We start from the raw sequence: 534,954 nt of genomic DNA, 5'->3' as shown, positions 1-534,954 counted from the left end.
TGAGAGGTCTTTCAGGTTATGTTTCAGCTAATGCTATGTTTCAGCACATAAGATGGGCCTGTCATTTGTATAGCTAAGACACGCATTGGGTTAGTAGCACCCCTTGATGGCAAAAGTCTATCTCAGAAAGAGTAGAATACCGGTACTATGCAATTCCTGTGTCCGTCTGGAGGCAAGTGAAATATGTATGCATGAAACCTGATTTAAGTCTACAATGCATCCTCTTGAAAGGGGCAGGTGTGAGCCTTGAAAGTCCTGTTGCTTCGAGTGGGATTGCAGCGCACCTGACTTCCTCTGGATTGCCCTCATTTGGCATTGACCCAGCTAAATTCAAGCACTTTTAACATTTCACTGATTTTCAAGAGGTAATTCCCATTAAACCCAGTGGGGCAAAGGACTTTGGCTAGACATAATCTATACACAGCACGTCCCTATATAGCAACCCATGTACAACACACAATGTAAGAAATGAATCCACATGCCTATATATCACTATATAAGACTGTATATTTAGATATGTATCTGTTTTCAATAGATATAAATATGAAATTTAGGGAGAAAATAGGTTGTCCTATTGCAAATGAAGGCCCTGCATTTTGGGGAGAGGCATAAAGTACTTAAGGCTAAAATTTTGCTGGTAAGCATGGCAGCATGCCAAATGAAGCCTATGATAGCAATAGTGGGACCATCTTGCAATGGATGCGGGTGAACATTTCATCTGTTTCGTGTGTTGACACGGACAGTAAATGCCTTTAGCTAAGACGTATCTGACCCAGTTGCGCACTTTCCCCCCTCTGCTTGTTTTGACTTTCTGAGTGCAGGCTGAAATGCAGCTTGCGCTCTCCCCCACTGTTCCAGTTTGTATTGTTCAATGGCCAGCAAAGCAGAATTGTCTGATGAATTTGGAGTGCAGTCCCTGGAGGCGGAAGGCCGAGTCCCATTGCCGTCAGTGAGCGGTACTTGATGCTCTGTTTAGGGTAGGGATGCAGCATTCATTTGAACAAGGAACAGAGTGCAGTCGAAGAAGAGGAGATGTGGGTGGCATCCCAGCGGTTGTTGGACTCCATCTCCCATGGTCCTCAGTGATCATGAGAGCTGTAGTCCTGCAATAGGTGGAGAGCCACAGATTCTCCAGCCTCGGTACATGGCGAGGAGGTTTAGCACAGGAAGAAAAGCTCGGAGTGCAGTGATTAAAATAGGTAAATTGATTTAGCTGGGGAGTTGGTGCAGCTGCATTGTTGCTCCTCGGCTACTACCATCTTGTCTGGCTGCTTTTCAAAGAGCTGCTGCTTTTTTCATTGTTAAATGAGCAAATCAGATAGCTTTCAGGGTGGGCAGTGGTGTTGTGTCATTAGAGAATACTGCAGCCTGAATGCTCATTTTTATTTTTATTTTATTGGTGTTGGCAATGAGGCGTTATGACTAGACCACTCCAGCAAAACAATGTTAATGTGATGATATCCTTTTTAATATGAATGGCAGATCCAAGCCACCGTTTCCAGTGACCGTCCTTTGTGAAATACGTGTTGAGAGGTCTTCCAGCTGGACGGCCTCTTCCTCTGCTCTGGTCAAAGCCATTAGGAAGAAGTTAGCACAACTACTTCATACCAGGAAGAGGTGGGAGGATAAAATGGTTTTGGACTTCCGTACAGACACTATGTAACGACTTGCGCAAGTTTTTTTTGAGAAAGACAAATATTACTGCTATTGGGGGCTCGGGGTGGGGGGTGAATGTGGGAACAGTTTTTCCTCAGCCGACTACTTGCACTGACTGGTGTTGCACAGCTACACATTTAGAGAGCTTGTGCCACACACACACACACACACACACACACACACTCTTATGGTGATGATGCAGGCAATGTGCGTCAGGCCTCTGTCGCCACCACACAACTCTGGAAACCCACCTCAGTTACAAACCTGGCCTACCTGAACCTCTGCTCCCTGCCCCCCAACCAAGCTTCAGGACTGTAGAGTGTAATCCCATAGAATAACAGCTACCTAGAAAACATGATCCTCAGGACTGAACCTCATGGATAAGTTACCTTCTCATGGCTACTGGACTCTTTACCAGCCTGCAAGCTGCCAGCAAGGCGCCCTCGCTCTGTAAAATATTTTTTTTAAAAAAAAAACCTGTCAGGCACTTCACCTCATGTATAGAAAAAGCCTTCCCAGCCACTGCTGGGGAGACACATCACTCAAACTGTAATTTTAGAAATGCAACAGGAGGGCTGTCGGACTTCTCCTTTTCAGGCGTCCCCACAAACTCACTTTACGAAGAATCAAGGAGGTGTGTGAAGATAACCTCCTCGCATTTTGCCTTTCCTCCCTTTCCCTTCACAACCCCGTCCCCAACTGTTAGCTTGAACCATGCACACATGTAAATGAGGGGAGGGGGAGAAACAATCTAGAAATCTTATTATTACATATGTATTAAAATGTTAATATCACACTTTTTCTGACAATGTTTTAAAGAGAAGAAAAAAAAAGTTATTACTTTGCGGACTGTGCTTTATAGTACCTGTGTGAAAGAGGCTAGGACACTGGATACGAATAGAGCTATGTTGATATATCCCTAGTATGTACACGAGAACTTTCTTTTTGTCATACATTATACTTGTAATGTAAGATGATTATTAATAAAAAAAGAAACACTTCAGTTTAGCAAGGCGGGTGGTGCGTGTCTTTATTAATGACTCAAATGAAAACACCTGAGCCTGCAGCAGCAGCAGCAGCAGCAGCAGCAGCAGAAGAAGAAGAAGAAGAAGAAGAAGAAGAAGAAGAAGAAGAAGAAGAAAGACTAAGTAACCAAGTCACTTATGGGAAGATCATTCATAATTTGCCCTCAAGGGCCCCCCAGGCAGAGGCCAAGAAAACCAAAGAGGCAAAGGGAGAGAAAGCCAAGGTTGACCAGGGGTCCAAGCCCCCCAGAGCCAAAGGGGGGAGGAAAGGGAGAATCCAGCCAGCCGGGGCCCCAAGGAGGCCTGAGGGGCCAGATTCCGCAGGGAGGGCAGGATGGGGGCACATGGCTGTCCAACGCGGCACCCTCCATCCGCCTTGTCTAAGGGAGAGGAGACCCCTTTTATGGCGGGGGCTGCCCCTCCACCTCTGGCACAACGTTCCCATTTATGAATGGGCTATTTATGAAGCAAAGACCCTGTTTTTAAACACCGTGTCATTTTCCAATGAAGTTCAGAATGCCAAAAAAAAAAAAAAATGCCCTCAAGAGTAGTTTGGCACACCTTGTTCATGGCCCCCTCTCATGCAGTCCTACATAACAGGGTGGATGCTCTTCAAAGTCCTGTCCCTGATCCTCCATGTGTTCTGGTTGCTAGCGCCACCAAGGGCCAAACTGTGTGCCAGGCTTAATGTGTGACATACAGCTACATTTCCAGTTTTTCTATAATTGCAGGTGTGCTGGAGGGAAAGTAGAGGTTTATCCCTTCGCTCCCTAGCCACAATCAAGAGGAAAATCTCCCCCATCATGCATACAGCTGCGAGACTTAGTAAAAAAACCCCTGTGGTTATCAAAGGAGAGAGAAGATATATTTTGGGGCGGGGGAATAAACCTTCCTTACATGCTGCGATTCTGATAACGATCATAAAGCTCCATGCACCAGTACTGTGCCTAAAGGAAAACTTGAGCTGTACACAATGTGTTGAGCATAGTTCATTTGGCCCTCAAAACAGGCATTTCCCCCTGAACCTCTGTTCAAGGTACTGTGAGTGAACACCTCTTCCCCCTGGCTTTTGACCCTTGAGATATATCTATTTTAGAACCTGCTCTATTATTGTGGATGTGAATTTGTTCTAAGCTTTAAAAAAAAAAAAGACTGAATGGCAGTAAGAAGTTGAAATGATAAAAATAACTAAATAATGCTGACATATAAAGTCCTCTTTGCTACCTTGACCGTGTTGGCTATTTGCAGATTAGTTGCGCTTCAGAAGGCGTGCTGGGGAGACCACACATTACAAGGAACGCAAAAATAACTTTTGCTAGGTTTTAGTAACAAAAACTCCTCTTACAATATATCCATAAGCACCACCCACCCACCAGGGTACTGTGAGAGCTAGGTGCTGTTCTTTATATACTATACCCAACAGCTTAATTAACATAACTTAACAGCACCTGCTATACTGCTTCACAGCTGTAAAACTAAGTCATGTTATTTGCTCTGGACCTTAAAGAGATACACATCTTGTGGAGCAATAATGAACCTTCAGATTTAAAGAGACCATTCAACAGACCGGTCTGCAGCAGTGCCCTCCAGGAATTGCTTCTTCTCACCCTGCTTAGTACTTAGGACTGTGGCTCGGTGGTAGAGCACAGGCTTTGCATACACGTTCAGTCCCTGGCATCTCCAGGTACGGGCAGAGCAAAGACTTCTGCCTGAAATTTTGGAGAGGTGCTGTCAGGCAGTGACAACATCAGGCTGATGGACCAATGAGTAATAATAGTAATAGTAATAATTTATTATTTATTCACCACCCACCTGGCTGGGTTTCCCCAGCCACCCTGGGTGGCTCCCAACAGAATATTGAAAGCACCTTCCTATGTTCTTACGGTGGATATTTTTTTAGTCTCTGCTGATGGATGTTGTCATGTAGGCTGGCTTCCAGCTGCAGTGACTCCTTGTTCCAGATCTATAGAGATGGGCTCTCCAAAATTCACCTCCAAAGATATCCCTTCAGTGCCACAAGTGGCTCCAGGGATGCTTGCAGCAGAGCCTGTCCAATTAAGGGGTGTATAAGTCTTCTTATATGGGTTTGCCCCCTGAAATCTTTTCTAAAGCTCCCCAAACTAAGACAGCATCAAAGACTTAAGCACCTTCTGATATCAACTACCCCAACACGATGTGTACAGCAAGAGGATTCTGGGGATGGCTAAGCTCTTGGTCAAGCAGGTGTTAACATACCCTGCTGGAGATACCAAGCCCATTTGGTGATGGACACAAGTTTATTCCTCTGGGCCCAATTCTAGTAGCACAGAATCTCCTGGAAACTTGTGAAATACATGTGGACAAAATCCATATCATACATCATTGCTAGAAAGCTGGAAAAAATGTCCTGGTTACAGTGGTAGACTTGCACTGTTGTCTTGTACTTACCTGCAACTACTACTCTTCAAGTGGCTGTCAGTGCAGTGACACAGACTACCCATCTTCCCCATGTAAAGGCTTGGGGGGGGCTATAAATAGTAGCAAGGGTGGGGAGCATTGTTCACCCCCAAGGGCTGCGTTTCTGGGCAACGCTTGGAGGACCACATGCCACTGGTGGGTGAAGTTAAAGACCAAAGTGAACATGATCAGAAATGTGGTTTTAGCCATAGGCTAGTTTCTGGATGGACACACACACATTCCTCCATTCAGGCAAGCAAGGAAGCATTATCCAGCCTCAAGGACACATTCCAGCAACGCAGAGCCAGTCAGGGGGGTTTCTTGGGGGAAAGTTCTCAGGGCAGGATAGCCTGGGGGGTGGGGGTGGGCTATAAATGCAATAAATATTTTTTTCCCAGTTTTGGATTGGTGAATGTAGTTGTAGACAGGAAGCACACACCTATGTGTGCATCTGTTTCTTACTAGCAAATGCTTTTTTGTCGTAGTGGGAGTTTTGAACCAGCACTCGACCATATAGAAAGGGGAAGGGGTACACAACATGGTGCCCTCCAGACGTTGCTGTACTACAACTCCCACAATCCCTGAACATTGGCCTTGCCTCAGCAGCTTCTCACCACTAGGGGGCTTGCTTTCTCGTAATAGTCTTCACCCTCTTGACTGGATCCTCCTGGAGATGGAACACAATGAAACCTCATTTACTAGCTCTCTTCCTGTCACAACCCTTTCCATCAATGCATTGTCCCCCGCCCCCAGCCTTGAAAGTGTGAGGCTGTCTGTTATACAGAAACAGCTTTTTGATATCTTCCAGCACCCTCTAATCATGAACAAACTGATTGGTGTTAAAACTGCCTTGGCCAAGGATTTGAAAACGGTATAAGTGCAATATATTCAGAGCAAAAGGCTAAATTAATTGTAAATAATGTGGTGACGGAAGAATTTAAGATAGAAAAAGGGACAAGACAAGGTTGCCCAATTTCCCCATTGCTTTTTATATCGGTTCTGGAGGTTTTGCTGAACATGATCAGAAGGGACCAGTTGGTTAAAGGCATACAGGTCGGAGCTAGACAGTACAAATTAAGAGCATTTGCAGATGACTTAGTTTTGACGTTACAGGAGCCAGAATCTAGTACTAAAAGGGTGTTAGAACTAATTCAAGAATTTGGTCAGGTCGCTGGGTTTAAACTAAACAAATTTAAAACCAAGGTTTTAGAGAAAAATTTAACACAAACTGAGAGAGAGAGGTTTCAGAATATGACAGGTTTAACGGAGGTTAAGAAAGTTAAATACTTGGGGATCAATTTGACAGCAAAAAATGGGAATTTATTTAAAGATAACTACGAAAAATGCTGGGGTGAAGTGAAAAAGGATCTAGAAATATGGTCAAATTTGAAACTTTCTTTGTTGGGACGTATTGCTGCTATAAAAATGAATGTATTGCCTAGAATGCTGTTTTTATTTCAGACATTGCAAATTGTGGACAAGATGGATTGTTTCAAGAAGTGGCAGAGAGATATTTCAAGATTTGTCTGGCAGGGCAAGAAGCCTAGAATAAAATTTAAAATATTAACAGATGCAAAGGAAAAAGGTGGGTTTGCCTTGCCAGACTTTAAACTTTATTATGAATCAGCAGCTTTCTGCTGGCTTAAGGACTGGCTACTTCTTGAAAACACAGACATTTTGGATTTGGAAGGTTTTAACAATGTATTTGGATGGCATGCATACTTGTGGTATGATAAGATTAAAGCGCATAAAGCATTTAAAAACCATATTGTTAGGAAAGCATTGTTTAATGTTTGGATAAGATACAAGGATTTATTGGAAAATAAAACCCCAAGGTGGCTGTCACCGATGGAAGCGAAAGCTCAGAAAAAGCTCAATATGGAGGCTAAATGGCCGAAATATTGGGAAATTTTAGAACAAGATGGAGATAGACTTAAATTGTAGAGTTTTGAGAAATTAAAGAATAAAGTGTGAGATTGGCTCCATTACTATCAGATAATGGAGGCATACAATTTGGATAAGAAAATTGGCTTCCAGGTGGAAAAATCAAAATTAGAAACAGAATTGTTAGAACCTAAAACAAAGAATTTGTCAAGAATGTATAACTTGCTGTTGAAATGGAATACTCAGGATGAAACGGTTAAATCTGCTATGATAAAATGGGAACAAGATGTTGGACATAGTATCATGTTTGCAGACTGGGAAAAGTTGTGGAACACCGGTATGAAATTCATGGCATGTAATGCCCTAAGAGAGAATATTATGAAAATGATTTACAGGTGGTACATGACCCCAGTCAAGCTTGCAAAAATCTATCACTTGCCCGATAGTAAATGTTGGAAATGTAAGGAAAATGAAGGCACATTTTTTCACCTTTGGTGGACGTGCCCAAGGATTAAGGCTTTCTGGGAGATGATATATAATGAATTGAAAAAGGTATTTAAATATACCCTACTGAAGAAACCAGAGGCCTTTCTCCTGGGCATAGTTGACCAATCGGTGTTAAAGAAGGATAGAACTTTTTTTATGTACGCCACAACAGCAGCAAGAATACTTATTGCAAAATATTGGAAGACACAAGATTTACCCACTTTGGAAGAATGGCAGATGAAGGTGATGGACTATATGGAATTGGCGGAAATGACCGGCAGAATTCGAGACCAGGGAGAAGAGTCAGTGGAGGAAGATTGGAAGAAATTTAAAGATTATTTACAGAGATATTGTAAAATTAAGGAATTTTAGAATAATGTTGGATTGGAACTAAGTGGTTTCTAGCTGTGATGGGCTAAAAGAATATGAAGAAATTGTGTTAATATAAGTAAAAATCTAAGAGCGTAATAATTTAAGAATGAGATCTGGGTAGCAAAAAGAGGGGAAGAAATTGTTGAATTAATAACTTGAACTTGGAATAAAAAAAAAGGGTGGTATGAGGAGGTCCTAGAAACAAGTAAATGAAATATAAGGAGATGGAAAGATTGATTGTTTTTAACAATTTTTGTTGGATATTTTTTCTTTTTTGTTGTTTTTTCTTTTTGTTTTTTGTAATGTAAAATCCTTAATAAAAATTATTATAAAAAAATAAAATAAAATAAAACTGCCTTGAAAGGCCATATTCTATTGAAGACAGGAAGAAGCCATCCCTTTCGTTCAACCCTGCATTGTCTCTTATCTGAGGTGGAAAAGCACAGCAGAAAATAATCTTGTACAGCATTAAGCCAGGCTCCAGCTGTGAAGAGAATACACATGTAAAAATGAAGGTATGGCTCCTCATTAACTGATGGAGTTTTTTCATCTACTCTTTTTAATAATGTCTCTGTTTACATGGCTTTGCTTCTATATTTATAGATATTGATCCAAGAAACAATACAAAGAAATAACAAGACAACTGCTTGGGTAAGGAGTTTTCAATTGACATTTCCAAGGGAGATGGAGTGCTGTGAATTTTCTGTTAAGGAAGCTAACTTGTTTCTATGGAGATAGTCACTGCCCTCTCCATCTCCATTTCTCCATCTCCCCTTCTCTTCCACGTTTCCTTGAATCCCAAGAGGTTCCGTGAGGCAACAGCTAAAGTGCAGTGGATACATTGAGCAAACTACACATTCCTGCATATATACAAAGCCATGGGTGGAGAACCTTTCTGGTTCCATGGGCCAGTTCCTTATCAGGATCTGCCTTGCAGGAGAAATTTGGCAGGTGGGTGGGATTGCCCTCCTGTCACAATCCCTTTTGCTCTGCTCTTAAAAGGGAAGTGGGATGGGGCTTGCAAAAGCCTTTGTGAGTCTCCAGTCCCTCCTTTTAAGATCTGAGCGAGGAAGGACTCAAAAGGGAAGGGGAGCAACTCACAAAGGCTTTTGCAAATCTTCTCTCTCTTGCCTTTTAAGTCCTTGAAACTTGGAAAGGTACCTTCCCACTCCCTTTGCTTTTCAAGTCCCCGGTGTGGCCAGTCTTAAGGGGTAGGGAGACTCGGAAAGGATAAAGACAAACACATGCTGTCTGAATTCAAATGAGGAAAATATAAAGTCAGGAGTAAGCAAAGAACAAAATTGAATTAAATACCACTAGGTTCAAGATCCAGGCAAGCAGGCAAAGCAGGTCCAAAAAAGGGAAACCAGTAAAGCAGATAGTAGCCTGGATAATTCCATGAGGAGTCTGAGGCTACCTGGGCCTCCAGTGATAGAGCTGAATCCAAAAATGCATTACGGCAGGCAGTTGACCAATTTCTCAGATATGGGAACCACTTACTGGTACTTCTGTCTTGCTAGAATTCAGACTCAGCTTATTTCCCCTCATCCATCCCACTGCTGCATCCAGGCACAGTCTTGCTTCATTCAGATGTTATGGAGAAATAGGGCTGAGTGCCACCAGCATTCTGATGGCACCTTGCCCCCAAACTCCTAATGACCACTCCCAGTGGCTTCATGTAGATATGAATAGCATTGGGGATAGACTAGTGTCCTACTGTTATGTGGTTACATAACAGCACCCCATAGTTCAACCATGAGGGAAATGAGAAACATTCTCCTACTGTTACACCCTGAACTAGGTCCCATTGGTAGAACCAGAACCACTGAAATACAGTGCCCCCAGTTCCACAGGGTAGGTTCAGGAGGATGTTGTGGTCCATAGTATCACAAGCTGCAGAGAGATTGGGAAGTGGGAGCAAGGTTGCACTCCCCTTGTCCCACTCTCTGTAAAGGTGACCCATCAGGGTGAACTAGGGCAACTCACTGAACCCAGGCTGGAACAGATATACAATGCCTAAATTGTCTGTCATGCCTACCTTGAAAAAATGAAATTACTGTCTAGAATTACCAGGCTCTACAATTATTTCTCTGAAGTCCAAGTTACCAATGGAGTATTTAACTATGTAAAGAATATAAAGCACTAGGTAAAAAGTTAAAGGTTTTACCCCTGGAAGGTTAAGTCCAGTCAAAGGCGACCATGGGGTGTGGAGCTCATCTCACTTTCAGGCCAAGGGAGCCAGCGTTTGTCCACAGACAGCTTTCTGGGTCATGTGGCCAGCATAACTAAACCGCTTCTGGTGCAATGGAACACCGTGACGGAAGCCAGAGCACACAGAAGCACCATTTACCTTCCCGCCACAGCTGTACTTATTTATCTACTTGCACTGGTGTGCTTCTGAACTGCTAGGTTGACAGGAGCTGGGACAGAGCAACTGGAGCTCACCCCATTGCATGGATTTAAACCGCTGACCTTCCAATTGGCAAGCCCAAGAGTCTCAGTGGTTTAGACCACAGCACCACCTGTGTCCCTACTGCATCTGATAGATACATTGGTAAGGCCGTCTCCCCAAGAGAGTGTTGTCTGTCAGTGATAGTATCTGGACTCAGTGCTGATTTAAAATTGTTGAGGAAGGCCTGTATGCTATGTCTACATTGTTGTTTAGCTACTTATAGTGTCTACAGGCATAGGCAATGTGGTGCTCTCCAAATATTGTTGGGCCAACAATTGGCCTTCCTGGCTGGGGCTGATGGGGTCCAATAATGGGGTCTGAAGGGCACCATGTTGGTTAACCCTGGTCTACAGAGTGCCTATATCCCCAGAGCCAGGTACAGTTCTGAAGCATGCATCTATGATCGTTTATCTTTAGATCTGCTTCTCACTCTTTAGCAGGTTCATCAGGAGACATCAGTATATAACATGACAAATAGCTTACAATGAGGCAGCTCCATCTGGTCCAAAAATACAGAAGAGAACTAATTGCCAGATTCCAGCATCAACTTCTCTGCTGTTTATAGATGTGAAGGGGGTGGGGGGAAGCCTGCCAGGAATATTGTTCTATGTGGTTTGGCAACCTTCTTACGTGGGTGTCACCAGTTATGTGCCTGTGGGTACATGTTTGGTCCAATTTCTTCCCCCTTCCCCACCACTGAAATTAAGTTTGAAAGAAGCATTCTGTTATAGCCAATAAAATAAGTTGTGTGTTGTGTGTTTGTGTGATGGTCATGGCAGTCTTGTTGGTTTTCAAATGCTCCCATGGGCCTAAACAGGTTGGCAACCTACGCTCTTAGATGCCTTGTCACCTACAATGTTTTATTGCTCAGAATGCCTTGATCAGGATTAATTCCAATCTTCAAATGTGGGTGAATGCGAGGGGCTTCATTTTTTCAATGTGTTGCATTATCATTGCAGTGATCTTGGATCATATAACTGGCTGATGCAGATAACTGTTCAGCCACTCATGAAAACAGTCTTTCTGAAGTATGACTGATGCACTGTGGGCAGAGCTGGGAGGGCATCCAAATAAAAAGAACAACTCATTGATCCAACTTTTGTATTATTTATTCGTGGTTGAATGTTGTTGTTTGTGCAGTAAAATTAGACACCAAGTCTCATGCTTTTATTTTGTACTTTGAACAGTGAATACGACAACAACAAATATTTGTTTTTGTACAATAAAGAGATAATTAATCCATAGGGTTGGTCCACATGATCTTTCCTCTGAGCCTGGCTATTGCATTTTAATTTATTTGTTGTTCCTTTGAGATTTTATTACACAAGTGCTAAGGATTATGTGCTATTTACATCTAATTCTTCACACTGTGATGGAACAAGCTTTTGAATCTGACAGCGTGTGCCCCCAGAATTTCGAAAGTAGATGTATCTTGACACATCCCAGACAGATCTTCAAAAATGCAGATCCAACAAGGCAAAGACATAGCACCTTGTTGCCCTTATAAAGGTGAGTTGGCTGGACTTGGCAAATCTGACTAAAGTGGCCTTTTTGGCATTGAATCTGCACAATGCACTTTTACAGATGGTAAATGAACTTCATGTACAGGACACTGAACAGCAAGGCATTACATTACAAAGCAGAAATAAATACAAGTGAAACCAGCATTTTGAGGTGACCTGGCTGGATAAGATCTAACAAAGTCACACCACAATGTTAATTACAATTCTCATCGCCATCAATAATGGACAAGGCAGCTGGTTAATGTGGAAAGAAGTGCTCAGTCTGGCCAGTACCAGGGTACTGCAGATGCTGTGCTTGTCCAACAGGGTGAAATGTAGCAGACTCAAGTGCTCTGGCAATCTTCAAACCAACTTGCAGTTAATCTTGTTAAAGACACCATACCTGTTCTCCTATGTGCTCACATCATTTGGCATAAGGGCCACAACTGGGTAAGCCTTGTGCCTTTGTGCTTGAATTTGCACCCAATCTCAGCACTGTGGTCTCTCTGGCTATTGGCTTCATCCTCTCTGTGGCCCAGCTCTGTGGTTGTTGGACCCTTGCAAATAATACACGTGTGCTTTGGCTGCACCACCAGAAATCTCCAGTTGGGTCGCAGTGTTTCAAGTTGATCCACTAGACCGGCAGTAAAGCTCTCCGTGTACTTTTCAAATACTGGATGTGCTTACCCCTCAGCTGATATAAATCTATGCCGTTGGGTTCTAAAAAGTATTACAAAACTCACAAGTAAAGATACTGGATTGGGTTCCTTGTCCTTGAATTGTGAGCCCTACAAACAAGCAATAGCTCTCCACTGTTTTTCATTATCTTCATCTGACAATGTTCCACTTGTTGCCCCATACAGTGAATATGCACACCAAAATAAAGTTAAGTGGTGAAGCCAAGGTAGTTCAGGAATATTTGCTGATGTCCTTACTGGATCAGGCCTCCCTGCATGTCTCCTAAAAGGTAGTCTTTCTGTGAAGCTATGTCAACTCCCTGATTGAGGGAGGTGCATGGGTTGACTTCAGGCCCCATCATTTCCTTCCTTGACCTCCTTCCCTCAAGAAATGATTTGCACCTTCAGAAGCAAACATGCCAATAATCCGTCTGTCACATTTTCTCGCTGTCTCATAAAACTAGAACACGGGGTCATGTAAGGAAGGTGAAGGGAGGGAGGACCAGGAGAGACGAAAGGAACTAGCACCTGGTTCCTCTCACAGCACATGGTTTAGTTATGGGATTGGCTACCACAAGATGTAGCTATTTACACCCACTTGGATGAATTTAAAAGAGAATTAATCACATTCATGGAGAGCAAGGCTATCAACAGTCATGATAGCTGTATCTTACCTCCAGTATCAGAGGCAGTATGCTGCTGGGGACCAAGCATCAGGAGAGGGCTATTGTACTCATGTTCTGCTTTGCATTTCTCATAGGTATCTGGGGCTCCTATAGGAACAGGATGCTGAGCTTCCTACATTTGTAAGCACACGTATTGGGATTTGAGCCCCCGTCTCTTAACCAAAGGCTTATGCAAATATATTCTATGTGCCATGACTCACCTAACTGATGCATCTGTTGACAAGTTCTTCAAGGCAATTAAAAATGCAAAACAAAAACAAAAAAGCCCCAACTTAATTATGCACCTATCTTTTCCAGGGACAGACGGCAGCGACTGGAGTTCTATAGCAGCTTTGGAAATTTCATTTTGAAGCTAGCATAATGACGCCGATCAGTCTCTCGTTTTAATGTTCCCAGTTAGAGCAAAAGAGAGAACGGGGGTTGGAGCCTTGGTATGCAAATGTTGAGAATTAATGCAGTACCCAAGGTCTCACAGGAGCAGCTCACACAGACAAGATAGTATGTAAAACAGCAGCTCATATCCAATAGCCAAATTAAGCTGCTTTTTTAAAAAAGTCTTATCAAAATATATAGCTTCGCAGTCCAATCGTTTTAATTAAAAGCTCAGTGATGTCTTCATTTGTCTCTTCCCACTCCTAGAATCCCATAGCCCTACAATGGCACATGGAGTTGGTTATTGCATTTGCAGAAAGCATACATTTAATGTTCGTCTTCTTAAAAACCTCAAGAGTTGAGATCCCACAACCGCAACACAAAGAGACTCCACTCTTTAATACTGCCTTAAGAATCAGGAGGAGGTCAAATGGGGTGGTGTGGGTGTGGGTGTGCAGGTGCACATTGGGGTTTGGAAGGTTTTTGTTCGGGGGGGGAAAATGCATATTTCTATAATACACTGCAGGGAAATTCTAGCTACTGTGCAGAATATCACGTTCCAGATCCTTTCCCCAGAGGCCACCTAATGGTTACATCAATAATAAATAAAGATGAAATAATAGTTCATGCAAGTGGCATGAACATAGTACTGGTGATATGAGCTGTCCCACATGTGTATTTTCAAGGGCTTTAATGAATACTTAGGAATCCTACTGCTTCTTCAGTTCATGCACATGGCTACAATTCATAAGTTGTACTTTTCCGTGGGTTGGACTTAGAATAGGGCAGCTCTGTCTGCCCATAAAGTATCACAGCTGCAGCCCTGACTGCCAGACTCAAACACAATCCCATCGCGATGTGGTTTCTCCCCACCCCACCCCCTAAAGCACGATGGATAGTGCTATGGCTTCACTACAGTCTGAACTGGATCTTTCTACTGTTCAGCTACCTGCTGGCTGGTAGTGTGTTTGTTAAATCATTCAAATGTTAGCCACTGGGTTATGGAGAGACCACATATAAATACACAAAACAAACAAAACTGTTCAGGGATGATCACCAATAGGGGATCTCCTACCCACTCTTCTGCCACTGTCAGTTACGATTCTGCACCATTGTCAAAGTTAAGAAGGGGTGGACTGCTAGAAACCCTGCACTGTTTATCCAAGCACTCTGGAAGCCAAACTGGAGATAAGGGCAATAAAGGAAAAAACAGACTGCTTAAGAGAGGACTGTGCCACAGAGGCTGCCTTTGTGTCCCTCCTAGCCCCCAAGCTAGACAGGATACTCTGCAAGTACATCTTGCATAGCACTATCCCCCAATAAAGAGGGCAGTGGAAGGAGGCCATAGAATGGGCTTTCTTGATATTCTTTCCAGCCTGGAGCAGCCAATATCTAAACATTGGGAGACAATGCCTCTGTTTTCTGTTATATTCCTCTTCAGCTGTAGTGAGTGGCATCAAGAGCCCTCTTCAGGCATTTGTACATCTGTGTACCGTATTCCTGTGAGGGGAGGCCAAAGGGACAAGTGTCTTTCTCACCCTCCATAAGTTGTGTGAAGTGGAAAGACTTCTGGATTCATGGAGGCTCTTCCCACATAGAGGTTCTCCACAAGGATGATTATCATGGTGTACAAATTATGAATGCCTGAAGAAGATTAAAGAGGACTCTGGTTTTGACCCTGAATGCACAATGTAAAATGTTCATGTATCTGAAAACTGACAGGGCAACTAAAAACTAAAACTAATAGAATGGCTTTTCCACCTTTATTATTTGTTTTATAAGCAAAATATTTCTGCTTGAATGATTATATTAGACAAGTCTGCAGAGCGAAGCCAGCTCTTTGTTTTGAGGAGATCCACTGAGGAAAACTACAAGCAGAGACCTTTGTCTAACCTGAAATGTTTGATGACATTCATGCTTGAGCAAAAATACTTTCCTTCCAACTGTTTTTCCAGGTGTTCCAGTCTGAAATGTGTTCATAAGCACTTAAACAATGACTAAGGCCCTCATCAACATCTTCCCTCGGGCTTATTATTTATAGTTCCTCTAGTCAGCCCTAGAATCTTCCAGGGGAAGCTGACAGCTGAGAATATAAAGAACTGCAGGAAAGATTTAAGCTTCTAAATTAATAATAGCAACAATAATAAAAATAATAAAATACTACAGTGGTTACTTGACCACCCTGGATCCTACACAAGCTTCTCTTCCTTACCTCCAAAACTTTCCCATAACTTTGCACCTCAGAGCCAGTCCTTCCATTAGGCAGTGCGAGGCAGCTATCTTTGGAGGGTGAAAGGAAGCAATGGCAGCTCCCTCTAGACATTTTTTGGAGTCTCCTCACTCCCCTGTAGCAGCTTCACCTGCTGGAAAATGGAGTTGTCAATGTAACGTAACTTGTCCCATAATCCCTAAAGCTAGCTAATCTTCTGTCCCCAGGTATGCTGAACGACTCTGTCCCATCACCAGATTAAACTGGTGCTCTGTATATGGAGGGGAGGGTACCAGGCCAGCCCTAATTATTTCTTATATGTTGCAACATTCCTACCTGTGGCCTTTGTACATCTGGCTCCACTATCCTCAGTTGTCCAAAGGTCTTCTGCTTCCTGACATGATTTTGCCTTTTCATTCTTTCTTGTTTCCCCTTATGCCTGGAACTGAATCCTACAGCACCTCTGTGGGTACACCTCACTTACTTACTTTAAATCTTTCCTCAAAACCCACCCTTTCCATGGAATGTCCCCTGAGACCCGATGCCCTACATAAGGCATTCAAACAAGATAAGGTTCAAACAAGACATGCTGTGGGTTTCACACTGTCTGCCACATGTATGATTAATATCTGCCTGCTGGACAGAAGTTATGGGTATGTCATCAGTGCAATGAGTTCCTGGCATTCTGGGAACAAGTTTGTTCCCTTGAGCCCAAGGTAGCTGAACTGGAAAAGCTGAGAGAGGTAGCAAAGTTAGTGGGTGAGGGCTGAGGTCTGCAGGGACATTATAGCTACACCCCATTCTCATGATAATAGCTGCCTTGCAGTTATGGAGAGGGTGGGTCTTGGAGAAGGAGGGTATCACTATGAGGACTGGAAAACAGCCAAGTTAATACCATTTTTAAAAGGGATCTGGTGGTGGTGGGGAGCCAGGAAATTACAGGCTGGTTAGCTTAAAGTCTGTCCAAGGAAAACTGGTGGAAAGTATAGTTAAAGATAAAATATGCAAGCATATAGAAGAACAAGCCTTGCTTAAAGAGAACCAGCATGGCTTCTGCAAGGATAAGTCCCATCTCACTAATCCATTACAGTTGTTTGGGAGTGTCCAGAACTGATATATAGAACTGATCCAGCTGACATAGTATACTTGGACTTTTCAAAAGCTTTTGACAAAGTACTGCACCAAAGACTACTGAGTAAGGTTAGAAGTCATGGAATAAGAGGAGAGGTTCTCATGTGCACCAGGAACTGGTTGTGTAACAGGAAGCAGAGAATAGGAATAAAGGGACAATTCTCCCAATGGAGGGATGTAGAAAATGGACTCTCCCAAGGATCAGTAGACGGACATGTGCTTTTTAACTAGTTCATCAATGATCTAGAGTTGGGGGTGAGCAGTGGGGTGGCCAGATTTGCTGATGATCCTAAATTGTTCAGGGTCGTGTGTTTTTTCTTTAGCATTTTGAAGTGATCTGACATGACATCTTCAAACTAAGTGAATGGGCAATAAATACCAAATGCCATTCAATGTAAACAAATGTAAAGTGATGCATGTCAGGGAAAAACAAATGCCAGTCACATATACACTGGCAGAGTGTGATCAGAAACGAGACCTTCAGATGGTGGTGGATGGCTCAATGAAGACATTGACCCAACTATGAAAAGGGCAAATTTTGTGCTAGGGATCATTAGAAAAGGAATTGAAAATAAAATGCCATTAAACAAATCTATGGTGCAAATACACTTGGAATACTGTGTGCCGTTCTGGTTGCCTCACTACAGACAGGATATTGTAGAATTGGAAAAAAATCAGAAAAGGGAAACCAAAATGATCAAAGGGACAGAGTGACTCCTCTACGAGGAAAGGCTACTGCATTAGTGTATTTTAAGTTTACAAGAAAGGCGAGCAATTATTCATTCCATTGAGATAAACGTTTTTCTCCCTCAAAACACTGGAACTTGTGGGCATTGAACGAAGCTGAATTTTGGAAGATTCAGGACAGGCAAAAGTCCTTCTTCCCACAGCACATAGTTAAACTGTGGAATTTGCTTCCACAAGAGGCTGTGATGGTCACCAAATTGGATGGCTGTAAAAGAGGATTAGACAAATTCACGGAGGTAAAGGCTATCAGTTGCTACTCTCTGCCCCCATGGTCGGAAGCAAAATGCTTCTGAACACCTGTTGCTGGAAACCACAGGAGGGGAGAGTGCTGTTGTGCTCTGGTCCTGCTAGTGGGCTTTCCATAGGTCAGGGCAAAACAAATGTCAGTCACTGTTGGCCACTGTGACAACAGAATGCTGGGCTAGATGGACCATTGGACTGATCTAGCAGGCTCTTCTTAGGTTTTTAAGGGCACTTCCAGAACATTCTATTTTCAATTTGGATCCAATCTCACAGCAGCAAATTCATGTTGAGTAATTATAGTTGATTGGGAACTCTTGCACAACAAACCCGCTTCCCCAAAAGATAAGATTTTTTTGCAATAACAAAAGTGACAGGAAAATGCACTCAGAAGTGTGGCATAACCCTTGCTTTGATGCAATGTTATCTAAGCTCCTGCAATCAAATCAGAAGGAATGCTCATTAAGTAGCCAATGTCAGCTACACTTTTTGTAAACCACTTTCTTGTTTTTTCTTTTACAGTCAAGTGGTATATAAATTTTATGAAATGAATCAGTAAATAAATACTCCTCCTGTAAACAGATCAATGAATGATGGATGCTCCATAAATAGACCATCCATTAGCGCTCTAAATGTCTTGAATCAGATCACTTTTCATCTCACTTTCCGCAAGTAAATATTACTTGCTACTCGGTGCAGAAGACCCATATGTAGAAAGCAAGAAGATGGTCCTGCAAAGAGAAATGAACCGCTGGCTACTTTTCTCAGCCCATTTCCAGAATGTTCTTACAGCAGAAACAACGAAAGACAACACCAATAAAACAAGACTTGTGCTTGTGAATGTGTCCATTTCATGGTTTTCTGGATGTTGAAATAGATCTCATTCCCCGCCCCACCCCACCCAGCCCTGAGACCAGGTCTACTGGACTTGGGCTGGTTGACCTGTCTACCTCCATAGCTACATGTGTAGCTGGTGCCACATAGCAATCTGCCTTCTGGGGTTCCTCAGCATCTCTTCCCAGTGGTTCCTTTCTGTGCCGGTGGCATGCAGGCCAAGGCTGCACTTCCCCAGTAAGCGGTTCTGCCCATCATCTCCATCCTGGCTTAGCATCTCCAGCTCCACACTGGAGGCACACAGCAGGTCGTGGGGCACCTCAAACATGATCATTTCGTTCCAGACGGGGTTGATCTTGTGCTTTGCACGCTTCGTCTGCTTCTTTTTCAGTTTCAGGGACTGGTGCTTCAGGGTCACCTTAACAGATATATCTGCAGGGACAGGGATATAGATAAAAATAATAAAAAGTGGTCATTTGATACCATTTCCTCCTGGCCTTCGAAAATCTTATTGGTAAACTGCAGCAGTCATTGAGGGCCAAACTAGATGTGGCTGTGGTGGATGCTGGTTCTTTTCATGTGTCAACCCAATACTTGTATAAGGCAGGGAATAGGGGTCTTGCTTTAACAGTAAAAGGAGACCAAGGAAATGTAGTGCTGATGTCCATCTCCATCCCATTCCCTTGATTCCTAGTAGGAGAGCTGGGAGCAGAGAAACCCTACTGAAACAAGCAACTGTGGAAAGTTAACGGGTAGGAGAAGTTTCAGTGAGTGATTTTTGTGTGTTCCTTTTTGTGTTAAGGTGTGTGTGTGTGTGTGTGTGTGTGTGTGTGTGTGTGAGAGAGAGAGAGAGAGAGAGAGAGAGAGAGAGAGAGAGAGAGAGAGAGAGAACACTGTATAGGAACAGGGTGGAAATGGGAATGACAGTCCCATCACAACTAGTTTGGCTCTAAGTTTCTGACATCTACCATAACATAATATACAATCCATGCAGCAGGCCCTGTGGCCTTCCAGGTACTCTTGGAGTCCAGCCCCTATCAGCCTTAGCCAGCGATGATGGAAGTTGGGGTTCAGCAACACCTGGAGGACCAAAGGTTCCCTCATCTCTGCTATATGCAAATTCATTCATGAAGCTTGTTGTAACACTGCCTGCCACATGTCATAGCATGCGTAAGATTTCTGCTTGTCAACTTTGTTATCCCTTCTTTCAGTGCTACAAGGTTGCACTACTGGGCTCGATTGATTCACTTACGCTAATAAAAGGCCATGTTGCCCAAAGCTGAATGGACAAGCAAGCAGACATTAGGCATTGCTGGCTGGAAAGCTTAATGAAAGGCATTAGAATGAACAATACAGAACATTTAGTCAGGACTTTAGAGTGTTCCAAGTACTCCATATCTCAGCAAATGTTACAGCGACACTGTGAGGTAGGTCTATATTGTTATCTTCAAATTACAGTGGGCAGTGGGGAGCGGAAACTCAGAGGCACTAGCTTGCCTAAGGCCCATCTAATGAGACAACAGCAGCAGCAGCAACAACAGCAGCAGCAGCAGCAACAACAACAACAATATGCCACTCATCTGACTGGGTTGCCCCAGCCACTCTGGGTGACTTCCAGCAAAATATAAAAACACAATAAAACATCTAACCTTAAAAACTTTCCTCTACAAGGAATACTTGGTGTCTTTTTTTCTTTCCTCTCCCTCCCCCCCCCCTTTGTTTTTATTTTGTAGTATCAAAAAAGTTTAAATTAAAAAAATATGCCCAAAGGGAAATTGTGACTCACTCAAAGCCTGCACACTTCATTATGCCAGCTAATTAAATATATTTTCTCTACCTGGCTTAATAGAAAGGCAAAGTCTGTGGTTGCATCCCATCAACATGTTCCTCTTTCACACTCACCCTTCCCAAGAAGCTCTTTCAGCTGTTTGGAGTGGAGATTCTTGGCTTTTATGAGCACCACAAGCAGACGGTTTGCTGCAGGCAGATAGCTGATGGAAAGGAGAACTTCTCCATAGCCTGCATCTGGCTCCTGCAGTTCAGTGAGATAAATGGGGAAAGAATGTATCCTACACCTTCTACATGCAAAGGACTGAGCAACTGCACAATGAAGGGTGGTAGCAGCATAGAAGACTCAGAAGAATATGTGGTTCAGTAGGCCACTATGAGTTCCTCACGCTCCTGTTTTGAGGCAGAAGCTTAATTCACCTGTCTCACATCACACTACATTGTTTGTCTGTCTTATATTGGCATGCTGCAGTCCATGGGGGATGGTTGCAAAGCCAAAACAAAATAATGCAGAAATCCACACTTTAGCAAAGTTCAGAATTAATAATTTTAGATCTGGGAGATGAGAGCAAGCAGACTGAATTTTGAGCAACAATTTTAAAAAAGAATAATTAAATATTTAAATCCTGCTTAAGAGTTTTAAAGCAATACAGTTTGATATCAGCTTGCCGAATTCGATAGCCAACTATTCAGTGGCCCTGGGTGGACATCCCTGTTCACATCAGTAGTTTCATTTTGCTACTTCTTTAGGGCTTGAATGACCATTTCAGTACATTGTAGATTAAGGTCTCGTCCACACTTCTGCTTCTCCTGACTCTTTCCCCTGGGAAAACCTGCTGCTTACCACTGAATTGGAACAAATGTTTTTTGGAATATCACTTTTTCCACGGATTGTCATTTGTTCCAATTCAGCAGTAAATAGTGGGTTTTCCCAGGGAAAGTGGCAGGACAAACAAACAAAAAAACCAGTCAGACCCATGCCTATAAAGCACAAGGCAAGTGGAAAACCTCTTGGATTCATGCTTTCTAGGCACAGGACAAGCCGAAGTGTGAACGAGCCCCAAGATAGATGCACATCAAGATGGAAACACAGAACCACAGAATTGTAGAGTTGGGAGGGATCCTGAGGATCATCTAGTCCAACCTCCTACAATGCAGGAATATGCAGCTGTCCTATATGGGGATCGAACCTGCAACATTGGCTATTGGTGAAGGCTGCTTACATATGTAGGTCTCCCTTTCTACACCGGAGTAGAGCAGATATTTCACATCTTATTTATCTCCAGTTCATCAGCATCTGGGATTGTTGGGCAGGGGGTTCAGACTAAGAGGCAAACATCTGAAAGTTTGCATGCAAGTTTGAGCTTGCTCGCAAGCTCCCCACAATGGTGTGCTTAGACATTTTTAGAGAGTTTCAAAAAATGCAAAAGGGGGTGAAATAAATATACTGTTCTGGAAGGCATCAAGAAGATTTCAAACGCTCCCATTATCTTTCTGTGAAACATTGCCCTCTGCTCTCCTGCTAGCTGTTGATTGTGTTATGTGAGCTGCTGCAGTGACAGTTCTAGCACACAGCACTAAAGCATAACTCATATCCTTGCTGTGATGACAGCAATTAAAGGCAGCATTTGCACAGGAGCTTTAATGTGTTGATGAGCACTGACAACAAGAGAGGGGAGGAAGAGGCTTCTTGGCAAGTAAACCAAACATTGGGGTGTGTTTGTGTTGCAGAAGCTTAAGATTGATTCATAGGATTGGGCAGTTAGTAGCTTCTAGGGATGTGACACATTTCACTATGAATGGGGGGAGGGGAAACATCTGAACTGAATGGGGCCAACTTGGTTCAAATTTCATTTGTTATTATGCAAAGGATGCAAGTAATTAATGGATACAAAAGGATACAGCAGAAAGGAAAGAGAGAGACAGAAACCAATGTAATTTTTCTTAGTGAATAAGGAAATCAAGGTAACTTTAATAAATTAAAAATAAATGAATTTAGCAAATTAGTAATGGAGTCGGTTTAAATAACAAAATTCTTGCAGGAACCTCCCTTCTTACGTGCACCTTTTATTAGGAAATTCAATCTAAATTGAATCATTTGCATATGTTTGTAGAAGAGACACTGGATATTATCTGGCGAGTTGGCTTGGCACTACACTGAAATGCATACCTAGGCTGCAATCCTATAGTCCCCGGGAGAATGTGTCAGTCCCCACAAGATGAATAGGATCTATCCCCTGATGCTGGAATAGAGCTCCAACATTAGAGAGCAAAAGCTGCCTTTGCTACTAGCTCTTCTGAAGCCCTGGATGTTGGAGTTTTGATGTCCAAAGAGCCCAACAGAGCGTGTGCCAGAGGCATGCTGAGACGTGGTTGGGACATGAAGGATTCTAAGCCCTCCTGGCTCCCTGTCATACCCCCAGACTTGGGGAAAATTTAAAGATGCTTTTTAAGTGTGTCTAAATCTTTCCGCGAGCCCTCTCATTGTTTCCAATAGGAGGGAATCTGGTTTTTAAAAAATGTAATTTAAAACAAACAGGCCATGGAACACATGAAAGAATGCAAGATTGTTCCGCTGTCTTCACTCTGCCTGTCCTGCTCCTGCAAGGCCCGCAGAAGGTGGTTAAACCACCTTTATGTCCTTTCCCACCTCCCTTAGGATTATAGCCTTTATGAACTATAAGCTTAGCTGCAGCATCTTTTTAAATGAACTGTCAGCTGTGCTCATCACTTCCTCCTTGGCAATTGGTGAGAGAGCAATTTCGCTAGCTTCTCTGAGCAAAGGCAGACCTTCTTAAGGATCACATAGTGTTACTGGGTGTGTTTTTTTAAACTCTCCTTTGTCCCTTAGTTATTGACCTTGTAGACTTCTGACCTCTCTTTCTCTCAATCTCATTTGTCCAACTCTCTACATATATCCCCAAACACAGAACAATTGCAGTGGCAATTTATCTCTCCCCCAACCCTTTTAAGTGAAAGCCATATGGTACTCCAATAGGGAATCAGCTGATAGAAAAAGAAGGGGAATGGAAGCAGGAAGAATGAACATGTGTGCTTTTAAAAGATTCAACAATGAATAGAAAAGGCAAAGGAATAAGGGGACGACATTTTCTTCAATAATCCTATATACTAAAAGCAACTCATTTTTAATGTGTCAATATTTATGAAGTCAACATGACACCATTCAAGTACAAGAAGAAGGTATTAGAGACTTTGGGAGAAATGCAAAGTTTGCAGGAGTACAAAAAATGGGAAACAATTTATTTATTTATTTTTTAAAAAAAACTATGGGGGAGGGAACTCAAAACAGTGCAATGAAAGCTGGGCATATTCAGAGGTCATAACATGCAAAGTATATATTGGGGCTAAATAGAAAACTGGGGAAATGTGGGGGGTGGGGTGGAATGGAGTATCCTGGGGAAGGTGGCTGGCTAGAATCATGAACAGGAGAATATACGGCAACATTTTATTGCACATCCCACTTGTTTAATTTCTTTGAAGAAATTATTTTGCATGTTTAATAAATTCATCTACTGTCCTCATCAGAACTGGTTCTATGGCGGTTGTGATCCTAACTGAAAAAGAATAATCTCTGATAGCTAATGTTCAACAGAGGGAGGATTATTTGAAAAGACCTGTTACTCAGAGGACAAGGGAACAGAACCCCTCCACACAATCTCGCCGGTTTAGAATAAGACGGATTCCCATTAAAAAAAACTTAAGGACAGAACTAAATATTATGAAAGACACAAAGCTGATGTTTTGTGCCTTTCATAATATCTAGTTGTGTCCTTAAGCTATTTTTTAAAAAAATGGGAATCCCTCACCAATGGTTTGGTGTCTTTTGAGTGACAAAAATAGCTTCATAACACACAGTGTTGCCACCTATGCACTGGTTGCCCCCCCCCCAAAAAAAAACCTCAGGAAAAAGGACTTTAGATAAAATCTCTATAAATGGTTGTGGTGATTTGGAGGTTTAATCTGAAACCAAGCTGGATTTGAGTTTGTTGTTATCTATGTTATCTCTCCCTCTTTCATTATAGATGTTGACTTATTTTCTGGATATAAGTTCTGTATTATTTTATTAATACATACATTGGTACCTTAGGTCACAGACGCTTCAGGTTACAGACGCTTCAGGTTACTGACTCCGCTAACCCAGAAATAGTACCTCGGATTAAGAACTTTGCTTCAGGATGAGAACAGAAATTACGCAGTGGCGGGGCGGCAGCAGTGGGAGGCCCCATTAGCTAAAGTGGTACCTCAGGTTAAAAACAGTTTCAGCTTAAGAACGGACCTCCGGAATGAATTAAGTTCTTAACCCGAGGTACCAATTTTTTGTTCACTTGGCTAGATGGTACAGATGGGGACAGTCATGTTCTGTCTTCTGGGAGTAGATACATTTTCTATGAAAAGCTAGCTGCCAACTTTATCTGCCTGGAATAACTCATGCCTCACACTTAGTTTAGAAAGCCTAGCCTCTCCTGGGAAACTCAGAATGGAAGATCAGCATTGGTGCTGGATATCTGAATGCCATTGACACATTCAATCCTCTCATCTGAGCCTCTGTTTAGAGCATCGCTTTCTAGACTACTTTTGTAACAGGAGATAGAAGAGGCTTCTCTTAAATGACTGATCATAGGGATGGATGAACTTATTTTATATTCAGTGCTGGTTTATTTTTATTTTTTATTTTTTAAGAGAACTGGATTCATTTATCCTATTTGTTGACGAAGGTTATTGGAAAAATCATACAAAATTCACCTATTTTTAAAAAACAAACCAAGGCTTCCTCTTTCTTCTTTTAACATGCTTAGAACACCTCTGTGGTCAAACAGCTAAACAAACAAACAATTTTACAATGATTCCAGGAAGCAACTCCATACCATAACAGGCATAATACTTCTTGGAGAATTATATGGAGAAAAAGATGGGTGCCCCATGCACCTACAGGAGCAGCCATCTTTTCCCCCCATACAGTGTCCTTTGAAGGTTACTGTGAAGATCAGCTGGATCTGCTCATCAAATTGCATGACTGGCCATTAGCATCTCTATGGAACGGTATAAAATATTTTGATCAAAATAAACAAACTGAAAGTTAATTTTCTGGATAATATTTCCGATTAACTTAAAACAAGCAAAGGGTTAGACACTGGGACTTCAAAATGATAGCAACTAAGTAGGTCTTACTGCTCAGGCCCTCACTGAATTCCATCCCTCTGCTAGCTTACATAAATACTGAAATAGGATGAACTTAGCCCATCAGGTTTTAAGAACCGAATAAAAATCTTTGGGGGGTGCAAGGTGAAAAATCCAGCACCTTTTCTTCCCACTAATAAAGGTGGAACAGGCCCCCATCAGTACAGCCTTCCTGCATGCATCTTACTGAAGGATGGTGCTCTCTTGCAGTTCTCATTCATTCAAGTGGGGCAGAATTTTTCTCTAATGGATGTTGTGCTACACTTTGGATCTGCTTCCCACTCAGCTGCCTTGAAGACACTCCGAATCTGTCTGCCATGGCAGCTGCTTGTCTCATGGTGGAGTTGCCTCAGTGTTGTTTCAGTGAAACTAATGAGCCAAGAACCTTATATAAACCCAGTGAGCCATCCTTACGATGAGGGATAGATGAGGTGATGGCACAATACAATCATTTTATTTTATGTAAGCCAGCAGGAAGGAATGCAAGAGGAGCCTTACAACTTAGTCTGTGGTTTTTATGATCTGGCGAGTGTTGTCCTGATACTGAGCCAGTCCTAGCAGGAATCAGTGTGGCCTTTCTGAGCTAGTTAGGAGCTCACCTCTGGGCTTTCATTGGAGAATAGCAAAGAGGACAGAGCCAGCATTATTATTTTTCAGCCATGCTGTTGCGAGGGCATGCGAAGCTTTAAAACAAATCCTAACGAGCTCTTTCCCGGAAGCGCGCTGACAAAAATAGTGCCTGCCTCTCTCTGATCATCTTGCTTGCTCCTAGCCTAGCTCTCAATTAATGATTCAGGACTTATGTTTAAAGCTCGCTGTGTAATGGCTGCCGCTCTGAAGTCCCCGATGACGCAAACCTGGCTTTCTCTGCATATCTTCCGCATCGGAAACTGGGGCACGCAACTCGAAGACAGTTAACCTGCTCCTTACAGGTTTGAAGCAGAATCTCTGCCTTGTCGCAGTTGTGTGGGTGGCTGTGAGGAAGGCCGAGTGCAGGAGAAACAATATTGCTGTCAGCCTTGAGATATAATTGGATACAATCGCCTGCGCTAACTACGCACGGGCAGTTTCTTGGCATTCTTGGTATTATTATCCGATCCTGGAGGCCATCTGCTAAGTTGACAGAGACCATCTGTTTCAGGGGTGCAATTAACCACCTGCTAGCTCTTGCCTAGGAGGAGGAGTAATTGGCCTAGGCAAGGGGCAGCACCTTATCTTGACAACCACAGGTTTCCAGGCTGAAAAGATCTCCCTGGTACCCACGGAGTCCATGAGGCAGAAGCGGCTAGCCAAGTAGGGGGGTTGGCAGGTTGGACCAGACACTTTCTCTCAATCTGACCTAGTTCACAGGGGTATAAAAGGAGGAGGGGAACTATTTATGGATGTACGTATTTTATTCTAAGTTTTATTATTGCCTTTATATCCCGCTTTGAGTAATGCCCCTAAAATGAAAGGTTGGATGCATTTTAATTTGGAGGTTAGGGGAGGCAAGTAAGAGATGAACAACATGATAAAAGTTTATAATGTGACCACCAGGATCATATAACACCAGTCCTAACATATCTACATTAGCTCCCAGCATAATTCAAAGTGTTGGTGCTGACCTTTAAAGGCCTAAATGGCCTTGACCCTGTATACATGAAGGAGCGTCTCCATCCCCAGACACTGAGGACCAGCTCCGAGGGCCTTCTGGAGGTTCCCTCACTGAGAGAAGTGAGGTTACCAGGAACCAGGCAGAGGGCCTTCTCGGTAGTGGCACCCGCCCTGTGGAACTCCCTCCCATCAAATGTCAAGGAAATAAACAACTATCTGACTTTTAGAAGACATCTGAAGGCAGCCCTGCATTGGGAAGTTTTTAATGTTTGATATTTTACCATGCTGTTTTTAATTTGTTGGGCGGCATATAAATTGTATTACTACTACTACTGCTACTATTATTACTACTACTACTATTAAAGTTATGCATGGCATGGAGAAAGCATATTTCCTCCTCCTCCTCAGACCGCTAGAACCCAATGAAATGGAATGGTGGCAGAACCAGGACAGACAAAAGGAAGCATTTTTTTCCACACAGCACATAGCCAAACTATGGAATTTGCTCCCACAGGATGTGGTGATGGCCACCAACCAGGGCAGCTCTACAGCATATTAGACTCATGAAATATAAGGCTATCAATGCCTACAAGTCATGGTGGCTATATATTACCTCCAGCATCAGAGGCAGTATATCAATGAATACCAGTTCCTGAGAGTTGCTTAAGTTCATTCACTGTCTCATGTGATTCTATCTGGCCATTGTCTATCCTTTATAATTAATTTCTTAGTAAATGTGTGTAAGCCAAACCAGCCTGTCACATTATTGTGATTATTACCAAACTCTCCTTAGTGCATTTGTTTCCGTTTATTTCCATTTCACACACAGCTTGTTACTGGGTTACAGTGCTCTCACATGCACAAGAACTCACATTTTGTCATTTATCATCATCATCACCACCACACAATCATGCCCTGTTGTTAAGAAGCCATTATTGTGTCTGGCATGTGATGCTTGCAGCAAACCACATAGTGTCCCCAGAGGCAAAGTTGGGGGCAATTGTAGAGGTGGAGCAGCACTGTCCATTTGAGTTCTCTCATCCGCCCAAGCTAAAATGCACCCTCACTGTTGCACGCAGGAGCTGTGATGGTACAACTGCAGGTTCTTCGGGCTTGCACAGCTAGTTGAGAGAGCAACTGGCCCAGGTTAGTCTGGGGTAACTTTGAGTTGGAGCAACAACCACCCCTGTCATGCACCTGCACAGATAGCCCTAACCTCTCTTGCTCAGGGAAAAGACAGAGAAGTCAGGCAGGAAGGGCAGAGTGAGGGTGAGAAGTTTCCTCTCTCAAGCTTACTCCGTCCTCACTGCCCCCCAAGCAGAAGCAGCTTAGGCAAGTGGAGTGGGTGAAAATTGGCTTTGGATTGGGTGAAAATTGACCCACAATATGGAAGTTTCCCATGCCCAAGCCAGCCTACTCTGCAAAACAAAACACTTTGTTTGCTGCTCTGTAGGCAGTATAACCTAGAGGCACTGAATCTGTGCCCACAAATGAACCACAGAGTAAATCCCTTTTAGTATTTAGCAAAAACAAAACAAAAACACACTCTGGATCTCTTTGTCTGAAATTTGACAGGCATCTTACTCAGGAAACCTCTCTCTGCTACAGTGGTACCTCCAGTTACGAACTTAATTCATTCCAGAGGTCCATTCTTAAGCCGAAACCATTCTTAACCTGAGGCGTACTTTTGCTAATGGGGCCTCCCACTGCTGCTGCACCGCCGGCGAGCGACTTCCGCTCGCATCCCAGGGCAAAGTTCACAACTAGGGGCATCTAATTCCGGGTTAGCGGAGCTCGTTATCCGAAGCATTTGTAAGGAGGACGGTACGTAACCTGAGGTTCCACTGTATTTGCAGACCAATTGCCCACAAAACTCTAGGGATGATAAAGTGGTTCCTTCATCACCCACCCTAAAGCTCTACATGCTGTCCTTGCAGGAAAACCATTGCAGATAACCTTCTGAACTTTTGCAGGATCCATATACTCAGAAGGGCCTCCCATGTCTGCAAATTTATCCAACGTTATGTCAAAAAAATAAAGACATAGTAAATGTTTCCATTTAAGGAACACACAAATCAAAATTAAAAGTGTCCAGCAACACACACACACAAAACCCCTAGATGTATTTGCCTATCATTTGCAGCATTTATCCTCTTTGGAGAAACAATAGTGCCTACAAAATTTATCCACTTCTGTCAAAAGGGAAGCTTTTATAGTGGTTGGGGTAAATTAAATCTTGTTTTTCCTAACAAAAACTCAGACCCAAAGTCTAATTGGGCAGGTCCTGAATCACTTCAGAATGAGGCAGTTACTTTTCCAAAGCATGGCATCAACTTCAGACTGAATCTTGTGGCCAAAGGATTCAAGAACAACCTTGCAATTATTACTATGTAGTAAAATGCATTCAGGACTCTAAAGTCCTTGAAGAGTGTCCACATTTGGGTTCAGCATCATCGGCACACAGCATATTCACTCCCTCCCAGAGAATACAATTTGTTTGAATAATAGCTTATATAATTCATAGGATACCTTGTCAAATGTTTTCATCTTCTCACACTGAACTGTTCCATATGGCTCCCCCACATTTGCCAGACTCGGTTTAATTTCCCCCACGATGCTGTGCCTAGAGAATTTATCACAGTTTCTCAAGGTGAGAGTCAGCATTGCCTCAGGTAGCTCCTCCTCCTTTACTGGAAACAGTAGAGCTTCCTCCCAGACAATCTGGGGCTTCTTCTTCTTCAACACGGTTTGAGCTTCTGAGGTGCTGGACTTGGTCACCAAAGTGCCTAGGATATAGCAATCACAGCCATTGCTCTGGTCTCCTGCTGCAGTTCCATATGTAGCTGCAGAACCAGGGAAAGAAAGATAAACTGTACTTAAAATGAATACCAAAGTACTTTCAGGAGAAAAACTGCCGTTTTTCTATTTCAGCATTTTGATTTAATAAAAACGATTCAAACCCATCCTTGTGCAAGGATAAAGGGTCTCTCCGCCCGCCCACCCTTATTGCCTGTAATTGGTGGTATTTGCATCTCTGAGATCTTATGATGGTTTGGAAACTTCAATGGCAGTGAAAAAAGGAGTAAGAGAGTCCAGCAAACTGTTCGATTTGAAATCTGAATTTAAATCCCAGGTTTGCTTTCAGCTCACTGGCCCATTCAGATGTAATAATCCTGCTAGAATGAACCATGGTTTAGTGAGCTGTAGATTACCTATGTGTCTGCCTGTGCACTCCCTCCAGTTTCCCAGGACACCTGAACCAGGAAATTGTGGCTGAAGGGCTTTAAGATCCTGGTTTGTAGGGAGCCCTTAATCTCAGTTCAAATACCAGAGAGAAAACTGTGATTTAAGAAACCTTTTGCTCAAGCAGCATGTGTAAGGGGAAGAAGGGAGAGGCAAGGAGAGAGCGCAGGGGCACATACACTTATTATTGGTCCACCAAACCACAGTTTCTTTGCACAAGGCTCATAACGTCTTGGCTTCTGTTTGCCATCTGTAAAACAAGATCTTCAGTTTCGTGCCTCATGGGGCTTTTATATATGAAATGAGATGGTAACAAAATGTGGGATCCTAAATTTGTTATGCATCTGCTTACTATTCATATCTGTGAGGAGAGCTTGTTGTATGATTTTGCTTTCAAATGAAAAGTGGCCACAACTGATAAAATGCAAAGATATAGGCTCCTTACCTTCAAGAAAAGCAACACACAGTGCATCTTTCTGTTGGTTGTAGCCAAGAGAATAGCGAAGTTCTGGGACTTGGTTGCAGCCACCAGCTTTCTCGGGGTTCAGACACTCAGTGACACATACATCTTTCACTCCACCTGGAACACACACGGGCCTTTTAATAAGAGGATGCCTCTTGTTGCAGTCAAATTTGGCTACAATTGTTTTTCCTCTTTGATTGCATCCTATCAAATTGACTTGGCATTCCACCGTTGTTTTGTGTTTCTAGCCATACCATTGGAACTATCTTTTATTGATAGCAAGTTCTTTATCTTGGCTCTATTCAAGATTTTTAGGCTGTATGGAAATTTAAAATATGTGATTCAGGTAAAAATATGCTATTTCAAGAATAGCAAAGCCAAGCACACAGAAGAAGCCTACTATAAGAGGGAGGGAGGGTGGGAGACCCAGTGACAAACTGGGTGAGGAGGCCCAGGTAGGCCTTGATTTATCCTTCAGGAGTGGATCCACAGGTGCAGTTGGCCCCACCCCTAGGGAGGGCCTGTATCCCAGCCTGCCTGTGATTGGTCAGCACACAAAGCAACAGGCCACACACTAGCCAGGCCTCCCACCCCAGCATGCTGCCAGATTGAGATGGGGGCCGGGGCCAGTCTGCAATGTTGCCTGACCGTCAAAGGTAAGCTGACTTGGCATGAATCGATGGCCCTTTTATAGCAAGTGACATTTCAACAGATTTTTAATATATTTTTGCAAGGTTAGATTTATCATTTTCAATAGACATTGGGTAAAATGTCTAGATCTTGGTTCTCCTTCCTTCTAGATATATTTTATACCACTCACTTTGGAACCTTGGCCACAGATTTTAGACGGAAAACCCCCCCTCAAAGGACTTGCAATAACTTGATTCAAGGTTTTAACCTTCTTTCCCCCTTTGGACACCTGACCTGCATGCCATTTTACAAACTGCTCTTTCAAGAAATGGACAAAAGCCTTTCTTGAGTACTGTATTACTAAACTTAGGGTTTGCACTTTGTTTGCTGCCTGGGGATGATAGGAGCTGCTGTTAAAAACATCTGGGTGGTACAAGGTTTGGGGAAGACTCTTTTGGACTTTTGTGACTAGAGCCCACTTCATCAGATGCCTCATGTGAGATCAAACTATGTACAGCCTCGAAGGAACAGACAAAACTGGTGAAATCCATACGAACGTTGGTTGAAAGCTCTGAAACCCAAGAAGAAACTGCTCAGGAATGTAGGAAGATAAGAAGCTGCCCAATGTTGAGTCAGACTTTTTGGCCCATTGAGCTCAGTAGCTCTCCAAAGTTTCAGATGGCAGATGTTTCCATCTGTAATTGGAGATGCTGTAGACAGGACCTGGGAGCTTCTCCATGCAAAAGAGGTGCTCAGTGAAAGAGCCAGGGCTCTTCCGCTCCTCAAGATGTGGTGGATTTAATCCTCCTGTTTTAGCATAAAATGGAATATTGGATTGTATGGACTACAGCTCCATAGCTTGATGGTTTGATCCATCAAAGCAATGCTTATGCTCTAAATTGTTTGAAATGCTTTTAACCAGGCCCTCCTGGGATCCAGGATGCAGGACTTCAATATCCTCCCCTCTTCCATAGTCTATTCTCAAAGCAACTGTTCCTGTTGAGCATCAGACCATGATGCTCTGGAGAGCGTTTGTTTCTCCTCTTTCCCTCTCTGCTATCACAGTCCTTGCACACACACATTAAAAAATTTATATTCATTAAAAACCCGAATCCTTGTAGTGGAATAAATTGTTAAAGGAAATCACATTAAATACATGTATTTATTTTACATATGCAAATCATTGGGCTCAGTGGAGAACCATTTGGAATCTGATTTCTTGTTTTTAACATTAATTGGGCGAGGAATATTCAGAGATTCACTACAGTTCTTACTACATACTGAGCTGTCAACAACTGTTACACATTTAAAGCTCTGGTCCTAGAGTTCTCCCAAGGCAGATATGTTCAATTCATCCTATCCTATCCTTTCCCTAAAACACTTCTCGTTATTATTTCATCACTGGGTCAGTAGTAGCTGAAGCAGTGGCACTATGCCCCGAAGAAGCTGGGGAAACCAAGTGCCAAATGATTTCTGAGGTTAAAAATAAATTTCTCTATAAACCATGTACATGCCTGCTGGAAAATCCCCAGGAAAACAGAATGATTGGAGCTGTCACAAGAAAAAGATGTGCTCTTAAAAGGATGGTTGTGGACAGGGAAAAATCAATAGGGCTGCTGAACACTGCTAGAGTTGAATACAGAGAATTTGCTCCAAGTTACAATAATCTAAATTATAGGATTGATTCGTACACTTTTTGCACTGGAGCTCTAAACTTATATTGAACTTGCACTTAAAAAACCCCTCCAACCCTCCCGCTTAATCTTAAAGACTTCACTAACTTGCCAATTAGTCATTTGTACTGGGAACTGAAATCAGAAAGAGGAAATAGTGTGGTCACTAATCTGTTTTGTTTTTTGTTTTTTTTTTTTTATTAAAGATTTTCTTGTTTTACAGAAGTAAGTGTAATGCCTCGTATTTTTTCCATGTAACATTTTTACAAATCCGTTTCATTTGTTGAGACATTAGGGTCACTAATCTGAATTGGAAGCAACCACATGTAGTTTGGCAAGGTGCTCACCATTTTGAGGGAGAATGAATAACTCTTCATTGACACGAATGTTCATTCTTTTCTCATCCAGAGCTGTAGGCTTCCCCTTGCTTGGCTCTTTCATCCTCTTTAAGGTATAATCTGCACAGTTAACAATTTCCGATGTGGTCACTACTGGCTTCGGATCATAGATATGTGGAAACTTGAGGATTGTCCTGGGCTGTACAGCTTCAGCCGTCTTCTCAACATTGAACTGAAATGAAAGAACCCCATCAATTATACTGATTGCATTAATTCAGAATTTCTAACATGGTGTTTCTTCAACAGAGGGCAGGCTTATGAAGGCTGACACTGTACTGACAGAATTCACAATGGTTCATAAATCAAAGGGTTGTTTTTAAATAAATTCACCCATGACTATTGCTTCCATAATCCTATTTTTTCCTGGTTTTCTTATTCTTTTTAGATGCTTTCCTCCCACTCTTCATCCTTCTCTCTGTTATGGATTGAATGGTCCTTTTTCTGTTATGGATTGTTCTGTTATGGATTGTTATGGTCCTTTTGTTAACATTTTTTATGTGAATCTACCTAATTCACACTCCCTGAAACAAAACAGAAACACAGCTATCCTTTGAAATTCACACTTTTACAAATTTCACAATCGTTTTCCAACCAGAAATATTTATGTTAAGTGCATACAAAAATGCACACCTTAGCAAAAATAATATATAAAAATGCATTATGCTTATTCAACTTGCCTAAGCAAATGTGTATATTAGGAAAAATGAGCATGCATACTTTTTTATGCCCTGTGTCCTGGAGAAAATAATCCCTGGAGCTGGGGTGTTTGATTGCCAAGCTGAATGCCGAATGGGGTTACTCTAGCTCCCTATGGCACTGCACTGGGTCATGCCAGAATAACAGCATAGTATTACCATTTGTTGCCATGCAGTGGTGTAGCGTGGGTTGCCGGTGCCCAGGGCGAACAAGCCACCATGCTGCTGTAGTGTCTCCCCCCCCCCAATAATCCAGGGCCACATTGTGCTGCCTGTCTGCCCACGCAGAGGGGAGCCCTGTCAGCTGTCACAACCCTTGGCAGGCGAATCTTCCTGATGCCCATAGGGAGGAGAGCTGGGCCAGGCTGCACTGGGGTTGCCCCTTGCCTGACTCACTTTGTCCATGCCTGCGCACCGTGGGCCTGTGCTACTTTGCGGCCAGAACAGGGATCTCCGCGGGAGCCTGTGCCTGCATAGGTAGTGGTGCCCTCTCATAATTTTGTGCCATGGCCCCCATCCCACACTACACCACTGTTGCCATGCAGCCTCTCTTGCATGGCTCACAGCTTGAGAGCACCTCAGAGTTAGTAATAATAGGACAATGACTCCATTTCCCCTGGACACCTAACCCTGGATTGCATAAGGACATTTTCTGTATGCTGTACAGAAGAAGTGAGGGATCTGTGGCTCTCCAAATGTGGGATTCTATTTTTTTTTTAAATAATCTTTATTACTTTTAAGACTTACAAGAAAAGAAGAAAAAAGGCGAGAGAAAAAGACAAAATAGAACAAGAAAAAAAAGAAAAAAAGAAGAAACAATACAATATATAAACAATACAAAACACAACCTTAACACACTAAACTAAACTAAACAAAACAACAATTTAAAAACATATACCATACCATTTCATTACTCTATCTTTCATTCCCTTGTTTCATCGACCTCCTCACACCTCCCTTTTTGTATTGCACTTCTATTGCTTGTTTCAGCAATTCCTTTCCATCTTTCTCTATTTTTATCATTATGAATATCTTAACATATTTTTAACCTTAATTTCCATTAATACTAAAGTATTTATTTATACTTAACTCCTTATAACATTTCTGCTAAAGCCATAAAGTTTCATTCCAACAATTTTCTAACACTCATTATTTTTACAATATTTCTATATATAAACTTTAAACTTTCCCAATCTTCTTCCACCATCTCTTCTCCCTGGTCTCGGATTCTGCCAGTCATTTCCGTCCATTCCATATAGTTCATCAACCTGGAGATCTTCTGTCCGAGGCTCTTAAATCTTTTCCAAGTCCCTTCTGCAGTTTTTCTTCATATTCTTTGATGCTGAAGATGCTGAAGATTCTTTGATGCTGAAGATGCTGAAGAGCAGGTCCCAACCATGTCCCCATTCCCTCTCGACAGACTAGCCAACTCTCCACAGCTAGAACCAAGGTCCATACAATATCTCAAATCATGTTTCAAAGCTCCTCCAGATCCAAAGGCCCCCACAACTCCAATCACCTCCTGACCCAGATTCAGAACCCAAAGGTCAGTAAATCCCTGCATGAAAGAGTCAATCCAACCTTCCTTCTCCAGTCCAAGCAGGGCTCCAATCTTCAAATTCTGACTTTTTCTATATTCATTCATAAAAGGCCTCCACTTATAGTCCTCGATTTGCCTCTGTAAGGCTGGGGCTCCCACTTGTATTACTTTAGGTTCGACAACAACAACTTTCTCCTTCGTTTTCTCCCCAGTCAGATGTGGGATTCTATCTCCCATCAGCCCATGACAGCAGAGCCAATGGACAGGAATGATGGGAGTTTTAATCCAGCCGCATCTGGCAGGCTGCAGGTTCTCCATCCCTGTTGTACGCTTTTGTGTTTTCTATTATCCCATTGCTCAATCCCATGAACCGTAACTTGTGAAGTGGGCCACCTAGTCTAAGGCAGATTGCTCCATTCCTGCAATCCCTTCCCCCTTTTGATTAGCTTCAAAGCGGACCAATGTCTGGTTGCTATAATTAAAAACATCTAACATTTAAGGAAATGTGGTTTTGGATTTTTTCTTTTTTGAGTGCCTTCCTCCTTGTTTTAAGCTATGGGAAGTAGGGGGCTGATAGATGTACAAGCTTTATCCCTTGTATATGCATGGTTGTGTCCACACAAATAACATTTCCAATGTTCAGACGGATGCTTTTGGCTACAGCACAAGTCAGGGTGTGTGATTGTGTTGTAGTATATTTTATATCAGGCATGTAGCAGTGGGCTCGCCTTGCAGTGGAGAGCACGAGACATGAGCTATTGTTGCTGCCATCATTTCGTGCCAAAAGCCAGACACTCCACCAGGCAATCCATCATTGCATAACAACCGACAGCCCCCAGGGGAGCCATACACAAGTGCTGTGGGGACCAATCCGCCTCTTCTCCAGCTGCATCTGCTTTTGTTTATTGTGAATACTACAAGTTCTGCTTCTCAAATTGTGACAGCTGATGATTTAAAAGAGTCTTCCATCCTCTTTGCAAATGGACATGCAACCACCACATCTTAAATAAGATGATATGTACAGGTTTGAAATATGAGAAGCCCTGAAAGCACAACCTTTCTGCTTTCTTTTCTGAACGAGAGAGAGAGAGAGAGAGAGAGAGAGAGAGAGAGAGGATTGGTTGCTAGGGTTGAACAAACACCAACTGACTCAGAATAGTAGATTCCCATTGTAAGCCAGCCCATCTCAAAACACCAAACCATATGCAAAATATATTTTTGTTAGGTAGATTTCTTAGAACTGGAGAAGCTGAATTTATTATTTTTGCAATGCATGACATTTCTTGCAGTGTAGAAAGGCAACAATACAATTATGTGTGAAAAACATACTCTAGCTTCCCCTCCATGACAGTGTCATAATCCCCGATATTGACAAGATTCAGCATCTGTGTTCCAAACATTGTTCTCTTCCCACTGATGGAAAACTATAACCGTGTATATGTGCTAAGGAACTGATAAAAATGGATACAGATAGAATACACTTCCCACACAAACAAATCCATCCAAGGCTTAGGTTTGAAACACATATGCACTTGTTCTGAAGCAGACGCTTAGAAAAGGAAGGCTTGTTCCTGGCAAGAGAAGCCTGGTTATTTTTGAAAACAGAGGGGGGGGGGAATCAGAATTACGCAGGCAAGTTATCTAAGGATATCTTCCACCTTCAAAGACAGACTGCCTCATGTAATCATGTAATTTCAGTGCCAATTCACACATTCATGTCTATGGCAGCATTCAGCATTGACTGCAGCAGCTAGACTAGTGACTGGGAGTGGCCGCTGGGACCATATAACACCAGTCCTAAAGGATCTTCACTGGCTCCTGGTATGTTTCCGAGCACAATTCAAAGTGTTGGTGCTGACCTTTAAAGCCCTAAACAGCCTCAGCCCAGTATACCTGAAGGAGCATCTCCACCCCCATTGTTCACTGAAGTCCTCCTCCGAGGGTCTTCTGCTGGTTCCCTGACTGTGAGAAGTGAAGTTACAGGGAACCAGGCAGAAGGCCTTCTCGGTAGTGGCACCCTCCCTGTGGAACACCCTCCCTTCAGATGTCAAGGAAATAAACAAGACATCTGAAAGCAGCCCTGTTTAGGGAAGTTTTTAAGGATTGATGCTTTTATTATGTTTTTAGATGATGATGATGATGATGATGATGATGATGATGAAGAACTTGAATGGGTGAAACAGCCACTGTAGACCTACCACCACAGAGAGACATTTCACAAGACAAAGGAGGAAAAGTGAGAGTCAATATGAGATTTGTGAGTGTATCATTTAGGACTAGATGTATGTGTGCCAGACTGTGTGAAGTAACGACCTCTGATTTGATCTGGCTGGGAGTAAGCTTTAATGAAGTTGGTGCACAGGCTTCTGAGTAAACACTTAAAAGATTTCCAGAGAGATGTTAGTCTGCTGCAGCAAAAACAACAAAGACTATTTAGTTTTATTATGGCATAAGCTTTTGCAGACTAGACCATAGTTAATCAGATACATGATCCTCAGTAATCAGGTATTTTCAATGCATGGGTGCAGAGAGGAAAAGAAAGGTTTGTGACAACACAACTAGAGCTTAAATCCTTTGGACATCTATCATTTTTGCTCATGCTGGCAAGGGCTTTGGATACTGTAATTTAATAATATCTGGCTTCCCTAATTTAAAACCCAGTTTTATTGTCACTGGCTGTACTTCTTTGATTCTATTGCCATTTAACTGCAGACTTTATCTTCTTTTTCTTTACACCTATGTGCAGAATGTGCATGGCAACTGTGGCTCCCACTTCATGCATCTCATGAAGTGGGCTCTAGTTTATGAGATGCAACAATAAGATTTGCTCATCTCTGAAATGCAAAGGATCATTAACTTCAAGCACAACAGAAGGATTAGGAGTCCTTATGATTAGGGTTGCCATATTTCAAACAGTGAAAATCTGGACAGAAAGGTTTGTTTCATTTTTAGTTTTGCCCAAAGTTGTTTTTTGACCATTTTGAGCTATTTTTATAGAAAATTGGCACTCCCAGACACTTTTGACAATTTCCACCCAAACACTGCTGCCGAATGCAGTGTTCCATATATGTCTGGGCAATCTGCATGTATGGCAATCCTAAAATAAGTGCTGGCTTTGGTATCTGTCTGGTTCCATTTAAACGTGGTATTCGCTCATGGGCTTTTAAAAATGAAAATTGCATCAAAATTTGCCGTGAGGATGAGTGATACAGTGGTACCTCAGTTTAACAATAGCCCTGTTTATGAACTATGTGTTTTACGAACTCCAGAAAACCGGAAGTAGTGTCCCGGTTTGCGAACTTTACCTCCGTCTAAAAATGGAAGCTGAACAGTGGAAGGGCACCGGCGGCGGGAGGCCTCATTAGGGAAAGCACACCTCAGTTTAAGAACGGTTTCCGTTTAAGAACGGACTTCCGAAACGGATTAAGTTTGTAAACCAAGGTACCACTGTAGTAGGGTTATACAGTCATATCTTGGTTGCTGAACTTAATCCATTCTGGGAGTCCTTTCGACTCCCAAAATGGTTCGAAAAACTGGAACAGTCACTTCTGAGTTTGTGGTGTTCGGGAGCTAAAACGTCCAAGTACCAAGGCGTTTGATAACCAAGGCATGACTGTAAAGCGCTGTATATATAACAGCTACAATCTGGTAGAAATTCAAGCAGGGAGGAATATATGAAGTTAACAGACTGAGGCCATTGGCCCATTGTACTAGTACTGTCCACTCTGATGGACAGCAACTCTCCAGGGGACCGGGCCATGCGACATTCACATTCTGTGTGTGCACACTGCAGGTAGTGGTGGAGGAAATCGCTTGGGTGCCTGGGGCGGTGCACCCAGGGGCGGGGCGAGCTGCCCATAGGGGCAGGGTGCACCGTGGGGCCTCCGGAGTCTACCTGCCTCCTCCCACTCAGCCGCCCTACAGCTGGGGGGGAGGTAGTGGGTGGACCATTTGGGCAGCACAGAGACTGTGTGCGCCCAAGCCACCATGTTTCTCCCAGGAGAGACGCATGGCTCAGGCACACTGCAGGCCCCGCGGTGAGTGCCACCCGGCATTTTGTCACCCCTCTCAGTGGTGACACCCAGTGCGGTCCACACCCCCACACCCCCTTCCTCCGCCCCTGACCGCAGGGCATGCTGACGTCACTTGCGCATGTCGGGAGGCATGCTGATGCACCGGGTGCACACAGCTGCTGCAGGATTTTGTGGGGGCCTGAACCCCTCCTTGAAAATTTGGCTCCCCCTAGATGGTACCCCTGCTCCAAGAGTTCTGGCTTAAGTCTTTTCCAGCCAAACCACTGCAAACTTTTTTTTAAAAAAACTGAGGGTACTAAGGACTGAACCATGGACTTCTAACATGTGCTCCATCACTGAGTTATATTCCTCCCCTTAAAAAAAGAATCTGACTTTTCCATGTACTTCTCTCAACTCCTTCACCCACACCCTGCAATCCAATCACAGAAGGCTTGTATAAGCAAAAGGAAAGAGCAGGGACACGGTATACAGGACTGCAATTAGTAAGATCAGATGACACAGTGTGGTGCAGCCATAACAAAGCCCTATTGACATACCCTCTCCACTATGGATATCACTGGGTAGTCCTGGGCTTATAACAAGGAGAGAATCATAGGTGTGCTTGAACAAAGGCTGTGAGTGCTCTGCCTCTCTCCTGAAATGTAAGGGATGAGCCTAGTATGAACAGATATTTCACTAAGGCTAAGCTTATACCAATGTAATTCTGTCGCTCTAACTGCACTTATTTGTGGCCAGTTTGCATCACCATAATCTTGATCAATCTGATGTGGGGGAAAGTCAGCAGAAAGACTGAAAAGTGCTGACGATTTTGCCAACAAAGGCAATATATCATTTTAAGCAAAGAACAAACAAACAAAACATTTACATCTCAGAACAGGAATCAATAGCCACTTTGAGGGCAAGTTCCATCATTTATAAGAAACAAAGAGTTCTCAACTCAGGTTTCAGCCAGATTAGCCAAATATATATTGCTATTGTCATTAAGACTGTTGTCAACTTATCCAGCAATAATATAATCGCCTGTGCAATAGGCCATGGATACCCATTTTCCAGATCAGCAACTGAGGCCAAAAGAGAATGATTTACCCATACCTACCCATTCAACAAGTCCATAACTCGGATGGAATCTGAACCCTTTCCTTCAAGGCCAGTTACCAAAATTATGTCAGATGGGCCACCCTCATTTCTGGTTACAACTGATATACTGCAATCACTTTGCTTCCACTCCTCATTTAGGCAAACACTGAGATAACGCAATAAGCTAAACATGCATTATAAGTTAAGTTCACTACAGTGTAACAGGACTCTCCATAGCTGTCATGACATATGTCATAATTAGATTTCGACTGCCAGCTGGATAGGGATGCCTTATTTTAAAATTTCACAAACATATTTCAGTATGAATATGTATATACACTAGTTAGTTACACAGAAGGCTTTTTTTGTGCAGCAGAAGCGTATGTGCATACATGCATGGAAATGGAAAGATCAGTGGGCATTAGGAAACCTTCAAGCCTGATTACTGTTATTTCGGTTATTTTTTCGCTTGGCATCCAGGCTCTTTATGCAAATCAACCTGGTCTAGCCACTCAGACATTGTGGGATCCCTGTAGGTTTGCCACCCCTGCTTTCTCTCTCTCTTTCATAAAACAAAAGCGGGCTGTTGCTTTGGTAATCCCACACGCCACCTGAGACCCCTCCCTCCCTCCCTGCCGCCTTCTGTCTTCCTCCCTGCACAAAAGTAGAGCTGCCCCCTGAAACCCTGCAAACACAGAAGCTTGCTATCAATCACAGTACATCACAAACTGGGCACCCCAGCTCAGAGCGCGCTGTTCTGAAGCCGCTGCATCAATGGGAGAAGAGTAGGGCAAAATCAATATGGTGCTTTACCTGCTGGACTGTCTGTAGTACGCTGGGCTTGGCATTTTCTGGGTCCTGATCTTGCTCCTTGTCTGAGGCTCCCTTCCCAGGTTGCTTACATTTGCACAGGCAGGTGAGACCGCATAAGGCAAGGAGGCCAGTAGCAGTCCCCAAGGTAGCTCCCAGAGCAATCACTGGGACAGACAAAACCATCGTCTCAGGCTAGGAAGCCACAACTTTACTCAGCCAGCACAAGCATCATCCACCTCCTTGCAGAATTTCTCCCAGTCTCAGCCTCTTTGGAAGAGCGCAATAGATCCCCTCCAGCAGCAGTGGACAGAGAAAAGTGATTCACAAGGAACTAGGGGGTTGCTCCTGCAGGGCTAGATGATCAGATAACCTCTCCATCCCTCCCGTGGGTATTTCTGGCTCAGTGCTCCAGGGGAAGCAAAAAGGAGCGGAGGAAGTTGCAGTTCCATCGCCTGCAGTCCCTTTCAGACTGCGAGCAGGCAGCTTTCATTGAAGCTCGTTCTCCAGCACCACTGGGGAAAGTCTGATGTACGATAGAGTCAGACGTCAGCAAGAAGGGGGTGGGCCGTGCTGGCCAACTCGCAGAAAGTGCATCCAAGCCAGTGACGGGAGACCCTTTAAAAGGGGCTTGCTGCAAAGTAGCTTGATGGGGTGGGGGGAGAGAAAACACATTGCAATTATTGTCCACACCACACACACACCTTGTTCAAAATTGCATGACTGCTAAAAATAAGAAGCATAAAGTGCATCTGACTGACACTTGAGACAGATAGCCTTGGAAAAAAGAGACAACAGGTGCTTTCGCATGCATTTCTAGCAGAACTCAGTTTCAGCTAATCCAGGTCAAAACCGGCATGATTACAATGTGGGGGGTGGCAGTGAATGTGATGTATAAGTCAGAATCTATAGAGTTTAATTGGCTGATCCAGTGGGGAAGCACTCTTCCGCAATGCCAATCCCCACCCCTCCACCCCAAAAAGATTACATTAGGTAACTGGAGAAGTGTACGAACATCCTCAGGCCAACCGCCCTGAGTGTTTGTTTAATGTCCTGGCAGCATCCAGCATCCAGTATCTCTTTGGTGTTGAGGTCGGAGGTCAATAATCCCTCCGTGTTTTTTCCAGGATTTTTTCTTTCCAAGGAGGGAACGCAACACACAATCAAAATGTGTTTTTGCTGTAACATTGCTAATTTGGGAGTGTGTGGGGTGAATCCTGCCCCCTCAGTGCTGCTGCATATGCTGGGCTCATTTCTCAGCCAACACCCGATGGGCTTTAGTCTGAAGGAGGCTGCTTCAGTTGTGCATAAGGTTTCCAACACATGACAGGACGTATGTGATTGAGTTTTGTCAGGCTTATTTTAGCTTCATTCTCACAAACAACAGGTGTGGTAGTAAGCTTTGTGTTTGGACTGTACCACTTCAGAGAGAAAGCAGGACTCATATGACACAGTACTCCCCCTCCTGCCCTATGCACATAAAAGAGCCATTCCCATAGAAAATAAACATGTCAGAAATGTTTCAACTGGCATTTAGTTTTAAGACATGCAGGGATTTATTGATCAATTTATTGGCTGTAAGCAGAAGCATTCAGCGACGCGAACCTCCACTCGTAGTCTGAACCATCTGGGATGAGAGTCCTGGAAGACCTGCTCCCTGATTTGCGGGCCCTTTTCCACCTGGCCTGAGAGAGCAGGGCCCTAACTGACTCCAGCTACTCTTGGGCCAGAGTATTGTTTAGGGGGTTTTCTTGGGGTGGTGAGTTGTTGCTATTACTGATATAATTTTTTGTATCTTTATTTTAGATCTTACTACGATTTCTGTGGAAATTGTTCATTCTGGTTGGGTACTTTTGGATGTTTTATTTATTGTTTATGACTACTATGGTTATGTTTGTAATGATGTAATTTTTTATATGCTGTAAGCTGCCTTAAGCATGATTTTAATTTTGGAAAGGCAGCATACAAATAAAATGATTGATTGATTGATTGATTGATTTAAAGGATATAACCCTCAGACCCTGTTACATCAGCTGTTTCTGAGAGTAAAGGTAAAGGGACCCCTGATTGTTAGGTCCAGCCGTGGACAACTCTGTGGTTGTGGCGCTCATCTGGCTTTACTGGCCAAGGGAGCCAGCATACAGCTTCCGGGTCATGTGGCCAGCATGACTAATCCACTTCTGGCAAACCAGAGCAGCACATGGAAACGCTGTTTACCTTCCTACCGGAGCGGTACCTATTTATCTATTTGCACTTCGTGTTATGTACTGAAGTTCTCACCCTGGGCCAGCAGGGAGATACTGTAGATAGTTTTCACTCAGATCCACATATGCGAATAAGGAATTGAAAGTGATGTTGAGTGATTGGATAGTTACAGAAAGTTGTTACTGTTGCGTTGTAGTGGAGCTCTATATAAGCAGGCTGGCTGAACCCTTCAGTTCAGTTCTGTTCTGGCCTTTGAATAAACAAGAGCTGTTTGAAGAATCACTGTGTTGTATAATATGTTCACCCACAACCTAACACTTTGTGCTTTCAAACTGCTAGGTTGGCAGGAGCAGGGACCGAGCAACGGGAGCTCATCCCGTCACGGGGATTCGAACCGCCAACTTTCTGATCGGCAAGCCCTAGACTCTGTGGTTTAACCCACCCACCACCCGCATTACATCAGCTGTTTCTGAGAAGTAGGCCCTTATTTACCCAGGCATGACAAGATGCAACTGGCAAAATTCCCCCTTCTACTCAAGCTTTCATAGTGTACAAAGAGCCTTATACTTCTTTGCTCACAGACCCCCAAATATCCTCTGGTTGTCTTTCAGAATAAGCCCAGCCTATAAACTGCCTTTTAATGTTACTGTTTTCATAATAATTTTGGATTGACCTTTAAAATCAATGCTTCATTATCTTTTTATATAAGCTGCCTTCTGAGGGCTACTTCCAAAATGGCAACTTTGCAATACAGTACATATATGTCAGGCAATGAAACAATCTACTATATATTATGGAAAGTGGTTTGTCAGCCTGTCTGTCCATCTGTTCTCTGTGGGTTCAGCCACCTCTGGAGATATCACTGCCAAACTTGGCACAAGGGTTTCCAAGCTGGGGGCAGCAGTCGCTGTTGATGTTTGGCCACTGACCACCGTTTTGAATCAAATGGCAAACTCAAATGTGGCTTGGCATGACTTTGCCTGTTTTCTTGGCATGGGTTCAGCCACTTCTTGAAATAACATCACAAAACCTGGCACAAGACTTCCCAAGGTGAGGGAAGGGCACCATTTTGAATCAAGATGCTGGAATGAAACACAAATTTGGTGCGACTTCTTTGGCATGACTTGCCATGACTTTGCCTGTTTTTTGTGGGGATGATTAGGGAGGCTGGAGAGGATATATTATTTAATGATATCCTTCCTGACTTGTGCTAGCAAGTTCCATATTCTAGCAGAGTTCCAAACATCCCCCTTTTTAAATTACGCAGTGATCAGCTTGTTGCTGACTCATCTGAGTCTTACTATTAAAGATTCCTTCCTGGTAAAATTCCTTCTAATCCTTCTTAAAAAGAATAAACACAAGAATCTGATTAACGGTTAATATAAAAGTAGTTTACTCACAGATTCATTCATGTTCACAGATATATCCCTGAAGGCAGGCTTAGGTTACATAACAATTAGAACTATTCCATAAAGAAGTTAGTCCCCAGTGACTGTGACTAAGCAGTCACTTCTTCAAACACACAGCAACATACAAAACACACACTGATCAGAACATGGAGGCTGTGTGCACCTCCATGCTAGTACAGCAGACCACACCTTCTTCAAGTCACACGTAGTAGAAGTCTGTCTCAGCTCAAGAGGAAACAGGAAGTCTTCTCCTGAGTGGTACAAAAAAAACATCCCGTAACATGTCCACTGCAGGAATGTTGTACATGACTGCAGTTTTACATCCCACATTTTTCAGCATAGATCCTGCCAACGCTTGAGATATTGTTGCCAAACCTGGCATGAGTTGGGGGTGGCAGTCTTCATTGACCTTTTGATGCTGGGCACCATTTTGATTCAAGGTGGTGGATCAAAATGTGCCTTTGGCATAACTGCCTGATTTTTGGCGTGATGGGTTGAAAAACCACAAATTGCACTACAGTGGTACCTCGGGTTAAGTACTTAATTCGTTCTGGAGATCCGTTCTTAACCTGAAACTGTTCTTAACCTGAAGCACTACTTTAGCTAATGGGGCCTCCTGTTGCCACCACGCCACCAGAGCACGATTTCTGTTCTCATCCTGAAGCAAAGTTCTTAACCTGAGGTACTATTTCTGGGTTAGCGCAGTCTGTAACCTGAAGTGTATGTAACCTGAAGTGTATGTAACCTGAGGTACCACTGTACTTAAAAATCACAGTATCTTTGGGTTTCTACAAAGTCCCAGGCAGCACCAGGCAGTCCCTACTAGTCAATCACTAATACAGAGAGCCAGCCATCCTATTTGCTTCCACTTGGTGGGCTTCCTCTGGAGGCCACCAGTTTGAGGAAGGCTACAGTAGACAGCCTGAGGAAGCTGCCTGTTGTAGGGATGTGGCATGGGCTACAATATAAGGAATCAGGAGAGTAATCTCTCTCAAGTGTCATAGCAAAAAAAGACAATGAAGTGAATGCAATAAAGTGAATAGACCCAGTGAATTGACTCCGTAAATAGATAGAAATCAGGTGTGGGGCTCTATGTACAGAAGCGGAGTGTATCTACGGACAGAGAGCTAAAACAAAGGTCAAGGCAGTGAGTGAGGAGATGGGATTGGAAGCAGAGCAAATAAATGAGATCACAGATAATAGCTAAGGAGGAAATGGTAAAGTAAAATGGATGAAGCAGCCTGCTGTGCAGGGAGGGGGGGTGTTACTGATTTCTTTAGCAGAAAAAAGAATCAGGGCAAGGCTGGGGGAGCTGTGCACCCTAATGTCAGGGACCGTGCTGAGGAGGGATGCACTGAGGAGGAATGGTGGGAGCCTCCCCTCCTCCTGCTCCTGCTCCTGAATCTTCCTAGGAGCAGGAGGGCAGTATAGATTTGGAACAGTGGTTTGCAGAGGGACATAGTTCAGAAGGCAGAAGCTGGGAAATACTGGATGGGGAACAGCTAGGAGAAGAAACACTGAAAAAGAGAGGGTTAACAAATTCACAGTCTCTAGACCAGGGGCCAGCAAACTTTTTCAGCAGGGGTCTGGTCCACTGTCCCTCAGACCTTGTGGGGGGCCAGACTACATTTTGGGAAAAAAATGATGCAAGAGCACCACGAGCCCTAGGTGGCTGCTTACCTGTGTTTTGCAAGTGGCAGGGGCTGGCAGCAGTGGCAGGACAATGAGCGGCATGCAAAACGGCTCTGGAGAGGGGCTGCTTAAAATGGCGGCTACTCAAGCGCTGCTGCTGCTGGCACCAACAAAGCCCAGCCCCCTTCCTCCTCTAGGCAGGGCAGGGAGAAGCAGGAGGAGGGAGGGAGGAGGTGCCGCCGCTGTGTGAGAGAGAGGAAGGGAGAGGAAAATAATGTGTGCACTGGTGATCCACGCGGCAATTCATGGACTGTCCGTGCGCTGGATCCAGAAGGCAGTCGGGCCTGATCTGGCCTGTGGGCCTTAGTTTGCCTACCCATGCTCTTGACAGCATTCCTCCACTCAGCCCAAGGTCAAGAAGATCTCAGAAAGTGTCAGAACAGAAAGCACAGAGGGTACAAGCTCAATTTTCAAGATGTAGGAGTCACATAGATTAATAGGGATGGAAGGGGGTGTGATCCTTTATTGGGAGCACTGCCATTTCTAGGAGATGTGTTCTTTGTTCTCTCCCTGTGATTATTAAAGTAACTCGTAAGGTGTTCCTTTCTTTGATCTTCTTAACTACTGCCATGGGGGGAGGGGAGGAAGTTGATTCCCCGAAGCCTGACACCTGATTTCTATAATAGGAGATGCAGTCCAACAACATTTGGAGAGCCATAGGGACCACAACCCTGATGTAGGTGTTACTACTGATTGGGGCTGGCCCACCCATGAGGCAGGGGGAGGCAGCTACCTCAGACATTCCAGTTTCACCTCAGCTGCCAAACGGGGAGCAACGTCCCTGCTACAGACCACTCAGCATTGCTGCCTCATTTGGATCCCAAACGGTGCCCCTCCCTTTCCAGAGCTAATATTTTTTTAAAGAATCTTTCTGCACCATCCTGCCTTTGTCACTTCACCCTGCCAATCGGCATAGGGCGTGTGTTCCCCCTTTGTCGCTGGGAAGCATGTCAAGCTACTTCAAAGTAGCTGCATCCTGCATAGATCATTTTCAGATCACTGAAGCACCCAGTCCAGCAGGAAGATTCTCTAACCTGGAACTTATTCCTACAAAATCAGCAATAAAATCGGTGATGGGGAGACAAAAGATTGCATATGACTGATACGAAAGTCATATGAACACCTCGGCTCTTTCTGGAAACCATTCATTGGCCTTATTTCCTATCCATGTACAACACTAGAAAACATGAATATATTAATACCCTTTTATGCAGAGCCTGGCTAAAAAAAAGAGCTGATTGCTTTCCTTCTCAAACCTGCCCTTCAGCTTCTATTTCTAGAATGACTAGAATTTTATATGAAAATTTCACCCTGAAAACAAAATTCTGCTGCGGCGGAAAGAATTGCACTGGCTGTCAGTTGACTACCAGGCTAAGTTCAAAGTGCTGGCGCTTGTATGCAAAGCCTTTTACATCTTAGGACCAGGTTATGTAAAATACCATTTCACCCTTATATGAGCTCTACATGAGACGGCATCCTGCTCGTGCATGTACTGTTATGTATTCAGTGGTCTGTGTTTGCCTGAGCAGGAGTCCAGACTAAGGATTCTGAGCCTCTGTGTTCTGATTCGATACATGATGTCCAATCACAGAACATTTTAGGATTTGGGCCTCTGCCATTGGCCCTTAAACTCTGAGTCATGATTCGCAGCTTGGAAATTTACACAGCCATTTACGTTGGAAGTGGGAGTGGCCCAAGCCTTCAGAAATGTATATAAACAGTTGCTTTGCCCCTGTTGTCCAGTTCTGTTAGTTCAGTACACTTCATGTACTTCCCTCCTCTGCTCTCCTCATGTGTGCCCCCCCAACCATTCCCAAATCTGCTCCAGCGGTTTGGGGAAACCTCCAGAACAGATCTGGGGTGGGGGCACAGGAGGAGGAGATGGCAGGAAAATCCCATTGCTCACAAAGTAGCTGTTCCACTCACACAATCAATTAATTGAATACCAGCTCATCACGTCAAGAGATTCGTCCTACACAGCGTAGGAATCTGTTATTTAATGTGGCAGCATCTACTCTTTGGAGTATGTATCAGGCAGGCAACACCTCTATGGCCTTCTCAACACATTACTTTTCAAACAAACCTTTCAAGTGAAGGTTTTAATCCTCATCTCTATCTGTATGTGACCTGAAATTGTTTTTACATATGTTTATATTGTTGGCGGGATGCGGGTGGCGCCGTGGGTAAAACCTCAGCGCCTAGGACTTGCCGATCGCATGGTCGGTGGTTCGAATCCCTGCGGCGGGGTGAGCTCCCGTCGTTCGGTCCCAGCTCCTGCCCACCTAGCAGTTCGAAAGCACCCTAAAGTGCAAGTAGATAAATAGGTACCGCTTTATAGTGGGAAGGTAAACGGCGTTTCCGTGTGCTGCGCTGGTGCAGGCTCGCCAGAGCAGCTTCGTCACGCTGGCCACATGACCCGGAAGTGTCTCCGGACAGCGCTGGCCCCCGGCCTCTTAAGTGAGATGGGCGCACAACCCCAGAGTCGGTCACGACTGGCCCATACGGGCAGGGGTACCTTAACCTTTACCTTTATATTGTTGGCAATTTTACTGTAAAATCGGGATCTTTTAGGGGAAACGACTCATAAACGAAATAATAAATAAATAAGCAAGACACTTCAAATTTGTAGCTGTCGTGAAGTAGTGATTCTGCGAGTAAGTATTGTTGGGTGGGGCCCCTCAGCCAGGTGGCAACAATTAGTCCCCAAAGTGGGAGCAGGTGATGGGGCTGGCTGGCTGCCAGCATCCCCCAGCCCCTATAAATCTTTGAGTTAACCTGCCAAGGGGGAGAGAGAATATGCCATAGATTAGACAGATTGAGGGAGGGGGCATTTCCCCATAGTTTCCTTATTTGTTCCAGTTTCAAAGAATGTGGGGGTTTGGGGTGATATTTTTCCTCCAAGGAAGAAATGAATGGATGGACAACTTGGCAGGACAAAATGAAGGAGCTGGTGAAGCACTCTGTGGGCATGAGTCACCACCAAGCATCTTGGTGCCCCTTGAGAGTCATTCCCTTCCTAACTCTTTAAGGATACTAAATCTTGTTTAGAGGTCTGCTGCAGGACTCTGAGTCATGGAAAACTTGCTTTACGGTGCGGAATCTTAATGCAAACCATTTCCTACTAAAAATAAAAATTAAGGGGCCCGCGTGTTGCTTCCCAAGGTCAGTGGTGAAATGTCTTCATTCTTCACAGTTCGTTGTCGTCTCCCAAGATTGCCATTGCTGCCACTTGGCTGTTATTGATATACTTAAATCTCTTGAAATGTCATTCTGTTGAATCCTTCCTTTCACTTTGTCTTCCCTAAAGATCTGATTTACAACACAAGAAGAAATATTTCAGAAGGGAAGCAAGGGTGCTGGAAGCTGTTTTGCCTAGTGTGGGGGAGGGAGGGGGGATTTTTGATCAATACTTTCCCAACTATTTCAGGGGCAGGAGGTGATGTGAAAAATAGCGCCCACAACATTACAGTTTTATGGCAGATAAAAATGAATCTCCCCATGTGTCCTGTGGGCAGTTGGTCTGCCAATGGCAGGCATGAGAGAAGTGCCCCTTGGAAAGAACTATGCAAAACTGCATGCAAGTAGGCCCAGGAGCATTTCTGCTAGGCACTTTTAAAGTTGATTTTGGGGCAGGGAGAACTAAAAGGGATTGTTCCCTCTGACTACAAGCTTCACCTGCCAATCACCTCTCCTTTTCCCTTCCTCCTGCTCTTGTGTTTGTTCTCCCATCACCCTACTCTGAGATCATGGCATTACAGTAAGCTTAAAGACATTGTTTTTGCTTTCAAACTACACTGATGTCTGGATTACTGAGGCACCACAAAGCATTTCAGGGGTCCCCAATTCAACTTGTCCCACCTTGCACAGCTCCTGTGTCACTCTGCCAAGCCCCAAATCCTTCTGAGGAGCCTGCTCAGCCGTGCAATTCGAGATTTGTCCTAATTCAATGCATGCCCTAATACACATGTGCACGTATTATATTTTCCCTCCCCCACATTCAGAATCCTCAATTCCCCCCACCTCAAATATGGATCAGCATTTTTATAAATCTATGAGGATAGCTTGTCTGGAGATTATGCTCATGATTGTATGCAATAGTGCTTATCCGTTATATAGCTGAAAGGGAGGGAAGATCTCCCAAGCTAGTCATCTTGATTGATGGCTCAATGTCTTCTGTTCTTCTAGAACATTAACTACTGATTGCCATGGCTCTAAAAACAATGTGAGGGGGCTTCCTTGAAAACACAGTATTTCCGTTCCAGCCACACATCAGTGCTCAATGGCTCATTCATATATAACCCCAGTTTATACCAGCATTAAAAATCGGCTTGGGAAATAAGACAATTGATTGTCTCTTGGAATGACAACACTAAATCAAAAGTGCCATCAAAGTTCCTCTACAAGACTCCATCAGAATCAAAATGAAGTTCTCAGTAGGATTAACGTGAGTGAAAATAGCACCTGTAAAAGCATCATAAGCCTTTGTCTACAGAAATGCCATCTGCTGAGTTCCAAGATGGAAAATATGGAGGCCATGTTCACAGCATATATTTAAAGCATTATGATATCATGGCTTAGGGGAGCTGTATTCCCCTCACAACTCCCAGAGTTCCAGGTGAAGAGGGATTAATTGCTAAACTACTCTTTGTGAGGGGAGTAACAACTCTCAAGCATCCTTAACAAACGACAGCTCCCAGAATTCTATGGAGGAAGCCATGATTATTTAAAGTGACATCACAGTGCTTTAAAAGTATGGCATGAATGTGACCTAATTCTGAAAAGCTCTGAAGAAGTGATTCCCAGGCCAGGGAGTTCATGCCGTAAGTGTCTGAAAAGAGCATCAACTGGCCAGAGAGAACTGTTGGAGCATCTTCTTCCTCAGCTTCCCTGGGGCTCCTTAAGACCTGTGTGCCCTGAGGGAAGGCAGAATTGGAGATGGTCTGGGTAAGGAGCACATGCCATCAGCTCGTGCAGCAACCACCTGTGGCCTCACAGAATTCTGCTGTTCCATGTGTTGTAACCATTTGCTTGCTTCAGTATTTTTACAATTTATAATTCAGAGTTGGATGAAATGAGAGGAAATACATTTGTATAATGGGTTCTTCCATTTTATCACTTGTTCCTTCTAGTTTTGCCACAATTTCATCTCTCAGTCTTGCCAGTTCTTTGTCATCTTATCATTTCTGATCCCATTTTCCATTTCATTCATCTCTGGTTTAATTTCATTCCTCATTTCATCCATCTCTGATCTGAAAGATTTTATTTGTTCAGCAAATATCTGCTGAAGAATGCCAACAGTAAGCGGTGAGTCCAAAACTGCCTTTCTTTCCTTTACAGTGTTTTTTCCCCTGGTACTTGCCATACTGAAATGAAAAGAACAGACTTTCTCCTCTTTTTTGCCCCATTTTGTCTTTTGACATTGCTAAAAGTTTTCTTTCTTACATCTCCCATTACCACCTTAAGACAGTCACAGCTATATATCTTGTTATGAAAAGAGCACAAATAGATTTAGTTCATTTATAGCAAACAACTTTTCCCATGGAGGAAATTTCAGTTGGCAATGATACTTTCAGTTTCTAGAGAGCACTTTCATCAAAAAGTGATTAAAAAGTAATCCACTAATTCTTAATACAGAGAACTCTCTTGTCCTTTTAAATCTTTCTTATGTCAAAGCATAGATCAAGCTTTTTGTTCTGAATCCAACACTTTAAATATTGACTTTTCTTCTTTTCTTCTTACACCCAAAAAGTAGCTGATTCACCAAATGTGGATTTTCACTGACAGATGCAGGACTGATGGGATTTGTAGTGCACCAACATTGGCTACCCCTGCTCCAGGGACTGGCAGTTGAGCCTCAGCAACAATGCTGACCTCCCCGCAACCCCACAGATAATGGTGAGCAAGTTATATGTATTTGCTATCATGTCCTGGATTCAGTTGTCAGGGAAATTCCATTCTATGTGTGATGGCAGGTGCAAGTTATGAGCTATAGACCCACATGCACAGGCTTTTTTGCGTAGTCATTACACACTCCAATAATCAGACAAATAGGCCTTCTGCAGTTCCCCAAAGAGCCAGACAGGGATGGAGGGAATTGCACCGTGGAAAGATGAGGGCAGGCAAATTTACTTTTGCACCACCGGTATTTAATTGTAGTCATTGAATCTGAATGACTAATTCTGACATTTTAAGAATCCTGTCATTCAGACCTTGGATCTAGCTGAGACAGAAGCACAGGCTTATAAATATTGACCACCCAACAGAAAGCTATCATACTATAGATATTACAAATATAATTAAAGTGTCAGTAGACGAGGTACTGGGTGAAATTGAATGCTATACTGTTGCAAGCATTTCTGCTTACCTGACAGAACACTATCCCCTCTCCTCCCTCCATGTGCTGTTCTGGGGACCCACCCCAAACCAATTGGTTTCACAAGAGATTCACAAACACAGTTTTCCTTTTCCAGAGAGTTTCATAGTTCTGACCAAGTCTTAAAATGTAACTACAGTACATTCTTTTATTAAAAGAGCCTCTTGTAGAAGCACCGTTGCCCTGACAAAGTGTACTGCAGCTTCCCATCTTCCTAATTTGTTCACTCACTTTCATTAATCTCATAGGACACAAAACAGTTTATATTTCTGTTACAGAAAGGCTGTTCCCTGCAATCTTCCATATTCCCAGGGTTCTCTGGTTTATTTCTGCTCTTTCCCCTACCTTACTATTTGACCCATCTGGTTGGCCGTTCTGAGAACAAGATGCTGGACTAGAAAGGCCTTTGCTCTGAATCAGTATGGCTCTTGTACAATTTGTACAACAATTGCTATTCATGTAGACAATTTTGCAATTAAAAAAATCTCATATCTACTGCCTGAGATCCTTTTGAGATTGAAGTTGGGAGCTCCTTCAGACAAAAGATGGGCTTTACTCCTGAGTTACACCCTCTCAAGCTCTCTTCTACAAGACTACACATTTGAAGGGCTTTCTGGTCCATACCTGGCTTAAAGCTAAAGAGCTGTAAGAAGGGTTGACCACCAACTGTTTGTATATGGGTAGCAGATAACCTCCATGTTACGCACTATGGTCAGGTTATTGCATTTCTATTTATAGCAATTATTTTGAAACTTGTATCTATACATTAGCATATGCAGGTCTATTGCAAATCTGTGTCTTCTGCTGCATTTTTTTATTCCTTTGTTTGGTGATGGGTTTCCTTTTTCCAGCCAAATTCCCAGCAGTGGTATCAGCAGCAGTCCAACCTGTCAGCACCATGCTTGCCCCAACTGGCCGATTGATATCAGAATTAGGAAAGCAGGAGCGCCAACTATAAATAGAGCCTACCAGCTGTGTACCTTTGACCATAGACTCTGTCTGTCTCTCTCTGTGTGTGTCTGTTCTGGCATCAGGACTTGGCATCCGTAGGAACTGCTAAGCCTGAAACCTCAGCAGGGAGCCCACTGTCACTGCCTCTGGAGCCTAAATTCCTTGCTTCTCCTCCTCCTCCTTGCTCTTCTTCTAGTCCATCTGTCACCTGGGGGCAGAGAAAGAAACAGCAGCCTCTCGCCCTCACCCTCTAGGTGACTATGCAGATTGGGCCCAAAGACAGAGGGCAAGTGAGTGAACAGTGGCAACAGCAGTACATGACCCACCAGACAGTCCGTTCCTAATGAAGCACTTGCCACTGCTAAGAACTGATGCTTGTGGACTGCATATTCTTTGTGTTATACTGCCACCAACAGGTGATAAACACTTAGCAGGGGTTTTTTTTACCATGCCTAAAAAGAAACACATAGGATGTACGGTAACTATTTCATGCAGCTGATGAAGATGAACTTTCACATTGCCACGAGACTCTTTGTTCTTTTTCCTGCAATAGGTCAGCGTGGTTTGATGCCAGGATTTCCACACTATTCTCTTATCTGCCATCAGTGACCATTCTCATGTTTTTCATTCTCATGGTTATTGCGTTGTTATTCATTGAATCACTTACTGCATTTATACCCAATCCTTCCACCTGAAGGAGACGAGGGCAGCAGTAGAAAGAGCTAACCTCCTGTCCAATGGGATGATGTCATCAGGAAAGGCCGGCTGGTGAGTTAGCATAAAGCACTTGGAAAAGCCAGACCTGCCTCACTTTTGTTACCAATGCTACTGTACTTACATGATTCCATTATGGCCTTTCACTTTACTTCTGTTACAACTTTTTATTTTTGTAGCATCCTATACAAACTAGTAGCAAATTCATTCTTTAAGTGCTGATTTTTATGTAATCCCAATGGCACTATCCACGGACAAGAGAGGTATCAGCAAGCTTGAAAGAACCTCAAGGTTTGCAGAAGTGTGAACATGTATCTAGAAAAGGAGTGGGTAAATCCATTTTTGTTTTTGAACTCAGCTCAAAATGCTTAAATCCCTGTGCAGTTTGGAATTGGAATACCCAATGACACACCTTCACCCTGCCCATGCACTGAAGTGATCTTCAGAAGCCCACCTCCAGGTGCCAACAATGTCTTGAGATGTGGGTGTACCATTCACTCTCTATGTGGGCAAGTTCCATTCCTCTCTGGTAATTTCATGTTCCTTGGCAGAGGTCAATTTCAGAGTTACTCAGGTAAGGTTCAGCCTATCCACCACATTTCTAGGGTAGGCCTGGTCCTACCAATCCCAATTGTTAGCACTGTCCCCCTCCAACTAAGAAGTGAAAAGCTATTCACTGGTATCCATTAGGGATGGGAAAGAAGTTCAATTCAGTTTGCATTTGAAGGTGAACCTACCCAATTCACACTTCCCTGAGCAACATGTGAACCAAAACATAGCCATCCTTTGAAATTTACCCTTCTCTGAATTTTTGCACTGCAGACAAGTATTGTGTACAAAAATGTATATACTAGGGACTTCCGGTCAGCGCCAGCGCTTAATGGCGGATCTCTCCCGGAGCTCCCGAGAGAGATCTGCTTCGTGGGTTCGGGTCCGGCAGCTACGGCGGAGCGGGGACCCTCAAAAATCACAGGCGCGTAGCCTGTGAACTGGAGACTCGGCGGGCACCTTTGCGCCCCCCCGACGCTGTGAAGGAGCCTTTTTAAAGGCTACGGAACAGCGGAGGGTGTGTGGAGCGGTGCTGAGAGTCGCTTTCACCCAGCCTGCGAAGTGAAGCCGCGTCGCCATTAGCGGAGAGCGCTGATTTCTTCCGGTGAATTGGATTAATAAGAAACAACTTTCCGTGAGTAGGATTGAACTTTAAAGATTAATTGGACGCTAAAATTAAGGAAATTGGGCACCGAGACGGACAAGCACTAAAAAGGAAGTCTGCTTTCCGTTCTGTAGCAAAATCAAAGCAAAAGGCATTCAAGCTGTAACTTTTGAAAGGAGATTCGTGGGAATTAAGGAATCCACCACCAAAGTAAAGAGAGCTCCCTCCCCGAAGGCAGGGGGGGGGGAGAAAATTTTACAGTATCTTCCTGCCTGTTTAAAAAAGAATTTGGACTGTTTACCGCTGCTCTTAAACCTGGGATCGGACTGCCGGAGAAAAGGAAACCGGCTAAGGACTGTTGTTACATGAAGGTAAAAAAGTAACTGAGATATTGACTTTGGTTACTCTCAACTTAGAAACATTTTACTTTGTTGCACTGCAAAGTTATACGCAGGACACTACTGATTTGGATCTTTTAAAAATATTTGAAAGGGACTCGGAGGGCTTTTGTTTGCCTTTGGAAAGTGTGGGACTGATTTGAAGGTAAAGAATTTGTTTTGCGCCCTCTAGAGGACTTGTGAATAGTGTCAGCAACAAGTGGATTTTAAAACTTGAGAACTTTTGCTTGACAGCTTAAGAGTGTGGGAATGACCTTGAGTGAAAGATTTTGTTATGGCAGATGGTAAAGAGAAAGAGGACTCACAAGAAACAACTCTGAGATCTGGCAGACAATACAAAGTTGATCTTTCTATGCAAAGAAGGGCTTCTGTATCAGGAGCCTCTGGAACTGCAGCTGTCCCAAAGACAAAAGTGAAAACTATGTTTTCAGAAGAAGCACTTGCTAAAGTATTGGGGAAAATAAATGACTCTTTGGAGGAACTAAAAAAGCAAGGAGCAGAAACTAAAGTACAAGTTGCTGAAACAAATAAGAAAATTGAAGAAATCTCTGGGAAAATTGATTTAAACACAAAAAGTATAACTGACCTTGGAAATAAAGTGAACTCTAATGCAGAAGCAATTGGGAAACTATTGGAGGAATCATCTACAACACGAAAGATAGCTGAGGAAGCTAAAGAAATTGCAACGGCTGCTGAGGAAAAGTTTCCACCGGTGTTTAAGAAACTAGATGAGCATGATTTGGCACTTTCTATGCAGGATATGCAACGGAAGGAGAGGAACTTAAGGATTAGACTTGTGCCGGAAAAGGAAGGAGATAACTTGGTGGACTTTTTGACAAAAGAATTCTCTGACTTTTGGAAGCAGGAGCTGGACAAGGAAGAATTTAAGATAGAGAGCGCATTTAGACTGGGAACAAGGCAGAGGAAGAACAGACCCAGAGACTGTTTAATAACTTTGAGATCAAAGGAGGAGAGAGATAAAATATTGAACCTGCACTACCAAACAACCCTTCAAATTGAAGACTTTCACATTGAGATTTTTAAAGATATTCCCAAAAACATTCTAGATGCAAGAGGCTTTTACAAGGACTTGGTGATACTGCTGAAAAGGAACTACATACCATTCAGGTGGGAGTTTCCTCAAGGCTTGTCTTTTAAATACAAGGGGAAGAAAAGAAGAATAAAGACAGTGAGTGATAAAGACAAGTTTTTAGGAGAACACGAAGAAGACCTACAGAAGGAGGCGTTTCCGGGACAAGGGCATCCTTCAAGCAAGGGACCACTAGATACGGATACGGAATCACCGACAAAAGAGGAACAACAATTGGGAGCTGTAGGAGGAAAGAGTAAATAGCCCCATCATGGCTCTGCAACTTCTAACCTGGAATTGTAATGGACTAAATATCCCCAGAAAAAGGAAAAATATATTTCATGCCTTAAGGAAAGACCAATTGGACTTGATTTGTTTACAAGAGACTCACGTGACAAGAGCACATAGAAAATTATTGATAAATAAAAGATTGGGACAAGAATTTATATCTTCAGATAGAGTAAAAAAGAGAGGAGTGGTGATCTATGCAAAGGAAAGATTGCAACCGAAACAAATCTTTAAAGATGATCAAGGAAGATATTTGGCAATTGAAATTCAATCTCAAGGAGAAAAGTTTTTGATAGTGGGAATCTATGCACCAAATGAGGGGAAAGCTGAATTTTTTAAGAAGTTGCATGAGACTTTGATGGACTACATGGATTACAACTTAATTGTGATGGGAGACATGAATGGAGTAGTTTCAACAAATATGGACAAAGCACAAAGACAGGTAGTTACAAAAGACGGAAGACTGCCAAAAACTTTCTTTGAAATGACTGACAATATGGACTTGATTGACATTTGGAGAACAAAACACCCATTAGAAAGAGAGGGAACCTTCTTTTCTGAAGCCAAAATGACATGGACAAGGATTGACCAAATTTGGGTGACTAGCAGTATGGCGTCGAGTATAAAGAAGGTGGAAATCTGCCCAAAAACCTTCTCCGACCATAACGCAGTAAAGATGGTGATGAAACAAACAACAACTGGTTCCTTCAGATGGAGAATGAATGACACCTTACTTGGAGATGAGGAGATCTGCAAGAGGGCCCAAAAAACTTTGAAAGATTATTTTGAAATCAACTTGAGGACTAAAGTAGAAAAAAGAATAGTATGGGACGCAAGTAAAGCCGTGATGAGAGGATTTTTGATACAACAAAATACACTAAAGAAAAGAAGTCAAAATGAGAGGAAAGAGAAAATCTTGGAAAAGATAAAAGAAGGGGAAAGGAAACTAAGATCGAAACCAAAATCGCAAGAGATTTTAAGAGAAATTAAATTATATCAAACACAATTTATGGAATTGATGAATCAAGAAATAGAATGGAAAATTAAACAAATGAGACAAAAGACTTTTGAATCTGCAGATAAATGTGGCAAGTTATTGGCTTGGCAAATAAAGAAGAGACAAAAACTCAACACGGTAACAAACTTAGAAGTGGATGGAAAGAACATATTTAACCCAGCGGAGATTAGGAACTGTTTTCAGAGCTACTTTAGACAATTGTATACACAAGGGCCGCAGAAAGAAAGGGATATACAACAATTCCTCGAGAAAAATGGGCTGAAAAAGATCTCTCAGGAAAGTAAGACAATTTTGAATCAGGAGATATCAGCACAAGAAATAGAAGGTGCCATCCAAAGTATGACGCTGGGCAAATCTCCCGGACCGGATGGACTGACTTCCAAATATTACAAAGTTTTGAAGGAAGGGTTAATACAACCCCTGAAGGAAGTCTGTAATGAGATTATGGAGGGGAGAAGGGCACCCGACACGTGGAGGGAGGCCTACATTACACTTATACCAAAGACAGAGACTGAAAAGACCCAACTTAAGAACTACCGACCCATCTCGTTACTAAATGTGGATTACAAAATCTTTGCTGATATTTTAGCAAAGAGATTGAAAAGAGTTTTGATGGAGGAGATTCACGGGGACCAAGCGGGCTTTCTCCCGAAAAGACATTTGTCGGACAACGTAAGGAATATAATTGACATTTTGGAAAAGTTGGAAGTGAATATAAACACTAAGGCAGTTTTGATATTTGTGGATGCCGAGAAAGCCTTTGACAATATATCTTGGAGTTTTATGCTGAAGAACCTCCGGGGGATGGGGGTAGGCCAAGGGTTTGAAAATGGTATAGGTGCAATATACTCTGAACAGAAAGCAAAATTAATTGTAAATAATGTGGTTACAGAAGAGCTCAAGATTGAAAAAGGGACACGTCAGGGGTGCCCTATCTCCCCACTACTTTTTATATCGGTCCTGGAGGTTTTGCTTAATATGATTAGGAAGGACCAGTTGGTTAAAGGGGTTCAGGTCGGAGCTAAACAATATAAATTGAGAGCATTTGCAGATGACCTGGTACTTACATTACAAGAGCCAGAAGCTAGCACGAAAAGAGTGTTGGAAATAATTCAAGAGTTTGGTCAAGTGGCAGGATTTAAACTGAATAAGTTAAAGACTAAGGTATTGGAGAAAAATCTAACACAGTTTGAAAAAGAAAGGTTTCAGAATGAGACAGGGTTGACTGTGGTTAAAAAAGTGAAATATTTGGGAATAAATATGACAGCTAAGAATGTGAATTTATTTAAAGATAATTATGAAAAAACTTGGACAGAAGTGAAAAAAGATTTGGAGATTTGGTCAAACTTGAAGCTTTCCTTGTTAGGTCGAATTGCAGTTATAAAAATGAATGTATTGCCAAGAATGTTGTTTTTGTTCCAAGCATTACAAATAATGGATAAGACGGATTGTTTCAAGAAGTGGCAAAAAGATATATCTAAATTTGTCTGGCAGGGCAAGAAGCCCAGAATTAAATTTAAGATACTAACGGATTCAAAGGAAAGAGGGGGATTTGCCCTGCCAGACCTTATACTGTACTATGAAGCGGCAGCTTTCTGCTGGCTAAGAGATTGGCTACTTCTTGAAAATACAGATATTTTGGACTTGGAAGGTTTTAATAATATTTTTGGGTGGCATGCATATTTGTGGTATGACAAGGTTAAAGCACATAAAGGTTTTAAAAACCATATTGTCAGAAAAGCACTATTAAATGTCTGGATTAGATATAAAGATTTGTTGGAAAATAAAACCCCAAGGTGGCTGTCGCCAATGGAAGCTAAGGCAGTTAAAAAGTTAAATATGGAGTCTAAATGGCCAAGATACTGGGAAATTTTGGAAAAGGAAGGGGACAGACTGAGATTGCAGAGTTTTGAGAAACTAAAAGGGAAGGTGAGAGATTGGTTGCACTATCATCAAATAAATGAAGTGTTTAAAATGGACAGTAAAATTGGCTTCCAGGTGGAAAAATCAAAATTGGAGACTGAATTGTTAGAATCCAGCACTAGAAATTTGTCAAAAATGTATAATTTGCTGCTGAAATGGAATACACAAGATGAAACGGTTAAATCAAGTATGATTAAATGGGCTCAGGACATTGGTCATAACATCTTGTTTGCTGATTGGGAGAAGTTGTGGACCACCGGGATGAAATTTACGGCATGTAATGCTTTAAGAGAAAATATTATGAAAATGATCTATAGTGGTACATAACCCCAGTCAAGCTTGCAAAGATTTACCATTTGCCTGACAATAAATGTTGGAAATGTAAGGAAAAGGAAGGCACATTCTTTCACCTCTGGTGGACGTGCCCGAAGATTAAGGCATTCTGGGAAATGATCTATAATGAACTGAAAAAGGTATTTAAATATACCTTCCCTAAGAAACCAGAGGCCTTTCTCTTGGGTATTGTCGGCCAAGGGGTGTTAAAGACGGATATAATTTTTTTTATGTATGCTACAACAGCAGCAAGAATACTTATTGCGAAGTACTGGAAGACACAAGAGCTACCCACTCTGGAAGAATGGCAGATGAAGGTGATTGACTATATGGGCCTGGCAGAAATGACGAGCAGAATCCGAAACCAGGGAAGAGAAGCAGCGGAAGAAGAATGGAAAAAATTTAAGGACTATTTAAAGAAATATTACAAAATTAATGAAAGTTAGAATGATGTTGGACTAGAAAATAAACGGTTACTATTAGTAACGGTTAAGACAAGGAGAATAAGGAAGATTAAATTAAATTAAAATAAGGGAAGATTTGCTGAATAATTGATTAGAAATTGGAATACAGAAAAGGGAGGCATGAGGAAGTCGGAGAAGAAAGGTATAAGAAATTAAGATATGAAATTGTACTTGTTTTTTTGTTTTTGTTTGTTTGTGTATTTGTTGTGTTTATTGTACTGTAATGTTATGTTTTTGTGGTTATAAAAAATTCTCTAATAAAAATATTATTAAAAAAAACAAAAATGTATATACTAGAAGAAAGTGTGCATAAAATGCATATACAAGTAAAAAAATAAATAGCGCACCTATGTGTATATCACAGAAAATTGCTTTGCAAAAATGAGTGTATTAGGTAAAATTGCACACAAACTTGCTTATATTAGAGATTCTCACTAAAATGCTGGTGAATTTTCATGAGAACTTAGAAAAAAGAATATGCAGACTGCTGTGGAAATGTAGAGAACTGAACTTAAGACTGGGGGAAAAGAAACGGAAAATGACAGATTTACCCACCCCTAGTATCTATATAAGAAACCAACATTTCCCTCCCCCTTCTCCCTCTGAGTTTTCAGTTTTCCTTCCTCGCTCTCTTTTTTCTTGTGGCTTCAGGCAGCTTCAACCCCCAACCATGACCATTCTGAAGCTTGCTCTAGCAGCAGGTTTGGGACGTCAAGACAAAGCCTGGAAATTTGGCACCCGCTCTGTTCAGCTGTTTGTTTGTTTTTGCAATGTTTATTACACCACACCCCTGCCCACACATTTTAGTAAGGAAAAACAGGCCTTTAAAATGTCAATGTCATGTTGCAAACTGTCACTCTTCCTGTGCTGTCGGCTACAGAATCAGATCCATGTTTCCCAGTCCTTTACCCCCACCCTGCACCCCAAGAAACCAAGCCCTGCAATTCATATGTCAAGGGTCTACCCAAAAAATCAAAGCACGTTTAATCTATGCTCCCTGGGAAGATTACAGAAGCAGGAAAATGGGGAGCATTTTCATCATGGTGCAATCTACCACCAAATGTTGATGTTAACCAGGCAGAGAAAAAGCATGTGCTATTTACTCCCTAAATGAGGTGAGCATATACTCTCAAAGCCAAGGGCAAGCAGTTTGCATGGCTATTTGTTGCATTCTGAGGCATTCATTTTCAGCAAGGAGAATGTTTCTTCAAACCACTTCCATCTTACTTAGAATGTGGGTGTCTCCCTTTACCCTAAGTAGTGAACACTGTGGTATGACTCTAAAGTGAATATTGTGTATGGTTGTGTTCAATTTCATCTAGTTTAATGATTCTAAAATGTGAATATGGCTTTGTTTACGTGACTGTATATGTTCTATAATCATAGAATTGTAGAGCTGGAATGGACCGCGAGGGCCCATCTAGTCCAATGCAGGAATCTTTTGCCCAACGTGGGGGTCAAACCCACGACCCTGAGATTAAGAGCCTCATGCTTTACCGACTGAGCTATTGCAGGAAGCCTGTTTGTACCCTTTCCCTTGTAGCCAGCGGCAGCTGGACTGGTTAAGCAGAGCTGCCCTCCTGATACTGCCCTCAATACAGCTCCCCTAACTGGAGCTGGGGCTGGCGGGGTGGCAATGAGGTTGGAGCTGGACAGACACACCACTGGTGCTCCCACTGGTGCATCTCCATAGCCCTGCCCCTGCTGCTGCTCTGTCCCATCCCAGTGCCACTAAAGTATGTTATTGTGGTGGTGATGTTGAGAGGACAACAGCCACTATCTGCTTGCACATGTGGAGCAAGGGGAGGTAGTCTTGGCACACCTACAGCTTCTCAACTGGTGCCATGAAGGGGCAAAGGAAGGGGGTGCAGTGGGTGCGGGCCAACCCGGGTGTCACCACTGAGGGGGGGGGTGACAAAATGCTTCCTATGCTGCTGGTACCATGGAAGGCTTAAAACAGAAATCATGAGATTCTTCTGGTCTCCAGAATCAAAAGGTTACTGCAAAGTGGGCTTGTGGCCTTCTACAGGGCACACAATTCCCTGGATGTCCATGTGCTGCCAGCACAGAGAAGCAGTCAGTTAAGTCATAATGATGAGCCATGCCCCCAGCACACTCTGTTCATCAGCATACACACAACACACAAGGCAATGCCACTGATTCCTGACTTGAAAGAGCTTGAAAAACAGGGATATAGGCACTTGCCATGAATAAAGCCACTGGACTTACAAGGAGAATGATGGGCATTTTCCACTGGGAAAGGCCTGTGCACCTAAATAAGGAAGACAAGGCAAGTGCACTGGAATGTGAGCAGATCAAAGCAATCTGAATGCGAACGATGGGCTTTTTAAGCTTTACTTAACATCTTTTGTTACATAGTTCAAGGTGCCACCAACAGATGGCTAGTAAAAATGGTAATTGAAGAGATACAGCACAGAATAACTTCTCCTTGCCTGCTTCAATTGCTCCTTGGTGTTTTGGCAAATCCGGCATACAGTTCAGCATTCTGCACTTGAGAGTATTTATGTCATTACTGGGAGAAACTGATCAGCCTTTAAAAAGAAACAAAGCACAACACCAGCAAGAGGCAAAGACAATCTGGCATCAGAATTTCCACCCTCTTTCTTATTGGCAGTTCAGGACGAAGGCAATCCTCCCGCATGCTGTTCTTCATGATGGCGAAACTGCAATGACAGGTAAAGTTTGTTTCATCTGTCCATGCTCATGGAAACTCTGCTGAAGGATTAAAATAGCCTAGGCTTGAGGCAGGGCACATAGCATTAATATTGTTTGCTGCATTTATGAATGTAAGTGCTAATTGTGGGTTAGTTCTAAAGTCATTAGTCTGGAAGCGTGGGCAATATTTTGACAAACCATTGCTGGATTGAGCTCATGACTGGGCTTAGTAGTGAAGTTAAACTGTGGTCTGCTTACAGCCAGTATGGTGCAGTGATTAAGTATTGGATCAGTACCTGGGATACCAGGGTTCAAATCTCTGCTCTTGCCATGAAACTCACTGGGTGACATGAGCCCTTTCAGCCTAACTACTTCACAGGGTTGCTGTCAGGGTAGAGAGCCATGTACACCACTTTGAGCTCCTTGGAAGAAAGATGGGATCTAAATGCAATAAATAAGCACAAAGGCCATTGCCCTGGTGGTCCACTTTTGGCCCACCTGTTTTTATAGCCAAGTGAGCTGTAAGAAGGGCACTGCAGGGGCTGGCATACTAGCTGCTCCCCCTGCAAATGAGACAGGAATGGGAAATTGCAGCTGTCCTTTTGCCCATCTTTCTGCATTAACACACATTTAGATGCAAAGGCCTTTCAAGCACAAGGTCACTGATCCTAGCACATTGCCCTCAGCCTTTATCCCTCTTCAGGCATTCAGGGAATGGGAGAAAGACAAGCACACCAACAGTTGGGAAAACCCTGAAAGAAGCCTCCCTGCTTCTGGAAGTCCCACTCAAACTCATGGAGGGCAATGGGATGGCCTGTATGGAGCTTGCACCCTTGTCCCTGCAGTTTCCTCCCTCACGCATTGCTTTTTCCAGTTCTCCAAGGTTTGAAGAGGGCTTTTATCGGTCTGGAAAGCAATATGGGGTATTTTCTTTGTGTCAGGATATGGGGGTGAGGTTCAGGTTATTCTTCCTCACAACATAATCGTCAAGTTGACTTGGGGCCTATTTTTGTATTGCTATACATAACCCAAACTTCTCATTACAGGCTTTATGCCCAGTGTGGGGAGATACTTGAGCCATATGGGCCCCAGGCTCATTCCCCTGTTGAGGCATTTGCAGCCTCGGTTACCTGACACTCCTGTGTCAGTCACTATAACTAGATTACTGGTGTATTTCCATTTAACCAAACTTCTGAGGAACACAGATGACTCACATATCCCTCAAGGCAACAATTCCACAATAGGAACAAATCATTATTTCTTCCCCACTTTTTTTCAACACGAAATCTTGCCATCTCCCACCCAGATACCCTAGCAACAGTACTTAACTCACTGAGTAGTCCAGCTTAAACCCGGAATATTGAGAAACAGCATCACTGTAAAATTCTATACGTAGAAAGCTCCCAGTGGAATTGAAAGCTGGAACCTCTGTCTTCCCACAAAAAGTGCCAAGAAGTGGAGAGCTGATGTCGCTGCCGTCACGAAAGACAAGTCTGTCATAGTTGCACTCAGCGGCTTCCTCCAGGTCAAAAAAGCCCATCGTTAGGGAGATCTGAAGGAACCACAGTAAGGGCACCAATTTCTATGTGTAGCATTTTATCTAAATTCAACAACATAGTATGCACCAAAGTCAGTGAGCATTTGGATTTGAAATACATATATAACATGCATACCCATAAATTAACAAGGCAGATCTGGAGCAAGCTAGATTTCATCACTGAATGCAGGAGTAAACAACACATTGGCTACCCCTGATCTAACGCAATCTTTTCTGAAGAGAGATTGAGATCAGGTCTTTAGGGGGAAAGTAATGAGCTGTATAAAGTTGTTGCCCTAGCCAGGGAAGCCCACCCCCCTCATCCTGCCCCTTACCCTGCTTCCTGCTGGAGCACTGATAATCCATAGGCATCTTTTGTTTGGAGGATATTTTCTTGGGAAGTTTGGAGAAGTGACCACTCCATGAGTGCTCGTGAAAGTCCCTCCACATATCACTGTGATGAAAAGAATGGGGGGAGGGTTCAATGGAATAAAACGGGGAAAAATCAGTATGTTTAAAAATAATGTTCACTCTAAATAAAGGACACTCATACGGATGCAAGAGTTCACCCAAGCCAGTCTGGTGTAATGGCAAGAGTGTTGAGGTTGGATATGGGAAATCTCATTCATGAAGCTGATGGAGAACCTTGAAGCTCTCTCTTAGCGTAGCCTTTCTTACAGGCTTGTTGTTAGGTGGAGGGTAGGCAGGATACAAAATCAACAAGAACATAAGACACCAAGAGAAGAGGAAGAGAAATCAGCATTAGGAAAGTTGGTGAAAACTCTGCCAGGTCTTGACTGGTCCCACCATGACTGGTAGGTGGCAGCAGTCTCCACCAATGAACATGTTGAGAAGCAGGAAGAGGATAACTGTGGTCTGCCACTGCTATCCCTCCATTGGGCCATGGAGTTGATTTTCTTCATCTTTCCTAATCTGAATCCAGTGGGGAAGGCCTGTAGTTTAGCTGTAGAACATCAGCTTTGCATGCAGAAGGTCCCAGGTTCTCCATCCCTGGCAACTCCAAACAGGCCTCTACTGACCCTGGAGAGCAACTGCCCATCAGCATAGACAATAATGAGCTAGGTGGACCAATAGTCTGACTCTGCAGAAGGCAGCCTTCCTATGTGCATCTCCCTTTGTTTGATTTATCTATTTATTTATCTCACAAGATTTATCTCACATACTTGATTGTAATGTAACCTCAAAGCGGCTTACAAAAAGAATAGAATTACCCACAACAGAATGGTTAGAACCAACTATACTAAATGTTCAAAAATACTTAAAACCAACGATAAGTTATAAACCAGATTAAAGCACATGTCAGCACTCTGCATGTCTGGATAGGCTTGCAAGTGCTATTAAGAGCACAGGGAAGGCACCTGCCTGGTGAAAATAGGCAAGAATTTCCAAAGGGTGGGTGCTTGCAAATGTGGAATGAGGATTACGTGGCACCTGCAACAGGACCAGGTCTGCAAATTGAAGTGGTTGAGTGGGAATTTATATAATAATAATAATAATAATAATAATAATAATAATAATAATAGATTTTAGTGGGCCTTATTTATTTTTATTTATTACCATTATTATTATTATTATTATTAATAATAATAAAGTTTGTATACCCGTATATCTCAGGGCGTATTTGGGGTAAAGTATGTCTGAGCAAACAGGTTTCAGATGGGCTCAGACATGCAAAGATGAGCAATTAGTTTGAGGTCCATAGACTTCTATGTGGGTTGTTGTGAGAGCAAATGGATTTAGAGAATTTGGGTAATTCAAATCCAGGGAAAGACAGCATAAAATTAAAATACCCTTGGAAAACTGTTCCACCAGTGCTTGTTTTTATTTTGCATGTACTGTATGTGTTTCTTTCCTAGCACTGATGCTTTCAGCAAGTAGTGAGAGCTGGAGCCATTCATACCATGTGCATAGGAGGCTGTGAAACCCTTTGATGCAACAGCCTCATCACTCACAAACTCCACAAGCATCATGCTTCCAGAAGACACCACTGCCGGCAACTGTCCCTCTCCACATAACTTGTCAACAAGAAGACGGGCATTTCTGTTGTTTCCATCATAAATTCGGATGTAGTCAGAGGCACAGTTTGGAGAGCGCTGGAGATCCAAAACATGAAACTTCAGGAAGACCTAAAGCAGAAAAAGAAAGCCAAATACATTTTAGCTTGGCTGGGCCCTCATTCCCAGGATTCTTGGGATGAGGAGATGTGCTTCAAACGTATGTTGGGTACATAGCCTGGTGTCACGTACTTAAAACTAACCTGAAGATTAATGTTGTGTCAGTAAATTCAGAGCATAAACAGACTGCAACTCCCAAAAGTATACAAGTATCAAGAAGGAAGAAGAAGAAGAAGAAGAAGAAGAAGGGGAGGAGGAGGAGGAGTAGTTTGGATTTGATATCCCGCTTTATCACTACCTGAAGGAGTCTCAAAGCGGCTAACATTCTCCTTTCCCTTCCTCCCCCACAACAAACACTCTGTGAGGTGAGTGGGGCTGAGAGACTTCAAAGAAGTGTGACTAGCCCAAGGTCACCCAGCAGCTGCATGTGGAGGAGCGGAGACGCAAACCCGGTTCCCCAGATTACGAGTCTATCGCTCTTAACCACTACACCACACTAGAAAGGTCCATTCCCTACCCTCCTCTTATCTGTTGTATAATCCTGATACATTAAACAATGATTTGAGCATCCTTACCTTTCCTTCTGGGATTTGGATCAGCCATAGGCATGTGACATTTTTGGGGTATGAATATGGGTAATTATTAGAGGAGAAGTTGCCCCTTCGATTACGAAGCACAGTGCTACAACAGTCTAAAGAACAGAACAAAATAAGGGGGAAATGAGATGTGCAAAGGGAAAATTCCAACACAACTTTCTGTTTATCTATCCATGCATTCTGTGAGGGAGAACTCAGTGTCCATTAAATATGTCACTGTTCAACCTAGTAAAGGTTACTCCTGCTGAATGAAGAAATTAAAATATGCCTGTTAACAATATCACACACACACCAGACAGCAGATGATTGCGATTCATGACTTCAGCTCATTACATTATGACCAACATACAGTGCAGTATACTGTATTAGCAAAATGTTCCTCATTATGATGAGCGGGGTGGGTGTATAGAAAAAGGAGGGCTTGTGTTTTAGGACTGCTGGGGTGTGCAGGGGAGTGAACTCTGTACACTAAGCATACAGAGGCACATTAAACACCCCCCTTCCCTATAGGTTCCCAATTGGCAAGGCAATCCAGTGATAAAGGGTTGGCCTTGCCTTCAATGCAGCAGCATCCCCATGCAGGTGCCGACTGCAAAGAGAAGATCCAAATGATGGTAGATGACCAAATACTGCACATTCACACACATACTGCACCTGCATGGGATAGCACCTTGGGGAAGGCTCTCCTTCCCAGCACAGGGAGCTTGCAAAGAGGGCCAAGTGTTGACCAATTGGGATGGAATAATATGTTCTTGAAGGGGGGGTGGCTACTAGCCATGATGGCTATGCTCTACCTCCCTAGCTGGAGGCAGAGATGCTTCCGAATGCGTGTTTTTGGAAAGCATGGAAGGGAAGAGTGCTCTTGTGGACTTCCCCACTCCAATTGTTTTTTTTTTTTAGTGTATTGATAGAGGTGCCCTTTCAAGTGCAGAGGAAATGATTCACTGTTTTCAAAGCATGGCATTGGGAAGAGAAAGTATGTTAAGGTGAGGTGATGCCCATCTAGGTCATGAAATCTGGCAGCACTAACTGATCTCAAATGTTATAAAAAATTAACAACATCAGATGGGAAACTACCCATGTAGCATTCTGAACGCTTACTGCATCTGTAGAGCTTGTTGATTTTTTTCACATCTAGGTCGCTGAGTCCTATTCTCTGACCAATTGGTACAGATGCATTTGGGATGGGGACAATGGTTGCTTTCCCGGGAGCACTAGAAAAATCGTATCTGCAGAAGACAGGAATGGATGTGCTCATCAAACTCTGTCGGGTCATTGTTTTATAAGGCAACATCTAAAATAATATTTGCATGGAAACCATCCTAGGAAATGAAGAATAAAAACTTCACAGACATTGGGTTGTCCATACATACATGCAAAAGATTTGGGGTTCAGCAACAATAATGTACCAATGTGGCAATGAAACACTTTTGTTCAGTCCCATGACTTTTCATTTGTATGGTTCCTCAGGGTTCTATACTGTCCTTTTTAACATCTACATGAAGACATTTGAGAGAGGTCATCTGCAGTTTGGGGTACAGCTTCTTCTCTGTCTCTCCCTATCCAGCAATCCCTAAGACGCTGTAAATGTTGTAGATCAATTCTGGCTGTTAGTGGGATGAAGTGGGTGGTATGAAGACTAACAAACTGAAACAAAATCCAGGCAAGGCAGAGGTGATAAGCAGGAAGGGTTTCAGTTTGGATGTTCAACCAGTGTGGGAAGAAGTTGCACTCCCTTGCAGCTTCAGCGTGTTCTTGCACATTGCTCCAAGGAGAAGACAGAGATGAAATTATATAAAAGAGGATCCTTACACTACAGTTAAGAGCAGTTTTGTCTGAAAAGAGAAGGTGCCCTGAAACACAACTTACGGGCCATAATGCATCACTGAACCATAGTCATACGGAAGACCCAGATTATTAGAGTCCACTTTCTCGAAATTCCCCTGTTCTCCTGTAAAATAAGAGAGTAAATGAAGCAGGCACTCAAAAGAGAGTTAGAATACAGGGGGAGAAAGAGAGAGAAGAATGATTTTCACTGGTACTTGTGAAAATAAAGATATTTACTTAGCAACAGTTTCACTGCTGAAGCCCTTGTGAATTTCTGAGTCCCTTTAAGAACAAATGCTTGGATTTGCTTGTTTCCTCACTTCCATTTTTAACATTCTGTTGGAAGCCGCCCAGAGTGACTGGGGGAGAAATAAATTATTATTATTATTATTACAATGTTTTTTTCCTTTCGTAAGCTTGAGTGTAGGGGCTGACTAACTACTGATATTTGTAAGCTGCTCTTGGGAGATCCTGCTTATCTCTCTCTCTCTCTCTCTCTCTCTCTCTATATATATATCCTGATATATATCCTGATAAGCAGGATCAAAATACTTAAAGTTATTTGTTGTTTATTTTTACATGGTTTAAATGCACCCTCTGCTCAGAATAATTGAAGATATATGCACAATATACAATATAGAAATGTTTTTGTTTAAATAATCCTCTACAGCAAGCAAGGATTAAAACTGTTCCTTGAATGCTGGTAGACATACCTGCTGTGACATACTCCAAGTGGATTTTAACATACTTGTCTCGGTCATTCCGGGCCTGTTCATGTATGAAACCCAGGGCATGGTTGATTTCATGCTGAATTAATCCTTTATATATGCAGCCATTTTTCGCCAAGCCCAACTGCTGTTTGCCTCCAATCTTTCCAAAGTAAGACCAGCACCTGAGAACATGGAAAGCAAAAACCTGTGCCATCACATAAAGCCGTGGCATACAGTTTCATTTAGTACATTTATAACTTGTCTTTCAGTGAGCACAAAGTGTCATGCTCTCTCATATTTTACCCTGTGTGTATTAAGTTGAGCCCTGTTCCTGCGCATGTCCACTCAGAAGTAAGTTCTACTGAGTTAAATGGGAAGTAGGTGGGTATGAATGCAGTCTCTTAAGCCTCACCGAATTCAATGGAGTTATCCAATTATATATTAATGTTGATATCTTAAGTTGTGAGCATCACATATGATTAGTTAAGTAAAGGGACCCCTGACCATTAGGTCCAATCGTGACCGACTCTGGGGTTGCGGAGCTCATTTCGCTTTATTGGCTGAGGGAGCCGGCGTACAGCTTCTGGGTCATGTGGCCAGCATGACTAAGCCGCTTCTGGCGAACCAGAGCAGCGCATGGAAACGCCGTTTACCTCTCCACCGGAGTGGTACCTATTTATCTACTTGCACTTGGATGTGCTTTCGAACTGCTAGGTTGGCAGGTTTCACACATCTAATTTCCAGAAAAGATGGGTGTCCAGGAGCACTCTAGAAGACAGCCCATCTTTACTGTCTCCAAAAATATAGACGTCATCTCTCATCTAGTTCTCTACTATATATTTTTGAAAGTGCTTTGTCTGCCTGTCCGTCTGTTCTCCATAGGTTTGGTTGCCTCTCAAGATATCATTACAAAACTCAGCACAAATGTCCTGAGGTGGGGGGTGGGGACTCTGTCACTGTTTGCATGCTGGGCGCCACTTTGAATCACGGTGGTGGACCCAAATGCAACTTTGGTGTGACTTTTTTGGAATAAGACCAGCCGCCTCTTGAGATATCGTCAAGAAACTCGATACAAGGATACCCAATGTAGGGGCAGTGGACTTCATTGATGCTTAGATGCTGGGTGCCATTTTGAATCCAGACGGCAGACTGAAAAATGACTTTGGAGTGACTTCACCTGATTTTTAGCATGACAGGTCCAAGCTCACAAAAAGTATCATCCATTTAAAAATCACAGTATTTTGTGGTTTCTACAGATTCATAGGCATTGCCGGACACTCCCTGCTAGTAATATATGGACCACCTTAAAACATAAAGCAAGGAATTCAGCACTGTGCTATGGCAATAGTTCTGTCAGTGCAAGCATTTAAGGCTGCCAGACGCAATGTTCCCTCATCTCCTTTGCCTGTTTTGGGGCAAGGTCAGGGTTTCAACCACCTATAAAGCATCCTGTTTTGGTGAAGGCTGTCCTACTAACACCAGCTTTTACACGCTGTTCGACTCCAACTCCCATGTACTCCAGGCAGCATGGCTAATGGTCAGAGATTATGGGAGTTGGAGTCTGCCAATATCTAGAATGCAACAAGTTGTGGGAAAAGCTTCAGCAGAAGAGAAGAAACAGAATGACAACATAATTCCAAGCAATAGTAGTATTATTAGATATCATCAGGAGAGATAAAACTTACCTATCTGCAGGGAAAATATTTATGTAGTCATGTTCTGTTGAACGCCTGATAAACTGAATACATGTCAGTGTGACAAATTCTTGCATTGCTTCAGCTATCACAGCCCTCTCCTCCACAGCTAAAAAAAAATGCAAGGGGGAGAAAGGAATGCATTGAAAGTTCCCATATTATGTGTGTGGAGTTCAAACAGAATATGTTTTGCCAACATGGGAAAGTTCCCTGCACTCCTGGGTATACCATTATGAAATAGTTCATGTGGAACAGAGCTCCTGGGAAATTTTGAATGGATTTCTTTCATGTAAACCTTCTTCAAAAATTATCTACCTAACTATGGCTACTCTCTGCATATGGTATAAAAGTGAAATAGTGTCCAACATTCCAGAGAAACATGAATGCTGGAAGCGAGTGGGTGCCAGCACTGTCTCTATTGCTTACAGTACACAGTACACATACCACTTCAGCGCTTGTTATGTCTGTTGTGTAGATGCTTTTTATTATGGGTTTTGGGTTTTTTTTTATCAAAGTATAAAATGGGTATAGCAGACTTGGTTATGTCATATACAACCCAACACATTTGCTGTCTGATTCATGTAATTGATGCTGCAACTCGCTGCCTACCAAAGCCTGTGCCACAAGAAACTTTAGGGTGCAAATCCAGCTCAATTCCGGAAGCTATATGCCAGCTCTCTCTGCCAATAAAGCGAGATGAGCGCCTCAACCCTAGAGTCGGCCACGACTGTACCTAATGGTCAGGGGTCCCTTTACCTTTTATGGTGTTGGAGGAGACTCTTGAGAGTCCCATGGACTGCAAGAAGATCAAACCTATCCATTCTTAAGGAAATCAGCCCTGAGTGCTCACTGGAAGGACAGATTGTGACGCTGAGGCTCCAATACTTTGGCCACCTCATGAGAAGAGAAGACTCCCTGGAAAAGACCCTGATGTTGGGAAAGACTGAGGGCACAAGGAGAAGGGGACGACAGAGGACGAGATGGTTGGACAGTGTTCTCGAAGCCACAAACATGAGTCTGACCAAACTGTGGGAGGCAGTGGAAGACAGGAGTGCCTGGCGTGCTCTGGTCCATGGGGTCATGAAGAGTTGGACACGACTAAATGACTAAACAACATCACCAACAACCATGGCTCACTGATTGCTATGGAAAAGAGCTATCTGGGGTTTTTGGAGGGTATTTTTTATATATATAAAATGGATGTTCATTATATAAAAATTTCATTATTAGCAAGAATGAACGCTGGAGAAGGCCTGTTGTAAAGCTTTAAATAACATACAAAACTCTGTAGAGACATTAATTGGAATGTTGACCAGCCCATCTTCTGATCTAGGCCAAACACATCTCTGATGGCATTTCATGGCACTTCGCTGTGTTCTTCGTCTGTAAACAATATCATCCTGATGCATAAATGTTTCTCCTGCAAGGATATTATTATTAGTAGTAGTAGTAGTAGTAGTAGTAGTAGTATGATTTCATACCCACCCTTCAGCATAAGGTTCCAGAATGGGTGACATAAATGTAACAATGCAATTTTAAAATCAGGTAAACCATCTTACAGTCAGAAGAATAGGTAGATCCTAAGTATCTCCCTCTCAGATGTCAAACACCAGTGTAAAGCAGTGTGTAAAGTAGCCTGGATGCCAGGTCTAACCAGAGATGAACAGCAAGTCTACCCATTTAGAAATAATGGAGGGCTAGACCAGGAATGCAAGTTTCTCAGAGCCCTGCTCATTTGAACAGCGAGCAGGAAGAAATATTGCCTTGTAAAACAAAACAAAAACCCAAACCCCAGAAAACAAACAACCAATCCTGTTTTCCTTCCAGTTTATGAACTGAGAATGTTCATGAAGTACCAAAGACCAAATGACCACCCATCAATAAATATGTTGTTTATTTAGCACGCTAACCAAGTTCATCAATATGTTGCAAGATTTAATAGTGATGAAGACCTCATAGAAAGTAAAGTTAATCTCAAATGTAGAAAAGCAGGAGGTGCTGAACAATGCATTCTTTTATTAAGGTCAGCAACTTTGAGATCAGACTGCTACTATAAAGGCACCCAGGGTCAAAATCCACTGAGCATTTCCCTCCATGAGCTCAAATGAAGTGAATAGGAGGAGCTGAGTGACAACATTACTCCTGTTGTTGAGGAGCTCTCATTGTTTTCAATGGAAGTCATGCTGTGGGGCTTCTCAGAAGACCTTCCTCCCCTAAGAGTGGAATCATAGACACCCAGATCTGACTGCTATTTTCTCAATTACATAAGACAGAAAAACTCTACAACAATCTATAGAACAACAGCATGGCATAAGCACAACATTGAGAGCATGACATCTCATAAAACAGGCATAAATCAAGCTCACCTGTGGCCTTGTCTTCCTGGATTCCCTGAAAAAGAATGGGACATCTTTTTAGGGTGCAGTATACTTAATCATTGAAATGTAAAATCACAACAGAAAATGCAGGAAGCGAGTTCTTTGAGAGAGAGGTCTAGACAGCATCTTCAGCAGCATCAAGGACACACCTGGACAGGTTTACCTGGTGTAAACCTAGGAAAGGACAGTAATAAGGTTGATAGTGCTAGAAGATTCATCTTTGGGTTGCTTCATGTGTTCTTGTAGGTTTTCAGCAGCTTCACTTGTTGAGCCCTAGCTATGTGCAACTTGGATGAGCTTTTTTATATGGAAAAAGGCTGGCTTTAATCTGCGCAGAACAGCTAGATAACACGATGTATTTTCACAGAAACAAACAAGCTGTGGGAATTCCCAGAAGAGCTATCCGAGTATCATTTCATGCTACTTTATCATTGGGAGGAGGGGAAAGGATAAACAAATGTTGCAATATGAGAAAAGCTAATTGTTGGGTGACTAACACAAAATGCACTCGTCTATAAATAGGTGAGGACTTTTTTTTTAAAATAGTTTGAGTATTGGAACTATGAAGCTACCCTTTGAGCTTGCATGCATACAGAGCAACGTCTCTGAACACTTCCCCACTTGGAGGGGAAGGCGATTGCCCCTTGGATCCCCACTTGCTGACAAGAGGGAGCTGTCCACTGCCAACACAGCAGCCTCACAATGATTCAGTTTGCTATACATGGGCAGGCAGATGAAGGCTTCCAGATGAAGGCTTCCAGGTCTACTTCTACTGAAAACAACAAAGAGTCTTGAGGCACTCAGACAAAGAGACTGGAAGATCTATTGAAATGACTTGTTATGAGTTTTCTATTGGATTTCTGTGAATGTGTTTTGTATCAGTGCGGGTTGCCTGAGGCCTTGGACCTAATAACAGACCTGGCAACTTGCCAAGAACCTCTTTCTTCAGGAGACTGGATGATTGTGATCAATTGCCAGTATTTTTATTGGCCAAGAGACCTATGAAGAGCGGGTGGCATCTCTCTCCACCATTCTCAGTTGAGGAATGTTGGGATCCAGATATCTGTTAAGTTGCAGCTTGAGGCACACTCAGGGCCCAAACTACATATGAAGTTTACAATAATTTGTTATTGAATGCAGACATTTTTGTCAGCATGGGAGAGGGGCTTAATCTGGATTGGGGGCCTGGCATGACACGGGGAGGAGTAGGGGACGCTTTCATCTTTTGCCCCCATGCTAGGGTCCTTATCTGGCTCAGGACCCCTATACTAACAATTTAGGAAAGAGAAAGCTTGTACTCTTGGGGAAACTCCATGATTTATATCATGCGTAGTAGCATAGCCCCGAGAGGAGGATGGGGAAAACAGAGTTTTGGGAGCTCTGAAGCATCTTAAGGCCCATTGTAGATCTGATGTGGAAGCACTAGATGTCAAGGCGTCCGTTGGAGCTTTATGCTGGGAGCTTCCATCTATGCTTCACCCGTATAATTGTAAATAAATGCAAATATTACAAAATGCTGTAACCCTCCTGTGACCTCCTTTCCAAGGAAACTAGAACTGTACAAGCACCACTCTTCTGGAAATGCTTGCCACATGGAAAATGTAGGCACACAAAGCAGCCTGTTGTCAGATCCAGAAGTAACATGAGATCATACGAAAGCTATGTCAAGAGATGAATGTTTTCACTTGATACTGCTCATGCAGGGGCTTTGTTCAATTCAACCCATTGCCTGGAACCGCCTCCCCTTCACCATGCAACAGGTTTGCTTCTTTTCTGCTTTCGGTCTTGTTTCAAGTCCTAGTAGTATGACAGCTTTTCTTCAGTGATCCTTGTCTTATTGTAGTTCTTTTCTTTCATTGCCCCCAGTCTCAATGCCACATCTGTGTACATCTACTCAGAACCTAAGATAATTGTCTGAGGCCCTTCCCCATGAATCCCCACCAGGTGCTGACCAGAGAGGGCCTTTTCAGTGTTGCCAAACTAGTTATCAAACATCTCCCTAGAAAGGCTCACCTGGTGCCCTTTTTGTGGCCTTTCTGATTTCCCCAGGCATTTGAGTCTTCAGTATTTTTAGTACTTTTTAAAATAACTGGTGTACTGTTACTCTGCTGCTAGGTTTATACTGCTCCTGGTTTCATTCTGTTTAAGCTTCTATTTCCAAGCTGGTTTTTTTTTGTATTTTATGGGTTTTGCTTGTAAACCAGAACTGTTATAATTGGGCAGTAATCATGTCCCCTTGGTGGGCTTAACAGCACCTACTGTTGCAGGATAACAGTAATGACAGATTCCCCCAACCCATGCATGTTGAGGATCCTGATTACACTTACACATATTTCAGTTTAAGACTGGTAGGAAATGTCTTTAAAACTTACTTGAACTATACTAAGCATTCATTCCACTGTCCTATACTACGGCTGTCTATACAGTACCGTATTAAAATATAAGCCCAAAGGGCCCAGAGTGATGACAAAAGAATCAACACCCTTATTATTATGGTAGCTATAAAGCTGTGCACCTCAGTATAAAACCCTGCAAACAACACTCAAAAGACACAGAGAACCATACTTTCACAGCTGCACATTATAAAACAGCTGGGCAGACAATCTCAAATAGTTAGGCATGAAAAACAAAAACCAGGTCACTGCATCGAACACAGCATGGGTCACTCTTCCCAGCTGAGGGCTGGAATTTTGAAGTTTGGTCTTGGAGTGCAGCCGGATGAGTCTGTGGAATGCAATTCTTAACCTTCTCTTTTGACTCCACTTGACTGGGAGCTAGATTGGATGCTGAAATGAATTGCTGGAGGTCCGTGAGTCACTTATTCAATTTGTGGAAACATTAGAAACTTGTCCAACCCAATGAATGGTTAGTTAACTGCTCTCATAGCACTTTGTAAACAAACATCTCCATAAACGACTTTTCTTGTGCAACCTTCTTCCCATCTACTTTTATATAATGGGCAGTTTTCAGGAATGAGTTTAATTATCTGGCAAAGCAATTCCCGTTCCAAAGCTGTAGTCTACCATCCACATCCACTTTAATTCTCCCCTTCCCCCGCCATCCACCCCTGGCTCTTTTGGCCATATTAAATTTGGACCAAAGTACTTGTAGTATCTACTGCTCTTGCTTAGATCCTTCAACACAGCCTTTTAAGATGTCTTTAAAATCTAAAGTAGAGACGGGATGGATCCTGATGTGGGTTACAGAACAGGCCACTCAGCAGAGTGGGAAATTCTGTACCAGCGAGTTTAATGTTCCTGTTGTCATGAACTGGCAAGACGACGGTGAGTAGGTAGAAGATCCTGCCGAAAGGTGTAGCCAGGACTGAAAGACACCGGAGGCAAGTAGGGGATGAGGAAGGAAGAACTCACAGGGTGATGGAGAATGGCAAAGGGATGGGGATCCATGCACAGGAACCAGAGCAGCAGGACCCATCGCCAGAGGGGCCCCTGTCTTCATGAACATGGTGGGCTCTGAGGTGTAGGGAGCAGCAGGCAGGGTTCTCCAGGAGGCTGAGGCAGGCAAGGGCCCACAGCCCAGCTCCCTAGCTGGCCAGGTGGGGCTCACTAGCTCTGGGGGGAGGTGTGTGGTTCCGGAGTAGGCGAAGAACAGGTGAGGGTCTCGTGTCTCATCAAGCCCAGATGCTGCAATCAGCAGGCAAAGTATAAAAGGGAAGCAGCTGAGCTGCTGTGTTTGCTTAACTGCCCATGTTGAGGGAACTTGCTTTGGATGCTTCTGGGCCTCTCAGGACTGTGCTTTGGGTTTGACTCTGGTCTATATCCTGACTGCTGGACTTCAGATTTGGCTCCTTGGATTGATCCTGAACTGTGTTTCCTGACTTTTGGACTTTGCTTGTGTGGATTGACCTTTGAGCTTTCAGCTCTGGATTTAGCATACTGACTTGCTGCCAGGTAGGCCAGAGGTTCAGGACACCTGTGTACCTACTGTACTGAGGAGCAATAGTAAGGTGAGAAGAGAGGGAGAAGGAGCAGGCAGGTTACCAGTATTTTCCCACCTGTTTGCTAAGTTGCACTTTCCACCGTTTCACAAAGGGGAGCTGCTCCAGCCACTTGATCGTTTTGGTTACCCTTTCCTGCACCTTTCCCAGATCTGCAGTATCATTTTAGAGGTGCTGCAATATGATGTGCTGTACACCATAGATCTGAAAGGGGTTCCAAAGTTCCACAAATCCTTTCTGTCTGAGGTTGAGGAATCTTCTACACTTCAAGCCAGCCAATGTTACATTTTATATGAATTATTTCTTTTGCTATTTTAGCACTCAAATATAAGTAGGTGTCTTACCTATATTCTTTTTGGTGCCTGAAAAAAAATTTTTTGTTTAGGCAAGCCTGCACAGACATGCAGGATGTGGACATATATTCTGGTTTTGGGGTTGTTTTTGATTTTTTAAAAGTTGGATTAACAGATAATTTTATTGTTTTATCCTTTTAGTAAACTGCTTAAAATTTTATAACAATCCAGTATGCAAATCCTGTGAAATAAAGTAAATGGCCTTTAATGTCTTGGCAGAAAGAAGGCTTATGTAGGATGCTCAACGGACTGCAAGAGACCTAGAAGTCTCTTTGTGGTTACCTACACATGCACGTTTCACAAGATCTTGGAACCAATCATGCAGGATTCCAAGGACTCAAGGCCATAAGCACATAGGTGCCCCCCCACCAACATCCTTAGTAATGTGGACACCTTTGGCAAGACTAGGCGAGCTGATGTACACCCACATAGCCCCTTTAATCACACCACACTCACTGCTTCATGCTCATTGTGAACAATACTGGTTCCTATTTTGCCAGTATTGAAATACACCCCATTGACTCCCTGTGGGTTTCTGATCTTGGAGAGCTGGTCTCAACTTTTAAAGTCCTACATAACCTAAGATCCAAACCTAAGATCTGCTGAGCCAGCTTTCCTGCATCAATCTGCCTGCCTACTGAGATTGTCATCTTGTTTAACTAGACAGGCTTTTAGTCTCCTGTTCATGTTGACTCCCTCTGCTTCACAAATGCTCCTCTCTTGATTTCTTCCCCTATGTAACAGCAACTCAAAACAGTCTGTGGTTGCCCTCTAGTGGCACATTGTGTGAGCTGTACTATATGTTCAGTTTTGAAAAGCATAGTTTCCCTATCCAAATACAGTACAGTGGTAACTTGGTTTACGAACTTAATCCGTTATGGGAGTCCGTTCTTAAACCAAAACTGTTCTTAAACCGAGGAGCACTTTTCCTAATGAGGCCTCCCGCCGCTGGTGCCCTTCCACCATTTGGATTCCGTTCTTAGACCGAGGTAAAGTTCTCAAACCAAGACACTATTTCCTGTTTTGCGGAGTTTGTAAACCAAATCGTTCTTAAACCGGACTGTTCTTAAACCAAGGTACCACTGTACTAGGCTCGGAAGAGTTGCTAATCACAGTCCCAAAACACAAAAGAAATACCGGGTTAATGGTCGTCACATGAGGCATACTTCAGAGATCCACACATCACAGAAGTTCACATGAATATGTGCATCTTTCCACATTCTAAAGCTTTCTTACAGAACATGTCCTAAAATGTGAAGTTGGCATCCTTCCCTATGTGCTGAATGCTGGGTGGCAGACCACATGCTCTGCATGCCCAGGCTGACTATTGGGACACCTTCAGATAAGACTGGGAAGAGACTCCTGCCTGAAACCCTGGACAGCCGCTACCAGTCAGTGTGCAGACCACAGGTAGCCAATGCAGTGCCCTGAGAGGCTGTTGCACTCCAGTTCCCATTAGCCTCAGGCAGCATGACCATTGGTCAAGGAGGATGGGAGTTGCAGTCCAGCAAAACCTGGAGGGCATCATGGTGGCTTCCCCTGCAACTGTCTCTGCAAAGGCAGATTCCTGTTTGCAGGGCTTTGGATGACATGACCCCTGGGGTCCCTACAAGTCTACAATTCTATGATTCCTATAGACTTTATAAAGTTCATTAAAGAAAAACTCCAAGTACAACAGCATTCCCAACAAGGACAGCCTGCATCTGAAGTTGCTGCACACAGGGCCCTTCTTCCCTCAAAGTTGGCAACTCCGCGCATCCTCTAGGATGCTCTTGCCCACTAGAAGATGGCGACCACTACCCCAGGCCCCCCTGCCGGACCCACGCGCTCGTTCCTCTTCCGGCGTGGGTTGCCATGGCGCCAGTCCCCTCCTTCGCCCTCCTTCCCTTCTCCAGTGTTTACATCCAGAGCTGGAGTAGGAGGAGGAGCTGGAGGCTCAGTGCCGGGGGAAAGGCTCTGGCAGCCGCGGCGACCTTGCGCCGCTGCCGCTCCTCCTCTCGAGTAAGCCGCGGGGAGAGCCAGGGAGCGCCGCCATGAAGGTGAGCGGGGCGCGCGCCTCGTCCTCCCGAAGGCGCACGGGGCGGGCTCCCTCCTCTCCCTGGAGCCAGGGCGGGTGGCGAAGAGGGCAGTTTGGGGGGCAAAGGGTCGGGGCGGCGGCTGGTTTCCCCAAGCAAAGAGTCCCCCCCCCACTCCCTCCCACCACCACATAGGGAATTCCCATCCCTGTTCCAAAAACAAACCCAAGTTAACCTGTGCGTTATCCTTGGAAAGGAAGGATGCTCAGAGGTGGTACAGTCACTCCCCAGCCCCAAGCTCATGGGACTCCCATCAAGGGTATACCTCGGGGCACTGAGAACGACCATCTCATCCAGTCATGGTGATATTAAAACGTACACACAACGCATTGCCCGAACTTGGAGGTTTTTAATCAGAAGTTGGCTATCTATTTATCTATCTGCCAGGGATTCTTTAGCTGAAATCCCTGCACTGCTGGGGGTTGGACTAGATGACCCTTAGTATCCCTTCCAAATCTACAGTTCTATGATTCTTTGAAATATTCCTGAACTCTGGGCATAGTCCAGGTTTCTTTTTGAATTCTTGTGATAATAAATTTAACTGGGTTTGTTTGTTTTTTCTGTTCTCCGCCCCATTGAGTGAACTGTAAGATGGTGTAAATTGAGTTTGACCCAGTTCAGTTTGACCCAGGTGGCTGCGATTCTGTTGCATTGAGTTAATTGATTACAACATGAGCGACCCAGAATGAAACCGACCTAGGCTGCAAACAGGATCTTTGTGGCGCACTCATAGTAACCTCAATAATAAAACTGAGGACCTTGTTTCAAGGAGTTTGCAAAAGACTGCAGTGTCCATTGCTCATTGCCTTTACACCATGCGTTTGTTTCCCACTGTGTTTTTTGATAGCTGTAATGTGAGTTCATGGGGCTGGAGTGAACTTGGCCAATGCTGCCTGCTACATATCCCGTGGTGATGGTAATTTCATCCTTGGTTGAATTACTTTGTGGCAGCCTATGGAGGGCGGTGCCATACTTTCTAAAACAGACAGGTGTGCTCTTCAAATACTGTTGGACCCCAACTTCCATCAGCTCCCATCAACATGACAACTGGAATTGCACAACATCTGGAGGGACTACAGATTCTCAGTCCCTGTTCTACAATCACATACTTTCTAGCACTTTTCTATATTCTATATTGGAAGGGGAAATCAGCAAGGTACTTTTTACAACTATGTCCTTTTTAAAATCATTCTATCACTTCCCAGTGATCTATATTGCAGGGAAGATCAGTAATAGCGGACTAAGGGCTAACATTTCAGGTAGACCTATCTGTCATCTGTCAAGTAACTGCTGCTCAGCTTCCAAGTAACTCCCAAGTTCCTAGGAACACAATCCAGATTGGAAAAAACCCCACTGCTCTAGTTTTCTAGGTTGGTTCACGACTGATAAGAATTGGGATGGGAGTTGTAAAAGTCAGTGACATTGTAAATCACGGTTTAGCGCAGGGATGGGGGCTCTCTTGAGGTTGTTGGAGTACAACATTTGTAAAACATAACAAAAGCTAAAACTATAGGTGTAATTATATATGCATATATAAGTTGTGATTTGTCTCAGTGGAGAAACTGACACTGGTTTTAATGGGGTGGATTGCATCCAACCAAGGAGAGGACTTTGAATTTGAGGTGATGGGGAGGTTAAGTATCCAAACTAGGACACAGAGAACCTTCTTACCTGACTTCTTAATGTTGTAGCAGGGAAACTGATGTGCATGTAATAAGCTCCCACAAACTAGGAATGTTTCCACAGTGTGAATATGCAGTGTACCAGAATTGTTCCATAAGACACATTACCTGAAAACTACTGCTGCATAAGAGCATCAGGCAAACAAGGGTGATAAGCATGGAGCAGATTGCTTTCTGGTGTGTGATGATGGCTAGCTGAAGTGCAGCTGTTTTCTTCTTCCCTCCACCTCCATTGCTCTTCCTGTCTCTTTACCAGCATGGAGATTTTCTAGGCTGAATATCACTGTATTCTGCAGCAAAGGGAGTAGGCATGCTGTTGCAGGGGTAACATCAGACTAATTAGGGCTATTTTAATTTTAATTGATTAATGTTGGAGTTCCAGTTATATTTTTACCTTGTTTTGAGGGTTATGAAACACCAGTAATTATCACTTGTAAAATGCTTTACATGTGTCACAAAGTTATATTTTAATTAAATGTCAGTTTCATTGTTTTGCGTCACATTCTATTTTCATTTGTCTAGTATGTAAAGAGTTCAAACTCTAGTGTTCAAATTCCCTCTGGGCTAAAACCTAGCAACAAAGTTCTCATTAGAAAACCTGGTTTTGTAAAATTAAGAACAAAACATCCATCAAGAGATTTGTAAACTCATTTGATTACCAAAAACAAAAGAACAAAAAAAACCTCTGTGCGTAACAAATGACTTTCAGTCATCTCTGTGGAATATGAACTTGATTTTAGGCCAAGTTGCAAATGTGTGTTTAGTTAGGACTCATCATTCTCAATTTGAAACTGCAGATCCTGCTTAATTAGGCATCCTTTCTGAGCAAGCTGAAAGCCCTCAATTTTGATAGAGGTATATGTTCACATATGCACACATTTTTCTTTGTTCACACACTTCAAAATACCATGAACATCTGTTATGGGGATGTTTGTAACTTTTTTCCTCACTTAAAAGTGCACACCTATAATGCTCCATCTCAAAGAACAGACTGGGTCTTTTCATACATTTCCATCCATTCTGTGCATTAAGCTTAGGGCTCATCCACATTTACCTTCTGCTCTGTACTTTCTAGGGACAGGTTCATGCTTTAAAGTGCTGTGTCCAAGAGCTTTCTTTTTGCCCCAGTGCTTTCTCCATGAAAACCCACTCTTCAACACTGAATCGGAACAAATGACAATTTGGGTTTCTGTGGATTGCCATTTCCTCTGATTCAGTAGTAAAAAGTAGATTTTTTTGTGGGGAAAGCAGCGGGGGGGGGGAGTGCTTGGACATGGTGCTTTAAAGCACAGACCGGTGCCTAGAAAAGCATCACAAAAGGAAGTCTGAATGAGACCTTAGTTATGCCACATCAATCACACACACCCTTTTTTGTGGCTCTGTGACACTTGCTGCTTAATCAGAATACTTGCCCATAATTGCATATTGTGCACATAAGTTTTGCTTTGTAAACAAAAGTCACAAGAGGAGGAGGAGAGGAGTTTGGATTTGATATCCCGCTTTATCACTACTCGAAGGAGTCTCAAAGCGGCTAACATTCTCCTTTTCCCTTCCTCCCCACAACAAACTCTCTGTGAGGTGAGTGAGGCTGAGAGACTTCAGAGAAGTGTGACTAGCCCAAGGTCACCCAGCAGCTGCATGTGGAGGAGCGGAGACGCGAACCCGGTTCCCCAGACTACCGCTCTTAACCACTACACCACACTGACTCTCACAAGTTTTTACAGCAATACTTTCCCCAATATTAATGTTAGTGAGGAGCCTTGTTCTTACTAAGCAGATCACTTTGTTAATGGCCCTTTGTGACTTAAAGAAAAACCTGGGGAGATAATTTTATCTGTTTCCCCTTCTGCTTAAGGATCCCTTTCTTCTGTGGCGATCACTTGTAGCCGAGTACGATTGTCTTCCATGAACACGGTCTTAACAGTGAGTCTGTAAGTGACTGTAGAAGCCAATTCTGAATCCACATGCCCTTCCACAGTGGGGACATACGGTACATTACCAGGCAGGAGTTGATCATGGTGAGGGTTTGCCAAACATGCCTTCCTCTTAGCATGTTTTTCCCTTTCGTCCTGAGTTTGAGCATCTTCAAAGTCCACAACACCTTTGGTAAAGGTTGTTCTCCAGTTGGAGTGCTCACAGGCCAGTGTTTCCCAATTGTCAGTGTTTATACTACTTTTTTATATATAGATTTGCCTTGAGAGCATCTTTAAACCTCTTTTGTTGACCACCAGCATTGCGCTTTCCATTTTTAACTTTGGAATAGAATAGTTGCTTTGGAAGAAGATAATCAGGCATCTGAACGACATGACCTGTCCAACAAAGTTGATGTTGAAGAATCATTGCTTCAACACTGGTGATCTTTGCTTCTTCCAATACACTGGCATTAGTTCGCCTGTCTTCCCAAGTGATATGTAAACATTTTTATTTTTTTTGGCGACACCGTTGATGGAATCTTCCAAGGAGTTGGAGATGGTGTTTATAAGTGGTCCATGTTTCACAAGCATACAGTAAAGTTGGTAGTACAGTAGCTTTGTAAACAATTATTTGGTTTCCCTGCGAATGTCCCGGTCCTCAAACACTTTGCATTTCAATCGGGAGAAACTGCACTCACAGAACTCAGGTGATGCTGGATTTCGGCATCTATGTTGGCCCTTGTGGAAATGCAACTGCCCAGGTAGGAGAAGGGATTGATCCCAGTGCAAATGCCACCACCACCTCCCATCCTGTTCTGCAGGTTCCCCATGTCTTCTGGAACAGATTTTCAGGGGCTGCAGGGGGTTGCACCAAGAACAAGGAATTAGCAAAATCCTCTCCTCTCCACTTACATTAGTGAAGACATCAAAAGCTGCAACTTCAAGTAAACAATTTGAAGCAAGTTGTGTATATTTGAAGTCCTTGTTGTTCCAACTTTGTGTAAACTGGGAGTGTAAACACCAAAATTCCTGATTCAAGTATGCAATTGAAAATGGATGCAGCTGATGGTTTCACAGAATCATAAAACTGTAGAGTTGGAAAGGACCATGAGGGTTATTTCAGGTATCTCACTTCAGTGTCTTGAGAATCATTAGGAAAATATGATGAACTCCTCTTTGTTTGCTTTGGGATTAGTTTGGAAATTACACACTATCCTTTGGCAGGAGGAGGAACACCTCTGCTTTGGTGAGGCTCATTTGACAACAAGAAGAAACTGAGCCTTTAGTATCATCAGCCCAGTATTGTGAGATGCTCTGCCAATAGAGATTCAGAAGGCACATTCTATGCCAACTTTTAAATGCCTGCTGAAAACTTTTCTATTCTGCCTGGGCAGACAATTAGGAATACATCCTTCCACAATGGTTAATTGATGTCTGATTTTAACTTTTTAATGTAATTTTTTAATTGTGTGGTTTTATGTTCTATTGTTGCAAACCGCTTTGATTTTTTTAAAATGAATTGCATTCAGTTACACTGATCCAGAGCTTTCACAGCCTCTTCTGGTTGAGTAGAACTGTGTGTCATCAGCAATACTGGTGACACCTTGCTTCAAAGCTCCCAATGACCACCCACTCCCAATAATTTCATATAGCTGTTAAATATCATTGGGGGGAAGATAGACCCTACAGAACCCCATAGCACAAGTGTCAGGGACCTGAGGAACACCTACCTAAGTGCTGTTTTCTGGACACAACCCTGAAGATATGAACAGAACCACCATAATACAGTGCCTCTGATTCCCATTCCACTAAGTTGGTCCAGAAAAATGCCATGGTTAATGGTATCAAAAGCAAAATATATAGGCAATAATCACACACTGAAGGGTTGAAACTGAGACTAGCATAATTCACTTTTCAGCCAAAGTTGAAATAGTGGATCCATTTTGACAGAGGATAGTTTAAAAGTCATCTTGTCATCCTGTGCCCCAGATATGAGGAGGAAGACAAGATATTCTCAGGTTTTTATGGAGTGTAATTATTTTTCCTAAAGAGGTGATGAGAACAAGTTTAATCACTCTGGGAGAAAGGAAAGTTACCAGCATTGATATCCTACTATATCCGAATCTGAAATGGTTCACATACCATTTTTTATAGATTAGCTGTAGGTCTCCACAAATCTAGTTGCCAGGGCTGCTCTGTGACCCCTGCTCTGGCCAAGACAACTACAAGGACATCCTTTCACGAAGTTCCGGGATCCTCTGTAGGCTCTTCCAGACATCCTTTTAGTTACATATGTCTCTTTGTGGTTTGCGATGAAGCTTCTTCTATCTTACAGGGGCCTAGTTCAGAAGCACAGATGGTGGAAAGCAACGCAGAGGCAGCTGCTGAAGAACCACCTCCTTATTTGCAGGAAGAACCTCCTCAAGGTAGAGTGCTTAGACTGCCACTGTGAATTTCTTATAACTTTTCAAAGGGAAAGAGGCCATAAGATTCAAGGTCCATTCTTGTGATCCAAGGGAGTGGTATGTGATGTAGAATGCGTCATGCCATGATAGCACTGTTAATAATCCTAACTGAGTCCTTTGACTTCTCAGATACGTATAAAACAGGACTGTAAACCAAACTCCTTTGGCATTCATTAACAATATAGTTCTAGTTTGGCCTAAGCTACTTATTGGGTGATGGCATCTTCCCCCTTTCCACAAAGTTGCATTATCTGTAACATTAAGCAAGTGATTCCTTTTTAATTGGATGGACTTCTGTTGGTGATAGTGCACCAACTGAGAGGTTTGGAGGGTGGCAATACAAGAACAGGCCTTTTGGATGGTGGGTTCCCGTCGGTGGAAAGCTCTCCGCAGAGAGACTTGCCTGATGCCATCATTACATGTCTTTAGGTGCCAGGCAAAAACATTCCTCTTTACCCAGGCCTATGGCCATTAAATAATCTATGCCAGGCATAGGCAAACTCCGGCCCTCCAGATGTTTGGGACTACAATTCCCATCATCCCTGAGCACTGATCCTGTTAGCTAGGGATGATGGGAATCGTAGTCCCAAACATCTGGAGGGCCAGAGTTTGCCTATGCCTGATTTATGCCCTGTTAAAGCTGTTGTGGTGGTGGGGAGGCTGTTATTATGATTATTTTATTATTATGCTATCTATTATTATGCTTTTTATTATGTGTTTATTGTTGTGCTCCATAAAGTGTGTTCTTAACATTGTACACCACCCTGGGATCTTTTGATAAAGGGTGGTATAGAAATCAAATAAGTAGTAAAAATAATAACTGTGGAGGTAGGCCTGTCATCTCACTCCTAAGGGCATGTATGGGACTTTTAGCATGGCTGAGCCAAAGCCCATTCTGATTCCCTAAGAAACCCTGCTCCATCCCCTCTTCCCAGTCTGCTGCATGATCCCAGGAGATCATAGGATCCTGCAATTAATTTTCATCACCCCCACCTTCATAGGTGCTCAAAATCACAATGGTGACAGTGTGGGGTTCCCCCCTCCCCCGTATGTTTAAGTGGTAAGTGAAGATTCCCATTACATTATGGATAGAATTGAATCAAGTGGTTGTAGTTATTCTGGATTAAAATAACTGTAGTGACAGAAAGGGAAGGCGATTTGAATTAAGGACAAGTGCTTATTTAAATGGTCATCCAAGAGTTGGATTTGAGTCACTTCTTTATTTTAAATCTGCCATTTTTATTTTATTTCATTTTATTTTATTTCTGCTGTGGAAAAGACCTCTTAATAGTAACTACATTTCAAATCCAGAGCTTTCAGACTCTATTCTACCAACCCTCTTGGAAAGCTAGTTAAGCAGCCTGGAAATGAGATTGAAAAAGGGTGTCAGCGGGAGGTTCACAAATGCCAATCTTAATTAAAAACCTGGTTTCCAGTTAAATGACCCAGATTACGATGAGTACGAATCTCTCTCTCTGTGCCGCGTGAATGTTTCTTTAAGTAAACTTGACTACTGCTTTCTTTGGAAGAAGGTCCTCATATTCGAAAGACAGAAGATGCTAATTGGACCTTTTATCTCTACATTCACGGGGACATACAAAACTGCTTTCTGGTTCCTCTAGGCCAGGGGCAGCTGAAGTGGTACTATCTGTATGTTTTTGGACTACAGTTCCCAGCAGCCCCAGCCAGAATGACCAATGGTCAGGTATGGTGGGAATTGTAATCCACAGTATCTGGATGTCAGGGACTGGCTGGATGATGAAGAATGGTGGGAGACTCCAGCCAGTGAACCCCCTAGGGAAGCCACAAAAGAGGAAGGCTCAGAGCCAGGGGAGCAGTGGTAGGACATAGTCAGAGGATGAAGGGGGTGCAGCAGAATGGTTGGATGCTGAACAAGCAGCTGGCTTGAGTGAGAGAGAAGAAGAGGCAGAAAACACTGCAGACATAAGACAGGCAGCTGAGGAAGAGGGAGCCTGCTGGTATTTGCCATAGGTTTCTCTGTTGGTATTCTGTTTCCTTGAATAAAGAATCAACCTTACTGCTCGTCTCTGTGTCTCTCTGATGACCTGTGGCTGAACCAGCCCTAACACTGTAGGATGCTTGTTACCCCTGATGTAGCCTATTGCTCCTAACCCATTACAGTCTACTCCATTTGGCAGCATCATGTGCTGTACCACTAATTCCTCTCCAGCTTTTTCTATCTCCTCATCCATTACTTTTTGGGGGGACAGGGGTGGGAATACTATTAAATTTTTAGAGAAAGCTTTTAGAGAAAGCCAGGTTGCTTTATTCATGCTTTACGGGGAAAACTGGTCTCTGTCGTGTTGGATTATGATTGCAATATAACATTTTTACCTTGGGCTTTTAATTGCTTGTCTTAAAGGAAATGAACATATGTAATGCAAACTGTATAGTGATACCATATATATATATATATATATATATATATATATATATATATATATATGGTATAGAGATGGTTATACTTGGTACAATACAATTTTTAACATGCTTTTTAACAGAAGGCCACAGAGCATTTTGCAGATATGAATAATGCAAAGCTTCCATATAAGATAATGTAAATATTGTTAATTAAAAAACGCATGAGAGTCGTCACAATGAACATTATTGATTCAATAGTGTCTTAGGATGTGTATAATTTGGGATTCAATGATAAAAGTGATCATGCTGCTCGGTTAAGTGAGTGGTGGGGGCATCAAAAAGTCCTGATGGTGTTAAATTAGTTTTGCTTTCATTTCTATGACCCGAGCGAAGGCAAGGCATCATTTAAACTACCTTAGGTTCCTTAAAGGTCTGTGAGTGAGAAAGGAGGGTTGAGAAGAGTGTCTTGAAATGTGTTCCTTATTTTGCTTAATTTTCTGCCTGATGAAGAGCTGTAGAATACTCAAAATCTTGTTCATAACTTTGTGATGTCTTAGTTGATCCATTACTGGGACATTTAGGGTATTTTTCATGTTCTTCCTAATTTCAGCCTGATTACCGGTAATACGCAGTTTACTGAGAAAGTGCCACTGAGTCCAGTTGGATTTGTTCCCAAGTAAATGTGCATATAATGCTAGCTCTGGGGCTCTGTCAACCAGTATCATTCATGAGTTCTGCCCACAGACTTGCTTCTACAATGCTTTCCCTACATACCCTACAGAAATGCAAGCTGAGCCTTCTCTTCTTCCATCTTGCACTCACTGATTCATCAAAGTAATTGAAATACTTAACACCAGAAAGCTGTGGTCAGCTTTCCCCCTTATTTTTTTCTCCAGCAGGAAGCTGGTGCTAGAATTAACATTCCTGTAGAAATACATCTTTGGCTCGACTATCTACAACTGACCCACACCCACCATTGTGGAAAAATGCAAGAAATTTAGAGAGATGCAATAAATTAGCTGGATAGCTCAGTTGGTTAGAGCATGGTGCTGATAATGCCAAGGTTGCAGGTTCGATCCCCGTAAGGGACAGCTGCATATTCCTGCATTGTAGAGGGTTGGACTAGATGATCCGCAGGGTCCCTTCCAACTCTGATTCTAATGCACCAAAGCCAGAAGGATGCATACCATAGTCCTAGCTATATATGTTTATATAGCATCTGTGCCAGAATGAAATGGGGCCGGTCAGACTGTGCATATTGGAGCAGAGCGGCGGGGGGCTGCCCTGTTTATTTCCAGCACACAGCAATAAGACTTACGATAGATCTTCTAGGCTGTGACACCAAAGCCATTAAAACAAAGTGGCCCGCAATGAGAATAGATCGCTGAAGTTCTTTTAATAGAAAAATGCCATTATGCACTATCTCTTTTGTGCCTTCCCTTTTTATTGCTGCTTGCTCCTCTTAACAGCCCTTTCCCTTGTAAAAATCAGAAGCTCTTGAAAGAAAGAAAGGGAAAAAAGGACATAAATAATAAAATACAGTAAATTGTATTGTTCTGACTGTGCTGTGCTTTGGTTTCCTGGGCTCTACGAATTCGACTGCGGTGTCTGCTCACCTTCCCCTAATGAGCGCACCAGGGACCTTGGGCTCCCTCTGGAGGCCTCGCTCTTCTGGTTTGTTCCAATATTTCGTGAAATTGCATCATGACGATGGCAGCTTTTCAGGCTGCAAAGCACGTGCCTGCTGCTTCTGGAGGGAGAGGAATTGGACGTGTATGACACATTCTCTGCAGTAAAATGAAAGGTTTTGCCCTACAGGGGTTACCTTTCCGTTTCAAAGCAATAAGACTGCAGTCTGCTCCTCTGCCCACGGAGGCCTTGAACTCCATTTAGATTTTCCTTTGTGTCTTTATGGTGTCATCACTCATCAGAACAGAGCTGCCCGGTCGTACAGCACCTTTCCCTATGCACATGAAGGCCGTTACTTTAATGAGCTCATCATTGGTAGCAAATAGCTTGAAGACCATTCCCAACTAAAGCTAATCTGGGGAAAGTTTATCTGAGGCCAAAAGGGTCTTGGAACTTTGCATTCTGATATGCTCCTGATAGCCTTTCCAGCAGGGCTCCCAGCAGGGCAGGTGAATTGCACAAGGAAGAAATTTTCTTGAGGGACAGCAGCAAGATCCGTGTCTAAATCAGAAACCAGGAATGAATTTTGTTTCCCCGCCCTCCTCCAGCCCACTTATTTTTCCTCCCATCATCATCATCATCATCATCATCATCATCATCGTCCTGCTAAGAGTTAATATTCTAGCACCCTGCATGGCCTTGATTTTAATCCCCCTTGAATCATATTGTGATAGGTGACCCTTATAGGCTGTCTGTTAGCTCATGGTGACAAATGACTCTATTACCTGCTGTCTTAACACACAGCACCCGTTGATTCTGAACACATCATGGAGAATGGAGAAAGAAAACCTCATCAAGGGGAGCAAGGGGGCTGAAATGAGGTCAGCCCCCATGGCAGGACATTTCAACAGATTAGGTCTGCAAAGGCAAGGCACAAGCGCCCTCTTTGTACACCCAGTTTAAAGTAGGCCATTTTAGACATCTCTGCAGAGCCACATGGGGGCGCTACTTGCCTGATAATGTAGCAGTTGCCGACTTGCCAGCCAAGCCCAGTGCTTCCTATACTAATCCCTTTGTTGGAACATTATTACAGACTGAGGCTTATAGGGACGCTGTGTTACTAGAAGCTTTGCTTTATCTCAGCCACATCGACGACAATGAGGAAAATGGTGTTCAGTCCTCCTAGTTTTTGAAGGTGCAGCTGTTTCCCTCAGCGTGTCTTTCCCCTTCCCACTCTCTGCTTTTCCATTGTTGCTGTTTAAAATATTGTACCAAAACTCTGTTTGATTGTTCACGTAGTGTGTTAATTTGACTATGATTGTCCAGGTTCTTGCAAACTAATCTGTCACTATCGGGTTTTGTTTTTTGGAACAAGCGGGGGTTTTATATTACGTTTTGGAGCAATTAACAACACGACAACATGCAGCCATGACAAAAGCTTTGCTTTGTTTTACATTTCTCTTTCAGTATTCTTTATCCTTTACTTTGTACAAGCTATCGTTATTTATTACTGTATTGGACAATGTTTTAGTTATTATGACATTGGATTCCTGTGAAAGTACTATATCTGGGAAAACTGCAGCCGGACAAAAGGTAGAAAATTACACATCATCTGTAGAGTACGCCTTACTCCAAATGAACAATAGGCACATGGTAGCATCAGCACCATCTTGAAAGGGCAGCAGCCCCGTGGGTAATTTCTGCTTTAAAAATCCTGTCTCCGCAGCTTCTTTCTCGCTTTGCTTACTTTCTAACTCCGTGGGTGGAATTCAGTGTCACACCAATGTGATGCAAACATTTCTGCTCGCCAGATGGTGCAGTCACAACTCTCCTCCCCTTGAATGCTGTTCTGTGGGTTCCCCCGACCCTCTGGAGTGGATTTGGGGAGGCCCCATTGCGCTCGAAGGAGCCCTTGTGCTGACTTTTGCTCGTGTACTGAGTTAGTAGAATCCGATCCCATGTTTCTGAAAATAAAGCCATGAAGGTTGAAATGGATGCCAGCCGGACAGTGGAAGGTGTTGTTTGCTTACTCCACCCCAAACAGCCTTCACATCCACTGTGGGAAAGAAACTGTGCCCCTGTATTTTCTTCCCATGTATGGAGAAAAGCACTTGGGGCGGCACTTTTCGGGGAAACAATTTATTAAATATTGCCAAGGAGGTGGTGTCTTCCCAGCAGCCCTTGGATCACAAGGCGCCTCTATTGCAGGCAAACTGAACTTACTGCAACACTTTTCTGGGAGACAGTTCCTTATAATAATAATAATAATAATAATAATAATAATAATAATAATAATAATTTATTATTTATACCCCGCCCATCTGGCTGGGCCTCCCCAGCCACTCTGGGCGGCTTCCATAAAAACCAAAAATACAGTAAAATATCACACGTTAAAAACTTCCCTGAACAGGGCTGCCTTAAGATGTCTTCTGAATGTCAGGTAGTTGTTTATCGCTTTGACATCTGCTGGAAGGGCGTTCCACGGGGCGGGTGCCACTACTGAGAAGGCCCTCTGCCTGGTTCCCTGTAGCTTTGCTTCTCGCAATGAGGGAACCGCCAGAAGGCCCTCAGCCCTGGACCTCAGCGCTGAAAATAGTAGCTGCTCTTATCCAATGTACTGTGCATTGTGTCTCAGGACATGGCGCCTCATGCATTTCACGGCTTGTTTACACAAGCAGAGAGGTAACAGTGGTTAATTCAGAGGACACTGACAGATGATCGCTCTGTACCTTTGCTTGTGCAGGAAAGAAATCCATGGGTATGTTGTTAGCTTTTTTCCTATTCAGGCAAGTGCTCTTCTGCACAGTAGCTACTGATAATAAGGCTTCATAAAAAGTAGGTTAAGTTAAGTGTTAGATACTGGAAAGCAAGAAGGAAAGGTAAGTGTGTGATAACCTAAATTCGTGAGCAACTATTAGTCTCCTCCCCCTCGGCTTTATTCCTTGCCTACACATCTTCTTCCTGTTGAGAGAGCTAATGTTAACCATTATATATGGGTTTGCTGTTGCCAGTTAGCCTGATTGGATCAGGCTAACTGGATTAGGCTAACTGGCATCTTATAAATCAAGTTATTTCATTATCTGTCTTGGGAGATGGCCTGTTCATAAGATCTGAGCTGCTATATCCCATGTTCACAAACGCTTGAAGGGGAATATAGCTAAATAACATTTCCCCCCAGCTTGCTGGAAACTCATCACACTCATTAGAAAAATCCACAGGGAGTCAATATATATATTGACATCATGATATTGTCCTTCAGGAAAGAAAAGAGTTTATGTACCGTAGTCTATAAATCTGGCTTTAAGTGAAATGTCTTACATGCCATGCACTAAGTATTGTGGAGCGTAAGGCAACAGCATGGCGCTAGACTGAAAAGGAAGGACCCAAGGACCCAATCTCTCTTCAGATAACAGTTCCAGACTCTGACTATAGATGATGAATCAATTGTTTGCTCAATGGATGACGGCTTTAGACTTTCTGTGCATGTTTGTAGGTCAGGGGACAATTTCTGTTCTCAGTAGTGCCTTTGAAATTCCAGTGGACTCAAAGGATGGGTTTCTATGAGAGAGTGTGAGAGATGGGCAGAGCCGTACAATTATTTTTTCATTTATTTAATAAATTGTACATACAATATTACTTGGCAGGGCTCTTTTTTCTAGAAAAAGAGGTGCCGGAACTCAACCTTTTTAAGGGGGAAGCACCCACCCAAAGTGTTTGAGCTCCCCTCCCCCGCCCCGTTCACTCACTCGACCCAACGCCACAGGAAAAATATAAAAATTGAGTGCTGTGCAGGGGGATGGCACCACAACTCTAAAGACCTGCCATAACATGCCAGTGAGGTGCCGTAATGCAACAAAGAGGTGCTGGAACTCAGTTCCTATGAGAACCAGCTCAAAAAAAGCCCTGTTGCTTGATGGCAGAAAACTTCATAGCGTTTACAAGAAGACTAAAAGAATAGGATTTATTAGTAGAAACAGTTAAAACATTCAAAAAAATGTTTTGTTTTTTTATATAATTTTTATTAAATTTTCTGTTTTACAATTTATAGTACTCATTTTTACATCCTTAAGATATCAATGACTTTGCTTCTTCTTTCCATGGTTCATTTGGCATATCATAAACCCCTGCATATTTTACAAAATACTATACCATTCATTTTTTAAAAAAAATAAATGTTTATTAAGGTTTTACAAATCAAAAAATTCATCATTTCACGTAGATCATTCCATTAAATAAAGCTCACAGAAAAAACAGAAGAGAAACAGAAATATATAACAAAAAAAGAAAAAGATTAAAAAAGAAAAATCCACTTTTTTAAATTTACCAAATTCCATACCCCTCTGTCCTGACCTCCTCACATCTCCCTTTTTTGTGTTCCTCTTTATTCCAATCAAGTTCAGCAAGTTCAAACCCTTATTTAAACCATGCTTAAATTATGTTCTTCTAATTATTATGTCCCAAATTTTCATTATTTTAACCCATTCCTCATCTTTTATACTATGACATAATATTATTCTGTTCATAACCATTCAGTATTCCATTATTGTATCCATCAAAACTTATTTATACTGTTGAATTTATCTTAATGCTGCCAACGTTTGCAGCCGCACACAGTTATTTCCCATATATTCAATAAACGTTTTCCAGTTTTCTCTAAACGCACGTTCTTCTTGTTCTCTTATTCTAACATATAGAATAACATACTGTATAGAACATATAACATTCAAAAGATTTAAACCAGCAATAAACAAATAACACATCAGCATTCTGAATATCCGGGTAGGCTTGTCTGAACAGAAATGTTTTTAGCAGGTGCCAAAAAGAGTACACTGAAGGTGCCTGCCTGATGACAATAGGTAGGGACATCCAAAGTGCAGGGGCTGCCACACTAAAAGATAGATTTCCTACAAATGGATATTATGTGACACCTGTAGGAGTGCCAGTTGCGTGTGCTCCAGCTTGACATGCTTGTGGGACCATTCCAGACAGCGGTGTAGCTAGTCGCCTGGGTGCCTGGGGTGGCAGGCGCGCCCTTCAGCTGGGGGTGGAGCAAGCCACCTATGGGGGCAGAGCGAGCCAAGGCAGGGCGCGCTGTGTGGAGCCTCTCCGCAGCCTCCCCCTCAGCTGTAGGATGGCTGAGGTGGTGGGCAGATGCAAGCCCCACGCTGCTCGAAAAAGCAGTGCGGAGCTTGCAGGCAGTCCGCCCACCCCCCCTCAGAAGAAACACATGGCTCAGGCTTGCTGCAGGCCCCGTGGTGTGACGCCCAGTGCCCCCCGCCTCACCTAGCTACACCGCTGCCTTCATGCTCACCTAAGTGTGGATCTCCAAACACTTCCCCGTCAATTCCTCGAGCCCTCCCCCCATTGCTCTTGCTCCCTACCATAGGAGAAGAAGAATTTGGATTTGATATCCCGCTTTATCATTACCCTAAGGAGTCTCAAAGTGGCTCACAATCTCCTTCCCCTTCCTCCCCCACAACAAACACTCTGTGAGATGAGTGGGGCTGAGAGGCTTCAGACAAGTGTGACTGGCCCAAGGTCACCCAGCAGCTGCATGTGGAGGAGCGGAGACGCGAACCCGGTTCACCAGATTACGAGACTACCGCTCTAACCACTACACCACGCTGGCTCTCAGCAGCTGGACTGTGGCTGGATGTATGCTGATGGTGGTGAAAGGAAAGCAGCCTGCTTATGGAGAGGGGAAGAAATGGGTCCGGATGGTGGGTTTCTGGCTAATTGCAGAGATTCAAAAGCCGCTTTTTAGGGCAACGAGCCCCCAAAGGTGGCTTCCACCATGCAGTCATAAAACCCAGAGCAACCCGGACCCAGCAAAAAGTATTAACACATGTCCACACTGCCTCCGGCAATACCAGAAAAGCAGCCCTCATGGAAACCTGTCCCAAGCAGCCTCAGCCCATTTCAACCCGATCAAGCCTTGGAAACATTCCAGGCGCCTGAAACCTAGCAGGAAAATCCCCGCCGCCCCCTGGCCTCCAGGGGGAGCCTCGCTCTCTGCCCGGCTGGCCCCGCCGGGACTCTCCCGGTTCCTGCAGAGGGAAGTGGCTTTCCTCCACGGAGACTTACTGTGCCAAAGCGAGCAGGTGCGAAAGACAGAGAGGAGGAGGAGGCAGCTTAGGCAGATTCATGGAGGAGAGGGCTGTCGAAGGCTACTAGCCATAAAGGCTGTGCTCTGCCTGCAGAGTTGGAGGCTACAATGCTTCTGGTTTCTGGAAATCACTCGAGGGGAAAGTGCTCCTGCAGTGGGTGTGGGGGTTATTTTTTGTCACCCCTTCAGTGATTACACCCGGGGCGGCCTGTACCCGCTGCACCCCCCTTCCTACGCCACTAATTCCAGGCACATGCTCCTCCAGGTGGCTATTGCATCCCTCTGCTAGTATGGTATTAAAACAGAAATGGTGCAATACATTCCCCACCCTCATATACTATAGGGAAAGAAGACTGGCTTTGCTACGGTAACTGAAATATGTAGGAGGATTGTTACAGTCTCTTCAAACTGAAAACAGCTGGTTTTAAGTCTCCTTTCCTGTGTCACAAAGAATCATTAGTAAAATACCTGACTTCTGAAGTTCAGCCAGTAAATTGTGTATTCTGGCAGGCTTTCTACTGGTCCCAGAGACTAGCAGTTCTTCACAAATGCTACAATCAGGATGATCTTACATACAATCAGGATCATTCACAGGGCTCATATGGATGCCCCTGAGGCTGCATTGTATCATGTTCTCAAAGTACATGTATGGCTCTACGAACCAAACAGCACGGATATTGATGCTTCATGTAACTGCAAATAACTCCTGCTTATGGAATGTCCTCAGTTTTTATAGCTTAAGCCTTTACATGTTTACTCAGAAGTGAAGTCCCACTTTATTTTGGTGGGACATGCCCAAATGCCTTAGGCTTAGCCTTCCAAGTAAATGATCTTGCTGAGTACCCTTGCATATGCACAGAAATCTCTCATGTCTTACTCTGAGCAGTTATTATTATGCAGTGCATGTGAGCTATATGACCAAAGATTTTAGAAAATGCTCCTCAGTAACTACTCCATTTAGTTCAAAAGCAATGTTTTTTTTATTGTTGTAGCAACTGATCTGAATGCATGCTTGCTTGCTTGCTTATATTATTTATATTCATATCTCACTTTTTAATGTGTGGTAGAAGAAGAAGAAGAGTTTGGATTTGCTATCCCGCTTTATCACTACCCTAAGGAGTCTCAAAGCGGCTAACATTCTCCTTTCCCTTCCTCCCCCACAACAAACACTCTGTGAGGTGAGTGAGGCTGAGAGACTTCAAAGAAGTGTGACTGGCCCAAGGTCACCCAGCAGCTGCATGTGGAGGAGCGGAGACACGAACCCGGTTCACCAGATTACAAATCTACCGCTCTTAACCACTACACCACACTGGTACCCAGGACATGCTTGTCCAGGAACTGTATACGTTTCACAACGGGACATTTTATTTAAATCCCCACTGAGTTTAAATCCCTTTGCCCTCCCCTGCTGCAGATGGTGGCTAAATGGATTCAAGGGATCAGAGTGGCAGGTTTCAAGGTCCACATTTCACACTGACTCTTCACCTTTGCAGGAATCCATGGCCTTTTGCCCTTAAGGCCAGCCTTTGGTCTTCCTCTCCCGAATCTGCATAAGTATTAGGCCTGTGCTCTTGGCGACTAGGCCTGTGACACTAATTCAGCCACTTTCCCCATAGAAAAGCAGCTGTGACAACGTGCTGTGAGTAAGAATCTCCCTTTCCCAGCAGCCCCGGTTAGAAGGCTGAGAAAAATTATTTACCAGAAATAAGACAGCTTTTTTTGTGGGGAGACATTGTCTGGGCAGGTGTGGTGGTGTCTGGACCTTCTGTCCTGGGAGGAGGTGTGTCTGAGAAAGCGCTCTGTGTCTGGCTTTTAAACAAATTATCTTCTCTAGCATAATCCAAGTTTCCCTTCCATATGCAATGAGGTGATGTTTACAAATCCCTGGCACTGGAGGCAAAATGTGTAGTCACATGTAATGTGCAAAGAAAATGAGGTCAGGCACGGGAGAATTCTTCAGAAATACAACTGCAAATGATATTTTGGGCAACAGATTTGATCTGGATTAAGTTTATGTGCAAGTTTTAATTCTCTTAAAATTTAATCTGTTGTCAAAGCATCTCTGTAACATCTGCTTTAAAAATTGACAACATTACTATTGCTCTTATTTATTTCTCTGTTTAAAGTGTGAATGGGGAACTTGTAGCCTTCATACAGCCTTTATTTCATGCAACCTGCAGAGATGTGATAGCACAGTGTGTGTGTGTGTGTGTGTGTGTGAGAGAGAGAGAGAGAGAGAGAGAGAGAGAGAGAGAGAGAGAGAGAGAAGGCCCTATATCATCCTGTAGTGCTGCAAACTCCACCCATCTTTGGCACTGGCTTCTAATTGAGTTTTCCCATAGGTCAAGAGCCCTTCATGGGGCAGAAATTTACCCCAACTTTAATTTAAAGCATGTGGAGATCTGCAGCTGCCACCTGGCCCAGCCTGAATGGGAGCCCACCAAAAATGTCCTACGGCCTTTCTGGGCTAGAGAGGCAAGACTGGAAAGGGAAGAGGAGGTGAGGGAAGTAGGTTTCCCTTGTTTTCACTTACTACCTCCCAGGAGAAAGAGAAGAAAAAGAAATTCTGTCCCCTTCTCCTACCAGGTGCAAGGGAGGACAAAACTCTTGAAGTCAGGAAGCGAGATGGATTGGCAGTATGGGTAGCACTTGATATTGGAACATAAATTAATTTCAGGAGGAAGAAACCATTTAATGTGGGGCTGTCTTTCTGAAGCGGGCCCTCCCTTTTATTACATCACTCCGGGTCTTAACTGTCTCTGGAAGCTGGTTGGTGTGATTCTACAAGAGACTTTTTTTTTGGGGGGGGAGCTATTTTCCTTAAGACTGCAATTAAATAGAAATAGATTGGGATCTACCTCTCTTTTAAATCAGAACCAGTGAGGGCGGTGAAGGTCCTGTGTGAGTGTCTGGAGGCGGTTGGAGGATGGATGGTGGCTAACAGATTGAGGTTGAATCCTGACAAGACAGAAGTACTGTTTTTGGGGGACAGGAGGCGGGCAGGTGTGGAGGATTCCCTGGTCCTGAATGGGGTAACTGTGCCCCTGAAGGACCAGGTGCGCAACCTGGGAGTCATTTTGGACTCACAGCTGTCCATGGAGGCACAGGTCAAATCTGTGTCCAGGGCAGCTGTTTACCAGCTCCATCTGGTACGTAGGCTGAGACCCTATCTGCCTGCGGACTGTCTCGCCAGAGTGGTGCATGCTCTGGTTATCTCCCGCTTGGACTACTGCAATGCGCTCTACGTGGGGCTACCTTTGAAGGTGACTCGGAAACTACAACTAATCCAGAATGCAGCAGCTAGACTGGTGACTGGGGGCGGCCGCCGAGACCATATAACACCGGTCTTGAAAGACCTACATTGGCTCCCAGTACGTTTCCGAGCACAATTCAAAGTGTTGGTGCTGACCTTTAAAGCCCTAAACGGCCTCGGTCCAGTATACCTGAAGGAGCGTCTCCACCCCCATCATTCTGCCCGGACGCTGAGGTCCAGCGCCGAGGGCCTTCTGGCGGTTCCCTCATTGCGAGAAGCAAAGCTACAGGGAACCAGGCAGAGGGCCTTCTCGGTAGTGGCGCCCGCCCTGTGGAACGCCCTTCCAGCAGATGTCAAAGAGATAAACAACTACCTGACATTCAGAAGACATCTTAAGGCAGCCCTGTTCAGGGAAGTTTTTAACGTGTGATATTTTACTGTATTTTTGGTTTTTATGGAAGCCGCCCAGAGTGGCTGGGGAGGCCCAGCCAGATGGGCGGGGTATAAATAATAAATTATTATTATTATTATTATTATTATTATTATTATTATTATTGCTGGAGGTAGGTAGCAAAATTAAACATCTCAAACAAAACAAAACAGAAATCCTCTCACCCAAAATAGCTGTTAGTGTTGAGCACCCAGAAATCCCACCAGGGCATGGAAAGCAGCAAAGATGGCAGATCCTTCTGAAGTGCCAGGTACCTGCTCTTTGGGTGGAGCCTGTGAGTGCAATTGAGATAATTTCTTGGTATCCAAACATGGCTATAGATGCCTTGTGTTAAACATCCAATTATAAGATCAGTAAGTGCTTTCCAAACAGAAATATGCAGGATTTGTTCCAGCCGCCATCTGAAATGCAGTCACGTTGCATGTGAATTAGTGCAGCTGTTTAACAGCTGAATAGCAGTAACACCCCACCGAGTTTTATTCTTCATATTTCCATTTTACATAATGTAATCACTTGACTTAGAATGTTGCCTGGAGTCTAGAAGTAATGGTTCTGCTTGCTGTGGGGGGATGTTAATGACCACAAATGAACAGTACCTTGATTCCGCAGCCTCCTCCCACCCCTCTTTCGCCTTCCTTTGCTGCAGTGGCTGAAATTAGTCACCTTTGCCACAGCATGGTTCTTTCAGAGCAAACTTGGGCATTACAGGGAAATGGTAAACTTTTCCGGATTAGCTCCTCGGAAACTTCCATTTGTGGCATGCTGGCAGAGGTTGCATCTAATATCCACCTGTTGTGACAGCCCATCAGACATAGGGGCAAGCCACATGCATCCAGTGGTGAGATTTATCAGGACAGCTGAAGAAGGGAAGCATCTTTTGCTCCCTCGGAAGACTGTGTACCTTTCAGGGTGCTTTGCTGTGAAGTAACAGCCCAAGAGCTTACTAAACAGGCCATTGGACCAATAAGGCCATGCCTTTGCACGCCACATTGTAAGATGGGTCATTGTTTGTTTGCTGTAAATAGTATTCTCTCTTGAGGCGCATGTCTCCAGAGAGGGGACACCTCAAAGCCCACCCCCAATCTCAACAAGAGGTACTGTTTTTCTGCTCTGTATAACTCCCAGTCTTGCATAGTGCATTTTTAAACATCTGCCTTTTCCTCTCCTTGTCTAGACAGTAAAAGATTCTAGTGGAAGTTATGGCTCACCTGGTCTGCTTGGGGGAGCCAAAGAAAGCTCGTCCCTGATTCTAGTGCAGGGTCAGGTGAGTTCATAATATGGCTTGGAGGTGAGGATAGCACTTATTCTTGTGAGTGTTCCTCAGTTCAGAAGCTTTTTTGAGGGAGTGGAGATCAACATATATTGCTAGCATTGGTGTTTTGTAATCTGACTCTATTTTGGTATAACTTTCCTTCTAACCCAGCCCAGTAAACCACCTTCATCTCTGTAGTCCCAAAGACATTTTAAGGTAATGCTGAGTTGTCTTCAGTCTACCATCATGAAGCACTCTTTCTACCACCAATGCACTTAATTTTGCTGATGTTCTCTGAAGCCCTCCATCTTTCATTAGAGAAGCTGCAGGTGCAGTATTCCTTTGGCTTTGGCTTTCCGCTTTGTTAATATCCTCTTTGTTCTCCAAAGCATCCCAAAGCAAATAAGGAAGAATGGCTTTTGCTTAGTGGATAATGCTGCACATTTCATTTCAAAAGCTTTCTATTGTCCCGTATCAATTCTTTTGAGGTCCTATACCAAGGATCTGTGGCTTTAAGGCTCAGTATAACAAAAGAATATCAGTTGATATCTGAACAAATGATCGCAATCATAAGAGAATTAGCACTGTGTGAGAATTAGGAGGTGTGCTGGAGACTGTAGAGGGAAGCACCTCTGTTCTGTTTCTGGGAGGAAAGTTAGGATCCAGGCCACTGCAAATCTGTTTCTTCCTAAAGATGCCAATTCTCTTATATATTACAGTAGCTATGCAGCTGGATCACAATGAAGTTCTGCCAGGGGGCATTTGTCAGAAAACAGTTCTGGAGATTCCTCCTCCTCCTGTGTCTTGTCTCTCAGCAAGTGGATCATGATTTGGGACATGCTCTCCGCTGCTAGAATTCAGCTACCTTAAGTTTGGTTATTCATATTTTTATTAAATGGTGGCTTCTCCGTTTATCTAGCAGGGTAGGTACATTGGCACGTATACCTAGAAAGAAGCAGGAAAGAATGCACCTCAGAATATTGAACTGGACGGGGTCCATTAAGCCTTTTCTGTATCTAAAATCTGTAATTTCCTGTTTCATCTGTTCCCCCGCCCCCTGCACAAAAGCAATGGATTTCCACTTAGAATTCCCTGTGGTTATACTGAAATTGGATTATGAAAGGGTGGTGCCAAGTGTGTTATCCTCATTCGATTCAGGGCTGTGCCCCCAAACAATTTTCAATGGCAAGCCTCTGTTACATAGCCATCATCATATATTCACCAGTTCCTGGCTTGTATCTCCTTGTCACACTGGGATGTAACTGGAATGGGTGGGTGGTGGCATCAAGGCAGTGTTGTTTTTTGGAGAGAGTACAAGGTACCCTGACCAAGCTCTGAGAGGCAGCAGGGCAAGGAGAAGCCTTTCCACCACCCCACCAGGTCATCGGGACCTCTGGAGACACACGCCTGGAAAACTGGCCCTTTACACTTCCTTGTCCAGTGACATTAGCCACTGTGGGATGGGTGGGTTTGTGCCCAGTCCCTTTTTTCACTGAACCCCAGTGTGGGTGGGTTCAACAAGAGTCTGCACCCAGTCCCTTCCATGGTTGGCAACACATGCTCCTCTTTGTTGCCCCATCATCTCCATTGTGAAAAAGGACTTAACATGGGACCCATGATGTCTCAAAGAACACATGATGCCGTGTGAGCTCTTAAGCCTCTGCATCAGTCAGTTTTGTTTTGAAGTGGCAAGTTGGCTGGAGAGTTTTCAGCCGCAATAATTTTCCCCACTCTAATCCTCCCCTGGCTATCTTGCTTTTCTCTTTGCTGTTACGGCAGAGTAGCCTGTGGGTGGCGGCAGAGGCCAGAGTAGACAATTGCCAGGCAAACTATTAAAGCTGTGCTTAAACCTATCATGACAGTTATGATTAGAATAATAGATTGGCATTTTTTCCCCTTAGATCGTTGAGCTTACATTTCCCACTTGCCTGAGTTTAAAGCATTAAAATGTGTCCTTCCATTTCATAATTAATTCATCTCAAAGAGAAAAATACGAAGGTGGCAAATGAATTTCCCACCCCCTGCTTTCTCTCGCCTTGCGCTGGGTGTGAACCAATTTTCGTATTAATGCTGTGGAGGTCTGAATTCTTATCAGAAAGAGACGGGCTCCTTTCTTTTCTTTGCAGGGTTGGATAGGGGCGTGAAACAGGAAGTGTGTGTCATGTGGTGGTGATGGGGGGGGACCTCTGTAGGATGTGCAGAAACACAGATCTTTCAGGTTTGACACAGCACTGAACGTCATAAGTCGCCCTATTCCCCACCTTTCCTTTATGCTATCTGGCCCACAGGATTCCGCCCAGGCCACACACCCTCTCTCAAGCCACTCCCCCTTTTGCCAGGCCACACCTCTTCCTGACATTGCTTTATATCCTCCTCAAGTGCTTGCCAGGAATGTGCTCTTGAGCAAAGATGAAAAGAAAGAAAGATGTTAAGTGATTAAGTGAATTTTATGAGAAATTTGTTTTGGAAAACCATTACAATGATATAGACTGAAATTCAGTCAGGGGAATTTGAGGAAGTCACTTAACAATGTTATTAAGATTGGATTCAGTACAGTTATGATGTATGTTTGTTTGTTAGTTTAAATTTTTTGGAAAATTAATTAAATAAATTGAAAAGAAAAAGGAACGTGGTCTTGAAATCTGGTGATGACTCTTGCCTGCCTGGATGAAGGATAGTGAGGGGAGTGTGAGTGCATATATAGCTAGCATACTGTGCAGAGGAAAAATAATAACAATAATAATTTATTAATAATAATAATAATAATACCCTGCCCATCTGGCTGGGTTTCCTTGCAGCATCCCCTTTTGCCCACAACAGGCATGTGGCCCCTAGAAATTTGCGCAGAGGGGAATGTGGCCCTTGGGATGCAAAGGGTCCCAACTCATAATTAGAGCCTGTTGGATCAGGCCAACGACCCACCTAGTCCAGCGTCCTGTTCTTATGGTGGCCTGCCAGATGCTTGTGGGAAGCCTGCAAGCACCTCTTTATGCCATCAAATTCACCTTCCCTGTTTGTCACACAGCTTTTCAATTAGGCTCCGGCACAGCCCTGTGTTTCTAAATCATGAAGTGCCTCTTTGACAAGCCTGTTTTCTAGTATCGTGCTGAGGAATTGGGACACTTGTCACTGGCAGGAACCATGGTTATTCAGCAGCAGTTGCTAATGCCTACAGGCCCCTATGAGAACAGGATGCTGGGCTAGATGGGCCTGATCCAGCAGGCTCTTCTTATGTTCTTAATGAGTGCATATTGCCGTGGTGGTTGCGTGGCCGTGTGGTCAAGGCATCTGAGGGCAATGTTTCAACAGCTGTAGTTGGAGGAAGGGAAAATCTCTCCCAGAGCCTTTAGTGGACAGTGGAGGATTTCCCTGTTTAATAACCTTCCGCTCCTTATGCCTCTGTACTAAAGAAATGTGAAAGCAAACAGTTTCTCTGAGGGCATCTGCTCATTCCTGTCCTCAAGGAGAACTAATCCCTTCTGCTTAGCATGGTCCATTTCCAGAGCAACAAGTTGTATAGTAACAAAGGATTGCGTGGCGAGTTCCTGCCCCCCACCAAGATAAATAAACACACGAGACACCATAATTAAGATTAATTGGGCGAATTAGGCCACAACTTTATTGAATTCAGGAATGAGAGGCATTGGCTTAGGCATTGGTCCTATCGACTATCCGGCTCCAGCCCATTTGCTGGAGACACGGGGAAGGGTTAACACTAATCGGGGGAGTCTTCCGCCGAGGCACGTCAACTAGGAGCTCCCCCGGGTCACCGCTCTGGGGCGTGCCTTTGGCCCACACCTCCATAGGCTTCAGACAGGGCCACGCCCCCCGGAGTCCTTTAACAGACCACCCTTCGTTCACTGGGGGGAGGTGATGGCGTCCCCCCCCCACATCCTCTTAACCCCTTCTTACCAATGCCTACCACCAATGCCGAAGAGTTGTGACGAGTTGCTACGAGGTAGGCGAAAAACCAAAAGGCTGTAAATTGCCAATTGGGAAAAATTCCTACCATGCCCCTTGCGGCGACAGACCGAAGTCCATAGCAAAGTCAGACCTACCTAAAGCCCAACTAAAGGGAGGGAGGGTGGGAAAACGTGGGGGCTAGCCGGAGAAGAGAGGGTGAGCCCCCTCCACTCCGGCCCTAAATAGGGCAAGCCACGCCCCCCCAGCCAGCCGATTGGCTGGCTGGGAGGCGTGGACGGTCGGGATTCCCCTGTTCTCACGGGGGCTGAAGCCAGCTCCCGCTCACATGGGGAGGGCGTGATGCCCGCAACCCCACCTCCTGGGGCAGGCCCGGAAGTGGCTTTATGCTACTAAGTAAAGAATGAGAGGGGAGGGACACTGCTGGAATAGATGGAAGTGTTAAGAGGGGCTGCATAACTGAGAAAATTTGAAGTTACCCTAAACCAGGGGTCAGCAAACTTTTCCAGCAGGGGGCCGACCCACTGTCCCTCAGACCTTGTGGGGGGTCGGACTATGTTTTGGAAAAAAAATAATGAATGAATTCCTATGCCCCACAAATAAACCAGAGATGCATTTTAAATAAAAGGGTACATTCTACTCATGTAAAAACACCAGGCAGGCCCCACAAATAACCCAGAGATGCATTTTAAATAAAAGGACACATTCTACTCATGTAAAAACACGCTGATTCCCAGACCGTCCGCAGGCTGGATTTAGAAGGCGATTGGGCCGGATCCAGCCCCCGGGCCTTAGTTTGCCTACCCATGCCCTAAACCTTAGGGGTGAGATACAAATAAGGTTTTTGTGTGTGTGCGGAACAAGGTCTGCTGACAAAATGGACTTCCTGCCCCCGCACCTCCCTCACACCCCCTAAATCTACTCTGGAGGGTTGGGGAAAACAGCAGAAAAGGTTTGGGGAGCTCACAGGAAGAGAATGGTAAAGCCTTGTTGCATGAATACACCTCTCCCCATGTGCACATCCCCCACTTAAGAGAGGGAGGAAAACTTTTCTCTGTCCATCCCATTTTTCCATGCCATGCGTAATCTGGCAAACCTCTTACTGGCTTTTTCTCTAACCTGAAAAGCCCCCAAAGAGGCTCCCTTTCATTGCAGAGGCTTTCTTCCACCCCCTTGATAATTTTGGTTGCCCATTTCCAACTCTGCAATATCTTTTTGGAGGTGAAGCAACCAGAACAATACACAGTATTCCAATGCAGTCACACTATAGATTTGTATAATAGCATTATGATATCAGCAGTTTTATTTTCAATTCCTTTCCTAATGATCCCTAGCATGGATTTTGCTTTTTCACAATCTCTGCACACTGGGTCAACATCTTCATCGAGCTAATATTCCCCTGATTACTAGTTGCTCGGGGAGAGGGAAGTTACGTTTCATTGTGCCCTGACTGTGAGCTTCCTAGGAGATCTGCTTTGAAGCCATGAGAGAAGAGGCTTGGATCCTCAGTTCCCACAAGCAGAACTCTGCTCAAGAAATGCTCCCAAGACACAAAGGGGCCGCACACACATTTCTTCTCTCTCCCTCTCTCTCTCTCTCTCTCTCTCTCTTGCAAGTTTGCTCATCACCTTGTTTCCTGTGTCGCTTGAAAATCTTCTCTGGAGGATTGGGGGAGTTTGGGGAAAAGCACAGGTGCCAGAGCTGGTGAGGGGGCGAGGATAGGGGAACCAGCAGATATCTCCTCCCTCTGCTTTCCACTGGTGGGATTCCCCACTCGATGGAGTCACTTCTGTTAATCATAGAATTGTAGAGTTAGAAGAGAGCCCTCTAGGCCAACCCCCTGCAATGCAGGAATCTCAACTAGATCATATATGGCAGATGGTCATCCAACCTCTGCTTTAAAACTTCCAAGGAAAGAGAGTCCACCACCTCTCGCGGGAGTCTGTTCCACTGCTGAACAGCTTTTACTGTTAGATGTTTAGCAGGTATCTCATTTCTTGTAACTTAAATTGGGAAGGATGCCTTCTGTCTGTGAAAGGGCAACTGAAATGCAGGATAGAGAATTAGACTACAAGGTCCCCTGGTCTGACTTAGTAAGGCCCCTGTTAAGAGTTAATGATGTTTTCACTCTCTCGGAGGTTAGCCTTCCTCTTCAATATGTGTCTTTATTCATATGCTTTAGTCGTCTGCATAGAATCATAGAACTGTACAGCTGGAAGGGATCCTGGTGATCACCTGGTCCAGGGTTTCCCTAACTTGGGTCTCCAGTTGTTTTGGGACTACAGTTCCCACCATCCCTGACCACTGCTTCTGCTACCTGGGCATGATGGTTGTAGTAGTCCAGAAACAGCTGGAGACCCAAGTTTGGGAAACCCTGATCTGACCCAACCTCCTGCAATTCAGGAATAGGCAGCTGTCCCATACGGGATTCGAACCTGCAACCTTGGCGTTATCAGCACCACACTCTAACCAGCTGAGCTATCCAGGCATCTACATGCATCATTTGGATACAGGGACATAGAAAGCTGCTTTCTACTGTGTCAGATCACTAGTCTGTCTAGCTCAAGATTGTCTATACGGACTGGCAACAGCCTGTCCAGGATGGTTTCAGGCAGGAAACTTTTCTATCCCTTTCTGGAGATGCCAGGGATTAAAACTGGGACCTTCTGCATGGAAAGCAGGTGCTCTCCCAATGAGCTATGGCCCTTACTCATTTGACTACTACTTGGGTCTCCAGATGTGGTTGTCTACAATTCTTATCAACCCTGACCATGCTTCCTGGAAGTGTGGTAGAGCTTGTGGTCCAGTAACATCTGGGGATCCAAAGTTAAGGAAGACTGGCCTATATCATATCCAGAGCTGGTGGTGTGAACAGATTCATGTATGATTCGACCTCATGGGGGCATTGGCTGTGGGAAGGACTTTTGTCTGTTCTAACTCGGGAGTCTACCTTTTATGTACATAGATTCAGGTAGGTAGCCGTGTTGGTCTGACGCAGTCAAAATATATATAAAAAAATAAAAAATATGTCCCATGCACACACAAAAGCTTATACCAAGAACAAACTTAGTTGGTCTTTAAGGTGCTACTGGACAATTTATTTATTTTATATATATATTTTGTGTACATAGTTTGAAGAATAAAATTTCCTCCCCAAAACAGAAAGCAGTAAACAGAACTGCTTAGCTGATTGCAGAAGATAAGTGGATATGTAAAGTGACCCATTCAGGTTTTCTCCAGGAATGTAATAACCTCAAGTGAAGCACTGACTCCAGCAGACACTGAAGACGTTCTCACCTTATTTAACTCTGATTTTATTCATCATGGGAATGGGTTTCATATCTCTTTCAATCTGCCACTGACGGGTAGGAATAATTTTTCAGGCAGTGTAGATGAGTATGCCGTGGTAGAGTCCATTTGCCACCTTGACAGGCACTTAGTGCCATCAGCCATGGAGTAAGTTGGAAAAATGTTTTCCTTTACAGTCTGACTTGAACATGAGCATGATGTATGTTCAGATGTGGTGGTGGGGAGGTGGAAATGACAGAGGAAGGTCGCTGAGTTGTGTGAAGCTGCGCAGTGAATCCCTGCCACTGATTTCTGTCCCTCTCATAGCACAAGCAGAAGCCTGAGACAATTAACTTCTTGTTTCTTGTGGATGGAGTGGAAAATGGGGTTCAAGCTAATACAGTGAAATTCAAATGAGACGAATGTAAAATTTTGCATTTAGGGGGATTTAAAAAACAACAAAGCACAAGTGTAAGATGGGGAAAATCTGGCATGTGAAAATGGAACTCAGAATTGCAGCTGAGTGCAAACTGAACTTGAGTCAGCAGCATGATGCAGCTGCAATAAAGGCTAATATGGTTATGTGCTGCCTTAATAGAACCACAGTTTGCAAATCACAAGACGTATTCATGCCATTGTATTATGCCATAATCAGACTTCCTCTAGATAGAACATTGTGCCCAGTCTTGGGCACCACACTTTGAGAAGGATGTAGACAAATTGGTAATGCATTAGAAGGTTGGTTAAGGGTATGGGCAACCATTCCTATGAGGAAAAGGTTTCAATTAAGTGGGCACAGTTAGCCTGGAGAAGAGAAGACAAAGGGGAGATACTGTATGCTAGCACTCTTCAAACACCTGAAGGGTTATATTAATGAAGAGGACATCTCTCAACATCCATGACCATTGTCCCTGCTGACTGGGCTGATGGTAATTGGGGTTCACCTGTCCTGTACTGAATGAGGTGCAGAACTAGTGACAGTGGGAGAGGGCCTTTTCCATGGTGATGCTCCTGCTATGAAATGCCCTCAGAGATATTTGCCTTGTGCCTACTTCAGCACCAGGCAAAGAAAGCCCTTATTCATTTCCCCTGGCCATTCAATCCACTTTAGCTTTAGTCTGTCCTTACTCTCAGATACTGCTTTCGTATTGTATTTATGCTTCCATTGTTTTTTTTATTACTGGACTTTGCATAGGGCAGCTTACAAATTCTGTAATTAGATGCATTTGCCTCATATAGTTTTTAAGGACTGGTCCTGATAGTTGTGTGTGTTTTAATCTGCTGCTGTTGGATTTTGCTGTAGCTTAATTAGTTTTTTAAGTTACAGAAAGGTAGCCGTGTTGGTCTGCCATAGTCAAAACAAAAAAAATTTTTTCCTTCCAGTAGCACCTTAAAGACCAACTAAGTTAGTTCTTGGTATGAGCTTTCGTGTGCATGCACACTTCTTCAGATACACTTGAAACAGAAGTTGCCAGATCCCTCTATATAGTGAGAAGGTGGGGAGGGGTGTTACTCAGAAGGGTGGTGGGAATGGGTGATTGGCAGATAGCTGTGATGAGCCTGTTGACGACTCTTAACGACTGCTGTTGATGTTGGCATTGCCAACAGTGTCCTTCAGCTCTCTATATTGGACAAACAGGCCAAACCTTACGCCAAAGAATAAACGGACATAAATCGGACATCAAGAATCACAAGACAGAGAAACCAGTAGGAGAACACTTCAATCTCCCAGGACATTCTATACAAGATCTCAAAGTAGCTGTTTTACTACAAAGGAATTTCAGAAATAGACTGGAAAGAGAAGCTGCTGAATTGCAACTCATTACCAAACTTAAAACCATGGAGAGACCTGGTCTGAACAAAGACATTGGATTCTTATCTCATTATACATGACAAAGCCATTTTTCACCTTCTCACCCCTTGCTTTTTCCTGTAAGACCTATTGCAGTCGTTAAGAGTCGTCAACAGGCTCATCACAGCTATCTGCCAATCACCCATTCCCACCACCCTTCTGAGTAACACCCCTCCCCACCTTCTCACTATATAGAGGGATCTGGCAACTTCTGTTTCAAGTGTATCTGAAGAAGTGTGCATGCACACGAAAGCTCATACCAAGAACTAACTTAGTTGGTCTTTAAGGTGCTACTGGAAGGAAAAAAATTTTTTTGTTTTAGTTTTTTAAGTTATATATTGTTTTAAAATAATGTGCCCAGTCTGGAGTGCTGGGAGGGTGGTGTATAAATGCTTTTAAATAGATGCACCTTTATTTTCCTTGTATGTGTATGTGTGCTCAGAGTTTCTCCACTTATGGTAAGTTGCTCTTCTTGAATCACATAATTAAAAGTTGATCTCTTTTTCTTTGTACAGTATTGTAATTTCCAGCTTCTGCATTTGGCCATACGCTCCCCCACCTCCCCCAACTCTAGGCTTGCACTGCAAGTACTTCTCTCTGTACTTCTCTCTGATTTTAAATCATTGAGACTAGAGAGGGTCCATCGTACTTGCAGTGCAAGCCTAGAGTTGCCTACTGAGTTCAGTGGGACTTACTGCCTTATCCTTAGGCTTCAACCCTCTACCCATTGGCTTGTGACTAAGACTCTTTGAACACAACAAGGCTTAATTCTGTGTCGGCTTCTATATGACTGCACTGTTTTTGATGATTGCAGTGGAAGGAGGACCAGGATAAATAGGGCCTTTCTTGTGGTAGTGCCCGCTATTTGGAACACTCTTCCACTGGAAATAAAGCATGTGCTGATTTTCTTTTCACCCAGGGTTTTATTTTATTTCATTTTTTTGTTGCCCAAGCATGTGGCTGGTTACTGTTAATGTGTGGCATTATTATATTTTATATCGACTTTATGTATCTCTTTTGTTGTTGTTGTTGTTGTTGTACATACAAGTATTACAATAAACTAGTTCTGGATGATCCAATATAAGTGAAACCACACTGGAAAATTAATTGCCCAGGAACAAAAGGAGGCTCCTGGAATGATAGGGAGCTACTGGGGCATAACCAGGAACATTAAAGAAAAGCCAATCTCAAAATGGCTTCCCTGAGTGTCAGAAATTGCCACACACCCCTTTTATTTGATAATGGGAAATTCCTCCTTTCTTCTCTGTTATGCATTATCAGTAGAAATTGCCTAGTGCATGAAAAGTAGAGAAACTGCTTAAAATAGACTGAATTTCAGCTGGGGGAGAAGAAGAAAAAAAAGATTGCTGGGTTCCCTGTATCATTCATTATTTCATCTTTAATTCAGTGATAACCTCATTTGAATAGCTGGAGGCTTATCACAGAATTTCCATTTGAGCCCTTCCAAAGCCAGGAGCTCTGCACAATTTAGGGTCCATTTTGTGTACTTGGCCACTCTTTGAAGGTTGCTCACAAATGGACTGCAGCTGTCAGTGGAAGCTAGGTTAGGCAGATGCATGGACCTAGTCCAAACAACACATGACTTAAAATGTTTGTGATCACTGCCAGGGGTTGCTGTTAACTGAACTCAGCCATTTAAAAAGAAAAACAATAATAATCTGTGCCTACATCTAAAAACATTTAGCTATCCACTGATGATTAGCATTTATAGCAGCGAGTACTGTAGCTGGTCCTATGTATGGGTTGCTGTAGATGTAGGCATGTCTTGGTGCTGCTAGAGCAAGACCAGGGAAAGGTTGGTAGCTGTGGGGACTGGGACATGTCCAATGCAGAATGCAGGAGGTCCAACAGTAGGCGGAGCCAAAAGCCATCGACAGGCAGAGACAACTAATTCTCATTCCCCCACCACATCCTCACCCCTACTGAGACTAAAGAGGAGGAAGCCGACAACCATTGCCACCCTCTGAACCAGATGGAAGAAAGAAGATAAGCAGGGAGCTGGCTGGCTAATGATGCTCCATATTGTCCTAATAGGCCAGAATCCTCCAGTTGGCCGTCAGTTTCTAGGTGTAAATGTATGTTCATCAACAGAGAGGGAAAGAGGAGGCCCTTGCAGTTTAGGGAGATGCGACTTGAACTTTGGGAATCACTGGTATATCATAACTTTCCTACCATAGCTGCTCTGAATCTCCCCTCTCCCACATTGTCGTTAATTATCCCACATCTCTCCTCACGAGCTTTCGGACCTTGTTACTGAGCCGGAGTGGTTCGTCTGGTCTGCATTGATTTCCCCCACTCCCTGCCCCTCCATCAATCATCCATCAATAAGAAGTGCTGTGTACGGCCGTGCGATACATTGCTAGACATTAAAGAGGTTCTTTCTCTCTTAACGCATTTAATACATTTGGGTATTTAATTTCAAGCTTGATGTTAAATTTAATAAGTTCAATAATTCTTTTGGAAAATGTTCCTGATGAAAAGGTTTTACAACGCTCCTCAAACAGATTTCCACTCTCTTTCTGAAATGTTGTAATGCCTCTGCTTAGCTTGAGCATTAAAGCTGTAATGGCCTATGAGGCGGTGGCTGGCACCCTGTGACATTCCCAGTGCTTAACATTCAGAGTTCTTTTTTGAGGGCGAAATTCTATTTGTAAACAAATGAGTGACTTGTATATTAATGAGACGCTGAGCTCGGTAGTGCTTTTCCTTCTGACATGGGTAATGAATGTATTGTTAATGGGATGCTGATTCCCCACCCGTCCCTCCTGCTTCTCCGAGGCCCTAAACGATCTTTTGAAATCACCTCAGGAATTCCTAAATCTTCAGTAAGCACAACAATTATTCATTGGATTACTGGTTTGTATACAATTCTTCAATATTATTGCATCTGAGATCAGGCCCAGGCATCTGGTATATGCACTGGCTCTTTTGATCCTAATATCCTGAAGCTGTTTTTCATTAAAGGGAGAAGGAAAATCTATTTGGCTTTCAAGAACTAAGCACGGCGGTAAAGCCCAAGTGTTCATTGAGGGTGGGGGGATCCAACTCCCAAAGACAATTTCCATCCCTCCTTTATAGGGGTGTATGCCAGACCTGTCACTTTCTGGGCCTGAATGTTTTTGGACTGGCCAGGACTTGCAGTGTCTCTGATACCTGTGTGGTTGCCATTATCCCCAGCATTTCCAGTGCTGCCATATTTGGGTGTGGTTTGCACTGGCCTCTCATGCATGTCCCGCTGGCCACCTTGACTCCCAGCTTTCTTTCCATTATAATCATTCTTTCCTCTCTTCTCATACACTCTCACCTCCCTAAGGACTCTGGCTGTCAAAGTTGGGAGAGTGGTTCTGTAAGAAAAGAGCCAACCCTCTCAGGTAGCCTAGTAGCCTGGTCTGTCCTGTTCCTTTCTGCCTGTAGCTACCGCCAACTGATGTGTCACTTAGGGCCAAGGCTGAGGGATTTCCACTGGGCTTACGGTGGTCTTCTTGGAAGTAGGGAAACAGCCAGCTGAATTCAAAATCTCTTGCTTGGCAAATTCAGTCTGCTCTCCCCAACATTTAACAACCAGTAGCATATCCCATTATGGGAGGACAACCAGCCATTGAGTGTGATCAGAAACCAGTACAGCCAGAAATCCAATTCAGCCATTTCTTCAAAAAGAGTATGTGTAGGAAGGAAGAGGCAGAGGAATGGCAACCATGCTGATCAAAACTGAAACAGAACACTATACCATAATATTGGTCTAATTGTTCCTATGACGTGGTGTCTGTGTTGAATTTTGGAAGTCCTTTGTTTCTCACCCTTGTTGAGCCCACCTGCATCCTAAACAGGAGATGCCTCCCCTCCTCCTCCTCTCTCATCCTCTCTTCCCCAAGTTTGCATTTCTTAGGGAGACCACACTTGGTTTGTGCAGCAGAGAGGACCTGCCAAGAAGCTGATGTTCCAGGGTTCTGGGTGCTGCCACTGATTTGTCAAAGTATACAGGACAGGAGAGGTTTTCTCAGCAGAGCTTCCTGCAAATAGTATTTGTATTCTTGCTGGGCGGTAGAGGAAAGTAGTAGAAGGCAAAGGCAAAGAATTATTTGGTCTATTTCAGTCATATATTTATTTGAATATCCATAGACCACTTCTAAATAGAAACATATCAAGACAGGTCACATAAAAATTGAACATCACAATAAGATCAACTACTGGTTGGTAAAGGGATTATTGCTGCTGAAGCTTTACGGGCAGGGAGTTCCATTGGACAGGGCCTGCTACCCCAAAGGCTCAATCCCTAGCGATTGTCCTTTTGTCTTTGCATGTTGCTCCAGCCACTTTTGCCTCTGCCCCACTGGCCTGTGGCCCCACAGGAGGTTGTTCAGGATGGAAAGTAGCCCTTGGATTGTAAAAAAGATTCCCCACCCTGGTTTAAGTGAAGTATGTGTGCTGCTGCTGTGGGAATAAGAAAAGTCCCCCACCCCACCGTATCCATGTGTGTGTGTATGTGTTGGGGAAGTGAGTGCAGAGTGGGAGAACAAGTGATCCACCCCTTAAACCACTTTAAATGCAAGTGGTTGGATGCTGATATTTTCAAGGCCCACCTCTCTTGGAGAACAGGAGGAGGAACCTAAAGTGTCTCTCCTGCCCATATCCCTGCTCAGAAAAGAAGACTTTGAAAAATAGAGAGAGGCAATGGTTCATGTTCTCAAATGCGGATGCCAAACTGATAATCTGCCCTCCCAGTGTTGTGCTGGCTGGCTGTTTCGATCTATATTCCTTTTACTACCTCAAATACCAGAGCAGAGGTGGATATCACAATAGTTGCAAAAAGTAGGAACACCTCAATTTTGTTCATTTCCTTGCTTTTTGGCATTTAAATTGCCTTCACATCTCTGCACCTAATGGGGGTTTCTTTTGCCATTGAATGTGATTGTTTGAATATGTGCGGAGCTGACAGTGGAGTCAGTGAAGTGAGGCTTCCCTTCCTGCAGTCAGAAATTGCAATCAGGGGTGATGGACTGGGTCAGAAATGAATCTGTATGTGTCACTGAACTGTCAGCTGTCAGCCCAAATTCCCGTCTTTCCATTAACCTATGCAATGCTGGGAACGTGGATATCTTTTTCTTCATCCCAGAAGCATCATTATAGAGCTGTTCAGTACAAACAAGCCACACACACACACACACACATCTCATTTTTATCATCGACATCAGCCTGCTTACTCTGAAACTGGCCCTACTTTCCTAATTCAGTTCATTAAAGAGAGAGAGAGAAAAATTAGCAGCATCTTATTTTATGCAGCAAATACATTTTTGCTCTTGTTTTAAGGATGCTGAGAATCTGGAACAAAGTATATGGAGGGCTAAAAGAAAATGTAAGGCATTCATTTAAAGATTAAATTACTCCATACCGTTTTATGGCTTTCCTATTAAAACGATTCCGCCCTGGATCACTTTATTAAAACAAAAATAGCACAGCATTTAAGCTTTCGGTTTCAGGCATCTAACATTTCCGCTTGCATCCCCCCTCCCCGCTTGGACTTCTTTGAAAGCAGCAAAGAAGCAGAATGGTACAAGATTCTGTTAGTGCAGGGTGGGCAGCATTTTGTCCCAAGGGCCACAGTGATACATCGTGGTGGGCAGGTGGTTGGGGTCCGCATGCCCAGGAGTAGCGACTGTGCCTCCTCCCCATCTTTTTAGGGATGGGTACATGGGAGCCCATCTGTCTCATTTCCACATGGATCTTTTTAAGGGTAATTTTAGACAATCTTTAAAAATCCACACAGAAAACATGTAAATTAAATACATTTTAAAATGCAAACTAAGCCACAGATCTATGTTCCATTCCAAAGTACTGGTTCAAGGGTTATGACCCAGGGTTCAGTAGCTCCAAAATTTTCAGAGTGAACAAAATCCTCCACCATCCCCACATCCTTCCCCACAACCTCTCCCCTGCTCATTCATCTGCTCACACACATGGATACTACCTCCTGCTCACACATACATACACATGTACACACATGCACACCATTCCCCACTATTTGTCTTTCACAAGCTGTCACAGCACACCATCAATCCTCAGCTGCATCAGAATTTCTCAGGAGTGCAGACTTTAGCATAAAAACATAAGCATACTCACCAACGGCACCAAACGCAGCACTAGCAACCCTGCTGTGTGCTGCGCTCGCAATAACTAGCTGTAATGCACCATGGGTTAGCATGCCATTTTCCTGAAGTATCTTCTTTATTTGTAAGGACTATTAAATACCTTGTCACTACTCTGTACACCAACCCAGGGTGCATATTTTGATCTGGATAAATGTATCTGAGCTCAGTGACATGCACATTAATAGTGCTATATAAATAACAACAATAATGAATTAAAATGTGCTCGGCTGCCCAGCCTGTAAGCTTTGTACCTGAATAAGCATTCTATATTTGATCACATTAATCTTACATATTTGGAAACATTAGGTGTTTAGCGGGATATAGGTGGCTTTGAGTGTGAAATAAATGCAATTCTAAAGATGTTTTCTTCAGTGCAATTCCATTAGCACACATCCTTTGGCTCATGAAGCCCTTTCTTGGATGGAGCCTAGATTATCTTTGCTGTCTGAGTTCCTGGCTAAAATCAATGAGATCAAGCCCCATAAAAGTCTTTTCAACTTACAAGTTGGGTTAGCAAATAATGGAAGGAACCCATAACTGCAGAAGACAAATGTTTGCATTATGAACTCTGAATTGGTAGCTCAGAGAAGGCAGCCAGCTGGCTCCAAGGGTGGTAACTGGTGGTCCTCAAAAGGTTGCAGTGGCAGGCAGTGTTCCCAGCACAGCAGCTACTATAAATTAAGATGCAGTAGTCACATGGTTTTCTAGCCAGCTTCATGCTGAGCTCAGCATGGAAGAGGGAAATGGAGAGAATCCTATGTAGTTGCTGAGCAACTATGCAAATACAGTTGCTTCCATGCCCTTCCTATTATTTCCTCTTTTCCAACTTAAACTGTGATTTTACTGACAGCAAGCATGAACTCGCCTGGGAAGTTATGCTTAATGTTTCATTAAAAATGGCTGTTGGGTTGGCAACCTCATTAGGGGCATTGCTCCTCCCCACACCATCCACTCCAAGAGCACCATTGTTTTGTACTAAGGTGAGGTGGAGTGAGTTGTGAAATGTCAGGAAGCGAAGATGTTCTGTTGATTCAGTATTTGGCTCCGGATTGGCCAGGCTAACTGAAAGCCATGGATCATGCAGAAGTCAGTTTCATTCTGTGCACAGATCATAAAGAGATGAGACACTGATATTTATGTTAGTGAAGGATTACTTGTACATCATTGCAAAATGCAGGTGATGTACTATTTCCTTTCTTTCTCTTTTTAGAAGGTTGCTTCCAGACACCCTGTTTATGGAACATTCATCCTGATTTGTTTGCACAAAGTTTGCAGGGAGGTTATACAATGTCGGCTGTGTATCGAGTGTTCATTCCGATGTGTTTGTGGGGAGGTTGTGTGGTGTTGTGTCAAGCAATTGTTAGCCAACACCTTCCACTGCACTTTTCCATACTGCTACAAGTCTGGGGTAGGCTTTGGAACGGGGGTTGTTACACTAGAGTGCCACATCCACTTCAACTGTGAAAATTAAATTTGCCAGTATGCACATGAATCCCACCTGCAAAAATAGCAACAGACTGGGAGTGCCTAAAAGACATGTTTGCGACAGCAGAGAACAAAGGCTGGTGTGCCATTTTTTAGGCTAACAGGTTTGTTGTGACAAAACAAAACAAAAAATTTCCTTCCAGTAGCACCTTAAAGACCAACTAAGTTAGTTCTTGGTATGAGCTTTCGTGTGCATGCACACTTCTTCAGATACAGTTTGTTGTGGTGTGAGCATTCATAAACACCACCACTCCATCCATCTGGAAAACAGACTGTAACCTATGAAAGCTCCTGATGCAATAAATCAGTCAGTCACCAGGGTGCTACAGCCTTTTAATTTTTTTTGTCTTTTGTTGCTAGATTATATTTCATTAAAAGGCATTTGACTGTCAAGCCTGACCCACAGATTTATCATCCTTCATCAGCCCATGTTTTTGCTATTCCAAGCAGGTTTGTTACTGTTTGCAAAGTTGGGAGTGTACAAACATTGACTGATGCATATAGAAACCAAGTAACTGCAGTGCTGCAATGTTACATTTTAATTGGACTATTGTATAGTTTAGGGGATGAGCCACAAGAGAGTAGCCAATTACTCTGTATATCTGTCTGAAAGCCTTTCCATTATAGAATGCTGATTGAGATTATATAGCTCTATATTGTTCCATGTTATTGATTTCTACACCCTCTCCCTCCCACACACGTGAATGGTCTCGTTAATTGACAATTACCTTTTCCCTGTGCTTGAGAAAATTGACGTGAGCAAGCCGAGGTGTTAAGTTTAATTTGGACCAGGCATCTTCACGTCTGTTTAATCTTTAACAAGATCCATTAGATTTCCTGCTTTTAATTTGACATGGGCCATAAATGCATCATGGCAGGGAAGCTGTGACCCATTCAGTGTGAGAAGTGGAAGATCTATGCAGAAATAATGGGCTATATCTGTGGTTGGGGTTTTTTGGCTCTTTTGTTATGACTGGCGGGCGGAATCAGCAGGCAGAGCATTAGCTGTTAAGTAGGGTTTCGGTCTGTTAGGTGGCCTCCGTTCTTGCCTTACATGAAGAACGCACATCAGTGGCTCCTCATCACAGCGGAGGGAGGTTTTGACCAGGTTCCTGCACTGGATATGGCATTCTTCAACATTGTTATTAATGACTTGGATCGGGGTGGGCAACCTGCAGGCTTTGGCTTCCTCTCATGTGTCCCTTTGTATTAATTTCACGCCAGTGGCAATCAGAGGGAGATGGGGAGAAGAGGTGGCAGGAAGGGAGAGGAAAATGGGGACCATTGTTGAAGGGGTGGTGGGAATCCAGATTTGCAGTTAACAGAAAAGTGGGAGGCATAGCTAATACCTCAGAAAACATGAATAAAATTGGGGAAGGGCCACAGCTCTGCCACAGGCCAGGGCTAAATGTCATGTGTTTAAGCTCCAAGTAAGAGCAGTTCAACAGTGGAAGTGATTATGTTGGGAGAGAGTGGACTTTCTCTTGCTAGAGTTCTTCAGGCAGAGGCCAGACTGCCATCTGTTGGGGTGCCTCATGCTCTGGGTTTCCTGCATTGAGCATGGGATGGACTAAATGGCATACAAGGCTCCCAATCACCCAGCGAATTTATCATTTTCAGCTGCAGCACTCTTGAACATTGGGCACCTCATCCAGTGTTCTGTCATGTTTTTGCACAGCTGTATCCATATTCTCAAGCAGCCCTTTCTTTTGCACAGAAGAACCCAGTCCGCTGTAGCCTGTGAGCCACTGAGTTTGGGAAATTGCTGGTCTTATTCCTAACAGTATTTCCCATATAAGTTCCATATATAAGTTCGGTATGTTGCCAGACCACATTACAGCCCTATTTTCTGTACTCACAGCTGCTGCTGCTGCTTCTCCTCCTCCATCAGGCCAGGCAATCACTGCAGTGATAGCCAACCTTTTAAGACTTGATTTGTGAGATACTTCCCAAAACATGAGATGCTGCTACTTTGAGGATGGCAAAGTACATCTGCAGCTGGACCTCCTCACTGTGTCTCTTTCTTGCTGTATTTCTGGCTGAGGAGGGCATCCAATCTCCCATTCGGCACTGCTTTCTCAGTTAAAGCCTACCTACTCTTCGGTGCTTGAATTATTGAGGGAAGACAGAGGGTGCTTAGCTGACCCCCTGACTTTTTGTGATACTGCCCTTTGCTTCCATTTTGGGAATGCTCTAAGGGGTGCCCTATGATTGGTTAAAATTGAGGAGATAGGGGTGGCTTTTTGGATATCATTAAGGTCTCTTTCCCCTTCTCATGATAGCATGACTGTTTCAGGGAGTCAGTCAACTGGCCTTCCTCTTCCTGTCCAGGAACACTCCTGGTTCTCCCTGTGCCATCAGTCATTTTCCATTTCTTCCTTTCCTGCCAAACGAGTCTTATGACCCTTTGAGGGGGGGAAATACACTTTCTAACCCTACTTCCCATTTTGGAATCAAATCTACATAGTCAATCAAATTGTTCTTCGCATATGAAGCGTAACTGAAACCTTTTTGATTGGCTCTAAATCACATGGTTTTGTAAAGTCTTCCTAAACTAAATCTCAGCAGGACTTTGTGTTTAATGAAATAATGTTTTGCCTCTGCCTACAGCAGAGAAGCTTTGAGTCTTCCCCCATCTGCCTATAGGATTACTGAGCACCACCTGCTGCAAAGACAGACCCCGGCTCATTTTATCTGACTGAAGAAACAGTTCCGTGCTCCTTTAATCAAGCCCTAATATTAGAAAATATATTATGCCCATGGGAACTAGATCCCTGCGGCTCTTTATTGATCTTCCAGGCAGATTGTATTGCCAATCATCTTACACTGTAACGATGGAAGGATCCGAATGCACTAGCCAATGGAGGGGGATGCTGGAAAAAGATGGGCAATTGAAAGAGGAATATAGAAGACTAGAGGGAGGGGAGAATGGGCACTTTAGTAGAGGTTTGGTCACATTCCTCAATGGCTGTGATTGGAGGAGATTTCAGTTAGTTTTGGGTCACTCCTCTCCCCCCACCCATTTTGTCCCTTTAGCTGCACATTTATTTTATTGGTTTTTGTCATATGCCAAATAAAACTGCATATCTTGAGCTCTAAGCAGTCAGCTCTAAATTTGGCATGTCTAGAAGGAAAGTGTTTGAAGGTACGACACCTGGATGCTAGAAAAGTATGACAAAGCAATTAAACAATGTGAGCTCCTGTTGCTCGGTCCCTGTTCCTGCCAACCTAGCAGTTCGAAAGCATGTCAAAGTGCAAGTAGATAAATAGGTACCGCTCCGGCGGGAAGGTAAACAGCATTTCCGTGCACTGCTCTGGTTTGCCAGAAGTGGCTGAGTCATGCTGGCCACATGACCCGGAAGCTGTACGCCGGCTCCCTCGGCCAATAAAGCGAGATGAGCGCCGCAACCCCAGAGTTGGTCACGACTGGACCTAATGGTCAGGGGTCCCCTTACCTTACCTAATGGCACTCCACAGCACCCTCCCAGGTTGTATTGCTTCCTGGGGTGTCAGGGAAGCTGTGGAGCGTCACAAAGTGGCATGAACGTGTGCTTTTAAAGAGTTGTGCTGGCCCTCCAAGTCTCTGTCTGGCCCTTGAGCCTCTCTCTCAAGCCACTCGCCCCCCCCGCCGCCCCCGCAAGCCACACCACTTGCCTTGCTTCGCAACCATCCTGAGTGTTTTTGTCTGGCTGGAATGTTCCTTTGCATTCAGATAATGACTCTGGCTTGCCTGGACAGAGAGCAGAGAGGGTTGTGTAGAAAAAACAGCCTTGCGGTAGAAAGGCAAACTTTACATTTGTTGCTCCTTTCACTTTTGCATCTGACTGCTCCATCACTGGTACGTGGTCCCAGGAAGGTGCCCAGAAGGTAATTTAGGGGAAGGGCCCTAGCTCAGTGGTAGAGCACTTGCCTTGTGTGCAGAAGGTACCAGGGTCAATCCATAGCATCTTCAGGTAGGGCTAAGAAGGACTCCTGCCTGAAACCCTGGAGAGCTGCTGCCTGTCAGTGTAGACATTACTGAGCTATGTGGACCAATGTTCTGACTTGGGATAAGGTAGCTTCCTGTGTGTTCCCATGTTCCCTTGGCCTGGAAAAAGTTTTATCCACCCCCCCCCCCAATTAAAACAAAAACACTTAACCCACAGCTGCCTTGTACGTTTAACGTTAAGGTACATATACACTGGCTCCACGCCTTGAAATTACTTAGGAGAATAACACCTTGCTCACCTCTTGAGGGGGGGTTAATATTTTTCACCCTTAACCCCCACAAATGGCCCCAAATCAACATTTCTAAATGATCAGAACAGCCTTAAATCAGATTATTAAGCAGATTAGGCCCAAAGCCTAGGTGGTTTCCCAGTGATGACCTACTCTTTAAGGAATCTCCAAGAGAAAGGGGTTTCATTTTATTTCTTTGAGAAAATGTCAGATAAGGTTCACCGTTAAGTGCAAAGAAGTGTGCACTGTGAAGGCACACAGTGTGCATAACCAATCAGTTATCGCTGCTCAAGAATAATATATCTCTGATCATTATGGCTTCTTTGTCTGAAAATACCAGTTTATTGTTCCTACAGTCATTTGAAGAGCAAATAGGGTGTTGGAAACATTAGGGGGAAACCTTTCTGTTTTACCAAGCTAAAAAATCATCACTTAAAGAGGTAGAAAGCATAGAAATACCTTAAGAACTTTGTAGAAATTATAACCTGAGCACTGTGTATATACAATCTCCAGAAAGATATCCAGGAACTGCAAAAACCTAGGATCAACATAAGTAGTGTACACTGAAATAAAATAACACATTAAAATATGCTCCCTTTTTAGATGGAAAAAGACATCAAAGGGATAAGTTCATAGTAAATGCAAATGTACTTTGAGGACAAAACAAGCAGCAAACTATTGCACCATGTAATGCTAGAGTATATCCTGTAAAACTTAATTTTATTTATATTTTTAATGTGCTCATCCCACAGTTTTTGATAGGTCACTACATTTATAAAACCAAAGTAATAAAAAAATTGCCTGAGCTATAAAAACACCCAGAGTAAAACTCCGCCGTATCAGAGAGATTAAGATCTTTTGCTAAAATCCTTCCAGCACCAGCTTAATTCCAGTAAAAGCAATCCTGAGGTATAATAATAACCTTTACACACTCGATTCCTGGAGTTGGCATTTAAAATCTGGCAGGTCTGTCATTTTTAGTCATTGTCATAGGCTGAATTGATGTGGGGCCTGAGGCCTTCAACTGCAGGATTTGTCTGGAGCATGAAGAATCTCATTACCGCAGTCTGAACTCGCTCTGTAGGGTGTAGAGAGGGCCTGATGACTCACCGAGGGTTAACTCCTGCACCCTGTAAGTCAGTGTCATTTGGGTGCTTAATGGCGACGCTTCAGCCACTGTTCACATTCAATCATGTACTTGAACACTGGCGAATGAGGATGGTGACTCATGTCTCGATTACTGATGTCCCTCTCCCTTCCCTTCCTCTGCATCCATGGATCTTACATGGCGTCTTAACGAGCAATTACTGAAGAGGTCTGGGTGCAAAAACCTGGTGATGATACCGAGAAGAAAATGAAACGTGCCTGTTCATCCCTTTACGTACGAATTCTTTCTTTCTTTTTTATAAAGCTGTTGTCTATATACACTCCATTTCCAGAAATCCTTGAAAAGGAATTGGAACACCTCTAGCCCTTGGTGAGGGGTGATGGGTTGTAGAAAATATATATATATATATATATATATATATATATATATATATATATATAGGCTCATGCATTCAAGCCACGAATGAAGAACATATAGGTGACAGTAATTAAATGGTGGCAGTAGATGTGTCTCGCTATCAGGCATTTCTCCAGGCCCTTCTGCCCTTCTTATAAGAATGTAGCATTATGTGAATAGCTCATGATTGATTATCATCTGAATCCTGAGAATGCACTCCTGATAGCGTGCTCAGTAGCTTAGCTCCCCTGTTAATGGGATATGGTATTTGAATTCTCCCATTATTTATCCCATATAGAACAGGCTGATTTTAGGATAAGGTTGGTGGTTTGAGAATGAAAAGGCCTACTGTGAAATCATAATTTATGCTTGTGGCATTGTGAGAAAGGAGCACATTGAAAGGACGGCTATAGGAATACATGACTGGCGAAGTCTAAAGTTCAGCCGATTGCAGTAATTTAATTACAAAGCTTTGTGCTCACTTGGTGCCTTTTCAGAATAATGAAGTAGTTTTGCAACTTCTGAAGGGTTTCCTACCAGACAAATTAACTGCTTACCCTGATACACCGAGCGATGAAAAGCTTTCTGCAAGCACATTTGGTGAACTATGGCTAAAATCAAGAGTTAGATCCAAATGTGAAAGGAATGAACAGTCAACATTTACTGAAATTATACCTGCTGAAGTTGGACATAACAGCCCTAAGTTACCCCACACACAACCGCAGGAAAAAATCCACTAAGCTTTGTCTGATTTTGGCTTTTTTGGTCATTTTTTTACAAGTCTATTTCAGGTATCTAGCATTTGCCACAATTAGATTGTAGGTGAAATGGGCCATGAGTCTGAACTCCTGCCTATAATTCCTGTCCACTCCATGTGTACTAATACAATGTCACATATATATATGGAAAGTCGTTCATGTTGTTCTCAAAGTGGTATACTTTCCTAATGTGATGTAATAACCCTGAGTTTCCGCTTAAGCTTTGAAGAAGGAAAATGTTAGTGAAGGAAAACAATGGAATTCAGAATGCAGCACAGGTTCAGTAAGAATATACTGAAGGAGGGTGGGATGGAAGAGGAGACACATTGTGCCAGGTCCCTTGGTTTAAGTTGTTGATATGGTGCTGCTTCTGGTGCCCTTGAGATGTTTTGGACTACAAATTCCATCAGCCCTAGCTGCCCCCCCCCCAAAATGGTCCCTGTTTTTAATAGAAACAGAAGAAGCTGCCTTATTCTGAGTCATACTGTTGACCTACATCTTCTTCTTCTTCTTTCGTGATCACTGGTAGCCAAGTAAGATTGTCTTCCATGAACATGGTCTTAACAGTGAGTTCGTAAGTGACTGTGGAGGCAAATTCTGGATCCACACGTCCTTCCACAATGGGAACATAGGTTTCTGGGCAGGAGTTGATCAGTGAGGGTTTGCCAAACGTGCCTTCCTCTTAGCTCGTTTCTCCTTTTTGGCCTGAGTTTGAGCATCTTCAAAGTCCATGACACCTTTGGTAAACGCAAAGGTAAATTGTCTCAACTTTTTTTAAAAAAATCTATTATATGTTTTTTAGAAACTGCAAGTTTTTACAATAGTCTTGCTAATGTCTTGATCTGTTTGCAATTTGTTTGTAGGTATTGTTATCTTGATTTCTTTTTCTTCTGATAAGCTTTGCCATTTCTGCATATTCCATTAATTTCTGCAACCATTCTTCTCTCGTTGAGACTGATGCTGTCACTTTAACCTGAGACCTTCTGCATGCTATACAGGGTAGGGCCTGAAACAATGGGTTCTAATTACCAGGAAAGGGATTTAGACTAACCTACCACTGAGCCATGCACCTTCCGCACCAGTTATTCCTAGTTGGCAATGTTCATAAAGTAAAGGTAAAGGGACCCCTGAATGTTAAGTCCAGTCGCGGACGACTCTGGGGTTGTGGCGCTCATCTCGCTTTATTGGCTGAGGAAGCTTCTGGGTCATGTGGCCAGAATGACTAAGCCGCTTCTGGCAAACAAGAGCAGCGCACGGAAACGCCGTTTACCTTCCCACTGGAGCCGTACCTATTTATCTACTTGCACTTTGATGTGCTTTCAAACTGCTAGGTTGGCAGGAGCAGGGACCGAGCAATGGGAGCTCACCCCGTCGCGGGGATTCGAACCGCCGACCTTCTGATCGGGAAGCCCTAGGCTCTGGGGTTTAGACCACAGTGCCACCTGGAGATGTTCATAGTATTGTTTATTAGGGTTCACACCTTTTGTTGGGTGCCCCCTGTTCTGTTAGCATGCTATATGAATTTTACTGTGTACTTTTCCTCTTAAGTTGCTTGAGCGGGTCCCCCACCCACCCAATTTTTATCCTCACAACAATCCTGTAAAGTAGATTAGCCTGAGAGGTGGTGACTGGGTGGGGATTTTAGCCTGGGTTTCCCTGTTCCTAGCCTGACACTCAGTGGTTCTCAAAGGGGGAGGTAACAGGTACCAGGGTGGGTGCTAAGAGGCAAGGGGATGGCAGGGGGGCGCTGAAGGTGTAAATGACTGTCAGACTTTGAAAAGCTTGTATCACTGGATCAAGTGTATCAGTTGTATTGAATGAATTAAACTAAATAGTCATTAATTGTTGCCATTTTGAATTTTATTGTGCTATTATCTTCTTTGTGGGTTGTGCAAACCACTATTTTGAATAGTGCTTTTTATAGGGGAGAGGGCACCTGGGGATGAGTTTATGGAACCAAGAGGGCGCTGATCCAAAAAAGTTTGGGAACCACTGCTCTAACTGATATACCACACTGGCTCTCAGAAGCTGGCTTCAGAGGCAGTGGCATTGTGCCTATTTTGGCATTTGTTCCTTTTTCTGTTGTGCTTGGGTTCCCGTCATTCTGTCTGCTGTGCTGCGTAATGGGATTCATACTCATGCAGCTTACAGAGGTGTTTTGTGTCTGTGTGTCTCTGTGTGTGCTTGTTTATCTCCAACTCAAAAAATAAATAAATTGTTAACATGCATGTTGTGCTGAGATGGAGCTGCCAGTGGCAACTTCTCGCAGTGACCTTTAGCACCGCTGAGGCCATTCAGCTTTGGAGCATCCACAGTTTCCCAGCCCCGATAACCTCCAGCAACACAGTTTGAAACATTGCTCTAAAGTTAACAATGTTGCATCATGGTGAACACACATACACACACACACACACACACACACAGAGAGAGAGAGAGAGAGAGAGAGAGAGAGAGAGAGAGAGAGAAAGAAAGAGAGAGAGAGTGACATTAGTTCACCTGTCTTCCCAAGTGATGTGCAAATTTTTTTGGAGATACCATTGATGGAATCTTTCAAGGAGTTGGAGATGGTGTTTATAAGTGGTCCATGTTTCACAAGTTGGTATTACTTCAACACTGTTAATGGGGCAACACCTTCTACTGTTCTTGAAGGCAGCAAACTAACTTAGGTGGCACAGAGCAGGCTGTGTAGGACAAACAACTCCGCCCCGCAGCACCTCAGTGCCATTCCCCCAGCATTTGCTGCCTGAGGCACCTGCCTCACTCTGTCCAATGGTAGGGCCAGCTTGGGGACTACAACCCTCAACAGAACAAGGGTGAAGCAATGCCGAAAGTTTTTGTTTTGACTTAACAAATTTCATTACAGCACAAGCTTTCATGGTATAAAATTTTATTCATTGGGCATATGGTGTGTGATCCTCAATCATCATTGGAGCTAAAGTATGAAAGATCATGGGGATGGTTATCAAGCTGTGCATAAGAAGAGGTGGATATATGCAAATGAGATCAGTCTTGATGCTCAGTGGCTGGAGTCACCAGGGCCAGGGAGAGACTCCAGCCCCCATCTTAGTGGTCTCCCTAAATACACCCCTTTACTTTTCCTCCTTAGATGTGAATTGCAGCCATTTCACACATCACTACCCAGCAATGTAGTTCAAAGCTTTCCATCACAAACACAAACGCCCACCAACTTGGAGGATAAGACTAGCCATGTTGGCTATGTTCTACCTCCGCTGTTGGAGGCAGCAGGCCTCTGAATATCAGTTCCTGGGAACCAATGGAAGCCAGTGCTGTTGCTCTCAGGTCCTAGGCTTGTGGGCTTCCACAGGCATCTGGCTGGGCACTGTGAAAACAGGATGCTGACCTAGATGGGCCGCAGGCTTGATCCAGCAGGGCTCTTCTTATGTTCTTAAATGATTTGGGCCAAAGCAAGAGCATCCCTCAAGTACGGATGGAGAAGTCAAGAAAAAACAGGTCTCTTTGTTTTCTACCACCGTTAACAGTTTGAAAACGGAAACAAACCCCTTATGTATTTTCTTCCAACTCTGCTTGAGTTATTGTTTTATCCTCTGGTGGCATCAATCATTTTATTAATTGATTTGAAACATTATAAGCAATTAGAAAGTTCTAATAAAGATGGAGCACCAGATAAGCCTGTAAAGCATTGAGGAGATTGCCAAGAGAGAGGACTTTCTATAGAGAATTAGTAATGGGGTAGGGGTGGAGGGGAGAGAATCCACAAGCTTCCCACAATTATCTGTATGTTGGCTAATGAAGCAGAAACTTACACAGCCATGAAGCAATTTGCTGTAGTTCCTCATGAGGCCTGCAATCCAGCTGCAGGAAGGTAGTATGATTGCTGCCATGTTCAAATGAAAACATCAACAGTTGTTATCCTAATTTATGCCACAACCCCCCCCCCCTTGCTTATTTTATTTTTTTAAAATTGGAATGGAGTCATCAGACTTGCATGTCATTTTTGGAGGTTGCCTGTTTCGTTGTTTTTTACCATGTTGAGAAAACAATAAAGCATCTAGCTACCTGAAAAAATATGCTCTTCACACATTGTGGGAACTCAGCTAGCAGCTGCATAAGCTGGAAGCCTGCTCTTTGGATCTGTGTAAATGAACAGAGCATGTTTATCAGAAGGATGCTGAGCTGTACTTCCTCCTGCATTCCTTAATTTTTAATGCGTAATGAGTATTCTGAAAGATATTCACATCTTTCTTAAGGCTCTGCAGCTTTCATTAATAAGGCCACAGATTTAAGGTGCAATCCATTGCTGCTGTATTAATATTTTACTACCGTACTGTAAGGTTGTTGGGAAAGGTCTCTTGGGTAGGAGTTTAAAACAAACACTTTTCGTGCCCCGAATCCACTCCACTCTCCTTTAGATTATGCAGAAAATGGAAATCCCTTTGCCGTATCTGCCCTTGCAGGGGATTAAGCAAATGAACTTGACAAACTTTAAAATAAAAATAGATTTATGTCACTGATTTATGTCACTTCAGTCTTTGTGGTTTCCAAACTCGCCATCATGGTTATAGTAAGCGACACAATTCCATGTTTTATGTTCCTAAGGGCTCTTCTGATAAACTCTCCCCTTTGATGGCATGCATCCCCCCCCCCCCCAAGTAACAAAATGTAGTGTACCACTTGCCTCAACCAATTCTAGGCCAGTTCTGATCACTCACTTATATGGTGCACAGGTTAGTTTATATAGGAAATCAGAGGTGTCTCTGAAAGCCTTTAATCCAGGGGCCAGCAACCTTTTTCAGCCGTTGGCCGGTCCACTGTTCCTCAGACCATGTGGTGGGCCGGACTATATTTTGGGGGATAAATGAACAAATTCCTATGCCTCTCAAATAACCCAGAGATGCATTTTAAATAAAAGCACACATTCTACTCATGTAAAAACACCAGGCAGGCCCCACAAATAATCCAGAGATGCATTTTAAATAAAAGGACACATTCTACTCATGTAAAAACACGCTGATTCCCAGATTTAGAAGGCGATTAGGCTGCATCCGGCCCACGGGCCTTAGGTTGCCTACCCCTGCTTTAATCCACTAACTGGCATTGAAGTACAGTTCTTATCTACACAGTCAACAATGACCTGCTATCTCAGGAGAAGAATGTCCCTGTCTACATGAATTAGAGTCCTAGATTTTCAGCCACCTACTGTATGTTATTTACTGGGAAGTTTTGGATGCTTCTCACTTCATATTTGTTAAATATACTGTTGCCATATCTTCTTGTGTGTCTGTATACATGTACCCATTACCTTTTCAGAAGTGACACATTGGGAATCTTTACTAGAGACGATTGCACACTGCATAAATTATTTCAATACTGTATAGGAGTTCCAATATTACCTTGCTTACTTAGAAGAATTAGCAAGAACCAACCAATGCCAATATGAATGAAAAAGCAGGTACTCTTTGACATCATTCACGGAAGCCAGCTTTCCAGGCTACGTTGGTTTCCCTGTCAGTCATATATGGCAGGTAGAGGGACGATGATGAACCGAAGCTTGGCCTTGGCATTTGTAGATTCTTGAGCCTGAATAGGTTGACAAATGTTTATCTTCTTCTCAAAATAAGCTCTGTGGAAATAGACAACTTGCAGTTTTCACACTGAACAGATATCTGCAATAGAGGAGAGTCCCTAGACTATGACTCATTTCTGATGCCAGTGTTTTAGTATGCTTATTTGTATATATATTTTTGAAAGTCAAAATAAGGGTTGAAGATGAAAAAAAAAGTTTCTGTAAAATACGCTGATGCTGCACTTTGAATCTCCCACATCCTGTTTCTTTGCATATCTGTAGCTGTGCTAGTTCCCTTTGATCTTTTTAAAAAATATATGAGAGAAATATGGAGTTGGAGGGAAGAAGCAGTATCCCAAGGAAATGAGAGTGCAGTGACCCTTACACAAACTCGTTTGTGCAAACTAAAAGGAAATTATCTGGTTCAATTTTTTGTGAACACGTGTTGGTATCAAAAGCAATTGTTTTGTGCCACGCACAGTGATTTTTCATTTATTTTCATTTCCCCCCTTCAAAATATTGATTCCACAACATGATTTAACTAGATAGATATTGTGGTGGCTTCACTACCAGTTTTTAAAAAGTGAATCCATATGATTGCACACCAGTTCCCTTTTGTTATGACACCTAAATGAAAATTTTCTCCGCAAAGGCTGTGTTTGAGGATTTCTCCTCTCTATGTAAACAACCAGGAGGAGATCCATCTTCCCGACATGTGTCAGGTGTTAACTTACAAGTCTGATTACAGGATGGCAAAGCAATAAACTGCTAGAGGCCAATTTCGTAGGGAAGATCCACGTGATCACCTGCCCCCACTTGGATGTGTCATTCACACAAAAGACTCCAGCTGTATGGGAGTAAATCGAGGAGAGCGGCTCCCATGCATCTGGGCATGTCTCAAAAATATAATTCACCAGTAGTTTCTTCTGTGGGGTTCAGGAACTCTGAAATTCTAGAGAGCTGCTGCCTTTCAGTGTAAACAATACTGACATAGAATTGGACAGATAGCCTGTGTGGCACAATATTGCCCAACTACTACTTTACCATTGCCCCCACCTACCTATCTATGTGTCTGAAAAGATGCCCGTCCTAAATAGCACTTAATCTTCAGACACTCTCAAGATTCCTCACTGGGTCCAAGATGTTTAAGTTTAAGGAAGGCTGAACAAACTGATTTGAGGCCTGTTCAAGTCCTTTAAGGATGTGGAACTATTGTGTGAAGGGGAGCAGTGAGGGTGAACAAGTGTGCCAGCTCCACCCACTCTCTTGCCAGAAGTCCCTGGAGGGTGACTGTGGATACGTGGGTGGTGCTGTGGTCTAAACCACTGAGCCTCTTCGGCTTGCCGATCAGAAAGTCAGCGGCTCGAGTCCACACGATGGAGTGAGCTCCCATTGCTTTGTCCCAGCTCCTGCCAACCTAGCAGTTTGAAAGCATGCCAGTGCGAGTAGATCAGGGTGCCCAAACTTTTTTCAAAGAGGGCCAGATTTGATGAAGTGAACATGTGTGAGGGCCAACCAAAGTTGTTGAGGTTTTTTTAGGATTGAAGTTGTTGAGCTTTACCCCACGGGGGCTGGATTAAATTGGCCGGCGGGCCAGATTAGGCCTCCAAAACGGATTTTGGACATGCCTGGAGTAGATAAATAGGTACCACTGTGGCGGGAAGGTAAATGGCATTTCCGTATGCTCTGGTTTCTGTCACAGTGTTCCATTGTGCCAGAAACAATTTAGTCATGCTGGCCACATGAGCCAGAAAGCTGTCTGTAGACAAATGCTGGCTCCCTCGGCCTGAAAGCAAGATGAGCACCACAACCCCATAGTCACCTTTGACTGGACTTAACCGTCCAGGGGTCCTTTACCTTTTTTTTACCCCAGGTGTTTTGGAGCCCCAGTTGTCTAGGGTTCTGAAATGCATGGTGAGCCTTCATAGATACAAGAGCTTCCCCTTCTACAAGTTGAGGACAATGGAAGCAATGATGGGGAGGTGAGCTAGTGAGGTCAGCCCCACTGCCTGCACCCATCTCCAACATGTTTTCCACACCTTTTACGGAAACACTTGAAGAAGGCTTTGGGAACCTAGATTTCTCGTGTCTGATTTAACTGTCTTTGTGTCTGCAGCGCACAACAGTTGGGGTGGCAGGGAGAGTTTTAATGTTGTTATAGGCTAAGCCTTTTCATTGCTTAGTTTTCAGATAAGCACTTCCAGTATTTACTTTTTAAAGCCTATTGAAGAAGTTGTTTTATTTCACAGCCACCTCTTTCCTCACAAGTTGTTTATGAAACCCATGTGGTGGTACCTCTGACCTTCTTAGTGCTATTTGTTTGAGTCTACTGAAATGCCTTCCTTTCAGTGATGATTAAGCTTGACAGCTCTCTTGGAGGGCAAAATATAAGACAAAGCTGGTAATGAACCACCTGTGTTTTAATAGGGATTTTCAAAGAGGGATGACTTTCTTCCACAAGCCCAACCAGCTGGAACATGGCTTTGGATGATTAGGGGCCCAAGTGATAGTCTTCTAAGAGCCTTCATAGATGATGAGATTTTGTCTACTGGTGTTTTAGGGATTGAAAACATGTTTCCTGTTAATATTTCTGTGGTTAGAAGGAACCTGAAGCCCCCAGACAGGGGCAAACTTGGTGTCCATCCAGCCCACAGTTCTATCACCGAAACTAACAAAGCATACATTTAAAGCACACAAACTCACAAAAAAGTATCCTGGGAACTGTAGTTTACCCCTTACAGAACTACAATTCTCAGCCCTTAACGAGCTCTAGGAACTAGGATTCTTTGAGGGAAGTCATGTCCTTTCCCTGTTGTTATTGTTATTGGCCTTTATTGGCATAAGTTTAAACAAATCATAAAATCAAACAAAGTCATCCAAATACATTGATCATCCGAACACATACAATATATAAAAGACTACATAGCCATCATTGAATAAATCAGGCAACTGTAGATTTAGCTTTAAAGAACTTGGCTAAATACCCTGAAACAATCTTGATAGTTTCAGGAGTATCATCCCTCAACAAATATTGGATTACAGACTCTATGTACTTTAAATGTATGGTGGCTACACAGTCCAAGTCTTGGTACCTCTGAGGAATGTGCTAGCCCAGAGCAATGGGGATCTCTGGCAGTGTCTTGTCCCTTTAATCAGGAGGGAGTCTTTTAAGACCAAGGGCTGAATTCGCTCATGAGCAGCCTTCCAGGGACTGCCTGCAAGTGATGGTCCTGGAGAAAGTCCTAAGAGCCAGATACAAAGGCCTCTATATCCCTTTCCCTGGGCCTGAGAATTCCCAACCCTTCAATGAACAGCCTTTTACTTTGAAGGCTGCCTTCACATAGACAGTTGTAAATCTAGATATGGCTGTCATCTTCTTTTCCCCTAGAATCTTACCAAAGTCTAAGCATGTGCTACATCCTGTTACAACGGATTCAGATATCTAATTATTATACACAATGTTTGTTTGTTTTTTAAAGTGGGAAAGGTTGCTTTGATTTCTTCCCCCCGACATCTTTTGCTGGTTGTAGAAAATTAGTTTCCAGGTCTGAGTCTTCAATTTCCTGTGGACATACAGTACTAGTGACTCAGGCTGCAATCATAGAATCGTAGAATCTGTGCATGCATCTTGGGGGAATAAGCCCTTTGGGACTTACTTCTGTGTACATATGCATATGAACCCACTACAACAGTGCTTTTTGTTTGGTTTGCAGTCATGTATCGCTTTATGATTAGGGCAATCTGTCTGTGAGCTGAAATATTGCACTTGTCTGAAGTAAATTCAGAACCTGCTTTAGACAGACCCTTTAAGGAATCATTCTTCCTCTATTTCCATGTCTTATAAATTCTCTGTAATTAGGTCAGTGCAATATTTAGAACCCTGGCCACATTCTTTCATCCCTCGGAAAATTATTTCCTGCCTCTTCTAAGTACTGTAAGATCTAATACACGTTTTCAGAAGCTATATGGTCAACAACACAAAACAGGAAATGTAAGGTCGGAGTAGCCAAACATGAAGTTTATCCTGCATATCCTTATTCACTTGCTACATGACGTTGCATGGGTTTTCCTATGTCTGTGATTCCTGCATTTCAAGGAGTTAAACTAGATGACCCTTGGGGCCCCTCAGAACTTTACAGTTCTGTGTTTCTGTGACCTCTGTGCCAATTGTCTTAGTGTGTCACCTCAGCATAGACTTGCTTCTGGGTGATCCTCTGTGCATACTATGTGTGGGAGGGGGGAGTCACAGAAGTTTCCTCTGTGTTACAAAAAAGCCATGGTGTGTAGTGTGGTAAGTTCAGTGTGTATCCACCTTTCCTCTTGCTCATTGCATCTGCCGAGTGACATAAGCTACTTGGACAAATCTACACCTATCCAAACTCCTCTGTCTGGAACCCCAGTACTGTTTGTATACACAGCTGCAGTGGGGAGCAAAGCAGTCATTACAAGACAGATAACCTTCATCCTGTTCTAGGCTAGTAGTGGAGGTTCACCTTTTATGATGCGTGTTGGTTGCAGTTCTAATGAAGTGCTTTGACGTGTATTCCAGGAAGGCAGTGGTGTAACTTATACCATAGCAGCCACAGTGGCTCTCGGACTTCACTGAAAAGAGTTGTCCTCCGATTCTACTGCCTCCTATTTACAGTATAGAGGACCATAGGGAGAGAGCTTCACATTTTTGCATGATTTTTAGACCTAGTTAGGAATAACTGCCACAAATCACTGGTGCAGATTTGGATTAGTAAACATGGATTTTTTGAATGGGGGGGTCCATTCTTTTGCCGGTTGAGTTGTTTGTTTAAAGTAGCATAAAAAGGCTAATAGTAGACATGAAGTCATTTTGAATATATTAAGGCCTAATTTTGACATCTCCTGGAGTCTTTGGGTGCTGGATGAGCAGACATAGTTTCCTGTGATTATTGCTACTCCAAAAATGAAAGAGACTTCATTCCCATTTCTCCACTGCAAATAAGACTTTCACCAGCATAGGGTAAATAAACAAACCTTAGAATATTTTGATTCTGAAAGAACTGTCAAAACTGTTTGGGGCATGAGCAGACCAAATATAATTGCTTCAAAGAAACACTTTAAATTATTATTTTTCATGGATTGTAAGCTGGAACAAAGCAATACATTCCCACCCCCCCACCCCCCGAATAGAAGCATATGTGTAATACCTCTATCGGGCTATCTGTAATTTTTATTGTAATTCAACTGTCAAAGCTGTGCCAGAAAAGTTGCTTTGTCCTTAACCCTTTCAGAATGACTTGAATTAACATTTCCCTGTGTGGCTGAGCCATTCATTCTTCTAGATCAGATACTGCACCAGCAGACTACTTCTGGCATTTGTTGTGTTTTTTGGCAATGCTCTTCTTTCTGCTCCTTCCACTCATTAAAATATATCTAGAGATTTGCTATGGACTGCAAAACAGGGGTGGGGGAATGTGCAGGATAAATGAATCACATCTCAGCTGCACTGAGATAGTTAGTCAAGAAAATTCAAGAGAACAAAATAATCCTCAGTATTTTACAGAGCTTAACTTGCAATTTGAAAGGGGAAGCTGATCAATAAAATGCTGGCTATTGTTATACTGAGCCTTGTTCAGATCAATGTAATGAGAGTCCTCTGCACCCTAATATGATACCAGGAAACATCACTCTTTGTTCCTTAGATCCACAGATTGATAATGCTTTGCTTTTGGGTTTCTTGGACTGCGTATTCCAGGGACATGTCAGCAAGCCAGAGCCTTATTTGCACCCATCCTGTGGGTCAACTTGGACAGGTGGGCAGGGCAACCTACCTTTCAGTCACGTGATGTCCTTTGGTTGTCCTGCCCAATTGCCAAAGTCTGTTGTGCACCGCTTCCAAAGCACCCAACTTCCAGCTGGTTTTGGGGTGCTTGGGGACTACACTGCAAGGGGCTTTGCTGCTCCAGCAAAGGAACAACCAGGAGCTCACTTTAAGCTCTCTTGCTTTGTAGCATTATCTGCCCCACACCTGACATCTCATGTGCCACAAACTATGGGGCAGTTAGGCATGATTTAGGGGAAATGGCCTTGCAGGCCAAATGATCACATGCCCATTGTATGTTTTAGTGTTAGCTGGTAGTTTCAGCTACAGTGAATAAAATGGGCGTTGCTTCAATTAATCAAATGCATTCAGGATGCTTTATAGTAATTGGAGCAAGCAAGAAACCACAGTTGTTTTTTGTTGCGGTTATGAACTGAAAATACTATCCTAGGTCACATTTGTGGAGTACAGAGAAATGTCATAGGAGCAAAGGAACTGATGGGCACACTTCTGCATCAGAAGGCTGATGCAATTGAGCAGGTTTGAATCTTATGCTTCTGTCTGCTTTTCCCCAGGGAAACTGCACCACAGTGATACAGGATCAAGAGTGTATTATGTCACAGCTAAAGTCAAGGCGTTTGCAACTGGTGGCCAAAGCTACAGCTCTATCTGTGTTGGGCAGTCCTTAACAAAGAATGGCGTTTGCTATTTTAGCAAGAAGTGATAATTGTAAAACATATCTGCTCTTAAGAAAATGAATGAATACTTTTTGCCTGTGTGCTTGACTGTAACTGACTGTTTAGGAAAGAAAAAAAGTGGGGGAATGGACTAACAGGATTTCATAGTGGGCTTTTATTTCCTCTTTCTGCTCTGCTGTTTTGCTTATTAGAGTTTAGATCTAGAATAAATTTGCATTTTAGGCAGGCTGCAATGTCCCATCTGTTCTCCTTGTTTCTCCCTCCCTCCCTTACCCTCAATTAGTTGGCTAGTGTACTGTGTGAAAAATCTGATTTGCTTCCTGATTAGTGTCTTCATTACAGAATTTTGATACAAAACCGTATGTTGTTTCATTACCTCCTCTGCGTCTTCATTTATTCCCTTTTCTTAAACTGTGACGCTAATGTTCGCAGATTGACAGAACAGGTGGATCAATAGCACCACAAGCTTATTCAGTAGATGCTGCCAATGTTCTATCAGCTGTGACTTGCAAAGAGGAATGGCAGCCTTCTGAAGACAAGGAGATAGATGGAAAACTAGAAGCACTGTTGCTAAGCCAGATTGTACTTAAAACAACAAGCAAACAACAAAGCGGGTAGTATATGTTAGGAAAAGATGCAAGTATTGTTATTTTTTAGACTTAATATTCCAGACCAGAGAAAACATGATACAAGCAAGGTTAAAAATCAGGCCACCTGCCAATCTTAAGTACAGTGCCCTGGCAAAATTCAGCTGCACTGGCTCCTGGTGGAGTACAGGGTCAGATTTAAGGTGCTGGTTTTGACCTTTAAAGCCCTTCACGGCCTAGGACCCTCGTACCTACAGGACCGCCTCTCCCGGTATGCCCCGCGGAGGACCTTAAGGTCCATAAATAGCAACTCCCTAGAGGTCCCGGGCCCTAAGGAAGTCAGATTAGCCTCAACCAGAGCCAGGGCCTTTTCAACACTGGCTCTGGCCTGGTGGAACGCTCTGTCTCATGAGACCAGGGCCCTGCACGATCTGATTTCTTTCTGCAGAGCCTATAAGACAGAGTTGTTCCACCTGGCCTTTGGCTTGGAATCAACTTGATCCCCTTCCCTTCTTTCCTTTTTCCTTTCTCCTTCTGTGATGGAACTCCTATTTGGGGACTTCCCTGGCTTTTTTCTGGCCCACATAGGACAAGTCTGGATAGTTGGCATTGGTGAAGATTTGATGTTTTCATCCCCCAAAAGTTTTTGATTTGAGTTTCTACCGAAATGAGGCTGCATTTTAATGTTGTCTTTTAATCTTGTTTTTAAGTTGTATTTTAATCAATTGTTTTTATACCTGGTGTTAGCCGCCCTGAGCCCAGTCTTTTTATTATTATTATTATTATTATTATTATTATTATTATTATTATTAGTGTGAATTTTGAAGAGCAGCTATGTTTCAGTCTGCATATTGTTTCAGAAAGTGCAAATCTGATATATTCTTCTTTAAATGTGCACTGAATTGAATTTGTCCGTCCCTAGTCTGCACATAATCTAGATCTACTGCATATTTTTTGCCTCTGAAAAGCGCTTCTTGAAAAACTAGTTTTACTCCAAAAAGAAAAGTTCATTGCAGATTGATCCTGCATTGCCCTGCAGTGTGTTCCTTTGAAAACAGGTGAAAAGAGGTGTAGGTGGTCCTGGAAATGCAGGTTGTATCCACACCCACTGGCGGAGGAAGAGGAGTGGGGGGGGAGCGTACCGCCCCTGGCAGCACGATCCTGGTGGGGTGCCATTGCGGCTCCCCCCCCCCGCCCACACTGGGCGCCACGCCCCCGCAGGCAGCACGCCAGCCACACCCCCGCCTGCTCTCCGCCCCCCAGTGCTGGATCATGAAGCTCCGCCACTGTCCACAACAGTATCTTTGTGGGTGAGTGTAACTCAATCACCGCTTCCTTCTTCCTTCACATGGGGAGGGGGTATGCAAGGAGGAAAAAGCATAGATAACCTAATCAAGGGGAATATAAGTATTTATTTATTGAAAGTAGCATATTGAGGAATCAGCATGAGCAGTTCTGAACTGAGCGAAACTACATTTTTGAGCTACAAATAGGCTTGTGTGTATGTAGTAGCCTTACGTAAAAGAACAAACCAGGGGCAAAAAAGTGACTTTTGATATCAATCATCATAAATGTGAAACATTAGATCATACATATTTGTTACTGTGCTAAACTATGAATATTTAGATTGCCATCCAAATAGCATGAACATTTATCTTTCCATTTCCCAAATAAATGCTTTTCTGACCAGTAACTACAAGCCTTTGCTTCTGAAGAGTTTTGTCACTTGCAGCCCAATCTGTATCCATGTTTCCACAGAAGTAAACCCCACTGAGTTCACTGGGGCTTACTCCCAAGTAAATGTGCACAGAATCGTGGCTTTAAGGTTCTGATCTGTCAAATAAGATTTACTTCTTTGGAAACATGTTTAGGATTGTGCTTTAGGTCTTCAACCAAGTTATCTCACCTAGACTGCAATCTTGTACATGCTTACCTGGAAGTAAATTCCATTGAATTCAATGAGACTTGTCTTCTGAATAGAATGTATAGGCTTAGATGCTTGGTAGCTTTACATGTTTATGAAGAGAACTAAACATAAATCTTTAGCCCCCCTGTTTCTAAGTCCATATAAATATCCTGTAGGGCAAAAGGCATGTGGCATAACCAGAAACTTTGGATTATTCTTCCAAGCAGTATAAAAGTTATTTTTGGTTTCAAGACGGTGCGTTTTAATGGGTATAGAAACCAATTACTATGCGTGCTTGTTCAGGAAATATACAAGTTAGAAAACTAGAAACTTGATTAATGGTTTAAATTAGCCAAGGGGGAGTTCATTGGTGATTTAAATTGTTGTTTAAATTGCTTTGATTAAAATCTGTCCACTCCTGCTTGGTGCCAGTGGCACCCATCTCAAACATGCCGCTCTGTGTCACCAAACCTTGAAAAAAACACTCGCACAAAGACGTAAAATTGGGGCATTGTGAGTAAAAGGAAAAGCTGAGCCATTTTTTGGCCTGCTCAGGCTGCTCCACAGGGTGGAACTTGATGCCAAAGCTTGCTGGTTTTGTACTCTTTATCCTTGCCCTTCCACCTTGCAGCAAAGCGCCTCACCAGTGCTCAGCAATTATAATAATTTTCATTTACGATTCACTTTCCATGAGACATCCCAGAGCGATTTACAATATACTAACATATGTAAAGGGACGCAGGTGGCGCTGTGGGTTAAAGTTCTAGAGCCTAGAACTTGCTGATCAGAAGGTTGGTGGTTCAAATCCCCGCGACGGGGTGAGCTCCCGTTGCTCGGTCCCTGCTCCTGCCAACCTAGCAGTTCAAAAGCACGTCAAAGTGCAAGTAGATAAATAGGTACCACTCCGGTGGGAAGGTAAATGGCATTCCCGTGTGCTGCTCTGGTTCACCAGAAGCGGCTTAGTCATGCTGGCCACATGACCAGGAAGCTGTATGCCGGCTCCCTCGGCCAATAAAGCGAGATGAGCGCCGCAACCCCAGAGTCAGTCACGACTGGACCTAATGGTCAGGGGTCCCTTTACTTTTTAACATATGTAAAAAGAGTTACATATTCCATGATGCTGGAATATGAAAATTATTGACATGGCTAGTGCTAGGCTTGAGGAAAGTGCTACTAATAAGCCTCCCTGTTGCTTCCCTTCCAATAACCACAACACTGATCCCTAGTCTACTTGGGTTGGGGCCTGTGACCATTGCCATTGATGGGACCCCTAGCAGCACTGGTGCTGCCACCACCTGCAGTCTGTTGCTCCTGGGCAGGCTTTCTGGTGGTACTGTCCATCTTAGTAGGGGAGCTGAGCAGCTGATCAGCCCCTGGTGGTCACCATGTTGAATTTCTCTTAGTGTGGAAAATAGAATGCAGCAGCCTCCCAACGCTGATCAAACCTGGATACACAGCACCAAGGCCATTGACTATGCCAGCCCAGGGTGGGGGAGCAGTGGATGATGACAGCAGTGACAATACCACCAAGGCTGGGAGGGGAGGTAAAGCAATGCTAGCAATGCTGGGGTGGGAGCAGATAAACTAGGCCAGTGTCCCCTGCTGCAATGGGTATGTATGTTGGGTGCTGACACGAGGCCTGATTCTTGAAGTTAGAAAACGTCACATGAAGCATTGAGAACCATGCTATATATTACACAAAGACTTGGCATTTTAAACCCCAATGCCTGATACACCTAGGAAATCCTAGCTTTTGGCATGTGGAAGGATTGCTTTAATATTTTCCCCACCTATCACATTTCCACTCCTGCCCCTAAGCCAAGCAAGTATTCCCTCTGCTTCTCCTTTCCAATTTCCTCCCTTTCCCCTAAAAGAAGCGCTTGATTGGAGGTTAATACACGCAGTTGTGTTCAATGTGTAGTCTGGACCTTGCCCTTCATGGTTTGGCTTGTGTTCAATACTTATGTAGCATAAGTGCATTTTTCTTTAATATAAGGACAGCTGTCTTGAAACTGTCTCATCTATTCCCTTGTTGATTTAAAATTTATATTTGACATGCCAGTCACTTCAGTGAAACTAGATTGCAGTTTTTTCTATAATAGAATTATGTTGGATTACTCGGTTGTTAATCCTTCTATATTATCATTAAGTCGTGTTTTCAGAATTAATGTGGTTACAGAAATAAGTAACAAACAGAGGGCAATAGTCATAGGGAGACAAATTGGGCTTCTTGATAAGGCAGGAGGAAAAAAACATCCTCTGTGTAATAAGAAGGTGCATGAACAAGCTCTTTATTGAGGCTTTCCTCCTTGGGAGAATGCCATTATGTAGACAGTAACTTTTCTTAGAGTAACATTACAAGCGGAAATGCATATGGTCTTTCAAACTGCTTTGAATGTATACAGTGCCTGTCTTGGTCCAAAACAGGTTGATCAAATCTTTTCAGCACTGAAGCAGGTGGGAGGTGGGAGGAAATAGGCAAAATATTTCAAGGGTTATCCCGCTTACCTTCAGTTTCCTCCTTTAAAGTAATGTTGTTTGTTTGTCCCTCTTTAAAATAGCACTCTCCTGCATCGGGGGGGGGGGCTTTCTCAGCCCCCCTGCCAAAAAATAGCTAAAACAATCCTCCTCGTTTTGCAGCCTCAAAATAGGTTGTTGAAATAGTTCAGTTCAGCCATGACACAGCAAGTAAACTTCATACATTTCCCATTTTCAGTGTGATTTCAGAAGCAGTGGAGACTGCATATTTGTACACTGCGCCATCAAGATTGCTATGAGGTGCCTTGCAAAACAATTCATGGAGGACTTCCAAAGGGTCTAAAACTTTTATTCCCTGATATGGAGTCCATTTCTGAACTCTATTGAGCCTGCAGAGGGCAGGTACAACCCAGCCCTCTCCTCCATGTATTCTCTGCACATGTCATGTTGCATGTGGCATTTTTGTATTAAAGCCATATTAGCAGCCTTATTTAATCCAGGACCTTTTGTGTGATGGTACTCCCTGGCATGCACCAGCATTTCTTTCTTTCTTTCTTTCTTTCTTTCTTTCTTTCTTTCTTTCTTTCTTCTACCAAACCCACCCCCCCCCCCACTGATTTAATCTGTTTCAAGGTTAATTTTATGCTATGGTGTAAAGTGAGATTGCTGAATTAAGCATCATCTAATGCCGATTATGACTTAGGATCCATAAACAACTTCATTCCTAATTACTGGATTGGTCTCCAGAATCATAAAAGATCAGTTCTACAAATACATAGTTGCCTTGACCCCAGCTCAGTTGTATATGTGTCTCTGTAATTTAGGAGGAGGAGAACTGAAACCTATGGAAGCTACGTTTCCCGGGACTACAAAGTGAGCCAGTGGTTAAGATAGGAATAGAAGTGTGATACCATGTCATAAAGTTTGTGCCACATACCTGCACCTTTACACCCTTTTACAGCCATTTACATCTGCTCTAGAATTCGTTTTTCAAGGCTTGCCTTGCCATTCTATTTGCCTTTAAAACTACTGCTGAATTACAAGTGGGCTCAGTATGTATAGAAGAGAAGGATATGCTGAGCTGCTGATTTACAAACAGGCTTGGAATGTATATAGTGCCAAAAAAGCTGTCCCTAGACATTTTCTTCCTCCTTCCAATTGGCAATCAAAATGCCCTCCTACTCCTTTCTCATGTTAGGCAGGGACATGGCAAAGGGCACAGGGCAGTCAAGAACTAGTTAGGACCATGGATAGCTCCCTGTGGGGCTGGACACAGGAAGAAACCAGATTCAAGGCTCACTTAGGGCTGAGCTACACATTTTATCTTCAAAACAAAAAAAATTTTTTCCTTCCAGTAGCACCTTAAAGACCAACTAAGTTAGTTCTTGGTATGAGCTTTCGTGTGCATGCACACTTCTTCAGATACACACTGTGTATCTGTGTATCTGAAGAAGTGTGCATGCACACGAAAGCTCATACCAAGAACTAACTTAGTTGGTCTTTAAGGTGCTACTGGAAGGAAAAACATTTTTTTGTTTTGACTATGGCAGACCAACACGGCTACCTATCTGTAACTGGAATTTTATCTTCAAGTCCTTTGACTGGGATTTTGTTTCAACTAACATCAGCTGCTGCAGAGCATGTTCTTGTTCGGGGCTGCAACATAGGTGGGAGAGAACCCTGCCCTGTTAACATGATGAAAATCACTACTCTGACTGCTGTTCCGGGGGTAGATGGAAGCTTCATGGGATTCAAAGACAAATTAGCACCAGGGATCGAGCTTGTTGTTGCAGCTTCCTTCTGGAGCCAACTCATTAGTCCTGCAGATAAAGGGTTATATGAACCTCCAGCTTTCTTCAAGGAGCCTGCTTGAAAGTTAAATGTGGAATGCAGGCCTGTGTTTGGGTGGGCTGGCCTCCCTTCCGTAATCCCTGGGATTGGTGAGGTGGTGCAGGGTTGTTCTCAAGGGCTGCCGATGGTTCTGCGTAAACGGAGAATCAGTAGGTGGAGGCCTTTCACCGGGTCAAATATATGTTGGAAATGTAAAGAAAAGGAAGGGACTTTTTATCATATGTGGTGGGAATGTAGAGAAGTTAAAAAGGGGGGGGGGAATGATACACAATGAATTGAAAAAAATGTTTAAAATGACATTTGTAAAAAAACCCAGGAGCATTTTTGTTAGGGACTGTAGGACAAGACCTGCCAAGAAAAACAAAGAATTTATTTATGTATGCTGCAACAGCGGCAAGAGTCTTGATAGCACAAGGATGGAAGAACGAGGAAATCCCAACAAAAGAACAGTGCAAGAAAAATTGATGAGCTATGCAGAATTGCCTAAATTGACATAAAAACTGCGGGACAAGGACAACTGTGACTTTAAGGAAGAATGGGAGCTTTTTACAAATTATCTAAAAAGACAACAAAATGAACTGGACTCCTTGGCAGGCTTTGAATAAACATACACAAATGTATTGGTTGACAACATGATAGATAAATAAGGTAATGATATGTATAACTTTATGACATGCAGAGAATAATATGTGTAGAGAAATCAGAGAGAGGAGCTGAGGGAAGTCCCTGGTGGGAGGGGGGAGGGAGGGATGGAAGGGGGGTAGGAAAAAAGGGGGGAATAATGTATGTGATTATATGGTTTGATAATTTGTTATGTTGAAATTGCTTAATAAAAATATTTTTTTAAAAAGTAGGTGGAGGCCTTGCTATATCCTTCTCCACTGCTTCCTCCCCATGGAAGTCACTAGCAGGCAGGTACTTCACTACAGTGATGTAAGAGACCAATCCTACGCCTTGGAGTCCCCTTGGATGGTTGCAAAGTGGAGTGAGCCAAGGCAGCCAATGTTTTAGTTCATATTTTTTACATATTTTTATGTTTTAGTTCATATCCATGCAGCACTGAAGAATTAAATGAGAAGACTGAATAGTAGCTGATTAAAGCAGCCTATAGATGGTGGAAAAATGAGTTGATCTGATGCCCAGTCTCCTTTTCAGCCATGTGGAATGGTTAGATGCAAGGGAGGATTTTCATTTATCTATTTAGGGCATTTATATACTGCCCAATTAACCATGTCCTTTGGCCCGTTCACAAACTTAAAATCAATAAAATACAAATACGGTAAAAAATAAAAGCTATCACCAGCAAAAATGTTAGCAAAAACCCAGTGTTAAAAACATCACACAGCAGCTAAGATCAATAACATTCTTTTTTAAAGCACTAAAACCAACAAAGTGGGAAACAAAATAGAACCAAGAACTAAAATTCACTAAACCTCAATTATTAGAAGTCCTGGAAGAATAATAATAAATAATAATAAATTTTATTTATATCCCGCCCTCCCCAGCCGAAGCTGGGCTCAGGGCGGCTAACAACAATAAACAATACAAAAGTACAACACAAACAACACTCTAAAATCATTCATTATAAAATTAATTAAATTCAAGCCACTGGCCACTATTGGGCCAGAGCTCCGCGAAGATTGCCGAGGGAGGGAGTCAGGCTGTGCCCTGGCCAAAGGCCTGGCGGAACAGCTCTGTCTTGCAGGCCCTGCGGAAAGATGTCAAGTCCCGCAGGGCCCTAGTCTCTTGTGACAGAGTGTTCCACCAGGTCGGAGCCACAGCCGAAAAAGCCCTGGCTCTAGTTGAGGCCAGCCTAACTTCTCTGTGGCCTGGGACCTTCAAGATATTTTTATTTGAAGACCGTAAGTTTCTCTGTGGGGCATACCAGGAGAGGCGGTCCCGTAGGTACGAGGGTCCAAGGCCGTATAGGGCTTTAAAGGTTAAAACCAGCACCTTAAACCTGATCCTATACTCCACCGGGAGCCAGTGCAGTTGATATAGCACCGGATGAATGTGATCTCGCAGCGAAGACCCCGTAAGGAGTCTCGCTGCAGCATTCTGCACCCGCTGGAGTTTCTGGGTCAGTCTTAAGGGCAGCCCCACGTAGAGCGAGTTACAATAATCCAGTCTGGAGGTGACCGTCGCGTGGATCACAGTGGCTAGGTCAGGGCGAGAGAGGTAAGGAGCCAACTGCTTAGCTTGGCGGAGATGGAAAAATGCCGCCTTTGTTATAGCTGCAATCTGCGCCTCCATGGAAAGGGAGGTGTCGAAGATTACACCCAAACTCTTAACGGACGGTGCTGGCACTAACTGCGCCCCCGCAAGAGATGGGAGTTGCCCCCCCAATCCCATATCGTCCCGTCCCAGCCACAGGACCTCTGTCTTCGAAGGATTTAGCTTCAACCGGCTCCCACGTAACCATCCAGCCACAGCTTCCAGACATCTGGTCAGTGTGTCTGGGGCCGAGTCAGGATGGCCATCCATCAACAGATAGAGTTGGGTGTCATCGGCATACTGATGGCAACCCAGCCCAAAACTCCGGACAAGCTGGGCGAGGGGGCGCATAAAGATGTTGAAAAGCATTGGGGAGAGTATCGCACCCTGAGGTACTCCACACACCAAGGAGTGGCGCGATGACAATTCCCCCCCAAGCGCCACCCTCTGTCCCCGACCAGAGAGAAACGAGCGCAGCCATTGAAGGACTGTGCCCTGGATCCCCACGTCGGCAAGGCGGTGGTCCAGAAGTTCATGATCGACCATGTCGAAAGCTGCTGACAGATCTAGAAGAATCAGCAGCCCCGACCCGCCTCGATCCAGCTGTCTACGAAGATCATCTGTTAGGGCAACCAGAGCTGTCTCGGTCCCATGACCAGCGCGGAAGCCAGACTGGAATGGATCCAGAGCCGATGTTTCATCCAGAAACCCACCAAGCTGTTCAGCAACCGCTCTCTCAATCACCTTACCCAGGAACGGAAGAATAAAAAGCTCTTTGCCTGATGCTGATCCTAATGTAGGCTCTAGGTGACCCTCTCTGGAAATACCATTCTGTAACTGGGGCGCCACCTTTGAGAAGTCTCTATTCCCCCTGCGTCTCCCAAAAGAAGTCTCTCTTCCAAGTAACTGCTCACCTCACCTCACCTCATTAGGTCAGAGAACCTGGAGAATGGCCTCTAATAAAGATCTCAAAGTCTGCTGCTTGAGAGGAGGCAATCCTCCAGATTTGTGGATACATATGTTTGGCCAGCACATGACAGACATAATGGCTGAGAAGAGTTAACATTGGATCCCTCTCTCCATAGTGGCATATGTAAATACCTTGTGAACTATCCTGCAATTCATGCAAATCTGGTCTCATCATAAGAAGAGTCTGCTGGATCAGGCCAGGGGCCTGTGTGGTCCAGCACTGTTACCTCACAGTAGCGAACCATTTGCCTATTGGAAGCCCAAAAACAAAAGCGTTCTGCTTTTCTTCCCCAGTTTTCTTTCTAAACCAGTCTTCTACAGTCGCTCATAAAATTTTTCACTGTGTATATAATCTCTCATTTCTAATGTGTACACATTGCATGATGAAGGGTGGAATGGTGTGTGTGTGCGCGCGCGCATGTGCGCGCCACTTGTCTTGCTTTTAATGTGCTTTGCTGTTTGTTCACATTGCAGAGTCGGTGGGTCTGTGCATGCCTACAGCAACATATTTATTTTTTAAACACAGCAAAAATCTGGAGGCCTATTCCATTCTCTCCACACAGCAGGAGAGCACGCATCGTGTTTTAATTGCTGTAACCTGCCCTGGGACCTGGGCAGATATTAAGAATAAGCAGCAGTGGTTGTTCCAGTTATGCACAGCAGGAACTTGTTCCAACCTCCCTCACCTCACTTTCACAAGCATGCCAGCAATAATGCTTATTAGTGAACAGCTGTTTTCTGTTTGGCTTTAAAAGCTAGACTTTTTTTTTTTGCTTAAGTTGTTTTTTTTTAAAAAAATCACACACCCAAGGCACACATGCGCAGCAGGAAAATTATTTATTGTAAACATTACATATATATTTGGAAGCCAGTGCAAACACCATTATCGGTATTAAGAGAGTGAGAATAGAATGTTTCATAAATAAACAACCAGAAAATACTCAAATCACCAGCCAGAACCCTGCAGCAATGCGTGGAGGGATAGGTAGAGCTAACAACTCCATAGCAACAGAGCAAACCAGTAATTGGAGGTGGAACAATGTCCATGGAATTTTACGAAATATGTATTGCAATGGGGTGGCTGGGAGAAGAGAAGGATGGTGCTGCCACTTTGGGAGAGTAGGATGTTGGGCAGCAGAAGGCAGAGTGGCAGCCCAATGCCTTGTCCACCAGCCCTGGGAGGGACACAAGTTTCTTTTGCCTGATCTAAAGGTTTTTCACCTGTGACAGTTAGGTAGGTACCGGTAAGTTGAAGTTCACAGGAGAGCAGTATCTAGTGTTTGCTACACCACATTCAAGTTTACTGCAAATACAAGTTTCACCTGTTACAGAGCTAAGCCATCATTATACTGGACTCACAACTGAGGAACCTGCACCAAGTAGGGCTGGTGTTACATGCCACTGTCCGCAATGTGTTTATGCTTTTCGTGGCAGCTAGATCCTCCCCATATCATCTTATTTCGCTGTTACATTTATCAATACCGTATTGTTTTTGACCACCCAAAAGGCAGGAATATCAAGCCTGCCAGTGAAAGTCTGCGTGCAGTCCGGAGCTGAATGTGCCTGCCTTTGCATCTGGCTGATGATGTGTGTCACATTAGAAGTGGCAGCTGCCTTCTCTTCTTCATGAAGTTATGAGAAGCCACAAGGAAAGGGCTTAAATTAATATATGGGAGCTGGCAACACGTTGACACTTCCTATTTTTCATATTGTCAATCTGCGGTGCTTTGTCGAGTAGGAAGAAGATTGTGTGTCCATTTCTTCAGCAGCTTTTTGATTGCCCTTAATTTGTGCAGATGGGAAAAACAAAATGTTGTGTTTTTACCACTAGAATAACACAAACGGTGCTGCAGACTATTGTTGCTTTGAGAAGGGCATTGCCTTGTGGATTTTCTTTTTTTATTACTCTATATAACTGTCTATATAACTTCAGAACAATTCACGAGGAGCTGCAGTGTTTCATATATGATAGGTGCAAGACTATTCTTAGTTAAAGTCTCAATCGAAGCTGATGCTTAATTTTTATTCTTACAAATGTAACAATAAAAGAGGAGGCCTTGTTTTGATCAGACCAAGGGTCCATCCAGTCCAGCAGTGGCCAGACAAATGCCTCTGGAAACCCACCCTAAACTGGTCTCAGCATGAATATCCCTTTCTCATTAACATGAACAATAATTTGCATCCAGCCAGTCATGTTAGATGTAAGCTCCCTCAGGGTCTTTGAAAATAAAAGGCGGGTTCCAGCATGATCGCTCTGCTGCCTAATGTCTCACACACTCAGCTTCCTTTCACAGAAAGAGAGATGCACTCATGGAAGAACCCATCTGCCATTCTCTGAATAGAAACTTCATCTATTTGCAGAGCAACAACATTTGATTCTGGTCATAGGATTTTGAGACTCCTGGGTTAGAAATAGGGGTGAAAGGACTAGCTTGATCTCCAGTTTTCTGTCTTTTGGTTTACAGTAGGCCACTATTCTATGGAAAGTGGCATTTCCTTTCCTTTGTACACACAGATATATTCATAAATCCATCAAGCTATTACTTACCTACAGCCATTGTTGAGATTTGACAACAATGGCATGAATAGATTACAAAAGGAGATAGAGTGATGAACTTTGCGTCCATCTTCACTGCAGGAGATGTTGGGCAGATACAGATCCCTGAACCACCTTTCTTTCAGATAAAGTATCTGAAGAATGACATTGAACAGAAGTGTCAGGAAATGGCTAAAAAAACGCAAGTCATTGGTTCTGCATGGTATATACTTAATTTCTCAAGAGTGAAAATTTTTGTTGCTGTTCTACAAAAAATAATAATACATCACTCATCATTAAATTGGCCTCCTTATCAGAATATTGGTATATAACACCAATTATAAGCAATGGATTCCCGGGAGATATTACAGGCCCATCTACCTAAGTTCTAGGTGCATTGGTGGGGGAAAGCATTGTTAATGCAATATTTATTAAACAGATAGAAGAACAAGCCTTACTAAGAAAGAATCAACATGGCTTCTTCATAAGGAAGGCCTTTGGAGGTGTCAACAACCATGTAGGTGTGATGTAGCAGATAGAAAATCTATATAAAATCTCAAGTGGGGAAGCAAAACTGCTGTGTGTGAGTGTGTGTTGTAAAATAGTTAGCTATACATCTCATGTTTTCATTGTCCAAGAGCAGCACACCTTGTGGGCCAGAGCCACAGCAATAGTCTCTCATCTGCAACGTCGCTGCTGTATACCAAGAACACCTGCTGGTGTACCTGCCCAGTGCTGACCTTGCCACTGTCTCGCCTTCCCATTCATCACCCCAGTAAGCACCAGTGATCCTGCTGCTGCTGAAGAAGAAGAGTTTGTATTTGATATCCCACTTTATCACTACCCTAAGGAGTCTCAAAGTGGCTAACATTCTCCTTCCCCTTCCTCCCCCACAACAAACACTCTGTGAGGTGAGTGGGGCTGAGAGACTTCAGAGAAGTGTGACTGGCCCAAGGTCACCCAGCAGCTGCATGTGGAGGAGCGGGGTCGTGAACCCGGTTCACCAGATTACGAGACTACCGCTCTTAACCACTACACTATGCTGCTGGGAGGCTATTGCTGTGTCTGTGTTCCACCGGGTGAGCTCTTCCTCCTCAGCATCACCTTTATGACAAGCTGAGCCTAAATCTGACCAGCCATCTTGTTTGAGAGTGGGTGGTTGCCTCTGACTCCTCACCTGTGCCAGGTCTCAAGATGAACAGCGTCTTTGGGAGCCCAAAATGAAACAAGCCCATATAAAGTAAGCAAAATCAAACATTTTTTGGATTGAGAATTGTGATGGGATGGTGAGCTGCTTGTGCGTAAAATCCTAGTCCCTCAGAGTTTGGCTAAGTCCACAAACCTCTGTCTGTGACGGAGCTGCTTAAGCATGGCTCCATCAGTCACTCGTTGAATCGGACAGTGGGCGTTTGCGGAACTTCTTCCAGCATAAAAGCTCCTTAACGGAAACGCGTCTTCTGGACTCTCGGCGGGACAGTTTCCGGCGAGGAGTGGGTGTCCCTACAGGAGGTCCTGAAACCTCCCCACTATTTTCGCTGGAAGTGTCTCTGAGCCCTCCCTCCGACTCACTTTCCCTTGGAACTCCACTTCTCCCCCTGCTGGTCCCCTCCTCAGCTGACTGGTCTCTCTCACCCTCCGTGAGCCCTTTCACCTCCTGCGTCTCAGATGGCAGTTCCCTGACAAGAATCTCCTACTTTTTCTTTCTTTGGAAGGGAGATTCTTCTGATATTTCTGCACCGTGCATTATCTGCTGACCAATTAGAGGCTTTGTCGCGGAAATGCCATCCTGATAATGAAAGCCAATGCAAAGTGAGAATGTGATTATATTGTCAGTTTACAGGTACAGTATAAATAGAGTTTTTAACAGATCTCCTCCCGCTCGCCGGGCTCCTGCTGCTTGGTGGTGATGCCTCGAAATGTTCATTAAACTGACATGCCGTGTTGTTTAAGCCCAGCGCCTCACGCAGCCAGCCAAGTTTGCCGCTATTTTCCATTCACCGTATCAATCAGGACTTCAAGGTTCTACATTTTAATTTCTTCGGCATCAGAAACGACTTTGCAGACTTGTTTGTGCACCTCGGTTGCATAAATTGCCTTTTCGCCTGTCAAAAGTTGGTAATGGACTGCTTTGTAAGAAGTCCATGTTTGGGAGGGTGTGTGTGTGTGTGTGTGTGTGTGTGTGCAGAAATCCAGCAGCCAAGAACAAAGTACAAACTGGACCTCAGCTATATCCTGAAGCTCAACGCTCGTTCTTTTCTTAGATGAAAATTCTGTATGCGAAGAATTTCCATAAGCAGATAGCATCTTGCTGGAGGCTGACTGCTATTCACTGGGCTGACTTGATTTGGGCAGGTAGTCTCTCCGCAAATATCTTAGCCCTCTGGTTTTTACCTGCAGAAAATTAAATGCTGTTTTAAATGTAAAAGCAGCTCGCCCTACAGGAGTAGAATTTCTAAGGGATCTAACCAAAGCAATTAAAGACATAATAGGCATTTTCTCACTCTCAGGTCTCTCTGCTTTGCTATTGGGATTTCTAAAGAACTTGTAAGGCATCCAAGTGTAAAGTTTGTCTTGAATCTTTCAGCAGCAGCAAAATTATTGATGCCGTTTTTGAAACATCAACATGTTAAAATTGGCATATCTGGGATATGGAGGAAAAAATGAAAATGGTGGCAAATGAGGCTTTTGGCCTGAACCAGCAGGGCTCTACTTGTTGTTGTTGTTTAGTCGTTTAGGCGTGTCCGACTCTTCGTGACCCCATGGCCCAGAGCATGCCAGGCACTCCTGTCTTCCACTGCCTCCCGCAGTTTGGTCAAACTCATGCTGGTAGCTTCGAGAACACTATCCAACCATCTCGTCCTCTGTCGTCCCCTTCTTCTTGTGCCCTCAATCTTCCCCAACATCAGGGTCTTTTCCAGGGAGTCTTCTCTTCTCATGAGGTGGCCAAAGTATTGGAACCTCAGCTTCACGATCTGTCCTTCCAGTGAGCACTCAGGGCTGATTTCCTTAAGAATGGATAGGTTTGATCTTATTGCAGTCCATGGGACTCTCAAGAGTCTCCTCCAGCACCATAATTCAAAAGCATCAATTCTTCGGCGATCAGCCTTCTTTATGGTCCAGCTCTCACTTCCATACATCACTACTGGGAAAACCATAGCTTTTACTATACGGGCTCTACTTAGATACTTACATTTTGACATCCCTGGGAATATTTTGCTACATCATTAATAGTAAACTCCAATTCAGCGTGTGAATAATGAAAGATGCACCCAGTCTGAGTAAGAATTCTTAAAATGAAAGGGGGGTAAGTGATTAAGACAATTCCTGCAAATTTTCCTCTTTTGCATGCCTGATGATGACCCTAAGGTCCCTCCAGTCAGCCATGCCCCTCCTGCCAGCTTTGCATTACTTTGCCAATTCGCCATTGAAGGGTGGAGATTAAAAAAGGGGGGAAAGGGAAAAATCAGTTTATTGATGGAAATGGTATTTGTTTGTTGTTGTTTTTTAAATTTGCATCCTGCCCTTGCTCCCAAAGGAGGCCAGGGTGAGAAATATCAAAATGTTAAAACATTATGCATGAGAGAGGGGCCCTGGCCCAAAGCCCTCCCTGTCTACCTATTCCTGCTTCCATGTAATGTTTTGACTGTGGTATATTAATTGACTATTAAGCTGGCTATGATTCTAGTGCCTGAAGAGAGCCTGGTGCTAGAGCTTTGAAGAATCCCTCATTTTCTGAAGAAACTGGAGGAAGAAGAGAATTAATTGCGTTGAGCTGCCAGCTCAGAACTGGCTACGGGTTCTCAAGAGGGAAAAAAGCATATATGAGTGCTAAAAATTCTGTTTCCAGCATGAACCCTAAGCATCCCCAAATGCCTTTATTGTGTATAGGAATTTAATTTCACTGCTTGAATTGAGCACTCTTGATTTGCTTATGGGAAATGGTGATGCCACCACCAGCTCATCTACTGTGCCTGCGTGTCTCACTGAAATCTTGTTAACTGCAAGGAGTCGATAGAACTGCACAATTGAAATATGAAAGGCCCTTCCCTAGTGTCTCTTTGTGTGCATTTCTATAAACTGCTATATGTTTGTGTTTGAAAGGCATATGAATAATTGCTTTCTAGGTTCCTAGATTAGTTTTTCTTTGAAATTTGCTAGGTCCCAACTTTGCTCCAGGGACCTTTTAGACAACAGCCTTTAATGCATAATATTGTATGGGGCAGCTCTTTGGATACAGCAGGAGGTGGGGAGGATTTTCCAAGTGTTGCTTTGATGTGGTTGCCCTTGGTGCTCAGGAACAGCAGGGGACAAAAGGAGAATGTGAGGCCGGATGCTATACAGAGTTCGCACTAGTCTATTGTTGCAGAAATAATAAAGAGTGTCTTCTGGTACCTTAAAGATTGACAAATTAATGGTGGCATTAGCTTACTTCATCAGAAGTAGGAAAATGCTGGATGCATGCCTCCTCAGAGATACACACGCAAGGCCAAGGTTTTAAAAGAATGAGCGGAACCCAAGATGCTATGAAACCAAACCAGCGATGATAATAGGAGTTTGGTGGGTTCCGGAAAAGGGATGATGTGTGTCTTGCTTAACCATTTATGAGGATGTGAGCTGGGATCTTGGAGAGTTGAATCTGAGTGTGGGTAAGTGTGGCTCAATGCAGCCTGCCAGGGCAGAGAAAGGTTTGGGAGGCCAACTTGGCATCTGTGGCCCTGATAGCGCCCTTGAAGTCTTCCCCTGGTATCCATGAAGCCTCTGAGCCCTGCCCGCTCATCACCATCTCCTTTGAAAAGCTCACAGAGCCGAAGGAGGAAACTGCAAGAGTAAACTCTATTTCCCACTTCCTCTTTTAGGTTCAAGCGATTTTCCAGGCTCAGGTTTATTCTTCAGGATCCAGCTTTTATCTAGATTCCATGGAAAAGCAATGTTTGTGAGCAGTGCTTTCTCGCTTTGTGACTCTTGCAAGGGGGGAGAGGGGAGAGGTGACTAGCAGAGTGGTGCCAAAAACACTCACTCAAAAATCCAGTGGCCACCACAGGCTCGTAAAGGTTGGCAACCTCTGGACCAGAGTCTCAGGATAAATGAAGAGTCATGAGCACGTGAAGATGCCTTACACTGACTCAGACCATTGGCTCATTTGTACCAGCATTGCCTACTCTGGCTGGCAGCAGCTCCCCAGTATCTCTTTGCCAGGCCGTTTCTTGAGATTGTTTAACTGGAGGACTGAACCTGAGACCTTTTTACAGAAAGTACATCTTCTACCACTGAACTATAGCTCAGCATTTAAGCAGGAGCATCTCTGTATACTGAATGCTCTGCATTCAGAGCACTGAAATCTAGCTGGAGAGTACAGTGGTACCTTGGGTTACAAACACCTTGGGTTACAGACTCTGCTAACCCAGAAGTAGTACCTGGGTTAAGAACTTTACCTCAGGATGAGAACAGAAATCGCACTGCGGCAGTGCAGCAGCAGTGGGAGGCCCCAATAGCTGAAGTGGTACCTCAGGTTAAGAACGGTTTCAGGTTAAGAATAGACCTCCGGAACGAATTAAGTTCATAACCAGAGGTACCACTGTATAAAAATGATTAAAGGTAAAGGTAAAGGTACCCCTGCCCGTACGGGCCAGTCTTGACAGACTCTAGGGTTGTGCGCCCATCTCACTCAAGAGGCCGGGGGCCAGCGCTGTCCGCAGACACTTCCGGGTCACGTGGCCAGCGTGACATCGCTGCTCTGGCAAGCCAGAGCCGCACACGGAAACGCCGTTTACCTTCCCTCCAGTAAGCGGTCCCTATTTATCTACTTGCACCCGGGGGTGCTTTCGAACTGCTAGGTTGGCAGGCGCTGGGACCGAGCGACGGGAGCGCACCCCGCCGCAGGGATTCGAACCGCCAACCTTATACGTATTATACTAATTATACGTATGTATAATTAGTTCAGAGTTCCGAGATTTGTTATTCTCCAGCTTGTGACAGGTGTTGTTTGCATTATGCGCAGTTATTCTATCTGCACTAACCATGAGGAGGGAAGATATTCTGGGGCAAGTAGCCGAAGCTCATAGAAACCAGGGGCAGGTGACATACTCCAGTGGAGGCAAAGGACCAGATTCTGGAAGGGAGAAGTGGGTTCAGGAGTCTGTACCTGGGCACTGAGTTGCTCAGGCTGGGAGGCCAAGCTAGGACAGTTTCAGTGTAAGGTCAACAGACTTCTCCAGGCCACCCAATTCAGCTCCCGTCTTTTTTCCTGCCATTCTTTGGATGGTGTGATGAAGCAGCAGAACTTTGGTGTTCTTGCCATCCTTCAAGCTATCTGAAAGGTGCAGACAATAAGCTACCTGGGCTGCAATGCCAGGCTCCATGGTTTGAGCCTCCAGGCACCTTTCTTCACTCTTCAAAGTGGTTGTCACTTGCTCCATCTGCCAATGGGTTGTAGGGCATGAAGTGGGAGCAAAAGGTTCTCTTGCCTGTCTCACAGGCCATCATTTGGGTTGTTGGTGCTGCAGCAAAACAAGCTGAGAGGTCAGGAGAACAGAACCTGTCCCTGCTCTTCCTTCACCCCATGGCAGCAACGATCCTGGTGACAGGTTGTGGGATGGCAGGTTGAGATAGGGACACTGCCATACTGCCCCATCCTCCTGTTTCCTGCTGTAGGGCCTCCGCTGCCCATGCAGTGCTTTAGCAGGGCTGAGATTGATTCTGCACCCTTTGAGAGGCTTCTCTGACAATGCCAAGCTCCCCCAAATATCAGAAGTCACAGTGACTGGGAGCAGGGCTTTCAGTGCAGCTGGCTGGCTCTCTTTTGTAGAGCAGGATCCTTGCTCATATTTGACAGGTGCCCACTATCTGTATTTTCCGTAAACAATGAAAGGCGTTTTTGCTTTGACAAGCTTATCTAGCTGGATGAAAAGGTCTCTGCCTTCGATGTTCATTTTGCATTGTTTTTCGACCTGTCTTGTTATTTTTTTGGTACCATTTTTAAAAAGAGCTACTTCTAGCCATTTTTGCAAATTCCCTTGATGCACATGTCAACGCGACCCACAAATTAATTAATTGATTTTTAAATTAATGATTAATTACGGACAGGCACTGGCTACGCTTACCTGGACCCAAGCAGTAAAATGCTGTGTCTCTTCACCCTCTTGTTCCAAGACATCTATTTATTTTAGAGCATCAACAGCAATGACATTTTCTTGCTTGTGTACAGGTAAGTTTCGTCAGCCTGGCTGGTTTCTGTAAAAGGGAATGTTCAAAAGACAAAGTGCAGAGCAGGTCATGGGTAAGAGCAAGCATTAAAGGGACACATGCTGAATTAATCAATCACTGACGGCCCTCGTTTTGTTCTTAATAATCCATCTCGCCAGAAGAAAAACTTTCAGGGCACAACCTTGAATTATTTTACATCTATCTTGTTTAGCAATCCTGGCACTGCCTCAGATGCTGATTTTTCATCGTCTCCTTCATCTCCCAGGTAAATTAAATACTGTTGAAACAGCTGTCTGTTGCCTCACAAGGTATTGCTTGTGTGGGGGAGATAGCAGCTTCTACTAGGGCAGAAATCAGATAGGTTTCTCCTGGGGAAAATATTTGTTAAGTTGAAAATGTCAGGCAGTTGAGCATAGCACCCTGGTTGTGTGTGTGTGTTTTCTCTGCATCGGTGGTACTCGCCTTGGTACCGCCGAAAAAATATATCCTTAGCTTCATCAGGTACCTGTGAAGAAGCGTCAGTTCTCCCTGTGTCACATTCAAGTTAATTTTTCACAAAAGACTTTGAAAGATTTCATCAAAAGGGAAAGAACTTGAAGCCTGTGTCCTGTTGAGTCTGCAGTTTAACAAGACAAAGAAGATGAAAGGTGCCAAGAGAAAGTATTAGTAACTCGTCTCTCTTTCTTTGCAGAGAGGGAATTTGTGGCACAGATTATCAAGTGATATGTTCAAGGTCACGCAAGGAATCTGCAAGAAAACAGAATCCTGGTCTCAAGAGTCTCTCACCAAAAAGGCCTCAAATGTTCATTAACAGCATCTTCTGAACTTTTAGCAAAAGCTTTTTGAAAATGCGAATGCTTGACAATTCCACTTTTTATGTTCCAGCTGTATTTTTAAGTAATAAGCTGGGGGTGTAAATAAAGCTGTTATATATTCCAGGTTTTGTACTTCTCTTTTTGAGGTCCTTGGGTTGCTTTAAAACCATTAAAATGCTGCTTTTTGCAAAATTAATAAGAAAAAATATATATACTGAGAATATATCATTTTATAACCAGGTCCCTGAGATCACAGAGATCTGATTTTTCTAAAAAAAAATCCTGCCTCAATCTCAATTTTAATTTTTGCCTCCAATGTTGAGGGACGTAAACTTGTTCTTAAAAATTACATTTTTGGCTGCCTATGTTTAGGGCATTAGGGTTTTGTATCTTAAAAACAAATGCAGTCTTTATAACCCCATCCTAAGACCTTGCCTGCTTCATCTGTCCATGAAAAGCTAGTCTAAACTTTCATCCAAAGCTGGACAAGAAAATCACACTAATGGTTTTTTGGGGGGGTGCCCAATTAGATTTCCAAATTTTGGGGGGAGGGGTAAACTATATAGTTTGTGCCCAGCTTACTGACACTTTCTTGACCTTTCACTGACTATTTCCCTGTGGAAAAAAGATGGGGTGTTTGACTACCCCATCTGCTGTCATTAGCTGCGCTAACAAACATGCCCCAATGGCAAAATTCAGTGCATTTCTGGGGCAGTTTTTGTTTCCTGAAGGAAAATGGTAAGGGGTAACTGCCTGAAAATTGGGAATGTTGAACTGGTGACAATTTGTGTCAATGGCCTAAACGACAACCCTGTAGGTCTACATATGTGTGAATTGCAGAGTGAAAAATGTTCCTGGGGTTGAGTTCTAACTCCAGAAAAATGGGAGAAGGTTAAACAGTATTAATACATATGGATCTTGCGTAATGTAAAAGACTATTTACATTGTTCTTTAATTTCCAATTAGGTATCTGATTACCTATCCCTTTATCCTTTTGAACTGGCTACGGTTAAACACTCATAATCATATTATTTGAGTTGCTGCAGTTTGATCACTGCAACCAGCACCCTCTGAAAAGTCACAGCTGAAATTGAGAACCTGGCTCATTTCCTCACATTTTCGTCCTCGACATCTTTCAGATTAGAAGATGCCTACAATGTATACTGTGCCACGTGGCTTTATTAAAAAATAACAAACAAAAAACGGATCCATGTTTCCACTCCTGCAGACATATTTTAAAAGCCTCCCTGTAATCTTATCTTTGCATCAGCATATCAGTGTAGTTTTGCAGACTCCACGCTGTAGATTAGACTGAAATAAAATGTCTATTTTGCACTTCTTCTCGCTCCCATTGCATCCACAGGAATCAAGCCCTGCAGAGCTCGGCTATACATTACATTATCTCTTCAATGACAGCGCTGGTCTGTTAGTTATGGTGCTACCTGCGGCTCTTTGAGTCTTATGCTGACGAATACGATAACAACAAAGACCTTTATCAAGCAAAGGATAAGGCAATCGGGAACATTTCATTTAAACCTGTTGCTCACCATGCGTAACATTGGGCAGGGGGGGCATTTTCAAAGTTTTAGCTGAGTTGGCCCATTGGAGCGGGGAATCAAAATCCACAATATCTTTATTAGGACCTACTAAAATATCCAAAACTAGTAAAGAGAGGTTTTGAGTCCTAGGAACTTTTCTTCAGACTGGAAGTTTAGCCAAATAAATAATGGGGAAGCGGAAAGAAACAGAAAGGCAATTGATTGATTGATTGATTACTCCAAAGTCTGTAGTTTGTAACAGACTTAAGATGGAATGTAGGAAGTGCCATGCAGACGATATTAGATTGGACTGTGCTAGCTGCAAAACAGTTGCAGTGAGAGTAACTAAGATAAACAACTCTCTTTTTTCTTCTTCAAAATATAAAGGAAGGCAGAACTCGTCTTTATATTGAAAAATAAAAGATTTTTTCTTTTCTTTTTTTTGCGGGCCAGGGATCACTGCTATTGTTTATTTGTTCCTTGGTGTAACCAGAAATCTGCCTTGCATGCAGCACATTCAGATTAGATTAGATTTCATCATATTATTTTATGTCTTCATAGTATCTCCTGTGCTCAGGTTTAAGACTATAAGTAAAGGAGGTCTTTCCGAACTCCACCCCCCCTTTTTATTGTTAACATTCAGCCTGAAGTGTTCTAGGGATTTGGTTCACCATTTTGGGACATTATAGAGGGTTCTAAAACAGCTCTACTATGCTGTTTGGATTTCCAAACAATGTGGTTATGTGAATCCATGGGCCTGGATTCAAATGAACTTATTCGCAAGAGGTGTTGTGTTGTTGCCCACCCCTTATCCTTTTTTTATTTACAAATATGGAACAGTCTCCCTTGAGAGGTTGTGGACTCTCCTTCATTGGAGGTTTTTAAGCAGAGATTGGGTGGCCATCTGTCATGGATGCTTTAGCTGAGATTCCTGCATTGCAGGGGCTTGAACTAAATGACCCTTGGGTCCCCTCCAGTTCTATGAGGCTATGATTCTATGAAATATATATGTATAGAAAGTGCACAGAACTCTGTAGGCTTTGCCTAGGCATCCAGTTGACTGTGATGATTCAGCAGGGCTCTTGTTATGTTATTATGTCGGTGGGGACAGCATCTACAAAGAGGTTCAGGCAGAAAAAAATGCAGTTGACTGGTCAATTGTGTGTGAGAGAGAGTAGCTGACAAATGTTTTCTCTAAGTCTCTTTCAGCTCCCAGACAATCCTGGGCCCTGCTTTGCAGTCTGAACACCACTTTTAGGGTTGGGGCATAGCATGGGCAGGGAGAAAGCAGCTCTCTTGCTCATAAGCAGTGATGTAATAACCCCCCTTCGCACATAATTCACAGGCTTCAGGTGCAGATGGGGGATAGCAGGGTCTCACAATGTAAGGAAGCCTACATGCATAGGCTGTCCATCAAGAGTTTGGAGAGTGGAGCGATGGGGCCAGGGAGCCTTGAGAAATTGGTGGCATGGCTGGTGATGCACCCCCACTACCCCTGGAACATGAGGAGCCGCCTTCACATGAATAGCAAAAGGAGTGAAGAGAAGCAGGGCGAGACCAGCTCCTTTGGGTTCCTCCTCTCCCTGAACTGTATCCATCCAGCAGGTCCTGAGAAGAACTTTGTAACTAAAGTACCTGGGGTTGCCTGTTTTCCTCCTTCCTTCCCAACACTTTTTCCTCTTGTGCCATCTCATTTTGATTGCAGGCCTGTGGGCAGGGGCTGTCCTGTTAATAAAGCAATACAGGAAGGGGCCAGTAATCTGTATGCACCCAAGACATGGCTGCACCACATCTTGGAATGCACTCAGGCTTCAGGGAAATACCAAACTTTCCCAAGAACTTGCTTATTTCCATTGGACTCCCTCCCACCATGTGTATTGTACAGCAACATCTCATTAAGTACAAGGGGAGCAAAACAGACCAAAGCACGATATATTCAAGTCTACCCTGGAAAGCAAGCCTGAGGTGATAGTAAGAGCATGTCAGTGAGTCCCCTCCACTGCGCCCTGGGCCCAGTGTGCTCAGCAGTCAATTGTAAAACCACTTTAGACAAAGACCTTGCAATTCCAGTGCTCTGACAGAGTCGCGTTGAGAGCAGAGCCAAATAATTTTGTTGATTAGCTTCCGCCCTGGGATTTTTCAGCCCTGGCATGGCAAGAGAAGGCTTTAAAGGTCAACTAGAAAACCAAGAAAAGATTTTCTGGATAAATTGCTCCAGTTTATACTGCCATTTATAAAGTAATTTCAACAGGCATGCTTTGCTAAGTGATTTTTAAGATCCAGACTACTGCCCTTTTCCTATAAAATATATAAATATAGATATCACAAGGCAGGTCATCATCTCAGTTTGGGTTTTGTGGCTGTCTTCATGGGCTACATAGATTTGGGGTATATTACAGATGAATGCATGAATTGCTCATTCTTTGAGTCAAGCCTCCCAGTTAAAGTCCAGGCCTCTGCTGGCTTCCAGCCCAGGGGAAGGTGGGAATTGGACAGTACCAAGGATGCAAACGGAGCAGTCACCTTCACCAAATTTTATGGAATGCGGAGGGATTTACATGTGAGTCAATATGTTTAGGATTATGCTGCAAGACCCTTTTGGTAGTTGTGAGGCCCAGCTGGGTACATGTTCAACTCTTTTCCATTCTGTTCAATACACTTCACCATTTGGGTGTATAGTGTGTTAGATACAGGGATCAAATACAGCACTTACAGAATGATCTGCAGTTCAACAGTGGAGAACCAGTGTCGAGAAATACTTGACACCAACATATCAGTTGGGAATTGTGAATAAATAGTTCTTACTAAGTTATAACTTTGAGGTCTTTGTGAGACTGGACCGCCTGTTTTCTCAACTGTAGATATTACAGATTTAGTGATTTAAAACACTGAAAAATGTCTACAGTGCAGATCAAGGAGCATAGCTTAGCTCATTTTCATATTAACAATTGTAGATTCATTGCCATTAATGTTTCAGTTCTGCCTTTGGCAGTGTTGTACTCTTAACTCGCTTCCCTGGTATATTTAGATAATATGCTTACCTACTTCTTCTAGAACATCTTGCAGATTGAAAGCTACAAGCCGTCTTTTCTTCCTTAGCAGTGTGTATTATGAAGCTAACTCCATCAGTTGGAAGGGAGCCAAAAGAGTATTCTAACCCAACCCCCTGTGATGCCGGAATCGTAGCTAAAGAACCCCTGATGGATGGCCATCCACCCTCTGTTTTAAACCCTCCAGTGAGGTCGTCTGTTCCACTGCCAAACAACCCTTATCATCAGAAAGGTCTTCCTAAAGTTGAGTCAGAATATTATTTCTCATAGTTTGAATCTATTGGTTCAGGTCCCACCCTCTGGAGGGACATAAAACAAGCTTGCCCCATCTTCCATGTAGATGTTTGAAGATAGCTATCAAATCACCTCTCAGTCTTCTCTTCTGCCTAGCCTCTTTGCATCCTGAGCTGATTGTGTAAAAAATTGCAGGGTCCTCTCCACTGAGTTGAAGGGTATAGAAGATGGCTACATGCTCTGCATGGCGAGCCGGGTTGCCGGTGCCACACTGATGTTTTCTACAGCAAACCCAGAAGGTATGAATGATACATATGCATCTCTAACCACTTCTTATATGCCTTGCGGAGCTTGGGCTCAAACGCTGACAAGACTTATTGCTGTTATGGAGCCAATTTACAGCACATAGTCAAAAACAGGTGAATGAATGCCAAGAGGACTGTGAAGTAGAAAGTAGAATACGTAGTATCGGTATGAGCTCAGTTTTTGTCAGGATTTTGTCAGGATTTCAAGGGTAGTGTCCTTAAACAAAGGACAATCCCACATCCTCAGCCCCCAGGAATAATAATGTGTGGCTATTATGGGAATAGTAATAATGGCAAAATAGGAATAATAACAGGACCCTGTTCATGGGATTATGGTAAAAATTGTGAGGTAATATCTGTGACAGTCTCTGAACACACACTCTCTCTATAGATAGCAACTTGTTATTCTTGTAGTAGTAATAAATTGCTAGTTTAAAAAAGCCTCAGTGTCTTTCAATGTATTTTGCATTTTTCCTTCCTCCTCTGAAGTTTTACTTCTTTTCAAACTTTAATGGAGAATTTTGTTGTAAATATATATACCTCAGGACTGGGGGGCAAATGTGGCCCTATAGGCTCTCCCCAAGCCACGTCCCTTCCATGGCCACACCCCTCACTGCCCCTGCCTTGCACCTTGCTTGGGTGTTTATGCTTGGCTGGACTGTATCCTTGAACTCTGATAATGCTTCTCATGTGCCTGGATGGAGGATAAAGAGGGGTGTGTGAGCATGTGTAGAAAGTAGCCTACTATGAATCCACATTTGTTACTCTGCCCACTTTTGCTTGTGTCTCCACCCATCAGGAGCATGTCCCCATCCCCCTCGAAAGGTTCCCCAGAAGATATTGTGGTCCTCAGGTTGCAAAAGGAACTCCATTCCTCCTGTAGACAGGTGGTACCTTGAAGAGATTGTTTTGGCGCCCACAAAAGGGATTCGGCTACACATTTGGGGGAAACAGGCAACATGAGACTCCTTTGCAGCTGAAGGAGGCTGCTGCAATTATGTGGAATGAGTACAATCAAGAGAGTGAAGTGACCTTTGCTAGGCAGTAATGGTATTTGATGATGTGGAAGAGGACTAGAATATCTCAGAGACGTAGTTATATTGTTGTTTTGAAGGCTCCAAAAGCAGCTTAGTCTTCATGGTCTGTTCCAGGCTGCCTGGCTCTCCTGAGCAGTTCTGCACACAAAAGCAGCTGGCAATGCTAAGTTGGCCAGAGAGCTCATGAGAGAACTGACTGTGAAATAAACATAAGCATTCTGTGTGCTATATGCTTAATTCTCACTTTGTAAACATTCTCGCTGTTGTCACAGTTGTAGGTAGGCAAGACCCTTCTGAGCAGCAAAGGAAATGAATCAGCTGCCAAGCTGAGGCTGAGCTACCAGTTTTCCATGTGACTAGAAGATCATACTGAAATTCCGAACAGTAAATAAGGCCCTTGACATAATGTTTCCTGGAGCCGCAGCTGCTGATGTTGATGTTACAACCAGGAAGACCATGGTAGAGTTGCTGGACTCATTGCACACTGGCTGGCTGATGATTCGTTGTTGTATTACTCTAGCCAGTTAGACTAATAAAAGCAGGCAAACAAAAATGCAAGCATTTGGGATTTGCATATTCCTTCTTGCAGATTATTGCAGAACAGTCAGGGTAAAACCAGACACAAAGTAGTGTTTCACACAGTGCACAATTCACTACCACAAGATGGGGTGATCTGCCACTAGCTCAGGTCATTCTTTAAAAGGGAAGAGGGGAGTTAATGAAGTTTGCAGGGGTTTTTTCTTTATGATAGTTAAGAGAAAGTTGAGTTTCCATGCCTTTGAATGTTGCAGACGCACAATAAGGGAAGTATATTTGGCTGTTGCTTCATGTGCAGTTCATAGAAGGTATACATAGGAGTAGCAGAAGAACAAGAATTTATTTTCTATAGGCCTAACAGCATAAGGAGGTCTTAATTCTTAAAAAAAAAAAACTAGGAAAGAATTTGCAGCCAAGCTGTCACAGGGAAGAGTGTTTTGAAACCACTGAAAATGGTACTTTTGGATGCCATCTTTACCTCAGTTACAGAAGGCACCCAGCGCAAGGTCCTATCAGACAACTGTGATGCCCAAGGCAATTTATCAGATGCTCTCTATAAGGTGTCCATATCCAAACAGTAAACTTGAATTTAACATCTTGAATTTAGCTTGTAGTCTGGTGTGGTCTCCACAATGCTAGCATACTATCCTCCATCCAGCAACAATTAGGAACCATGAAGGCAAATTACTAATATACCCATCGAAGTTTCTGAAGTGAGCTCAAGGGTAGTCTCGTGTACAGCAGTCTACAATAATCTAATCAGAAAGTAACCAGTGCTTGCGTGCTGGTTTCAAGGTCTCTTACACTCGCATAAGAGGCTTCACTAATGAATCAGCTGAGCAGGCGGCCGGGTGGTGGGTGACAGTTGCTATCTGGGTATCTTAGTGCATGCTGGGTCAAGGAGGCCCACCATCCTACCTGGTTCTTAAGACATAATGGGGTCTCAGGCGGAACACCCACCACCGATCAGCAGCTGCATCTTACTTGCGCCAAGCATGTATTCCTTTTCTTCTAGTCCTGCATGATTTCAGGTACCTCTTAAGGGAATCAACTGTCTTATCTGGAGAGGGGAGCCCTGACAGCTCCGTGTAACTCAAATGGATGAATTTGAGTTATATAGCAGGCAGTCCAGGCAACAAGGGTCACTTGTCAATCTGAAAGGAAGGAAACTTAGCAAATCGTCTAAATAGTTATTGAACACACACTCCGCATTTCAACAAAAGTACACCAGGCTGCTTGTACAAATTTAAGACAGTGCTACTTAAAACAACCCAGAAAAAGACCAGTTTCCCCTCTTTCCTCCTCCACGTGGCTAGGCTTGGGTGGTGAGAGCACCCAGAGAGGGCTGGAGCTTTCCAAAGAAGTGTGTGCAACATTAGGATGCAAGCCAGCCCTCTCCAAACTCCCCGTCTCTGATGAATATAATTGGGTCCCGAGAATATCCTAGTTCAAAATAAATAACTCTTCCTATTCTGTCCATGCAGGTGCATTTCTGCCAATGCTCTTGGATCTTTCGCAGACAGTTGTACCTACTGCTCTCTATACAACTGTCAGTTTCCACCTCCCATGGGGATTGAAGGTGTGGAGGGGTGAGGCCAAAGCCGAAAACAGATTTTCATCTTATTCACAACCGATTTGCTTTTGAAACAACAAAGGAGTGTTCTAAAATTAAACGGCATTGACACAGGGCTCCCTCAGCTACAGGAGTGATGGGCTCTGTCAGATTTGTTTAGGGCTCTCCTGCTAACCCTTGGCATTCTGCTAACTTCTATTTTATCTTGCAGATATTTCAAGCCGTGCTTTCCTAATTGAATTCCTTGTCCTGCCTCTTGATTCGCGATGCCTCAGTCCTTTGAAAAATGCCTCAAAAAATATGCCCCGCTAAGCTCTTAAAAAAGCTTATTCCAGACTGAGCATCTTTGATAGTGTTGAAGTGAGGCACACTGTTTGTTTGGCACCTTTAGGTAAGAAGGCCAAGTTATTGTAAGCAGCAAAAGGTATATCTAAATCATTAGGAATATGTGAGCTGTATCCAGAGAAGGTGTCCACCTGTGCAATGAGACTTCCTCTCCCTTTCTTCTCCCCCCACAACCCCACCCCCACAAATATTCTCTGGAGAGTTGAGGGGACCCCAAAAACAGATTTCGAGGAAATCCCATTGCATTAATATGGGACAACTTGATCTTTTTAAACAACAGCAGCAAGGAAAACCAATGTTTATATTAAGGAAGAGGAGAAAAGAAGCGGGTAGATCTAGTGTATCTTTGATTTAAAGTACAGGCTTCCTTCCACTTACGTGCAATCGATGTGCACGCAACCGTGTATACTTGTGGTGCTGGGAAATAAATAAACAATTCAATTCAAACCCGGAAATGGCGGGAAAGAAATGGAGATTCCTTGTGACTCATGAGGAGACCCTCCCCAGAGCCTGAAAAAGATGTTGGTGAGGGCAGATGAAGCCCAGAAGTGACCGGAGGCACAGTGGGGCTGTGTTTACGCTGCTGAGCCTCCCCGCCTAACAGCTGATGTGTGGGGTAGCGCAGCAGCAGCTGCTGCTTTCCTTCGTGTCCTCCACCCTCTTGCCAGCCCCAGAGCTTCAGTTATAGTTGTGGATATTTTTGGATACGGTATTTTTTGTATGGATTGAAAAAAGAGCAGCAGACAGGGTGTTTAGAGGGTGCTCCTCACTTTATGTGATTTCACTTATGTAACCCCTGTGTAAGTGGGGTGGAGGCTGTACCATAAGATGCAATAACACCCACACACTCACATTGATTCAGCAGATGCAACAAGAGTATGCCTATGGTACCCATCCCTATATTGAAATCAGTGGGGAGAAATCAGTGTGGGGTGGGTGGAGCCATAGTGTGTCCTGGAGTTCTGTGTCCACCTCAGGCCTCAGCATGCCTGTCTGTGTGGGGCTGGACTGGGGTGTGTGAATCTTGCTTTCATGTTCCATTGCTCATCCAGATCTCTTCCCTTATCCTCAACCTGCACAGGTGTTACCAAAAGGACAAATTAATATATAGCTGCTAAAATAAACAACACCACTGGCATTTCCCCTCTTCTATGTAATCCGTTATGTCCATGTTCCGTGTCAACACAAGCAGCCTTCTGCATTGGGGTTCATTTGTCACCTTCCGTTTTGAGTATGGGCCAGCTGCCATTTCTTGCCAAATGGATGCGATTATGACAGGGCATTTTTGTTCTCTGAGCCCTAGAAATATTACAGATAGGGGTTTTGAATCTACGCACCAGCAACACACATGAGTAGAACTATGACATTTCATTAATTCATTTTTCTCTGCTCCCTCATCCTGTGAGTGAAAAGTGCGCAGAGAAAGGAGGGTGAGGGGAGGAGAGATTGTTTTTAAATGAGACAAGAGTAAGGAAGAGAGGTGTGTAATCTTGACAATCAGAAAGGAAAGTGGTACACTACGAGACTAGAAGCAGAAGGTGCATGTTGGGAGTTTAATTAAAGTGTGATTAGGGGAGCTATTTAAGGTCTGTGAAGCAATGTGAATGATATGCACGGATATTCGGAGGTGGAACCGAAAAGAAGGCTGCCAGAAACTATGTCAAAATGTGTGGGTGTGGGTGTGGGTTTTAATAAAAGAATTCAGGTTTTCAGATATCATTAAGATACCTTCTTAATAGAAAATCCATACACAACCACCCCATTCTTTTGGGAGAGTTTAGCTATAGTGGCTTATATGGTACCTCATCCAGTGACAAGCCATGTAGTGGTCAAGTAGGGACTTAAGATGCTAGTTAGCTAATTGAAATATTCCTAAACTGTTCAAAAATTGCTTTTCAAACCATCAAACCACTAGAGCAGACCAATTCAAATCAAAAGGTTTCAAAACTGGTACGGAAAGTATCATAGCAACAACATCCATTATACGTCCAACCTGTCCTTGCTGTGCTGACTTTGGTGTGGGCCTCAGACAGAACTTCAACTTGCTTGTACAAAAATGCTGTTGCCCTGAACATACTCTTTTTCTCTCTCACCTCATTGCAAGTCTTGCCTTGTGTGTCTTGCTTCGGATTGTAAGTGTGAGGGAGTACTGTCTTATGCCTCTTTTATGCAAAGCGCCTGGTCTTTGTAGGTGCTCTAGAAAGTATAAATAGTGATGATCTTATTGCAGGAAGCATTCACATATTAACACACACTTTGTTGTTGTTGTTTAGTTGTTTAGTCGTGTTTGACTCTTCATGACCCCATGGACCAGAGCATGCCAGGCACTCCTGTCTTCCACTGCCTCCCGCAGTTTGGTCAAACTCATGCTGGTAGCTTCGAGAACACTATCCAACCATCTCTTCCTCTGTCGTCCCCTTCTCCTTGTGCCCTCCATCTTTCCCAACATCAGGGTCTTTTCCAGGGAGTCTTCTCTTCTCATGAGGTGGCCAAAGTATTGGAGCCTCAGCTTCAGGATCTGTCCTTCCAGTGAGCACTCAGGGCTGATTTCCTTAAGAATGGATAGCTTTGATCTTCTTGCAGTCCATGGGGCTTTCAAGTGTCTCCTCCAGCACCATAATTCAAAAGCATCAATTCTTCAGCCATCAGCCTTCTTTATGGTCCAGCTCTCACTTCCATACCATTTTAAAAATATGAACAAATCCTCCTACTGTCTCATTACATTTGCCTGATTTTTATTAGCCAAAGATGTATTGATAGTGCTGCCTTTGCTTTCGACATTTAACAAAGACTAATGTGTCTGCCAATAAATGAGTAACAATGGTGTCTTAATTGCAATAAGAAAACTGCCTCAATTGAATCTGGGATGCCCTGGGAGTTCTTTGGCCCCTTGAGATCTATGTAAAGTGGGAGATGATGCTGTGGTTAAAGCATTAAACAGTAAGGGGTATCTCTTTTTCTTAGAATCCTAAAGTCCACTTGAAGCTAGTGGCATTCAATTATGCGAGTAAAATGCTTGTGCCTTTTTTCCTTAATTGGGTCTTTGGTTGCTCCTTCTAGCCTCCGGGGTGCACCAACAGCCATCCATTTGTTTCTCCTTTTTTAGCATTTCAACAACTTCAAGAAAAAGAAGCAAAGGAGAGGGAACTGTGCGGCAACTAAGCTCAAAGCAAGTAAAATTTAAAGCATCATATACTGAGCTAATGGGGAAAAGGTACCTCCTTCATCCCTCTTTCTTTACACTTGCGAAAAAGAGCCCGCTTCTCTTCCGCTGGCTGGATTTATAGCTTTAATAATGCTGCATTTCCCAATTGCTCTTTTTTTGTGTGTTTTTCTACCCTTTGTAAAGTTGCCGAACAAATTAAAACATAAATCATTACCTTTAATACATTTTGTAATGTTAAGCTTTTGATCAATTGTTTTTGTAGCAGCTATGGCTTAATCTGGCAACAGAAGATGCAGTCTGAAAACCTCCTTGGTAGCATTTCATGTTACAGGTAGTCCATTCTTTCAATTCCCTGAACGTTCTCTTTGGCATATTTATGAAAACACAGTTTTGGTAGAATTCTTCAGCTGGAAGAATAACTTTTAACACTCTTTTTGTTTTTCACTCTGAAATGTGAAAAGAGGAAGGGAAGCAGATCTTTAGTGAAGGTATGTATCCATTTTCTGAAATCCACTGTCAGGCAATAACTTTAGAATCCTAGAATTGTAGAGTTGGAAAGGACCCAAAGGGTCTAGCCCAATCCCCATGCAGGAATCTCAGCTAAAGCATCTGTGACAGATCGTCATCCAGCCTCTGCTTAAAACCCTCCAATTAAGGAGAGTCCACAGCCTCCTAAGGGAAACCGTTCCAATGTCAAACAGCTCTTACTATCAGAAAGTTCTTCCTGATGTTTAATCAGAATCTTCTTTCTTGTAACTTGAAGCCATTGGGTTGAGTCTCACCATCCATAACAGGAGAAAACAAGCTTCCTCCATCTTCCATATGACAGCCCTTGAGATACTTGAAGATGGCTATCATATTTCTTCTTAGTCGCCTCTTTTCCAGGCTAAACATATCCAGCTCCTTCAACCATCCCTTGTACAGCTTTTTTCCACTTCTTGCTCATTTTGGTTGCCCTCCTGTGCACACATTCCAGCTTTTCAACATTTTTCTTAAATTGTGGTGCCCAGAATTGGACACAGTACTCCAGGTGTGGTCTGACCAAGGCAGAATAGAGTGGTACTCTTACTTCCCTTGATCTGGACACTATACTTCTGTTGATGCAGCCTAGAATAGCATTAGCTTTTTTTTTTTTTTTTGCTTCTGCATCACACTGCGGACTCACGTTAAAGGTTGTGGTTTAATGAGACCCCTACATCCTAGTAGCTAGTAGGCCAGCGTCCCTGGTTTGTGCAGCTGGTTTTCCTGTCTAAGTGAAGAACCTTACATTTGTCCCAATTGAAATCCATTTTGTTAGTTTGGGCCCAGCTCTCCAATCTGTTAAGGTCGTTTTGAATCCTGATTCTGTGTTCTGAGGCATTAGCTCCCCCTCCCAGTTTGGTGTCATCTGCAAATTGGATGAGCTTTCCCTCAATTCCTTCATCCAAGGTGTTTATACAGATGTTGAACAACAATGGGCCCAGATTACTCTTTTGATTTGGTCAGTCAATGAAATATACTCGGGAGTCCTGTAGTGATTTCATTCTCTTTATTGCAGCTTGTAAAACAGTGATTGAATTGCCCCCCCAAACCTCAGGCTTTTATATGCATTATTTACACGATGAGTCCCATCTGATTGGCTGATTCTGCTTCCCTCCTGGAGCTTGATTGGTCTTTTCCTGCAGGCCAATCAGTTGTTGCATTCTACGATCCTACAAGCCTAATAGGCTGATTAACTTCTTCCTGGAGCCTGATTGGTTTTCTCTTGCAAGCCAATCAGTTGTTGCATTCTGGGATCCTACTTGCCTGTTGTTCTAGGATCCAAGGTTAGTAAATAACAGTCAACTAGCTACAAATGCACCTAACAGTTACCTCGTTCAACCCACAAGAATATCATGGGGGACTTTGTCAAAAGCTTTACTGAAATCAAGATAGACCATGTCCACAGCATTCCCCTGATCCACCAAGCTTGTAACTCCATCAAAAAAAGAAATGAGACCTATCTGGTATGACTTATTTTTGAGAAACCCATGATGGGTCTTAGTAATCACAGCATCCTTTTCTAAGTGCTCCCAGACTGACTGTTGAATAACCAACATTTCTTGAAATAAGCCCTCTTGAGTCATTACAAGCCCCATGTTGCTCTGCAGAATTGCTCCCATGCAATGGGATCTGCATGTATAGCATAGGTGTCTGTAGAGCATGCTCCAGGGTTCCATTGGTCAGGAATATGTGTGATCATCAGGAAGTGCAGCTCCAATTTAGAACAACACAGAAGCTATTATGACTGAAGAAAGCCAGTGAGAGCAAACTTTTGAGTTCTCCAGGGTTCTTCAGTAGTCTAGAAGTTCAACGAAACAAGGGGCTAGGAGAAACAAAACTTGTTTGAAATTGAAGCCACAGTCTGCATTTTGTTACAGTTTTAAGATGGTGTGTTGGAGGAGATAAGAGACTTACTTAGATTAAGGTCTACTATGTGCAATGCAGTTTTAAAGTTGCAGCCAGGATTGCTGGGACAAATAAATATTTAGTGGTCGATTCCTCCACTTTTGAAGATATACAATTCAGCTGTTCCCTCAAACTGTCTCCAGCCTTAGGCAAAAACACACTGGTTCCTCAGAAGGTGTAAACCAGAAATAAAAAGAAATTAGGCATGTTTTGTATCTCCAGGTGGTAGGACCTCATCTTCCTCCATTTTTAGGATCCTGCTCCTGAGCAACTATCTGATAGTTTTTAACTTTTTAGATTGTGCTTGGTAATGAAATAGCATGGATAAGGAAAAAGTAACAAGGAGCCCTGTTCCAGCTGCTGGTGCAACCCCACTATTTATCATGTTATGAAAAAGAAGCTGCCTTTATATGGTATACTCTTTACCAATGTGTTCATAGGATCGGGCCATTACAGCGTTTTTACTTACTCAGGCAAGTTGGACATTGATAAACTTACGAAGTCTAATCTGACTCACTCTGGTTGTTCTTGGCTTTCTTATCAATAATCCCCACATTTGGTTGTATTATCTACTCCTGACTATCAAAACAATTTTTGCCCATTAAGACCTAACGCTTATCTCTCCAGGACTCTTCTGCAGCAATTTCCTTCTGCTGTCAGTCTTTGACTTCTGCAAATATCGTGTGATCTGAAATTTAATTAAATTAATAAAAATTAGGACAAGAACCAGAGAGTGGAATTCAACACTGTGCTATTGCGAACATTCCATCTGTGCAAGTACGGTATATCTGCTTGCCAGACAGAACAACACCCTGCCTTGCCTCCTCCTCCATGCTGTTGTGGGGGGTTCTCCTGACACCCCCTAAGCCAATTTTGGGGGTGGAAGGCATAAGGGAAGAAAGCAGGGAAGACTCCTTGCACAGATCGAAGCCCTTCCACAGAGCTTTCACTGGCAGGGATAATTACCGTAGGTATACCCCGCCCTAAGAATAGAAAGGGAAAACAAAGAAGACAATAGTTTTTGACATTTGCCTCTTCAGTCATGCATTTTATCCAAATTGCTTTTTCTAATGAAACATCTGCTCAATAAACATTGTCAAAAGTTGAACTTGTGCACTTTTGCTTAGTATAATAATGTTTAAAAGGTAAATTAAGAGCAGCTGCTTGATTTTAGAGTGAGGACTAAAGCTTGTCTCCAACCGCACACTGTGTGAGATTTTTTTCTTGTTTGATCAATGGTAGAAGCATGCCACGCAGAAATAATTTCTACGTTTTTGATCTTCAGGTTGTACTTTCCTGTATTAAATGTATTTTAACGACAAACTATTTTCTGTTTGCTGAAGACGCTTTTGTGCCTTGAAATTCTAAGCACAATTAAAGTAAGTGAAAAATAGCAGACAGACTACCTTGTCTTCTGTATTGCTTTTTAACACCAATCCCCGTCATTCAAATACACAGCGGTACAAGCCAGCTGGTAGAACGTAATTATGTTCAATTTGTGTAACTCAATTATTAAAGATCAATTTAAAGTGTGCGTTGCAGTGCCCTATCCAGTTGTGCTGCTTGCTCAAAGGATGGGAGTGTGAAACATACCGGTACATTTAAAAAAATGCCTCTGACAAAATTTAATCAATGCATTGTTATTCCCTCCTTTTTTTGCTGTTTTTCTTCCTCCTTCCCCTCCTCTCTCCCAATATATTGTGGAATCCTGTGCACTCATTCCTGGGAGTAAGCCTTATTGAACACAGTGTAACTTACTTCTGAGTAAACATGTACACACTTGCTCTGCTAATACGCAACTGGCCATTTCAATGTTTCTTATATCCTCATTCCTGTTGCCTGTACGGATGTCCACATACAGTTCTGCAAATTGTGAAGTCATTGCAAATTACTTTCCAGATTTTGTAAGATGCAAGCACAGATGGGCAGTGAGAAATTAGAGTGCATCACACAGAGAAGCTGTAAGATTACAAGTCAGAGATCAAATTTAGTCTCGCCACAGAGAGGACTATATTATACTGTTGAGTCGCAAAAGGCACAGCTAGACTACATGAATTATTGGAAACTGCTAGTAAGTGAAGGAGCAAGGGGAACAGTGAACACCAGCGGTCTTTGCTATCACTGAGTCAGTTTTGATATATTTCTGGTAATCCTTGTAAGAAATTCATGAGGGAAATTCAGAGCAATAAGAAATGCCCCAAAATGTATGTGTCTCTCTTGGGCGTGTCGCTTAACTTAATGGAACTTACCTTTGATTGTAGTATCAGGACCACAACAGAAGCCGAAGAGTTAAATTTTCCCCCACACTCCATGCCACAGTAGTTACCATAATGTGCATATCTTGGGATGTGGATGATGTCCACCATTACTACACATGAAGCACTGATACTCTTATTTTGTAGTTCTGAACCAGTCAATATACAGTCTTACTTTGGATCCCAAACACCTTGGTACTCATACATTTTGGCTCCTGAACGCTGTAAGCCCATAAGTGCATGTTCCAGTTTGCAAATGTTCTTTGGAACCCAAACATCTGACAGCGCTTCCGCGGCTTCCGATTGGCTGCAGGAGCTTCCTGCAGCCAATCAGAAGCCACACTATGGTTCCTGAACATTTTGGAAGTCAAACAGACTTCCAGAACGAATTCCGTTCTACTTCCAAGGTACAACTGTACTGGATAGCTCAGTTGGTTAGAGTGTGGTGCTGATAATGCCAAGGTTGCAGGTTCGATCCCCATATGGGACAGCTACATATTCCTGCATTGCAGGGGGTTGGACTAGATGATCCTTAGGGTCCCTTCCAAGAGTTGTACTCTTCTGTGAATGTCAAGCCATTAATTTTTAAAGGCTTTCACCTCAAAGGGAGGCTGGCCTGGTTTATCCAAGAATTAGAAGCCTTGATTAAATTCTAACACTTGCTGGATCCAGGGATTAGAAGACACAATCTGAATACCCCAAATTTATAACAATATTTATGTTCTTCTACAACAGGTACCTGCCCCCACTTTCTTGAACACTGTGGATCCTTTTCTGATTTTGTTGGCATCCATCTGTCTCGAGAGACAATGGAAGTGTGGGCCATCAGGGGTTAAATCAAAGCAGTGGAGAGTTACAGTACCTGCTGCAGCTGTAGAGACCTGCAGTTATTTGTGGGCTGATTCTTATGTAACCAAAAAAATATACAGCCAGCAACACTAGCTGAGATACTGATGTCAGTAACTCATGTTACGCTGTGCTTTGCTGGTGATTTGCTCAGAAAGGCAAAGACTACTACCTATCTTGAATGTGTAAAACTCCCCAGTGATTCAAGAAGTTTATTTGAAAGAGCAGCTGAATGCCTCCTGGGAACCACCACAGAGTTTCTGCTGAGCACCCATTCTGCTTGCTTGCTCTGACATAGATTGCTCTGTAGCTGCATTTCTCTAACCTTGTTTTTGATGACAAAAGGCATTTGCATGAAAACAGGGTCTTTGTTTCCTAAGTGCTCATCTGTTCCTGCTGTTTATTTCCCACCTCAAGTCATAATCCTCGGCTTGTGGCATCACAATTGGCTGCTGTGCAAACCATTATGTCGTCACAAACAGAGGATTATGACTTCAGGTGGGGGGGATAAGCAGCAGGAACAGATGAATTCTTTAAAGCAAAGATGCTGTTTCATGTAAATGTTGATGCCAGTAAAGAGCAGGGGGAGGGAAAATATGATGGAGAGACAGAAAATAGGCAGGGGGAAACTTGGTAGGAGTTCCCGAACTGTGGCTTCCCTTCAGGCAAAAGCAACTCTTGTAATTCTGCATGGATAATTTTTTTATTTCGCCTTCTCTTTTAGGGCTTTAGAACTTGATCACACCACTGCTTTCTTCTCTTGCTGCTATTATAATAAAAGGTAAAGGTACCCCTGCCCGTACGGGCCAGTCTTGACAGACTCTGGGGTTGTGCGCCCATCTCACTTAAGAGGCCGGGGGCCAGCGCTGTCCGGAGACACTTCCGGGTCACGTGGCCAGCGTGACAAAGCTGCATCTGGCGAGCCAGCGCAGCACACGGAAACGCCGTTTACCTTCCCGCCAGTAAGCGGTCCCTATTTATCTACTTGCACCCGGGGGTGCTTTCGAACTGCTAGATTGGCAGGCGCTGGGACCGAGCAGCGGGAGCGCACCCCGCCGCGGGGATTCGAACCGCCGACCTTTCGATCGGCAAGCCCTAGGCACTGAGGCTTTTACCCACAGCGCCACCCGCGTCCCTCTATTATAATAGGAGAGGCCTATATTTCTCATTCTTCATCTTAATGTAAAGAATAATGGCCCTCCATTAATGGACTGCGGCAAAACCGAGGTGAAGCCCCTAGGAAGCTGCCTTATATTGAGTCAGACCATTGGGACTGGCGGGCAGCAGCTCTCCATGGTTTTTCTCAGAAGTCCACTTGGTCCTACCTGGGACCAGGGACTGGACCTTGGATGTTCTGCATGCAGAGCAGGTGCTCTGTTGCTAGGCAACAGCCCTTCTTTTGCACACATTGTAATCTTAACTGTGTTCGGTTATATGCTCAGTAAATGGAGGGAAAGCCAGTCCTGTAAACAACTCATTTATGTCGATACCTTTTGAGATTTGCAAAAGTTTGTGCAAAATCAGATTAAAATGGGTGGTTAGCCTCTGGCAAGAGTTCAAAGGCTTAACTATGGCACAGAATCAATTCTACTCCATATAAGAAGGTGCTTTACACTGAATTGGACCACTGATCTACCTAGGCTACTGTTGTCTGCATTGAATGGCAGTGGCCCTTTCCCTTCTTCAGGAATGCAGAAAATACAGAGAATTGTTCAAGGCAGAGTATGGTTTTATTAAAGCAACATTGGCTTCTACAGGATGGGCTATGGGAATCCTTCATGTCTGGCCCAACCAGCTCTAGCTGGTTTGAATAGAGAAAGAAAGTCTTAAGGAAAACGTGGGCTGGAGGTTCTCCAGGTTCTGGTTTGTTAACAGTACTAGAAAAAATATGGAGTGGACTTTTAAACATCACACCTTGCCTGCCTGCCTTTCCACACCAAGTCTACCCAGGCTTACTTCTTAAAGAGGAGGTAGAGGATTGTAGTTCAAGCCTTCTAGGAAGCCCACACTTTGTAATACCAGATTTGTGTGATGTGGTTTCCAGTGTGGCAATCATTGAAGCAAGCTACCCTGCATATGCTCAAGAGATTTTCTGGCATCAGTTAAATGAGGTGAATGCATCTCTCTCTCTCTCTCTCCCTCTCTCTCTCTCTCTCTCTCTCTCTCTCTCTCCACCCCTCCTTGCTGCTTACAGGCAGCTCCTATTCTAAATTGCAAGTCTCAAGCTGGAGCTCTCCACAGAAGGCTCTCTTTTCTGATATTAAAGCCCGCAGTAGGAAATTCAACATCATATATAGATTCCCCCCCCCCTCAGATTCTCTGCGCCTTTATGCAGTGCCACTTTAGCCCTGGCGACAATAACAGGTTTCGGTAATCAGTGAAGACCAAACAGAGCAGAAATTGAGGCACTGTCTGGAAAAGGGAGCTAGAGAAATCTGAATAACGCAACCTATTGTGTGTTCTTTCCATGAACGTTACAGATCAGTGTGCTTTCATTAAAATTCGCCTTATAAGCTCGGGTGTTATGTTGGGGTGAGGGGGTATTTGATGTCTGAGAAGTAGTGAGAAGTTAGCTGCCTAATGATATACTAATTAGGAAGCCCATCCTAGCAGGATCCATGAAAATTGATTTGCACGGTGCCATTTTTGCTAATGAGAGTCATGAATACATGTTTGCAGTCCTTTACTTACCCTTCTTCCCTACAGCTAATGAAGGTGAAGCAATCATTAAGAATAGGGCTATAATCTATCTAGAGTTTCTGCAGCCTCATAGGAACGGGTGGACTTTAAGAAGTTCTGTTTTAAATAATGCTCTATGTGAAAGAGTGAGCTCCGCAGGTAGCATGGATGTACCATACATGTCATTATTAAAATTCCTTCACTGGTGGTTCTTTTCACTGTATCAGTAGCCGGGGGCAGGCTGTCTGTCATGTGTATCTGATTTCATACAGGATTTTAATTAAAGTGGAAAATCTAAATTGTTTTAGTGTAATAGGTTGACCTTTCCAATGTGGGTACGGGGGGCTTACGAACAAATGTCAGTGTGCTCAGTTATTCCCCACCTTCCCACAATTCCACTTTGTGTAAATAGCTCACCGAAAGGAAGACACAGCATGCTTAACCTTATTAGTCCAGCAAAGATCACTCAAAAATACATGCAAACTTCAGAATAGGTGCAAAAAAGAAAGAGAAAAGAAATGGTTGAGATTTCCCTAAGAAAGACTGTTTACTGACAGTTGAAGGGGAGCAATTGTGGTTCGGTGTAGCTGCGGCAGTGCTGGGCAGTCTTCTGGCTTTGGCATGGCTGAGACAGGATGCTACTTCCCCTTCCACCAGCAGTTGCAGCCAATCACAGGCGAACTAGTGGACACCGTTTGGGGAGTGGACCAGAGCCATGAGCTCAATTGTCTCAAGCCCCATGGGGACATCCTGGCAGGATTGGTCAGAGGGGGTGTGGCATGAGTGTCAGCGGTGAAGACTTGAGCGCATCTTCAGCCCGTTGCTGCTGGACATCCCAGCAGAGGAGGGAAAGCCAACAGAACCAGCCTCCTGAGAATGAGGTTGCTCCGGCAACTAAGGAGGCACATGAGCTTAAGCCAGAAAGTGAGCTGGCTGGGCAGAGTCAGGCCCTGTTTCCAAGGATGCTTCGCTGGATGCACTGGTGCAAGCAGACTCAACCTACCCACAAGAGTGTTTGCTTGCTCAGTACTATCTCTCTTTTATAATATTCTTTATTACATTTTCTGTTTTACAATTTCAAATAAACATTTTAAACTTTAAAATATCCAATGGCTTCCCTTCTTCTCTTTCCATGGTTCATTTTACATATCATACATCCCTTCATACTTTACCATAACCATTCAAATCAATTTTCCACTTTAGCATCTTACTCTGTTCAATTTATCTTAAAGCTGCCAGCGTTTTCAGCTGTATACAGTTATTTTCCATATAGTCAAAAAATGTTTTCCAATCTTCTTTAAACGTATGTTGTTCTTGCTCTCTTATTCTATATGTTAAATCTGCAAGTTGTGCATATTCTGTCAACTTAAGTTGCCAATCCTCTTTAGTTGGGACCTTGCTCACTTTCCATTTTTGAGCTAACAAAAGATGGGCTGCAGTTGTTGCATACATAAATAACCTTCTCTGACACCTGGGAGTTTCAGTCTGGGTTATCCCCAACAAAAAAAGACTCTGTTTTTGGTGGGGGGGAGTGTAATTTTAAACATTTTTTTCAATTCATTACAAATCATTTCCCAATACACTTTTACCTTTTTACATGTCCACCACATGTGGAAGAATGTTCCCTCCACTTCTTTACACATCCAACACTTATCTGATTCTGTCTGCTCAGTCCTATCTCTTGCGATGAAAACCGTGCAAATGACTGTGCCTGCCCCACTCTTCAAAAGGAGATCTAAGGGTGTGTGTCAGATATTAAGACAACATCTTAGCTTGTTCCTAGCCATGTACCTTGGAGGTCTACTTCTGAACTGTGTAAACTGTAACCTGAGCTATATTTAAACCATGTACTGACTTGTAGAATACAGCCTTCAGGAAGACTTGAACCAAAGGTCTGAGTACAGTTCTGAGAGTGGGAGGCAGGACTCCCATAGAGCTACTATGCAAAACTGATCTCGGCTCTCCAGCTAGTTCCTCTGTAGAGTGAGCTTCTAGTTCATAGAGTATAGAACCTGTTCCATTTCTTATTGCAATTTTGGAAACTTTCTTCTGCGTGATATCAAATCAATAGAAAACCTAGTTCATGCTCCGATGAACCCCGACAAAAGAAAGGGAATTCATTCAAACTCCATTTTCTTGATGTATCTTCAATAGTAAAGTGCGTTTACTCCATGACTTCCTGTACAAAAGCAATCTGTTTAATGTCTATGCAGAATGGGAGGTCAGTTGTTAGCTCTCCCCCTCTGGAGTCTTATAGGAATCTAACAAAGAAAATTGTTTTTAAAACCTACTCTCCTCTCCGCTTTCATATGTTCACCAGAACGTCTGCAAGAAATAAGGGAGAGGGGAATCCGCCTTAAGCATTTAAGGTACTTACAACGGTGTAATCCAGCAGTCTCTTTCAGAAGCCAGACTCATGACATTTAAATCCCATGACTGCACCCTGAACATTTAACTAACTGCTTCCCTCTGTTTGAACGACTTCTTGGAACTCTGACAAAGTGCAAAGGTGCCTTTTAAAAAGAAATATTAATTTGCAAATGTCGCTACCAGATTGATAGGAAGTGAGAGCCCAAAAATGGTGTCTGACTATTTCAAGCCTTGTTTTCTGTGATATTATTTGACTTTCTGATTCCCTAGTTCTTCTGTTTGACATCCTTTCTTATCTCTCCCTGGCTACAGCACCTAAGATTTCATCCCCAACTTTGATTCCGTATAGTGAAATTACCAGACTTTGTGATGGACTGCTTTATAATAGGAATTGGGTGCATTAATCTTGTAAATACTGTAAGTAGTTTGCTAATATTCCAAAGTGAGGCAGTAGTTCTTCTCTAACTAAGATTGTGATCTGAGCCAAAGAAGAACTCAATTTACCTGGTTCTGGTTCCAGCAGGGAGGGGCGGTCCCCACCTTCTCTTATGCTTCAAATGCTGTTGTGACAGCTTCCTGGTTATCACATCTGGCAGCTGGAAGCTACCATAGCAATGTTTCAAGTTCCAGAAAAGAGCCACCAAAGCTGCTGCAATAGTGGCCAGGTCCAGACGTTTGGGGACTCACAGGGGGGCAGGGAGAGAGATTCAGAGCCCATTGCACTCCAGATTATGTTATCAGGAGCATGACAGGGTTTGAATCAGACTCTGACTTAACTAAGCTCCCCCTCCCCTTCATTTGCAGGGATCATAGTTTGGTTTGCTGAAGCCAGTTCCATACAAACCCAGGGCAGGAGGTGCCTATCACTAGTTCAGCAGACTTTTGTGGGCAAGCTGCAAAAACTTGACCAGCCAATCGAAAACCATGTGGCCGTGTCATAAAAAGTCAAAGCTCATTTACCTGTGTGCTATCCCTGCTCCAAGGAATACTTTGTGAATTACATGAAGTTCTATTCTAGAATTTTCAGTATCTGTTATGATGCTCCTCCTTGAATGATGAAAACTCTCTTCTACATTAGCCCTCTTCAGGTGTTCAGCCTGGACACACAAGGGCTAAAATGGGTAGGACAACTAGGGTACAGCCAACAATTCCCCCCCCCAGTGCTGACAGGTGGACCACCACCCCATTCCCATCCTTTGCTTATTTAGTGGAAAAGTCTGGGGGTGTTGTATAAACTCATTTGGATGAACATATCCACATGCCTTCTCATGGTCCGGGTTCCTGGTCAGAAGGCTTGAAAACTAAATCTTCTTGTTAAACACCCAACAGTCAAGAGTGGAAGGGGCACACCTGGTGATGCTGAGGTTGGGACTGATGTATGCACCCCTCTTCCCCACTGCCTTCTTTAGCCTTCTTTAGCCTTTCTTTGGACACTTTAGTTGTGTCCAGTCCCTCACATCTGCTAGTTATGTTGCTGTGCATTTTTATTTTCATACACTAGTTATTTATTTGATTCTATTATAAGTAATATCTCATAAAACATCTTGAAGCAATTTCACAGTAAAAATGTCAGCAATAAAACAATTAAAAGCAATGTCTTACATAAAAAGCCAAGTCCATATATAAGCAGCCAAAAGCCATTTCATTTGCAAAAAACAAACCTGTTTCAAATCCAGCACAGATAGACATTGGAATAAAGATCTCCACTTGGAAGGCTTGTTAAAAAAAGAAAAGTCTTAGACTCCAGAATACCCTACTAGTGAAACCAGCATAGCAAATGGGAAACTGTTCCCTAAGCCAGAAACCTGCAGTTTAGCATCCAAAAAGCAGGTAGCAGTACTAGAAATAATAGGCCTAGTGTTTCTGAGGAAAAGCTTCTACCTGTTTATGGTCTGCTCTCTGTGCCATCATCACCTTGTCAAAAGCAACCTAAAATATTTGAGAAAGAGCCAGTAGAGAAACATCTGTTAGCAGAAAGTAATTGATTAATTTAGCTACAACAGTTCCTGACCTCCCTAACAAACACAAATTGCATATGTAATTGTACTAGGTCCAGTCTCCAAAGAGGTTGTGTTGAAAATAAGACATTTTGCTTTGCTTCCAACCTTCGGGCCTAGGACCTGTCCTTCCCAATGTGTTTGTCTTAAAATATTTCTTTAAAAATGAATCAGCATCTTCTTCTAAACTTACACTAACTTCTACCCTCCCACCAGCCAAGCACTTTTAGAAGAGGAACATGGGAGAGTCTCTCTGAGCCCTTGCTAGAACCACACACAAAGACACATCAGAGGAGAATAGTAACTGTTTCTGAACTCCTTAGTTCCCAAGTCACATTGACATGGTGGGGCAATAAGTACCGTATGTAGTCACCCACTCAAATCCAATTTAGATCAGTGAGGATCCATTGCCTGGGAGAATTCATTCCGTTTGGTACTTAGTTGGCTGGGAAGGTGGGCACCATTTCCCTCTATGGAACTTAAAAATAAACCCACCTTCCAGGTGCCCCACACCTACCTAGAAGTCTACCTCACCGTTTCTGAACTTAGAAGAATAAACTTGTTTTTGTAAATTACTTCAGATGCTACATATATACTGATAATGTTGCCTTATTGCTTACCACTTTCTATTTCTATATCTTTTTCCTGACTGTTTTATAGGCCAGACTTTTATAACTGAGCGCATGGCTAATATAGGTAGCCCCTATGTATGTCAGAGCATACATGGGTGCTACCTATATTAACCGCATGCTAGAATACATGCAATGGGTCTGAGAGGTAAGTGGACAGACGCAGCAGAGGACCTTGCTAAGGAGGTTTCTACTTGTCATATTTGGGGCCAGAGAAGAATTTGCCTTCAGAAAAATGGCCTGTCTGAGGGTTTTGACCATAGCAATTGTCCCAACTCGATAGTGAAGGCTGGATAATAATAATAATAATAATAATAATAATAATAATAATAATAATAATAATAATTTATTATTTATACCCCGCCCATCTGGCTGGGCCTCCCCAGCCACTCTGGGCGGCTTCCATAAAAACCAAAAATACAGTAGTCTACGTAGACAGGGGATTGTGGTTCCCCCCTCAGTCCAAGAAAACAGGGTATCCCCTTAAAGGGGTCTAGAGGGAGTTGGTTCTGTCCAGATGCCCAGTCATGGCACCCCAAAAATTGCAATTTTGGAGGGGTCACCCCAATTTGATGTACAACAAAAGGCATTTCCTTAACATTGGTTAACTATGCCAAATAATCAACCTGCAGACAGGTTGGTTGATTCAGGATACGCACCCAATGCCTACACCAAAGTCTGCAGACATCTGTTATCAATAAAGTTGTGGCCTGCTTAAATCCCAATTGGTTGTCCTGTGTTTATAGCAACTATATCATGCCTTGCACCCAGCCCACAGTTCTGCTGCACCTGGGTCTGCAATGCAAAGGGCTTTTTTTGTAACTGAAATCTATTCCATTCATTCTTGCCACTGTCTTCTTGCCATGTTCCATCAGAAGTTCACTGCTGAAAGAACCCAAAACGTCCTGCTTTTATTATATCATTCTTATCAAAAGTTCAGACATGCTTGATAAAAGGTTGTTGGTTTTTTCCTGTGCCTGACCCCCCAGGAGCAGCAGTCTGAGGTGTGAGTGGAGGTCAGGGAAGGAGAGGTTAAGTCTGTATTTTTCCGATCTTCTTTCTTTTACAGTTCCTCTTCTGGCTCTGTCGGGTTTCTCACACCGGTTTTCATGGCACTGTGTAGGTCATTGGTTCAGAAGGAAGCTATATAATAATAATTCTGTTGCCATCTTTCAGCTTTACAGCTATGGTGATAAGGGGACACCTTGTCGTATAATTTTAAATCCAGGTTTGGAGATCTGCAAGTCTCTAAAAATAAAGGGCTGCTGTAGTAATTCTCTAGGTTCAATGGTCTCTGTAGATATTTTAGTTCCAGCGGTGCAGAAAAGTATCCCAAACGCTGGATCTAAACAGTTTAATTTAATTTCCAGCAGAGAGAAAAAATTAGCAGCTGCGGAATCCACACCCTTGTGAGGCGGGGGGATTTGAGAAAGATGCAATGGGATATGCATGAACTCAGTGATTTGTATACAAAAGCTGCAAAGAGCATTAGTGAAACTGTCATGCTTTTCCTTCACCTGTCAGGAGAGTGGAGGTGAAATTGATGAGAATGTGAAGCCTTTTCAGTTTTGTTTGTACAATGAAGAGGTTTTGCCCTACCATGTTTATTGCTTCTTGGTGGGGACGAGGTAAAGAGCAACATCAAGCTGTACCCCCCCCACACACAAATTTAGGCTAATTTGTACAGTGTTGAAAGCCTTAGATCGATCTAAAATACTTTACTTCAGAGGTTCCCAAACTGTGGTCCATGCGCTTAATTCAGGTGGTCCATGGTGTATCTGTGGATTTGTGATTGAAGATAGGAGATGGCACATTGATTGTATTAATACTCATATTGATTATTTTATTGTATTTTTATGGCTTCTTTTATTTCCTGTATCATATTTTATTGTGTTACAATTTGAATTCTATGGAACTCAAATTGTATTACAATAAAATACAATACGTAAGAAACAAAAGAAGCAGTAAGAATACATTTAAAAATCAAGCAACATCTAGAACTGTCAATTACAATTGATACAACAGACATAATAAAGTAGTCCACTGAGACTCTCACCAATTTTCAAGTGGTCTGTAGGGGGGAAAGTTGGGGAGCCAATGCTCTACTCAAAAGTGTGATCTATGCCTTTTTCATCATATAATGTGTGGTTCAAGATCTGTGACAACTCCCCCAAAAAATCAAAAGAGCAAAGTATACCTATGCTCAGTGCTTGGGCATTCCAGTCCCTTCTTTCAGCCCCAGAAATATTGCTTCCAAATTGCTAGCTTCTTAGTGATATTCTGAGCAGTGACAAATCAGTGCTTGGTCCTGTTCATACTGTGGAAATTGCACATCTTGTGATATGGCTCTGGATGATTTACAAATCAGCCTGAAAGAGGAATCACCATGTCATGCATGAGATATAACTAATACTATTCATAGATGCAGCGTGAGGATACATTTTCCTCTGCAGCCATTGTCACTGACCACGTCTGCAGACTAAATGCTAAAATAAATGGGCAGCTAGTTTAATCTAGTGTGTGCCTTTTCCTGTATGCCTTAACCTGCTAGAGTCCCTCAGCCCTTTTTCATTGCTGTTAGTGCAATCGGCACAGATAATGTAACCATTAAAATGATACTCTCAACTTTAATATCTCATAGGTGGCTGTACTCCACAGGAACTTGCTAGTTAGAAATACCTGTAACATTTTAGCACCCTTTTAACTTTACTTTTCTTACTCATTATACCTTGTGGCATAAAATTGCAATCTAGAGATAGGGATGCTAAATGTATAATGTCTCTTTCTGTAATGTTGCTTAATGTCCTATGTATAATGAAGTACTAAACAGATTATGGCCACAGCTTTGCTTTTTAAGTAGCACATGTAGCACAGAGGAACTTAGTTTAACTTCCCAGTGTACCCCACTCCTTTGATTTAGGGTTGGATTCAACAAACTAGTACTGCTAGCAGGAGCCTATGCAAGGACTTTTGCTAGCACAGCAGGCCTTTACATCCATGTGTCTACCCCAAAAAATTGGGTCTGGGGGGCTTCAGGACAGCACTCGGGAGGAGGAGAGGGGGATTCTTCTGCCTGGAAAAGCTGAAATGCTTGCACATTTGCTATGGCTTTATGCTGAATTTCTCTCCTAGTCTTAGTATGAGGGAGAGCACTATCATTCCTTTTCCTTAGCCCAGGGATCAGAAACCCGTGTCTCCCCAGATATTATTGGACTGTAGATCACTGTATTTCATTCGAGTGCTTCATTGTGCATATGCTTTAAAAATGTTGATTCTAAGAACTCACAACATCCGTAAGGTCATGTTGCTCTTGGACCAAGGGACACCAGGAAATCATTGTTTTTCTTCCACATGTAACTCCCAGAGGAAGCTTTTCCTCACACACTCATCCAGCCACTTGAGAGCCATTTCCTCATGGCGATCTCCATGCAGCAAAGATGAGATTGATCAAATAGCCTTTGTAACCCGATTGTGATATACACTTAACGTTCCGCTACATTGTTCTAATGTCATTCACATTTTGAATAATACATTTCAGATTCAACATGGAATTTACATTTTTATGTGAACTTTTAAATTCAGAATTCATTATTTTTGACTTCTGGGCATCTCTTAGTTGCTTTTAGTTTGGAAGACTTCAAATATTGACTCTGATAACTGTCAATAGCTCATTGTGTGTTAGCGGTCAAAATCAAATTCTATTAAATGCCAACCATCCAATATTTTATACTTCAGGTTTCATAGGGCCTTCCAGGTCACCCTATTTTGTCAGAAGCTTCTTAAGGAGGTCAGTGGTGTTGGATAAGCTTCCAGGAAAGTTTGTCCATCATTAATTTCCACTGCAAAGTTCAGCCAACATACACATTCTCAATTCACAATAGGTGATGGTGAGGTCAAGAGGCCCTCATATGAATGGATGTGCATGGCTTCTGTAGTAGACATGGTGGAATACCTTGGAAGTCAATGAGAATTGCATTCCTGTCTTAACATCCCATTTTGCATCTGGAATCAATAGTGTCAAAAGCTAAAAACCATTGGATATCAAATAGTGCTAAATATCAACAACCATTTATCAGATATTGAAATAAAATATAACTGAGTGTCATGGACAAATACCAAATATGCAAGCATACAGAGAATATCTGGAGAATACTCAGCAACAATATTAGCAAAGGAGATATTGGAGTACAATTTGGGGGGGGGACAAATTCATTTTCACAATAACACAATGGCCACAGCGTTCCTTGCTTATAAAAATGTACATTTTTCAGAAGGGTGATTTTGATTTTGCCTTGGAAATCAAAACAGGAAGATTTCCTGTTTTACCACAAATCTTTTACCACAAATCAAGTATGGTGATTTCTGGATGTGGGCATAAGTAAACAATGCAGCAAACCATTAACCAGCTCTTTGTGTTATAGAGGTCTACCATGAACAGTACACCGAGAATTCAAAGCACTTTTTCCTAACCCCACCCCAAACAGTAATAGCTAGCACCTCTACTGTTGCGAGACAGTTTCTCAGTCTTCCAGAAACAGGATGCCAAGGAAGGCAGGAAGCAAATGCTGCAACTTTCTTTCTGTGGAGGCAGCAGCAATTAGCTGTTCCTTGCAGAAGGTCATGCTCCCTGCATGCTGGACTTTGCTTCTGCCACCACAGCAATTGCCACATTTAGTGGATCTATGAAGACTTGGGAGCGGGGGTGGTATTCAACTAAACAGACTGGCACAATGCCTTTTAGATTCCAAATTTAACTTCCTTGCCCTCTCCGCCCCCTCCTCACAGCCTAAATCTGCTCAAACTATCAAGGGAGCTAGCTAGGTTTTCCTTCCTAAAGCCCCACTGCACCCCAATGGGGAGCAAAGATCCATCAGCCTTAGATTCTGGTTCTTAAAGAAGGATTGAAGGGGCTTTCACAACCAGAAAGCCAGGGGTATAGAGGGAAAAGTTACAGGAAACATTAATCTTGCTAGATTAGCAGCTGTTGCAACTGCTGTCTAACCCTTTTTATCATTTGTTGTCATAGCCTAATCTCTGTATTGTCACCAAGGCTTTGCTTGCTGACTGTGACCTCATAGTTTGATAAATCTGTCTCGTGACATCTTCATTCCCTCTAAATTTGGTTAGACAGAGAACCCAAAGGCGTCTGGGTTCTGTGAACCAAATAACCCCTGGGGTCTGAATGTGCATTTATTAACTCTGCTCTTAAATTAAGTTTCTCTTTATCATTTTGTCAGAGTTTTGCATCAGCTCCCATTTATGCAATATTATTCGTTTAAATCTCTCTGGGGCAAAAAGTGCAATGAGATTATGGAGATCTCAGGTTAATCCAGGAGGGATACTTACCCAGCAATGTGAAAACACTGTAGGTTTTAGAAAAGGATTAACGCGATTGACAGTGTCTTAGATAGCAGCTCTGACCTTTGCTAATACTTTGCCTTCAGGAATGAAGTAGCTGAAGGGGCCTGGCAGTGATGAATCAGTAGCTGTCTGGAGTCGTAGAGGGAGCCAAGGTGAATCCCACAGCATCTGGAGAAGGCCCCATGCACTCCTTTGCAGGAGACCCTCACCTGAATTGCACAGCGCTGCCAAAAAGCAATTTGTTGCTGAGATTATCATTTCAATAGCGCTATGAACCAATTAAAGAATTTTGTACTTTGAATTTTAATTGACTCATTAGATTTGTGTATCTCAAAACCTTAACACGGATGCTTCAGTTGCCTCTGCTTCTTATTGTTATGAAGGAAATGATGCTTGTGTATACTGGAAAATAAACAGCTTGCTGCTTTGGATACAAACTGGAAGAGAAAATACCATACTTTTGCGTGTATAAGACTATGTTTTTTTTATTCCAGATCATGTTCAAAATTAGGGGTGGTCTTATATATGGGTAGTGCATTGTGGGGCCATGGGATAGGCTGCTGCCTCGAGTTGGAGATTGTTATTGGTGGCTGCTACCAGGGCCGTTGTTGATTGGCTGTCGCTGTGGCAATTGGGCGGTCGATTTGCTGCTTTTTTCTGCAATGGGACAGAGGATAGGTTGCTCTTGCGGCGCATGCGAGTGGCATTGGCAGTCTGGTGGGTGAGCATTTTTTGGCATTTCCCTCTAAAAACAGCTCAGCAACTCTCTCCCCCCCAGCTCAAAAATCCTCCCCAAAAAACAGCTCAACAACTTTGAGGAATCTCCCCCCTTTTCTTAATTTTGAGTCCCCCAAAATAGGGGGCATGTTATACCCAGAAAAGTATGGTATCTACCTTTAAGTTTCCCCAACCCCCAATCTGTGTAGCCTGAAAAGCCAGGTCTTTGCAGCTTCACTTGAGGGTAAGGATGCTAGCCATCATCAGACTTTGCCTGGATATGTAAGGAAGAACTCCATTAGGGTTTACTTGAATTACTCTTTGGTTTTGACTCTTGCCTTTTCCCCTGGTTTGCCTCTTGGTCCTGCCTTGCCCATCGGTTCTCAGCTGCTTCGTGCCTTCCAGCTCCTGACTTATCTTGGATTGCTGTCTGATATAGTGGGATATCAGTGAGGTCGGAAAGACCCACATGGTTAACTTTGCCATGTTTGTTTCATAGGGACCCTACAGTGGCATGTGAATGCAGCATGGGGGAGTGATTCCCCTGCTACTGTTGCTGGGTGTGTGTGTGTGTGTGTGTGTGTGAGAGAGAGAGAGAGAGAGAGAGAGAGAGAGAGAGAGAGAGAGAGAGAATGTGGGGTCTTCGACAACCTTCCTGGAGCACTCTTTTCTATTTGGCCAAGATTTTCCTTTCCTTGCTTCACCAAGTTCTTGTGACGTCCCTTCCCTTAACTCCCATTAAATTTGTATGGGTGGTTTGATGGCGAAACGATCTAAACGGAGATCCTCTTCATCGTCAATGTCTAGAATGGATTTGAAATACCTCCATTAGCAAGAGATGAACCAGCGTGTGCCAGTTTGGTTGCAGCCGGGACTGTGGGCTTCAGCCGGGATTGACATAATTAGACTTTGAGATAAGCCATCTGCTTGTGAGCCTCTCCTGGTCCCTGGGCTTGCAATGGAGCTCACAGAGGCCAGTCACAGGTCTGCAGGAGAAGACGCCTGTCAGTGACACAGCATCTGCTTACTGAGATACTGAGCCACTCTTGCGACCGACGTGCTGGGCTTCTTAAAAATGTGACTGGCCGAGGAGTGAAAACAACCACTCCCTTGGCACCCCTTTCTCTTACATGCTCCAAAGTCTGTGCATGGGGAGCGAGAGAAGGGTGGCTATTGTGCAGAAGGCTCAAGGCGAGAGAGCAAGGGAGAAAGAAGAAGGCGAATGCAATTATGAATTAAAGATTTCTGCACACATTAGCATTAAGTGTGGAGGAGAGGAGGGGTTTTTTTTGGGGGGGGTGTCTTGCCGGAATTAATGCTCGCTGATTATGAATGTAAAAGAATAAATAATTCTGTCTCTTAGTTGCTGTTTGTCGAGTGTCGCTGGAAGTCTTGCTCCATCGCACAGATCACTAAAAGTACTTGAAACTGCATTTGTAATCAGAGACCTAGAATTAAGAAGTCACTGGGGAGGTGTGAAAGTGCACATGGCGCTATTATAATACAGCTCGGTGGTGAGATTTGGCTCATGCTTTGATCTCAGAATTACTGGCAGTGTGGTGTAGTGGACAGAGTGCTGCGTTAAGGTTGAAGGAGAGAATAGGGTTCAAAGCCACACTCAGTCATAAAGCGCCTGCGATGACCTTGGTCCAGTCTAGCACTCTTGACCTAGCATAGCTAAGGAAGGATACGTGTAGGGTCCAATTGAAATAAATGACACCCATACAGCACATATTTTTCAGATCAGGTGATTTGTTTGCATGGATCTAGCATCTTACAACTCATAGGTTTATCTGATTTCTATAACCTCCTACATCTGTTGTGTGATTTGTGAGGTCAAATGTGCACTTGGTTCTAAATTCCTGATTTGAGACCCATCAGTGGACAGAGGGATAAATATTCCTGGTTGGGTTATCAAGTATCAGAATTGGCTGCTAGCTCTGGTGGTTGGTAAAGATAAAGGGACCCCTGACCATTAGGTCCAGTCGTGACCAACTCTGGGGTTGCGGCGCTCATCTCGCTTTATTGGCCGAGGGAGCCGGCGTACAGCTTCCGGGTCATGTGGCCAGCATGACTAAGCCGCTTCTGGCAAACCAGAGCAGTGCACGGAAAAGCCATTTACCTTCCCGCAGGAGCAGTACCTATTTATCTACTTGCACTTTGACATGCTTTCGAACTGCTAGGTTGGCAGGAGCAGGGACTGAGCAATGGGAGCTAACTCCGTCGCGGGGATTCGAACCGCCGACCTTTTGATCGGCAAGTCCTAGGCTCTGTGGTTTAACCCACAGTGCCACTTGCGTCCCTGTTGGTACCCTGGACTAAATTCATTATATTGTGCACACTGACATCAAGGGGGATCACATCCATCTATCACATCTTGAATATCAGGTGCATCCTACTCATTTATGTTTGATGTGGCATTGTCAGCCAGTTCAAAGAAGGCTTTGTTGTTTTCCTTTCATAAAGATGGAGAATATATTTATTATGTATTATTAAAATATATTGTGTCGTTGCTTTGGGCGAGAAGTTTTTATTCTCTCCTCGTGATGTCTGACGTCTCAGCTGTGTGAATTTCACTGGATAATCGCTATCTGTCCTAACGTATGTGTCAATGGGGGAAAAAATTGTTTCTTTTCCTCAGGTGTGTGGGTTAGAAAGCAGATGCAACGGAGGGAGGAGGGTCAGCATTCCACAGAGCAGCCCACTTACCTCTGGGGAATAGGCAAATCTGGGGAATAGGCAAAGGAAAAATCACTGTGTCTACCCATCATGTATAAGTTATCTTCAAACAGGTGGTTAGGTACTTTGATCCCAGCAGCAGCATGTGACCATCAACCTCCGCAATCAAGCAGACTGACAAACAATTTGGGTGCTATACACCTAGGGCCATATTTGAATGTGATTCCAACATGAGCATGTCGGCTGGGCAGAGCGATGCTACCTCAGTTCCCCACTGTCTGTACATTTGAACGCATCTGCACAGGCTTGAGACTAGTTGTACCAGCAAATAATTGCCTTAAAAAATAATCAGCTATATAGACTGGTGGACTTTAATTACACTGAATTTTATCCTTTATGTTTATCTAAAAGGTGATTTGTTGAGGGGGAGGGGGAAGAGGTTTATTAGGATTCTGTGTCTCTATAGCCCTATTTTGAAGGAACGTGGTGATTGCTTGCGTGTCTAATTAGAAGTTTTTCCCCTTTTGATCACCTAAAGTCAAATTCATTTACTCTGCTTGAAACAAGGATTTAATTTGATTTTTTTTCCCCTTGGTGCATCAAAAGATGTCGCTGATTTGGTACAGGACCACAGCCTGCTAATCAAGAGAGAAGCCATTATAAAACCTATTTTATGAATATTCACATCAGAGGGCAGCACCAACCTCATTAGAAAGGGTGTCGCAATCATTATTAAACTGTTGGAGTCCATTATGATTCAGAGTGCAGTAATGATGACTGATACCCACTAAGGGCAGCTGAGAAGAATACTGGCTCAGAACGACCTCACTTCTTCATAAGCCTATGGAGCTTTTAAAGCCTTGCAGCTTATTCAGTTTGTGTCCTTTTCATCAATTGTGTGAAAGTGGTTTAATATCAATGATTCTGCTGCAGAAGTGGTGTGAAGAGAAACATTGGAGCAATTAGGGAGCCCAAGTGCATTACATTTGGGTGATGCTGTTAAATCACTAATACCATTAATTCTTTCAGATCTAGGGACTCCATTAACGAGGTTTTTTCCCTTGTCAATTAGACTAAAAGCTCTGAGCTTATAAAGTGCACACTACCCCTCCTCTATTCTTCCTTGTAAAATGAGACAGTGTTACTGTCGAGCCTTTATTTGATCATTATAAAAGGAGCATTGTTGTAGTTAACAGGTGTTGTTGGTGTAAACCGAATCTCACCTTCACTCCTCTTCCTGGAGGAGCTAAAAGTTTCTGTTATGCCAAAGGTTAGTACAAAACCCACTTGTGGTTATATTCTCCCCAACTCCTTCGTGATATCTCTCTGTTGTTGAAATTGACTGCCCTGTCCAGAATCTCAGGTTTGCAACGCTCTCCTTTGTTTTCTGTGCTTCAGATAATGTCACCTCACTATAATATCCTAATGGTAGGGTTGGTTTTTGTTTACATTTATAAGAAATTTGGAGCATTTTGGTAATCACTCCTAGGCGCAGCCAGGAATTTCTGATCATGAGCTTTTAAGCATGAATGCAGCAATTAAATCACATCCACATAACTCATGCCATGTTTCCAATGGTAACTGTGATGGCAGAAAGACGCAAGGCAGAATAGCCTTGGGATAGCTCTTCCTTGTCTCCATAGCCTCCAGACAATTCCTCCTTTAGTGCCACAAAGCTTGATGCTTTTTCCTTGACCAAGAATAAGGTCTTGCTGCACATCTTTTTTTGATAGTCCTGTGCCTCTCCTAGCTCTGACATCAAGACGGCTGCCACCGAGAAGATGATCTCTGGGGCTGTGCCTTAGCTGTCTCGAGTGGCATTTCAGATGAAGTGCATCTTCTTCTAATGTGGTTTTAATTGACATTTCTTGCTGCAATGTTCTTTTTATAAGCTTGTAAAGACCCCTCTTTGTAACTGGTGAGGCTGATCCCATAAATGATTCTGCACTAATGATCCCTGAAGAGCAAGGGATTGTGGGAAACAAACAGTAAATTACGAGCTGGATGGACATTTGCCACCTCAGAGCATTGCCTTATTTGGCCAGTTTCCAAATTAGCTTTGCCATTAACTGAAGTGAGATCACTGTAGCCTGAACTCTTCGTTCTCCTTTTACTGTATTAGGAAAAGTGAGTGTATATGTCTTAGTTTGGAGTGTAATTGTTACAGATGATCACAGCAGGAGTAACATCGGTCTTCATAATGTTGAGAGAGAGTGTGTTCCGACAACCATAATGTTAATTACATTTAGTGAAGGAAGTAAAAGCACATAGGAGTCTTGTAATAAGCAGGGTTAGGTTCACCTTTCTCAATAAATGGCCCTGCCAACTTGATTAATTACAAGACTAGCTAAAACATATCTAGAAAGTCCTTCTGAAAAGAGTGTCCAGCACTTCACCAAAGGAAAGTCAAAAGGAGCTTCTTTCAGTAATGAACTTTACACTTATAACTTGGCATCAGTATTAAAGTGAGGAACAGAGGACCTCTGATAATGGAAATCTGTCTGATTATGACACCTGCAGAGGAGTGGAATACAACCTATTTAGAAGGCTCAGAGGGCATTTTCTCAGCTAAACTTCATCAAGGACTAGAGTGATGGTTTAATGTTGGTTTTTAGGCTGAAGCCCTACATGGAAATCTTCATGGCCCAGAAGGCCACATGAGGATGAAAGGTTACCTGCCAGGTGACAAAGATGAGGACAGTTCCTGATTTTACCTGAGCTCTAGCTCAGTCTTGATTCTGGTAGTTCTAGTTCTCTCCTTATCAGTCCTCCAGCTTAGTTCCAAGAGGCCAGCTCCATCCTCATCTTCTTCCTTCCGTATATTGCAATATATCCTCCATGGTCGGATCAGCCCCAGAAAGACATCTTATTTGCCATTGGCCCTGGTTTCTTATGAGATCTTAAAGGATCACATATGCATTACTTATGCTGAACCTCCAGTGCTCTGGTCTCCTGAAATCTCAGCTCAAACTCTACTAGCCACCCTGCTGACTTCTCAAATGTGAGGTGACTTGAGCCAAGGTCAGAAGTGGAGAACTCATAAAGCATGAGGTCAGTTGTTCCCTTTGCAGCCATCTTTTTATTCCTTGGTGCCATATGCATCATAATGCACTCAGTGATTGCATGCTTGTATACTTGCTCTGCTCTAAATATCTTCTGAAAATGTGGAGTGTTTGCTAGAGATTTTGGCACTGAGCCTTTCTACCCTGTCCCCACGTTCTAACCTCTATACTGAAATTACACATTCATTTTCTATTGTGTCCATCACAATGTAACTAGGATACTTAAAAAAGATGTATTGATTGTTTCCTTAGAGCAGCCTGGACTGATAGGTGATCAGTTTTTGAATTACAGAAAGGTAGCCGTGTTGGTCTGAAGAAGTGTGCATGCACACGAAAGCTCATACCAAGAACTAACTTAGTTGGTCTTTAAGGTGCTACTGGAAGGGAAAAAAATTTCAGTTTTTGAATGAGTACCTAAATCATAGAGTGATTTAAAACAAGGGGAAAAAATCAAACCTACCTACTACTTTGGACAGCACAAATTTAAAAGAGGCTACAATCTAAAACTGTGAACTTGTGCAGTCACCCATTTTAGATTTTAGCCTTTTGAAACTCTACTCCTATTTAGTTCTAAATAGTGTTTAAATGCTAAACACTTCGCAGATCTGTCCCCCAGTGCCTTATTTTAAATCAATGGAAAATAAAGCCTCAAAATTATCCCATGGAAAATTATTTCACCAAATCAGGTAACTGGAGACAAATAATCCATGATTTAGGTACATATTCCACTCTTCTTCTCATAGTCAGACCATGCTGTGTTGCTGTCCTCTAACAAGCATGGTAGGTGACTAGCCTTACTCCCTGCTTTGTCGCTGCAGAGATGGGGGGTGGGATTGTCCCAACGGCTACATAGTGATCCCTGCTGCCATCCTAGTTACAGACTTGGGAGGAAGGTTGAGGGTTGTTTGGCAGCTACATGACCAAACTGTCCACAGTGGCTTGTCCAGGAAGCGCCAAATTAGGAACCTTTCCTACTCTGGATCAGAAAAGGTGAGGTGATAGACTCAAGGCACCTTTGCCCAGCAGCAGCCAAGCTAGCACATTTTCTTCTCCACAGAAAGGGTTTTCGGTCAGGGTGTCACTGCTTGAAGGCACCTGAGCCATCTTCAAGCAGTGACATCCAAGCAAGGAAGTTCACTTCCGTCACTAGTCATTTACAGAGCGAAAGTCAGCAAGAACTCACAAGGTATCCATGAAGTTTACTCTTTATTCAAAGAAACAAAATAGCTCAGGCCTAGTGAGCACAGATCTCTTCACAACTGGTCTTGCCCCAATGAAGCAGTTGCAAGGACTGAAGATCCTCGCCTTCCACTACTCTCTAAGGCTGCTCCTCCCCCAGCAATCTGAAGCTCCTTCTTCTTGTCTCTCTTTGCTCCACCCTCTTCATTCCTCCTCTTGTTCTGGAAGACCAGGGAGGAGGGGAGCTGGTCACAGCAGGAGAGAGAGACTCCCTGGTTTTGGCAACCTGCCTCCATTCTGCTTCTTGGCCCCACTCCTCACCAGTCTCTGCTTCTGGACTGCTCTCTGTCATAGCCTCTTCCTGCTCACTAAACCCTGTTACTAAACCCTGACCACTCATCGTCATGCCACTACCAATCCCCTGGCTCTGAGCTTTTTTCCCTTGGGGGGTCCCCCAGCTCACCTCCTACCCCTCCTCAGCATCCTGCCAGTACATGACATAGAGGAAGGGTCTGCAAGGAGTGGTTTATGGACAGAGGTTGTTATGACACTGGTTATTACAAAATTTGGCTTGGCCAACCAAATATTGTAGATCCCTTCCTGCCACATTCGTGTGCTGGTTGATGTGCATATGCCCTGTTTCCAGCATTAAATAAATCCCCTAAATTTAGTGGAAGGGCTCTTAAAACCTTTAGTTTATACCTTTTTTAAAAAAGCCTGGATCCAAAGACATGAACAACTAGTTGTCAGTGCCTAAGAGACATTTGGACTTGTGTTTCATGCAGCAATGGGCTGATAGGTCTGCTTGTGTTCTGTGTCATTTTCACATGCATTCATTTATTCCATCACTACAGTAATCTGATTTTTAAAAAAAAAAATCTGCCTTGAAATACATTAAATGTGTGAACGTATTTCCTCACAAAACAAAGATATCTGAGCATATTTTAACTCAAGATGTGCATTTTAAAATGCATCTTGATTTGTTTTGTAATCCAAGAATTGAACTGCTAAATTTCATGAAAACTGAAGGATGTGTATATTCCAATCTGCATATTAGTATGAGAGTTGCAGGTCAGGTTAATTTGTATCAAAATTCATAAATATTGAATTTGACTTCTTTTTCTGAGTAACAGCCCCCCCTCCAACACACACAACCTGCTGCTGCTTGGAAAACTCCTTTTGAAACTGTCATGTTTCATAAGCTGTTTGATATTGGCAGCGGGTGGGGGGGAGTTTCCTATTCAAAGGAGAGGGGGGAGTCAAAGATTCCCTGGGCATTTTGTTGTCCGAAATCTAGGGTGCATCTAAAGCAGCTCTTTGGATCCTGCTATTTTAATTTCTGAGAGGCAGCCAAATCATATTAGCTCCCAGGCAGACCCAAAGTGACTCCCCAGAGCTTTCCTTGTGGCATGAATTCATATTCATATGAACTCCAAAAGCTTTTCCAATTGAAAATTCATTCTCAGCAGGTATTGGCTTTTTTGTTTATTTGGATTTACATGAACCACATGCATAGATCTATTTGAAAATCATGCTGTTCTTTCTTGGGCGTTTTGATAAACCCCTTAATGCTTATTGTCTTGGGCGAGAGAGCACATTCCCACATATAATTAGCCTGTCTCGGCTCAGACTGGAGTGGAAGATGAAATGAGTACTTTTCAGTCATCTTGGAGCAGTGCTCCTTGCTTCCAGCCCACACTCTAATTTCAGATGTCAGGCTCTCTCTGTGAAGATCTCGGCACTCTGTTTTCAAAGAATATGAAGGCATCGTATGATGAATTAAGAATAAGCACATTTATTCTATAAATGTTTAATGCTTGTGTGCACTCTTAAATATGCAGGATTCCTTAGTATTTCTCTCTGTGTGAAATTTGCATGTATTGAAATAGCATCTCTACTCTCTGCGTTTTTCAATGGATTTGAAATGCTGTAGCCCAAAGCAGATTCTCCTCCAGCCAGCGATAAAGTGGATTGCAAGTTTAGCTGGAATTAGTGTTATCCTGGTTCACTGAGCTTAGGGACGAATATGGGTTGAAATGTTTTTCCAGTATTATGTACCAGCCCATTCCTGCCCAGTTTTACCACTGCCTGCAGCAGAGGCAAAGAAGTCATTTTAGCAGATATTAGATGTAGGGTCCTATCCTCTTTCCAAAGGAGGAGCCTTGATTAGTCTCTTGCAGCAAAAACAAGAGTCTTGTGGCATCCTGAAGATAAGCAAATTTATTATGGCATGCACTTCCATGGACTTACAGCCCACTTCATCAGATTCATGAGCTGTATTCTGAGTTACAGACTCGTGGGCACATGGTTGGGGGCAGGAGAGGTGAATTGTAAACAATGAGTTTAGAAGGAAATAAAATGCAGGAAATCACAGGCAGTGATGATTATGTAATTAACAGTGGCAATTCACAAACAGTTTGATAACACAGAAATCCTGGCATTGGTAAGCCAAGTAGCCATGCAATGTGCTAAAAGTCCTTTGTTTCAGGTCATTCCACAAGTGATAGCACTGAACCTCTTGATGTGTTCTAAGTTTCATGTTGCAGGCTCCCTTTCACATGCCATTGCTCCAGGATGGCCACCCTTAACTCTTCTTACAAAGTGTCCTGGGAGGTTGAAGTGTTCCCTCACTGACTTGAGAACATTGCCATTTCTTATATCAGATTTTGTTCTGGTCATTGTTTGGTGCGGCGACCAGCCTCTTCCTCCTATGAGGAGTGAAGAGCATTACTTGCTGATGTTGGCGTATATCACATTGGAACATGAGCAGGTGAATGAATGTATGGCGTTGATCGATTTTCAGGTCCTGTAATAGTGTTGGCCAGTGTAGACATGGGGACACACTATGTATTTGAGTCCACAACAAGGTCTGTTCTCTGTGTGAGTCTCTCTCTTACGTAGCCTCTCCTTGCTGGTTTTAGATTGGCTGTCTTAATGCAGCAAGGCCTGTGAGATGGAAGTGCCATTGATCAGGATGGGCTGTAGATCACAGATGGTGTGTTTGAGTGTTTTCACCTGAGAGCTGTAAGTGGCTATAAGTGGTGCTCTATCATGTATATCCTCTGTTGCTCTTACAGAACTCCCTACAGTGTTATAGAGAACCCAAACATAATTTATCTGGACTCTTTTCCTTGTAACATAGTCTCCCTCCATTTTGTCAAACAACAAATGGTCTATCATATTTATGGTTTATTATATTTTTACCCTGCCCTTCCTCCAGGGAACTCTGCCCTCCTCCATTTTAGCATTACAACACTGAGGATAAAGTCTCGTCACATTTTTATCAGATTAGGCAGAGAGATAATACCTGGTCCCTAGTCAGCCAGGGAATCTCTTAGGGAGTCCCTAGTCAGCCAAATGGGATCTGAGTCAAATCCCCCAAGCCAAAACTGAGCCCACTATTTGCTTCACCAAATTGGGACAAGCTATTTGTCCACCAAGCCCAGTGCCATCTGATAATAGCTGCCCAGTATCTCAGACAGAGATACTTGGCATTACTTGCTACCTGATCCTTTCAGTTGGAGATGGTGGAGGGTTGAATCTAGAACCTTCTATGTGCCAAGCAGGGGCTCAGTCACCGAATTATGGCCCCATCCTTTTTTGACAGCTAAATATTATAGCACAATGCTAAAGAGGCTGCTCTGGGAAGGGGTTGGATGGACTGGGCTTTCTTATAATCCCTCGAGGGAATTTAATGCACTGACAACCTTTTCAGAGCTGTGGGCAGTTTTTCTTCACCCCCAATTTGGAAGCGGAAGACAGCTGTCACTCTCAGGAAGTAATAAGCGTGGGGACCCAAAGCTCTGAGGAAAATAAGCTACCTCGTATAGTGCAAGAGCTGGCAAAAACTGCACAGAAGTAAGCTGGAGTTGTATGACTTCTGGAGATATGCTTGTTTTTCTGTCGCTTGGGTGTAACGTGAATGGCTTTCTGGCTAGCCAGGTAGATGGATTGGTAGACTGTCACTGGCAGGGAGTAGGGGGAGGCTGCTGGCATTCTGGAGATAAAAGAACTTTTCATAGGTGACATAAGCAGGCCCACTTATCTCCATAAGAGCAGTCAGCGCGGAAGCAAAAAGGGTGAAGTAGCAGAAGGAGGTTCACTGTGCACGCTACCTTGAAGAGAGAGATATACCATACAACAGCTGCTTTGTTTCCTGTATCTTGGAGTCCCAGCTCTCCAGACTGGCATAATAGTTTGTGTAACTAATCACCTTCACTAATGTATTAGCTGGAATAATGCAGTATGAGGTAACAACATGAAGATCACCTGAGAGTGTTATTCACATAGGATTAAAATGCAGCACTGTTCAAGGGAGCTCCAGGAAGGCTGGCTGATGTGATGCTCAAGGTTAGCACAAAGGACTCCCTCTTCTCTCCTGCCATTCAGAGGACAGCAGGCAGGAGTATATATTTCCATAAAGAATGCTTGAGCTGGAGGCATATAGTTTAAAGAAATAATCCAGGAGCCCAATAAAAGCTGCGACAGGGACACTCCTGCCCCGAGTTCCTTTCAGTCAGCCATGCCCTCCTTTGGGATGCTAGAAGTTGTAAGGGACTCCAGCAATAAGCAGAGGTTGTTATTCTTCCTCGCATCCAGATTTGCATCTCATCTTTAATTATTCTTTTTTGTTATTTTCCATCAACTGTTAACTGTCACTCAACCTGCTGTGACTCCTGAGCATGCTCAGTTTGGGGGTGATTTATCTCCTTTACATTCTAAGGGGTCAGCTGTGTCTGCTGATACCTCCACCTTGATTTTCAGTGTATGTTTTGACTCCAAACCTGTTGGCACTCAGCCATCGGAGTTTACTAATATACTGCATGACTGCCCACACTACTTTGTTTGCCTTGTTCCTGTTGGCTTTTTGCAGTATGGTAACGCTGCAGAGAGCTTGCTGGGGAGACCATGCATTAAAAAATAAAGGACTCAAAAATAACTTAAACTAGGTTTTAATAAGAAAAACAAAAACTCCTTTTACACTAAATACATTAACAACCAAACCAGACCCAACCACCAGGCCATCCCCCAGGGAGATGGGAGAGCTAGGTGCTGCTCCTTATATACTACACCCAAATGTTGACACACCTTAATCAAATACAACTCAGCAGCACCTGCTATGCTTCACAGCTGTAAAGCTGGGTCTCGTTATCTTGCTCTGGCCCTTGCTCTGGCCCCTTAAAGACATACACATCAGGTGGAACAATGATGAACCTTTACATTTAAAGAAACCATTCAACATTTCCCCTGCGGTTCATCATTGTGGAACAAAAACATAAAGCATACTTTGTACATGTCTTTCATGTGTAACCTTTGTCAATACTTGATGTAACTGCAACCTATAATGTTTGGTATGTTTAAGATACATTACCACTCTCTTAAGAGCAGAGAAACATTGCTTAGTGGGCTTTTCCACATTGTGATGCATCTTTTAACAAAAGCTTAACTGTTTCATATTTTACGCTTGGTGAATAACACAAATCTTAATCTTCACCTGGAATTTGTTGAAAACCCCTAGCAACTAGTCTTGCTTTGTACCTTACAACTTAATTTTTGTCATTCATTTTAACTCTATAAACCCATTTTGAATCAATAAGTCTCATATCTGGGGTTTGTGGTACAAGAGACCAAGTGTTCTGCTCTTTTAAAGAAGCTATCTCAGAGTTCATAGCTTTATACCAATTTGCAGCTTGTTGCTTAGGTAATTTCTGAACATCATTGTAGCTTTTTGGCTCAAAAACGGCCTTATTGGCATACACAGTATTAAAATGTTCATCTGCAAAACGTTGTGGCTTCTGTCTCTTTCTATCTGAACGTCTCAGTCCGGAAGGAGAGTCAGACTCCTCAGACTTAATGGGACTAAGTGAACCACTAGTTTCAGGTTGTAAATCATTGTCAGATTGAAGAGATGCCTGTAGGCTAAGCTCACGGTCAGAAAACTCAAGAGAATCTAACCTCCCCTTGGGTGCCTGTGACTTTAAATCATCAAACAAATCAGATTCAACAGACTTTTTGTCTTTTTCCATTAATTCAGAAGCACCATTTCCTGCTGCTGCTGCTGCTGCTGCTTCCTCTTCTTCCTCAGTATTATCTATACCATCAGTATCTTGGAAGACAGCAACTCCATTCCAATTTACAGTTTGTATCATACTTCTGGTAATATGAAATTTGCCAGTTGCTGGTATGTAAATTCTGTACGCCCCCTGCTGGTAGCCCATTAATTTTCCCTGGACACTATGTTCACCCAATTTCTGCTTAGCGGGATAATGCATAATTACATCTGAACCCCAAATGCGTAGGTATTTCAGATTAGGGCGTTTTTTAAACAGCTTCTCATAGGGGGTGACATCTAAACCAGAATGATAACTGCGATTTCTAACATAACAAAACGCATTAAACGCTTCAGCCCAAAAGTCTTTGGGCAGATTAGCATCGTGCAGATACGTTTTAACCCCTGCCTGTAGGTCACGCTGCACAACTTCAACAAGCCCATTTTGCCAGGGACTTCGGGGGCAAGATAACTCATGAGTAGTCCCCTGCGCTTCCAGGAATTTCTCAAAATCCTCAGAAACAAATTCCCCGCCCCGGTCAGAAAACAGGTTCTTAATTGGTTTGTTAAAGTGCGTTTTTACCCAGTTGCAAAAAACTTTGTACTTCTCAAATGCTTGGGACTTCTCAGCTATTGCATAAGTCCAACAATATCTACTATACTGGTCTATCAGAGTGAGCCAGTACTTAGAACCTCCTAATGATGGTGGGAGTGGCCCAACTAAATCACAATGTGCACGCTCAAATGGCTCAGTTACTTTCCTATCTGAGCACCTACCCTTGCGTGCAACCTTAATCTTATTCTTGCAACAGGATAGACATTGCATAAAGAATTTACATGGTTTTAAGTTGAGGCCATTAACAATATTCTTTGTCTTAATTACATCAGCAAAATTCAGGTGTCCCAGAATTCTGTGTGCCTCATGGACACACCCGGAATGAGGCCTTACATTCCTCAACCCCTGGCTTGACTGTGCTGCTCTGCAGTTTATAGGCAATTGTGAGTAGGTGCGAAAATACAGTCTATATAAACCATCAGATTCCCGGGCATACAATAGATGTTTGTTCCCATCAAAAAACTCACACATTGACTTTAAGAAACGCACAGTTATGCCTTGACGAGCAAAGCACCTTACTGACAATAAATTGTCCACTGACGGGCAGTAAATGCAGTTCGCTATTGTAATGTTTAAAGAGTCAAGTTTAACAGTACCCCTGCCAAGCGACTGCAAGACTTGTGAATTAGCTAAATGTACATTACCAATTTCCTCTTCGAAAGAAATAAACAAGCTTCGATCATTGCAAACGTGCTGAGATGCTCCTGAGTCGATAATAAAAGACTTCCACTTGGCATCTTTAATTCTTTTACGATCTGTTGTCTGAGCATGAAAAGCTCGCGGCTCGTTTCTGTCTTTACGGTGCGATGTTGGCTGCTGAGATGACAACCGTGACTGACGAACAGAAACAGGCTTGGGAGTACTTTGCTTTCTTTTGGCTCTGCAGTCCTTTGCAAAATGTCCTTGTTTATTGCAGAACCAACAACGCTTTGCGGCTTTAAATGCAGTTGTATCACCACAGGTTTGCATATGGCGTTCCTCATTACTTCTGGAAATAGGAGTGCTTATGGCACAAGCCTCCCTTCTATCCAACTCGCCCATTAATCTTGCCGTTACCCCTTCCACAGTTAATTGTGCTGGTGGAACAGCAGATATCTGGCTAGCTATACCATCAAAGTCCTCATTAAGGGAACATAGAATGATAAAAACATACTGAAGATCAGGTATGTCCATGTCCCTTCGAATTAATTCGCCGCGTATTGCCTCCAGACGTCTCAAGTGTGCTGCCAAATCACCACCAGGCTGCAACTTCGTCTGGTACAACTGCTTGAAAAACGTCAGTGCAGATGCTGACTCTTTTCTAACATGCACTGCTGCAAGACTGTCCCACATTTCTTTGGCAGTTTTCTTATTTCTTATATAGACTACTTGCTGGTCGCTGACTGCCAAATTAATTATCGCCCTGGCTTTTGCATCTCCTTTCGACCAAGCATTAGTCACAGGGTCAGGAGGGTCATCAGTTACATAGGTCCATACTTCTCTAGAGGTCAAAAGCGCCTCCACCCGAAAAGACCATAAACTATAGTTCTCATCTGTTAGCTGTGGGAAGACCAGAGCCTTCTCAGCTTCAGGAACCCGGTCAACCATTCTGGAACTCTTCCAGACCCACAGAACTACGCTAACAGGAGAAGGAGTTTTCAAACCTTTCTCAGAGTCCAAAAATATGCAGTCATCCACTCAGCAGCTGGGCCCATAACCAAAGATGTTGGCTTTTTGCAGTATGGTAACGCTGCAGAGAGCTTGCTGGGGAGACCATGCATTAAAAAATAAAGGACTCAAAAATAACTTAAACTAGGTTTTAATAAGAAAAACAAAAACTCCTTTTACACTAAATACATTAACAACCAAACCAGACCCAACCACCAGGCCATCCCCCAGGGAGATGGGAGAGCTAGGTGCTGCTCCTTATATACTACACCCAAATGTTGACACACCTTAATCAAATACAACTCAGCAGCACCTGCTATGCTTCACAGCTGTAAAGCTGGGTCTCGTTATCTTGCTCTGGCCCTTGCTCTGGCCCCTTAAAGACATACACATCAGGTGGAACAATGATGAACCTTTACATTTAAAGATGTTGGCTGTTTGCAGTTTAGTAGCGCAGAGAGCTTGCTGGGGAGACCATGCATTAAAAAGAAAGGACTCAAAAATAACTTAAACTAGGTTTTAATAAGAAAAACAAAAACTCCTTTTACACTAAATACATTAACAACCAAACCAGACCCAACCACCAACCCATCCCCCAGGGTAATGGGAGAGCTAGGTGCTGCTCCTTATATACTACACCCAAATGCTGACACACCTTAATCAAATACAACTCAGCAGCACCTGCTATGCTTCACAGCTGTAAAGCTGGGTCTCGTTATCTTGCTCTGGCCCTTGCTCTGGCCCCTTAAAGACATACACATCAGGTGGAACAATGATGAACCTTTACATTTAAAGATGTTGGCTGTTTGCAGTTTAGTAGCGCAGAGAGCTTGCTGGGGAGACCATGCATTAAAAAGAAAGGACTCAAAAATAACTTAAACTAGGTTTTAATAAGAAAAACAAAAACTCCTTTTACACTAAATACATTAACAACCAAACCAGACCCAACCACCAACCCATCCCCCAGGGTAATGGGAGAGCTAGGTGCTGCTCCTTATATACTACACCCAAATGCTGACACACCTTAATCAAATACAACTCAGCAGCACCTGCTATGCTTCACAGCTGTAAAGCTGGGTCTCGTTATCTTACTCTGGCCCTTGCTCTGGCCTCTTAAAGACATACACATCGGGTGCAACAATGATGAACCTTTACATTTAAATAAACCATTCAACAGTTCCCTGGAATCAGAAGATAGAATTAAGTGTGGTCAGTCCACTCCATGACCCCACATTGGTGCGGCATTTACAGAGGGGATATACGTGAAGGCTGAGCAATAGGTTCATCCCCAAAATGCACCCTCCAAAAATTTTCTCCTAGAAAACCTTAAATTATTTTATGTTCTAAAACTTAGACCCCACCCCATTAATTGTCTCCTCTCTTCCCACCCTTAAAGGAGGGGAAGGAACCATTTTTTACCACTTGCCAGTTTCCTTCTCAGGCTATTAAAGGAGACCAGTCTGTATTTCTCTTACTAGCCGGAGTACAGTAGCTCTCCCCCAATGTTTCAGACAAAGGTATTTCCAAACCTAACTAGAGATACCATGGATCAAACCTTCTGTATGCAAAGCCTGTATTCTCTCACTCAGTCACAGCTAGATTTACATCCTGCTTACATAGTTCTCTCTAGCTCTTGGCCTTTCAAAAATATTTTTATTGAAACATTTTGTCCCTCATTCTGAGCATGATGCCTGGTTTCTACATAATGCTTACCTTCTCAGCTGCCTTTTATTTTTGGATCAACATATGCATAGAAAACATTGTGTTGCAATTGCTAGTCCATTTATTTGTTTATTAAAAGATCCTTGAGCTTGATTCCTGCTACCGACCTACCATGCAAAAATCCATGTTGACAGTCACATACCATGCCACATATAGGCCTCTGCCAGAACTAGTCCTCCCACACAGGGAAACATTTTGTTGGAAGATGCCCTTAGCAGAAACATCTGCAAAGGTTTTTGCTGTAGCACACAGCTACAGTGTGCTGTTCATGCAAGGCTCTTATGACTGTGAGAGGAGTTGTAACAACTCAGGAACATGGCTGCATCCAGGTCTGAGTAGTAGAAAGCAACTCGAGTACAGTAACTGGAGAGAGAGAATGCTCACATAGAGAAAGATGCTGCAGATTACTCCAGTCGTGATGATGATAAATGGACTCAGGTGTTGGGAATAAGAAATAGGGCTTTGTTTTTGTGCTGCTAAATGGATGCTGCTTGATGCTTTCCCACAGGCATTTGGTTGGCCACTGTGAGAACAGGATTGTGGATTGTCTTCTGGTTGTAGAGAAGACAACCAGATGCCAACCATCTCTTGACTTCAGTGAAAGCCACAGCATGAACATATCCCTGAGTTGTGCAAGAGGCTGAGCAAATTTGAACTCTGCTGTCCATTGTCAAAATGCAAGATTGTGTCCATTGGGTTATACTGGCTGTCTTCTTTGATAACATTAAGAATTAATTAATTCAATTTGGAAGATATTCAAGACAGCTATCTCAAAGGGCAGGAACTTTGATAGCATCAGCAGTTGAGTCAAATGAGGAAATATAAAATGGAAGGCTGATTCTATCAAGATGTAAAAGGAAAATAAGGTACGAAAAGGTCACAAACTTTAATTAGAGTGTATTTTTTTAGAAACTTTACTTTTAGTGGTTCTTTAATGTGGGAATTGTAATAAATATCTGTCTTTATTCTAATAAATGTTTCCCCATATCAGTCACTAACAAATTTTTATTTCTATTTCTATTTTATTTGCCCCTTAGAGCACTTCTAATTTTCCTGGTAATTTTCAAACTGAATCATTTACTACATTTCAGAACCCATTTGTCACTTGGAATCAGGGCTAAAGTAGAGGCGGCAGAGGCATGCTGTGGAAGGGTGACACCCCCACAGTCCCACACACCCCACACTCTTTTTTGTGTGTGACACCTGAAGAAGAGGATAACACCACCAAACTTAATTTCAGTTCTTCTCCATTCTTTGGACTTATGTACTGCCTCCCATATTACAGACCTCTTCATGAGAAGCAAATAACTGTAGATGGACTAAGCAGACAGTAAAATACCCCCAATACTGGGCAACTACAGAGAACCGTTTGCCAAGTAGTAACTTACCACAGTGTGGTTGTATAACTATTTGCTAAGCCAGTCCTTGATACTATGCTGCCAAAGGGGAAGCAAATGTTTGCCACCTGATCATAAATCTAGGTAAGTAGTAGACTGTAAGATTCTCCTTGCCACTTGGCCAAACAAGAGGACAACACAAGGCAGCAAGCTTACCAAGTGATCTATATGTATACCTTGGCAAGTCATCGCTTAATACGGTGTTGCTTTATATTTGGTTGCCTATTTGGTGCAGAGAGAGCCAACATGCTGCCCGTCAAATGTTGCTGGACTCCAACTCCCATCATCCCATACCACTTCCCATGCTTGCTGAGGATGATGGGAGTTGTACTCCATCATCTGGAGGACACCATATTGCCTACCTTGGTTTATGCTATCTTGCTTTGCCCTGGTTACAATTATAATTTGAAGATCAATCTCCAACATATATGGTTCGTGCAAGTCCAATGTCAGGCCTGAAAAGAGTTAATATTTATTTAATCTGCTGTTTTGTTTTCTATAATATACTTCTCATCTGAGGCATAGTCATGCATGATGCACAGATGAGATTTACAAACCACATCTTTGAAATATTGTAAACTCAATGCATGCATTAGTCATCTACTTTTTCTTTCCCCCTCTAACAGTATTCTCTGGTTTTGAAATGGATTTAATGAAACCGCAGAATATCAAATAACAAAGTACTGGCTCTAAGAAATTAAATGCTAGTTGGATTTATTTCTACTTTCATAGTAGAATGCCCACTGTCAGTATTGTATATTTGATAAAAATGTGTGACTTAAAGAATATTTCATCACTCTTAGGGAACTGGAAAGTATTTGTATTATATTTTTTGAATACCTACACACAGTGGGCTCTGTTGTGCAATCAATGGACAAATTAAACTGTGGAATTTCCCTTCCAATGTATAATTGTTCATCTGAAGCCTTGGGTAGTGTTTCGATGCTGTACCTGAATATGAGTTAGCAGAGTAGAAGATTAAGGCTGGAATCCTATACCAACCTCCCTGAGAGTAAAGACCTGTTGAACTCAGTGAGATTTAATTCTGAGTAGGCATGTATAATATTGTACTCGCTCCCTGGATGATGAGTGAAGGGAGTTAAGCAGAATCGTAAAAATATCAAGCATTATAGAGGAGACAACATAACTGATCTCCCAAATTTAAAATAGAAATGAAATGCTGCTATTTAAGGGTGGGGATGCCAATTTCTTCAAAGGGCGAGGAAGAACTTTAACATTAGGAATGGGCTTGCTATTTAATTTCACAGAGCTGCGTGTTAGATGTAAAAATAACAGAATAGCAGCTAAGGTACTGATAGAGTGAATGACAGCTTTGGGGAGTCAGTTTTGATTTGAAAAAGCTATGCAGGGAGAAAGTGTTTAAACATTCCCTCCCCCTACCACATCTCCAAGCAAATTGACAGCCCCCTGACCCCCAGTTGCATTTTGCTTTAAAGGAACACACTGTGGCAGGAGATCAATCCTGGATCTCCAATGTAAGCTATAGGTTGTCCCTTTGTTCCATTTTATTTATCCTTCCATCTAACCTCAACCCTGTGCAATTAAATGGCAAGCTCACTCCCAATTTGAAACTTCAAGATGTCCTTTCATCTTGCCTTTATTCCTCTTGCTCATAAATAACATCAAGGTTTCCTGTGTCCCTTTTCAGGGCTCTTTGTTCCCACCCGTTATCAAGTTGTCCTTGATAGTTCTGAAAATCCATTTCTTTCGGGGAGTGGTTGATTTCAAGAGGTCAGAGCCTTGCCTGCCACTGGAAACCAGGTCCATGAAAAGCTGCTTAACAGAGAGGGGTTTACTTACAATGTGGATTGTCTACATACATCTGGTAAGTGCCTAGGTGTCAGCCCTGGAGAAGGAGATGAAAGTAAAGAAAATGAATGAGTCCTGCCTTGTTGAACAATTGACAAAATGTTGCAGGGCATGAAGGAAGTCTCTAGAGAGTAGTGTGTGTGTTTGTGTGTTGTTATTTTGCTTTACGAAACGCTCCCTCAAAAAGGATTTTTCCTGATTGCTGTAAATTTATTTTAGATGGCTCAGGGCTAGTTAAGTTGAAGTTGATGAGGGGCCCACGTAACATGTTGTTCAATTAACTGCCAAGGCTTTCTTTGCTGGTGTGCTTTCACTATAGGTTTGTGCTGTGTTGCTATTTCAGCAAACAGTAGAGAAAATCCTTAGTTTCCATTTAATGGTTGCTGCAAAGGGGTGCGTTTGTGTGTTTTAACAACTGTAGTTAGCAAGAGAGATGTGAAAAAATTTCATGCACCTGCCTTTCCAAACAGCAGTAGTTTACACATACATTAACTCTGGCAGCAAAATTAAAGGTATTTCAATTTGCAACCATTTGTACAGCCAGTTTGCGGGGAGAGTAAAACACTGCTGCTCTTTTTTAGCTTTGCCTTTATGCCGAGGAGGAAAGTAGTGGGATGTGTGTTGTTGTTGTTTTTTAAAAAAACATTACTTTGTGTGTGAGTGAACTTTCCAAACCAGCACAGCATTTAAAGTTGTTAGCTTAGATGAAATATTTGTCACAGCTGCCACCCAAATATTAATATGCTAGCTACTGTAATATAAAGTCAGTGTACACATTATGCAACTCTAAAGGCAACCCCTAGTGGGAAGGGTACATGTGGAGAGAGGGGCACCAAAGGCAAGAGAAAATTCTGGACAGGATGTATGTGTGTGGTGGAGTTATTCCTGAGTAGAAGGGTTGTGAGAAGACTTAGAAAGAGAGAGGCATATATTTGTTTTTCGTAAACTGGATCACTGTATGCTCTAGAAAATAGCTTGCCTGGCTGAGCGGTGAGAGTGGGCTACAAAGCTACATAACCCAATTTTCAAATCATGAACTCACTTGTGTGTGAGCCTTGAGCCCACTCACTCTGAGGACTTAGAGATCCCCAATGTCATAAGCAAGCCTAGCACTCTGAACCAGGCTGCCAGTCTCCATAGGAAGGCGTGGAGTATATTCTTGTAAATGTTGTTTAGTGGTTTAGTTGTGTCTGACTCTTCGTGACCCCATGGACCAGAGCACGCCAGGCACTCCTGTCTTCCACTGCCTCCCGCAGTTTGGTCAGACTCATGTTTGTAGCTTCGAGAACACTGTCCAACCATCTCGTCCTCTGTCGTCCCCTTCTTCTTGTGCCCTCAATCTTTCCCAACATCAGGGTCTTTTCCAGGGAGTCTTCTCTTCTCATGAGGGGGCCAAAGTATTGGAGCCTCAGCTTCACGATCTGTCCTTCCAGTGAGCACTCTGGGCTGATTTCCTTAGGAATGGATAGGTTTGATCTTCTTGCAGTCTATGGGACTCTCAAGAGTCTCCTCCAGCACCATAATTCAAAAGCATCAATTCTTCGGCGATCAGCCTTCTTTATAGTCCAGCTCTCACTTCCATACATCACTACTGGGAAAACCATAGCTTTAACTATGCAGACCTTTGTTGGCAAGGTGATGTCTCTGCTTTTTAAGATGCTGTCTAGGTTTGCCATCACCTTTCTCCCAAGGAGCAGGCGTCTTTTAATTTCGTGACTGCTGTCACCATCTGCAATGATCATGGAGCCCAAGAAAGTAAAATCTCTCACTGCCTCCATTTCTTCCCCTTCTATTTGCCAGGAGGTGATGGGACCAGTCTTGTAAATACCCAAGGGCAAAAAACATAAAAACCCAAAGACAGGTTTAGTTTTTGTTTTAGAAATATATATATTAAACATGTTGCTTTTGCCATGAGGATATCACTGTGCCGCCCATGTGGAAGGTGCTCCAGCTTCCTTGCTATAATGCTTGTGTGTTCTTACGTTGTGACTTGGCTGCACCACATTATGTGTATAACCTACCCCTGTTTTACACATGCCCATTGGACCCAGTAATGTTCTTGTCTGCTCAATCCACCAGAGCCTGTCTTCACATGCAGGGGAAGCCTCTAACGTCTTATCAGAAGTCCCATTGAGTGGGACACACACCTGAGTAAATGTGCTGAAGAATCAGCAGAATGTATCAGTGAAACAATGTGCATTTTCACAAAACTTATTTCCCTGTTTCATGATTATTATTTTTTACATTTAACCAATATTTCTCAGCAGTCCAAATGAAATTGTTTTAAAGTGAATATGCTCCTTCAAACTAATGAGACCATGCAAGTCCCACTTTGAATAGGTATAGCTATCTTGAAAGACCAGGTGAAGTCCTCTGAAATGGCTTCTTTGTGAAGTGTGCTGGGATTCTTACTATGATTTGAACATTTCTAATTTAGTAGCCAGTTCCAATATTTCCCCCTTATACTTTCCACATCTGAAATTGCTCATTTATATGGCACCTATTCTTTCTCTTTCTGCTTGCACTTGTCTGTTGACTTCAGCTGCTGCCTATGCCCACTCTTCATTTAGATCATTACATTTTGCCAAATGAAAAGAACTTCTCCAAGAATGAAATGTTCACACTTTCTTAGGGCTATGCAGATTAATTCTTCTGTAAAGCAGAAATCATTAATTGGGAAATAAACCTTTGCTGAGGAAAATGGATAGTGCTGATTCTGCCAATGAATATTCTAACGTGCCTTAGTGGAGGGGTTTTGAAACTTTCTACCTCCAGGGCCCACTTGAGACAGCTGAAAATTACTGAGGCCTATCAGCCACAAAATGGTGGTACAGGGGCAGAGCCAGTCACAAAATGGTGGCAGGTGCAGGCAGAATTTGGCATATAATCAGCTGGCAGTTACTGATGTCACTTCTAATGAGATTCCATCTTTGGGAATGGTTACATTCTTTGCCATGGTGTTTCCCTTGTGGCAAGGAGTTCTGTAGCTAACCTTTTCTCAAGCTAAGTACAGACCTTTGCTCCTGCTAAGGCTCCCCATTTTAGGCAGAATTTGTTGATCCAGAGGCGGTAAGTGGAAAATAATAATATAATAATTATTATTTATACCCCGCCCATCTGGCTGGGCTTCCCCAGCCACTCTGGACGGCTTCCAACAAAATATTAAAATACAGTAATGCATCAAACATTAAAAACTTCCCTAAACAGGTTTTGTTATTTTCTATTTCCCCCTTCCTGCATCCACTGCTGTAATTTCTTCTCCTCTTTCTCCATCCATGCTCAAGTTGTGCCCTATTGCCGCTCACCCCCCAAACTGTCAGTTTCTTTTATTCCTCCTCCCTAGTCCTTTCACATGCACATCTTCCTCCTATAACAGCTTTCCTCTGTTCTCCCCTTACTTTTTTTCCCTGTTTGTTTTTTATTATTATTATTATTATTATTATTATTATTATTATTATTATTTTATTATTATTAATATGAACCTTTTATGTCACTTTCTAATTTCCTCCAACACCTCCTCTGGCCCTTTTCCCTACCTACACAGCAACACACCAATCTTCTCTAACTCCTGGCCACCTTTATTCGGCATGGAAGGGGTTATTGGTGCTGACTAGGAGACTAGGCAGGCAAGTGAGGAGCGCTGGGCATGCAGTGGCACTGAGGCCCTCCAGTACGTGACCTGAGTCTCACTGGTGGGTCCCAGCCCACACTGCCTTACTGGATCTGAGCTTTTCTGTTTTTCAGGAGGGAGAGACACATCAACACAGTGGAATCTATGGACCAGCTCTCAAAATCTATGGTTGCATAAGAATCTGTGCATCAAGCAAATTGAAAATTAAATTAATGACTTATTGTAGTGAGAAGGGAGTTGTGTAGGTGTATACCTGAAAGAAATAAGCCTGAGGGTTTTTTTATTAAAAAAATCTTTAACGTATGCAGCAAAAATAATGGCAGCATAGATTCTCTCTCTTGCTATACTTGTAATATCTTAGCACAGAGGAAAAAAGATGTGGCAGCCCTTGTTGTAAGGTGTTTCTTCCATAATTAGCCTTAACGGTATGCACAGAAGTACATTTCTTCCCTCTCCATATATGTGCTTAGTGAAAAGATGGTTGTATGAGGATGAGCTGGAAACCCAAATTGTATTCAAATCACTGTGTGGTCATTAATGTCTACTAATAATATTGGGTGGAATTCAACGCCACACTATTACAAATGTTTCATCTCTGCAAGCATTTCAGCTTGCCAGATAGAAACAATCTGTCCTCTCCTTACCCTCTTCCATTCCCCCCAAAACAATTTAAGGCTCAGAGGGTGGGGAGGGGGAGGAAAGGTGCATTGCACAAGCCAAAGACCTTGTCTCCATCCCCATAGTTCTACCCGGACACTGAGGTCCAGCACCGAGGGCCTTCTGGCGGTTCCCTCACTACGAGAAGCCAAGTTACAGGGAACCAGGCAGAGGGCCTTCTCGGTAGTGACACCCGCCCTGTGGAACGCCCTCCCACCAGAAGTCAAAGAGAACAACAACTACCAGACTTTTAAAAGACATCTGAAGGCAGCCCTGTTTAGGGAAATTTTAATGTTTGATGCATTACTGTACTTTAATATTTTGTTGGAAGCTGCCCAGAGTGGCTGGGGAGGCCCAGCCAGATGGGCGGGGTATAAATAAACCATTATTATTATTATTATTATTATTATTATTATTAATTATTATTATTTATTATGGAGGGCTTCCACTGATGGAGTTTCCTAGGTGAATCCCACCACTCCTTAATTTTGTATAGTGCCACCAGGCTACTTTGGGTCCAAGATACTAGATCCTTGTTCTGAGGAGCCTACCATCTGTGACCTGTCTTAATGAAGGGGGAGGAAATAAGCAGAGCTGTACCTAGGCTCCCTTGTGCCCTTGGCAAGGAGCTGCATTGACCACACCCCATGCCTTGTCCCCTTGGAGCCCTGTTAGGGAGGGGCCCAGAGGAGCCTATGCATCTCGTCTGGCCACCCAGATCAGCTGGGTGGGTGGGCTCCTAGACACTCTGAGCCAGAGTGGAGAGGTGCAGTTTTTGCATCCCACCTAGGCCTGCACCCTTGACAGGGGCCATCATGGCCAACCCCTGGAAATAAGTGGGAGCTGAAACAGAAGGAGGGATGGAGGGAGACAGAAGCGGGAGGTGGGGGGGAGAGGGAGAGAAAGAGAGAGAGAGGGAGTGCTATGAAATGCAATGCTTGAAAACTCCAACCATTTTTTGTCTCTGGCCCCACCCAGCACTGGCATTCTCCCCTTGCAGGTAACTTCCCAGAATATGGCCCTTGACAGAAAAAGATTCCCCATTCTTCCTGCCAGGGCCGTCTTTGGCAGATGCGCCGCCGGGGTGCAAAGATCCACTCAGCACCCCCCAAATTTAGTTTAGCCCCCAAATTAACTTTTATTATGCTTATGTCAGACACCACACTTACGCCTTATCTCTTGTTTACGATAGAAGGGAGGAAGAAGAAACATGCTTTTTTAACGATTTCTCTAAATGAATTTGAACTGTAAGTGATGAAATTAAAGCGTGCCGTTGTGAATGACGCCTGTTTGGTAAATGAGCGCACAAAGTCGAAAGTCCTGTCTTTTGTTTTTCTAGCTTAATCAAAATTACTTATTATTTCATAACAGGTAGATAGTTAAGACCTTAGCCAGTTTCAGCGGCAGGAGCATGGTGCCCCCCAGAATTCGGTGCCCGGGTGCCCCACACCCCTTGCACCCTCGGGTAAAGATGACCCTGCTTTCTGCTTTATGCACAGCTTTGTAGCTAGCAAGAAAGGAAATCTAAAGATGGACGGCAAATTAGATCGTGAGTGTTGTCTCCACTCTACTCCCAGCTGCATGATACTGTGTTTGCAAGAACTGTTCATAGGCATCGCCTCTTGAAAACTTTAGAGCTGGAATTATTGATGTGTTTATTAGTTCCACATTGTATTACATAGAAAACACTAGTCCACTAATTAGCCCTGAAGTAATTCTAACATCTTATGTAGACAGAAGTCATATTAATGATAGAACTGGAACGCTGCAGCTATCCTTGGATGCCTTTTATTGGTTTAGGAATAAAAAGAGGAGGGAGAGATTATGTATTTGTATGTATTTTATTTAAATGTTTTAGTTTTAAATATGATAAACAGTTTGCACCCATTATCCCTCATTAGCATTCCTTTTCTACTCTTGCTTTCATTTTGATTTCCTCTCTCCCTCTCTCTCTTAATTTACCCCCCTTTTCTATTGCACGCCCTTAATTTCAGCCCATTTTGAAAAGGAAAGGAAACTAGATAGTAAGGGAATTTGTGTCAAAAGTGGTCTTCTAGCCTCCTCTTCCTTTATTTTTTATATAGCTCCAGAAAAATGGGGATAGGTTGATTTGAAACTGTCAGGGCCAGTCTTCCTACCATGCGCCACCTTTTCTTTAATAGCCAGATCTAACTACTCCATGATTCAATGGTTGGAATTCACCTTGCTTTCCAATGTTGTAAAATATTTCTTTTTCTTTGCTATTAGATTCACCCTAGCATAGGAGCCAATTCCTAGGGGCCAAGATCCTTTTGCACCCCCAATAATATATTTAAAGGGAACAGAGCCCTCAAAGTTGATGGGCATTGCCATTCAAATGTTGCGTGCATGTCACGTCATGAGATTAAGGATGCAAGGTGGGGCTTATCTGGTGCCCCCCCCAATTATATTATTCAAGTTTGCACCCCTAGCAACTGTTCTTTGGAAAAACCACTATGGTTGCTAATTGCTGGATTCTTTAAGTGTGGCAAAAAGTTGCAATGTGGAGCGCTCACAATCAGGATTTCAGCAAGCCAGCCTCACCCTCTTCCAGAATACCCCGTCTTTCAAGATACAATACAATGGTACCTGGGGCTAAGAACTTAATTTGTTCTGGAGGTCCGTTCTTAACCTGAAACTGTTCTTAACCTGAAGCACCACTTTAGCTAATGGGGCCTCCTGCTGGCCACTGTGCGATTTCTGTTCTCATCCTGAAGCAAAGTTCTTAACCCGAGGTACTATTTCTGGGTTAGTGGAGTCTGCAACCTGAAGTGTCTGTAACCCGAGGTACCACTGTAGGAGAGATTAATTCTTTTAAGCTCTTTGATATTTTATCACGATTTAACAGATGTCTTTTCTTGAGTGTGTTTGGTACAGAATATGGTCACTAAAGATATTGTGCAGGATGTTTCAGCATCATTAAAGAAGTCTTAGTGTGTAGGCATGCAAAACCTTTGGGAATTTGCTGCACTGTGTATGTATGTGCTTATATAATATACATACATCCAGTAAACTGTTCTTCCTACCATACTGCAAAAAAACCCTCTCCAGTACAGTGGTACCTCAGGTTACAGACGCTTCAGGTTACAGACTCCACTAACCCAGAAATAGTACCTCGGGTTAAGAACTTTGCTTCAGGATGAGAACAGAAATCGCACGGTGGCAGTGCGGCGCCAGCAGGAGACCCCATTAGCTAAAGTGGTACCTCAGGTTAAGAACAGTTTCAGGTTAAGAACGGACCTCCAGAACGAATTAAGTTCTTAACCCCAGGTACCACTGTACCAGGTTTCTGACACCTATTCATCAGAAGCTCTTCAAGAAGCTTTGTGGTTTCTTATGCATGTGCAGAGTAATTCTAGTTCCACAGATTTTAAGAAACATTACGCCCTCAGATGTGACCTCATGTCTCCTTGTCCATTTAGACCACCTTTGCTTCTCATATTTGTATTCCCAGTTAGGTGCTGACAAATCAAAGCACCCCTTTCATCCCTTCTAATTCTTATTAAATGAGTTTCATCTCTTTGCCACTAAGTAACCTATTGTTTCAATTTACAGTTCATTACATTATGGTTGTCTGGGTTTTTATTAGTAGCAGTAGTATTTCTTTTAATCCATTTTTTCAGCCAAGGCTATGTGTTTTAAAAAAATCAATGAGTAAAGACAATACACAATTATTTATATGGCTGTTGCCTCTGTTGTAATGTAATATTATTACCATCTAAATGCTTGCAGAGCGTTCAGGCAACCAAGGTCTGTGCCACATGCTCTGCACTGCTGGAGCCCTGGAGTATTGTTTTTGAAAGCTGTTTATTCCTAAATACTCCTGATGATAATACAAATGCCACCAATGTGGTTTCAAGCACTACAGAAGAAAGGAACAGAGGGGCTCGTATTGTTTCAGATATGGCACTGAGCCTTCAAAATGTGTCTGGATGAGAGGCAGGCAGGCAGCAGGGGCTGATTAAGAGAGAAACAGGGTGATAAAACCAAGTAGAAAATTGATCTGCAAAGCTTGCAAGTTTATTTGTAAAATTCGCCTCCAGCGGCAAAGCTTGGCCTCTGAATAAGAATGTTCTACCAAGACTGAGATTAACCCTTGATAGGCTTGATTGGTCTGATTCCCCTTTGTTTCCCATTAAAGATCTTTTATCTATGCTTCTTACCCTGAAATTCTATGTGTCATTACTAGAAAGTAAGCCACATTGAAATCAGTGGTACTTACTTCGAGGTAAACATCTCTGGAGCAGAAATTCTTTGGCAGCAGGAAGAAATCATCCATAATTTTTGGCATTCGGTGTAGATTCTGAAAGGGAGGTGGAAGAATTCACCTGCAGATGTAAAGCCATTGCTGTAAAAGGCTGGATCAATACCAAAGCAAACAGAACACCCATTTCTTGCATTTTAGAGGTAGGCACAATTACTGGATTGGGGTGGGGGTGGGGTTATACAGAGCTTATACAAATATCGTTTTTAAAAATTGAATGTGTCTCTGTGTCAACATTATGCTGAACACGCATAAGAGGATCAAGGCCAATAAGCACAATCCTATCTCTGTTGCACATGTTCAGGGTATGTTCAAGTAACATGCCTAAAGAGAAGAGAGTAAATGAGATGCAGAGGGGAAGGAGAATTTTCCTTGGTGGAAAGCAGGGACGGTGAACAGACTGCAAGTATTGGGTAATGAATTGGGCAGAATATATTTCTTTTTCCTCGAAAAGGAATATTGTGGATCTTTTTTTCCAGTAAATAACTGTATTAGGAGTAGCAGCTGTTGAAAGAAACTTGCAGAAACAAGCTGGGAGGGCAGAGAGGGTTGTGTGAAATAATTCAGAACCGCTCGTTGTTGTTTTTTACTTCTTAGTTCAGTGTGGGTTGCTTGAATGTCTTTGAAATGCTGCATCAGTGTTGCTATTGGCTGTTGCCACTAGCTTCCCTTGCCTGACTGGCATTCAAGGTGTTTGCCTTTCAGTCTGGGGCATGTTCATATCTGTGTCATCTACCACCCACTAGCAGGAGAAGCAGTGAGCTCCTGTTAAGCACAGTGTTAGCTCTCCAAAAGTGTAATGTGCCCAGCAAGGCTCTGGCATAAAAACCTAGGGAATCTTTGCCTAAACAAGGGAAGAAACACACGTAGATATGTATGAAGAGTAATACAAGGGACACTTTTGATGTAAAAATGAAATGCATCGTTTGGTTGAAGTCTGAAAGCAGACAGCCATATCTGGCATACACAAAACACACACATCCCCTTTATCAGTAATGCATCAGCGTTCCTTTTAACCGTGGGATTAATTTGTGTATATTTACTATTTAAATACACATGGAATAAGACCAGCTGTGTTTGTAATGAGTCAAGAAAGATATAGGGTAGAATGCAACATAGCAATAGCACTAAGGAGATTGTTCCACCAGCCCTGCATTTGTGGCTGCCCAAGGGGCAATGATCTCACCCCCATTGTTCTGATGGTTCTCCAACTCCCCCAGAGTGGATTTGAAGGAGGCACAGGGGACTCGCAGAGGGTATGGGAAACCCTGTTGCGCTGGCAAGAGGCCTTGTGCCGGCTTCTGCCAGCAGGACCAGGTGGCTGAATCCAGCCCATAGTTTTCCGCAACGCATAAATACACTACAGTCAGCTTTGCCTGTGACTTTCTCCAGTGGGGAGGGTTTAGGGTGGAAATGCACTTTGCCCCCTGTCCCAGAAAGTAATGAAAGGACAGGGCCACGATATCTGATCTGCCTGAAAAATCTTATCTCCATAGCTTCCTAATGCAACTGTCCTTTGAATGTTTTTTTAAAAAGCCCTAAGTTGAATGTCAGTGGAGATGGAAATACTCCAACTGTTTTCTGTATGTAGCCATTTTTAATCCATGATTTGCGGCCATTCATTATCTTTTGTAGAGACTGCCCTGTTTACAGGACTCTTGTCTTCTTGTGAGCCGCACAGACCAGTTTGCCTCGTGCTCTAATATGCCGCTCATCCACAGCCCACTTCTAAGCAGTGAAACTTTGAGGGAGGTGGTGCTCATCCAGGCTTCCATTTCCTTTGGGAAAGGGTCACAGTAAGCTTGTGGCATTTTGTAAAACTGAAGATTCATCTCATTAACACTCAACCAGATTTTGCTCCCCTATCAAAGTTGGCCCGTGGGGGGCGGGAAACAAGCCTCTGGCTGACCCCCTGGATCCATTTCCCCATGCCTGCTTTACACAAACCAAAGTAGCACATTATTTAAGGAGTGGGGAGAGAAAGATTAAGCCCCTTTCCAAAACAGTCCCATTACCAGAATTGAAAAAGCTGGTTTCCATATTGTTGTTTGCATCCGCCTGACTCGTGAGACAATGGAAGAATGCACCTTTGGAGGGAAAGTCAAGCCACTGGAGAGTTATAGCACCTGCTGTGGCTGCAGAGTCTGATACAGGAGAGACATGTTTTATTGCAGGTGGGGCAGGTGAAGGCATCCAGTTTTTGCTGCTGCAGGTGCACCAGGGCGTTTCTTCTCTCTCTAATCCACCAAGGTAAACATGTCCAAGTAGTTTGACCTCCTTAACAGTCTCTTGTAACAAAAACAGAGTCGCAGAATTGAGGGGGATCCTTGTGAGAGCATTCAAATCAACTCCAATCACATAACAATTGCACGGTAATGCTTTTTTTGCCAACTCAAGTGCATATGAAGTGTTCCTCAATGAATAGAGAACCTGATTTATTTTTTTATTTATTTTTTACACTATCATAAATAGCATGTTTTAAAATTTAAATTCTCAGAGCTATTTGTCGGTTTAGTAGCCATTTCTTGTCATTTTGTTTATGCTAGAGACAAGGCAAATCAATGATGGCATTCACAGCAGACACCTAAGATATGCAGATCAAATCTAGGACATTAAAATTCAAATTCCATGGACCATCTTCTCTTTCTCTCTCTCTCAAATACACACACTCCCCCCTTCATCTTCCTCTGTCTCCTCTCACTTTATCTGGTGAGGGGGAACTGTTGCCATAGCAATAACATCTTAAAGTTTTCCAGAAGTGCTAGAGGAATAATTTTGTTTCCTGCTCCTCCTTAACAGTTCAGGAAAATGGAGCTTATTACAGAGAAAATTCTTTTTCTTTGTGATTTGATCGGAGATGAGCTGAGTATTTTGCAGTCTCGAGGAAAGTTGCCTTCTCTGTGATGAGAAACCCAGCTGGGCTGCCCACTGCTGCAATTGGTCTGACCTAAAATGGCTCGTGTCTCTTTTGTTGCTGATTTGGACGGTAGGATTTTGACCAGCCAGCAGATTCTAAATGGGAGACGAGAGGAGGGCAGGCTACAAGCCACCCACAAAATAGGTAAACCTACTGAGATAAACAGACTGAGCAGCAGAGAGTACAAACAGATCTAATGTCTCCCACTTCTGCGACAGCTGTGGTGTATGTATTCTGCTTCTGAAGAAAAACAGTTTTAGGCATCCATTTTGGGTGGGCTCCACAAGCCTCGTAAAGAAGGCAAGGGGCATGATTGGAGTCATCCTGTATCTGTATTCAACAAGCAGCCCCAGCACCTGTAAGCTCTTAGGCAGTGTTCCTCAGTGGCTGTGTCCATGATACTTTATCCCATGTGCTCAAGATTCCTGTTTTTCTTCTTATTCCAGACTTACTCTTTTGTAGGCAGGTCTCCATAAATCACTCAGGCCTAATGAAAGCCATAAGCAAGTGTTTAAGCACTCTGGGAACTGTAGTTCAGTCAGTGGAACAGGGGAGGCCTCCTAACAACTCTCAGCACCCTTAGCAAACCACAGTTCCCAGAATTCTTTGGGGGACACCATGACTGTTTAAAGTGGCATGATACTGCTTTAAATGTATGGTATGGATGGGGCCATTGTTTCACTAGGAACCCAAGCTGATCTGAAGATGTGCCATCAGTTGTCCTTTCTCATCACTCATGTATTGTTTCTGGAGGTTGTTTTCCTAATCTACAATTGCTTCAGTTGCATTTTTTGTTTCTTATAATTCAACACCTGTTGACCTTCCACTTAAAATGTGGCAAGACGTCATGAACTGGCAGGGCAACAGGGAGGAGGATGAGGATCCTGGCGAGAGGTGTAGTCAGGACTGAGAAACACTGGGGCAAGTAGGGGATGGAGAAGGAAAAACTCACAGGGTGATGGAGAATGGCGAAAGGATGCGGATCCGTGCACAGGAGCCAGAGCAGCAGGACCCATAACCAGAGCCAGAGAGGCCCCTATCTCCACGATCACAGTGGGCTCTGAGGTGTAGAGAGTAGTGGGAGGAACACTCTAGAAGGCTGAGGCAGTCAAGGGCCCACAGCCCAGCTCCCTAGCTGGCCAGGTGGGGCTCACTAGTGCTAGGAGGAGGCGTGTGATTCCTCAGCTGGAGTAGGTTTAGCACAGGTGAGGGTCCCATGCCTCATCAAGCCCAGATGCTGCAATAGGCAGAGCTGAGCTGCTGTGTCTACTCAACTGCCCATGTTGAGGGACCTTGTTTTGAATGTTGTTGGACCTCTACAGGACTGGGTTTGGGGTTTGATTCTGGGCTGTATCCTGACTGCTGGACTTCAGACTTGGCTACTTGGATCGACCTTGGACTGTGTTTCCTGATCTTTGGATTTTGCTTGTGTGGCTTGACCTCTGGACTTTGAACTTTGGACGACATGCTATGAGTACGAAAAAAGTCAATACGACAGGAGATTGGATTACATATGAAAATTTAATAATTAAAGAAGGTGACAAATGGAATTTGAAACCATATGAAGAGGTTAAAGAAAAGGTGTATGATTGGCTGCATTATTTTCAATTGAATGCAATGTTTAAAAAAGAGATGCGGGAGAAAGGTTTTTCAGGAAAAAAATCAAGGTTTCATCAAGAAATTTTGAATAGTGATGTAAAAACATTGTCAAAAATGTATAAATTATTACTCGAATGGCACACAAAGGATGAGGAAGTTAAAACGGTAATGATTCAATGGGCTAAAGATTTTGGTTATAATATACAATTTGAGGATTGGATAAGGTTATGGAAAGAGGGAATGAAATTCACCGCATGTACTACGATAAAAGAAAATGTGATGAAAATGCTATATAGATGGTATATAACTCCAGTGAAACTTGGAAAGATGTTTAAAGTTAGTAATAAATGTTGGAAATGTCAAGAGAAAGAAGGAACATTTTATCACATGTGGTGGGAATGTAAGAAAGTGAAAAGCTTTTGGGAAATGATTTATAACGAGATGAAAAAAATGCTGAGATATACCTTTGTAAAGAAACCAGAAGCATTGTTACTAGGCATATTAGGTAATGATGTTGAAAAGAAAGATGTGAAGTTATTTAGATATGCAGTTGCAGCTGCCAGAATTTTGATGGCCCAAAAATGGAAACAGGAAGAAATGCCAACGAGGGAGGAATGGAGAATGAAATTGATGGAATACGCAGAAATGGACAAATTAACATGTAAAATTCGAAACCAACGCGATCAAAGATTCACCGAGGACTGGAACAAATTTACAGAGTATATCAAAACTGTGTGTGATCAGGAAATAACGCTTGTTGGATTTCAGGAAGCTTTGTGAAGAGAATAGTAAGGAATGTCGCTTAAATGAAAAGATAAAATAAGGATTGTTAAAGTGCAACATAAATTTAAGGAATGTGAAAAGTTGTGAAAATTATGGAAATTGTCAGATAGGCTGACGGAAGTCTACAAGATGTATAAGTTAAATTGGATGTTAAATTGTAATTGGATTGTATTGGAAATTTGAATAAAAATTAATTATAAAAAAAAAGAACTTTGGACGACATGCTGACTTGTTGCCATGTAGGCCTAGGGGTTCAAGACACAAGATCTCTTTTACACTTGGAATTGTATTTCTGTTTGAGAAGGAACCTGAATAGTATATGTGGTACATAGCTGTCAACTTTTCCCTTTTCTTGTGAGGAATCCTATTCGGAATAAGGGAATTTCCCTTAAAAAAAGGGAAACGTTGACAGTTCTGATGTGGTATCCCCAGAATCCTTGGCAAATGATGGAAACAGTAATCTATATATTCCTAATTCTTAGAGGATAGTATCCTTTTTTTCTGACCTGTTTTGGTTGGGGTTTTTTCTCTTGGTGGAGTTATTACTTTGGACTATTGCTGGTTGGTTTAGGACTAATGGACAGTCCTGCTTCAGGAGCAAATGGGAAGAGCTGACAAGAAAGGTCAATTGAATGTTTGTCTTTAAAGTACACCTCACTTAATATTCTCCTCACTACTCTCACATTTAATTATAGGTTTTGGCATTGTTTTGGTTTTGCTAGGTAAAGCATAAGGATGGAATTATCCAATTCTTGCATCCTAGAAATGATTTCATTTTTTTATTTCTGTCCCAAGTGTTGCTTTAAAACATTCATGTTATTTTTTTTCACCTACAATGTTTGCTTTAGCAACCTGTTTTTCAAATATGCAACTATTTCAGAAGCATTTTGTGCTTTAATAATTCAGTCACCCATTGACTTTTCACTTAAAACCTAGCTAGCCCCTTTTTAACACTTCAAAAATATAATTGGCTCAGGGCCAGTTTACACATTTCTTTCCAAGTCTGTAAAATCTGCACACAGTGACTTTACCACCTCATTTATCTGAAATAGCTCCTGTGTGACATATTTTCAGAGATGCCGTATCAGAGAAAATGCTAGGTTTGAAATATTTTCTCTCATATTGTAAGTTCTGCAATTTTTATGTGGGGGCTCTTTCAGGTGGGGGAGGAAAGCTGCCCCCATAAGAAAAATTTAAGTCAACTTTACCATCTCATAAAGGACCATACCACATTTAAAGGATATGGTATCTCCCTGGACCCAAGATTTTGCCATCTGTGGGGCAGGATGCACTCAAAATCATTGTTGACAGTGGTTTGGTAGATGATATATGTTTGTGTGGAAATGAGTGAAATGGGTGTGTATGTGACAGCAGACTACGGGGGAGAGTGGATGTGTGAGAGGGAATGGGTATTTGCTGTCTATGAGGAGGATGAAGGGAGAGAGATTGAATCTTTGTGTGAGGACGAGTGAGGCTAGGGTTGTTATGAGGCACTGCAAAGAAAGAATATGTGCCAGAACTGTGTCACTGGGTGGAGCAGAGTTACGGTACTAGCCTAGTTTCCTGGCTGGTGGGTTGCTGCTGCTTACTAAGAGAGAGAGAAGGGAGGGACAAGATGCCACAGAGGTTGGCATAGTGCGAACACATGGGCAGGAGTGATAGAATGGATGTGTTGGTGCATGTGCACCATGCTGACCTTTCTTCTGCCTTGCCTCTCCTCTCGTGGAAATCAACAGCAACCCACCTGCCAGAAAGCAGTGCTACCCTACTAAATGACCTGCTTCTGAAATGTACATATTACTTTCCTCCAGAGGGAAGAATTATAAACAATGGGTGGGAACTGCAGGGAAACGGAATTTGAGTAAGCATTGGAGAAAATAGTAAGGCAGAGCTTTCCAAACTGTGTGTCATGACACATTAGCATGTCAGCTGCAGTGTATAGGTTTGTCGTGCGAAAGCTCCTCTCAGAACTGGAATGGGGTTAGTTTAATCTCCAGTTTGCTAGCAAAACTGAATTGTTGCGTCGTGAAATGATGTCTAAAATTTTTGCCACCAACATGAAAAGTTCGAAAAGCTCTGCAGTAAGGGGCTGTTCAACAGTAGAGCAGTCTGCCCTGAGAGACAGTGGGCTTTCCTCTACTGCTGGTATTTATGCAGGGACCATGAATCAGGGATGTTGTTGCATTCTTCATTGTAGATCCTGCATGGAGCTGAACCAGATGACCCCAAGGCCCCTTCCAATTTGATCATCCTATGAACTATTTCTTTTCTTTTCTTTTTTGCAGCTTTCCACTTTTCATGGTAGTGCCGTGTATAGTTAATATGGATTTAAATTTTCCTCCTTCTGAAGCCTATCGGAATTTGTATGCATGTAGTAATGTCGTGCTGGGTCCTACATTGAAAAGATGATGAACTCTAGTATGTCCCAATATTTCTCTCATCTCCTTTTTAAAAAGTTTAAAAGTCTAAGCTCTTACTTAAAAATACCCCCATATTTCCAATTCTCACGGAATCTTTTAACATTCATTTTGACAACCTCATTTTATATAAAGAAAGATCACATCTGTATCACTGTTGGAAATTTCCACAGTGGCTGAGGTACAGATTTAAGCACTGTGCTTTAATTATAGCTATAGCCCTCTAGTTAGACGGAGAGGCCTGTGGGCATCCTCTTTCAATTCTGATACATATTTAGTGGATTAGGATGTAGTGGCTGAAATTTGCTACAGTCTGAAGCAGGGCAAAGAAGGCCTCAGCACAGGCATCAGTAGCTTTTCACCAGGACTGCAAGGCAGATCAGTTCAGCTCTCTGGGCTGCAGATTTTAGAGGAGGGGCACCAAGAGAACGTTTCTCTTCACCCAAACACATGCTTAGAGACTGTGGGATGCCAGCAGCTCGCAAAGAGCATCTGGCCTACCAGATGATTTTCTTCAGTGCCCAGGATCCTGCCTGCCGTTCTAGATGGCTCTATACTACTGCTCTGTGGAGTACTATTCCTGTCATGGTCATTGATGGCATCATCAGTTTGTACTGTGTGACAGAGTGCACAGCCCAGAGATCAATAGGAGACCAGAGGAGCCTAGGGTGTGGCAATAAGAGACCGCTGTCTTGGAGGAAAAGGAATGCTAGCTGCTGCACTAAGCAGGTGTAAGCAGTGTAGGTCAATGCATGCCTGTCCTCATTGGAGGTGGCCAATGCTAGTAACTGCATCTTATTCAGGAAGTGCTTAATCTGGTCACAGAAGCACCTTAGGCGGGTTCTACTGCCAATGTATACAGTCTTCCCTGGCATTAGAAGACTATCAACCCTGTTTTAGAAGAAGTAACTCCCAGCATTGCATTGGTTATTATGGAGTTCAAATTTGTCAAGAAGAATCCTGCCCTAGCTGGATTAGTAATTCTTCTACTGTTTTCACTGGAAGCAGTCAACTGCCTCATTTGTAGCTGTGTTGGCCACATGGACATACAGATCAGTATGAGTACTATAGTCTTTGCCGCATTGTGGGTACAATATGCCCTGTTCTTCTTCTTTGAAGGAAGGGTGTTAGTCCTAGTGTGCTTCAATAGAGGGAGAAATGACTGTAGTTGTTGAAGTGATAATATGTGCATGCTTCTGTTCCACCACAGGAGGTATGCAAAGTTCTGCAAGTTACCGTGTTTGCTTTTTTTAGCAATAGAATTTTAAAATAAGTTACTCTTCCCCTCCTAAAATGCATTCTATTGCCATAAATCTGTGAGTTTCCCTGTCTAAAATAGGAATAATACCTTCTTGGGATATTTGATCATTGGTAATCAAGCTCTGGTTTAAGTAATGCCAGTCATACATGAAGTAACTCTGTACCAATCTCTTTATCTGAGAACGTTTGATTACAAATCAATGTACAGGCAGTGAAGCAATATATGTCATTCCATGCTCTTTTCCCATCGCTCAGCACCACTCACTGCCTTTGCATTTACATCCCTTTGAAAGGTCCATGTGTCCCACAATCATCTGATGGTAAAGTGGAAGGTGAGGTGCAAAATTTCTAAAAGGGCTCCCTTGCTTGGCTTTCTAGTACGCAGACTTGATTTTACTTAGTTAAAGTTCAATTCTAATCAGATCTACTCAGAAGTAAGACCTATTGAATTTTCAGTGGGACAGGTAAGCGGGGTTAGGAATGCAGCCTTTCCCAAAGCGATTTACATGAATTCAAAATTAAAACACCTTGAAGAAAAGAGGCAGAATGGCTTTAGCATCAGAATGAAAGGCTACCCAGATTAAGGATGAATGCCTTGCTCCTTACTCAAGGCCGCAGTGGACATGTATCCTAAGCAATATTTAAGTTTTTAATAGTCTTGGAGATACACAATGGAGAAGGGGAAGCAGGATTGTGCCCCAAGCTGCTGCTGTCTTAGGTAAATAGAAAGATATGCCTTATACAAAGTCAGCTCAATGATCCATCTAGTTCTCCAATGACAGGCAATAGCTCTCTAGGATTTCAGAAGGAGTCTTTCCCAGCCCCACCAAGATGCCAGAGATTTAATGTGACACCTTTTGCATTCAAAGCAGATGCTGTATCACTGAGCTATGACCCTTTCCTCATTGTCCTGCCTAGGCAGGGTTCCCAAGCTAAATTCAGCTTCCATGATACAATGAGCTGGCCTTGATACTGATAGCTCCAAATGTTAAAAAAAACTTTCAAATGGTTTAAAAATCATGCACTTTGACAATTATATTTATTCATCTGCTGCATTTGTGTACATTTAAGACACATTGACATATACACAAGTTTTCCTTACTAAGCATAAGGGATGGGATACCAGTAAAACTATCAAGAACAAATAATTCTGATTCCTGCATGTGCCTGTGGAATGCTTAAAACATTCAGTGCAGATTTTGTGCAGCACTTTTCCTGTTTTGGATCTTCTGAGTTTGCATTTCTTGCTGCTCTGTTTTTCTCCATTATCTTATTCTTTGTCCCTGTGGACATTTGAAAGCAATAAAATTGTTGGCAGAAAGAATGCTGGATACACAGTGCTATCGTTAAGACAGAATTGCACCCTGCCACACCAGTTTTGCACTAAGCCCCCAAGTCAGTTTTCTTGGTCCATTTTAGCTCTAAAATGAGGGTTTTCCATGTGCCCCCCAAGTGCTGCAGCTCAACAAATCCCTGTTTTGGGTTTCAGGTGATCTTAGGAATATATGTCCCTACAAGCAAGTGCTGCACTTGAAATGCTGCTAGGAATGCAAGCATGTGGGTGACAGACATTCATTTCACAGCATGGCATGATGTTCTTTCTTTTTTTTAAGTGGCAGGGTTGTCAGTGAGCAGCGGCCCTGTAGCAAGATGTGTTTCTAAGCATCTGCTGCTTCAGACGGTCCAGTGTGTATCACTTCCCTTTCTCGCAGGCAGGCCGAGAGAGTCTGGGGGCAGTCCGAGGGCCATGCGCTGAGCTGTCTTGATTTGCAGGATCAATGAAACCATAAAACGCTAAGTGTCAAACTAGCAGAGCTTCCAAGTTCAAGTGTTTGACTGCTCTTGAATTCTCTCCCCCTTAGGGGAGAAGAAAAAGCTTTAATTTATGAAGTGTCACAACACATTACAGCGCATCGCATCTTAATACGCCACTGCATGGCGCTGGCATTTGTTTGCTTTAATTCCTCAAAATAGCTTTTATTTGGAGCAAATGTTCCCTTCTACTCAAACAGTTCCTGGTCTCCCCTGCTGCGTGTTTTGTCAGCTTCCCTGGGGACACTTACTCCTGCAGAGCTCTGCCCTCTGCTGGTGATGGGTCAGGCCTTTGTCATGAGTTTTAATTGTTCTCTTCTTAATAATTGGGAAGGGGAGGAGAAATGCCGCCTTTTGTTTCTTCTAAACCACAGTTCTCTGGGGATGAGGTGCAAAATGGCTCGTGTAGAAGATGTGCGTGTGGGAGAGAGCGAGAGCACATCACTCTTGCAAAAACAAAAGAGCTTTCCGTTTCATGGGAGGAAGGAATGAAACCAAGTTCCGTTTAATGGCCCTCCATGACGTCCTTTTCTGAACATGTGGTGAAGTAGGAGCTTTCCAGATAGTCAGACTACACAGAGCAGTGCCAAATCTCTGCCAGCTTAGGCAGCAATTGCATCTCATTTCCTGTTGCTCCTCGCAGGCCTCTTATTTTCCTGTGCTGCAGCAGTCAGATAGGAATGCAGAGAAGCCCTGTCGAAAGAGCATCCTGTGCCCCTTACCAAGATGCAACAGCTAGGGAAGGGCTGAGGCGTGGCTGTAGTGTATGTGCAGAAGGGTCCAGGTTCAATTCCCATCATGTCCAGGTAGGCTTAGGAACATCCTACTTCCCAGAAAAGTCACTTCCAGTCTGAACAGACCAGGAGTAGGAAACGTGGTGCCTGCCAAATGGTGCTAGAGTACAGATCTCCACCATCCTTGATCCCTACTGGCTGCAGCTGGCTGGATTTGGCGGCAGAAAGCCCCCCTAACTATAATACTGAGGTTGATGATGTGGCTGATGAGGCAGTTTCCTGTTTTCACAATTCCTCCTTAAACCTTATTGAAACTTTCAGAGAAAGTGATAGTTTGTTGAAGCCGTTTTCGCTTGCCTCTAATAGCTCAATAAAGCAGCTTAATAATTAAACGCTTAAAACAAAGCTTTCTGCTCTCCCTTCACGTGCCAGGGAAAGAACAGTGTGCCTCTGAGCATGTGCAGAGTGCCCCCTCGCTTGCAGCTGAGCAGTACCAGGACCTTTTTTCTAGAAAAAAAAGTGCTGGCTAAAACAATAAACTTATCAACTTGAACTACAACAGTGGCTATCTCTGTGACAGGCAGGGACTTGTTTTATCTATCTAGTTAAAAGCTGGGAGTGGTACGTTCCTTTCTTTAAAAGCAAAAACCAGCCAACCCAAAACTCCTTTCTCTTCTTGGCTCCTATGGAGAGGCAATGTGGAGCAGCCAGGCAGCATCACAAGAAGAGAGCAGCAAGGGGCTAGACGAAGCCACTATAAACTCTGAAACTACTCATCATTTCTGCGCCATGCAGGGCTTGGGCAATCTTTCTCCTGCCTCCTCTACTGCTCCCCTGCTTGGGCCATTCTGATATCCCAGCATGTGAAAGAAATGAAACGATTTCCAAACGACCAGCAATCTTGTGACAGTTAAGTTACAGTACAGGAAAGTCTCCCCAAAGATCTTGTCTTCCTGGCTTTCTTTGTGCTCCTTGGCTTTGGGCTTTGAGAACGAAAGACACAAGGTTGAGCCAAGACATTTTGCTGCTAGAGGTGAAGGTCAACACCACACCCAGTTCTACATATGGAAGTCATCCAGACCACAACCTGTTAACATTGATTACAGGGCAGTCTTAAAAAATTATTCACCTATATTCTGTTTTCTCTCCAACGCTGAACAAAGACCAGTCCATTCCATTTCATTGAATTTTGGCATGTAGATTAAGTGGTTCTGGTGGTTGTCCTTACTGACTGATATAATCCAGAAAGGCAGCTGATACCTGCTGTTTTGCATCTCTAGTTATTTCGTGCATGAATTTGACTGAGGGTAGTGCATCAAGCAGTGTTCTTAAGTACTTACTCGGGCTCTCTATGTTCCAATTTGACTGGTGATGCAACAGACACCCATTCATCACAGGAAGGCAGGGAGAACAGAAGTAAGAGTGGAACGGAGACAGTGAGTTCCATTGAAATTGGCAGCATTCAGCACTTGACTCACACATGTTCACTGAGACAAGGAGAGATTGTGGAGCTCTTGAAATGGAGCCGATGGTGCCAAAGAATAACAGCCATCTCCTTGAATATTTCCTGCTGGTGGGAATTAACCAACCTTGCTTATTCAAAAGCTGTGTTGCCAAAATGCTAGCTCATTAAATCATGACCTTCGCTACCCTTTGCGATCCTAAACTATTTATTCTAACAACTCCTGTTGTAATAGGAGTAACTGAGGCTGGGTTAAAACAGGGTTCTGACGTCTCCTTTCGGTCTGGTGCTGGCTGGGTTTCCTCGTATTTATATGCATATAAGACTGGCCTGCACAAATGCTCTATGCATAGTACAAGGCATTGCAATGAAATTCAGGTACTGTACCAATGTGTTATGTGTGACAGAGAGAGACTGTAAAAATAACTTTCCTTTTCAACTATATTGTATTGTTATGAGTATGTTAAGAGCAGCAAAGCAGCCATGGTCTGATGCATCTAGTTCAATAAACTGTAATGGGGGAACTCGGCTTACTGAAGACAGAATGCGGATTGGAATCTCATTATATTCCCTTGAATATACAGGGCACCTTGAGAAATAAGGTTAAGGGGGGTGGGAAATATCCAGTTCCTTGTCCTGGCTTTAGTTGCTTGTCTTTCTTTTACAAAAAAGAGCGTCAGAAGAGGAATTAAAGCATATTTTTGCTGTAGCACTGATTTTTTTATTTATCTCTGACATGATCTTTGTTGGACCACGTTTCTTCCACGTTGCCTTTCTTGGAACAGAAACATAAGCAACCTGTCTTATGCCTGAAAGACTAGACTCTTCTCAGCGTAAGAGATGTGCATTCCTATGGTGTGGTGACCTAGGTGTTACTTTAGCAAATAATAATAATAATAATAATAATAATAATAATAATAATAATAAATTTTACTTATATCCCGCCCTCCCCAGCCGAAGCCGGGCTCAGGGCGGCTAACAACAATAAAACAGTACAAAAGTACAGCACAAACAACACTCAAATAACACCAAAGCTCCATTTTACCTTAGTTAGCCTGCATTTGCTTTCTTTTGTCTTTTACTTGAGTGTTTTATCCTAGGTGTGTGCCCAGACATACCCTAATTTTTTTAAAATAAAAATAACGGGGATTGTGGCTAGGAGAAGAGAGTATGAAGTAGCCACCTGGTTCCATCAGCTGCCACAACCTGCAGGGAAGCAGCGGTGGAGGAGAGACAAGGGAGACAGGAAGCAGACTGCCACCTCTGGAGCCAGTCACTTCACTGCTGCTTCCAGAGACAGACACAGGTAGAAGATCCACTCCAGCCTTTTTCTTTGGCCTGCATCTTTCTCATGGCTTTGTCTCCATCTGAGCTCCACTGGCCACCTTTTGTGGAGAGAGAGATATGGGGTGCTGAGGAGCTGCTTTTGTGGACCAGAAGCAAGAAGAAAGATGAGGAGCCATCCCACCCTCGGCCCTCCAGATCTGCCCTGCCTCTAGTCAGCTGGGCACAGGTTTATCTCTGCAGGAAAGACCTCCTGTTTTGGCTTCGTGACCAACTCTGGTTGTGGTTGCTTTGCTAGCTTTTTGCCTCTTTACCTCTCTCTTGCCCTTATTTCTCATGTCATCAAGACTACCGTAGCCAGAGGAGCTGCATGATCTCTGGACTGTATACCTGAAGGAGCGTCTCCACCCCCATCGTTCAGCCCGGACATAGAGGTCCAGCACCAAGGGCCTTCTGGCGGTTCCATCACTGCGAGAAGTGAGGTTCTAGGGAACTAGGCAGAGGGCCTTCTCAGTAGTGACGCCTGCCCTGTGGAATGCCCTCCCAGCAATGTCAAGGCAATAAGCAACTATTTGACTTTTAAAAGACACCTGAAGGCAGCCTGTTTAGGAAAGTTTTTAATGTTTAATGCTGTATTTTGTTTTTAATATTCGGTTGAGAGCCACCCAGAGTGGCTGGGGAAACCCAGCCAGATGGGCGATGTATAAATAATAATAAATAATAATAATAATTCTTAATTCTTAATTAATTAATTAATTAATAATTTTTTATTTATACCCTGCCCATCCTTTGCAACCAAAGTGGTTAACTAGTTTGTAGCTTTAGGCTTTTCTCCACTTTCCCACTTTAAATAGGGGTCAGGTGGAAGCAAACCCAAGTTTACAAAGGGAGGTAGCAGCTCTTAGGTTTGGCTTTTCCTCCTCTTTTGGAAGGAACTGCACCCCAAGGATTTGAGTCAGCAGGTTAGAGCAAGAGAGCTCCCAAAATCAACCCTAATCCTGACGGAGTAAATTAATTGATTGATTCATACACTTGACCTATTAGCCAGCCTCAGTACTACAAACGGGATGAGGATATCCTATTTATCATTTCAGCACAGGGTAAGGCTCTTGGAAAGCAAAGTCTTTTAAAGGTCTATAAATTTCCTACCCTGTGATACAAAGATAGTAAGTGCAAAGTATTGACTATCCTGCCCCTTTGCTTCTGCCTCTCACATCCTTGCTTGCTCCAGCCTGCCGGCATATCACATGCAGAGCCCAGTAGGGTTTTGCCTGGAAATCACTGGGATTATCTCCCAATTTTTTCTCAGATAATTCAACCGAGAGGTTATGAAGAGCTGAATGATTTGGAGGCTTGGAATCACAGGCTGTGAGATTTAGGTTACTCACAGGTGCCTATCTGGACAGAACAGTTCGATACTTATTTTATCTTCATTTAATTGGCTTCAGGAAAAATCTATCTTCTCTACCTTTTTAAAGGCCTGTGTGAGATTTCGCAAGGACAATACGACCTCCGTATGTTGGTTTCCCCCTCTCCCCCACATATACACTGCCCCTCAGTTTTGAATAAACAATAGCACTTAATGGCGATTGTCTGGCTTAGAGAGCTGCTTTGTGGTTCTTTGGGTTTAGGGAGAGAGTTCAGCTTTCAAACACTCTCTACAAACTTAAAAGCTGTAGCGTGCTCACTGAGTCCATTTTATACCATTCAACATACGACGGGAAACCTGCCTCTCATTCCCAAGTGAATAACAATTGAGTAATATATTTGGGACGCAGAATAGACACAGCTGATCTCTGAAGAAATATTTGAAAAATTGCTAAGGCATTTATGTATAGATTATGAGCAAAAGGGTAGTGATACATTGGGAAAGGGAGGGAGAGAGTGCCATTACTGAATTGCGTTTCCCGAACATGTCTACTGCCTGGCAGATAAATCTTGTTCACATTTACTCAGGAGTCAATCGCACTGTGTTCAATGGGGCTTATTCTCTTATTAATTGTGCTCAGGATTGCAGGCTGAGTCTCCCAACAGGATCTTCTTCTATTATTAGCCATTCCAGAAAGAAGGAAGTTCGCCAAACCCTTTCCCGGTGCTTGGTTTTGGGAAACAAATGAAAACGCGGTGGACTTTGTTACAGTATTTACAAGAGAAATAGTTTCTACTTCATAGCCATCAATACCTTGGCACTTTAAGTCCATTAAACTGCTGGCAGTGATAAACTTTAGTAATGGGCAAGTGTTGATGTAAACAGGGGAAGAAACCTTTGTGATTTGCTTGAGCAGCTCTTGGTTTTGCAGTGTGACCGTGCCATATGAAAGGACTTTGGCCAGTGTCCAGTTCCTCATGGCTTTAGCCAGGTGTCTTTAGGAGAAAGCCACGGGCAACTGTCTCACCCCAAATCACAAAATAACAGGAATGTGAGGAAGTCAGGCTGTGTCTCTTTCATGATCTCTCAAGGTCATTGCAACTGTAAGCGAAGCTGAAATAGACTGAATTTGTGAAGGGCTGTGGGTTAAAATAATAGTAGCATGCTGAGCTAAGTTGTTTCGAGACACATAGATAAGCTGTTAAGGGGATGCCTCACCGTATCATCCACAGGTTTCTCAGGAAGATAACCTTATTTATTCTGTTCTTCATGCAGCCTCTTCAGTATGGGGAGAATATTTATTCCCCTCTGCTTCTGCACAATGTACACTTTCATAGTTTCTGAAATAGTACCAATTTATTTTCTGCCGTGTATCATTCTCTGCTTTCTTCCCTGTATAGTCTAAGACAGTTCTGACCTGTTTGGAAAGAATCGTGGCAGTCTTTATTTACTGTTGGCGTAAAAATAATATCCTAAAACCCCTCAGTGTGGCTGAGAGAAAAGGGTGTGGAACCTGAACCAAGATTCTGTTCTATCTTAGAAACACCCTTCACCAGATTTACTTACTTACTTACTTACTTACTTACTTACTTACTTACTTACTTATGGATGAGAGCTTTGGTGGTTTCATGTTGTCAGGTGTAAACTAGGCTGAGAAATCAGTGTTTTCTCCATGCAGTCCTGCCAAGTTGAGTTTGAGGGGGGAAATGTGTTAGAACGAGGCAGTGTGCTTCTGAATACCAGTTGCTGGAAACTGCCAGGCAGGGAGAGTGCTCTTGCACCCGGGTCCTGCTTGTTGTCTTTCTGTAGGCATCTAATTGGTCACAGTGAGAAAAGGATCGTGGATTAGAAGAGACACTGGCCTGCTCCAGCAGGCTTCTCTTGTTATCTTCTTATGCTTAAATGCAAATAATAATAATTCCCCCATTGCTTTTCATGTTTCCAGTAAGTCATCTTGTAGTACCTATGTCATACTGCATGTATACCAGCACAAAATTGGAAAGTCTTAAATCAAGATCACATTTGTACCTAGGACTGTTCCAAATTTTTGAACTTCAAATGGCTTCGTCACTATGTAATTCCAGCCAAACAGACACCACATAGTGACTATGGGGATGTCATAGGACCATGCGACTAGTCAGATTTGGCTATGTGATGGCCACACTAAAGGCAAATGAAGACTCCCATTGCCCTCACTCTGAATGGGGAGGGGGAGGGAATTCACTCCATTGATTAGTCAACCATAACTAAGTTTCATGAGTTGTCACACTGCACTGGTAGTATCACTACCCACCAGCACTGTGTGGCATTTTTAAAAAACTTGATACAATCATGCATAGCTGAGCCAATGTGGATGAAAGTGATGTGATACATGTTGTGATGTATGAGAGCCCACAGAAAGCATTCTGGAATCAGGCTGGATTTTCAGAAAGGCTTTATTTAGTTGCAGTCTTGCAGCATCGTAAAACAAGCAGTCTTGGTACATTCAGGATACCCGGCACGCAGGTGGAATTACATTCAGGGAGAAGCCGTCAGCTCTTCACATCCCTACCAACTAACAAAGAGTCAGCCAACCAACAACCACAGTGGGAAGTCACCCATGCCTCTTTATACTAGCTGGCAAGGAATCAATTAGGCAGCGCCCCATGTCTCGTGATGCTTAGTCATCACATGCTCCTGAGTCAGCGTTCACGATTAGCACAGAGTGTTTAACTCCTCAATACCCACAACACTCCAACAATGCAGTACACTTGGAAAACTGAATCCACACCATATTACTTTCAGTAGAATGTGTAATCGGATGTAGATCCCCATCCCCATCCTACCCCAACTAGACTATTGTATGTGACTGGATCAAGGTGAGAGAGGGTCAGCTCAGTTGTGGTAGCAGTGGGGACCAGTTCCCTCTTTTTTCACATTCCAACATACCCCCATTTGTGAAAACTTGCACCCTTTTGCAAAAGGATGGGGGGCAATCACCAAAAGGAAAGTGGACATTTCATGGGGGGGATGTTACCCCAACAGCATTTTGGTTCAACATTATACCCTACCTTTCCTTAAAGATCCTCATGGTTGTATTTGCTCAGATTACTACACATTATCCTCACAACAGCCATATGAGAGAGGTTAGGCTGAAAGGCAGAAAGTCTGTAGAGGCGTTGATCCAGCTGGCTCACCAGTAGAAATAAGTGATCCATGTTGGAGAAAGGAACTCACAGAAGATCATTTCTCTGTGATTGGAAAAACCACAATATGTATTTTCTGTTAAAAGCCACAATATGTCTTTTCTATTCTGAAAAGAGATGATATTTGGTGGATCCCTCCCATGACTTTACATTTTTCACACGAGTAGACCTCTTATGCACAGCCACTCTGTGAACCACGTGGCTGAGATTTGAAGCTGCCTCTCTCCAGCCCAAGTCTGAAATTCTATCCAAAACACAACATTAGCTCTCTCACAAGCCTTCCTTATCAAAGTCAGGTGTGTCTGTCTGACAAACTGCTGCTTCTGTGGTCACAAGAAGCGCTTCTGCAAGTCATGAATAAAATCTCTGTGTGAGAAGACTTTATAATTTTCCTCACAAGTCAGACATGCATGATCTGAGACAGTGTGCATGTATCTGATTTGCAGGGGAACATGGCTATAATAAGTCTTTCCTGAGTTTTGTTCTGGGAACAATTTGGGGGACTGATTAATGAAAATAGGAAGTGACCCTGCTTCATGTACCAGGCACAGTGGGCCGAGAGGTAGGGGATTGTTTTCAATATATGGATAGACAACAGAAAATAACAGTAGGATAAAGCTATAAAAAAAAGAAGTCCAATCTTAAAAACACCCACTGAAATAAAAGTAGCTTCAAGGCTTGCCTCAGAGTGGCAAATGGTTCTTTTCTGATACACTAAATTTCACTGTACTTGAATCCAAGTCAAATCTAGGCCTTGGCAAAGTGAGATGCCTGCCTAGTTCCTTTGTGGTCATTCTCTCTGGGACTTTTGCCTTAACTCTTTGGTGCACTTTCCTGATGTCTCAAAAGAGGCAAATAAGGAGCAAGATTTATCTGTTTTGGGAAACACATTCTGTGAAGATTCAGTTACGAATTCTGATATGCTAAATTTTGTTGTACAGGTACTTGAAGCTGAGCAAAATCTAGGCCTTGGCAAAGTTAGACATGTGCCCAGTTCCTCTTACAATTATTGCCCTTGGAACTTTTGCTTTTAACTTGTCTGCGTGCTTTGCCAACCCCGTTTGTCCTCAAAGTGATGTGCACCAAAGGAAGCACACAAAATTTCAGGCTGATTGAAAAATGCCAGATAGATCATTTGTATGACTCTCTGATGCAAGCAAAAGAGACGACATGTTACTTTGTGTGCTTCAGCAAAGTCTACCTTGGCAGTCAACTCAAGCCAGGAGGCTTCTAGGAAGCCAGAGTGCCAAAGGGTCAGCCATGCATGAAAGCAATGAGATATGTTGAGCATCTGTTTCATTAGTGCATCATTAGCACTGGTTTATTTCTCAGTGCCTCATCAGAGGCAGGGAAAGGGCGTGGGTAGCATCTTTCCTGACTCCTGAATGCACCTGCAGGATACCTTGTTTACATCAGGTAAGACTTTGCTTGATGGTCATTATCTTGGAAAAAATGAAATGGGCACCAGTGTCCTCTGTAATAACTGCTGTTTGCTGACAAAGAAAAGCAAGCAAAATAATAGAAACTAATCTGATCATTGCATCTAATTACAGAGAAAAGGAAACCACTAAAGGAACATTTTGTCTTAAATATTGCAATAGCACCCTTAGAGCATTTTGTAGTTGGAGGTGCGGGTGAATAAATATTGACTATAACTTCCCGAACCTATTAAGCCTGAACAAGTAAATCTCATCTTATTTATTAAATGTGTTTCAATGAACTTCAGCCAGTATTAAATTTAGCATCTTTAAAAAAAAAACCAGCAACCAGAAAACACATACAGTGCAACCACGGAGTAAGCTTCCAGAAGCAATAAGCATCTTTTCCCTGGTACTTGCCATCAGATAGGATGGCTGTGTTTCTGGTGCCCCAAGTTGCAGTACATTATCTAGCTGTGCCGGGTAAGTATCAGCAAAACAGCCATTCTTTTTTATTATCACCCTACTTTAATAACTATTATTAAATAGTAAATATTCTTATGCAGTAAATATTTAATTAGCTATTGGGACTTGCAAAATCTATTGCTTTCAATAAACACACAGAGCAATATATTATTCTGATAATTTTAAGGAAATACTTGGTATGCAGAGCATAAAATTAGAATGGCTAATGGCTCTATCCTTTGTACATGGCAAAGATGCACTGCATTTCTCCTCCTGTAGCTCAGCGATAATGTTATCTTCCTGTTGGTATAATCCTTCAGCTCCTGCCCGAGCCTTGCACTACACTCAAAGCATTCAAGGGGCCATTGATTTTGGGAGCTCGAATGTGATGTTAGAGATAGAGAACATTCACAGCTTTCAGCGAAGATGAGCAGAGTGGGAAGAAAAATTGTAACCGCCCAAAAGGAAGCAACTGTTAAAACAGAGCTTTGTGTCTGTGTGTGAACAGCTGCATTTGAGTTTATCTATCACTATTGGCCTCATAACCAGTGTCGCTCAGGAATTCTGAGAAACCAAAAACTCAGTGCACTTTTGGAAAGTTTAGTCTTCCATCTTGATTCAGAATGGCATCCAACTGTATGCCACCACAGACAAAGATCTGATTCTGGATCTCAGGAACCATCATGCAAAAGTTGGGGAATCTTAAGAATTGTTGAAATGCATGGTGCACAAACAAATAATTTTTTTAAAGCATATATAGTAGATTCTAAAGCAAATGCAGCAATGCCTTGTTGCTCAACAGGCACCTACATTAACATTTTCTGGTGCCAGCCAAAGGCATGCCTTGTCTCCCAGGCCTTTTAACACCTTGTAATATCTATTTGTGTAACACCTGTAGCTCATTTTTTAATTCCACTTCCCATCTCTGAATGTCTGTTTTATTTCAACTGGTCTGTGTTTTAGTCATAGTTTGTTGGAAGTGTTAGTTCTTCTTAATTACATTTTTTATAATGCATGAAACCACACTTCATTCAAAAATGGATTTCAGGCTAGTATACAAAAAAAAAATTGTAATACAACACTTAAACCCATTGTGAGAGCAGGCTGCCTTACTAAACTTGTATGCTTTTATTGTCTTCGTTGCTGTGTGATTTTTATATTGTATTTGTTTTGCATTATCGTATGCTGTGCTTTGATTTAGCTTTGAACCTAATTGTTGAAGGTCACCTAGAGAACTTGCATTATGAGGTAGCAACAAAAGAAAATTTATTCAGATACTGTGTTCTCCAACAGTGGGCAAAGCTATATAAGGCCTGCATGATGAATCTCATCTCCCTATGTTTTTCTCTCGGAAACACCCCCCCCCCACTTCCTCACTTCCAAATGACCAACCTATAAATGTGTTATCACACAGGAGGAGCATGGAGGTCTATGGACCTGCACAGGGATGAGGGGAAGGCCTTGGAGGAGCTAAATGTTTCCCCAATACCTTATCTTACTTCCTACTTGTCCTCTAACACCCATAAAGTAGACTTAGTAGTGGTGTAAAAAGGCATAGCGTCAGCAGCCCCAGCATGTCCATACCAGTTGGTTAATTGCATTTGTTTGGAAAGGAGGATATACTGAATATTGGGGAACTGTTCCCTTTCTGTAACTATTCAAGTCTAGCCTTTGGGAATGTGCATATAACAGCAGTCTACTTTCTGAACAGTCTTCAAAGGCAGACCCAAGCACAACATATTACAATAGTCTAAATGGACTGTTGTCAGAACATAAATAACTGGCCAGCCTGTTTCTGTCCAGGAGGGAGCTGCTGAAAGGCATTTTGTGCTCTGCATTTGAATCTCCAAACACAGGGCCCCAGAATATAGCACCTTCTAGACTGGACACCTGGATATTTCAGAGGGAGTACAGCCCCATCCAGAATAGGTTGAGTACCCCCTCCCAGATGAGATGAGCCACTGCTAGCAATATCTCCATCTGGTCTGGAGGAAGCTTCATCCAGCCATTACTGAGTCTAAACGCTAGTTTAGCTTTCCTGCCGCACCATATGAATTTGTTGAAATTGAGAAATAGAGCTTGATGTCATCAGCGTACCAGAGACACCTCACTTCAAATTGTAGATGATGCTGAAATGCTGAACAGGTTATATGAAAGTCCACGATAGATGGGCATATTTTTCCTTGTGTTTAATTGTTTGCATAACTAAAATATACTTTAATCAAAACTAATTCCTTTTGGGCACTCTCACACTGCTTTGGGTTAGCTAGGGTTGAGATAGCCTTGCTAAATATAGACAGTAAGCACTGCAGATTCCCTGATGAGAGTGGGAGAGTTGTATATTCACTCCATAAAGAGGAGTGCTTAATCTTTTGTACTGCTGTTTCCCTAAACTAAAGGAACACACAATGTACATGCTCATAATAAATATAAAATCTAAATCTTGCCTCAGAGTAAGAACCCTGTCGGGCGTCTCTGCATTTTTGCATTGTCTGGTCTATTAAAGATGGTGTACATAATGGGAATTGCACGTGCCTGTACCCTCCCCATAAAGCCAAGAAGAGCCAGGTTCATTCGTAATCCAGGCTTCTGAATAGTAAGAGCTTTATAATAACTCCCAAGTTGGCCTCCAATGGCCTAGAAATTCATTCTGCCTTTCATTATTGCTTAAACTGCTTTGAAGAGCTAATCCAATTCCTCCCTCCATGTGACAGATGAAATAAACACTATCACATGAGTGGTACGGCTTGAATGAGCAATAACAACCATGTAAATGAGAGGAGCATAAAACAGGTTCCTGGATTTTGTTTTCATGACATACGGTAAACCAGGCTGTGGGGGGGGGGGGAGGCAGAAAGCGGCAATGTGGAGGCTGCCCTTTACCTTTCTCTGCCGCAATGTGTCGGTCCTGCTTGGTGTTGAATGCGAGTTACCAACCCAAATTCCATTGGAGGCTAATTTAGCAGCTGTATATTCTTCTTCTTTGAGGTTTGCCTATTGATACCATGTGGAAAACATCTTTTTATGCCTGAGACGTTTAGTGTGGACCGAAATCCTGGCAAAGGAAAGGGAGACTGGCTTTATAAACTGTATCTTTTCAATGCATTGCTCATCCCTCTAATGCCTTTTTCCTTAATAAAGGTATCTAAGCTTGTTGGGTTCTTTTCTCTCTCCCACGAATGCAAGCTTGAGGGGCCAAGGGCGTAAAATTGAGGGATTGTTGCCATGGTAGCTCTTTTTGTTTGTTTAGACAAGGCTGGATCCAGGATTTCGTTAGCCTGAGATGACAGGGGACCCATTTTGAAATGGCCTACCCAGTACCTTTTTTCTCTAACCACACCCCTTCTCTCTATGGCCTCCTTCTCCCTAAATTAAATACAGATCTTTTCCAATCTGACAACCGCCTATTGTCAAATACTACACATTTCTGAATATCACCGACTGCCTTTTATAAATAATCCATGCAAAATCTGCATCTGTCACCAATTTGGTTTTGAGTCGGGCAGCAGGATGAATGGCATACATGGGTTGATCTCGCTTAACCTACATAAAGCCCTAAAAGTAGCCTAGACCACCTCCCTGTCTCAAAACAAACAAAAGAGCCCAATTTCTCTGCACTTAGAAATGCAACGTGTGGCCACTTAATACATTACAGAGACCCCAGTCTGCCTACTCAGTCTGCTGTCCAGTTGATGGACAACGTCAAGGTTCCAGATCTTCTTTCTTATGGTACTTCATCTTCAAACTGGACATAGCTTGGATAGCCCTTCAGGCAGAAGACCCTCTTCTGTTCAGGAAGGGACATGACCATCCTATAAGGTCAAGTAGAAAGCTAGGCTGAGTGGGACAAATCCAGCATTGTGCTGTGTCAAATCTCCATCAGCGTTGTCCCAGTGAGAGCAATTCCACCTTTCCTCCTCCTGCATGCTGCTCTGGGAACTTTCCCAATTACTCCCTGAGCCAATTTTTTTTTTTTGGGGGGGGGGGAGGCACAAGAGGAGGAAAGTTCCATTGCCCAAGAGACAATCCTTGCATGGGCTTCCACTTATGGGAGCCATTGGTTGAATCTTGCCCAACAACTCTTCCCCATGGTGGCATGCTATTCTTTAGCTGGGGAAGCATGAAGTAGTCCTGGTCCAGGTTTACCAGTTGATACCATGTGCTCGTAGCCTCCAGGATGGACTTTCGAGATTAGCCCAGAAGTTACAACAGAGCAACTCAACTGTTCACTGGGGTAGACTACTGGCATCATGCTGCTGTTCCTGAAAGAATTGCAGTGGCTGCCAATTAGCTACCTGGCTAAGTTCAAGGTGCTGTAGAAAACCACCTACAGTTTGGTACCAGGATGCTTAAAAGATTACCTCACTAATGCTATACCTAACTGATCACTGCAGTCTGCAGAAGGAGGTCTCCTGCAGATACCATCTCACCAGGAGGCCTGTTCCATACAATGTAGGAATTGGGCTTTTGTATAGTGGCACATATCCTTTGGAACGCCCTCCCATTACATTTGAGATAAATGCCACCTGTGTCCTCTTTTTCACACCTGTTGAAGACCTTCCTTTTTTGGACAAGCTTTTACAGCTGACATTTCTGTATTGGATTTGAAATGGATTTTATATGACCTTGTTACTGTTTTCAAAAATGAAAACGTTTTATATATGTATCTGTCATTAGATCCCTTCAAGATCTTTCATAGGAAGCAATTCATAAATGAAACAAACTCATAAACAAGTCCTGCCCAATTGGGAGCATGCATGAGATCATAGGGTGACACTGATCTGACTGCTGTCTGACCAGCCTTTTGGCCCTAATCCTACACCTGTTTAATCCTGCTACATTCACTGGGACTTCCTCTGTAGTAAGCATACATAAGATTACTGCCTTGCAGCACAATCCTGTACATGTCACATCAAAAGTAAGTCCCATTGAGTTCAATGGGACTTTTCTTCCAGATAAATGGGTACAGCAGTGCAGCCTTAGTTGTATAAAAAGGAAAAATGCCAGCAGTTCATGACACACCTGAAGTTTATCCACCTGCGGTTCCTTCCCAAGTAAATTCACACACAACCTCAAAACATCATCGTGCCATTTCATTCATTGCTGCACTAACTATTTATATAGCCAGATAGTGGATGAGATATTAAATCATTTCATGCCAGCTTTCTTATCTGCTGTTTCTTTACTAATAGAGGAAACATTGTTTTCATGATTTTAGCTTACCATTTTCTTACTAGTAGATGCAGATCTCCAATACAAACCTAATTTTGCTGCCTTAAAAAAAACCAAGCACTTTTTGTTTCCTTTTTTCAAATGTAAGTGTTGAATCTCTCTTGTCCATTTCACTAGTCTTACCATAGATGTTTGGAAGAGATTAAAAGAGCAGTTCTAAATCAGGGAAGTGAAGTGGCAAACAGTCCACTACTTCCAGACCCCGCTGGCTCACACTGTAAGGGTGTAAGGTCTGTGTGTGCGCGCACGCAGGTTTTCCTGGTAAGAGTCCCAGTGGATTTTTATGCTTTTGAATCCTGCCGCCCATAAGAACATAAGAAGAGCCTGCCCATCTAGTCCAGCATCCTGTTCTCACAGTGGCCACCCAGATTCCTGTGGGAAACCCCCAAGCAGCACCACAGAGCAAGAGCACTCTCCTCTCTTGTGGTTTCCAGCAACTGGTAAGCCAACTGGTGTAGGTGGTGAGGAATAACCATGCCAACTCCAGTCTTCCGTGGCTGGTGGCTAGTGGTCCTGATCCCAGGGCTTCTTGAGGGAATGCTTGGCTCCAGCAAACCTACTCTGGAACACCCTGTTTTGGGACCTGCCACTGGTGGACGGGGTAGATCTGTGCTCATGGATTTTTCTGCAGGCTATCAGGTCCAAGTGCCCCGTGATGGATGCCCCTGCTGCCAGAGTTCCCTCTGCCAGCAGAGGGACATTTCTGTCCCATCCAAGCCTTTGCAAAGATGTGCTTGTTATGCAAGATTGCAGGCAGAATGTGTATATTGAGATAAATGTGCACTAAAATACTGATAAATTTTCATGAGTACCAGCTTTTTGATGTGTGTGCTTGCTCCTTGATCTTGCCTGTGTGTTGGCCACACACACATGCTTGTTCTTCCAATCCAGTGGCGTAGCGTGGGTTGTCAGCACCCGGGGCAAGGCAAGTAATTTGCGCCCCCTAACCCGTGGATTTGCGCCCCCTAACCCGTGGATTTGCCCTAACCCCCAGATGTTGCGTCTGGTGCGGCCGGCCCCCCTGCACCCCCCACGCTACGCCACTGTTCCAATCTTGCCTCTTCTGATGTTGTCTCTCTGTGTGTGTGTGTGTGTGTGTGTGTGTGTGTGTGTGTGCACGCGCACGTGCTTGTTCTTCCAACTTTCCTTCTTGGACCCAGTCACTCGGACCCAGCTCCTTTGAAATGGGGCAAAAATAGGGCTGTCTGTGGTCTTATCAAGCAGCCTGCCCAGTCTCCATTGCAGCAGCCTGAGGTGCTGCCTGCCCAGTAGCATTCTTATCTTGAAAGTACAGTCCGAGCTTAAAGACTCCCATGCTTTAAAACAAAAATGTTTCATTCCATGAACTTTGGTTGTTGCTTTTTTGCTACTCTGCCCTCTCCTTCCACTCTCCTTCCACAATCTCCTCCTTGCTTTTAATAGGCTGCATAGAAAAGCGCCGCATAGATAAATACTGCTCACTTTGTAGCAACCCTATTTATGTCTATTTAAAAAAGCAGGTAATAAATAAAAGCAAATCCCATTGTGTTTGATGGGTCTTATTCATTGGTAATTGTGTTTAAGATTGCAGCTTTAGTCTTACACAAACAGTCTACAAATGAACCTCTGTTCATTAACATTGCAATCCTAACCTGCAGATCCACTGGCTGGAGGGAGCAAAGTTCCGTAATGTAAGACATTTTTGTATGCTATTTTCACTAATGTACACGTTAAGCGAGCACTTTACAACACCGTGTGCACCTTTGTACACTTTTTTTTGGCTGCAGAACCACATTGCAAAATTTAGAGAAGTGTGAATTTTGAATTGGCTGTGTTTCGGCTGGCTTCTTATTTTTGGAAAGTGAAGCTTTGATAAGTTTGCTTTTAAAGGTGAACTGAAATGAATTTCTCCTCCATCTTTCCACAGAGGTTAGATGATGCCTGGTCAGCAGTGGCGTAGTGTGGGTTGTCAGCACCCGGGGCAAGGCAAGTAATTTGCGCCCCCTAACCCGTGGATTTGCGCCCCCTAACCCGTGGATTTGCGCCCCTAACCCTAACCCCCAGATGTTGCGGCCGGTACGGCCGGCCCCCCCTGTACCCCCCACGCTATGCCACTGCTGGTCAGTATAGAGGCCTGGTTTAAATTTGCTGGTAGGGGGGCTATATGACAACAAGCATTTACCCTTATTTGGTTGTGGGGAGTTTATACACCTATCCATTGATCACCCATTCATTCCACACATTCCAGTGCATTTCCTCATCACTTTCCTAACCACAAAAGTAAGATTCTTTTTTTACAGCGGGTGTGTTGTGCTACTGCGACAGAGCACTTTAACCCATGGCAGTAACCTAAATTTCCCAGTATCCATTTCAATCCCTCCTACATCTGGAGGCACCCACAGAGAAGTTTAGACAGAGGACGAGTCAGGAAGGGCTGCCTGCTGACCAAGGTGGGACAGGGCACCTCCTAGGGGTGTGGAATGTCCAGACTTGCTGGTGAGCCTTCTGAAGCCTGGACGCCAGCAAACACCCAGCAATGCAGCCTTGTAATGCTGGACTAAGAAGCCTAGCCAGGTTTTATAGCCTTGCTTTCCATCACACTCCTAATACATGGCCTGTCTTGAGCAGGAACTTTGCTTGCTTTGAATTGAAAGTGCAAGCTACGGTTTCCAGGTGGAAAAGTCAAAGTTAGAAACAGAATTGTTAGAACCCAATACTAAGAATCTGTCAAGAATGTACAACTTGCTGCTGAAATGGAATACACAGGATGAAACGGTTAAATCAGCTATGATTAAATGGGCACAGGACATTGGTCATGACATTATGTTTGCTGACTGGGAACAGTTATGGACCATCGGTATAAAATTTACGGCGTGTAATGCCTTAAGAGAGAATATTATGAAAATGATTTATAGGTGGTACATGACCCCAGTCAAGCTTGCAAAAATTTATCATTTGCCCAATAACAAATGCTGGAAATGTAACGAAGCTGAAGGTACTTTCTACCACCTTTGGTGGACGTGCCCAAGGATTAAGGTCTTCTGGGAAACGATATATAATGAAATTAAGAAGGTGCTTAAGTGTACCTTTCATAAAAAACCAGAGGCTTTTCTCCTGGGCATAGTAGGCCAATTGGTGTCAAAGAAAGACAGGACGTTCTTTATGTATGCTACAACAGCAGCAAGAGTTCTACTAGCAAAGTATTGGAAGACACAAGAACTACCCACACTGGAAGAGTGGCAGATGAAGGTGATTGACTACATGGGACTGGCAGAGATGACGGGCAGAATCCGTGACCAAGGGAAAGAGACGGTGGAAGAAGATTGGAAGAAATTTAAATTTTATCTTAAAAATTGTTGCAAAATTAATGAGTGTTAAAATGTCATGGGTAAAGCATAGCAGATTTGCAGCGATAAATGATTGGACAAGAGGAAAGAAAAGGGTTAAAGAAAGGAATTTATAAGTAATTTAGATCAGGGGTTGCTGAAAAAGTTTAAAACAGGGATGCAGAAAAGGGAGGCATGGGGAAGTCGCTGAAATTGGGTATATGAAAAAAAATTTTTTTTGAAATTATACATGTTTATATGTTTGTTTGTTAGTGTTTGTTGTCTGTATTGTCTTATATTATATGTTGAAAAACTAATAAAAATTTTATATATAAAAAAAAGAAAGTGCAAGCTACGCATGCTTCAGTTACCTTAAAAATTGATCTCTCTCTCTCTCTTTTAAACATTATGTATATGATCGCTAGCAGAGACTGCCTTATAACCACCATATAGTCCACTATTTGGACTATTGGGTCATTTAAAGTCCTCACCCAGCTCCTCCTTAGCTATTTGGCAAACAGATGAGCATACTGCCACTTATGTCAGGAGACAGGTATTTTTTTGCAAGAGATAGTATACATCTGTTTGCTCAGCTTTGTTTATTTTGCTTGACCAAAGGAAGTAGACCTACCTGTCGCTTACTAAACCTGGGTTTTGCCTGTAATACTAATAGCTGTCTGTGGGTGGCAGCAGCTCTCTAACGCTGCTAGGATTTCAGGGATCGTCAAAAGCTCCAAAGAGTCTCCTTCACATCAAACCCCACTCTTCAGCAATAATTTGTTGAAAGAGGCCACCCGAGCTCATTAAATATAGCCCATTGTTGCCACGTTATGGCTCATGGAATAAGAAATAGAACAAAAGTTGTTGCTTGTATAGGAATATTCAAACTTCGGAGTTAAGCAGAACTTTTAATAAGGCAAAATGTTGGAAAGTAGTTAATTCTCAGTTCCAGAGAGAACAAATGTAGTTACAGATGTGGATATTTTTAGTCGCTGGAGATAAACTGGCCTAATCGCAGCACATTTTTCACTTCAGAGATATAATGCACCGACTATCGGGGAGTCTGCAGACTGTGGTAATGACACCAGTTTCATCTCATTGCCTTTTGTATTCATAGGATTATAAAGTATTATTTCCAAGCATGCCTTTAAAAGCCATTCTCTTTCCCTACCCCTGTTCACATAGCAAGAAAACAAAGAGAGGAATATAACTATCATGACATCTTACTTTATGCCGTCTGGGACCAATTTAGCAATAACCAGCTCTACCAGCTAACTAATCACTGATTCTGTCTAATATTTGGGCAGAAATAGTGTTTTTTAGGGGGCTGTGCCAGCCAGGACACCCTAAGAGGGAGCTCCCCCACCAGCTTCTTCTCTTTTCTCTAAGCCACCATAAATGATTCCCAATTTCCACCAGTTTTTCTTATCATGAATAGGACCCATGTGGAAATGTTATTTAACTGATACACGTTTGTGGCCATTGTTCCTCAGAGAACTTGTGCTTGTATCATAATTGCCTTGAGACCAGTTGTAGCCTGCTTAGATCATTGTGAGAAGAAACTGGGAGAGAACACAAGCCATTTGAATTAAGAATGTGCAAAGAGGGTAGTAAAATCTGCTGCAGAAGGAGATTTCAGGACAAGGTGCTGGCTGTGAGCTATAAAGCCTCAAATGGCTTAGACCCAGCATACCCCAGACACCGCCGAGCTCAATTTTCCCACCTGAAGCCTCTGAGATAAACAGAGGGCACCTATTTTTAATTTTTTTTGGAACAGACTGACAGAGTACAGAGAAATTAAGATAACAAAAACATGAAAACATCCATCATCCATAAGAATATCACAGTCATTTCATTATTGCTCACAGCTTATTTTATATACAGTAGGTGTTAAAAGCATTATTAACTCACATTTCAGCCAAAAAGGCTCCCAGAGCAGCTTACAGATCAATAAAAAAATGGACACTCTTAGGTTATAGTGAAAAACAAGTTGTAGCTAGTGTCTCAACAGAGGCAATGGAATTGCTCTCCTTCCCTTCTCTCCGTCTGCTCTGCAGATTGATGGAATGGTTGGCATGAATTCCTTGTTAAAATTAACTCTCTAATACTTCCTTACCAACATTATGATAATTTATTCTCTCAAGTAACTTTGAATAACATGTCCACCCCAACATTCTAAAGCCAATTTTTTTTTGGGGGGGGGTAGTTACCTCTCCCAAACTGTTTCATATTGAGAAGGTTATTAAAATCTATACTAAATACTTTCCTTCCAGTCTTCTAGGGTTGACTGTTGGGAATCTCCCCATTATCTACCATTTTATTAAATTTATTTGGTAGTAACTTCCCAAGACACCCCCCCAACCCAACCCCCCCCCAAATCTGAGAAAACTTATTAATGAACGAATGTGGAATACCCTTCCTGGGTGATTTGCACAGGCCAAACCTAAGCAATTTATGGAAGCAACATAAGTATTTTATTTCATTGGACTCTGATGGTTTGATAAGCTTTGACATTTGCAAGTTACCTGTTTTAACTAGTTGTTTTTATTTATTTTTAGCGTTATCCATCCTGAGGCTACAGGTTGTGGTGGGCAACAAATCAAATACACAAAGAAGACTGGAAAGCCATGAGTAGCTTTCATCAGTGTTTGCAATACCTTAAGATTTCTCTCTGCACCCAGTCACCTACAAACCTTTCCCTTGTATTTACTCCATCTCTTCCTTGATGCATCAACCTAATACAGAAGCCAGCCGCTTCCCTTTCCAGTCAGTGGATGTGCTTCTTCTGCATTATCAATTAAACCGTAAGTTAACAGGGAAGATGAGAGAGCGGGGGGGGGGGGAGGCAGGGGGAAGCTGAGGGGAGAATTATGGGCTCCATATCTTTCTTTCTCAGGCATTACAGACCATCTTAAAACAACCTCGGTTTTTGAACATAATCCATTCTGGAAGTCCATTCGACTTCTGAAACATTCGAAAACCTAGGATCAAAGGGCTATCAGCAAGTTCAATGGGGGAAATGAGAAATTGAGAAGCATTCACTTCCAGGTTTTCGAAACGTTTGGCAGCTGAGACTTTCAAAAACCAAGGTTTGACTGTACAAAAATGATAAATATATACAAAGAAACAGCCATATAAGATATATAGTAACAGAAATTTTCATTGGCGTGTCTTCCAGCTAAACCGTGCCTTTCACCACTCTAAGAGATACTATTGACAGAAACTCAGCCATGCCTGCAGTTACCTCCAGGTTAATATCAGACAGGTAGAATCTGATATTTTCATTGTACCATGATGTTAAACTATCCTAAAAGGGGGATAACATGCGTTTATGTAGCTGATTGTACAGTGGACAGTAGAAAAGAATATGTTCTACAGTGTCCGGCACTGTTTGTTATCATTGGTCTCCTTCCCATTCAATTCACTGTGCAGGTCATTAAATATGGATATGAAATACTGGGTCCAATTGGATTCTGCAATTGGTGGAACATCTAAATGGTCACCAGCTTTCAGGCCTAACAACCCAAACGCTTTGTTGTTTTTGTTTTGGATGGAGTCAAGTAATTTGGACCATATTTGGGTGGCATATTTTTGTTTCTTTTCAGCCAAAATCCAATTATATTTTCTTTTTTCATCAAGGTAGACAGGTTCTAGTATAGTATGGTTATCTCTGAAAATTTGGCACAGTTTTCTTTCTAAGTTGAAAACATTCATCGTCAAACCAGGGACTAGTTCTGTATTTAATTGCCCCGACATTTGGTGGAGTGTTGAGCTCTTCAAATGTTTTGAAAATTTCACTATATGGCTTCAGAATGTCACTACGAGAATTGATATTCTTTAGGTTAGACAGCATCTAAAATCAACTGTAAGTTTTTGCCCCACTACACTCATTTCCTGAGACCATTTTAGTTGGGTCATTTGCTCATGTTGGCAAAATTTTGTGTCATTACAATTAGTTGTTTCTAAATCGAAGTTTAAATTTATGGGCATCAACAGTGGTTGGTGATCACTTTCTGTACGCATCCCAGTTTTGAAGTCCACTATCAGATTTGCAATATCGTAATGGACCAGCATGTAATCGATGACACTACATTCTCGAGGGAAAAAAATATGTGAATTCCCTTATCTAGCCCCATCTGTTGGGGCTCCATATCACCCTAATTTTTTTCTGGCCTTGGCATAATAGATTCCGATTAAGGATGGATTTTTCTTCCCCCCCCCCCCTTGTTACTATGCGTGTCACTTGTGATGTGTTGCTGGTTTTATCCAGTTTAGCAAGTCAGCTTTGCTTCAGAGGGGAGGGCCTGAGTGAGGCATAGTTCACAAACAAATAAGCTGTGAAGGTGAAAAGAGCAAACAAGGAGCCCCTAAGCTCATCAAGCAATCTGCAGCGATTCTCTTGCTCATTTGTCTTTCTCATTTGTTGTACATTCATGTGAACCATGGCAGGGCTTTAGAGGGAAGTGTTAAATTTCTCTCAGGCTGATAAAGGGAAAATGCATCTTATATTTATACCTGGCACATAATTCTCCTCCCTCTACCTTCCAGCCCATCACATCCCAGTCCATTTAAGAGATTTAGATGCATTTAAGGCCAATCTCCCCATTCTAGAGCACAATCTATGTTCAATTATCAACCCTTAGGGATGCATTAGACATAACTGTTATATCCCCATCTGTCAATAAAATTATAATCATGGAATGCACAATTGTCCTACTTACAATTGTAAATGCAGCATCAAAAGGCATGAATGATGGGACAAAAGAGCTATTGCACTGTGTCTCACATATGCAATCTGTAGTAGGTCTGTAAAGGCAGAACCTCATATTTAAGGCTAAGATATATATTTCCTTCTGAACAAAGTAGCTCAATTAAATTCCAAGCCAGGAAAACAGAGGCATGTTTCAGATGTGGCTATTCGAAAAAAGAGGCTTATTCATAGGAATCTCCCTATGGATGCTTCATTCACAGGCTCCAAAGAGGGGGGCCTCATTCAAATGCACCCTCCCTGGTTCCCATTCATGACTTCTGTAGTAAAATGCAACATATATGACAGTCAGCTGAACTAACAGGGTCTGCAGGCAATTACTTTGCCCTGATCGTGCTGCTTTCTCAAGCCCATGCTGACATTGAAGAGCACACTTCATCCTATCATTATGTGCCAAACATTCTCCAGTATTTGAATACCACCTCATCATCTGTACCTTGGGTGTCCTGCTCTACTTCTTGAAACATGTGGTCCAGTTTGGCTGACTTTCTAACTTAGAACTGCTTCCACTCACATATGTTAGGCAAAATTGCATACAAAATATGTGCATGTTAGGAGAAACTCATACTAAAATGATGGTGAATTCTGATGAGGACTTCTTTAAAAATAATAATAATAATAATAATTTGCATGTTGATGTGGAAATGTGGAGAGCTGAGCGCCCTTCTCTGCACAGGCATAGAGTGTGACATTCAGCCATTGTTGCCCCAAGTGTTGAAGCAAGAGTGCAAGATAGGTTCCCAGAGTGGTTTATCAAGCAAGCCCTCTTTCCAGGGAACTCTGGGAATTGTAGTTCTGAGAGGGAAGCAGCAGTCTCCCAACAACCCTCAGAGGTCTTAAAAAATTACAGTTCCCCAGATTCTTTGGGGGAAGCCATGACTATTTAAAATGGTGTGATACTGTTTTAAATGTATAGTGCAGATGGGTCCTGAAATTCTACTCAGACCCACAGTATGGTCATACATAGATCTGACTGAAGTTAAAGTTAGAGGGGCTTTTTATTATAATTTTTTATTATAAATAGATATAAATTGTTGAAAATTATAGATACAGCTGTGAGGTTACCCTAAGACTCCAAAGTTTGATTTATTTAGGGCAGTTAGTATAGTTTCACATTTCACATTCCAAATCATCAGTTTGTGCTTTTGGCCTATAAAGACTATTCAGGGAAATAATTAGTTTCTGAATCTGGCAGAAGCGACCACTCCAGAATAAAACCAAACTGCTCTAATTCTCTTAACGGTGAATAACTTTGGCCAGTTTCATGAGACATTTTGTTAAACTTTTAATTCAGTTAGAAAACTTTTTGCACTGTAACCTCTCTCTCTCTCTTTTAAATCTCTGCTGATCGCTAATGTGACACTGAGAGGAATATTTTAACCACACCATTATACATTTAAGACTAAAAGGTTAATACTTTTTAAGTGCTAAGTTTATTTTCTCATCCAGTCCTATTATGTTCTTTTTTTTGGTGATTCACAGGAACTTTATTTTGTCATAACAATCAATTCCTTAAGTCTGGAACTATTGTTTGGGGGTTTTTTACAACCAATTATCTTACATTAGTGATATGCTGATTTGTATTGTTTATACTTTTAAAAACTCAGTAAAGTAGTTAAATGATTAAATTGGTCTGTTTTGTGACTGAAAGTCTGTCAAGAGAGCTTAAATAAATACTGAGGAGTGGGCGTGTACTTTCAATTTAGAGCAAGAAGCTATTAGCAGATCACAGTGCCTATATAGAACTGAGATACCAAATAAGAACCTGAGCACTACAGGGACTAATTACCAAAACAAAGTCCCACGCATGTATGCAAAAGGACACTATTTTACCAAAAAAAAAAAGGCAACTTCATCTTTTAGTTTCAGAGAAAGCTTTACCCCACCACAATATGGGAAAGGGGTTTTTTCGGAGGTGGGGTATAAATTTCTTTGAAATTTTCAGGAGCAGGCTGGGGGTTTGGGTTACCTTAGTGTAAGATGTGGTTGAGGATTCATTTCCATTTATCAATGGATTAATCAATCTGCCTGTTGCATCTCTCTGCTAATAGTGGGCAATGAGGCATTTAACACATCCTTCATTGGGAGCTGGGCTGGAAGAATGCTGTGGAATGCAAGGCCTCATTTTCAGGGACTGGGTACCTCCTCCCATCAATGGGATTGTGGCCTTCAGAAGCAGAGAGTGTTGGCGTTTGGAGTTAAACACGCTCAGAGAATTTGAACAGAGCACTGGATCCCTGTTAGACGAGCCCACTTCACTCTGGCTATAACCACACCGAAACTCTGAGTTTAGGAAAATAATAAAGCAGTCATGAAATTAAAAGACGCCTGCTTCTTTGGAGAAAAGCAATGACAAACCTAGACAGCATCTTAAAAAGCAGAGACATCACCTTGCCAACAAAGGTCCGTATAGTTAAAGCTATGGTTTTCCCAGTAGTGATGTATGGAAGTGAGAGCTGGACCATAAAGAAGGCTGATCGCCGGAGAATTGATGCTTTTGAATTATGGTGCTGGAGGAGACTCTTGAGAGTCCCATGGACTGCAAGAAGATCAAACCTCTCCATTCTGAAGGAAATCAGCCCTGAGTGCTCACTGGAAGGACAGATTGTGAAGCTGAGACTCCAATACTTTAGCCACCTCAGGAGAAGAGAAGACTCCCTGGAAAAGACCCTGATGTTGGGAAAGATGGAGGGCACAAGGAGAAGGGGATGACAGAGGACGAGATGGTTGGACAGTGTTCTCGAAGCTACCAGCATGAGTTTGACCAAACTGCGGGAGGCAGTGGAAGACAGGAGTGCCTAGCATGCTCTGGTCCATGGGGTCACTAAGAGTCAGACACAACTAAACGCCTAAACAACCACACATTTATTCAAGGAAGTACAAACTTGCTAGGGAAGATCCCACTTCTAACTAACTAAAGTGCCAGTGCAAAGGGCTATGAATGCTCTTTCATCTCAGCAGGAGAGAGACACCAAGATGTTTCTTCTCCCCAAGTAAAGATGAAGATGAAACTAAGAAAGGAGGCCAGTAACCCATAGAGTATCAGTCTAATGCAGAAAGAAGAGCAGTAGGTCAGTACAAAAAAGTAAAGTCCAAGAAGGTTGGCGGTTCCTCTCTTTTCTACCCTTCCTACACAGGTATATCAGTCTACAAGCTGAGGTGCATCCCAGCCTTTCCAGTGGTATTCCCATTTTGCGTATTGAAACTTGCAGCAGAAACTTGCTTCTCCCCCTCCCGCCACCAAGTTGTTTATGCCAGGTCAGAATGTTTGTTCCTCTAGTTCAGCAGTGTCTACTCTATGTGGGCAGAGCCTCGCCAGGGTCTCAGGCAAAAAAAGGTCTTTCACATCACCCGATACCCGATCCTTTTAACAGGAGATGCCAAGGATTTATACTGGGGCTTCTGTTTTTAAAACTTGTGCTCTGCCATTGAGGTATGCCCAGTGCAAAGTGGCTGAGTGTTCTGCATATAACAGAAGCTTCTTTTTCAGCTCTTCAACAAACACACATATTGATCTGTTTGTTAGAATGGCCTTTGGTAATTTTTGCACTATAATCTCCAGTTTTAAGTTTCAGACTTTAACTCTTGGCGGTATCGAATAAATACCAAATAGAGATTCTCTTGAGCGCTGTAAGAATCTGAGGAAAATATTTATTGGACTGGGAAACAGAAAAGCTGAGATTGTATACAAGGAGGTTGGTACTCTTTTTCTTGAAAGATAGACAAAAGATGGCTTTCCCCTAGACACCAACAGAAGAAGAGTTTTTGATAGACTCTAGTAGGTGATTGGATCACTATAGGATTCTGCAAGATCTGATAGTATGCAGGATCATTACCTGAGTAATGTTTTCTTGTGATTAATGCAAAGTTAACAAAACAGATGTTTTGAAGACCACCTAGCTAATGCAAACGCTTGATAGGGGAATTACATATGAAAGACAGTGCAGACAAAGTTTCTGATGATCAGATACATAAATGCAGTGTTTTGGAACCTAGGCTGCCAGTTAATATAATTTAAAGAGAAATTTCAGAAGTATGCATAAAACTCACATGTATATGCTGCATATTTAAAAAGCCCTGAAAGGGTAGGCGTTGTCTCCTAGTTTGCCATGGCTTTGAAAATATTGTTGGATAGATTCTGATGGCTAAGGCCCAACAGTAATACAGTGGTACCTCAGGTTAAGTACTTAATTCGTTCCGGAGGTCCGTACTTAACCTGAAACTGTTCTTAACCTGAAGCACCACTTTAGCTAATGCTGCTGCCACGCCGCTGCCATGCGATTTCTGTTCTCATCCTGAAGCAAAGTTCTTAACCCGAGGTACTATTTCTGGGTTAGTGGAGTCTGTAACCTGAAGCGTATGTAACCCGAGGTACCACTGTAATATAAAAGTTACATCACTTGGTGGTACCTACAACAGTATGCAGCCTCTAACCGCACTGTTAAACCCAGTATTGCTACCCTCTTTAGTCACTTGAAAATACAGGGACGTCTAAGATTAACAACAGTCAGTGGATTTAACCCCATGGTCAGAGGCTACAACTGTCTCCTCACATGGATGTCCTGTGACAAAATTTTAAACAGCTACAACTTGGCTTCCGACTGTTGAATCCACTCATAGTTTGTCAGAAGCATGAAGGTTTTACTTCAAATTGTTGTTTGTAAACTGTAGCCATTTTGTTTTCACATATAGCAATTACCACACTTATTATTCCAAGTGCACTTGCTGTTTGTTCTTAGAATTTGAATGGTTCTTGAGATCAGCAGCACCAGTTTCCTGAATTATGGAAATTATGGCATACCGAATGATGTACATTACCTATATAGTAATATATATATATGTCACTATATAATATATATAGTGAGCATTCCATAACCAGTAGGGTATCCCCAAAGAGCTTCCGTACCCCTATGGGATTGTGATGCCCAAGCATTGCTATCATGACTGTATCTCCTAGACTATTTTTGTCCAATACTGGTACCACTGATTATCTTTCATAGTAGTGCTCTTGGGTATTTTCTGGACTTAATGGTCTTACCCTCATACACACTCTTTAGATGGCAATGTGCATTGTTTCACTCACTTCAAAATGCAGTGAGCCAGCCCTGCTTCATTTGAGGGGCCTCCTTTGTTTTCTGCAAAATGGGGCCCTGGGTGTCTGCCTCAAAGACCTGCCCTGATGGTACCTCTGTTTCTTGGAGAATGTCAAGTTATGCCCTTTTTCCCTCTCCTGGCCAGCCAAAAAACAGTGAAGCAGCAGTAAAATACTCTTCGCTGTGGGAAAAGCAGCTCTAGGGTAATTGAACATCTATCTGAAAGCCACTCCTTTCAAGGCCAGTGCCTGGGACAGTGTCCCATCTGTCTGATGACCAGGCAATCCCTCATTGCCTCAGGCTTCTCTGTGTCAAGTGCACAGTCTTAACGGCAATGTCCCTTAATTCTTGCGCACACTTTGTGTGTATGGGCTTATAATAAAATAACTGGCCATCTTGTAAAGCTTCTTTAAATAAAAAAGAAAGAAGCAAAAATGCTGTTTTCCTGTCGCTGACTGTAATTCCCAGTGCCCTAAAGGCTGTTTGTACTTGAGTGGACAGCTCTAATATAATTTCAGGAAGAAAACAAATGAGGCTTATAAACAGCCAAACAAGTCCACTTGCAGGGAGACGGGGAGACAAAAGGCAAAGGAAACGTGCTGCTTTCTGTCTTTGGAGGTCTGGATAAATTATAGCTGTTCTCTGCCAAGCATCAGAGGTAGTGCCAAGTGGAGGGGGGAGTAGAATTAAGCCCCGTGGCATGTAGTTATCGGCAGAGGCCAGACCTGTGGATCGATACCACAGTGCAGCAAGTCCTGGCGTCAGCTGGGGAAAGTGAATCTGTAAGCTCCTTATTTCTCCATTCTTTTAATCGCTTGGCTGTGTCTGGCAGTGATGAAGATGAAGCAGACGCAAACGTCTGATGCTCAAAGCTCTTTGATTTCTGAGTTGATGGGGTGAAGCCAAGGAAAAGCTATAAGAAAGACTCGCAGAGCTGATAGACTGTGTTCCCTTCTCCCCCCCCCCCCCCCGCGCTCCCCTTTTCTTCTGCTCTCCCCACTGACTTCTGGTTGTCGGGCAGTTGTCTCACGGCCTTTGCTTTGCTGGGCCAGCGCAGATCATTTCTAGAATCGCTAGTCTAGAACACTTTCCTTCTTTGTTGGTTTATTCAAATCTCACCTAAGTGGATTAGCTGTGCTCCTGCCTGCCTCCTGATGGTTTTGTTCTTCTGCTGGAGGTTTGTCTTCGGATGAGAATTCTCACAGATGGAATTACAGCAGAGCAGGTCCCTCACTGAGGCATGCCTAATGTGGATCAGAACAGGGAATGGTGTAATTGGGTTTGCAGAGGACTACAGCACCAGAAGAATATGACTTTTCCCAATAATGATCTCTCTCTCTCTCTCTCTCTCTCTCTCTCTCTCTTTCCAGCTGCAAATGAGAAAGGATGCTGTGGGCACTCTTTCTACTGCTCTTTGCTAAAGCGACAACAGAAGTTTTTAGGCACCTCAGTTTTAGTACTTGCCAAATCCTTGGTTAGTGTAAATCTGCCAGCTAGGCCTGCACATTTCTCATGATGATATCATAAGCTGCATCAGGAATCTCTGTTTGTTGCTGTTCATCTTGTTGCTTCTTCCACCTTTGCAGTTCATGGACGTCTCAGGATTCTGTGATATCTGTTGAACTGAGCACATTTCTTCCCTTTTCTACTAGAGTAGACTGAGCCTAGCATTGGAAAGAACACTCCTGTGTTCACAATTGTTCAAAACATGAAAAAACAATAGATGCATCTTAATTTGCATGGTTTTCCTGCTGTAGCTGTTTTCCACTAGACTCTCTAATGCAGGGGTCAGCAACCTGCAGGCCATGAGCTGCCCCCGAACCCAGCTACCAGCTAGGTGAGTCCCCGCACGCTGTGCTACACTGGAGTGGGACTCGCTTCCGCGGCTCTGGAAATCACGTCTGCACAGACGCTATCCGACCTACAGAGTAATCTCTGTGGGAGTGAACTGGCCCAGGCAAGGTAAACTTTGCTGCCCCCTACTCTAATGCTTTGTGACTACCTTGTCTGTACTTCTGGTCTCATCTGGGAAACAGTAAAAGGTTTATATGCATTATAGGGTAGTGCTTCCATACTGATTAATGCTAGCAGTTTGAATAGGGCTTCAGCTTACTAAATTACTAAATTGTGGGTAGCGATTGCCACGTCTTCCTCCTTGTTTCAAGACAGGACTTTTGAGGTGGAGATTTTCCTTAATGTTTCCCACAATTATGCAAACTTGCCAGATGACGCACTATAACCCACGTTGAATACGCGACTCAGCACCAGTTGCAAGGGAGACTGCTGCCCTCGTTTCCTGTTTCTGGGCTGCCCATAGGAATCTAATTGGCCACTGCGGGAAAACAGAATGCTGAACTGAAGCGACCTTTGGTCTGACCCAGAAGGGCTTGTCTTATGTTCTTAATCTCTTTCTTGATAAATACCGCAGAAAAGACAACAGATGTGTAGCTGCAAGCAGGTGCAATCTGGGAATATCCGAGAGCCAAAATCCCACCAGAGGCATCTTTAAAGACAATAATGGAGAAGAAAGCATGAGAACCGCAGACATAAATCATACTCATGCATCTATTAAGGATCATTTGACAGGTGTGGGCAAAGGATCAGCATCTCAGGAGCCCTGGAAGGAATGGGGAGGGCCAAATTAAAAGACACTACGAGAAGTATAAATGAAAACTGTGCCTAATTATTATGCTTAAGGTGCTTTGCAGTAGAAGCTTTTGCAAGGGGTGGTTGCATTGAGTGAGGGTGGGGAACCTTCTGCATCCTGAGGGATACGTTCTGCTGGGAAGCCTTCCGGGGCAACATGCCAGTAGTGGGTGGGGCAAGAGATGCAACTCGTAACTTTGTATTGTAGGCTACAGCCCAGCTGCACAATGTTCAGAGGCTTCTGCATAAACATCTCTCCATGTGAACAAGCAAGAGGCATTATTATCAAAAACACATTCCAGGCAGGCAAAAAAATGGAGGAAGATGTGGAGCAGCACCAGCAAAGAGTGGAGGCATGGCCCGTAGGGAGCCTCAGAAGCCGAACGTAGTGGCCTGGACAGCTGTATTTGGTCCCTAGGCCCGAGACTGCATTAAATCAACTCATGAAGCCATCTTGACTTGAGCAAGTGGCTGGTCATTCTAGCTCAGTGCTGCCCACTCTGGCTGGCAGACCACCTGCATGTAAAACGTGTGTCATAGTCCTTCCCTTAAATCAGGGCAGCATCAGACCTATGTGCAGATTGGCAGATGTTCAAATGGACCAGTAGGGTGAATATGCAGCAATGACAACATGGATAGATAATGGCAGTTGCGCCAAACTCCCAAACAATCTCTGCCACAAGGCACTTCATCCCCACCTCCCTTTCCAATTTAGCCCTGTCAGAATTGGAGAAGCCAGTTTTCCCTTGAGTGCCTGTTAGAACTCTGAAGTTTCTGGAAATATGGTATTTATCCTCACTGGCTGATGTTTAGGAATGAATAGATCAGCCTGTTTCCAGTCCCTGTCAATTTCACACATGCTCTCTCGTTTCCATTCTAATCTGTGATAAATAAAAAATAAAAATGATGTTGTTTAGTTGTTTAGTCGTGTCCAACTCTTCGTGACCCCATGGACCAGAGCACGCCAGGCACTCCTGTCTTCCACTGCCTCCCACAGCTTGGTCAAACTCATGCTGGTAGCTTCGAGAACACTGTCCAACCATCTCATCCTCTGTCAAAAAATAAAAATAAATCCACACAAAAATTCATACTACTATATTACATATTTTATCCCAAGATACATATCTTACCTTAATGTACACATTTCTAAACATATTATTCCCCTGAAATTCACTTTTGGAATACATTTTGCTACTTATTGAGCTGTACTGCAAAGTTTGGAAATAAGTATGTCTGAATTCACACATTAATGCAGGACTTGTGGATTGGATCAGATTCCAGGTAAATCACAGAAATTGAATTCCTATTGGTCTGCAGAGCCCATCATTCTTTACATTTTCTCGCCAAAGAGCCCCTGTGGTTGTAGTAGTTAGCCTTGGTCTGGGACTGGGGAAACCCTGGTTCAATTCCCTAGCTAGACATGACCTTGAGCTAGCCATTATCTCTCAGCCTAGCCTACCTCACAGGTTTGTTGTGATAAAATGGATGTGGAGGAGAAATCATGTATGCTGCCTTGAGCTTCTTGGATAAAAAGTGGCATACAAGTGTACTAAATGAAGGCTGCATCAGTGTATTTCTACATTGCCAAATGAGCTTTCAATTCCACCCTGAAGATATGATCAAGTTCCAGCCCCCTTACCCTCACAGGCAGAGCTGCTCTACCTTTGACAATCAAGGCAGCTTCTCTCATTTCTCCATCTGTAACAAGTACATATTTTGTATGAGTGTGTTTTTCTCACTACGGGGTTTTGTTTCTTAAAATACTCTTCTGTTTTCATAAGGTGCCACATTTGGGCTGCGTGGCCTGCGGCCGTTGTGGGAGCAGATAAAAAGATTTTGATTAAAGGGCTTTCAGTTCTTGCATACACACCCACAGGCTTGCCTGGGGGGGGACTCCTGTCAAAATATGTCTCTTACATAATATTAATATTTGAGACATCTCAAACTCTGAAAAGTGCTTTGAGAGAGGCTTGGCTCAAAATATTGCTGTGTATTTCATTCCAATGGATCCTCCAGTTATACGTTAGCAGAGGAGGATGTTTTCCATAGCAGGCACTCGTTTAGAGTATCAAATCCAGCATGTCCAACACAGTTAGAAGAAATTGAAGTCCTCTGAATCTAGCATAGCTTCTAGTTGTAGCATAGTTGAGGGGGCGCTGGATTCCTCACAGGACTCCATATCTGTATTGAAAGATATACCCAGTAACTAATGGTGCCTAGTACTGGCTGTATGCCTGCCACATGACCAATGGAGGGTGGTGTTTTGTCCTGGATCAATTGAAAAATCATGGGGTTTTTTGGCGTTTTTGCAAATTTTAGTGGTTCCCTTTAAAAAAGCTCAACATTTTCGTTGGTTTCCTCGGGGTGTCCTGGTTTTTACTTTTTGAAATATGGCAACGCTATGTAAGCCATGTTCACAACTGCAGCCCTGTAGAGCCAAAATAAACAACATGGCCTTCATGTGGAACCTGCCAAAAGGCAATTATCCAAGTTGGCATTTCCTGTGTGCCAGTCTGTGCTTATGCACTATTTGGTGTTTACAGTGCTGATGCCCAAGCAAAGGATAAGATTCCTTTAAACAGTTTGCCAAGTGACAGCACTGGTAAACATTTTCAGTGGCTTCCTTGTAGAGACCATCCTATTTAAATTCACTTTTATGATTTTACTGCCACAGAGACACTGAAGACCAGGATGCAGGAAGTTTTAAAGGAGTGAGTGAGAGGACTTCGCCCACCTGCTAGGCTTGGGCTGCAATTATATACACACTTACCTCAGAGAAAGTCCCACTGAACTCAATGGAGCTTACGTATATGGGACTGTACCGTTGGGGAGGGTCATCTTTAGCTGGAAAATGGCAGGAGAGAAAAGAATTAAGCAGTTTCTCTTCGTCTCTTCCACTCAAGAGCAGCCAAACTTGGGCTTGCTTTGGGTTTAACTGACAGCAGCCAGGTGTAGCCTTACAAGCAAAACAGCTGCCTCAGGGCAACAGCAAAGAGGAGTTGGAGGACAAAGCCATGTGTGCCACTTTCCACCTCCTCTATGAACCTGTTGCCCTCAGGTGTGCTGCCCTAGTGCTGGCGTTGAAGTAAAATTCAGCTGCCAGTCCAGTTAGCGTCTGAATATGAAACAGAAAGGTGAAGTCTTGTCCTTTGGTGGCAACGTGCCTTGGGCCACCAGGGAGGGATTGTGGAGCTGTGGGTAACATGAAGTTTGAGCCTCAGTGTCTGGGAAGGTCTGAGTAAGCTTTTCCTCAACTTGATGCCAATGGCCTGACTGAAGCTATGGTGCTTTTGTGGGGGAAATCTGAGGTGTAACCATTTTAAACAAGTGACTGCATCTGCTCAAACAGGAAGAAAGCAATCCTGTCTCCCCTTGTTCACACAGTGACCCTTCTGTTCTGCCTTCCCTTTCCCTGCTTGGTGGCTTAGTGACTGGACTGCTGACTCTGAGGTTTACATTCCTCTATGGCGATTGCCTGGCCTCTCTCAAGTGGGCTGCAGATACCAGGTGCTTGGCTGGCTCTGAGCTGCCTGTGTACTCCTCCTCCAATACTGTGTTGTGATTGTGGTTTTGTGCTCTAGCGGGAAGCAAAAACACTCCGGAGTGAAAAAGATCTTTGCTTGACAAACTTTGATGTGTGTCTGCTTTTTTTGTTTTGTTTTTAATAACTTCAAGCAAATAACTGGCATCACCTCTTTCCCCCTGAGTTAAAAGCTCTGGAAATAAGGAAGAAACTCCCCTGAAACTGAAGCATGACCCTCATTAAAGATCCACCTGCTATCAACAAGTCGTATTTATTGGGAATCCATTTATTTCTCTCTCTCTCTCTCTCTCTCTCTCTCAGAAGTAAATGGACCATCATCCTGAACATCACACAGTGCTTGTGTGTTTGTGGGTTTCCCCCTTCATTTGATGATGCCCTTTGAATTTCCTGTGCCGTCCTTGTTTGTTTCTGTCTTCATACATTTTTAATAGAAACTCTTTGAAACTGGAGTCTGGTCGTGGTTTTTTGTGTGAGTGGTTGTTTGTTTTTTGGCAGTTCTGCTTTGCAGTGTTGCCCAGGATGGCTTAAATGTCTGTGGTTAACAAGTGAAGGCCTTAAATTAGGACTGGGAGCAACAGATAGGTTTATAGTGGCAGATGGCATTTCCAAACATCATATATTGGATTGGTTTTAGCAGTTATTCCTGTTCCACCAATAAAATAAAATAAAAATCCTATACCAGCTGATGAGATCCAACATCATGTATGCTTCATTCGTGGTAGCTGGCATGTATAAAAAGTCTTCTTCTAAGACTGCACTTTCTGTCACATTTCATCTTGAAATAGAGGGTGATGATTTTATATTGTGTGTAATCCTTTTAAGATAAAATAGCAAAGATTCCACATTTTTACATACTCCCCACCCCCAGCCACATACACCTATGGTTACATCTAGCAAGCCAAACCACAGTGCCCTTCAATTCAAGCTCAAATCTGATTGGGTAAATATACCGGGTCAGGGGGTGGGTGGGTGGGTGTTTGTTTGTGTGGGGGTGTGTGAGGAAGACTTATCTCAAAGGAACTTCACCATTTCTTTTTTTCCCTCTTTTTCCTTTTTTTTAAATTAACGTTCTTATGTCACATATGTATACATTATCATATTACATTACAGGGCATATTATAATATAATTTCCAACATGTATACAAAGTTTATATATCAAATTTATGTACCTAAAGAAAGAAAAAAGAAAAAGAAAAAACAAAGCCATAAAGCCATTTCACTGCTACAAAACCCATGTACATTGTGTCATCCAGATGTGGACAGCACCCTCCATTGTTGCTGACCATTGGCCATGTTTTGTTTTGTTGTGGGAGTTTTACTTCAGAACATCTGGAATGCCACACACTGGCTCCCCATGGTTTAACTAATCCCGGCAGGCAGGAAATCCTGGAAGCACATTAGGGAGTATTAAAAAAAAGAACACCCCCTTAGTAACTTGGAGTGGAATCCTTCCAGATCCTCAATTAATCAGTAATTAAGTAGCATAGTAGTACAAGCGAGTAGGCAAAATTTCAGCAGACTCCAGTGAGAACCACCTAGAATTTGCAAGAAAAATAATAGAAATAACTATTGAGTTAAGAAAGAAAGCAGAACTAGCAGGTATACACATTAGTAGGTCTTGTGACTACAAAGTAATCCAAGATAAATTCATTTAAAATTGCAAGAGTCCAGAATTTCCTGAGCAAAGTTGCAATCAAAGTCACCAGATGAGGACACAGCAGTTTCTTTAGTTTCTGACTGACAAGCCAAACTGGTCATGACCTAGAGTAGCACAGCTGGGGATGAGTTGTCATCTCAGCCCAAAGACAAAGGGATGGCCTTAATATTCCTTGAAAGAAGAAAACAGCAAAAGGGCAAGGGATTGACATCTCTCAAAGCCAAATCCCAGCCATGGATTGTGTGCGCGATCAGACTTAATTTTCCACAGAAGCAGAACTTAATTAAGCAGGTAGATACAGTATTATCCACACAAGATGTGCAAACTTTCCTTCTTACTTAAAATGCATTTAAGGAAACAAATGAAGCCACACATTATGCACCTCTTCTGTTGGGGATTGTCTCCATTGATTTACCAATGAAGGGGGTGGTGTATTTTGAGTATTAAGTGGCCATTTAATGGATAGCAGCACAAAGAAAGGAGCAGAAATGCTTTATCGCCAAACTCTTTGATTTAAGGGAGAACCGTACCAGAAAAACAGCTTTAAGAGTGCAAAAATGTTTGTTTCCAGAGCACGATTCATGTTCATAAAACACCTTCCCTTACACAAAAATGCAGAGCGTACTGTGTTTGGAGTGTGGCATTTCCTTTGTGAATTTGTGTTAAATGTGCTCTCTGTGTTGTGTGGCAATCCCACCTTATATAAACCAACAAACTTTACTACTTTCCTGTGACTATAATGTGTTGCTCCATCCCCCACAATTCCCACAGACCTTAGGAGAATATATTTTCACTCTGCCTGTCAGAAAATTACACAGAGGTGGAAGAAACTCTCCCAGCTCAGAATGTTTCAGTCCTGGACTTTGGGTTAAGATGTTTGTGTGTGTGTGTGTGTGTTTGCGTTAAGACCTTTTCTGTTTAGGTTTAAATGAAACATTACACAGAACACCGCAGGTATTAGCAACTGTACCCTCAGAAAAGTGGAACGGAAGCCTCGTGTGGGTAAATATTGAATGTTCTGGGATTGAGGATAGTATGTGTGAGCTAACCATCTGCATCTAAAAATGCTTCCCTGACATTAAGGTAAGCTTGTTGTGCACATAGGTTGAAGTAATAGATTCCATGTTGAGGCAAACAGCAGCTGTGGGATCACATCAGGGTAGTGTATTGCATGCTGGGAGCAGCCGTCTTGGAATTAAGGATACTGCCAACTCTGGGCCACATTGTGTAGCATGTGCTTATCCGCCTCCAACATACAATATGGGAAAGTTTTGAGCAGCTGGTGCTCTTGTAGCGTGGCGAGAGAAGAGCTTAACTTTCTACTTAATCCACAGCTGCACGCTATGGGGGCAATCCAGCCAAAGTTTAGCACCTTTAAAACCCTGTTGATGTCAGTGGGAGAGACTGAAGCATGTGCTTAACTGTCACATTGAAATAAATGATATTTCCCTTCCTTGGCTGAATAGTACCCTCTGGATGCATTTGCTTGTGACTTTTGAAACTATAACAAATGGATTTGAGAACCACACAATTCCTGTGCAGTGTCTGGCGCCTGCAAACAGGCAGCATGAGCCCACCTACCTCAAAGTAGCTGTTCCACCCATTCTCCTTTTTCTTTTCTTGCAATATCACAGAGTTCAGCCGACTAGCTGTGCAGTCGTTGCAGAGGACAGACCTGGATTTCATTGGCCCTCTTTTGTAAATGCCGTAGATTCAGCAGTTAGCTGAGGAGTCCATCTGCAAGGGAGAAGGCAGATGGGAAGGAGGCTGTCAAATCATCTACAGCAAACTCCATATCTTTTATTGTTCTGTAGGTTTCAGTTTTCTTTGTTTCAGTGGCTTATCATTTTTCATGTGGAATTAAAAGGCTCAGATGATCCAGGAGCTTTGAAGATGGTTGTTTGTTGCTCTTTTAATTTATTCTGGATGCTCAAAGTCCTAGATCAGCATGTGTGCTACAGGGTTTCAGGTGCTCTTCCAGAGTTTGCTCAAAATGTGGTGGTGCTGTACTGCCATCTTCCAAGAGGAAAACTCTGCAGAATAATCACTATTTCGATTTTGGGACCCTTCCATTCTCTCAAAAGGCTCCACATAGGTATAAGTGGAATTTCCATTTAAAGATCACCAAAAGTGAAATTTGTAACAAGTCTTGGGTTCCTTCCTCCTCAAGCTAAACATGAAGAAGGAAGCCAAAAATCTTCTGGTCGGGGTGTAAGAAGCTGCCTATCTAACCCAGTATTGCTTTGCACTGACTGGCAGCATCTCTCCAGGGTTCCTGGGAGGAGCCTTTCTTTCCTGGTGACACCAAGGATGAAACCTTAGACTTTTTGCATGCAAAGCATCTGCTCTACTACTGATCAGTGGTGATAAGACTTACAAAATTTCTCAAGGGGATTTTGCCCAAAGAAGTTTAATTTCAAGAAGCCACCAGTTTTATTATGTAGATCAAAATTTCTTAGAGTAGTTTTGCCCATCCCTGGCACATAAATATTTCTAAAATTTTCTCCCCTCCTTGTACACTTTGCATTATTATTGCCACAGCATTTGAGAGTCAATGTGACATTTGGCGATGGAGTAATTATTTCATGTCTGTTGCTCAGTTCATATTTGCAGTGTGGTGGCACGTATCCATGCCTGCATGCACCATTGGGAATATGAAGCCCGTTCTGTGTTTTCAAGGATTTGTGGTCATTTTACCTGCTTGTTTTGCTGTTGTAATGGGTTGCGATTTTATTTGCTTTAATTGTAATATTTGATGGCATCATATGCTGCTCTGAGATCAGGAACAGTGATGGGTGAGCTAAAAAAAATATTTTAAATACTGGGGGCTGAGCCCCTGCTTGCTCTTCCCAACAACTCCATGATGCTTCTTCTATGTTAAAGCCATTTCCAAGCTTGGGAGGAGAGGGGGTTGCGGGCTACCCCCTCCCACACACGCGGGGGCTGGCCTTTTGCCCCCGCGAGATCCAGGGAATCCCCGGGCGTGCCTTCGACCCGGCCCACCAATCGGCGGGCTGGGGAGGCGTGGCCTAGCCTACTTAAGGCCAGGCACGCCCGGGGACCGCCCTCTTTCCCCTTTCCAGCTGAGCGGGTTTCCCATCCCACCCACCCTTAGGCTTAGCTAGCTATGACCTTGCTATGGACTCCGGTTGGTCGCCGCAAGGGGCCTGGTAGGAATTTTTCCAATTTGGCGCACTCTCAGCCTTTTGGTTTCTTTGCCTACCTCGTAGCAAACGTCACAACTTCCACGGTATTGGCGGTTAGGCATTGGCAGGGTTAATTGTTATGCAAATGAATGGGGGGAGGAAGCGCCATCACCTTCCCCCAAGGAAAAGGGTAGTCTGGGGGGCGTTGCCTTGTCCGTAACCTAGGGAGGTAAGGGCCTCCGGCACGCCCCCGAGCGGTGACACCCGTGGGATCCTAGTTGGCGTACTTCAACAGGACTCCCACGGCTTGTGGATAACCCTTCCCGGTCTCCATGTCAGGTAGTCGATAGGAGCCAATGCCTAAGGCCAATACCTTTCAATTCTGTAATCAATAAAGTTGTGGCCTTTTTATGCCCATTAACCTTAAATAATGTGTCCAGTGTCTTCATTTCACATGGGGGAGGGGACTTGCCACGCAACCCCCTAGGGCAGCTTTCTCCAACTTGTGGTCTAAATTGTCAAGAAGGCAATAACTTAAGTCCCTGGGCATATAGAAAGATATTCACCTGACACCAAAAGGTTAACATAGGTGTGACTCCCTGATAAAGGCATTTTAAAGACAGGGCCTCTTTGGTGGTGGTACCGCACCTTGGCTCACTATCCAACTCATGTCCAAAGGGACACAGAACGGACACTAATGAAAATCTCAATGTCTGAGCGGGTCCATGTGGAAGCAAGCAGTCCTTGAGCAGCACTGGTCCTAAGCACCCTGGTGGTAGGCACCTATCAGGAATGCGGGTAGCGCTGTGGTCTAAACCACTGAGCCTCTTGGGTTTGCTGATCAGAAGGTTGGCAGTTCGAATCCCCATGACGGAGTGAGCTCCCATTTCTCTGTCCCAGCTCCTGCCAACCTAGTAGTTCGAAAGCACACCAGTGCAAGTAGATAAATAGGTAGCACTATGGCAGGAAGGTAAACGGCGTTTCTGTGTGATCTGGTTTCTGTCATGGTGTTCCGTTGCACTAGAAGTGGTTTAGTCCTGCTGGCCACATGACCCAGAAAGCTGTCTGCAGACAAACGCCAGCTCCCTCGGCCTGAAAGCAACCCCATAGTCACCTTTGACTGGACTTAACCGCATAGGGATCCTTTACGTTTTTTACTCTTATCAGCACAACTGAATGCAGGTGTCTCTTGTGTGAAGCTCAGCCATGTCACCAAACTTCAGGAGGGGTTGTCTTGGCATTGTTGAAATTGCCAGAACCACATGGCAGCTGATTCCTACAAATGGTTTGCAACTTAGAGCTGGGCTTCAAAACATAACCATACTGCTATATGCACTCTGTGTCTTGTGCCTGTGTTCCTTTAAGAGGGAGAAACTGGAAAAGGCGCATGTCCTCTGCATTATGAGCCAACTCATTATGGACACAGGCTTCTCGGGCCACAGAGCTACAAGCAAGTTATGTTGTCATCCAAAGAGGGTTTTGCCACCTGGCTCTTTTTCTTCCTGGCTCAGTCACATGTTTTTGTTTTTTTTTTTAAAGCCAGCTGAAACTCTGCAGAAGCCAGGGTTTCTGCTTCAATAAATCCAGATCAAGACATTTTGCATCAATTAAACCATGATGAGGATCTGTTTCTGCTTGAGATGACAGTAGGTTTTGCAAATTTGAGGATTAATTAAATACCCATAGAAAGGCTGGCCTTGCAGCATTGGCCTGAGCCAACCTTAGCCCTGCTACTGCTGCTGCTGCTTACTGCTGCCACGCTGTCCCTGCAATCTCATCTTGGATGCACTGCCACCACATGTAGGCCTGCAGGCCTCTTAAGCAGACAGCTAATTAATTAGCTCATCATTGCACAGATTGCACAGCCGTCGCTGTATGGCTAAGTATTGTTATGATGCTGTTTTGCATCATGCTCTCAGGTGGCATGGAGATGACATTTCCTCCTCCCTTTGCTATACTAAATCTTACAACCGAGAAATGCATAGGATGAAATTTAAAATTGTCCCATGACCATCTCAAAACCTAGTTTCCAAAGCCATGAAGTTTTATTTTATTTGTTAAATTTATATGCCACCCTTCATCTGAGGAATCATAGAATCATAGAATCATAGAATCATAGAATCATAGAGTTGGAAGAGACCACAAGGGCCATCGAGTCCAACCCCCTGCCAAGCAGGAAACACCATCAGAGCACTCCTGACATATGGTTGTCAAGCCTCTGCTTAAAGACCTCCAAAGAAGGAGACTCCACCACACTCCTTGGCAGCAAATTCCACTGTCGAACAGCTCTTACTGTCAGGAAGTTCTTCCTAATGTTTAGGTGGAATCTTCTTTCTTGTAGTTTGGATCCATTGCTCCGTGTCCGCTTCTCTGGAGCAGCAGAAAACAACCTTTCTCCCTCCTCTATGTGACATCCTTTTATATATTTGAACATGGCTATCATATCACCCCTTAACCTCCTCTTCTCCAGGCTAAACATGCCCAGCTCCCTTAGCCGTTCCTCATAAGGCATCGTTTCCAGGCCTTTGACCATTTTGGTTGCCCTCCTCTGGACACGTTCCAGTTTGTCAATGTCCTTCTTGAACTGTGGTGCCCAGAACTGGACACAGTACTCCAGGTGAGGTCTGACCAGAGCAGAATACAGTGGCACTATTACTTCCCTTGATCTAGATGCTATACTCCTATTGATGCAGCCCAGAATTGCATTGGCTTTTTTAGCTGCCGCGTCACACTGTTGGCTCATGTCAAGTTTGTGGTCAACCAAGACTCCTAGATCCTTTTCACATGTAGTGCTCTCAAGCCAGGTGTCACCCATCTTGTATTTGTGCCTCTCATTTTTTTTGCCCAAGTGCAATACTTTACATTTCTCCCTGTTAAAATTCATCTTGTTTGTTTTGGCCCAGTTCTCTAATCTGTCAAGGTCGTTTTGAAGTGTGTTCCTGTCCTCTGGGGTGTTAGCCACCCCTCCCAGTTTGGTGTCATCTGCAAATTTGATCAGGATGCCCTTGAGTCCATCATCCAAGTCGTTGATAAAGATGTTGAATAAGACCGGGCCCAAGACAGAACCCTGTGGCACCCCACTAGTCACTCTTCTCCAGGATGAAGAGGAACCATTGATGAGCACCCTTTGGGTTCGGTCAGTCAGCCAGTTACAAATCCACTGAGTGGTAGCATAGTCAAGACCGCATTTTACCAGCTTCTTTACAAGAATATCATGGGGCACCTTGTCAAATGCCTTGCTGAAATCAAGGTAGGCTACATCCACTGCGTTCCCTTCATCTACCAGGCTTGTAATTCTGTCAAAAAACGAGATCAGGTTAGTCTGACATGACTTATTTTTCAGAAATCCATGCTGACTATTGGTGATCACAGCATTCCTTTCCAGGTGCTCACAGACTGTTTGCTTAATGATCTGCTCCAGAATCTTCCCTGGTATTGATGTCAGACTGACTGGGCGGTAATTATTTGGGTCCTCTCTTTTCCCCTTTTTGAAAATAGGGACAACATTTGCCCTCCTCCAGTCTGCCGGGACTTCGCCTGTTCTCCAGGAATTCTCAAAGATGACTGCCAGTGGTTCTGAAATCACATCTGCCAGTTCTTTTAATACTCTTGGATGCAGTTCATCTGGCCCTGGAGACTTGAATACATCTAGACTAGCCAAGTATTCTTGTACTATCTCCTTAGTTATTCTGGGCTGTGTTTCCTCTGCTGAATCATTTGCTCCAAATTCTTCAGGTCGGGCATTGTTTTCTTTATCGGAGAAGACTGAGGCAAAGAAGGCATTGAGGAGTTCAGCCCTTTCTGTGTCCCCTGTTTGCATTTCACCATCTTCTCCTCTGAGTGACCCCACTGTTTCTTTGTTCTTCCTTTTGCTACGAACATACCCATAAAAGCCTTTTTTGTTGCTTTTAACCTCTCTAGCAAGCCTGAGTTCATTCTGTGCTTTAGCTTTTCTGACTTTGTGTCTACACGTGCTGGCTATTTGTTTGAATTCCTCTTTGGTGGTTTCCCCCCTTTTCCATTTTTTGTACACATCCTTTTTTAATCTTAACTCAGTTAAAAGTTCTTTAGATAGCCACCCTGGCTTCTTTAGGCACCTTCCATGTTTCCGTCTCATTGGTATTGCCTGAAGTTGTGCTTTTACTATCTCCCTCTTAACAAATTCCCAGCCATCATGAACTCCCTTTCCTTTTAGTATTACTGTCCATGGGATCTCACCCAGCACTTCCCTAAGTTTTATGAAGTCGGCTTTCTTAAAGTCGAGAAATTGAGTCCTAGTATGCTTGGCTGCTCCTTTCCGCTGTATAGTAAACTTCAGAAGAGCATGATCACTCGCGCCTAATGATCCTTCCACTTCTACCCCACTAACCAGGTCATCAACATTGGTTAGGACCAGATCTAAAATGGCTGTTCCTCTTGAGGATTACAGGGCTGCTTACAGTATAAAAATAAAGATAACAAACAAAACAATACCCCCTAATTGGACAACACTTGTGGTTTTTTGCATCTCAGCATAAAGGCCACCAGAATTGTGTAACATCCAGTCTGATCAAAGGTTCTGTAGAGAGCCCTCCCGCCCCCTTTTAATGGTGTCATTAACTTTGTATCACATTTGTTTGTTTTACATATTTATTGAAAGCTGCCTGGAGAACCTACTGATTTGGTGAGGCATTCAAACGTAATGCATTTTTAAAAGGTCCACACCAGTGTATATCAGGTGGAATTGCTCCCTTGTTGGGTTCAATGGATGGTTTTTGCAGGAACTCCCAAATGCATTTTGCCCTGACTTCCTAGATCTGTTCAGCCTCCCTTTCCTGACAAAACGGAAATCTTTTGGGCCAAGATGCTCCTGAGGGGACACACAAAATGGTGGCAAAATTGTGGTCTCCAGCAGCATTTGTGGCAGTAATATCAAGATTCTTTGGTAAAACATTGGAGTGGTAAACTGGTGGGAAGTTCATGCCAAGACTTATAAACCCACAGGAAACTGGTACGCAACCTTCCTCTTGCATCTTTCCACTGCTTTCACATCTGTTATTAATGAACCAGGCAGTAGAATGACAGTATCCTCTCTCTGGGTTGTATAGATAGTTGGATGGGCTTTACAGGTAGTCGGTGCTATAGGCCAGCAGGATATGGCTGGCTTTTGCATCTCTAAGTGATGACCATAGGACAGAATTATTGCACCAAAAAGGTCCCAGATTCAGTCCCTAGCATTCTTTTTTTAAAGTATCCCAGGCAGAAAGGCTTCAAAGAAATCTCCCTAAGGCTTTGGGAAGCTGACCATAGTTGGAGTAAACAGTACTGAGCTGGATTGACCAAGAGCTTCTCTTAGTTCAGTATAAGGCAGCTTCATATATTCCTTTTTTCTTTTTCTTTTGACAATGTAATAAAATAATAATAATAATAATAATAATAATAATAATAATGTGCACCCCACTCCCAAGACCATTCCATGTAACTATCCAACCTCCCAGAATTTCAACACCTCTCACAATGGTTTGACCCCTTTCAATTTTAACAGTACAAATTCTACAAACACCCTCCATATCTCCTCAAAACCACATTTTCCCTGCATATTCCCCGTCTTACCTTAATGGCACATGTTAATTTATCATTGATAGCTATATCCCACACATCTTTATACTAGTCTTCCATTTTATATTCACCTTGCCCCCTTCACTTCCTAGCTATAATAATTTGCGCAGCTGTCAATAAATTTGTGAGCAAGTCCTTCATAGCCTGCGAAACTTCCACCCCATCGTAAATCGATAACAATGCTTCCTCTGGTCAGCTTACTTCATATATTCCTTCTTAGCTAACAGCTGAGTCTAGAAACTGATGGTGTAGCAGCACCGGGGTCCCTTCAGCTCTGACCCCGTGTGGTTCAATGGCTTGCTCAAAAGCATAAAGCAGCACTTGATGCATTTTAAATCAAAAGCCTATTTCTCTGAATTTCCAAGGTAAAAACATGGGTCCATTTCATTCACCTACTGATCAGGAAGCCGCAGCTTAGCTAGCATTCAAGGTAGCAGATGTGTCACATGTTGGAACTATCCTGCCCCTTCCCTTGAAGAAGCTGCCATGTGGCCCCACTCTTCCTTCTTTCATTTGCCTGAATTTGAGATGCTATGCCCTGAGAATCCTCCTCAAATTAATTAAAACTAACGGACTTTGTGTTGATTAGGCCTCCTGGTGTCTCCCACAGGTGGTGGAGCAGCAACAGCAAGAAGTTTTAGGAACAATTTTTTTTTTAAAGTGTAAATTGGTGAGATCTGAAACAAAATGTTGCAGTTTGAAACACACCTGTTCAGGCCAGCCAGCTACATCCTCTTGCATGATACCCCCATTCTATTCCTTCCCCCATTTCCCCCCTCCCCTCCCCACAACAGATGCCCAACTTTCTGTGGCCATTAAGCATGCTGAGTCTTCATTGGGCTGTTTTGGAAAGGGATTGCCCCCTTAGTGTCTTTTTAACCCCTCCTTTTTTCTTTTCTTTTTTGCAATTTCTGCAGACCTTGGGATCCTCCTGAGCTTGCTGATAACATGTCCTCTGTTTCTCAGTGGCCATATTTTGGCACTCACCAGGTGATTCTGAATTGCCATGGTTTGAACTTCACTAGTAGAACTGTACAAAGAACAGAATCCTAGGGATGACCCAATCAATTAATGTTATTTAGGTGCAGACCCTCCCTCCCTATCATCTCCTATTTTGTTCTATGGAGCAAAAAAAATCAAAACTTTGTGATGAGACGCCATTTCTCTATGTGAACGGGCGCATTTCTGCTATTACTTGGTTTACATCACTTAAGAGAAATTACGACAGTGGTTGTTGCTGGTAATAGCTATCATAAAACCCAGACAGGGATTGTGAGCGTGGCAAACACAGATTTATACAGGGGATTCTGAATGGCGCTGGCTGCCTGGGAAAGGTGGCTGAGGTTTGCCTGATAGTTCTGGGGCTTTGAGCTGGAGCCCACTGCCCAGGATTTTGCCAGCAATAATCCATCTCTGGGCTCTGCTGTTGCAGGTGGTTAGCATTTCGATAAAGAAATTTCCAAGTAATCTCTTTCTTCAAATTGCAAGCCAGACTGCACTGTGTCAGCTCAGCCCAGTCCCCCATGTACAGAGGCTGCAGCCAGTCTCACTCCATCACTTTTAATGAAACCGAGTCTCTGTGGTTTTCACTAATTTGCTCATACGCAAGAGAAATGAGGAAGTGTTTTCCCATCTCTCCCTGATAATGAATGAGATATGAAAGAGCTTCATGGCCAGTAAGCACCCTGGAGGGAGTTCAGTTTGTCAAAATGTGCAAGGCGTCTTCATCATAGTAACAAAATGATGTTCTCTCCCCCCCCCCTTTATTCAATGGAGTGAAAATTTCACCCAATAGCTGCCAGATACATGTCTGGTTTTGCTTAGATGGTGGAATCGACTTTGGAGGACCAGCCATGCAGGGAAAACTGATAAATATGAAAACCACAACATCCCAGAGAGAAATGTTGTGTAATAACAAATGGATACCAGAGGCAAGCTGTAAGGTGAGGCTTTTGCTACAGTCTTCCTTGAAATAATGTAATATATCATTTCAATAGATTGTTATAGGTTGTAAAAATGTAACATCTGAGAGACATGTCCAGCCCAGTCTTCCGCTGGTTTAGAATTCCTCTTTCTACTCTCTACACTCTCCAATTCTTCTTCAGGTGTCAGAAGGAAGGAACCGCTTACAGAAAATTAAACAGAAGCAGCTACATCGAGAGAGGCTGAGAGGATGCCAAATATGAAAGTCTATTCCAAATGTCTTCACTTTTCAGTACTTAAGCTTCATAAAATGAGCAGAGAATAGCATCTTATCTCTTATGGTTGGTGTTATTATCGAAAGTAAGGCATAAAGAAATTCAGTCGTCTGCAATAATGCTTTGACGGTACAAATTATTATAAGCTCTGCTCTAAAACACAGAATAGCTCCTCTGGAGCCTCCTTATTCAAACCATTTAAACAGTGATTTGGCCAAAGACCTGTTACTTCCTTGCACCGTTGCTCCTTCTCCATCCTCATTAAAAAGTTGTCACTTCTTAGAAATCAGGTTGGTGAAAGAAAACATCCAGAAAGGAGGTTATGGAAAGATCATTCCCCCCTTAGTCTACGGATCTATTAATCTCATGCTGGGAGGGTGGGGAATCACAGATCATGCTCTCTTACCCATTTCACCAATTACTCATTTTGTATAGGGCGCACCATTAGAGCTCCCCTCCTCCCATCTTCGTGTCTTCCTTATTTATCACTTCACTTTACTTTCTGGGCTTTTAAGTAACTAATGTATTGATTGCAACAGACCATCTCAGCCCCGTTTATAAATGTCAAGAAACCTGCATATGTATGAAAAATCTGCAAGGGCTTTTCTTTTTTGTTAAAGTATTGCTCTGGACTTGCCTCAGCTTTCTTATCTACTCAGAGGCCGGAGAAAATGGGTGCGGAGGAAGGGCAAAACCCTTGATTTTGCGAAGGACGCTCTGAAGGAGCGTCTCCACCCCCATCGTTCTACCCGGACACTGAGGTCCAGCGCCAAGGCCTTCTGGCAGTTCCCTCACTGCGAGAAGCCAAGTTACAGGGAACCAGGCAGAGGGCCTTCTCGGTAGTGGCACCCTCTTTGTGGAATGCCCTCCCACCAGATGTCAAAGAGAACAACTACCAGACTTTTAGAAGACATCTGAAGGCAGCCCTGTTTAGGGAAGCTTTTAATGTTTGATGTATTACAGTATTTTAATATTTTTTTTGGAAGCCGCCCAGAGTGGCTGGGGAAGCCCAGCCAGATGGGCGGGGTATAAATAAATTATTATTATTATTATTATTATTATTATTATTATTATTATGAGCAATTGTTGCTAAAATGAATGAATAAATAACATAACCACAGTCTATAAACCATAACAGATGCCCTCTTTTTCACAGGAGATAGTGGGCAGGATTCATTTAGTGGGGCACATCCTTGCAAGCCCTGCTTGCAGGCTGTTGCATGGACAACTGGGCTTTTCCCTCTCACCTCTCCCAGCACCCCTTGGGCTCTCCCCGAAAGGGGAACGGATGGTTGGATCATGCCACTTGGCAAGCTGTGATGTTCACATAGCATGACATTGAATTCCACCTTTTTTCAGACCTTGCAGGCAACTAAGTTTTATTCTGAGTAAGGGCTCATCCATGCTTCTGTTGTCTTGCACCTAGAAAGCACAGGTCCAAGAGGTTTTCTGCTCGCCCGATGCTTTCTAGACGTGGTTCTGAGCAGTTTTCTGTTTGCCTCGTTGGTTTCCCCTAGAAAAGCCACTCTTTACTGCTGAATTAGAATAAACTCAATTGACATTCAGCAGTAAGGAGCGGGTTTTCCCAGGGAAAAGAAGAGGGACAATCAGAATTGTGGACAATCCCTAAGTTATGTCTAGGGGTGCCCACTTCAATAAAATATGGGGGAGAGCAGGTAAGCTCTGTCCTGTGTAATCAATCACATGATGTGGTGCACGTGCACCCTTTGAATGGCAATACCCATCAACTTTGGGGGTCCCTGGCTCCCTCAAATATTTTATGGGGGGCAAAGCCCCCTCAGCCACTAGGTCATGTCTATTAATTTCAGTGGGTCAACTCTGCGTAGGATTTACACTGAATACAACCCATGGTCTCCATTAATATAAGAGTAGAGAACTCCAGTAGCCAGCCATTTTTTGCATAGTGGGGAAGCTGCAGATATCCAGTTCCTTTAGCTGGTAGAATGGTCACTTGACCTTCATAGAATTGTTGAGCTGTAAAGGACCCTGGTCCTACCCCTTGCAGTGCAGGAAAATGCAAGGATTGAACCCACGACCTTGGCGTTATCAGCATTACACTGTAACCAGCTGAGCTAACCAGCAAGTTCTGTCTCATTCAGCACCCCTTGTGCGAACCAACTCAGAACGGAGGGCTACTAAGTAAGGATATTGTTACGTGCCACCCCAATCTCCACAGCAGTGCGAGATTCCGGGGGCCCAGGCACCTACCCAGGGTTCACGTTTCCTTTGGAAATGAGGCACAGCGGAGACTGAGGTGTCTTTATGATATATGGCTTATATACAATCTGAGTCTAGGATGAAGGGGTGCCCAGCATTACACTCCAAGAGGGTTCCGTTTCTCCCAAAGCTGCCGCCTTGGATTCAAACTGCCAGCCCACATTGCTCTTACCCTCCCACTTTCTCCAGCCTAATGCCGCTTGCAAACCACAACTAACTTTCCCCCCAGCTTACATCAGGCAAAACTGCAATCCTTCAAACAATTGCTCTGCTTCAGAGTTTTTGTCCTTCCTGCTAATTCTGAGTTGAGGGGAGCCTCCCATTTGCCCTCTGGTACGGAGCCACTCCCTTTGTCCCAGCTAACCACCCATCGTTAACAGGCCATCACCAGAATTTAACATGCTAAATTCAGTGCCCGGCACCCAGGAATCAGAAGGGGAGTCCAGGCACCCCACAAACAATATATTCACATTAGCTGCTTAAAACATAGCAAGGTTGTCCTGCCCCTGCTATGTTTCAAGCCACATTTGCACAAAGTTGTTCACGTCAGAGAGAGAGCAGGGATGCCTTCATCAGTCCTGCACAAACCTTTGGGTTCCATGCTGTACCCCCACAAAACTCCTATTCATTAAAGCTGCCATATGTGTACATGCACTCACCTGCATACGTATGACGGATATCTTAAATTGTGCACACAGCATTCATAAATACAGTGAATGCGGCTTAGGTTTTCTAGTTGGACTGAAGCTGGTTTTGGGGGGGGGGACACCCAGCAGCAGTATTTGTCCAGAAACTGCAGGATCAATGTGGATTGTGGCTATCCCATTGTGGAATCTCCCATTCCTGGGTAAGGTGATTGAGAGAGCGGTTGCTGAACAGCTTGGTAGGTTTCTGGATGAAACATCGGCTCTCGATCCATTCCAGTCCGGCTTCCGCGCTGGTCATGGGACCGAGACGGCTCTGGTCGCCCTAACAGATGATCTCCGCAGGCAGCTGGATCGAGGCGAGTCAGGGCTGCTGATTCTTTTAGACCTGTCAGCAGCCTTCGACATGGTCGATCACGAACTCCTAGACCACCGCCTTGCCGACGTGGGGATCCAGGGCACAGTCCTCCAATGGCTGCGCTCGTTTCTCTCTGGTCGGGGACAGAGGGTGGCGCTTGGGGGGGAATTGTCATCGCGCCACTCCTTGGTGTGTGGAGTGCCTCAGGGTGCGATTCTCTCCCCGATGCTTTTTAACATCTTTATGCGCCCCCTCGCCCAGCTTGTTCGGAGTTTTGGGCTGGGTTGCCATCAGTATGCCGATGACACCCAACTCTATCTGTTGATGGATGGCCATCCTGACTCGGCCCCAGACACACTGACCAGATGCCTGGAGGCTGTGGCTGGATGGTTACGTGGGAGCCGGTTGAAGTTAAATCCTTCGAAGACAGAGGTCCTCTGGCTGGGACGGGACGATATGGGATTGAGGGGGCAACTCCCATCTCTTGCGGGGGTGCAGTTAGTGCCAGCACCGTCCGTTAAGAGTTTGGGTGTAATCTTCGATACCTCCCTCTCTATGGAGGCGCAGATTACAGCTATAACAAAGGCGGCATTTTTTCATCTCCGCCAAGCTAAGCAGTTGGCCCCTTATCTCTCTCGCCCTGACCTAGCCACTGTGATCCATGCGACGGTCACCTCCAGACTGGATTATTGTAACTCGCTCTACGTGGGGCTGCCCTTGAGACTGACCCAGAAACTCCAGCGGGTGCAGAATGCCGCGGCGAGACTCCTTATGGGGTCTTCGCTGCGAGACCACATTCATCCGGTGCTATATCAGCTGCACTGGCTCCCGGTGGAGTACAGGATCAGGTTTAAGGTGCTGGTTTTAACCTTTAAAGCCCTATACGGCCTAGGACCCTCGTACCTACGGGACCGCCTCTCCTGGTATGCCCCACAAAGAAACCTACGGTCTGCAAATAAAAACATCCTGAAGGTCCCAGGCCTCAGAGAGGTTAGGCTGGCCTCAACTAGAGCCAGGGCCTTCTCGGCTGCGGCTCCAATCTGGTGGAACGCTCTGTCAGAAGAGACTAGGGCCCTGCGGGACTTGACATCTTTCCGCAGGGCCTGCAAGACAGAGTTGTTCCACCAGGCCTTTGGTCAGGGCGCAGCCTGACTCCCTCCTCTGGCAACCTGCACAGAGCTTTGTTTAATGGTTGCCATTAACTTGATTTTAATTAATTTTTATAATGAAATATTTTTAGAATGTTGGTTTATTTGATTGTTTGATTATTTGATTGTTGTTAGCCGCCCTGAGCCCGGCTTCGGCTGGGGAGGGCGGGATATAAATAAAATTTATTATTATTATTATTATTATTAAAGTGGCTTCAAAAACTAGCAGTGGGAGCACACTTGATGCAGAGCAAGTGGTAATGCAAAAAACCTTAGGGCTTTTGAAAAGCCACCTAATTCCGCAGCTTGGAATGTTTTAAGGCTCTTTGCAGTGGGAAAGCATGAGAGAAATATTGGCTCAAGGCTACCAACATCTCCAACATTTACTGCATATTACCAGCCTGGCTTTAAACAATTGATCAGGCATCTAGCAGAACCTATTTAATACTAAGTTTTGAAAGAACACAAAGAAGCTTGAAGTGTTCCTTACAAATAATCTTCCTAGGTTTAAAATTATAATATCCCTGAATATGAGGCAAGGGTCAGGATCATCCCCATTGACCGTGCCCCATAATCATGTCCAACCACCCATGTATTTGTGGGCCCATCTGCTCATTGGCTTATGCGCATACATTGCAACACATCGGAACATAGGAAATGCCAGGGTTTTGAGACTGTGGCTGCTCCCAGCTCTATCTAACTGAAGATGCCACTGACTGGAACCCTTGGCAGACAAAGCAGATGGTCTGTCACTGAGCTATGATGTAGGATCTATGCTCATGATATATACCATCCACTTTTTTCAGAACACAGATCATATATTTGCAGCATAAGCAGGACTTTGTGCAGCCAGACAGGACTTTGAATATATGGAAGTTGGAAAGTCTGGGGTGGAGGAATGGGTGCAGTTTTGTCCTTCCACCACTAGAAGAAAAGATAGAACACATTATTTAGACCAGGGGTAGGCAACCTAAAGCCTGGGGGCTGGATGCGGCCCAATCGCCTTCTCAATCCAGCCCCTGGACAGTCTGGGAATCAGCATGTTTTTACATGAGTAGAATGTGTCCTTTTATTTAAAATGCATCTCTGGGTTATTTGTGGGGCATAGGAATTCGTTCATCCCCCCCCCCAAATATAGTCCACCCACCACATGGTCTGAGGGACAGTGGACTGGCCCACAGCTGAAAAAGGTTGCTGACCCCTGATTTAGACAAAGCTCTGTTAATTTTCCTTTAAGACTAGAGCCGAGAGGGGAAATCTTGCACAATTATTATTATTTATTTATTATAACCCTTCATCAACCTCTCTTAATGTATAAAACCCAGAGCAGTACACACATAAGATTTACTCCTTTCAATGTTATTCCAGAAAAGTTATCCCCTGGTCTTTGGTGTGTGAATCACACAGAATTTGGAGAAAAAAGATTACATGACCCATTGCTGTGCATGTAAATCAAAGAATGTCCATTTGAGCTGCACCTTTAATTTTTTATGCTCCTTTTTCTATCCAAGTTGTTTTGAGAGAGGAATCTACTTTGACGCTCTCTAAAAAGGCACCTAGATGCCAAAAGGCAGTCCTTATTCATGAAATGGGAATATTACATGAATAGAGGGGATCTGGGAGGTAAGACAAGGTATAAAATATTAAGGCTGCAATCCAATGCCTACTTCCTTGGGAGTAGGGTTTATGTCTGAGTAGGCCATAGATTGATTGACAGCACAATCAATCTAGTACACGGGTTACCAATTTCGATGCTGATGCTGTTGTTATCTCTAATATCAAACAGAGAGTTACCTGCCTCTCTTCCTTACCTGCTGAACATGACAGTTTCCAACGCTTGTCTAAGATCTCTGGAAAGCACCCTGTGGCAGCTAAACAAAACCTATGCAAGGAAAATGGATTTGCTCCTGCAATTTAGTTACCTCTTTCACGTTAGCATAGCTTCATCCAAAAATGCAGACCTGAGCAAGTTGCTGTTCTGCTGGGACCTTTTCGCCACTTATGCATTCAGTTTTGGTGCTGTCAGCTCTGCCTCCCCACTGACACCTCTCTCCCCCACCCCCCTTCCCCATCATTGCCTTTTTGAGGAAATGACTGAACAAAGATACAATTTATTGTGCTCAGGACAGAATGATCCATGTTGCTGACAGTGTTGCTGCTGGGGGATTTGCTTAAAACAGCCATGAAGTTTTGCTTCTCTTATTGTCCGTCTCCCTTATTTTTAGGTAAAGGTAAAGGGACCCCTGACCATTAGGTCCAATTGTGACCGACTCTGGGGTTGCGGTGCTCATCTCACTTTATTGGCCGAGGGAGCTGGCGTACAGCTTCCAGGTCATGTGGCCAGCATGACTAAGCCACTTCTGGCAAACTAGAGCAGCGCACGGAAACACCGTTTACCTTCCCACCAGAGCGGTACCTATTTATCTAATTGCACTTTGATGTGCTTTCAAACTGCTAGGTTGGCAGGAGCAGGGACCAAGCAACAGGAGCTCACCCCGTTGCGGGGATTCGAACCGCTGACCTTCTGATCAGCAAGTCCTAGGCTCTGTGGTTTAACCCACAGCACCACCCACATCCCTCCCCTTATTTTTAGGTAAAGGTAAAGGTACCCCTGCCCGTACGGGCCAGTCGTGTCCGACTCTAGGGTTGTGTGCCCATCTCACTTAAGAGGCCAGGGGCCAGCGCTGTCCGGAGACACTTCCGGGTCACGTGGCCAGCGTGATGAAGCTGCTCTAGCGAGCCGGCACCAGCGCAGCACACGGAAACGCCGTTTACCTTCCCGCTATAAAGCGGTACCTATTTATCTACTTGCACTTAGGGGTGCTTTCGAACTGCTAGGTGGGCAGGAGCTGGGACCGAGAGACGGGAGCTCACCCCGCCGCGGGGATTCGAACCGCTGACCATGCAATCGGCAAGCCCTAGGCGCTGAGGTTTTACCCACAGCGCCACCCACGCCCCCCCTTATTTTTACCTTGCCCTAAATAGGCAAAGGTAAACAGCATTTTCATGCACTCTGGCACTCGCCACAGTCCTCTCTGTGCCAGTAGTGGTTTTGTCATGCTGGCCACGACCCAGAAAGCTGTATGTGGACAAATGCCGCACACCATAGTCAACTTTGACTGGACTTAACCATCCAGGGGTCCTTTTCCTTTTACCTTTCTAAATAGGACATCTCCTTCAGCAGGCCATTTTCCAAAACTTACAAATAAAATTAAATGGCTGCTGAAATTCAGGGGAGCCTAGATTCTTGATTCTCATTGGACAGGTGGCATTAGACAGAAGAGGCAGGGCGACTGATAACCTTTTGAAAGAGTGATCCCCGAGGCACCATTCCCCTCACCTGAACCTGGACTCAGGTCTGTTCTGATAATACGAGTGCCACCACAGCGCTAAGCACTCTCCGCAGTAAAACTAGCAAGCAGGACACTTTTTTAAAGAGCCAGTCCTCCAACATTTGAGTCGGTTCAGCACAAAATGCCGCACACAACGCTGAGTGCTGCTGTGTTTAATTGGGAGACTGAAATCTCTCCCTTGTGGAAGCAGCAAGAACCCCCCCCAGGTCCAGGCTGAAAATCATTAGCAGCACAGAGCACAGAGCTCGGAGCTCATTCTGTCCATTTGGCTTCCTCCGCTGACAGGAATATTCCGTCTAAAAACCTGCTTAATATTAACAAAAAGAATAATTAAGTGAAATAGATTCTAACAGGTACCTTCCAGCTGTGAAATTGCTGCATTTAGTTCAATGATTAAACACATCCTGGGGGGTCCTGGGGGGACAAAGGATTTAAATAACACAGGCCTGGCATTGAGTTGCATAAATGGTAAGCAGCTTCAATGTGAAGTTATTGAGTTTGCGCTATGCCTATAGAAGTGCATAGATAGTGGGGACTATTGCTTCAATATTATTATATTCTGCATTTATAAGTCTCATCCACTCATTCTAGCTGAATTGCAGTGTTCCTTTCCCTGATTTTCAACAATCAGTCCTGTGATAGCCCGCACATACAGATTTGCACTCAATCTCCAATTAGCTGTCTTCTGAAACATAGGCCGTTGTCTTATACTGAGTCGGACCACTGTTCAATCTAGCTCAGTACAGTATTTTTGATGCTGGCTCTGAGGGCCTTTGCACACAGCCATCAGGCCTACACTGTCCATGGGAGCCTGCCTACACTGTGGCAAGCTAATTGCATTCAACTGCTGCCATGTACAGAATAGCCTGCTCTTTGTGTATGTGGCAGTTGGGTGCAAAAAGTTGATTGTGCTGATTTTAGCAATTTTAGCAAACTATTATGCATACAATTATGGCTAAGTAGCATGGCAAAGTTACCAAGCATTGACTGAAAATGACAGTTGCTCACCACACAGTGAATGAGTTTGGATAATAGGTCCGTTGTTTGTTTGGAATAAGCCCAAACAGCCTACACATTGTCATTCCAGTCTGAATCACTGCTTGGGAACTGGCCATATTCTTCTTTCTAATAAAAATGGAGAAATGAAAATGGGAAAGGGTGTTGGCCAAGCAGACAGATGTGTGAAGGAAACCAACGTGGTTTCAATGCAGCTGAAGGCCTGTTCTCTTTCACGTACAAACTATCTCTACATATGTGCACGTGTACTCTTGTTGATTTGCATGCACAGAATGTACACTCATTGAGCATTCCATGTGAATAATTATATGAGTGTGTAGCTCAACAATTTGTTTACACAGGGTTCAGAGATTGTACGCTCATTCAATGTAACATGTGCATGCTCCTTTAGTTATAGTTGATAGGAAGTATTGTAGTTTGCCTTTGCCAGGTCTAAGGCCTTAGCCTTTTCTCCACTTTTTCCAGGTACATAGTTTAAAGTGCTGTGTCCCAGCGTCCATGTTTTTGCTCTGGAGCTTCCACCACAAAAATGTCCTAAATCGGAGCAAAGGGCAATCTGCATAAAACCCAAATGGATGTTTGCTCTCATTGAGCGCTAAAGAATGGGTTTTTGCAGAGAATGCTTGGGGGTGGGCACCCACGCTCAGACACAGAGCTTTTAAGCAGGGACCTGTGCTGGAAAGAGTGGGGAGAAAGGGCAGTGTGGATAAGCCCTAAGGAAAGGAAAACCGGAACAACTTCATAAACAGAGGTATGGTTGAAAAGAATGGCTGGAGTAGAGAAGCAGGGAAAGAGAAAGGAAGGATGTCGAGAAGAATTCATAGGTTCGAATTATTTATGATATATGTGCTGTGTGTTAGGTACCCAGCAACCATACCAGAATCTCTTTCAACTTGCTGAGAGGAAATCATCTTTCCAGAATAGAAAGAGAAGTAGCGTGGAGTCTGGGGTTTTGGTAAATGGAATGCCATGTTCAGTTAACAATGAAATTATAGATGATGTTCCTGTGATGATTGAAAGCCAGACCGCACCACCAGCACACACATACAAAGCTACTGTACCTGGGACAGATCCAGCCACCTCAGTCATCTGTGGCTGCATGCTCCTAGAGTTCATTTAAAAGGGTATCCCTTAGTTTGAGTGCTTATCACAGAGACGTCTGTGAACATGCTGACTCTGCAGCCTGGGAGAACAGCGCTGAAAAGAGCATCACAATGCACAAAGTCTCCAGCTCGTGTGACAAAAAGAGGGAAAGGGGGATGGGCAGAAGGAAGAAAATAAGGAAACTCAGCCACCAGTTCTTAAATTTACTGCTCATCCACGCTTCTGCTTGTCCCGTGCCTAGAAAGCACAGGTCTAAGTGGTTTTCTGCTTTCTAGGGTCTGAGCAGTTTTGTGTTTTCCCCACAGCTTTCTCCTGGAAACACAGTCAGCTCTGCCATTAGGCAGACTGAGGCAGCTGCCTTAGGTGGCAGAAAGCCCCAGGGGGGCAGCTCCACAGGCGTCCCATCACAGAAGTGGCACCAGCCAAAATCACATGAGATCTTGTGGAGCATACAAGATACCTGCATCATTTCTCTGCTAGTGGCAGAGGCTGCGAGGAGGGCAGAGAAATGGTGAGAGCGGCAGCAGCTATGGAGGCAGCAGGGCAAGGTGACACTTCCTGTTTTGCCTCAAGCAGCAAAATGGGATGCACCACCTCTGCTCTTTGCTGCTGAATTAGAACAAATGGCAATCCGTGGAAAAGTCGGTTGCCATTTGGCAGCAGGGCAAACAGAGGTGTGCGTGAACCCAGAGTGAAGTTCTTATAACATCTGGCCTGGACAGAAACAGTTCAAGGAGAGGAGGAACCAAATGGACCTGCTTTTCAGCTAAGTGGGGCCATTTCCTGTCTCTCTGAGCTGAGGGAAAAGAGGAACCAAACAGAGCTGGACTCTAGTCCCAGGAATTTGTTCAAATGTTCTATTCTTGTGTATTCTAGTTCATCTGTCAATTTCAATGGGAAGCAACAGCAAAACCTTCCGCTCCATCTGAAGTTTTTGTCACCTTTGCCTTATTATGCCTTATCTTGTCAAAACGTTAGTTCCTCCTTTACTTCAAACTTTGGAATTCCCTCTGGAGGATAATAATAATTTTTTCTCGCTACCACCACACAGTAGTCTATTCTGCCATACCTTTCACCCTGGGAAGTGCAGGCTTTCTCAAATACAGGAAACCACTTGTAGGACATGAGAGGAAGTGTCTCATTTCTATTAGGTTTGGAAGATCTGGGCCCAGAAAGCATAAAACAATGCAGCTACGTAAGAACATGAATCATCCCCAAAATATAATTATAAACGAGCCTCTTACATATGTACCATAAGTATGTACTGTATACAAACTCAATGAGAAGTGTGAGCTTGCTTTTGCTGGGTAATCTCAGCCAAATTTGAGACAAACTCTTATCTTCTCATCAACACAAAGAAGCCTTTCTCTTTTCTGATCTTTCGTATTTGTCAGAGTTGAAAATCATGGAGAAATGTAGAAGAATAGCCAGTGCTCTTGAATATCTACCATATTCTGCAAATACACACACACACACACACACACACACACACACACTAATGCTATGCCATGCCATACTATACTGAAATGCTTCTGTGATTGTCCTTGAATCTTTCTGTCACACACGTTATCCTCTCCTGCCGCACCAGTGTGGCACACCACACCCTTTGAGAACCACTGTTCTAGCTAGACAAAAACACTTGAGGGTACAAAGCAGAGCTGGTGATGAGGGGGTCAGGAAGCCTGTGGCCGGGCGAGAGTCGAAGGGCCAGGTAAGGGCACAGGCAGAGGAACGGGGGGGTGGCGATGAGAGCCATCGGGGAGGGGGGTACCATCGTGGCTGCTCCCCGGACATGTGCCATGCACCCCCCACCACGCCGGGCGCCAGCCAAGCCCCCACCTGCTCTCCACCCCCGGTGCCGGAGCATGCAGCTTCACCACTGGGTAAGGGCTAGATTAGCCTTCAAGTCTGAGGTTCTCCATCCCTGGAGTAGACAATACTGACCTTGATGGACCACTAGTCTGCGTCATCCATCCATCCTTGCCATGGAAAGGCCAGTGTGCATGCAGCATGGCTGCCCCTGTGTTTGCGCTCCATGCTGCCCACATTAGCAGCCAAGCTTTGCTTCCCATATCCTCTTGTTGCCAAGGCAGAGGATCCTTCAAAGAAACCCAAACGGAAGAGGCAAGATGTGTGCTATTAATATTCAGTGTGAGGATCCCTTGAAGGAGTGAAGGCTTTCTGACTGCATTAATAGCAGTTCTGTAAGCTACAAGGAAAGCTGCCATTTCACAGAGCATCAATCACCCTGGCAGCTTCACAAATTAACAATATTTGAGGGAGGCTTTGTCTCCCATTTGGAACCAAAATGAGAATTCTCCCTGTGCCCCCCAGCATTTCCTCAAACACTGCGAGCCCCCTGCACCAAACTAAAAACTGAACCCACAAAGAGCTTGTTAATTTTAAAGCAAGTTAAAAAAAACTCCAAAAAAACAGCACCTACCCTTGGCATTGGAGCCTTTCCTAGTTGGCTCCTTCCAGCTGACTTGTGCTTTTCAGAAACCATTTGGAAACTTTTGTTTCTCTGAATTTTAACATGCCGTCAGCGTGTTGCCACGGAGAGGGCGGGGATGCTGGGAAGATTGCACTGATGTTGCTAAGCACCTGAGCATATTTAATAGAACCTTCATATCCCCCCCCCAAGTTGTCTTGTATTGGAGCAAAAATTGTTGGTGTATGAATAAGCCAGCTGTCCAGTTGAGCTTAAAAGCATGCATACTCATTAACTATTTCTAGTTGATCTGATAAATCATGTCACATTGCCAAGTTTATATCCCTTGCATTTGTACACCCTTCTACATTGGCTATTAATGTTACGCCCCATTTATCATACTTTTTCACCAAATATAGTTCTTTCTTTCTTTTTCCAAGGCATTTGAATGTAGCCCAGCCATCCTTTGTCTAATCCACCCAGCTCACAGGCTTTGCAGGATATTTTGTTCCTTAACTATGTGCTCAAAATCAGAGAATCTGTTATTATTATTAATTTCCCCATGTGAGTTTATATATTTTTGTCAATATTTTTTTATTAATTTTTTTTCAAAAATAATAATAAAATAAGGATCCACCTTCCAAAGTTCTCCCCAATCATTTATTTGTATGTTATGTCCCAGATCCTTTGCCTGCTTTATCATTACATACTTAACCTCTTCGTCTTTTGTTTCCCATTCCAATCCCATGTGAGTTTGTAGAATCATAGAATCATAGAATCATAGAGTTGGAAGAGACCACAAGGGCCATCGAGTCCAACCCCCTGCCAAGCAGGAAACACCATCAGAGCACTCCTGACATATGGTTGTCAAGCCTCTGCTTAAAGACCTCCAAAGAAGGAGACTCCACCACACTCCTTGGCAGCAAATTCCACTGTTGAACAGCTCTTCTTGTCAGGAAGTTGTAGACTCACAGAAGGGTTTAATCCAGGCTTCCTCAACCTTGGCCCTCCAGATGTTTTTGGCCTACAACCCCCATGAGCCCTAGCTAGCAGGGCCAGTGGTCAGGGATGATGGGAATTGTAGTCTCAAAACATCTGGAGGGCCAAGGTTGAGGAAGCCTGGTTTAATCAATCTTTTGCACTAACCTTTTAAGGATGCAGGCTCAAGTTATCCCTTCAGCAGTTGGAATAATTTAAGAATATATTTCCACCACCTTCTGAAGGTATATTTAAGGTGGAATGAGCTGTTGTAGCAAAACAACAACAACAACACATATAGGTCACATGCCAATGAGGCTTGGGATGCATGGTGGTGGATGTTCTGTTCTGCTCCTCCCTGACTCCACTTAGGACTGCTGCCTGCATTCTAAGGAGCCGTCTGGTCCCAAGTCAGATCGTTGGTCCATCTAACTTAGTATGAGCCACACTGGCTGGCAACAGCTCTCCAAGGTTTCAGGCAACCGTCTTTCCAAGTCCCCCTGCAGCTACGAGCCTGGAAGTTCACTTCTGTAATCACTTTGCTAGAGTTCGGGTTTTCACTCTTCATTTAACCTTAGCGCACTGGAGCAGCTGCTGTCAGGAGGCCAAGAGAACTTGTCATGTTATCTGGTGTGTCACCTCGACCACCAGGCCTCTGTTGTATGAATAACAAGCATTTAATTAGGATGTTATATGAAGTCAGGCCTGCTGCAACTCCATCCTGGAGATGTTGCCCCTATTCTAGAGACAGCCCAGACAGGAGTGACTCTTTATTGTGTTAATTCGAGGCAGCTGCTCACTCATCAAATGAGGGGCGGCTGTGTTGGTGAGGGAAGAAAACAATGTTCCTTTCCTCCTTTGTTACACCTCAGGTTCTAGAAGATTGCTACTAAATTCTGTCATACCAGCAGAAATTTATGTATTTAAAATAATACGCACACACTGCCTTTCATTAGCAAATTCCAGAGTGGTTACAAAATAACTTCATATGTTAAAACAACAATAGCTGATAACATCAATACCACAACCGCAGTAGAAAAAAATTAAAACATGTTACTAATAGCTAGGTAAAGCCGGCAAATGTTTGATGGAAAAATAAATCTTAACCGATGCCAAAACCTAAGTAAGGTTGGCACCTTCTGTACTTCAGTGGGGAGGGGATTCTGAAGGTTAGGTGCCATAGCAGAGAAGACCCTGCCCCTGGTTGCCCCAAGATGTACATGTGCAGGCAGCGAATCAATGAGAAGCAGATTGGTAATGAAGAATGCACTCCCTCATGGAACCAGGTTCCAAGTTATCTATCATCTATCATCTATCTATCTATCTATCTATCTATCTATCTATCTATATTGCCCACTCATATAAAACAGATGAAGGCACTGTGTGCAATGATATATACAAGTACAGCAAAACATGAGACATAAAAATAATACAAAATAATAGGGAATGGCTTAGGGCCTTGTATGACAACATCATCTCTGGAAGCCCTGCCTGGTAACATACGGACAGATAGTGCAGTTATTTAAGCGAAGGTGCACACCGAGCAACCCAGCCGCTGAGTTACGTGCTACCTGCAGTTTCTTAACCAGCCTCAATGCAGGAAACATACCGGGATAGAGGTAGTGGCAAAGTTTCATTTTGTTTCATCAATCCTGTTAGTAAGCAGTTTGACAGAGAAACAAGAAGTCGTACTGAGTTCAGTGAACATACCTCCCAGTAAGTATGCTTAGGATTGGTATATTAAAGTGACAAGAGGTACTGGAGTTCTCAACCTAGAATCTAAACACCACAGAATATTCTACTTCCTACTATTCTGTTGTTCTAAAGAAAAGCCCCAAGCATGGAATATCAGAAAAGCAACAGTTCTGAGTGTGTGTGGAATCTTGGTCATATAGTGTCCTGTGGCTACAAAGGATTTCCACCAAAAGGATACCAGTGTTATCCATATTGGTTGATGATCCCAATACGCTGTGTTCCAGGTTCCATCCAGATGGCAGCTTCCTGCATTCATGGTTGAAGGATTTGGTGCTGAACTGGGGGTTCAGTACTGGGGAAATGAGGTAGGTACAAACCTCACTTGCTCTTTCGAAAGGGCTGCTACCAACGAGAGAACCTCCCTCCTCCCCCTGGATGAGCTGCCTGAAATCATGCGCCATGCAGCTGTGCTAACAAGTGTGGTGGTCTCTCATATCTGCTGGCTCACTGGCCTTTTTGTCTGCTTTTGGCCAATGGTTGCATTGCGAGAGAGAGCTCAGGAGCGGAAGTGTTGCTGCAGGCTTTTGGGTAGTTCTGCCCAACAGCTGTTGTGATGCCGGAGGAGATGAAAAGAAGCGAGCGAGGCCAAGCCATTACCCAGGCTGCATGCAAGATAATGTACAGCAAGGTCCCCCCAGGGTAATGCCAGAATAAAGAAGGCATTGTATATTTAAAGCAAATAAGGAGGCAGACCCCGGCAAAGAGGCAGCTAATGTTACCAGGCCAAGAGCTGGAAAAAGCTCTTTTCTGCTGTGTGAGTAAAGCGTGAATCAATCACGGTGGGCCACGATGGACCATCCAGTTCCATTACCTTCAAAAGACGCGCTTAGTACTCGGCGGTTCTCTCAAGCATATTGATACCTTACAGGAGCACAGAAAATCAGGAAGGGAGGCCCCGGGAGATTTCAGGATGCTTTTCCAGTTTGACAGTTAGTGGAAGAAAGCTAAGAGAGATGTGAGCCTTGACAGGGCACTCTATAAATACTTCCTTTAGAGAAAGAAAGAAAAAAAGCAAAGCCAGCATAGTCAAGGGCACTAATGCAGCACCGCTGGAGGCGCAGACAGCGAAACAATTAAAAACGCTCCTTCACTTTGGTTGGATGCTATTTGTTACGGGCCTCATGTCTGTCAAAGAGAGTTTCCAGTTATCCATGCAAAAGTACTGAAGGCAAGCAGCACATGGCAGGCAAAGATCTCTCAGTTTGGCAAGTTTTTTTGTTTTGTGGTGGGTTTTAAATATACATACACACACAAACATATATACCGCATAAACATCCATTTTGGACCGCAGATGGAGAAATAATCTTACCATCACCTTGGCCTTTCCTAGCCGTGAGCGGAATGTTGGCTGAAAAGGCCACAAATCCTTTTCTTGCAGCTGATTTGAATCGCAAGAGCATCACAGGTGCTTCCTGTAAGAAGATCTGCCCCAGCCGTATCATTTAAGCCTGTGGCTTCAAGCATCTTGACCAAACAGAGAGGAAGATGATACCCAAGAACAGGGGCTCGATAGGCTCATCATAAAACACATCATGTGCCTTTCTAGGAGAACACATGCTGATTTGGTTCTTTTTAGCCAGGCCCTTGGGGATTTCAGATTTTGTTTTTAAAAAATAAATAAGTGCGCAGTTGCAACCCTCATGGTGTGAAGAAAAGAAGCATATAGGTGAAATCTTTGAAATGGGAAGGTTTTTGAGACCAGAACAGTTTCCTTTTGAAATCAAGGAGAAGCAGGGCAGGGGGCTTTCTGTGATCAATAAGATGGCTTCTGCCTGCCCCCCCTCCTCACCATGTTCCCTCCCACATTACTACCCTTTCCCTGACTCATTTTTCCTCCTCCTCTTTCCTCTCTGTCATAAGCCTGGTTCTTCAAAAGCAATCACTGCAATGAAAAAATATTTTTACAACTATTACATGGCTTAGGTTTTTTCCCTGCTCAGAGAATGTGAGGAGATAGGTCTTGAATTCTAAATTCTCCCTCTATTTAGCATGGAATTGATGTGTTTTTCTTTTTCCTAGTTCTATCATTTCTGATGCGTCTAAACAAACAGAATAATTAATAGAATAATTAAGTCTATAATATTACTTTCTCACATCTTGACAACAAGAATAAAAACAGCTAGCACACTCATATTAACTAATGTCCGACGTACAGTTGCCTCTCTGCAGTTTCTCATCCCCCTACCCTCCATTTTGGTATGTGTGTGTTTTTGTAGGGAAACAAACAAATAAAACGTTTGTCCACTTTGAGTGAGGGCAGGAACCATTACCCTCACTCTGACTTGACTTGTATCTAGTTCTTATTGGCATGGTGTCATCACCCTGCTTAAGATGTCACTTCAGAGGAAAACGCCTGTTTTTTAAAAAAGAATTGTGACAAAGCTGTAGTTTGGGGAAAGGAGCAGCTGTGAACAGAAAGGAAGCAGAAAACAAAAAAGATAAGCATATGGAGTTGTAAATTCCCCACACAACACCCCCCCAGCAACACACACACACACACACACTTTTTCTCCTGAAATTTTTAATGAAAAAGAAACTTTGTACGTCCCTAATCTGAAGGATCAGGTGTATCAGAAACAAGGATCTTGCAGACTGACTCTTTAAGAAATGAGCAGGCAAAAGTAACATCAGAAGCAGTCCAAGGCAGCTGATTATATCTGGAGACACTAATTTGTCAGACAAGACCCAGAAAAGAAAAAGGCATTTCTGTCAGGACACCTCCTCCTCTGACTGAACCCAGTATCCTTCTTCTCTCCTTAGGGAGTCACATTCCTCCTTGAAGAGGAAGCACATGAAGAGGGTAGGCATTAAATGGCAGCATCTGAGTGTTTTGGCACTGCCTTATTCCCCATACATGGATATAGCTAAGTGGTTTAGTGGAAAACCATGTCTGACACATCCAGATCATGTGGACAAATCAATTTGGGCCTGAGCCATGAGGCCAAAAGATTAACCAAAGAGAAGCACAAACACCATTTACTGTCAATCCATATAGAACTCAATCCTCTGACACAAAAGTGATAGTGTTTCAGAAAGCCCTTTCTTGGACCTGCATGAGTGTGTATAATCAAACTTGTAGATATATATAAGGCGTGCATGAAGATAACACCCATGTATATTTCTCAACACAGAGAAACATGTTTGATATTCCATTGTCAGCTGCTGTTCCACTTGGGAAAACTGTCCCTGGGTGATCTTGCATGGTAATGTTGCATAGGATAAAACACCCCCCCAAAAAAAAATAATAATACCAGTGTAGATAAAATAAATGTCATGTGTGAAATGGCAGAGTCAAGTGTCAAGGAGAACTGACTGGCAGATATTGGCTGACTTGAACCAGTTCAGATTCCTGTCTCTTTTTCAGAAAGAGACCTTGTGCAGGCTTCTAAAGCATTCTGGCTGAGTGGCTGTTTTTAATAGAGTGTGCACAGAAAATTGTTGGAAGCAATTGAATTAAGGTTGTGTTATTAGTCCATTTGTACAATATGCTCTCGTTATTGATGATCTGGTTAGTGGGCAGGGAGTCTGGAGGTTGTTAAAAGCAAAATGTGTTGATTTGCTGCTTGAGATTTGTGTAGCCATTAACAGAAGGAGCGACTAGTCAGAAGAGCCTCCTTAGGCACAGAATGGGGTGGAGGTGAGGGAAAGAAGGGTAGCTTAAGGTACAGACTCCAAAGTCGTAAAACTTACTAAGTCATAAAACTCTTTCAAGTGGAAAATTCAGATGGCTGTCAGCAACATTGAAAGCTTTCGAATTGGATTCCAAAAGGGTCAAACTACATGCAATGAGGGAGTTTTGTGTCTTGTATCCTGATGTCTTTTACAAAAAAAGCAGGGGGTGGGCACTGTTTGGCATTTGGATGAAGACCATAGTGCATGCAGTGTTTCTCAAATGTGGGTCTCCAAGCTACAACTTCCATCATCCCTGACTACTGGTCCTGCTAGCTAGGGATGATGGGAGTTGTAGTCCAACAGCAGCTGGAGACCCAAGTTTGAGAAGCACTGGTAGGGTTTAGCCTTTTGCCCATATGCGAGAGCCCCAATATAATATATTTTATTGTTTTATCACATGGTGTTTGCTACCCTGGCTTCCTTTCGGAGGAAGGTTGGGATATAAAATCAATGCATAAATGAATACAACTCCCACCCCAAGTGGCTCCTAGTGGCACAGTTGGAAATGTATTGATTGGGTTAAGCTCTTAAACTTGGACCCCCTTCCTTGGTTCTCAGGCCCTGATTCAAGTCCTCTTCCCCCACCTAAATAAAGTACAATAAAAATACATTCAAATCATAGAAACACCACATTGCTCTATGAATTACAGGGGGCCCCAGCTGATTAAATGTCTTCTTTATCCCAGCTAACCAGGCATCAAGGTGAGTTAATCAGACAAGTGAAGTGAGGGTAATTATCACCCAGTTATTTAATTATTTGATTTAACTCTCACAGACTAATAAGGGCCCAGTAAGATCACTGTGTGCTAGGAGCCAAATCCTGTAAGAACTTATAGCTCAGGCGCAAAATATTGACCAGAGGGGTGGTGACCCTGGATTTAATATAGTGTGGTGTCCAGAACTTGTCCATGGCCAATTGCCAAGAAAATCCAGTACGGTCACATTTGACTTCAAAAGAAGAAACTTCTCAAAAATGAAGTTGAAAGGCAAAGTCAAAAGGGTAAGAGATGTTTATAAAGTTATTCAGGCATAGAGAAAGTACTTGCATGTTTTCCACAGGAATATGCTTGGGTCACTGACAGAACAGGGTGAGAACAGGATGCTGGTCTAGATGAGTGGCCTGATCCAACAGGCTCTTTGTACACTCTTTTGTGCTATTGAGTTCATGGCTTCCTTGTGGCCTTCCCATAGGAATCTTCTTGATCACTGTGAGGAAAAGGAGTTGGGTCTAATCCATCAGGACTCTTCTTATAGTCTTATGTAAAACAAGACAAAAAAAAGATGTAAAAATTTGTCTGTACATCTTTCAAATTGGATTCCAAAAAGGCCAAGTATTTTTAATGCAAGTATTCGAAACCACCAATGGCCGTTGTATCTGCACTCACTGAAGGAGGCATCAGTTGGGATATACATAGTAATTGTTCAGTATGCAGCAAATGAGACCTTAGAACTTGTTTCACAGGATGTGTTCCACAGCAAGCCTCAGTGCTATTCATGCTTCTGACATTACAATCCTATACGCAACTACTCAGAAGGAAGTTCTGTTGAGTTCAGTGGGGCTTACTCCCTAGTACATTGTTATAGGACTGCACCCCCAATGTCATTGTATTGGTATGAAACATGCATACCTCACTGGAAGGGACTGTGTACTCTTGAGCAAATATTCAGCTGTGGGTCATGACCTTTTGCAGCTGTGTTTGAGCACCCTCTGTTTAGACTTCAAGCTCTTATCTACAGAACAGGAGGCTTGCTTATTCTCTTGTTGCCCAAAGAAGTAAAGCCTATTATTGAAGATGATAGCAAAGGAAGGAAGTGCATAAGCAATTTTTTTATGTGCAAATAAGATTTCTGAAAAAGGCAGGTGCGACTGTTGCATGTTGTGACACAAAAAGGCGCTGGATTATAATGCATCTTTGAAAACTGTGTTGTAAAAGCAAATCTGAGCTTGCCTCTCATCCAGTTCACATTTCCATGTAAGGATCTAGTTACGCTGCAGGTTTCCGTGTATCAGAATTATGTGTTGTATGTGTATCATCAAACTGCTGCTGAATTAAATGCAAACCCTATGTTTGTCTATCAACAGATAATTTATGGCAAAATGACTATCCCCAGCTTTGTTGGTATCACTTTCTTTCTCTGCATCTTGCAAAGGATTTGTTTGTCAGCACCCCTCCCCATCACTGTGATGTCTTTCATTTTCTTTTTGCTTGCTTTGCTTTTGGGGCCCAGAGAATTTTTCATAGGTTAATTTTGCTTTGTTACTGTGATGGCCTGGGACTCGGGCTCGGGCTCGGAGCCAGAGGAGTCTCAGTCTGCACCAGATCCTTTGCCTCAGGCATCATCTGAACCAATTCTGGGGCCTGATCCTGAAGAGTCCCAGTCTGCACAGTTTCCCCTGCAACAAACACCAGCTGGGCCGAGTCAGGGGCCTGAGCCTGCCCTGACTTCAGATGTAGGTATTACCTCGTTGCCTTCATCTGGGCCTTCACTTACAGCTGCTCCACTACCGGTTGGGTCGGGGAGGCTGAGGCGGACCCTGGGTCTAGTAACCCACCGACGTCTCCCAAGCTGCAGAGACTAAGGTCTGAGAGAAGGAGACACCTGAGGACTCGCAGGAGGAGTGCTCGCCTTCAGGCGAAACAGGGAGGTGAGTCGCCAGGGGATCAGGACCGGTTGCTACCCCAACAAAGATAAAAGGCTGTCGGACCCCGCCCCAGGTTGCACGAGCAACATTGCTGTTTGCCAGATCCTGCACTTGTCCTTGCCTGGTTTCCTGCCTCGTGTCCTGCCTTGATCCTGTCGGACTGATTCCTAGCGGAACCTTCAGATTCTGGACCGGACCTGGACCGCAGTTTTTGGGTTACCCCTGGGCCCACCACAGTTACATAGGGTTGCCATATTTTGAAGAGTCAAAAAAGAGGACACATCCTCACATATAAAAAAAGAAGTAATCAGGGGCAACCTCATACGAGCTCCTACAGAGGGTATTGAATGTGAGAAGCTTACAAAGCACCACTTATGCCCCAGAGGGGTAGGGGGCACAATAGTGGAGTCAACCCCTCAGCTCACCTAGGGCCCCCCTCCTGTTTACGGGTCCAAAGGGGTTACTGTGCCCCAGTTAGGACTCCTGTGAGTGGGTAAGGCTGGGTCGGGAGGGCATATGCATGTTTTCCTCCCTCTCTCAGGTGAAGGGGACTCACTCACCTTGAAGTAGCCTCCAAGCTAGTATGAGTGGGCGTTTAATGCTGTTTGTTTTTTAACAGCATCAGTTTGAATATACCCACATGTTCCTAACTCCTGAGCCTTTGGAATGGAGCAGTTTGGAAATCTGAATAAATATATGAAAGCATCTACATGTCTTAGTGAGTTAAATTGCAAGCTTGAAACCGCTGGCTCCAGATTAATCCCATAGATGTCTGTAGAACTAGCCCAGAAGTGATTGGCTTGAGATCTGCAGTTTAGTTGCTTAGCTGACTCCCAGTGCAAGAGCGATGGAATAAAATCAAAGGAAATTTAAGTGAGTGCTTGGGAACTACTATTGACAATGAAGTCTCCCAGGATGCAAAATAACCTTGAGGCAGAAGTAGAAGCTCCATCATTGGGAATCTTTAATATTTGATTGGACAATGACATCTATTATTTAGTATTAAGGGGATAAATCTTCCATTAAAAGGTTACAAAGCGAGCAACAAAACCGGGAAGATCTTTAACATCACAAATATTTAGGTTATTCTTAAAAAGCAAATTTTGACTGCCTGAGTGTATGTGGTTTCTTTTTATTGAATAAACCTTTAATCACAAACTCCCATTTGTTCATAACCTTTTGCATTCCACATGGAATGCAATATACTTTAAAAAAACAGAAGCAAATCTCCTATACGTATGCTTTGTTAGATTTGCCCATTTTGCTCATGTCTTTAAAGATTTTCCCAGTTGATGGTGTTAATATATTCTTAACTAACTCTGGAAATACAACTTTCATTAGGTTATTTAACAACATAGCTATAAATCCTGGTGAAGAGAGGCATGATATTCAAAGAGCATAGTGAATTCCTCTATTGATTTGTTTGTTTGCTAAAATATTTATATTGTACACTTTGGTCAGAAAGTTTCCAAGGACAGTGCATCATGATAACATTCACCTGTGATGTGAGCCCAAATTCACTTCTGTGTGACAGACAGACTTGCCAACAAGTGAAATACAGTCGTACCTCGGGTTATGAACTTAATTCGTTCTGGAGGTCCATTCTTAACCTGAAACTGTTCTTAGCCTGAGGTACCACTTTAGCTAATGGGGCCTCCTGCTGCCGCCGCACCACCGGCACATGATTTCTGTTCTCATCCTGAGGTAAAGTTCTTAACCTGAGGTACTACCTCCGGGTTATCGGAGTCTGTAACCTAAAGTGTTTGTAACCTGAGATGTTTATAACCCGAGGTACCACTGTATCTAACTTTAAAATAGTTAAGCAATATCTGTTTGTTTCTGTGTTTATCTTTCATAAACAAATGCATTTTGAAACAGTGATAAAAGTGCCCCAGGTATTTTAGAATGAGGAGGGGAAAGTGAATTGGTGATGGCATGGGAACTAGCCCATCAGCACCTTGGAGAGCAGGCTTTCCCCCAGTTCAAACAGAGCTGCACTGCAAATTTGCAAAACCAGGGTTGTTGGGTTTTTCAAAGCTAGTGTCACCCTTAAACATATATCAAAAGGACAAGGCAGGGAGGAAAAGGGAATTCATGCTGATTGAGTATCCCGGGGCGATCAAAAGGCTTGCTTCTGAGTAGACATGTGCATAACTGTACTCTTAACACCTAGCTATCCTCTAAAACTCTTGAGTGTTTTTTTTAAAAAAAGAAAATATCTGCTCACCAGGTGTAAGATGATACACATAGGATTTGAATTATCATTTCCAAGGTGGGGGGGGGGAATCACCACACACTTGCCTTTCATCTCCATATTTATGTAGTAAAAGAGCCTGGTGAAAAGGTGTTCAAATGATAAAATAGCCTGCTGTTTCTCTGGGCATAATAATATGTGATTGCATCGCACTTGGGGGTGGTGTTCAAACTGGGGTGATAGGAGGTGGGATACCATTACCAGTTCTTTTCATGTGGTCCTGAAATTGCCACACTTCTTTGAAGCCGTCCTGGTTTGCAACAAAAGCCCCCCGCTGCCTTCCCCCTGCGCTCCAAGCAGTGCTCGGGGGATGCCTTCAGCAGGCCATGTTGCCATGTGAAAATCCTAGCGTCACCCTTAAACATATATCAAAAGGACAAGGCGGGGAGGAAAAGGGAATTCATGCTGATTGAGTATCCTGGGGCGATCAAAAGGCTTTAAGGGGTAACTGCTTGATTAAGTGGTTTTCAGTATGTGACTTGAGTATCTTTGCAATGCAAGGGAAGCTATAGGTAACACTCCTAAGTGCCAGGAGAAGCCAGTGACAAATTAAAGTGACATTTCTGTTCCTTCTGAATGGAAATGTCATTATTCTCTCATGGCGCTTTTTTGGGTCCTTTTTGTTCTTCCACACACCCTTCTCATTTCTTTTCATCTGTCAGATTCTTTCTCATTCAACCTATTCCCTATTTTTCTGCATTAGTGACTTGTGCATCTCCTAGGCAAAAGGGAGGAGGTTCTGCACTGTTGGATCCCCTCATTCCCCCCCCCCCGTGGTTACTTGCAGCCCCATTGAATGGTGGAGCATGTTTGTTGAAGCTGAGTGACGGAGTATGTAAACAAAAGGCCCAGTTTCAGTTCCTGGCATTTCTGGGAGCAAGCCCTGTCTGTAACATTGTCAGTCAGTGTGGACAATACTGAACCAGGTGGGTGAATAATCAGGCTCAGATTCACCATTTTCACCATTTAAGGAGCCCACCTCTAATCCTGTGCTCATGAAACACACGTCCATCTTCAACACAGGACAGTTGCAAAACAGATGGGATCTTGGGAGGTATTCAACTTTCTGCCTATAGATATCCTGCCCTGTTTATTATCTCATATTTGAAGCATCTCTGTGGCCACTACTGGAAACAGAAAGCTAGTCTATGGACTCATCTCCATTCGTAAAAATAAAGCGCTTTATATGCGTTACAACACCGTGACACCAAATGGTGCTGTGGAGTCCCGTCTTTCGCCAATGGGATTTCCCTGTATGAAGTTTACAATATGTTTAAATGAATCACTTCTTTGATGTGTCTGGATCCAGCCCAAGTCAATTCAGCGTGGCAGTTCTTATGTCCATATTCTGGACATTAACCATTTCAGGAAAAATTCTGGGAGGATCATGGTCAGCAATGGAATTCGAACAGAAACCCTTCTAATTTTTACTTTCATTCATTCATTCATTCATTCATTCATTCATTTATAACTGCAAGTTCTAATTGACTAACTTGAATGATGAATCAACTAAAACCTTGAGTGCAGTCTTAAATTTATCTTCCAGTAGTATTGGCAATGAGCAAAAATACCAGGACTCTGGGCTCTTAAAGGTGGTTAATTTATTTCTTAACATGTTGCTAGCCCTGTTATTTGTTTATCTTGCTTTATTTTCATTTCAACTTATTTGTATTCCTCATACTTAGGGCCTGTTCTTTATCCTACAAACATATGCAAATTTAAATATAAAAGCTCACAGCAATATGCACTGACATACAGAGACAAAGTTTGCCAGGCCAACAGATGAAAGTGTCTTAACCCCGTATCTGGAAAAAGTCCAGGCTTGGGCTTTCGTTACCCTCCAAGAGAAGAAAGTTCTGACAAATTATGGAGGCCCCATAGTTCTCCTAATGGCTGACACATGAGAACAAGCTAGCCTGAAGGCACCCTACATTTCTAGAGATCAAACCTCAAAAAGCCAAATAACCTTTGCAGGATAGCATGAAGTGTCTGTATTGCATATTCATCTATTTCATCTGGAAAGGTTAAAAAAAAAAAGGTTAAATAAGTTAAAAGGCAAACTAGGGAATGGAATCCTTCCACTTAATACAAAACAAAGATTGTAGAATATCAATGCACTTTGAGAGCTGTATCCTAGTAGTTCCTTGTGTATTTGTGATGATTTGCAAGTAACCTGACAGCGCATGAAATAATTGTCTTTGTAGATATGAAACAACATTGACATCCACTTTGAAATTTAAATGAATGGAACGCAGTGCAGTTCTTTTAAGTGCATAATCTTGGTGTGTTGATTCTTTCTTCTTCTTCTTTTTAATGTGTTAATTACACCAGCAGGTATTAGTTTAAGTGAGTTCTATTATTGAGCTATAAGACACACTCAGTGTTTGGATATTGTTGGGCAATTATATGCTACTCTAATTGGTATAATAATATCACACACACACTCAAAATAAGTATTTTTTTCTTCAGCTGGGTTTGGTGCTGATGCTTGCTAGGAATGAGTCTTGCTATAGCTTGCAAGGCTGATGTTGCAAAATCAGCTGAAGAAGTCCTGTACTCAGTGGTATACCTAACCGCTTGGGCGCCTGGGGGGTAGGGGTGTTGCCCCTCCCCCGTGGTGTGGTACCCAGTGCCCCCCACCCCCAGCTACGTTTCTGCCTGTAATCTTTTTAGGGAAGCCCTCCAGATCTCCACATGCCAGAAAAACTTCCACTGACCCAATCAACTCAAGCTGCCATTTCTTGCTTATGCATATTCCTGCTTAAGAGTGATCATTGTATTGTTTGAATGTTTCCCTTTGTCCAAAATCACATCAACCTATAGCAAAGTGGCTGCAAATAAGAAGGGGAATTATCCCAGGTTAATAGGTTTATAGTCCTTTACCAGGTGATGTACTTGTTAAATGAAAGCTCTCTGCTATAAGATAAAATCTTGATTCCGTGCTCCGAAATACTTGATCGCATTTCGTGATGTTTTAAATGCCTTCCGTGGGAGACCATTAAATTTCTCATAAAGAACCTCGCAGCCCTAATTATGAACTGTTTCATTCTAAACAGCAGAATTTAATCTTGTCGGGTTTCGATATCAATACTTGCATTATCAGACCTGTCAGGTTGCACTCATTTTGTGGGAGCTTCAATTTCATGCCGTTTTAAGCAATTTCACTGGCGAAGTACAGAGAGTCGCAATATCTTTAATGGGAAATGGAAATTCACAGCAAAAACTTGCTCAAATCTCATTTTCGCTCAGCATGAGAAAAGGCCATCATGGAGTTGTGCAAAAAGAAAAAAAGAAAAAAAGAAGAGTGTGTCTGTATGTAATTATAACCTCCCGTAGCATCTTTTCACCCCTCTTACCTGCATCGCTTTTTAATAGAGAGTTGTTTCAGTTGACGCACAACAGCCCGGGTTTCTGGGTTAGGACTCAATAGCGAAGTCAGATTACAGCAAAATATGCACAGCACTGAGAGTCAAGGCAGACCTGATTGGCAGCTGAGCTGCCACTATGTAGTCAAAATTAATGAAGAGTGAGCCATTATTGTGTATGTTTTAAAAGCCCATGTCCCTCACCCCCTCCCAGCACCTAGCACAACTGCTTAATGCTCCCTGCTCTCTCTCTAGCAGACAGAATTCCAGTTAGATTGTCGTGTGTGTGGCTGTGCTGGATATGGATATGGCCAGCCCTGGGAAATATTTTCAATTCCCTTGAGCATTTGTTTTGTGTCTGCTGCAAAATGAGTTTTTTGGCTTCCTAATACAGAATGTGGAAGACTCTCTTTGAGGATTTGTTAGGAGATCTAGCAATATATGAGAAAACGTGTTCTATCCTCAGCTGTTTGGGGGGAAATATGAGTCAGCTCCTACAAAGACACAGTCGGCTTAATCCTGAGATATATATTTTTTTGTTTTTAATATAAAACTTTGAACTCTTTTTGCTTGTGGTTAAGTATTTGAGCTTTCGGAGCCTACCTCAGGCACCTGGGGCGTCCCCCCCCAACTGTGAGAGCTAGAAGTCAAACGATTTTAAAATGAAAGCCTTAGGATATGAGCCTTTTTAGACTACCATGGTCACCAAATAGCAAGAAACTATTTTATTTTTGTGTAGAGTAAGCAACCATCGGACTTCAGAAACTGTTCAGCTCAAACACAACTCAACCAAGCCTAAGTCAGCTTCCATAGAAAACCAAGTCAAGCAGAATGTGGCAGCCCTTATCTTCAAATTGCCCAATGGCCAGCTGATCTTATGCTTTAAGACAGTCATCCCCAAACTTGGCCCTCCAGCTACAACTGGACTACAACTCCCATCTTCCCTAGCTAACAGGAGCAGGGGTGAGGAGTGAGGGGAATTGTAGTCCCAAAACAGCTGGAGGGTCGAGTTTGGGGATGCCTGCTTTAAGACAAGATGTCATCTTCTAACATTCTGTGCAGATGTTGAAGCACCCCTACATACTGATGGGTGGTCATCGGCAAAAATGTTGTTGTTGTTTAGTCGTTTAGTCATGTCCGACTCTTCGTGACCCCATGGACCAGAGCATGCCAGGCACTCCTGTCTTCCGCTGCCTCCCGCAGTTTGGTCAGACTCATGCTGGTAGCTTCGAGAACACTGTCCAACCATCTCGTCCTCTGTCGTCCCCTTCTCCTTGTGCCCTCAGTCTTTCCCAACATCAGGGTCTTTTCCAGGGAGTCTTCTCTTCTCATGAGGTGGCCAAAGTATTGGAGCCTCAGCTTCACGATCTGTCCTTCCAGTGAGCACTCAGGGCTGATTTCCTTAAGAATGGATAGGTTTTATCTTCTTGCAGTCCATGGGACTCTCAAGAGTCTCCTCCAGCACCAAAATAGAAAGGGCTAATACCATGTTACTCCTCAGGTGTTTTCTAAAGCACAAGACAAGATCATTTGATGCCAGTGCACATCTAACATTCCTGATTCCTTAAGGCATTCCTGTTTAGCTGCAGGTTAGCACAGTTCCTCCTAAAGCTGGATTTAATGCAGGATAAGTCTCACATCAGCACAACCTACACTATGGTGAAGCTCAACCAGGATTAACAAATATTTGAAGCTGGCTTCAGAACCCTGACTAGCAATAACAATATTTAAAGTCAATGCTGATATAAGCTTAGCTATAGTTAATGCATGCAAGAAGTAAGGATGGATCAGTCTATTTCTGGTCTGTCCATTTCACAGACATTCATGTGCACATTCATATGTTTTTTCCATCCTGCTTTCACATTAATCTGAATTTGGTTTTTTTAAAAAAAACTGCACAAAAATTGTATTTAAATTCTATTTCAAAACAATTTTATCACAAGCTACACATTTAAATCTTAGTCATGCTGACCACATGACATGGAAGCTGTACGCCGGCTCCCTCAGCCTAGAGAGCGAGATGAGCGCCGCAACCCCAGAGTCGTCTGTGACTGGACCTAATGGTCAGGGGTCCCTTTACCTTTACCTTTACACATTTAAATATGTATTTTATCTTGGTGTATGCATTCCTAAACATTATGTCCTAAAACGCACATTTTTTGTAATGCATTTTGGTACGTTTTTGACCTGAGAATTACACCACAAATTTCAGAGAAGGGCAACATGTTCCAGTCTGCACATCTTGTGCAAGAGATGCATATCAGCTTAGTTCACATTTGAATTCACAGAAATAAAAATCCAGTTTGGCTCTGTTTTCAGTAGCTCTCACTACTGAATTCTGTAGGACTATCTGGTTATAGCAGAGAAGGGACAAAAGAAGTCCTTCACCATAGGCAGGGCACATTGATGCCTTCTCCAATATTGCCCTAGAGTGCAACCTTTTCCTTTTCCCATATAAGTTGCCTAATGGGGGGGAAATAACACAATGCCTGTGATGGCAGAATCTCTCTCCCAGCCCCCACTACTAGGAGGCAGTCAGGGCTCCACTGACAAGGATACCAGGAGGCTGATGTATTTTAGAAGCCTATCTGCCCCTCCATGGGGCTTCTAGTGTACATGCATTCTCCTTAAATATCCTCCAGCCATTCTATGCTTGGAGTAGAACATGTGTGGGGAATCTTGGACCCTCCAGATGTGGCTGAACTACAGCTCCTGTATTGTAGTTCCTCCACATCTGGAGGGTCAAAGGTTCCCCACTGCTGAAGCAGAATTTTGTTGATGGAGGTGACACCAGGGCTTATCTAGACCTTTTTCCTGCTTTTAGATACTTACTGGTGTCTCTCTTTGTCTTTTCTTGACTGGAACATTTTCTAGAAAGGATTCTGTAGGAAGGCGCCTCTGCCATTTTCCCCAAGTAACATTTTGTCGACTTTATGGTTCCATTGCACTTAGCAACTGTTCAAAATTCTTCTCTCCCCCACCCTGTTGTTTTATCTAAACGATGCTTTCCATATGCTTACCCTTTTCAATTTGTTAAGGTTGAAAGCACTTTTTTAAATAAAAAAAGACCTAACAATGGCAACTGTCATTCTTGTATTTGTGACCTTGCAGGGCATGTTACCTTTGTGATGTGAACAAACATGCCCCAAGACTACTACAGGCATCACCAAATGCATTTTGCTAGTGACTTCATTTAATTCTCCAGGGTTTGAAGGTTAAGTGCATTAATTTACTGTGCCATTTTGCCACCTGCAATGGTTTTTTGAGAGGGAGAGAGAATGTCTCCAATTCAGTACCTTTAAATCACTTTGATACGATTTTAGGTTCTGTAAGGCAAGTTTGCTGCCGGTATAAAATGCCTCCAAGAAACTCGGGGAGGAGGCTTGCTTCAGCTGTTGTTCATTATAGGAAGATTAATGGGGCCACTGATCCCATTAATTTGTTATTGAACCTTAGCTTAATATAACAGGTCAAAACAGTCCTACATCTACCTTCTGGACAAGTTTACTCAGTGGATAGATTCCTTTCTTATTCTGTAATACATTTCCCCAGGAAATTTCCTTCTAGCACAGCATCTGATTTTAATGAGACTTTTTGTTTCAGACGAATATCTGTTGATGGGTGTCTTATGTGGCTTAACCAATATCACAGTGAACACTTGTGAGCCAAGCCCTTTCTGCTTTTTTTAGCCAGGAACCACAGCCACCATTGCATTTGGCATTGTTCTCCACAGCCTGAACTGCCAATCTGCCTGGAAACCAGGGCTGGGGAAAGTGGCCCTCCAGACCTCTCTCTATGGCTCTCAGGACTTTCCCCAGGCCATGACCTTCACTGGCCTCACCCTCCTCAAGTGCCAATCAAGGATGTGACCTTGAAGAACTGTGAGGATGGCTCCCGCTGGCCTGGATGGAAGATGGGGAAATGCATGTGTACAACCAACGGACTTGGGCATAGACGGAATGTAGTCTACTGTTCTACCCACTTTTGCCTCAAGACCCATCCCTTTTGTCACTGGCCTGCCCCAACCCTGAAAGAAGTTCCCTGTGAGGGAATGCAGTCCTAGGGTTATCAAGGGATTCCTAACCCTGCTATAAACAAATATACCACTTCTCTCTCTCTCTCTCTCTCTCTCTCTCTCTCTCTCTCCCTCTCTCCACATGCTTGTGCTGCCTGCCTCTGACTTTCCTGAAACCCTCCACCAGGGTTTTTTCCCCCCTCAGTCATATTTTCTTCCTTATTGACACTATATTAACCTCTGTGTATGGTTCCATAAGTGTTGGGTAATACGCTTGTGTGTTATTGCCATTCTGCCCTGTAACTGCAGGGTAAGGACAAAGTCACTCTGGACCCTGTCACTGCCCAGCAAAGCAATGGCAGCTTGGTAGTTGCTCTCTCTCTATCTCTCTTTCAGAGTAGCTGCCAGAGGAGATCCACCGCTGGATAGAAATGCCTGCTAACAGCGCATCTTTTTGCCCTATTATTCTCAAACTTATCTTCCCTTCATGACCCTTCTGCTGTGTGTCCTAAAGCAGGGCCTATGCCGTACCTTGATTTATGTACAACATGTTTTTAATGCAGGTGTGCTATAAATGTCATTTCGGCATTCCTCTCTCTGGTCACACTGCCATTATGGACTTCCATTATGGAAAGGGGGTTGGAAAATTGCAATGTGTCCTTCTTTTGACTGGCTGCTCCTTGTAGGGAGAAGAAGCCAAGGGAGAGAGCCTGGAGTTCAGGCATGTCTAAAGCAAGCCAAAGCCATTATAGAAAGGCAGTGCCAAGCTAGTTCTGCTATTTGGTCCCACTTGGGGTGAGGGCATTGTGGGGGGAAACTTGGCCCATTCAGACCTCTGCAAAGAAAGAACAGGGTGGTGGGAACAAAGATGTCTTCATGTACATGTAGAAAGTCACCTGGGACACACTGACATTTCATTCAGGAGGGGGAATTATGCAAGATCACAGCATCCGAAATGGCCACTGTTTTCTCACAAGAAAAAATGGGGTGTCCTTGGGGGGGGCACTTGGAGGTTATGTTGTCCAGGCAAGCTGCACTCTTATTTTGCCCCACAAGAATTCAAAATCAACTAGTCTTAGCCCCCAATCTGTGAGGAAGAGAGGCCTGCGGGTGTTCCACTATCAAAGCAGCTTCCAGACTTAAGTGATTGAGAAGGAGGAATGCTCCTCCAGCTTGGATTTAAATCAGGGGCCTGTAATGCTTGCCCAGGGGCCTGTAATGCTTGCCCATGCCCTTAGATATAAGGATTTATTGGAAAATAAAACTCCAAGGTGGTTGTCACTAATGGAGGCTAAGGCTCAGAGAAAACTTAATATGGAGGCCAAATGGCCAAAATACTGGGAAATTTTGGAACAAGAAGGGGACAGACTGAGATTGCAGAGTTTTGAGAAACTGAAAGATAAAGTACGAGATTGGCTGCATTATTATCAGATAATGGAGGTTTACAATACAGACAAGAAAGTTGGTTTCCAGGTGGAAAAATCTAAATTGGAAACAGAATTGTTAGAAACCAAAACTAAGACTTTGTCAAAAATGTATAACTTGCTGTTGAAATGGAATACTCAGGATGAAACGGTTAAATCTGTAATGATTAAATGGGCACAAGACGTTGGACATAATATTATGTTTGCTGACTGGGAACAGTTGTGGACCACCGGGATTAAATTTACGGCATGTAATGCCTTAAGAGAGAATATTATGAAAATGATATACAGGTGGTACATGACCCCAGTCAAGCTTGCAAAAATCTACCATTTGCCCGATAATAAGTGTTGGAAATGTAAGGAAAATGAAGGTACATTCTTTCACCTTTGGTGGACGTGTCCCAGGATTAAGGCTTTCTGGGAAATGATATATAATGAATTGAAAAAGGTATTTAAATATACCTTCTTGAAGAAACCAGAGGCCTTTCTCTTGGGCATGGCCGGCCAAGTGGTGCCAAAGAAGGACAGAACTTTTTTCATGTATGCTACAACAGCAGCAAGAATACTCATTGCAAAGTATTGGAAGACGCAAGATCTACCCACTCTGGAAGAATGGCAGATGAAACTGATTGACTGTATGGGACTGGCAGAGATGACGAGCAGAATCCGTGACCAGGGAGAAGAGTCGGCAGAATAATAATAATAATAATTTATTATTTATACCCCGCCCATCTGGCTGAGTTTCCCCAGCCACTCTGGGCGGCTCCCAATCAGTGTTAAAAACAGTACAGCGTTACATATTAAAAACTTCCCTGAACAGGGCTGCCTTAAGATGTCTTCTGAATGTCAGGTAATTATTTATCTCTTTGACATCTGATGGGAGGGCGTTCCACAGGGCGGGCGCCACTACCGAGAAGGCCCTCTGTCTGGTTCCCTGTAGCCTCACTTCTCGCAATGAGGGAACCGCCAGAAGGCCCTCGGCGCTGGATCTCAGTGTCCGGGCTGAACGATGGGGGTGGAGACGCTCCTTCAGGTATACAGGACCGAGGCCGTTTAGGGCTTTAAAGGTCAGCACCAACACTTTGAATCGTGCTCGGAAACGTACTGGGAGCCAATGCAGATCTCTCAGAACCGGTGTTATGTGGTCCCGGCGGCCACTCCCAGTCACCAGTCTAGCTGCCGCATTCTGGATTAATTGCAGTTTCCGGGTCACCTTCAAAGGTAGCCCCACGTAGAGCGCGTTGCAGTAGTCCAAGCGTGAGATAACTAGAGCATGCACCACTCTGGCGAGACAGTTCGCGGGCAGGTAGGGTCTTAGCCTGCGTACCAGGTGGAGCTGGTAGACAGCTGCCCTGGACACAGAGTTAACCTGCGCCTCCATGGACAGCTGTGAGTCCAAAATGACTCCCAGGCTGCGCACCTGGTCCTTCAGGGGCACAGTTACCCCATTCAAGACCAGGGAATCCCCCACACCAACCCGCTCCCTGTCCCCCAAAAACAGTACTTCTGTCTTGTCAGGATTCAACCTCAATCTGTTAGCCGCCATCCATTTTCCAAGAAGATTGGAAAAAATTTAAGGACTATTTACAGAAATATTGCAAAATTAAGGAAAGTTGAATGGTGTTGGATTGAAATTGAGTGGTTTCTAGCTGCAATGATACAAAGGAACATAGATGGGGAAAAAAGGGTTTGGAAAATAAGGTGATATTATAAGCTGTAATGCTTTAAGTGAAGGATTTGCTGAACAAATAATTTTAAATGGAATACAAGAAGGGGAGGTATGAGGAGGTCTGAGAAATTTGTTATTGAAAAGTATGTTTTATGAACTATATGTTTTTTTAAAAAAACTTTTTTGTTTGTTCTTTTTTGTTTGTTTAAAAAATTGGAAAATTTAATAAATATCTTTTTTTTAAAAAAAATGTAATGCTTGCCCATGCCCAAGAGCAGCAGTACAAGTTTCTGAGGTTTGGAGACATCACAAATTCTCACCAGTTTGTAGTACAGTCATACCTCATGTCCGCTTCAGGTTACGTGTTTTTGTGTTGCGTCCCGCAGCAACCCAGAAGTACCAGAATGGGTTACTTCCGGGTTTTGCTGCTTGCGCATGCGCAGAAGCGCTAAATCACGCCACACACATGTGCAGACACAGCATTTCAGCTTGCACCAGTTCCGTGTTACAGACGGGCTTCTGGATCGGATCCCGTCCATAACACTAGGTTCCACTGTACAGTGGTACCTAGAGTTACATACGCTTCGGGTTACATACGCTTCAGGTTACAGACTCCGCTAACCCAGAAATAGTACCCCGAGTTAAGAACTTTGCTTCAGGATGAGAACAGAAATTGTGCTCTGGTGGCACGGCAGCAGCAGGAGGCCCCATTAGCTAAAGTGGTGCTTCAGGTTAAGAACAGTTTCAGGTTAAGAACGGACCTCCAGAACGAATTAAGTACTTAACCCGAGGTACCACTGTACAAAGGTTCCTACAACCTCAGCAGATTATTTCCCCCCACTGCTACCTTTGCTGTGGCTTAGAAAATTCCACACAACTGGGGTAGAAGAGTTAAAACAATCCCAAGTACCTTTCACTTTTATCTTCCATGGCAATTCATCATTAATCTGCAGACAAATTGTATCTTACCTTGACACTTCATCTTCGGTCTTTAAACACCAGTTCTTGAGTGATGAGCCTGGATTCTGTCTCTAAAATACCCATCGAGACCCGCCATATTTCACCCTGATACCCACACCCCCCATTTTCTCTGAAAGAGCAATGTCTTTACTATAATCACTTACCGTAACTTTATGTTTAGCTTTACTTCTGCAAATACTTTTCTTCTGATGTCTACATTTGAAAAGTCTTACTGCTTCACCTTCATTGTAGGAACACAGTTGTGGTGCTACTGCCTGCCTAAAGGCATTCTTTTATAAACGCTTGAGGTTGTTTTTTTAAACAACAACAACACAGCAACACAAGAATATATGAGCATTCGTATTGTGTTGTTTAAAAGTAACCACCAGAAGGACTTTATAAAGGAATGTCTTTAGGCAGGAAACAGCAGCACAACTGTCCTCTTACAAAAAGATTCTGAATCTGTGGCCTGCATGAACCACCAGTTTTCTCTGTGCGATGTATTCTTTTTTGGCTGAAACTACTCACTTGGCATGGCTTGCCCTGATGCATGTAATTTTGTAGTCTGTGCAACAGCTTCAGCTATCTTCCCTGTTCAGTTGTTTGTTAAACTGCGGCTGCCCTACAATGTAAGATGTTTTCTATCTTACACCATTATCATCAAACCGAAACATTATCCACCAAGCAGAAAACATTGCTGACCCCATTTGGACTGTTTCTTTCTACTTCGAAGTGCCCAGAATCTCCTATTACTGCTTTATCTGCGAGTTCTTTCTACCTGTCTCTTGAGTTCACCACTTCAATGGCCCTTTCTTCCATTCTGAAACCCTATTCTATTCCATTTATTTATTTATTTTGTTACAAGGAATGGGTAGAAAGCTTTCTCCAGGCCTTCCTTGGGTATACGGAGTAGAGTTTTCCTTGAGAAAACTTTATTTTTTTTAATGTGCTTTATATTCCTTATGAATTATTGGTTTGCTGTTTGATGTCCTCTACCTCTAGTTTGTCCAGCTCTTGGGCATGAACATTTACTCACTGGATGTTTTCCACTTGTCTGTATAACACTGTCATTTATTTTTTACCAATGTCTATTTGAGAACCTGCATATTTCTGAAACTATTCATCATCGTGTCAACCCTGCAGATACTGAATGCTCATGGATCATGCTTGGCTTTTGAACCAGCCATTTATTCCCAAATATGATTGCTTTCTTGGCGTATCAGACACAAATGGGGTCTCTTATTTGCAGCACACATTCCAGCTGTTTCCCAGCAACTTTAGAGAGCTTATTCTGTTGCACGTTCTCTTTACGGATGCTGGTCCTCACTTCCCTTGACATAGAAAGAGACCACACATTTGGTAAGTTAAAAATAGTTTACTTACAAACACTTCAAAGGTCGTATTCATGTACTTTTCCATACAGCAGCAAGAAAAGACAGGCAGCATAATTTAGGATACAAAAATGGTATTTTTTTGTGTATAGAAACACAAAGATGGCTTGATAAAGCCACACAGTCTAAGCTTGGAGCATCCAGTTTAGACCTCTTTATTGGTAGGGATCATATGGTGGAAGAAAAAAGAACAAAGAGTTTGGTTAACCTTTCCTCCCAAGGTGAAGGGGTTTGACCTAGCCAAGCCTGGCAGGGCAGCCCACTCTATGGTCTTAACCCCTTCATGCATTAATTAGACTTAAGCATGTTGGTTATATGAGGCTGATTTTTCCCACACAGTACAGGGTAGTTGTACAATGGACTTAATTTGCTTCAGGCTCTGCTGTTTGTGAAACAAGACAAGTTTCTCCCTTTTCCTTTTCCATCGCCTCCTGGTTGCTTCTTTTTTAGCTAGGGAGTTCATTCTGCCAATCTTCTTATTGCTGACACACAGAGCTGGTGATGCAGGAGGGAGAGCGCTGGGGCCTGGCTGAAGGGAGTCCAGGTTCAGTAACCTCTTCTTACACCTACGTCATCCTCAAGAAGATGGGAACTCAGTCCCCTATCCACCTCTTTAGATCTCATCTGAGGGGGAGAAAATAACCACTAGAATGCTCTAGCCTTTGGCCACTGCACTCAATTCTTATTGAATTTCCACAACATAAAATGCTACCAGGAGCTCAGTAGTTTGAAAATCACAGATAAACTTGGTTGGATCTTGACTTAGTCATACCTAGCCCCAAAATTAAATCCCACTTATGTCAATGGGTCTACTGTAAGTGTGGCTTAAGTATGTGTTATGCTGAATTTTTACTCAGCCTTGTTTGACTGCCATGCAAATAAGTCTGCATGCAGTAAGATTACCTCATTGCACTGTCACCTTGTAAAAGAGAAAAAATGCTATGCCCGCCATCCTTTCCTGCATTCTTTTGTGTGCTCATGGAATGCCTGCACCCCACAGTTCATGGATACCTTCTCTCAGCTGCCATCTTCTCTGAAGTGTCACTTAAACCAGAGCTTATTCTGAATGAAAGGGGGACAATTGGGTCGCTCTCCTGATTTCCTCCATAAGCTCTTGCCCAGCCCATTGAGCTGAGGTGCATATTTCTCACATCATTGTTGATTATGAAGGTTTTAGTCAGGCAGCCGTGGGTAAGCAGGTGATTTCTTTTCATTGTCAAGACTTGACTGCCGCAAATAACCTCTCGGTTTGAACCGGAGCGCTTGAGTGCTGCAGAAGTCTTTCTCACACTCGGAAATCATAATGTCTTTCCTCTTCCCTCCACCCCCCCCCCCGCAACCTCCATTAATCTCTGTTTAATCCAGGCAGCGCTGTAAGGACTAAAAGAACCTTTACATTACATTCAGGTAGGATTATGGCTTATTCGGTAGGGGGAGGGAGAGATTGATTTTTCCTGCTTCTTCTCCTTTGAATTCCCGATAACTTTTAACTTTTCTGATATCCTGAGCAGACACTTCTCTCCACTCAGCCTGTCTCTGTCAAAGGTGAAGATGTAGCCCTCAGAACGAAAAGTAAATACCACAGCTCTTGCAGAAGGCAAGGAGAGCCCACCTAATTCTCTGACAGTGATGGCATTTTGTGAACTAAACCCTGCAAGCTGATCTGACGTTCCCATTTTCTGTCAGTCTTCCCCTCCTCGTCTTGCTTCTTACGTATTTAATGGTTGCTCTGGCATGGAAAGAGAGGGCTTTTGGAGCCAAAGGTGGCGCTTGTGTGAATTGATACCTGCCCCACAGGATTTCCGGAAACTCCCAAGTTCAGCTATCACTGCCAGCCTGTCAATTCTTGGGATCAAATGAGACGTGATGGGGGCAGCCATGTTGGATTATCCATATGTCCCAAAACTAGGCTTGAACCCAGAGTGGAATGGGTAAAAAACCCAAAAAACTCAAATAGGTTTTTCTGCTGAACCACTACAACCCTTTTGAGCCCCTTGCCCTAGCAAAGTGATATTAGTGACTGGGCTATAGTTGTGAAATTCCTAAGGGTCCAGGGAGGAATTTTACAGGAATGGATGCACTATCTCCTTCAAGGCAGCAGGCACCACTCCCTTGTGTAATAATGTATTAGCCACTCCCTAGACCCATCTTGTCAACCCTCCTCAGCTAGCTCCCAGTTGTATTCACTGGATTTCTATTCTGGACATGGGACAGATAAGCAAACATCAGCAACCTCTGCTCCCATTTCTGTCAGAATTCTCTGACATCTCTAGAGGCAGGTTCCAACTACTGCACGTTTATTCTCTTGCCCTAGCAATGACAGGGTCACCAAGGGCTTACAGTCTACAATAGACAGACAAGGTCATGTTGGAGGGATGGGGAGTAGAGAATGGGCAAATGAGAATGGAGATGGGGAAAGTTGGGTTGCAGGAGAAGAATGGCTAAGAGGAGCTGAGGAGGGTTGACAAGATGGGTCCAGGGAGTGGTTAATACATCATTACACAAGGGAGTGGTGCCTGCTGCCTTGAAGGAGAGATAGTAGTGCATCCATTAAGAGGAGCAGAGGGTGGATGCCAAATTCCTTGGCTATCAAAGCAAGTCTTAAAATAACCAGCCTTACCCTGATCTCTGTTTACCTAGTATAATTTTCTCCAACCAGCTGTTTTGGATCAAACATCTGGTGGGCACCAGGTTGGAGAAGACCTAGTACCACATCAAATTTTGTGGATTGGGCTGGGAACAGGGTATGAGGCAGGCATCTTTCATTGTTCCTGATGGGATTGAGGTTCCCATTCCCAGTCTGATGTGCATTCAGTTTGTCCCAAGTGCCGGCTAGGATAAACTGTTGCTGGGCTGGCCCAAGACTGCACTTGTGTGCATGGTCTACTTGCAGGTTTTCCAAAGGCATCTGCTTGGCCATGGTGAGAACAGCATGCTGGACAAGGTGGGCCATTGGCCGAATCCAGCAGGCTCTTCTTATGCTCTCTTAGGTTCTTCAGTCCCCATACATTTGGCCTGGCCATCCTTACAGCTGTGACCCTCTTCAGTTTGCCTCCTGAGCGAAACAAGAGGCGCTTGTTGACACATGAGCAGCAAGAAGGCATGGCTAGCTTGCAATGATGCAGCCACAAGGCACCAAACAGGAAGGCTGTACCTTGTAGTTGAGGACGGTCTGAAAAGAGCTGAAAATGAGCTGTTGCAGTAATGGGGACTTGGGGAGACAGGGAGATGTTATGCTCCAAAAGGAGAAGTAAAGGGGAGGAGAGGCTATTTTACAAGCATTGTCTCTTCAGCGCTGTCACCCTCCGTCCCCTGTGTAGAACATTTGAAGTCTGTGTGAATGTAATTTAGTGCCAATTAAGTGACTGGGAACCATAAACTCATTTCATGTTGAAACCAAGAAATGGGCCCCCAGGGAGCGTGGCAAAGGAATGGGGGTGCTCTTCGTCCCACAAAAGCTGCTCCACCCCCCTGCTTTAATTCTAAGTGCTGCTCTCCAAATCTCAACATTCAATGCCAGCTCAGATACACAGGGCATTAAGCGACTGAATTAAATCCTTGGTGTTTGCTTGACATCAGTCTCCTTGAGTAAAGGATTTCACGGACCGGGGTGCTCTACAAGGCCGTAATTTAAATCATTATGTGGAGGCTGCTCCTCCGAGTTTTATTTTGACTTGCTGCAATTCCTTTTTATTAAAGCCCCCGGTTGTATTTGTTGTGGTTGTGGTTGTGTTGTTTTCTATTCGCTTTGATGTGGGAGTTTTGGATTAAATCTCAATAAATAAACGAGCTTTAAAAATTAAATTAGGTTTCATTTGCATGAGCTGGAGTGCATCTTTCTTTTTTTAAAATCACATAAAGCCTATCAGACCCATTACTTGATCAGGCAGCACTGAGAGGAAAAAAGAAGACATTTCCCCCCAGCATAGGACGCACTATGCTGTCCCAAGAATAGATTTATAGGAATATTTTAACCTTTTCCTTGATCCCTGAAATGTCATTGTTCTGTAGGATACACTGCAAAGGGTGACCTTTTGTAGGAATCGTGGGACGAGTTTGATCTTTGGAAGAAGTTTCAGAGATAATGTACTTGAGGGTGAAAGAAATGCCAGCACTCATAGTTGGTTTTCAATACTTTGTGCGCCTCTGAGGTGGGTAGAAATTATCTGTGTGCAATTTCAGTTGTCTGTTAGGTGCAGCAGTCAGTATCTCAGGCTGGAGCTGGGCATGATGGCAAATGCAGGGTTGCTGCCCCATTTCCCCTTCTCTGCCAATAATATGTAGTTTTGGAAATGATTGGTGTACAGCATGCATTTCACTGCTCCCCTTTTATTGACTGAACAAGTGAGCTTGTCTAGACAGACCCAGTTTTTCACAGACTTTTTCGGAAGGTTTGCAGACTGCCTCCTATGTAACTATGTTTTAAAGCAGAAGTTTTCAACCTTTTTGAGTCCACGGCTCCCTTGACCAACTACATTCTTTCTGTGGCTCCCTGTGGGGCTCAGGAGCCCAGTTATGTCTCCCCTTGCCTGTGGTGCCTTTTTCAAACTCCCTCCCTTGTGGAGTATTCCCTCAGCCTCCTCTCCTCTCCCCTCTCCTTGGGAGTCCTCTGGGCAGTCACTGCTGCCGCCCCTGGTCTCTGAGCTGCCCCAAAGAGAGGGGCCACCTCACACTGCCCCACAGGGGCCTGGGAAGAAGATGCCCACAGCCCGCCCAACGGAGACTGGCCAAAGGTGAATAATGTGAGGCCAGCACCTTACCTTGGGAGGCAGCAGTGGCAGCAGCAGGTGCTGTTAAGCCTGCATGATGGAAAGGCTTCCCTTCAGCACTCAGGCAGGCCTTGCACACAGCAAGCACAAGAAAGGCCAGTGCAGCACCTGCCGGCCTGCCTGCCCAGCCTCCCACTTGTCCGTCCATTCCCAACATCAGAGGCTGGTGGCCTGGCTGGCTGGGCTCCCTCGCTCACTTGCTTGCTTACTCTGAGGCCACCTCAGCTCCTGGCAACCAGCACCCCTTGGCCAGCCCCAGAGGCACCATTTGCCTGGGGAGCTTGTAGCCAGGGCTGCTGCAACAAACAGCTGTGCAAGCCTTTGGGAGGCAGAGGTGCAAGAAGGCAGCAGAGGAGGGAGGGAAGGAAAGAGGGACAGAGGCCCATGTTTCCTGTGGCACCCCTGACCGCCATTCAAGGCACCCCAGGTGCCACAGCACACTGGTTGAAAACCACTGTTTTAAAGTATGAAAGGAATTTCCCAAAGGCCCTTTTATTTTTATTTTTTAAGAAGGACTTCATATGCTACACTGCTGAAGAAGGAAGAAATGTTGAACCTTTAATTTGAAATCAATTTATTCTTTACTTAATGGGCAGCCTGCCATTTATGCTCTACTATAGGAAACTTCACTGTTAACTAGTAGTTTTATGTGAACATCTGTTCAGCTTGTTGCTAACTTGCATTTGTATTTATGAGAGACCTGCATCTTTCTGTTTTGGCTGCTAATGCTGCAATTTGGTTTTGATGTTTCTGTACCCTCCCCCCACCGCCCTTATCCTCCAGCCTGGAATGAGGGTTTGCTCTGCTTGAACACAGCTGTTTCTCTGATGTGGGGAGGGGAGGGTGGATTGGGAAATGGGTGTTTGCCTGTAACAGAATGTGGTTGCGTATGCCAGCTGATCACATTCGTTCCCATTTATTTTGGCATAGAAACCTTTTCCTATAATTATATTGAGCTTTAATATAGGGCTTCTGAAATGCTTTGGGACTAGAATCTCAGATCTCTACGCTCACATCCACAGCAAACATTCAGAGCACTCTTATACCTCTGTAATGGCTTCCCCCCCACCCCACCCCCAACTGTAGTTTGTAAAGGATGCTGGGAATTGTACCTCTGTCTCCTAAGAACTCTTCCTGAAAATAAGTCTCTGGGTGGATCACATTATTTTATGGTGATAGAGAGTAGTGCCTATTCCACTATATCTTGTGATGACTGTTGCTAGTGCCACACAATTTTAAGTGTCTGAACTGGGCACTATGATTCTCTGCTTAGGCTACACTCCTGTGAGTGTTTCCTCTGGGGTTAACCCCCTTGGACTTAACGGGACTTCGAAGTGGGCACACCTACAACCAAGATTCAGTCAAATAACTAAATAGTGCAGAGAGGAGGAGCAATGCCCTATTTTATATTTAGTAAACAAACAAACCACTGTGTTGCAAAATGTGACTCAGCAATATCGAAAGCAACATGATGGCCAGAAACAATTACAGTATAGAAAACTTTATGAAATAATGCAAAACATCAAAACTATCAAACTTAAGTCTCTGAAAGTCCTTGAATAAGTCCCGGTGCCAGACTTTACCGGGCGGAGATCAAGCTTGTAAGGCTTTGTATAATCGGCAAATGTCCAATTCTGATGTCCAACTCTGAACTCTGATGAACGGTGTTTCCAGATAGCAACTACTGTTTCGTTCAGTTCTTCATCAGCCAGTTAGTTCAACCAACACTCGTAAGTACAAAGATGTGTAATTTCTTCATTAACTAAAAATAAAATATTCAAACGATGACCTGCACATACATAACAATAACTTCAAATAGCGTGGAAATTATGAACTGTAACATATAAAGGTTACATACCCAATCTTTTTTTCGAATTGATATAATATACATGAGAATGAAAAATACTCTGGAACAGTCGAATAACTAAATAGTGCAGAGTGGAGGAGGAGCAATGCCCTATTTTAGATTTAGTTTGAAGGTATAAAAAAAGTTCATTATAACCACAAAGCTCTGATACTTTGATGATCTGCATCCATCTCTGTCAAGTAACTCATTTTTAAAAAGTTAGCACTTTCATCTAAGTGTCTGTCGGCAAAGTTGAAGGGAAAGGTGCTAAATTCTGCCTCATACACAATACTTGACTACACCCGAGAAGAACTTCCTTCTACTTAATACTTTAATTTCTCTCTTTTATATTTGAGCACAAGCAAACATGTTTTGCTAAACTGCTACCTTACAGGTTAACATAATTGTCTCTGACCTTGAATCAATAGTGTTCATGCTTGTTCACGTGCCATTGTTGTTGTTTTTTTACATTTTAATTTATGTATGTCATCTTTCAGAATAATTTTGTCTCCAAGGCAGCCTTCATATTAAAATATGACCTTTGTCATCTATAACAGATACTTTTGGCCTGATGGGTTGGTCTGGTGGTTGGAGAACCCAGTTTTATAGCAGGTCTATAGGCGCTTCAGGTTACAGAAGCTTCAGGTTACAGACGCTTCAGGTTACAGACTCTGCTATCCCAGAAATAGTACCTCAGGTTAAGAACTTTGCTTCAGGATGAGAACAGAAATCACACAGCACCAGCGCAGCGGCAGCAGGAGGCCGCGTTAACTAAAGTGGTACCTCAGGTTAAGAACAGTTTCAGGGTAAGAACGGACCTCCGGAACGAATTAAGTTCTTAACCTGAGGTACCACTGTACATGCATTTGACTGGCATTTGTTGTACTAAAGACCTAAATCATGAGGTGTGCATTTCCAAGCAGGCAGTGGATATACACTTGGCAACTGAAGTAAATTATGACTCCATAGCACAGAGCCCCATGGTTCCCCCAAATGCCTTGGTACGTTTGCCAGTTGCTCCCTTCACATTTTATGCATTTGCTGCAGCAGACATCCAAGTAACTGAAATCCTGTGTGAAATGGGTCTCCGTTAGAAATGCATATGTAAATAATGATGAAATCATTGGCCTATGAAAGCGATTCTAATCCTGTGTTAATGACTTGTTCTGTCAGTGCCAGACTAGGGCAGATGCTGAGGCTGTTTTCACACACGAGGTTTATAGCAGCTCTTGCTCCTATTGGGCTCGTAATGTGAATGCAAAAGTTGAACTGGCCGGGATTTTCATTCATATCACAAATACCTCTCATCTGTGTTCTCTCCTGCGTGAACAGAAATCATATGAATAGTGTGAAGTAGAATAAAGGGCAGTTTAAAACCTTACACGTGAAAATGCCTGTCTGAGAGTAACCTGGGAAGTAGTGATGTTTCCACATTTTGTAATGGTTCTACATACAGAAAATCTGGTCCACCCACAAAACACACCTGTTTTTGAAACAGGCAGCCACCAACGTCCCACCCCCATTCTTCTTCTCCAGCTCAAATTGCAATCCAAGCTTGGAAAGAACACCACACATAAACCCACCAGTAGGTCGCATCCACAGGATATATTGAAGCCACATTTATACCACTTTTAAGAGTCATGGCTTCCTCCAGAAACTCATGGAGAGCTGTAGTTTACCTCTCACAGAGCTACACCTTAGCTGCAGCAATAGCAGGAAGAGAAGTTTTCCTGTTTCCTCCCCCTGGTTCTTGAAACTCGGCTATGGCAGCACCAGAAGTACTACCCCTTTTGTGCCATGGTGGTTTTCAAGCATCAGGGAGAGAAAGAGAAAGGGAGGAAGAAAAAGCAAAGGTGGTGAGAGGGAGGTGGAAAGAGGCGGAGGAATGAAGAGACAAAGACCTCGCTCTCTGCCACCAAAGGAGCAGAATTTACCTGAGAGAAGTGGATCTGGTGCTGAAATAATTAAATAATGTGTGCCATTGATAAATGTGGGTGTTAATCCAAGCCAATGCCCACCAAAATGTTTCAGCGCTTTTAGCAGTTGTACATCTCTAGATGACAGCGGTAGGATATGCAAGAGAATAAATGTGGTGGGTTTTTTTCAATTTAGTCAAGAGAAACTGCTTCACTAACAAGCATCAATTTTTCTCTTGTATTGAGATAATATAATATATATTTAAATTCTGTAAAATTAATTAGACAGTCAATTTTGAATTGTTAATTTGTTTAATAAGTGGAAGAAAGCACTAGCTAGTGTTAGCAATGAACACAAAAGGAACCAGCAAAGTATTTTGACAGTTTTCTCGTCAGAAAATGTGTTTTGGATTTCACCTTTTCATGGTGGGATGAGAAATCCAGCTTTCATACTTCCCCTGTGCTGTTCATTTTGCATGCATATTCACTTTCTGTCCTAATTCTTTATTTTGCAACCATTTGTAAAACTCATAATTTGCACTGCTGTGGTTAATTAAGTTAGTGTGTGCCAGTAGTGATTGGTGTTTGGGTTTCCAATCTACATATCAAGAGCTATTTGTTGAGGTTTGTTAATAACATTAAATAGACTCGAGAGTTTTGCAACCTGCTCATAGGCAATTTGTGCAGAGAGGGGAAAAGAAAGATGAAATTTGCTGAGTGAATAATGGCAGGAGAATTGTTTATGCAAACCTGCTTGGAGAATGTAGTCGATGCAGCAAAAACAATGATCAACACTAGGAATTACTGGGGAACCTTGGCAGGAGTTGTTATGACAATATAGGATTTAATTTTTTTTAAGGCATAGGGTTTTGCTGTATATAGGCTCTTAAATTATTATCTTTTCCCAGAGACATAATGTGTGTGTGTGTGTGTGTGTGTGTGTGTGTGTGTGTGTGAAAAATATATGCTGCTGTAGCTACACTGGATTTTAAATTGGCTTTCAGTTCTTGTACTGGTGTTCTGCCATGCTTTGCAAGGGTCTAAGTGGTTCTCCCAGGATGTATGTGGACTTTGGGACATTGGTCCTCCTAATAGGTGTTTCCATTAAGCTCTCTTTCTGCAACAGTGAAACCAATAACCAAGGGGTGGGTTGCTGGGGACGGTCAAGCAGAAGCTGAACAACTCTCTTGTTGGGATGCTTTAGCTCTGGGTTTTCTGCACTGAGCAAGAGGCTACGCTAGATGACGTACATCAAAACCCTCTTCCACAGAATCATACAGTTGGAAGGGACCTCAAGGATCGCTAGGCCAACCCCCTGCAATGAAGGACTATCATCAACCAAAGCATCCAAGACAAATGGCCTGGATTCTACATTCCAGAGTTCTAGTTCTAGGATTCTACAAGAAGCATCCTTGTCAATCTCCTATACACTTTATATGGGCTTGCGCTGAGGCCACAAAGAAAACAGAATTACTAACCTGGAACAGCTGAGCTTCAATGGATCTCACATCCCACCATTCACCTCTGCTTGGATTTGTACGCTCACTCTTTCTTCAGTGCCCAGGAGCCACCTCCTGGGGGCTGAGGTCCCTTCCCCTCCCTCCATAAAATATTCGAGATGCCAGTCCCCCCTAAAACTTGATAGGTTGAAATTGTGTGTGTGCACCATGCCATATGATTGATTATTCAGGGCTTACCTGCTCTCTCCCCCCCCCCCCGCTGCCACCGCCAATATTTTATGCAAGTTGGCACCCCTGCTTCAATAGATTAACCACTATTGTGGCCAGGGAAAAGAAGTGAGTGGGAAGCGCTGTCCTTGTCGCTCACCTCGGAGAGTAGGTGCATGGGCGAGATGAGCAATCTCCAGTCTGCCCACCTTCTCCTGCCAAGATGTCTTGGAGGGAAGCCTCATTATTCTGAGTCAGACCATGGCTTTGTCAATTATTTCAGGCAGGGGACTTTGCTAGCCCTACCTAGAGATACCAGGTTGGGGATTGCATGCCACTGAACCAAGCAACCATTCGGATATTTTTTGAGACCCAGAGACATTGGTTGGGATGGCCAAACCATGTTTTACCCTCTAAATCTCATATTGGAATGACCGGGATGAGAAGGGTGAGAGAGAAATGGGGCGATCTCAATAGATATTGGTGAAGGCTTATGCATTTTACTGTGTTTATTCTTACTTTTTGTCCCACTCTTCTTCCATCATGAAACGCAAGGCAGCAGACAGTGATTCCCAGACTGTACCTCACCCAGGCAGTGCCAGACATGAGGGTTCCAATTAGAATAAAATAAGGCGGTGCATAAAAGATTATGTGAGCACACACATAATAGATCATGCCACTTGAATGGCAAAACCCATTAACTGGGGTGGGGGCTCAGATATTTTATTGGGGGTGGGGCAAAGGGATCTCAGCCACTAAGTGTTGGCTCCTTTGCTAGACCCAGGCCTGCAGAAAGATTCCAGTAGGGAAAGTCTTGAAAATAAGATGACTTTACTTAGAGTAAGTCAGGTTTGGCAAAGTGTCAGTCTATAGCATGAATTTCACTTGGCTAATACTAATTTTGCATCTGGCTAGCAAAGCACTCAGCTCCACTCCTGCCATGGGGGAGGAGAGAAATGCCTGTCTTCGCTTCCTCATACTCAGAAATGTGTCAGACCTGTCAAGCTTCAGAGTTACATCTGATTTTTCGAACCAGACAGCATCTATAACAGCCAGCACTGCCTCCATAAGGAAAGCTGTGGAGAATTGTCTCTTTCCATTTTTAAAATGTGAGAGACTTTCTCCACAGGCAGGCTCTAGGCTATTACTCATAGATGGGGCCACTGCAACGCTCTCCCACCCACCTTACTATCCCTTTGTGGCCTTTTGGAAAATTTCTAACCACTTCCTATATAGATCTTCTGCTACTGCTACCTGGGATAGCGTTCAAATGACAAGAGGCCTGATGCTTTTACTCCTGATACATTTTGCAACACACACGCAGGAACATCACACACATACATTTATCTGCCCCTGTACATCATCCAGCTTCCCACAAGGAACATACTTGCGAGGGACCATACAGAACTTGTGTGGTGTCATCAGTAGGCTCATCTCTGCTTTCCATTTATCTTGATACCAGAAGCATCAAGCAGTTCTCAGAATAAGTGCCATTATAGGCTCGATGAGGGATATTAAGCTGAAGCAGACTCCTGACAAGGCAGAAATGTTGATAGAAGCTTTGGAAACCTGTTGTTGATCCTGATGAGGTTTCTCTGTCCCTAAATAAGTTACATAGTCAGGGTGGTTCTTATCCCCCTCAAAAAAAATTCTACTGAATTCACAGGTCACAGTGGTAGCCATTAAGGCTGAGAGAGGACAGCTGCATAGGCCCACCAGCTTAGAAAAGTCTTCAAGAGATGCCTGGAAGTCAAAAGTGAGGATGCCTGCCAGGTCTCTGCAGGGAGAGGGTTCCACAGCATGTGACCAGTTCATCTTAAATGCCCAACTTCTGGTTGAGACCAGTCAGGCTTCTGTAACAAAAAGGGCAACTCACAGTGCTTGAGCAACTCACAGTGATTGGACTGAGGTATAAGGGCTCAAGTGATCCTTAAGATATCCAATCATCATAACAAACAGCCATTAATAACCTTATCTGCTGCGAATCTGTGCAATCCCCTTTTACAGCTATCCAAGTGGGGGGCCATCAGTGTGTCCTGTGGTAGCAAACTCTATAGTTAACTCTTCACTGTGTGAAAAAAGTATTTGTCTGCCCTGAATTTCTCAACATTCTGGGATCGCTCATACAGGAGACGCTTAATCTGGACTCGAGCCCCACATTGGGCAAAAAGATTCCTGCATCACAGGGGGTTGAAGTAGATGATCCTTGGGGTTCCTTTCAACTCTACAATTCTGTGATTCAATTCATGGATCCCAGGTTCTTGTAATATGAGAGAGGGAGGGTTAGGGGGAAAATTGTCTCTATTCACTTCCTCCTCACCATGTGTTATTTTACAAACCTCTATCATATCCCCCCCTTACTTGCCTTTTTCCCTAAGCTGCAAAGCCCCAAATGTTCTAACCTTACCTCATAGGGGAGTTGCTCCTGCCCCTTTATGCTTGCCCTTTTCTATACATTTCCCAGCTCAACAATATCCTTTTTGAAGTGCTGCATATTACCTTTCAACCCCTGGGTCCTATATATCCTTGGTAGCACCTTCTCCCATTGATGCTTATCTTTGAGATCATCTGGCAGGACCTCCTCTGCATTCCCCCAGCTACTATAGTCAGATCACAGAGAGGGAAGACCAGGATCTTCTCTGTTACAGCACCAGGCTCTGTCCTCACCTATCCCCCTCACAAAAATTAAATGTATGGAGGGGTAGCAGTCTTTCGACCCCAGCCCTCTTTCTCAACTGCCATGCATTCTGTGGAAAGTGAAAAGGGACTTTGCATGCATTTGTATTTGTTGTCGTTTAGTCATTTATTCGTGTCTGACTCTTCATGACCCCATGGACCAGAGCACGCCAGGCATTCCTGCTTTCCACTGCCTCCCACAGTTTGGTCAAACTCATGTTGGTAGCTTCGAGAACACTGTACTACCATCTCATCCTCTGTCATCCCCTTCTTCTTGTGCCCTCCATCTTTCCCAACATCAGGGTCTTTTCCAGGGAGTCTTCTCTTCTCATGAGGTGGCCAAAGTATTGGAGCCTCAGCTTCACGATCTGTCCTTCCAGTGAGCACTCAGGGCTGATTTCCTTCAGAATGGAGAGGTTTGATCTTCTTGCAGTCCATGGGACTCTCAAGAGTCTCCTCCAGCACCATAATTCAAAAGCATCAATTCTTCAGTGATCAGCCTTCTTTATGGTCCAGCTCTCACTTCCATACATCACTGTACAAATCCACAGTATATGTAATTCTGATCAGGTATTTATAAGGAAGCTGGGTCTGAAATTCTGAAGGTTTGGAAGTAAATCTTTTCAAATCAGTGGAACTCGCTGATTCAGAAACCATGCTCCTTTTTCTCAGAAATGTGAGTTTTATGCATCTTCAGAATTATGCATGTCTAATCAATTAATTGACTCATGATTAATCAGCCACACTTTTTTTGATTGGATGACAGCCCTACTTTAAAAACGCGCTTTGCAACTTCGATGTTGGAATATGCATAAACACACCCGTATGACATAATGTTTGCGTAGGAGTGCTGGAGATCTAACATTGGTCTTGACAGTACAGGAATTGACTGTCATGTCCAGGCTATGCTTTGTGCTGGCAATACAGTGTCAAAGAATAAACCTAATACACAGCCTTGTGGTTCAGGAGCTTTCAATCCAGGATTTCTGCTCTGCTAGGCATTCTTTCCTCACCATCTGTCCCACCCTCTGGCTGCTCCTGAGTTTTGATTGCTACAGGTCTTGCAGGTAGCCTGCCTTGCAGACGTCGGAGATAGGAAAACAGCAGCCATGCAATTTGAATAACAAGGTGGAAAGTGAATATTTCTGTAGTATTTATTCAATACCTCTCTTTAGGTCAATAGCCCAAAACATCTTCCTGTGCACAGAAGCAGACCCCCCCCCCCTATGTCTGGCCTGTACTAATAGGGCAGGCAATTAAACTACAGCTGCAGTGACCTCTGAAATGCAATGCCTAGGGGTATTATAAATTTTTCCCTGTTAAAGGTTTATATTCCTTCCTTCAGGAACTCGTTTTGGAGGGTTTTTCACACTGCAGACTGGATATAATTGGTGCACACTGCAGATTTATTCCTCCAAGAGGTCAGGTAACCAATGTATTTCACTGTTAGGCTGACTAGGGATTTTATTCTCTCAAATTATGTTTCTATCAAATGTTCATTTGTCTGCTTTATAGGCCGCAGAGGATTTGCACTGCCTAGTGTTTTCAGTGATTGGATCCTCCGACAAAGTTTCCTCTGCCTCCAGTTTCATGCTTTTGGACCTTTTCACAAAAGCAGAATGGGGCCTTCTGGAGTCTTCTTTGTAACCATCGCAAACAATGTGTGCCGTGAGATGGCACCTGAATGACTGGTGGATCTTGAAGTTCTTGAAGTCTTGCTCTCTCAGAAGGGAAACAGGTTTGATACAAGAATACTCATAATTTATAATATGTTGTTGATCAAGCCCTTTACATCACGACAGTAATAAATTTGCACGAGAAGATCATGGTGCAATTAAAGCTACCTTAATATCCTTTTCTGAAACATTTTAGAAAAGGAAAGCAAGTGGGAAGCAGGGTTGGAGGCAATGGTGTTTTCCCAGGGTTTTTCCCTCCCTAGCCTCATGTTTCTATTCCCACTGCTGAAGAGACAAGCAACCTCTGAGTTTTTAAAGGACCTTGCCTCTTTAACAGGGCAAACCTGAGCTCCTGCTGGGCACAGCTCCCACTTCACTGCAGAGTGAGGGCTCCAATCCTGCAAGTCTCCCACAAGAGAATTTAAGTCTTGCAAGTAATTATCTTATTTTCAAGGAGTTAACACTAAAACGCATAGGTGCCAACTCATAGTGCCCAGGTCCTGAGAATTGCAGGATTGAATCCTCTTTCATCTAGCCAATTATAGTCTGTTTTAGTTCAACATCACCCCCTAATTACCAGGGAGGGAGAGAAACATGATTAAACCTAGAATGATCTGGATCACAAGTAACAAATTGACAATGTTGCTATTGTGCTATTATTTTATTAATTAAGCAGCAGCAACAGCAAAACCCCCAAAATCCTAAGCACTGCACAGAAAAGTCAGTAAGATAAGGCCCTGCAGGGTCTCCCTGTCTAAAACTCAAAAAGCCAGGAGGGGAAAATGGAGAAAAGGGGATAATTTATAGCATGACGTATGTGCTAAATAAATAACCAGAGTGTGGTCTCTTTGTTTTGTTGGGGAGAACCTTTGGCCATGCTCTGGGGTTGTCTTGTCATTGCTTGATCAAATGAAAATCCAGAGGCTGGACTAGGGAAGCTTCAGTTTGCTGTAGCCTCTTGGTGACAGTGCTGTGTTTAAAAGGCTGAAAGACAATCCTTTTCCCAGTTGATTGATTGTATCATACATCCCAAATGGATAGATATAAGTAATGTGTAGCAGCTATCACTATGCACAGACAATGCAAGGCACAAGCAGAAGCGCCACATCTTGATCCTTGTGTAAATCTTGTAAAGTATCATTTGTTAAGGCAAGAAATAGCTGGTAAGAGATAAATTGTGTGTTGCGCAAAGAAGAGAGGAATAGAACGAGGATGAAAGTATGTTGGGGAGAACAAGCAATTTCCCTATTGTATCATTTTAGTTAGGATACCTTGAGGAAGGTGCGCCTAGATACATGATAGATAGATGATAGATAGATAGATAGATGATAGATTAGATAGATAGATAGATAGATAGATAGATAGATAGATAGATAGATATAGATACTCCCTGAGTATTTTCATGCACATGTGTGTGTTTTTCCTACCTTCTGGAATCTTTTTCTATGAATGTTTTAAAAATAGCATTTAAAATATGCAACACACTCTACAAGATAGAAAACAAAGAGGTCCCTGCTCAAAGCATCTTGCAATCTAAAAATAAACAGGAAGCTGGAGGAACAGGAAAGGGGACACGAAAAGGATAATTATCATTGTCTGTGTCCTCCAAGACACGAAGGCATGCGCTTATTCATCCCCAAAATTCTTTAAGCAAAGACCAAGCCTACAGATGTTCAGTTTAATAAAACTGAAATGTTTGTGTTCTCCAGATACACCATTTTTGTAGCAGCTATTTCATTTAACGGCCCAGTTCATACACAACATTAACTATTAGGGTTACAAGGATATAGCTAGGGTTTAGGGTTTCAAGGATGAGCTGCAGTGAGCCTTGGGTTCATGCACGCCCCTCACCCTTCATCCCCTAGTGCAGGGGTAGTTAACCTTTTTCTACCTACCGTATTTTTTGCTCCATAAGACACACTTTTTTCCTCCTAAAAAGTAAGGGGAAATGTCTGTGTGTCTTATGGAGCGAATGCACTGGACAGCAGAGGGATCCCTCGGCTGCCGCTGCAGTCGCGAGCTGAGGGATGCTTCCGCAGCCGGAGCCATGGCTCTCGTCCGTTGCTCACTGTGAAGCCAGCAGAGCAAGAGCCGCTGACACACTCTGCGCAGCTCTCGCTTTTCTTGCTTTAAAGCAAGAACCGTGGAGAGTGTGTCAGCGGCTCTTGCTCTGCTGGCTCCACAGCGAGGCAGGAGGAGGGATGGGCAAGCAAAGTGAGAGCTGCGCAAAGCAGGACAGAAGCCATGTAAGCGGCTCTCGCTTTGGTTGCTTTAAAGCAAGAAAAGCGAGAGCCGCTTACACGCTCTGCGCAGAATATTTTTTTTCTTGTTTTCCTCCTCGAAAAACTACGTGCATCTTATGGTCAGGTGCATGGAGCGAAAAATATGGTAGCGAAAAATATGGTACCGCCCACTAATGCATCTTTTTTGATGGTAAAATTTCCTTAGCGCCCACCAGTGCTCGGTGGAAGGCGGATTCAGCTTGTGCCATAGAACCCCCTACCGCCCACCTAGAATCCTGAAACGCCCACTAGTGGACGGTAGGGACCAGGTTGACAACCCCTGCCCTAGTGCATCCATAAGGAGAATGGAAACATCTAGTCACATTTCAATTTTAAAACACTTTAGTGTTAAGTCTGAAACTACGCCGTGGTTAATCTTCACAGTGGTCAGTTCTTATTTTTACTGGTATGCACATTTGGAGGTGATTTTCTATTGGCTCTGCCTGCTTACATTTTCTGACATTACTAAGTTCCCAAATGCTGGATTTACCTTTCAAAAGGCAACTGTCTCCCACTGGCTAGCTGAAAATATAAGGAAATGCTAACCTGACTGATACTCCTTTTTAGATTTTTTTTATGTCTCCATCCTCAATTTTTTTAATAAAATGAAGGCTTAGAGTCAGCTATTCAAGACTCTCCTGAACAGTGCTCCATCATATATAAGAAATGGGTGATAAAGTTCGCCAGTAAAGGAAATCCTGTATCTTATTGGCAGAAATGTGGCTGGGGTTATGCCAATCAGGAAATGCTACTAGCATCATATAAGCAATGAGCAGCAGTAAGAACATTCTACAGAATATCATCCTTTCTATAACACCATCTATGTCGCCTTGATTACTAAATTATATAAATTATGCTTTAGCTGAGATTCCTGCATTACAGGGGGTTGGACTAAATGACTCTTGGGGTCATTTCCAACTCAACAATTCTATGATTCTATATAGATAATTTACTCTGTAATATCTTGTAATGTCTGCATCGGGCTTGAGAATGTGTTTGTTTTTATGCATATATTGGTATTTTTCGTTGTATTCTTAAGCCTGTCCCTTTTGCCATATTTATCTTTGCTTTTGGAGCTTTTATGATTAATCTCAAGAGGAAGATTTGCATCTTGTCCATCTCCTGATCTATGTAGTTGTCATATAATCTAGGCAAAACTAGAATAATATTAATATTTCAGGGTGAGTGCTTCCACAACTAGCAGGATGCAGGCAATTCTGCATTTTAGACAGTCCTTATTGCATCATCTGTTGAAGTACTGAGCCAATCTAACTGATGGAGAGTTCTGTGAAACTTAAAAGTTTGCTTTCTCACTCTTCAAAAATAACTGGTTTAATAAAAAGTATAATCAGAGCCATTTTGGGTCATTTCTTTTTGAGTACATAATACATCAGTGTGTTTCACAGATGACAGGTCTTTGCTATTGTTGACCTTATTTCCCCTCCAGAAATGTCTGGATGCTTTAAAATCAGTCATGTATTATAGATGCTGCAACTTCTTTGAAGTTCACATCATTCTTTCTTGTTTCTTGGTCTTGCAAAGTATTGGGATTTTCCTTGCAATGTGTATCCAATATGTATAATATGCATCAGTCAGCGTGGACTCATGCAACAACAACAACAAAAGTTCTGCAGAGTTCATTTGCGTGCTTGCTCCCCCCAATTCTTCCTGGGCACATCTGCTTTAAGGTTTTATTACACTCAAGCATAATATAAACGCTGTGAAATAAATAAAAATAAAGAAACTCATTGAAAATTTGCAAGCGAACCATACATCAGTAGACCAGCTTTAGATATCATTTGTTTACAGACCCAGTAATGTGCTTTAGACACAAACATGTTCCTCTGATTTGGTTACAGCATTCAGTTCTGTTTGTCAGCTTCTGGTTCTTGATGCATACCTGCTAATAATAGAGCAGCAGCCAAGGGTTAAAACCTGCTAATAGAGCACCCAACTGAAAACATTATTGTTATTTATCATATTTATACCAACCGTACTCCAAGACTACAGTGGTCTTCAGTGCTGATTTGTTGAGCACTAAATCCATGATTGGATCTATCAGTTTTCTAAAGTCCCTTGATATTATGACACCAGTACTGATATGTCAGTTATCAGCAGCCAACATAGGAGCCAACTCCTAGGGGTTGTGGGGGCTTCAGCCCCCCAATAAAATATTTGAGGGGACTGGAGCCCCCAAAGTTGATGGGCATTGCAAGTCAAATGGTGTGTGTGCACCACATCATATGATCAATTATGTGGGACGGGGCTTACCTGCTCCCCCCCCCCCAAAAAAAAATACCTCTGGCAGCCAAAGGTTTAAACCTGCTTTCTATATTTCCATGTCAAGGCAGATACAGTGGTACCTCTGGTTGCGAATAGGAACCGTTCTGGAGGCCCATTCGCAACATGAAAAGCCCGCAACCTGAAGCGCCATATCTGCGCAGGTGCGTGGCATGATTTGGTGCTTGTGCGCATGCACGAAGCACGATTTAGCGCTACTGCGCAGGTGCAAGCAACAAAACCCGGAAGTAACCCTTTCTGGTACTTCCGGGTCACCACGGGACACAACCTGAAAAAACATAACATGAAGCAAACGTAACATGAGGTATGACTGTATTGGGAGCAGATCAGCAATAACTCACAAGGTGTCAGTGAAGTCAACTCTTTATTGAAAGAAACGAAACCGCTCAGGCCTAGTGAGCACAGCAATTCTGATGGTCCCCACTTCCCACCACTCTCCAAGGTTTCTCCTCCCCTGGGTCCTTTCCAATCAATCTGAGGCTCTTTTGTCTTGCTTTGCTTTCTTCATACCTTTTTGGGTTCTGGGAGACCAGGGGCGAGGGGTTTGGTCACAGCAGGAGGGGGAGGCTTCTCATCTCTGTCTCCTGGCCCCCACCTCTCCAGCCTCTGATTCTGAACTGCTCTCTGCCATAGCCTCTTCCTGTTCACTAAACCCTGTTATCTCTTCAGTGTCCGACACCTCCTCCTTCCAGTCTGCCCCTTCCTCTCGCTCTCAGCCTTCTTGCCCTGGGGGTTCCCTTGGGGGTTCCCCAGCTGGTCCTCTGCACCTAGCCAGTCCATGACATTCCATCCCATCCTAACTTTGGTTCTGATTTGTAAGTTAGTAAGATCAGTAAGATCAGTTAGGTTGGTGGGATATCAGAAGCAGGGCATTTTTGGTGGTACCCTCGTTCACTCTGCCTCTCATGTCCAACCAACCCAATTGGCTGCTGTCAGTTGACAGCCTCTTGCAGTTTGGGTTCCTCTCCAAGAGTTAGCAGGTGATGTTAGAAGCAAGATCAATATCTGTTCCTCGAACAAGCACTCTCAGTGATAAAACTACAACTTGTAGAAGCAAACATTTGAGGTCCTGGTCAGGCTTGGCTAGATGTTTCCAGAAAATATGTTTCCATGTTCTTTCAGGTCTCCTAAGGAACCCTGGCTCAGAGCACCTACACCCCATTTTCTGAATTGAGGCATATGAATGGAAATATAGAATTGTAGGTGGTTGTGGTACCCTTATTGTGGGATTCGCTTCCAAAGAGCCCTGCAAACCTCCTTGAAAGCAAATGGTATATTGTCTAAGATAATGGCATATTGTCTGCGAAGTAAATCTGTTAAAATCTTTGAAAACTTAATAAAAAATCAATTTAAAAAGAATGAACAAATTCATTTGCGTTATAGAGATTTGGGGGTGGGGTGGGTATGACTAATAGATCTGTATTGACAAGTGTAGCTCACAGTGGAAGAAAATAAGGAAGAGGGATCATCAGACATAAAAGGAAGGATAAAAAGAAATGAAAAGTTATCGTCGTCATATTACGGTGACAATTTTGGACCATTTAGGAAGAAGAAATGGAGGAGACATTTCCTGTACTTGTAGGACTAAAAAAAGCAACATAGAAAGCGATATTCATAGAGGACCTTACGTAGCCATACATAGTGGAAGTGCAGCGACAGCAAAACATGAAATGTTAAGAAAGTTCTTAATATTCCTTATGGCAGGATGGAGGGCTGAATTCTGCTGCTGATTCTGCTCACCAACCCTCCTGCCAACTCTGCCTGGATCCATTCTGCTCCACACTCTCTCTCACACTACGCAACACCTGTGTGCACTCACCACACACCTACAGACCTCACTCACTCTCAGACACACTATACACAACTGCACAGACAAACCTATCTCCTGCCAAGACCATGTATACTCCCCCCCTTACTCCCCAAGAGCATTTGTTTCTCCACCCCATCCCACAGATCACAGAATCGTAGTATTGTAGAGTTGGAAGGGACCCTGAAGTCCAGCCCTCGATACAGTGGTACCTCGGGTTAAGAACTTAATTCGTTCTGGAGGTCCATTCTTAATCTGAATCTGTTCTTAACCTGAAGCACCACTTTAGCTAATGGGGCCTCCCACTGCGGCCGTGCTGCCACCATGCAATTTCTGTTCTCATCCTGAAGCAAAGTTCTTAACCTGAGGTACCATTTCTGGGTTAGCGGAGTCTGTAACCTGAAGCGTCTGTAACCCAAGGTACTACTGTATTCTTCTCTCTCTTTCTCTATCTTTCAAGGAGAATCTCTTCTGTCCCCCACCAACACGCATCCTTCTTTAGCTCTCACTCTCTCTACCGTTCGAAAGCACGTCAAAGTGCAAGTAGATAAATAGGTACCGCTCTGGCGGGAAGGTAAACAGCGTTTCCGTGCGCTGCTCTGGTTCACCAGAAGCGGCTTAGTCATGCTGGCCACATGACCCGAAAGCTGTACGTCAGCTCCCTTGGCCAATAAAGAGAGATGAGCGCTGCAACCCCAGAGTCATCCACAACTGGACCTAATGGTCAGGGGTCCCTTTACCTTTACCTCTCTACCCAAGTGCTTTGCAAATTCCTGCAACCATGAAGTGAGGGAAGCAGCTATCCCACCTCTTCTCTATCCCAGCATTCAAAGTAAAGCTCTCAGAGACTTCCGGGTTAGCGCCATCGGCGAAATGGCGGAGTTCCTCCGTTCGGAGGAACTGGCTCCGTGGAAACTGGGTCTACCCACCACGGCGAAGGTGAGGACCCGCTAGAAATCCCAGGTGGAAGAAGCCTGGGAACGTGGGGTTCGGCAGAGCACCAGGAGCGCCTCCCCTACTCATGGGGGACCCCTTTTTGGGACTCCGGAGTGAAGTAGGGTGATCGGCGCGGTGCTGCGAACTGACTGCTATTTTCACAGAGGGAAGCCGCATTGCCATTGCCGGAGAGTGCTGACTTTTTCCTGTCGACAATTGGACTCTAAACAAGTACCCATGAGTAGAAACGGAAAATTGGATCAAGAAATATCTTAATTTGGCACCGAAGTGGGAAGGTTCAAAACAGGAAGTCCGCCTTCCGCTTTCTGTAAATAGACTGAAGCAAAAATCTTGTAAGCTAATAGCCTGGAAAGTCGCTTTACAAAGGTCAAAATTTCCTTCATTTATAACCATTAAAACCCCCTTGGAAGCAGGAAAAAAGGGGGGGAAATTAAATTGTTCAAGCCTGCTGGAGAGGGAGTAAAGGAGAATAGGTTTCCACCGTCTCAAACCTGGGAACGGGGTGTCAGAGACAGAAATTATCGGAGACGTCCATTGACTGTGAAATGGAATATTTTGACAGATAGTAAGAAAAAAGAGAAACAAATTGATTCCAATGTTGCCTGTTGCATTTTAAAGAAACAAAATATTCGAAAATTGAAAGTAACTTTCTTTTGTTGGACATGATTTAAAAAGATGGACACAAATAGAAATTGTATCCTCTAGAGGGAGCTTGTCAAATTGTTGCTGCAGTTCACTTGGAGATTTCACAGCTGCGAGATTAACATCGTGGGACCAGACTGTGACCTTGAATAAAAATGTGTTTGGAAGAAGTCCTGGTGCTTGCTTTTTGCAAGACAAGTGCTTTGTTGGAGCAGTTGCATGAGAAGGTGGATTTGATGAACGAGAAGTTGGATTTGATGACTGTTGTAATCAGTGAATGTGAACAAGTAGGGAATACTGACATAGAAATTATACAGGGACCAATTCAGGAAACTGGTTCGACTGGGCAAATGCAAGGGCAGACAATAATGAAGGAAGCTACGGTGCTACCTCAAGCAACACAAATGGTGAGACCCGAGGCCCTGCAGGAGCATAAGCCGCTGTTTTGGAAGAATGAACTTGAATTAGGCCAGAGGGAGTTTGGAGCTGAGGAGGCTCTTAACTTTGGAGAGATTTTGAAATATGCTGTTAAAGATCTTTTGGATTATATTGATGACTGTGGGGAGTGGGACTGTGGGGAATGGGCTGGTCTGATGTGGGGAGATGGACATGAGTATGGGTGGAAATTCCCCGGAGACCTACTCCCTAAGGAGAAAGGAAAGAAACTAAGAAAGAGACCAACAAAAGACAAGGAAAAGTGCAAAAATAAACAAGAAGAAAAAGACCTGCAGAAGGGGCATGGAAGAGACTTAAGAGCCTCGGATATCAGACTACCAGGTTGATGAACTAGATGGAATGGATAGCAAGGACTGACATAACCCGAGACCAGAAAGAAGGGACGTTGGATGAAAATTGGAAGAGTCTATAAAGAAAAATTTCTATTTTGGGAATTAGTGTAAAATTAATGAATATTAGGGAGAATGTTGGAATGAAATTGTCTGGCTTTAGCAGAAATGATATAAGGATAAATAAGTATCAAGTTTTTTAAGTTTTAAGGTATTTTATGGTATTTTATGGTAAGATAAGGTTAAGGTATTTTATGGTAAGATAAGGTTAAATAAAGTAAGGTAAATTGAATAACAGAATATGGTGAAAGATGGATAGGATATATAGAGTTAATTAATTGGTTATAAGCTAAAATATAGAAAGGATTTGCTGAAACAATGATTGAAACAGGATACAAGAAGAGGGAGGTGTGAGGAAGTCGGGGAAATAGGCAGATGAAAGATAGGATATGGAATGACTGATTTGTTTTTAACTATTTTTATTTTTCTGTATTTTGTATCTTTTTATATTCTTTTTTTCATTTTTTTCCTCTCTTTTTTCCTCTCTTTTCTTTTTCATATTTTTGTATTTCCTCTGAAATTTTAATAAATATTATTATTTAAAAAAACACAAAGTAAAGCTCTCAGAGCCTAGGAAACACACATATGCAACCCACACAACGTCAAACCATCTGAGGCATGCAAAACCTGCCCAAACAGTACCCACTGTGCCACTGTCCCTTTCTAGAACCTCAGGAAAAAACCCTCAAAGCTGTTTACAAATGATAAAACAGCAAAATCACAAAAAATTACAACCCCACTTTAAAACACACAAAAGTTAAAATACTAAAACAGTTTAAAATTACCTGGACTTTGTAAGCATCTGGGTAGACCGGTCTCAACAAGGATGTTTTTAGCAGGTGTGAAAAAGAGTACAGTGAAGTCACCTGCTTGATCTCAATAGGCAGGGAGTTCCACAGTGCAGGTGCTGCCACACTAAACAAACAGTACTATGCGGCACCTGTAGTAGTGCCAGTTTCTGCCAATCGAAGCAGTCGAGTGAGCACATGTGGAGTAAGGCGATTTCGTAGGTAAACTGGTCCCAACTTGTTCAGGACTTTATACGCTATTAGTAACACCTTGAACTTCAAATCTGTTCCGGTGAGCAGGTTTGTACTTCTGCCAAAACAAAAGCATGCTGTGCAAGGGACAACAGCCTTTATCCAGAAATGTGCAATTCAGCGCGTCTGTGTGGATTCCATCCAGGGAACAAGTTTGTGCTTCTGTGCGAACAAAAACATGTTGGGCAGGGGAACAATAGCTTTTCTTTGGAAATGTGCAACTAACCACCTGCAAGTGTGTGTAGCCCTTTCAGCCACCTGCGCACAAACATTTGTCCTAGATGCTCTTTGTCCATAAGCTGAGCAAAGCCCCTCCACCTACTTTGCCCTGGATTTCAACAAATGTATAGATAGATAGATATAAACTGTTACACTCCACCCTAATTTCCAAGTGGTAAGAGATTTCAAGGATCCAGATGCTTACCCAGGGTTCATGTTTCGTTTTGGAATGAGGAACAGCAGAGACTATGGTGTCTTTATGATATATGGTTTATTTACAAATATATACAGCCTGAACCAACGATGGAGGGGTCCAGTGTGGTGTAGTGGTTAAGAGCGGTAGACTCGTAATCTGGTGAACTGGGTTCGATTCCCCGCTCCTCCACATGCAGCTGCTGGGTGACCTTGGGCTAGTCACATTTCTTTGAAGTCTCTCAGCCCCTCTCACCTCACAGAGTGTTTGTTGTCGGGGAGGAAGGGAAAGGAGAATGTTAGCCGCTTTGAGACTCCTTAGGGTAGTGATAAAGTGGGATATCAAATCCAGACTCTTCATCCAAACTCTTCTTCTTCAAAGCATGACACACCAAGATGGTCCTGTTTTTCCGATTGCTGCAACCTTGGATTTAAAAAGAAATTGAACATAGTTCTCTGTCCCTCTGCTAAGCTTGCCTGTTTAACAGACTGACACTTTTTCTCTCTAGCTATCTCTCCGTAGAAGGAGGGGCTCACACCTCAGTGATAGCTCTTTTTTCCTTAGCATGGAAAAAGTGGCTTGGCCTGTGTTTTGACACTACTAAATCCAGCATCTGGCATGCTGTCTTAATACACTAAGCATTGATTAAACTCCAACACTTACTAGACCCAGGAAATAGGGCAGCCAAGGCACCCACAAACTCAGAGAGGAAGAGCTTACACAATCCAGTCTGAAGCATTCATTTCCATTTCTACATCTTCGCAACGCAAGTGACATAGCTGAACGTTTGTTTTTTCCTTTTTAAAATTGCATTGAACCAAACACTCTGAATGTTCAAAAGGGGGTATTTCTCTGGTTTCATTTTAACCTAGTTGTTTCTCCATTAAATCCTCTACTCCCCCTCCCCCCCCCCGCCTGAGAACAATATACTTTACTGCCTTTTTAGGAAGAAGCAGTGCATGCAATGGAAGGGGTCAGAGATGTATAAGAAAACAATCCCTCCAGGCAAAATTTTGCACTTGACTACACATGCTGAGGGACCCCATTGACTTTAAGTGGAGCATTCCATGTGTGGGCATCCAAGAGAAGAATTTGGCCTTTGGCATAGAGACACATGTTGGTAAGAAAGAGGGATATTGTGGCAGCTGTTCATTCGATTCTGCAGCTCCAACACAATTAGGGACAAAGGTGGGTGAACCCTGGTGTATGTAATCCATTCTTTGGCAACCTGGTGCCTTCTGGCTGTTTCGGACTGCAACTCTCATCTGCCCCAGCCAGCACAGCACTGAGAGGGCCCCAGGTTTGCAAAGGCTGGTGCAAGAAGAATCTACTGCCTTCCTTATTTAAACAGCCTCTTTAAAGGGGGTGTGGAATTAATACACTATGCAGAGTATTAAATCTCTAGCAGGTCAACCTGTTTCACTCTTCCTCAGCTAATTTTAAGGAAAACTCAGTTAAACTGGCACAGATTTGAGCCAGATCACACCAAGGAACAATCCAACCAATTAGAAAGGTTGTGGGTATCCAGGTACATTTTTCCATATTTGGTAGATTGGCCCAGAGATTAACGCGTTTTGTGGGGAAGCATTTAATTATTGAGTAGTCCCCGACACCAGACTCATTTGTGGCTCTCTTGGCCATCTTCCAACAAGGAGGATAAAACAATATTGTTCATAAACTTATAATTTCTTTTCTTTCTTTCTTTTTTTGTCGCAGCCTGCAACAAACCAATTGCAGGGAACCTCACTGAGGAATTGTATGCCCAAATTTGGTCGGTAGCTGTCATGGAAAAGCTTGCAAAACTATAGAAAGGGAGAAAGAAAGAAATTCCAACTTTAGAAAATGCATTCTATGCAAAATGGGTGGTTTGTTAATCATCTGTGTCTCCAATAAAGGGTTTCACTAGCATCCTCCCTGCTCATGAACCTCTTTATGGAGGAATGTTCTTGGGTGGCTGCTCTCACCTGTATCACCTTAACTTTACCTTACTGCCTAATGTACCTTTATTAATATAATTTACTGTCTTATCTGCTACTGTGAGATGGAACATTTTTTAATGGCGATCCTCCTACTATCTTTTCAACCACATATTTTGCTTATCATAGCTGAATGTGTAATGCTATATATGCCCCATTTCCTTTTGTTTAGTGATGTTATTTTAGTGTTTATGTTTGCTTTTATTTCTCTTGCTATAATTATTTAACCTCACCATTGATGGCAAGCATCCGTGTATTCTTTCCTTCTTGGTATTGCAATATTTCAATAAATACTCTTTAATAAAAGAAAGTCCCAAGGAAGTAGACACTTTGTAAGCTATAAACTCAAACCTTTTAGATTTCCTTTAAAAAAAAATGAGTAAGACTTTGCCAGACAAGGTGTGACATTTACAAACAGTTCTTTTTCTCCTTGTTCTCCCACTGAGCCGAAACCTAGAATCAACTCCTCCAGGAAATGTGTGGATATATATTTGGCCCAGCAATTGTGGTGTTCATCAGAACAAACCTGAATTGACGACATCTTTAGAGAAAGGGAGAAAATCAATTGGTCCTAGTGTCAAGACTGATAAAACATATGAAGAAGAGGAAGGGTTGCTAGACAGTCCCTTGAACTGAAACAGTTCTTGTCAAAACAAAGCGCGTCAAAATCAAATACCTTCCGTGATAAGAAAATAATTCTATCCGTTAAGAGAACGTTACTGAGTACTGTAATTTCTTACATCCTCTTAAACCTGAAAACAGCAATGCGGCCCCCAACTAGTGTTTTTCTTTTCCACTGGACAAACATTGATTTTTCTCCCTGCCAAGCTGTGCATTTCTAATGGAGCTTGAAATTAACATGGAGTGTGTGTTTTTTTGAGGGGGAGGGGAGGGGTGTTGTTTTCTTCCTTGCTTGTGCATAAATGTTATCAGTGATGCAGGCAGAGCTTTGGGAACAAGGTTTCTTTAAAGTTATCATTAAACGCAATAGAGGCGGCTGAAGGCCTTACATTTTTCTAGCCTCCGTGGCAAGCTGTGATTACTGCATGGTGATAAGAAGTGTTTTTATTGATCAGGGAGAGGAAGAATCTCACATTAATTGAAGGTGTTTGGGAACCAGCGGCAATGCTCCATCAGACCCCTCAAATAGCTTATGACTTACAGCCCATTGCACACAAAATTTTGCTTATGGACTTGCTACAGTTGTACGCCTTCTTTGTACTTTAGGGTAGGAATCAGCAGTTCCCTACAGCTGAACCCAATCTGCCCCATGAGAATGCTGTCTTCCCGCTTATTAGTTGATAGCCCAGGCAAGGAAGGGGAGGTTGTGGACAGCTTTTGATAGTGGCACGGATCAGCCTTTGACTTTCTGTCCTTTAGTTACCAGACCACTCTCCAGATCAGGTGTTTAGAGGTGGTTAACAGCTGTCCACTTGGAGGTTTTGTAAAGTCCCTTTTTAAACCTACCCTTTTGTCCCTGAAGGGTTACAAGACCCCTTACATTTTCAGCTTTGTCACTTTTGTTGCCATTTCAAAATTCTGCTCATGAATGGGATAAAATCAATCTGGACCCAGACACTGCCCCAGGAATCCTTGGTACCGAAAGCTTTTTAAGGCTATGCACACACTGAACTGTTTGTAGCACCAAAAAGTGCTTTTTCTCAATCTGGAATTGTTCGCGTTTGTCAATCTAGATTGATTCCAGAACCTGCCGTCCACAAGGGTGTAGTGACTTGATATGCCTTTGAAAATCCTCCCGTTTTACTCCTTTTCCTCTTTGTACAGGCCACTCCACAGGTGAACGAGGAAGGAAGTGGTGATTGCAGTTCTTGTATATGCCCACCCACAATGTCATTGGGCAGGTGTGGATATGCTGCCTACATCCGTTTTCAAACTGACACCCTGTCAATTTGAATCAATGTGCAATGAGCTTTTATTTTCAGAACGAAACTGGTTTCTCAAGCAGCGCTTTCCAGAAGCCAAAAATATGTGCTAGATCTAGATTGTTATGTGGACAACACAGAAAACAAGTACTCAGTTTCTATTGATTCAAGAATAAAATGCCATGTGTACGCAACCTAAAAGTCTAAGGGTTTGCCATACTTCCGCTTCCCCCTGGGAAACCCACTCTTTACTGCTGAATTGGAACAAACACCAATCTGTTTTTCTGAGGATTGATGTTAGTTCTGATTCAGCAGTAAACAGCAGGCTTTCACAGGGAAAGTGGCAAGACAAGTGGGAAATTCTTTCTAGGCACAAGCTAAGGGGAGATGTGGATGAGCCCTAAGTACACATTGTTTATTGGCTCGTCCCTATCCATATGCATATTGATACTCTAAAAGAACTCTGAAAGCTTAGTTAAAAGGGGCTTAACCTTGCAGAAGCCATGCTGGTTGTTCTTCTTCTTCAGCAGCACTTCTTATTCAATGTGCTTGCTTCTGTACATTCTTCTCCTTCTTCCAAAGTTTGCAAAAAGTATCCTTGGAGGTAAAGAAAAAGAACTGAAGCCAAGGCACATGCTCATCAGTTTGCCCACCTTCCTTCAGCCTACCTGCCCACAAACACATTGGGAATACCTCAAAAGCCATAAATGTCTTTGAGCTCGAGACCGTCTTTCGCGGTTTCTTTGGGGTGGTTGAGTGATATGTCATAGACTATTTGGAAAGTGAAGGATGCATGGGTGCATTTTTTACAGTCTGCCAAGCCTACAAGGTAATTGTTGGCAAGGTTTAATGCTCATGAGTACGCAGAGCAGGAAGTACATCAGAGTGCATCTCTATATCAAATTTGACTGCAGAAGAGGCCAGATTGCTGGTTCAGCAATTTTCTGTCAGATGGCTATTAGTTATTGTTGATACAGAAGGAAGATCATTAATTAAGCCGAAAGGAGTAGTGTAGGTCAGGGCTAAGACTTAAGTAGGAAGTAAACCGCTCTCAACACTATTGTTTAGTATTTACAAGAATAAACTATTTGAGAGATGTGTATTAAAAGCGTCAGGGTCACTGAAAATGGTTGAATACAACACAGCAGAGGCTCAAAGTGGTTGACCTACAGATTACATTTCTGAAGCAAGGTTGTTTTTAAAACTGGACCACAACACACCTTCCCCGAAATAACTGGAATTTGATCTGCATTATCAGCAGTGGTGTGTAAGACAGGATACAATGTATTATGCAAGATCTGGGGGCAGTGACCTAGAAGCAGAAAGGAGAAAGCCTCTGTGATGATAGTGGAAAGTTTGCAGTGAGATGGCTCCATCTTGCTTTATTCAGCCACCGCTTTGGGGCCAGCAAGAGGCTAAACTTGTGAGCGTTGATAAAGACTGCAGTTTCCAGCCTATGATGACGCACAAAGCAGAGCTTGGCGAAAGAAGGTGAATATCCAGTGTCCTTTCCTGTCATTCCCTTCACTTTGCACCCGTATAGAAGTGAAGCAAGGTTATATATTAAGGCACATTGTCACGACTATACATAGGAATATTTTCTCTATTATATGGAAGCCTGCCAAAAGGACTGCCTTTTAGAAAGGAGAATCTGAAAATAATTAGAGGGTGCATCAGCACTTTCTTCTCCTTTGTATCCATGAGATGAAGGGTATACTTAGTGAGCAAGCACGTGGATCTCTTATATTTTTGGATCTTTGGCTTTGAAATCATGTTTTCGAAGTCTTTCCCACCTCTCTTGGCTTTGGCTCTGTTTTATTTGACTGAGAAGCCTTTCACAGAGCCTTCCACCTCAAGTGTTCCTCTGTTATTTGTCTCCGTAGCTAAAATTGAACAGTCATATCAGATTAAGAACTTTACGGATGTCACTGCTTTGCAAAAGGGCTTCATGTGAGGTACGGCGGTGCTGAAGGCATCCGATACCGACTGGCTAATAGGATCTGATTTCGGATGTTGTGAAGCCTATTAAAATCAGGCCTGGGTGCCTGATGGAAAAGCAAGAGTGCCATGGATCTAATGAATATTAATCAGGTCTCAAACAATGCCAGACAAAATTGTTAATAAGGTTGGAAAGACAGTGCAGCAGAGAAGGAACAAGAAGAATGTGAGGCAACATCATGTGATGGAGACTCCGTCTCCCTGCCCTCTCTGCCGTGCACCTGTGCAACATCTGTCAAAAACCACCCCTTCTGTATTTTAGAGCTTTCTGGAAGTTAATTCTGCTTTGCCACTTGCCTCATGGGCACAGCTTGGGAGTGACTGAAATGTCTTAAGCCTTTTGAGACGTTCCCTGGGCCTGCTGTTTCCACAGCTGCCAGGCTCAGGCAAAAGCAGAGTTTGCTTACTGACTATTCAGAAGGCTCTTGTCAAAACTGCACCTCCTTCCTCCTCCTCAGCAGAGGTGTCACCTGCATCAGTAATCTGCGAGCATCTTCTGTCTGTGGTGTCGGCTTGAAATCCTCCTTCTGCCCTGTCTACTCCCATGGATCCGTGACTGGCTCAGACACACTGCCTGCTGCTGAGTCCTTCTTCATGGATCACTTCCTTTGGCACTACACTGGTTGAGGGTGTGGCGTGCGAAGGCGATTGCATTCTGCACAAGCTATTCAAGACTATACCTCTGGAGTCAGCTGAGGTGCTTCTGAGTAACACATGGAAAGTCAAATTCATTTCTACCGAGAAAAACTTGTTTGCTCTTGGCAAGTTACCCTAAAGGACAACCTTTCTCAACCTGTGGGTCCCCAGATGTTGTGGAACTACCCAGGTCTGCCCTCACCCATAAATGCCTGAGAGAAAAAGGCCATTGGAAACCTTTACTCTTGTGCTTTGCAAAGATTTTGAGACAGATCCTGATGGGGCTTTAACCCTTTCAGTGGCAGTAGCAACTGAGTGGTTCATTTGTTCTCAGCGGATCAGATTCAGAAACTGGCTGAAAAGTCACTTATCATATCGAAATGCCCATAATTTGCTCCAAAACTGAGGTTTTCAAGACAGAACAAGATCATACATAGAGGGTGTGTGAACAGTTTCCTGGTGGATAGGGGTTTTTTGATGATGATGATGATGATGATGATGATGATGACGATGATGATGAAGAAGAAGAAGAAGATGAGCCTTGTTGCATCATCTCCAAAGACCACCTAGTCCAGCATTCTATTCTCACAGTGCCCAATCAGATGCTTATGGGAAGCCCACAAGCAAGACATGAGATTTAGTTGTTCTCCCACTCATGATCCCTGGCAGCTAGCATCCAGAAGTATACTGCCACTGTCACTGGAGGTACTAGAGCAGGCTTCCGCAACCTCGGCCCTCTAGATGTTTTTGGCCTACAACTCCCATGATCCCTAGCTAGCAGGACCAGTGATCGGGGGTGCTGGGAATTGTAGCCTCAAAACATCTGGAGGGCCAAGGCTGAGGAAGCCTGTACTAGAGGCAACCTGACTACTGTGCATTGAGCCAGGAGTCTGCAGGCTTGAACAAAGTAGGAAGGACTGTTTTTAGCCCTTTCCCCTTCCAGTAATAGCAGAGCAGAATTGCTATCCCCAAACTGCTTTTCCACCTTATAGAGAGTGGAAGATAGCAGGAGCAGCCAAAGCGCATTTCTACAGTCCTTCCTCAGTACTTCTACCATGTTAGTTTCCTTGTATACTTAATCTGAATGAAGAGGATTCTTTGCAGGGAGATGCTGCTTGTTTGCACTGCATTTGCCATGGCATAATTGCTAGCAGCACTTATCATTTTTATTAGCCAAGCTGCCCATATTAAAAGGATGGTGTTTGGGGTTGTTGTTTTTTTTAACACCATGAAGAACAACTCAGGGAGCAAGAATAAGTTAATTTCCTATTTAACCCAAGAGCAGATGGTTACAAAAATGCTCTGTGTAAATAAATTACAGAGAAACATGCTCACTAATAGTTAAGCATGTTGGAAATGGCCTTCCAAAGGAGGGAGGGCGGGAAGGGGAGACATTTTCTTCTTCTTTTTCAATAAACCTATTTCTCCATTGCTGTTGGTTGTCTAAAGGGATCAATTTTGTATTTAATTGGTTTGGCTTTTAACCCAAGAGCCTCATTCTACTGGGCATAGTACCAGACACCCCCAAAAAACCTACAGATAATTGTTTCTGCATTATTTTTCTTCTGAGACATAAAGTCATGTAGCTCTTTACAATGACAGAGATAGACGTGTGTGTGTGTGTGTGAGAGAGAGAGAGAGAGAGAGAGAGAGAGAGAGAGAGAGAGTGCATGAGTGCTTTAAGAGGGGCATGTTAGAGTACATATGTTACTTGTGATGGATATACAATCATTTCATTTAACCCACAGTAATCTCTGGTAAAACCTTTTGGGTAGCTCTGAAAATGGTACAAGTTTGCATATAATCAACAAAAATGGGTTCTATCCCACCTAGAGGTGTATAATTCCAGAAATTTTGAAGCTGGAGTGGAGGACAGCCCCCCCCCAATGAGGGGGGTGGAATTTTGTTTTGGGGGGATGCTTGTGTATGTTTTTAAGTACTCCTTATATTGAAAGTCACTTTTTAAGGAACATAAAATGCATTATGTGGAACTTGGTTTACCATAGAATTATCATGTTTGGTATATTAAAAGTGCACTTTATTCTGACAGTAATTACAAATTGATATTTTCTAAAAAAAACTACCTATAAGGAACTTAGCATATCTTTGGTTTTGCCAGTTTAGGAGGAGCAGGAAAAAAGAATAAAAACAAAAGCCATCAATGTGATAGTAAAACCAATTATTATTTATTCTGAAAATTATTATGTCTTCTCCAGTCCTCCACAGTGCTAAGCAGACATAAAAACCGAAGGTTTGCCCAGGTTGAAACAAGCTTCTACCCTTTCAGATGTCTGTTTATTTCTTAATTTGGTGGGGAAATTTCCAGTTTCTTTCACATGCTGCAAAAGATGGAGAAATCTGAAGTAGGTAAAAAGAAGGAGGAGTCAGAGGCTGTGTTGTGGAAAGGCCTTGCCACTATTCTGCAGGAGGGGGTATGCTTGGCAGAACTCCGTAGTCAAATTTCTGAAGTTGTTCTGAACTCTGGAACGTTTGAAAGTACCTTTCCAACACCAAGACTGCAGAAGTAATGATTTGGGGGGGGGTATGTGTTTTATAGATAGATAGAAAGATGATAGAAAGATAGATGATAGATAGATAGATATAGATAGATGATAGACAGATGACGATAGATGATAGATAGATACCGTAGATAGATAGATAGATGATAGATAGATGATAGATAGATAGATGATAGATGATAGATAGATAGATAGATAGATAGATAGATAGATAGATAGATGATAGATAGATAGATAGATAGATAGATAGATAGATGATATAGATAGATAGATAGATATAGATAGATAGATGATAGATAGATAGATGATAGATGATAGATAGATAGATAGATAGATGATAGATAGTGAACCCAAACATTCCATGCTGCCACACTTGGCTGCAGTTCCTAGTTCTGTAATTCTGTGTAGGGGGCAGAGAAACAAACCACTATTTTCACGTTGTGAACTGGCCCATCATCACCCACCACAACTGGCATCTTTTCTAGTATAAAGTCTAGAAATGTGTTCCAATGTTGACAGAAGGGCATAGGTGTTAAGCCAGTGTTAAGTAGCACAGTTGAAGAAGTATGCAAACAAATCAGGAAAGATTTGCAGGAGACAGACAAATATGAGAATGGATTTCAAATCAACACACACTGAGGGAAGGCTTGGGTGAAGGAGCTTGCTGTGCATATCCATCCAAATCAATGAAAAAATGTATAAATAAAGAGTTACACAACTCTCTTCTCATGAGGCCTGTTGTAGATTAACCCAATAAAAAAGGAATATAGTCTGCCTACTGTGTTATAGCTTGTTTTTTGAGAACAGAGATTGCATCATTTGGCAACAGTTGTCAATAGAATATTTGCAATGCTGCTCTTTTGGCATTGCATTTTAAAGATCTTATTATATTTGATGCCCTTTACAAACGTATTAAAATCTTAATCAAATGTATTCTTTAAAACAGCCGAAGGAACTGTCCATTTTGTCATCTTTAAGGGGAAAAAATAAGGAAGGACATAAATCACTGTAGGCTTCCTTAAAGACTGATGAATACAAAGGCATGGATGGAATTTAGGGATAATGTTAAGAAATATTATTGATAATAAGCTCAACAGTCTTCTTCAGAAGTTCCATAAAGAATCTATAGAACCTCCTTCAGAGAAATTGGCCTGGGGGGGGCAGGAATTCCCAATCATAGCCTAAACATATAAAGGATTGATTGTTAGAAATTATTCTAATCAGCCAGGACAGGAATGATTTGTAATTTACAATGGTGCCTGGAAGGGAACGTGGTAGATAAGTTGAATGTAAGAGTTTGGGTTGGCGCCATCCTTTAGCATGGAAGTTCAAAAGCCTTGACATACTTAAGAACATGCTTAATTTTTAGTCATTTCACTCAAATGTCACCCAGTTTTCCAGAAACCTTTATTTTGAAAGAAAAAGGAAAAGGTTTGGAGTGGTGAAGCTCTCCAGCACACTTTGTCCTCCTGACAGAAGAAAAAAGACAGCAGGAGATTGCAAATAACGTCAGTGCACAGCTAAACTGTAAGCCGTGCCTTACAGCCATTCAACGTCTCAAACTTCAAAATACAATCGCATCCTGAAAATTCCACGCGTACAATTGCAAAGTGCATAGATTATTTTTTTCATATTTGCAAGGAGCAGAAGTCTACTTCTCTGCTGAAATATTTCCCCCTTCTGCTTTGATCTTCTTGCTGCAGATCTTCAGATGAAGGAGCTGCAATTGCACCATTCACACAACATCAAAGCCCTTTCTCCTCTCAGCTGCTCCTTACTAAACAACTGGGGGGTGAGGTTGGGGGGGGTGTTCAGAAGGCATGAAATCTGCTGCAGGCCAGATCTGCCACAGAGTGGGGATTCTTCACCTCTGCTATAAACTAAGGAGGGAACTAAAAAAATAACTAAGGGAAGGATGACAGTTCCAGGCCAGTTGAGACCAGGAACAAGCACTCTCGGAGAGTTGAGGAAAAGAGTGAAAGGGGCACAAGTCCGTTAATAGTAAGGCGTGACTGTGGTTATGGGTATGTTACGAGCATACCAAGACAGTGGCTGGCTCAGATGTAATATGAACAATGGTTTCCTGCTTTTTTAATGAACTGCAATGTAGGGGAAACGCGGAAGACCATTGTAATTTCAAGGAGTTAGATGACATGTCTCTTTCCCTTCACATCCCCGGTTTAAAGTTTGCCGATTCATGCTGGTATAACTTGTTTCCACACACCTGTGTCAGGAGTTTCCTGGGTCTCCTGTGTTCTAAGTGCTGATTGGCTAGTGGGTAGGATACCCAGTTGCAGTGAATTGGGTTGGAGACTCTCAGCTGCTCCGCATTCCTGTTGAGTCACACCCAGTGTCCCGGGCTGATCATGAGTGATGCCTGCTAACCAGGTGCAGTCAATCAAGTCAAAGTTGGCTATAAAAGCTGTAGGTTGAAGGGGCTCAGAGAGCTTCTTCACAGGTCAAGGTACCAGATGCTGTGAGACTGTCAGCCAGGGTCTCTCTCACTGCTCCACCTGGAGCTCCGGGCAGCTGAACGGGAGATTGTGTGTGACTTCTGCTATAATTTGCTATAATTTGTGTTTTGTATGCCTGCTGCTATCTGTTGACCTTACGCAAATAAAGCATTACTTATTCTTCATCCACTGGTGTACTTGTTGGCTCCAGATCTGGAAAGAACCCTGCCCATGGCAGAACATGCAACAAATGGTGCTTCTGCACCATTTTTTCCTCTGATTTTGTGCATCCAAAGATATTTGGAAGCGACTTCCGGAGGCGGCGCAAAACCGTGATGGCGGACCTCTTCGAGCTCTGAAGAGGGGCACCGCAGGAAAGGGTTGCTCGCGACGGCGCAGCGGCAACCCATTAAGATAAACCACGGGCAGAGTGAGTCCGTGGCCGTGGGACCCGGCGGGCACCTGGAGCGACCCCGAAATCACGAAAGGAATCCCGTAAGGGGCTCCGGAGTGAAGGAGGGGGAGCGGTGCTGTGGGTTCATCGCTCTTTCTGCGGAGGCGAAGCCGCGCGGCTGTCACGGATGAGCGCTGACCTTTCTTCCAAGAAACATCGGGCTGAAACATCAAACCCGTGAGTAAGGACTTAAGACTTTACAAATTAAATCGGAAAATTTGGCTAAAAACGGGAGACGAGAAAGAGGAAGTCCGTCTTCCGACACTGCTTTCAAGATCAAAGCAGACGGTCTAAAGAGCGGAAAGCGCTGTGAACAGGGAAGCTTTGAAGCTTTAAATCGGGACTTTCGTGCACATTTGAATTTCACTTTTAAAGAATAAATACAGCATAAAATTGACCTGGAGCGGACACCCCAAGGGCAAGGGAAGACTCTAACCCCAAATTCCCGGGTGGCCGGGTAAAGTTGTTTAAACTGCGGAACTGTTGCAAGCTTCCAGATACTTTTGTAACTTTTGAGCTCATCTAGCTGAAGTGGATACAATTGCAGGCACCTTGCTGGAACTTTGTTATATGTTGAAAAGGGCTCTGCAGGACTTTTTTTTTTTTTTTTTTTTTAAGCGTGCTGGAACTAATTTGCTTTTAAAATTGTTTTTAAAGTTGGAACAAAGAGACTTTAATTGTGGAAGGTTACCTTCTTCTTACTAAAACTTTGGTGGCACTCCCCCTAGAGGACATTGGGAATACAGAGGCCTGGGAAAGTTTTTTTTGTTTACCTTCTCTCAATAGACTGTTTTTAATTCTGGACTTGCCTTTCCCATGGGATTACAACACTTGACCTTGAACGTTGACTGATGAGTGGCACAGGAAAGACAAGAGCAGCCAAAGCTAAGGAAGCTAAGGAGAAAGAGAAAGCAAAAAAGCAAGCACAGCTTTTGCAAACAACTTTAACTCAGGGACGTAGATTATCAGTTCCAGCTGTGCTTGCGACACAAAAAGTAGAAACCGAAAAGCCTGAAAAATCTGAAGAGGAAGATATGGCAGCAGGAGGAGCGGAGGCAGTACTGAAACAAGTTTTGGAACAACTGTCAGCAATAAATCAAAAAATTGATAATCAATCAACAAAAATTGACCAAGCAACATCCTCGATTCAGAAATTGACAGATCAGGTTTCCCAACATACTCAAGCAATTGAAAAATTGCAAGGAGCAACAGAAGAGAATCGTAAACTGGCAGGGGAAGCCGTTCAAATTGCAACATCAGCTAAAAAAGAAGTCGAGGAAGTTAAAGCGGAAGTCAAGCCTCTTCATAAACAGATAGGGGACCAACAAACCTATCTCTCGTTGGTGGAATTGAAAAATCGCGAGACCAACCTTAGACTAAGGGCAGTCCCAGAAATTGAACAAGAAGATTTGAAAGGACTTTTGACAACAGAGTTTACAAAGTTCTGGGACTTAAAAGAAGAAATTGATTTTAAAATTGTATCGGCTTTTCGGTTGGGAAGATTAGTAAGAAAAGATAGATCCAGAGATTGCTTAATAGCTTTGAGATCAAGGGAGGAGAGAGACAAAATACTAGGCCTACACTTCAAAAACTCAATTGTGATACAAGAGAAAAGGGTGGAAATTTATCGAGATATTCCTAAACAGTTATTGGACTTGAGAGCCACCTACTCAGATTTGGCTAAGTTACTGAGACTCAACACAATTCCTTATAGGTGGGAGTTCCCACAAGGGCTATCATTCACTTACAAACAGAAGAAGGTTAAAATAAGATCACCAGAGGACTTACAAAAGTTCCAGCACGACCACGGAGAAGACCTCCAAAAAGAAGCAGCAGCTAATTGGCCTATACCCAACCCAGGTGGAGCAATACCTGCACCTTCGGAACCAGAAGAGAAAGAAGATACACCGCTCTAGGTGTAGCAGAATAGTTCAGGATGTCTCTGCGGCTACTCAGTTGGAATATAAATGGCGGAAATTCCCCGGAGAAAAGAAGGAAGTTATTTTACATATTGAAGAAAGAACAATTGGACATTATTTGCCTACAAGAAACCCATGTGACCAGGCTCCACAGGAAGGTTTTGGTAAATAAAAGATTAGGCCAGGAATTTATTTCGTCTGACAAAGTAAAGAAAAGAGGAGTGGTGATCTATGCTAAGGAGAGCCTGATACCTAAATTTCTATTTAAGGATGAACAAGGAAGAATTTTGGCAATTGAAATTCAAACCCAAGGAGAAAAAATATTGATATTAGGAATTTATGCCCCAAATGACGGGAAATCAGAATTTTTCAAGAAGCTGCATGAGACGTTGCTGGACTATCTGGACTATGCTAACATCATAATGATGGGAGATATGAATGGAGTGGTGTCTACACATATGGATAAGTCTTACAACCAAAACTTAACATCTGATGGCAGACTGCCCAAAACTTTTTTCGAACTGACTGACAATCTGGATTTGATCGACATATGGAGGACAAAGAACCCCCTAGGTAAAGAAGGAACTTTTTTCTCTGAGGCCCACCTGTCTTGGTCAAGGATCGACCAAATCTGGACCTCCAGGGGGCTGGCACCCAAGACTAAAAAGGTGGAAATCTGCCCAAAAACATGCTCCGACCACAACGCCTTGAAAATAGAACTTAGATTAACTCAACCCGGTTCCTTCAGATGGAGAATGAATGACACACTACTAAGAGATCAAGAGATTGTGAAAAAGGCCCAAAAAACATTAAAGGACTATTTTGAGATAAATCTGAATACTACAGTTGAAAAAAGAACGATCTGGGACGCAAGTAAAGCTGTTATGAGAGGGTTTCTGATACAACAGAATTCAATCAAGAAAAAACTCTGGAACGGAAAGAAGGACAAAATATTGGAGAAAATACACCAAGGAGAAAAAAAACTGAGAACCAAACCAAAGTCCAAGGAGGTGCTGAGAGAAATTAAATTCCACCAAGCAGAATACTCAAAATTGATCAATCAGGAGATTGAATGGAAAATAAAACAGATGAAGCAAAGATCTTTTGAATCAGCAAATAAATGTGGAAAGCTGCTAGCTTGGCAGCTGAAAAAAAGACAAAAGCTAAACACGATAACAAATCTAGAGATTGATGGAAGGACCGTACAGAAACCAGAAGAAATTAGGAGGTGCTTCCACAGATACTTCAAAGAACTGTATGCACAGGGGCCCCAGAAAGAATCAGAGATAGATCAATTTTTAAAGATAAATGGACTATCAAAAATAACTCAAGATAAAAGATCAATCTTGAACTCTATAATAACCACACAGGAAATTGAAGGTGCCATTCAGAATATGCAACTAGGCAAATCTCCAGGCCCGGATGGACTTACCTCCAAATATTACAAGGTTCTGAAGGACTATTTGATACAACCTTTGTTGGAGGTATGTAACCAGATTATGGATGGGAAGAGGGCACCAGAAACGTGGAAAGAAGCCTTCATCACATTGATACCTAAGTCAGAATCTGAAAAGACTCAGCTTAAAAACTACCGTCCCATCTCACTCCTAAATGTGGATTACAAAATATTTGCAGACATTTTGGCAAATAGACTTAAAAAAGTCTTAAATGAAGTAATTCATAAAGACCAAGCTGGCTTTCTCCCTGGTAGACATTTATATGAGAACACTAGAAACATCATTGACATTTTAGAACTTTTGCAGACTAACAGGAACACAAGGGCGGTGTTAATCTTTATTGATGCGGAGAAAGCATTTGACAATATATCTTGGATGTTTATGAAGAAGAACTTGGAGGGGATGGGAGTGGGACGGGGGTTTGAGAATGGATTATATGCAATCTATTCAGAACAAAAAGCTAAATTAATAGTGAACAATGTGGTGACGGAGGAATTTAAAATTGAAAAAGGGACACGACAAGGGTGCCCTCTATCCCCTCTGTTATTTATTTCAGTCCTGGAGGTGCTATTGAATATAAGGTTTGTTTAAAATTATCTCCTCTTGCAGGCAAAAGGAGAGGGCTGGGTTGGGTGCGCAAGCCAATCTTTATTCATTGTTGGATTTTTTAGTAATTATTTGCAGGAGTGTGTGTGTGTGTGTGTGTGTGTGTGTGTGTGTGTGTGATTTTAACACTTAGTTGTTCCTCTTCTGTGTCTGGAGAGCAATTACTACTTGAATCTTCTTCTGGCAGTTAAAATGGAGGGTAAATTAAGACCCCAGGCAGCTGACACTCTGCAGAAAGGGACAGCTGGCGAAGGATTCTAGAAGACTATTACCTTTACATAAATATCACAAACAAATAAATAGATCTTTGGCCCATCGTAGGCGTCCAAGCAGATTTAAAGAGCATAGTTGTGGGATTTGGGATTAAAGATCATTTCCTCCTTCTGTTGTCGAGAGCTGCTTGTTCAAACAGCAGAGGACTTCACAGGATAGATTGCTTAAAAACACACATAGGGAGGGGGGAACCCTCCACATCTGATCTAGTTTAAACAGACACAGTACGAATAAGTCAGCCGACCTTAACTTTGCCCCAAGCCAAGTCACTGCCCCAAATCAAGTGACAAGTCTGTACTCACACAACATACATCTTCACAGCATCAGTGACTCTGGAAATTGAGAAGTGATCTGAATGGCTTCGCCACTTCTTGTTTGATGACTGATTCCTCCCCCCATCCGCCACCCTCTCTTTCTCCAGTAGCATTTTGAACCAAAGAGCATGCATCTTTCCGGCAGACGACGGCTGCTGCCTGCAAAGCTGTAAGGCCTTGTCAGGGGAAAAAGAAATGGATTTTTTTTAATGTCTCTTCACCAAAGGCAACTGTATTCTGGGCTCCTCGGTTCCTTCTAAGTAGATGAGGTTTCCAGTGTAGCAAATAACCTTTTCATGAACAATAGGCAGTGAAGGACATCTGAAGACTTTCCTACAGAGAAAATCAGAGATTTTCAAAAGTGGCAGCAAATAGCAAAGAATGGGGATCCAATACTTCCATCCCTACAGGCTGCTAATCCTCCTCACAAACTCCTTTACAGAAATGGCTTATCTTACAGATAGGAAGGAAGGAAGCAAGGAAGGAAGGAAGGAAGGAAGATCAGCAGAATATAGGACTGCCCTAAGATGGTGGTGGTAATGCGGATTTGCCTCTTAACTATGCATTTTAAATAGTTCTTGCCCTAGTTCTTATTTCCTGGTTTCTCTTGCAGATTTAATCTATACAGTGAACTGTTGAGAGTTAATGGATATTATACCTAAGTACAGTTGCTTACTCCACACTTAGGGATGGATGAATCAGTCTCTTCCCAGTCCATGTCCAAGAGTCATAGAATGGGGTGTATCCAACAATCACAGAATTTGAAGGCACCCTGAGGATCATCTAAGTCCAACCCCTTGCGATGTAGGAATATGCAGTTGTCCCATACAGGGTTCGCACCTGCAACCTTGGCATTATCAGCACCATGCTCTAACTAACCAAATGAGCTATCCAGGCCAACAGTCCATTTCACAAGTGTTCACTGACTAAGAATCCTATGCCTGGTCGTAAATCCCATTAAACCCAATAGAATTTATGTCTGAATAAACATGTATAGGATTGTGCTGTCAGTCCCTTCCATCTAATTTCTGAATTGATCTGCAATAAAAGCTGTATGCAAATTCACATGTACTTCTGAACACATTTTCTTTTAAAATCCACATTTCTAAAGGTATATGATCTCAACTTCATTTCTACAAATATTTGATCTCATCATATGCATTTGCAAGGGCACTTGGATACAATTTTGAGCTGAAAACTGCCCGGCAACCCTTTGGAGAAGTGTGCAGTGTGGTGAATGCCTCCATTCAGATCCCAGCATTTGTGTGGGAGGCACAGCTCCGATCATTTCGTATTGGAATTTTCAAAGATCAAAATTTATACCACAAGCTATGGCAGATTCAGCCCACAGCTGTTTGGAACAGGACCTCTCCTGCTTTGCTGAGCACCCCAGAATCTGCCTCATCCTGCCCTGTGTAAAAGCTCCCACACTTGACTTGCAGGGAGAGTATTTTACTTCCTGCACACTTCCATACTTCCACACACACGGCTGTCAGTCTGCTTAAAATATTCACCCTGAGGTCATTAATGCAGTTGGTTCCATGAATGCTGAGGGTCAGGGTCAAAGAGTTATGAGTCTTCTTGCTGTCTGGGGAAGGGAGGAACAAAAGAAACCGCTGGCATTACAATCTGTCTGCTCTGAATGCCTACTCCTCCCATCACACACCTGATGTGCATCTCCTCGCCTTTCTCCCACCCCCTCTGCAGTCCCCTTGACAATAGAAATTGGTCCTAGTGAGCAAGTATAACTAGCAGGAAGTGATCACTATCCAAGCCACTGACTGCATAGGGAAACACACATACTCATCATTCATTTTGACAAGCAGCATCTCCCTGTAGGTGCACGTTTTGGCAGTGGCAGCAGCAGCAGCTGCTCCCGAAAGCACCCACTTCATTTTTCCTTCACCCCACCCCCTCCTGCTCATTGTCTGCTAGGCTCCTCTTCTCTAAAGCACAGGCAGATTCAGGAAAGCTCCAGTATCATAACGTTGAAATATAATTTCAAAGAGTGGGGTGGCAGGGACAGGAAATCCTACGAATTGGGCACCATCCCTTCAACAAGAAGTAAATCAGAGAAATTAAAAGAAAACTGAAAAGAAAGATGTAGGAGGGAGAGGGAATTAAACTGCAGTCCCATATGGTGCTTTGTGCTGTTGGGGGAACTTCATTATCAATTTAGTATGAACATATATTCTGATTTTATGAGTCGAATAAAAGGTACCATTATACATTGAAATATTAAGGTACCATTTTTAAAAAAACGACTGGATGCTATTATTTCAGTGGAGACTAGCATTTCTATACAGTGGTACCTCGGTTTTCGAACGTTTCGGATGTCAAACGTTTTGGTTTTCGAATGCTGAAAACCTGGATGTACCTAAATGCTTCCGTTTTCTAACATGCCTTGGAGGTTGAATGGAGGTTGAATTGAGTAATTCTCAATTTTCTCAATTAAATTTGCAGACCGCCCTTTGTGCTTCGGTTTTTCTTATGATACGATACGATACGATATCTTTGTTGTCAATGTCCCTTGCGGAACAATGAAATTGAAAACTACATAAAACTACCACAAAACTACATAAAACTACCACAAAACTACATAAAACTACATAAAACTACCACAAAACTACATAAAACATTCAAAAACCCCTAAAAACTCTAAAACCCCATTTTAAAATACACTATACTACAGAGACCCCTTATGCCGCGTTTAGAACCAGAATTGCATTAGTGTAGAAACTGTTTTTCAGGCGGCTAGTCCTGGCTTTTATAACCCTATACCTTCTTCCAGAAGGCAGAAGCTGAATAGCTGAATTTTGAGTATTTCGGAAGTAGAAGAGTCTTCCGGAATGGATTACGTTCAAAAACCGAGGTACCACTGTACAGTGGTACCTCTGGTTACGTACTTAATTCATTCCAGAGGCCGTTCTTAACCTGAAACTGTTCTTAACCTGAAGCACCACTTTAGCTAATGGGGCCTCCTGCTACCACCGCATGATTTCTTTTCTCATCCTGAAGCAAAGTTCTTAACCCAAGGTACTATTTCTGGGTTAGCGGAGTCTGTAACCTGAAGCGTATGTAACCTGAGGTACCACTGTATTGCTTTTCTAAACAGTTAGAGCGTCCCTTCACCTTGAGATCCTGAAACAAGGTGGAGTGGTTGGTTTTTAGACTTAAAGGTTCAAAAGATCCCTTCAGGCAGGAGTCAGGGCCATAATAGACGGCTTCATAGGTGCTGAGGCTGCCACCATTTGATTAGACCATTGTAAATGGCAGCAGCTAGGAGCAAACCCCCAACATGGATTAGCAGTGCCTCATTCCTGATCTATACCTTTCCAACAAAGGTTGTAAAATAAGATATCTGGGCTCCTTTGCCATGCACAAGAAAAGCAAGGGTGAGTTGAGTGTATTAAAATTCTAGCTATCACCTTTAGGAAAACTCTTGATTCCTTTTTTCCGCTCCTTCTTATCTGCTATGGAGCATCGTCCAAATGCTCTCATCCCCATGAGCCATGCTCACTGGGGCTTTTGGAGTCCAACAACATCTGGAGGGCCAGACTTTCCCCACTGCTGTTCTATGCTAGAAAATAATTCATTTCAAGTGGGAGCTGAGTCTGTAATAGCACCAGGAGCCGTGGAGAGGGGAAGTAGCTCCTGAATAGAGAAATTAACAGCTAGTTGGCTGGACAACATGTAATCTCACTTATTAACTGCAGACCAAGTCCAGCAACTGTCACTGTGGGAATAATTGGAGCCTAAAATAATGGCCACATAATAGAGGCTGATCTGTGGGAAAGTAATACAATATATGTGGGAAATTAGCAGCCCAAATGTAACAAGTGCATATTTTTGCTAGTTAGCGTTAGAAGGGGCCGAGTCCACAGAACTGTTTTGCTGATGGGCAGACACTCAGACCATAGGAAATACAATTGGTAGAGAGGGCTCTTTGTGATGTCATTTCCTCTTCTCTCTTGGAGGGGAAGGACCATATAGTACTTCCTGTTTCTCTCTCTTCCTTTGACCAGTACCTCAGGTTAAGTACTTAATTCGTTCCGGAGGTCCGTTCTTAACCTGAAACTGTTCTTAACCTGAAGACCACTTTAGCTAATGGGGCCTCCTGCTGCTGCCGTGCCACCGGAGCACGATTTCTGTTCTCATCCTGAAGCAAAGTTCTTAACCCGGGGTACTATTTCCAGCTCAGAATGTTGCAGGTTCATCATGGAAGTCACAATGAGTCAAACTCATTCACATAATCACTTAAAAAGAACCAGCCAGCTCAGACCTCGAAAGAGCAGGAACACTAGAAAAATACTGGCCAACAATAACCCTGGTCTAGATGATCTCAGGGGTGTTATTGTCTATATATACATGTTCCATGCTTTCTCCCTAAATCCAGAGATTCTCTATGATTTCAAATCCCAAACAGAAAAGCTACATCAATTGCATAGGAAATCTCCAGATTTAGGTAGGAGAAAGTGCATTTGAGCTATGCATGTCTGCCTAAACTACATGTGTCTGGACAATATCTGCTCATCCAAATGCCTGTTGAAGTGGGAGGACGGTTGCCCAACCAGCTCAGGCTACACATTTGGCACAGCTGGACTCTCTCCCACTGTTGATATATATATAGGAGAGACAGTGTGGTGTAGTGGTTAGAGCATCCAACTTGTGGTCAAGAGGCCCAGCTTCAGGTCCCTACTCAGCTCAGTTGTGGTCTTACACTAGTCATACTCTCTGAGTCACATTTTCAGGATTGTTGCAGGCAAATGACATTTTGGGGTTTGAAAACTATGCATTCTGCCCCAAAGTCTTTAGAGGAAGGGAAAGGAATTAATAACTCTGCTCTGTGCATGCGTTGTGGCTCCTGCTTAAGGATAACAACCCTATAGTTGGTCCCAGGGTATGGTTGCATCAATGTCCACCTTGCTCAAGTTAGACTGAGCTGCATCTAGTTGGTGCCTATGTGGGAAATTGTCCAGGAACTTTTTAGATGCCTTCTTGAGCAAAAGTGGTATAGTGGAGGGGAGACACGTGGAGCTCTCCCCTCCACCCTCGCCGCCACAGCAGGAGCAATGATATCATCTACTGGAGTGCCAGGTTAATTGATGGACCCACCTTCACCTGGCAAATTAATGAGGTGATCAGGCAGCTTCCTAGTTTTAGTACGCTTTGTAAAAATCAGGTTGACCTTCCAAAAAAATTAAAAACCATTGCCAGTGACCCATTTGCTATATCTCCATGACCCATTTATAATATTAAGCCCCTGTCTGGAAACGCCCTTGGCCATTTGTCCTTTATTGTTGTAGTAAGCTTTTTTAAAGTTTTCTAAATTTCTATTCTATGATTGTTAGCTGATCTTAATAACTTGGGTACTGCTGCACTCTGTGTGGTGGGAGAGAGAACTGATTAGCTCATCCACTGCAAAATTTACCCCTATAGTGTGGTGGCAACACTACTGCAGAGCAGGGCAGAACAAAAATGAGGCATAAATGTACGCAAGTTGTGTATCTCATCGGGGTGGGAGACATGGAAACTGGCTTTTCAGAGGATTCTCTTCTGCTTCTTCTGATCAGGAGCTACTTTGCACAATCAAGAGAAAGGGCAGCTTTTGGAAGACTTTCATTGGAGCATCGAGGCAAAGCATTTCTATGTATGTTGCCATGCCAAAGTGCTCTGGTTCCCATGCCCTTTTGAGTTCAGCTTGCTCTTGGAGGAAAACTTGGGTGCTGACAGTGCTCACTGGGGCAGAAATGGTTCGGTGCCATCTCTCACTGGAGCTATTGAGAGTCACTGCAGATAAATGTTTGTGCCTGTCAATAAACAGCAATTCCTAAATGTTCAATGCAAAAAGTCTCTGAGTGCCTGTAAGACAAGGCGACAGGCAGCTCCCAAGTCTAAACATTATGCTCCGATTCCTTGAGAAATATATTCTGGTTGGATCTTTGATTCGTCCATGTTTTCTTCAATTCATTACAACTGCTCTTAGGTAACTGGGTTGCCCCCCACTCCCAATGTCATCAAAGCCTCACACAGACAAAGTGTCAAGCAAGCACCGCCATGTGCTGCATTGCAATTTTGCTGCACAGAAGGGGAGAGGCTTTGTGTTGGTGTGACAGATGTAAAAGAATTCCTGAAAGCCTTAACATGTAATCTTTCTTGGGTTAGTCTGTTCATCCCACGACCCTTCTTTAAGCAGCGATCGCTGGGAAGATGTGTCTTTATGTGGATGAGTTCACAGCTTAGTTGAGTGAATGCTTTCTGTTACCACTCTTTACCTTGAAAATCTGGTAGGTATTCAGTTCCTTATATGAAAAATACAACATTACCAACTTGGTGCCTCCTCTGACTCGAGTCAGTAGGAGGCATAAATGTACTAACCAATTACAAATCCCATCAGCTGATTCCCTGTCTGTCAACAGGCATGCTAAGCATCTGATGTAGATACCAGAATCAGGAGACTAGCCTGTCTAGTTGCTGTCAGGAGCGCCAGTTCTGTCTCTGGCTTTTGGACAACTTCTGTGCAGTGCAACCTTGTTTCTGATTTTTAGGCTACAGATGTCAAAAGATGAGTTACATTCACAGTCCTGTGTATCTTATGAGCTCAATGATCATAATAAATAATTATGAGCTCGTAATCAGACACTGACGTTCCCTCTTATAGGTTGTCACCTATCCTCCCAAAAAGCTACTTTGCTGATTAAACATTGCATGCCCAGTAGTGTTAAAACTCCAACAAACAACACATCTGATCTCTAGAAACGGATCATTGAGGGCCCTCCTGATGTTGGACTTCAACTCCCATCAGCCCCAGCCAGTATGGCCAGTGGTCAGGGAAGATAGGTGTTGTAGTCCAACATCATCTGGAGGACTCTAGGCTCCCTGTCCCTGCTGTATGTGTTGACCAAGAGTTGTAGCCAACGAAATCCCATTAGCACAAGGACTTACTCCTGCACAATGGGACTGCTTCTCTCTCCCCTATGCCCCTCAATCTGCTCCAAAGGGAACTCCCATAACAGATGAGGTGCACTGGATGTGCAGGGAGAGGAGAGAAAGAGTAAATTCCATTGTGCAGGTGAAAGGCTTGCATTAATTGGATGATTTCATTTCAGTGTCTTAGGCAGTAATCCTAAACACACTTCCCTGAGGGAAGGTCCCATTGAACGAAGTAGAACTTCTGTCTTTGCAGGCAAGTACGCATAGGATTGCACTAATGCTTTTTCCAACTCTTCGCAGCTCAGAACAGCTTTTGTGGGGAGGGGGAGTTTCAATGGGGAAACAGCAGAAGGGAAAGGATAAAAACTGCATCTCAGAGTGCCACAGCTCTGATGGAATTTCAGGGATGAGGGCATGGCTGCTTTCAAGTCTTCAGAAAATGTTGGGAGATCTAATTAGGGACACCATCCTTAGTTTGTCCCTCAATCTGCTTGGCATATGGGTAAATGGTTGGCAAGCATTTTCCATTTTGGGCTAGAAGCTTAATAGTTCCCTTTTGGTAAATATTTGCCAAAAGTCTTAAGTTCCTCTTTGGGTTAGAGTCTTGGTGTCCCTGCTTCTAAGCTAATGGGTAACAGAAACAATGAGCAGAAGAAAATAACTTCTGAATCCTATTGTGCTTACTATGGCATATGTCTTGATTTATAACAGAGCAGAGATACGAGGTGGTCAAGAGGACACAATTTTGAACTGCATTCTGAACAAAACTGAGTATAGAGCTCTGGGTAGTCATTTCCCATGATGCTGCCCAAGTATGGGACTAAACCATCTGGCATTTGATGAGATTTTCAGAGTTGCTTAATATTGACCCAGCCAAAGTCAATGGGAACTGCAAATGCTGAGCAGCTCTGGCCAATAGGCGCCACATTGTTGAAAGCTTTCAAGTGCTCTTACACTGTTTTATGTTTTCCTTCCTAATGATCATATTGATAGCTGTGTTTGCCCCTCACTTTCCCTGGCATTTTCCAAAGACCAGAGTCAGCCCCAGGACAAACCTATTAGCTTACAAACTCTTCTATCACTTATTGGTCCCCATAAAGGAAGACTAGAGCTTCACTGACTTGTAAAGTAGGTCAGGATTGTCACCCCGCCCTGGTAGTCAGTGGTGTGGGTTTTCTGGAAAATGTTGATTCTGCATTTCCCTCTTAGAAAACATCCTGAAATCCATCGGATTTAGTGTGTTTGATCTAATGCTGGTATATAGAATTGTAGAGTTGGAAGGGACTCTGAGGATCATCTAGTCCAACCTGGGATCGGGTGGAGGTGTCCCTCTGCTCAGGTCTCCCAACACAGCTGGTCTCCTACAAGCCATAGGCCTCACTCCTTTGATGTGGCACCTCCCTTCTCCCTGCCAAACATGCAGGTGACAGGGTGTGCCATTGGTGGGACGCCTGCCAGTGGCTGCCAGGAGAATGCCCTGAATGGGACCATTCCAGAAGTGGAGAAGGGTAAGGGCTGAGCAAGCCCAGGGTCTGCTGGATCCTGAGTCGATTTGGCCCCAACTGCTGTGCTGGCTGCAATCTGGCAAGCAACCTTACTGCCCTGCCACTTTTTTGTGGGAATGTTCAGGGAGACAGGAGAAGTTATATTGTTTATTAATATCCTTCCTAACTTGCACTAACAAATTCCTTTACTTAGCAGAGTTTCACATTCCCCTTTTTAAACGCACAGCGGATAACTGGTTGCAGGCTTGTGTAAGCCTCTCACTATCATACAACTCAGTGTTGAATTGTATGTTCCTGGTAAGCTCCCTTATATCCCTCTTAAAAGAATAAACACACCACAATCTTGTGCAAAGTATATAAAAGAAGTTTACTCACACATTCAGTTCACGTTTGGATCCCTGAAGGCAGACTTAGTTACAAAGTATGTACATGTGGATTGATCCCATATGGGGATAATCCCAGTGTCCTCTGTTGGCTGGAAGCCAACAGAGCATCTCTTGCTAAAAAGCTGCTCCAACAATGGAGGAAGTTAAAGAGAGTGTGCAGCATGCCTTGTCCTTTTGTGTTACTTGGACAGGTAAGGTCACGCCCACCTCTAGTCACATGCAAAGGAAGTATGTCCCAGCCAGGAGGAAACAGGAAGTTTTCAACTGGCTGGACCAAACATTCCCCTGCATGTCCACTCTAGGAAAACAAGGAATGTTATACTTGACTGCTACTTATGTATCTCATCCCACATTTTTGTCCCAGCTGCTGGGCACAGCAGGACTGTGGATGCAGTGCTGCTCCCACCACTCCATAAAACTTGGCCACAGTGGTGGCACTGGAATGTAGATTGAATATCTCAGTTCCCGCCCCCCAATAGCCAAGCTGAAGGGAAGTATTTGAGGAGGGAAAAAGAACATAACATTTGGTTTGAATGTTATATTACAACAAACTAAACATTTCACTTAATGTTTATCAATATTTTAATACATGGCAACTCAAAAGTATACACTTTGTTTACACTGTTAAGGAAAATAATGAAGGCACTGAAAACTGATAACATGGTAATTTTAGCCCACCCACGGAGGTCTGCAAGAGATCTATGAAATGCTCGTCATAGGGATATTCCTTTGAAAAACATGTATTACAACTTTGAAACTGTTCAACCTGAATGGCAGTGCTGTGCATTGGCAATGTTTACTTGCCAGATTAGGAGAATGGGGTGATTTGGGTGAGGTCTTCACATACTTAAATCTGATTGTACTTGAGCTTTTAAAGTTACTCATGCATATATTTATTAAACAAACCAAAACCAAGCTGATTTGGGGAATGCTATGAACTTGAGTGGTGAGGTGGTGGAGAGCTGGTGGTCATTTGGACAGATAAGTCTAGTTTTCATCACAGTGAATTTTTCCCAGGGCACTGTAATCACATTGATTTGTGGAAGAGATGTTGAAGTAAATATTAATACTATGGCTGTTTTTCACATGGATGCAAGTCAATGGAGAGACCTTTCTGTAGAAGAGGGTGGAGCCTTGTATATCTCTACCTACAATTTAGCAGCAGGAGGAGGCAAAGACCTGCAAATTTCATCCATTTCTGTGAAAAGGAAAAACAAGTTATAGTTATTCTTATATTTCCTATTGTAGTAAATGAGGGGTAAATTGAGCTTTGTTTTTAACAGAGATAATCCCATCCCAAATAACAAGTCAAGGCACAGAGAGGCTCCAAAACACCCCGGGCTGCTTCCCAGGTACAAGCTGAGTCTTATAGCCAGTGCAGACCCTATTAAATGATATTGTTTGTGTCCATTATGTTACTATAGCACAGCATAGCACACTCTATTACGGTATATTAGTATATGCTATGTTATGCAGGTTTAGAAATGGAAACTTCTTACGGAGAAATATAGTACTGGAAAAGTGCTATCACCGCCCTGTTTCTTCTGCTTTTGGCAAGGAGTGGGCAGGTGGATAGCCCAAGCTTTAACTGCCAGTTCAAATCTTGACCACATTGACAGCAACCACATCTCCAACTTTATACATAGGGCAGAGTTGCCCAGAAAACATGGGTCATTGACCTTCCATACAAACATAGTACTTAATAGATAGATTTATAGATAACTGAAAAGCCAATATAGTTTCCCATAGAGCTTTTCATGTGCTGGCCTAAGACTGGGAACATTTGCCCCTGCATAAATAAAATCGTGATCCTGCATGTACTGGCTGCACATAATTTGCTTGGACACAACTAGGGAGTTGGCTTGCACAATATATTTCTCTTTTGCCTCACACCCCCCAACTCTACCCTAAGCACACCCCAGGTCCTTCCATTTCCATGATTAGAAGGTTCAATAGTTCACTCCCACTTTGAGGCTGCAAGAATAACTTGCTCCACACCATATCGCTGTTCATTTACCCTCCTGAACTCTTTCACTTGGCAGTTGGCTGCAGACAAGGCAGCCTCTGTGCTGTTTGAGGCCTGAGTAGTGAACAATTAAAAGCCAACCGTGTCAGGGATAAGCCCTGTGGCAAGCAAAGCTTTGTAGGCAGCTGCCTCCTGTTCTGCTGAGTGTAGCAGCCTCCTGACCAGTCCCAAGGCAGGCGCTTCTGGCTGATGGAGCTTTTCAATATCCCGAGAGCTAAACACATCTTGGCATTTCTGGGGCTCTCCCTGCCCTCCGCCTGGCTTAACAGAATGGCAGAGTTGGAAGGGATCCTGAGGGTCATCTAGACCAACCCCCAGCAATGCAGGAATCTCAACGCAGAATAGCATAGGGGGGAAATGCTACATAAATGCTGGGCAAGTAGACGCCATCAGCCAAACATGTCATAGGAAGATAATATTGCATATTTTATACCAAGGGGGAACCACCCAAGACTGGGTGGCACCAGGAGACCCAGTCTACATTCTCCTGGCGCCTACATCTTTCTGACAACATTAGTCACCAAAATCTGTAGAATGAAATTATTGGATATGCCCCGGGCGCCACTCCCAGCATCATCCCAGTTCTTGTACATGCTCATCCTGGCCCTCACATAACCTGGTTGCTGCAGACAACTTTCTTGGGGAGCAGAGCTTTTGATATCTCCTGGCAAAGTGACTGGCAAATGCCAGCCAGTGCCAGCTGTAATGATTAACAAGATTTAGCTCTCTTCTGGCACCAGACCTACATCCACAAACCCTCCAGCCACTCTCACTATCATGAGAGATGGATAACAGTCAGCATTAATCTTCTTTTTGTGTGATGTGAACGGAACAAGGGGGGGTGCTTTTACTTGTGTTTCCTGGTAAAGCACGGGATCAATAAGAACTGTCAAGGAAGGAGCAACCAAATAAAGAGCGCAATACAGCTCCGGTCCAAGAAAAATGTTCAAGATGTAAATGTAACAAAGTGACTTCTTATGTAAACTATGTAACCAGTTTTGTGTTCCTGTGAAACTTCACTTTGGTGTGTGTCTGCCATTTCCTTCTAGCACTGTTGCAACATTCTCATTTGGTAATCTTACTCAGAGAAATCACACAAGCAGATAAGGAAACATGACTTTATTCAGCAAACACAAGGTCTCATATAATAAAGGCATATGCCCGAGGTGACAGTATGCAAATATGCAGGGGGGTGGCAAACAGGAATACGCCCGGACATGTCATGAAATCCCGAACCAGCAGCGCCACCGGCAATTCCGCTCCTGTCAAAAGGCGAACGGAAAAACACAGCCATCAGCTCTCCAAAGTCCCACCTAAAAGCATAAGCATAATTCCACAACAATTTGCACACTTGATTAACAAAGCACAGTCTTCCTGCCAGATACTTACCAAAGCTTAGCACCTATACTTACCTGTTATAGCACCCGATAAGACATCTCACATAGGATTATGCTATACTTACCTGTTATAGCACCCGATAAGACATCTCACATAGGATTATGGGAAGGGAATTACTGAGGTGAACCTATTGTTTTAATGGTATAAAAATATCCTTTCTCTTTTGTTTGGGGTCTTGCCTGCCTGACTGTTGGACTGGGTATAGCAGATTTTCTTAATAAAGATCAGGCGTCTCTGCCTCTTTGCTTCAATGTTACTTTGGTTGTTATCCGTTTCTTCCTCTCCGACCGTAGGAACCACCCAGTGACCTAGGGGGGTCTTTGTGTCCCCTAAGGACCAAGAGCATTAAGATTCTGTCTTTTTTATGTGGAAGGAAATGCAGGGCAGGAAAACACCCATGCCAGAGGACCAACTGCGATTCAAACGTTGCTGGATCCAACAGCTATTCTGAAAGCAGGTGCCTTGCAGGAAAAAGTTTCCATTCTGACTGTGCATTACTTCGAGCTTCAAAATCGCCTTTGTTTGTTTGTTTGTTTGTTTGTTTGTTTGTTTGTGGTATTTATATCCCATTTTTTCTCTAAGGAGCTCAAGGTGGTTCTTCCCATCCTGATTTAATCTGCACAAGAACCCTGTGAGATCGTGGACAGTCCAAAGTTACCCACATGAGCTTCCTCACAGAGCAGGGATTTGAACCCTGGTTTCCCGGGTCCTAGTGCGGCACCCTAACCACTACACCGCACTGTCTCTCTTTCACATTGCAGTTGGCAAGGACTGAGTTTGTTTGCACCATCTATTTGCCCACTCCTCAGCAAGCTGGCAAACTCAACACCCTGAGTTCCCCAGCCTTCATATTTTCTTTCCCAGAAAGAGATCTCAATGAACAAGCCTAGCAGGCAAACCTTCTTCACTTTGCTTTCCTGTTACTATGGATAACTGCGGTGAGCAAACCCAGCCCTCGTGTTCTCGCCTTCTTCGTGCTAAAGTTGCAGGAGCTCGGGGTGAGGATTCCGTTTTGTCATCATGGATAATGGAAAATGGTAAATCTCCTGCCGCCGCTCTGTCACTCAGCACTTGCTCCTTACAGACTGTGCTTCTCCAGGATCTGTCAGGGAGAGGGCAGCTTTGTCTGTGTTATCCAACTCTGAACAGGAATCGATTGGGAGCAGGCAGGGCCCCACAGCTGAAGAGGGCACTGTATGTGGGCAGTGGCACTGACCCCAACCGGCACATGTGCTCAGGGGGGTGTTTCTCCCCCTCCCTGCCCCCATATCTTTATTTTCCTCTTCTCCTCTAAATTGACTTTGAGTTAGATGAAGCTGAAGCAACCCTAGGAAAGGCCAGGTCATTGATTGAAAGGAAAAGCCTTGACAGATGGCGGAGAGATTGCCACAGCAGTGGCAGCAGCAGCCAGCTCGGGGGAATCGAATTTGCTTCCTGGGCCGGCTGCGGGTCTGCGTCTCTCTGATTATTTTGTGTGGTTTTTCATCTCTGCTGTCTGTATCTCTTTCTCAATCTGGGCTCCTCCATGCCACCAAAATGCTTAGCTCACTCCATTGTCTGAGAGACTAATTTGCACTGTAAATCCGATGCTTATCTTACATGACAGCTTACTATGGGGGTTTATTGCAGTTCTTGGAGACCAGCTGAGCAGAGACAGTGAGGGAGTGTTTGCTGCAGTGAAGGAAGCACTCCTAGCCTAACACACTTTCCAGCCAATCGGAGAACGGTACTTCTTCCCCCTTTCTGCTTTCTTTCTGGAGTAGCCATGGCTCTTTCCTCTGAAAATTCTCATGCCATTAAAAAAAAAAAAAACCCTATTAAATTACTTCTGTGCTTTGTGAACAAAGAGGAGGACGGTGACCATGTCAGAAATAATTTCCTCTTTCTCTGTATGCCCTTACAAGAGGATGGGGAACCTGTGGCTCTCCAGCTGTTGCTGAACTACAACTCCTGTCAACCCTGGACACTGACCATGCAAGCTGAGGCTGATGGGAGCTGGAATCCAGCAACATCTAGAAGGCCCCTGCCATACAGAGAACCAGTGTTATTGCCTCTGTGTGAATGTTTTTAAATTTTGTTTTCCAATCCAAAATCCTTTAGATGTAGATATGAGCCAACCTGGCCCACCCATGAGGCAAGGTGAGGCAGCTGCCTCGGATGGCAGGATCCACAGGGGCAGTAGATCTCTGGGTAGAGCTTTATCCCCTCCCCAGCCTCATTGCTCCTTCTCTCCTGGTAGGAAGGGAGGCACCATTTTGTGGTCTGCCTCAGGTACTAAAATGTCTTGGACAGGCACTTAAGCCGTTAAGAACAATAATGACTGCCATTGTTTTCCCTTTACTGCTTTTGAGCAGAGCCAGGCTAACTACAAAGCATTATGAAGCTTGGTTTGGGCAAGACGATTTTGGAGGTGGTGCCATTTTTCCTGTTTCCAACCCCCAGCTCGGTTGCAGGCCTGATCCTCCCTGAAGTGATAAAGGCTGCCACTGGGGGGACTCACATGACTGAATGCTCCTTTGAAGGAAGAAAAACTCCTTTGTAGAATAAATATATAACTAAATATCAGGGAGAAGGGTTTGTCCACTTTTCACTAACTACCAGAGATGGTAGTGTTCATCTGTGGTAGTAAAAATAACCACAAGTCTTATAGCGCATCAAAGACTAATCAACTTCATTGTGGCATAAGCTTTCACGAACTGGAGTTTGATGAAGTGGACTTTAGTCCATGAAAGCTTAAGCCATAATAAATAGGTTGACCCTTAAGGTGTGATAAGTTTCTTTGTTGAGTTTTTAAACAATAATACTTGCTCACCATTGTGTTTGGCCCCCACATCTGCATTCTGAAGTGATGCAGTCCAGGAAACAGATTTTCCCATAGTGACAAGTAAACTGTACACACAGAAGTGCATGTTGACTTTCCACATCAGTGCTGGTGCAAAAATAACTTGGGCCTGCAACTGTGGGAAGTTAGGCACTAGTACCAACCTCTCCCTATAAAATGGCAATGTAGATGGCCTGAAGTGATTGGTGAAATAGGCTGACCGATTGTGTGGAACATTTCAGGACTGCAGTAGCTATAACTAACAGCCAGCTACTGCCAAGTCCAAGGGCTAATTTGTGTTGACTGAGCAGGAAATGCTATATTAGTATATTGCTCAAGCCTTGGAACTTGGAGGCTGCCTACAGCTGCCAGACTAGGGCAGCAGGAAGAGACATCCATAACCCAGGCAGTTTTAAATCCAAAAGACAAGACTGAGGCTAGATTCACACAACCATTTCCCGCTCAATCATTCAATGGTGAGACATGCATTGACCTGAATCCTAGAAAGCACTTTGCATGTATTCAACCTGCGGACCGCTTTGTATTTGGAAAACTAAACTCTCAAAAAGGTGCTTAAATGTCTTGATGTAGAGATGAAGCTCATTTTATGTTGGACAAAACCTGAGCCTTGTGACTTCACCTTGCTCCATGTTTTTCTAGTAGCTGTGGGTGCCAGTCTGCTATAGGGGTATATATGGATGGCTTGAGAACCACTACACCTCCCAGCCATCTTCACAAGGCCATGGCTTCGAGAGTCCTGTTTTTAATGTACAATACTGTACACTCTACCACAAAGTCCCCTGCAAGTAACAAAGTGGTGGTCTCTTCCCAAAGGCTCACATCCTGGTTTTGTTTACTTATTTATTTATAAATAAGGTGGCATGCATGCTTCTCCCCTCCCCATTTTATCCTCACAACAGTCCTCAGAGGTAGACCAGGCTGCGAGATGGTAACTGGCCCAAAGTCACCTGGTGAGCTTAATGGCTGGGTGGGGATTTGAACCCAAGTCCTAGCCTTACACTCTAACCACTGCACCACACTTGCAGATACAAGCAAGGATGAGAGTGTGAGGTGGGCAGGTTTTGCCCAGAAGCTGTTGCTCTGACATCTCCAGGCACCCTGTGATGCATCCTAAGATCCTCCGATTCCATTATCTATTCAGTGCCTGCTTTTTGGTGTTTTGCAAGCCCTTTCCTCACGAGCTGAGGAAATCCACTGCCAGAATCAATATTAAATTCAATCACTGCTGAAAATAAAAAAGGGGGTGGAGAGACGTCAAAAGGTGGTGTGTTGTTGTTGTTTTTGAGCTGAACTGTCAGTTTTTCCTGGCATATTAATTATGTTCGGAAGAACAAACATCCTGGATTCCTTTCAGCTAAGCCAGCAACTTGTTGAGAGAGAAGAATCCTCTTAAAGGAATGGTGACTAACCAGCACATTGCAGCAGCAGGCTTCCTCCACAAGCACAGCCTGGAGCTTGTTGACGTCTGGAGTTCAGAGAGAAGGAAGAGTAGCCAAGCAAGCGCCAACCACATACAGGGAGTTGTTCTCTGCAGACACTCTTGGCCAGGGTCAGTGTGGTGGGTGAGATGCTGACAGCATCTGATTGGACACCCATGGCCTATTCATATCCCCCCCCCCACCTCCCTGGACATGGCTGGGAACAGGATGCTTTCCACTGAGCTGTTTTTCTCAGACTCCGCTTTTGTCTGTGACAGGGAATTCCGGCCGTGTGTGATCTGTGGACTGTAAAAGGTGCTTAAGGATGTCTCTGTTCAGCTCCCGAGAGGCTCGCTCTTCAGGACTCTAACAGGGCAACTGTGGTTCTCCTTGCCAAGGAGCTGACTAGTTCTGACAGGGCCTCTGGCCTGGGCTGTGTGGAGAGGCACCATTATGTCACATCACTATGCAGGCTTTCAGCAGGGCACCATTCATCACTGCGGCTTCCTCAGTGCCCAGGACACAGGAAGCACGTCTCACTAGAAGCCCCACATAAACACATACACACACGGCTGAATTTAAACCGGGCAGTGGTGATCAGCATTCTCCACAGAGTGGGCGTGAGGGCGAGAAACCTCTGTAATTCTCCAGAGGAGAGCAGTGCATGATTATTTCTTTGAGGAGAAAAAGGTCCCAATCTGTATGGAAGCTGCAGCACCTCATCCCAGATCACTGTGGTTACTCAGCAGAGAGTGTGCAAAAGCCTGCTCAAGTGCTCATATTCATATTGGTTTGTTGTTGTTCTTTTTACTATGTGTTTTGTGGTTTTTACATTGTAATTTTATGTTGTGCACTGCCCTGAGATCTGCGGATAAAGGGTGGTGTACAAATTTTAATAATAATAATAATAATAATAATAATAATAATAATAATAATATTCCTTCCAATGTAACAGATTAATGCCTGGTACTAAAACTGGTTGGCAGATTAATGCAGAGATGGAAAACCTGCTGCCCTCCAGGCGCTATTGGACTCCAGCTTCCATCAGCCCCAGCCAGTGTAGGCAGAGGTTGGGAAATATGGGAGCCATAGTCCAACAAGATCTGAAGAATCCCCACTTCTCATGTGTCCTCCTGACTCAAGAGAAGCCCACCCCCACCCCCAGGAGAGAGAGCCATCCCAAATGCACCTGAGCACACTGGGGATTTATTGGAATGGCTTATTCCCCATCCTTAAAGTGTGCAATCGTACAAAAATGGTGACACCCAGGATGCAGCTTTTGTACTGCGACCTCAGATCCATGAGTGGCCATTTTAAAACAGAGAGAATGCATAGAAGAAGGCATTGAAGCTGAAGGGGAAGAACCTCCTAGGGACACCTGGTGAGAGCATGTCACCTTTCCAAGTAGGAGGTCCTGCTGCAGAGATGGCACCTGTCCTTCTGCATCATTTACCCCACATGCTGTTCACCTGGCTTCCTCTTCTGCCTGCAAAACGGAAATGCTGCTCTCAGTAGCAGGTGGGAGAGGAGGGCGAGTGAAGCAGCCAGGAGCACAGAGGGGTATTTAAGGCAGCAGCTGCATATCCAATACTGCACAGCTTTGAGATAAATGGCCACAATCTCTGCTTAAAAACCAGGCAGCCCTCCCTTCTACTATGGGGTGAGGAACCTCTATATAGCTGTTGGAACTCTCTCCTCAGATCACACACCCTCTTTCCTTGGGCTACTTCCCCTCACCAGCCTTGCTTCACATTGAGTGTTTTTGTCTTTCTGGAATGTGTCACTGAACTTTGATGGTGATTCTTGCTCAACGGGTTGGAGAAGTGTGTGAATATGCTAGAAACATATCTACTGTACCAAGGCAAAAATTACATTCGTTCCTCTGCCCACTTTTGTTTCTGGTGCTTCACAAGCCTGGTTTGTGACCCCCCAGAAGGTTGGCCTTGGGCTGAAAAGAATGTCCCCACTTCTGTTCCTCTCAGAAAGATTTGAGTGCTGACATGCCTCACGCAAACTGGTTGAGCCATTCCATCCTTTTGAGTGCTTCCATACAGTATATTTTTTCTCAGGTAGCTCTTTATCAACTTTGGGTTGACGTTTTGGTATTTTTAGGATAACCTGCAGTTATCCAGAGTTACTGCCACCTAGGTAGATAGATGCAAGCTTCTTCAACACACATGAAAATGGAATACCTGAGGCTGACGCAGAAGTCTATACACATTTTTCATTTAAAACAGGGAGACATCCCTATCTTGCTACTGCATAGTCTTGGCTAATGTATCCAAATAGCATCTTTCCAAGCAGATATGTATATTAGCAGGTAAGGTCTTTTAAATAACTCAAGGCGAAAGAAAGAAAGAAAGAAAGAAAGAAAGAAAGAAAGAAAGAAAGAGAGAGAGAGAGAGAGAGAGAGAGAGAGAGAGAGAGAAGGGTTTACGCAGAGAAAGCAGAATAGAATATGAAATCAGACATTTAAGAAAATAAAAAAGACCACAAAAGCAGTCAAAATACTGATTTATCTGGAGTTGGAAAGGGCTTTGTCAACGGAAGGTATTTAGCATTACAATAGTTCCCAAAAAAGGAGAGTGTCACTGGTATATTTCAGGTAAGCATAATTACATACTCAGGGAGCAAAACAAACCTCTTTCACACAATATTTGGCAAGCTAGATTCCATGCAGGTAGTTCCCAAACCAAGCCACTGTTTACAAATTAAAATTATATCCTTCCTTATGGGAGAAAAACTGCTTGTTTCTGTATTGACCTCATGAGTTGTCTAATTTTAAACTAGTCAAAAGAATTTCCATTTCTATTATCCAGAACTGGGTTTGTCTGGGTTAGACAAACCCTGAACCCAGGTTTATTTTTTTTTTTATAATATTTTTATTAAACAATTTTTATATTAATACAAACAAAACATACATAAACAAACAACAAACAATAACAGAACAAAAAACAGGTACCATTTCATATCCTAATTTCTTAAACCTTTCTTCCTCGACTTCCTCTTGCCTCCCGTTTCTGTATTCCAAATTCTTATAATTATTCAGCGAATCTTCCCTTATTTTACTATAAATTTATGTTAATCATCCTTATTCTCTTTGTCTTAACCATTACTAATAGTAACCATTTATTTTAATCCAACATCATTCTAACTGTCATTAATTTTGTAGTATTTCTTTAAATAGTCCTTGAACTTTTTCCATTCTTCTTCCGCCGCTTCTCTTCCCTGGTTTCGGATTCTGCTCGTCATTTCTGCCAAGCCCATGTAGTCCATCACCTTCATCTGCCATTCTTCCAGTGTGGGTAGATCCTGTGTCTTCCAGTACTTTGCAATGAGTATTCTGGCTGCTGTTGTAGCATACATAAAAAAAGTTGTATCTGTCTTTAACACCCCCTGGCCGACAATACCCAAGAGAAAGGCCTCTGGTTTCTTGGGGAAAGTATATTTAAATACCTTTTTCAGTTCATTATAAATCATTTCCCAGAATGCCTTAATCTTCGGGCACGTCCACCAGAGGTGAAAGAATGTACCTTCCTTTTCTTTACATTTCCAACATTTATTGTCAGGCAAGTGGTAGATCTTTGCAAGCTTGACTGGGGTTATGTACCACCTATAAATCATTTTCATTATATTTTCTCTTAAGGCATTACACGCCGTAAACTTCAACCCGGTGGTCCACAACTTTTCCCAATCAGCACCCTGAACCCAGGTTTAGACATCATACTAGGACAAGCCAGAGCTTAGCTCACAGCAGCATGGAAGCTGGAGACCTGGAGTAGTAGCAAAGAGGCCATGTTCTCTTTGGGAACCAACACATTTCCTCATTGGTGCTAAGCCATGGCTTCCCTTAGTGTTGTGTCTGACCTGGGCCACTGTAAGCAGGCTGTAGTCAAGGAATGTCACACCCAATCTACAGCACAGTGGATATCATATATGCACTGCAAATTACCAAATCACATAGCAGTGTCATCCACACAGTAGGCAGTGCCAAGGGCTGTATTCAGCTAAGTAGGTATGCTAGCAGCAGCCAGTGTAATGAGTCCTAGTAGCACAGTGGGACTTCCCCCAGTCCCAGATGAGGCCCCATGTGGAGGCCCCATGGCAGTCGAAATCTTGGGTGGGGGAGCTTGCAAATTATGTCCTAATACTTTTTTATTATTTTACCAACCAACAATTTTAATAAACCAATTTCAAGATCAAATCAATATTATTTCAATCCATTGTTGTGGGGTCCCTAAAAGAGCCCATAGGCTGATGGCTACTCTGCCTATTTGGTAATCCAGCATTGACTTCCCCCCCTTCTCCTCCTACACTCCCCCATGTGAACAGGGTCTTCTGAGCAGTGGCTCTACAGCTATGGAATGTGATTCCATATGAAGTCAGGCAGGCTCCTTTTCTCGATAGTTCCATACATGCTTTTAAGACTCACATTTTTACCGTGACCTAATGTTAGACTGCTCTGGTCTAACATAGTATGACTATGCTATGTTAGGCATTTTGTTTGTTTTGTGCTGGTTTGGGTAATACGATATATGTTTAGATTGGCATTGTATGGCTTTATTGTTATTTTCATTTCTATTGTGATTTACTCAGCATGATAAATTGTGACAAAGCAGCATCTAGAAACCTCTCAAATACATTAATTAAAATCCTTTCGAGCAAGGTTTGAAAGTACCTCACGGTTCTTCCTCCCAGTATCTGTCACGATGAAGGGAGCTCTTATTAGTACAGGGATTGGACAAGCTCCCCATTTAGTTTTAGTGTGTCCCATCATGAATTTCTCTTGGCTGGTCAGAACATCATCTAAGTATGCTACTGATGTATGCTGAAGGAGTGAGGCCAAGTACTGAGACACGTTGACCTTTTCACCGTCTGGCAGTGAAACATCCTAGGATGCTGAAATCGCTCAGAACGACCAGGAGAGAAGCATCTAACTCATTTCTCTTTTTCTTTTGTCTCTGTATCTTTCAGACCTTAGGAAAGACTGCCCACAGCCACAGTCTGGCGTGATCTGGAGAGTGACAGGAGGCCTGTACAGCATCACCCGAGGAGCCGTGGGGGGAGTGGCTTGGGTTGGTAGCAAAGGCTTTGAACTCACCAAAACAGCAGTGACCAGCATCCCTACAGCCAGCGTTGGACTAGTCAAGGGCAGTGTCTCAGCAATGACCAGTGGCGTGGGAGCTGTTGGCAGTGCAGTGGCCAGCAAAGTCCCTTTCACCACAAAGAAGAAGGACAAGGCTGACTAGACCCTTCCTTCTGACAGATCACTTAGTCCCTGACCTTCCTCACTGCAATACCATTTTGTTTTGGATCACAAACACATACAAGGGAGAGCAGACCTCCTAGCCATGGCTGAACTTCAATTTTTTTAGCTTGGAGCCCACAGTCACAACTAACCACACTCACGCACTATCCCACATAGGATAAGGTTACCAGATTTTTTTCAATGAATCCTGGGACACTTTTCAACTTCAATTGATTTTGTAGGGGGACTGATTTGTAAATCTGGGGAATGTCCCCAGGAAACGGGGACGTCTAGTAACCTTAACGTAGGAGAACTTTGTTCACCCCATGAGAGGCTATGTAGGAGCTCCAGTTGTGAGCATTGTGCTCAATCTGTTTGGACACACTAGACAGAAAAGTAAAGCACAGAGCTGTTTCCCAGTAGGAGACACAGGTATGATCCTGGTAGGGTTGACCAATGGTCACCTGGAGTTTCTTCTTTCCTTAAAGCCATTAGTGAGCTGTGGGGTTGGGGAAGTGCTGATGGGCAGAGGGGTCCACATCCTTGCCTGAGAGAGACATGAGGCAGCAAGAAAGGGGGCGACTATCAGTGTAGTACAGTGCATGACTGCAATCTGGCCATGTGGCTCACCGAAGACAGCATCCCCATGCCCGGGCATCTGGACAGTCAGCAGGTGTCTGAACCTGTGCAGGATTGACAGAGCCAGCTCTTGCTACCTCCTTGCAACTCCCTCAGCAGCCACTAGTGGGAATCTCCTGCCACAATCCTTACTAGACACATCAACAACTTTCAGTGGGGAAATAATTTCCAGGTTGCCAATCTGGTCACCCTAGCCCAATTTTTTGTATTTAATGGTTTGTAGTTCATTAGAGGTCTTTTTAAAAAAAAACAAAATAAATGGGGAAGGGCTGTATGGGACCTGTCCACACAAATGTAACCTGTATGAAGCAGAGATGCTGTGAATAAGGGCATCCAACCATTCCACAGGTGCAACAGAGGAAAGAATATATATGTTTATGAGGCACCAAGGCAACCAAGTTATTGAGTGGCCTTGAATAAATATAAATCGTCCTGCTGATGATGGTGATAACAACATCAATTTTCTCCTCATCTCTCTCACACAAGCCCACTTCTATCCACAGGTACACCTAGTTAGAATGAAAAAGGTTCCTTGTTTTAGAATTACTTCTGCCTTTCCTGGCATTGTAGGATTTTAACTATGTGCAATAGAGAGAAAGAATGTTTATAGTGTGTTTTATGATCATATATAGTAAGCATTGGATCAGTTTTCTAATAATTAAAGCCATGAAAACTGAGGTTGACCCTGCCCATAAATAATCTACACATTATTCCTGACAAATCCAGCAATTTGTAATTGAGGCTGTTCAAATTTTGTTTTGGTTCATTGACCAGGCAGGGATATCATCAACATGAAATGTTTTAGGCAATGCTCGCTTATACCTTTAGAAAGTGTAAACCATGCTCATGTTTTAAACCCATTCTTTCCCCCACTTCTACTTTGCCAGTTTGGCCAGTGACCAAACTTTGCTCCTGCAATCCTTAAGCTGTTTGTACGGAAGTAAATCCATGTGACTTCAATGGGACTTACCTCCAGTTATGTGTCCTTGAGACTGGTGCCCGAGATGCTCTGTCTCCTTTCTGTCCTTTTCTGTTTATGGTTCTTTCATGAAAGGGATGTTGATCTTTGGATACTTAAAATGGAGCAGACTTAAGTAGATTCAGAAGACATGTTTTATTCATATCCTGGATGCTGGGATCATTCTGATTTCCACCTCTTGAAGATTCTTTGCAGCTTTGCTTGACTACGATATCTTCACAGGCACCATTAGTGTGACCAGTAGCTAAAGCTTGCTTCATTCCACATCATGGCAGCATGTAGTTCCCCTTGGAGGAAATTTCTTTTCTCTTTCAACCTTTCTGTTTTATTTTGTTATACCTGCCGTTTTTGGTTGCATTATCGCAATACCATCTGACACCAGAATGCCTACCTGTGTTTAACTGAGTAGTCTTCTGCAATTTGCAGAGCCCAAGATGGCTGGTTTAGCTCTGTTGGTATCTGTTCATTGTTCTCCCTTGAAAACAGCCTGTGATGCTATAAGCCATGAGGGTTTTTCTGGTTCTGCCCCTGACCACACAGAATTGTATGCCCATTGTGACTGAACTGCCCCAAGTTGAATTCTCTGGATCCTAAAGAGCAGTCAGGGCACCTTTTTATAGCTAGCTTCCCCAGCCACTTTTGGCCAGGCAGCATGAACACCTTGATATGTTTTTATTCTGGTCCCTTGCCCCCGGGCAGGATGAAGAACCCTCGTAGGAAGCAAAGTATCCTATCTCACTGCTACAGTAGTTTACTAGCAGTGCTCCATGGTTCACTGGAATAAAACAAGCACTGGTTTCATTATACCAGGCTAAGGTGTCACAGCCAAGAAAGAAAGAAAGAGCTTAGGCAATCCCCTGCCTTGGGTCAAATTTACAGTAGCTGCAGCTCATTCCAAGTCATAGGATACTTGTGAGAGCGAGTAGGACATCTTCAGTTTCTTTCTTTGGCTGTGCCTCTGTTTTAACTAAATGGAATCAAAGCCTCAGAATAGGCTCTGGCAGCAACTTAGCTGATAGGCCTGACATGCTCAGAGGAACTCTTCCCACAATTCTGATCCATAATGTGCTACAACAGCAGCACGTTATGGTTGAAAGGCACTTTCTGCATCTTGTGTGAAAGGGGTCTTAAGTAGGCAAGTCCTAAAATGTAGCAAGGTGAAGCATATTTTTTCAGCATGTCGTGTGTCATAATTTTAGGGGCTAGATGAAAGCAGGAACTGATGTCTGCTCCAGGAAGTGTTTTCGAAATTGGTGTGTTGAGATTCATCTTGGACCAGTACTGGTCTTAAGAATCTGGGGTTCCATCAAAGGTTCTTCATTTCTGCTGTCAAATAAATCCCCTCCATTCTTTCAAGAATTTCAACCTTGGAAAACATCACCCAGCTGAAACTGATGTTGCCTCTTCAGTTCTACCACCCACAGCACCCTTTAGATCGAGGAAGCATGAACAACAGGGAGGCAAGTGACTGTCGGTTCTTCATTACTAAAACATAAGCAGTTTATTTCTAGGTTTTGATAGACACTGCTCCACCCCACCCACTTTGTTTGGAGCATGGGTTTGGTTTGTTGTGTAGTTCAGTGAATATTCATTTCTATATTTGGAAGATAATAAATTTTTAAGATATAACCCCCTTGTTTGGTGTTTGATCCTTGTTTTCAACTAAAGGAAATAAGCAGGAACAGTGTGGGTGGAGAGCCTCGCTGTGGGGTTTGCTGTGTTGTAAAGGGGTAGCCTTCTTATAATTAAACACAGACGTTGTGCAGTTCAGCTTGAGATGCTGGAAGTCAGTGGGAGAGAATTAAAGTGGGGGAAGCCACAAACAGGTGCTGCACTGCTACAGAAATGGAGGGGGGGATCCTTGATTTTCACCCAGCACTTATTTTTAAAGGACTACATGAGCATTCTCACTCTTGTAAGCTATAGTGAAGGAGCACTCAAGTGCTAAAGAGTTCTAAAGAAAATCGTGTTCATAAAATGGAGGTATACAAGAAGTTGGGGTATAGCATGGCACTCACCACTAATGAGATCATAATTCAGGAGCGTTTATCTGGTAGATGTCCATGATATTTGCTGCAGGTAATTTCACATACAGATAGGTAGATGGGTAGATGATAGATATAGATGATAGATGATAGATAGATAGATGATAGATAGATGATAGATAGATAGATATAGATAGATAGATAGATAGATAGATGATAGATAGATAGATAGATAGATAGATGATAGATAGATAGATAGATGATAGATAGATGATAGATAGATAGATGATAGATGATAGATAGATAGATGATAGATAGATAGATAGATAGATAGATAGATAGATAGATGATAGATAGATAGATGATAGATAGATAGATAGATAGATAGATAGATAGATAGATAGATAGATATAGATAGATAGACAGATATAGAGAGATGATAGATTTTTACACACACACACACACAGAGAGAGAGAGAGAGAGAGGTTGTTTTATATATAAAACGTGTGTGTGTGTGTGTGTGTGTGTGTGTGTGTGTGTGTGTGTAAAACCAGGAAAAATGTATGTTTATGATTATGTTCCTCTGTTGCAGTTTGCAGAGAAAGCAGTGATAGAGGCTAACAAAGTAAACAAACAAACAAGAAAACAAATAAATGGGTTGTGGTGTAGTGAAATGCCTATTTTTTCAAACTTACCCCCTATCTTTTAAAGTGCTATTTGCAATTGTTCACAGCCACTGTTTCTTTGCCACTGCTGCCCCAGGGCAATATCTCCCTGCTTTCTTCCTTGAATAATATTAACTAATCAGGTGATATATACAGAACATGATGACATCACAGTGTTACATAGCAATTCAGAATTGGCTGCTTGATGATATCGCTGAAGACAAACACAGCCAATTAAGAGTGATGACCATGCTTTCCAGTTAACTAGTACCCTTTCTCTGCATAAGTGAACACTTTCATCTCATTTCAGAAAAGTTGCTGAAATATGTGAATATTGCACCCCCCTCGTTGGGTTTGATCATTGTCTCCCTACTACTCCTTATCTCAAGAGTACTTCACAAATAAGCTGATGTCCCCCAGGTTACTAATTTTCAAACACCATATTGCTATATTTTCCATATGGCTACTGTCCCCTGGCAAGGCAGCCAACTTTTATCCTCTTTCCCACAACAATGATCCTTTTTAGGAACCCCCCCCCCCAAATTATTTGAAAACCACAGGGTCCTGGGAGTAGAATACGCTATGCCAGAACTGAGAGCAAATCTGCTTGATGGGACAGACAATTTTTGTTTCTGTTGTGCAAAATCTGGCTCCTTTTTGGGGGGCCAAGAGCACAGCACTGTTAAGACAATAAGGAGCATTCTTAAAGCTTCAATGCAGCTTGAAATGAATTGCAGGAAATAAGTTACTATGGGATACTTAGCATTTCTCTGTGCCTGCATAAAGCATGCCAATCCAGCCAATAAAGGTTTTGTAAGAGCCCTATTACCAAGTAACTAGGCTACAGGAAGATGCGTGCTAAAGGATTAATTTGCTTGAGTAAACAATAATGGGCCAATCAAGTAATTTATTTACTTCAGAAGAGAATATTCTCAAGGTGCATCAGTAGCCAAGGCCTGCATAGGAAGGGCTGGGTTGCAACATAATGCACACTTACCTGGGGAGTAAGCCCATTTGAACATTCTTCCAAGCAAACAGGCATAGGATTCTGCTATTGACGTGTTTTATTAATGCAGAGTTTGGCCTCTGAAGCTGAACAGGTGGTGTCCAGCTTTGTTGAGGAATTTGCAACCCTTGCTGTTCTAGAAACCCTTTTCTTTCCTCCTACAGATCAGGTTGGTATCAAAATGTGAGATGACTAATAGTGATGTTTTGAATGCCAGTCACTGTGAGAGGCTGAAGGGCTGTGCCTGCATGCAGGAAATCTCAGGTTCCACCCCTGGCATCTCCAGGGCTAGAGAAGATCCCTGTCTGAAATCCCAAAGAGCTGCTGCCAGCCACGCTAGACAATAGTGATCTAGAATGGTCTCACATGGTATAAGGCGGCTTCCTGTTTCCTGGGCTGTAGAAAAGGCTACAGCTAGGGATGAAAGAATGGGTCAGTTTTGGTTCTCTCATTTTTCCAGTCTTAAAATTGGTTCTGTACATTTCTGCAGCAATGTAAAAAAAAAAAAATCCTCCTGAAAATTAGCATTTTATTACACAGTCACTACTCTGGGTGCAGTTTTAACTATTGTGCACCTTTTTGCAAGCACCCCCCCATTTTTGTATGTTGCTTTCAATGACATATCATTTTATGCATGCTTGCCCCACATGTATGCATTTTTGTAAACATTGGTTGGAGAACTGCACCACAAAATTCAGAGAGGTGTGGATTTCAACAAATGGCCGTGGTTTGGTTCTCATATAAAGTGTGAATTTGATAGATTCAGCTTTAAATGCAGACAGAATAAAAATTTTACCCCCTCCCTCACCTATTTCCCACCCCACCTTACCTGCACTGGGATGGAGAAGCTTTTTCAATTCCTAAGCCACACTGACAACCTTCTAGGATCCATCATGTGCCAGTGGTTGGTGGGGCCAGACCCCAGTGGGTGGAGCCATGGCTAGGACGCTGACCTTTGCACAGCAGGCTACATTCCAGCCGCACAAAAGCCAGAGGTGCCTACATGCACACATTCCTCCCAATCCAGGCAGGCAAGAGGCACCATCACAGATCAAAGATACAGTCCAGCTAGGCAGAAGCACTCATAGAGCATGCAGAGCAGGGTCAATGGGATATGTGGCCTGGGAAGCAGAGTTGTGCCCTTGGAAGAGGGTGTGGCCTCGGGAAGAGCCCCAAGGACCAGACAGAGAGGCCTCCAGGTCTGTATTCAGTCTGTATTCAGTCCATCAATATGGATGATTTGTACAAGTCCTGGTATGAAACTTATCCGCAGTGCTACATGAGGGTCTGTTTGTCTTTGCACCATGAGTGTTTTATGTGGAATGGGCACAGCTGAGCATTGTCTGCAGCTGCCACATGGGCTTATAGGAAGTTGTACAAACAACACCAGCTGCACCAATCAAACACATTCAGGCAATTAACAAACACTGTGCTGAAGTGCCTGAAAGGATACGGGGGGTGTGTGTAGGCAACTTCCTTCCTCTTCATTCTCCTGAGAGGTTTCCAGCTCCGTCTCTCTCTTGACAGCGGAGATGATTTATAATGCTCCACTCATTTCTCTACAAGCCCAGAGGAGAGGCCACCAAACTCATTTTTCCAGTGACCTTTCACAGCCATCCCCACTTAAAATGGGTTTTCATCTTTCAGGCTAGGGGGGCACCTTGTGAAACCACCCCAGCAGGATGGGTATGCAATGCGGCAATTGATGTCCCTGCCCTTTCAAAGGCCACTGAAGAAAAATTAATGGAACTGCATAGTCTCCCTTCCCTACGTTTGGCAGCCGATACCAGCGCCTAATGACTTTCTTCCCACAGATACATGGCGCACTGACTCAGTATTGGAATTCTGTTGGGAGATTTATCACAACTCCAAGCGGAAATAACTCCTCAAGATAGAGGCTGAGAGCCTATGGAAGTCTACTGTGCTTTTATGAGCAGTTTGGAAACTGCCTGCCTGCTCCGTCCAACCCATGGGACTTTCATTGGATCTAGTTGCATTCAACTCTCAGGTGTCTTCTTGGACTGCAGCTCAAAGCCAATTTCTTAACATTCCTTTCACCATGCAGATTAATGATTCTGTAGTTAGTTTTCCTCCTGCCAGCTGCACAGTGGAGCACCATTAGCCATGTGGTTGGATACCATGGAGTGGGGTCCCCCCAACCCTACTCCAGTAGCTGCCGTTGGCATGAGTTGTGGGTGGATACTACAAGGTGAGGTTTAAAACCTCCAAGGCAAGTTGACCTGGCAGAAAATGTAAGTTTTTTAAAAAAAATGTTTGTTTGTTTTTTAAAGAGGGGGCAGAGGCAAACATCTGAGTTAATCTACAGTCCATGTTGTTTGGTTTTAGGCATAGCTAATTTGTCATTTTATTTTCAACTGGCATCAGAGATTGCTGACCACCAAATAACTCTTGTTCATAAAAAGTTGTTTTAGATAGATTTTGTGTAATTTCTGCATCAATTTTAAAATAAAGCAAATATGACTACTAAGAAGGGTGTCAGGCAATCAAATAGCCACTAGTTCTGTTGGGGAAGAAATGCTGTAAACATAAGGCTCCATAAACATAAGACTTGTTGGTGTTGGGCAGCTGGTATGGAGCTTCTTACATGTGCTTCTTACATGTGCATGTGCTTCTTCTCACCTTCTTATCTCTTCCACTTTGGGAAGAGGAAATGGCTCTGCAGTTAACACAAATGTAGTAGTAAAGACTGACATTTATTTGTGCCAAGGCCCTTTCAGTTTACAAAATTAGGGCTGTCACTCAAAAAAATAAATCATAGTGAATTAGTTATATACATTTTAATTGATTGATTAATCAATTAAATCTGCATATGAATAAACCCTCCAAAGAAAAGGCATTCTTCTTTGTTTTTAGATGACGCACTCATGTGTGTGATAAAGGAGAAATACTTCTTCTGCAGAGACATCTACTACCCAGGGATCTGAAAGTACTTACATACAAAAATAATCAACATTAAAAAAAACAACAAAAAATCTGCTGCCCAGTTAATCAGGCACTCCTTTTTAATTAATCAAAAGATGTCTAATCTTTTTGAAGCTTTATACAAAAGATGCATTCATGTTTGCTTGCATGGTAGGTAACACGGTGGTCTTGGTGTGTAATGTCCCAAATTAAAATCTTGGTCACAGCATCAGAAATGAGGAGACACAGAAACATTCCAAGAACGTAGTTTCATTGTCACGGAGAAATATTACGCCTCAGTCTCAGGACTCTAAGACAGCTACCTTTGGAATGCAGATCAGAAGACCATAAAATGCAGAAGGTTATAAGGAACACATTTTCTCTTTGACAGAAAACCAATGGACCTGGTCCTCTGGGATTAATAATAAAAATAAATAGTTAAAACCTTAAACATTTGCATGCTTCCAATTCCTACCTGGAAACCGCCGCCCCCCGAATCTTCTGGCCCATTGAATATTGTAATTCCACTTACTGCCCTCATCAGTCCCATTATTTATCACACACAATGTAGCATGTACAACCCTTACCCTTAACCCCAGTTAACTGCTCTTCAGATGCCCACTTCCAACAATCCAACAACCACAGGTTTGATTCAGTAGCCAAGATCAAGATCAAGCTCAAGCCTAAATGAGTTGGCTCAAAGTCCAGCAAGAGTGAATCTGCACATGGAAAGAGGAGTCTGCATGAGGACTACCTACCTCACACGGAGGCGGGAGGCGAGGGACAGGAAGGCTATGGTGGGAACACAACTCCCTTCCCTACACATATGCATACACACACCCCAGCATGCCATACTGCTCTATCTGCTGCTAAAAAGAGGCACCTCCTTTGTCTTCTCCTGCTCAATAAAATTGTACCTTGGATCTTGAATGCCTTGGCTCCCGAACAAATCGGCTCCTGAACAATCAAAACCTGGAAGTGAGTGTTCCGGTTTTTGAATGATTTTTGGAAGCTGAACATCCGGTGCCACTTCTGCAGCTTTGATTTCCAAACATTTTGGAAGTCGAATGGACTTCCGGAACAGATTCCATTCAACTTCCAAGGTACGACTATATCCATAAGAAGGGGAATTAGCTCAATTTAGTCAGAAACAAGCCCAGAATATACCCAGATTTTCAGCTTTCCTTTCAGCTGCTAGAATCCCATGGGATTAACTTGGCCACTTTTATTTTGAAAGAAAATCGGGGGACCAATTGGGAGGTGCATGAGCAGGAAGGAGCCGATCTTTGTTGCCTTCTTTAAAGTTTTGCAGATAGTTGGATGTGCTGGTGCCCAAAAATCTTTGGAGAAAAAGTTTTGAAGAGAACAGCAACTTCAACTAACCTGGTGTGCCAACAGAAGCCAGAACAATAATATAATAATAATAATTTATTATTTATACCCCGCCCATCTGGCTGAGTTTCCCCAGCCACTCTGGGCGGCTCCCAATCAGTGTTAAAAACAGTACAGCGTTACATATTAAAAACTTCCCTGAACAGGGCTGCCTTAAGATCTCTTGCTAACACAACAGGGCTTTGCTGCTCCTCCTTACATCCCGTCCCCTGTGTCTTCCAAAAACAAGATCTGGAGAACCCTCAGAATAGCAAGTTGAGGGAGGAAAGTGGGAATCGTTCTGTCTGGCAAGAAGAAATAAATGCTTGTGCTGCCGGAATGATCAGATGGGTGCAATGTTGAATTCCTTCCTGCAGACTGCCTGGTTAGCTAGAGGATGGGATGGAAGGGAAGGGAAGGGAAGGGAAGGAGACCCTTGTTCTTTTCTTTCTAGTAAGTAAGGGGGGAAAACGTGAGCCTTTTGCCTCTCCCTCCCCACTTGCCAGGTAGTGGGAGGGAACAAATGGGTCCTTTTTCTTTTCTTTTAATAAAGTGAAGAAGAAAGGGACTTGTTCACTTTCTCCCTCTCTCAAGCGGCAGGAAGGAAGAGGCCAGGGAAGAGAACACATCGTGGTGAGGCAGGGAGAGAGGGTGAGCATGGGAGACCCCCTGGAAAGCATCTTGCTCAGGTTCCCCCCCCACACACCTTCCAGCCTGACACTGCCTCTGATGCCATGGTTCCCTCTTCCTTCTGCACCACCCCCACCCCACACAGTCTACTTGTGTAACTGACCTTTAAAAGAAGAACATAGTGCGATTTCCTTTTTAATTCCCAGGGATTCCCACAAAGAATCCTGGAGGTTTTATTTTGGTAAGAGCGGTAAGAAATCTCTAGACAGTCCTAGCCCTGCCCACAGACTCCTGGAGTTCGCTGTGGGAAAGGATGTGACTGTGAAGTCAATTAACATCCACAGCGTAGATAAACCCACACAGTTTTATATTATTTCAAAACTGTTTAATGCCATAGCTTCCTGCAAAGAATACTAGCGATGATATTGGGGGGAGCTGGAAATACTTTATTAACCCTCATAGAACACCAGCTCACAGGCTTCCTTTGCTGAGATCTAGAACTGTTAGGCAGGCTAGACTAGACCTTGAAGTTCTAGAATTGCTGCAGGCTCTAATGCAGATGTGAACCTACCAGAGCAACAGGGCAAATAGGGGGTAAATAATCGTATGAGGCTGCCATATGCTGCATTGCTCCCTCTGTTCCTGCACTGCTGTATCTGGCTGTAAGCAGGTCTCTCAGATTTCAAGCAGAGGTCTTTGGCAGTCCTGCTACCTCAAATCGTTTCAACTGGATATGGCGGGGATTGAACCTGGGACATTATGCATGCAGACATGCGCTCTTCTCCTTGGAATCACAAGTTCTTCCCTAATGTGCTTGGTGGTTCTTGATGAAACAAAAAACTGCCAGCTTAGTTGGGGAGGTGGAGGGAGTTCTTGAGCAGGCTTAGAATACTCTTATAATTCTACGCCAGTGTGGTGTAGTGGTTAAGAGCGATAGATTCGTAATCTTGTGAACTGGGTTCGCATCTCCGCTCCTCCGCATGCAGCTGCTGGGTAACCTTGGGCTAGTCACACTTCTCTGAAGTCTCTCAGCCCCACTCACCTCACAGAGTGTTTGTTGTGGGGGAGGAAGGGAAGGGAGAATGTTAGCCGCTTTGAGACTCCTTCGGGTAGTGATAAAGCGGGATATCAAATCCAAACTCCTCCTCCTCCTCCTCCTCTTCTTCTTCTTCTTCTTCTTCTTCTTCTTCTATCAAGGTAACTAGTTCCAATTTACTACACATTAAAAAGGGAGGAGGTTAAAATGCATACGGATCATGGAACTGCCAGTATTTCTCCACCTCATCACTTAACAATCAGATAATCAGCCTGTCTGCCTATGATGTACTCTGCTATCAATCTTTGGATCTTTAAAGGTCTAATAGTCGCACACATCCTTCCCCTTCCACCCCCACCATTACACTTGGTCTCGAGGAGAGTTAAATGGTCTGACAATTCATTGAGCCTGGCCTGGTGAATTTGTCCCTCCAGGAACAATTGATTTTATTGTATTCTTTATTTGCAGAAAACACAGAGATAAAGCATTAAGGTATTGTTGTTGATGTTCAGCAAACCACTTCCTTCCTTTCTTTTTTTTGGCACAAATAAATGTCATAGGTGTTACTCAACAAACCATGGATCAGCGACCAGCCTGATAACATGACTCAGACATATCAAAACAAGATTTAAAACAAGGAGACTTTTCCACATTCAGCTAACAGTAAAACCTGCTCATAATCAGGAGGAGTTAGGTGGGAGATGACAACACTATTCATAAATTAGACATATATATATTTATATATATATAGTTATAGTTACCTCTTACATTGTAAAAGTAAACAGTGCAAAAGTATAATTCCTCAGGTGCCCTTCGGTGTGGAATGCCTGAGGGTTACTTTTTTTCCCTTTTATACAATGTTACGTGTGTGTGATTTGTAAACATTGCTACCCATCCGCAGTTTGTGTTTTTAGCTCTTGTTCTTAAGAGACCCAATACTCATAATCCATACTATGGTCTGAGAGCGGGGGCACCTTCTTCATGTTAACTCTTTTGGAGACTTCCATTCAAAGAATTAGTGCAAATTTCAGAGAGTAGGAGGGGAAGAAGGAAAATAAGGCAATAGTTAGAAATGGCTCGTATCAGCATTAAAACACGAGTCCCTAATAATGTCTGCATTACCAGAAGGGCAGGAAGTCCCTCTCCTCCACCAGGCTGATGGAGAGGTTCTTCAATTCCTCCTCGGAGGACACCAGTTTGTAGCCCAGTTGTACCAGCACTTGCTGGCACGCGTTCTGCGTGAACGCCACAATTTCGAACGAGAGGCGGAACCGCCACTTCTCTGCAGTCGCCGCCGAGTTCCGGACAGTCCCGTACTTGTGTTTCGCCGCGGACCGATCTCCCCTTGTGTTGTTCTGTATCCATCGTTCCACGTTGCTGTCCATGGGAATGCCAAGGAATTCATACATCTCCTCAGTCTTTTTTAAGGGATTCCTGGCCAGGTCTTCATACCTCACCAGCATGTATTTTCCCTTGAGCCAAGGCGGCCGGTTCAGCCCGGTGGAAACAGAGTTCAAAAAGTCCTCACAGACGGTGGTGAGCTGGGTCACGTCCAAGTTGTAGGGCTTCCTGCCTGTGCCATCCCAGATCCGCCAAAGTCTGTAAGTGTCTCGGAATGTCTCACTCCTGGAAGCCAGGATGCCCCTGGGGTCCCTCACCAATTGTATGATTTTCAAATTGAGCCTGGGGTCCTCCACCAAGGCTCGGAGGTCATTGACCTCTGGCACCCGCACTGTTTTGATAGCAACATGCCCGTGATCCTTACATGATTCGGTGGCCAGGGTCAGGTTCAAAGTGCCACACTTCTTCACACAGTCGCCTTCTTCCAGAGGTATGTCGGCGGATGCCGCCAACGTCTCACAAACTGGTGGGGAGCACAGAGCTTTGCTAGCCCCCCTCCGGAAGAGCCTGTCTGTCGTGTGGTTCACGGGCTGGGGCTTTATGTAATTTTCCAGGAAGTAAAGGTCACAGTCGTAGAGGCTTCTCAGCAAATCTCGGCCAGCACCCAGCATGATCCGCCGGTCCGTGGAGCCCTTCGTCTGCGTCAGCTTCGGGATCAAGGTGTACTGGACGTGGTAAAGGGGCTCAAACAAATAGAAGACATCAAAGTGCTGGTTGAAGAGCTGCCCGACGAAAGAGGATCCGCTTCTGGTGGTGGCCAAGATCAGAACATGTGTCTTCTTGGAGGTGTTGTAAGCGACGGTGGGGTTTTCATCACACAGCCGGTCGGCCGATTCAATCTCCTGGTTCAGGCTACAGTTCATTGGGTTGGGAGGCACAGGGCAGCTGTGGAAGGACTTGGTCGTGAAGGTGCGGATGGCTGTGTACTGGATAGCAATGGAGGCCAAAGCAAGTAGGAGGACAGCCTTCCAGGAACATTGCATGGCTGGTCACCTTCATGGAGATTCTTCACAGGTCGCTTTAGTATCTGCAACACAAGAGAGTCAGCTGGGTTGAATACGAGACCCCCACAGATAAATTCATGTGCCCCTGAAATCTGAATTTGTGGGTGGACAACATGGTACCCTGCAACCTCTTAAGAATAAATTAAGCAAGGATGTCAAAACCTGCAAATTATGAACTTGATCTATTTCTAGTCAGTTCTAACAGCCAAGTCTGGGGCTTTGTGGAATTGCATTTGTTTAGCTTTGCTTTTACCTATGCTTAGGATAGGTGAGGAAGGGGGGGGAGTACTTCATGATGAGCAAAGTAAGTGCCTCATTGCCAGAAGCCAGTTAGACCTAAAAGACCCAAGTTCAAATCACTAGGTTACCCATAAAGTAAATCACTAATAAAGTAAACCGGAGACCCCAGGGTCAGTTCAGCATCTCTTAGATTGACCTACCTCAGACAGCTAAGGGTAAAATGTGCCAGCCTCATCACCCCAGTATCAACAATTCTGAGCTTCTTTGAAGGTTAAACAGAAACACAACACACACACACACACATGCATAGAGAAAAAGAAAGTGCATAGGACTATGGAGAGAGGGAGAGGGAAATCATGCAGGTATACCGACATCTTACCTTGTGATCACTGAAAAATCCATTCTGTTCTCATTTGCTTCCAGAGTTTTTAACTGATTCCATGAGCCCTAGGGGCTCATGAGATCATGAAACTGAACACATGGAAGCATTTCCCAGCGAATCATACACAAAACTGGGAATGCGCAGAATCCTTCTGGTGCTTGTGAAAGGAAGCTTTGAATCTGTCGTAAATTTCCACTCCCTGTTAACAAGTAGGATCCTTCAGGAACAGGGGTGAGGATGTGAGCAGTGGGAGGAGCAACAGTTGTGACACGTGTTTTTGTATAATTGACTACATGCCAGCCACACAAAAGCCAGAGGTTTCCAAACACACACACACACACACAGAGAGAGAGAGAGAGAGAGAGAGAGAGAGAGAGAGAGAGAGAGCTCCATCTAAGCAAGAGGCAACATCACAGTTCAAGGACACATTCCAGCCAGTTAAAAGCACATGAGAAGGGGAGGGGGGTGACGTAGCCTCAGGTGGGTCAAATTCAGCTTGTGGGGTGGAGGTTCTCCACCACTACACTAGCAATGTCTCCAAGGGGAAGAGCTTCTTCTCAACTCCTAATCCAAGGGCAAAGCATGGAAGGAAGCCACATGGTTCTCACAAGTGAAACAAACGGAAAAGGACATAAAGGGGGAATATTTGGTGTATAAATGCATAAACATTGAACAAAGACAAACAGGAACATATCCCACTGGACTCCACTAACACTGATAATTTTGGACATCCAGCCACTGCTTCATGATCCTGCTAGCACTTGTCAGGTTGTCTGTCTGCCTGCCTGCCAGTTTTACCACAGAACCCCCAGGAATAGCAATTTAGAGTAGGTTCAGATTTTCCTTTCTCTGACATTTCTGGGGTGGAGAAATCTTTAGTTCTGGGATGTATGCAAGCAGTTTATCTTAAGAGATTATACCCTCTCATTTGCTAGAAACAAACCTTTGGACGACGTGTCAACCAAAGGCTGCATCAGAAGAGGCAGGTGTGCAGATGATATGATACATAATGAATGTGCACACAGATTTCCCAGTCACGGCCACACATACATGGACTCAGTCCAACAGCAAGCTGTAACCTCTCAAGGAATTAGTGGTATGTTGTGTGGAATTATCCAAGGTCTGATTACCAAAACAAATGCAATTTCTTAGCCATCTAACCAACACAGAAAGAGAAACAATGAAGCCCAAAGAAGCTTATTTATGAAATTTGAGAAAGATTCTAGCCCTATTCAGATGTTATCAGAACTAAAATTAAGTTAAACAACTTGTGTAGCACTTCTAGAACATGAAAGTCTGGAGGGACTTCTAACCAAGTTTGTTCTGATCCCGTTCAGCTGATTTTATTTATTATTAATTATATTATTATTTTACATACCATTCATCCATCTGGGATAATCAGCCATTATTGATGCTGCCATTATCACTCTGGGATGGAAAAAAAAACTTCTGCAATCAATAATTTCTCACACTCAAGTGATTTGAGTCACTTCAAGATTAAATGAATTGAATGATGCCGTTCTTTGGGACCCTATTAATAGACCTCTGAGTGCCTCTGGGATACCTTGCCTTGCAGTCTATCAATTTCCAGAATACTAACATGATCTCTAAGGACCCTAATTCTTGGGAAAGCAGCAACCCTGCCCTTTGGGTAATGAAGCAACTTCCTCCCCGGAGGCCGTTTTCTGAACCTGTCGGAGGTTACTTTGCTGCAAGGCACGAGCAGTTGCTGAGGTGAGGAACTGACACAGAGATGGTCTCCTGACATGGTGTTGCTGCCGCTTAACAGGATGGAATTGAGTGGTAAACTTGGGTGCACCAATGGAGTTCATCTGGCACTCACATTGATGCACCTGCACTGACCCAGGTTCATGGCTCCCCTGCACACACACACACACACACACACCAGAAAATGGCAGTGATGCTGCAGTTGGGATGTCAGTTCTGGGAGCTCAGCTCTGTGGCACTGCCTTGCTTGTTGCTTCTGGTGCAAGGCACTAAAAAAGTGATCATTTTGGACCCGGGGAGTCAGACTACTTGCTAAACAGGCAGGTCCGGTCTGGGAGTTGCCAGGAAGCCCTAGTTTGTTGTGACTTTCTTCTCAGAAGACTACTTCCTCACAACTAAGAGGAGGCCTTCCCAGAACTGAATACTGTTCTACCCTGTTCTACCCTGGAGCCACCATTATATATTTATATATGCTAGCATTATAGAAACACTCTTATCCATATAAGCCTTGTATGTCTTAATAATTCAGGCCCCTACACATCCCATTTTGCTACCTTCCTCTTCATTTCCTCTACAGTGCGGAGTAATTTATCAGCAATAACTGACTCTTCCTCATAGTTACAGGGAGCTATGGAGAAGGGGGAGTCACTCAGCTACAGCCAGCAGCTCCTGCCGCTCCCCTGTGGCTCTGCAAACCATGCTTTCTTTCATAAACTATGATTTCAGCTTCTTATGACGGACTCCGTCCAGACTCCTGCTTTCCTGAGACATGCAGAATATTGTTTTTTCCTCTTTGCTGGTAGAGCAGGTAAACTGAAGCTAGCTGGAATGCAACTGAACCTATTCCTCCCTCTCATGATTATCTGTGAACTCAGCTAATGCACCAGCAGGAGGTCTCTCTTTTTTGTGTGGCCAGACACGCAGGCAAAAGGAAGGGGCAGCTAAACATTTATGCTGTTTTTCGTTTCATCATCTGCAGGGCAAGACTGGAGCTGCAGTGCTTCATAGGTATGCTTCACCCACCTCACTTCTATATTCCATACTCCAAGCCAGCACCATATTCCATTTATTATCATGACTCATTTCAAGTCCACCCTCTAGAGAAGAGGGTCAGTGCTTCACTGCACGGCCTGGCATGGTCAAGGGGCCGCCCTCTTCAAAGTGCCCCATCTCGTCTCTTTAGAACTAATCTGTTTTAAGTTACAATTTGCTGCAGGGCATTTTTTCAATTATTTTTTTTTTTGTACTCTGGAGCCTAGGGCTTGCCAATCAGGAAAAATCCCTGCGACGGGGTGAGCTCCCGTTGCTCAGTCCCTGCTCCTGCCAACCTAGCAGTTTGAAAGCACATCAAAGTGCAAGCAGATAAATAGGTACCACTCCGGCGGGAAGGTAAACGGCGTTTCCGTGCACTGCTCTGGTTCTCCAGAAGCAGCTTAGTCATGCTGGCCACATGACCCGGAAGCTGTCTGCAGACGAACGCCGGCTCCCTCGGCCAGTAAAGCGAGATGAGCACCGCAACCCCAGAGTCATCCGTGACTGGACTTAACTGTCAGGGGTGCCTTACCTTTTAAAGACATCCAAATGCAAAATCCACATACCTTGGGCTAGTTGTGAATGGCACCACTGTTTTTCTCTCCACTAAATACCTGGAAGCTGCAGCTGAGAAAAGAGCTGTCTTTGCTTCTATGTATTTTACCAAAAAAAGTAACACTTCATGCAAGCTACCTGTACCTTCTACTTGGGTATATGTGCTTAAGTACAAAAAAAGAGCATAATAAGATGCAGTTGAAAATGGGGTGGGGAATCTGTTCTCTGATTTCTGCAGGCATAGAGTCAGACCCTGCATCCTACTAGTATCAATGACATGGTCATGAAGGAGGTGAAGAGGAATGATGTTCCAATACTACTCATATTGGAATACTGTAAGTGAACCTATTTCTTTGAGGCATACAACAACAAAAAGGTTGTCAGACATATGATAGGCCATCTTCTGTGTTTGTACTGGTGGACCACATGCCATGCAGGCCTTTTGCAAAATAGTAATGCCCCCTCCCCAACATCTGTGAGAGGAGAAGGAATGGAAATGGGGGAAATCTGTGTGCAAGGGGAAATTGTGAAAAAGAAGGGGGGAAGGGGGAAATGGGGTGCAAAAGGGGTTGCAAAAAAGGAGATGTGGGAATGATGATGAAGGTGAAAATAAAAACAAGGCCTGAAGAATGGGAGGGTATGGTGGCTTCACAGATGGGCTGGAGGTGGAAAGGGTACTTAGTAGTTGCACTGCATGGGAGGAAGAAGATGCAGAAGGTTACCATGGGGGTGGCTTGTGTGTAAGTGGGGTTGCACAAATGGAGGGGAAGACATGGACATGGGGGTAAAGATGAAAACAGGGATGCAGTGATGGACTGTACAACAGAAGAGAGAAGTGGCTTCAGAAATGGGGTTGGGAAGGTGAACAACAATTTGAGTAGTTGCATGGGGTGGGAAGGGGGAATTCTAGAAGGTTAATCTGGGGAGAATGGTAGGTGAGCAAAGCAAGCAGAAGTGCAGCCCCTAGGTTTGTTTGTTTTTAAATGTATGGATGCAATAAACACATTTTCAAACAGAAGTGTTATGCACCTACACCTGCCAGGAAGATCGGCTGCATAACTCCATCAACTGTGATTGGAGGTAAACAGGTTTGCCACTGCATAATGCACAAAGCAGCCCTAAGAGAAAACACTGAGCTACTAGTGATGTGAGGGGCATCTGTGCCCCACTTCCCAAGCAAAGGATGCTGCAGTGAGAAATGTCTGTTTACATAGCAGCAGCTAAAGCTCACAGGACTGGACTGTGGAACACAAAATGCTGACAGCAAATCCCAGATTAATTTACCCAAATATTTTTAAACTGCCCTGCTGCAAGCAGGTCCCTGAGAATGTTGTCCTTGGCCAATTGTTTTCCACTTTTGCTCTCGCTCTTTGTGCAGAAGCCTCCCTCTACCCGCTCCCCAAAAGCTCATGTTCCGCCTTTGATCCACAGTAGCTGCTCTGAGCATTGCTTAATTTAAACATCCAAACATTTTGCTTTATTGCTGTAATTCATGCATGCACAAATTTCATGTGTCCTCAACAGGCTCCCCTTCACCCCTTGCTGCCCATTAACGCTCAACACCACCCACTCCTGATGGGAGAGCAGGAACAGCAGCTGACAGACAACACAGCAAGGGGATTTCTGGAGTTGACAACATCTCTGCACACAGTGCAAGCTTCAGGAAGCTGGATTGGCTAAGGGTGTGTTAGTATGCAGGGCCTGTTCAACCTCAAAGCTCCTGTGGCTTTAGCATATTAAAATTCCTGACGGGGCTAGAAAAGCACAAAGTTCCTGGTGATTTCTCCCCAGAGAGGACGCTGCTGTTGGCAGACTGTGGCATTCCTGGGGAGGGGTTGTGGGGGCAAGGCAGGGAAGGGAAAAGAGGCTGTCAGTCTCATCTGTGCCAGTTATATAAGGGCAGGACAGGACAGGGCTGCTTTTGTGGGCCTAGAGGCTAGCCTCAACCACCAGTGTTTTTATTTATCAGGATTTAATCCCAGCTCCAATAAGTCTGTTAGAGCATCAGACATTTTTCTCCTAGAGGAATGTATAAATAAGATGCTGCAAGACAAGAAGCAGATGTTGCTGCTACAAAGCAGGATGGCAAGTTTAACCCAGAACAACCCAACCTTGGCTGGCCAACTACTGGGCAAATCTGGGCACCAAAGACTAAGCTTCATATCAGCAGAAGCTATACCTCAAAGCTATGTGTGCAACCAGTCGCCTTATTAACTCCCAAACCTAAAATTAAGAATGCACAGATCACACAAACAGCCTCTGCCCTGAATATCTACATTTCTGCAGAGGTTAAACAACAGACTAAGTAAAAAGGCAATGTTTCAATTTTTTTATAATCCGGTTTCTTTATTTCAATCATATTTCATTCCTAGATCTAAGTGCCTCTTTAAAACAACCTGGTTTAAATGGGTATATGAATGCAAGGCAAGCATATTCAAGTCTGTACTTACGATTGTTTAAAAATGATCTCATTATCCTCCGACAGACCATAAAGCCTACTTTTTAATGAGAACACACAAAACAGCAGTTAACTTTTTATGCTTAAGATCAAGCATTCTAAATATAATGCAACGGGTCATGTATTTGTTATTGTTCAATTTATGTTTAAGCTAGTTATCAAATAGCATGGATATTTACATTTCATGTCAGGTAGACACTGTTCTGCAATGCTTTGTGCGCTTATCTTCAAGTAAATGTTGCTGCTTAGTGTCCTTGCGTGTGGGGAAGCAGAGCCTTATTTCACAATTGCTCCCCAAAACAGATATAAATTCTGTAGCGCAAGAGGCATGCAGGCTGAATCACCATAATTTTTGGATTCTGCTCCTGGGTAGTATAAAGGCTCTATTTGGTTACAAACACTTGCAGTATTTGGATGCTATAATTATCTGTATACAAGCATGTTCAGGAAATATGAATTAGAAAGTTGGGGATTTGACAAATATGAATAGACCTCTTAATCTGAGATATGCCCAGGAGGCAGAAATGCTGAGAATGCTTCTGCAACTGCTCACTAAAAATCTTTCATTGCTGTTCAAAGTTATGCCACCAAATTAGCATCAACATTTCACACGTCTTTCCTTCACAAATCTTAACCCCCTGAAAGAGTCAACTTCTAGGGCCCATTTCATTTCACCACCCACTTTTGCACCCAACTAGATACATAATAAGCCGTTTTATACCAGGTCAGACTTGTGCATCTTAACCACTGTTGTCAAATCAGACTGGCAGCAGCTTTCCAGGGCACAGACCTCTGCTTTCACCTGCAACTCAATATCCCTTTAACTGGAGATGCCAGAGATTGAACCTGAAACCTCTTCATACAAAGCCACAGTTCTACCACTAAACTATAGCCCACTCAGGTCATGCATCCATGGCAGGGACCAGAGGAGTAATGCTCTCTGGGAGGAGCACAGACAGAAGAAATGCCATTCTGCATCAGCACAACCGGATGCCTTCATCTGCCCCAACTGTAACAAAACATGTCTCTCTTGTATCTCTACAGCCATAGCATGCGCTGTAACCTTCCATCAGTTTGACTTCGCCAGCAAAGGCGCACTCCTTCATTTTCTCCCAAGACAGACAGTTGCCAACTCCTCAGTTCACTGAATTATTTATTTAAGATATTGAAACTCGCCTTTCCTGTATAGTTCAATGTGGCTTACGCCATATATTATACAACGATGAAGAAACAAACCAGCAATAAAACAGTTTAATGTAGAAGTGAAGCACAATGAAAGGCTGAATAATTAAAAGCAAAACAAGACCAGAAGCCTTATATATAATTATGACTGGCCCAAAAAGTTTTGACGCCTGGGAGGTCATGATGGGGCCCCCACCGTTCCACATGCAGAAGCTGACTGGACTGGTAGTTGATTCTCTCTTCAGCACTGGCGATAGGACAGCAACCCTCCACCGACGGGGTCCAACAACCAAGATGGGTCTCCCATTTGTCCCAAACATGGTTTGGAATTGACAGGAAGTTCTCCATGTATTTCCCCAATAAGTAAGCAGGCTGATATGGGAGAAGGTGGTCCATCAGATACCCTTGTCCCAAACCATGTAAGGCTTTGTCCATCAGAACTCTTCAGTTATCCTGCATTGCTGCCTGTCTCATACTACTTCTGTGTGGTGCTAAAGCAGGAAGAAAGTGCAACTGCTATTTATCAACGTCTTCTTTCTCTCTGTTCCCCTAGAAGTCAGCAGTCCCACATTGGGAGAAAACCCTGAAAACAATCAACATTCACTTATATTATTCACATACTTTTCTAGGCAGACATGGATGGATGACAGCTCCTGGTTAATTCTGAGATGCATGGTATTGTACTCTACTCAGAAACCCTCTTTTACAGCTGGGTCTCAAGTCCCAGCCCCACAGCATATTTAGCCTAGCACTTCTTAGTTAAATAATATTGATCCCGGAGGTTTCTGGTGTATGCAAGAGATGGAAGGAGATAAACTAGCTTTAGTTCTCTTGCTCTTTGCCATGTTGTGTGTGTGTGTAAAATAGAACAATAAAACAATCAATATGTCACCTCTCCTAAGTACAGTGGCTTCCAGTCAACCCCAGCTTTCCATGTGTATATTTGCTAAAGCACTGTCTTGTGCCCTCTGGTGGCTATCTTCTGACTAGCCATCATCAAAAAGGTTTGGAAATTTCCATCCTATGTTGATATAGGCATGAATCTAACAGGAAGGGGAGAGAAGGTCAGTTTGCTGTTGAAGTAGAGTCCAATATCAAATTTGTTCTTTAAATCCCTCTTACCCTCTAACCTCACTACAAAATCTCCAGCCCAATTTTATTTCATGTTTGATTTCCCACTGACTGCAACACATTATTTGATGGACTTCATTTCTAGATCACAACACCACTTCTATTGTTTCAAACCTAGTTATGAACTTACTGGTGAGAGAACAAACATTTGTTCAAATAAAAACAGAAATTCCACAATACAAGTTATATTAAATGGTGCTAACAGCGAAAAGCAAACCATGGATGATAAAGATTCACCTGATTCCATGTTAGAAGAGGGACCGTGGCAATACAAGGACCTTCTCTCTCAGAAACCTGCATTTATTTTTCACTGACATTGAAGCACTGGAGGATTCTCATAAACTTTATAATAGTATTCTTGACAGCTATGGGAGGTTTCCATCCTACATCAATGAAAATCGTGTTATACCTTCAAAGGAAATTAATGCATTGTCATGTTTGCAATTAAGTTTTTATAAGACTGCACCACCATTGCAAATAGTTTTTTTGCTCAGTGATAATGTGTATCTGCCCAGATGGGTAGCTCGGAAACTGTAGGAAATCATAGAAAGCTATTTATCAACGGGGAGAGATTTTAAATCTCTTAAATGTTTAGTGAGAAGAACGCCACACTGATTTGAGTAAGATGCACTTAGAAAGAAGTCACCAAAGGAAACCTGTGCAGGGCAAGACTCGCATTTGTGACTATCTGACCCTAGTTTCTAGAGTCTCTTACACTGTCAAAGCTGTAAAGTTTGCAACGCTGCGGTGCAGCAATGCCAATGATATGTTAGCATAGCCATAACCTCACTCAGCTTTGGGTGCAAACTAACATAACTGGAGTTTAAAAGGGGGCAGCCATAGGGAGGGGGCAATCAGAAGCACTGTGATGAGGGAAGGGGAGGTCTATTGCCCAAATATCTGTTGGCTTCGAGTACACTCCTTTGCTCCACCTCTGCCAGTGAGGCTTGCAGAGCACAAAGCTCTACAGAGTCAGCAGGATTGTTGTGAAAGGGGGCTCTGGCCACTCCCACACACTTTTTGGGGAGTCCCTTGACAGATGGGGGTTCTATCTCCTGATGCACAATATGCAATCTGAATGACCTGTGAAGGAGACTTGTCATCCCCCTGCCCTGCACCACCCTCTTTAGCATAAGTTTCTAGGACAGGGCACTTGTCTGCGTGTGTCTAAGTGTGTGTGTGTGTGTGTGTGTGTGTGTGTGTGTGTGTGTGTCTGCTTGCTTGTGTACCTGAGTCTGTGGTGTGACCACACCACTTTCTGATGACATCTACCACTGGCATGTGGCTCTTCGGAGGGGATGCAGTGGGGCAATGCAGCCCTCAGGCTGAAAGAGATTAGCTACCCCTGCTGTTAACAGTAGGAAAGTGAACTAAGGATCACTTCAGTTCAGCTGTGGCAGATGCTCATCTCCATCCATGTAAGGACAAGGCCAGCCATGACCTCAAATAACGCCACTTGATTCCTAGGAAAATACAAGCTGATCCACATACAAAGCTCTGTGTTAAGCAGGGACATAAAATAATGGAGTTGCAAAGGACCTTGAATGAAATCTAGTCCAACCCACTGCTCAATGCAAGATCTGCAACACAGGATGCAGCTACAAGCCTCCGAGTCTGGTAGCTATCCAGCCTCTGCTTAAATACCTCCAGGGAAGGATGCCCTCCTTCTTCTTCGGCAATCACTCGTAGTCAAGTGTCTTCCATGAACACAGTCCATGAACAGTGAGTCCGTAAGTGACTGTGGAGGCCAATTCTGGATCCACAAGTCCTTCCATGGTGTGGACATTGGTTTCCCTACCACCTACCATATCAGTGTGTTCCACTGGCAAATAGTTCTTGCCTTTTGGTAGTTTCTTCTAATGCTTGATACTTGAAATTATTCTCATACCTAAATTTGGTTCTCTGCAATTTCCACCCGTTAGTACTAGTCCTGCTTTCTGAAGCAACCAGGAACATGCCTGCTCCACCTTCTGCATAAGACTAGATATTTGAAAGCTGCTATTATTCTCCCACTATACTTCACTTCTCCAGGCTAAACATGCCCAGTGCTTTCACCCATTCCTAGTAGGGCTTGGGCTTCCATCCTGTTCACCTCTTCTGGGCACACTTGTGTGTTGATGCCCTTCTTAAAATATGGTACCCAGAACTGGGTACAGTACTTCAGAGACAATCTTATACAACCTACAGTAAAACTATTACTTCTTATAAACTAGACACACTGTTTCTTTTATTGAACATTGCATTAACATTTTTTGCAGCTGCATCACACTGATGGCTCATGATCAGCTTGTGATTGACTAAGTTACTTAAGTATTTTTCACATGCACTGCTGCAGGGTCAGATCTCTTCAATCCTGAATGTGTACCTTGGATTATTTTTGTACCTAAATACTGGACTTTACATTTATCTCTGTTGTGTTTCATCTTGTTGGTTTCAGGCCAGTGTTCCAGCCTGTCAAGATCATTTTGAATCCTGGTGTTGACTCTTCTATGGTATTTTCTATCCCCCCAGCTTTGTGTCTTCTGCAGATTTGATGAACACCCTTTCTATAGCCTCATCCAAGTCATTTATAAAATGACTGAACAACACAGAGCTTTAGACAGAGTCTTGTGGTACTCCACTTGAGAGCCCCCTCCGGGTTGATACAGAGCCATTAATAAGCACTCGCTGTGTATGGCTGCTCAACTAGCTGTGGATCCACCTAACAGAAATATCACATTAAACAGAATCAAATGTACATCTGAAGCCCAGCCAAGGAGCAATAATAAGCTGCAGCCAAATGAAATGTTCACTTGCACTTTTTCATAGGGATAAATATGTCCTCTGCCCTCACAATTGCATGTTTTTCAGTTACAGACACAAAGGAAGCTTGGAGAGCCCTCAACTGCCAGATTCCTGCACTGAATGTTTAAAGAAAGTGTTTAAGTATGTTGTTTCATTCAGGGATGGGCTGTGCCAAGTCCTTTTGCCTCTCTGTGCCAACAGCACTGTTACTTTAGCCTCAGACACTAGAGCCTGCCATTGGACTTCACAAACTCTGCTAATGGGGGGCGGGTGTCTCTCAGCCATTTCCTGGGAGAGAGGGTTGTCAGAGCAGCCTAGAGAAATATATTCATCCCTCCTTACTTTCTACCTAATTATTCTTAGACTTATCAACGTACATTTAAAATTGCTCTCCCTATTTCTCCTGGGCTTGCTGCACATGTTATCAAGTTGGTGCGATTGCCACCTGACTCCGTAGGCATTTCTCCATATAGCCAGTTACTGGCTATACTGTGCACCAACATAATCTGGCCAAATTTTAACCATGCCAAAGCAACACCTCATTTCCACAGCACAGCTAAAGTTAGACCAAGAAATGCAAGCCTTCCAATAATGTGTGAAGCATGCATCACTTTAGCTTTTCAGAACACATCTTTCTCATCTTTGAAAGCTGGTGCCTGAAACGATAGATTCCAGTAGATTGAGTAATTAATCCAGTGCACCCAAGATTTCCCTGACCATGGAGAAATCATACACCATGTTGTTACCTTCTTCATCTCTACTTTGCTTTCTTGCTTGGAGGGAAGCATAATAATAAAGTCCATGTGTAGATTGCTGCATGCCATGTATGCGCACTACAAGCCACACCTGCCCAGAGTAGGTATGGGCAACAAAATAGGGGCATGTGCAGTATCCAAATCCATGCTTCCCATATAGCCACAACTAGCTTACAAAGTGCAAGAGCAAAACAGCTCCATCACTGCCACCTTCAGAGAGTTGGGCTCTGTCCGTCTCAAACTGAGCAGAATGGGAAGGAAAAACACCACAAGCCGACTCATTGATTGGTGTGGGTGACTCAGCTCTGGGTAGGTGGGGTGTTCTTGCCCTATGAATCAGACACTGCCCTTACATCAAATCTTCACTTAATGTCATGGCGCTTACAGGGGCACAAAAATTTCAAAACCCAAGTAATGTGAAAACACCATATCGCTGACAGGTTTGTTTGCTTCTGTTAATTTGTGTGCCAACCCCTCCTTCCACATCCCCCTCAAGCTCCAGCAATGATGACTTACTTTGTCTCTCACTAATGTCACACTTTTCATTAGCTCATATTTCTCGTTAATTTTTTGGCCTTAAAGCTTGCTCTCTGAGCAGATTTATATGGTTTCCCCTCACCCTTTACTCAACACTGGTTGGTTGCCTTGCTGAGGAAAAGCATTTCAACCCACCAGGCATGGTGAACACTGGCTTGGGGGCAGATAGAAAAAATACAAACAGGTATAATAGCACACAATTTTTCACTGAAGCTTCGTGCTGACTTCTTCCTTGTTTCATATTTTATTTTTCATAGTGAGCGTAGAAACCCTCCCTTGGGAATCCCTTCTCTTCCCTCAACACACACACTATTCCCAACAGACGCTGAAGCACCTGGTGTTGGCTGGGCACTTAGTTTCACTATTCCCCTCCCCTTTCCAGCATCATAGATACAACCGTACACATTGGTACCTTCTTTGAATCCTTGCCTAGCTGACAGCAATCCTGAGAAAGAGAATGGGAGGATTTCATTGCAACAAGTGAGGTACAGAAATGGCACAATTAGGATGCATATCTGCCAGCTGTGCAGCTTGTCTATCTCTCTCTCACATGTACGCACAGCCATATCAGTCTCTGAACCACGAGGCAGGGTTTCACAAAACACAACCTGCTGCAGTTGCTGTTGTGGATAAAGTATGAGCCCCCCCTTACCCAACTTGATGAAATCCTACATCTCTTTGGCCAGTATGATTCTGGCAGCAGCCCAACTCCTAGCAGCATCTGTACTGTATTTTCCACTACCCCTAAAACAGATTATAATGAACAAGTCTGTTTCCATGGAAACAATACAGTGACTCAGGACTTTGGGCCTCGCTCTAAACATGATTGTCAATAGCAGAAGCTCTGGGAGACTTCAGATGCTGAAGGAAAGAGAGCAGAAAAGCTCCTGACAAGCTGACACACATGCCCCACACAAATGTTATGTACACAGAGAGGGCACAAGGGTACACATGGCTCAAGCCCACTCCAGAGTCATGATTCAAATTCCTCCGCCTGACAGGTCAAGAGCTACTGCAGCATTTGGGAGTCATAACTGCAGCGTGTTTACCAGAAGGTACACACCAGGTTTCTAACAGGCAAGGCACATTCAGCCAGGCCTCCAGTAACTTTAATACACTTGAATGTACACATCACCTGAATGTACGCCTCACCACATCCAAGGCTTAAGTCTGCATCTGAAGCACATACAGTACACAACTCACCACAACCTCCCCTTCAGTAAGCAACACTCCTGTTTATACCAAATGTCTAATTACAGGAACATTTCTCGCTACAGTACATGCCTTTCAGGCAAATAAAAATACAGTGTATTTCCAAATTCCTTCCAGTTGTGCATTTAATCCAGAGCATTGGTAAAAGGGATTTTTAAATTTTTTTAAAAAAGGATAAACTTAAATTTACTTCTACTCTGCACAAAGTCTTATTCCAGAAGCACGCCAAGCCCCTTTCAGCAATGAGGAATAATTTATTAACTCCAGCAACTTCTGCTGTGAAGCCCATTGCTTTTTTTTTTTTTTTTACAGGGTTGAGCATTGTTATTATAACTTTATTGGCCACTCAAGTTTGGTGGTGTAGGGCAGGTAGCCACATTTCCTTTACTATCTCATTCAGCTTCTCAACAACCTGTGTGAGACAAGTCAGTTTCATGCCCATTTAGCCAATGGGGAACAGGCTCTGAAAAATAAAAGACTTATGAGGCTACCCCAATAATCCCAGTGATGAAGCAAGACTTAAATCCTAACTCAGGGCCTTTGACATCCAGTATTTTATCCGCTGCACTGCTGGACCATGCCTTTGCCTCTTAACTTTGATTGCCTACAAAGCTGAGGAACTGGCAGGCTTTAATCTGAGATAAGGGTCTCCCCAGGAAACACGGGGCGCACTACAACAGCACATGCGACACAAGCCACATCCACACATCTGTGGTAAGCATGAAAGTGCCAGAACCATGAGAGAAGGGCCGATCAATACAGCCTTTCCCACATGACATGTAGGACCAATTTCCACACTGCCACAAATGCTTGTGTGTACACACACATCTGCAAGAGAGAGAACCGAACCACAAAAGCCAACTAATTTGAATAGATTTAAACTTGGATTGTGATCATGAAGTGGAATATTAATCCATTTGCCTAGGAAACGGTTTATGAAGAAAACGTTCACAGCCTTGTTAGCATATTTTTAAAGCAATAGTATTCTCACTCTGCCGAGACACAAAGGAATCTAGAATAGTATGAGCCTCTTCTGTGCATGTCCCCTTGCTATCTTGATAGGCCATTGCCCTGGGCAGACTAGAGGAACCAACTTCAGTGCTTTATTTCAACGAAGGCTCACTTTTCGACAACTCTGAATCTATTCCAGAAGCTGCTGTCAGGTCCTGAGTAGAGCAGCAGCAGAGGCAAGGGGGTGAAAACTGATTAGTTTCTCTGTCCCACTCATTAGCCATGTGCAACCCATACATGCAATCCTCGTTATACCACGGGTCAGCTATAAGCTGCATCTTTGCACATGGAAAACTGCTAAATGGGGGGAAATGAACCAGATGAGATCAGTGTTTGAAACTCCCATTGTCCTAGGCACATTTTGTGACAGGGAATTTCATTAGTGCGAGCAGTTTCTGAGCTCTGGGCACAGTACTGCACCTAAGATTTCAGATTAAAACTGCAAAATGGAAGGAAAGGAGGACCTTTTTCTGCCTCCCCACTTACAGCTACTCTCTTAAGATTGGATAAGAGACCCTCTTAAAAATATTAGGGGGGTGGGCAGAGGAAAGACTAGACCATGTGAAAAATGAACATAATATTTTTAGCTGCAGCTCATTCATTTTCAGCTTTTTATTCTTGTTATAAAAAAGTGCACCAGGACATTCCGTTGTTGCGCCCATAACCTAGGTTTAAGGTGCTGTTTAGCTCCTAGCTTTCAGATCTCAGTTTCTAACACTGGATGAGATCACTGTGTTGACATCTGCACAGGGTCAGGAGAGGGGACCAGACCATTTCGTGTCACACTATTATCAAAAACATTTCACCCCAATCCTCTTTTGCCTTTTGGGGACAGAACTGTAACATGGGTAAGTGCAGGACCTATGGGTGGAATTCAACATCTTACTATCACAACAGTTCCATCAGCATTTCAGCTTGCCAGACAAAACAATCTCACCTCTCCTCCTTCCATGTGCTGTTCTGAGATTCTCCCAACCCCTAGAGCCAATGGAGGGGGAGTCCCATTGAGCTAGTGGGACATGTGACACTGGCCCCCTCTAGTGTAACTGTTTAGCTGAATCCAGTCCTGTGTCTTCCATATGAAGGTATAGTTAGGACTGTTCTTCTCTGCATTTCCATAAGAATTGGTAATGAAAATTGCCTCCAAAAGATACACATTGTGCCTTCCTCTCATCACTCAGTTGCCTTATCCCTCTCCCGCATGTCGAGGCTCAAGAGGCTAGATTTTCAGGGTCAAACTACTTGATTCCCATATACGTAGCAGCAAAGCCCCAGTTTCACATTAGTTATCACTGGAACAGAGGCATTCTGGAAACCAGCAGGGCTTCCTGGCAGTTCTTTCTGTCTAACCAGGCAGCTAGGATAGACATGAAGCTGTTGGTTTGCAAATTACACACACACACACACACACAAACACACACACAATCCTGCCAGAAGTGAGCAAACTGTGGCTTTGCTGCCTACATTAACTGTCTGGCTGAATGATAACTTTGTTTCCTGAAATGAAATGTTGCTGCCTTGCAGGCAGGGTAGATAGCAAAGCTTGATGGCAAGAGTTAGATTCCAAACACAATTTTATTCTTTGCATATCTGAGAAACCATAGGGGCAGGACAGTGCTTGCTGGGATTGTTGGCTGAGAGTGCTGTTGCCAGACCAATAAATAAACAAATAAATAAAAATTGGGGGGTCGAACTAAGAAATCCTGTGTTAAAACAGCCCAGAACACTCATCTCTGCGCGCCACATCATGCTACGTGGCAAAATCTGTGTGCACATCAGTCAACCAAATTCCCCTAGCTAAATTCATCTCAAGAAGTAAGTACGGTTTTTCAAACAGAGTAAACAGTTTCATGGAATTAGGAGCCTTTTCACTAAGATCAAAGTTGCCCCTTGAGATATACTGCCCTGAGAAGAATTGCTTTTATATACTAGTTGAAGGCAAGAGGGAGGGGTGTGTGGTGGGAAAGCATGACATTATACGTAGGTAGAACTCCAAAAAAATTTAAAAGCTTGACTCCAACCCTGACAGGAATTGTTCATGTTCTTCCCCACTCCACCCCAACGCCCAGCACAAGTCAATTCTGCACTAAAAGGTTCAAATCCCGCCAAAGGCAACTTAAACCCTCACATTCCTGAAGTAAGCAGTGTACACATCAACTCTCCTGAATAAAACTTAAAGTTTGAAGGTCACCTGTGCTCACTCTGACCCACTGTTAAAAACATTTCCTTTGTGTTTTTACGGTGCATTCCTTCAATCCCTTTATTATGCCCAGCCTCTGTCCTTGAAGAAATTGTGTTTCTATCTTGCTTGTGGGAAACTTTGCTACCAAGGTGTATGTATCACCTCGTTTCACTGTGCGAATTATGGTTCTGTAGCCATAATAATAACAACAACAACAGACTAATGATTTTGGAGAACAGAATGTACATGCACTTAAATATTATGTTCCTCTTCCTTAAAATTAGACAGAGGATTAGTTTTTATTAGTTTTTCTTTTAGTTAGCACAAGTTTCTCAACCCAAGTAAAAGAGGTACTGGGTTAATAGTGGAAGGAATTATTTAGAGGATGACAAAAGTCCCTTAGGAGGAATTCAGGAAAGAGGAATCGCCCTGTGGCAATAGGGAGGAGATAGGGAGAGATATGCCAGATAAAAGGTAACGGTAAAGGACCCCTGACAGTTAAGTCCAGTCTCAGACGACTCTGGGGTTGCTATGTTCATCTCCCTTTACAGGCCAAAGGAGCTGGCGTTTGCCTGCAGACAGTTTTTCCAGGTCATGTGGCCAGAATGACTAAGCTGCTTCTGGCACAACAGAACACCGAAACCAGAGCATCGCACGGAATCACTCTTTACTTTCCCACCGGAGCAGTACCTATTTATCTACTTGCACTTTTTGGCGTGCTTTTGAATTGCTAGGTTGGCAGGAGCTGGGACTGAGCAACGGGAGTTCACCCCGTCGTGGGAATTCGAACCGCCAACCTTCTGATCGGCAAGCCCAAGAGGCTCAGTGGTTTACACCACAGCGCCAGGTAAGGGAATTAGTAGAAATATATTTGATAGTACATTTGTCCCTTCATACAAGGTGTACTGAGCGAACAAGTGAATTCGGAACGGCTGGGATTAGGGAAAGTAAATAAATTTCTTGGTTTGGAGCCAAGTGGGTAGGTGGCTTCATTTCAAGGCCATGACCATCCTTGACCTCCTATTCTAAAAGCAAACACAGAGAAGCAGAGAGAAAATGGCCACAGGTGCACATCTTTGGAATGTGTGTAGGATATGATGGCAATGCAGATTTGAGAAGTGTGAAGAACAGCAGAGATACTTTGCAGCCTTTTTGCCAGATGTGCCTCAGAGCCACATCATACTATTGTTCACCCGATAAAGAGGTGTCTATGAATTAAATCTCTGGCTTTTCCCAATAAGCATTTTTCAAAATATCATAAAGGAAAAAGTAACAGCAGAAGTTGTTTTATTTAAGGAACCAAAACAGGCATTCTTGGGAAACATACCCAAGACCCATGTTTTCCAACATATTGCAGAATTCAGGGGCAGACTTGCTGGGGAGAATCAGAAAGTGGGAACCACCTCCCTAAACTCCCCCTGCACTCAGCTCTTCCCTGAAATTGCTCCCTGGCCATTCTGCACACATATACACACCAGCTGGCTTCCAAAACTAGAAGCAACCTTAGCCAGGGAAATACTTAAGGAGGGAATCAGTAGGTGGAAAAAGCATCACATAGCAACATAGGAAGCTGCTGTATAACAAGTTACACCACTGGTCTGTTTTATACAGTATTGTCTACACTGACTTGCAGCAGCTCTCCAGGCAGGGTTGGCTCCCAGCCCTAAGTGGGGAAGCCAGAGATTGAACCTGAGACCTGCTGAATGCAAAGCAGATGCTCCACCAATGAGCTATGGGTCCTCCCTCTGATTACATGCTGCAAATGGCTGCAGTCCCTACTTTTCATTGTAAGGGTGAACATGGCTGGGAACTTTATGTTACCCCTTGTAATGCCTTGCGTGGACATTAGACTGAACTTTTGGCATAAGAGGCTCTATTTCTACTGTGCAATACTGGTAGAAACCCACTCCCAGTCCTTTAGACTGGGTAGACCATACATCTAAAATTAAAGTGCAACTATTAAACCTTGTTCTTAAGGTCCGTGTTTGCCCTCTATGGGGAATAAGCCTAATTTTCATCCATACCTAACTCCAATCCTAAAGAATGCAAATACTTTACTATCAAAACCATCAGCCTGTCTTACTCCTCTCTTCCTCATCCTCAGTCTGCTTTGCACAGTACCCCCTGATTTCCTTCTCAGTGCCACACTCCCCTGTACCACTAGTGTGGATGCATTCGTTGAAGCATACCTGGTAAATCCTGCTTTAAAAGGTGCCCCAGTTATTTTAAATAGCCATAAACAGCCTGCTTTGGACAAGAACATTTCTTCTAGTGCAGAAAACAGCTGGTTGCTTCAACAGCCTGAGTTTCAATTGTAAAATTCAGCATTTCTGCCTGGGACTGCTAAAAAAAAAAGGTTCCATTCATGGTTGGACTACTGCAGGGCATTGTAGAAATGTCTACTTTTGAAAATTCAGTGCATGACTACAAAACTGCTTGACCGAAACTTTGCAATGGAAGCACATCTGACTAGTGCTTCACTATCTTAACTGGCTCACAGTCCATTTCTGTACCCAATTCAAGATGTTGCTTTTGACCTTTAAGACCCATCGGGACTTGGGATCAGGGTACCCGAAGAACTACTGCTCTTCACACATACCTACGCAACCCTTGAGAACTTCAGAGGACCTTCTTCAAGTGTCTCCATCCAGTAAGGTGTGGTGAGTGACTATAAGGATTTCTACCTTTCCAGGGAAGGCTTCCTGGCTTTGAAATGCCCTCCCACATAGCACTTACCTTTGAGTCACTCCAGCACCAGCCTCTTTATCTGTTTTAGATTTATATATGTGACTATTTTTATGCTGTGTTTATACTTCTATTATTTTTGTATTTCAAATGGTTTTATTTCTTCTTGTGAGCCATGCTGGACACACAGGGCAGCCTATAAACACTGTAAACCAGGCTTGGGTTGCCAAACGTTGTTGGATTACAACTCCCATCAACCCTGATCATCAGCTAAGCTGGCTGAGGATCACAGAAGTTCTCGACCAACAACATCTGGGATCCAAAAATTGAGGAACTCTATGCCAATAAATAGCCTAGACTGGGATGTTGACAAAAGCTCCTTCCTTGTTCCCCTTCTCTCTCACACACCCAGATATCTTGGTATTTAAATTGATGAATCAAACTTTGAGGGAAATAAGAACTCTGGAATTTTGGTGCCCATACTACAGAGTTGCAGAAACAGAAAGAATGGATAATACTAACTTGACACTGTTATGTTCTGGGTTATGAACTAGTCCTGACCTCACCAACCTTGCAACCTCCAGATGTTTTAGACTGGCTGGACAGGATGGGAATTGTAGTGCAAACATCCGGAGGGTTTGTCAACCCTGGTTCTCCCCCATCCCCCAAATTCTTATTACAACAATACTTCCTTAAAACTATTCTGTGAAGGCTAAAATGTAATACAGGTGTCTCAATAAACCTGTTTCATATTTTAGTCTTTGCAGAATGATTCTACACACCTAAATTCAAAGGTGTGAGTGAGACGTCCAATCCACACATAATGGATGTGGGGAAAACCTTGCTGCAGGGAGGGCTGCTTTAGTAAAAGAAGCATAGATTGGATGGTGGGGGCTCCAGAGGAAATATTTAGCTTGCAAAGAAGAAATCTGTATGTGAGGTGGAACTGTTCTCAGGACAAAGTCTGAAGGCTTGCTGAGTGTTCCTATACTTTTTTTAAGCCTGTTCAGGATGAGACCTATGTTGTTGTTGTTTAACATGAGGGAGCATGATTTCACATGTTTTATACAGTGAGTGCTCACGACTTTCACACCATCAGATTCCATTCAGTCCTCATAATCAATTAGAATGGCCCCACCAGCTGGAGAAAGCTTGGCCTCTTCCAAACAATAGGTTGCTATTTGAGTGCTGGAAAAACAGAATATCCCTGAAACAGATGCACTTTCTTAAGGGAAGATGTCAAGAGTCCAACACAACAGAAGCAACAACTTTGCTTTTATTGTTGTGCTACAGACTGATCATCTGGAAAGGCATTTCGGTCTCATTTATCTCCTTGTTCTAGACCACTTTAGGAAATAAGAGTGCTCCCATTTCAGCTAAACATTTCATTTCCTCCCCACAAATCGTTGCCCCAAAGAGGCCAAATGAGAGTCAAACAAGAAGGAAGTGGTATCTTGTCGCTGCATTCTTTCCTCAGTGGTCATTTCTAACTAAAGGACTGGTGAAAGGCATGTTTTGCTGCCTCCAAAATTAAATAAGGCAAGCTACTAGTGCCATGCTGAAAATACAAGTCAGGGAAATCCTAACCCACCAGGGAATGAGCTGTAGATAGAGAAATTAGAAAGGCTGGTCTAAGCACTGAGTTTGGGGACTCCAGCTGCCGGCTTAATTACATCGGAAAACAAAGCGATAACAAGAGAAAGCATGACAAAGCCTGCAAAAAGCAACATATCCTAAAACCTCTGCTCCAGCCCAGGCTCCAAGTTCCAGATAAGAATGAAAATCGCCACCCCTTGGCAGGCTGGAGAAGGGATCCCAAAATAAAACATTAAGTTGTAGATGGCCTAACCTGACCCATCCCATGCATTTCTCCAGCGCTGTGCTGCTCTGGCATCCCATATCACAAGCAAGGCCAACCTAGTCCCCAAAACTTGCATTTGGAATCAGAGTCATCCCTTGGCACTAGCTTAACAAAACTAGAAATCATGCTGGGGTTTCCTGACGCCTCTTCTTCCAAAGAGCCAGCTGCCTGTACCTGGATGAGAGACTCCTAGTTCTAAGCCAGCCCGGCGATTCCCACGTGTCTCTGCAGTCACATACAGAAAGTCTTCTCCCGCCACCGCTCCATCCCCTTTACCTGTGGACGAGCCCTCTCGATCTCCTGCACCACCACAAACTAAACACAACACACCTTTGCTCTTCGCGTTAGCTGATCCACAATAACCGCTACCTACATTCAAAGCAAGGTGGTCGCCGTTGTTGCAAAAAAGGGTGGGCGGGCGAGCCAATCCTTTACTTTAACAATCCTTGCTGGATCGCCTTGTACAATAAGGTAGTTTTTCAAGAGTTGCAGGGGAAACTAACCTGGGCTAAAATCGCGGAGCGAAGACGCACCGTAAAGAAAGACAAACGTGATTTGACGGCGGCATAAGCTTCCGTGGGCTGTAAGGCACGAAGTGGGTTGGGTGCTAGTCCACGAAAGCTTACGCCACGTTTGTTTTTTTAAAAGAAAGGTCGAATAAATAAATCTGTTCCGTCTTTAAGGCGCTGCCTGCATAGCCTGCATTATTAGGCTGCCTCCAGAGCGGAAAAGTGCATTTCCATTTGCCTCCTCGGTGCCCAGGAATAACCGACCCAGAGCATCACGTCTCTCGCCCACCCCGCTCGCGCTGCATCCTCTCGCTTAATAATAGAGAGAATTGGGGGAGAGAGGGAGCGAGATTGAAGCCTTCCTGCCGCTTGCGTTGGCCAGAGAAGCGGCGTCCTGGGTGCCCCCTCCCGCCCTGGGCAAGAGGGACTTGCCAGGAGCCCCCGTCACGTCCTGCCTTCCCCTTGCAGCCAGCTACCTTCGGAAACGAGGAGCCGCTCTGGGCACCGCGGCGGGTGTCCGCCTCATCTCAAGGGCTTCCAGCCAGAGTCGCCGGCCGCATCTCCCCTCGGTCCGCAGCTCAGGCTCGCTCGGCAGCGGCGGCGCGCGGCCACGGCGGGAGGACCATCCTCCGGTGTGTCTCTCCTCGGGGCTGAGCTCTGGCTCTCGCCAGCCCACCGCCCCCCCTTCCCCTCCCCTCGCACGACGACGCACGCGCGACCGCCAAAGGAGGAGACCCACGCGCAGCTCCGGCGGCGGGGCTGCTCCGACCCTTCCCGCGCGCCTTTTCTTTCTCGCTGCGGCGGCGCCCGCTTCCTTCCCTCAGACGCTTCGGCGCGGGCTGCGAGGTGGGCGAGGGCGGGCGAAGGGGGAAGAAAAGTCCCGCGCTTTCGTCCGCAGCCGAAGTATCCTTTCGGCAGTTGCTGCTGCTCTCCAGACCCGTCTCTCTGAAACCGGTGCGGACCTATTGGCCGACCGCCTTCCCTGGAGAGCGAGGAGGGGTTTTGTTTTGTTTTTTTTATACCGGCGGAGGTTGAGCTCCCTTCCAACCGCACAGCCAGCAGCAAGGAAACGGTGCAGGCGGCGGCGGCAGCATCATCATCATCATCAGGGAGCTCCCCTCGCCGAGCCAAATCTGCAGCAGAAGCCGGCCCCTCCCGCCGCGGCCCATCTCCGGGGTCAGAGCGCAGCCCGCGCTCTGCTCTGCCTAACTGAGGAAAGCGCGGGCGAGGCGGCGGGCGCGCGTGGGGGAGGGTGGGGGACCCCCCGCCGGGCCTCTCCTCCGCAGCGCGCTTCCTTTCGAGCGAAGGGAATTCGGCGCGAGCAGGCGCGCGCGCCACACCTTTTCCGCCTGAGGCGATTCGGCGGTGGCATCGGACCCCGGCGTGAGCTTGCTGCTGCCGGCGGTGTTGGTGCTCTCGCCGTGCTCTTTGTCCAACCAGCGGACAACTTTCCAGCTTCCAGATGGCTAGCCTGAGCTTCTCACTCGCTCTCTTAAAGGCGCCGACGCCGCGCTAAAAGATGTCGGGGGTTGTGAGGCGGGAGAATCTCTGGAGCGGCCGCTGTCCGGAGCGCGCGCAACTTCAGCAGTCGCAGCTGACCGCTTCGGGGCGCTGTGGGGCTCGCTGAGGAGAAGACCGCGAGCTTCTCTCAGTTAGGGATGCCTCCCAAGTCAGGCATCACCCGTATGCCAGGCGTACATTTCAGCTCCCTAAAATACTTATGAAAGCTTCTCCAAGGATATCAGGGCTGAGGTTTATAGTACCAGCTTGGTTCAATTGAATGAAGTTTTTTATTATTATTTATACTTGATAGGTACCTTATAAACAAATCAATGAAACATAACATTGAGCTATAAAAATCTGAGCATAACAACCCAAATACACCATCAATATCACGCCAATCACAGGAGCTTTTTGAAAACAACCCCCCCAGCTCAGCTAAAACCACCAGTCATGCCACACGGACTAAAATGAGGAGATTTTAAAATTGGGGGTTAAAAAGACAACAACATGAACACCATGTGTGCTTCCTTTGGGAAAGCATTCTGTTGGGGGGGTGCACCACCAAAAAGGCCCTCTCTGTCGTGACCACCCTCCAAAGTTTGGTCAGAGGTGGCACTCAGATAGGGGCTGAAGTACATACAGGTAGGAAGTTCATACAGAAGAAAGTCTTCCCTCAGGTATGGACATCCCAAGCCATGTATACTTTATAGGTCATAACCAGGATTTTGAAGTCGGTCCAGAAACTAATTGGAAACCAACGAAGGTGAAAATAGACTGGATCTACTGAATAGGTACCAATAGGTTTAAATTATTTCCCAACCAGAATTCACTAATCTTCACTAATTCTCTCAAAGTGGCCTTGTGGCCCCAGAGTTTGCATTATTTGAAACTGGCAGACCCAACCTTTCTCACCATTTGAAGGGAATTTACTGAGCATGTGAGAATGCATCTTTTCGTGTTCTTGGTTCAACCCTACAAGAGTACACGGTACACCTAGGGAGCAGGTTCCTTTCTCCCTGGAATATCCTCATGGTGACTGTGTGAAGCCCACCATGTTGACTGTTGTGCTCGGGGCCTCACACCTGAAACAGTGAAAAAGAAAGCATGTATGCAGATTGTATATCTCATAAAGGGACATTCATATATCTTATTTAACTTTCCTCAAAGTGCCATCTGATGCATATTTTCTCAGCGGAACCATTGAACTTAATAGGACTTACCTGCAAATAAATGTGAATAGGATGTAAGCCTCATTCATACATTCCACTTTAGAAGTTCAGGTTAAGCTGACATGGTGTTGCTAGATTAATACAGTGAAGCTGTAAAAGACATGTTGATTGCTATTGCTGTCAGGTTAGGAAATATCAGGTCCCTAAGTCTTCCCTGTGTATTAAAATTCTATCTGGTTAAATTCACAAAAATGTGGCTTGTGACTTTTATAGCTGTGAATGAAAATTGCACCAAAGGCGCAGTTCCATAGGTGGTACAATGGAACAATAGCCCACCCAGAAAACTCTTCCCCACCTTTTGTTCCTGTCTTGCTGGCAGAGTGCAATGCCTTACTATTCAAGCTGTTTGCTTTGGCTGCTGGCTGGAGCTCAGGACTTTGGCAGCATGTATTAAATGGTTTTATGAGCAAGCAGTTCACCCCCTTTGCCAATGCGTTCATGTATACTTTCATACATTCTGCCTTAGTTCCAGCCAATCGCTATGGCTTGCTTCAGCTTTCTCTGAGATACAGGCAGAATGCACTAATAAGGAGAATCTCAGCAAAGGGACCAGAACACTTTGACATAAACATCTTGCCTGAACCTAACTGAAGGATGGGAGAGAAAGACACATAGATAAGTTTGAGGCAACCAGGAAGAGGAAGAGGGATACCACACCACCCTCAAGATAGCCTACTGTACTGTCAATGTAATAGTATCCCTAACAGATTCTAGGAACTATTCCTATTGAAGCTGGTGTTCAAGAGTCCACCTTCTTACTCTGCTACCTGCCTTCTAGGCTGGAATGCTTTGAAACTGGCAATTTGGGATCTCCAAAGGTTCCCAATGCAATTTTTCTTCTCTAACCAAGTAGTAATCATTCCAGGTTGAATATGTGCTAAAATAAATATGATATTGCATATAGGTAGATTTCCACTGCCCTTTCTATGCTTATTTAAATGATTTTCATTTACCTGTTTTACCTGTTTTCATTCAATTGCTGCCTTCTTAGAGACAGGCCATAGCTCAGTGGCAGAGCATGCAGACAGTCCCAGGTTCAACCCTGACAACTCCAGGTAGCGCTGGGAATGTCACCTACCTGAAATCCTAGAAAGCTGTTTCTAGTCGATGTAGATAATATGCGCTAGAATGCTAGATGAAACAATGGTCTGTCATGGTCTAAATCAACTTCCTGTGTTTCTTTTACTGATTTAGGGCTCACTTGCCCCTCTGCCTCTTGGTAGTACATTGATTGGCTCACTTATTTGGCTCAGTGGTTGGCCATCTGAATTGTTTTTTTCTGACCCATTTGTCAATGCCCTTCTGATACAACTTAGTGTTTGTGTCTGGTTGACACCTTTCCTCTGCCAGAGCTCCTGTGCAATAACTGCTGCAGAAACTAAAGGAAGTGATGTTTTCCATCACTATCACTATCCCTAGCTCAGGAAAATGTATTCTGTTGGCAGCTCTTAAGTGCAGATCATTTACAAACAATATCTGCTTCTACGTGATAGCTCGGGAAGGCTTCTTGTTATTGTTCTCTGTTCAGAAAATGGCAGGTGCATTTTAGCTGCACCTAGGAACTGCAGGTGAGGGCCACAAGATGCATTATGTGGAAGGTCCTTGACTGCATCTTCTGCCTTTCTACCTGTTCTCCTTCTCAGGGGTGCATTGGAGCCATGGCACAGGGGAAGCAGTGATCCCTGTATACTTTCCCCTACATTGCTCTTGGGGCTTTCCATGAGATGGGATGAAAGGGTTAACCTCTTTTCTCCTACATTATAGTCCCAAACCAATTTTTGGGCATCCTGTGTGCATTTCTTTTCTTTCAGGAAAATAAAAATACATTGGAAGATCCAATTACAGTTCTTCCTCATAATGTTTAGTTTGTCCCTAAATAAAAACATTAATAGAATCTTAATTAGAATTTTAAATTAAGCCTGCAATCTTAAACATACTTAGCTGGACATAAATCTTGCTGGAATCAGTATTACTTGCTTCTAAGTATATACAGTTAATTATCGGCACATTAATGTGAAACATAACAGTGCTTCTGTTTGGAAAGGATTAGTATGGGAGACAGAACTTTCCCCCACAGACTCTGCTTCACCACTTCCTGGCCTCTCACTAAGTTTTTTCCTGGTCTTGCAACACTATCATATGTGGCCAGCGACTGAGCAGTTTCCTATTGATATCCCACAACCCTTGCTTCCAATTACTGGAAATTTTCGCTGGGGCTAGTTTGACACAGCACACCAGCAACACGTCACCTTCTTCAAAAAGATCACAATTGTCCTTGCTTAGTTATAGGTCAGTTGCAATATGGCAGTAGCCTGGATTGGCTGTGGTCATCACTGAGCCCCTATTTGACCAGCACTCAAATATGTCATATTGCTGTTGAGTCAGTTTGACCCAGTAGTAGCACTGTAAGAAACTACCTTCAGGAGGGAAAATGCACCCTGGAGCTGTATAGGTTCCTAATATTTTTGCCATGGAACCCCAAAACCTGGGGAAACATGGGAGCATAGATCTCTCATGGGTACAAAAGCTAGCATCTGGGTGGTGCTGAAAAATCAAAGCAAGCAGTTCCAAGGGAGAGGAGAGGATGGGGCTGCTGTAGGCTGCCAATCACAAATTTGTATGATGAACTGCTAGGGACTAGACAGAAATATGGAACAGAAGGACATCATTCCTCCACTCCAGTGACTTCCCTAATGCCAATTTGCTGAGGGTTTTTGTTGTTGTTGCCTGAAAAAGCCTTACTCAAATTCCTGTTTTGTCATCGTTTTGCACTGATTGGGTGTGCTAGAAATAATACTGCCTGCCATAAGCACACTGTATCTGTGATGTGATGTGCTTAGAAACTTCCCTGCAGCTACAGGAAGGAAAGTCTTCCATGTGTAATTTATACTGAAGCAGTAATTAAAAACTATACTGGAGGAAACCACCTTAGACAAGGATCTAAGCCGAATAAGAGAGTCAAGGCTTTAAATCGAAGTTCAGTTATGTGAAGTCTTCAAACAGTTGGGGGGGGGGAGTTTGGTGAATTTCAAGGTGACCCAAGTCAGTTATCTAAAAATAGAAAAGATCTTTCCAGCATCTCCAAACATTTGTGTGTTTCCCCCTCTGTCCAAATGTATTTGAATACGGGTCTTATGTCTTCTGCTGTATTCTACACCCACTTCTGGCAGTTAACAGTAAGAGCCCATTTATAATTCTGGATACCGTAATGGCAACATTCATTTTTATGGGTCCCATCTTGCTTAGTGTGTGTTTAATGTGAAGTCCAAAGGGTTATAAAGAATTACAGTAATTATTATTTAACACTGCGTTTAGAAATACTCTCGCTCCCAGAGGAATGTGCTGCTTAATAGTCAGGTTTGACTGTGATCAGGCAGGCTCACGTATGACCAGGCATAGGTAGCACCCCACAACATGACCAAGATGCTGTGACCTGAGCTTAAAACCTCAAATTACAAATCCATTATCACTGCCAACCGATTTGGGTTTGGTTGAGTTTGAACCCTGGAGTCTCAAATGTTTCCGAGTCTCTAACCAAACAATGCACACAAAAATGTATGTGTTAGTGAAAAGTCTACACAAAATTGCAGATATTCATGAGAATAATGTATGAAAATGCATTCTATTAGGGGATAGTCATTTTCAAAAATGCAAATGCTATATAAGCTTCCATGCAAAAATATGTATATTAGGAGAAATGTACGTGAAAATGCTTACTAGATGATAATACAATGTAAGGTTGGTGATTATTTCCCCTCAAACCGTGCCTTGGGGAGGTTAAATGCAAGGCATCTAAGACAAGCTCCTCCAACTCAAGGTCAGTATTTGAGAGGCATCTGGGGGCATCCAAGGACTGGACTGTGATACATGCATCCTGAGAAGTCTAGGAAAAGAAGAAAACGTTGCTTATGGTTCTAACAAGTACTAACATATAATTCAGGTTCTAAAAAATCAGTGAAAATAGCTTTCTAAAATCACGACACACACCCAGAAAATCATAAAACTTCAGGCTAAGGTGCAAACTCAGCATGTACCACTGAGCACCTGGGAATATTCTTCTAATACATGCTTCTTATCCTGATGGAGAAATCACTTATCAAACATGCCTTTGGCCTGAGGGTAAAAATTGTTTATTCTGGGACTCAGCTAACCTTGGTTAGTTCAACCTTTGGAAGAAAAAAAAGTAATAGGCTAGGTTTATTTTCTCACTGGCATTTTGCAGAAGCTGATCAGGAACATAGATTCTTTACAAATGTAGAGAGTTGTATCACTTCAACAGAAGAAGCAGTGGTATATTTTGAGTGACTCCCGTGACTTTCCCCATATCGATTGATCAATTCATATTATTTGTACAACGCCTTTCCAAAGTTAAGACCATGCTCAAGGTGGCTTTAAAAAAGTTACATGACTACAAACATAACAAAAGTAGTCATAAACAATAAATCAAACATAAAAAACACATAACCAAATTGAACAATTTCTACATAAATCGTAAGATACAAAATAAAGATACAAAAAAATTAACAGCAACAACTCCAGCCCAGCAAAACAATACCCCAGCCCAACCCCAGCAGCCTCAGCTTTTGTGGCTGGAGTCAGCCCGGGCCCTGCCCTCCAAGGCCAGGTGGGAAAAGGCCTGCAAGCGAGAGCAGGTCTTCCAGGACTCACCACCAAGATGATATCCATGAGGTCTATGATTAGGCTGTATCAGTTCCTTTAAAAATCAGAGTGTTCCTTTGCACATATGCATTGATAATAGACCTGACAGTTTTGGGGCTTAGAGTGCCTGTTCCAGGACACATTCACAGAGCACAAGCACATGAGATACCGTCTTGCACTCCACCACTAGTGATACAGGAGAGGGATTTATAGGGTGACATATTTTTTGACAGCGTTGAATTTTTCTGTCCAAAATGTTCTGCCAGCTAAGAACATAATAAGAGCCTTCCTGGATCAGACCAAATGCCTATTATTCAAACATTTTGTTTCCCATAGCAGCCAACTAGACACCTGTTGTTCTCCAGCGACTGGCATTCAGAGGCCTCTCATCCTCTCTGCAGCCATCATGTCTAGTAGCCATTACTAGCTTTATCATCTAGGGAATTATCTAATGTCATTAAATTGGTGGCCATCCCCTATTCTATGCTAGTGAATTCCACAACTATGTGCTGTTACTCTTATCAATATAGAATCTTCTACAGTTCAGCTACATTGAATGACCGATCAAATTATGCATCAAATTGTGTCTCTGTTCAATTTCTCTGCTTGATGCATGTTTTTTAGGTCTATATCATGTTCCTCCTTACTCACCTTTTCCTCTAAACTAAAAAGCCCCAATCTTCACCCCCAAAACTTTTGTGGGGGTTTTTGCTTTTTGTGTTTTTTTTGTAAACATGCCAGGCTCTTTGTGTGGTGTCCCCCACATTCACCAATACCCAACATGATAAATGAGGGAGATATTTAATATAACCCTTCCCCTGTCCACCAGTTCTCTGGTTATGTATCCTCTCCCCCTAGGTGCCCCAACCCTATATTTCTCCCTACCCAGCTCTGGGAGTAGTAAGCCTGACTGGGGTGGGGTAGAGTATAGGAGAAGGATCAGTCAGCAATGGAAGGATGAATCAGCCACATCCGCCACTAGGGATGAGGGATAAATTTGATTCAGTTCACATTTAAAGTGAACCTACCAAATCTGCACTTTTTAAAGCATTATTTGAACTAAACCTTTTGAAATTCGCACTTCTTCCAATTTTGCAATACAAGCAATGTGTAGAAAATGCACGTAGTAGGGTAAAGTGTGCACTAAAATACATATATTAGTGAAAATAACATACAAATAGGTATTGTATTACGGGAAATTATCTACAAAACCATGTATGTTTGTCAAAACAGCATACAAAAATATTGCTGTGGAAATGTGGAAATTTAAGATTAGGAAGCAGAGAAACAGAGAGAACTCGAATTGAAGGACTTACTCATCCCTATCACCCACCCACCAATTCTCCTCTGCCAGAGTCCTTGCCCTGCCCATACTACCAAGCTTGCCAGGGTAGTACATTGCTCTTACCAGCTGTTAATCCAATTCTTGTCCATGGCTTCTTGCCTGTATGGACTTTTCCATTCTTACTGTCCATGGCAACCTCCCGTTGCAAACTGGGTTTTCTCAGGCTGCTTGTTGCTGTAATTTTGAGATCCCTCATGGGAGCCACCAAACAGAAGCAGGCTCGGCGGTACTGGCGGGAGAGAAAGGAGCTCTTTATTGCGATGTAAACTCGCCCAAAAATCTGGGGCCATTCCAAGCCAAGCAGCAAGACGGCACAGCCAGCATTTGTTTGGGGGTAGGAGGGAATCGGGAACAGGCAGTATGGCATACAAATGAATGCCACAGAAGGCAGCTGGCTCTTGAGCTAAGTGTGTCACTATTGCTTTTGACACTAGAGACTAGCAGCAGAAACAAACAAGCAGGCTCAAAGAACTCTAGAAGCAGAAGGTGCTGTTTACCATTCAGCAAAAGCTAAAAATTCGGTGGGCATGCTGTCTCTCCTCTCCCTTTGTATGCTCCTAAGAAGCGACATGGTTTTTAGAAAACAAAACATAGTCATGCTTTTTAAGGAGTCCTTGCAGAAGCCAGCCTGGATTATTTTTTTCTAAGCCACCCCTTGGAATCTCATCTTCTTCTGAACTGCCCTTAATCTGAAAATATGTATTTATTATTACTTATTTATTTATAGATATAAATAGCTCCATCTCACTTCAACAAACATCCATCTCAACTCTTATCATAATTTTTCCACAAAGTTGCTGGCACTAGGAGAGTTGCTAGAGAGTCACTCTGGTACCAGGACAGAATGTTCACCCTGGACTTAAAGAGAGCCAGGTTCAAATATGCAGCTGTGAGACTGACTTCATGGAGCAACACACCAAGGGTCAGTTCAAATGCTACAAAATGTGCAAATGGTCTGCTTGGCTGAGCAACCAGCTCACGTGGCAAAACCAAGCAACTTTGCAAGCTGGCAATACAGGAGTCCATAATGTACACAAAAGTAAGAACCAAGAGAAGACCTCCATTGCTCTCCAAAACTTGTATATCAAAACATCTGATGGACTACACGTCTCTCCATTGATGGCTATTATGTTATAACTCAGAATAAAATTAATGAACATGACCACAGAAAGAAACATCTTCTTCCAATAGACTATAATTCTACCTTGAAAAATGTTTTGGGGAATGCTCTATTTTAAAATAATAAAATTTCTGGAATTTTGAAACTGGGAAGGAAAGCTTATAAATTTGCTCACAAAATTGTTCACAAAATTGATGTAATAGTGCAATGGATAGGTATCAAAGCTAAACCTAAGATCTATGAAATCTCTGCTTAGCCCTAGATTCACTGAGTATACAACCTGCAACCTCAGTTTCCCATATGAAAGCAGAGATTAACTACCGTATGTACCCTTCAAAGACAAATGTGATAAACTTCTGTATAGAATTTTTTTAATGCATAACAGAAGAGTTTTACCATAAATTGCAGGTTACTTTTGAATAGTGTTAATAATATTCATTTGATTTTTCTTCTCCATTATTTCAAACACACGTGCAGCCTTTCCTATCGCCACCCCCCACTGAGCTTTGTTCCTTCTAAAAAAACTTCCTTCTTCTTTATTGTTATTTATTCAGTTTTGGTTCTGGGAAGGAATAAAGAGTGTTAATACTACTGGCAACATAGTCGAAGCCTGTGTTTATTTGTAATAAAAATAAAATTCAAATATGATTTCTTTAGCAAATAGGAAATGAAATATTAATCTGAATTTTCATGCTTTCCACAAGAATAAAGTCAACCAGCTTGGCTTCTGAAAGGAAAACAAAAATAACTCAAAATGTAAATTTAAAAATATATATATAATCATGGGAGAGGGGTAGGAAACTTGACTGATTGAGGTTAGCAGTTCTGCATCACTTCCTCTGCAAACACTAGGTAGCTTATGTTGATAAGGAAAGGCAATAAGGCAGTGAACAAGGTGGGTGCTGAATGCATGTGATTAGCCACCTTGGTTGTGACCCTACCTTAAAACTAGTCATGGAAATTGCTCACAGCTATACCATTCTAAGTATGACATATCAAAAAGGCTGTGGCTAGGGGGTGCAATCTGGACACTTTTGCCAGGGGCGCAAGGTCACCTAGCCACTGCTCTGTGCTTCTATAGTGCAGGGAAATAACAGTATGTGATCTTTTGTATGTATGGGGGGGTATTCTTCCTGATAACAATGCAACCGCATTGTCTGTATCCAAAGATGAATTTTCACTAGGAACCTAACAAAGTTATAGGTACAGCCTTTCAGGCTTGCCCATATTTCAAATCCTCTCTGTGCGTAGCTTCTGCAACCATTCAGTGCCGAAGTCAGGCAGACACAGGAACACAGGAAGCTGCCTTATATGGAGTCAAACCATCATGGTCTGACTAGCTTAGCTTTGTCTATCAGCATCTCCCAGTAGGACTGGGAATGCCTCCAGTTTGAAACCCTGGAGAGCCCCTGCCAGTCAGTGCAGGGAGTGCTGAGCTGGATGCAACAATGGTCTGACTCGGTGTAAGGTAGCTTCCTTTGTTGAGATCCCCTCCAGATACTTCCTGCTTATCAAGACAACTGCCTTCTCTCTTCCTTGCCTTGATAACTCATCCCTTGCCCATTATTGTAATTTGAAATTAAACTGAAACGCTTTTTCATTGGCTGTAAGCGCTGCTTCATGCAGTGTAGTAATTCAGGTGATGCTAGTGTGGAGATTTGCCAGATGCTATCAGACAGAGGCACTTGCTTTTGTTCGGTGCCTGGGAGTAATCGTTCAATTTTTCAAATTGAAGAAGTAACTTTTTTGAGCTATTTTAGCTTGTTGTCTTGCCCTGGCGTTGTAACTTCATCTTTAGCTATTTTAGCACTTTAGTCGTAGTAATTTGATATTTTAGTGTTTCTTTTCATTTGGTGCAGTCTGCTCATTTTTTCTCCCTGGATAAGTCTTTTCATTCATTCAGTATTGCCCATTTTGACCCTCAGAAGCTTCTACCCAGTCATTTCTGGGTACCCATATTTCTTTAAGTGTTTCGATCATCTGCTTGGAAATATTTCCTGAGTTAACCATAAAAGGGGGGGTGTCAACATTGGTTCAGCTCCTCTTTGAGGAAAACTTCCTACTTTGTGATTTGTACTATGATTCAGACACCTGAGCATATTTTGGAACTGTTGTCCTGAAGACAGGCAAATGGTTCCGTAGAGAGGCAGCTCTTTCAGAGTCTAGCACAACCCACCTGCGAATCACAGGACATCTTTACATCTTTGTATTGTGGGAGGGAAATAGAACCCCTGTGACCCATGTGTGTGGGGGGGGGGTAAATAATAAAAGATTCAGATAGGTGCCTGGATTCAAAACATGGGGCTAAACTCACACTCCAGCAAAATAGAGCCCCAAAGCAGAGTTTAAACTCACAAAAGTCAAGGTATAGTATAGCATTAGGAATATAGGTTGTTAGACCCTTTTGTTTCATTTAGTCTGCTTGCAAACAGCACTCCCCTCTTTTCTACCCCTCTTGCAATGAACAGACCGCAAACTGCTAAGTAAGTTAAAAATGTTTTACTTACATATTCAAAGGTCAGATTTGCATTTATCCAAGCAGCAGCAAGGAGAACATGGGCAGAATACTCTTGGGTAGAAAATACAGAAAGATAGCTTCAAATACATGCTCTAAGCTTGGAGCAAAGCTTGGACACATCCTTCCTCCTTGGTTACATGGCACAGAGAGGGGTGGGGGACAGGAAGATAAAGCTTCACTACTTCCCTTATCAGAGAGAGAGGGCATGACCTAGCTGAGTCTAGGAATCTAACTATGTGGTCTTAACCCCTTCATGCTGTAACTAGCACTCATGCCTAGTTATGTTTGACTGCAATTTCCCACGATTATGGTATCAGATGGCTGACAGTGGGAAACACATCCTAAATGCCCAACATCCAGCTGGTTCTTGCATGCTATGTCTCCTGAGAGATAAGTATGAGACGTACTGTTTTTGGCTCAGGTAGATCAGTTGGTATATACAGGGATGGGAGCCAAATGAGCATTTCCCAGGTGGAATATTAATGAAAGATCAGAGTAATTGGTGGACTTAACCCTATTGGATTTTTGCTTGCCCTGTCACCAACATACCCCATTGTTTAAATATAGGTTTCCCCTATCTGAAAGTTAGTGGCCTTTCAGCAAAACAAATTGGGGCAAAATTCAAACTTCAGTGTTGTTCACCCCCCCCCCGGTAGATTTTGCTCCCTTCCTGTTCTATTTTAAGATGCATATTTTTAAAATAACAATACCACGCAAATAAAAACTCGCCCCCTCAGAGCATTTGCTGGCAAAACATGGCTTCAGGCTTGCTGCCTCTGCCCCAGCAAGGCAAATCAGTCTCTTGCCATCAGCCTAGAGGTTGCAGAGTGTCAGGGATGCATCCTTTGAACCACAGCCAGTGCTTTTTCCAGGGGGTACTTAAGGGTATGCAGTACTGGCACCTCATTTGTTGTTGTTGTTGTTAAAAAGTGTGGTACTTACTGTAACAACTTCATGATGAGTAACGCCACCTATTTTTCTAGGGGGGAAAGCAGTGACCGCAGCAACTGCAATGCAGAGTCCCATATCAATGTTGCCCTCTGTCAAGTTTTCTTTAGGAAACAATGAGGCCATTCAGGGCATCCTGAAGCTGACACAACGCCACTCTTTTGGTCTGTCTGCCTAGGCTGCCAATGGCCATGTGTGCAAGACCAGACAGCATAAGGTAAACAGGTTGTGGGACCAGCACCAGGGAATTCCAAGTAAGGAGTCAGCAAGATCAACAGCAGAAGTATTAGAAACTAAAACCAGATCTGCGTTGCGGACACAGGCCTGCCCACCCACACCCATCCATGAGATTCTGGCGGGGATTGCCTGCATTAACTACTGAAGCAACCTAAACTGTTTTAGCATGCCATGATGAAACAGGGATGTATGGTAAACTCGTGTTGATAGCAGCCTTGTTTCATCCCTGTGATTTGCTTCGAGGGTGAACTCATGTGAGCGGAAGGCTTGTAGTCAGAACTCAGCGCTGTGAAAGCAGGGGGCTGATTCAGGATAAATACACGAGCACTTTGAGGTGATGTATAAACATTTGGCTAAATCAATAACCCTGTGAGGTTCAGTCTGCTCTAAAAGATTGTTCTAAACGTCTCAAATACAAGCACCTCTAAGAGTTGCTAGCATTTTTGTGTATAAAACGACATAACCACTGCAAGTTCAAGGTGGCCATAACTTCTTTGGCTACAGATATGTTCATTGTACTCCTCAGAGCCCCAGCTTTCTGTGGATTCTTACTGATTCATCCGATACCCATGTAAAAGTTTTGCTAGAATTACATGTATATATTTACCTTATTTGCATAGCACAGTAAACTATAATAAATGGTTTGCTGTGAACATGCCAGTCTGGGCCACTTGGTTCCTTCCTGCTACCACAGAAGGGAAACAAATTACAATTTCTGGCTTAGCATTGTGTCCAAACCAGGGGTCATGGTTTATTTCCTTCCAGACAAACACGATGATCTGCAATACAGGTTTGTTCTTGACTAGTGATTGTGGTTTGTACACCCTGTTTAAGAGGAGCAAACTGGCTCGCCTGATACTGAAAACAAAGGTTCAGACTCTCTCTGTGTTTGTATTCTTCTTTAGCCTCCATACATACTGCCCAGGCTTGCGCACCAGGGAGGTCATACTGGTGCTGCTAATGCAGCAAAAACAATGCAAGAGGCAGCAGTTTAAGTTACAATTCTCTGCAGCCACAGCAGGCACTGGGATTCTCCAGTGGGTTGACTTCACCCCTGGAGGGAGTCTCTCAAGACAGACTAATATCAACAATGTGTGAATCAAGAGAGGAGGAAAAGCAACACTTAATGACTGGTACGTCAGGAACAACAAGGTATTTATATATTTTCCAGCTTTGAACCAGTGATGCTCAAGGCATCTAACAATGATACAAACAAAATATGGAAAGATAACACACATACACACACAAGTAAGCCAGGTAAACATCAATAAAAACAAGTTGCAACGTATTAAAAAGTCATCTTAGAGGCCAAAGTTCTGGTTAATATCTTTGCCAGTTGGTGGAAGGTCATCAGAGACTGTAATAGCTGGTCCTCCCAAGGAACCATTTGGAGAAAAGTAAGAGGGGAGGAGTTTGTCTCTCTACTCTAAAGATGTCATAAGCTCTATCAAAGACGGTCCCATGACACATGTGCAGCCGCATTACATTTGCAACAGCAGTGGAGAGGACATGTTAGCTTGGGGGAGAATTTCTTGTTGCAGAGTGACACAGAGTGTTCAGATTGATAGAAGATGAAATGTGATCTCATTTACAGCAACCAACGTGTTACCCACAACGCAGGGGTCTGGCTCCCCTGAACCCAACCGACCATAAAGTGTTATGTATATTGTGCAAAAGGACAGGCAATCATACAGCCAGGCCGTTCTGATGTCCCTTCCCACAGCAGTGCCTGCATTAGGAGGCAAAAAAACACACACCAAAAAAACCAAAACAAAACCAGCCTCCTCAAGATACTTTCTATCCCCACATTCTCCCCTCTCACCTCTTGCCTTCCCTCTTTCGTCTGCTGGGAAGTGATCTGCACGTTCTCCACCACCTCACGGCACAACAGAGGAGACTGCTCCCAGCTTTGAAAAAGCCTAGCAGGATCCTAGCATGAACAGGAAGGCACAGTGTTGTAGCTGCAGGGCTTCCCTAAGGCCTGAAAGGGTCACAAACAAAGCAGAAGGGCATTTTTGAATCCAACTTCCTTTCTCCCTTGGTAAAGGCAGTCGCTGCCTTGCTGCTTCCAGAAAAACCAAGATGCAATACAAGGATACTTTTTGTGGACCAATGCTTTGCTGGAGTTGGACAGAGTGCAAGTGTAGGCATATGGCAGCCCTGCATTTTGGACTCAAGTGAAATAGTGTTCACTGGTCAAATGCATGAACCTATATATTCCATGTGCTGAAGGTTTCATGAGCTTGCCATTCATTATCCATCCTAAGGGTTTAAGGCTTATCCGGGCAAACATGGGTTAACTGTACCTCAATTGTAGTTACCCTTCTTGTGCAATCCCAGTTCAAATCCCTCTCCCTGTTATATAAGTTCCCCAGGCGAGAGGTTACACATCAAAGGAAGGCTGTTCTCAGCATTTGGTCAACATCACTTCCTTATGATCAAAGGAAGGAGCATGAAATTGACATGAACTCTTTTTATTTGAAAAGGGCAGATGAATTGGAGAAGGAGAGACCACAAGGTGGCTGTGAAATGGTGGGTGCATGACATCTTTCAATTAAGATGCCATGGGAACTATCCAATAGCTACCTGTAACACTACTACAAAATCCAGCCCACACAGCACTCAACATATTGTTCAACTATCGCAGGTTGGGAGAGAAAACAAAAAAAAAAAATTTCCCTTCCAGTAGCACCAGTAGTAGTAGGGGGAAAAAATTTTTTTGTTTTGACTATGGCAGACCAACACAGCTACCTATCTGTAGGTTGGGAGAGAGATCAGGTTGTCTCAGCAACATTTGTGGTCTGATGGCTGGGAAATGCACAACAGGAGCGCCACCTTGAGGAGAAAGGTCAGGATCACCCACAAAACTGAGTACAGGTAACTCACAACTTATGTGAGGGCTACATTCTGGGCTATCGTGCGTATAAGCAAAATTGTGTAAAGCCAGAACACTTAAAAAAACCCAAAAAACTAGAAAACTGGGGAGGAGAGGAATCACAAAACTAACTGGTGAGGGATGAATGCAGCTTCCAGTGTTCCTCTTAGTCTTCCTCCTTCTCTCCCTTGATGGATGCTGCTGCAGATGATATGACCAGGGGGATTGGCCAGTAGCCAGAAGAAGTGCTTGGCTGTGGTTCAGACCCAGAGGTGGGTTGCTTGGGCACATCTGCTGCTGGTGGTGCTTTCTTAGTGAGGAACATGATGATTGGCAGCTACTGCTGTTGTCTCTTGAGCTCATCAAACGTTTCTTTGTATGGTCTCAGAGTGCCTGTAGCCCCACAGAGGATCTTGAAGCTGCATTCCACAGAAGGATCAAACTCTGCAATCAGATCTTTATAACTTGGAAGAGTTGAGACAATTCCTGCAAGCTCATGCTCCCCACTCCCATCCAGTGGTGTAGCTAGCCACTCGGGTGCCTGGTATGTGGGGTGTCCTGCAGCTGGGGGCGGGACGAGCCACCATGGGGGTGGGGCAAGCCTCTCTGACGCTTGGAGCCTCTCCGCCGCCTCCTCCTCATCTGTAGGGTGGCTGAGGGAGAGGCAGTAGGCAGACGCAAGTCCCACACTGTTGTTCCAGGCAGCGCGGAACCTGCAGGTGCCTAAGCCGCCACATCACTCCTAAAAAGTTTTGTGAGGCCAATTTTTTATTTTTTTATTTTAAACTTATTTCGTCACCTCCCTCAGTGATGACACCCAGGGTGGTCCGCGCACCACCACCACCCCCTTCCTCCACCACTGCCCCCATCCTCGTCCTTGCATTCTGAACTTAATATGACCAATTTCCCCATCTCTTAAACAACCAATACCTGTTGGCCCTCAATTACCATATTTTTCACTCTATAGGACGCACCTGACCATAGGATGCACTTTGTTTTAGAGGGGGAGAACAAGAAAAAAAAATCTCCCCCTCTCTGCTCAGCGCCCCTTCAGCGAAGTGGCAGGAGAAACGGAGCCCCTTCCATTTCTCCTCCTGCTTCGCTGAAGGGGCGCTGCGCAGCTCTCCCTGCTGAAGCCAGGAGAGTCAAAAGGAACCCGAAGCCTTTGGAGCGTAGCGCGAGTTCCCGCTGCACTCCAAAGGCTTCAGGCGGCTATCGCTGAAGCCTGGAGAGTGAGAGGGGTCGGTGCACACCAACCCCTCTCGCTCTCCCGGCTTCAGCAAAAGCAATGTGAAGCTATCACTGAAGCCAAGGAGCCTGCATTCGCTCCATAGGATGCACACACATTTCCTCTTAATTTTTGGAGGGGAAAAAGTGCGTCCTATAGAGCGAAAAATACGGTAGCTTTTGCAGTTCTTCCTGGATGACACCAACAAACCCATCACCACTCACTTGCTTGGCCATCTGCACAATGTCCTCCACCTCCATGGCAGTGCTCAAAAATTCCTGCATATGTTAACTAAGCATAAGTTGCGAGTTACCTGTAATAGCAGCTCTCCTTTCAGAAAATAAGTTTGATTCCCTTGCAAACAGTTCAATTACTGCCACAAAGCATCAGTATTTGCAACCAATTTTGCCCCATAACAAGATGTGTTTTTTTTGGGGGGGGGGATGTGTCAGGAAGAATATAAGGTTGTTGCACTCCTACAGGAATAAAAATATGGTCCAGTACAGAATACTGAATTTGAATATTTGTTACCACTTCTCCCCTGCCATCATCATCAGGAGGAGGGCTGGTTTTACATCTGGTTCTATTCTCAATAGAAAGTATATATTTCCCACTGATTCAAACTTGCTGCTGTTCAGAATGTATATACTGCCCTGCAATGTATGCATTGCGAACATCACCTTGCAGTGTATACATTACCGATTCCTATTGAAATCAATAGCAAAGACAGCGCTGCTTTTAAAGGAAGAAGGTTTCAGTTTAGCCCAAATTACATGTGATGGAGACAGACACCCATTATCGCTCTGGGTGGTCTGGGCGTTTATTCTGATACTCCTGTAAAATTTACCCTGACCACCATTTCTCTGCTGGTGCAATCCTCTTCCGATTTGTGCTGAAAATCATGCTTCCGGAGCACATATGTGATGAGGAAGAAGGCACACAGGAGGTCCTTCCATATGATAGTTTTATGTCACGAAGGGGCTGTTCAGATCTGAGTTTTCTGTAGGCACATTTACTAGCTGTACAGAGCAGAGAATAGATACACACATACTTGGAAGTGCTTCAGTTTGGAGTTTTCTAAAAGCACTTTCGTAGACATCATTTTGCAAGTGTCCACACCTGCACACTATGTAGGCAGTGTGAATGGTTGTTAAATCATTGCTGTCTGCACCCATTAGTTTCCTTCTCTCTCCCCTTTCAAGCCCCACTGCACTCCTTTAAAAAAAATATCCTACAAGTTTATTGATATATCGGATGTTTGGAAGGGCAGGCTGCATGCACAGTGAAATTGCTGCACTCAGCATATGCCCCCAGGCTTTCTTCCCTCGTACCATGCAGGCAACCTCATGCCTAAATATCTTTTTTTTTCTTTTGGCAGGGCATTCTGCGTGTGCTCAGAGGCTGCTTGTTCTGGCACCACACATGGCTAATAACAAACATCAGTGCGTTTTATTGCAAAGCACCCATGGTACAGTATGCTCAGAGCCTCCCTACCAGGCAGGTACAAGAAACATGACACAGTTTGATATATTGAATGAGGAGTGAAAAAAAGGCACTTCAGGATTCTGACATGTCTGCTCCCTGTTACACCAACTGATTCAACATTGTGGCTTCTTAAAGGGCAACATGCAGCTATGTTTTTTAAAGGGCAATGCACAAAATGGATGCACCTCAAATCTATCAAATTGCCATCCTAATCAGTTAAATAATATGGTTTGGGGTGGAAAAAAATTATAGTGATCACAACATGAAGTTGATCAAAGCTTCAGGATGTTGATAACCTAATAATAAATGGTGAAAGCCAGCCCCCTTTCAACTGTGTTCAAAGTACAAAGGAGGGAAAAAATGATGGTGGCTATTTCTGCCTGTCCTTTTCATACATACATACATAATTTTATTTGTTTGTTGCCTTTCCACAGTTCAAACCATGCTCAAGGCAGCTTACAACATGAAAAAATACAATAAATAAAACATTAAAAGTACACAAGCAAACTGAACAATTTCCACATATATCACATGAAGATCTAAAATAAAGGTACAAAAAAAAAAAAGCAACAATCCTGCCCCCACAACAGCTCCAGAGGCTGTTCAGCAGTCTCAGCTTTGAGCACAAATACTTCTGCCCCTCCTTTTAAAGAGCAAAACATTGGTGGAAATATGGTTTTTTAAGAAAACCTTAATTATTTTCAAGGTAGTTCCTCCCATATCCCAAATGGCTTAGGTATCTCCCAGGTGCCTCTTTATGGAACTGTGCGGGGCGGGAGTGGCTATACAAATGCTGTCCAACAATGGCATAAGACCCTTATGGCGGGGTGCCAACTTGAACAAACTATTGGGGGGCAGGTAAGCCCCACTCTGCATAATCTATCACAACATGCAGCACACACGTCATTTGTTTGGCAATGCCCATCAACTTGGGGAGGCAGCCCCCTCAAATCTTTTACTGAGGGGGCAAAGGGACCTTGGCCCCAAGGAGTTGGCTCTGCAGAAGGCAGTGCAGAAGGCAGCTTATGCCTGTGTGTACACACCCACAATTTGCCATGCAAGTGCCACATGCTGAAATCCTTCTGCACGGCGCTGTCTTCTGAGGGTCCTCCCTTCTTTCTGCATCCATCCACCTTGATCAGAAAGAAGAGCACAAAGTGCTATTTCTGTGCAGCTGAATTGGTTCTACAACAAGAAGGGATGAATACATCCAGCCCTTACTCCAGATTTCTATGCCAAGCTTGACCTCTCCTTGCTGCCTTTTGTTTTCCATAAAAGGCCTCACCCTCCCCTCTGCCCCAGGAGCTTTCATCTTCTATTCCAAGCAATGTCGGCCTCAGCACCCTGTTTTCCCTTCCTTTGCCGGAGAAAGGAGGGGTGGCCTTTTCGCTTGCTCTTTGGTTGTGCCCGTTTTAGAACTCCATCGATTTCCCACCTTATGTGACTTTTACAAATGCTGATGCTTGCTATTAAAAATTGATGTTGCCTTTTGCCGATGCAGGATCTCATCACTTAGTTTTCTTTCAAAGACACCCATCGCACTAATAGTTATACAAGCTCCTAGGTGAAGTGTCTACTCTGCAGTCTGAACAGATTGCCTTCTTTGATGGGAAATGCATTCTGCGAGAAGCAGCAGCAGCAGAAAAAGAAGAAATTAACAGAACCCATCAACCAGAGATGCATGACAAAATCTTCCTAGATTTCTGCTGCAGGCCACTTCACACATTATCCAAGCCTGCATCTGCCACCAAGTGTCAACTCCATTGTGTGTGGGGGGGGTATGGCCAGGCCCAGTCTTGTGAGTGCAGCTATAAAACGCAAAAGTGAACTGGGAGAACTGAGAACTGGGAGGAAGGCTTGTACCATCTTTGCCTCCCCAGCACCTCCTGCATCTGTCACCAAGGCTGTGGCTGTGAGAGGCAGCAGCAGCAGCAGCAGCCACCCAGTGAGGAAATTCTGGCCTGTGTGGGGCTAATTTCTAGCTGCTTCAACAGAAAGTTCTAAGCCAGGATACTAAGCTGCAGAATGGCATTTGTGGGAACATTGGGTGTGTGTGTGAGGATGGGGCTTATATACACATTTGCCCTGTTGCAGTGACTGTTATATTATTGTCTATTTTATTGTGTTTTAAATACACTGCATTTACTGACACCTTGAGAGCTTCAGTTAGTGGGCAAATCATAAAACTGTAGAGTTGGAAGGGGCCACAAGTGTCATCTAGTCCAACCCCCTGCAAAGCTGGAATCTTTCACCCAACATGAGGCTTGAACCCATGACCATGAGATTAAGGGGTCTTGTGCTCTACCAAATGAGCTATCTGTATGATTTAGTCCTATGAAGTATGATGGGCTGAGAAGTAATGACCAGCTCAAGGCTATCCGATGAGTTTCATGGGTGATCAAGGATTTTAACCCAGGCCTCCACGTATGGGCTCTGACCATTATACCACACTGGGGTGCTCCCTATTGACCATGCAATATATGGACCTGAAGAAGAAGAAGAAGAAGAGTTTGGATTTGATATCCCGCCTTTCACTCCCTTTAAGGAGTCTCAAAGCGGCTAACATTCTCCTTTCCCTTCCTCCCCCACAACAAACACTCTGTGAGGTGAGTGGGGCTGAGAGACTTCAGAGAAGTGTGACTTGCCCAAGGTCACCCAGCAGTTGCATGTGGAGGAGCGGAGACTCGAACCCGGTTCTCCAGATTATGAGACTACTGCTCTTAACCACTACACCACACTGGCTCTCCTTAGTTAGTTATCTCCTCCTGTCCTATTAACACCTCAAGCCTGTTCTTTCTCCATCAATTCATTTAGGTAAGGATTGTCTCCTACACCAAGGATGGGGGCCTGCGGCCATCAAGAGGTTGTTGGATTTCAGCTGTTGAATTCCAGCCAGCATGGTCAATGGTTCCCCCAGCTACACTGACTGGCAGCTGGTTCCCAGGGTCTCAAAAAGGGGTCTTACCCAGCACTACCAAGAGATGTTCGGGATTGGACCCGGGACCTTCTGCACTCACAATACATGTCCTACCTCTGATCCACAGTCTCTCCCTAGTTTGACTCAGTGTTTCAGCCTATTGCACATTGCCCAATATTGAGGGAAGGGTAGAAAGCTAAAGAACTCATTTTTAGCAGCTTTAGGAAGACCCAACAGAGATACCAAATAAACATTTCAAAAATAAGGGATGCCCCAAAGCACAATGGTGTCTAAAACAGGGGACATCCATTGTGGTCTGAACTGTAATGTGGCAAAATGACGGACATCTATTGTGTCCCAAAGATTTGTGATGTGAAATAAGAGACATCTGTTGTATTTTAAGGAGCTAAAATATGCAGAAATAAGAGGCAATCTTGGACTTCTGGCAGCCCTAGATAGAATCACTGACGGAGCTGAAGGCACTCTTTAAACTCGGAAATCTGATATGGCAGATAAAAGGGTGGAATTCAGCATCACGCTAAGGTGAGCTTTCCACCAGTGGAAGCATCAGGCAAAACAATCTCCCACCTGTGGCATCTCTCAACTCTCCCTCAAGCAGATTAGGGGAGGGGGACATGTGGCACATGAGATGTGTGTGCGCTCTTGCTATTCAAATGTGGCAGGAAGTTGGAAATTCTACTAAATGTGCTCATGTTTTCAGGCACACCCTAAAGGACTTCTTTAGATTCTGGTTCTTCATATTACAAGTAGAGAGGTAAAGATAAAGGACCTCTGGATGGTTAAGTCCAGTTAAAGACAACTATGGAGTTGCAGCGCTCATCTTGCTTTCAGGTCGAGGGAGCTGGCATTTGTCCACAGACAGCTTTCTGGATCATATGGCCAGCATGACTAAACCACTTCTGGCACAACAGAACACCGTGACAGAAACCAGAGTGCACGGAAAGACCATTTACCTTCCTGCCGCAGCAGTAACTATTTATTTACTTGCACTGGTATACTTTCAAACTACTAGGTTGGCAGAAGCTGGGACAGAGCAATGGAAGCTCACCCCATCCTGCAGATTTAAACTACCGACCTTCTGATCAGCAAGCCCAAGAGACTCAGTGGTTTAGACCACAGCGCCACATCCCAAAGAGCCAAATCCCAAAGAGGACAGTCAGAGGGCTTGGTGTGGAAGAGGGAATTTCAGCAGGCGTAGCCGGAGAGATGCAACAGCGTCATATTCCACGACATGTGTCCGGGAAGCAGTGGCTGCATTCATAAAAAAATGCTAGCAGAGTGATGCATCACAAGCAAAAGGGGCTTCAATGTAGATGGGGCCCAGGCTATCTGAAAAATCGCATTCTCCCCAGTTAGCCTGCTGGCATCTTAAAAAGAAGAGAGACGCGGGGGGTGCATCTTCTTCCTGCACTTTTATCAGTTCAGCAAGTTTAAACTGATAAGGACTTGGCTCAGTTGAGCTGCCCTGGGAATTTGTTTGAAGGATAAGATACCCAATACACACACATGGAGAGAGAGAGAGAGAGAGAGAGAGAGAGAGAGAGAGAGAGAGAGAGAACAATTTCTGAAATAAAATTCCATAAATACATCCCTTCCCTATAGGACTGCTTTCTATCCATTCTCAATGGATAGAAGCTAAAGCTCTGGAAGCTAAAGCTCTGGCCTCAACCCATGCAGAAGGAGAAAACTTCTTCTGCTGCTCATGTCTGAAACACCTAGAGCTGAAGTAGGGGGCATTTTCAGCCTGAGGCCCATATTTATTCCCTGGGTGAGCTTTCATGGGCTATGTTGGGTGGAGCAACGGATGTACATTTTACCTCTGTATGGTAGTCTAGTTTCTTCACACACACACACACACACACACACACCCCTCTATCCTCTGCCCAGGCAAGCAAAGTCATCTTCACAGAATCATAGAATTGTAGATCTGGAAGGGACCGTGAGGGCCATCTAGACCAACACTTGGCAATGCAGGAATCTTTCACCCAACATGGGGCTCAGACCCACAAACTTGAGCTTAAGAGTCTTGTGCTCTACCGACTGAGCTATCCTGAGCAAGTTTAAGGATGCATTCCAGCCAGGCATAAGCACCCCAGGAGGGTGTGGCACAGGTTTGGTGAAGGAGCGTGGCTGGGGAGCTGGTGTGGATTGAGGAGAATGTCAAGGGCCACACAGAGGGGCCTGGGAGGGGCTGCATTTGGGCCTCCAGGACAGAGGTTCTCCACCCCTGTGCTGGAGGCGACTCTTCACTTATACAGGGGTTCAGTTCTGGGGTCCCGCATGCACAAGTGAAATCACGTAAAGTTGGGAGCACCCTCTAAACACCCTTTAAACACCCTCTCTGCCCCTCTCTTTCCAATCCAGACCAAAAGTACCATATCCCAAAATATCCACAACTGGAATTGAAGCTGTGAGGCAGGGAGGCTGAGCAGCATAAACAAAGCCCAGCTGTGGCTTACCGCACCCTCATTGATATCCTCTTCAGGCTTCAGGGAGGGTCTCCTCACAAGCCACGAGGACTCTCTGGCACTCTCCCGCCCTTTCTGGGTTTGAAACAAATTGTTTGTTTATTTCTTGGTGCTGTGCATATACGCAGTCGCACATGACCGCGCATAAGTGGGAGGGATGCCTGTACCAAATCCAGGACAAGATCCAATGGGGCTCAGATCCTTCTGGATGTTCCTGTATAAACAGGAAAAGACATCTCAGTTTCTGGTGGTGCCAGTCAATGCAGGGCATACTCCTGGTTACAAAGCACAAGAAGATAAAAGGATGAAATCCAGCCTCTCACACAATCTGTGCCACGCTGGAAAATAGCAGGGAAGCTGCCGCACTCTGTGATTCAAAGTTGCTCAACACCTGCCTACATTAGCTCTGCCCAGCTTTGAGCAGTGCCAGCCGACTGCCACTTCCACCCATGGGTGCTAAACAGACCTCAAAATTAAGAGATTCCCTGGAATGACTGGCACCGAGTGATAAATGGATGGTGGTGTATGGCAGACAAAAATCTATCCAGATTAGGTGAGTAGATGGAGAGGAAACCGCCTGGGAGCAGAGCTGGCCCTACCATTAGGCAGAGGAAGGGGGTTGCCTTTCGGCAGCAATTGAAGGGCATTCATCGGAGTGTCTATAATTTATTGTTAACATTTTTTTTTACTGCCAAGGGAGGGGGTTGCCATTTGGATTTGTTTGCCTGGAGCACCAGATGTCTTAGGTGGTCTTGTCTGAAAGACAAAGAACCTGAGACTCTCGCAGCCTCTAACAAAGGAAAGCCTTTTGTTCAGCTTCCCCATTCAACATTGCATCTGTAGGTTTCTTTGTAATGCAGTAACTCCCTGTGACTGACACTGGCTAATGTCACACAGGACAACATACAGCACAGCAGGTCTTACCGGTAGCCCTTGCAACTGTCTGAATCCGGCAAGGGACCCAGTGTGGGAGGAAGCTCCCCATCCTATGTGGACTGTGATCCATGCGACTGTGCTTGGATGAGATGAAAGAGGAGAAGTAATCACCCCAAAGCATTCCCACCCCCCCAAAAGCATTGGCAGAAATTTCCCTAGGCATAAAGAATATCCTAAAATGTGTTGGGAACCAATTCACTTGTGCAGCTGCGATGTGGATATGCCCCTACTTCTCAAACCAAAGGGCAGGTAGTGGGGGACTTTGCTTCCCCTAATGCCAGAGGTGCCTCTGCTTGAATGGAGAAATTAGGTGAGGGCAATAAAAAGGGGGCCCAGGGAACTTAAGCTAAAAGCTGGGCTGTGGAGTAAAAAGGGTCAATTCTCTTTGCTGGGGGGCTCTCTGCTTTACTCCTCCCTCGCCTGTTGCTGTCTCAGACTCCAGACTGGTGTTTTATTGCAAGCTTGACACAGGGGCTGTATACAAATCATGCATTTAAAGCACATTTAACATGGCTTCCTTCAAAGGTCCCTGGGAAATGTAGTTTACTTTTCACATAAACAGAAGCATAGTGTCCCAACTAAGGGAAGTAATAGTACCTCTCTATTCTGCCTTGTTCAGACCACACCTGGAAAACTGTGTCCAGTTTTGAGTGCCCCAATTTAACAAGGATATTGACCTGCTGGAACATGTGCAGAGGTGGGTGACCAAGAGGATAAAGGGTCGGGGAACCAAGCCTTATGAAGAATGGTTGAGGGACTTGGGTATGTTTAGCCTGGTAAAGAGGAGACTGAGAGGAGATAGGATAGCCACCTTCCCCTATCTAAAGGGATATACACCGTATACCAAGGGAAGGAGGAGAGGCATTGCAGGGTGACCCATCACACATCGGTGATGGGTTTCTTTTGACTTTGGAGTCACCAGTTGTGAAGAGCTGAATGATAAAGAATTACAGTTTTACTAATAACTTGAGGCGTTGTCTTTGTCCATGGAGTTTTATTGGCAGGGATACTGGAGTGGCTTGCCAGTTCCTCCTCCAGGTGGATCACGTTTGGTCAAAACTCTCCACTATGACCTGTTCATCTTGGGTGCCCTGCTCAGCATAGTTCATAGCTTCTCTGAGATACTTTGGCCACCTCATGAGAAGAGAAGACTCCCTGGAAAAGACCCTGATGTTGGGAAAGATGGAGGGCACAAGGAGAAGGGGACGACAGGGGACGAGATGGTTGGATAGTGTCTTCGAAGCTACCACCATGAGTTTGACCAAACTGCGGGAGGCAGTGGAAGACAGAAGTGCCTGGTGTGCTCTGGTCCACGACTAAACGACTAAACAACAACAATAACTCGAGGGAATAGAGTATGTGCTAACTTGCGTAAAACAACCATTACATTGTTCCTCTCCCATCCATTCACACAGAGCTGCCAGAGTGTTATTCATTCATTCATTCATTCATTCATTCCACTTGAGGCTCACCTTTCCTCCAAACTGCAGTGGTGTCTTTTTTTTAGGATTGAAGTTGTTGAGCTTTTTTTATAATTTTACCCCAGAATTGTTGAGGTTTCTTTAGGATTTTAGCCCAGGAAATAAACTGCCACAGGGGCTGGATTAAACCGACCAGCGGGCCAAATTGCGCCCCTGAAACAGATTTTGGACATTCCTGCTCCAAATAGATCAAGGTAGCACACATGGTTCTCCCTCCATTCCCCCAAACATTATCCTCAAAACAACCCAGTGAGGTAGGAGAGAAGGAGGGAGAGCGATGATTGCCTTCATGGCTGAGCAGAGATTTGAACCCTGTTCTCTCAGGTCCTAGTCCACCACTCTGACAGTTAACCATGACACCACACTAGCTAAAGCAAAGCAAACTCACAGACTAGTCTCACATGTGCTCATGCCCCTCTGTGGAAATAGCCATTCTGTCCCTTCCTTTGAAGGGGAAAGTAGCAATTTTCACAATGGTCTTTCAAAGTCTCCATTGACATGGCCACTAGAAAGCTTTGGGAGTGTTCAGCATCTCATCTCTTCTTTCTTCTTGGACCACTCACATTACCCTTCCTCCCAGGCTCCCAAACCATCTGAAACTCTCCGATTTGCAATAGTAACCCAGCTGCCTTGCCATCATCGACAGAGGGGTGTCCGTGTGCCTGTGCAGTGGGGATGCATCCAAACACTCGCACACACCATCTGCTCTGGTGAGATACAGGCTGCCTTTATCCCACCCCTCCCAAGCACCTTCTGTCTGTTCCCTTTGCCTCTGCCTCTCTCCCAGCACTGCTGCCTGCTTGAGCAATCTTCAGAGAAGAGTGAACAAGCTTGTCACATTAAAAACTTAATGCAAGACTAATTTGTCAGCCGCAAACAAGTGGCAAACCTTGAGTGCGTTTTCTGCACATTTTACTCCGTTCGCCGGGCAGAGGAGGAGCATTTCCTTCCCAGTGTAATGGGATCTGATTCGTTGGCATGGTGATGGGAACATAGCAGTGCTGGGTGTGCAAGAGAGACCTCTCTTGGGGAGCCCACAAGATCGAAATAGAGGGGGTGGCTCTGGAAGGGCTGGAAGGGTGGGGGAGGAGGAATTAAAATGAAACCAGCCTGGCAGCTGTTGCAGCTGTTTCTGGCTTTGAAATTTTGCGCTAAGAGGGTGTGAGACAAGCCAGGATCAGGACCATGAACAACTGGCTTCAGGCCTGAAGAAGCATTTCGGCATTCACGTGTAACTAGACCGCAACAACGAAAAGGAAAATCTGACTTGGCTGCAAAAATACAACACATAAGATGGGGGGGGGATGTTATACTTTCCCCTTCAAGTCAAAAGAAAGGCCTTGGAAATTCTATTATTCATATTGCAGAACTCCCCCAAAATACATGAATGGACAGAAAAGACAGAGAAGGCCCTGCTGGAAGTGGGATTTTGCCATATGCCAGCCCTGTTTAGGGAAGTTTTTAATGCAGTGGTACCTCGGGTTAAGTACCTAATTCGTTCCGGAGGTCCGTTCTTAACCTGAAACTGTTCTTAACCTGAAGCACCACTTTAGCTAATGGGGCCTCCTGCTGCTGCCCGCCGCCGGAGCACAATTTCTGTTCTCATCTTGAAGCAAAGTTCTTAACCCAAGGTACTATTTCTGGGTTAGCGGAGTCTGTAACCTGAAGCATATGTAACCCGAGGTTCCACTGTATTCGATTGGGAGCCACCCAGAGTGGCTGGGGAAACCCAACCAGATGGGCAGGGTATAAATAATAAATTGATATTATTATTATTATTATTATTATTATTATTATTATTATTATATGCTAAAGAAGCACACCGTCCAATGAAATGGAAATATTTGAATATACAGACTCTCTATGGGCAAATAACAGACAGAAACAGGACATGGGAAAAGGTAATATTCCATGGACCATCAGACTAAGCTGATGACTGTGATGAACTGCTGCTGTGCTGTCATGAGGGATACTTGTGTGTGATCCTTTCCTACTTAAGCAGGTCTGTTCTGTGGATAGGGCTGTAAGCAGCCTGCCAGTGAAATGTGAAACATCTGTCTTATACGCAGAAGGTTCAAGGCCTGGCATTTCCTGGGAGAGCCTGAGGTGTCCCCTGTCTGAACCATGAGGAACAGTAGTCACTCACTGTAGACAAGACTGACATACCAGTCACTTGATTCAGCATGCCTAATGCTTGGGCTGGCCTGCCTATGCCTACTTTACATGAACTCCATTCTGAAAACCTTTGTGCTCTGGTGTTCCCGGTTGTGCATGCCAGCATGCACTTTAAACCCTTTCTTCCTCTCACATACTTCAAGGAAAGCAGCACTGAGAAGCTTCTGGGCCTCATTTTCAGGGAGTTATAATGCTGGAAGTAAAAGCTCTTTAGGCTTGTTTAAAGACATAAGGCAGAAAGTTCTGTCAAGGAAGAAGTCCAGGGCAAAAATAAGGAAGACCATTACCTAACTGCACAACACTGACACGTATACACATGGCAGTGGGCACTTACAACTACTGAAGTGAACCCTATAGTCTTGGGTGTGGGAAATGCACACCCAAATCCACATGAGGTACAGCTTGATCTGCCTTGATTGAATAAGAGCTTCTCAAACTTTTGTTGCCTAAAGTGGAGGAGGAGTATTGCTGCAATACAGACAGGAGAATGGAAGTACCACTTGACTGAAGCACTGCCTCAGTGCTATTATAAATGCCATTATCATGGCAAGCCATGAGGTGTGACTATCAGCTTCCCTCGCAGTTGTGGAGTGCTGGGCTCTTTATGTTGAATAGAGAAAGAGAGAATGCAGTTGCCATTTCATTTTCATTTTTTTTAAAAAAGGTAGGAATATAGGGAAAAGAACACATCCCAACCTTTTCCTGGGACTCTGCCTGGTCTAAATATAAGTTTGAAGCCAGCATAACAAAAGCAATGCAGCTAGAATTTTACAAGGAAAGGACCTCTAATATGGAACTATAATTTGGTTGAGTGTCCAAAACTTGAGCATGGAACTAAACAAGCATCGTTATGGGTGGTTTTCAGAATGATGTATTGGGGAACTTTGCTGTGGAGGTGGAGCAGGAGATATATCCATTGCATGGATTAGTTTGGTGTCTTATATTTAATACAACAGCTGTTATTTGAAATTGCTTAAGCAACATCTAAAATTCCTAGAGATAGAAATATTGAACTGTAGAGTCACAAGGGACCCCAAGAGTCATCTAGTCCAACCCCCTGAAATGCAGGAATCCTGTCCACAGCCATCCCTGGGTGGGCTTGAATCACTAACCTTCTCGTTAGAGTTGGAACAAGCATGCTTAACTAGAGCATTGCTGCAGCCCAAAGCCACAACTTTCATGTTAACCATGCACAACCCTTGCAAATTCTCACTCTGCCTCCCTTCCTAATGAATATGGGACATTTTGACCTGTGTGCACAGGCCATAGATGCAAAGTCGCACCAATGATGCTTAAAGCCCTTGCGAAACATGGATCTCTTCCTACAGCTAATTTATGGGCGTTTGGCTTAGCATTAAAGCACTGAATCAGAAGAACTGGAAGCCCCTTTACAGCTAGGGGCTAAGGGTTGCAATCATGGGTGTTATTTGCAAAACACAAGTCAGTTTAAAGCTGGTTTGCACCCACTTGGCATTGGAAGAAATTTCCTACCAATAAGAGGTGTTCAACAGGGGAACAGCTTGTTTTGGGGAGGGGGTGAAAAGGGGGCAAACTCTTATTTGCTTGAGCACAGGCTGGATGACTATCTGTTAGGGATGCAGATGCTGTCAAGTTGCATCTTGAATTGCATTAAACAGAAGATTGGACTAGTTGGCCTCTAAGTCTCCTACCTCTGTGATTCCATGTGTTTTCATTTATTGGCCAATGCAAGAATCAAATCAGTGCTTGCATTTGTAAATAAGTCATCACATAGAGCACTTTCGTATCACCTTTGCAGTTTTCAGCTGAAGTAGCTCACATGTGTATCTCACAGTCATATAGATCTGACTGCCTGGTTGTCACTTGATGGTTTTTATATATTTGAATACCTGATGACAACCAACCAGCCATGCAGTTCTATATATTTCTAGTCAGAAGTCCCACTGAGTCCAATGACACTTACTCCGAAGTAAGTGAATACCCACTTACCTGGAGTAGGCTCTACTGAACTCAGCTAGAGCTGCCATACGTCTGGGTTTCCCCGCATACGTCCAGGAATCAGACTGTCAAAATGGCGTCTGGGCGCATTGTTGTCAACAACTTTGTCTGGATTTTCATGGCAATCCTAAACTCAGCGAAAGTTTCATCTGAGAAGATATGTATTGGTACGGCGTTGTACATGTCTGAAATGATTCCACTGAAAAGCATTGAAATCTCACAACATATCAATCTGTGGTGCTCTATCAGCAAAGGCCCATTTACCCCCCACAACTCATTGTTTGACGTTGCCCTCATCAAGTGACATGCATGTACGTGTGAACTAGCCTCATAATCAAGGGATATAGTTAACCAAGTTCTGAATAACAGCATTACGTATTTATTAATTTTTTTGCATAATGGGGAAAAAATATTTTCTCATTGTTAATACTCTGCCATTATTTATGCATAAATAAAATGCATGAATAAGGTTCATCATTGCTCATTATATTTTCTTTTGCTTTTGCGATTTAGCCAGCAACAGTGCCATCAATGTGCATTTTCTTTTTATCCTACGATGTGCTTATACCATTACAGACATTTTGCCACTTATTTAACTAGACAATTGTAGGGGACATATCAGTTGGTGTTATTTGCCCCCCTCCTCATTAGTTTATGTATGCAGAGTCCCAGAACATCAGGCCCCCCAAAGTATTGTCATGGGCAAACTGGGGAATTCTTTCTGAAGTGACATAGCCCAGGAGGGACGTTGCTGCCATTTTTGTTCTGCTCTTTTAATAATACAAAAATGTTTGTTTACATTCATCCCTGTGGCTAGGAAAAATGTGGGAGATGGCTGCTCTGGGATTATTATAGCCGAATAGAACCAATTCAGAAGGAAACGTAACTGTTTCATGAATGGAATATAATGTAAACAAACATCCACGCATGCTGAAAGATAAAACATTAGCCATGGACTTGGGAAGTGTCAGTTCAATTTCCGGTTTGCAATCATTAACTTCTCACCTGCCATAAAATGGGAATGCTGGCGATTAGCAGGGCCCACGATATTATTGTTTTTTTTTAAAATGATATTTTATTCAAATTTCAAAAACAGATTACAAAAGTAATAAGATAATAAAAAGAAAACAAACAATAGAAAATACAAAATAGAAAGAAAAAAAAGAAAGTAGAAAAAACAGTAAAGAAAAAGAGAAGTCCATCTTTAAATTTCTTACTTTTCATTCACTTATTTCCCTGACCTCCTCACACCTCCCCTTTTTGTATTCCATTTCGAATGTTTAATTCAGCAAATCCTTTCCCTCTTTGTTTTTATCTTAGTTCTTTGTCTTAACATATTATAACCTTATATTTTCATCTATTTAACAAGCCATTTTTTCATACTCCTTTTTAACATTGTTGCTAAACCACTTCATTTCATTCCGACATCATTTAACATTCATTAATTTTACAATGTTTCTGTAGATAGTCCTTAAATTTCTTCCAGTCTTCTTCCACCAACTCTTCTCCCTGGTCTCAGATTCTGCCAGTCATTTCCGCCAATTCCATATAGTCCATCACTTTCATCTGCCATTCTTCCAGGGTGGGTAAATCTTGTGTCTTCCAATACTTTGCAATAAGTATTCTTGCTGCTGTTGTAGCATACATAAAGAAAGTTCTATCCTTCTTTGACACCAATTGGCCGACCATGCCCAGGAGAAAGGCCTCTGGTTTCTTCAAGAAGGTATATTTAAATACCTTTTTCATTTTGTTATATATCATCTCCCAGAAAGCCTTAATCCTTGGGCACGTCCACCAAAGGTGAAAGAATGTACCTTCGGTCTCTTTACATTTCCAACATTTATTATTGAATTGAAAGATTTATATCCCACCTTTCTGCCAAGTGTATACAGTGGTACCTCGGGTTACAGATGCTTCAGGTTACAGACGCTTCAGGTTACAGACTCCACTAACCAAGAAATAGTACCTCAGGTTAAGAACTTTGCTTCAGGATGAGAACAGAAATCACGCGGTGGCAGCGCAGCAACAGTGGGAGGCCCCATTAGCTAAAGTGGTACCTCAGGTTAAGAACAGTTTCAGGTTAAGAACAGACCTCCAGAACAAATTAAGTTCTTAACCTGAGGTAATAGCAATTGTAATAGTAAACAGCTAACAAAAAACAAAGTGCCGAGGGTTGTTAGAAGACCCCTATTCCCCTCACAGAGCTACAATTCCCAGAGTTCTGAGAACTATAACAAACTACAGTTCCCAGAATTCTTCTTTGAGGTGGCTGCTTAAAGCAGTGTTTTAAATGTTTTAGATGTATAGTGCAGAAGGGGCCTAAAGCAGAAGAACTTCTACTGCAGGAGTCAGCAAACCTTTTCAGCAAGGGGCTGGTCCACTGCCCCTCAGACCTTGTGGGGGGGCGGACTATATTTTGGAAAAAAATAATGAATTCCTATGCCCTACAAATAACCCAGAGATGCATTTTAAATAAAAGGACACATTCTACTCATGTAAAAACACGCTGATTCCCAGACCATCCGCGGGCTGGATTTAGAAGGTGATTGGGCCGGATCTGGGCCCCGGTTTGCCTTAGTTTGCCTACCCATGTTCTACTGTCACTATTCATCATATACATAGCACCGACAATGTTCCAAGCACTTCACAGAACATTTAAAAGACAAATATATTTTTCTCCCACTTGCCCCAAATCTTTACAGTTTCTCTGTGGGCCTTCACATCTCTGCATGGAGATAAAAGTGACAGAGAAAGCTTTATTTGCTTAATTTCAGCTTGTCAGCTGACTGTTGAAGGCAATATCTGCTTGTCAGGCTGCGTTCAAAAGCAACAGGGCAGAACCTGTCAAAAAAAACAGCAACATGGCCTCAGACCTATCTGTATTTTTTTTAAAAAAAAAACATCCTGTCTTGAGTTGGTTTTTTACTGTTCAAAAACTATTTTCACTGGCTTTAGGTTATAACCGCAAATCAAGTTGAGGCATCTAATGTAAAAGTTGAATAATCAAACAAACAAACAAACAAACAAACAAATGTTTTTTTTTAAATGATTGACCTTCTCACATAAATTTTCATCCCATTCCAGTCAGAGGGCAGGCATGGGTCTACACATGGTGCATACATTCCTATGCTAGCTTGCTGCCCTCAAGTACAGTGGAAGACACACTCCTTTCACCAGCAATGGAGTAAAAATCAACTACCAGTCCAATTGGCTTTTATATGTGCTTTGAGGGAGGGTACTATCTTGTCCACCTCAGGCAGCAAAATGTCTTGAGCTGGCCCTACATGAAGGACTCAGCGCATTAGCACCCCAGAAGGGCTTTTTTCTCCCATATTCACAGCGTTGGAGTCAAACAGAAATCTAGCGTGGCTCTCACTCTCTGGCTCCTGCCTGCTTCTAGTTCAGCTCTCTCTCTCACACACTGGATATTGTCGTTCTCACAACCAGAGCAACTTCTGTACTTAGGGCCAGTAACTCGCCAAAGAACTTGCCTGGCTAGTTCAATGATGGAGTCTCCCGATGGATTTTAACCCTTGCTGGATCCAGGACCCTCGGAATTAAAAGAGACTCAGGCATCATACAGACTGACCCCACAAGCTCACATCTGTATCTATATCACCAAATCAGGAACTTACGTTTTCCTTATTTTTATTACCATCACCTGCTTGGAAGCTGACATCTTGTCCTTAGAGCCCCTTGGAACGTGCTATAGCATCTGTTTCCCTACTAATCTCTGCACCGCAGGCCTGCAGCTCAGATGCAGGATTCACAAGGGACTAATGCTGTGTAACTGAATAGTGTAGTGTTTTATTTCGCCCCCAGGCCTAGTTCTCACTCAGGTTGTAAACTTGTATCTGGGCTGCATCACTTCAGGCTACAGGTGGGAGCTTACATAATTAAATGCTCCCCCTTGCTCCCCCAAAACAAAACAAAAAAATCCACATCTATAACACAGGCAGTGAGGCAGGAGAGATTTCTTCTTCCTGACATACTGGATTTCTGCACAGGAGAAACGGTTTTGTATGTAGGATCGATCAATCAGTTCAGTCCACCTGTAGTCTGAGACCATTCAACTCCCATGAAAGCATGCAGGCAACTTTCAAGAATCAGCCTGGTTAAGCTTCAAGAGGAGGCAAGTTCTTAGAATTTTATTGCAGGGGGAGGGATCTTACATTTAAATATGAGGAGGTTCAAATTTGTCTTTCTTTAAATAAAAACATTATGGCTAATGGGAGCGGATCATCCAATCTTGCTATTACCACTCAATAACAGAGCATCGTTATCTGAGGTCAGTGCTTTTTTTCTGGGGGGATGCAGGGGTACGCATACCCCTAAACATTTTGTGAATCTAAGTTTGGCCTCCTTGAGGGGCAGTATTTCAATATGAGTAGGAAAATGAGAGTACCAAAAAATAATAATAGAAAAAGCACTGTCTGAGGTCATTTGTGCTCCACCATGAAATCTAATAATGCAGACTTACCTGAAAATAAGGTTGTTGCCATCTCCCCCTACACATAGAATCATAGAATCATAGAGTTGGAAGAGACCACAAGGGCCATCGAGTCCAACCCCCTGCCAAGCAGGAAAGACCATCAGAGCACTCCTGACATATGGTTGTCAAGCCTCTGCTTAAAGACCTCCAAAGAAGGAGACTCCACCACACTCCTTGGCAGCAAATTCCACTGTCGAACAGCTCTTACTGTCAGGAAGTTCTTCCTAACGTTTAGGTGGAATCTTCTTTCTTGTAGCTTGGATCCATTGCTCCATGTCCGCTTCTCTGGAGCAGCAGAAAACAACCTTTCTCCCTCCTCTATGTGACATCCTTTTATATATTTGAACATGGCTATCATATCACCCCTTAACCTCCTCTTCTCCAGGCTAAACATGCCCAGCTCCCTTAGCTCATAAGGCATCGTTTCCAGGCCTTTGACCATTTTGGTTGCCCTCCTCTGGACACGTTCCAGTTTGTCAGTGTCCTTCTTGAACTGTGGTGCCCAGAACTGGACACAGTACTCCAGGTGAGGTCTGACCAGAGCAGAATACAGTGGCACTATTACTTCCCTTGATCTAGATGCTATACTCCTATTGATGCAGCCCAGAATTGCATTGGCTTTTTTAGCTGCCGCGTCACACTGTTGGCTCATGTCAAGTTTGTGGTCAACCAAGACTCCTAGATCCTCTTCACATGTAGTGCTCTCAAGCCAGGTGTCACCCATCTTGTATTTGTGCCTCTCATTTTTTTTGCCCAAGTGCAATACTTTACATTTCTCCCTGTTAAAATTACTCTTGTTTGTTTTGGCCCAGTTCTCTAATCTGTCAAGGTCGTTTTGAAGTGTGATCCTGTCCTCTGGGGTGTTAGCCACCCCTCCCAGTTTGGTGTCATCTGCAAATTTGATCAGGATGCCCTTGAGTCCATCATCCAAGTCGTTGATAAAGATGTTGAATAAGACCAGGCCCAAGACAGAACCCTGTGGCACCCCACTAGTCACTCTTCTCCAGGATGAAGAGGAACCATTGATGAGCACCCTTTGGGTTCGGTCAGTCAGCCAGTTACAAATCCACTGAGTGGTAGCATAGTCAAGACCGCATTTTACCAGCTTCTTTACAAGAATATCATGGGGCACCTTGTCAAATGCCTTGCTGAAATCAAGGTAGGCTACATCCACTGCGTTCCCTTCATCTACCAGGCTTGTAATTCTGTCAAAAAACGAGATCAGGTTAGTCTGACATGACTTATTTTTCAGAAATCCATGCTGACTATTGGTGATCACAGCATTCCTTTCTAGGTGCTCACAGACTGTTTGCTTAATGATCTGCTCCAGAATCTTCCCTGGTATTGATGTCAGACTGACTGGGCGGTAATTATTTGGGTCCTCTCTTTTCCCCTTTTTGAAAATAGGGACAACATTTGCCCTCCTCCAGTCTGCCGGGACTTCGCCTGTTCTCCAGGAATTCTCAAAGATGACTGCCAGTGGTTCTGAAATCACATCTGCCAGTTCTTTTAATACTCTTGGATGCAGTTCATCTGGCCCTGGAGACTTGAATACATCTAGACTAGCCAAGTATTCTTGTACTATCTCCTTAGTTATTCTGGGCTGTGTTTCCTCTGCTGAATCATTTGCTCCAAATTCTTCAGGTCGGGCATTGTTTTCTTTATCAGAGAAGACTGAGGCAAAGAAGGCATTGAGGAGTTCAGCCCTTTCTGTGTCCCCTGTTTGCATTTCACCATCTTCTCCTCTGAGTGACCCCACTGTTTCTTTGTTCTTCCTTTTGCCACGAACATACCCATAAAAGCCTTTTTTGTTACTTTTAACCTCTCTAGCAAGCCTGAGTTCATTCTGTGCTTTAGCTTTTCTGACTTTGTGTCTACACGTGCTGGCTACACATTGCAAAGAAATGTGCCCCATGCAAAACCCATGACTACCTCTACTAGCAAAGAAAAATAGCATAATTACACTACACAGTGAAACTGGTTCCATAGCCATTCCCTTTTGGGGGACTTGCAGAAGTGTTTTCTAGCATAATTCGTAGCACCTCATCAAACTACAATTGTGGTTCGAGGACCCGATCCCCGTGTAGTGAAATGAAGACACGAGGACAAGTTATATAAGGTTAATGGGCAAGAAAAGGCCACAACTTTATTGATTACAGCAAGTGAAAAGGTATTGGCTTAGGCATTGGATCACGTGACTTGACTCCACCCACTCGGAGAGGGGTGAGTCTAAAAAGGGGGTTTATTCACCAGTAGGTGGAGCCCGTTGATGCTAAACCAACTATAAGCTCTCCCCTGATGTCACCGAGGGTCGTGCCATGGCCCCCCGCCACGCAGGCATCGGACAGGATCCACGACTGCCGGATTCCTTTAACGGAATACCCAAAAATTGAAGGCGTAGGCGATGGCCACACCTAGCCCTTCCACACACCGCAACATATGCCTAACCTACCCACCAATACCATGAAAGTTGTGACGGTTGCTACGAGGTAGGCGAAAAAACCACAAAGCCTAATGCCAAATGGAAAAACTCCTGCCAGGCCCCCTGGCCAACCAGGGCAACCACCCTAAGGTCCACAGCAAGGCCAAAAGAGAAATTGAAACCCTGAGCTCTAAGGGAGTGGAGGCTGGGTGACTCGCGACGGGTCGACGAAAAGTGAGGCCGCATGGCTGGCGCAGCAACAAGTTAAGTTGCTGTCCACGCCCCCTTCCAGCCGCCTGGTTGGCCGCCTGCCCGTGGGCATAGTGCGCCAGCCAGGTAAGTGGGCGGCAGGGGGCTAACGCCCCCTGCTTGAGGCTGGGATCGAATCCTGCCCACAACCACTCCCCTCTTGAAGGAGGAGAGTCTTTCCCACAATTCTTGAAAGGAAACCAAGGCAATCTGAGTGATCTGAAATCAGTGCTTTTCCCCCCTGGAGGTACTCAAGGGTATGCAGTGCCGGCACCTCCCCCCACCAAATGTTAAAAGGCTGGCAGTAACTGTAACAACTTCATGGTGAGTACTGGCACCTTTAGTTCTAAAAAATAAATGCACTGTCTGAAATCATTAGTTTGCAGTGCCCACAGTGTCTAGGGGACAGGAATAATTGATTGCTTTAATGTTGCTTTATTGCACATTTCAATTATGGATGTTTTAATGTTTTAATGTGATGGTTTCATTGTGTATTTTAACCATGGTGCATTTTTAATTATGATCTATTTGAATTATGCGTGGTTGGTTTTCACATTTTGTAGACCGCTGAGATGCCTATTTTAGCATTAGGTTGTACATAAATTTGATCATGGTCACGGTGGCAACATTCACCTAGTCATAATGCTAAGGAACATAATGGCAAGATCATAATCTGTTTTGAGATAGGTACCATCAGTGGCGTAGCGTGGGTTGTCAGCACCCGGGGCAAGGCAAGTAATTTGCGCCCCCTAACCCCTAATCTGCCGCCGCTGCCAGCTGCTTCTTGCTACTGCCTGGGCTGGGGTATTTACGGTAAGGTAGCCACGGCGGCGGCGGGTCCGTGTCAGGTGATCTGAGGCAAGTTGCCGCTGGCGCTGCTGCCCAAACGACGCCGCTTGCCTGGAGGAGGAGGAGGGCAGAGAGGCGAGGAAAATGCAACATGGCCCAGCAGCTGCAGCAGTAGCGGTGGCGGCGGGGCTGTGAGGAGGGGCTGCCTGGCGCGCCCTCCGCGGCCCTGATGCGCAGGGACCGCGGCGAGCGCTGAGAGCCGCTGCCTGCCGGACGCCTTCAGCCCGGACGCGTGCACAGCTCGTCGGTTCCGCGAGACATGGGGCTCTGCTACAGCCTGCGCCCGAGGCTCTTCGGCGACTCCGGAGGCGGCGAGCGCCCCCCCCCAGATGTTGCACCCGGTGCGGCTGGCCCCCCCTGCACCCCCCACGCTACGCCACTGGGTACCATAGTGCTAGAGGTGGGATGCAAATGAGAGCAGGCCACAGAATAGGAAGCCGGAATGCAAAGGAGAACAGGAATCCGTACGGACTGTGTAAGTGACTTGCATTTCCTGGAACAGATTGTGCAAAACTAGCATAGTGGGGGTTGCAGAGCCAGGAAGTTTCAACTAGTCAGATGCAAGAGCTACTTGAAAACAATGGGTATGCTTTCTCCAACAGACGAAGCACTCTCTGCCTGTTCTGCTGCCCTTAGCAAACCCTCTTACTTTGCCGCCCCCAACACACACACACACACAACACACACACACACACACACTATTCCCCTCTCCCAGTCACGTCAGGTCCCCTGAGATGGTGCAGCTTGTTCTCTTTCAAGTTCAGCCACAGGCTCTAAAGCAGGTTGTTGCACTTCCAGGGGAAAGCAAAGCTCTCTTGCTTCGAATCGATCCTTGCTCTTGACGGAGCTTTTGAAGATATCTCTGTCCTTTGAGGAGGACATGCTGCTGCCTCTATGGGTGCTTGAGTTGCAATCAATTGCTGAGTGCCACGCACTTCGAGGTCAGAGGCATTAGACTGAGCAGTCTCGCCTGCAGGCAGGGCTCTCGCCTCCTGAAAGCAGGAGCGGAAGGCACTCCCTGGCGTTTGCATCTTTTGGCTGCAAATCAGAACATGGTGGCCTAGCAAAACCACAGATTTTACAGAGTCCTCCCTGTAGTGAAAGAATAGATGTCCAAGAGGGTTCATCTGTAGTGTCTTACAACATCAATATTTTAACCCTTTTGGGCCCAGTCTAGAGCAGGGGGACCACACTTACAATGGTGTAGTAAAGTGGGAATGCTGCAGAGTGAGGCCCCATGATTTCTTTTCTCAGCAGGAGTGGTGGCATCATGTGCTGGAGAGGTATTTGCCCATGTTGCCATTTTGCAGGGGATGGGGGTGGTTGAACGACAGGTCTGACCTGACACATGAACCCTTTATTAGGGAGGAGAGGCTCAAGCTCAGGGCCATCACACCTAGTGAACCTCATGGCCAATCAGAAATGCGAGCCTAGGTCTCCCCAGCCAAAATCAAACCACTGCACCATCCCTTGCCAGTTCACTATTTTAGGACTGTCAACTGATCCTAATAAATTGGGGGTTTTGCTGCATGATACATGTATATATGCATCAAGGCAGCTGGCATGGGTATGGAGTCTCCTTTGTAGGCCCTGCATTTCAAAATGGACCACTACACCACTAGCCATGCCTGCATTTGCACTGGAAGAAAAGCTTCCATTTCTATCATTGGAAGCTTTTCTTCCAATGTAGCCCCCAACCCCACATCAACCCCTGCCAGTCTGGATCAGTCTGGAAAGGAGCGTCCCCTCCTGCCCATTCCACCATGGTCCCAATCTGATCACCCCACACACTTACTTCTTTAAAAACCATTAGCATCTCCAAGTATATAGGCAAATAGGAACCAAAGTGGACTTGGAAGGGACCTTGTGAGCATCGGCTTTGAATCTAGCCCTGAGATTGGCTAGTGTGATGATACTGGGTGATTGTATGAGCAGGACAGCACTGCAGTGAGTAACCGTAGCCTTTCCATGGGCCATCAGTTGCAAGGATTCATTAAGGAAGGATCAGGACATCTGCTGAAGAATGCCCTGCAGAAGCCAATTACATTATTGCACATTGGAATTAAAGTGAAAGCAAGATCAGTGATCCACATTAAAGGAAGCCATTTGATACGGTCCCATGGCCAAGGCTGAGTTACAGGGTCAAGATGACTAGGCAAGAAGCACAGTACGGGTGATTGATGATAACAACCCTCTACTATTCTTTATGGCTTCTTCTTGTAGAGGCTAAAACCTGTGTGCATGCCCTAGAGCAGGGATGTCCATCTGGTCAATCGCAATCTATCGGTCGATCGCGGGGCATTCCTGGTTGTTTGTGTGATCCTGATAGGTCCCCCCCCAAAAAAAAGCTCAACAACTTTGCTGAAGCCTCTCCAGAAGTAGTTCCACAACTGTGGGTCTCCCTCTCCAAAGAAAGTTCAACAACTTTGGTCAATCCAATGAGTTGCCAGTGTTTTTATAGTGAGATCTGCGTCTCTTGGGAGTTGGACATCCCTGTCCTAGAGTAATGACAAAGGTCACCCCTGGTCTCTGTTGGGGAGCCAGACACTTCAGTGTTCCCGCTTCATAGAATCATCTGGCTGGCTTCTCTTGGAAACTGGATGCTGGGCTAGATGAACCTTCTTACATCAGTGGTGGGGAAGCTGTGGACCTCCAGAAGATGTTGGACCCCAGCACCAATCAGCCACAGCCAGCATAGCCAACAGATAGGTGTGGTGGGAGCTACCACTGATTTTTGTTCTGTATGTACAAGCAGAAGAAGAATGTGGGCTGTCGTTGCACATGCACACTACCCACAATTCATATGGACCTCCATAGCAACTATGATACATAGCAACATAGCATTTTGATGATGCTTTTGGTGTGGCAAGTTGGATCAGCATGGGCATGTTGGGGAGTCATTTCAGTGTCCACTCCCAAGATCGCACCTTCCTCTGGAGGTCCTCCAAAACCAGAACATCAACAATTATAGTTATGCAAGCATTTGGCTTTGAGCAAGGAATGCCTTTCGATGGTGGTGGTTGTTTTCAGCGCTGTTGCCCACTAAGGATACCACAGATTGGGACTCTGCAACATATCGTCATGTCATGAAATCTAAAGCTGAGACTAGGTTTGTAAAGATATAATTGGCAAGCTGAGATCTAAAAATGACTTTCCAGTTATTTCAATAATATCACTGTGACAGTGTGCTAGAATTTTTTTAAAAAGTGTGGAGATGGAAAGGAGGGGATGGAAAGAGGGTCCCCCCTCCTATAAACACACAGTGAATGACTATGCAAAGAAGACATACGGAAAGGGTCTTCCTCTCACAAACTCTCAGTTTCATGCAAAGGATCTGTAAAGAAAGTCCTATTTATACATCTATTTGAATTTAAGAAGATTGATCACAGGCTTGCTCTGGAGCCCTGCTGCAGCCTGTTAAGTCTCTCTCCTCCACGCAATGGAGCATTATAAATCAGAAACTCCTTTGGTGTTTTCCAAGGAATGCAGGGAGAGAGGCAGTTTTGCCTGCTGCTGTCTTCAGGGCACCTGCTGTTTGTATCATTTCTAACTAGCTTCCTGAGCGGAGTGAGTGGGCGGTTCTTGTTCCTGCAATAATCCATGTTTCCCAACAGGAGAGAGACAAGTGCAGAGCCTGTCTTAAAAGCCGCATGGAGGATAAACAAACAGCCCCCTGCCTCTCCCTTCTTGCTGGGAACAGGGCCGCCTGCGCCACGCAGCCTGCAGTACAGCAGCAACGCAGAGGAAAGCGAGGTGCAGAGACCCGGTGAGCCCAAACAATGCTCCTGTTGGCAACACACACCAGAAGCATATTGAGTTGGCAAGGTGACATCTTGCCTTTCCCCTTCCCGCTGCACCCGGCCACCACACAGCCCATCCTCCCAAGCCTTGGCACAAAGATGCAGAAGCTTATGAGAAGAAGGCACCATGCCGCACTCAGGCTCTCTGCCTCCGTTGTAGCTAGATGGCCACTTGTGGAATGCAATCCGGCGTGTATTTCTGCAAATGGGGAGCCTGTGTCACCACCAAGGTAGCAGGCTTTGGTTCACACACTGTGTTAAGTTGTGGCTGAACATATCAGACGACACAGCGATTCTCCAAACAGCTCTTGTTTATTCACAGGTCAGAACAGAACTGAACTGAAGGGTTCAGCCAGCCCGCTTATATAGAGCTCCAGTACAACGTAACTGTAACAACTTTCTGTAACTATCCAATCACTGAACGTCACTTTCAATCCCTTATTTGCATATGTGGACCTGAGTGAAAACTATCTACAGTATCCCCCTGCTGGCCCAGGGTGAGAACTTCAGTACACAACACACTGAAAGCCAGGTTGAGACTTGGCAGCAGGGCTATGAGGCGGCAGAAGGGAATCATCCATTCATCCTGTCTCTGGCTGCTGCCAACCTCCATGTCTGAAGGTTTGAACAGGGCCCATCTACGTATAAGTTGCACACGGGCGAGTTCTCTTCAGCAGCATTGGAACCTCACAGAAAGCCAAGGCTCATGCCTATAAAGTCTATTTATGTGCAGTTTACACGTTAAGAACATAACATAAGGACAGAAGCGGAGCCTGTTGGATCATGTCAGTGGACCATTTAGTCAGTATCTTGTCCTAACAGTGGCCAACCAGGTGCCTGTGGGAAACCCACAAGCAGGACCCACAACACAGAGCACTCTCCCTCTGGAAGTTTCCAGAAACTGGTATTCGGAAGCATACTTCCTCCAACCATGGAGGCAGCACATAGCCATCATGGCTGGTAGCCTGATCCTCCATGAATATGTTTAATCCTCTTTTAAAGCTATCCATACAGAGTGCCACAAATTTGATGAAAGCAAGAAGGTCCACAGTCTCACCTATCTGAGGTGATAGGCAGGGCAGGTGCTGAGGCCCAGTCAGATTCACTACCTTTGGGGTGGAGGAAGATAGCCTCCATAAAGGCTGTTTTCAGAGTCAGACCTTCAGAAGAATACATAGGGGTTGGGAGAAGTGACGGTGGGCATGTTTCAGATTCACCACATGCATGCATGCACTCATTGAATGCGTGAATGGGGTTAAAAATGCAACGCAGATCTGGAGGCAACAGAAAGGAAGGAAGTGTATCGGGAAAATCTGCTGGCTGAGGAAGGGTAAGATGAAGCAGACAGGTGCTGTGTAAAGAAGGGGGTGGCAGAACATATGTGGGGTTGGGATCTGAGTTCCTTTAGAGCAGGAAATCTGATTATCCCCACCCCCTGCCTTCCCTCATCAGCTTCTGCTCCCAAAGGCCTGTCAAGGCTGAGATGTTGCTTTCATCCTGCCATGTCAGCCCATTAACCTTGCCTCAGGCCGGAGGCATGCTCTGTAGCAGGCACTCTCTAGGGCTCACCACCAAGGGCGCCCTGTCCTCCACCGCTTTCCCTGCAAAGGCAGGAGAACTGCCGGGGTTTCTTTTTCCGCCAGGAAAGGTCACAAAGGTCAGTCCCGGGAGGATGCGTTCTTTCGCTGAATCTTCATTTCGCCCACAGTACCTGTGGGGTGGTAAATCTCTTTGTCACTGTATACATTACTTTTGTGACATATACAGTGGAACCTCGGGTTACGTATCATCCTTCTTACAAACACTTCAGGTAACGAGCTCCACTAACCCGGAAGTAGGTCTCCTGGTAGCGAACTTTGCCCCGGGATGCCGGAAAGGGGAGGCCCCATTAGCGAAAGGACGCCTCAGGTTAAAAACGGTTTCAGGTTAAGAACAGACTGCCAGAACGAAGTAAGTTCGTAACCGGAGGTACCTCTGTATGTGTGGGTGGGCACACATGTACATTTTACATATGCTCATAAAACCATGCATGCTGTACATGTATGTTTCTGGCCCCAGGTTGATCCCAGCAATAATTTATACAGGGTGGCAAACTGCTGCAGAAGTAAACACACTGGATCCCAGAGCAACATAATGCCATGAGACATATAGGGCAGACTCAAGCCAGTGAGGTGCAATGGTTAGAGTGTTGCACAGTCTCTCAACTTAACTTACCTCACAGTGTTGTGAGGGCTATAGAGAGGGGGAGAACCATGCACCCTACCTTGGGCTCCTCAGACAAAATGTACAATATAACTGTAAAACATAAATACATAATGACTAGAAAGAACTTGGCTCAAGTGAGCCCTTCCCCAATGGCTCTTCCATGGGCCTGACCCCTTGGAACAAGTCACATTTCACCGGGAATGCATTGCTTGCATTTTTGTTTTCTTTTGTTTGTTTTCAAAAACGATACCTGTGGGGCAGAGAGGTGTGTGAAATTGTAGTCAAACATGCAAGAGTGCTAATTAGGGCATGAAGGGGTTAAGAAGGCAGAGTTTTGTTCCTAGACTCATCTAGGTCATGCCCCCTTTTCCGCCATGAGGGAGGAAGTGAATCTGCTTTTCTTCCTTTCACTCACTCTCTTCTAGCCATGTAACTGACCGGGATGTTCAGACCGCATGCTTGAAACTATATTTTGTATTTTGCACCCAAGAGTATTCTACCTGTGTTCCCCTTGCTGCTGCATGGAATAACACACAAGCCAGACCTTTGGATTTAGTAGGTAAAGCATGTTAAATTTACTTAACAGTGTGTGCTCTGTTCATTGCAGGGAGGGGGCAGGGTCAAGCATTTTCAAGCAAACTAAATGGGATATGAAAAGGGTTTGATGACCTATATTCCATTCTATACTGCTGCATAATTCTGAGTGTTTTTAGTTCTGCTAGGGGCGCTCTCTTGCTGGAGAGCGTGCAGAGCTCCTTGTTTAGAATCTAGGTGCCCAGCCGATTCTTTTGTTAATTACCCACACATCTATTTTCTACCTCCACAAGAGGGTAATTAGCACAAGGACAGGTGGGAAGGAGGGTGAAGTTCCCTTCTCCTGCTGTTCTCTTGACAAAATCCACCACCTACTGCACTCCACCCAAACAGCTATTTGGAGGAAAGATCTTCTTGGTGCACCTTCCTTCCTTACTGTACACAGCATATAAAAGCCTGAACAGGCAAGGAAGTAAGAACATAAGAGCAGCTTTGCTGTCTCAGGCCAAGCAGGTGCCGGTAGGAAACCTGCAAACAGGGCCAGAACACAACAGTCCTCTCCCTTCTTGTAGTTTCCAGCAACTGGTAATGAGAAGCACACTGTCACCAACAGTAGAACATAGCCATCAGAGTTAGAAACCACAAATTTGTCCACCGTTCTTTTAATCAAGGTGGTGGCCCTCACTGCCTCTTGAGCAGCAAATGGAAAGCGATTTTCCATTGGGGGGCCATAGCACAAGGGGGGAGTTTCCCCATCCTTGCACACTGCAAACCTGATATTGATTAAGCCCCTACTCCCATGCATGTTTATATATAAAAAGACACTTCCAACGTGATCGTACATTTAGGGTGCAGTCTTGTACACAATTACCTGGGGGGAAACTCCATTGAACTCAATAGAGCTTCTGAGTTGACGTGCCTAGGATTGTGAGGTCACCATAACTCATAGTATGACCCTTAATCTTCACCCTGATTCATCCTTTGACCTTTCACTGTGCTTCCTTTGTTGCCCTTTCACTATTGTAACCTCCTTCGGGCAGGGATCTCAATATTTCTCTTTTTCTCATTGCTTTTTGTGATCTGTAAAATACTTTGCACTGTGTAAACTATAAGTTCTCCACTGGAACCCAGTTCTGTGAATATGTACTAAACAAAGTGCCACATTCCAGCAATTCTGCTCAATTCTTCCATCCCCACCTACGCAGGATCTACGCTGGGATGAAAGCAACCTGCCCACTGTCCCAGCATGCTGGCTTTTGATTTATTAGCTGGCCAGAGCCTGGTAAATTTAAACAGGGCCTTCCTTTGCTTGGTGGGGGTCAGCCATCCAGACGCTGTTGGTTTATTTTGCAGGCGATGATTTTACGCCTGCCACACACTCCTTAATTAACAGCTCAGAGGATGTGGGGTGAGATGTAATGAGTGTTCCCTTTGCATATCAAAAGGCAGCATCATTAGCATCCCAGCACTTGCTGGATCTGCTGGGATGGAAGAGGGTCACATGCAGAAAAACCTGTGGCTCAGATTGACAGCCCAGGCTCAAGAGGATGAAATACCAGAGCCAGATGGAAAGATGGGGCTTGATGTTGTGGGGGAGGGCAAGGAAGCACACCAGAGTGTTTGTAGTTGTGGCAGACCTACAGAAAGCTAGATGTAGCAATACAGGGGCCATGATATCTTTTATTCAACCACCAGGCTGCTTGAAGCTGAAGGACTCCTCTGCTATTTATCAGGTGCAGGTGTTTATCAGGCACAGGAAGCTACAGTTATACCAGGCTGCTATGTGGGACTAGTTCACAAAATGCATCTCACTAGTCCTTAAACAGCTTCAATTATTCTTTTATGGGCACATTCAAAGTGCGGGCAAATACCTGTAAAGCACTATCCAGCCTGGTTTCTGAGTAACCGAAAGATCTCCTGTTCTCCCACAAACTGGCCTACATGCTAAGGTCAGTTTCAGAGGCCCTCCATTGCCCCTTTCTGGCCGTCACTGTCCTTGGTCTCATGTGCCCACCTTGCCATTTAATTTGATTGGCTCTGGGGGCCCTTGCGGTGCTGCTGACAGGTGTCATCATTCCATCATATGTAGCGTTAAAGATGACATTGACTAAAATTGTACGATTGTCCACAGTCAATTGGATTAGACAGCAGGGAGGGCACCTGAGGTGGAGGACAGTAAGGGCAGGGGGTGGCAGGAAAGGAAGAAGAAAATGGAATGGAGAAGAACAGTACAGAAATAACAGGAGCATGTTTACAGTAAAGGGCAACAATTGCCCCAAACTGGAAAACCTTTGGGGCAGAGAAAGGGTCACAAAAAGGAAGCAAGTAGTCACAGTTCAGTCTCGTTTTAAATTATTATTTAAAAGCACCCTGCAGCTTGGTGACCCTGACCTCGTGCATGCTTACAGAGGCCCTGCCTGGCAAAAGATGGACGCAATGAGCAGAGTAGAGGCTGGTGTGCAGCTGCATTTGACAAATTCTCCCCATGATGGCTTTGCTGAGCAGCTGCACCTTGCTGGTGTGAATGTCAGCACATGAAAAGGTTCAGTTGGTGTGTTTCCCCTTGATATTTAAGCCCCCCTCCCCACCCTGGAGTTATTAGATTCGGACCAGGCTAATAGTGGTAATGTGTCTACCTTTGCAACAGATCACAGATTGGATGGCAACTGTTTCCCACAAGAGGCTCAAAGCTGAGCAGTGACAGTGCAGATTTTTCTTGTGCTACTGATACCATATGCTCTTGTAAAATGTTTGCACCCAGAGGGCCTTGGAAATGCTCTTGCCTGCCCAGAGAGATAAAGTGTCCCTTTGGTTCCATCTCCTTGTAAAGGAGCACTGAAAATGTGGGCAATAGGTCCCTCACACACAAGGATTTTTTTTTTTTGCTCTTTTTAATTAAATATACAGCCTTCAAAAACAAGATCTGCCCAGACAGAGTTCTTGGCTGTTCATACCACAAGACTGGCATGGTCACAGTCCTCTGGCTATGGCCTAAGCATTCAAAAGCTGCCAACAGGTGTGCCCGCTTCGGATGGAATCAGACCTCAGCTATAGGACCCAGCCAAGTCCTTCATGGGTTAAGGTTCATGGTGTGACTTTGCAGCTGATGGCTTTGTGCTAGGAAAGCTGGTATTACTATCTCGTATCATTTCCCTTGGTTATGGTGGAATAAAATTCCCAGGTCTGTTGGTCAACAGAAAATAAAGGTAGGAAACTTTGTTCCCTCCCCCCTGAAAAGCCAGTCCTATTGAGCATTTTATGATGTCACAACTGTGCCTCTAAATCCAATCTGAGAGTTTATGAGTCCATCCCAAAGAATGAAAGGAAATTGCAGGCCCAGAAATCCAACAACAAAGGTGACATTTCCCAAGATACAATGCCCCTTGCTTCCTCATTCTGCCACCCCTTCTTCCTTTCTCTCCCTCCACCCCCCGTTACCACCTTCCCTTCCATTTCCTCCTTCTTGCCACCTGCCTGGAATTAGGCCAAAGCACCAGGTTGCTGGCCTGTGCCCTAGATCTACAGCACTGGTCCAACTAGTTGGTTGGGATGGTTGTGGCCTGATCTAAGATGGGTCACAACATGGTGGACTTGTAAAAGAGTAAAAGAGTATTGGGAAATGATCCTTAATGAATTGGAAAAAATGTTTAAAACTACTTACCCCCCCCCAAAAAAACCAGAATCCTTTCTGTTGGGGATAATTCAGACTGAAATTCTCAGGTGTCAAAAATGTTATTTATGTATGCTACTACTGTGGCCCATGTTCAGTTAGCCCAAAAATGGAAAACGAGTGAGATCCCAACTAAAGAAGAATGGCAACTTAAGTTGACAGAATATGCACAACTCGCAGACTTAACAAATAGAATAAGAGAACAAGAAGATCATACGTTTAAAGACGAATGGAAAACGTTTATTGAATATATGGGAAATAATTCTATACAGATGAAAACGCTGGCAGCATTAAGATAAATTCAACAGTGTAAATAAGTTTTGACGGATGCAATAATGGAATACTGAATGGTATCGTTTTTGTAAAATATGCAGGGATTTATGATATGTAAAATGAACCATGGAAAGAGAAGAAGGGAAGTCAATGATATCTTAAGGATGTAAAATGAGTATTTTAAATTGTAAAACAGAATATATATATATATATATATATATGTTACAACAACAGCACCATCACACAAATACATTGCAGAAGAAGAAATGGGTCCCCAAATGGATTTTTAGCTTAAAAGTAGGTCCTGGATCTGCAAAAGACTACTGTCCTACAGTATACAGCAAGTAGTGTCTGTCTCTTTCAGGGATGCGTTCCTGACAAGTCCTGGACCTTTTCAGAAACTGATGGCTAATCCACTCTTACCTTTTGGCTCACACTTTCTATGTAACAAGGACACATAGCAATGCCCTGCCTAAGTAACCATTTTAAATAGTTACCACCCACCAGCTCACCAGCTTGAATATTGTTGATCGGGTTCTTCTATTATTATTTTTAATGTCAGAATATTTTAATTGCATCTCCTTGGGGAAATGCATCTCCATCTAATCCAGCTCTTAATTAACCCAGCGCACCCCAAAGAGGGTCTATAACCACTTGTAAATTAAATATGAAAAGAATTATTTATCTAGGAACAGCCGCCTAATGACTTAGGCTCTGCCACTTATCTTTGCTAATGATGATGGATCAGGAAGAAAAAATGTGCAGGAGGAGGAGTGCGTGTCTCCTTCTCTTGGCTGTCTCTCGGCAGGGGTTACCATGCTGCCAGGATGTCAACAGGACTTTTGCGTAAAATGCAATGCAAAGAGACAATTAAGGGACAGAGGAACACTGGCCATGTGCCTGCAAGAGGCAGATCTGGAATAAGCCAGCACCACTAATAGCTTGGGACATTCAAGAGGGGTCATAAGTCACAAACTCTGAATTCCAGCAGCCTGAGTAATTGTAGAACAGAGTGGCAGAATCCTGAGGTGATATAGTGGACTATTGAAGACTGTAGGTGAGTGGAATAACACTTTTGAATGTCCCTACCTATGGAAACACAAGGAGAAGGGGACGGCAGAGGACGAGATGGTTGGACAGTGTTCTCGAAGCTACCAGCATGAGTTTGACCAAACTGCAGGAGGCAGTGGAAGACAGGAGTGCCTGGCATGCTCTGGTCCATGGGGTCACAAAGAGTCGGACACGACTAAATGACTAAACAACAACCACCACCTATGGAAACTTCCATGACATGTTTAAAAAACAAACCCTAGCCCATCAGGAAGAGAGGTTCTACTCCAGCATACTTCCTGTAGTGCTAAGTTTCTTTATGTGTTTTTAGCTAGGGAAGTGTTCCTAAATGTAACCTCACACCTGCTGTTTGATGTGGTGCAGTTTGTTCTAACATCTCAGGACTGTTCCCCCTTATTTTGTTGCGCACACAGGCCAAATCTTAACCCAAACCCCACCCTTTCCCCTCCTCAGTAACCCATGAACCCTCTATGAGGTATCTTAACCCTCACTGCTGTCCAAAGTAGATGATTTATTGTAGGTTATTCCCATGAGGGGGCAGGGGCAAGCAGGACAAAAAGAAAGGCTGTCACAAAAGCTTTGGGTAAACAGCCTGGATTTCTGAAGCATCCTGCTCTGTAAGTAAGACAATGTTTTGATTCCAAAACAAGCCCTGCAGAACTTCACAGCATCTCTATATTGAGCCTTGCTCTGTTGCCTAGAAAATGATACGTAATTCCAGTTTTTCAACCATTTCTTGTTTCAGAGTGTTGATCTGAATAGCCTTCCAATTGCTGCTTCTGCTGTCTGTTGGCCTTTGTACACCCAGATGGTCCAGATGTATATTTTGGAAAGGTTTGCCATTTGCTGTCCTGCAGGCCCCACTCTCATCCACATTTCAAAGCTCTCTTATTGGTCTCACCTCATGCACAACTCCTTGTTCCTCAGCTAAATTTATACACTAAAAGAAGACGACAGATAAAGGGAAGATATTAGTTGTTGAGGGAAACATAGCAACCCAGCAGGAATACAATATTCCCAGTGTAATAACCTATGCCTTATCTCATGTTGAGAGAGATAAACCCCAGGACTAGGTCAAGCTCAGAGTCGCTGGTTTGTGTGAAAGCAGAGTCTGCTCACTATAATAGGAAATCATTTTGTGCCTGATAGGAGCCAGGGAGAAATGCCAGGTGCCTTTCAATCTTCCTTTCCCCAGGGCTCAGTGAAGGAGGTTGGGGACAGAGGCGGAGTGTGTATTCCTTTCAGCCTCTCCGAGCCAAGATGAAATGGAATCCGATCACAAATAAAACAGGCTGCCCGGCCATCTCCGGCCTAGATCTCTCATTACCATCCAATGAAAGGCCTAATGAAGTGCTTCTACGTGGCCGTGTCTCCACACAGAGGCCATACAGGTGAAGACCATTAATTACCAGTCACCACATCACCCACACCTGGTGGAGGGTGTCCAGGTCAGCACAACACATTTAGGTTGGTGGCTGGTGCTGACCTGATGAGCATGGGCTAAGTCACATGGTAAGTAGCTCACTCATTGCTGCCACCAGGGGTCATAGCCCTAGGATGGGACAAATGGGTTCCTCTTCCCAACTCCTGCTGACTCAATTTAGATGTGTCATTTCCTTGTCTCTTTCTTTCCCCTCTAACGTGGGAATAATGACCCTGACCCAGCTCCAAATAGAGTTACAAGGCTTGATTCATTAAAGCTAATAACGTTCCTTCAGGCACTTGAATCAGAGACGTTGGAGAAGATGAATGTATCACTGTAAGTGCTTTCTTTATGGAGATGTATAAAGTTACATGACTTCAAGCAGTTTGAGTTTTTAAAAAACAAAAAAGCATCAATACCAGCTAGTAACATCCCAGGATTGGTGGAAACTGTCAGACTCAGCATGGGAGGGAGGGATACTTTTTGGCTGGCACCATCTGGCAGATGAAAAAAACTATGACAAAGACAGAGCACAACAGCAGATAAGTGGGATGTGATTTTTCAGGTACTGGTCTGTTCAACCTGGCACTTCTCCACACCAAGACAAAAGTGTGGCGGGTCCTTATTCAAGAGATGTTGTTTGCAAATGACGCAGCCTTGAGAGTGCACTCTGAGGAAGCTCTGCAGAGACTCATCAACCATTTTGCCCAAGCCTGCACAGAGTTTGGCCTTACCATCATCCTGACAAAGAACAACACCCACAGTCAGGACATCACCAGCACTCCACACCTCAGCATTGAGGTGACCACACGCTTGATGTGGTGGATGGTTTTGTCTACCTGGGTTCCACCATAATCAGCAACCTCTCCATCAACGCTGAGCTAGACAAGCATATTGGCAAGGCAGCTACGGCAATGGCCCATCTCTCTGAAAGGGTATGAGAGAATGTGATGCTAACTTCCAATACCAAGATGAAGGTCCAACAGAATTGCCTGTTGAGCAAGCTGGTTTATGGAAGTGAGTTGTGGACTCACTTACATCTGCCAGGAACAACGCCTCAGTGCCTTCCACATGTGCTGCGTCAGGAAGATTTTAACCACCACATTGCAGGACGGAATTTCAATCAAAGAAGTGCTCTCCCAAACCCACATTCCCAGTATGTTCTCACTATTGTCTTAGTGATGTCTCTGCTGGCTTGGTCATGACCACAGAATGGAAGATGACAGAATTCCCAAGGACATGCTGGTATTGGTCTCTACAGCCACAGCAGGAGCTGTAACCTCCCAACAATTTGACTTCACCTCCAAAGGAGCACTCCTCCATTGTCTCCCGAGACAGTTTGGTGCCAACTAACCAGCCAACGTTCTCCTAACTGAAGATTAGACACTGACACTTTTATTAGCAGCTCTAGTCTGGGCCATAGCTCCTGACTGAGGCTATCATGAAAACTCATTGGTGTTCCTCAGTCCAAGTTCACAACAATCCAGAGCCATTTCCAGTTATAGCAACTTCCCCCTTTTCCCGCTAAGATGAATGCAAGTTGCTCAGCAGCCACAGGGCTTGTTGAGAAGTGTGTGTGAACTCCCTATACCAATAGCTGGTCAACCTTGTTGTCCCTGGGGCCAGTTCAGACAATCCAATTTGCATTTTGAGAATGTGGGTTGAGTTGACTGAAAATATTCAAAAGGCTCTGCTTGTGGTGAAATGATTGTGCAGCTGAGTCACTCTGAGCTCTCAACTCAACCCACAATGACTGTATAATAGGATAATATGGGCTGTTTTACTGAGTGGATTGGCAGGTAGTTTGAAAACATGGATTGAGTTGCAAGCTGCCATCAAACAAAGACTTTACGTCATGCTGAATTCCACAAACATTGCACAGGCTCACTGAACCATACTCTTGACGTATCAATCTGGCCATGTTGACTGGCCTCAATTAGTTCCTTTGATGGCTGCCGAAAGAAAGAAAGAGAAGAACAAATTGATGTTGTCAGTGCTAAGGCTCAATCACTGTTCAGCTGGAATGCACCAAAGCCAGGAAGTGCCAATGTTGAGGTCACCCAAGTTGTGCCAGTTTAAGGTCCACCTCCACTTCCACCCATATTGGAGAAGTCTATATGGCAGGAGTAGCCAATGTGGCTCTCTCCAGATGCTGATGCTCTGCAGTGCCTATCCTCCTAGACCATTGGTTATGCTGGTTAGGGCTGATGGGAGTTGTAATCCAACATCTAAAGGACACTACATTGGCTGTCCCTGCTATAAGGCAATGAGAGGAGTGAATGTGTTCAAGTCCCATGCATAAATGCGCATGATTATTCATTGCCAGAATGTTATTTTGGCTCTAAGTCTGTGCAACAGAGCTCATCTGTATCTACAAAACAGAAACACATAATGCCGATTTAAAACACACAATGACACAAACATAAGTTATTAAGAATCCCTGTTCATCTGGCTGTAGGACTTAATGAGCATATTCCTAGCTTCTCTGTAGGCCTTACTGTCGCCCCTGTCACGGGGGCTGAGTGGATGACTAGAAGAGATAACAATCAATTTTTAATATTGCATATTTAAGCAGGCTTAGGCTCCAATCCATCACATCCTCTGGCTTTCCCCAAAATTAATCTTCAATAGCTTATTGAGAACTTCAGAAAATTAATATTGCAGCATTTTGCCTCAGGGTTGGCAGGGTGGGGGTGGGGGAAGTATGATTTCTTCTTTTCAGATAGGTACGTGTGCAAGAAACAGAGGGAGACTTTCAGTTGAAAATGCCTCTCTGGAAAGCTGCGACAGTTTCCTGATTCCAAATGGAATCTTTAAAAAGCCATCAGCCACAACTGTTGGAGCCAAAACATCTGTCAGTGCCGCATTGCGTGGTCTTCTCCTGGCAGGCACTGCTACCGAAACGGGTGAGATTGCTCATATCAGCAGGTGGGTAAAAGAGCCACATAGCAGATGCCATCCCTTGGTCTACCCAGACACTAATGGGCAGAATAATGGCCAAATGGCAATGGAGGCTGTGCGATCACTAATGAGGCCTGGGCATAACTCATTCCAGCCGGCCCATCCATGAGATGGGTCACAAATGGAATCCCAGAGACTGGCCTTTTGGAGAGAGAGAAAAGTTTAGCAAACAGAACAGCTCTGGCTTTATGACTTTGTGAGCTTTTCCATAAAACCTGTTTATTGAGTGTTTGTCCTGATTTGTTCATGTTATTCAGCTTATTGCAAGGGGGGGTGGCACATCTGTGTGTGCATGGTAAAGGTGATCACCCCAGAAGGTATGGAATGGAAGCAAATTTGGATCACAGAAACCTTGGCTCCTGATTTAAGCAGGCCTGAGCGTCAGCTTTGAGGGTGGCAATGTTTCTGTCAGTGCCTGGGCTGGGTCAGAATGTGCTTGTTGAAATGCAGCTGCCATCAGAGAACATCCCTCACACACACAACACACACACACACACCTCTGGCTACTTCTACCAGCCAGGAGAGGCCCATCCATGTGTTTCTTTCCTTTAGCAATGGAGTGCACTCATTTAAGATGGAGCCCACACTAAGAGGCAGGTGTTGGGTATGAACACCTAAGGTTATTGCCTTGGCTGGTCCACCAGGTTCCATCTTACGCATTTTAGCCTCACAGAGTCAGCCTCTCTGGGGGGTTTCTGCTCTTTCTCTCTCAGATGCGGAATTTGAACTCTTAAAAGGTGATCCTTCCTGTCTCCCTGCTGCCTCCGTCTGCCTCTCTTCTCTGTCTCTCGCTTCCTGACACGCTCAGCTCATGGGAGCATGAAGCACGTGCTCGCCATTAGATTTTAACACGTTTGTAACAAGCTCCGGGTATGTTAGCTGCTCCAGTTTATTTTTGAGGCAGCTTGTCTCCAAGGCACACAAGAGATGACAGCCCTGCTTGGTGGAAGAAGTGCAGCCTGTCGGGTTGTGTGCTGAGGCAGAGCCTCATGTCTCTTCCAATCTCACTGTGGGGCGCAACAGGACTCGGGAACAAGAGAAGCTCTGTGAGCTGTCCGGAGGGAAGCCCTGAGATTCCCTTTGGTGTCCCATTTGGCAGCGGTGCGGAGGGCAGGTCAGTTGGTGGCAGCTGCCCACTTGTGCCCTTAGACTCGCATTTGGAGGGGGGAGCTTGGAGGTGAGAGCAGGGCAGCTGGAGAAAGAACAACTGGCTTCCTGAGGGCCTGAGAGTACCTGGGAAAGAGAGAAAACAATAGCACTGTGAATGGCCATATGTAGATTTCCTACAGGTCACAAAGAAATCTCTGCTCCTTGAAGAAAATGACAGCTAACCTCTTCTCAGAGCTGAGCCCTCAAGCCCCACCGTGGTTCAATGCAGTTAAGCTCTCCAAACTGCCTTATCTATGTTGGGATGCGAATTGATGCTAGGAGAGGATATATTTGTTAGATGTTATCCTTCCTTCCTCACATTTGTGAGTTCAGCAGAGTGCCATCCCTTTGCAACTTAAAAGGGAACCTTAGTTAGGCTAGTTTTAGCCTTTTAGTTTAAACAATCCAAGCTGCTTTAAGGCAGACTGGATTTTCCTGGTATAACAGTTACACAAACTGTCTTGTAAAAAGTAAAGATAGCATTTACTTGTTGAAGTGTGACACATACAGCAGCTTTGTTCAGGCAGGCTTAAAATGGTAATTCAGTTATTAATTCATTAATATATATGCTAATTAAAAATTACCATACTAACTTACACATACTGAGGTAGATTTGTCTTTTAAAAATAAAAAACATGGAAGGCAAACAACATGACTTGCCAGGTGGCAACACTAGAAGCTGCTGGCAATTTGCATCCGGAGATTCATATGATTCGTTACTGTTGTATTTGTATCAAAATATTCTCATTTGTAAAACTGTCTTCAGGTGTCAAAAAAGATCTTACATTTTGACAAATAATGAGCTTTTTCTCACTCACCTCCTTCTTTCTATTTCTCTAGCTTTTCCAAACTCGTCTGTGAAACCATAAACAAAAAGGTATTAAAATAATGAAAGTTAGGTTGGAAGTTCTCAGGAGTCACAAACACCAGCCAACTGAACTCTCAACTGGGAGGTTTGTCATTAGGCCTAATTATATTTCCCAGCTCCGTTTGGTTTCCTGGTTTCCTGGTGACCTCCCTGGTTGTTGAGTTGGGCACCCCTGGTCCCCCCCCTCCAGGGTTGGGGGAAGCGGTGTTGGTGGCATGGGGAACAGCCAGGCAGCGCTGTTGGTGCTGGTGGTCCTCAGGAGCTCTGTGCAGCCATGGTGATCACCATCTTGCCTCGCTAGAAGTCCCTCTTCTGGATAATCTTTTGAGAGGTTTTGTTTTGTTTTATCCCCCAGGACCTGGACCATACCAGAAGTGGTGAGACTTGTCTTCCCTTAGAACTCCTGAATGTAAGTACTGCACAGGAAGACACCTCTGACAATAGGATGCTGGATAAACAAGAGCAAGGATGTGAGAGATTGGGTTTACTGAACAAATATTTGGGGGCAAGGTTGTTTCAGACAGTCTCATGGGCTTCCTCATTAAATAGACTCCACAGTGAAGATCAAGGGGTCAGGGAGCTTGTAGCTGCAACAGAAATTGGATTGTGTGGAGCCAAATTGACTGAAGATAATCTTCTGCCTAGAGGCTGTTACCTTGGGCCAGGTCAATGTGCTTGTTAAAATCCAGCTGCCATCAGAGGACATCCCTCACTACAATCCTGGTAGCTAGGATGTTCTTGCCTACAGACAGAAAGGGGAATGTGCAAGAGATGGAGGATGAATGAAGCTGAAATGATGGTGTTGAAATCAATAAGGTGCAGTGATTATCCCTTATAGTGCCATGCCAGGAAGATCTCAGTTGTCCTAATAGGTATTCACTCTGACACAGCCCAGCCCTTTCCCCAGACCAACAAATTGGCCACAATCTTCTCCTCTTGAGATGGTGAATAAAATGCGTCCCTCCCTAAAATAACCATTCACCCACATGTCTGCTTGCTGCTAGGCACCTAGAGGCAGAGAGAAATGGGTTGGATGCTGCCACCACTTCAGAGAGCTGTAAAATAAAATGCTCTTCTGGACATTCGCTGGTGACAAGTTTTAAAGGAGTTCTGTGAGCTCATGTTTTAAATCTGCAGTCTTAGGTCACCTCCAGACTATGAGTATTTTGTAGGAGAGACTCAAGCACATGCTGGGCATTTAGGTGTGCAAAACTAAAATGGATTAAGGTAATCTGTTGCCTTGGCACAACAAAAACACTTCTCTCTCTCTCTCTCCCTCTCTCTCTCTCTCTCTCTTTTAAGCTGGACTTTTTGCTGTTAGGAAAGTGGCAGGAAAATGCTATGGAAAAAGTGTGGGTAGAACAAATGATTAACAGGAATGCATATAACCATGACACAACCAAATCAAGACGAATTCAGGGCCATGGTTGTACCATCAGAATTCATGCTCAGTAATGACCGGACATAGCCTAACCTCTACATGGATTTTGTGCAAGGAAATAAGAATGAATGCTCAATGAATAGGTCATCTGGAGGAGCCTTTATTTTATCTTGTTGTTATATTTTAATTGTTTTGATGCTTTTATTGTACAAATGCTTTTTTAAAATGAAGGGCTGGATAGAAATGCATTTAATAAATTAATAAAATGTGGTTTCTCCCAGACACTTCATTGACTTCTTCTCCTCATAGGCCTGCTTCATTCACCAGAGTCTTCTGAGTGCAGGGGAAGAGAGAGAAAATCTGCTCAGCGAACTTAGGAAGATTATCCCATCAATATTATCATCATAATTGTTGAGGGGAGGGGGACAAAGAGCAGCCAGGAGACATTCTAAATGGGGCAGAGTCCTAATCCCAAATGGGACTGCCGTCACCTTTCTCTTGGCACCATTAGAGTGATGAGCTCCCCAGTGTGACTTATCAATCCTTCCGTGTTAATAGACTCCTCGTCAGTTCAGCACCTCTGTGAACTTCCTCCTGCTCATTGCCTTCCCTGCCGTGCCAACAAGTGCAATAAACCCAATGTAATAGCATCTCGGGCCATACACTTTATATCACACCTAATCAAATCATTCGCTTGGTTTCCCCACTCTGTCTTCCATTCCCATTTGCTGACAGAAAATGTGTGAAACTGTTTCACACAGTAGCTTCTGTGACCCCAGTTTAGCACTGTGTAGCCTTGGGATCCAGCTGGATTCTAACCTAAGATTCTCCTTCTCGAAACGACACCCTAGAACAAGACACAACTTGGTGTGAGACATCATAAATCTTATTTTCTCAGCGCACGCACCCCGAGGCCCGTCTGTGTCACAAGGATGCAGGCAAAGGCGATGAATGTGTGTTTCATTTTGAAAGAACAGATTTGGCAAAACTCTGGACTGGAAGCAATGGGAGCTCCCCCCAAACCCCTGCTAGGCCTAACTACATCAACAAGAGAGGAGCAGCTTTCATCAGGAAGGTGGGGTGGGGGCAGAGTAGACTTCCCAGTGAAAATTGTACCCAGAAGTAAATGTTTAAAACATCCCTTGTTGCTAGCCCCCCCATTCATGTTACATGAATAGTTTGACCACAAATATGTGCATTGATAACTATTACTATTTTTAACATGGTTTATCATTTGCCTTTCCACCAGGAAAAAAAAACATTTCAATGTAGCATATAAAAATATGCAACTAAATACAATAAGGACAGTGTTGGTTATATTCAGGGTAGCTCCATTGTTACATCAAGGGAAGTAAATAGAATGCATTGAAGAACTCTGTGGTATATTTCATAAGGGGGACTTGATTAGATTGGCAGGATGTGGTGTAGATATTGGTACCAGAACTGCAGATTCAGCCGTACCTTTCAGTTGGAATGGCCCTGGACTGATGATAAAGAGGTGATGAAAGCCATGTGAGACCAGAGTGTACACACACACACACACCCTCCTGAGACCATAATCAGATCTTTATTACAATGAATTCCTATTGAATTCACGAGAGCTCAACACTTCAGCAAAGAGCTGTCATCTGCCAAGTGTCCAATTTGTTCTCTTGGCTGTAGAATCTCTCATCCTAATGAAATGATTAGTATTTGCCATTTCATCCTGTAACAGATAGAGCCTTTCATTCACTTTGGGGCTCAGCCACACTTCCGCTTGTCGCATGGGTCCGAGTGGTCTTTCCCCCTGGAAAATCTACTCTTTGGTGCTAAATTGGAATGAATAGCAGTCCACAGAAAACCCTATTGCCGTTAGTTCTGATTCAGTGCTAAACTGCAGGTTTTCCTGGGCAGAATCGGCAGGGCAAACAAAAGTGTGGATGAGCCCTTGGATTGGTTTATTGGTACAGACCATTGACTACCCATTCACTGGAGAGGTAGAGTCCATATAGCTGCTGGATCTCAGTAGCCAACCATGTATTGAAGGTCTCTTGCAAAAATGGATAAGAATGTTCCTTCATGCCTTCAAAGGTTCTCAAAGAGTATTACCATCACAATGAAAACAGATCAGGCTGATGAGAAAATAACAGAATAAGGGTGCTTCACTAGTTTCTTCACTTAGTGGGATGAGATCTCAAATCATGCAGAATAAGTTTTTGAAACTATTCTGTTTAGTGGTACTGTTGTTCCCCACATCTACCCTGTCATTTTGCTGTGGTGTAGAGCTATTAGTGATTTACAATAAAGGAGAAAGAGGTCACGGTTGGGCTTCCTCCCCTTCCCTCTCCTCTGCTGAGGACTGCCCCCTCTCGGTTTACTTGCCTTTTAGCTCATCCTTTGTGGAGGAGCATTTTGGCCTCACAGTACTCTTGCGTTGGCATCCATCTGTCTCAGGAGCTTTTGAAGGAGTGTGGCTTTGTGGGTGAAGTCAAATTGTTGGAAGGCACCTGCTGTGGCTGTAGACAGCAATACGGGAGAGACATGTTTTGTTGCAGCTGAGGCAGATGAAGGAGTCTGGTTCTGCGGCTACATATGCACCATGGCGTTTCTTCTCTCCTACTCTTGTGTAGGAATGAATGAGTCTGTCGGTTCCAATTTCTCTTATTTTTCCAGTCTTAAATTCATATTTCCACATTTCTGCATCAGTTTGCAATATTGTGAAAGTTTAACAGTCTTCTTTGGACAAAATGGACTGTTTCAAGAAGTGGCAGAAAGACATTTCTAAATTTGTCTGGCAGGGCAAGAAGCCTAGAATAAAATTTAAGATATTAACTGATGTAAAGGAAAGAGGTGGATTTGCCCTGCCAGACTTCAAACTTTATTATGAATCAGCAGCATTCTGCTGGTTGAAAGACTGGCTGCTTCTTGAGAATACAGACATTTTGGATCTAGAAGGTTTTAACAATGTATTTGGGTGGCATGCATATCTGTGGTACGACAAGGTTAAAGCACACAAAGCTTTCAAAAACCATATTGTCAGGAGAGCACTGTTTAATGTTTGGATTAGATATAAGGATTTATTGGAAAATAAAACTCCAAGGTGGTTGTCACCAATGGGGGCTAAGGCTCAGAAAAAACTTAACATGGAGGCCAAATGGCCAAAATTGGGGAAATTTTAGAACAAGAGGGGGACAGACTGAAATTGCAGAGTTTTGAGAAATTGAAAGATAAAGTGCGAGATTGGCTTCATTATTACCAGATAATGGAGGTTTACAATTTGGATAAGAAGGTTGGTTTCCAGGGGGAGAAATCTAAATTGGAAACAGAATTGTTAGAATCCAAAACTAAGAAAGGAACATAGATGGGAAAAATGGTCTGGAAAATAAGGTAATATTATAAGCTGTAATGCTTTAAGTGAAGGATTTGCTGAACAAATAATTTTAATTGGAATACAAGGAGGAGAAGTATGAGGAGGTCTGAGAAATTTGTTATTGAAAAGTATGTTTTATGAACTATATGTCTTTTTAAATCTTTTTGTTTGTTTTGTTTTTGTTTGTTTGTTTGTTTGTTTAAAAAAATTGGAAAATTTAATAAATATCTTTTTTAAAAAAATAGAATCCAAAACTAAGACTTTGTCAAAAATGTATAACTTGCTGCTGAAATGGAATACCCAGGATGAGACGGTGAAATCTGTAATGATTAAATGGGCACAAGACGTTGGACACAATATTATGTTTGCTGACTGGGAACAGTTGTGGGCCACCGGGATTAAATTCATGGCATGCAATGCCTTAAGAGAGAATATTATGAAAATGATATACAGGTGGTACATGACCCCAGTCAAGATTGCAAAAATCTACCATTTGCCTGACAATAAATGTTGGAAATGTAAGGAAAATGAAGGTACATTCTTTCACCTTTGGTGGACGTGTCCCAGGATTAAGGCTTTCTGGGAAATGATATATAATGAATTGAAAAAGGTATTTAAATATACCTTCTTGAAGAAACCAGAGGCCTTTCTCTTGGGCATGGCCGGCCAAGTGGTGCCAAAGAAGGATAGAACTTTTTTCATGTATGCTACAACAGCAGCAAGAATACTCATCGCAAAGTATTGGAAGACGCAAGATTTACCCACTCTGGAAGAATGGCAGATGAAACTGATTGACTGTATGGGATTGGCAGAAATGACGAGCAGAATCCGTGACCAGGGAGAAGAGTCGGCAGAAGAAGATTGGAAAAAATTTAAGGACTACTTACAGAAATATTGTAAAATTAAGGAATGCTGAATGATGTTGGATTGAAATTGAGTGGTTTCTAGCTGTAATGATATAAAGGAACACGGATGAAAAAAAGGGTTTGGATAGAAAATAAGGTGATATTATAAGCTGTAATGCTTTAAGTTAAGGATTTGCTGAACAAATAATCTGAAATGGAATACAAGAAGGGGAGGTATGAGGAGGTCAGAGAAATTCGTTATTGAAAAGTATGTTTTATGAACTATATGTTTGTTTTTAATCTCTTTGTTTGTTTTTTGTTTGTATAAAAATTGGAAACTTTAATAAATATCTTTTTTTAAAAAAAGAAAGTTTAACAGTCTTCTAATTGTGTTTCATTTCGTGTGTTGTTTCAGAAAGTGCAGATTAGGGGGTTTCGTATAAAAATGTTGACCAAAATAATTTTCTCCCTCATCCTTGCTCTTTTGAAAGAGATGAAGCTGGAAGCCCAGAGCAAAACTTTACAGCTGGGCTTTACAGGTCAGAAGGCATTTGGACCTGGGTTTCCCATGCCCAAGTACACATTCTAAGTACAAAAGCACGCTGGCCCTCAGTTTTGCTGCGATGCGTTTTGAGCAATCACTCTGATGCAATTTTCAAAAGACAGCTCTACAGAATAAAAGCAAGTGAAGGCACATGCAGGAGTGAGCGTAGGGATGGGGTAGGGGGTGGGTAGCATAATTGTTTCACACTTGATATAGCTTTATTCCTGCTTCAAAATTTATAAGAACCCTTCATCTAGTATTTATAACATCCTGATTATTCTGATCATAAATTACTGACAAACCTAACAGGGTGGCCTTCCCACTGAGTTGAAGTGATGATGTTTGTGGGCTGCTGGAATCTTCCTTCAGATCTAAATAAGGAGGAGATGTTGCATGCAGTCCTTGACCCATTAATAGACCTGGAATGAATGGGCCACAAAGGGAAGAACTCATCTCATTATTTCTTCTTCCTGTATTAGCAGCAGCAGCAGCAGTGTTCATTTGATTTCTTGCCCGCCCTTCACCATAATATTCCAGGGCTGCTTAAAGTAAATTACAGTCACAAGAACAGGGTGGGTCCTAAATATATATACATATCAGGGGTCAAAGGCCAGGATAAAAAGGTGGACCTATAGAGCGTCTCAGCCTTGATTCCCTCTTCTATTTTTAACTTAGCTACCAGGATGCCTTTCAATGTCTTTTAGGGCCATTTCTTCACATGTACTTGTAGAGACTGTGAGTCTCTACAAAACATTTGTAGAAGCCACAGAAAGCTGGTGCAGCATACACCCAACCTGCACATTATGTGCTGTTTCACACATGATGAAAAAGCAAATCTGGGTTTGCCAAGTGCGCACTCAAGAGGTAGTTTCAGCCCATCACAACTTCTTGGTGAGCGTACCCATATAATACTTTGAGTAAAGGTGAGTAAGAAGTGGCAAGAAGTGCATGAAGTTTATGCCTGGTACAGAGAAAGTGAACAGAGAAAAGTTTTTCTCCCTTTCTCATGATACTAGAACCCCCCAATGAAACAGAAAGTTGGAAGGTTCGGGACAGTTAAAAAAATTACTTCTTTACACAATGCATAATTAAACTATGGAACTCCCTCCCACAGTAGGCAGTGATAGCCACCAACTTGGGTGCCTTTGAAAGAGGTTTAGACAATGTCACGGTCCAGTCTACAGGCAATCGAAGTCCTGGCTGTGGACGTCAGGACCAGGGGCAAGATGGCAGGGTGGGAGCAGGAATGAGAGTCCAGAAGCTAGGGGTCTGAGGGTCAGGAAGCAGGGAGTCACAAAGTCAAGGGTCCAAGGGTTGAGAAGCAAGGAGTCACGAAGCTGAGGTCCAAGGATCAGGAAGCAAGAAGCCAAACGCAACAAGGCAGGAAGCGTGTTGCTGTGGCAAAGAGCCGAAGGGAAATGCTGACCTTATATCCCTTCCCGGCTCTTGCCACCAGGTGCTGTGAGTTACCAATCGGCCTCACCTGTGCGGCCGCACATTGCCTCTTCAGAGCAAACTTAGGAAGGCCCCAGTCCTGCGAAGCACTACTGGTCACAGGGCCTGGCTCCTGCATGCACTCCTGACAGACAAATTCACGGAGGAGAGGGCCACAATGGCTATGGTCTGCCTCCACAGTTGGAAGCAACAATGCTTCCGAATGCCAGTTGCTGGAAACCACAGCAGGGGAGAGTGTCCTTGTGATCAAATCCTGCTTGCTGGTTTGCCACAGGCATCTGACTAGCCCCTGTGAGGGCAGAATGCTGGACTAGAAAAGCCACTGGCCTCCTCCTCCAGTGATGCTTATTACTTTCTTACCCATGTTTGCAAACCCATGTGTGACACACACACATCACACCTTGAGTCGTACATCTAGGTGAATCCCTACAATACAATGTGTGGTGTTTTCACATGTACTCATACAGTGCCCCTGTATCACTGGTTTTTCTTTCCCGATATCACTATCCCCATATGCACTTACTTATCTCCCCCCCCCCCATTCTTTCCCACTTCATGGCCCAATGAAGTAGGGTTTCATCAACAAAAGCTCACAGAAATGCGAAATCTAAGGTGCTGCAGGTGTCATTGCCTCTTTCCCCCTTCATCCGACAGCTTGTACATTGTTCCAGGTGGAGCCACAGCACCACCTGCTGGAGTGGGAGACTGAACTATACGACTGGAAGCTCTCTCTTCCAGAGCCCTCTGTTCTCCAAACAAAGCTTTTTGATGGGCTAGAAGTTTGTCAAGGAAAGGATTACTTCCACCAAACGAATCTTCTCATTAGTGACTTTTCCCCTCAAGACCACCAATCCTCTTTCCATCAGCTTTGCCATCTATGAACATAAGAAGAACCCTACTGGATTGGATCAAAGGCCCATCCAGTCTGATATCCTGTTTTCACAGTGGCCAACCAGATACCTATGGGAAGCCTGCAGCAGGAGCTGAATGTGATAGCACTCTCTGCACTTGAGGTTCCCAGTATCTGGTATTCAGAGGCATACTACATCCAACCATGGTCACAGAACATAGTCATTGTGGCTAGTCACCATTGACCACATTATCCTCCATGACTGTCCAATCCACTTCAAAAGCCAAAGCTGGTGGCCATCACTACAAAGCTGTGGGAGAAAATTCCATAGTGCATCCACACTGTCAGAAGTACTTCCATTTTGCCTGTCCTGAATCTCCCAACATTCAGCACCACTGGAAAGCCCAAGAGTCTAGTATTAAGAGAGAGACTTTTTCCTATCCACTTTTCTCCACACCGCGAATAATTTTATATGTTTCTGTCATGGTCCCCCATTATTTGCATTTCCCCCCCCCAACTTTAAACATCTATTTGGCTCCCTGCACAGACACATTGTAAGCTGGTTCTGATTCTGGAATGCTAGTTGAAAACATTCTTTCAAGCAAACCATGTTCTAGATTGGGGTGGGGAACCAGTTCCCATCCAGATGTTGCTACTGCAACTCCCACCATGCCTTGCCATTGGCCATGATGGCTGGGACTAACAAAGTCAAACAACCCTATGGAGGGCTACAGGTTCCCCAGCCCAGTTCTGGAGGCCTTTTTGAGAGATGAAACTGCTGTGAATGGTTTCTTTGCAGAACAGGAACCGGCTAGAGTCACACAACCATAGAATTTAGCCTTTTTTACCTAGAAAGTGTAGTTAATTTTAATCTGTTTTGGTATCTTAACTTTTGTATGGTTGTGTATCTCCCCCCCCCCCCAGTTTCATTGCGTTATCTTTTTGTAAATCACTCTAAGGTGTGTTTATTTATTTATTTATTTATTTATTTATTTATTTATTTATTTGAAATAAGTAAATAATAGACACCACCATGAAATCATAAAAGAGTTACCACAAGGGTCATTCAGTTGCTTTCCCCTACAATGGAAGGATTCCATATACTTAAGCCCGCAGATAAGGCTTATAAAAACATTGCCTCCTCTAGAGATAAGCTGAGGAAGAGAGGAGGCTGCTTACTAAAACAGGGTCAATTGCAAAATGGCCTAAATACGGTTTGGAAACTCAAATGATCGATGGCAATGATTCTTCTAATGGTTTCTTTCATAATAAGGGCAAAGAGCTGAACCTGTGAACTTGGGGGGGAAAGGACACTGCCTCTTTATTTAAAAAAAGAAGAAGAATGAACACCAGAGAACAGCAGGAGAGGAAAATACAATTAGCAAAGTTGTCAGAAGGCAACCTTTTCCCTTACTTACTGAATATGGAAGCAAGGAAGGAGAAACTGCTGCCACCACTTCCCTGCTGTCTTTTTGTCACCAAGCAGGACCCAGGTTTAAAGTGCCATCAAATTTTATTCATAATATGATTTTATATATATTTATATATGCTCTCTAAATATTGTCCCTGGGCAGTGATGTAATGAAGAGGGAACGTAAGAGACGCAACTCTAGGACTTTTTCCAGTGTAGGAATAAGTATGTCATCTGCCAGAACACCCAAGTAATTGACTACTTCCCCTTGCTCTTGCAAGTGAAGGAGGTGATAACAAGGCTTTCAAGTTTTGTTATGGTTTGTGGACATATTAGCATACAGGAAGTCAGGGAAAGTGGCCAGTTTACCATTCTGTGACTGCCTTCTGGGTTTAATAAATTGGATACTGCTGCTCCTTGCTGGGGGGGCAGGAGCAGGAGGGAGATATACACACACCTATATAATAGAACAACACAGCTACCTGCATTTTAAAAAAACCCTTTAGTGTGTGGATATTGCGGGGAGTCATTATGATGTACTGCACAACTGGCCTTGGGGAAGACTTCTTCCCCAAAATGCTTTGGACATTTTGTATTACAGTATATGATTATATCAACTTGGCGGGGGGGAGCTACCAGTCTGGGGGTAGTCTTATTTCTTATTTCTCAGGACTCCAGCTATGCCACATGGTGGAGGGGAGAGTGGTGATAAGACCCTGGAGGGGAAGAATAAAATGGACAAGCAAAGGCACGCTGTCAGCGCTGCCCAAAGTCCCAGCTCACACAAGACCAACGCTGCTTCTTTCTCTAGTATAAAAGTCTTTATTGAAGTTCAGTTTCACTTCCACACGCGTAGCGTGCAACGCTACGTCTGTACCTTAGACCGTCGAAGCTCCATCTGAATCTCCTCCCCCTTGACACCAGTTTAAGATTCTAGCCTTACTCCACCTCTTCCTTCCTTCTCTGGGTCCGCCTGCTAGTCGGAGTCTCACCCTTCCTAGACTCCTCTGACGCTGAGTCCCCTGACTCTTCCCCCTCCCTCCTTCGGGCTTTTGGACCCGGCTCCCAATCCGGGTTTTCTGCTGTCCCGCGCTCCTGCACATTTGAACTTGGCGCGCGTGCGCAGCCTCCCACTTTCCTTCTGACCGTTACACTTGTGTCACTGCTCCCTCTTTCGGGGAGGCTAGCTGGACCTGGCCTTCCCTCCGTTTCCCCACTTCCCGATGGGGGCGTGGTTATCCCTGACTCATCTTCTCTCCCCGCTGGAGGAGAGGCTGGTCCTGACTCATGTGACTCTTCCCCCCCACTGCGCTCTGGTGGGGGAGCTGGTCCTGATCCTCCGCTGCTCCCTTGGGAGTCCCCTCTGGTCCCTTGTTTCTGGAGCGTCCCTCCTGGGACCTCCCTTGCCCTTACCATAGGCGCCCCCTTCTGGGAATCTTCTGATTCGCTGGAGAAGCTCATGGAATCTCTCGGGTCACTGTCATATTCCCCTACGCTCCCCTCGGATTCCTCTCCTCCGCTCTCTATTTGCTCTCTCCCCTGTGCTTTTGCTCCTGAGCCTCTGACACATGCGAATTCCAATTCAGTCACAGATTTAAAAGAGGGTGGGGAGAGACAGAATTTCCAGGTTGCCATCTGGCACTCCTAACAGATAAAAGCAGAAGAAATATGTTCATATAGGAAAGGCGATCCCAGCTGGGAGCGAAATCTCCAAAAAGAAAAACTGAGTGTGCTTTTTAAGGCTCATACAAACATTTTTTTTTCCTGGATGTACCGAGGCAAAGAATAGCTCAGGTTTACCTTACTAAATTATCATGCATGCTGCAGCTCGTTTACCCTGCTTTTGGATCTCCGATATAATTATTGCATATCCTTGTTCCAGTCATTGTTAGCTGAAGTGTGAAAACAGAGGGCAATCGCACTTAATCCTCAGTATGGGTATAAGGCTGTATACATATTATCGTTTACTCTGGCTTCCATGCACTGCCACAATTGGTGTTTGAAGCTGTGCGCGCACAACTTTAGCCACAATCTATATCTAGCGCTGTCTGAGGCATTTCCCCCCAAACCAGCTTGCATCCAATTGGTAAACTTAAGCCACATTCGCTTCACAGGTAAGCTGAGGTGTGTACATTTGAGACAGCCACTGCACATGTGCAGATGACAGCACATGCGGGGTTGACAGCTTCACGGATAGGAATTCGGAAAGGGGTGCGGGCATCGGGAATTCAAACATGTAATGCATATTGGGTGAAGACATCCCCACCCCAGCAATGGATTTAGGGCAGTTCAGGCAGTTCCCTCACTCAGGGTGCTGAGCCAAGGGGGTGCAAAATAATAACAATTATGTGGGATGTAATCCACTGGGAGCAGTCAAGTACAACATTACCTGTCTTGCTAGAGTGGTCATGCAGGGGATGTTGGTCCAGTCAGCTGAACTTCCTGTTACACCTGGCTGGAGCATCCTTCCTTGCATGTGACTAGTAGGTGGGCGTGACCTTTCCAGACCTGGTAAAAGGCCAAGTCACGCCGCCACCTCCCTCTCTTCTATCGTCTTTTTTCATCCTGCGAACTTCTTGATTCACCTGGACTGGACTGCTGGCTGCCAACCAGCAGTCCTCCAGGTTAGCTCTCATATGGGGTAAACTTCTTTGTACATGTTTGTAACTTTAAGCCTAAAGCCTGCCTTCAGGGATCACACTGTGCTCTGCCTGATCGTGAGTAAAACTACTTTTTGTTACTTATGCATAAGACTGTGGTGTCTTTATTCTTTTAGGAGGGATCAAAGGGGTCTTGCCAGGAATAATAGAACGTATCTCAATCTGGGAAAGCCAGGTTGAATTGTTTATTATCTTAAGGGGCTCACACGAGTCTGCAACCAGTTTTCTGCTGCGTAAAGGGGGAATGCACTCTAAGTGAAGAAACTTGCTAGTGGCAGTTAGGAAGGATATAAATAATCAATATATCCTCTCCTGCCACCCTCAACATTCCCACAAATCCTCTATTTATTTTTATTTTATTTTTATTTTTATAAAATTTTGTACACAAAGGAGTAGAATGGATAGGCATAACAGACTTATTTTAAGGAACTTGATCCTTGATGCATGGAATGTGTTGTCAACAAACAGAGAGCACAACTGTACAATTTGCTTTTCCCTAGGTTTAATCCCCCAGCTCCTGACAGCAGGAGCCGAGTAGGATCATTGGCAGGATGTTTTGTAAATGGACTGCAAACACTGGTTACAGAACTCTTTCCCATTTTGTTCTCCCCAGGCCTTTCGGTACCTGGACTAGATGCTGGTCCAAGCACTGAGAAAAGACATTTAAAAAATAAATCTGAGGCACCCTGTGGCTTCTCTTTACTCTGCCTAACAAATCAGTGATAAGAGCAAGAGTAACTAATAGAGCAGGGGTTGGAAACCTTAGGCCTGCAGGTGGGTGGGGGGATATAGAGCTACGCCCCCCCCCAAGCCACTATATCTGGCTGTTGAAACTCTCCCTGGGTCACATTGTGTCTGCTTTTCACTTTTCATGTTTTTAGCAGGCTGGAATGTATCCCTGAAGTCTGATTATGCCTCTTGTTTGCCTGGAAGGAGGATATAGGGTGAGAGGTTTAAAGACTGTCTCAAAGCAAATCTACAAAAATGTAGTATAAACACTGACAACTGGGAAACACTGGCCTGCAAGCGCTTCAGTTGGAGAACAGCCTTTACCAAAGGTGTAATGGGCTTTGAAGACACTCAAACTCAGGACCCAAGGGAGAAACGTGCTAAGAGGAAGGCATGCCTGGCAAATCCACACCCGCCCAGAAATCAATGTCCCCACTGTGGAAGAACGTGTGGATCCAGAATTGGCCTCCACAGTCACTTACGGACTCATTGTTAAAACCGTGTTTATGGAAGACAATCTTACTTGACTATGAGTGATTGCCAAAGAAGAAGAAGGAAATTAGCCTACAAACGGCAAAATTTACATGTGTTGCTCCACCCACTTTTGCTTCTGGCTCTACCCATCACTGGCCTAGAATGTTGCCTAGAACCAATTGCAGCTCTAGAGCTGAAAAAGGTTGCCCAGTTCTGTGTTACCTGAACTGAGTCCTTTGACATTATTGGGAGAGGGGAGGGAGCGCTGTCATAATTCCAGCAGGGAACCAGTGATGTATCATAATGGCCTTTTGGAGGGTGGGGGAGGCACATGGACTGAAAGCAGCTCTGCTAAAGAAAAGGCTGCATGAGTTCCCACTCCTTTTCTTCCACACCTGAAATGCATCCTCTTCATTTCTCCCTCCCATTAGATGCACAAGCCCCATGTCTGGAGGCCCTTGAATAGTTCCATCTCTGTGAATTCTCATACAGAAATGAACTGATCTGCACCTGCCACACCAATGTGTTAAACAGAACATCCATGTTGCACTTTTCCTAATGTGGCACAGTTCTCAGCTAAAACAAAACTGTATCAAATGCATTTTTTAAATGAGTATTTGAGATAATGTTTAAATGTGATTTTTTGTATGGATTAAAAAACTCAGATTAACGCAGAATCAGGACAGAACAGATTTATGAACGAACACAGGTGAAAGTGACATGGACGCCAAATAGACTGACCCCTCCACCCCTACCCACAACAGGATTTTGCATTCCGAGCCTGTTTCTTGACAACAAAAACACTTCTGAACCACCTCTGACTCGGTCTGGCCAAACTCTAAAACAGATTTTTCGTACTAGCCTGAAGAATGTCATGATTGCAGCACTGGTCATCTGCTGAGGCAGGAGCCTCAGACCCTACCATTCTCCTTCTGACTCAAGGAAAATTCACACAAATTGCTGAGAGACAAAGTCACCAAAAGCTGATGCCAAAACCTTGCCATAGTTTCCTTAACTCACTAACATTTCAAACGCCTTCTGGCATCTTGACCAGAGAGAGCAGTCCACTGTCTCAGACAGAAGAGAGACTAATTAACTCAGAAATGCTGAATACAACTCTTTTTTGTCTTAGCAAAGCCAATTTTAGGCCCAGAGGTTTCCAGAGAAGGAAGTCCATCAGGTGAGCTGAGAGCTGGAGGCTATCTAGCAACCTTCGAAAATGTGGACACTGCTGGTGGATTTGAGCCAGACACTAATTAATAGAGTCTTCCTCTACGATCAAGCCTGGAGGCAGAAGACTCAGAATAGCTTTCCAAGCCTCTCCTTTTACTGCCTTGCTTTCAGCACCAGACAGTAACAAAATCCTGTTGGCAGAATCCCTCCATCTCACCCTCAAATCTTGAACTTCATATTTTCTTTCGAAACCCAGCTGGCCTCAAGCCTAAAAGGACATCAGGAGGAATAGAGCAAACACAGGTCATTACTTCCTCCTCCTTTTTCTAAAATAAAATGCTGGACATTGGAAGATGATCTGGATAGACGGTGTTGGTCGGAGGCAGAAATAATGAGAGAGAGGAAGAGGGTGTTGCATTAGATTGCACCACTGGATTAGTTTCCTTCTGCTGGACCATAAAGAAGGCTGATCGCTGAAGAATTGTTGCTTTTGAATTATGGTGCTGGAGGAGACTCTTGAGAGTCCCATGGACTGCAAGAAGATCAAACCTATCCATTCTTAAGGAAATCAGATCACTGGAAGGACAGATCGTGAAGCTGAGGCTCCAATACTTTGGCCACCTCATGAGAAGAGAAGACTCCCTGGAAAAGACCCTGATGTTGGGAAAGATTGAGGGCACAAGAAGAAGGGGACGACAGAGGACGAGATGGTTGGATAGTGTTCTCGAAGCTACCAGCATGAGTTTGACCAAACTGCGGGAGGCAGTGGAGGACAGAAGTGCCTGGCGTGCTCTGGTCCATGGCGTCACAAAGAGTCGGACACGACTAAACGACTAAACAACAATCTTCATTCTGCTCTGCTGGTAGGAAGCCAACATCTTTGCTCCTGTTGTTTTCATGATGCCAGGCTTGCTGGGTCCTTTGCCACATGATCAGGCTCTCCTGGTAGCCTGTAGATCAGGGGAAGAGATCATTTTTCAGCCAGTGGGCCACATTCTCTCATGAACAACATTCCGGGGGCCACATGCCACAGGTGTGCAGGACCAGAGAGAGGAAGTGGGTGGGGCGAGGTGCAAAAATGAGTAGAGCCATTGAAGTGGCTTTTGCCTTTGTACAATAGGCTACATACCAGCCGCACAAAAGACAGAAGGTTCTGCACCACCACCCCAAAGCTTAATCTGAGCCAGATCCCACTTGGGTGCAGATATAGACCTATTTTGAGTGCCAAGGTGTTAACTGCATCCCCCACCACTGAGCCACCATAGCCAATTCTAACACAACTGGGATTAGGAAGGAGGAGTCCCATTCAAGCAGAGTTGGGATCCTTATATTCGTTCAGCAAAAGGGCAGGTTCAGAAAGTCCTGTCAATAGTCACCTTGTTGAAGCTAAGCAGTACTTGGATGGGAGGCTTCCTGGAAACTCCCTGTAAGGTATCTTGAATTCTGTGATGGAAGAAAGACAAGATATAAATTTGCTAAATAAATACATTTAGCAAACCAAATTTTGAACCACAAGTTTTTCTTTTTATCTCTTTAATGAAAGATATTTGATGGGACATGCTGCTAAATATTTATACAAGTGGCTTTCTCACTTGGCTTTTTCACAATATGAATTCCCTGGTTACTTAACGTTTCAAAAATGGACCTGTTTTCCAGCCTCATACATTGGGAGGTATGTAAGGTGCTGGTAGCTGGAGAGCAGTTTGCCTGCCATGCGCCAGCTAGACCTGCTCGCAGCAGGGCTCAACAACCTTTCCCTGAGGCTTTTCTGGTTAATTTGTTCTCTCCTTTAAGCCCCTTCCCAGGCCCAAGGAGGCAGCGAAGTAACAAATGGACCAGCCAAAAGCAATTTCAGCTTTTTAAAAGGAACAACTGGCTCGTAACAGCAGCAGGAAATTGTGCAATTAGCACAACAGGGCAATGTCAACAAGCTCTTAACGCCTGTTGTTATGGCAACGCTGGGGGTGTCAGAATGGGGGAAATCAAGAGACAGTAAATTTGTATGTGTGAAAGGAAACAATATCAGCAAAATAGACCATTTTGGATTCCAGTTTTTTATAAAAAGAAGATCCTGCCCAAAGATGCACCACTTTATAGTGCTGTGCACAGACTCAGCATGACCTTAGGCAGACTTGCCTAAAACAGAAAGTTACTGAAATGAGCAAATATTAAAAGACAGCTTTGTCACCCAGAGCTATGCCATCTGCAGCCAATATGGGACCACGGAGGCCAAGACAGCAGTGATCCAGGGTACCAAGGAGGACATGGAGCTCATCACATGTTGGCCATTCCCTTGAGTAGAGCGGGCAGCTCTGGGTTTGCACCTCAAGAGGTGTTACCATCCTGGAACTATCACCCCCCCCTCCTTGTTCAGCCCAGACAATGAGGTCCTCCTCCGAGGGCCTTCTGGCGGTTCCCTCACTATGAGAAGTGAAGCTACAGGGAACCAGGCAGAGGGCCTTCTCGGTAGTGGTGCCTGCCCTGTGGAATGCCCTCCCATCAGATGTCAAGGAAATAAACAATTACCTGGCTTTTAGAAAACATCTGAAGGCAGCCCTGTTTAGAGAAGTTTTTAATGTTTAATATTTTATCGCTATTTTATGAAAAATAATATTATTTTGGGAGCCGCCCAGAGTGGCTGGGGAAACCCAACCAGACGGGTGGGGTATAAATAAATTGTTGTTGTTGTTTTTGTTGTTGTTAAACTGAGCGGAGGGAACCTTTGCAAGCAGGGTCAACTGCTGGTGACATATGGGGCCCTTCATGACTTTTACAATAGTAGGGTAGACCCTCTTTGAGGGGCACTGCAACTTGCATGCTTTCCTTCTTTCAGCTTCCTTGCCTCTAGATCCATGTTGTTCCTATTTTGGGGGAGCGGTGGTCTGTTCCTCACCCTTGGACTATGTTTCATTGGACTGAATATTTTACCAGTACTGTACTGTACTGTGGGGTTGGGCAGCAGCTGCCGTTGCATACAAACTGCTCTGCCACCTTTAAATTCCTGTCAGATGGACTTTTTACCCCACCTTTTATTTCCCAGTCTGCAGACATAAGAGGGATAGCTAAGCTCCTGGGGGTATATTTCAGCTCCATGAGAATGAGAAGAACTTAGGGAGCTCAAGGCCAGGGCCGTGAATTACTGTTTGCGGCTCAGTGGCTCCACAATTTGTTTGCCTCTCTCATATGAGTACTTAACAATAATGAGAATGTCTTCCTATCTGAAAAGGAGAAAATGGTTATCGAGTAAAGTAGCTAGGTATCATGGACTGGCTGGATGCAGAGGGGTAGGCGGAGGCACCAGCTAGGGAACCCCCAGAGGAAGAAGGCTCAGAACCAGGGGATTGGCAGTGGGATGGCAATGAGTGGTCAAAGGGAGAAGGAGCACACTGAGAGGAGCAGAAGAAGCAACAGAGTTTAGTGAGCAGGAAGAGGCTGTGGCAGAGAGCAGTGCAGACTCAGAGGCTGGAGAGCAGCGGGGGTCAAGAGGCTGCATATAGGCAGGCTGTGCCATGACCTGCTGTTCTCCCCCTTGTTCTCCCAGAACACAAAGAGAAATGAAGAGGGGGGCGGGCAATGAGCAGCAAGAAGGTGAAGCCTTAGGCTACTGGGGAGGGAACTAAGATAGGAGCCTTAGGGAGCCGAGGGAAGGTGGGGACCTTCAGTCCTTGCAGCTGCCTCCTTGGAGCAAGCCCTCATGAAAAGAGATGCTGAAACCCACTAGGCATAAGCTGTGGCTTGTTTCCTTATATAAAGGGTTAACTTCATTGGCCTAAGTGATTTATTGTTTTATTGCTGACCTACACATGACTCCAGCCCTAACACTTAGTGGCAACCAAGAAAGAGGACATAGATGTGCATAACAGATCATTAAGACAGGGCTGTGGATATTTTGGCCCTCTTGATATTGCTAAATTACAACTCCCATTAACCCAAACAATGGCCATGCTGGATGTGGCTGCTGGGATTTGAAGTCCAACAACAACTGGAAGGCCAAAGCTTTATCAGTTCTGCCATAACAAACGCAATCATTGACTGAGACCAGTGAAGAGGTAAAGGCCAATGGTGTGGTATTCCTGAGTGGAACTGAGGTTTCAGTGGTGGTTGTGGGGACTGACTTGATGCATCCCACCACAACCTACCTCACAAAGTTCAAAAACAACAACATGACACTTGATCATCACCAGGGCTGTTATTTGAAATGCCAGTGACCTCATCTAGCCCAGGCTCAAGGATGAGGAAATTATTGCTGCCTATTTTCTGGCACAGCCATCTAATTTTTTATTTATTAAAAAAAAAAAAGATGACCAGATGTTTGGGCTCAAGGCTAGTCATCCCAGGAACAGCTTGAGAAGGCGGCATTTCTTTCCTCCAGGCTCCTCAGTAATTGGCATCCACACATCAGCAGGAAACAAGGAGCTTTGATCAGCTGAGTTCACAATACAACAAACCTGCAAGAAACATCTGGAGGCCTGTGATATGGCCTCCTCCCAGCCCAGCTGCCTGACTCATTATGGGAGAACAGTGTGAACTTGCATGCATGGCAGACAGAGCCCCAAGCTAACATCCTGCCTGAGACCATGAATATTCTCTAGGGAAGGAATACTTTCAGTCCTTGAAAGGGTTGTTGGAGATTAAATGAATGTGGTTTAAGGCTGCAAACCTAAAACTTGGAAATAAGCACAGTGAAACTTACTTCCAACTAACTGTGTCTATAATTAAGACGCCAGTCTTTCTCCACTTTTCTTCATGTATTTGTCCAACTACTCCAAGCTATTCTTTTCCTGTCCTTTCCTTTTCTCTTATTCATATTATTTACTTTTAAATTAATATTCCCACCATGTGAAAACTGAATATTTGAAATCTCACATTGTATTATCAGAGGACATTCACAATGGGTTAGAGTCTCAGTCAGGGGCTGCCAAACATTTGGGGCCAATGAGCACATTTTGAGAAAATGCTATGAGCCAGAGTCACAACATAGCTGCCACGGGATAAGTGGCATAACACAAAATGGCTGCCATGTGTAAAAGAAAAGAAAAGAAAAGAGAAAAGGAGATAGGACCACAAAATGTCTCAGGCATGCCCCCCATCACTCACACTATCACACTCAGAGCTCTTTGCACCTCTCACCTGTTCAGAATGGAACAGAGGGTGGATGTCCATCCTGACATCCAATGAAATGAGGGCATGTTCAGTGCAGCAGAAGTTGAGCCAGTGCAAGCAGGAAGCCTGCTGGGCACTGTGGATTTTTAAGTGGGCACTTCCTGAAACCTGAATAAAATATGGGGAGGCGAGGTAAGCCCCATCCTACATAATCAATCACATAATGCGGTGCCCACCAACCCTTCATGCAGCCCCAAGCACTAGCAACCCATGCTATGCCACTGAGATAATTGAATCAGTGTCCATGAAAATAGCACAAACCAGTATCCCATACTAAAACAAACACAATATTTGCACTTGCTGTGGCAAGAATAGCCATTTCCCAGAAACTGCATTTAGCCATTTGAGAGCAGGAAACAGTGACTGGACTGCAACAGAAATGCTCACTGAGGTGTCATAATCTGGGTGGGTTAGTGACAGCCATATAATCCTGCAAGGAAAACCGCTGTGCTTGGGAAAGACCCTTGGTTGCTCTGCAGCGATGCAGCTTCCTTAACACCTTCTTTGATTTCTGCAGGGCAAACCTTAGCTGACAGCGGTGTTCATGAGTCTCCCATGCATTTTGGACTGTAGATATCCCTGGAGGATAACTCAGCTTTCAAACAGCCAAAAGAGATGAAAATCACCCTTCTGAGATGGATAAGCAGAGCCGCCTTTCTTTCTTTTGTATGAGGCCATCAAAATATAAGTGCAAATCTGCAAAGATGAAACCTCTCTCTTCATTTCTGGAGCTCCTGGGTAAACGGGATGAACTTTTGCCTGGCTCTCAAATTCATAAAAGGGGGGGGAGAGAGAGAGAGAGAGAGAAGGGGAGAAGAGAAAGATAAATATCAGGGGAAAATAGATAAGGGAATAAACTAGCTTCCATCTCTTCCAAGCAGTTAGCCCACTCAGAGCTGGAGGAGGTGATCAAAAGATGCCTGTGTGCCAAAGAGACTAGCACTGGCTCTCAAAAGCACAGCTAGCAGATACAAACAGTAGCACAAAGGACAAGGCTGTGGAAATGCTGGTGGAGATGGAAGATAAAGCAAACCACTAGGTGCCTTTTCAGATGCACTCACTCTGAAGTAGGAAGTATGGAACTCCGTCTGCAGAAACAGGAAGGGGCATGTTAACAGTTATAGCCAGATGGGACCAACAGGCCACTTTGGCTTTGTCTGGCTATCAACAGGAGCAGGGAAGATGTGTGGCCTTCTGGCCAAGCTAAAAATGGTTGTGACATGAAAATGTGTCAGTTCTCCCAGTTCATTGTCAATTCAAAAGGGCCGAATGCAGGCAGATCCATTGGAGGTAAACACAGCTCTGCCAGCCAGTCTATCTCAGCATCCTGTGGCCCATCACCAGGTAGCAGCCTTCACAATGCTGTTAATTTGCCGCAGTCCTTTTGCTGCTGTGATCCTGGAGGCTTGGGAAACCTTTGCAAGTCTCCTTCTAACAACCCACCTTCCCAATGCTGCCTGCCAGGTGGGCATCCAGATATGGAGAAGCGGTGAAGAACATGGACCAATACTGTTGTAGATAAAACTTATTTAGACCCACATAACCATACACAGGTGGCTCTGTGGTCTAAACCACTGAGCCTCTTGGGCTTGCCGATCAGAAGGTTGGCGGTTTGAATCATCATGACGCGGTGAGCTCCCGTTGCTCAGTCCCAGCTCCTGCCAACCTAGCAGTTCAAAACCACGCCAAAAAGTGCAAGTAGATAAATAGGTACCATTCTGGCAAGAAGGTAAACGGCGTTTCCATGCACTGTTCTGGTTTCAGTGTTCCGTTGCACCAGAAGCGGCTTAGTCATGCTGGCCACATGACCCGGAAAAACTATGTGTGGACAAACACTGGCTCCCTCAACCTGTAAAACGAGATGAGCGCCGCAACCCCAAAGTCGTCTGCGACTGGACTTAAATGTCAGGGATCCTTTACCTTTTTTTTTTTTAACCATACGATAGTTCAAACACTTGAAGTAAACTACCCAGCAATAAATTCTTAAAATACTAGAAGCTTGCATATAGGAAATGTGGTTTGCGTGGAGAAATATGTACTATCAGACATATGCGTGCATGAGCACACACTGCTTTTTCCACTAAATGAGCATTCCAAGCAGTTTGGAGAAGATAATTGCAGTACATTCTCCATCTAGGTAAGGTTGCCAGACACTCAAAAACCCTCATCTCCTTGCTCTGTTCTAATATGAGATTCCACTTAATAGAAGGCAAAGGCAGGGCTGTGAGTGGCAGGTGGGTCCTTAAAGTCTTCTTGAACAATGAGCTAATGAGAAGAACCGTGTACAAGCTTCTCTCACTTGCCATCATTGGGTGCATATTCATCCCACTGCCCATGGATACCAGCAGCTCCCGTAATGGCAAAATGTGCTATCACCTGCCTCATTAAAGGGCTGCTGTTCTCCAGAGTGCCTGAGCATTTTGCTTAGCTCACTTTCACTCTTTCAGAGTTATTTCTTCCCTGCAGAGTAATTCACTTTTGTCCAGGCACCTGGAGCCCGCTGTGAGAAGCTACGTTGTCATGGAGCTTCTATCAGCACGTAGATGGCTCACCATGATGAGAAGTACCTTCATAATTATAAGGTAAGATGAGCTCTGCTGGAGCCGTCCCATGGCTTATCTAGCCCAGCATCCTGTTCTTACAGTGGCCAACATGATGCCTATGGGAAGTCCATAACAGGACCTGAGTGCAACAGTACGGTCCTCACTTGTCATTCTCTGCAACTGGTACTCAAGGGCATATTACCTCTAAAATTCTGGAAGCACTTCGTTTTGTCAGTCCTGAATCTCTTAACTTTCTGCTTCATTGGATGACCCCGGGCTCGAATATGATGAGAAAAGAAGAAAAACATCAGTCTATCCTCATTCTCCATAACATGCATAATTTTGTATACCTCTATCATGTCCCTCCTTACTCACTTGTTTTTTCTAAACTAAAAAGCTCCAAGAATTGTAAACATTCCTCATAAGGGAATTACTCCAGACCCCTGGGTCATTTTGTTTGTCGTCTTCTGCATTTTCCCAGCTCTAAAATATCATTTTCACAGCGTTATGAACAGAACTATAAGCAGCATTCCAAGTATGGTTGCACAATAGATTTGTAGAATTGATTATGGTATTTGCTATTTTATTTTCAATCCCTTTCCTAATTCAGGTAGGTAGCCGTGTTGGTCTGACGCAGTCGAAATATTCCCTTTCCTAATAATCCTTAACATGAAATGTGCCTTTTTCACAGACCATAATAATAATAATAATAATAATAATAATAATAATAATAATATTGATGTGAATTTAGGGGTTTTTTGTTTGTTTGTTTGTTTTGCTCCAATGGGCATCACATTACATGAGCTTCCATTTGCTATTTCAATGCCCATTCACCCAGTTTGGATAGATCCTTTTGAACTTTTCACAATTCCTTTTGTTTTACCAATTTTGTGTCATCAGCAAATTTTGTCAACTCACTGCCCGCCCGTAATTCATTTGTGAGCAAGTCAAAAAGCACTGATCCCAGTACAGATCCTTGAGCGAGTCAACTTCTTACATCCCTTCATGTGAGAACTGTCCACCTATCCCTACCCCCGTCTCTTGTCCTTTATCCAGTTACTGCTCTATAAGTGGACCTGTCCTCTTATTTCATGACTGCTGAGCTTGCTCAGGTGAATAAGTTCTTGGCTGAAGAACTTTGTCCAAGTGCATACTGTCTACTAGTTCACCACTATCCACATGCTTTTTGACACTCTCTAAAAGGTTATTGAGACAAGACTTAACCTTGAAGAAGCCATGTCAGTTCTTCTTCAGTAAGATTTGTGCTTGACAATTTTATCTGCAGCTGCTTTCTGCTAGTGGTCCAAGAACAAGCATTAATAGTCAACTGGTCTCTAATTTCCCAGCTCTCCCCTGGACCCCTATTTTAAAATGGTGTTACATAGCCACTTTCCAGACCAATCTTAGGACATCCCATCAGATGTCAAGGAGATAACTAAACAACCTTTAGAAGACATCTGAAGGCAGCCCTGTATAGGGATGTTTTTAATGTTTAATGCTTTGTTATGTTTTTATATATGCTGGAAGTGGCTAGGGAAACCTGGGCAATAATAAATGATATTATATATTTTATTTATAAAACAAATAATAAAAAATATTTATAAATCAAATGAAATAATAATAATAATAATAATAATAATTGCATCTTTTGTGAGAAGACATCAACTTTACATTTCAGTTCTTTAAGAAGAACAAAAACTTCAGAGAAGGAGTGTGTCCTCACAAGGTTTATTTAGCAGATCAGAAGCCTTTAGTTGGTATATCTGGTCCAAAAAAATGACATGTGCTGGGGACTTCACCAAATACCAGTCCAGTCCCCCAGCCAGAAGCTGGCTAGGAGAATAGCACTGTAGGGGGGAATGCAGGTATTCTGTTGTGCCTAAAATTGCTTGTGCTCTTGGCATGAGAGCTCTTCCCCTCAAAACCTGTGATATTAGCTGCTACCTCAGATTGGTTTTCTTTATAAGTTACCTCAGTGATTACTTGGCCAGGCTAGACAAATCTGTGCCTCACCATGAGTGTTACCTTTCTCATCAGTGACTTATTCAATGACTGCCAGCGAAAGCTAACATCCCCAACCACTTGACAGGGCTTCTTGCACCATGGAGAGTGCTGCAGTCTGAAGCAAGCCAGCACAACAACGGCACATCCCCAGCACGTGGGTGCAGTGCTGTGCCAGCTGCTTGGCGCATCAGTGTTGCTAAATGAGAAGACATTTAAACATGTTGATTAATGCCCTGACTCTGGATAAGTAATTAGAATTAATGTGGGATATCAAATCAGGAAATCAGGCATTATTAGGGGGAATTAGCGATTTATTTTCATTTTACGCCTGATTCATCCCAGCTCCAAATAGCGACAAGAATTTGGCAAGATACAAAGATTTTCTATGGGAGATAAGAGGGAGAGAGATAAAAACAGAAAACTTGAGTAAAAGCAACATAATAAGACGAAGACCCCATCTTGAAACTCACGGGATGCAACACTGAAATCCTATGCATGTTTCTTCAAAAGAAACTCCTGCTGAGTTCAATCGGACTGAGCCTCTGTTAAGTGCGTAAATGATTGCAACCTAAGTCTGTTGCAATGCCTTACCTGGGGGAAATTACAGGATATGGATGTGGAGATGCTTCAGAACATAGCAAAGGTGTTTGGGTCCCATTGTGGTTGTGAGCTGTGAGTCCCTCACTTCAAATCTTGTCTCAGGCTTAAACATATTACGTGTTTTTTTGGAGGCCATAATATGGGGCAGGACAATGTAGGCCTGTGGAAAAGGCACAAGGAAAATGCTTTGCATCATTATTGTAAAATTGGCACTCACAGTTTTCATACAAAGAATCATAGAATTGTAGAGTTAGAAGGGACTCCAAGGATCATCTTGTCCAACCCCCCTGCAATGCAAGAATCACAACTAAAGAATCCCTGACAGATGACCATCCAGCTGTTTAAAAACATCCAATGCAGGAGAGCACCCACTTCAGAGGTGTCAAACAGCAATGCGCTCTACGTGGGGCTACCTTTGAAGGTGACCCAGAAACTACAACTAATCCAGAATGCGGCAGCTAGACTGGTGACTGGGAGTGGCTGCCAAGACCATATAACGCCAGTCCTGAAAGACCTTCATTGGCTCCCAGTTCATTTCCGAGCACAATTCAAAGGGTTGGTGCTGACCTTTAAAGCCCTAAATGGACTCAGCCCTGATTACCCGAAGGAGTGTCTCCACCCCCATCGTTCACTGAGGTCCAGCGCCAGGGGCCTTCTGGCGGTTCCCTCATTGCGAGAAGTGAGGTTACAGGGAACCAGGTAGAGGGTCTTCTCGGTAGTTGTGCCTGCCCTGTGGAACGCCCTCCCATCAGATGTCAAGGAAATAAACAACTATCTGACTTTTAGAAGACATCTGAAGGCAGCCCTGTTTAGGGAAGTTTTTAATGTATTTATCGTGTTTTTAATATTCTATTGGGAGCTGCCCAGAGTGGCTGGGGAAACCTAGTCAGATGGGAGGGGTATAAAAAAGTTGTTGTAGTTGCTGTCGTCATTGTCGCCAGAAAGTTCTTCCCAATATTTACTTGAAATCTCCTTTCATGTTATTTGAATCCATTGGTTTTGGTCTTACCCTTTGGAGCAGCAGAAAAAAAGCTTGCTTCATCTTCAGTTATTTGAAGATAGCTGTCCTATCACCTCTCAGTCTTCTCTTCTCCAGGCTAAACATATCCAGCCCCCTCAATTGTTCCTCTTAAGGCTTGGTTTCCAGACCCTTGATCATACATGATGTCCTACATCTTTTCCTACATGTTGTGATGTTCTTCAGATCTGAGGGATCAAAGCCAGCAACTCAAATACCCATTAATTGCAGCAAAGGATCTGAAGCAACACTCCTATAGGCATCTCTACCTGGGAGGAGGTTCTGCTGATTCTAATGGGACTGACTTCTGAGTTGGCTAGACATGCACAGCATTGAGATGTGAGCCCCTCTTCAAAATAAAAAGATAATCAATCATCAGAATGCCTCCAAGAAGCACAGACTACGCCAAACAAGCTAATATCTGCTTGTTTGTAAGCAATTTCTTGGGAGAACAGATAAGTTGTAGAGGTCTCCCATCCCTCACATCCTTAAGCTGGTTGGCAGCAGTGTCTCTAAAACTCTAAAGAGGAGAAACCCTAAGGCACATGTTGGGCCCTGAGAAAAGAATTATGGGTAAGGAAAAACCATAGCCCAGCTGCCTCACTTGTAGGTGCACCCTGTCGGAATGGCATCAAATAGGAGGGCACAGCCTTTCTGGTTAAGGAAAGAGAGTGCATAACTGGCCCCTTCAGAGGAACAAGCGTGGTATGAGCCCTCCCTGATGGAAGTGGCTCTTCAATCACGCGCACACACAAAGTGGTCATTCGCTGCAGCTCATTGATCATGTCTGAGAATGAATCTTAATTGTTCAGCTCCAGCTCAATAAATCATAGGTGCAATTAAAAGTTTCGTTTACACTGACTAATTGCTCCTAAGCCTGGAAATGTGTTACGGGTTTAATCTGTTCTGTGCTGGCATGAAGTGTACGTGCTGGATCTCTAAAATGGGATATGCACACACACAAAAAAGGAAACGGGACTACAGTAGTGATCTTACCTTATTTTATCATGTTGTCTAGTAGTATATTTTGTGCATTCTGTTGAACAAATTTATGCAGGTGAAAGTTTAAGGGTGGAAAGGCAAGGACAGAAATCATTTGCAGGGTGGAGATGGAACAGAAAAACTTGTTATGAAAGCTAGAAGAGGGCTTTGAAATATTATTATTTATTATTATAAAATTATAATTCCAGTATTTATATACTACTTTTCAACAGGAGAGTTTGCAACAGCAACAGCAACCTAGATAATACTTTTTTTGTAATAATGCACGTTGTAAATCAACATACCAGAACAGCCAACAGCTTAATTAATTCTATACAATTAATGAGTTTTATACAGAAAGAAAGAAAGAAAGAAAGAAAGAAAGAAAGAAAGAAAGAGGAAAGCAACAAGTGGGAGCTGCCAGAAAACCTTGCAATGTGGAGGGCTCCTGTTCAGCCACACCTTCTTCTAGGATATTCCCCTGTTGGCTCTCAGGCACCCAAGTTCACACACACACACACACACTGCACATGGGCAGGGGAAGAGAGTGATAGTAAGTGGCTTCTCTTCTCTTATCCCTGGTTCCAATTCTTATTTGTATTCACTGCTACCTAAAATTTTTAAAAAATAAATCAGTAGAAGAGGGTAAAGTCACAGTTGACTGAATGAGTAATGTCCAGCCCGACATTGCTCGGAAACTTTGGAGATGATGGAATGGTTGGTCTGAAATAATTAGGCCAAGGAGCTTCATTAGCCCATCTCTTTGCTGAGTGTATTCCGTGCCCCAGCTCCTAACTTCCCTCTTCTTCTGAGCCCAGCTGGCTTCTGGTTACAGACATTGCGTCTCATTAACATGCAGTGTTCCTCTGTATACGTTGGAGGAGAGTGCTGCCGTACCATTTCTGATCACCTCACTAACACAGACTTTGGGCTAGTCTCTACAGTCACAACAGTCAATGGCAGAGCTTTTCCTGAACTGTGTCACTTTAGAGTGTGTGTTACATCACATGACCAAAAAAATTGCCATAAGGGAAAGGGCCATCCTTGCACAAAAGAAAGTTCAGGCTAGGCTTCTCCATGACATGCCTTTTTTCTGTGCATAGGGAAGGCTCCCCCCCCCCTTAGGGATTTCTACTATGCAACCTTGCACCTACAATCCAAAGTAGTGCTGTCTGGGGAGAACTTTCCTGCATGTGTCTGCTCTTTGTGTAAACCAGCCCCTTGTAAGTGGTTGCCCAAATTTGGTTGCCCAATGTTCCTCTGGTGGAGAGAAAGGCCTCTCCAGTAAGGGTTGTATACAAGTAAATGATAAGCAAGCACACCCACAAAATCAATGGACTGAAGTCCATTGGCTTCAATGGGTCTACTCTTGAATATGACTCACAAAGAAATCCAAACTATAGGAAAGGGGTGTACATTACACTCAGTGGAGATATGGCTGGCTGAAGATATGCTGCAACCTGACTCCATTTGGAAGTGGCTGGGAGGAGCTACAGCCAGTGGAAAGAGCCAGAGACTGGTGGAGGAAACACAAAGATGCACAAGGACTCCATAGCAACCCTGCCAGCATCATCCAATCAGCACCCACCACCCACCAACATGTGGGGTAGTGTGGAGGCCTGGGGCTACCACTCTAAGCTGTGAGGTATAAGCTTGTTTGCCACTGCTGCCATCCCTCCATGCAAGAGATGAGTCTGGTCTGGAAGTTTCCCTCGGGAAGCCTCTCCCTTTTTGCATACTAACCTTATGGTTGGGCTCCACCCTGGCTGCTCCTTGGGAGTGCATGGTGTTGTTGCTCATTCTCCTGAGGCCTATCACCAAGTTCCTGTGGGAGAGAAAAGCTTGGGAAAAGGCATTCGCATTTTTTTATTCTGGTGGGCGAACTTTGCTCAAAGAGTGCTGAGAGTGCCCGGTGTTTGTGCAGGCAGGGGAGTCGCAAGGGGGGTGCCGTTCACCCCGGGTGTCATGCTTAGGGGTTGACAAAATCCCCCTGGGTGGATCGGCGTGGCGGTGCTCACACCCCCTGCGGGCAGATTTTTGTGATTGGCGCAATCGTCGTCGTGAAAATCTGCCAGCTAGTCGCACAAATATGCCTGGCAATCACAAATATTCCCCCTGGCAGGTGGCGTTCGCACCCCTGGCGGGAAGTGCTTGCATCCCTGGTGGGCGGTTTTATGTGATTTGCGGTCGGATTTTCACAATCGGCGGGCAGTGCTAGCCTGCCGGAGGTGTGAGTGCCGCCTGCCAATTGCAAATATCCGCCCACCGGTCTGATTTGTGTGATCTGTGGGCCTATCTGTTTCGCGGCCAACCCTCCCTAATAACAGGTCAACAACTTTGGGGTACCTTCCCTTTAAAAAAGCTCAACAACCCTAGGCAACGTTCCCAAAAATTGCAATGTGGCGGGGTGACAAAAAAAATTCTCAGCTGATACCACCTGACCTTGCTATACCTCTGTGTCACCTTGCTGCCCTGAGCTCCCTCTCCTGAATGCATGAGTTGCTCATGTGGCAGCATGCTACATTGCGAGAGGAAGCATGTAAAGCGAGGTTGGTAGATGCATAGTTTCTAGCGCTCTGACTAGTTGGTGTTTACGCTGGATCCAGAGAATGCCATTGGGCTGCTGTGAGTGTGGCTGGAAGGCAAGTTTCTGGCATGGGGCCCATTCCATTGACATCTATGGAGCTTTGCAAGTTGCATCACCCTTTTTGGCTGGTGTAATGACTGCCCACTTATTGGGGTGAGGTTCTTAATTGAGTGGGACTTGAATGTGGCGTAGCCCAACCCTCCCCATGTCTCACCCCTTTCCTGCCCCCAGCACACTCCTCTTTGCTGGGTAGATGCTGGTCAAATCTCTAAACTGCATGCCGGCTGACGTGGAGGTTTAGACCAGAAGGATGGGACTGCTGGCATAGAGAATTCAAGGTGGCATTGGCCCAACTCAGCAGAGGGAGTGGGTCCAGATGCACCCATCTTAACTTTTTCCAGCCCAATCCAAGGTAGTGCTGTCTGGGGAGAACTTTCCTGCTTGTGTCTGCTCTTTGTATAAACCGGCCCCTTGTAAGTGATTCACAAATTTGGTTGCCCAATGTGCTTCTGGTGGAGAGCAAGGCCTCTACAGTAAGGGTTGTATCCAAGTAAATCATAAGCAAGCACACCCATAGAACTTAAGTTAAGTCCATTGGTTTCAATGGGTCTACTCTTGAGTATGACTCACAAAGTTATCCAAACTATAGGAAAGGCGTGTAAATTCCACCCAGTGGAGAAATGTATATCAGGGTTTTGTATTACACCATGAGTTGGTTACAACCCATTGTACTTTGCCCCACTCCATCTGGGCAGAAGATGGAGATGCCAGCAAGAACCCTGATTGCATTCCTCTCCTGAATGCATGTTTGTAGATGAAGCTGGAAGAATCCAACGCTGCCAATGATTCAGACATATCAAAGGATACAGAGCCACTGCTGATTAGCAGCATTAGGCACCAATGAGAGTAACAAAAGAGCAGAAGGGATCTGCCACAAGGATAATTGTCAAGTCCCGCCAGTATTTTTGGACTCCAAACCCAGCGAAAATAGATTCATTTCCTAACCCAGCCCCTGCAACCCAAGCTCTGCTGGACAGCTCTCTGCTGGTCCAGGCCACCTGTCCAAGTCTGCTGCTCTTGTTGTCAAGATACTTAGCTGAACATCTTTCCAACTTGTCTTGGCCTCCTGCCAGCATTTGCTCCTGTACTCCCACGCTGCTCAGATTTGCCCAAAACGATCAGATTTATAACAGATCTCATCCTCCTCTTCAACACCTCCAGCACGAAAGGAGACTCTAACCTCCCTATCTGCCCACACACACACAGTTAGGAAGATATTAAGATCTCTGGCCTGTTACTATAAAGATCACCCATATCTTGTCATCCAAGGTAATCCTCCTCCACTTGCCCCTTCAGTTTGGAAGATATTTGACTAAGGCAATCTCTTAGATAGTTGAAAGCTTCTCTGTAATATGTTTCCCTTTCTACCTTATTTTCCCTAGCCTCTCCATCTGTTTTGGCCATGTGTTCCAGTAATAGTAGGTTGAATGGGCGGTATTCAATACTAATCCCACTCAAAGGAGACCCACTGATGTTAATGGAGATGGCTAAGTTACGTTCTTTAATTTCAGTGAGTCTGTTCTGAGTAGGACTTAGCTGGATGCAACCTATAATAATTATTATTTTTAAAAATAACACATAAGCCCCAGGGAATATAGACAACATTTACACAGGCCTGAACTCATAATATTAATCCACACTTAACTTCAGAATTTTACACTACAAATTAACTGCAGAACTATTTTGATATCTACACACAAACAAAAATGACTATCCCTATATCTCCTAACACTACTCACAATTAAAAAGTCCTTTTAGGTTGTTTTTCATCTTCTGTAACATCACTGCCCCTTCCAGTAAACACTTAACATAAATAGTTTGGTTACTGAAAAAAATGAAAAAACACTTTTTTTAAAAAAAAAGGAAGCCCACCTGTAACCAATTAATTTGTGCTGTAAGAAGACTGAAGTAATAGATTTTTTTGCTGCCTCCTCTTATGAAGATCCAATAGGAATTGAACTCGAGAGTTGAGTGTATAATTTGACTGTGTCCCCTCCCCGCCCCCCCCCGCCCCCCGCTCCAACATTTGTTGTATTATTATTTTTAAATTAGAGAGGTGGGAAGCAGCACCACCAAATACAAAAGAACAAACAAAAAAACCACACAAAAGAGATAAGCCTCAAATGTAGGGGAAATCGGAAATTAGAGAACTTTGGTACAATGGTCAGTTGCATAAAGCATTCCCATAATTCAAAACACCAGACAGAAAGAGAGACGTGGTCCAAGCTGTTAGTTCAATTTCACCAATTTTTCCAAATTACACCAACAGGAGGCTCATCTAGTCCAACCCCCAGTGTGGTGTAGTGGTTAAGAACAGTGGACTCGTAATCTGGGGAACCGGGTTCGTGTCTCCGCTCCTCCACATGCAGCTGCTGGGTGACCTTGGGCTAGTCACACTTCTCTGAAGTCTCTCAGCCCCACTCACCTCACAGAGTATTTGTTGTGGGGGAGGAAGGGAAAGGATAATGTTAGCCGCTTTGAAACTCCTTTGGGTAGTGATAAAGCGGGATATCAAATCCAAACTCTTCTTCTTCTTCTTCAATGCAGGAATCTAAGCTAAAAGCATCCATGACAGATGACCATCCAACTTCTGCTTAAAAACCTCCAGTGAAGGAGAGTCCATCACCTTCCGAATTTGATTATTGTATTGCTTATTGCTTATTTTTTTAAAACCATCATCGTACAGTTTTATCAATACTTCAGACGTGTATTTGAAACAGAGTATCCAAGTCAAATTATGAATTCATGAGCCACTTTTTAGATTCCTCTTGTATTCTTGTACCCTTTTTAAAAGTCAGAGCTGCCGAATGCCCCTTACTTTAAGCGAATATTCTCTATTTCAGATCATAGCCATCCCATTTCAAAACTGTCCACAGAAGAGGGACTACAACTATCAGCCTACCTTTTATTTTCAAACTTTTGATTTAACGACTGCAGCAGCAGCTCATCCAGGCTTTCACACTGTCTAAAGCACCTGCAAAAAGCCTTTCCAGAGCAAAATTACAGTGATAAATTGCACATTATTAGCCATTAATATGATTTATTTCACTAGGGATAATACTCCGTGTCTCTTGTTCTAAAAGGCAGAGTCTTTCCTTTTAAAAAATGAAGCTCTCCAGGTAACTGATGTAAACTGAAGGCTTCCTGAATGCTCAGGGGATCTTCTGGTGGAGAAAGCAGGTGACCCTGTTGCGGCCCTGGTTTCACGATGGAATAGCGAGATGAAACGAGCGGTTGACACAATCACTCCCAAGAGTCCTCTCTGGTATCTTTTGGGAGAGGAGGATGGGGAGAAAACCGGAATAAGTGGATTCTGCCTTCAGTGACCCTCTCCTTGGCTCCACCTCCTAGCAGCTGCCCTGCCCACCGCCCAGGTCCAGCTCTTACCAGCCACCACTGACAGTCAGTAGTAGAAGACTGGTGGCAGGTCCCCCGGCCCATATACATGCATACTACAGGCAAGGCAGAGAGGCACTGTGGGTGGGGCTCTGTTGCTCTCCCAGCTTCCCAACACAGCCGGTCGCTGTCACAACTCCCAGGCTAGCTGCCAGTGAAATCTGAGACACAGAGAGCTTCTGCTATTTCTTTTATTTAAACACAGAGATACCATTGATTTGCTCCCCTCAGTTGCCCAGAGTGCCCGCTCCACCCCACCCCCCTTGCAGCACTTCCTAGCTTCCAGACCCCTCCTTACTGCCTACAGTGGGTGGGAATGGAATCTTTCTCTCTCTATTTGGCCTTCTCCTCTGAGATGCAAAGGGATCACCTGGGCCTTGGAGAAGGAGGGGGTTCTACCAGGCTTTCAAGTGACATAGTATCCATGTTGTATTGTTTCTCCCACTTCTGAGTCCTGTCTCTCTTCAAAACTAGAGCATCTGCTAGCTTGCTCCTGTTCCTCATTTTCCGTTATTTCCCAACACGTTGCTGCTTCTTCTGGGGTGTGTCCTGTTCACCACCACCACAAATCTGGGTCCATAGAATCTTCATCTTCCTCCTGCCCAGACGCCTCTTCAGGTGGAGGTCTCCACCACTCCTCCTCATCTGCCCAGTCCGTGACAGGGAGGGACAAGGCGTGAGGAGCTCAGTGTGCCACAGCACGTGGGGACAGCATACCCTCCAACATTCCTCAGGTAAAAATAGGGACATTTCTGTCTCCCCCCCCCCCAACTGACACTCCTCAATGCCCCATTCCCCTGCCCCTTGCAGAGAATTTTATTTTATTTCATTCTTTGGTAGATTTACAAAAAAAAAGCACAAGCCAATAAATAAATTAGAGAAAGGGACAAGATTAGCAGCAGAGGTACAAAGCATTTTATAATTAAAAAATCAAGAGTAATTGAGCTCCATGCCTTTTGCCTTTCTTCCCGCCCAGGGCAGCCCTGCCCTCTGCCTGCACCTCAGAGCCAGAGCCTTACACCTGGCTGGGCCTTGGTATTAGCAGCCTCTCCTCCTCCTCACCTGCTCGCCACTGGCCGCCACGAGCTGCCCAAAGGAGGCGGCCAGCAGTGGAGGCTGGATGCTCCCTAGCAGCCACCACTGCCGCCGCCGCCGCTTGAGACAAACACCGGCTCATCCTCCACCCTGAGCTCAGTGCTGGAGATGCTGGCAAGAGAAATGGGGGCCTTCAGGGATCAAATCAGAAGCCAGGGTGGCTTTCGTAATTCTGAGACTGTCCGTGGAAAATTAGGACACTTGGAGGGTATGCGACAGGGACATCAGATTTGCTCTGCCGCCATGCACTGCATTACGCTGAGCTCCCTGTGCCTCACCCTCCTCCCTCTCCGTAAGCAACCTGCCTGACTGGCTGCCACTGCTTCAGGGAATTCATTCCCCCGTGATGAAAAGGCTTAGGCTGGCTAGGTAGAAAAGGACTTGCCCTTCCTTCCTCTAGGCTGTGGCCTATGTGCCAGTGTTCTGCCAAGGGGTGCTGTGTTTCCATGTACAGTGGTACCTCGGGTTACAAACGCTTCGGGTTACAGACTCCGCTAACCCAGAAGTAGTACCTCGGGTTAAGAACTTTGCTTCAGGATGAGAACAGAAATTGTGCTCCGGCAGCAGCGGGAGGCCCCATTAGCTAAAGTGGTACCTCAGGTTAAGAACGGTTTCGGGTAAGAATGGACTTCCGAAACAAATTAAGTTCGTAACCCGAGGTACCACTGTAATACTTTTTGAACCTCATGAACCCAAACATGATGGTCAGGTTTTCACTCAGGGTGCTGCCGTTTTCATCACTGCCAGGTTCCCAGCTGAATGGCGGGGATAAATTCAGCAGCCGAAGCTTTTACCTGCACAGAAAGGCAGTGATGGGAGGAAGCGGCTGCTTATCGTGAAGCTGCTTATCATGGACTCACAGTCGTGAGCAGTGTGGCCAGACGCCAGGGTTTCAGGACAGAAGGCCGGGGTGCCAACAGCAGGGGAAGCCAGAGCCAACGAGAGGCAGAGCCCAGGGAATTCTCCTTTTGCCCCACCCACAACTTGGACTGCTGGTTGTAAATAAAAGGCGCTGGCAGAGGCAAAATAGAAGAAGGCTCCTTTACCTTTGAAGGTTGTGTAGAAGAAGAATGGCAACTTAAGCTGACAGAATATGCACAGCTTGCAGACTTCATAGAATCATAGAATCATAGAGTTGGAAGAGACCACAAGGGCCATCGAGTCCAACCCCCTGCCAAGCAGGAAACACCATCAGAGCACTCCTGACATATGGTTGTCAAGCCTCTGCTTAAAGACCTCCAAAGAAGGAGACTCCACCACACTCCTTGGCAGCAAATTCCACTGTCGAACATATATATAGAATAAGAGAACAAGAAGTACATATGTTTAGAGAAGATTGGAAAATGTTTATTGAATATATGGGAAATAACTGTGTGCAGCTAAAAATGTTGGCAGCATTAAGATAAATTCAATGGTGCAAATAAGTTTTGATAGATGTAATAATGGAATACTGAGCAGTTTAGTTTTTGTAAAATATGCAGGGATTTATGATATGCAGAATGAACCATGGAAAGAGAAGAAGGGAAGTCACTGATATTTTAAGGATGTTTAAATGAGTATTTTAAATTGTAAAACAGAAAATTTAATAAAAATTATATATATATATAAATTAAGGTTGTGTAGAAGAGTGACTTTAATTCCCTCTTCTACATACTGAGAAGGATGTATTGAAGAGATGCCTGCTCTATTTTGCATGTAGCCACCTGTTGGGGTTCGCTAATCGGGCCCAAGCTGCCTTCATCACTGAAAAGCCAATAAATGCCATAGACAGAGGAGATCCCCATAATCACTCGTTTATTCAGCTGAGTAAAACAGAGCAGGTGAGCCACACTCACCAGTGTGATGGTGCAGCCATGCCAAATAGCCTTTGTTCATACATTATATAGGCATCCCCCTTCCCCTTCCCCCTTTTGAGGTTCCTTGCACTGATCGAAACAGGACATCCTGCCTGGAGACCTTGAAGGGGAGAGCTGCCTAGCAGAGGGAGGTTTTCCTGAAAATCACCTAGCAACATTATCTGATCTTCACATATTTGTGGCTCACCCCCCTAAATTCTAAAGCAGGCAGTTTTTTACAGAAGCAAAAAGGCATCAGTTAGGCTAACCAAAAAAACAGGACAAGAACAGGCCTCTGTGGCTTTTCCTGAGACCCCACACACCCTAGTGATTGATTGATTGATTGATTGATTGATTGTATGAATCTGCTGATGGGACTCCTTAGTTGAATCCCACCCTAGAACATTACAAAATCAGGGTGTTTCCAATTTCAACCACATACCTGCAAATTCAGGTGGGGGGGGCTACTATAAGCATGATTAGGGTGGCAGCACCCCAAGCCTTCTCTAGAATCCTGACTCCCGCAAGAGGAAGGAGGGGGGTGATGGCACTGTGGGCAACGCAATGTAGCAAATGATAGCATGGTGTCAGGTCTATGGCAGGCTTACTTAAGCATGAAATCCAAATAGAATATTTATGAGCTGATTTAAATACTAAGGAGCCCCTAGCTAGAGCAAGAGCCGAGAAGTTGCTATTTCACTCCCAGTGAAACACCATGGAAACCTCGGGAAAAAAGAAAACAACACAAGCTTTGTTGATAGCAAATATCATCTCCGTCCGTGTGGATGCAAAACAGCCTATTCTGGGGTCTCTTGGGTGTTTGTTGTTCCTTCCATGGATGGCCAGATGCAAAGGAGGACAAGCCTCTTATTATGCTAACAGCTGAATGCAAGTAGGATAGTGTTTGTATCTGCAGATATAGCTTTTTGTGCAAGAGGCAGAAAAGAGACACCTACTGAAATTGCCTCCTCTACACAACTCTCTCAAATCTGGGAGCCCTGCTGTCCTCTCTGTCTGATCCTCCTTTTACTAGAAGCAATCCTGAAAGACTTCAGCGTTCGAAACAGTCAAAGGGTCATCTGACCAGTGAAGGCTGCAATTCCTACATACCCTTCCCTGGGAGCAAGCTTCATTGAGCTCAGTGGTACTTATGGCCCCTCAGGACATCCCATTTGTTTATTTAATGGAATTTGCATGCAGCTTAACTGTAAATAAGAGCTCTAAGTGGTTTTTAAAGAATATAACATATATGTTAAAGTTGCCTGTAAAAGTAAAAGTTTAGGAGTTTTAAAAAATGAGAATATAAATAAAATGAACAGTTAAAACTGCACTGCAAGCAAAAATTCCCAATTAAATTTTACATGTCTTGGTAGGGTTGTCTGAACAAGAATGTTTTTAGCAGGTGCCAGAACAAGTACAACAAAGTGGTCCTTTTTCTTGTGTGTTCATGATGTTACTGGAGCAGTTATGTACACACACACACACACACACACACACACACACACTGCCATTCTGTACTGTTCGTGCCTGCAAAAGTTTCAGGCTTTCATTTCCAATCAATAAATGAAATCTTGTCACTGTTTGTACCCCAAAGTCCCAATTTATTTTCTGACCCACTTTCACTGCACCATCGTGCAAGAGGCAAGTGCCTCTCCAGGTAGCAGTAATGTGATAACATTGGATAAGTTTTGCAGAATCACTAGTAAAGCAGAATGATGTGTGGATGGTCCAGACTAAGTCCATTACTCTTATTGTGTCCGTCACATTTTGCAGAACGTACCCAAACAACAACAACAGTCTGGAGGGGCCCATACTTGTTATTATAGAATCCTGCTGCATGTCAGCTTATTTATATCCCAATTTAGCAGAAATGAAAGTAATGCTGATATTTCCTTTAAACAATTGTTATACTTCAGAGTCAGCAAGCTACTTGATAGATTCACTGCTGTTGCAAATGCATGACTTGGCAACATTCCTCTTACACCCAGACCTCAGTCAAACCTTATTTGTAAGCAACTTTGTATATCTTCACCCCTCTTCTATGAATGACAAATTCCTTATTTTTGGACCAGAGGTTTGAATTTGAATTCTGCCATATATATATATATATATATATATATATATATATATATATATACAATACAGCATAGCATAACTTTAAATCCATTTTGTATATTGCAGTGTTTAGAGTTGCAGCACCTTTGGTTGTACTGAAATGCCCAGGAGCATTCTACAGAATCTTAGCAGGCATTTTAATTATATTATTGATTATGGTTTCATATTGCACATTCCAGTATTTCCATGATGTTGCAAAGATTTACAGGGATGATGCTTTTGTGAAAGAAAGAAAGAAAAATCTAGGAAGAATCATTGACGCAATGCTGGGGTTAATGGCTGCCACCTGTGCATATTATCCCATTGGTGGCTTGAAGTAGTATGAAATGAGGTGCCATCTTAAAGATCTTATTTGCAGATCCGTATTGTTGTTTGCATCATGGCCTTGGCTTGTAATGCTTGTAGTTCTCTGTATTCTTCTACTACTTTATCCATGGTTATAGCAGTATTACTTTCATTTTTGCTAAATTGTGTTCCTGTGATTTTGTCTTTTTGTTACCTACAGGGCAGGGGACTCGTTTGCTGTAATTTATTTATATCTCACGATTTTCCCAGCCTGGAACTCAAGGAATCGGAATCGGGCTTTCTCTTATCCAGGTCAGAGATGGATCATGCATTGTCAGACTAAGGCCCTGGGGTAGTGAGTCCCTGTGATCACTCTCTTGATTTTTATTAATCTAATGTAAACTCAATATAGCAAATTCAATCCTAGAGTCAGAGAATGCAGAGAAGAAGAAGAAAAGCGCATTAAAGTGCAATCTTCTGCATATTTCGTCAGAAGTCAGTCATTTCCACTGTATTCAAAAGCAAATACTCCCAAGTGAGAGCATTTAGGACTGCAACCTTCCTCTCAATTTGTTCATCCTGTTCGCGTGAAGAACCCAAACCAAGATGTGCCTTTCTTCATTTTTAAGTATTGCTTGATCTAGGACACTCACCTTGCAGGATAATTCCACAACTTCTCTCCTAGGGAGTTCCCTTCCCCCACTCCCCTGCCGCTTCTTACTCTTAAAACAATCACATTCCTCTTAGTTAGCATTCCTGAAGCCTTCTTAATAACCCCTTCAGTCCCTTATTGAGTTTATTCAGATATTCATCCTCACATTTACTGTCCTTAAACAATTGCTTAGGTAAACATGTTCTCACAATTAAATGACCTCGGGGCACTCTCCTTATTGTTAATTTCCCCCAGGCAATCTACCTAGATGCACAATGTTCAGAATGCATTTTGTTATTTGGGCCAATGTATCCCTGGAGTGCTGGATCATAACATGCACACCATGTAAACATCTGAGCCAGTCGCCCACATCCACACAGAGCAACAGCAACAGCCGCTAGATGATAGATTGGTCACACAGTTTGCCCTGGTGGGCAAGATTTTTATTGAAGGAAAAAACTGGTACACATATGAGGCAGGCTGGAATAAGGGGATGGGGTTGAGTCCTCTGTCCCTGTCATGATTCCCAATCTGGTACCCCCCCCCCCATGTATGCTATTAGAAATCAGAGGACTGGTGTCTATGGACTGCAGACAAAGCCCCCACCCCATGCCACAATCTGGATATGATGTGGAGCTGCCATATGCCATGTCTAAGTTTGATCCAGGCATTGATATTAAGTTCCAGGCTCAGGTTCAAATTCTGATGTTGACTATGATGGTGAGGGGTTTTCTTTGGGGGGGGTCCAGTCTGATTGATGCTCTGCATCCCTTCCCGTTCTTGGAGTCCTGTGCCCATTGAGGATTAGAATCTAATAGAGGAGGTTGATGAACTGGTTCATCAAGTGTTTTTGTGAGACAGTGACCTTAGCTGGCCACTTAAGTGTCCTCATCAGCATCCCAAAAGAATGAACCAGGTTGCAAGAGCTACAACTAAGTGATGGTGCCCTCCAAGCTAACGGGTGAACCTTTCCTTCAGCCCGCTCACCTAGCTGAGCTGGAAGCAGACTGGAAGCTGGGCACACAGAAACATGCCTGATCTTCTCTGGATCCAAAGCTGTGACAAATTGATAAGCAAGATCTGTTGGAATGTTGATGCTGCGAGCGCCTCCATCTTATGCTCAGGTTGTATATATGTGTAAACAAAACCATATATCCTAAAGGCACTCTGGTCTTTGCTGACTTTCATTCCAAGGAAGCCAAACCTTGGTAAGTGCATGGAACCCCTGGATTCTCTCATCACTTGGAGATTGGGGTGTTGTGCAACATTATTGTAGTTGTTGTTGTGCTATTGACATTTGCATATTACCATTCCTCCACCCTGCTTAGATGATAGCTCAGTGGTAGAGCACATGCCTTGCAAAAGGTCTCCAGTTCAACCCACAGCATCTCCAGGTACGAGATGCTCTCTGAGAAGCTACTGTGAGTCAGCAGAGACAATCCTGTGCTAAATAGACCATGGTGTGACTCGGCAGAAGACAGCTCCCTGCATTCCTGTATAGGTTTCATTCCTTTTGTGAGCTTCTAGATTTTATTACAGTATTCATTAACAGATGCTTTACCAATTACACACTATTACCAGCTTGGCTGCAGTTTTTAAAAAAGTAATGGCTATTTGTTTGTTGTGTTTACTTGGTATAGTATCTTTAAATAATCCTGAAAATAATAAGCAATGGATTTTCCAGGGCTTCTATTAAGAAGTGCTGCCCAATTCCATAGAGAGCCGTCTAAAGCGAAAGTTACCTTTTCTTCGCACGGCATCAAAGATAGTTCGTAATAGGGCAATGTCTTCTGTCTGATTAAAATCTCCGGTTTTGCCTCTGAAAAGGCTATGAAACAAACCATTATGCAGGTTTTCATTGACAGGGGCTGTAAGGATAACAGGAGATGTGAGCAGCAAAAAGCCATTGGGACAACAAAAGTTATCAGTAGCAGAAGTAAAGTGAAGGGTAGGTTGCAGCAAGCAGGAACAATGGTTAGTGAATGGGTTGTAAGGGGTCCATCGCACAATTGCTGAAATAGTAGGTCTCTGAATTGCTACTGTAGCTCAAGTCTTCTTTTTAATATTCTTTGAAGAGTGTGTGTCTGAAAACATTAGGCAGACGTATGCCAGAGATGTGTCATTGGCCAAGGCTTCTCCTGGGCGCATATTTCCAAGCACATAAACGCCCTTTAGATGTTACAGAGAAGAAGTGATGAAGCAATACAGGGTGCCAGCTTTTGCTGTAACACGCAAAGGAACAACCTGTCAGGGAGTGAAGTGGGAAAAGCACTGCCTTTATTTCGTCACACACAGTGCTCCTGAGAGACTTTCTTCACACTTGCTGCTGTAATCCTGTTGGTTGTGGCTAAACCAGGGCTTGTGAACATTCAGAGGATATCAGGGGTGCCAACTTGAATAAAATATTGGGGGGGGCAAGGTAAGCCCTGCCCCACATACCTGGTCATATGGCGCGATGTACACACACCATTTGAATGGCAATTCCCATCAACCTTTGGGGGGCACTCCCTCAAATATTTTAGGGGGGCAAAGACCCTTTAGCCCCTAGAAATTGGCTCCTATAGAGGACATGCATTGGAGAGCTTCCTGCAGCCAGGGGGATCCCAGGATAATGTTACTTGGCTAGCTTTTCAAAGTCTTCAGAGGCAAGGCACATATGATAACATTGCAGAAACCTAGCCTACACATTGCCAGAGCATGAATAATTATGGCAAGGCTATATCTTCTGGGTGGGAGAAGGTTTTGTGGTTGGTTCACCAACCTAAATTTGTGAAAGCTGTTTTGTGCTACAGATGCTATCTGAGCACCCAAATTAAGGGTTGGTTATCTAACAGCACCCCAAAACTGTGTACTTGATCCTTAACAGGAAGGAGGGTCCCATCCAGAACACATTGAATGCCACCTCCCTAGCCACACGAACAACCCTCCCCAAATAGCACCTCCATCTTATCTGAATGAAGCTCTGCTCATTAGCCCTCAGCCAGCACACTCCAGTATATACACTCCAGTATCATGCAAGGAGGCAAAAGGGGGCTCAGAATGGGAAGAAGAAGGACCGAAAACACCAGGAGAGGGTTAAGTCCTGGAAGACAGAGGCTGGAGATCTCCGTCACCATTAAGTTTATTGACTGAGGTTGCCGATATTTACCCACAAGGCGCAATAAATTGTGCAGCTGACTGGCAACACGCATCCTGCTGTGGCTCATCACATAAATCCGATTGCAGATATTAATTAGAATGGAGATTTATTTGTTTAATTACAAGTAATGGTGGGACGGATTGGGATAAAATTGCATTGGGGAGTTTGGGGCTCATGGAAGCGGCGGCAGCGGCAGCATCTGGTTTGCTGGGTGCAGCAACTGAATTGCGCTCAGACTCCTCAGCCAAGCAGTGCTCCAGGTGGACTGCAAAGGAAAGCAGCGGCAGCCTCGTGCCCCCCTTTATAGCGCCTTCAAAGGCAAAGTCAATGGGCTTCAGATTTGCTTTCCTTGCAAAAACATCAGCTCTTTGCCACTTCAAGAGCCAGCAAGCTAAACAAGACTGGAACATGTCAGAATGAAAGGCAGATGTCCTTTCCACACTAGGGCTCTTAAGCACTGCTGAGACCTTGCTCTTCTGCCATCAGCTAGAAGCAGAATTATAAAACCATGGCTCCTTGTGGCACTATATAACTGCTATATTCCTCACTGCTAGCCCACAGTGTATGTTCCCACAGCAAATGCAAAAGAAGATGGTGTGTGGATGGTCCAGGATTGCAACCTTCCAGCAGGATCCTGTGTATGTTGACTCAGATGTAAGTCTAGGGGCACCTTCCAGACAGCCAGTATTTTGTGGGAGGGGAGGGATTTAAGGGCATCCTGGGAAATGCAGGTTTATGCAATTCAATCAGATTAAAGGGCTCTCCAAAAAAGGAAACAAGATTTGTTGCTGTTAGGAAAGTGATGGGGAAATGCATTGAAAAGTGTGGAATGAAGGAAAAGTGGGAAGACATACAAACACTCCATAAGCAAATCGGGATGAATGCAGGATAAAATGCTCGTTGTTGTATAACCTCCACACAAACGAACTTGAATGAGCACTCAGTCAAGACCAGATATAATCTAACATTCACGTAAGCTTTGTGCAAGCAAATTGGAATGAATGGCCAATAAATATGTCATCTGAAGGAGCCCTGAGCTCTTACTGCACTGATGGAGCCAGGAATAGCATGACAAGATGAAACCTGAGCCAAAGCAGTTTATTTTAAATTATGGTTTAAAATCCTGTGCAAACCAAGCCACTCAGAGTGCATGTCTTCTCAGATGTCAGTCCTATTGAATTCAACAGGTCTTACTCCCGGTTAATTGTATATGATTTCAGTCTCGGAATCCAATACAAATTACACAAAAATGCATGGAGCCTAATGCGTACACATTTGCTACAGTTTTAAACAATGTGAGAACCATCACTATATACAAGCTCACGGGATCAACTCTGCAGAATATTTCACATTCTGGAGACATGCTCTGGCCCAGCGCCTAGGATTTCCCTGTGAAATTCAAAGAGGGAATTAAACACACAAACATGCCACAGAATATGCATCTCAATTCAGCTGCACAGACTCAAGAGCTGGCACATCAGTTCGCGCTTAAGTTCACCTGCTGATTAAAAACCATCACTTTTGCCAATCTGAGGTCTTCCCACCACCACCACCCCATCAGGCCCATCCACCTTCAGGTGCTCTGTGAAGCCAAGCATCTATTCCAAAACAGAAGCAAACAGAAGGCATTAAGCATGGCCAGTGGTCAGGAATGGTGGGAGTTGTAGCCCATCAGCATTTAGAAGGCCACAGGTTCCTTACCCCTCATTTAAGGAGGCCTCCTATCACAGGTTTCATGTGTCAGGCACAATAATTCAGTGAGTGCATCTGGCACCAGCAAGGAGCACTGGGATTCATAGTATCCTTGAATTGTAGAGTTGGAAGGGACCCCAAGGGTCATCTCATCCAAACCCCAGCAATGCAGGAATTCAGCCCACAGCTGTCCCTGCGTGGGCTTGAACCACCAGCCTTCTGGTTAACAGCCAGACACATTGACCCACTGCACCACAGGAGACACACAGTTTGTGATCCAAACAGACCAGCCACAAGTAGTATACCCGCCAACATCTTGAGTCCCCAAACCAGGACACAAAGTTTTCCCACCCATGCTCCCACGTGAGTCACATGACCGGTGCGAGATCACAGAGCCCCAAAGGCACACTGGTGGGGAGGCTGCCATGCCTTGCACGAGAAAATGGGATGTCCTGTTTTTATGCAGCATACTTGCAGGGTATGAAGTAGGATCAAAACAGCCCAAAAGAATGACTGCTGTGGAGTTGGGAGGAAGCATATGGATTTGTACATCTTCCTTGAAGTACCTTTTCTCCAACTGTAATGAGCTTTGTGTGGGGCTGCCCTTGAAACTGGTTTGGAAGCTGCAATTTGTGCAACTGCACACATTGACACCCATTTTGAAAAGATTTGAAAAGATTGCAGTGGCTTCCAAGCCCAGTTCTGAATTTTCTGAATCACAAATGCTGACTCATAAAGCCCTATACAACTCTGGACCTGGTTACTTGAAGGACCACCTGTTGCAATACAGACCTCCCTGCACCTTAAAATATGTTGGGAAGGCCCTTCTGGTGGTGCAGCAACCATCTGAAATATACTATGTGATACGTGTGAAGGTTTTCTCAGCCATGGCACCTCAAGTACTGAATTCCCTGTCTTCTAACATATGGTTGGCACTAATTCTTATGTGGTGAAGATGCACTTACTTGCTCAATCATTAGTTGGATAATGATTCCTGTCTGGTGTCATTATTTAATTTTTTTTGTGGTTTGGGATTGATGTGATATATCTATTCCTCTTCTCTTCTTAATATATTTGTTGTATTTTAATGTTTTATGTAACCGACTCTGGGATTGCTATTCACAATGAAGTTAATAACTGCTTTAAATAAAGAGGTAAACTCCCAGCTCAGTGAACTTTCATGCCAAATTTCTGTTCAAGATGGAGGGAGACTGCCAGGGAAGCATTTATTTTTTAAAAGCAGATTGATGGGAAACTAATCAGAAGAATCTGGGGCTGGTAAGGTAAAAGGTAAAGGACCCCTGGACGGTTAAGTCCTGTCAAAGGGCACCGAAAGCCTGAGGTGGTTGCCTCAGTCTGTTCAATGGCAGGGCCGGCAACCCAAGGTAGGATACTCTGGGTTGCAAATCCTAACTGATAGAGCTTCATCCAAGATAAGGTAGTGGGAGTCTTCTGCAGAAGTAGGTTCTAGGCCAGCCTGCTTCTCAGCAGGCAGAAAGACAGCACCAAGCTCTACTTCAGAAGAGTGATGAGCGTCTGGCGGAAAATGTCCTGCTGATAGCCCAAGAACAAAACACAAACAGGAAGAAATGACAGCTGCTCCTGTAGCTTTTCCATCATCTCTGTCAATAGCAGCCAACAGAGCCTGCAGTCCCAGGATTGATGTTTCTCCAGGGACTCTCCACTGCTTGGAAGGCACAATCAGGAAGGATAAAAGAATTGCTTGTGAAACCCAAAGGAGGCTTCAGATCCTTATCAAGAACAAGAAGGATATCAATCTGGTGCCAGCGCCAGTTTGTCAGACACAACCTGCCTGCTCAGCAGTCTGCCCAAGGAGCAGGCCAAAGGACATTCCTAAGCTTGTAAGGATCTCTGCTTTTCATAGCACTGCTGCCATAGGTAGCAGCTCTTTCTAGTGAAACAGCAGGATTATTTTTTCCCCCGCTTGGTGTTCTCCCACTCATCCATTGACTTAGACCAGGGGTGGAGAATTTTGCAGCCAGCAGGTCAGATCCTCAGATCACCTGACCCCCATCACCCAGCCGTCAATCACCTGACGATACTATTACATCAGGTGACATGTTTTCTTTTACTCACCAGCCTGAAATCAAATACTTTTTGTTACAACAGGCTATTGGGAACTGACTGTTTTCAATGAAAGGACTGGTGCCATGCTGTTTTTATTGTAATTATTTGTAAGATTTCACAGATTTTATATATGTATAGCGTTTTAATTCTATCAATGGTTAATTGTTTTTTCCCTAGTCATTTTAGAGATGAGGTGGAGCGGCTGACAGAGTGGTGCAGAGCTAACAACTTGCTCATAAATACAAGGAAGACAAAGGAGCTTGTGGTGGACTTCAGGAGACAGAAGAGCAATATCCAGCCACCTTTGATTGATGGGGTCTGTGTGGAGAGGGTAACAACGTTCAGATTTTTGGGCATTGAATTACAAGAGGATCTGTCCTAGAGTGTCAACACAAGGGGGCGAGTGAAGAAGGCGCAGCAGAGACTGTACTTTTTGAGAATTCTAAGGAAAAACCATCTTCCGCAGAAACTGCTGCTTGCCTTCTATCACTGTGCCATTGAGAGCGTGCTCACTTATGGCTTATGTGTGTGGTATGGAAGCTGTACTACCCAGGACAGGATGGGGTTGTGCAGAGTTGTTAAGGCAGCAGAGAGCATTGTTGGCTGCCCACTCTTCACCTTAGAGCAGATTTATGCCACAAGGTGCCATAGGAAGGCACTGGACATAGTAAAAGATCCATCGCATCCTGGTCACTGTCTCTTCGAGCTCCTGCTGTCGGGACGGAGATACAGGACGATGAAGACAAGAACGAGCCGTCTTAAGAACAGCTTCTTCTCCAGAGCGATCTCGGCCCTGAATGGGAAGCCTGGACTTTGAAAGTCATCTAATCTTCCTTGCTGTACTATACTGTATTGTTTTAATTAGTGTTTTTATGGAGCAGTCAAGTAATTTCGTTGTCCCCGAGAAGGGGCAATGACAATAAAGATATTATTATTATTATTATTATTATTATTATTATTATTATTATTATTTTCTCTGTTTTTAGCAGTTCTTATTTTTATCAGTAAGCCGCCTTGAGTCCTGTCAGGGAAAAAGGCAGATTATAAATAATTAAATTATAATAAGTATAATAAACTGAAATTGCATCCCTGTGCTTAGCATTACAGCAGCAGTAGTAAATTCAGTTTTACTTCCGTAGTGTAGATGGTTCCGCAATGGAACATGAGGAGGGGGTGGACTGGTCTTACACTTGCAGAAGCCATGATTGTTCTTCTTCAGCGAGACTTGTCCTTCTATATGCTTGGTAATTATATCTTTAATAATGCTGCCCACCAGTTTTTCTGGTACACATCCTTTGGTTATAAGATGACAACAGGATTCAATCTCCAACCATCTCTGGATAAAAAGTTATACGGTTTGGTATAAAGAGCAACCAAGCATGCTTTAATTCCACATCTGGCAAAATGGTGGGACAGGACTGGTGATTGCTTGAAGGACACTGTGTTAGACTGATGGGACCAATACCTTGATATTTCCAGTGAAATTCCTGTCGCGCCTGAAATTCCTTCCCTCTTTCCAATTTATCACGCTATATTTCTTGTAAATATCATCTGCATGTAGAATGATTTGCCTCCCTGTCCTTTTTAGCATGGGCATGGGATTACGGCTCTTACAAGTATCAGGAGATCTTTCTAGGTTCCAAAAATCATCAGGAAGTTTGAGTAATAGAAACAGCTGGCTGAGCCAGTGGAAAAACCACCTCCTTCTGAACCCCTGAACCCCTTGCTTTGCTGCACCACCTGGAATTCTTTCAACATCTTTCATTCGTGAAAGAAATCCCTAAACTAGCACAGTTGGTGAGTCAGGCGCAAAGGCATCTGGTGGGCTGACAAAAATCGGCCCAGATGCTTCTGATCGTTGCTCTTCCTTCTGCAACTCTCCCATCGCAGAGACAGGCAAACAAGGTGTCTCTTGTTTTGCCATGTGCTCAGCAGTTTCATAGACACAAAATTCTGCCAGGATTGCCCTGCAGACTGCGAGGTGAGGCTCCTTCCCTGAGGAGATGACAGATGCAGCCGTCTAAAGCGATGTTATACACCACAAGGCTTTGTCGCTGCTGGAAATGTAAGCAGCATGCTTCGGAATGGAACGAAAGAGTGCTTATTTCTCCATAAAGGATGCAACTGGAGAGGCTACTTGATCCAGAGCTGTTGCTAGAGGTGCAGGCAGCAGCTTCACCTTCCTCTGTCCCTGCTCCAGAAAAATATCCTGCAGATGCCCCTGATACCAGTCCCATTATCTTTGTATTTATTTGGAGAGAGAAAAAGCAGCTGTGGAAGAGAAGTTGGGAAATAAAGGGTTAAACAGCCCCCCATCCTCCCCTCACTAGTGCTTTGAACAGGAAATGCAGCTGCTTTCCCTGATGAAAGAGACCCCTTAAGGAAAATAATCATGGGACTTTTTGGGGGGGGGAGTATATCATAGCATATAGTTCCACCTTTCCATGCAACCAGCTCTGGTTAGCAGGGCATAAATTTAGCCCTACCCCTAAGGGAGTATGTTCTAAGGGATTATATTCTTGTTCTGTGTTTATGCTTGGAAATGCCTAGGACTTTCACTAGAGGGCATGTAGGTCATTCAGAACCAATATTGTTAGCCTGCCAAGCGATTATTTTCCCTTCTGGGGTGTGATTTTCCAGTGCAGCAAGGAGAAATTATCCTCTGTTGTTTAATTACGCTAATATTTGATTAGTGCTATCATCTGCCTATGACCTATTCAATGCACAAACCAGGCTCTTACATCAATATTGTTCTCACCCCTTGCAGATGTCGCACGTGTCGCTGGAAAATTGATATGACTGCAGAACAAATGTGTTTTAAGCACCTTTACTATATAGAGCCCCCTGCCCCATTTCTGGGTCTAGGCCTCCTGTTTCCAGACACAGCCAATTTTTGTGGGGGTCAGGCACGGTACAGCCACAGGGGATGACTTCACGTGGCCAGTGCTATTTTTCTTTTAAAAAATGTTTAGGGGTACTCTCATTTTGACTCAAGAAAATCATCATTTTATAGTTCAGATCAGGGAAAATAAATGCAACAAATGGACAAAAGTACAAAGATTCACAAAATGTTGAGGGGTATGTGTCCCCCTTCATCCCCCCAGGAAAAAAGCACTGCATGTGGCTGTCTGTTATATGCCATTTGTGCCTGGCTCTTCTTCATTTACAAAATGCAGCCATGGAGACTACAATCTAAAGCACAAGATCTGGGTGGAATGAAGTGTTGGTGACTTGTTCAAGCCAGTTGGTAGTTCACCGCACCTAAACCAGAGTGATGTAGCGACAGAGTAAGCGGAGCCCCAGCAGAGTCTTCAGAGATTTCCTGCTCCCAGCAAAACAGCTTCTTCCAGAGTTCCCAGTTAAGGGGGGAAATTCCTCTCCCACACAGTTCAAAGTAACAAAGTATTTATTGTCTCCAGACACAAGACAATGCTAAACACTACTATCTACAACAGTAGTTCCCAATTAGCTACGGTAAGTGCTGTAGATTGCCTGTTTTCCAAAAGCCAAGCCATGGACCCTTTACTTTTGAAAATATATATTCAGTATATCTCTATAGTAGTTTTTGTTATGCAAATGGTACCACAGACCTTCTGGGTGGGTTATGCAGACCCCACAGGAGTACCAGTTGGGAACCACTGATTTACTATATACAGTTCTTCTGGTCTTTGAAGTAAAGATACATATGTACAGAAAGACCAACTAACTATCACAATGCTAGTTAATGTTGCTGTTTAAAACCCACAGCCTCTTCCCCTAATTCACACAGATTCAAAGTCAGATCCTGACAGCAAACAGTACATGCAACAGGACAGGACCTAATGAAAGGAAATGCCCCAGAGAATTGTCAGGGACTGGCTGAACAAAGAGGAGTGGTGGGAGGCACCAGCTGAGGAACCCCCAAGGGAAACCCAGAGGAGGGAGGCTCAGGGCCAGGGTTTTGGTGGTGGGAGAAGACTGCGAGGAGGGGCTGGCTGCTGAAGGAGGACACCAGCACTGACAAGACTATTATACCCATCTCCACACGTAGGCCTATTTCCTGAACCAATGAGAGGGTGAATGACTCAGCAAGTCAACCTCAACCTCGCTGGTGTTGCTATGGTAACCCAAGCACCTGGCACCCTTATCTCAGAACATCCGGATGTGAGGGATGTGCTCCTCAAGACATGAGACCAAGCACTGTGCAATTCAGCTCATTGCTCACATTACACTAACATGGAGGAGGAACGTCTTAACCCTTTCCTCTTTCAGTGGGGCACAGTTTCCACTAAAAACTTCTCACACACCCATGCTGTCTCTCTCCACTTTTGTCTCTCTCCACCTTCATATGTGAGAAATGAAACCAGGCCCTATGTTGGAAAGGGGCATTTTGGAGGGCAATCTTAGTGAGAAAACATCTGGAGAAGATATTGTTAAGAAGCCACTCTACCCTCTTGGATCTTCTGATTTAGACTGTGACCTCTTTACAAGGCAAGGGCAGACTTGTGGGTTCTACTTTGTTTCTTAGTAGAATCCAGAGAGCCAGGAACCACAGAAGGGGCAGGAGACAGAAACTTAGAATTACCGGTAAACAATTCTGAAAGTGCCCAAACTGAGTGGAGCTCCCAGAAATCCATGCCTGGTGACACCGCTTGAAAAGACACAAACACCACTTTCTTCATGAAAGAAGTGTAAGGGGGGGGCATTTAATTGTTGTCATTATTCTGAAATTTTTGCCGCTCTACTTCAAATCACCCAGAGATCTATGGTAAATCCCAATCCACCTTTTGGTCACCTCAAAGTCTACAGCAGTATTTTTTTTAAAGAACAGAGCACATTCTGCATTCAACTAAGCGCCATTTATAGTATGCCCCTTTTATTCAGTCCAGATCATACAGCCCCAGTTTTGACACGTTAAATGGAAACTTCTTTAAATCCAAAGCAGCCTCAGGCAGGCTTGTCTGAACAGAAAAATGCATGAGGGAATGCTACATGGCTTTTTTTTTTTGCCCCCTCTTGTCATTTCCCTGCCCAAAATCACCCCCCTAAACTTATTTTTCACTTCCAGAGATAAAGAAATGGGGATCCCATATCCTCTTCTCTTGCATGTGAAAAAACAGCTTGGGGAGGGTGATTTTGAGCTGGAAAAGGACTGAAGGGGAATGGGTTAAGCAATCTCTGTGCTAACAAATCAGAGTGAACATGTCCTATATTTGCTTCTTCTGGTCAGAGGCAGCCTGTTTCAGCCTATTTTTGTTTATTTTTTAAAAAAAACCATACAGAAAAGAACTGGAGTACTTTAGTTTATGTGTCATTTGAGCCTCTGCTCAGAAATACTCGGCCATATCAAAGCAACTTTCAGTATATGCAGGAAAATATCTGCTTCTCTAAAATGCAAAAACATGGAGCATGTTGCCATAATTTTGAGGGGCTGCATGTACTGTGTGGTTACCTCAGGCATGTGCAGTCTGGAATAGAGCTTTCTCCAGATCAACACTATGCCACAGACAGTCGCCTCAGAGGATTGGTTGTTAGTCAAACTCCTCAGCCTGCCTGTTTAAAACTCTGCCAGCTGATCTCCATCTGGATGCGGGCTGTGAGCCATCGGCAGGTAATTGCTAAAGCAAGCAGGGCTGTGTTAATTGGAACTGCTGCAGCCAAGGATGCGATCTCAGTTAGTCTTGGCTCCGTGGCAGCTAGTATGGGAGAAACGAATCCATAGGGATTCAGATTCAATTTTCCACTGTCTTGCTGCTCCAGAAATAAAGCCAAGCAGGACCAGTAGGATTCTAGGAAGAGACAAAGCTCTACAGAGATACTGCAGCTGGGGGGATGCTGGGGTTTTCTGTGTGCTACTATCGCCTGCAGATGACAGTAGCGGTAAGGAACAAACTAACACACCAGCCACCCTTCAATTGCCTCTTTCCAACCATCCAGCAGCAGTCATGCTGTAAACGGATCGACTTAATGTGGTTATTTTGCATTTTGCGAGTAAGCAGCACTGGACAGGGGCTGAGACATTCAATGCTCTGGCTAAGGAGATCTCAAAGGGCATCTCAAGTTTCTCTTATCACTGTGCATTTTGGCAACCATCTATTCTGAAGCAAAGCCAAAAGCGGCTGGAGGAGTGATTTGGCCAGGTTTCCAGATTTCTCCCTGGAGAAGAACAATCTGATAACCTTCAAAGATTACTCTAGTTGTCTCACCCTGTAGACACCCTGCCCACCTGAAATTGTAGCTGAGATCATAATCACCACCATGATCCCTGTACTGCACACACACACAAAGTAAGGGAGCCCCAGCTGCAGATCATAGTAGTGGCGGAGCAGACCATCGCAGCATTGCAGTGGGATGGAGAAGAGGCACTTGCAGAAGCGGACAGAACAGAAATAATCTTTCTTCTCACTGATGCTCTTAAAGGTGCAAGAGCTCCACCTGGTGAAGAAAAGAAATCTGTAAACCTTTGGTTTGGTTTTTTTCCTCCTCCTCCTCCTCCTCCTCCTGCTGCTGCTGCTGCTGCTGTTCCAAGGTTTACTGCCCCAGTCGGTAAACCCCATGCTGGAGAATTCAAAGCACAAGCAGAGCTGCTCCAGCTGCTGGGGAGGAACCCAGAGCTATGACTGCAGCAGCATGTTGGCTGAAAACCAAATCGGTAGAAATGAACTGGGTTTGCTGCTCCATTTCTAAATGCATGCAAATACTCACACATGTACAAGAATCAAACGCCTCCATGCAAAGTACAAAACTTTTTAGAGCAGGGATGGTAAACTTGTGGCCCTCTAGGCATCATGGAATTCTGACTCCCATTAGCCCCTATTTCTGTTTTACAAGGGACGTGGGGGGTGCTGTGGTCTAAACCACAGAGCCTAGGGCTTGCCGATCAGAAGGTTGGCGGTTCGAATCCCCGCGATGGGGTGAGCTCCCGTTGCTCGGTCCCTGCTCCTGCCAACCTAGCAGTTCAAAAGCACATCAAAGTGCAAGTAGAAAAATAGGTACTGCTCCGGTGGAAAGGTAAACGGCGTTTCCGTGTGCTGCTCTGGTTCGCCAGAAGTGGCTTAGTCATGCTGGCCATATGACCCAGAAGCTGTCTGCCGAAAAACGCCAGCTCCTTTGGCCAATAAAGCGAGATGAGCGCCGCAACCCCAGAGTTGTCCACGACTGGACTTAACGGCCAGGGGTCCCTTTACTGTTTATGCAAATACACAAGAATTATTGGTTGTTCAGTGCAACACTAACTCGTGTAGCACAGGAGTAAGTACCAGAATTGCCATCAGCGGGAGAAGATGCGGAAAGGCTGGAGAGATTACATGGCCCTTTCACTTTCCTGCTGTTTTTACATCAATCCGGACAGCAGGGATTTGCTGAGCAAAGAAGTGTTCAAATACCCCATCACCACCCACCACAACTGCTGGCCATGTGTCCTATTTTACAGGGAGCAGTCCTCTATTTGAAGGGTTGTCTGGTCCAGGTTTGGTTTACATAAAAAGAGCCAGAGGAAGGGAAGGTGAAACTGCTTATCAGCCAATAGCCCCTGGACCACAGACTGAGCAGGCATCCAGGTCAACTGGTCACAGGTCTTCCACACTATGGCCAAGAGTTCCATTTAAATTAAATGTTTATTTGTTTGAAAGCATTTCTAAACTGCTTGATATTTGAAAAAAATCTCTGAAGGGTTGTTAAAAAAAACACCAGCAATAAAAGAGTATCATTAAAATACAACATAAAAACCAGCAAAGCGCTATTAGATTAAAAACAGGAATACAGTCATAACAGGGTCCAGTCTTCTGGGTCAGGGAAAGCCTGGGCAAAAAAGAAACTTCCTTTACAAGGTATCTGAATCAACTGATGGATGATGCTTCGTGTATGGCAAAAGGAAGGGCATTCCATGATGCAGGGGCAATGGCAGAATATGCCCATTCTTGGGTCATTGTCCTAATATGAGATATATATAAATGTTACATCACAGGGCAGTGGGATCTCAGGTTTTCACCTCTACATATAACTTAACACGTCCAAATGCTATGCAGATCTGTGACCCACATTTTCCAAAACAAAGAAATGCAGGAGGTCAGTCTATAAGTGCCCCGACCTTCACCACAGCAGCAGCAGCTCCTCATTCTGGGGGCAAGGGGCTTCCTTCCCATTTTCCTCCTCAGTTTCTCCAATGGGATTATGGGCTTCTTCCATCCACTGGCAACTGCTGGTGGTGGAAGCAACGAGGGCAGATAACCATAAAGTTTACTGTGGGGAGTGGTGGGGAAGTAAAGAGCAGAAAAAGCAGGAATCCTTCATCCCTTAAAATAGATTAAGGGGTTAAACCAGGTTGCAGTAGTTATACAGCTGGCACCGACCCATATGTGTTTTAGGCATCAGCTGAAGAGGCACCGTTTCCTTCCTGAATTTGCTGGATATTAATGCCCGACTGTGGTTGTTGCTTTCATTTTTATGGAGAATGATGTGATATATAATAAAACAGAAGGGAGAAATATATGCTGCATTTTAACTTTTGATATAACCCTCTCTGGGTCTGTTCTTGGGGGGAAAGAGCGGGCAATAAATATTTTAAATAAATGAAGTGCTGCTCCCAGGCACTTTCCTGAGGTGAAGTGTATTGTGGGGCTTCTCTCAGAGAAAAAAGGCAGCTCTGTATCAGCTAGTTCTTAATGTCTAATAGGTTATTATGTTTTTATATGCACTGGAAGCCACCTAGAGTGGGTGGGGTATAAATAATAAAATTATTATTATTATTATTATTATTATTATTATTATTATTATTATTGGGTGGGAGGGAGGTTTTTGCAGTTGAAACCTAAGGATTCACATACAAGTTAACCACAAGTTATATTAAAAGTAAAGGGACCCCTGGCAGTTAAGTCCAGTCATGAATGACTCTGCGGTTGCGGCGCTCATTTCGCTTTATAGGCCGAGGGAGCCGGCGTTTGTCCGCTTCTCCAGACAATCAAATAAAACCATTAAAAGTAGTTTTTAAAAAATACAATTACCTCCAAAAATGCAATCAAAAATATAGATTGGGTTCGGACATAACACAAAGACATGGTTTCATAAAGCACGGTTTAGAATTATGTATCAACAAGGCCAAAGACTGCAAAGTGACAATCTGGCAATGCTGACAATATTAGTGGGGCTTTTATGAGACCAGAAGGCACATGTCCCCCGCTTGCAGTCAACCAGAAAGCATCAAACAGCTTTCTGTCCTAAGGAGATAGTATTTGTGCTCTGCTATGGCCTGTTTTCCCTGCCGGAGACACTCCAAGCTCAGGACTTCTTTTGAAAGGACACAGGGCTTTCGCCATCTGTGGCGCCTTGTGGAAGGCTGATCACAGCTGGCTGGAGGAGACCAAAGAGACGAAGGAGACGTTGCATACAGAGACTCCTTTGAGCTCTTCCCAGAAGCTGCTCAATGAACTGTAGAGAAATTGCTTAATTGAGGCATTTACAATAAGTGTTGCAGAAAAATGCCTACTGTTACTATTATGGGGCATGAGGACAAAGAGGTGAGCTTGGGCATAAGCTGCAAGGGGGCATGAAATCTCTGGGCTCTCAGTGAAAGCACACAGTTTCATATACAATACTTATCACCAGCTCTTACATGGATTTCTCAGTGATGGGTGAACTCCCCTCAGCTTGCCTCCAATAATCCCTTCTTTTCTCTCTTCGCTTTCCTAGAAAAGGCTTTAAAACTTCATTTTTTCATGGAAAGCTTTTGGAAGGGAGGAAATTGGTAAAACCAAAATGGGGAAAGCAGGTGCCCATCCTCTGCCACTGTACCGGAGGACTTTCTAACCATGCTTTGAGCATGTTTTAATGGAGAAGTATGGTTAAACCACAGAGCCTAGGACTTGCCGATCGCATGGTCGGCGGTTCAAATCCCCGCGGCGGGGTGCGCTTCCATCGTTCGGTCCCAGCGCCTGCCAACCTAGCAGTTCGAAAGCACCTCCGGGTGCAAGTAGATAAATAGGGACCGCTTACCAGCGGGAAGGTAAACGGCGTTCCATGTGCTGCACTGGCTCGCCAGATGCAGCTTGTCACGCTGGCCACGTGACCCGGAAGTGTCTGCGGACAGCGCTGGCTCCCGGCCTATAGAGTGAGATGAGCGTACAACCCTAGAGTCTGTCAAGACTGGCCCGTACGGGCAGGGGTACCTTTACCTTTACCTTATGGTAAATATAAACAAACTTTTTTAAAAAATGTAATAAGGCCCAAGTTAGAGAGCACAAGAAGGTTCTGTCTTTGCTACCACCTTTCGTTTTAGGTGCCATCCAATTATAGGCGCACTAAAATCCCAGATTTATCCATTGATTTCTATGAACAGCTCTCACCAATGGAGGATGGGGAGGAGGCAATACTGACACCAGAAATAATCTTATGTCATGCGTAAAGGGGAATGGTAGTTAATTTACTGATATTGATCATACTTATATACACCTGAATAGGAAATGCTCTCAGACTTTTCAGGGGGGATTTTTTAATGTGAAACTAGTATTTTTGTCATCTTTTCTTTTAACATCTTTGTCCGCTGGTGCTTTTAATAATTGGAGTGATAGCCAAATATTTCACACTCTGAGTAAACCCATCAAAATAAATTAAAGTTACTAAGACTACTGACGCAATAAGACTACTCCAAATGCAACTAATGTTGGATATACCGCTTGGGTTTTTATGACAGGGGTGGGAAACCCACAGCCCACAAGTCAAGTGGGACCCACCAGACTCACCAGCTGTACTCCGAAAATGGGTAATTATAGCTTTTATACATTTGTATTACACAGGTGTTCTAATTATGAAATCCATATTTCCTATTTAGGTGGTCTATACAGTGGTACCTCAGGTTACATACACTTCAGGTTACATACGCTTTAGGTTACAGACTCCGCTAACCCAGAAATAGTGCTTCAGGTTAAGAACTTTGCTTCAGGATGAGAACAGAAATCGTGTTCCGGCGGCGCGGCGGCAGCAGCAGGAGGCCCCATTAGCTAAAGTGGTGCTTCAGGTTAAGAACAGTTTCAGGTTAAGTACGGACCTCCAGAACGAATTAAGTACTTAACCCGAGGTACCACTGTAAATATTTCTAATAATAAACAAGAACCCAAAGGTATAGGGCGGTATAAAAATTCAATAAATAAATAACTCACTCACTCACTCACTCACTGCTGAGGGGCAACCACAACTGTGACGTCTGACAAGATTGTGATGCCTCTCCAGCTGTTGCCATTGCCTACAGTCTACCTGTGCCATCACAAAAGTGCATGGCAGCTGGGTGGATATAAAGGGGTGTCTTTTCATCTTCCCCAACAAAACACAGTGGGCAACACCTGTGACATTCTGCATTGCCCTGTCTACTTCCACTTGGAGGCGGTGAATTGGCAGACAGACAGAGACGATTATCTGGCTGTGGGGTGCTTTGGAGCAATAATAAGGCAACTTTACTTGCTGACAGGGATCACAGCTTGGTTGGAAATTGGCTAATGTCTAGTCATGGACCTGGCAGATGTTGGTGGGTGGAAACCGTTGGAGTTCGCTTCCAGAAGCCAGTGGATACCAGAAGGCTAAAAGCAGGCTGATATTTGTGGATGTAAGCTGGTTGGGATTCACCTTCAGAAGCTGCTCAACAGAAACCGGTGGATATTTGTGGGTTGGAGCCAGGGCATGAATGCAAATGAATGGCAAGTGAAAGATAAGTCCATTGGCATCCTTCACAGATGTCAGCTGGAGTATGCTTTTGCGTGTGAATGAGAGGCTGTGAATGTGCTCAGGGTGAATGATGTGTGCATGTGTATGAATGTGAGGTGTGAAAGACAACTTGTGGATACTCATGAACATATGAAACTTGTGGAAGCTGGCAAGCTGAATTTAGTGGGTGAAGTTGCCAGGCAGAAGACAGTGAAGCTGCCTGGATGATGCTATTGGATGGTAGCCATCTCCTTCATTGTCTCTGTTTTTTTCCGTCCAGGGATGTCTGAAGTCAGTGGAGTTTTTGAAAGATCACACATTCAAGCAGCAAAGAGGACTGTAAGGCTGTCTGAAGTGGGTGAGGCTTTTTCAAGACCCTTCATCCCCTGTGAAAGCAATGAAGAGAACTGTAGAATTTAAGTACAAGTCAGCTTGTATTTCTAAATGTATGTTTTTCTGAATACACCTATATGTAGTATCCAGTCTAGCTTCTTCTTCGATGGCAGGTAAAATACCTGAGTTTATGGTGTGACCCTCATATCAATACACATGAAAACATTTTTAATAACAAAACAAAAAATGTTGCTGATGTGCCCCATAATTGTCAGAACAAGGTTGTGCTGATGCCTCCTCAGCTGTTGCCATTAGCTACAGACTGTTATAGTGGTTTAATTTCCTGAAATGGGAATGTTTGCGTATGTTGAATTGCTGTGTATTTTAGCAAGGGGTCTTTTCTTTGGCAGTGGCCAGTCTCATGTGATTGGCTGACTGTGAGTTACATGAGACAGGCATTCCATTCTGTTGTGACTGTTATACAAGTAATTGTTGTTTTTAACTGTTTTCTGTGTGTGTGTGTGTGTGTGTGTGTGTGTGAGAGAGAGAGAGAGAGAGAGAGAGAGAGAGAGAGAGAGAGAGAGAGACAGAATGGCTGCTGAGAGAGGTTTCTCTGAATGCTGCTGAGGACGGTGTGTGCTGATGTGGCCTGTCTGGGGTGAAGCAGACAGCAGAAGATCCCTGAATGTTAACAGGGAGGAAACAGGTGCTCTCTATAACGAACAAAGTGAATAAGCATGAGATTGCAGATATGGTCTTCTCAGTTTTATGCTTATGAAAGCTGCCAATGTTATGCTGAGAGGAAAAAACTAGCTCAGTATTGCCACAGCGGCAGAGCAAGCCGATCAGGCACCTGGGCTGGCATGCGTGCCCTGTGCCCAGAGGCAGAGCCAGCCATCTGCGGAGCGAGGCCAGCCATGGCAGGACGCTCCACGGGGCCTCCGAGGTATCTGCCTGCCTCCTCCCACTCAGTCGCCCTACAGGTGAGGGGGAGGCGGTGGGCGGACCGTTTGGGGCAGCGCGGAGCCTGCAGGCACCCAAGCCACTGCGTCACTCCCAGGAGAGACATGTGGCTGAGGTACGTCGCAGGCCCCGTGATGAGTGCTGCCCGGCATTTTGTCACACACACCCAGTGGTGACACTGGGGGCGACCCGCCCCCACCGCACCCCCTTCCTCTACCCCTGTATTGCCAACACGTGCTTTTGCCAACATGGCACCTGCAGGTGCCATAGTGTCCACAATCTCCTGCCAAGTTGCCCCTCTCCCCCCAGCTGAAGTCTAAGCTGGAAGAAACTGTCTCATTTATTATGCTGTATATGTACAGTACTGAAAAATACTTTGTTTGTTGAAGTGTAATATTATATAGAATGAGAGGTGGGAAGAGATAGGAATGGAGGGGGTAGTTTGCTTTTGGTTTAAAATGTTTACATAGATGACCTTCAGGGTCCCTTCCAACTCTACAGTTCTATGAATCTAACATTAAAATCTTTTATCAAGCATAATGGCCTTTGAAGAACACCCTAGAGAAAAGCCTGTGGTTGTTCCCATTAGCATAGGTGCTCTACTTACACCTCAGCACCACTTTACTCCTGCTGGAACCAAGCTGTATATAAAAACATGTGTATAAATATTCTTTGACATTTGCTAAATTATAGTGACTGAGAACTGACGTAGTTTCATACAGTGCTCAGGATAATAGCACGCTAACCCCATGAGAAAATCTGAATATACATTAATAGGTATCTATGGGTGCCTCCAGACTGCTACAGGACAGCTTCAAGTGCGTACCAGAAATTTAGTGGGTTATATCACTCTGTAGTCCCAGGAAAACAAATCCACTTTAAAAAAAAAGAAAAGAAACAGGTTTGTTGCAGTTAGGAAAGTGACGGGAGATGCACTGAAAAGTGTGGAATGAACAAATGATTAATAGGCACATGCGTTGACACCGTACAAGCAAATCAGGATGAATGTTCATTGTCACACAACCCCTCCACAAACAAATCAGATTGAATGTTCAATAAAGAGCAGATATAAACTAATCTCCACATAAGCTTTGTGCAAGCAGATCGGGATGAATGCTCAATAAACAGGTCACCTAGAGGAGCCCTGAACTAGATGGTAGTCCTGTCAGATTAAATCCTAATGTTATTAGCGCAAGAAATGTTCTTTTCAGGAGACTGCGGCCTTAAGGTTCATGGGGGAAGAGGCTGTGGAGCTATCTATTTTTTGAGATGCCACCACCACTACTCAGATCTCTGATGCTCTTCTCAGGGCCCTTGATTTGGGGGCTGCAACCCAACACAGAACCCAAGCCAAGGTTTGAGAAGGGCCTGGTTGTTATGGTAACAAGAACTCTCAACATCAAGCAAGGAAAGAAGTGCCTCTTTAAAGAAGCAGGTTGCCATGGCAACTAGCATCTTCAAAGACCAGTTTATTTTTTGGAGAAAAAATATTCCCAAGGGTTTCTCTGATAAAGGAAAACCCAATACATGAAAGAGTGCTGAGCCACTATGAGATTTGAGAAAACCACTGTCCAGGCCAGCAGGTTAGATCTGGAAGCTGAAAGTGACATACCAAAGGAAGGAAGGAAAACCAAAGGTTCGTTAAGAATAAAACCGGAAGGCTGTTGCACAATATGCTATTAAATAAATGAAGAAGAGGCAGTGCAGTCTGCATTGCTTTCCATGAACTTTTGATCACAAGGGGGGCTGTCACCACCGCCACATGACAGCTCTTTAGTGCTGCTACAGCTTGGCTACTTGTACCTGAAATACGGTAAGAAGATGTAATGTAGCTGTGCAATTTTGGGTTGATGGCCTGATTCCCCCCTTATACCCAAAGTGCTTGGCTGCCAAACACACCATCTGTCTCTGCTACATTCTGCTGCAAGTGAATTCAGAGGCAGGACACAGAGAAGTTAATTCTGGCATAACAGAATTAACACCTTAACTTTTGGAAAAGAGAGCTGCACCGATTTCTTTTGTGATCCAGAAGGAAGAGGAGAAAGAAGGAAGGAGGTACATAAATTGCTGCCACTGTGGCGGGCCTGTCAAGAGCTTGTCTGAGGCCCAGGGTGGGAGTCTGGTTAGAATAATGTTATAAACTTAAACAAAAAAGCAGCCGGTCCCTGGCAGGGAACCCCAGCCAGCTTAGCTCCAAGGCCCAGGACAAGTATACCCGGTTCCTCCCCTCTCTGCACAGGCCTGTATTGTGGCATTGCTAAGTTGCTTGAAACCCAATTATGTGGCATTCTCTCTTTGTGTGTTGTGAGAGTGCGTACAGTCCCAAGGGCAACACTAAAGAGTAGTCAGACAGTCCAAGTGGTCCAGGTCCAACACAATGAGCAAGGTCCAAGGTCAATCCATAAGGTCAGGACTGGAATACCTGGAGCCAATCCAAAGTCACCACCCCATAGACTTCCCAAAGCAGTCAAGTCGTGGTCCATCAACGGAGAAAGCTGAGCAGACTTGCTTCCCTTTTATCCTTCCCAATCCTGATTGATGCACCCGAGTTTGCTCCAGCTGAGCAGCTGTGCCTCTCCACTTGACGAAACGTGATCCTTAGCTGGCCTGAGCCTAATCCAACTGAGTAACCACATCCTCCTTGCCAGTGTTATTTTTCTCAAAAAGGAGGTGCCAGAACTCACCATGAACGCCTTCCTTGTTCTCTTATAATGGCAATTACACCCACCTGAGAGGTGCCAGAACTGAGTTTGGCTGAAAAAAATGGCCTGCTTGTCCTGGTATATACTAATTGCAGCTGCACCCCTCGCTGGGATCTTCCTCCCCTTCCTCTGTGTCATGCCAGTTCATGACACTGTGGGAAGCAGTTTCTCATTGGTTTGACCACCATCTTGCTCTTGGCATTTGTGTGTCTCGTGAGACAATGGAGGGATGTGCCTCTGGGGGTGAAGTCAAACTGTTTGAAGGTTACAGCGCCTGCTGTGGCTGTAGGGACTGATAAGGGAGAGACATGTTTTGTTGCAACTGGGGCAGATGAAAGGTGTCCTGAAATTCTCTGTTTGTGGGAAGCAGCTTCTCATTGGTTTGGATACCATCTACACACAAAAACCCCCAACTTTGCAAGGATATACAGGCAGCTCTCAACTTATGCAGGAGTTACGTTCCAAGGATAGAGCCGAAACCACATACTGTATAGTTAAAACACATTGGATTCATCGGTGGGTGGGATTGCTGGAATATTTTTCCCCAGATGCCTGCCCACTTTCTGCCCCTATATATATATATATATATATATATATATATATATATATATATATATATATGCCAAGCATGTAAAGCTGAGTGTGCACAAGTTAAATGTGTGTAAGTTGCGAGTTACCTGTAATTAAAACTGTCCAAACTGTGTGGGGAGCTACTTTGCGCTAGCAGCTTTTCTCTATGTATTTGTTTCAAGTGGCTTCATACACTGCAGAAATCATGTGAATCTGCTTTAGAATGGAGATGCTCCCCACCCACTGCCTCACCTGTTTCTTTCTTCCAGAAATAAAACAAGATGAGTTGTTCTGGTGATTGGTATCAGATGTGTATATAACACATTCATCTTCCCCCTCTTCATTTATTTAGTCATTGCAAAGGTGTTTTGAGTATTCGTGGAGTAATTCAGCATTGACATTGGGATGTACTTTGACAAGAAATTCAGTCCGTTCCTGGAACTGACAGAGGCCAAAACAAGGATGGCGTCCAAGTAGCAAATGGAACATCTGTGCCCACATCTGGGGTATAGTGCCATCTCCTCTTCTCCTTCAGAGAGATCAGCCTGATGCAATCTGGGCCAAGAAGATTTGGCCTAAGCTAATAAATCTCCAGCTGTCAGGAAATTCCAATCAAGTTCCCAGTGGCTTATTCCAGTTGGTAGGTAGTACATTTATTCTAGGCATGGCACAAGCCAGATTGGTGGGAATGGAACAAAGGAGGACTTGGCTGCATGCTTTCAAGGGCCTCAATGGGGAAAACTCTGGTATAATATTTACTACTGCAGCCTTGATGCCAAACTGAAGTGGGAAACAAGCAAATGTTAATGTCATGCAACTCTTATTACAATAGCACTCAGAATGGCTGCTGTCCTACGTGTTAATTTTCTGCTGGTGTTTCTCTGTCCATTTACTCACTCACAGAGCATTTTAGTTTCTACTATCATTATATATCCCCTTTATAGAAAACATTAATTTCTATAACTAATAGGTTTTCATCACTTCGCCTCTTGATGTAATCACAGATATCTGTGCCCAACTTCAAAACACCCTCTGAAGTTTCATTGACATTTTCCACTGCAACAGCTTCATTTGTTCTGTTTTGACACCCCAGGCTGTTGTAAATACATCTGCATTCTCTGTTGTTTCATCCACTATTGGCTCACAACTCGGTTCTCTTTTGTTCTTCCCAGCTGCATCATCTGACTAAAGCATATCGGAATTTGCAGTCTCATATGTGCCTCAGTCATTTTTGCATTTTTACAGACTCGGGTTTTATGCAAATCATAGAATTGGAGGGTTGTGGGGGACCCCAAGGGTCATCTAATCCAAAGTCCTGCAATGTGGGAATCACAGCTAAAAATCTTTGAGCCTTTGTCATAATTATCCTTCTGTGCCTGTATGTCTTCTTTTACAAACTGAGGCTGTAGTAATAGTGCTGGGACAGAGAGTACAGTTCTCAAACATCTATCCTTTGAGTGCTGTGCAAGTTAATCCTGAATTTCCTATAAGTGCAGTTTGCAATCCATTAACTTGTGGATCAAGTAGTTGTGGATCCTTTAAGTTGCGGGTCCTATTCTTCTATACCCCAGAGAGCAGTGGGGAGGTACACCATCACTTCAGGTGTGGACTTTGATACTATGGTGCCCTGAGCCAGGCCAAAATTAGGCGCCCTCTTGCCATGCCAGGCTTTAGGAAAGAGGTGTGGGGCTCTGGCAGGGTCCTAGAGCCCTCTCACCTCCTTCCCAAAGCTGGGCAAGTGCTAACTAGGCTTTAGGAAGGAGGAAGGACTCTAGGACCCTGTCAGAGCCCTCACACCCCGTTCCTGTAGCTGGGCAAATGCTTATCTGGCACCTTCTCCACTCAGCGTCCAGTCTGGGGGTAACCGTCACTCTGCCCTAAAACCACCTCTGATCACTTCCATGCTCAGCCTGAAAGAAGAGGGAGAAATATAACCCTCAGAAAATCCCTGAATGGCTCTAAAATGACAGCTGCATTCCCCGTATCCCTACTACCACTCCTGGGATGTGCTGCCAAAGATGCTCACTTATGGTGGGAGCTGGTGAATTCAGGTTAATGGGATACTAGGGTAGTTGTGTGCCATAGTTTACAGAGGACAGTCCTCTGTTTCGAAGGTGTCCTCTGTTTGAAGGGCTATCTGGCCTAAGTCTAGTTTAAGAATAAAGAAACAGAAGAGGCCTTGGAACTGTCCAACAATCAGCACCTGGACAGCACACTGAGCAGAAACATCAGTCACCTGATCATAGACTTCCTCACTATGGTGAGATGCATTGTACTTCTTTTTAAATTATAGCAGCTATTTCTAGATTAGCACCTATACTTACAAATTAGCCTATGCAAATCAGCATCCTCTTTTCAGGTGAAGGGTGTTCTCTTTTGGGGGACACGTTCCAAGTGCACCTCCCTGCATCACACCAGGCACAGGCAGCAACTACTATCAGTTCCCAGGCACTCCTCCAGGCAGGAGTTCAAGTTCTCTTATGCAGGCACCATTTTGGAGCATACCGCATAAAGGGAAAGAGTGGATCTGGACCACAAGCCCATGTTTCTTCCTACTTTGGAAGCACCCATTGTCTGCCTTGTTCCTGGACTTTTTCTCCTTTCCCCAGAAGGTGGGTTGGCTATGACAGAATCTTGATTAGCTGACTCTACTTCAACTGCCTGGATGAGAATGAGAATAGTTGTTGTTGCTAGCTCTTTGAGAAGATCCTATGCCCTGGGCTTTAGCCTAGTCATATCCTCTTGAGGTTTGCATTTGAATGCTGAACAAAGCAAGGATGACTTAGGAGAGAAAGATCTCGTCTATGTAAAGGCTTAAATTAAACTACACAAGCATAGATGTCTGCCTGAAGAAGTTGCCTCAGACGCTGAGACGCAGGCTAAAAGCACTGTGTCATCCAAACAACTTGCATGGCTAAGCTCCATGTTGGGCACTCCATCCCCCTCTGTGAGGACAAGTCGCCTGCTTCATTCCAGGGTTCTTACAAGAGATCAGTGCTCATGCAAATGTTCAATGAGTCACAGAGAAGCTCTGAAGTACAAAGAAGCGCTCTTGTCATAATCCAGAAGCAGACCTTATCTCCGTCTCTCTGTCTTTCTCTCTCTCTCTGAGGTTAGCGCAACAAAGGAAGAGAGAGAGAGAGAGATGGCCTGCAGTGAGGCAAAGCCTGCCTCCATCTCCCAAGGAGCCTCTGCAATGCTACTGCAAGGGCAGGAGGAATTACAGCGGCACTTTCCGCTCCCATTAGCTCCCTTAAATGGCCTCATGTAATAACACCAGGGCAATCCATAAGATTCAATTATGTTTATCAGGCAATTAGGCTCACAAAGGCCCTGTTAGTGCGGAATTAACACTTGGCGCCTTCGCACCAGGGGACACATAGGTTGGGACAAGAAAAGAGGCTGGGCAGGGGAAGGACGCCTCCGGTGGAATGAGGGGCCTCTCTGTTGCAGTTGGAGACCAACACCAAAGGATAACTTAACTAAAAATAAGTTTTAGACCATGGGCATAGCCAGGATTTTTGTTGGGGGGGAAGCCTTTTGTTGTGGGGGAGGCCTTTTGTTAGGGGGGTCAGAACCTCAGTTTGTTATGTATTTTTATTGATTTGGGGAACAGCTGCCCCTCCTTGCCCCTCCCTTGGCTATGCCCATGTTTCAGACAGAGACCTCCCATACTTAGGATTCTTAATGCG

At 43.7% G+C, this 534,954-nt stretch overlaps 4 protein-coding genes across 8 annotated transcripts; 1 reads left to right on the top strand and 3 right to left on the bottom strand.

Annotated features, from left to right (window-relative positions):
• Positions 1-17,667: 17,667 nt before the first annotated feature.
• On the bottom strand, positions 17,668-42,409 carry SYT13 (synaptotagmin 13). The gene is made up of 6 exons (XM_053387452.1): positions 41,856-42,409; positions 33,646-33,868; positions 30,978-31,112; positions 29,819-30,132; positions 20,612-20,741; positions 17,668-19,141 (listed from the first exon to the last, which is right to left on the bottom strand). The coding sequence occupies exons 1-6, from the start codon at positions 42,036-42,038 to the stop codon at positions 18,834-18,836; spliced, it is 1,293 nt and encodes a 430-aa protein (XP_053243427.1). The 5' UTR covers positions 42,039-42,409; the 3' UTR covers positions 17,668-18,833.
• Positions 42,410-64,204: 21,795 nt separating this feature from the next.
• LOC128413418 (astacin-like metalloendopeptidase) lies at positions 64,205-75,856 on the bottom strand. The gene is made up of 12 exons (XM_053387447.1): positions 75,566-75,856; positions 75,405-75,429; positions 74,318-74,458; positions 73,030-73,147; positions 71,348-71,526; positions 70,677-70,758; positions 69,909-70,036; positions 68,787-68,902; positions 67,998-68,223; positions 66,412-66,530; positions 65,869-66,091; positions 64,205-64,547 (listed from the first exon to the last, which is right to left on the bottom strand). The coding sequence occupies exons 1-12, from the start codon at positions 75,632-75,634 to the stop codon at positions 64,534-64,536; spliced, it is 1,440 nt and encodes a 479-aa protein (XP_053243422.1). The 5' UTR covers positions 75,635-75,856; the 3' UTR covers positions 64,205-64,533.
• A 5,733-nt stretch (positions 75,857-81,589) lies between these two features.
• LOC128413499 (transmembrane protein 263-like) lies at positions 81,590-378,002 on the top strand. The gene is made up of 3 exons (XM_053387522.1): positions 81,590-81,766; positions 87,733-87,823; positions 375,657-378,002. Exons 1-3 carry the CDS (start codon positions 81,761-81,763, stop codon positions 375,929-375,931), a joined length of 372 nt encoding a protein of 123 aa, XP_053243497.1. The 5' UTR covers positions 81,590-81,760; the 3' UTR covers positions 375,932-378,002.
• Positions 378,003-387,565: 9,563 nt separating this feature from the next.
• Positions 387,566-420,721, bottom strand: CHST1 (carbohydrate sulfotransferase 1). Of its 5 annotated transcripts, XM_053387414.1 has the most exons (3): positions 412,289-413,034; positions 395,956-396,003; positions 387,566-389,591 (listed from the first exon to the last, which is right to left on the bottom strand). In XM_053387414.1, exon 3 carries the CDS (start codon positions 389,545-389,547, stop codon positions 388,282-388,284), a length of 1,266 nt encoding a protein of 421 aa, XP_053243389.1. In that variant the 5' UTR covers positions 389,548-389,591; positions 395,956-396,003; positions 412,289-413,034; the 3' UTR covers positions 387,566-388,281. The 5 variants fall into 5 exon arrangements, with proteins under 5 accessions (XP_053243389.1, XP_053243396.1, XP_053243381.1 ...); XM_053387421.1 differs by lacking the exons at positions 395,956-396,003; positions 412,289-413,034 and adding an exon at positions 420,612-420,721; XM_053387406.1 differs by lacking the exon at positions 395,956-396,003 and having other exon boundaries at positions 412,289-413,033.
• Between the last annotated feature and the right edge of the window lie 114,233 nt (positions 420,722-534,954).

Source organism: Podarcis raffonei, chromosome 1, assembly GCF_027172205.1.
Source record: "Podarcis raffonei isolate rPodRaf1 chromosome 1, rPodRaf1.pri, whole genome shotgun sequence".
In the NCBI taxonomy this organism is placed as follows: Eukaryota; Metazoa; Chordata; class Lepidosauria; order Squamata; family Lacertidae; genus Podarcis; species Podarcis raffonei.
This window is presented reverse-complemented; position numbering and strand designations above follow the sequence as displayed.

Coding starts and splice junctions, on each gene's coding strand:
- SYT13 (XM_053387452.1), bottom strand. CDS start 42,038: ATGGTTTTGTCTGTCCCAGTGATTGCTCTGGGAGCTACCTTGGGGACT. Junction 31,113..33,645: donor ATTCATTCTCCCTCAAAATG/GTGAGCACCTTG, acceptor TGTGTGTTCCAG/GTGGAGTGAAAGATGTATGT. Junction 20,742..29,818: donor AGATGAAAACATTTGACAAG/GTATCCTATGAA, acceptor ACTGAACTGCAG/GAGCCAGATGCAGGCTATGG.
- LOC128413418 (XM_053387447.1), bottom strand. CDS start 75,634: ATGAATCTTCTAGCACTATCAACCTTATTACTGTCCTTTCCTAGGTTT. Junction 68,903..69,908: donor CAACAAGCTCTACAGATGCA/GTAAGCGTTCAG, acceptor TCTGTTCTTTAG/ACTGTTGTAGCACTGTGCTT. Junction 66,092..66,411: donor GTGCTCCAGCAGGAAGCAGG/GTAAGGGGCAGG, acceptor TGGTTCCTTCAG/ATCTCCCTAACGATGGGCTT.
- LOC128413499 (XM_053387522.1), top strand. Junction 87,824..375,656: donor GCAGGAAGAACCTCCTCAAG/GTAGAGTGCTTA, acceptor TGTATCTTTCAG/ACCTTAGGAAAGACTGCCCA.
- CHST1 (XM_053387421.1), bottom strand. CDS start 389,547: ATGCAATGTTCCTGGAAGGCTGTCCTCCTACTTGCTTTGGCCTCCATT.